General features: G+C 40.9%; 2 protein-coding genes and 3 pseudogenes across 4 annotated transcripts; 3 read left to right on the forward strand and 2 right to left on the reverse strand.

Annotated features, from left to right (window-relative positions):
• Positions 1 to 59,322: 59,322 nt before the first annotated feature.
• LOC123856787 (calcyclin-binding protein-like) lies at positions 59,323 to 59,880 on the forward strand (annotated as a pseudogene).
• A 44,129-nt stretch (positions 59,881 to 104,009) lies between these two features.
• DDX10 (DEAD-box helicase 10) lies at positions 104,010 to 433,131 on the reverse strand. 3 transcript variants are annotated; one of them, XM_045895095.3, is made up of 18 exons: positions 432,835 to 433,131; positions 424,764 to 424,824; positions 423,870 to 424,000; positions 422,652 to 422,810; positions 414,843 to 414,963; positions 414,034 to 414,223; positions 410,174 to 410,300; positions 406,504 to 406,666; positions 403,303 to 403,387; positions 392,701 to 392,802; positions 391,254 to 391,341; positions 388,477 to 388,565; positions 385,427 to 385,886; positions 281,161 to 281,280; positions 278,239 to 278,400; positions 265,865 to 265,921; positions 199,797 to 199,933; positions 104,010 to 104,183 (listed from the first exon to the last, which is right to left on the reverse strand). In XM_045895095.3, exons 1-18 carry the CDS (start codon positions 433,018 to 433,020, stop codon positions 104,180 to 104,182), a joined length of 2,442 nt encoding a protein of 813 aa, XP_045751051.1. In that variant the 5' UTR covers positions 433,021 to 433,131; the 3' UTR covers positions 104,010 to 104,179. The 3 variants fall into 3 exon arrangements, with proteins under 3 accessions (XP_045751051.1, XP_045751050.1, XP_064433557.1); XM_045895094.3 differs by lacking the exon at positions 104,010 to 104,183 and adding an exon at positions 163,836 to 164,513 and having other exon boundaries at positions 432,835 to 433,130; XM_064577487.1 differs by lacking the exons at positions 104,010 to 104,183; positions 403,303 to 403,387; positions 406,504 to 406,666; positions 410,174 to 410,300 and adding an exon at positions 163,836 to 164,513 and having other exon boundaries at positions 432,835 to 433,130.
• LOC123857907 (ubiquitin-ribosomal protein eL40 fusion protein-like) lies at positions 185,212 to 186,199 on the forward strand (annotated as a pseudogene).
• LOC135362431 (annexin A2-like) lies at positions 283,394 to 385,564 on the reverse strand. The gene is made up of 2 exons (XM_064577488.1): positions 385,427 to 385,564; positions 283,394 to 284,778 (listed from the first exon to the last, which is right to left on the reverse strand). The coding sequence occupies exon 2, from the start codon at positions 284,774 to 284,776 to the stop codon at positions 283,994 to 283,996; it is 783 nt and encodes a 260-aa protein (XP_064433558.1). The 5' UTR covers positions 284,777 to 284,778; positions 385,427 to 385,564; the 3' UTR covers positions 283,394 to 283,993.
• On the forward strand, positions 297,696 to 317,509 carry LOC123841492 (small ribosomal subunit protein uS5-like; annotated as a pseudogene).
• Positions 433,132 to 479,392: the final 46,261 nt, after the last annotated feature.

Below are 479,392 nucleotides of genomic sequence, written 5' to 3' on the forward strand. Positions count from 1 at the left end.
CTGCTCTTCCTGCCTCTTTAACGTCCCCTGAGTTACTTCCCAAGTGCAGATGTTCTGATAGTGACCTAGGACGGACTATGTAAAGGCTGGTTCTGTTATGAAGAGACAAAAAAAAAAAAAAAGGAAAAGAAAGGTCAGCTTTCCTTCAAGATTCTGACAGCAGCAAACGGAGGTAGGATCTGACTGGCTAATTAAAATAGGAAGCCAAGTGATTTGGGGCCTTTGTGTTGGCAAAGTTTTCCCAAGTAGCAAACTGGCATCATTGGGATTTTTTCAAAATATTTAATTGTTGTGGGTTTTTTTTTTTTAATTATAAAAAGAATGCTTTTGTTGTGGAAAAAGATTGAAAAAATATAAGCAATCAATAAAAAGTAAAAACTATGAATTCTTGTATCACTACTTAGAGATAAGTACTGTTATCTCGAGATATTATGTGTATATACTTTTCCTTGTTTATTCACCAAAAAACATGGGAATGATAGTTTTGCAAGCTTTGTATTACTAGGCATCTTTCATATCGATAGTCTTTTACAACGTGATATTAATGGCTAGGTGGTTTGTTACATATATAATATGGTTATCAACTTAACCAATCCCATTCTATTGTCATTCAGATCATTTCTAAATTTTAAACCTTGCCCAGACACTGGGACATGCTGGGGCTGCCTTGCCTGAAGTCCACCCTTTTTTTTTTTTTTTTAATTTTAAACCTGCCATGTTGAATATTTTATAGTATGAAATCTCTACCCTTGGTGTATTATTCCTATTGGACAAATGCCTACAAGTCAAATCTCTGAGTCAAAAATAAACAGTTTTAAAGCTTTTAATGTGTATTACTATTTATCCTCCTGAAAAATGTACAAATTCACATTTATAGACTCAATCTTGAAGTTTCACCTAGTAGTTCACTTGTTGCCCTAAATACCTCTCAGTATTTATATCAAGGGTCCTCTGTGGTTTGTCTTCTTAAGAGAAGGAGAGGTAGGGTCTATAAGCTCTTTCTTGTTTGAATAATGAACTTGACTGTCAGAACTTACACATGGAGACTATGTCTATATTTCTTCCCTAGAAAGTGGAAACCCACATTTATTGAACACCTATAAGTATGAAACACATTCTCAATAAATTCACAGTAGAGTCTCAATAAATATTTGTAAATGAATAAACACATGAACAGAGAACAGCTGGGATTTAACCCAAATCTATCTGCCTCCAAGTCCACTGTTGTCAACCTATTATAGGATGCCAGGCTGACTCATACTGAGTCTCCCTTCCAAGACAGACCTTTGATACACAAAGGGAACGCCACATCTAACTGGACCATTCAGATTCTCTCCTGGGAATATAAACTGTGAATGGGAGAGACCCCAGCCCCCATAGCTGGATGGCATGAATCTCAGGACTTTAGAGAGGTCTTAATGAGGGATAGTCGGAAGAAAGGCAGGCAGGGACAAGGGCTCCCTACCCCCACCTGCCCCAAGAGGAAATCACCCTTAAAAGGATTTTATAGCACCCTGGAAGGAGCCCTCCACCCTTTCCCACATGAACAACTACCTAATAGGTAGATGAGCATGTGGACAAAAACCTGATTTGGTGACAGACAGATGGGGAGGGTTAATCAGATTAAACAGCCCCCCAACGAGCCCATAAAAACCCCTAGATTTAGAAACTCTGGTGGCAACCCTCTCAGTCCCACCCTCTTTGGGAGCTTTGTGCTATCGCTCAGTAAACTTTGCTGTGCTTCCCATTCTTCGTCTGGTCTACCTCTTCATTCCTGGCAGAGGCATGACCAAGAACCATGGGCACCGAATCCTGCAACAGTCTGAGTCCTGCTGCTGAGATCTCCACAAGGGCCCTAGATCTCCAACTTTTGAGCTTTTCCTTCAGTCTCATGAAACACCTCGGGAATCTTCCATTACTTTTCCTTCTTTTTTTTTTTTTTTTTTTTTTGGCTTAAGCTAGCCAGCATCTGTTTTTACTGCTTGCAACCAATGAACCTGACATATTACATAGAACCTGGACTGCCACATAACTGCAGGTGATGGCAAGTCCTCAGAGGAAGGACAATGAACTCCTCCTCACAAAGCAGCGGAAGCCCCTGATATGCAGACCTACCTCAGAAAGAGGGACCAGTTGCTGATGGCAGACTGCTGATAGCAAGCTTCCAGATGTCTTGTTACCAGAAATTCCATGAGAACGTGGGCATAAAACTGCATAAATTTCAGACATCTCAGAGGACTGTGCTTTCATTGTTCTTTTCCCATATGTTACAAAAGAATAGTCCGTGTAGCTCTGATGTGTGGCAAGCTGCAACAGCGGCTAAGTCAATTTTCCTATCAAAAAGCCTGGAGAAAGTTAAACTGTTTCTTTGAAAGGCTGTAGGTAGAGCTCATACCTTCTGGAAACTAATTATGAGAACGAGATGTCCTCAAACAAACCTGCCAAAAGTGAAAAGCCCTGGGCTATTACTTTTTAATGCTATATAATTTCTTTTTTCTTTTTTAATGGCTGCAGGTTTGTGGAGAATGTGGTTGAAATCTTTGAAAACTGGGGAGGGAAATCATTTAGACTAAAAGAAAAGAAAAATAAAAAACAAAAACCTGTCTTGTCTATCAGATCCATCTTATGAAGCTTCTTCCTTTAAATCATTTCTTGGAGATATCTTTTCTCCCAAATCAAGCCTGCTTCCCAAATTAAGGCTCCAGCTTCTACTCTCCAACCTCTACCCTCTCCAATCCATTATTCACAGTTATGCCAGGCCAATCTTTCAAAAATGCTAATTTTTCAGGACTCTCCCCTATCCAAAAATCTACTGAAGGAAGGCTCAGGGATGCAGTGGGAAATGACCCCTGCTGCAGGCCAAGGGTACGGGCCTAAATCCATGCTTCATCAACCATCAGTTTTTTTAATTTACAGAAGGAAATTAACGTCCCCTCAGTGTACTCATTTGTAAAAATGGGGATAATACATGCCTTGAAGGTTATTACATTATTTGCAAAGTGCATGGCCCTCAAAATCACTAAAGAAATGTTGCCTTGCTTTCCCCTCTCTATTAAGCTTCAGATCTTACAACCCCATTCAGCACCTCCCCTTCAGGCCCACCTTGCCCTTCATAATCTGACTAGACCCTCCATGTGCAACCATGTATCTGAATACATTCTGTACATGATTCTGTGCCCCAACTAGGCTCCCAGCCCTCTTCACCCTCATTTCTACCTCCCTCCCTCCCTGGCTCTCTATACTCATTCCCCATCCACTGTCCTCTCTGACCTGCAAATCCTTTAAAATCCAGTACTTCCCTCTCCAGCCTCCTTGGGCACAAAGATTTCCCCCATTTTCATAATTATGCAGTGAGTACAAATTTCCCAGGCCACAAACTCAGGTGTCCAGGAATGTAATTCTCTTTATTTCTCTGTAATTAAATGTGATTTCCATTTCAAGCCTCCATACCAACTAGAGGTAGTAATTTAATCCTGGTCCTGTTAGGTTTTTCTTGCTCAAATCAGAGATTTCTCAGTTATTTATGGGTTTTTAGCCTCTTCTTCTACATAGAGCTGCATCTAAATTCCAGGAAGGCTTATACATAATGCTTAGGTTGGGGAATGGGTAAGGAGGACCTTAACACCTTGGTATTGTCCACTCTTGCTTCTGGCACCTGCTGAGAAGTGCACCCTCCCACTGACCCATCATCAGAGTCTTTATTGTATTAAATCTGTATTGGGCTTGAGTTCTCACGTGTCTCTGGTTCTACAGATTAACCCAGCATTGTCCGCTGCATCTTGCTTTCTGTCCACAAAGCCTGGTCAGGTCTGTGGTTCATATTCTCAGCCTCTCTGGGGTGATAGAAAATGGAATGAGGCTACCTCGGGCCTCTTTGTCTAGACATGCCCACAGCCACCTCTTTACTAATGCCCTCCTGCCCTGGAGGCAAGGGAACTTGGTTAAGACTTATGATTCTCAAGACTCCAAACAGGGAAGCAGGACTCAGCTCCATCCTGCTCTCAGAGCCTCTGCTCTGTACTGTGATTCTACTGTCCTCACCCAGATAGGGCTCAAACCAAGTACAGGGTACATCACCCCTGATCGGATACCTACACTGGTTTCTAACTCTTTCTTTTCTCATCAATTCTCCTCTCTTCTTCTAGGAGGAATTTCTATCTTTTCATTTGGAAAAAAACTGTTTCTGACAGACTCTCAATCTTAACAATTCAAAATTCTGTGTCTTAATTCTTCGGGGTTTTAACTTTTGATCTGGAAAAAAAAAGAAAAAAACACTCGCCTTTTATCTACTGGTTCTTCCATGAATTTTAAAAGTCTGCTGTGGAACACAAAAGCTAAATATTGACCCATTCCTTCCCTGAAGCTGTAAGCCCAGGCTGCCCCAGCTGCCATCTGAAATAAATGGATGGGTTACAGTGCAGAAGAAAATATCAGGATCAAAAACAAAATAAATGAAAGATTTCAGTGCCAAAAAGAAATATATGGAACAAAAAGAACATTGGTTTATATCAAATATCACCCCTACCATCCTGGTCACCTGGTTAATTTCTATAAACCCTTTAGTTCTCTGCTTAGATATCACTTCCTTTGAAAAGCTTTTTCCTGCTTTACTTGTTCCCATTTCAATCCCAAAATTAGGTGAAGGGCTTGTCCCATATGTCCACAGGCAGAATTCCAAGATGACCCGCAAGGACTCTCTCCTACATATAATTCCCCCTACTGTAAATACGATAGGGTATCGCTACTATGATTATCTTGCCTTGCAAAGCAAAGGGATACTGCCAATGTAATTGAAGTTATGAATTAGCTGACTTTGAGTTAATTGGGAGATCATCCATGTGGGCCTGACCTAATCAGACGAACCGTTTAAAAGCACAGTTGGGGCACCTGGGTGGCTCAGTCGGTTAAGCGTCTCACTCTTGATCTCAGTTCAGGTCTTGATCTCAGGGTCATGAGTTCAAGCCCCATGTTCAGCTCCATGCTGGGTGTGGAACCTACTTTTAAAAAGTAAAAAGTTAAACAAATAAAATATATTTTTTAAAAAAGCGGACTTTTATCTGGCTTGTTGCAGAAGAGGAAGTAAGAAGTTTGAAGCATGAGGGTGTTTTAAGGTGCCATTGGAAGAGGCCACAAGGAAACGACCTTACAGAGGCCCCTAGGAGAGAAAAGAGAATTACAGCTGACAGCCAGCAGGACATAAGGGACAAGTCCTACAACCTCATGGAAATGAATTCTGCCAACAACCAGTAATCTTGGAAGAGAATCACTAGCTCCACATGAGACACAGTCTGACACCTTAATTTCAGGCAAATAAGACCATACACAAAAGATACAGTGATGCCATGCCCACACTTCTGAACAACAAAAATTGTGAGATAATAAATTTGTGTTTTGTGATGATTTGTTCCACAGTAACAAAAAACCACTACCATACCACATGTAATCCCACAACACACCATGCAATTAACCCTGTTACCACATAGTATCATAATGGTCTTTAACTTTCTGTCTCCCCCAACAAGACTATGAGATTATGTGGTTCACATTCAGAGTAAAGTATTATTATTTGAACTACATTAATTAAGAGGATTAAATGAGCAATTATGTGTAAAACACTTAGGATAGCGCCTAGCCTATACATTTTTACTAGTATGACTGCCTAACAGGAACTAACACATAGTAATAAGCTCAGTCAATGTCAGTGGAGTGAAAGACCAGATTCACCTCAAGTGAATTCTCATTGTATTTATAGCTAATACCACAGAATTTCTTAACACGCATTGGTTTCAGAAAGCAGCAAATAAGTAGAAGAGAAAGTTTGCTATTCCAAGCAAGGGGAACATTAAAAAAATGAAAGAGAGGTAAGAAAGTGCAAGGCATGAACACAAGACAGTCAACCTATCAATCTGGCTGAAAAGGTAGGTTCCTAAAGGATAAATAAAAGACTGAGCTGGGAAAATGTTGGTCATATAATGGAAGGCATTCAATGCCACATCCTGAACACTACTTGTTACCACTTAGGGAGTGATCCAGGGATGGCTTTTGCACAATGGATTGGCACGGTAAGCATAATGTTTTAGGGCAGATAGTAGGTAATAATCCTCAGGATAGCTTGGAGAAAGCAGATTTTGGAGGAAGAGACATTAGTGAAAAAGCCCACCCAGTGTATGAGATATGAGAGACTGCGCTATCATGGGGGTCAAAGACAGCAAGAATGCAAAAGAAAGGACTGTTGAAAGACGTATTTTTACAGAAGCAGTAGCTGCCATCATAGCAAGAAATGGTCAAAAACTTACTATTAGCTCTGCAAACATTTATCAAACACCCCTTCTGAACCAACCTTCAAGAGTTCAGCATTTAGTGAGAGAGGCTGAATTCTGGTCTCAGTGTGAAGTAAGTGTAACACCTCCAAAACTATGAGTTAAATTCAATAGAATGTCCTCCTCTAAAGGCATGGATTCTTAACAACAGAGAGAACAGACTTCCAGCTTTTAGACTTTTGAAGTAAATTTGAATAAAACGAATCTGAATATAACTAGACTTTCCCAGAAACTGTATCTTTGCAATGGCGGTGGGGGAAGGATAATTCACTGAATCTCAAATCTGACATGTAACACATTTACGACCCACGGCTGATGGCTGATGATGCTGACTGCACGAGAGGAAGATCCTGGGAGCAAACACACACCACTGTCTGCATACTTGGGCTGCAATCCCCTCTCCAGCAGAACCCACCCAGGCCTCAGCTGGCTCCTCCCAGCAATAGGAGATAGGAGTTCTCTAAACCAAGGTGAAGATTCTGGGAGCAGAGCAATCCTGTCTCTTGCCCAGGTGGACAAGGGCGTCTGTGGAGGCACACTGGCATTCTTTGCCACATCCCATTTGGAACCTGAGACAAAGGCACATCTTCTGGCATGTGCTCTGAGTCCCTGACCCCATCTAGGACCTCAGCCCCATCAGCACTCAAAGAACCTCAATGGTTCCTTCATTTGGGAAACTGGGGCCAGCTTTGCACTCTTCTCATTTTTTTTTTTTTTAAAGATTTTATTTACTTATTTGGCAGAGACAGACACAGTGAGAGAGGGAACATAAGCAGGGGGAGTAGGAGAGGAGAAGCAGGATTCCCGCAGAGCAGGGAGCCCGATGCGGGGCTCGATCCCAGGACCCTGGGATTATGACCTGAGCCGAAGGCAGACGCTTAATGACTGAGCCACCCAGGCACCCTGCACTCTTCTCCTTGAGTCCTGCCCCAAACGCCAGCCAGCCAGTCCTTTATCCCTTCACACACCTTCATCCTCATGCTGCTCTGAGCTTTCTTCACTCCAATTACAACCTCAACCCTCCCACTCCCTCCCCCTCTTAACCCTCCCTTCTGTATCCCCCAAGATGCTCAAGCTCTTCACAGAGCACTCCCTCCTTCTCCATCATGCCTTGATTGTAGGCCCTGCCTACAGTGGTTATGTCACTGTAAATGCTCCGAAATTTCAGGGACACTCCAGCTAAGGAGATTCTGTCGAGTGATGTGAGGATGAAATGAGATAGGCTTGAGAACAGAAGCACACTCCTGATAAAGAGCGTGCTGTTTTCCACCCTAAATTTACTAACCCCCACAAATTCCAGAACCAAACCCTTTGCACAAGACACTTCCCTTATTTGCTTCTGTCTGATAAAAGCATTACAGTTTACACCAGTTAATGTTGGGCATATCTATTAAATAACCTGTTGAGAAGTAAGCCATATAACATTTAAAATTTTTGTTTAGAGAGAAAAATCTAAAATCTATAGACTCAATATTTCCAATTCCTTTCACTGAGAGATAGGGTCATGCTGGTGAAACATACAAGCAAACAAAATATAACTTAGAGTCAGAACACCCGGGTTTGAGTCCGCCCTAGGACACTCAACAACCCATCTCATCTCTTTAAACTTTGATTTCCCCTCTGTCCAGGAGTGATATTCAAAGACTGACCAGCATGGCAGAGGCACTGACCAATTTGAACCAACACGGGCTGTCATGCTGGAGCCAGATCCTGGCTCCCTGCTGTGCCAGGCACTGAGCAGTTCATTATTAAGTCATGGGAAGGAACTGGGGGTGGGGGGAAGAGACCAGAGAAGAGGGATGGGGCACTTGAGAAACCCCAACAGGCAGTGACTATTTATCACAGATTTTGAAATATTTTGATGTTTTAACAAAAACTATAGTTTCCTTGGTGTGCACCTGCTGAAAATCACCCCTGCTCTGATCCTTCCTAGTCTGGGGACTTTGGATAAGTACTTCATCTTTCTGAAGCTGTTTCATGTGGAAAGGGGGAACTCTGAGAACTCCTTTTAAGGCATCTTGAGAATTAAAGGAGATAACATATACAAAAGAAAAAAAACCCATTCCTGCTTGAGACACAATATGCGATAACTGAATGAATGAATAAATGAATGTCTGAATGAGTAAGTGAAAAGAATATCTGTTCTGCCTTCTTCACAATTTTTTGTTTGTTTGTTTCTTTGGTAGGTGGCAGGTTTAGTATGCAAGGGAACTTACATATGAGGCTTGTCTTGAGCAGCCCTAAGATGAGAGTAGATCTCCACACCCACCTTCCAGAATCTTAGAAGTTTATATAGAGGACTTAACTGGGTTCAGTCTAGTGTACTATCTAGATGTTCCCAACAACACACTGTTCTCTCAAGCCTGTGTCCTTGAAAATGGCTTGGCTGCAGGAATGGTGGGCTGAACATACATTCCAAAGACAGAGGAGGAGGTAAGAAGCCTCCAAGTGTCCAGATCCAGCTCAAGGGTCAACTAATGGTCACATCCTCCAGATGATATCCTCCAACACTTCACCCCTCATGACCAGTTCCCTTGGTCAGCAAGGGGTTTCACTAGCATGGAGGTGGCCCATTTGAGGGCCATCTGGCTACACTGGAGGCAGATACCATAGCAACAATGCAAGTACATGTAGGAGAAAACACAGATTAAGATAATAGTTCCTAAAATAAGTAACATTTTTTTTTCCCCACTAAGAGCCCTATTATACAAACCTCTGATTTATTAAGTCTTCTAGGCTGGGGGGTCTAATCACTTAGGGCATTTACTTGTACCCTTCTGTGATTTAAAAGAGGATATAATAACAGACTCATCAGGTAATGAACACACAACATTCTGTTTAGATAATGATACAGGTGCTTCCTTGCAAGGCAGTGATCCTGTCTAAGCCAACCTATTTTGCAGAATAGCCTTTCTCAGGGACATTTCAGTGTCTAGTAAAGATAGACTTTGCCGGCTATCATTTAAGACTTATCATCTCACAGAGTTTTTAGAAAGAATAACTTACTTATTGGATAGAAAAAATGGGCCCTACTTATTTGCTATCCCCTGGAAACATGCTGCTATTCCCAGGAGCTATCCACAATGATTCACAGCAACTCTCACCATATGAGCTCACATGAGAGCTCAAACTTGAGAAAAGCAGACAATGCCCTCCAGGCCAGGTATCTAAGCTTCCAAGTGCCATTGGATCCACCCATAACACTTAGGAGGCAATGTCTGAGAGCCATTTGTTAGAGTTTGGACACTATGTTTCTTCTCCCAGCCTGTGCACCCAATAACAAGATTAATGGCTCTCTCAAGAGCCAGTAACTAGTGTCTGACTGCCAAGAGAAAAAGTGAATGAGTGATCATTAAAATTAGTGGGTCTACCAGTAGATTGCCATCTAGGGAGCAAGCTCACTGTGCACTTCAGTGTCTCTTACTCTATCATCCAGGTAAATTAAGGTAATTTAACCCTACCACAGCTAGGAGTTGTCCAGGAATTGAGAAATGGAATTAAGAAGGACTTACATCAAGGAGGACTCATTTTTAGCCATTTTACACATAAGTAAACGGAGACCCACAGAGGCACTATTTGCCTGAGGCCATATGGCTGTTGAGTGGTGGATGAGTTTGCCCTCGGAGAATCCATACCCTTCCCAGAAGGCCCCAGCTCTCTCCCACTAGACATCTCAGCAAGCAGGTGCAGTAAACAGGTAATTAAACACAACAGAGACAACCTGCTGCTAGGACCAATACTCCATGCAAACAAAGCCCCGTATTAGCAAGTAAAAGGTAATATTGCTGAAAAGTAAGATACTAGAGGCTCCTGGGCTGAGCCTTTAGCAGAGACAGGAAACTCATCACCCTATTTAGAGACCAAAACTGGCCCCAGTGCTCCAAAGACCACTGAGGAGAATTAACCCCTCGCTGCAAGGGTTCTGATATGGCTGTGAGTCGGAGGATGAACATTCCTAGAACCTGGGGCCCACTTCTTGGTCTCGGCTCCAGGGTAGGCAGCTCTGTAGCTTCCTTTGGGAAGCTGAAGAGGTGGTTAACAGTAACAGAGCAACTGGACCCAGATCCCATCCCCCAAGCATTTGATGCAATGCAAAGGTCCCCTGGGGAGGATGAAAACGTATGCAGTACTTTTAGGGTTTTTGCACCTGCTCTCCTTGCCTGGAATACTATTCCCCTAGATATTTTCATGGTTTGCCCATTACTCAATTCAATTCTCTACTCAAATGTCTCTAGATCACCCTATTTAAAAGAATCCCCCATCACAGTCTACATCCTTACTCCCTTTTTTCTTTGTAACAGAATTTCTATGTAACAATATTTTTCTTTGTAATACTATCTAACCTTATATTATGTTGTATGTGTGTATTTATTCCCCCCTCCCCCCTGCACTGCTGTATAAACTCTGTGAGGACAGGGACTGTTGGTTTTGTCCATAGTGACACCGCCTGTCTCTAGAACCGTGCCTGACACACAGCGGACATTCGGCAGTGGTGTGTTGAATAAGTGAAAGCAAAGTTGGTAGCACCTGTATCTGTGACAAGTGAGAAAGCAGAGCTGTCACCAAGACCAAAGAAAAGTAAATGCCTAAAATCAGGAGCCAAAAAACTGCACAATTAACTAACACAATCCTCTATGTGCAAGAAATGTTCGCCATGTTCAGTGTCATAGTGCAAAAACACCTAGGGAGCCAAGCACTCCTTGCCCTGTCACCCCATCCCTCAGTGCACAGAGTATCAGCATCATGTCCTAAAAAGAGCATGCAGGAGCAGGGAGCCTACTGTGGCTCGTCGTAGCAGCTTCTAAGCGGTAAAGAGCTAAGAAACAGCTGCTCTGATGTGTTGGAAGGGAGCACTGGACCGAGATGACAGATGCCTGCGAACTGGCCTCTGCCACAAACTCACAACCCTCCAAGTGTGCCCTGCACTCAGGTGTCACCTCACACCGTTTCCCTGCTTCAGTGTCGCTGCTTCCTCTTCTCTACCAGATGCGGTTGGAGATACTTCCCGACACCACCGTGCCCACACTTAATCTCCGCAGGATGTTTTCAACGTTGTGTTATGACACTGAGCTCCTTGTATCATCCTTCAATCATCCAGCACACAATTTACACAGTCCCGGGCACCACCCTACATACCAGGTACCACGTGGCTTTATCATTAGGCTAAAAATGGCACCTCAGAGCCCCTCACTTAAGAGTACACCTTCTAATATCCTGGAAGGGTCCCTAACATGTGGTCATACGTTTCTGCCATATTTGCAGAATATGGCTCAGCCCAGGAGTCTCTATAGAGTATCTTACTTTTCAGCAATATTACCTTTTACTTGCTAATACGGGACTTTGTTTGCATGGAGTATTGGTCCTAGCAGCAGGTTGTCTCTGTTGTGTTTAATTACCTGTTTACTGCACCTGCTTGCTGAGATGTCTAGTGGGAGAGAGTTGGGGCCTTCTGGGAAGGGTATGGACTCTCCGAGGGCAAACTCATCTACCACTCAACAGCCATATGGCCTTACTTTAACCTTAAGCAGTTGGAACTGTCCTCCCACTCTGACCTCCCCTCAGGACATGCAGCAGGTACTTCGGGGATCTGACCAAGGGGAAGTTGAAGTGGACTATATTTATTTTGGGTTCAGTGAGGTATATTTACATGGTTCACAGTTAATTTATTATTAGCCTTTCTGCTAGTAGGAATGGCTTCTAGGAATACCCCGTGCACTGCGCCCACCCATCAGCCGCTGTGACACAGAGATGCTGGGCCAGACCTGGTCTTGCAAGATGAACATCTCCCACAGGGCCCAGCACAAGAAGTATGTGTGTGGCAGAGAAATGAGGCTTAAACACACTAGCCAGAAACTAGTCTGTGCAAAACCAAATATGGAAAAACATAAGCAATTTGGTCCTCATCAACTCTAAGACAAAACAAAATCTTCTTCTTTCCAAAATACATCCAATAATGTAATTCATACAATTACAAATGCACCGTATATTTATTTTCTTTTTTAGACTGAGACCATGCAAAATTGAAATTATCAGAAGGCTTATGCTCATAGGACACAACCCTGTGACCATACTACAGACAGCAAGTGCGTCTACAGCTGCTCAGATGATACCAAACAAACCACCAAGGTGAGAGAAACTTCTCCAAACTCCAATAATAAAAACAAATTGGATCAACCTGGAAAGAATGATAATTCTATCTTAAATAGAAATTATAAAATTATTATAATAAATGAAATGATCAAGGAGTAGGTAGCCAAAAACGATACGAAGAAAACATATGGCAGTGAAGGCATTTAATTAATAAGAATACCATCTTATTTTTCTGAAATGTGTGTTTATATTATCTGTCAGCTTTATAGATGTGTATTTTAAATGCAATTAAATCATTTAAGTGTGATTTCTTATTCCAAACAAGTATCCCTTCAGAACTGATTTTGTGTTAATAATTTTGTCTTATTTTTCTTACAAAGGAAACTGAAATATTGTATAAACTTTAAGCCCCACAAAACTTCCATCTGCCTGAGATGGGGGCATAGGAGTGAAGCAAACAGAAAAATATACATATATAATATTAATATTAATATATATAAAACATGTTAATATATAACAAAAAAGTAAAAATGTGTTATATATAATACATATTTATATGCATATATATCTGCCTTCACCATAATGGAGGAGAATAATAAATAAAACAAAAAAATATTATATAGTGTACTAGATAGTTGTTAGTGCTATGGGCTTGTCCTCACACTAGATCAGGAGCTCTTCGAAAAGGAGGATTGTTGGAGCACCTGGGTGGCTCAGTCAGTCTGAGCATCTGACTTTTGGTTTTGGCTCAGGTGATGATTTCAGGGTTCTGAGATTTAAGTCCCACACTGGGCTCCATGTTCAGCACAGAGTCTGCTTGAGATTCTCTACTTCTCACTCTCCCTTTGCCCCTCCCTCTGCTTGTGAGCTCGCTCGCTCTCTCTAAAATAAAAATAAATAAATAAAATCTTTGAAAATAAGGGCTGTTTCTTACTTACATAGACCCCTAGGACCTAAGCACAGTATCTTTAAAAAGTAGGTACCTGGTAAATACTGGGGATGGATGGATGGACAGACAGAGAGACAGACAAGTGAGTGTTAAGGGCTTGAGCGAGTCAGTTAACCTCTGTGTCCTTCAGTTTCCATACCTGTAATATGGTTAGATTATACGATCATTTGGCCCAAGTATCCTAAGTAATAATAAATTTTGATAATAGCTGTTTGATCTTTAATTATATTTAGCATATGTTTCACATCATTATTCAATTTTTAGCTCTATGTCTTATTTGTCCCACAAGATTTCAAGTTTCTTAGACTAGGGCTATATACAGTTTATCTTTTAACTATCGATGTCTAGCACAGCCCCGCCGAATAGGTGTGTCTGCCGAAAATACTGACGCTGAAGATGCTGGTAAGCAATGCTATACTCATCCTTCTTCCTCATGTCAAGATAATAATCCAGAAATGAATCCAAGAGTCAAGATCATATAAAGGCTAAGGACATGAGCGTGGAGTCACACTGCCTGGTTGGACCCCTTCTCTGACAAGTCCTATTTTTTATAAACTGGTCAAGTTCCTATTCTCTCTATATCCATTTCCTTGTCTGTTATACAGAGATAATAACAACACCTACTTTATAGGGCTGTTGTGAGAGACTTATACAAAGCCTGACATTTAACAGTTATTCAAATTACATCTGCTCTTAACATCACTGTGGGCTTGAGAATTTATTCACATGACTTTTATTTGCTGCCATCAAGATGTGCCCTCCTAGGACCCCACTGGAACAGTGGAGTAATGTTGGAACACACAAAGTCTTTTTAATTTCCTAACTTTTTACAAGACTGTCGGTGTGTGGTGCCTTGACAGCTCTTTTGCCTGGCTGCTTCGTTCAGCTCACTTGGACAGCTCGCTCGAGGACTGATTTCCTTTGCTCTGCTGGTTTGCCCAGCCTGTCAAAAGTTCAGTGCCTCCTGGAAGAATGAAGGGGGGGAAATCGGAGGGGGAGACGAACCATGAGAGACAATGGACTCTGAAAAACAAACTGAGGGTTCTAGAGGGGAGGGGGGGTGGGAGGATGGGTTAGCCTGGTGATGGGTATTGAGGAGGGCACATTCTGCATGGAGCACTGGGTGTTATGCACAAACAATGAATCATGGAACACTACATCTAAACCTAATGATGTAATGTATGGTGATTAACATAACATAATAAAAAATAAAATAAATAAAAAAATAAAATCTTAAAATACACACACAAAAAAAGCTCAGTGCCTCCTGCCTTCTGTCAATCCCTCTAAAATTCAATAAATACAGCATCACTATGCGTCAATCATGTTCTTGGTACTAAAGACACAAAAGTGGAAAAGCCACAGTCTGTGCTCGTAAGTAGCACGTAGACTGGCTGGGAAGACACACATGGATAACTCACTAGAGCAATGTGATGGGAGACAGAATCGGGGAAGGGAAAGTACTTTGGGAACAGGAAGGAAGGAGCCAAAAAAGCCATCATTACTGCTTTCCTTACTTTTTAAGTCTTCAAGATCACTTTAGGACTTCATCTTTATGCACAGTAACAGAACAAGGAAATATGTAACATCAAAATATGCTAAAAATTCCAAGTCCTTGTTATAGCAAGTCAATGGCCTAAGTCTGTGTGAAGGTTCCCTCCAGGTTTTTGGCCAAGAGCTGGGGTGCACACATGCACGGTGAAACTCAAAAATCCTGGCAGAGAATGGCAGTTACAGATTTAAAAGTAGAACAAAGATAATAGAGGTTATACAATTCCAGGAGATGCTGATGCTCTGGCCCCATCAGAATGGATAGACTCATCAATACCCCAGCCATTCAGTGAGATTCCAGAAAGGTCTAGGAGGAAGGACCATACCCCAGAATAAGATTAAATCTAGACCCACACTGGCCAATATAGTAGCCACTAACCAGATACAGCAATTTAAGTTCAAATTTCAACTAATTAAAATTCAATAAAATTTAAAACTCACTTTGTCAGTCTCATTAGCCACATTTCAAATACTCAGTAGCTAAATGTGACTAGTGCCAACCACATTAGATAGTATAAATATGAAACTTTTCCATCATCACAGAAAGGTTTATTGGATAGCCCGACTCTAACAAAGCTGAGAACCAAGCCTGAAAAGATCAAGGAGAGACACCCCAAAATTAGGTATCTCAATATTTCTATAAAGGAAGGCAATACAATCCAAACCCATTACAGTGTATCATCCATAATTTATAACCTACAATAAATAATTCTAGACATACAAAGCAGCAGAAGAAGCAGGAGAATGTGGACCACAGTTGAGAAAAAAAAAAAAGAAAAAAGAAAAAAACTATGAATGGAAACAGACCCTGAGGTGTTACACATGTTGGAATTTTCAGACAGTGGCTTTAAACTAGTGATTATAAACATCTTCAAGGACTTAAAGAAAATATGGTCTTAATCAGTAAATAGATGGAGATTCTTCACAGAAACATGGAAACTATAAAAAATAAAAAGAAATTCTAGAATTCTGTTACAGTATCTGAAATGGAATAGTCACTCAATGGGCTAAACAACAGATTGGAAATGAATGGAGAATGGATCGGTAAACTTGAAGACAGAGCCCTAGAAATTAATCCCATCTGAAAAAGAGAGTAGGGGAAATAAAATAATCATAACAAATGTGAGTATTCCTGCTTCCTGTCTTTTCCTAAGATTTATCATTAATTATTCTTTGTAAAACTTGTCAGATTTTCAATGTGTAAACCAAAAAGGTTCTGCCAAGTGTCTTTTCATACGTCCAAATGCTCCATCACATCCCTGCCAACTCTTAATGACTGGAAAGCTGATTTGCTGAGCAAAGTGAAATCTCAGCCAATTTAACCACTTTTAGTTTTACATTATCAATCTATACCATTATCACATTCAGAAATGATGTCAGAGTTTCATCAAATTTGAACCCTTCTAAAGATTATGAAGGTACTACTTATTTGATTTATGGGTAATTCTGCAGTTTAAAATAAGGTGGGAGCCAATACATTTTCGACTTCCTAATGCACTTCAATAAAATACATTGGTGGGCAGAAGTTCTAGAAATATGTCCCTTTATTCAACATGCATGCACTGAAAATATACTCTGTACTAAAAATTATGCTGGGAATACAGAGATGAAATAGACATGGTCCTTAATTGTTACACTGAGTGGATTCCCTAATTTATAAAACTATTAGGTATAAAGTAATAATATTTGGTCCCTGTCCATCTTCCAAGATTGAAGAGGTAAGTTGCACAAAGTGCCACCAATGAATAGAGTGACACAAATTTCATGAGGAATAAAGGTCTAGATGGAGAAGGAGTCTCCTCGTTAATTATAGGTGACACAGGGCTTGACCTAGGACATGAGCACCCCTGAGTTCTCATGTGCTTTCAATTTATTTTTTGCACCTGATGACAGATGGATAAAAGAACAGTGCTACATTTTAATACAAGGACTAAGAGATCCTAAGGTGGTTAACTCCGTTGGTTCCTAAATGACCCAAATAATCCAGTGTGTCTTCACTTCATTATCTTTGCAGATGCTAATTTCTGATTTTCTCTGAAGAAAGTTGACATAAAAGGAGAGTATTACTGGGGTGCCTGGGTGGCTCAGTTGGTTAAGCATCTGCCTTCAGTTCTGGTCATGATCTCAGGATCCTGGGATCAAGCCTGGCATCAGGCTCCCTGCCCACTTCTCTCTGCCCCTCCCCCCGACTCACGCTTGAGATCTCACTTTCTCCCGCTCTCTCTCTCAAATGAATAAATAAAATTTTTTAAAACGGAGAGTATTATTATCAATAACCCAGTTACATATTAATGCAAAATTTCAGTAAGTTTATATAATGCAATCTATATAATACCCTATGTGTAGGGCATACACATAAACAGTTTTAAAGTATTTAAATTATTTCCTTAAAGACTATTATAGTCCACTGCATCTCAGTGATGAAAAGTATTTTACTTTATTTTACTTCAACACTTCACTAATTTGCTCTGGGGATCCTAGATACATAATATTTTAATTCCTATATTTGTGAAGTCAAAAATCATCATATCATATAAACAGTTCATCATCAGAATTCTCCCTACATTCATCTACCCGGTAAGGCCTCTGGACCTTACATTAAAAGGTGTGCACATTATGCTCTAACCCACCACTTCTAACCTAGCCGCCATCATCAGAATAATCCAAGTACCACGAACTTGAAGCCTGGCGTCTCTTTGGCATTTTGGCTAGCAGTCTCTGCTGATTCATCCTGGTCAGCCCCTGAATAAGGGAGGAGCCAGGAAGGTAGGTGCCCAGTGTAGTCAGTCTATAAGGGACACTAACGCATCAGGGAACACAACAGACTGTGATACCAGTTTCCACATCACAGGCAAACTGTGATCCAGCTTCTACGGAATAGGGCAGTATCCTCAAGTGAAATTTTCAGAAGGTGATCCTAGCTGGTGCTCACCTCTCTGTGTTGACTATTTCCACAAGGTATGTATATACATTTTTTTTTAAAGATTTTATTTATTTATTTGACAGAGAGAGACACAGCGAGAGAGGGAGCACAAGCAGGGGGAGCGGCAGAGGGAAAAGCAGGCTTCCCGCGGAGCAGAGAGCCCAATGCGGGGCTCGATCCCAGGACCCTGGGATCATGACCTGAGCCAAGGGCAGACGCTTAATGACTGAGCCACCCAGGCGCCCCTGTTTTAATTTTTTTAAAGATTTTATTTATCTTTTGACAGAGAGAGACACAGCGAGAGAGGGAGCGCAAGCAGGGGAGTGGGAGAGGGAGAAGCAGGCTTCCCGCTGAGCAGGGAGCCTGAGGAGGGGCTCGGTCCCAGGACCCCGGGATCATGACCTGAGCTGGAAGCAGACGCTTAACGGCTGAGCCGCCCAGGCGCCCCTGTATATACATTTCATGATGTGACTGCAGTATCGTGAAGCTGGCAATCCCAACCGACATTGTGCAATGCCTTTTGCTGCAAAAGAGCAGTTTACTACTATCTATATTGTAAACCTTTTCGTATTACTCTACGGAAGGTGGCTGTTTCAGAAAATTCCAGAAGAAAAATGAAGTTAAAGCAGAATCGACCAACAAGTGTGAAATACTTTGCCTACATATAAGCCAGGAGTAATAAAAAAAAAAATAAAAAAATAAAGCTTTCAAAATATTTTGAATAAGACTTAGCAAATATTTCTATGTAAATTACTTCCATCCTTAGTGAGTCTGAGTGACTAAACCTATCCAATCATGAGTGCTATAAAAATCTAGAAATGAAAGATAAATCAATAAGTTAAAATGTTAGATTAATCTGGTACAATGCAGGTAATTTTGGACATAAAGGAAGAGGCATAAAAATGTTCTTAGCAAAATATAAATTTCCCCCCTCCCTTATAAAAATATTGAACAAGTATTTCTAAAATATTGGTTTAAAAATTGTCAAACACTAATTTGAAAAGATATATGCACCCCTGTGGTTTTTAATTTATTTTTCCTCTTAAGTAATCTCTATGTCCAACATGGGGCTCGAACTTACAACCCTAAGATCAAGAGTCACACAATCTACTAGGTGAACCAGGCACCCCACGCACCCCTATGTTTAACTGCAGCATTATTTACAATAGCCAAGCTATGGAAGCAGCCCAAGTATCCATCAATAGATGACTGGATAAAGAAGATGTGGTATACACATACACACACACTCACACACACACACACAGATATTCTATTATATATATAAAAAGAATGAGATCTTGTTATTTATGACAACACGGATGGACCAAGGGTGCAAAAAAAATCAGACAGAGAAAGACAAAAACCACATCATGCTAAGTGCAAAAAAAATCAGACAAAGACAAAAACCACATGATTTCACTTATATGTAGAACCTAAAAAACAAAATGAACAACTAACAAAGATACAGAAACTGACCCATAAATACAGAGAACTTGTGGTTGCCAAAGGGGAGGAGTTGGGGGGACAGACAAAATGGGCAATGGGGAGTGGAAGATACAGGTTTCCAGTTATGGAGTGAATAAGTTATAAAAATAAAAGATGCAGGGGCACCTGGGTGGCTCAGTCAGTTAAGCATCTGCCTTCAGCTCAGGTCATGATCCCAGGTCCTGGGATCAAGCCCCACATCGGGCTCCCAGCTCAGCGGGGAATCTGCTTCTCCCTCTCCCTCTGCCCCTCCCCACTGCTCGTGCTCTCTCTCTCTAATAAATAATATCTTTAAAAAAATAAAAAGATTCAGCATAGCGAACAGAGTCAAGGTATTATAATAGCATTGCATGGTGGCAGATCATAGCTACACTTGTGGTGAGTGCAGCATAGTGCATAGGATTGTCAAGTCACTATCTCAGACACCTGAAAATAATGTAACATTGTGTGTCAACTATACTTCAATAATAAATAAACAAACAGGTAGCGTTGTCAATTTATTACCCTGCCTTTGGTAGCCAGCCCAAGTCCTGGTTTATTCTGTTCATCTTCTCTCAACAAATTGAGGGGGGAAAAAACCACAGAAGTCAGGCAGATAAATGTAAAAAATATTGACTTTTTTTTAATTGAAAAAGCCAGTTGGAGAATATAACTGAAATCTGGACCAAGTGGCCTTTCTCACATCTCAGCCCTGAATTAATTCTATGTGCCCAGTTACTAACTAGCAGAGATGGACCAACACAGCCCTCGATAAAAAGCAAAAGTCTTTAAAACAGAACCCAAGCATTTAAAATAAAACAAAAAAGCAAAAGGCCTTAGTGTTAAAAACAAAAACAAAAACAAAAACAAAAACACTAAATTTACCTCTTAGCCAGAGGAGAGCAAACCGTTCTGTCAGAAGGAGGACCCAAAGGAAAAAAAGAGAAGGCACGTGTATTCCCAGTTACTTCTCCCAGAGTCCTCCAGTCAAAAATCTGTTCTACTACCTTAAAGGGTAACGAGTGAGATCAGAAAGTATCCAGGAATACCAATCTCTAAAGTCATCCCACAAGGAAACAGGAAGAAGGGGGGATATGGTTTTCAACCTAACACTTATTGGGGTTCCTTCCTTCCTTCTTTCTTTTCTTTGCTCAAGCTTTAAGCAAGTGGTTCTCAACTTTTGCCACACAGCAAACACCAGGAGAACTTTAAAAATACTGGTGCCTGGGTTCTACCCTTCAAAGAATCAGATTTAGTAAGTCTGGGAAGTGGCTTGGGCACTGGCATTTTTTTAAGATGTATTTGTTTATTTGGGCGGGGGAGGGGCAGAGAGTCTTGTTGTTTTTTTTTTTAATGTTATGTTATGTTAGTCACCATACAGTACATCATTACTTTTTGACGTAGCGTTCCATGATTCATTGTTCGTGTATAAGTAGGCTGCATGCTGAGCACGGAGCCTGACACAGAGCTGGATCTCACAACCCTGAGATCATGACCCTGAGATCATAACCCAAGCCGCAACCAAGAGTTAGAAGCTTAACCACTGAGCCACTCAGGTGGCCTCCCCTTGAGTATTGGGTTTTTTAAAAGCTTTCCAGGGTACTCTAATGGGCAGTCACCACTGAGAACCACTGCACTTACCCATGTTCAAACAGGTAAGTGGGGAGGAGGTCAGACCCCATCTCCATGAGGTCAATCTCCCAAAGCCAGCAATTGCTTCCTTGTGGGTTCTTCTGGGGCCACCCGAGGGCAGGTAGCATTTTGCTCTCCAAGAGTTCTGAAATGGGTTGACAACACAGTTCATTAACTCAATTAAATTCAAAGCTGAAAAATTCACTATTTCCCAACCCAAATTTGCCTAACCATTATATATAATACAGCTCATCAAAGGTTTTGCAATGCTCTTAAATAACAATATACAACTACTGTAATCCATTAATACCAACAGTGTGTCCCCAAGTTTGATATAAATCATCTTGAATTATTAATTTTCCAGGGAAAAATTAATGTCCAGAACTTAATCTTTTTGCAAGGTAAAGTCCAAAATCAAATTCTCTCAGCCTTTTAAATCCAAGGTCTAGAGAATTTTAAGTCTATATGATTATTATAATTGCTGTGAATGTTTAATTTTGCTCAGTCTCAGGTTAGAAGATTCATGGTGCCTGGGTAGACACTGGATTCTTCAGTAGCTGTTGCCTGGGCTACTGTCCACTGTATGAATTTCATTTTTCAGACCTTCCCAGGCTGAGTTAAATGACAAGCCTTGTATAGGTCTCATTTTTAAAGAATCAAAAGAGTTAACAGGACACATAAGATTAATACAGCACTAGTCCCATATTGACGAAATAAAGACCCTAAAGCAGTTAATCCCTGCATTTCCGTATCATTAATCTGAGTATACCCCAGACCATAGCAAGACTTAGCGTAATGAGGCGAAAACAGCAGACAATAAAAATCCCTGAATTCACGGGGCACCTGGGTGGCATAGTTGGTTAAGCATCCGACTCCTGGTTTTGGCTCAGATCATGATCTGAGGGTTGTGAGATCAAGCCCTGCATCGGGTTTGCACTCAGCACAGAGTCTGCTTGAGATTCTCTCTCCCTCTCCCTCTGCCCCTCCTCCCTGCACTTTCTCTCTCAGATAAATCTTAAAAAAAAAAAAGATCCCTGGGTTCAGCCTCACCAGGATAACTGACAGTCTCTGCTATCGTTGGGAGGGCCCCATTTGTGCTCTTCAACTCAATGGGGGAAGAGCTCCCAATGGGAAGCTAATTTTGACATTATGTACTTACTGTTCCTGAGGGGAAATCTGCCCTTGCACTGTCTTCCTCTCAAAGAAGACAAGAAATAACAAGTGTTGGCAAGGATGTGGAGAAAGGGAATCCTCATACACTGTTGGTGGGAATGCAAATTGGTGGAAGATATACTGGAAGAGTACAGAAGTTCCCCCCAAAATTAAAAATCAAAATACCATATGATCCAGTAATTCTGCCCGAGTATTTACCCAAAGAAAATGAAAATACTAATTTGAAAAGATAGATGCACCCCTATGTTTACTGCAGCATTATTTACAACAGCCAAGGTATGGAAGCAGCCCAAGTGACCATCAATAGATGACTGGATAGGGGCGCCTGGGTGGCTCAGTCATTGGGCATCTGCCTTCAGCTCAGGTCATGATCCCAGGGTCCTGGGATCGAGCCCCGCATCAGGCTCCCTGCTCCGCAGGAAGCCTGCTTCTCCCTCTCCCACTCCCCCTGCTTGTGTTCCCTCTCTCGCTGTGTCTCTCTCTGTCAAATAAATAAATAAAATCTTAAAAAAAAAAAATAGATGACTGGATAAAGAAGATGCGGTGTATATGTACAATGGACTATTACTTGCCCCTAAAAAATGAGATTTTGCTGCTTGTGGCAACTAAATGGACCTAGAGAATAAAATGCTAAGTGAAATAAGTCAGTCAGGGAAAGACAAATATCATATTGATTTCACTCACATGTGGAATTTAAGAAACAAAATAAATGAACAAAGCGAAAAAAGAGATAAGCTCCCCACACACATTCTTAAATACAGAAAACAAACAAGAGTTTGATAGAGGGGCAGTAAGTGGGCAGATGGATGAAATAGGTAAAGGGGATCAAGAGGTACAGACTTCCAGTTACAAAATAAATAAGTCATCGCTTCTCGGCCTTTTGGCTAAGATCAAGTGTACGAAATAAATAAGTCATGAAGATGAAAAGTACAGCATAGGGAGTGTAGTCAATAAGATGGTAATAATGCTGTCTGGTGACAGATGGTGTCTACACTTGTCATGGTGAGCACTGAAAAATGTGTTGAATTGTTGAATCAGGATGCTGTACACTTTGAACTAATACACTACATTTAATTATACTTCAATAAAAATAAATAGAAAACACAAATTGCAATCCGAGATCTTAAAAAAAAATTCAAAGAAAACAATTTTGATTATGAAATGTATTAAACACTAGACTGGTATGCAGAGAGTTTCTTAATCCCCTTTCCTTCACAGTATTTAAGAATATGGCAGAGAATTTTCTCTAAAAATATTCAGGGGGAGTTCTGTGAAAGAGAAAGAGTCCTAGAGTCTAGACAGTCTCTTAAAAGCCATTCCTGTGTACTAATCCTGAATTTCCTTCATTACTCATCTCCTTAGAGGAATCCAAACAGATTAAGAAATCAAATGTTTTATTAAAAAAAAATGGTATTCAAGATGTTCTTGCAAGAAATAACTGCTACTGGGGCGCCTGGGTGGCTCAGTTGGTTAAGCGACTGCCTTCGGCTCAGGTCGTGATCCTGGAGTCCCGGGATCGAGTCCCACATCAGGCTCCCTGCTCAGCGGGGAGCCTGCTTCTCCCTCTGACCCTCCCCCTCTCATGCTCTCTCTCTGAGAAGGGAACCATGCAGGGAAGCAGTTACCAGCTCAGACTGCAGGGGTAATGGGAGGGAGCCAGTGAATTAGCGCCTCAGTCTCTCTGCACTCCTGCTCTCTGATCCCTGGCCTTCCATTGGCCACAGCCCACCGGATCTAGAGAGTAAAGCAGCTTCAGGGACAGCAGTCTACCTCCAGAGGCACAGAGCAGGGTCTGGAAGGATGGACAGTGGATACGGAGGACTCAGTGGAGAACGTCTAGCCCTGCTTGTACGTCTCATTTCCCACTGTTGTTTCCCTATTCCCCTCAGGAAGACTCATTTGAGTTTCTAACTGTTCAAGATGCTTCTTAAGGAAATCCCTTTCTGTTCTAACACAGGTAGTGCTAAGCTCTGCCTATCTTGTTTCCTTTTACTTTCCCTTCTGGCTCAGACATATGATTTTCGAATACACTCCTTCAGATTTTGTCTTGCACATTCTACAGCAAGAAATACAAGATCGAAACAATCTGGATCTACCGCAATCATCCACTGTTCAAACAGAGCTTCCCCCCCCTCAAAACCCCATTGGGATGCCCAATCCCATTCACCGAGGACACATTCTCCCACCAGGTCAACCCCGGCCTGGACTTCATCTATTACTATCTACTTGCTCTCATTTTTCTCCCAAAAATAATCCCATTTTATTCTGTGTCTTCTTATTGCACCAATTCCATACATTTCTTGAGTATGTTCCCTCACGGTGCACATAATGTCTGTGTTTCCAAGTTATTCCTCTTCCTAGTATTCTTCTCTCAATTTTTTTCATACTCAGTTTGCAAGGACGGTGGCCCATTGCTCTTACTACGGAGAACTTGCTGTTCTAAGAGTGTTTTTCAATCGTGTTCTGGATTCTGGCACCTTCTGAGGAGCTGTTCCAGTTTTTCCCTAAGACATTACTTTTCTCACCTTTATTGGACCCTGGTCACTCCGTCTGATTTAGTAACACATAAAATATTTCCCTCTTTTCTAAAGCCCTGCTAAAGAGTCCCGATACCCAGGCATATTTCATTTTCCCTTCCCTATCTGTCTATCCTAGCTTTCCAATATCTAATTTTCAATTATCTTCCTGTTTGTCCTCTCCACTGCAACACATCTCCTGAAGAAATCTCTCCTCTATCACAGCTTAATGATACTTTCTTCCATTATTTTATTTTTTCCCTTGTTACCATTCAGATAATAAAACTGAAATATATTTTCAAACTCCTCTTTCTCTTTGATTTCCCAAGTTAATTTGATTTCTAGAAACCAAGGATTCCAGGCTTAAGCCTTTCTAGCCTTTGGATTTGAAATAATTTTATCAAGATAACTTTTATTTCAGTTCTTATTGATGGTGTATTCTCTGTACACTAAGGACTTTTTGCATTTGTTTATTCTTAAAATCAGTTGCTACTTTATGGATCTCAGAAAGCCAAAGTCAGGATCAGAGTTTCTATAACTAACAGGCTGTAACAGAAACTCTGGGGGCCCCATCCACATTCCCTGCCCCACTGAGACTATTTGACTTCAACATAGCTGAGGTGGACAGCTCTGATGTGTCACCAGTGTCCCCTCTCAGACACTTCCCAGGGCTCCCCTGCTTCAGGACTCTCTCCAGAGGTTCAGAAAGTCACTCTGCCCTTGTGCAGATAGAGCCTAGGAAAGAGAGAGAGAGAGCTGCTCTCAGTCACGGAGAACAGGGGCCGGTGGGTAAGTAGTCCAGTTTCTCAGGCTGCAGAGGGACAAGCGCTCGCTGAGTGTACCATCGCCCACAAGGGGAAGCAGTTCCATGACACCCTGTGTTGCGCTTGCCTGCCGTTTCTCACTGGCCCCATTCCCTCTCTTCAGCTTCCTGGGATCATCTCAAAACAAACAAACAAACAAAACCCTACCTGCACCAGGCTAGACGATGCCTCTGCTCAGTTCTTAGAGACATAAATGAAGCCTACATGCGACCCTGAGCTGGAGCGGAGCTGGACGAGTGACTCTTGAGACAAAGAATCCTGGGCTGCCCCACACCCTCGATTCCCCTTGTCCCTGAGCGCAATTAATGGAACTCGAGGCCACAAGTTCAAAGAAGCTACTTGGGTCTGGCATTAGCAATTTATAGCTAGGAGTGTCAAACGCACACACACTAGTGAGCTCCACTTGGGATGCAGCTACGCTTGGGAACTTTGAGGGGAAGCACAGTAAGCGGCAAATGGCTGGTACTGGCACCCCTCCTGCTTCAAGGCAGGTCTTCAGCGGGACTCGAGGCTCCCTCTTGAGGATGAAGTCCCTCTCTGAGCCTCTTCTCCACCACACTAACAGCAGCGGCGGCCACCATTCTGCCAGGCCTGTGCGAAGGCCCCCACACACAACCCTGCCCGGGGAGATGTGCGCACTTCCTTCTGTATAAACATCCCTTTTGGGGCGCCTGGGTGGCCCAGTCATTAAGCATCCCACTTTGGTTTCCGCTCAAGTCATGACCTCCCGGGTCATGGGACTGCGCCCTGCAGCAGACTCAGCGTGAGAATCTCTCCCTGTGCCCCTCCCCCGACTTGCACTCACTGTCTCGCTTGCTCACTCTCTTTCTCGTCCTCTCCATAAAATAAAATATATTTTTTTAAAGCATCCTTTTGCCTACAGACAAAGCTGCCACAGTACTCAAGAACCCACTAGTATCATTTGCTCATGACGGACTTATCAAACCCAGGGTCTAAAGCCACTTCCAAGGCCAGGCCTATCAGAAGTCAACTACACAACTCCTCATGCTAGTCACATAGCTAATACAGGTCACTGCAGACACCGACTAACACTTCCTGACTGGAGCTGCCAGCCTGGGGTATTCCAGTTATTTTAATCCCCAAATTCTACATCTCATCTCCTTCCCAAGGTTCCCAGATCATCTAACAGTGTTGGGGTTTGGGGAATCCAGAAATCATCATCTATCTAATTCAGAACCAATTGATAGAGGAATAGGGATCAAGCAGACCGAGATTAAAATATTATCTTTAACTTGGCCCCCAGTCACTGCACAGTCCTTGCAAAGGCAGGCCCCCTAAGCTCACCAGTGACTGCATCAGAGGGAAGATCAGGCTTCCATCAATTAACTACTTCCCCTCCTCTCAAAAGGAGTGGGCGGGGGCGGGGTAGAAAGAGGCCAGGAGTGTCCCTCTATGTAATCTGTCCACATGGAAATAAGAGGAACGTTCTCTCTTAGCACAGTCCTTGGCCTGCACTTCTGTGCATGGACAAACATGGCTACCAGTCCCAGCTCCACGTCACCACCTTGTAGTTCCTGCAAGAGACCCCCAGAAAGAGAACCGCGCTGACCCAGTTCAACTCTACACAGAGCCTCACCCCAGAACACATCAAAAGCCACTTGTCAGGTTACAGACTCCCACCCTTGGCTCTGGTGTCCACCCCTGAGCCAATCAGCTGTGGCAGAAGGTGAAGGGAGGAAACAGCTGAGGTCTCTGGTACCCAGGCCTGCTAGTGGGCAAGGACTGCAGGAGCGGCACCATTAGACTAACTTACACAGGGTGTGTGGCCCTGCACGCCTTGCCCCTGACTCCACTCTTAGCCAGCCACACGAGTTCCCCTCCAACACATCCTCAGCCCCCTGCCGGGCACCTCCCACCAGAGCCTCTGGTCATGGGAGGAGCACCCCTCAGGTGTGGCCTTCTCCTGCCATCCCCTGGTATGGGAGTGGGCTTCAGGTCCATTCTCCTACCACGTCTTGATTGCTGCTGTGGAGTCAGGACTGGTCCCCATCCTCCACCAGAGACCCCAACAACCAACACAATCATCTTCCCCCCACCCCCTAAAAACCCTACCATAGATCACACTCTATTTTATCCCATTTAGAATCTGTCATAGAACCCAACAATCTTTCCAATTTCTGGCATAGGATTGGTCTCCATTTAAATTTGCATAAAAACAACTAACCTAAACATTTTGGTCAAAAATTATTTGGGGTCCCAAATACATGGCAGCAAAATTTCTCAAGGGCATGATATTTTAAAGATCAGCCCTTTTAAACTGGAAAACCAGCATCATGGCTCTGGGAGATCCAGTAAGACAAGGAGCCAGATGGGCATCCAGGTTGCTTAAGGATAAGATGGTTAAAACCATAATTACATAGCAATTCATCTCATCACAGAGGGCTACCCACACTATACCAAACTTCCCCAATCACAGTCAGGTAATAAGCCTGGAAGAACAGACTAGGGTGGGGTGGGAGAATAATCAAACAGTTTGTCTCTAACTGTTGAAAAACAGTCAAGTCAGGCAATATCGACCCGGAATATCAAGAGCAGCTTAAGGATCACACCAGCACTAATTCTACCTTTTCTTTTTCACTCCAGCCCATTTTGGAACTATCACATAAGCATTGCTCCCGTGTCCCTAGAACTAGAGGAAAGTGGTTCTCTCATTATAAGAAGCCAGGCCAAGAATAGAACACAGGAAGGAAAGCATGTCCAGTATGTGTCCCTCCCTACAGCTGCAGGAATGCTCAGTAAGCTAAGACCTCAGAAGCAGTAACTGTTGCAGGGTTGGCCCGGTGGGGTCACGGGGGACAGAGAAAGCCCTGGGCCTGAGTCTAGTCACATTAGAGCTCCATGGAGACCAGGGAACGGGGCAAATGGCTGTTCTGTCCTTCACTGTTGACACCTTTGGGTCACCCTGAGGCAACGCCAGCTTGATAGCAGGTCTGGTAGAGCCAGATGCTTGGGTTGGTCTGCAGCCAAGCTTGCTGTCCTAATCCCACAGAGACATAAAGTCAGACTGCTTTTCAGTGAGTGTAAGCCCAGCCTGTAAAGAGCTATGAGAACATAAAGCTTACTTTCCATCAGCAATCTCCATTTTTTATCAGTGTGTTTCTGAGTCTTCGTGTGAGTTTGATAAACTCAGAATTCCAGGCAGTCATCAACATATTCTACTACATTCCATGAAGCCAAACAGGAGCAAGTGAAAAAATGGCGACTGTAAGAAATTGGTGAGCAGAACAAATGAGAAATCAGATTTCCAACCCCAGGGGCCTGCTCAGGCCACCCATACTTTGCCTCCTCAGGCTGCTCTCTCAGCTCTCCTCCATTGCCTCGCTGACCGTGGGTGGGTCCCCAGCCTTGAGTCCTGCACGTTTCAGCTGGGGATGCATAGGTCACTGCCCTCCAGTAAATGGATCAGTTGATGACAATCAAGAACTTATCACTCCCCATTTGGCCCAACACGACCTAATTTAATTATAAAAATGTTTCTTTCCTTAGTGAGACAACTTTTTGAAGACACTCTTAATCATTCCCTCAAGGTCGAAGGGAGGTAAATGGTTTTAAAGGAGGTGAACATGTTGTTTCTTTTATCTCTTCTATCCAAGGAAACTCCTGGCATCCTCAAGTGAACATAAACCACCCAAGTCTTGGTTAACCACCCAGCTGGGAAAGCATCATGGCAGTCACTCGTCCTGAGCAGTTCTGGGTAGAACCTGGTCTTCAGAGACAAGAGAAAAGGCTGAAGAAGATGTCAGGATGCAGAATCAAATCTGAGAAGACACTAATGAGGGTGACACGGAGGAAAGGTGGGTAATTCATGGTCACCCTCCTCAGCATGCCACCCCATGCAGTCAGGTCATGGCTGGGCACAATCATGTCCCAGAGTACACGGGGTCACCCCTGCACAGAAACACCCCTGCACAGACATAGCAGATGGGAGGACACAGGATCTTTGGAAGTCGGATTTATGTGTGATCCTTACTTTATTCCCTGTAGGATTTTTTTTTTTTCATCAGAAAAAGAAGTTATTTTTGTAATCAGATTTAAAATGAGATTACTTTAAAATTCACAGGCACTTGATCCAGAGAACCTAGAAGTAAACCTATTTTCTATCACCTCTTTGCTTTCTAACTTTGGGGAAATCGTTTAACCTTTCTAAGTTCCAGTCCCCTCAATTTATAATTATTATTTTCATACTTACTGCCTTACCAACTTCACAGAGGTTTTCTGAGGCTCAAATAAGATAATGAATATTTATCAAAATGATTAAGGCCAAATAGATGACATGGCTTTGGATAACCTGCTTCGGAAGCCTCTCCTGGGGCATGCTCTCAGCTGACTACAGAAAGGAAGAAGAAACCTCGTGGAGTGGAAAGAGCACAGGCTTAGAGGCCAGAAAAATCTGAGCATAACATCCAGCTCTGGGGCCCTTACTCTCTGTATGATGTGGGCCAATTACGTCACCTCTCCGAACCTGTCTTCATCTGTAACACAGATACAGCGTCTGTGTAAGGTGGTTGTGATCATTAGAATAAATGCATATTATTTGCCTCGACCTTGGGAGGAAGCTATTATTATTCCCTCCTGCTGGCAGGATAATGAAATGGGATGACAACCATATATTCTTGTATTGAAAGAGCGCATAACTAAAATTTGCCCTAGGTCTTCCTGGGTTCAACTAAGTTTTCTCCATCAAGCATGGGTTGGTTGAGGGAAAGGGGGAGTGTTGCCCTCACTTCTGCCAGGTCAGTTTTCTCTGAAAGCAAGAGCCAAGTCCAGTAGCAACCGGGATAGCTATGTCATGAGATCCTGTTTCTCTTGGCCCTGAGCACCTAAAAAGGGGGCAAACCCAAGAGATACAAGTTGTGCACAGAAATCAGTTGTAGAGTTGCCTACATACCACACGTGGTCAAAGAGACAAAAATGGTAGCCATGGTGGTTACAGTGGCACCGGGCACCACAGGGAGACTAAAGTGGAAGGACTGTCATCAAAATCAGTGATGGCCACAGTGACAAGGACTACAGAAAGATGCAGGACACAGTCCAGTGACACAGACTGGTCTCAGTGGCAGAGGCTCTGGAACCATGATCCGAGGGAGCAAGTAGCAGGCACCCATCCAGTCAGTGATATTAGGAAGCTCTGCTCTCAGCATGCAGGTTCTAGACTCTGAGCCACCAAGGGCAGGAGCCAAGACTGCAAGAGGCCACGTGCCACTGTGAGTGGGGTTGAATGCAGAGTCTCAGGCTTTCCGAGGAAGGACTCGGGTTCAAGACTCTCCTTGTGATGGCAACTGGAGCACAGGGTGGTGGGGGAGAGCCAAGAAAGGTCACACTCCTAATTATGAAACCCTACCCTGAGAAATGCTGAAGCTGAGCCTGAATCAGACGCCAGGGACAAAGCCTTAGCTGATGGTTAAATTTCCTGAAGGACAGAAACAGTCACTCTTCCCTTGGAAATCTCCTCCTCCCACCCTCCCCCCAAAAGAAGTTCCTTCTATCATTTGAATTACATACATAAAAGCAAGGTTCAACTGCAAAGTGCCGTGCAAATGTAAGGTGGTTTTATTGCTGTTATTGGAACTAATGGTGCCCCAGAGCCTCCATCCCCGTGTACAAAGGACAAAACATTCTCAGAGGTACAGAATACTCGGGTATCCATCCTAATGAATAAAATGTCACTCACCACCCTGGCTTTTGTCAGATCTTTAGAGACTTCATAATCTTTTCTGGCATTTCTGTAAAGCCAAGAAACTGCACTCTTTTTAAGCTAATTGCCTGGAAAAAGCATTCCCGCCTCTCTCATATGCAGAAAAGAAGTTCCTTCCTGTCTAGCCAAGGCAAAGAGTCCTAAATATGAGCCACTGTGGACAGGATAAAGATGAATCCATCTCCATCACCATTTCTGCTCTGATTTTCCAGCCTGCAGTCTCTGGGCTCATGGCTCCCGCCTTTACTTCAGTTGGGCCCTCTCTATTCTGCCACAGCCTACATGTCACATACACTAATGGTCACTTGACTGCATGGGCTCTCTCAAATCCGACAGGCTCCTTCTGACTGTGCAGATAAGTTGAATTTTCATAAAAATGGTGTGGGTACTGCTGCTCCCTGCTTCTTGAAGAGACAGAATGATAAAAGACACTGAATACACAGGATGCCTTTTAGTTGGGCCACCCATTTGTCCATTTTCCCCTCTTATGCATAAGGCAGTTGGGAATAAAAACATGGACAAAACCCAAACCCAACTTTAAATTTCCTGTCAACCTAGATACAGGGCAAGGCCATCATGTTTCTGAGGAAGTGTGTTTGGTCTTTTAACTGGTTATGAATTCCCTAAGAATCACCACAGCTGCCCGTATCAAGAGGAGAGTGGGGTACCTAAAATCAAGGAGTGGGCTGAAGATGGTCCAGATCATTTTGGTCCCTGCAAAGAAATCCACACAGAATCAGGGCAGACAGTGAACACACATCTCAAGATGTAAAACACAAAAGGAACAAAGAGGAGAATCACAGCCCACAAGCAAATCTTGCAACCGAAGACAACAGTGATGGGCACAGAGGCCTTGGCTCACGGCTGCCCTCTCTGCCCGAGACTGCCCACCTCCACCACCCCAAATCCACCTTGCTCACACCTGTGCCTATGAAACCAGTCTCAGCATCCTTCCACCAGGAAGCTTGTCCCATTACCACCCCTTCCAGATGGAGTGTGATGTCCTTGCTCACTGTAATACCGGGGGCTTTTTTTATACCACTGCATTCCACATACTGATGTCTAATTATCCATCTGCATGTCTCTCTTCCCCACCATACTGCAAGCTGCTTGAGGGCATGGATTTTTGTCTCATTTATTACTTAGCACAGTGCCTATTACATTTAGCACTGACATGTTTGAATGAATGAATGAATGAATGAACGAACGAACGAACGAACGAAGAGGGCTCGTACATTCCTTAGAAGCCTGGGTGCTTGCCCCTTACTGGAAAGCTTTTACTGACCTACACTTCACTTGCCCGGGGACTTCGCAGATGAGCACCTGCAGCAAATATCTCTCTCTCCCTCTCTCCTTTAGGTCAAGGACAGGAAGTCCGCCGTGTCAATTAAGGTCTTCCAGGGTCTCTCTCTCTCAGCTAGAAAGACAAACCATCCACAGTCTGCAAGCTTTCCTTGTCTTCTGTGCTTCGGAGGGATTTGGCTATGGGGCTCTTAACGAGACCAAGCCGAATCACACAGTCTCATCCTGTCAAAACGCATTGCAAATCTTCCCTGGGTGATTTATTCATGGAAATACACATGGCAGGGAAGGGGAATTAGGAGCAGCAGAGAAAGCCACTCTCTGCCTGCAGGGCTCGGCTGGCAGGACGCCCGCGGCAGCCGCAGCAGCTGGTGGACGAGGCGGCCCGCACACAGGGACAGATGAGCTCCTGCGCGAAGGCCACCTCCTGAAAATAAGCAACCACCGCTGGGACAGCCCATTCCAAGAAGCACGTTCACACAGAACGGCTGCAGCCAGGAAATCCTGGCCAACGAGTATGGTAGGGTAAGGGGGGAGGGGGGCAGCTTAATTTGCAGCTACTAGCAACACCTGACAGATCAGTTAAAACACGGAGGAGCTCAGATTTGCTCCCAAAAGTCAAGAGCAGCACTGCCACTCATTTAAAGCCAGGCCCTTCACAGCTAACCAAAGTCACTGCTAGAGAGAGACTTGGGTAGAAGGACATACAGAACCAGAAATGTGAAGGTATCTCCTGTATCCTCAACACGCCAGTAAATTTTTTGACTCCTCCCTGCTGCACCTCCGTCCCCCGACACGGAGGCCGGTCTCAGGACAACCCTCGTTTCGAGGCGATGACTGTTTTATGTTGTGGCAAAGGTGCCAGGATAACATGCTGGCACCTTTTGTTATAAAGCAGCATGAACAAATGTGGGCTCGAATAGAAAGCCATTGCCATTTGTCAATGTTGCTTTGAAAAAGAGGTGCCAGATTGCACGACAGGCCCTTGAGGGCAGAGGCTCTGTTGTTCCAAGGCTGAGAGCCTGTTCTTTGCCAGGCAGGATGCTGAAAACAAAGCATTCAAAGACGGAATGCAAATGACACCCTGCCCCCAAGCCCTCAGACTCCAGTGGCAGAGACAGACCAGAGACAGAGATAGACAATGAGCTAAATAAAAAACCAAACCCAAAAATAAACTCAAAATGCATTAAAGACCTAAGTGTAAGACCTGAAACCATAAAAATCCTAGAAGAGAACACGGATGGTAACTTCTTTGACGCTGGTCATAGCAGCTTTTTTCTAGATCGGTCTCCTGAGGCAAGGGAAATAAAAGCAAAACTAAACTCTTGGGACTGCATCAGTATAAAAAGCTTCTGCACAGTGAAGGAACAGTCAGCAAAACTAAAAGGCAACCTAAAGAATGGGAGAAGATATTTGCAAATGACATACCAATAAAGGTTTAGTATCCAAAATATAGAAAGAACTCACAAAACTCAACACCCAAAAAACAAAGAATCCAACTGAAAAATGGGCAGAAGACATGAATAGACATTTTTCCAAGGAAGACATCCAGATGGCCAACAGACACATGAAAGGATGCTCACCACCACTCATCATCAGGGAAATACAAATCAAAACCACAATGAGATATCACCTCACACCTGTCAGAATGGCTAAAATCAACAGTGTAAGAAACAACAGGTATTGGTGAAGATGTGGAGAAAAAGGAATCCTCATGCACTGTGGGTGGGAATGCAGACTGATGCAGTCACTCTGGAAAACAGATGGAAGTTCCTCAAAATGTTAAAAATAGAACTACCCTACAATCTAGCAATTGCACTACTGGGTATTCCCTCAAAGAATACAAAAATACTAATTCAAAGGGATACATGCACACTAATGTTTACAGCAGCATTATCTACAATCCAAATTATGGAAACAGCCCAAGTGTCCTTCAATTGATGAATGAATAAAGATGTGGTGTGTCAGAATGAAATGCTAACACACACACTGGAATATTACTCAGCGATAAAAAAGAATGAAATCTTGCCACTTGCAATGACATGGATGGAGCTAGAGAGTATTCTAAGTAAAATAAGTCAGTCAGAGAAAGACAAATACCATATGATTTCACTCATATGTGGAATCTAAGAAACAAAACAAACAAACAAAAGGGGGAAAAAAGAAAGAGAAGCAAACCAAGTAACAGACTCTGAACTAGAAAGAACCAACTGATGGGGAGGTGGGGGGGATGGGGAAACAGGTGATGGGGATGAAGGAGCGCACCTGTCGTGATGAGCACCGGGTGACGTATGGAAGTATTGAATCACTATATTGTACACCTGAAACTAATATTATACTGTGTGTTAACTAACTGGAATTTAAATAAAAACTCTTTTTTAAAGAAAGCACCACTGCACATTCTAGAATGTGGTGTTTTGAAAGAGGTAAGCCCAGAGTATTCTGGGACAGAGATGGGGAGCCGCGGCAATGCCTGGCCTGGAAACGGCCAGTGGGGAAGAAACAATGCTTCCCCACAGGACAACACACAGATTACCCAAAAGACCTCAGAAATTCAGAGCATGCAGGGGCGCCTGGGTGGCTCAGTTGGTTGGGCGACTGCCTTCAGCTCGGGTCATGATCCTGGAGTCCCTGGATCGAGTCCCGCATCGGGCTCCCTGCTCGGCGGGGGGTCTGCTTCTCCCTCTGACCCTCCCCCCTCTCATGTGCTCTCACTCTCATTCTCTCTGTCTCAAATAAATAAATAAAATATTTAAAAAAAAAAAAAGAAATTCAGAGCATGCAGCCACTATTTTTATTTAATAACATTTTTTTTAATCCTGAATACTGCCTCTATAACTCCCGCAACAGTGGGGGGAAAGTATGTTATTTGGCAATAAACAAAGAGAAAAAGATTCTTATGTGACCTTTTAGTTAAAGGGATGTGTGAGCTATATCCACTGTTTCCCACTCCAAAACAGATGTGCATGTGCGTATCCAAGTGTGTTATGCTTGAACATAATCAATCCGAAATGGCTCTACTGTGGTTTCTCTATCTGTGCTCCCATTTTTCTTCTTTCTATAGACTTGGCATTCTAGAACACCGCACATTCTGAACAAAATGTCCTTTTCTTATTCAGCACCACATTTTTGTAGATAAAAGGTGAATGAAGTGCTAAAAGTAATATATAATTTGCTCTTAACAAATGGCAGAGGAGTAATGGAGCAACGATGTTTTTATAAAGGAAAGACAAATTACAGTGGGAGCCAAACATAGCAAGGACTCAATTTCAGCTTTCATAACAGAAGATGCACTAACACATCCGGGTGTTTTTGCTTATTCTTAAGAGCAGCTTGAAATAATGACAGTTGGGGAAACAGTTACGTTGGTACTAAAGTTGTCCCAAAGTTTGATTTTAGCCCATCGTCTTCTGTTTGGCAGGACAGAATGAAGCAGTGGCAGTGAGAAGTCTGGCTGATTCCGCCCTTGATGTTAAGATATTAACCAAAAAGAAAACTAACCTATCTTCAGACAGAAGTGTGGTACTTAAATTTGAGTGTTTGAGAGACAATCCTGTAAAATGTTTCTCTGTAAAAAAATGATTTGATTAGAGCAATTAAAAATGTAGAAAATGTGACCATCTTTCTAAAGTTGTGTAAGAGCTCTGTTCTAATCTCCCTCGCTCTCTGGAGCGAGATAAATCTATATATAGCCGAGCCTGGTATATGTGCTTCACTCATTATCTCTATATATAGATCTGTACCTAGAATATTCACTGTGAACATAGGTCACACAGTGTTCACAGGAGGACTGCATCTTAAAACCTTGGAACTATAAAATTCCTTGAACAGTTCACAGAGTTGGCTCTGGGAAGTGAGAAGTCAGAGGTAATCTTTGAGTCTTGCACTCATGGATTTATTTGTCCATTCAACAAATATTTACTGAGAATCTACTACATGTAGACACTTTGTCCATTGCTGCAGGTTTAACAAACAACAAAAAGAAAAGCCCCTGTCCTCTATGACCTGATAATAAGGGGAGATGCCTACAGTTCTATTTTTGGCAGTGTGGAGACTGTGCCACTTTATATAATGAAGAGTCCTTCTGAAATAGGCAAGGAGCTCCCGCAGAAGTAACAAAAGCAAACTTTGAAATATTGTTGATCTCTAAGAAAGTAAGGGAATCTTTAGGGGGGGGGAAAGGAAGGTGGGGTTGAAACCAGAGCCGGACCTGTAAGGCAGAAGCCAGGGGTCACTGGGAGGAAAGTGCTAAGACCGGGAGCCTAGAGTTTTGAGCAAAAAAGGAAAGACAAGGTTAATCCTCCCAGGGGATCTAAACCTGGGGTACATGCGCTCTCAAGGTATTCATGAGGGAATCAGGAAGATCCATGTGCTTGGTTGGGAAAAAGATTATGTCTTTATTTTCATATATCTCTAATTAAAATTTCCTTTAATTACTAAATGTAAGCAACACATCACAGTAGTTTGAGCAATAGCCACATCTTTGCCTCCAATAAAAATCACAGATTTCTACTGTTGCAGGTAACCTGAAATAATGTTTATGCTCCTTATGACTGTTTTGTAATTATGATAGTTACTAGACAGATCATCAGATCCCATTATTTAGCGCATGAATCTGCACATATATTGGGGCACCTGGGTGGCTTAGTCAGTTAAGTGTCGACTCTTGATTTCAGCTCAGGTCATGATCTCAGGGTCATGATCCCAGGGTGTTGAGATCGAGCCCCTCATCAGGCTCTGCGTTCAGGGAGGAGTCTTCTCGAGATTCTCTTTCCTTCTCCCTTTGCCCCTCCCCATCACGTGTTCACTCTCTAAAAATAAATAAATCTTTTTAAAAAGCACATATATTAATATATCACACATTTGTCTCTTAGTGTTTTAATAACTGCTGTCTCAGTCCATTTGGGCTGCTGTAACAAAATACCATAGACTTATATACAATGACTTCTTTATATAATAAATATGATGGCTTATCAACAATAGAAATTTATTTCTCACTCTTGTTGAGGCTGGGAAGTCCAAGATCAAGGCACCAGCAGATCTGGTGTCTGGTAAGAACCTGCTTCCTGGCTGAAAGAGGTCCGTTGTCTTGCTGTGTCCTCACACAGCAGAAAAAGCAAAGGCCCCTTTGGGGTCTCTTTAATAAGGGCACTAATGCCATTGCTCTCCTGACCTAGTCACCAAAGATATCATCTCCAAAATATCACACTGGGGGTATATTTTAACATGTGAATTTGGAGGGGACACATTTAGCCTCTAACAACTGTACTTCAATAAAATTGTAGTCATTCATAATCCTCTGTGTTTCATGCACTCAAAAATATTCCAGAAAGGGTGTATAGGATTCACTGGATTGCCAAAGGATTCCAGACTTCTGCATTAATGAGACGGAGCTAGGAGAATCTGTCTCCCAGGACAGTGAGCCTACAGGGAAACCTATCTCCCTCTGCTCTGGCGTGGTAGCAAACAATAGAATAGATTCCCATTGGTGATGGCTACCCCTTAAGAATTTACAAGCCACAATCATAGGTCTGCTCACTCCTGGGTACAGTCAGAGAAACCCTAAATCCAGAGAGTAAATATAATTGTATCCTAGCTGTTAATATCTTCAGGTACACAGAAGAAACATATGTCATTCTTTCTGGGTGAAGACACCAAAATTAGGCCCCAAGACTTCTCACAGACTAAGTTCAAAAATAAAACAAGCTCAAAATAAAAACTGTTAAGCAAGTGAAGAAATAAGATACTAAGAGCAAGAGTCAGAAGAGAGGAAAAAAGAAAATATAACCCCCCCCCCGCACCAAGGACTTCAGATACTCAGAATTACCTGATTCAGAATATAAAATACTACATATATTATGTTTAAAGACATTTTTTAATGGAGTCAAAAAGTAAACAAGAATAACAGACTACCAAAAATGACCAAGTTGTAAACAGAACCAAATAAAATATTAGAAATAAAATATGTAATTATCAAAGTCTTAAATTTCACAAATGGGATATAGATATATTTTAGACTAAAAGTTTATAATGAGACTTTGAATCTAATTAGACATAGGTAAAAAGATAATTAACCTATTGGAAAGGAAAATTAAAGAATTTATCCATAATTAAACACAAATGATAGGGAGATTTCAAAAAATTGAAACAATAAATTAAGGCACAGAGGATAAATTGAGAGAATCTAACAGATCTTACTGATATTTCAGAAATGAAGCTGATGCACAGAATGGAGGAGATCTAATGTTTGAAGAGAGAATGACTAAGAATTTTTTAGAATTTGTGAAATACAATTTTCAGGTTCATGAATTACCACTGAATTACAATCAGAATAACACAGAATAACAAAGACAGAAATATTAAAATGGAATTGGTGAACATGAAAGATCATTTTAAGATCTTAAAAGAATATCTTAAAAACAGCCACACACACACACACACACACACAAATTTTTAAATAAATGAAAACTAGACTGACATCAAACTTCTCAAGAGTAACAGAAGCCAGAATCTAATGAAATGGTCAAATTGTTGAATGAAAAGACCTGTAACTCTACAATTACATACTCAGGAAGACTTTGAAGAACAAAGGTGAAATAAAGACATTTTTAGACAACCATAAACTGTGATAGCTTACCACTAACTCTCAAAAAAAGACCTTCTAAATGATAAACTTCAAAAAGGAAAACTATTCAAAAGGTAAGATTTGAGATAAAGAATGATGAACAAAGAAATTAGTAAGGATTTAGACAAATGTGAAAAATCTTTGTGTATAATACAATAATACTTAAATTGCAAGACCTTTTTTTTAAATGCTAGAAATAAAATCTTGAATAACAACAGCTCATAAGCCCAGACAGGGTTAATCAAAGATAAAGAACCATAAGATCCTTACATTATTCAAGAAGTGCAGAAGCTAATTTTAAACTTTCAGTCTACAGGGAAAACCAGGAAAAGGAGATGAGTGGTGTATATAATCCTAACAAGTAGAGCCAGAGGTGGGGTGAGGGCTAGAGGTTGAACAAGAAAAAATAATCTAAAATAAGGTCAAAAAATGGGACATAAAGAAGCATAGAACACCGAAATCAAACAGAAAGTACAATATAAGTTGGTAAAAATGAGTTCAAATATATCAGTAATAATAATAAATGTAAATGTAATTCATAATTAAAAGATTGTCAGATTTTTTAAATCAGCTAAATGTTATTTCTAAGAAATAGATATAAAAGGTACAAACATGGAAAAATTTTATATATAACAAAGATGCATAAGTACCAATCAAAAGCAAGCAAGTAAAGTCAGAAAATTTAATTCTGATATAAAAAGCACTTATAGAGTCATTGCTTAATGATAAAAATTTTCAAAAAATAAGGATCATATATGCACCCAACAAAATAATTTCAAATGACATAAAATGAAAGTTAATAGAATATCAAAAATGTACAAATGTACTATCATACCAGTTTTCAACATTCCTCTCTCAATTATTAGTATTCAAGCAGACAAAAATTACATGCCAAGCTCAATTTGATGGATATTTATAGGGACATGCATCCAACAATAAGAAATAACATGTTATCATCAAGATCCATTGAACATTTACAATAACTGTCTCAAATTAGGCCATAAAATAAATCTCAACACATTTCAAATTATCCCTATCACACACAGCATATTCTCTGACCACAATTAAATTAAAAGTCAGTTACAAGATAATTTAAGCCCCTTATGATTGGAAATAAAGTATTTCTAGATAACGTATGAGTCAAAGAAAATGATGGAAATTAAAATGTATTTAGAATTAAATAGTAGTAATAATACATACCAAAACTTGTGGAAGGTAAAAATAATAATTTGAAGAAATTTATCGTTTTGCATGCTTATAGAAGAAAGGCTGAAAATTTAAAAGGTGAAAGTCTACCTCAGAAAAAAATTTAAAACAGCACAATTTTTCTAGATAAGACTTTCTAGAATCCAACAAGCATATGTCCTGGTGATTTCTTTTTTCTCTTTTTTTAAGATTTTATTTATTTATTTATTTTACAGAAATAGAGCACAAGTAGAGGGAGCAACAGGGCAGAGGGAGAGGGAGAAGCAGGCTCCCCACTCAGTGGGGAGCCTGATGCGGGGCTTGATCCCAAGACCCCGAGATCATGACCTGAGCTAAAAGTAGACACTAACCAACTGAGCCACCCAGCCCCCGCTGTCCTGGTGATTTCTGAAATATCTGATTGGCATGTCATTGACACAGTCTCTTCAAAAAAACTGTTTTTTTGGGGGGGGGTTCAGAGAGAGAGCGAGCAGGAGGGGGGTGGGGGAGAGGGAGAGAGAATCTCAAGCAGGCTCCACACTCAGCATGGAGTCTGACACAGGGCTCAATCTCATGACTCTAAAATCATGCATGACCTGAGCACCCAGATGCCCCCCAAAAATTGTATTTCTGATAAATATCCACATCTTTTAAGATTAAAAAAAATGGGAAAATGCCCAAAGAGAAAGAAACAATAAACGTAAGAGCAGAAATAAACAACAGAGAAAACAAAGATACAATACAGAGTGCCCAAAAATCCAAAAGACATTTCTTTGAGAATACTAATAACTGTTAAGCCTCTGGTTAGAATAATCAAGTAAAAAAGAGTGAAGACAGAAACATACAATAGCAAGAATGAAAGGGGACCATGCTACAGATAGAGCAGAAAAGTCAAAAGATAATGACTTCAGCCAGTAAACTTTTATATAAAACCAACAAACCCTAGAAAAAAGAAATGTGTCATAAGTGACTCATGAAGAAATAGAAAGCCTGAATAGCCCCATAATCATTAAAGAAATTAAATTAGTAGTTAATGATCTTCCCACAAAGAAAGAAAAATAAATGGAATCTTTGGAAAACTACCCTAGGAAATAAAAAATAATATTCCTAATTCATATTTAAGAATATATCATCATGCTTCCAAAATCAGAAAAGTATGAGAAGAGAAAAATCTCTCTCCTATATATACCCTACAAATTGAATCCAGTAATATATATTAGGTATACATTGTGATGGTTAATTTTATGTGTCAATTTGACTGGGTTAAGGGATGCCCAGATAGCTAACAAATATTATTTCTGGGTGTGTCCATAATGATGTTTCTGGAAGAGATTAGCATTTGATTTCAGTGGGCTGAGTAAAGAGATTCACCCTCACTGATGTGGGCAGGCACCATCCAATCGACTGAGGACCGAAATGGAACAAAAAGGTGAGAGACGGATGAACTAACTCTCTCTTTTTTGAGCTGGGACATCCATCTTTACCTGCCCTCTGAATTCAGAGCTCCTAGTTCTTGGACTTTTGGACTCTGGATCTTATACCATGGGCTTCCCTGGTTCTCAGGCCTTTGGACAGATTATACCCTAACTTTTAGGGTTCTCCAGCTGGGAGACAGCCGATCATGGGACTTCTCGGCCTCCTTAATCACATGAGCCAATTCCTATACTACATTTCCTCTTACATGTATCTATATATATCCTATGGGTTCTGTTTCTCTGGAGAACCCTGACTAGTACATGCACCATGACCAGTCTGAATCTATTCCAGGAGTGCAAGTTTGATTTAACATCTAATGATACAATTCACCCCATTAACAGATTAAAAGAGAAAAATTCATCATTTCAACAGAGAAAAATCATTCAAAGCAATCCAATACCTATTCATGAGTATAAAAAGAAAGAAAAAAAAAATAGAAGGGAATTTCCTTGACCTGCTAAGAATATCTACCCAAAACATAAAAGATTCTAAATGCAGGCACATTAGACATATTCTATATAAAATCAGGAACAACACGGATAGCCACTAACATCATCTTACTTCATTACAGTAAGAAAATAAGGCATTGTGATGACCATGTGTGATCTTGTCCATTTGTCAAGTCAAACTCACAAAAATCAGAGATCTTACCTAATATCAAACTTTATTAATGATTCAAAGAACACAGGTAGCCACAAGAAGCAGCTCAATTATGGAGAATTCTGATAGCTTCCCTCACTGGGTTGTGAAAGAAAGCTCCCCGGTCCAGATTTAAGTTGCATTCTGTAAGGATGCATGCTGAACATCATTTTCACGAAGGGGAGAAATTTCTATCATGAAACATCTCCATTTTGTACACCAGAAATTACATTGCTGATACTGATATTTTCCAGTGGGCCATGCCACATAAATCTACAAACAACTGGTCTGTTTACCATACAAACAACCTACATAGATCAGACATATCTTAATAAAAGCAGCCCACATATAAGAAGGAAATTTACATTACGTTTACAAGGAGATGTGACCAGGTCATTTAATTCTTTTGAGTTTTTTTTTCCCTCTCTTCCCTGAACAGGATGGGTTACAGACCAGTTGCTAACCTTTCCCTTCCCAGTCTAAAAGATACAAGGACTGGGGGGAAAATGGTCTATGTAAGCTACTTTAAGGCAAGAGGTTTTGTTTCTTTTGTTAACTTCCTAGAACAGAATATTCCTAGAGCAGAGCCTAGCACACTGAGATACTCAATAAATGTCTATTGAATGAAAGAATAAATTATTCATAAATTAATGCTTTCTACAGAGAAAACCCAAAAGCAACTATAAAGAAATTACAATTGATAAGAGAGTTTGGTTAAGTGAATTAATATAAAATCAATATGCAAAATTACTTGCATTTCTATGTTCCTGCAACAAAGAGAAAAAGTAATTTTAAAATAATCTTTACTATAGCAACAGAAAGCAAAGTCACCTAGGAACAAATCTAAGAACAAAAAAATGTACACGGCCTTTAGGGCAAAAAATTAAAAAACTTTCTTGAAAGGTACTGAAAAATGCCCAAATAGATGGCGAGATGTATGTTCATAGGTAAGAAAATTCAGTATCATAAAATATCAGTTTTCCTGAATTGATCTATAGCTTCAATGTTATTATAATATGCTAATGTTTTTATTTTTGTTTTGTTTTGTGGATGCTAATAATCTGAATCTAAAACTATATAAGAAACAAAGGTCCACAATAGTCCTAAACAAGGAGGAGGAGGAAAACTCACCATATCAAATACCCAAAACCTATTTTAAAGTTATAACAATAGAGTCAATGTGGCACTGGTACAAGAATAGACAAATAGACCAATGGGCCACACAGAAAAAAGACAGAGCCGTGCGTATATAGCAACTTCATATATGAGAGAGGTGGCCTTGCACGTTAGTGGGAAAAGAAGACTACTTAAAAGCTGGCATTATTACAAATGGTTATCCATATAGAAGAAAATTAAATTTGACTTCTTCCCTTCATACACAAAACTCAGTTTCCAGTAGATTATAAACCTAACTATAAAATGCAAAACTTCAAAACTTTTAGCAGCAAACACAGAATATCTCCATAAACTTTGGCAAGACATAAAAATCACACACATGCACAAAAAATGATTGCTATATTTCACTATGACAAATGTGACACTTTTGTGAAGCAAAGGATGCTATTTAAAAACTGAAAAGAAAAAAAAGGCAACAAGCTAGGAAAAAAGAGAGCTCAAGAAATGTAGCTGACAGAGAATCTGTGTCCAGAATCTATAATAAATTCATGTGTATCAATAAGAAAGTCAGAACCTAACTGGAAACTGGACAAAAAGTTTATCTAGTCCTGTTACACAGAAAAAACTGATCGTAAACATATGGAAAAGTTGTCAACTTTGTCAGTAATCAGTGAAACACAAATTTTAACTGCAATGAAAGGCAATTTTGCATCATCAGAAATGCAAAAATTAAACTCTGACAGTTTCAATTTTTGGTGAGAATGCAGGACAGTGGGAACCCCCCTATACTGGTAGGCAGGACTATCACTGCATCCAGTCCCTTTGCAAAATAATTTAACACTACCTTTAAACCTTAAAACACTCAGTGAACCACAATTCCACCTTAAGCTATACTAGACTCTAGGAGCACTTGCATATGTGTGGTAGAAGACAGAGCAGTAATATATGTAAAGAGCAACCAAACGAAAACAACTCAAATGAGTATCACCAAGGGAAACTGATAAATTGTGGCAAATTGAAACTACAGAATATTCTATAGCAATGAAGTAAATGAACTAAAGCTACCCACATTGATGTGGATGAATGTAAAAACAAAAGAGTGGGGTAAAGCAAGTCGCAGAAAAATACAAACACTATGATAGCATCTATCTAAATGGCAAGATGTAATAAATGATCAAGGAGTGATACCAAGTGTCGTGGAATTTCTGAGAGAGAACCTTTTCTGCCTGTGGGAATCAAGGAAGATATCACAGGGCAGTGACATGTGAGCTGGACTTTGAGCACTAGAGATCATTCCTAGAAAGAGACAGAGGATCAGGAGAATGTCAATGTGGTCCAGACTGAGAAATCAGTGTGAGCAATGGGGTGGAGAACCCCCAGCATTCTTCAGAGAATAACGTAACTGAAAAATAAGGCATGTAATGAGAAATCGTAAGAGCAGAAATAAGGCTAGAACAGGCTGTGGCTAGGGAACCAAGAGGCCCTTGCCTGCTCACTTTGAACACACAAGAGAGAAGTCCCATCCTTCGTATCCTAAAGGGATCCCTGTTCCATTTTCCCTCCTCAAACAGCACCCTGTTCTATGAGCTGCACCCTCACATCTTCTGCCCAGGGTTCGCTCTGCTTTCTTCCCCAACACCGCTCCCATTCTCCCACCTTGAAAATAGCTGATGACGTACTGCGATGAACAGCACTTCAATAGGAGTATGAGATAACACCAATAACGTAGGTGGAAAAAACCTGCGTTGTCCCAGAGCATTCAGCAAACCCTTGTAACCTGGGATCCACAGGGAAGGCCCGTGTGGGGCCTGGGGGGCATGTCCCTTGAGCAGAATTCTCACACGCATACCCAATTTGGGATGTAACTCAATAAGCAAACACTGTGCTCTCTAGCTATCTTCATTCTGCAGACATTTATTGAGCATTTATAGCCAAAAGTAGTTGGATCTTCATGGGGCTATGTGGCCAGTCCCATTGCTGCCGTCCCTCCATCCCAACGGTAGTCTCCAATGGTAATAGCCCAGGGTTGTTAGACGCGATCCAGAAGTGATTAGCTACTTATTTTCATTTTGCAGAATAGCCATTCAGTGTTCACTCAAGCATTCATGCTTTTTAAAACCAAATGGGAACTGTATTGAGTAAAATACTCTTAACTGCATTGGAAATAGTTGTTCAAAGTGATGTTTGAGATGTACACACACACACAATCATTGGCAAAATATCAACTTGTACTTTTTTTAAAAATTACTTTCCCTTGGGGCGCCTGGGTGGCTCAGTCGTTAAGCGTCTGCCTTCAGCTCAGGTCATGATCCCAAGGTCCTGGGATCGAGCCCCACATCAGGCTCCCCGCTCTGCAGGAAGCCTGCCTCTCTCTCTCCCACTCCCCCTGCTTGTGTTCCCTCTCTCGCTGTGTCTCTCTCTGTCAAATAAATAAAATCTTTAAAAAAAAAAAAAATTACTTTCTCTTATCTTTTTATTTCAAATTTATGTGAATATATTTAAAAATAAGAACAGAGAAAATGTTTTGTGTAATGTGACTTGAAAAGGAGCTCTATGTGTTCCCAGGAACCCAAAGGGGGAAAGAAGGCCCCTATCTTTCCTTGCTATCTCTGCTTTCCATCTAGACTTTAGAGAAAGCTGAACTCATCTGAACATGAATACAGAGGCTGCTTTTTATTAAAAAAAAAAAAATGGTGTTACTGACCTGTGATCAAAACTAGTGATCATGAATTTTAACTGATCTAGCCACATACTTTTAAATGCTTTCTCTTATTACCAAAGGTAGCAGCTGAGTCCTACCCTCCAACAAGGCTCTAGGACCTTGACCCAGGACCCAGAAAAGGAGGACACTGAGAATCTAATCAGTGGGACTTAGGGTGCCAGGTAGTACCAACCTATCACAATCACAGTGTAGATGGAGCTGGTTGAAAGCCAGAGTCAGAGGCTAAGCTCAGAGGTCAGAAAACAGATGCAGCCAGTTAGGGCACCAACTGAAGGTAGGACAGCAAGAAGCAAAACTGTAGCACGAAGCACAGAACATATTTGTTACCAGTCCAGGGATTTACCAACACACTTTTATTTTATGGCTGAGGGTTTGAAGTTCTGGTTCTGCAGCATCCCACCTCCCCACTTTTAAATAAATGGGTCCAAAGCTGAAAATAATTAGAAAAACAAGCCCAACCATTAACAAAACAGTAAGCTAAGAAACAGTGAATTAGCCAGTGTGGCACAGGGCATCTCAATACACTGCAAACCCCTGGCTTCATCCACACAGCCCTCTAAACACTCTAATAACCAGCCTCCTGTGGAACCCGATTCACCAACAATTATTAGGTGTATTCAAAAAATGAAGTTATGAAGTGAGAACATGAAGGCTAATCTGCATACAGGTGATAGAAACTCAACTGGAAATAGTTCAGGCAAAAAGAAGTATGCCGAGGTGTAGAGAACCTAAGTCAGGAATATTCTGACCTCAGCAACAACTCAAAGCAAGAACACAGGCACCACCAGGGTTCTTCCCATTCTCTAGTCTCTGCTTCATTCTCTCTCTGCAGGTGGACCAGTGCGGAGGAAAGCGTAGTCAACAACAGTCCCAGAGTTGTAGGTCTTAAAGGTCTAGCACTCAGAGACTGACTTCTCGCTTTCTCTGATCCCAGTTAAAAACATATGAAGGAGGAGCTTTGCAGCCCAGGTCCAGACAGATTCCCAAACCTGGGCCAGTCAACAGTGGCCAAGACAGCAGGCTACTTGGACTGGCCCCACTCGGATCAGGTGTCCAACCTTGTACTCGTCCATGGTAGTCAAAGGGATGAGGTCATGAAAAAATCTAGCCATTCTGGCAGAAACCACAGAGATATATTTGGGGGCTGCCATTTCCAGAAGCAACAGATGCAGAGCCTATAAACAGTAAGTATCCACCAAACAAGGTAAATTAGCTACATATTACAGTTACTGGGCTAACAGCACAATATTTTATTGCACCCAAAAGAGAGAATTAGCTGTCCCTGACAGTAAGCATTGCCCTTCATATAATCTTATTTAAGAATCCATTGCACATCCATCTCCCAGATGAAGATGAAGCTTCTACACTCCTCAGTTTCCAAGTTGCTCCCTAGAACTCTCAGGCAGGGGCGGGGGGGTGGGATACAGTCTGTGTCACACCCATTCAGGTTACTCTAGTTGAGGAGCAGCATAAAGAAGAAGGAAAAACCAGCTTTCCTGACAGATTTAGTTCACAGTCCAACTCCTAGGCACCGTGTGACTATGGGCACGGTGCTGAAACTCTGGGGCACAGTTCACTCACCTGCAAAGTGGGGGAAATAATACATACCTCGCAAGGTTGTATAAAGGTTAGAGCTAATGCATAAGGACCACCACACCTGATACGTGGGAGCTACTGTATTATTAATATACTGAATGGCTTCTCCATTACCTCTAAGAGCTAAAGTACACTTGGCCCTGGGAATGTCTTCAGGCCATGTTCCATTTCTTACTGACCTACTTCCTTGTGAAAAGCTCTCTTTCCCACCCTGTATACCCAAAAGACATGGTTAATATAGATTCCAATTAGGTTGTACTATAAAAAAAAAAAGGAAGATGGGTGGGGGCAGTTTTCAATTCGGCTTTCCCCAGAGGTTTACTTGCTTTATCTGAAATGATACCACGAAATATCCAAAATCCCAAGATGACTTTAAAATGTGAGCTAACACAATACAACTGCTCTACTTCCCTGAAATGTGTGGGTATATGTGTGTATACGTCATATACACGTAACTACATATACATTATATATTATACTTCTAATACTTTTTATATTTATAATATTACATTTTATAATTGGATTTTTATCTCGTGTTTTAATGTGTCAGGGTGTATTTTTTTGTTTTTTTGGTTTTTTTCATAAGATAAAAACACAACTCAGGAAAACCATGGCTGGCACCATCTCTAGAGCTAGGGGCATTCAGAGCAAAGTTCCCCACCTGGATTTCAGAGCATTAATCCCTTCATTTCACAGTGGGGCCGACTGAAGTTCAGAAGGTGAACTGACTAGTTGGAGATCAGCCAGGTCAAGTATTAGGGACAGGTCTAGAGCCTTATTCCCAGCCCCAGGCCTCTCCCACCCACTCCCCAGCATGCATGGCTAGAGGAAGGAAGGTGGGACCCTCAGACGGCCCCAGGGGACAACTGAGAGACCAGAGCAAAGGAAATGCTGCAGGCAGATCCCAGATCCCTCAAACGGATCTTCTAGTGAAAGGGGAAGAAGCCCGGCCTTACTCCCATGCTCTCTCCTGGTCACTTTCTCTGGCCAGATTTAAGTGACTTGACAATTATGCATTATTTTGTAACGTCTGAAGCTCCATTAACAGATCATCAGAAAAGAGCTTTCTTTAAGGTGCCTCAAATAGCAACAGTGATACACTCAATAGTGCGGCCAGCTCATCATAAAAAATGACTCCTATACTCCTGTCTCAATCTCGTGCTTCAATTCACTTCATACACTAGCAAAATCCAAATGTTGGGGGCATTCTGCACACCCCACTCTTTCTTGCCTCTGTGCTTTTGCTCCTGCTGATCATGCTGGCTGGAATTCCCTTCTGCTCATTCCTTGGCTCACACATCCTTTAAGATAGAGCTCAGGTACCAACTCCTCCAGGAAGCTTCCCATCATTCACCCTTGTGTTCTGGCCCATCATAGGCTTCAGCGAAGGTGTACTGAGCACTGAATGCTGAACGGAAGAGGTTTCTCACTGTAAGCCAGCACTAGAGTTCCCTTTTTCCCAGTCTGAACCTGCTGAGCCTTTCCAACAACATCTCTAACAAGAGAATCAGGCCGCGTCTGCCCCAGGCCATTGAAGCTACAGAAATGTCTGCCAGAAAGTGTCTGTTGCCTTTCCTGACAGAGAGCGGGGAGAAAGCTTAGCAGCAGGGGGACAAGATAATGCGAGCAGAGAAACAACACGACGGTAGTTGGGGCAGGAAGCAACCTAGACAATGTGACCATATATCTGAACTTGTCTAAAGCCACTGTTCCTTCTCTCCTGCTTTTCAGTAACTTGACCCTTGGCCTAAGGTTCCCGCATTTGCAGTCATTCCCAGCCAACAAGTGGGGGGCTGAGGCAGTGAACTGGCTCGCAGCAGCTTCACGTCCAAGACCATCACCCCTTTAGGTGAACTCCACCCCAAGTCATAGCTGGGCCAAGCAGTTCCACCTGCAGAACTAGAGGGCCACGTGGGGCTCCTACAAAGTATGGGCTGTTCCCTAAGGCGGAACTCAAGGGGGCAGGACACGATTCAAAGGAGAGACAGGATCAAACACAGATCTGGCCTGTCCAGGCTGTCCCTTGGCACCACCCTGGTTCTCAGACTGAGAAAGTGCTCCATACCCTGCACTGAGCCTGGCACAGATGCTCCAGGACAAAATACAGGCCAAATCTCCAATGTGATTCCTCCGACTCTGATTCTTATCTACACAGCTTAACAAATCATGCTTGTTCAAGCTCATTCACTCACAAACTTTGGCTGGCATCCAGTACCACCAGCGTGAGACCACGGGTCCCATGGAGCTCATTACATCTGTGGTCTGTGGTCTTCTGTGGCCAACAATTAGCTCCAGGATACAATACAAGCTGCCATTTCCATCCTGGTCATGGTTGCCATGGGGATCACTTCCTGCTTCTTTGTGGGAATCAAATGTAATGCTTTTGCTAATGGCCCATAGCCTTGACTCCTGGGAGACCAGAAGCATTAAGCAATCAGAGCACTTGTATTTTAAATTCCTTTCCTGCCTTAGGACCTTAAGTATTGATGAAGAGGGGCCGGGGACACAGGAAGGGGGTGTGCACCATTCCATTAGGAAAGAGGTTTCTGCTGGTCCTTTCCTTTGTCAGTATGATTTAGATGTTTTCATATATTTAAGAAAAATAGGAGACACCATAGTTACGCAGTGCGGGAGCAAAACACCTGGGTTCTACACTTGACCCATCCATCAACTCTCTCTGTGAACTGTGAGACAATCCACTAAACCTCTTTGGGCCCATTTCCTCATCAGTAAATTAGAGAGTTTGACAAAGATTTTTTTTCAAAATTCTATCCATTGGTATTTTGATTTGTTCTACTCTCAAATTACAAAATAACTTCTCCCCTACATGTAAATGGTAAGAGTGGTCAGACAAAAAGAATTTCTTTAAATAGCAAGACTGAAAGTAAGACACATTTCAGGTCAAAAGGCCAGAGGCTAGAGGAGCCCAGAAGCCAAAGGTTAGGATGGAGGTAGGGGTCTGAAGTCAGGCAGGCAGGCAGGCGTCAGGGAGCCCAGGGTCTCAAAAAGCATCTCCAGATATTCGGTGAGAAGACACCATTGCTAAGGCATAAGACCGTCAGGAAAATCCAAAGCAAGAAATCATATATGAGCAATGTGGTGGATTTCCAAGTCAGAAAATCACAGATCAAAAGCCAGTGAGAGGGGCACCTGGGTGGCTCAATCAGTTAAGTGTCTGCCTTTGGCTCAGGTCATGATCATCGGATCATGGGGCTCTCTGCTCAGTGGGGAGTCTGCTTGTCTCCCTCGGCCCATCCCCCCCACTCACGCTCGTGCTCTCTCTCTCTCAAATAAATAAAATCTTAAAAAAAAAAAAAAAAAAGACCAGCGGGAGGCTGGCAACGTGGGAGAAGTCAGATCATGCATGTCCCAGGCGACTATGGAAGCGATGGAAGATGTCTGATGGAGAACGTCAGTTTCTTTTCCTGACAGAGGCTCCCAGAATCTAAATGAATGATTCAAGGAAAAAAAATCCCTGGAACAGTCCATTCAAACCCTATGGGATCGGGGCACCTGGGTGGCTCAGTCAATTGGACATCTACCTTCGGCTCAAGTCATGATCTCGGGGTCCTGAGATCGAGCCCCGCATTGGGCTCCCAACTCAATGGGGAGTCTGCTTCTCCCTCTGTCCCTCACCCCACTCATGCTCTCTCTCAAATAAATAAATAAAATCTTTAAAAAAAAAAAAAAAAACCTATGGGATCAAATGAATAAGCTGTGTGCGGCTGAGATGCAGGCATCCCAGGGCTCATCTCGCACCACATTTTTTGCTGCCGCTGAGGTCCTTTTCAAAGCCCCTGGGCTGTACCTCTGTAGGTGTGGCCACTCATCTCTCTACATCCTGTGCTGAACACAGAGCTCTATTTTCTCAGAGCTTAGGGCTTGGAGACGAGAGCTTATAATCTCAACAAATATTTACTGAATGCCTAGTGTGGGCCAAGTACCATCCTAGGAACTTAATATAAAGGCATATTTATTGCTACCTAAAAATCCAGATCTTTTCTGGCTAATTTTCTGATCCATTATGAGTTCCTTGCTATTATACAACCTAAGGCACTTTATATAGACTCCTAAGGAACATGTCCCTCCAAGTACAGTGGAAAAGGAATTGGGTTCTTATCCCACCTCTGCTGCCAACCGGCTTTGGGCTAAGGCTAAGTCACAAAAACAGTCACGCTCCCAGCTTCTGTTTCTGCCATGTGGACTTAATCCTTCCTCCTCTGTCTCTTTCATGAGATGCTGGGAGGAGTCAATGAATGAGTACCTGTGAAATCACTTTGAAATATAGTCTCATTGGTGACAAGCCGGCCCTCAGCAAAGATGGGGGTTTCATCGGAAGCAGGGTTTCTGATTCAGCCTGGCTTCCTTAGCCATTTCTGTGTCAGTCAGCTGTCACTGCTCCTTCTCCTCACACCATGCACATTTTAAAAGCCTGCACAAGCTCATCTAGAATTCACATACCCAAGCTTCAAACAGACAAGGACAATCTGAAATTGGAAATTCAGGAAGATGTCAGGTGGTAGTGCTCTCTGTGAAAAATGAGCATTGTAGACACAGCCTCCCTTCTCCCAAAGATGCCTGATGTTTGTGGATGATTTGTAATGCTTTTACTGAAAAGCCCTCATCCCCATGAACACATTCTGAAGACAGAAATCAATCTTACACTGTAACAGGGAGAGAAAATCTGTTAGCAAAAAATGAAGTGGAGAAAAAGCACCTAATTCTGGAATCCTTTCTGTGAAATAAATGGATTCCAGAGCAGTAAGCCCACACCCATATTGTCCCCTCACTCTTGCAATATACTAAGCAGCTTCAAGAGGTAAGATTAAAGAGAGAGACCATGTAGCCAGCCCCACCAGCATTTCCATCTCAGTAATTTAGGCTGGATGCCATCAGAGAGACAATCCCCTTTGTCATCTCACCTTGGGGACCTACTCACCCCATCCTTGGCATTTTGTACTAGGTCAGTGTTTGCATGCACTACGAGGCATTGAGCATTACTGCAAGGACAGGCTAGACCATACCCTTAAGGCATCTGTGATCTTTAAAATAAGGCAGTAACACACAGAGGTTTAATTTAACCCCCAAACCCAGATGAATTCTACTTAGACCACCAGACTCTAGAGAATAATAATATAGGAGAATAAGAACTACAAGGCATACTGGAACCCAGAGCTGAAAACCATCACAGAACACATTGCAATGAGAATCCATCCGGTTCCAGGGGAGAGGTAAGTTATCGAATAAGGCAGAAATCAGGAATGGATACTAGATAAAGCTAGCACAGCTTATAATCTCAACAAATATTTACTGAATGCCTAGTGTGGGCTAAATACCATCCTACGAACTTAATATAAAGGCATATTTATTGTTACCTGAAAATAGGTTGGGAAGGAGACTAAAGGCGGGGGGAGGGTGGGAAAGACACTTCCATGAAGAAAGGTCCGAAGCTGATGTACTAAGCACACTTCCACACGGAAAAGCCCCTTTATTTGCTCAGATACCCACAGCCTCTGATAGCCTTCCATTATCTGGAGGGTTTAGAAGAGTCGCAAAAGCTTCCTAAAAACAGGTCTTGCTCTGAAAAGAGGGAAGAGTTAGAGCCATCTTCCCACACCTCATCCCCCAGCCCCCTGCAGAGGAATCATGCAGGCAAATAAGCTGTGCTCTTCCCCCAGTGCCCTTCTGGCTCTTGGTATGTCTCAGGAGCTTCTCTCCCAAGAAAAATCAGTCCACAGCGGGTCTGGGAGAAAAAGATAATGTGAGAGCTCACAGTGGGTCAGTAATTCAGTAAAAAGCCAGAGAGCTGTTGGCTGGGGAATGTCAGAGACATCCGCGCACAAGCCAGGAAGAAAGCACACTCTGCACCTGCAGGACGCAGTCCTCCAGAAGGAGCCTGGCCTTGGGGAGTTGTCTGGTCCTGTGCTCTATGTGCCAGGAAGGAAAGGTGCTGAGCTTTGAGACTTCCTCAAAATTCTGTCATGAAGGTGAGAGGCAGCTGAGACTGAATAGGAAGAAGGAGCAAATTTAAGAAATGTGTGATGGCTTCAGGAAAATCAGAGACACTGTGGAGCCATATGAGAACATTCTGGCACATCACAGACAAGCACATTGAACTCAAAATGCACAGACACCCCAGATATGACATAAATAACTCAAATCGAAGACAACAAATATTGCTAGAACTCCATCCTAGCCCCTTGAAATTCTACATTCCAATTCTCCAAGAGTCAAAGGCAAGTAGAGATCAAGAAGCCAGCAAAACATTATGAAAGGCTACTTGAAAGAATTTCAGATCCACCTCTGACATTAGTTAAGTTCGCATTTTAAACATATTCCTCCCATAGTCAGCAAATATCCTTTAACCGGTCCAAAAGCCAAGAATAAATCTGGGTAGAATCAAGAAGGCTGAGGAAAAAAAAAATGCTCCCAAAAGCGAGCTAGGGAAGACACTGAACTCAATCAGGATTGTGGTAATGTTGTCTCTGGAGGGACTAAGCCCCAAAGGCTTCAGTGTAGAGGGAAACTGTGAAAATGTAGAGTTAGACCCAGGTTTGAACTTCTGCATAGTGTCAATGACAAAAGGCAGTGACTCCTGACCCTAATCCAAAGCCCTTCAGTTCTTAGGCTCAAGTATGGCAGGTTGAGGTCAAGTTGCCTGGAAGACAGAACGTGGGCTTTGGACCTTGTTCCAAATACCGGTTCCATCCGTGGGTAACATGCTTCCCTGTTCCTTCCTTTGCTGCCCATGCCCACATCCTACTGGAAGGCCTGGAATGGTGAATCAATGAGATGAATATGTAGAAGTCCCTTAGCACAATGTTTAGCACATGTTCATTCTCTCTCACACTTCTAAAACCAGTGTTGGGGACCGTATGTAGGAAAGTCAGATCAAACTGTCGATATTTAGTGGGAAAAGTATTGGGCTATAATTAGTGACCCAGTCCTCACACCGGCTCACTCTGTGACTTTGGACAAATCACTGCACTTCATGATACATCGGCTTCATCACATGCAAAATGAACTAGATCATCTGGACCAAAAAGAACTCCCTTGTATTATACTCAAAGGCAGCTGGGGTCGGGGGTGGGAAGGCAGGACAGAGAACAAGATAAAAGGGATGATCCTCATCCCGTGAAATCACAGATGCAAGTTTCCAATGGAAGAGCCTCCTACCCAACCAGGACAGACTTGAAACTATCGAGCCCCTGTGACCCTAGCTGGCTAATCCAGGTCAGGTTCCCCATCTGCAACAGATGAGCAAGGTAGAAACAGTGGAAAAGGAAGGTGAAAAGTGGCATTTAGCTTCGGAGGTATCCTGGCCTCCCACATGCTTTCCACACACACACACACACACACACATACACACACACATACACACACTTCTGTGCCCCTCATGTCTGGGCAGGGATCCATGGCCCCTGTTGCTAGTATTATGTGCTCTTCCTCTCCATCAGCCAGTCTAAACCCTGTCTAATGCAGGAGCATCTCACTCAGAGTCAATGAGTTTCATGAGCAACTCAGGTGGGGATGGGTAGCGGGGGCCAACTGGGGTGAAGGTGTCACAGCCTGTTCTTCAAACTGCCTGGGCCTAAAGCATGAACCCCTACAAAGAAAACACATTTAACATCATACCATAAAACTTGAGAGAAGTGACTCTCCCCTGCACCTTGTACCTCTCCACACATAAATGCACACAAATACCCACCCACTAACCAACAAAAATATCACACTGGGACTATTTCAGAATACCATCCGAAAAGTAATAAAGTTCTCTTTTAAAATGCTCCACAAAAGAACAATTCTCATCAGTCATCCTTGACAACCCTCTGAAATACATCTGGGCCTCGTAGTCTCTCAGGAGCTTCTAGGGAGACAGAACCAAGGCTGGCCCAGGCCATTCCATGCTGCATAGATAGGACTGTCTCCACCTTCACCATCCTTCAGACCCACTCTACCCTTGCCATATTCCTGCCTGGCCAATTCTTACAAATCGCTAGATCTCAGTATAAATGTCCCCTTCTCCAGGAAGCCCTTAATAACTCCCCAAGGTTGGCTTAGATGCCCTTCCTCTGTGCATCCTCACCTACCTTGTTAGCATTAGCTGGCTCCTCTGTGGTTATAGGTTGACTAGTCCATCTCTCCACTGAACTCTGGGTTCCTTGGGGACAGAGACTACGTCTCTAGCACTTAACATAGTGCTAGCTTATAGAAGTGCTTAATAAATCATCTGTTGCATGAATGAACAAATCTGAGTCAGATTAATAATTGTATTAAAAAAAACTACTCAGGTCTACTGAGGAACAAACCAATAAACCTGGTAAAAAGAGGGTGCCTGGGTGGCTCAGTTGGTTAAGCGACTGCCTTCGGCTCAGGTCATGATCCTGGAGTCCCGGGATCGAGTCCCGCATCGGGTTCCCTGCTTGGCGGGGAGTCTGCTTCTCCCTCTGACCCTCCTCCCTCTCATGCTCTCTGTCTCTCATTCTCTCTCAAATAAATTTAAAAAAAAAAAAAAAACCTGGTAAAAAGAAAGAAGTCCCAGGCGCCTGGGTGGCTCAGTTGATTAAGCGACTGCCTTTGGCTCAGGTCACGATGCTGGAGTCCCGGGATTGAGTCCCGCATCGGGCTCCCTGCTCAGCAGGGAGTCTGCTCCTCCCTCTGACCCTACCCCTCTCTCTCACTCTCTCTCTCAAATAAATAAAAAATAAAATCTTTAAAAAAAAAAAAAAGAAAGAAGTCCCTAAGTGTGAAAACTAGGTGTTCTCCCTAGAGGTCACAATGGATTCGCTTATGTCCCTGAGCCTGGGCTCGGTGCTGCTGAATGTACAGTGGCAGAGGGCCTCACTACAAGGCCAGGCCATCTGCTCCTTCTAAGAAGAGAGGGACAGGAACAACCACTCACGGAGCACCGACACACATCTCTTTTAACCCAAATAAAAGCTAACAAGGAAAGTGGTATCGTCATCTTACAGATAAGGAAGCAATACTCAGAGAAGCAAAGAATGCATCCAGTAAATAGCAAAGTTGCTCCTGGAAGTTGGACCTGCTGACGCTGGAATCAGTACTTTATTCACTCTGCCTCATGGCTTCTCAACTTCGATAGGTCTGGATGTTTATTTTCCCATCCTGATTAGCAACACGCTGGCTGGGAAGCTAGACACCCCGAAGTTGCGGCAGCTGACAGGGAGTGGTGGCGCCGAATCGATAAGCTGGTGAGCAGGCATTCAGACCGATTACCTGTGGCTGGCAAAGGGCTCATGCTGCCAAAGATCTTCTTGTCTTTGAAAACAGCTTTGGAGAAAACAATCAGAGAAAGGAACCCAGAAGAGAAAGAAAAGCAGAGAAGTGTCAAGAAATGCCCCCTCTAGGTTGATGATTGATGAAACAAAATTATACAAAAACATCACAGTGCACGCCCAACCACTCACAAAAAAAAAAGTATCCCCCCAAAAAACAGGGTGATTATTAACTGTCATTATCAACAGGGACATCAGTCACAGCTACAGGGCTCCACCCAACTATCAGCACAGTCTCCTGCCTCCAAAGACAAAGGTACTAAGAGTCAAGAGAAAAGCTTCGAGAAAATGAAAATGCATCCAATTCCATCAAATGAAAATGCCATGGGCCCAAGGCCAAAGTATATTCTTGGCCTGATAGTGTTCACCACCCTAAATTTAGCCAACTGGTGAACTTTTTAAAGAAGCATGTTACTCAACCTTTTGCAAGGCAGAGATTTACCTCCTATTGCACAGCTTGCTTCTCCCCTGAAGCTGGAACACACTGTCCTTGGCTTTGTCATCCGTAGAAGCAGCAATGCCAACGAAAGCTCTGCTATTGTCACCTAACTCGTCTTGTCCAAGCAGCGCCTGGATGAGGTCCTTTAAGGGCACTGCCAAAAGGCCTCCCTTCCCCAGATACCCAGCCCACCTCTCTCACCTTCCCCTCATCCGCTAGCTCATCTTAATTCTTATCATCAGGGATTCATTCTTTTGTGTTAATCACTCTAGCTCCAGAAATCACCTTTTCAGATGAGAAAACCCTAGAGAGAATTTGCACGCCCATCCATGTCACCAACGTCTGTGCAGATTCTAACATTGCTTGCTTCATCTGATCCTTACAATTACACGGTGAGGACGGAGAGGCAGCGTGGAAGGTTGAAAATCATGAAACCCAAGAGGCTGACCTGGATTGGAAGCCTCGCTCTTTCACCCAAGCAAGCTTCAGTTGCCTCGTATGAAAAACAGAGATTGTGAGATCTACCTGAGCTCAATAAATGGAAACTATCTTCAGGTGGTTCTTAATTTGGGGAATTTTTAGAGCCGGAAGAACTCAATGGTTAAATGCATGACTCTGGAGCCAGACAGAGAAATCGGGGACTGTGCGGCAGATGGTTTTGGAGAATGGGTCACTGAAGGGGGTATCAAGACACAACTGAAAGTGCTATGACATCTATGGGAACCAGAGTCAGGAACCCACAGAGGCCAACAAAAGAAACGGAGAGAGGAGGAGGGGATGCAGGGCCATCCAGCAGACCTAAAGCTGAGACGACCCTATAGCTCGTCACATTTCAGTCCATCTTGCAGTGGCTCCTACTAACTAGTTTCATTGTGGCAATAGATAAATACTTATTCAGCACAGTTGTGTGCCAAAAAAAGATCAAGGTTTGGGGCACCTGGGGTTGCAGTAAGCTCCTCGCAGATGTTGGCAGAGGACAGGAATATATCCTGAGGCCAGAACTAATAAAACTAATAAAACTCAACACATGGGCAGAAATGGCCCACGCTAGGAAACAGCTGGTAAAGTGTTCTCCTAGAAAGAGAGAACACAGCAAATAGAAGGAGGAAGAGAAATCACAAACACACACATGAATTTACAAATTAAAAGGACCACTGAGTGTCCAGCACAATGAAAGAAAAGTGATCCATACTCAGGCATACTTTCATGACATCTCAGAGCACTGGGGTTGAAGAGAAATATCCTAAATACCTTAAAGCTCCCAAAGGCAGAGGCGGGCTGGGTCCCGCACCGGGTGGGGTGTGTGCCCCAGCTGTGGGCACTGTGACTCCTGCAGGTGGGGCCCGTGTCCGGAGGAGTGCGTTCGGAGAAGCGTTTCCTGTTCTCTCCCCCTGTGCAGCTGCAGGTCTGCAGCTCGGGCCTTGCCTGACCCAGCCCAACCAGGGTTCCAGTTTTGGAAGAGCTACAGAAAGATCTAGAGGAGGTGAAGGTGCTGCTGGAAAAAGCCACTAGAAAAAAAAGAGTATGTGATGCAGAGAAATCCAAGATCCAGACAGAAATCAAGAATGAGGGGTGCCTGGGTGGCTCAGTCATTAAGCATCTGCCTTCGGCTCAGGTCATGATCCCAGGGTCCTGGGATTGAGCCCTGCATTGGGCTCCCTGCTCAGTGGGAAGCCTGCTTCTCCCTCTCCCGCTCCCCCTGCTTGTGTTCCCTCTCTCGCCGTGTCTCTGTCAAATAAAATTTTAATTAAAAAAAATCAAGAACAAGATGCAGCAGAAATCACAGAGAAAAACAGAACTTCTTGACAGTGAAAAATCCAGCTACTGTTGTTGCTCCCATTATAATGGGATATACAGTGAAAATCCATAATTACAGATGGGAGCAGTCAGGTAAGTTTATGAAAATCTACATCACCTTAACAGGAGTTCATCAAGTCCCCACTGAGAATATGCAGGTGCATTTCACAGCGAGGTTATTTGATCTTTTGGCAAAGAATCTAAATGGGAAGAGTTACTCCATGGTTGTGAACAATCTTGAAACCCATCTCCACAGAAGGAAGGTCAAAAAAAAATTAAGACAGATACTGTTCTTACCCTATATAGAAAGAAAGCAGAAAACACGCGGTGGGACTACCTGACTCAGGTTGAAAAAGAGTGCAAAGAGAAAGAAAATTCCTCCTAAGACACTGAAAAAGATCCCAGGGAGGGATTGATGAATGTGCTACAGAAAATATATGAATACGGAAACGATGATATGAAGTGAGCCATTAATAAAGCCTGTGTGGAATCCAGAGAGAAGCAAGCCAAAGGAGACACAGAATTTTGAGACTTTAAAGTCATTTTGGGAACTGTGATGAGGAAATATTGAGGTTTCCAAAAATGAGGAAATGATGGTGAGCTGCACAGATAAATCTGACAGATAACGACTCACACAGCCTTCTTCTAAGGAAAGGCAATGAACTCCCATTTCCTACTGGAGGATTTATTAAAATATGTTTATTAAACATTTCCCCCAAAGATAGTTTCCTTAGTAATCTGGACATTTTGTTCAAAAAAGGATAATACTGTATTCTCATGTGAAATGTAAAAAAAACAAGTCTTGCCTAATGATAATGCCACATTGTGTTTATTTTTGTTCAGCTAAGAGGTAGAAAGCAAAAGTTCTGGTTTACCTGTAAGTTCCTGACATCCGCTCCCACCACGTAAGAATAAGTAAAAATAAAACCTGAATTTTTACATAAAATGCCAAAAAAAAAAAAAAGCTTCCAAAGAGAAAATGGAAGATGCTTTCAAAATTCTGAGGAAAAGGGCGCCTGGGTGGCTCAGTTGGTTAAGCGACTGCCTTCGGCTCAGGTCATGATCCTGGAGTCCCGGGATCGAGTCCCACGTCGGGCTCCCTGCTCGGCAGGGAGTCTGCTTCTCCCTCTGACCCTCCTCCCTCTCATGCTCTCTGTCTCTCATTCTCTCTCTCTCAAATAAATAAATAAAATCTTTAAAAAAAAAAATTCTGAGGAAAAATTATTTCTAACCAAGAATTCTATACCTAGCCACACTAAGATCAAAATGGGGATAAAATAAAGCCATTTTTAGGGAAGGATGGCATGAGATGGGGGGGGGGGTGATGAGATAGTTGCTGGTTTAAACATTTGAATTTTATTCTCAGAGATGGGAGGCCACTAGAGTTTTCGAACCAGAGGAGAGGCAAGACCTGATCTGTGTTCAATCTTACAGTCCATTTATCTGATACTTTATCAGTCTAGATCTCTTATGCCTGCTGTTTACATGGCATCTTTTTCTATTCTTTTACTTTCAACCTATTTGTGCCTTTGAATCCAAAGTGTTTCTCCTGTGGACAACACATAGTGGGAACATTTTTTTTTTCTATCCAGTCTGGCAACTCCTTTCTTTTGATTGGAGGGTTTGATACAATCATATCCAATATTGTTATTCGTATGGCTGGATTGTTAATTACCATTCTGCTTTTTGTTTTCTGTATATCTCATAACCATGTTGTTCCTATATTCTTCCTTTACTACCTCCTTTGACTTAAGTGGATAGCTGCTATGTACTATTTAAACTCCCTTAAGGATTTTAAACTATTTTTTTAGCGATCTTCTCCATGGTTGCTCTAGAGCTTACAATACGCATCTTAACTTATTAAAATCTCCTTCAGATTAACACTAACTTAATTCCAGTAAGACAGTGAAATCTATTCTGTATTGCTACATTCTTTTTTTGTGCCTTATTGTTATCCATATGAATGCCTAATTGCAAACCCAACAATACGTTGTTGAAATTACTACTTTTTATAATACTGTCTTTTATGTAAGCAAAGAGAAGAAATAAGAGCACAAATATCTTTGTAGGAGTTTCTTAAAATACATTCATTTTCTTATTTATCAGGTGGGGTTATCTTCATTTCTCCCTGTGGATGGAAGGACCTCCTGGTGTCACTTCCTCAAGCCAACATAGCTTCATCCCCACTCTCATCTTTGTGATGTTATTAACAAATATATTTCTATGTATTATAGGTCCAAAAATGCAATTTCACAGATATCGTTTTAAATTAGAAGAAAAAATAAAAATGTAACAATACTGTCTTTTATCATTACCTCGATTTTTATCAGCTCTTTGTTTTTCTGATGTCGATTCAAATTACCGTCTGGTGTCACTTCCTTTCAACTTAAAGAAAGTCCTTTAGTATTCCTTATAAGGCAGCTCTGCCAACAATCCGTTCTCTCAGTTTTTATTTATCTGAGACTGTCATATGGGATTCTTGGCCGAGAGATTCTCTTTCTTTCAGTGAATATTCTGTCACACTGCCGCTAGCCTCCATTACTCCTGATGTGAAGTCAGCTGTTAATCTTACTGCAGGGAGTCCTGTTTCTCTTGCTTCTTTCAAGAGCTTCTCTGTATCTTTGGCTTTAAATGTTTTGCTATGATGTTTCTGAGTATGAATCTCTTGTTTATCCTGCTAAGAGTCTGTTCAACTGCTTATATGTGTGTATCAGCGTTTGTTTTTTTTTTTCCACTGTATCTGTAAAGTTTTCAGCCATGATTTCTTTGAACATTTTTTCTGCACCTTTAATCTCTCCTGGCATTACCATTACATGTATGTTGATGCATTAAATGGCGTTTCACATTTCTCTGAGACTCTGTTTATTTTTCTTTATTCTACTTACTTCTGTTCTTTGGGTGGTGTAACCTGTATTGATCTGCTTTCAAATTCTCTGATTTTTCTTCTGCACAGTCAGATCTACTGCTGAGTTCCTCTAGTGAATATTGCTTTTCAGTTATGTACTTCTAAACTCCAGAATTTACATCCAGTTCTTTTTGTAATTTCCGTCTTTTTACACTAGTTGATGTGTCACCATTACCATCCTGCCTCTAAATTGTTAAACATGGTTTCCTTTAGGTCTCTGAACATATTTATAAGAGCTGCCTGAAAGTCTCAGTTGGCTGAGTCCATCATCTGGGCCCCTTCAAAGGCATTTTCTATTGTCTACTTTTTTTTCCTGTGTTTGTATCACAATTTCCGGTTCTTTGTAGGCCTCATTTTTTATTGAAAACTATACAGTTTAGATATATGATGTACAAACTCAACACTGATCCCCCCCTCCCTTTGGGAAGCATTTTGGAACTAAATTTGTTTCATTTGATTTTTGTTTTGTGCAGCCTCTGATATCTCAGTCTAGATTTCTGTCTTTGCTTGTTTTTCCTCCTGTTCCTATGGATTACCCTTTGGGGGGCTGTGTGAACCACTTTTTGATCAAAGATTGTGCATAAACCCCCTTAGCAACTTAAATATACACACTTACCATTAGATCTATGTAATGCTTTTGTAGTTCAGGGAATTTGCCACTTTGTTCCAGGGCCACTAGCTCAGTTTTCCTCACCATTCACTCCGGAGAGGGCACAGCCCTGAGTATGCACAGTCTTCCAGACCGCTAGGGAAGAGTGTGATTTTATGTTGAAGCTTGGCTTCTTAGGAATCACCCCTGGATCAGAGTAGCTTATTGTTCAGCCAGTGTTTGGCCAGAGGTTGTACTTACTTCCCTCTGAGGCAGTAAGACTTTCATATTTTGCTGATGGATCTGTGTGTGGGAGTTGGGGAACATCATTAAAAAGACATGACTGTTGACTGACCTGTGAGCTGGACCCAGGCACCTGGAGGCTCCTCACCCCCTCTCCCGTCCTTGGGATATGGTTTTCACTTGCCTTTCCCATCCCAGAGGCTTCTCCAAAGACACAGCCTTGAGATGATGATATGGTGTTGGGAACGCCTACACACTATATGTGACTGAGCCCAGTTAGGGCCTCCTCATAAACTTGTAAATTTTGGAGGGCAGGTGTTGGGATCCATTCCTATTGCTGCTGCCTGAGACAAGCCTTGTATATAAGTTCCCTTTGCTTATTAAAATAGCCACCTACCTGGAGAAGGAGGATCCTGCCTCTTCCTTTGGTTTCTCCCTGCCCTGCATGTTTGGGAGCTGGGTTTTAGATTACACCAAGGAAGCTCCCAAGAGAGTTGCAAACCAAAAGTGGCTTAATTCACGCTTTCACATCCTCCCCCACATTCTGCTTTTATTGCTCCTGAGTGGGTACAGGTACATATGCAGAGCCTTCTAGATCCCCAGACATGAGAGTGACCCATGCAGACGCTTCTCGGTGAGCTCTTTCTCTACTACCAGTATCATGGCATCACTAGCCCTCTTCACTGCACACCACCAAGATACCTACTGTTTTCAAGAAAACCCTAGGCATGAACTTCTCTATTTTCTGTTCCAAATAAATTCAGTTCTCTGAGGCGGAGTTGTGGGGTTCTCTGTCCTTGCAGCCTGCCTCTTTTCCTGGGAAGAATTTCTATACCATCCCACTGGAGCTCGGGACAGCAACAGCCCTTGCCATGCAAATGGGAGCTGGATGAGGGAAGGAAGTACCAATCCTATCGGGTGCACCTGCCTGGAACAGGGCTTTTGTGACATAGGCTGGGAGGGTGGGGGGCAAGTAAGAGACATCGGCCCACCCCTTCTGAAACAAAACATTAGCCCTAAAAGTTGGGGGTAGAAAAAGCCCCCTTCTTGGCTACACCTGCTCCAAGTAGTGGGCCTCTGTTAGAGCTTCGGTCACAGGGAGTTGGGGGAAGAGAAGATGGACATAGGTTCTGGTCCAAATGCCACAGACTCATTGTTCTGAGATTTGGTAGATTTTCTCAAATAAATGTTTCTCCATTTGTTGTATGTTCTAAGGACAGTTTCCAGAGGCTTTCAATAGTTCATATATATACATATGAACTACACACACACACATACACACAGACACACACGTTTCTCCATTTGTTATATGTTCTAAGGACAGTTTCCAAAGGCTTTCAATAGTTCATATATATATACAAACTATACTTATAATATATATGTAAAATTTTCATGAAAGTATTATTTTGCTATACAAAGAATCCACCGATCTCCTCATACCATCATTCCATAAGTTGCAACCCTTTTCCCTGCTGTGTAGGGAACAGGAACAGAGGAGAAGCAGTAAGCTCTGTATTAAAAATGTCCATCATTATTATTTATATGTGCAATGCCTTTAATACAGCCTGATACACAGCAGTGCTCACGAATGTTAGCTTTCTTTCTGGGTGTTTTTCAAGGAGGACTGTCCCTCAACAAAGGGACCCCAAATGCTCTGAGATGCCCCCTCAAGAAAACTGTTCTTACTTGCCAATTTCCCAATTCAACCAAGATTTTCCAACCCCAGGAATGCCACTCTGCCAGCCTTCCCCAAACTAGCCTACCCCTCCTGTTAAGAGGCTCCTGAGCTTCCTGACCAGGTCTGGACCCAGATGCCAGATTCCCTGATTCCCACCTTCCTTGCCATCTCACAGTTCTCTGTCTTTGCTTCAAATTTCTCAGTTTTGATACTCACCCTGCTTCCATAAACACTTGCCAGTTCCAACTTAACGTGTTCATGCCAGCCCATCTGCAACCTCCTCCTGTATTTGTCACCGGCCCCTAGAAGCCTCACTTGCTCAGACTACCTGGTCCCCACCCCCAGATATAGTCCACTCAATCCAGCTCCTCTGGCCTCTCATTGGGGTTCTGTTCTTCTCTTCTGGCGTCTACTCCTGTCGATCTTGCCCTGTCACCTAGTTGTAGTTGCTGCTGAGTTTTACTCATTATTTACACCTATCTTCCAGCTCCCCTACACTGTTTTGGCTCCGTGACTTTCTTTAATTTTGTGAGTGGAGGTGACATACAATGGTACATTACTTTCGGGTGTCCAACATAGTAGTTCAATGTTCTATACGTTACGTTATGCTCACCAGAAGTGTAGCTACCACCTGTCACGCTACGGTGCTGTTACAATATCTTGCCTATATCCCATATGTTGTACCTTTCACTCCCATAACTGGTTCATTCCATAACTGGAAGCCTGCATCCTCCACACCTCCTCTCCCTTTTTGCCCAATTCCCCACTCTCCTCTGGCAACCATCAGTTTGTTCTCTGTACTTTTGGATCTGATTCTGTTTTTTATTTATTCATTTGTTTTGTTTTTTAGATTCCACATAGGAGTGAAATCATATTGTATTTTTCTTTCTCAGTCTGACTTATTTCACTTAGCATAACACCCTCTAGGTTGGCTCAGGGACTTCTTAATGGGCCCTCCGTATCAAGCATCCTCCCAATCCAACTCTAGACTTCTCACTTGGTTCCAGCTTCCAGTTCCTAGCACTCACCCAAATCACTACTCTCCTGTTATCTTGTGCTTTTTATCTGATCTTTTAGTCCCGTCTCTTTGTCTTGTTGCCTACTTTCCAAAGCCAAAAATGTATCTCTAGATCTCCATTTGAACTAGAATTGACTGACTTGCACTTTGCACGTTGTGCCCAGCATTAAGTACAGCATACAGAATAACCCAAAACAAAGAGATCTTTAATAGGGGCGCCTGGGTGGCTCAGCCGTTAAGCGGCTGCCTTCGGCTCAGGTCATGATCCCAGGATCGAGCCCCGCATTGGGCTCCCTGCTCAGCGGAAAGCCTGCTTCTCCCTCTCCCTCTGCCCCTGCTTGTGTTCCCTCTCTCGCTGTCTCTCTCTCTCTCTAAAATAAATAAAATCTTTAAAAAAAAAAAAAAAGATCTTTAATAGATCACAGTGGCTTTAAAATAAAACAAGTATCTGAAAAAACTTGAAATCAGACTACAATAAAGCGAACTATGATCTAAAAGAGCTCAAGATCCATGAGGGCAAACATTTTATTTATCACTGTATCCCCAGCACCTACAACAGCACTTGACATGTAATGTTCCCAATAAATATTTGTAGAACGAATGAATGAAAAGTTCAAGAGAATTCAGCTGACCACAATGATTAGAAACATTTTTGCATTTATACCCCGATTTGCCAAGACTCAATATTCTAATTACATCCATATGGTGCCAGAGATTATTTCTAAAGACATCATCTCTGTGATCCTAGCACCTTATCTATTCTTTCTTTAGTATTCATGTATTCTAACTCCCATCTTAAAGATTTTTTTTTTTTTTTTTTTGCTTCAAACTCTATCCAAATCTTTAATATCTTGAAATTTTGTTTGGCATGCTGGATAAAGCTACTCCAACCCCGATCATAGGTTCCTCACTTAAACCATCATGACTTTGTCTGCCTGTTGAACTTCAGGGCAAGATGGGAGGGGTTCCGAGGGGGCCATGTTCCTTTGTAAATGTGTTGTAGGTAAGAAGACGGCTTGGGTGTTGGTCAGATCTGAGTTCTCATGTGAAGTATTTGTCTAGTTCTAATTAGTAACACTCTAATGGCAAAGATGCCACTAATTTTATGTATACTTTCCCTCCAGCATGAACACTTGTGTCAAGTTGTCTGTTTCTCCTGATGTGGGCAGGAATCTGCTTGGCATTTCTCTGAATTTGTGATGCTTTTGATCATTTTCCATCCAAGCATAGAGCTTAAAGAAGTGTAGAAAGCCTGAGAAAATGGCAGAGATGATGACTCCCTGTGTAAACACACTAGAGAGAAAGGTAATAAATTGTAGCTACTTTCACTTGTTTTTAATTTCTGACCACTAGTGTAAGTAACTTCCATTTGCTTCCCAAAAGATTCACAAAAATTGATTTATTTTAGCCTGGTCTGGTGGGAAAGCAGAGTACATCTCCTTAATAGGTCATATTATCATAATTTAAATTAATGTTCTTCCATGGGTTTTAAATATGACCATTTTTATCCCTTATGATCTTTGCAGTAACTTTTAAAAAGGCTAAGATTTAGGATTTAGGAATCCCTGAGGAAAAGAGGTGCTAAGTTTGATTAATTTTGTGTCATGCTTTTGGGTATCTGACATTCTTCAATTTTATTTTAACTAAGAAAGGCACCAAGATTACAGATGCTACCACCACTCATCAGACACGCTTAGTCTTGAAATCTCTTCAGGGCTTTTGGGAAACTTTCCTTTAGAAAAGTATTTAAATGAAGAGGACAATAAGCAGCAGTTTCGACCAATAATACTTTTTATCACCATTGCATGTCCAAAGAGCTAACACATCACAGCAATATCAGTAACTCCACGCATGAGCACAGGGGAGGGGGGTAACCCGGCAAGCTCTTCCACCTGCCACCTCCCCATACCCTCCTCTGTCTCTAACTTGCATCCGTATTTTACAGCTATGAATAGACTTAATTCTGTTTCCGTGTGCCTTGTGTGCGGTCTATGAATTGAAGCCTACCGGTGGGGGCCCTCCTACTTCACCTGCAATGCACAGATCAAACCAGTTGTACCGATCAAAAGAGCTGCAAAAGAAACGAATAGATCAAAAGACCTAGGAGATCTCATAAGACAGGCTTCTTCCCGAGATTTGTATCCACTATACAATTCCCCAACATTAAGGGGACTTGGGTACCACACTCCTCCAATCAAACACATCTAATTCATTAAGGGCATTAATTTAACAAAAAGCTAAAACAATAACCAATCAGAATGGCTGCCCAAAGGCCACAGTTAAAAGGCATATTACTAGACAACGGAGCCCTTGGAATTTATGGAATTCCCAGGATGACCTAAGCTAGGAACCTCTGAGTCTTCACAGAAGCCCAAGTGTTCACCACCAGGATTAGGGACATGAGTCTGGCTTGGGGCCAGCCCCCAGACAGGAACCAGAAACGAAGTAGAAATCCCCAGAAGTATAGGAGGTTTGCATCGGGGTGGGGGCCTGAAGCCAGAGCCTAACTACACGTTTAGGCAGACTGCGCCCGACTGGCAGGAAACAAGACGGTGTCTAAGCGAAAATAACGAGAATAGGAAAGGAGCCACCAAGCCAGATGGCAGAGATCGATGCCAGCCAGGCTGCAGCTCGAGGATAGGTATTTGAGACAAAAGGGATTTCGTGCTGTATCAAATTCCCACCTAATTTTATTGAGATGCTTAAGGAATCTGCCCTTTGAAAACTCTGCTACTCAGTTTGTATCCCCTTTGTTTCACTTTATCTTTTCAAGTTCCTCGGACCCATGGGCCTCTTGAATATCCCTCCATATCCTATGCCAGTTCTCCACTGAATACCCTGCGATTCCCTAAATCTAATATCGGGGAGGAGGCACAGGCAGGCTTAGAGGGAGTGTTCTTATACCCCCCCCCCCATTTCCTGCAATTCGGAGACCGCTAAGGAAACTAGTGCAGTCTTTGATTTCAGACGCAAGAACTCCCAGTGATGCAAGCTAACTGAGCTAGTTCTAGGTGCCAGTCAAACGCTCCTCCAGTGTCTTCATGGAAATGCAGCCTCACGACTCACAAGAAATGAGGAGGAAAGGAAGAAAATTTCCCTATCCAGTAGTTGCCAACATGCTCCGAACATTTGCATGATAGCTTTCTGCAGAGACCCCATTTATAAAAGAGAGGAAGGCATAGATGCTCTGGTTGAAGTAGCCCTCGGGGACCCACCATTTCACAGAGTTGGTCTCCCCCCATCACCTGCTCCCCTTGTTCCTTCCTTTGCAGCTGCTTCTGAGGCATAACTAGAACTCCAGAGCTATAGAAAACAGGATTTGAAAAATACCGCTGGTGGTTAAACATACAGGCTTCAGAATTTAAAAATCCTTAGCTCCAAATCCCAATTCCCCCATTTATTGCCCGTGTGAATTTGAGCAAATTAACCTCAGCTTCTCTTCCTCATCTATAAAATGCAGATAATAATAGCAACCTCAAAGGGTGTTTTGCAGGTTACATAAGATAATGCATTTAAAATACTTAGCATTGCCTGTCCTATAATAAGAATTCAATAAATGTCAGATATATTATTATTAAAATGACACATCCTATAAGAATCAGAGTCTTTTAATAGTGGAGGCAAGAACTGGTAACTCTTGCCCTTAAATTCTTCTAGAATATTGTTTTCCAAACTGTGTTCAGCAGAACATTATCCCCATGAAATATTTCATGAATAAAAGCTTCATGGTCAATTCTATTAGGAAAATGTGTCTAATCAAGCCTCCTAGAGATTCACAGTGCATAATAAAGGCAAAGTGCCTGGATAGGTCAGTGAATCACATGATGAAATTCTGCCTAACAACGCTCAGTCTCATTGGATTGTGGATGGAGGATGGAAGGGAAGAGGCAGGAATGGTGGCGGGGGCAACAATCCAGGGGAGAGATTATAGAGGCCTGACCCAGGGCAAAGAAAAGTGACCAGATTCATAAGAAAAGGAGGAAAAGGGACGTGAGATGGAAGAGTCAAGGCTGAAACCCAGGGATCCGGCCTAGGTAATGGGATCCGTGGTGGAGCCATTAATGGAAACAGAATACAGAACCGGATCAGACTGGATCAAGAGGAGTCTCACTTTGCACTAGTGAGTCTGAAATGCATATTTTCCAGGAAACTTCCATTGCAAGTGACAGAAACTAACTAGAGTACAAAGGGGATGCATTAACTCAAGTAACAGGGAAAAAGAGGGGTGACCTGGTCTTGGACTCTGGAGCAATGTTCCCTTGTCCATCCGGGGGCTGGTGTCATTTTCTTACAGCCTGACAGGAGCCCTGTACCGACCTGGTTAAGGTTTCCGATTCTCAAGAACCTTCTCAGATAGGACTGTGCCTCCAATCACCTCAGCCTGGGAAACCCACTTGCATTCCTTGCTCAAAACCACTTCCCCTATGAGTCACTCCTATGGACAAACACCGTTATTGGATTCCCAGCTAAGTCCAGGACCCATCTATGCCACAGGGGACTTGCGGAAGGCTCGCGAAAACAAAAATGCAAAGCCTCTTAGCCTAACTGTCTTGTACAATACAGCAATACAAATGCTCTCTAGATTTGGTGACACCCTCAGTTGAGGTAGGCCAACCTAAAAAGAGGCCACTACAGATGCCCAAATAAGGATAACGGGTGAGAGAACTTTCTTCCCTGTGTTCTCTCACTTCTTTAAAACTCCTCCCTTTCTGGGTTGAAGCTCGGAGCAGAGAAAAATAGGGATATCCATCGCTCATATCTCTTTCCTCCACCCTCCCAAATGCCCTGGCTTTGCGAGGGGTGAAGTTTTCTCTACATTCAGTATTCCTCACATTTAAGTATGCATCAGAATCACCTACAGGGCTCGTTAGAAAATAGATTCCCGAGCCCTATCCCTAGAGTTTCTGTTCAGTAAGTCTGAGGTGGGACCAGGGAATTTGCATTTCTAACAAATTCCCAAGTGATGCTGATACTGTTCGTCTAGGGACCATACTTTTTGAGACCCAGATTGTTTTTTCTACACCTTAAAAGAACCCCATGGTCTGAATAAGGGTGCTTTCTCTATATATATATATCAGAACTCTGTGATAGGAATCCTCTAAGCTCAGACCTTGATTTGTGAGACAGGACCTAGACTAATTCGGTAGATCCTATTGTTCCCTAACATGCCTGGTTTTCAAGCCTATTTTCTTACTGCTTTCTATTTTGCATGCCAGCAGGTGAAAACTCTGCACAGCCTAAGTATTCCTTCTGTGACATCCCTAACATACCTGCAGTCAGATGGGTAGTGTTAGCTGAGTGAGGAGAAAGTCGTGAACTCAGAAAGGGAAAAAAAAAAAAAATTACATGACGATATTTTCAAAAATATACCCCACTAGGTATGTTTTGCCACTGGAACTGTAGAAAAAAATTGTTCTCTTCAAACAAATGAATTTTCTTCCTTGAATGACAGCCATATAGCCCTGGAGCCCCCTCTATGGAGCTGACACAGAAAGCTCAATACTTAATTTCAGGTTCCGTTTGGTTGTTTCTTTTAGCTGATATTTTCTAAACAATTTCCCCCCACTTAACCTACCTTATTAGTCCTCTTCATTCCTGGGTTCTTTTTCTTTTGCCCATTTACAAACATTTTTAAGTAGGGTTCCTTTTGTCTTTGACTAACGGTTCACCAGCATAAACACCACAGAAGTTCTTTTCAAAATAGCATCCCGTTCTCAGCTGTCCCAAAGGCTGGCTAGCAGAGAAGTCTGTGTCCCACCTCAGTTTTATGGGAAAGAGTTAGGTGGTGTTACACGCACACAATGAATCATGATCACTACATCAGAAACGAATGATGTACTATATGGTGACTAACATAACATAATAAAAAAATTTAATTTAAAAAGAGTTAGGTGGTATTGGGGATAATTAAAGGCGAGGCTCTGCCCTCAGGTGGGAGGATGCAAAAATAGAAAAGGATATTTGGGGACTAATTGGACAACTATCCTTTCCTTGGGTGAAGCACGCCAGATGGGAGGGGAAGGTAGAGAGCAGAGAGGTAATCATAATTGGGATAGTTTGAGGGCTTCCTCCAAAACTCCCTCTACTCCCAAAATGCTCATATTCTCCACACCATCATTAGTTTTTCATTCAGGTTGTTATTTTGTCTCCAAATATACCCTGATAATGCCAATAGTCCTGGTAGGTACGCTCCATCCAGAAAAAGAACATTTTGATAAAACAAAGGGGTGGGAGAGAATGCAGTTCATTACTGTTACCCAGAATGGATAAACCTTGGCTTGGGGTTCCCTGGAAGCCAGAAGATAACATGAGCCCACAAGACAGCAGGGCACAGCTAAAGCTAAAACACCAAAAAAGAGCCGAGACGCGTGGGTTAGCTCAGTTATTAGTGAACTGCAGAGGCTGCTAAAAGTGCAGAATTTCAGGGACAAGCAAGACCAGAGTCTTTCCATTCACATCTTAGAATTGTGACCCTAGAGTTGTGCAGTGTACAACCTGGGCGGCCATATGTGGCAGTCTAAGTCCTACAGAAGCCAAAACAAATCACCACAAGAAGGCACAGAATGCTCCCTAGGGCCATAGTCTCTCCAGATCTAAGCTGAATGAAGCATCCCTGTGAAAATGCTGAATCTCAAGACTTGCCAACTTGGCCAAAAACAAGCATGCTCTTCAAAAGCCCTAATGTACGAGGTTAACTGCCAGAACTGCACATAGCCTTCAGGCTAAACAAGGAGAAAAACATGCAGCCTTCGACAGCTGCTCTTGCTTACCTAAAGCTTTTAAAGAGAATCAGGAGAGCCAAAGGCCAGCGGGGGGCGGGGGGGTTCCACTGAATCCTAGAAAGGGCCATGATAGGAAAAGACGGACATCAGAGATAATCGTGACCCACCCAGATCTGTACCTGCAAGAGCCTCCTTCCAAAGAGTTTCCACAGCTTCTCCCTCTTCCCGAGGAGGCTGCTGAGCTCCCACTGGGCATCCTGCTGCGTTCCAACTGGCTATTCACGGCCTTCTTGGAAGACCACCTGATCTACTTCAAGCACAAGGTAGCAAAATTGTCATTAAAAGCCTGTATGAAGACTGCTGTGCCAGCAGGCGGGCTTTTTTTCTCAGCTGTGCTGTCAGTTAGCATCCTTGGGCAAGTGGCTCCTCTGGGGCCTCGGGGCCTTTGCCTGAAGCCTGGGGCATCAGGCTCCGCGCGGCCCAAGGGTCCGTCCAGCTCCAACACGGCTTTCTGTGTACGACCCTGGAGAGTTCTTCCGGTGCCTTTCCCATTATTAGCCAGAGCCTACCTCCGTCCCTCTGTGAGGGAAGGCAAGGCCCTACCGCGTTTCTCCAGCAGCTCTGCAGAGGCCGCAGAGCACCTGCCTCTTACATGGCGTCCTTCGGAGTTTCTTTGCAAAGACCACCTTCGATGTCCTTGGCCAAGCATCCGGCCCCAGACTGCACGTACAGAGTGGAGCCCATGCCATCGGTCTGGGGGGACCCCTGCGCTGAAGCCGTGGGCGCTTCCCCCTCGCGCCCCTGGCCCGTGAGGCTCTCCCAAGGCGAGGCAGGCAAAGCCGATGCTTCTGGGCGCCTCACCCGGGCTCGCCCTGGTGGCGGGGCCCCCGGCCCACTCCCCGACCAGCCCTTCCGCCCAAGCAGCCATCAGCACGGCTCCGGGCCCGTGAGCAGCGCCTCCCCCTGGGGCAGGGCCCCCGAGCCCCCGAGCCCCCGTGGAAGCCACAGCAGAAAGCAACTGCGCTTTCGGGATCCGAGCGGAAACGGGGAACCGGGAAGCGCCTCGAGGTGCCTCGGGCCCTGCCTTTTAAAGCGTCCGCTCAGTCTGGGGTGAGACGGAGCTGCTCCAGGGAGGTGTCTGCTTCTTTTCCTCTCTCCCCCCGGGCTCCTCGGCTTTCTGGAAGCTTCGAAGGCGCTCCTGGAGCCCCCGCCTCGCGCCTGCCCTTTCCGCCACAGCGCTGCCCACACACCTGAGCGGCTCGCTCACCAGAAGGCACAGGCAGGAGCCCTCCGGGGCCCCACGTACCCATCGGTTGGGCGCGGGCGACGCGGGCGCGCCCCCGGCCCGGCTCCCGCTGCCGAGGTCGTGCGGAGCGCCCGCCTGGCCGACCCCTCGCCGCGCCCCCGCCCGCCGCGCCTGGGAGCTCGGTTCCGCCCAGCACGCGCGCGGCCCGCGGAGACCCCGAGGCCGGAGCACGCGCCCAGCCGTCAAGGCCCCCTCACTTCTCGGCCCCTGGGGCGGGACGAGACCTGCTCGCCGCGCCCCAGGCCCGCCGCCAAGGACGCCTGTGCTTGCCAACCCTGCCGCCCAGCACACTGGGGTGGGGCCTCCTTCTCGGGGCTCTCCCCGCACCCACCCCGGTGTGGGGGACGGCTTCAGCTTTCTTCGGGGCGAAGTGCTGAGTTTTCGGACCACCATCCATCTTCACAAACACCCGTGAGGTCAGAACCGCCCTTAACTAACGCGACTTCATAAAGATCATGCAACGGACCGTCAGAGAGGTTCGCTCGTCTGAGGCCGCAGGGCTGGTAAGCAGAGCTGGGATTTCAGCCCAGGCGGTCTGGGGACGGAGCTGCAGTGGCTGCTTCTCTGTGACACGTAAGCCAGACCCTCGGCGCCCCAGCTCCCACCGCCTTCTGCCCCCCAAACCCGGTGGCCCGGCTCTTACCCGCAGGCTTCAACGAGTTTAGACCCAGTCCTGATCTCGGGCAGAAGGTGGAAAAGGGATGTCAGTGGCTCTGAACATCTCCTTAGAACTAAGACACCCTTCCCCCTGGCTCCACCTTGACTGTGTACCCCAGACGTACCGCTGAGCTCCGGATTCGCTCCCTGAGTCTGAGCACCTTGGAGATTACCTACCATTTACACAGTCCTTCACTCATTCACTGCACAGATGTGTTTGACTACCTACTACCTAGCAATCATGAAAAAGAGCACACAACCAATTAACAAATGTTATTATGTCCATTTTACAGATGGGAAGACAGAAATTAAGAGGTTAAATCACTTGCTTGCCATCCCACATCTAACAGATAAACAGAACTAGCATTTGATTCTGGGTCTTCCTCTTTCTGAGATTTGGGCCCCACCATGCTCCAGCCAATACCCTCCTCCACTTGATCCCGACATCATTTTCCAAATAAACAGTCCTTTAATTCTTTGGGTGTCCTACAATTCAATTCTTACACGAAGTATCCGAGTTAACACAGACCCCGCAGGTGAAGGACTCAGTCCCACAAAACGCCAACTATAAGTGGGGTCCCAGAATACCTGCATTTTTGCCCAGCTGATTATAAACTTAAGAGCTCCCATGGCTCATCCTCACTAAAACTACTCCCAGAACTCAGGAAAACTCTATACTTATGATTGCAGTTTTATTATAAAACATACAACTCAGGAACCGCCAGATGCAAGAGAAGCAAACAGCAGGGTATGGGAGGTGGGGGGAGTGCAGAATTTCCAGGCCCTCTCTGGGTGCACCACACACCCAGCTTACAAACACAGTCATAAACTTGGAAGCTCCCAAACCTCATTCAAGAGTTTTTGTGGAGGCTTCCTTTCACAGGCATGATTGATTAAGTCATTGGCCATTGCTGATTGAACCTAATCTCCAGCTTCCGTCCCTTCCCCAGAGGTTAAGGAGTGGGCTGAACGGTCCAAGTCTAATCACAGTGTGTAGGGGCCCCTCCTTTGAAACTATCTGAGGGGGCGCCTGGCTGGCTCAGTCAGCAGAGCATGTGACTCTTGATCTCAGGGTCATGAGTTCAAGCCCCACACTGGATGTAGAGATTACTAAAAATAAATAAATAAATAAACTTAAAAATAATAAACTATCCCAGGGGCCACCTTGAGTCATCTCATTAGCATAAACTCAGGTATGGTATAAAGGGGCTCTTTATGAATAACAAAAGACAGTCCTATCTCTCAGGAAATTCCAAGCTCTGTGCCAGGAACTGGAGGCAAAGATCATGCTTTTTCTTTAATTCCTTTGTTTTTAAAGACGTATTTACTTATTTGACAGAGAGCACGTGTGCGCATGCAGAGGGAGGGGCAGAAGGAGAGGGAGGGAGAGAATCCCAAGCCGACTCCACCTGAGCACAGAGCCAGAAGTGGGGCTCAATCCCACAACCCTGAGATCCTGACCTGAGCCGAAACCAAGAGTAAGGGGGTTCACCGACTAAGCCACCCAGACGCCCCAATCATATACATTTTTTCATTATACCCCAATTCACCAGGAACCACAGTCCGGGACTGACACTGTGCCAACTGCCATCCGCCTTCCCTTAATAGAGCCACCTGCCCGGATCTCAAGGAAAGCTTCCTGGCTCCCCATCACTGTATTCCTCACACCTGTCAGGGCAGCCTGTCTGCTTAACTGGAAACTCTCCCTCCTCCAAGGTTCTGCCTACTGGACTCACAGTCATAGCTGGGCCCGTCCCCACCACCCCAAGCCTGCCTCACTCCAGGGGTCTGGTCTCCTTCCAGCACTCAGCCTACCCCAATAGGAACTGGGGTATAGGAATGAACTGTGTCATGTTCTGCCAGATACCCATATGACCCAAACACGCCCAAAGGACATTTGACCTTGCCAGTCATGGGCATAGCAGGCCACAGGCTTTGGCGTGGAAGAAGTTAAGGAGAATTGGGTCAGTATGAATCACAACACGAAAAAATCTATAGGGTATTAGATTTAGAGAAATTACTCTCCAGTATTATTAGAACACCTCTCTGGCCAGGCCAGCTAGGCCTGTTTCAGCGTTTCCATTATAAATCCTATTTCCAAGGGTTTATCACTTGCTGTAAAAATTCAATCCAGGCTGAAAAGCAACATAGTTTGCAATCCAGGAAGCAGTTTGATTCAAAGAGAGGTTAAAAAGTTGAGAAGGAACAAACAGAAAAGAGAAAAAGGAAACGTTGTTTAAAAAGAAGCCAGCTAGAGCATTGCCCTGCTTTTCTGCTGTCATGAGACTTAATAATTTTGTTTTCAAATTTGAGTTTTCACAGGTACTAACTCCCATATGCAAAGAAGCCTATGAGCACATCTGGCTCCATGATGTGCTTTCCTTTTGGAAAAGCCAGTAGCAGCAGGTGTTAAACCTTGCCCTGCGGGGGTTCTCTGGGGAGCAAGGCCCCACCTCACCACTGCGTTCAGGAAAACTGTTGGGGAGCATACATCGAATCTTTGCTGGATCCATAAAAGGCAGGGAAGGTACAGTAAGTTTACACTGTCTGATGAGGTAAAGGCAAATTACAGTCCAATTATTTCCCGAAAATAAAGCAACTATCTGTGTCTCTCTTTCGTACCCTCCAGAGCACCCGAGACTTCCACAGATCTGTGACTATTTATCCAGTTACAGTTTCACCATAAAGTGGCCCAAGAGACAGCTGGCACTTTTGCCAGCATCATCCCTAATTCACTTCCCGAGGAGAGGATGCTTCTGTTAGCTCAGAAATACCACCTCCCAAACCTCGGAAGTACATACTCGGAATGCACAACAATTCACGAAAGTCCAGCCTGCCTAGTTCGAAAATAGGTCTTTGCCCCTGGTTTTCTTTTTTTTTTTTAAGATTTTATTTATTTATTTGAAAGCAAGAGAGGGAGAGAGCACGAGCGGGGCGGGGGGCAAGGGGAGAGGAAAAAGCAGACATCCTGCTGAGCAGGGAGCCTAAGAAATCTTAGGGTAGTTTAGGGGAGCAAGGAAAAACAGCAACCAGTCTTTGGGTTCAGACTTTCTCATAGGAAGGATGAGGCAATCTAGTTGGGAGGAGAAAATAGGGAACTTGTCTTGGCTCTAATTACACATTCAGTGATCCTACAGCTCCTTAAATCGTTGGGTTATTTGAGGGAGATTTAAGAGAGGACTGATGGGAATTAGGTGGGGGACAGCAATGCCTGTCCAGTTCTCGTTGGTGCTACAAAAGTGAGATTCTACATTCAGGGAGGTGGGCTGTCTGAAACTCACATCTGACCTCAAGCAGCAGGGTTGAATAAAAGAACAAGGAATGGAATTTGTTTTTATTAAGCATCCTTGCTGTTCTAGACACCATGCCAGGTTTTTATATATCATTTCATGGAAACCTTATGAAAACCCTATGATATTGATATGTATTATCTCTGCCCCTTTAAAAGATGAGGAAACTAAGACTGATTAACTCCCTGGAGGTTAAACCACAAGCAAAGTGGCTGAGGGGGGATTGACTGAATCGACACCTTTCCAATTCCCAAGCCTTGGATCTTTCCACATCAGCTCTGAGCAATACTTAAATGGGTAAATTCCAGAACAGAAATGAATTTGAGTCTGAAAGTTTCAAGCACGATGTTATCTGGAGTTGGACCATGGAGAGGTCCAGTAATCATCTGCACAAAAGAAGGCAGACTTTCATTATGCTAATTCCTCAAATCTAGAAAAATAAACTTAATTTCAGAAAATAAAAAGCTTCTGGGATTGTAAAGAAAAAAAAAAGCATCCAACCATCTCTCTAATTTTATATATGAACAGTCTCACTGTGAACTCTGAAAGGTAAGAGCTTCTCACTTTTAAAGGTAGTGTTGGTAATTAAGCTATTGTCTCTCTGCTCTCAAGCCGCCCCGCCATGCTCTGTGATTCCAGAGAAGCCTGCAAGCTATTTCTGCTTCGCACGCCGATTTTGTCTGCGGGGTTCTGCCAATAGGGGGTGCTACGGGGAGACTGGAAAGCTGCAGGAGGGGGAAGAATCTGCTTTGGTTTTTGCTTTCTGTACCTACAGTAGTAGTTGGTTCCAGTTTCAAATGTTTCCCATGCTTCCAGAACCAGCGGCACAGCACCTCTTCAGAGATACCGGTACCTCTAGAATCTTCTAGATTCTAGATGCTAATAACCCCAGGCTCATGCTTCCGTTCCCCCAGCTGTAGAGGTAGTAGCTTCTTCCTGAAGCTGCTATTCCGGTGTTACCTCAGCATTTCCTTTTGCCTTTAAATACTTAAATACCTGTTTAACAAATTCCTTTTATTAAATCCTTTATTAAAATAACGCGTGGTTCTTTTTTCCTGAATGGGCCCTGATGGATACAAAGTTCTCTAAAGGAAGCTTCTTTAACTGCTTTGAAGTTCAATTCTCTTTGCTGCCTGGAAATTCTTTTTTATAAGGTGTCATACTAAAAATTAACCTAAATCATTTTGCAGTATGTATAGAGTGCAAATAATGATATATATGTATCAAATCATTATGTTGTACACCTAAAACTAATAGAATGTCATATGTCAATTATATCTCAATAAAAACAGTAGATTAACCTATTCTGTCTCCAGCACTTACTTTTGATGTGACATTAAGCATGGTAACTTTTCTAAGGCTTGATTTTGTCACATCTAATATTAATATCTACCAAGTATTGATATGAATTATTAATTAACATCTACCACAGGGTGTTAATATCTATCCAGTAGGGGTATAGTGAGCACTGGATGGAATGATCCACGTGCATGCATCAAGCATGACAGCAAGTGCCTACAGATGCTTGTGATGAACACATAGGTGGCTCCCAAGCATCCCTACATTGGGAAAATCACCTCCCCAATTCCATAGTAATCCTGCTTCACCCCTATTTTTTGAGAAGATAATCTTTCAACTGAAGGTGAACACATGCTTAAACATGTCAAAGTAATTCACCTCCCTGGCCACAGAGAGTTCAGGGATGGATCTGTGTTCCAAGTCAGACCATTTAGAATTGCCAAACCATCACCATGAGTGTTCCTGCGATTTGAGGAATAATCATGTTATTTCTTGCCCAACAGTTCTGATGCCCAAACTGTAAAGTCATATGAGCTGAAGATTCCAGGTGCCATCTTTCCCATCACGTTGGTGACCAACTCACCCTGGTTTGTTTGGGACTTCTTTGGTTTAAAATCTAAAAGTTCTGCGTTCTGGGAAACCCCTGAGTCCCAAGCAAACAGATGATTGGCCACCCTACCACGGTGCAGGCATGTGAGAGAGAGCAGCCCCTACAAAAGCAAGCAGGCATTTCTCCAGAGAAATACAAATGGCCAACAAGCACATGAAAAGGTATGCAACATTATTAGTCATTAGGAAAATTGCAAATCTAAACCACAATAAGGTGCCACTTGCCACCCACTGAGATGGCTATCATCAAAAAAAGAAGTAGGGAGAGATAACAAGTGTTGGTGAGGATGTGGAGAAATTTGGACCTGTGCATATTGTTGGTGGGGATGTAAAAATGGTTCAGTCGCTAAGGAAAACAGTTTGGTGCTTTCTCAAAAAGCTAAACATAGAATCGCCATATAATCTTGCAGTTCCATCCCTAGGTATGTACCCCAAAGAATTAAAAACAGGTATTCAAGCTAAGTATATGTACACACATGTTCATGGCATCACTATCCACAATAGCCAGAAGACGGAAACAGGCCAAATGTCCATCAGTGGAGAAATAGATAAACAAATTGTGATGTATATATACAATGGAATATTCTTCAGTTATAAAACAGAAGAATGAAGTACCGATATATATACTACAATATGGATGAACCTCCAAAACATGATGCTAAATGAAAGAAGCCAGACATAAAAGGTCATATCTTATTTGATCCCATTTATATGAAATATCCAAAATAGATAAATCCATAGAAGTAGAATACAGATTAGTGGTTGCCAGGGACTGGGGGGGGGGGGGGTTGTGAAGAGGGAAAAATGGCCTCGTGGGTAAGGGCTTTTACTTCCGAGTGATGACGACGTTTTGGAGCTAGACAGAGGTGATGGCTGCACAACAAGGTGAAGGTGTTACAATTGTTCACCTGAAAATGGTTAATTTTATGCGATGTTAATTTCATCTCAATAAACTATTTTGAAAGAAAGAAAGAAGGGGTAGAAGGAAAGAAGACAGGCAGGCAGGCAAGCTGGCCAGGAGATGAAGAAGGAAGAAACTGGGTCCTAAAAGCATGACTGAGGGGACGCCTGGGTGGCTCAGTCAGTTAAACATCTACCTTCGGCTCAGGTAATGAACCCAGGATCCTGGGACAGCACCCCACATCAGGCTCCCTGTTCAGTGGCAGTTCTGCTCCCTCTCCCTCTGCCCCTCTGCCCCTCCTCCCTGCCGGCATTCTCTCTTTCTCTCAAATAAATGAATAAAATCTTAAAAAAAAAAAAAAAATGTGACCGAGGACTTGGATCCAATCTTCTCTCAAGTGGAGAGCCCAGGATCTTGTCAGTTAAAAAAAAACCAATAAATTATTTTTTCGCTTGAGGAAGTCTGAGTTGGGTTTCTCTCCTTTTCAACCAAGGATTCTGAATAATATTACCTTCAATTACCACTAATTAATTTTTAACCCAACACCCACTAAAATGTCATCTAGTGCGGCAGAAAACCCTCAAGCCTTGCTTGAAAAGTCTTTTTTGACTGGTATCTACACCAGAATAAGACATAAAACTTTAGAAAATCCGCTGGCAGGAGTCAAAGATGTAAGATACAGAATTCCCCATTCTTATCAACAATAGCAACAAAATGGCAGATGCATCCTACCAAAGAAATTCCACCATCTCAACCCGTGGTGAGGGAATGCTGAACAAATAATCTGAACATCAATCCTCTTGTACTTCAGACCTTCTCACTCCTCCCTCATAATCACCTTGAAGTTTCTTATGGATTATTAGTGAAGAGCTAATCACTTTTTAATGTTGTAGGCTGGGGTTTAATTGTTAGTTTATAATTGAATTGCTCTAACTGAAGGCAACTAATTGCCTCCATGAAAATTTGATGGAATTCTGTCAGGTGTCCATCTGGATCTCAGAATACCCCTATAGCCAGTGAGTTCATCAGTTTGCTAATTTTCTTCAAGAGGATTGAATTTTATTAACTTCCCTTGCCCTCGGTGACTAGCTTGATCACATGGAGATTGTCATGGGCTTTGTGATGAGGGAGCAGAAGGCTCGCTGAGGACAAAGCTGAAGCTGACACCCCACGAAACCCCCCCCCATGTGACATATGTGACATTCCTCAGGCACTCCTGGCCACCCTAAAGGAAAAGCAAATGGTTAACTGATAGAGATCACAGTCCTGCAGGACAGGAGTCTCCCTCAGTTTATTTACAAATGTCCTAGTGATTTACAAGGAGGAAGCTTTCTTATCAATAACCTAACTTCCAGAGACCCATAACTCAGTTTCCTGAAGCCCTAACATCACCCTCCCCTACATGAAATTGAGGGAGGCTGAGGCAGAAGGAAATGTAAATAAAATTGAATTTCTTCTGAACCTGAAGCCTATTGACAAGGACAGGTGATAGGAGGAATGTAACATTCCTCCAGGAAACTCCCAACTGTCTTCTTGTTAGTGCCTCATTAGAGGGAAAAACAGCCTTGGCTTGACAATAACCAGGCCTCCAGTGTCCTGAGAGTCTTTAGCATATGACAGTCCTTCTGGACACCCTCTTTGTCCTCACCTCCCCAACTCCCAAGTATATAATCAGCCACCCCTCCCAACCCCGGGGCAGCAGCTCTTTCTGCCCCCAGGTCCCATCCCCGTGCTTTAATAAACCACCATTTTGCAACAAAGATGCCTCAAGAATTCTTTCTTGGTCGTTGGCTCCAGACTCCACCCCACTGAACCTCACCTATATTCCAAAACTACATCACTGGGGTAATTTAAAATTCCACCAAATGGGTGGAGTCCTCATATGTGCTAGTCAGAGAAAACCTGATACAATGTTGCCAATGGCAAATAGCAACATCTCACCAGTATGGGGCCAAACACAAACAGACCTCACAGTATGACCCATAACCCTAGGGGAGTCTTTTAACTTCTGGCCTCAGGGTTATAAGAGTGTTTGGAAAAGATTTCTAAGGTCTTCGTCAGCACTGAAATTTTGCCTTCTACATATCAGAATGAGATTAGTTATTAACTGATTTCACCCATTATAAAAGAAACATGGTAGAAATCAGTATTCCCATCTTACAGTTGTATAAATTGGAGCAACAGCTCAAGGTATTAGAGCCCAAAATAAAAGCAAGATCTTTTATCAGCCTGATAGTGTTCTATTCATGTATTTATTCAGTCATCAGACCATACTTACCAGGGTAATTTTGGTGGGGAATGCTCCAGAATGCTGTTCCATAACCTCCTTGTTTGAGACAGAACACCTGTAGGAACATTTCAGAACCTCACAATTAACAGACATCAATTGCTAGAATAATAAAACACTACTATATACCAAAAAACTGAAGTGATCAAAATTAATGACAAATTATATGAAGATTTATAATCTGTGTAATACATGGAATCATACATTTATAAGATACTTTTCTTGGGTGAGAGGTCAACTACTTACAAGCTAGAGGATTTGATATAAGGCCAGCTTAATTCACATTCAACATCCATCCTATGGAAATACAAGGAAGATAGGGAAAAGCAGTGAATTTTGTATTTATTAGTTTGTGACACAATGGAGCTAAACATGAAATATTAAGGTGACATCAGCTGGAGTGTCAGTCAGTAATGGATACTAAGACATCACTGGAAATGTAATGAGGTGGGAAAAAAAGGTATTTTACAAAAACCCTTTTCAGGGTGCTTGTCTATGTGATTGGAAGAAATGTTTTTAAAAAGCACTTGGGGTTAGATGAGCCCTTCCCCACCCAGGAACACATACCAGTAACTGAATGGCATATTCACGAGCTGCCTCTTAAGAAGGGTGATGGGATAATGCAGACACTTCTCCTACCCAAGTTGGGAGCACAATTTGGGAGAGGATATGAATTGCTCAGAGGATCATCTACATTTTTTTCCCCATCTGCAGTCTGCATTCTTTCCCCATGAGACAGGTTGTTGGCCTCTGATGAAATGCTTAAGAATATCAGATTGATAGGACACCACTTTACTAGCATGTTCCTGGGATGCTCCCATGTGTTAGCCCAGCCTTTCCAGTACACACACTCCTCTTGGGTCTGGGAAAGCAGAGCCTACAGGAAAGGAATCTCACACAGTTAGGTCCTGGACAGCTGAGCAGAGTCCTTTCTCCTTCCGTTCACCTTAAGCTACGACTGTTTGTTCAAACAATGGAAGGAGGAGCCAGAGGGGACAAAGCACATGATAACTTGGTGAAAGCACAGAGGTTCTTATAGTTAATCCTTTTTTTTTGCTTTGAGTAGGTGACTTAGGATAAATAGTTCATACAGTTAAAAACTTCATTCATTAACATTAAAGGTTATTTATTAAAACATTAAGTAACTGACTAAGTTTAAAAAATTAAACATAAGCTGGGGCGCCTGGGTGGCTCAGTCGGTTGAGCCTCTGACTCTTGATTTTGGCTCAGGTCATGATCTCGGGGTACCGCGCTCAGCATGGAGTCTGCTTGGGATTCTCTCTGCCTTCTGCTCCTTTCCCAGCTCTCTTCATCTCTCTCTCAAAATAATTGAATAAAATCTTTTTAAAAAATTGATCACGAGCTGCTAAAAAATCAAATGAACGTAGGGGCGCCTGGGTGGCTCAGTCGGCTAAGCCTCTGCCTTCGGTTCAGGTCATGATCTCGGGGTCCTGGGATCAAGTCCCGCATGGGGCTCCTTGCTCAGCAGGGAGCCTGCTTCTCCCTCTGCCTCTGCCCCTCCCCCACTTGTGTTCTCTCTCTCTCTCTCTCTCTCATGGCTGCAAGTACTTGGGAGCCTGATCTCTCTCTCTCTCTCTCTCTCAAATATGTAAATAAATAAATCTTTAAAAAAGTAAAAATTAAAAAAATAAAATGAATGTAAGAAATCTATTATCAGTAGGGACTCTTAGCATCTCTGTGCCCACCACGGTGTTGGGCACTGGGGATCCACAAAAAAGCCAGCACAGCTCCTCCCTCCCCTCCCTGCAAAGTGCTTTCAGTGCATTGAATAGTTTTCAGCAATGGCCCTGGACCTTAGTTTTCATCCCTGCCCAAATCTGTCTTTTTCTCTACATATAGTGCTCTTTCAGAACGTGCCAGAATCCCCCCAAGCCAAGAGATTCAATTGTTCGACAAATATTTATCGTGTATCACTCTGCACCGGATACTGCAGCAGGTGCTGGAGATACAAGGATGGATAAGATGAAGCGTGGACCCTTGGGGAGCTCAAAGCCAGGAGCAAGCTCAGACAACTTTGCTAACATACTGGAATGGAGGTGGTCACACAGATCCGGAGAGGGGAGATCAAAACTGCATAATCGGATTCCATCTAGTGATGGATGGTGATGATAAACTACAGTGCGCTAAACCCTCTGTGTTCACAGTTTCCTTTATCCTCCAGCAACCCCGTGAAGTGCTAATAGCCCCCATTTTATGAGTAATGATATGCAGAAATGTTTGTCTTTTTGTTAACAGCAGCTGGTCAGAGAATTCTTCTGCAAGGGGAAAGCTAGCTTTGTTGAAAAGCTGTTGGATAAACCCATTCATCCAAATCCAGAAGAATCAGCCTTCCAGGCAAGGGTACAGGGTTGGGCCCTAGACTTCCTTCAGGGGAGCAGAGGGAGCTACTTTACATAATAAAGAGAGGAAACAGTGGCTGCCAAGAAAATTAGAAGAACAGAGCAAAAGCAGCCGAGCTCTGCATGGGGCTAAGTACCCCCGGAAAAGCAGCACCCCGGGCTAAAGTGTGGAAAAAAAACAGAAGACAAAAGGAGAGAAAAAACTAACAGAGATTTTCCCAGAAAAATGCTCCGTGCTTTGTGAAGAGCTCTCCCAGAGACCCCACAGGTATTCAGTAAACCTATTTGAATTTCTCGTGGAAATCAGGGAAGGAGCTGAATTTTGCCTCGACATTGACAAAGTGCTGGATACACTGCATACACTAATGAGGGGAAGGGTGGGAGTCTTTTTTAGGGAAAAAAATGGGAAAGCTGCAATGTACAGAGATTGATCTAAAAGCCCAGGCTCTGACCCCTTTCAAGGTACAAAAATTTTGAGACGCCAGAGAATGATCGGCTTCTTAGGGAGATGAGAACATGGTCTCTAGTCATGAGCTGAAAAAGCTACCCTTGCCAGAATGTATGTCCCTATAAATGAAAGATTTTGGAGTCAGAAAAGGTAAGATCACAGGAACAGATCATATGAGCAAAGGGCTGTTAAAAAGGAAGCATTTCAGGGACCCTGTAACAAGAAAGAAAAAAAGAGAAAGAGAAAGAAGGGAGATTCATACCTGGCCGCAATGAGTCTGTGAAGGAAAAATGCTGAAGCCAATCACCACAGAAAAGTGGGAAAGCCAAGGAGAGAAAAAAGAAGGAAAATGGGACGGTGCGGTGGGCCAAGAACCTGAAACAAGGTGAAATTCAGAGGTTACTTAGTGGAGAATTAATTTTAATGAATTTTATTCGACATATATATACAGCTTGAAGTATATCTTTTGTAAGATCTGGAGGGGTGAGCTCTACCTCCTGGAAGGGACGTGAATTTGTAGCTAAAAGAAAAGAGAATTTTCAAGGGATTGTGAGGTTGAACAGGAAACGCGTTCCATCTCCAAGGCCTCTGCTTTCTCACGCTGCCTTTGTGCTGAGAAGCGGGGTGAGAGGAATTTGTATCATTATCACTGAAAGAAGCTCCCCAGTCTCGGTCACCTCGGGGCGTGGAGGAAAGATAGGGGAAGATGTGGTGTGTGTAGTCTCTCCCCCACATTTCTGCCGGACACCCGCCCACCTTGCACCTCCCCCCGTTGCTGACCTTGTCCTGACTGCTCACACCACTCCCGTTTTTATTTCTCACCAATTATTGGGGCTTCGTCAGGGTAGATTTGTGCCCATGCAAATATAGATGCCTTCCCAGGTTTTTACCCGGTCTCCTTAAAGTCTCCAGTCTCCGAATATGACCTTTCCACTTAGAAGGATTTTATTAATTTGCAACTCCGCAATGGTCTCCAGGCCCTTACACTGCAATTAAGAGCATCAACTGTGTAATGTCAGAACGGCTCTTCGGCGTTCCTGAAACTTCAATATTGAAATGGGAGTTCATTTACGTTGAAGGAAACAAAGGTTCCCGTGGCCACAATGTCAACAAATACTGAGTAATGGCCCCAGCTCACCAGAGAACTAAAGCCCGGCATGTGATATTTTTTTTAAAGCACTAACTGACAAGTCATGAAATAGTTGAATTATTTTATACCATAAAGTGAAGAGAGTCTACCAGTGAATTTGAAGAGAGGGCCAAAAGCACAGGAATTATAAGGAATGCATTATGTAGATTCACTTTGGAATATGAATAGCAGAAATTTTTACCAGGACGCATGCTCCAAACCAAAGTTTTTGCCATTGAATAAAGTAATTATCGTTCATTAATCTTCGCAAGGATCATGAAAATGTGTTTATGATCAGGCTCCCAAGTACTTGCAGCCATGATTATAAGAACAGATTTGTCATCCCAAATAAGCAGATAATCTTCCTGTTTAATGAGCCTCTCTTCTTGGAGATCAAAATGCATTATGGGAACCTCAAAAAAAATGATGTTCCAAACACCATTTGTTACGTCTAGGTTGAGCCACTGTGATTAAACCTGAAAAAAAAGCGTTTCTTCTACCTTATCCTTTTCCTCTCTTCTGAATGTCTTGCTCGTGAATCTAATTTCAAGCAATGCCTATGATGCCAAATAGAGATCCCAGAGTTTATTTCTCCTCCTCATCTCCTTTGCTGTCATTCACAATATGCCCCTGACCTGCTGCCACACACAGAGGGGAAAGACACGACGGCGGGCAGCAGGGAGAAGGAAACGCTCTGCACCGGACAGTCAAGGGTCTGAACCCCTCTCCTACCAACAGTTACAAGAAAGTGTGTTCATCTCTCAGCCACAGCTTCCTCGCCTGTAAAAGGGGGGTAGTTGGTTTCAATGATACAGTCGATATCAAACGTGGGTGTTCAACAATAGGGACTCACCTGCCCATGTCTTCTTATCCCTCTGTCTCCAGGAGGTTCCCAGGATCAGCAGGCAGAGAAAGCGCCTGTCCCAGGCATAGAATGCACCTGTCCCCAGTCCAACTTTTATCACCTTGTTGGTTGCTATATCAGGGCTCCTGACAGTGGAAATGCACTGCCCGTGACCGAGCAAGGGACATAGGAGGTCTTTACTTGGTACCTGATTTGTCTGAATTCTTAAAGCACTCGGACTCTACACACTCTTATTTTGTATCATGGGTTAATTGCTTTGTGTTTCCAGTGGGACTAAAGTTTCTGGTCAGCATGGATTGGGTCTTACAGTGTTGAATTCTTTTGAAGACTAACATCCCATCAGCAAACTCAGCCATAAATACTATTTTTTATATAGATAATATTTCCTTTATTTTGTTAAATTGTGAATTAGTTGTACTGTTTAAGGTAATGGTCCTGTAGTTTTTTTAGAGACCAAATAACAGTGTGTTAATTGAGATAGACATTTAATTCTTTCTCGGTAAGGATGCTGAGTGATAGGCAATCCAAAGGTGTTGGTAACTCTACTTCTTACCTGGTTGTTCCCAACTGTCCCCAAAGTGATGACTCCATCCACGTGGCTGAAACAGGCTCACCACCAATGGGAAGAGGAAAAAAGAAGTGGAAGTCAAGGAGCTTCTAAGAACCTGACCACAAACTTGCACACGTCACTCATTCTCACTCTCTATTGAACAGAACTTGATCAATGGCCACACTTAGCTGCAAGAGAAGCTGAAATATATATTATCTAGCGGCTGGAGGGAGAGAGAAAGGGAAGAGCATGTGCCTAACTAAAACCTGAGGGTTCTAGGACAGAGAGAAAGAAAGGAAAAGTGGAGCGTGGGGGCAATTAGTAATCTCTGTCACACTTGTCATATTTGAAATCAAAGGATGGCATATAAAATTCTAGATTATTGACTTCTTTAAAAAAGTAGATCTGACAACACAGGGATCAAATTTCAATGTAATAATAATGATTAGTCGGCTCTGAGTATCAGCTGCTCCTTTCAGGAAGCTTTGTCTTAGCCCCTTATACATATCTGATACTTAGTTTCCAATTATGCATTCACATCATTGCCAAGTCTCTGTAGGCATAAGCCTTCTAATGGACCACCTAGTGTGCAGGGGCCCTCCACACACCAAGCATTTTCCCTACACTTTCTCCTTTTATCCTCAGCAATTTTGCAAGGATAAAAGCAATCTTCTTTACTCTGTAGTATAACTGAGTAAATTAAGGCTCAGAAAGGTTGAATAACTAGCTAAGCTTATCTAGAAAGTGTCAAATTAAAAAAAAAAAAAAGTAAACCCAAACCTTTTTCTGTCTGACTCAAATGTCCAGGCTGGAAAGCAGGTGACAAGGGATGTCCAAAGAGAGAATTCGAATGTGTCAATTTACCATTTTCTTTGTTCAGCTTCCTTCTTTCTCGCCCCCACGGTATCGTTAATCTTGACTCTTCCGACAAATGAACTCTGTTAGGTGATTAATTGGCCTTAGAGGAGTACATCTCAGACCACCGTACCGAGGGACCATGAACCTGCTTGGACTAGAGGACATGATGGAAATTCTCAACCCTCTGAAAGGTCCCGAGGTTTTCGGTGAAAAGCCAGCAGAGCACGTTCCCAGGTAGTTCCCAAACAGACCCTGCACTGTCCACTCTGATGCCTCCCCTCTCCTCGGTCCCCTCTGTTATTCCAACTTGCTAGCCACTGCCCTTCAGGACTCAGGACAAATCCAGCCCCTTCAATGGTCTCCTGCCCTGTGTCTTAGGACCTTCAGTTCTCACTGTTGACTCTCAGCAAGCCACTCACATCCATCCCTCCTATCTCCCAAACTAGAGAGCAAGCTAGCATCACTGAGCTCAGTGCCCGACACAGAGCAAATCCTCAGTAAATCCATGGTAACTGATTAATGTTGTTAGATTAGATTTCTTTAAATGTCCTATCTAAAAAAAAAAAAATCAAATTAAAAAAATCTATAGCCTTGATTTAGTGCTTTCTGTTCATAGCTTTTGTTAAAGATTTTATTTATTTATTTGTTTGAGAGAGAGACAGAGAGAGCAGGAGTGGGGGAAGAGGCAGAGGGAGAAGCAGACTTCCCCCTGAGCAGGGAGCCCAATGTGGGGCTCTATCCCAGGACCCTAAGATCATGATCTGAGCTAAAGTCAGATGCTCACCCAACTGAGCCACCCAGGCAGCCCTGTTTATAGCTTTATACATTACCATTTCTCCTTTTCCTCTGATAACTTCATGGTCACTGTGGGATGGGAAGCAGTGCAGAAGGAGTCAACGAGCATTTGCCTAAGTATCACTGGATCAAACCTTTAGCCTTGGCTCCCTTCATTCATTCATGAATTCATTCTTTCTACATTACTGGGCACAAACACACTGTGTGTCAGGCCTTGAGACAGACACAGGGAAGAACAAGATGGCGTTCTACCCTCAAGAACATCCCATTCTAGTGTGAGAAGGACACCCAAAAAAGGCAATTATATTACAGGGCAGAGAGGGCTCTGTCAGAGGAGAGGGAAGGAATCTCAAAATCAAGCTATGTGAAAGAGACTGTGCCTCTGTGCCTTGGTTTTCCCGCACACCAAAACAGAAATAACTATAGTCCTACCTTTGCCAGGCTTTATGCAATGAAATGAAGCAAAGCATTGGATTCGTAAGATATCACTGTGGTGCCCCTGAGTGGCTCAGTCGGTTAAGCGTCCAACTCTTGATTTTAGCTCAGGTCATGATCTCAGGGTTGTGAGATCGAGGCCTCTGTTGGGCTCTGTGCTAGGCATGGAGCCTGCTTAAGATTCTCTCCCTCTCCCTCTGCCCCTCCCCGCCTCTCTCTCTTAAAAAAAAAAGAAAAAGAAAAAGAAAAAAAGAAGATATCATTATGGAAATTTTCAGTTTTGTTCTTCCACCAGTCTTGACAACCTTCATTAATCTTTGTAGTTTGTACCCTTGTTTACCAAAAAAACAAAAAATAGCCAGTGACTCAGAGCTACATAACAATTAGAGATAAAGTTAATAAGAATCCAGATTTCTTAGCTGTTCTTTTTCAGCAATTGCTTACTGTTGAACTTGAAAGACCACTTTAAGTGAACGATAAATGGAGGCAAAAACTCATTGTCAGTATATTAAAAACATATATGTGCAGAGAATTCACATTTATTTTTAGATATTAAATTTGGGATAAGAGCACTTTTAGTCTGGAGGGTGGGAGACGGAGAGCAGCGGTGTCCCCAGCCCATTGCTGGTCTTCTTGAAGGATTCTGGGCGCCATGAGGACTGTGGCACAAGAGAGCTGGGAGGAGTAGAAGGATGGTCCTGATTTGTTTGTTTTTCTCTACATCAAGATACTGGTGAGCATCTAGAAAGTCTTAGGAAAATTAACAGTAACTACTATTTACTGAGTACTTACTAAGTGCCATGTGGTACTATGAGTGCTTGTATGTATTCCTTTATTATTTTCTCATTTATTTCTCACAACAACCTTATGAAGTACAACCTGTTAACCTCATTTTACAGAGGAGAGAACCAAAGGATCCTTGACTAGAGAAAACCCTCTGCTAACTTACATGGTCATTGTTTGAACCATCCTCTTGCTCAAAGCAAGGTGAGGAGAAAAAGAAAGGATTATTTTCACTGATCTTCTCCCCAAAATGTGGAATAAAGAGAACACACAGCGGAGGAGAATGCCTGAGCAAATGCAATAGAAACTTCCCCTACCAAACATCCTAGCATCCAACACGTCAGAGTATAGTCCCGTGAGGATGGCAAGGGAAAAGCAACCAGCATAATACGAAACTCATCAAGAGAAAAGCAGCACAGACCTGTGAGAAATGTTCCTGCTTCCTGCCACTCACAATTGACTCATGGGAAAAGGGAAAAATGTGGAGCTCTTGGGTACCAATTATGTATTGTTGAAAACTGAAAACTAACAATGGTATTCACTCAAAAATCCATGAACTGACATGAGTCAGTTCTATGAGTATAACAAGCACTGGCTAAATACTTCAAAATTTATTCTAATTTAAAAATATATATTATCATTTAAATCAAACCTGGGTACTGCTAATTGTTCTGTGACTCACTCAAAGTATGCTTTGGGCAAATTTCATTTCACTTATTTTCCCCTCCAATAAGCTGAGAATCTTGATTGTATCCACTGGAGCCTGTCACAGATAGGGGCTTGATGAGGAAAGGAAATAATGAATAATGGAGTAGTCTGAAGGGCGATACCTCGTTCTCAGCCTCCCATTTAGGAAGGAAAACTCCAAGATGCAACAAAGTCATCAAATTAATGGTCTGACCTGCATTGTGTGTAATAAAAACAGGCTGTGAAGTATGTCCCACTGGGACTATCGAGGACTATCAATTCCTGCTCTTGTAGGCAGCAGGCTAATTCCTCAAACCCTGTTCAGACTCGATAGTGCGTTTGTTCATGGTAGCCCTGTCCCCCCAAGAGATGCCAAGCCCCCCACACATAGCTATGCAGAAACCCCTCCTCTGCCTCACATCTCAGAGGAAATAGAGGCCTCTTTCCTAAAGGGGAGCAGTTCTTTCTTTTTTTTTTTTTAATTAGTTTTGTATTTGAATATAGTTGACACACAATGTTACATTAGTTTCAGGTGTACAACATAGTGATTCCAAAAGTTTATACAGTATGCTACACTCACCACAAAGAGAGCCCCATCTGTCGCCACACAATGCTATCACAATGATCATTGACTGTATTCCTTCTGTGCCTTATTCATTCCGTATGTGGGAGCCTGTATCTCCCTCTCCCCTTTGCCCATTTTGCCCATCCCCTTACTCCCTCCCCTCTGGCAACCGTCAGTTTATTCTCTGTGTTTCCAGCTCTGATTCTGTTTTTCTGTTTGTCTGTTTATTTGTTTGTGTGGGGTTTTGTTTTGTTTTGTTTTGTTTTTTTAGATTCTACATATGGAGAGCAGTTCTTTCAATCAACAGACATTCACTGAACATGTACCTGGGGCCAACTACTCTGAATTCAAAGGCCGTCTCTTTTCTCCAGCAACTTACAAACTACTAAGACAGAATCATGGGAATGAAATGATAATGAAATGTGATTAGCACAACAGAGGTAAGTACCAGAGTCACAGGGAATAGAAAGCGAAGGTAACACAAACCACACTGTGGGAAAGGGACAAGGGAGAGTGTCAGGAAAGACTTCTCCAGCTAATGTGAGTCATGTCTGAACTGGGTTGTAAAGGATAATCAAGAGCTGTATTCTCTGCTCATCGATAAGATCACTGAAGGAAGGACCAGGTTTGGTTCAGAGCTGTATTTATAGCCACTAGCATTTTGCCTGAGACATTTACTGAACATATGAAAGAAAAAAGGGAGGAAAAAGTGGGTCTATTTATTTCATAGGCAGGGAGAAGGGAGACAGCAGATGTCCTTGGACTTGCTTACCTGTGTTCTCTGAAATCGGCCCGTCCGTCACATCGGCCCTGTACTAACAACAATATTACCTTTCTGTGGCTTGCTCCTGGCCCCTAGACTTTGCTGATTGGTCCAGAAAGGGGTCATTGACACAAAATGGACCAATCAGAGTACCTTCCTTGGAATTTAGAATTGGGACCCGTGTAAACAGGGGGCAAAGGGAGCCAGTCGGCAGAAAGCAAGAACGAGGTGGGTGTGCAAAGAAAAGCCGAGATGAGAAACAAGGAGAAACGGGAGACAGGAAATACTACCTGAATTTCTACCCCCTCCCAGTCCTGGTTCCTGAGGCCCTGTTACAACACCGCCTTTGAGTTCAAGTCCCCTCATCTGTCTTTCCAGTGAATTTTCTCTCTCTCTCTCTCTTTTTTTTTTAAATCTAAGCCAGCTTTGCTCAGTTTTTAAACTTTGGAACCAAAGGCATGTTATCCAGTGACAGTGGAGTGGAATGGGAGGATTCCAGAAGGCTTAGGGTGAGCAAAAGCACTGAGGTCCAAAAGGCCTGGTTGTTTGAAGATGAGGAGATGGAGTCTGGTCCTGCCTTAGCCAAGACAAAGGAATAAGGTCTTGGGATGGTAGAAAATCCTAAGAAAAAAAGGGACCAGATATGATGGAAATAGATCCATCTTCCTCTGGAAATTCCTATGTTTGGAATGTGCCTAAGAAACACGGTAAGGAAACCTGAGAGGGGAGTTCGAGTTCCATCCGGCGAAAGGTGTAAATGAAAATCTTCCAGGGACCTGCACTGTTTAGGCTTTGAGACTAACAAAGCTTAAAAATTTGGCAAGGGGGAGTATGAACAGAGAATGCATATCAGCTCTGAAGAGAGACTGACACACAAAACTAGGACAACTTTTTGTTCATTTACAATGAGATGTAGTGATCACAAGCCACAAATACGTGGTCTGTCTCATGGGACATCCATAGGATCTGATCACAGGACCATAGTGTCTTCCTACACACCGATCAGAATTTACCAAATGCATCCCTACACTCTCCACACAGATCTTAATTTTCCACGATGCTCTTTTGGACTTTCTCAATCACATTAGAAATCTCTAAGTAGCTCCTGATACATTTTCAGTCTTCTACTATTGGCAGAATCTCATGGCCCAAGGTACAGAACAAATATCCCAGTGTCTTCCTATCCTTTCATACTATGGAAACACAGTGTGGTCTCATCTCCTAGAAACACCAACTCAGTATTTCACACGCTGAATAGATACGTAGGGTGGAGTTCATTGGCTTTACAAAATAGCATGACAAAAATGAAACTTTTTGCAAAGGATTGGGCTTTAAGATCTCTTCAACCTGCCTGCTTCTCTAGCGCAATAAAACACCACATGTTTTTTCCCAAACGGCACTTACACATACCCTCCTAGGAATACATTTATTGTAGGTGAAGGGTTTGACGGCACAGGGAGAAATGTGAACCAAGTGATCTCTCTTGGCTTTAATAATTCACTGCTTAGTGTTATGTACGCCCATGTGATCAAAGACCTGGGTATTGAGCCTACACTCCACAACATCCCAGGCCCATAAATAAAGCATCCTCTGCTCTCAGTCCAGGAGGCAGTTATTGATCTGGGCTGTGATCTTTTCCTACCTGACTTTCTGAGGATTTCTAAAATAGCTCACCTTGGGGCGGCTGGGTGGCTCAGTCGTTAAGCGTCTGCCTTCGGCTCAGGTCATGATCCCAGGGTCCTGGGATCGAGCCCCGCATCGGGCTCCCTGCTCAGCGGGAAGCCTGCTTCTCCCTCTCCCACTCCCCCTGCTTGTGTTCCTGCTCTCACTATCTCTCTCTCTGTCAAATAAATAAATAAAATCTAAAAAAATAAAAAATAAAATAGCTCACCTTAGGGGAATTAGAGACTCAAGTACTTTTCTTTTGTCCTTTGACCAATAAAAAAAATTACCAACACCTTGCAAAAGATAAATTCTGACAGAAGAAACATCAGCATTTTCTGTGATGGCCAGACAACTGACCAGGTGTCTTTGCCCGCAAGCTAAGAGACAAAAGGAACAATTGATAATCCTTGACCACCAAGGCCAGCTTACTCTATCAGGAGGTGGGCTTCAGATGACAGCTCTGGGATCTTGATCGGCCAAAAACTAGGACATGTAATCTCCGTGGATCAGAACAGAAGAAGAGATGCTCTGGTACAGAAGTTCTCCCTCTCCAGACACTCAGTTGCCCATTTTGGATCTCTGACTGAAAATGTAGATTTTAGTCCTAGCTCCACTGCCTATGTGACTTTGGAGAAGTCCCACTGTTTCTCAGGAGCCCAGGATCTCCATTCGTTAGGTACCAGTGATTGGCCACTCAGGAAGCATTCCAACCCCCTTCTCTCTGATTGCTTCCAACAATGGAGGCTACAAATGTTGAATTCACACTGTCCTGCCTTCCTTGCAGTCAGGGATCTATGAAACATATGGGGAAATTGGCTGGGAGAATTCTGGATAAGAGTTTCATCCTTGAAAAGCAGAGATGGTCCAATATAGGACTATTATTCAAAATATACAAAGAACTCTTAAAACTCAACAATGTGAAAAACAAACAACCCAATTGAAAAATGGGCCAAAGACCTTAACAGACACCTCACCAAAGATATATAGATGGCAAAAACACTTATGGAAATATGCTCCACATCATATGTCATCAGGGAAATGCCAGTTAAAACAACAATGAGATACCACTCCATGCCTACTAGAATAGCCAAAATCTGAACATTGACAATGCCAAGTGTTGATGAGCATGTGGAGCAACAGGAACTCTCATTCATTGCTGGCAGGAACACAAAATGGTAAAGCCACTTTGGAAGACAGTTTGGTGGTTTCTTCTAAACTAAACATACTCTTTCCATGCAACCCAGCCATCACACTCCTTGGTATTTACTCAAAGGAGTTGAAAAGTTATGTCCATGTTTATTAGCATCTTTGTTCATAATTGTCAAAACTTGGAAGCAACCAAGATGACCTTCGGCAGGTGAATGGATAAATAAACTGTGTTACAACCAGACAATGTAATATTATTCAGCACTAAAAACAGCTGTCGAGCCATGGAAAGATATAGAGGAACTTGCAATGCTTATTACTAAGTGAAAGAAGTCAACCTGAAAAGTCTACATTCTATATGAGTCCCACTATGTAGCATTCTAGAAAAGGCAAAACTATGGAGAAAATAAAAAGATCAATAGTTGCCAGGGGCCAGAGGCCAGGAGAGGGATAAATAGGCAGAGCACAGAGGATTTTTAGGGCAGTGAAAATACTATGTATGATACCATAATAATGGATACATGTCATTACACATTCGTCCAAGTTTATAGAAGGGACACCAATAAGAGTGAACTGTAATGTAAACTATGATCTTTGGATGATTGTGATGTGTCCATATATGTTTATCAATTGTAATGCATATTCCACTCTGGTGAGTGATACTGATAATGTGAGAGGTCATGCATGTGTGGGTCAGAGGATAAACCCACTCTTAAAAAAAAAAAAGTGTCTGGGCGCCTGGGTGGCTCAGTCAGTTAAGCATCTGCCTTTGGCTCAGGTCATGATCCCAGGGTCCTGGGGTCGAGTCCCGCATCGGGCTCCCTGCTCCTTGGGAGCCTGCTTCTCCCTCTCCCCCTGCTCATGCTTGCTCTCTCACTAGCTCTCTCTCTCTCTCTCAAATAAATAAACAAAATCTTTTAAAAAGAACAGTATCTTATTAAAAAATTAAAAAATAAAAATAAAGTCTTTTTTTTTTAAGATTTTATTTATTTATTTGACAGAGAGAGACACAGCGAGAGAGGGAACACAAACAGGGGGAGTGGGAGAGGGAGAAGCAGACTCCCTGCCGAGCAGGGAACCTGATGTGGGCTCGATCCCAGGACCCGGGATCATGACCTGAGCCAAAGGCAGACGCTTAACGACTGAGCCACCCAGGCGCCCCAAAAAATAAAAATAAAGTCTTAACGTAAAAGAAAAAAACCAGAGACACAAAGAGAAAAACACTCACCACTTCCAAATACCCTCTTGATTCCTCTTTAGACCTTTTGTAAGAGATGTGATGCTGGAACTGAAGCGGAGGACATTCCCATGCATGGACAGGACAGAGGGCTAAGACTGGAGGAACCTGCATGTTTGGGGCCAAGGAAACCACCTAGACTACAACTTCCTCCAGATTTCCTGTTAAGTATATGACACATGTCCTTATGATGTAAGACCTGGCTGGTAGGTGTTCTGTTTCTTGCAGCCAAAAGTATCCCAATGGATATATACATCTGTAAATTAAAAGGGTCAGACTATTGTCTCTATGGTTCATTCTCCCTGTCAAATTTCTAAGGTAATTTTTGTGTCCGTTCTTACACCCTCAGAGTCTCTTGCCTTGGCTGGCTCACCCATGAAGAATAAGTATAGCCATGCAGTTGCCAAAAGTATTTCTTCAAAATGATAAACTGATAAAAATTGCATTGCTTCTCCTATTAGAAGGTGGAGCCTCTCACCCACCAATGGCAGAATACAACTTTGGCAGAGCAGTTAAGGGTGCGTTTGCACCGATGAGCATCCATATACCCTGGCACGTGATAGGGTCCATTGGTAAAACAATGGGAATACTGGAGATCAGACCATGGCATTAACAAAGTGAGCATATACCTACTGGGCTGGGTTTGAAGAGCATTGGTAAAATGTCTCCATGCCACATAACTCACTTTCCACCAAATGTTAAGCATTTTTGTCACCAGAGTCTTCTAAAAACATAGCAATAGAAGTAATACATAAGCTTGAAAACTTCGAAGCCCTGAGGAGATGGAAGGCAGAGCAGATGGGTTCTTGGAAATCATTAAGGGCAGTAAAAAGACCATAGACTTTAGAGCTATGAGTCCTTGTTCTACCACATAATAACTGTGTATCTTGAAAAAGTCATTTGAGCCCTTCAATAATTATTTATAAGATGTTTTCCCTGGCTTTCTTCACGGCTATTATGAGAAGCCAATAAGATCTTGTGTGCAAAACTCACGTTTGCACACTTTGCCAAGTGTGGATTTTTAGATTTTATGTATTTACTTGTCAGAGAGAGAGAGCACAAGCAAGGGTAGTTGCAGGCAGAGGGAGAAGCAGGCTCCCCGCTGAGCAAGGAGCCCAACGCGAGACTTGATCCCAGGACCCTGAGATCATGCATGACCTGAGCCAAAGGCAGGTGCTTAACGGACTGAGCCACCCAGGCGCCCCGCCAGAGGCTATCGTTCTTAGTGAGGAATAAGCGAAGTGCAGGGGGATAGCCAATGGGCACCAAGAACCTTGGGGGACTGTGGGTATATCCAAAGGCAAACAACCACTGCTTAAGTCGGCTTAGTCTCAGGTGAGCCTTCCCTGGGCTGGTTTCGCTCTGTGTCCAGCCATACAGCCTATTCAGGGGTTAATCCCAGACCCTGCCTAAGCAGCCCCACTCTTCAAATAACAGGCCACCTGAAAGCTACCTTAACAACTGTAGGTACTGGAAGCACCCCCAGCGCAGGGCTGCTTCCTCCTCCTGTGTGGTTGGGGCTGTTTCCAAAGGCATGCAAGCTGTAGTCCTCACGGGAGACTGAGCTGTACAGCCAGATGGGATAGAAAAGAGGAGGAGGATACAGATCAGCAAACACTGGTGAGAGGCTCAGCTATAAACCAGCCACGCACTGCCGGGCAAGTCAGCTCACCTCTCCAACCCTCAGTCTGCACATCTCTGGTATGGGCCAGTAACACCTGCTCTGCTTGCTTCTCGAGAGAACTCTGAAGCTACAGTGACATCATGGAGGGAAAAGTGAGTTGAACACCGGAAAGCAACGCACAAATGTAAAATGTCCCTGGGGCAGTGGGCAGTCGTGGTGAAGACGGTGGGCTTGGAAGTTCAACGCACCCAGGTTGTGTGCTAGGTCTGACGTCCCCAGCTCAACGGCCCTAGGCAAGCTGCTCAGCCTCTTCGCACCTCGAGTCCTTACCTTTTACACGGAGCCCCTAACATCTACCGTTTAGCCTGGTGTAGCAATTAAAGGATGTCACTCCCTCAGCAAGCAGTTAATATATGTCACTAATAGTTGTAATAGTATTTGTTGCTCTCATTATCATTACTATTATTACTATCACCCCCGTTCCCTCTTCACGTGGCAAGAATGAAACCCGCACAAGGCTCCTAACCTTACCTGGGTGTTCATTCCAAAAAGTCACATTGCCCCTGAAGGTTCTGGGATGGGGGCTGGGAGGATGAGTCCCAGGCTTGACCCTTGAGAAGACCAGGGTCCAGAAGCCCCTTCCTGACCAACGCTGCCCTGACAGATCCCTTGCTGAGTGAGGTTTTACAGCAAACCCCTGTGCTCTGATGAGGAACGCAATCTGCCAAAGCTCAATATTGCTCGTGCGGGGCTCCCTGCCCCGGAAAATCCACGCTGCGGTGCTGAGGCATCCAAGCCGGGCTTCACCCCTGCTGGTTCCGTGGTCCCCCAAAGGGAGCCTGGCATCTCCCTGCTGAGAGCTCAGCCCCAGCTCCTAGACAGGAAACCGGAACTCCAGTCCAGCCCAGACCCGCTGCCCTGCAGGGCATCCCTTCTGACCAGAGAGGTGAAGCTCAGCGTTTTTCTGCGTATTGATTTCCGGCACCGTGGGGAAAGGGCTGAGTCAGCCTCCAGTCATCCCTAGGAACCCACAACACCAGCGAAATGTCTTTATCTTTGGACCTAACACATTATAATTTTTCCCTATAATTACTTACCTGTCTCTCCCACTACACGATAAACTTCTGGAACAAAGGCATCCCTGTGTATTCATTTTTTATATTTTCAGGCACTGGCCCACAAAAATTCCCAGTTAGTGTTGACTTACCTATACTCTTGAATTGCCAATTCCTAAAATATGGATCCAGCATTCAGTATAAGGAAAGTTCAGTAAACTGCCCCTAAGACACTCCCAGACATGTGCTAGTCCCTCACTAGCCTCTCTTCACTCACCCAGCCAGTGGCCCCATTGCAGAAAACAGTCAAAAAGCAAGAAAGTGGGCAGAGAAGGCCTCGGAGAAGCCATCCCTTCAACCACACTTTTTACCATATTATGAGCTCCATGCACCCATCTGGCAAAGCTACCCTAAAGCAATCCATGTCCACCTTCTCATACCTACCCCTGAGCTCCAAGGGCTACGAGAGGCCACGGCCACAACCAGGCACAGCCTCCAGCCCCAAGTGGGCTCTAGAAAGCCAGCCAGCCTGGTATATTTCCAGGGTGGGAAGGCCCTTCTCCAGAACTGCTCTTCCAAGCTCCACCAGGCCTCTGAAACCCTCAAGACATCACCTCTAATTTCACTGAGAAAATAGAAGCCATGAGGCGAACTCTCTCAACTTCTGCCACCTTACTAGCCTTCCCTCCTGCATCTACCCCCTTTCTCCATCCTGGATCTAGCTCCCTCCCTTCCCCCTTCCCCCGCCTACCCCCTCCTTCTCCTTCAACTACAAAGGATAAGGAATCACTCCTCTCCTCTAAGACTGATCACTGCACTAAGTCCCGGGGTCCTTGCTCAGGGCCGTGGAATCTCTATTATCTGTACCATCCTTGACATTTCAGCATCTTATTTTCTACTGCGTCCTTCCCAGTAGCCTCTAACCTCATCAAGTCTCTTCTGTCGCTGAAAAATAATACTAGCAACAACAAAGACAAACCAGCAAAACTTCTCGTTCACCTTGGTATTCACCCAAACACACTGAAAACTTGTGTTCACACAAAAATCTGCACATGGATGTTTCCAGCAGCTTTCTTCATAAATTGCCAAAACTGCAAGCCACCAAGATGTCGTCCAGTAGGTAAATGGATAAGTAAATGGTGGGATGTCCAGACAATGCAATATTATTCTGGACTAAAAAGAAAGGAGCTGTCAAGCCATGAAAAGACATGGAGGAAACTTCAGTGCATATGACTTAGTGGCAGGAGCTAATCTGAGCCATGCTGTAGGGTTCCAATTCTATGACACTCTGGGAAAGGCAGAGCAATGGGGACAGTGAGATCAATGGTTGCCAGATGTTAAGGGGGAAGGATGGGGGAATCAGAGAAGCACAGGGGATTTCTTGTATGATACTATGATGGTAGATACCTGTCATTATACGTTACTCCAAACACATAGAGCGTATAACACCAATGGTGAAGCCTAATGTGAGCCCTGGACTTCGGATGATAATGACGGGTCAATGGAGCTTCATCAGTGGTTCAAATGTACCACACTGGCAGGGGATGTCAGGACCGGCAGAGGCGTGCACGTGTGGGGTAGGGGGGCGATGGGAAATCTCGGTACCTTCCCTTCACTTTTGCTGTGAACTTAAAATTGCTGTAAAAATTAAAGCCTATTAAAACTATTTTTAAAAGCCTCATTCAGCCCTCAGTTGCAATTACCAGATAAGCAGGAATTAAAATAATTACAAATTTTGACAGGTTATGTGATGAAGGAATTAAAAAAAAAAAAAAAAGAGCCGTTGAGACAACACAGAATATGTTCACCATGCAGACTTCCAATAGCCTGGATCCTCTGACAGTTACCTTCACTCCAACGAAGTTAGGGCTAAGACAGGGCCGCGGACCTTAGGCCTCTGGGAATCCATTAGTCTAAGCCACTGTCTTAAGTCTCGTTCCCTTCTGTCCCTACCAAAATCTGGTTTCTGACCATCTGAAGTGGAAGACCAAAATCTGGAACTGGTCGTATAATGTGGATTTAGTAGATATTCTCCTAACCAAGCCCTACTGGCTGAGCTGACAGGACCAATGTGCTCCAGGCTTTCTGTAGAGTGTACAGATGGTGGCCACAGGACCCTGAACACAGTGGTTAAACTTGGAGTACAGCCTCATTAACACATACTTCTCCCAGGTGACCTGTATGATTACGCTTTGTATGAAACATAAACTGTTTACCTATGGTAACTACAGGAATACCTTGTTTTAACACTTTGCTCACTTGGTGTCTCTGCATCACATTTTGGTGATTCTCGCAATAGTTCAAATGTTCTCACTATGATTATGTTTGTTATGATGATCTGGTGATTGGTGATGATGGGTCACTGAGAGTCAGATGATGGTCAGCATTTTTAGCAATGAAGTATTTTTTAATGAAGGGATATACATTTTTTAGACATAATGCTATCGCACAATTAATGGATTACAGTATAGTGTAAACATAACTTTTATATGCACTGGAAAATTAAAAAAATGCCATTTGCTTTATTGCAGTATTCTGGAACCGAACCTGCAATATCGCTAAGGTCTGTCCCTATGTAATGTAATTAAATATTATTTTACATACTTAAATATTATATGAGCATATGTATATATACTTATATACTTTTATATACTTATATATTATAAACTGATTAAATATGAATGTGAAAAGAAAGACATTGGTTCCTAAAATGAAGTCAAATGCTTAAGAAAGACTAAGCCATTAAAAATTGCTGGTGAGGGGTGCCTGGGTGGCTCAGTTGGTTAAGCGTCTGCCTTCAACTCAGGTCATGATCCCGGGATCCTGGGATTGAGTCCTGCATCGGGTTCCCTGCTCGGCGGGAACAATGACCCATTCTAAAAGATAAGTTTCTTTCTGCTCGTTTGCTCTATTTTTTATTTTTTTAAAGATTTTATTTATTTATTTGAGAGAGAGAGAACAAGAGCAGGGAGCGGGAGAGGGAGAAGCAGACTCCCTGCTGAGCAGGGAGCCCGATGCGGGACTCGATCCCGGGACTCCAGGATCATGACCTGAGCCGAAGGCAGTCGCTTAACCAACTGAGCCACCCAGGTGCCCTCTGCTCGTTTGCTCTAAAAGACAGGGACACGGCTCACTGCTGCATCGACCTTGGTTTCCCCAGATCCTACTCAGTTATGCACTCAGCAAAACTCGTTGATCGCCGACAGTGAGCCAGGCACTGCGCAAGGCACAGGAGACAGGCCCAATCCCATCTCTCACATCCTCCCAGTCACAAGCCATACAAACGCTAAGAAAGTTGTCTCCAGCTCTGAAACAAGGCCTCCACAGGCAAGGCCAAGGCAAGTGACGCACCTTGAGTGCAAAATGTAAGGTGTCACACTCAGGCTGTTTGCCCACAGCCTCATGTAATCTCGAACCCGAGGCACCTTGCTTGCCATCAGTAGATTTCCCTCCCTGTGGGCAGGCTCCCCATTCCTCCTCCTGACCATGTTGAGTCTTTCAGCAGCTAGGCTTCCAGAATCTTCTTTCTTCCACTCCTTCCTAGCTCACTGCAAATCTCCAGGCTTTGTTTTGCCACACACGTGTTTGGTGGGCTTTGACATAGTTTGCACCTGAGAATAGATCTTAGCGTTTTGTCGAACCGTAAATTTGTCAACCTTACTACTCTTCCGTAAAAAAGAAATCGCTGGGTGTTTTATTTTTCAACAAAGAAATTAGCAAGCAAACCTTTTACTCTGAGGTGGTCAGGATTCAGCAAGTAGAGAGTCCTACACTTGTGTGAGTTTAAAGATGCTGGGGAAAATCTCCTGCTGGAAGAATCTGCTGGAGACAGGATAAAGCAGTCGTAAAGAGTTTAAAGACTGACGAGGAAGTAGTAAAGACCTGAGTTCGGTTTCAAGTTCTGACATTTGTTAGTTGGAGTAAGATATAAAAAAACGAGTAAGATATAACCCTTGCCATGGAGTGGCAGGCAGCTCATCAGGATGACAAACAGATGATCCCAACGGGACGAGCCAAGCACAGTGACGGAGACATGGGGGGAGGGGGGTGCAGGGGGAGACAAAAGGAGGAGGGGCACCTGAGCAGAGTTTTACGGAAAGAATAGAAATTAGCTGTGAGTAGAAGAGGCAGAAGAGCAATCTAGGCAGAGGGGCCCTCAGGACTGCGTTCAATTTTTCCGCTTTCTCCTCGTCTGCCTTGGCTTCTTCCCATGCTAGTGTGTCTGCTGGTTTTCTGTTCATTGCATTCGAGCTCAGCAAGGGTGGGACAGCATGGCCAGCCCCCACCCAGGGCAGCACAGCCTATACTCACGCCAGGCCACGGAGGTGGATCCGTGTCAGGTGCCTGTTCCCGGTTGAGTTACCTGCAAACAGAGCCAGGCGGGTAGGTTAGTTAAAGCACCGTAACATGCGCACAGCTGGCTTCGCTCAGAAGTTTCCACCCAGCGTCCTGAGCAAAGGCACTGGGGTGGAAAAGCACTTCTGTTTGAACTGCCAGTGCTTGGCCATGTTGGAAAGGCAAGCTGGAAGAGGGGGTGTTGAAGGATGAAACTGGCCCAGGTCCTGGAGGCTTTTGTGCCCAGGATTGGGATATAGCAGAGATAAATCTCTGTCTACAAACTCAGACATGCAAGAAAATCACATTTCTGCAGGGACTTTAAAGCCAGTGCTTTAAGCCAATGCTGAGGCCCCTTCAAAAGGTGGCAGAAGAGTCCATCTCCATCAGTCGAGGCGCTTGTCCTTAGGGTTAAGCAAATACCCCAGGGTCCTCTGCAGAACCGCTGCATCGGGTAGGCACCTCTTGGACTTTGGTCATTGGCCCACACGGGGAACCGCTGAAACACTTAGTGTTTGTCCCTGTAAATCTCTGCTTCCTTTTTGCTGAAGGCAAGCCCCTGCCCCGCCATCCCCCAGGGGGTGACAGAGTGTGAAGACGAATCCAGCTCCCCAACCCATACCCACTTCTCTCTCACACACAAGCAGGCTTGGAACATGGGTGCCCTCCTCCCAGAACACCAGCTCAGACCCCTCCTCTTTCCCACCCCCTCCGTCAGCCACGCATTTTCCAGAATGAAGCTGGGGTTTTAGAGGACCTGTTGGTCCCATTAGAGAATTCACTTATTAAACAGCCCGGCTAAGCGTAATGCATCACAGGATAACACGTCTAAAAGTGGGAAAATGAAAGCAAAGGACATCACTGTCCCAAGGAAGGCTGCGTGCCGTGGCCGAAATGAGAATCCATCACTGATGGAGATGGGGTTGAGCAGAGAGTGGCTGGCCCCGCGGGAGGTGTGAGATCAAGGAGGCAGGAGTGTCTTTCAGGATTGATTTGGCAGAAAAGGAGACAGCAGTATTTCAACAGGAGCCTTAGAGCAAACAGAAAAATCAGTTCTCTGGCCAAAACAAATGCCGAAGAAAAACTACATATTTGGAATATGTTTTTCCGTCAAGTAAGGGAGACGCATGCAAGGGCCACAGAGCAAAGTTTTGCAAACAGGACAACAGTGAGTCATCATCATCAGAGCCTTCTCCCCTTCCACATCAGGAAGACCCAATTGTAGGAAGGGGATCTGAAGATCCGAGATCACCCCTCCATGGTTGTGTGCTCTCCTGCAGTGGGCTTACACAGGCTGAGCCTCAGTGAATTGGCTATAAAATGGGAACAATAATCCCTCCCTCACAAGTTGCTATAGTTACAATGATCCTCTGCAAAGCTCTCAAACCAAGGCCTCTTATCTACTGTATGATTCCAACTTTACAACATTCTGCAAAAGGCAAAACGATGGAGTCGATAAAGAGATCAGTGGTTGGGGGCAGGGGGAGGATGAACAGGAACACAGGATTTTTAAGGCAGTGAAACTCTTCTGTATGATCCTCCAACGATGGACGCGTGTCATTCTAGATTTGTCCAAACCCATAGAAGGTACAACACCAACAGTGAACTCTAACACAAACGGTGAACTTTGAGGGCTTATGATGTGCCAATGTAGGGTCACTGATTACAGCACATGTGGCCTCCTGGCGGGGATATTGATACAGGGGGGCCTGTGCACGAGTGGGGGCAGGAGGTATATGAGAAATCTCTGTGCCTTCCTCGCAATTTTGCTGTGAACTTAAAACTGCTCTAAAACTAAAATGTGTTCATAAATAATAAATAAATAAATAAATAAATAAATAAATAAATAAATAAAGCCTATCTTTAAAAAAAAAAGAGCCCAAAGTTAGTGTCACCAAACTCATTAGCATGTTAGTATGGGATGCTCTCCCTCTGAGCATGCATTCATGTCTGACACGGTCCCAGGGCTCATCCCTCTAGCCCCCATTCCAACATTGCCTGGCACCGAACAGGGGACAAGCCGCTTGAACGTGTCTCATCATGTGGCTTCCTCAAGGTCACACAGGTTTTTGTCTGGTTCGGGTGGAAGGAGCAGGCCTCTGAACTTAGGCACCTGCTCCGTCCCCTTGCAGATGGCTCAGAGATAGCTTCTACCCATTCCAACCCGGTGCCCGCCCCCAGGACTCCCGTCCCAGTATTCCAAGTGCTGGCCCTTCTTCCTTTAATATCTCCCTAGCCTGTCCCCACCCCCTGCAACTGACAGTCGCCGCAGAGACCACACATCCTTCCCTCTTGCTCCCCTGCCTGGGCTCACAGATACGTCCAGATGGGCCAGACTCCACCGAGCTCATACCAACCCACGGGGTTCTGCCCTGGGCTCTTCAGAGGCATCGTTCTGTTATAAATGCCCCTAAGGAAAAGCAATAATAGCATCACTACTGAACATCTATTACATACCAGGCACTTTTACATATTTTCTCAGAGAATTCTCACTATAGCTTTTGACTTAAGCTATAAGTCAAAAACCCACATGTCCATTTTCAAATGAGAAAACTGAGGCTCAGGAGGTTGAATCCCCAGGTGGCATTTAGAGGAGTCAGGATTCAAAGCAGGTCAGTCTGACTCCAGAGCCCATGCTCCAGTCCATCCCTGAAGCTCTCATAATTGAAACATTATTCTCACCCTACATTCCTCCCAGCCCCGTTTGGTGAAAGGACTTCTCAGTCCTCCTGCCCAGACGTCTGTAGGAGACAAGCACTCGAGTTTCCCAGTCTCCATTCTGGGTCAAGAACCTCCTTCCCGCAACAGATGGTGGGCAGGCCATCAGCCTACACCTTTCCTCCAGCTGCTATCACAGCCTGCTTTCCTCTATGCCCCCGGCATCCTTCCCAAGGCTCCAACACTCCTCTTAAAAATCCATTTAATTCCTTGGTCTCTAAGTTTCTCTAAGAGCTAGGGACCTCTGACTCTGCTCCACAGGAACCAGCAGGGACATAAGAATTCCAGACATCATCATTCCTCCACATATCTGCAAAGCATCACACCATGTCTCAGGCTCTCACTGCCCACATTCTTGACCCTTTCTCCACCTCTCTGGTGGATCTCTTGTGACCTCCATTTCCTCCCCTGGATTCCCAGTCCACCCCCAGCCAGGGTTCATTCACCCATGCCCCACAGAGAGTCGACTTCAGCAAAGCACTCGCTTCCATTCTCGAATCCCATCTGCATCTATCCAGCCCCGCCAAAACAAAGCACCACCCTCTCTCCCAAGACTTTCTCCAGAAAATAATGGCAATCTGAAAAGTGAACGTAGGGTAGTAAAAATGACCCTGAGGGGCACCTGCATGGCTCAGTCACTTAAGCGGCTGCCTTCAGCTCAGGTCATGATCCCAGGGTCCTGAGATCGAGCCCCGCATCAGGCTCCTTGCTCCGCGGGAAGCCTGCTTCTCCCTCTCCCTCTGCCCCTGCTTGTGTTCCCTCTCTCGCTGTCTCTCTCTGTCAGATAAATAAAAAATCTTAAAAAAAAAAAAAAAATGACCCTGAAGCTGTGTCATCATAAAATCAAGTACATGCTGCCAATCCCAGCAGGGCCCCTCCTTCTGCTGAGAACCCGTTGTGCAGCTTTCAGCTCTCTCCCCAGCCTGGGGGGCACTTCCCATAGCCACCTCTCCCCCCGTTGCCCTTAGCCTCCATCCCAAATGTGCCACCTTACTTCCTACAGATCATTTTACATTTACTGGGAAGGTTATAACAATTTCATGTGATTTATTCCCTCCGCTTTCCCAGCTTCTCCTTAAATATCTCCAGAACGTCCCTCACTCTCTGAGAAGTGTCCTGCTTCTTCGCTGGGACTCACACTCACACCTGCTCTCATCTCCTCCAGCACCTACTTTATCTGTCGTCTGTTCTCTCCCTCCTGTCCCCAACCCTTTCTCCATCCCTCCCACCACTGGCTCCTTGCGCTATGCCCACAGACGGTATGGTCTCCCTGAGCTAAATCGGTGCATCTGGCAGGACCTTGACTGAATGACTCAAGAGACATCATGGAACACTATGAAGCAGGCACTGGGCTTGATGCTGGTCAAGCAGAGAGAACTGGAATAGAATTCCACTCTCAGGGAGCTCAGATTCCAGGGTGAGACACACATAACGAAGAATGGGACAAACTCCAGGCAAGGAGTAAATACAGGATGACATAGGGTAACAGATGAAAGACATCTACGGCAGACTGAAGGGGTGACACTTGAGCTTGGTCTGTGTCTCTTAGTAACACATTCTGAGGCAATCAAAGAAAACTCATCAATAACCGCCACAGAGAGAGTTTTTCTCTCGAGCTCCATCCGAAGACCAGGAGAGGCAAGTCCAGAGTGGGCACAACAGCTCAGTGACGTCATCAAAGACCCAGTCTCGTTCCATTTTTCTGCCTCATCATCCTCCGTACATTGTCTTCCACGACCATGCTCTCCCCTTGGGGTTGCAAGATGGTCACTGTGCTTCCAGATCTCTCGTCTACTTTCCAGACAGGAGAAATAGACATGAGTGAGGGACAAAAGACTCCGTGGACAAACTCTGCCTTTTATTTGGGAATGGGTACCCTCTGCCAAAAACTGTTGTTTTTTTTTCCAGAACAGCAATCTATGGCTCCCCTGGCTGCAAGGAAGATGAGGAGGTTACAAGGTTTAGTAGGACAGAAAAAACAAAGTTGGCAAAGAGTATGGAAGTAGAGAAGGGGGAACAGGAATCATGTGTCTCAGGTGAGAGAGGCCTGGTTTGTTGGAACCATCCAGCAGTTTGAAAGGGACTCAGGGGTTATGGGCCAGGTGCAGTGGAAGAGATTGGCAGCGCCTGAGGCCATGCCGTGGATTCGGACTTGGTCCTGAAGACTCTTGTAATAGTAAGGATTGGATTTCTATTTAGAAAGGTCGGCCTTGAGGCAGAGTGGGTAATGGATTTTATCAGTGCAAGATTGGGGGAAGAGAAACCTTCACAGTGTCTGTCTCAAAGAGGACAGTACAAAATAATGACATGTACTAGCGTGACAGAAAGATGTGGTTCTTTCCATAAGAGATGTGCTGCAGATGGAAGGATTCTTTATCTTTTCCTGTTGAGTCATGCCATGTCTCAGTTCCTTAGCAGGCTAGAAAACTAAAAGGCAAGAGATAAATCAAGAAATACTTGAAGCATAAATGACAGATACAGGTCCTATGTATATTATACATAAAGTCTTATAAATCCAAAAGAAAATAAATAAGCATCCCAATAGAAAAATGACCAATGAACATGAACAAGCATTTTGCAAAAGAAATAGTAGTGGCTAATACAGATAATTTAAAAAACTGTTTATTAGTCATTGAATAAATGCAAATGAAACATTTAGAAATATATAAACTGGGCAAAGATTAAACAAAAAAATAGCTAATATTTATTGAGTGCTTGCTATGACCCAGGTTCTCTTTGAAGTACTTTACATGAATTCATTAATTTAATCTTCACAACACACCTGTGGGAAAGTTACTATTATTATCCCCTACACTTTAAAGATAAGGGAATAAGCCATTACTCAGACTCGTACAGCTCTACAGGGCTGAAGAGAGAATTTTCATTCAGAGACTTGGGCTCACAAAATCATGTTCCTGACTATTTTACCCTTTTGACTTCTGTGGAGGACTAAACATTTATTGGATATTTTCTATTTGCCAAGTACAGTGCTAAGTGGTGTGCACAGATGATCTTCCATAACCCTTACAAAAGCTCTAGATAGGATTTTTCTTCTTTTTTTCTACTTTACAGACTAATGAAAGTAGTCTCATAAACCGAGACTAAGAGAAACTAAGAAGCATAGTCAAGGGCGCCTGGGTGGCTCAGTCAGTTAGGCGACTGCCTTCGGCTCAGGTCATGATCCTGGAGTCCCGGGATCGAGTCCCGCATCGGGCTCCCTGCTCGGCAGGGAGCCTGCTTCTCCCTCTGACCCTCCCCCCCTCATGTGCTCTCTCTCATTCTCTCTCTCTCAAATAAATAAATAAAATCTTAAAAAAAAAAAAAAAGAAGCATAGTCAAATTAACAAACGGTAAATACTAGAACTACGTTTGTTTGTCCAACAGCCTATACCTGGTGTTGGAAAGAATTTGGGAAAAAGTCACTCTCATATACTAGTGGACAGGTCAAATGGAATAACCACTGGGAGAGGCCATATGGCAAAATTCATTGGTTTTTACAGCTTACCCCATTGGCTAATAGAGGTTTTCCAGCATATTATTTCCTTTAGAAATCACTGTGTACAAAGATTCTTCTAAAAGATGTTTGATAAACATTATTTATAATTTGGACTGGAGAAATAGCCAATGGTGTATCCTTATAAAGGAACATCATGCAGCCATTAAAAATGAAGAGTACACTTATCTTGATGAGCACTGAGTAATATATGGAATTGTTGAATCACTGTATTGTACACCTGAAACCAATATATCACTGTATGTTAACTACACTGGAATTAAAATTTTAAAAAATGACACTATAGTAGAAAATTTTTATGACATGAAGAAATGGTAAATGATACGTTTCATAGGGAGCAAAGTTAGATCACCAAACAGTAAGTACCATGTGATTTCATTTTTAAGAAAATGTGTAATATAGAGTTGACCAACTAGACAGCTAGATAGATGGGCTGGCTAGATTGTTAAATACATAGAGTTATCTAGACAGCTTACAGTGTGATTTTTTTTTTACTATTAAAAAATGTTTAAAGTGGTTACCTCCCATATAGTAGGATTTCAGGTGATTTTTTTTTCTTCTTGGTACTTTTCTGTATATTTCCAATTTCCTGTTTTCCCACTTTTCAGTAGGAAAACAATGCCAATTTAAAAAAAATTTTAAGATTTTAATTTTTTAGGTAATCTCTACACCCAGTGTAGGGTGTGAACCCACAACCCTGAGATCAAAAGTCTCATGCTCCACTGACTGAGTCAGCCAAGCACCCCAACAATGCCAATTTTTAAAAAAAATTTATTTATTCAAGAGAGAAAGTGAGAGCAGGGGTAGGAGCAGAGGGAGAAGGACAAGCAGATACCATGCTGAGTGCAGAACCCGACGACTCTGAGATCATGATCTGAGTGGAAACCAAGAGTTGGATGCTTAACTGACTAAGCCACCCAGATGCTTCATCAATGCCAATTTTTGTGCATGGTTCTACAGAATAAACTAAAAAAGATGTCTCAGGCTCTTATAAAAGCAATATTTCTACCTAAGGTTTACGGACAAGGGCAGGGATGATAGTGCTAGGGCAGACAGAAGCCAAGAATAATGGTTAATATTCCCCATAGACCAGGCACAGAAAAAATTAGTCCTTCCTCACAAACCCAGCAAGAAAATTCTCTAGACTCTAGATCCCTTCCCATCAGGGGAATCGAGACAATCCCCCCTTGCCTTAAAATCCTGGGTTTTCCTTTAGTGGTGTTCCCCATAAACTCCTCTGCCCCAACTGCAGCCCTAATGTGCTTTCCTGTCTGATGAACCAGGCGTCCCGCTTAGTTGCTGATTATGAAGCCAAGTGGAGAAACGCAAGTCAAGTTGAGTTTCTTGACAAGAAGAAGGTGTCTCTCCCAAGTGCAGGACTGAGAAGGGCCACTGGCTGCTTCTGCTGCAACATGGGCTTCATTCTTCTGCGTCTGCATGGGCAGGCTCCCTGCGTTTCTCTACCCTCCAGTAGAAGATGTCCCCCACCACACCCCAGCCGTTCACAGCCTTAGGATCAAATGCACAGACTAACTGCAGAAAATCCAGTTGGCTCAGTGTGGCTCAGGTACCCCTCCTGGTGGTCACAGCCAGGGCCCCGCGTGTGGGTTCCAGAGCACACCTGTGCAACCACATTGTGACCCTATGGAGAGAGGGCATGGTTCCCAGAAATGGGAGAGCTGCGAAGAGCAGAGCAGACACTCCCCAGAGGTCCACCCTGGGGTTCTCTGGGCTGCACTAACTTATCCGCAGTTAGGATCCCACCAGCTAGCACCAGCGGCTCTTCTCTCGGGCAGTGATTCCTGCCCGCCAATTGGATGATAAGGGACCGGACCGACCTTACACCTCTCCTTTTACATCTTCCTCAGCACAGTCCATCAGAGGCTTTCCATACGCACTGTTGGGTTGCCTGAGAGAAATGTCAGCATCTAACGGAAGCAAATAACATGGTGTAAACACCCTAGAACGAGCTTCCCAGTGATGAAGCCAAACAACTCTGCTCCAGAATCAGAATCAAGGAGGAGGGGTGGGTTTTAAACTCTGTGTGGTTTAGGGATACCTGGGTGGCTCAGTCGGTTACATGTCCAACTCCTGATTTTGACTCGGGTCATGATCTCAGGGTTGTGAGATTGAGCCCCGTGTCAGGCTCCATGCTGGGCGTGGAGAGCCTGCTTAGGATTCTCTCTCTCCCTCTCCCCCTGCCACCTCTACTCCCTCTCTAAAAAAAAAAATAAAAGAAACTCTGTGCTTTAAAGTGGAACTCAATACTGTGTGTGTGGGAGGGGGCATTTTCTCTTCATTGGCCAAAGGGACCAGATGAGAGACTAGAAATCACCTGCATTTAATAATAGCACACAGCTTTCCATGCTGGAAGCCTATTAAAAAGATATTTTGGTCCATGAGAAAAAGCAGCAATGTTTGCATAAGAATGCAAACAGAATAGAATTTAGATCCCATCTCTTCAGGCCTACCTGATTCCAAGCTCAGACACATTCAGAGAAGGCCATTTGGGATTTGTTTTAATTGGATTTTCTAATCTTCCATATATTCTAATGAGCTGGGCAGGGGGGGATCTTCAGCCTCTGTCAGACAATTAAAAAACTTTCTTCTCTTTGGGTGCCTCTGTGTTGGGCAGTGAGGGGGAGGAGCGATTTCCTGTGAATTTCCATCACCTGAGGGAATTTCCCAGCTGGCAGCCTTCGGGAGGTGCCATCCAAGCCTTTTGTTTCCATCTCCAGGGAGCCCTGTGTTGTGAAAGGCCCAAGGACCCTCACAAACTCTCAGAGAGCCCACTGCCGTTCAACCTGTTGCACTTCACGATGCTTGAGCAAAGATCTACAAATCTGATCGCCACCAGAGGTCAGTGGGCTCCGGATGGGAAGGGCAGAGAGCTCTGCTGACCAGCAGCCACCCAACAAAGGGCACGTCGCCACAGAATCCCTGACACTCCACCAGGACGGGAAGGACAGGGACACCCAGAAGGACAGGGACACCCAGATGGACAGGGACACCCAGCTCCTTAGCAGTGAGGTCAAAGAGAACATAGGTGGGCACAACGCTTTACCACCTCTGACCATATGTATCAGTTTGTCAGGTTTTAAGATAAGTACCACAAAATGGGGCAGGGGTGGGGGAAGTTGTTTAAACAACAGAAATTTATTTCCTCACAGTCCTGGAGGCTGGAAGTCCAAGACCAAGGTGTTGTGGGTTTGGTTTCTTCGGAGGCCTCTCTCGTTGGTTCGGGGAGGACCCTACTCTCGTTCACGTGGTCTCCCCTCTGTACACATCTGTGTCTAAATTTATTTTTATAAGGACACTGGTCATATTGAATTAGGACCCACCCTAATGACCTCATTGTCATTTAACTACCTCTTCAAAGGCCCTATCTCTAAATACAGTCACATTCTGAGGTACCTGGGGTTTGGACTTCAACATATGAATTTGAGGGGGGCACAATTCATCCCATAACACCATCCAAAGGAACAAGCCAGGAGTCTACCTACTTCATCCAACCCCCTCTGACCCTGTTGGGGTGTCAGATCAGCCCTGTTCTTAAGTGTGCAAACTCCAGACAGACAAGCTAGATTCCAATAACTGCACATCCAGACACAAGCTGTGAGACCTTAGGTAAGTTACTTGTCCTCTCTGGGTTAGTTTCTCAGATGCAAAATGGGGATGATTACAACAGTGCCTAAGTCCTATGACTGAGGAGCTCCATGACAATTCAGTGGGTTTACATGTATAAAGGGCTCCGAACGGCCCCTGACATGAGGTCAACGCTTCGTAAATATTAGTGATTATTATTACTAATTGAGCCACTAAGGCACCCCAGCTAATTAGTGGCCCAGCCTGAGTGGGGGTGTATTGGATCTACCCAATGCATCATGGAAGGTTTCCTCAAAGAACAGAACCAAGGGTGTTCTTGAGCCCATCCTGAGACTGACCGCAAGCTGTCAGCCACAAATTTGGTAACAAACACCCATCTACCTTCCAGAACCCTCAGCCGGCTCATTCTTCCACTTATCGCCCTCCCCTCCCCCACCCCCCACCCCCAGCACTTAAGGCTTCTGCTTGAATGGGATGAATTTGCATGTACTTGTAAGTCCCATTGTACAGGCTGAATTGGCAGGCAATGAATATTTCGCTTTGTTTTTCTTGTTCTCACTGAAGACCACAAAGAAAGGCTTAAACTAATCTTCAAGATAAAAGTCTTCAAGTGACTCTTCTTTCCCAAGCCTATTTAGTCTTGCCTATAGCTAATCAGCTTGCTTGTCAAAGCAGATTCTAGACGTGCTGGAAATATGTAACAGGAGGAATATATAAAGACAGGCGACATTTTGCTCTGATTCACTGGGCGTCTGACATTGGAGGGCGCTGGGTCTCCAGCACCAGACGCCCTGGGATCCTGCACTGTCACTAACATTAATAGACCTTTACTTTGAGAACCTACTATGTGCACATCACTGCCCAGAGGTGGGGAACAAAGAAAAGGTAGCAGGTGCACAAGCAAGTCCCTCCAGGGCACTGAGAGTATAGTATGACTTCATGCATACAAAGGTGTGATAAATGCTGGAAGAATTACAACCACGCTGCTCGGGATCCCAGAGGAGGCAATGCTTGTCACGAGGGGGCGCACAGGGACGCTGTGTAAGAGGTGAGCCATGAAGGATGAGTAGATGACAAAACGGTGATAAAGACCTTCACAGTACAGTAACCAGGATGAGCAAAAGGAACAGAGGCCCGAAAATGTTGAGGTGATGGAGTAAAATATCACCAGCAGCCAGGGAGTGGCGGGCGAGGAAAGGGGCGAATGCGCCCCAACAGCATGCCTGTGGGATTCCTTTACTTCCACGGCCAGACTTGAGTGCGCATGGACTCGGGGACCAAGCGCACCCGCCTTCCTCATTGAATCCAGGTCCCCATTTTCATTCCCATTTCCTGCTTGTTTTCCTACTCTCCGCCCAGAAGCTGGAAGAGCCTCCTAGGACATCACCATCCCTGCAGAAGGTCCTGTCGGACGGCACCATCTCAGGGAACACTACTCGAGCCAGCGGGTGGCTTTGGGACGGGTTTGGACCAGAGCAATTCCAGGACCACTGCTTAGGGGAGTGAGAAATCAGAAGCATGACAGTTGATTTCACATACGATTACTTTTGCCTTTGCCAGCAAAGCATGTAAACATTCTGAAGGAGGACCTGATTTCAACCGGGTTCTTGTCAACACCTTTCGTCTCAATGCTTCTTCATGGCTTCGCTTCATGTCCTTGGGTAACCAAACTGTCATTTAGAACCGAGCTGCCTCCACATCGTTGATGCCATTTCTGGCAGAAGCCCATATATGTCCCATCTCCCCGAGAAGAGTTTAAGTTCCTTAAATGCAAGGATTTGTCCTTTATATCCCCAGTGCCAAGCCCAGTGCTTTGCACATAGCAGATGCTCAAAAAGCATATGCTGGTTCATGATGGCTCACTCTGACTTAGTCCTGCTTTCCTTTTGAGCCTCCTCACGCCCACCCCCAGGCCTGCTCTCTATGGTTCACTTCTGCTGGGCTCCAGGAGCTTCCCCCCAAATGCTCCAGGCTCTGTAGCTCCCAGGCCTTCACATACACTGCTTCCCAATGCCCTACTCCGTTGTCTGGCTGGCATTTGCTCACCCCCCAGGAATCAGTATAAACTCCCTGTTCCTCACCTTGCTGACCTCCAGGCCTGGGGTAGTTGCCCCTTCTAGGAGGTCCCTCAACGGCTCCTCCTGTTGTGCTCATCATTCCACACACCACTGCCAGCCTACCTGTCGGCATTCTCCACCGGATCAGGAGCTCTGTGAGGGACCAGAGCTAGCTTCTTCGTGTGACGTCTGGCACATAGCAATCACACAAATGTTTATAAAATGAATGAGTGGATGGATGAGCCATAGAAATAACTGCTTGTCAGATAAGTTCAGCTGAAGATTTATAGAGGTGACGTGGATCCATACCACTCACATTCTGACATTTCTTCCTCTCTATCCATTACAACTGCAGACAGATAGGAACAGTGAGCTTAAAACTCAAGAGAACACTCGCCCTCAGTGGTGGAAACAGGGATTTGAGATGGGGAAAAAGCAGAGAGATAGATGAAAATATATTTTTAAAATCCTAATTCTTAAGCTGAGTGGTGAATTCCTGGTGTTTAATTTACTCATATGTTTTAAAACATGTACGTGTTATATATTTTACGAATCAAATACTACGGGATATAAAATAATTAAAAATTTTTTTCAGAGTTTCATGAGTCTTTAGTGACAACTTCATTTTAACAACTCCTTTTGCTGCATTTCATGAATATTTTAATGATAATTTTTATTCTTTCAAATAGGGAACAAAAGGTGCTGCCTTGAAGTGTTAATGGTAATGGGTCCCGTCCTTTCTCTGCAGGTGAGGAAATGGATGTCGGTCCCTATATCAGACCCTTGAGTCATCTTTAAAAGATTGTTTTCCTCTCCAGCCCAGATGGTCTCGGTGACCCTATAGACAACCATACAACATCTGTACCTAAATGCACCACTCCTGATAGCTCCACACCGACGCAGAGTGACACTTTCTTCAAAAAAGATTTTATTTATTTACTTGAGAGAGGGAGAGTGAGAGCAAGCGAGCGAGCGAGAGAGAGAGAGAGAGAGAAGCAGACTCCCCGCCAAGCAGGGAGCCCAACGTGGGGCTCAATCCCAGGACCCTGGGATCAAGACCTGAGTCAAAGGCAGATGCTTAATGACTGAGCCACCCAGGCGCCCCGATGCATTTAATTTCTAAACTGCCCCCAAATCCCATTAAAATGAGAAAATTATATGGCATGGGAGCAAGAAAGATGCCATCAGCACACCAGAAATTTTGAGAATTTCATGAATATTTCCACCCACCCTTAACTGGGGTTCCCTTAGCTGCTAGAATGAGGGATATGCAGATTATATTAAAAATTATTTAAAGTTTGCTCTGCAAGACTTAATACCTAATTATATTTGACTTTTATATTAAAACTTATTTTATATCTCCTGAGCATTCTACAAATGAAAGTAAAAGGGGGGTAGTGGGATTTGGCTCAGAACCACTGGAGGATAAAAGCAAACTAACCCAGAAGTTGGAAATTTTTTAAATAGAGAGATAACAAAAAACCAGGTTGTTGGACATTCTCTGGAGTTAAACCATCAGCCTCCTCTGCGTGGAAAGAGGTGGCTCTGCTTGACCTTGACTGTGGCTTTCCTTGCCCCAAGCCTCTTGGTATTGATATTACTTCAGCAGCCCAGTCTGAGTAAGGTTTTCTGAATCACTCATTAGGCTGTAGGTGGGTTAAGAACTGATAGTCTGAGTTCCCCGTCTTTCCAACAGAAGACAGCCAACTGTAAGCGCTCGATTGCCCTTTCGGATGGCGCTTCATCTCCGGGTTCCTTTGGGTCTCTCCCGTTTCCATTCTGGGGAGCGGCAGGGACCGTAATTAGGTGTGATTTAAGTGCTGCCTCGTTCCTGTCAAATGCTAGCGCACAATCAAGGGAGTTTGGTCAAGAGGAAAATGTATTTTGGAGAAGAAGAGGAGAGGGGGAGCAGGTGGCCCTGGGCCATCTGCTTCAGAAGGGATAATGAGGATCCTGGCTTGGCTGAGACCATTTTAAGAAAAAGCATTTGCAAGGGTTGCTGAAAAATGGAGCATCGATTCTGAGAAGGAAGTTGGAAGAGAGAGCAAAGGTTGAGTGGGTGAAACCAGTGCCGAGTCAGCCCTGAAGACGAAAACTTTCCCAAAAGGCCTGGCCAGAAGGAAATGCTGCGAGTAAGAAGGAGGCTTCAGAGTGGAAGAGATGACCCAGCTCTGAAATCTGGGCTCTTGTATGCGTTGATCTCACCCGATGCCTCTAAGCTCCAGGAAGCGCGGCAGCATCAGAAGAGCTATGGACAGAGATGTTTGGGAAATGGAAAGGTTATTTTCCTTCTCAATCTCTGCCCTGTGTGGCCATTTCTTAGAGTCTCTACCCCAGTCAAGACAAAGGGTTTAGGCATAGAACTCCCGGTGAAAACACCCAGGGAGAAAGAGAAAAGGTAGTAAAGGTCTCTGGGAAAGAAGAGAGGAAGACAGGGAGGGACGGAGGGATGGAGGGATGGAGAGAACAGAAAAAAAGTACAGAGGATACTGTTGGGCTTTCACTTCTAGAAAGTATCAATTTACGAAGAAGCATCATGAATTTAGGTCGATGAAGATGGGACATGGTTTCTATAAAATTAGCAATTCAAAGGTACTTGTGCTATGTGGTTTTTAATAAAGATTGCACACTTAGAACGTAATGCTTCAATTTTAGTAGTTTCTGTAATGTGAACTAAATTAGTCAATGTATTGCAATATTTGCCAGCATCTATTATAATCACTGTAATTACCTTCATCTGTCTATTAAAAGACAATTTCTACTTCATGTCATTATCCTTACAAAAATAGCACAACACAAATTAGAAATTATCGACAGACAAATTAGAGTTTCCTACCAGAATGGGGGTTTCTCGCACAAAAACTTCAGTGATAGAGCCCAAGTTTGGTTACAAGAGTTTAAACTTCACTCATAATCTGGCATGAAACGAAGTTACATGGATCACTTGGAGGGGCAAGAACCTTCATGAATTCAGACTTCATTAATGTGAACTTTGTCATGTTTATCTTTGCTATAAACATAAAACATAGTTTCCCAGCAAATTATTATTACCAAGTCATTGTTTTTCAAACAAAAGCTTCCTAGGGCTATCTTTAAGAGTCTTGAGGGTTTTCAAAGCAAGAACGTAAAAATGTTTTATATGCTACTGTAGAGACCCTGTCACAAGGGCCGTGCTTACCCCCCCTTTTTTTTGGAATTAAAAATATTGTAATAGCTACTCCCATCTAATATATCAGGAAAAAATATACCATACTAAAAGGTAATATCTTTTCCCCTTTCCCTGCTTGAAAATAGTCTTATTACAAGGTTACAGAGAAAGAGTTTACTGAAAAAAATATAGTAGTGTCTTCATGCGCGTAATAAACATACTGTCTGCTTTTCTACATGCTGTATTGGGACAGAGTCTTGCCAAACTCCATATTTCTATGGTGTCCTTTAGAATATCTCCTTTTAGAAAGGGGATAAATGTGAAAGCCCTCTTTTCTCCCAGCTTGGCATCCTTTGTGTCATTGGCTGGCTTGAAATCTACTATGAAGTGCCTGAGAGTCCACTGATCTCTGGATAATCGCTGAGATGTTCTTCTAAATCCCCTTGAATTTGAAGCAGAAATGCCTCTCATCTCTTCCCAATGCCACCTTAGCCCACCCCTCTCCTGAGGAGTCCCCTACATCTCCTTCTGACCCTTTATACACAAAAGTGGTCAATGTGAGCCCTTCTCCCGAGCACTAGAGCACAATATCTAGGGAATCCTCCTTAAGTCACCCAGGCTTACGCAGCTGTAAATAATCCCAAGTCACAGAGTCATAAAATCCTCCCATCAGAAAGGATGGCATCCAGTTCAAAACTTTCGTGTTATACCTGAAAAAAATGAGTCCCAGGGAGATGAAGTGACTTGCCCAGGGTCACACTTCTCTTAGCTTTAGGAAATGGAGAAATTCAGCAGGCAAAATTATGCCTCTTAGCCTACTAGTTCTTGTCATATAGAAAATAATAGAATGGCACAATTTTTTTTTCTAGTCTAGGCTTCACATTAACTTGAATGAGCTTTTTCCTTAATAATCTGTAAGCCCATGAGCCTTTATTTTATGCATGGTAAAGTTCTGTTAAGAAAGGAAATTCTCAATGTATTTCCCCACATTTTGGCCCACATTGGCCCACAGTACAGAAAAGAGGTCTTGCGCTCGTACTCTGGTCCCCCTCCACTTACTTCCTTGCCCTCTCCACGAGAAGGGGTTGTGTCCCTGACTGCTCGGGGCCTGATGTTCATTACACCACGTTATACCAGCTGATTTCGTCCCTGTGCCTGAAACAGGAGAGATCTCTTTCTTCTTTTCCTTCCTGTACCAGCAGCAGCAAGCTAAGCTCACAGCCCTTTGCACTCCCAAGCACTCAACAGTTAGAAAGCAACGGCCTTATCTGCCACCTAAGGAAATGCCCATCCATCTCCTCTCTTCTCCCATTGGGCAGCCTGACTTGGGCTACCGACTTTGCCTTGGGCTGAATAGTATAAATCCTCTTTGGGCAACACTGGCAATAAATATGTCCCTTGCTGATATCTAGCTCCTTTTTCCTGGTATTAACAGGTGTGCTTTGGATTAGTCTGTCTTTGAGTCATCATTCAAAGATCCCTCTTTAGGTTGGGGACAAGGGTGAGAATGAGCAGAGATGCTGAGGGAAAGAAGCAGAAGAGGCGTTTCAGCTCATGTCAAAGGCATGCAGCCTGTCCAGCTCAGTTCTAACAGAGAAGCCCTGTGTGCAGGGGGCTGGGGGCACAGTGGCTGGTTACTGGGTCTTTGCCAGGCTAGACGACTACTGTTGATGCTGGTAATCTGTTTCCCATGTGGTCCTTGTTCTTTGTAGGTACACATTCCCTGGAAGGAACGCCAAAAGGAAGGGGAATGAGTGGGAGGGTTCAAGTACCAATTCCTACTCCAAAGTGACAGAACAAGTACCTAACTCCATAACAGCACAGATTAGAAAAGATCCAGGTCATCATCTAGCGAGAAACAACCCAGTTCCTGAAGGAAGGTCATCTAGAGGATGCCGCTGCCCCAAGATCTCTGCTCATTGTTTCCTGGAGCCATTTAAGAAAGCACAGAGAGGGATGCCTCTGTTCCCATTTGGTTCATTTCTGGTCCTTTCCTCCAACACCAATTCTCAATTGGCTTGAGCTCTTTGGTCCATTTACCAGAAGGAGAAAGTACCTGATCATGCCTGCCTCAAGCAAGTCTGCCTCCAAAGGACAAAAGAAGAACCCCGCATCGTGAGACCACACTGAGAAGCTTGCCCTGGATGATCCCTGAGGTCCTACCCACAATAATCAACCTTCTAGTCGCAGTTCATTCTGTGCCTAGTTTAACTGAAATGGACACGTGTACGAAACAAATGTTACTAGACAGAGAAACATAAATAGAAGCAATGCTTGTAAAGATCCAAAATATGGAGTACTTGGAAGATGGTGCCAACGGAGCAGAGCCATCTTGAGCATACTGAGTACCACGCTCTTTGAAGTAAGGAATAGAGTTGGTCAATGTGATCTTCAGCACAATACAGTGAATTGAAAAGAGTGCCAGGCAGTCAGGAAACCCAGGTGCTAGTCTTGCTGACCTTTTAACTGGCTGTGAGACCTGGGGCCAACACAGTGTCTCGGAACATCTTATACATGCCTCATCTAGAAAATGAAAGAGATGAAGAACATGACTGATGGGTCCCTTCCAGCTCTAGGACTCCACATTGTTAATGAAATGATAATGATAATAATAATAATGATAAAGATAATAAATGATAATAAGATAATAAGAGGATAGCGCCCCTTTTTCTAACCATAAAATATAAACCTAAAAGTGGCACAATTTATACTTAGTTTTTAAAAGAACCAAACTCAATAAAAATAGTTTGTCAGAGAAGATTGAAATTCAATCCATTAAAATAATTGCTTCCCGTATTCCAAATTCAAAATAGATTGTTTCAGTCCATTATGAGTGATTTTAAGAACTCTTACATTAACAACAATTTGGCCCTTTCCCTGAAAAATCCTGGTGGCTCATATTTCTGTTCTGTAAGAGCAATTAACATCTCTCTCAGTGGGAATATGAGCAACAACTTGGGGCCATAAGTAACCAAGGAGTCCATTTTCATTTCCAAGAGTGAAAAAAACAAAACCCCAAGGGTTTGGGCAGAAGCTGGAAAACAGCAGAGATGTTGATTGTGTTTTTAAAATTCCAATTTCATTTTCAAGTGTAGAATGTGCCCAGAAGCAGGACTCAACGCAGCAACCTATAGCAAATGTCCTTAATTACTTCCTTCCCAGCCTCCTTCAAACGTTAGCAATCTGGAGGCTTGGTCCATAAAACTGGCCAGAAATCTCTCCAAATCATTTTCTAATCATCTACTTGAAAAGTAGGCAGAAGTGCCACCGCGATGTGACTCCCCTAAATAATTAGTCAACAGAGTGAGGCTCTGACCTCTGAAATCCTCTAGGACCAATGGGATTTCAAAGGCAGCAGCAAAACCAAAATTTCGTTTCCCTTGAAATCTAAATGTCATGGTTCTCTCTGCTTCCCTTGTTTTACAGACTGAGAGGAAGTACTTACTGCCTTCTAAGTTCTGAGACAGCCCAAACATAAAACAGTTTGCCTTATTGCCTTCACTATTACAAACATATTCACCAGACTCTGTGTCCCAATTTGTAGCCTGAAAAATTGGATATCCTGACGACTGGCCCTACTATCATTTGCCCTCTCTGCCTCCCACATGCTCTTTCTTTCTCTCACTTCTTTTATCCAGGCTGGTACCAATCAAGTAGGCTTGGTATTTCTTTAAATAAAATTTACAATTCCCAGCACCCCAAGTTGGTTTTGGTCAAAAGATTCCTTCAAATACTTACCAATAACACTCAAAAATGATAAGAATTTCTTTTGTCTCCAGGAGTTATTCTGCGATGTCTATTACTGGTATAAAAGCAAACCTCTCATAGAGAAATAAATGCCTTGTCTAGCAACATCCAACACCACAGGGTAGGGAGAGGGGAGGAGGCTGGGACACAGGGAGGCAAGACGAGGAAGGGTCAAAGAGAACAGAGTGCACAATTTATCTTGGACAGAAGACATTTTGAAGACCCTTTTAAGTTTCATAAAACATCATCTCTGGAACAAGATCACTCATGGGAGAGAAAACATGGCCACAGTCTGTGCCGGCGTTGGACTTGGCAGGAGTCAGCTTGAGGGAACCTAGTGCTCTGCTTGGGCAGGTGGGCTGTGCTGGACACTTGCGGGAAGATGTCTGAGTGATGCGCATTCAGACATCTTCCCGCTACCACCTCCTCTTCGGAGTTTTGCAGTTGCAATTTCCCTACGCCGTCCGCAATACAAACAGGCCCTTGCCCTCCAGAAGGCTAAGTGGATTCACTAACGATGCAGCAGAAGTCACTGGACCTCGGCTTCAGGACTCCTCTCCTTCCCGGCAGGCAGCCCCCACGGGACCGGCCCATCCTGCAGGTGCGTGGGGCCGGCAGGAAGTCATCATTGGAAGGGCCGGTGTACCTCCCTTCCTGACCAACCAAGGCAACATCAACTGTGGAGTGGTGCTAAGCAGCGGGAATAGCGGAGATGAAGAGATGGATTCTGTTTCTACAAATAAGCCTAGAAATCTGTTGCGGGACTCAGGTCATAAAGGTGCAACACACACACCAGGTTCCCTTTTATTCACCAAGAAAACCGTGGCATTATAGAAGAATAGTTTCGTGCTCACAGAAGATGTTTCTACCTCAAGGCCCTTTTAAATGTAAGTTAGTGTTCACACTAGAACCATGCAGGAAGGTGTCCTCTCGTCCAGGGCATGGAAGAAGAGGAACTTTCTAGGCCTTTCTAATTTTCAAAAACAACATTTTCAGTCCCAACGTATCAGCACCTTGATTATTTTAAAACTTAACACAGAGTCCTCTGGTGTGCCGACCTGGCCTACTTAACATCCGATATAGCTAACTCCCTCTTCAGTTTTCAATCTGACCCCAAAACGGCTTACGGTTTGGGTGAAGCCACAACTGCCAAGTAGCTCAGCTCGTCTGATGGACAAAAGTCCACGACGGTAGAGCCGGTTGAGGGGGAGCCATGGAGTTGCCGTCCTGACCACCATCCTCGTGGTCTTTCGAGCTGTGCTGGATCTGGAGAGCCTCTGGTAGCTCTCTCCACCACTTCTTTCTTTTGTAATTTTTCCTTCCCTTTTTTTACATTTTATTTTTCAAGCTCTTTATACATAGAATACACACTTGTAATTAAATGCACAAGGGCATCCTATCAGGTGTGTTGGGTTTGTCATTTTGTTTTGCAACCTTGCCCGCCCCCCCTTCTCCCCATGGCTTCACCCACATCATGGCCTCTTTCACCAAACAGGAATCTCCTGGTGACAACCTAACCTGTGTGGTTCCCTATGCTCATACAATCATATACAAACACCCACAAATACTCATATAACCATATACATACAGAAGAGATATGGCATTGCTTGTTTTACAAACATAATTCTATTGTAAATGCTTTTCTGCCTCTTGCTTTTCTCCTCATTGGAAGTCCCTCCAAGCCTGGTGATGGAGTTAGAGGTTTATGTCTTTAGTTTTTGCTTGTACTTTTTTAATGCCTGCATAAGATATCAGGGTATGGATGAAAAGATAGTAATTGATGAAACCACTCCCCTCCCCATGAATATTCACTTTGCTTTCCATGTGTAAATCTGCATTAGTCAGGGGCCTCCAAAGAAACAGTGTCAATAGTATGCATACATAAAGAGAGAAAGAGATGTATTATCAGAAATTGGCATGGGAAGTCCCAAGATCAGCAGTCAGAAAGCTGGAGGCCCAGGAGAACCAATGGTATAGTTCCATTTCGAGTCTGAAGGCCTGAGAATCAGGAGAGCTGGTTAAGTTCTGTCCAAAAGTCAGCAGGTTGGAGACCCAACAAGATATTGTGTTTCAGGGGCGCCTGGGTGGCTCAGTTGGTTAAGCGACTGCCTTCGGCTCAGGTCATGATCCTGGAGTCCCGGGATCGAGTCCCGCATCGGGCTCCCTGCTCGGCAGGGAGTCTGCTTCTCCCTCTGACCCTCCTCCCTCTCATGCTCTCTGTCTCTCATTCTCTCCCTCTCAAATAAATAAATAAAATCTTTAAAAAAAAAAAAAAAGATTGTGTTTCAACTCAACTCTGAAGAGACAGGAAAAGACTAATGTCTCAGTCCAAGGCAATCGGGCAGAAGGAGTTCCCCCTTACTCTTAGGGGGGTCAGCCTTTTCCCTCTAGTTACATCTTCGACTGATTAGATGCAGCCCACCCTCACAGGGGAGAGCAATCAGCTTTACTCACTCTACTGACTCAAATGTTAATCTCATCCAAAAATATTCTCACAGATAAACCCAGAAAAATGTTTGACCAAATATTTGGGTATGCTGTAGCCCACTAAAGCTGACAAACCAAATTAACGATCACAATCTCTTTACATACTAGTGTTTTCTTTTTTGAGTCAGATTGAGTCCCAATATTGGGATTACTGAACAGGAGGAAATGTGTAGTATTAATTTTAATGGTTTTAGCAGTTCGTTTTCCACAAAGACTATAAAAATTTACATTTTGCCAGCACTCTATAAGAGGACTCATTCCCTACCGGCAATGGATGTTATTGCTTTTTAAAATTTTGGCCATTTTATATCTCGTTGTTACTTAAAATTGGATTCCCTGGACACCAGTGACTTTTAATATCTTCTTGTAAAGTTTTGGCCATTTGGAGTTGTTCTTCTGCCAATAGTCTCTGCATATCATTTGACCATTTTCTACTGGGTAGTTTGTCCCTTCTTCATGGCTTGCAAGAATTGCTTGTATATTATTAGATGTATGACTCTTAATCCCATTTTTTTTATTGAAATTTTTCTATGACTATTATGTCATAGAAAGTGACATAAAGTGATCCAATTTTGCTTTCCTCCAGATGAGGAACTAGGAATCCCAAGGCTATATTATTAAATCCAGGCTTTTCCTGTTTTTCCTTTTGTTTTGATTATTTGTATGTTTAGGATCCTTTGATAACTGTTTCTACTTTATTTTTTTTTTCCCATTTTATTGGGCTGTAATTGACACACACCATTGTAAGGTTACGCTATCGAGCATAATGATTTGACTTGCATGCCAGTAAGCTTAGTGAACACTCATCATCTCATAGATATAAAAAAATTTTTTTTCTTGTGATGAGAACTCTTCAGATTTACTCTTAACAATTTTCATATATATCATATAGCAACATTAACTATAGTCAGTAAAAAAGCAAAAAGTAAAACAAACAACAACAAAAAAGAAAAGGTAAAACCTTTTCCTGTTGAATTACAATGCCTCCTCTGGACTAGACTAACTTCTCACATAAATCAAGCTTATTTCTGAATTATCTATCTGTTCCACTAGTCTTTTTGTCTACACCATTCCAGTAATATATTGATATAATCTCATTTTCTTAAAAGTGGATGGTGGTATCTGCTGAGGGAGATCTTTCCTTCATTTCTCTCTCACACACTTTTCTTGGCTAGTCTAAATTTTTTTTTTCTTTCTTATAAACTGTAAGATTATTTTGTCCAATTCCCAAGACAAAAACTCCCTATTGGGATACTGACAGGAACTCCTAAAATTTGTATATGAACTTTAAAATTACCTTTTTTCTATTAAATTTTTTCCTTTGAAAAAAGGGAAGTCTTTCCAAATGTGCATAGATTGTGTGTCCCTCAATAAGGTTTCAGAGTTTTCTTCATATAGGTTCTGAGTCTTTCTTAATATACTTACTTATAAATATATCATAGTATTGAAATATTATAAATGAATTTTTCCATGTCCATTCTGACTGCTTACTTGCAAACAAGAAGTCCAGTTTGGGTATTTGATATGTATCTTATTCTAGCTATCTTGCAGATTATCTTATTAACATGAGTCATTTTTTTTAATACCTAAAAGTAGAGCTTTGGGGCTTTGAAGGGCTCTAAAAAACCATGTCACCAATAAAAAGAAATTGTTTTGCTACCAGTTATTTCTTTTCTTGACTTATTTCATTCACTAGAAACTCCAACAATATTGCATAATGATGGTTGGAATATTCCTTTCTAGTTCCTGATTTTAACAGAAGTAGACTAAGTGTTTTGCCACTTAATCTGGGATAATATTTGCTGGGGGGTTTTGGTGACTGTGATCTTTATTGTATTTAGGTTGTTTACTTCTATTTATATGTTACTTGACTTTCTTTTATATAAGAATTTTATAAGACACACTTTCAAAATCTATTAATATAATCTTATGATCTTTCTCTTTGAATTTTCTGATGTAATGAATTCTATTGATAGAGATAGCCCATTTCCATGTATTCTTGCATTCCTAAAATAAATCTTACTAGGTCACAGTATGACTTGAAAACTTCACTAGATTCCATTTGCTGTTTATTTTTTGCATCAATATTCACAAGTTAGATTGGCTTATAGTTTTAAATTTCCAGTTATACCTTCTTTATTAGAGTTCAGGATTAGAATTCAGTTGACTTCATTAAGTGAAGTCAACTCTTTCATTTTTTCTGGAAACCACGTTGCAACTATCTTTTAAACCACATTGCAACTATCTTTTAAACCACGTTGCAACTATCTTTCTTTAGATATGAGATAAATTAGAGACCTAAGCCCATTTAGTCGTGGGGCCTGTTTCCATGGCGAATTCTTCCACTAAGTCTTGGTTTCTTCCCTGCTCCCTACTTGCCACCGGCCCGGGGGCTGGAGACTGCTCCATCTTTCAGGATCTACAGACAGAAAGAGCAAGAGGCTTTCCTTTCCACTTCATCTTCTGGGTTGATCTTTGGGTTCATCTTCTGCTGTTTGCTGAGTCTTTCCCAAGTGTTTTGCTGAGATAGTGAAGATGAGTGAAATACTCAAGTATGAGCTATCCTCAGACCACTTTCTTTTTTTTTTTTTTCCTTAACAGGTGAATGATATCTTGGCTGGGAATAGGATTCTCATGTCGGGGATTTTCTGCAGATTCTGCTCCAGTATCTTCTAGCTTCCGGATGGGAAGTCCGAGGCCCGTCTTACTCTTATTGCCTTGTCAGTAACTTGTTCTTTCTGTCTAAAATTTACAAGGTTTTCTCTTTATTCTTAGAGCTCAGGAATTTTTATCAGAATGTGGTGGGTCTCACATTTCTCATGAATCTGACCTGGAACTTGGCTCATCCCTTCAATACATAGAGTCCAGTCTTTCCATAAAAGTTTCTTCTATTGTGTGTCTAATTCTTGCCTCTCCTTCAGCTGTTCCTTTTTGTCCTTCTGTAAACCCTTGTACTGGCAGCTAGGTCTCCCCCAGCTCTATCCTCTCAGTCTGCTTTCTTTCTTTGCCTTTTGATTTTCTTTTCTTTTTTAAAGATTTTATTTATTTGAGAGAGCGAGCAGGGGAGAGAGAAAGCACAAGAGGGGGAGGGGCAGAGGGCGAGGCCGACTGCCCGCTGAGCCGGGAGCCCTGTGCTGGACTCAATCCTGGGACTCCAGGATCATGACCTAAGCCAAAGGCAGACACTTAAACGACTCAGCCACCCATGCACCCTCCCTTTTGATTTTCATGTTGAGGTTTTGCTCCTGGTGCTTTGGTCCACCAAGTCGTCAACATGGGTTTCAAGAGTGACGGTTAACTCTTTCACTTCCAGCTACGGAAGTGATGAATGAGGATGTTTTCCACTAGAAGTTCCTTCTGTGTTGCACTCACATCTCCGTAGGCTGTCTTATTACATCGGCCTTCCTCCTCCAGCACCTCTATCATACGAAGGAGGCTGTATTCTCCTGGTCGTGAAGCCCCTTTTTCTCTCTGGCTGCTGGGCTCTCTCGTCTGCATGTTCTTTTTCTCTGCTGGATCAGGGGGTCGGGTCTGGTCGTGGGCAGGACGGGGTCCCTTCCTCTGAGGCTGCTGAGGCTGCAGGACGAGAAAAGTGCCCAGCACCCGGTCAACCTCAGAAGGGAGAGGCCCCTCGGCGCACCTCTCTGGCTCCTTCTCCATTTTTGAGGCACCGGGGAGATGAGAAGTACCTACCAGGCCCATGTCACCCTTCTTCCTTGGGGTACTCAGACCTTTCGGGGCCACGCTATTTGCAAGATCGACCACTTCCCAGTCTCCACAGAACTGCCATGGTGGTTCCACAACCCTTGGCAAACCTGTGTCTAGTTCTGGGGTAATTCCTGCCAGAGTTCTCCTCCACACAACTGCCATTCCACCTGAACCCAGCGCTCATTGACTCCAGCTGCCATTTTGTCTCAGAGATGCAGATAAATTGGAATTGGGAATTTGATAAAATTAACTTCTTCACAGGTTAATGAAACACAAAACCCTAAAAAAAGAAAAAAAAAAGTACTTCATATGTCTCTCCCCCTTACCTCAGCCTGACTCCAACAAGAAAATCACATGAGCACCCGCAACACGGGCCTGCTGGGGAGAAGAGGAGCAATCCCATTTCAGAAACACTTTAAATGGTATTTTCCTTCATTTCTGCAAGGCCTGCCCTGATTCTGTGGAGGCCCATGGCGTGCGGGTCAATTCTTATGCTCGCCACTGTGTTCATCAAATACGAGGAAACCAAGCCGAGAGGTAGAATCCAAGGAGAGGAGATGCTCCCCCCCTCCCAGGTCCCACTTGGTCTTCCTTTAATTCAGCTACAATGCCAAGAAAACGAAACATTACAAAGCAATAATCCTTGTGTGAGCACTAAGTTAGGAAATGAAGAAAAAATATCCAGGCTCATGCGCTAATAGGGCAGAGCTATTGAGAAAGGCTGAGAATTTGTGGCAAATTCCCCTCCGAGGAGGCTAATGGCCATTCAGCTTCTCTGTTCCCTTTTTGCCAACGACGAAAGTGTGTTTGTGCAGCCCGAAGCCGCTCCTGAGCCAGTCTAGCTCACTTTGAACCAAGCACATGGGGAAACCACCGCATTCAACGGGACTGGGAAGCATCGGGGGATGTGGGGAATACGCAGGAATGGGCCAGTGCCAGGCAGTGTCCATCGGGCCCCGGGCCGGGCTGCAGTGGGAGAACTCTGGATTGGAGGTTGCCCAGAGCCCTCGCCCCGAGGCGGAGGTAAGGGCAAGCACTGCATAAGGAACCACACAGAAGCGAGGGGATGGAGCGGTTAGCCTTATCTGCACCCCAGAGGCTTTTTATGGCCTCGCTTTCCAGGTCCATGCTCTGCTCAGTCAAGCCTGGCAAGTTTCAGAAAACACATTTCTTCACACCTCCATCTATTTTTATAGTCCCATTAGCAAAAAGAGGCATCAGAGTGATTAAGCCGGTGTTACTATTAACAGTCTCTCATTGATTTATGACAGTGAGAACAGAAGCAGCATCTTATGGGTGTAGTTAACTGGATACATTAATACGTAAGTAATAAATCAATCCCAACTGTTACAAAAAAAAAAAAAAAAAAAAAACCCAACAAGAATAAGAGATCTGAGCTAGTTCAAATATTTAGGAAAGCATAGTTTTTTGTTTTGACATTCTTCTTCTCAGCTTTTGTTTATCTGTTTTTCCAAACAAGGGCCTTCTTTCTGGTTCTTTTAGCAAAGAGATAACAAGATTCTCCTTCACCAGAGCACTCAGCAAGTGCAGGATGTGTCAGATTTGGCTTTTTGCCTTCCCACTCATAACAGGGGAAAGAGTCTTATCTCCAAAAGACAAAAGGTAGCTGCGAAATTTGGGAATCATCACTAATCCCAGAAACTGGCAACCTAGGGTGGTGGTTCAGAGATGGGCTTCCTTCTAGAGTCAGAGATACTTGGGTTCTAACTATATGCCTCCATTTGGTCATTTGAACTAGCTACTCAAATAATCTCTTCAGTCTCTTCTAGCTTCAGATTCCTTTAGAACATGAGAATATTCTATAACTCATCAATGAGAACTAGCCTGAGTTAAGTAAAATAATTCATTTTTTAAAAAAATTTACTTACTTATTTTTAGAGAGAGAGAGAGTGTGCACGCAGGGGGCAGAGGGCAGAGGGAGAGGGAGAGAGAGTCTTAAGCAGACTCCACGCTGAGCACAGAGCCTAGCTACATGGGGCTCGATCTCACAACCCTGAGATCATGACCTGAGCTGAGACCAAGAGTCAGCGGCTTAACCCACTGAGCCACCCAGGCGCCCCTAAGTAAAATAATTCTTAAAAATTACTGTGTCTGGCAATTGCAAGTAGTCGGTAATTTAATATTAGTTTCTATTAATAAAACACCATTTACTTCTATACTTAAATGACTACTCTTTCTTCAAAAATAAATAAATAAATAAAATGCCAATGTAACCAAAGCTGGGGTTATAAATCTGGAAGCTGTGACTCAGATGAATGATTCCCACATCTGGCTGCTCATCAGAATTTTGCAACAAACCTAAAATGCAGATGCCTCAGCCCCAGTGAATCAGAACCTCCTGGAGGAGGGGGTCCTGGCCAGAAGCGGTATCTATTACGCGTGCCACAGGTAATCTTAATGAGCAGTTGTGTAGGGGAACTATAGCTTAGATAATTAGGACCCAAGAAAAATTAGTCCCATTATAGCAAAGATAAAAGCTAAATAAATTCATCTCACTTTCATTTCAAATTGTGTCTCTAAGTTTCCTTTAAAAAGAAACTATTTCAGAGAATGCCTCATATGTGTGCATAAATATGATAAAATAAATATAAATATGTAAGGGAACAATATTCACAGAAGGAAAACACCCATGGGAGCCAGCAGCGTTCCACATTGCCATAAATAAGCTTCATAAAACAGACACATTGTGTGATGGAAAAATGAACCAAACCATCCTTTAGTTTTTATGTTGGAACTGGTTAAAATGCAGTAAAGAGTCCCGAGAGCTATTGCAAACTGTCTTCTGATAATGTGGCCCAGCAAAGCCTTCATTAACTTGTGTGACATCTTAAGGAAGGGTGACATATATGGGAAGTGCAGATGGATCCAAGCTTCCTTCATAAGTACTCCCTAAAAGCCAGTCCTTTCTAGCACATGCTGCCCTCCCAGCAGCCCAGGGCAAAAACCTGGCAACACCATCTCTTCCTCCTTCCTCCTCACCTGCCTCCCCAAACAGTGACCAAAGCATAGTGTCTATTCTGCCTTCTAGCCATCTTTTCTCTGGTCCCCCTCCACATGACCACAGGCCTAAGAGAGCCTTACATTTTCTCATCCCAGCTATTTCACTGCCCTTGTCAGACAGGGCTCCACTCAAGGCCAGGGCCCCGACAAGGAAAGACACAGAAATTCATGAACACTGAGGCTACACAAGGCATAGATGAAACATGTGGGTACAGAGGTGCTGGGGCCTGACTTGAGACCCCACAGAGAAGTCTGACATAAAGCATACCAGTCTCCCCATACATGTTTATTAGATAAGTCATTAGAAGGGAGGGTCACCATCTTTAGGGTCAAGGCTTCTAACCAGAGGCCCCCAAAATTCTTATTACCAGCATAGAGAAAATGTAGTAGAAGTTAATATATTACAATATGTGAGATCTGGGTAAGAGCAGGTATGGGTTTGAACCCCATCGCTGCTGTGTCATCTTAAACAAGTTTTTTAATCTCTCTGAACCTCAGTTTCTATATTTGAAAATGGAAAGAATGATAGCCATTCTAAAGGCTACTCTGAGAATTAGGGGTATTTAAAAGTATCTTACAGTAATCTCTCAAGAAATCCTAGCTAGTACGCTTCTCAATAACTGGGTGTGTATGCATACACATGTCTGTGTATTAAAAAGAAACTAAAAAGATATATTCAAAACAGAACTATTCTTTAGGTTCACATCATCCTTAGTTTTGATTTTCAATATTTTATCAATTTCACCACAGCTTAAAAGTCTCAGGTTCTCCATGTGTTCCTTTGACGCACAGTCTGAATCCAATGCCAACAGGGCATGGGAGGGGAGTGGAAAATAGAAGAGATGGGTGGGGGAAATACAGTAAAAAATGAAAGATGTTTGAAGCCTTATTACAACCAAACAAATAAACATCGATGGCCTTGGCCAAAGGAAAAAAAGAGTCCATGTTCAAATACAAGATGCCATCATGCTCACCTACACAATCTACCTAGAATCAGGACAGCCAGCCAGGAGCATGTGAGTAAAGTATAATCTTAAGTAAACTGTATTCCAGTAAATAAAGCTAGCTGCTATAACAATGACCTCACAATCCCAGTGGCATAATGCAATGACAGTCTGTTTCTTCCTTACATCATAATTTCATGAGACAGGGACCATGTGGTCATGCACGGACCCAGACTCCTTCCACCTTGTGACTCTGCCCCCTTTATGTCCTCAGAATCTCCTCCAGTCCACTGTGAACAGGGGAAGAGAGTGAGGATCAAAGTGGTAGGTGTTCATGGCCCACATCACTTCCACTCACGTACCATTGGTTCAACTCAGTTATGTGTCCCCCACCTACCTAAGAGCGAAGAAGTTTGAGAAGTACAGTCCAGCCATGGCCCAGAAAGGAGAGAAAACATAGAAACAACTATTGGCCAACAAACTGAACAACCTAGAAGAAATGGAAAAATTCTTAGAAGCAACTTACCAAGACTGACTCAGAAAGAAATAGAAAATCTGAATAGACCAATTACGAGTAAGGATATTGAGTCAGTAATAACAAATCTCCCAAAGAAGAAAATCCTGGGACGAGATAACTTCACTGGTGAGTTTTACCAAACATCTGAAGAACAATTAACATCAATGCTTTTCAAACTCTTTTAAAATCAAAGAAGGAACACTCCCAAACTCATTTTATAAGGCCAACATTACCAAAACCAGAAAAGGACACTACTAAAAAGAAAACTGCAGGACAATATCCCTGATGAACACAGATGCAAAAATTCTCAATAAAACACAGGCAGACGGAATTCAGCAGCCCACTAAAAGGATCATCCACAATGGTCAACTGAAATTTATCCCTGGGATGCAAGGATGGTTTAAAAAACACAAATCAATCAACATGATGTATCACATTAACAGAATGAGAGAAAAAATTCATCTCATTAGATGCAGAAAACAAAAACATTTGACAAAACTAAACATTTGTTCATGACAGACAAAATAAATAAATAAAACTCTTGCAAATTAGGCACAGAAAGAACACATCTCAACATAATAAAGGCCATTTACAACAAGCCCACAGCTAGTATCATACTCAGTGGTGAAAAACTGAGTTTATCTCTCAGATCAGGACTAAGACAAGGGTGCCCACTTACCACTTCTATTCACCATAGTACTGGAAGTCCTAGCTAGAGCAATCAGGCAAGAAAAAGAAATAAAAGGTATCAGAATTGGAAAGGAAGTAATAAACTTGTCTCTCTTTGCAGATGACAAATTTTTTTTTAAAGATTTCATTTATTTATTTGTCAGAGAGAGAGAGAGAGGGAGAGCACAAGCAGGGGGAGCGGCAGACAGAGGGAGAAGCAGACTCCCCGGTGAGGAAGGAGCCCAATGCAGGACTCGATCCCAAGACCCTGGGATCATGACCTGAGTGTGAGCCGAAGGCAGACACTTAACCAACTGAGCCATCCAGGTGTCCCTGCTGATGACAAAATTTTATACATAGAAAATGTTAAAGACTCAACCAAAAAAAATTGTTAGATCTAATCAATTAATTCAGTCAAATTGCATGATGTAAAATTAACATACAAAAATCAATAGTATTTCTACACATTGACAATAAATTTTCTGAAAAAGAAATAAGGAAATTGCTCTTATTTACAACAGCATCAAAAATAATAAAATAGAGAGCCCGGGTGGCTCAGTTGGTTAGGCGACTGCTTTTGGCTCAGTTCATGATCCTGGGGTCCTGGGATCGAGTCCCACATCGGGCTCCCTGCTGGGCAGGAAGCCTGCTTCTCCCTCTGCTTCTGCCTGCCACTCCCCCCGCTTGTGCTCTCTCTCTGTCAAATAAATACATAAAATCTTTTAAAAAAAACACACACACACAATAAAATATTTAGGAATAAATTTAACTGAGCAAGTGAAAGATCTCTACTCTGAAAACTATAAGACATTGATGAAGGAAATTGAAGAAGGTACAGATAAATGGAAAAGTATTCCATGTTCTTGGACTGTTACTGTTAGAATGTCAATACTACCGAAAGCCATCTATAGATTCAAAGCAATGCTCATCAAGATCCCAATAGCATTTTTTAAAGAACTAGGAAAACACTCCTAAAATTTGTATGGAACCACAAAAAACTCTGAGTGGCCAAAGAAATGTTGAGAAAGAAAAATAAAAGCAGGGGCATTACACCCTCTGATTTCAAGCTGTAGTATACAACTATAGTAATCAAAACAGCAGGGTACTGGCATAAAAACAGACAAATAGACTAATGCAAGAGAATTGAGAGTCCAGAAATAAATCCATGCATATATAGTCAACTAATTTTTGAGAAGGGAAACAAGAGTATTTAGTGGGGGATAAGACAGTCTCTTTAATAATTGGTGCTGGGATCATTGAATATGCACAGATAAAAGAATGAAACTAGACCCTATTTTACACCACCCACAAAAATTTACTCAAATGGATTAAAGACTTAATATAAGACCTGAAACCATGAATTGCCTAGAAGAAAACATAAGGATAAATTTCCTTGACATGGGTCTTGGTAATGATGTTTTTGATGTGACACTTAAAGTATAAGCAACAAAATAAGAAATAAACAAGTGAGACTACATCATGCTAAAAAGCTTCCGTACAGCAAAAGAAACTATCAACAAAGTAAAAAGACAACCTACAGAATGGGAAAAAAATATTTGCAAACCATGTGTTTTGATAAGGGGTTAATATCTAAAACATATAGAGAACTCATACAGCTCAATAACAACAACAACAACAACAAAAAATAACCCAATTAAAAAATGAGCAAAGGCTTGCAAAGACATTTTTCCAAAGAAGATATACAAAAAGCCAACAGATATGCGCAAAGATGTTCAACGTCGCTAGTCATTAGGGAAATGCAAATCAAAACAAGGAGATATCACTGTGCACCTTTTAAAATGTCCATCATCAAAAAGTCAAGAGATAACAAATATTGGCAAGGTCGTCAAGAAAAAGGAATTCTGGTGCACTGTTGGTGGGATTGTATATTGTTACAACCGCTATGGAAAACAGTATGAGGAAAGAAAAGAACAGTATGGAGGATCCTCAAAAAATTAAAAATAAAACTATCAGTTCTGCTCCTGGGAATATATACATATATGCAAAGGTAATAAAAACACTAACTCAGAAAGATATCTGCACCCCTATGTTCATAGCCGCATTATTTAAAATAGCCAACACATGGAAACAACCTGTGTCCATCAATGGATGAACGGATAAGATGTGGTATTTATATATATATATACCACACACATATATATACAATGAAATATTATTCAGCATAAAAAATGAGGAAGTCCTACCATGTGCAACAACATGAATGGACCCTGAGTGAAGTAAGTCAGACAGAGAAAGACAAATACCGTATGATCTCACTTACATATAAGTGGAATCTTAAAAAACAAAAAACAAGAAAATACAGCTCATAGAAAAAGAGGTCAGACTTGGGGTCACCAGAGGTGGAGGGTGGAGGGGAGGGAGGTTGGAGGAAGGTGGTCAAAAAGCACCAACTTCTAGTGATAAGATAAATAAGTACCAGAGATGTGATGTATGACAGGATGGCTACAGATAACACTACTATGATAGACACGAAAGTTGTTAAGGGAGTAAATCCTGAGAGTTCTCATCACAAGGAGAGAATTCTTTACTCTTGTTCTATCTTTTCTTTATATTGTAGCCATATGAAATGATGGATGTTAGCTGAACCTATTGCAATAATCATTTCACAGTATATGTAAATCAAATCATCATGTTGTACCTCTTAAACTTTTTTTAAAAGTTTTTATTTAAATTCCAGCTAGTTAACATGCAGGGTAATATTAGTTTCAGGTGTACAATAGAGTGATTCAACACTTCCGTACATCACCCGATGCTCATCACGACAGGTGTGCTCCTTCATCCCCATCACATTTCACCCATCCCCCCACCCTCCTCCCCTCTGATCGCCATCGGTGTGTTCTCTGTAGTTAAGAGTCTGTTTCTTGGTTTGCCTCCCTTAAGCTTACACAGTGATGCCTGTCAATTATTTCTCAATAAAACTGGAAAAAAATAATAATTTTATTTCCTTAATAAACCTGGATGAAAGACTAAGTATGATGTGAATAAAATATGCAAATTAAGAACAAAAGAAAAAAGAGAAGAGAAAACACAAACATGGGTGAGCCTCATCAGTCTCTGGAATTTTCTTTCCGAAGCAAATATCATAGTCAGAGAATTTATTCACTGTGTATTTTTTCCAAAGATGTGGAAGTCTATTGGTTTTTAAAGATCTCTTTGACTGATTTCAGGATCCACTGACTAATCAAGTCCTGGTGTGGCTTCGAGGAGCTCCTGGCCCTTCCTAAACTGATCTGCCTGTCAGAAGTCACGCAGGCCCTCCCACGGGGCCACACGGACAACCAGGTCAGGACACCGTCCCAAAGTAGCAACAAGCAAGATTTCTAAGAAGGCATGGTTTCCAGGCTGGGTCAGAGCCTGTAGTTAGAAGTCTGAGGAGAAGGGGCAGAAGTCGGCCAGAGGCTCCTGAGGGGCAGCTCCCACCAGAGAACACCACAGCTCTCCTCGACAGACACCACCTCCCCAGCATGCGTCTCGGCCCGTCCTGAAACGGTACTGTCTTCTCAGCTCATTACCAAGGGAAGAAGGTAAGCAGAGCCACGAGAAAAGCCCTTGAGAACTCCCCATGTCAAAAACAAGAACTGATCATTAAAATCTGGTTTTGTTCTCAGGTCCTGTGATAAGCAGCTTAACATGTTCTGTTTTCTTCGTTTTCTCACAATAACCTTCTGAAGTAGGATCTGCTACTATTATTCCCATTTTACAGAGGAGGAGACTGAGGCTTGGCGAGGTTCAGTAGCTTGAGCAATGTCTTCCAGCAAGTAGGGGCGGAGCTCGGGTTCTATTAGGTCTGTCTGTGTCCAAACCTGAGAACGGAGCCGCTACGATATGCCCCCTGCAGAACCTCTGACGGGCCTTTGGGTCTTTTTTGGCATTGAGCAGTGGGACAAACTGGCCCTAAGGGGCTAGTCTCCGTAAGTAGGGTGTGATCGCTCCGCCATACCTCGGAGGTCCTCATGGCGGTGGAGGAGGGGGTCACTCCCTCTGTGGTCAGAACGGTTTCTGTCTGCAAATCATCCTCTGCCTGGGGAGGGGAAGGGGGCCGGGCACCGAGAACCTTATCTGTCCCATTGCAACTCTGTGTGATGTCTCCTGATTTTAAAGTGATGAGGAGGGAAGGGACTCACACAACTCCTGGAGCAGCCCATTCACCCCAGTCTGCACAGATGATCCCTGCGACAACCAGACGGTAGAGAAGGGGGAGGGGGATGCAAGTCTGGTCCTCAGGCAGCGGGGGCCCCAGCCCCCCGTGGGCACACGCCGGGCCAGCGGTGCAAGCACAGAGGCCTGACTAGTGCTTTGAGGTCAGAACAAACACAGTTCTCTTTTCTGTTTTTCTTAATGAGTGACTCCTAGAGGCAAGTCACAGTGTCCCCACCCACCCAGTCTGAGCCATGTACGTAAATGCTTTGGCACGACCTTGTTAGGATCCCAACTGAACATGCTCCGTACACTTGGTACCTAATGCAGCGCTCAGTGAGGACAGATGCTTGGAAATTAGTTTTAAATGAGCATTTTACAGATGACCTCTCTTCTCTCTCTGCAAGCCCATGTTGAAAGAAGGAAGTCGGTGACAATGGTAATACGCAGTAACCTTGTTATAGCTCCGTTCGTTCCACTGAGTCTCCATCCTGGATCCTGTCCAAAAAGATCCGGTTATGAAAATACCTAAAAGACACATTACAAGGCGGTCTCATCAAAAAGACAGTTGACACGCATCAATCTAAACAAAACAAGCAAACAAACGAAATGCCTCGCCATACCTCCGCCCCTCGGGTCGTAGATGGAGGCAGGTCATGCTTTGTAACCTTCCCAACGGTTTCACTGTGTGTGGAAGAGGGACCAGAGAGAATCCAGTTTCCCCAATTCACTTAAGTAGCTTCCTGTGGCTACATCGAGTCTCCAAAACATCCAGCGTGGCAGAGACACGGCGACTAGATGCACTAGATGCTTTCATGCCCCGGGCACTCTGCCGAGCAACGAGGTTGCCACAGTGGAAAGGGCCAGTGTGGACCTGCCCTCATGGAGCTCCCAGCCCCGTAGGGGAGGCCGACAAGCAGGAATAGCACTGTGGTGTGGGTAGAGGGTCATAAGATCGGCTCTCTTGGCCTGATCTCACACCCTCTGAGGCCCACTGTTACCCTGGCAGCTTCCCACAGCTGTACCCGGACTACTGCTCAACGTGTCTCTCACTTTCGGGCCTGGAGGCGCTCTGAACAGGATGCCAGCAGGATCCACGAGACCCTCCTGCATCCAGGTGTCATCTGGAAGAGTAGGAAGGTATACACCGCATCGGACACTGACAGTGGAGGTCAGGAGCCCACGCTTCTCTCTTCAGGCCCTGGGGCAGACGATTCTGAGGTAGACTCTGTGTGGCTTGATTTGGGTTGAATTATGTGCTCAAAAAAGATGTTGAAGTCCTACCCCCCAGTACCTGTGAATGTGACCTTATTTGGAACTAGGGTCTCTGTAAATGATTGTGTGTGGATGAGGTCATTAGGGTGGGCCCTAATCCAGTGTGACGCGCGGGCGTCCTTATAGAACGGGGGAACTTGGACACAGAGACAGACACGCAGAGAGAACATCATGTGAACGTGTAGGCAGAGACCGGTGATGCTTCTACAAGCCAAGGACTCCAAACATTGCCAGCAAACCCGTAAGAGCTGGGAGGTGGGCTGAAACAGACTCACTCACAGCCCTCGGAAGGAGCCAACCAGCCTGATCTCAGACGTCCAGCCTCCAGGATCGCAAGACACTACGTTTCTGTTGTTCAAGCTGTCCGTTTGTGTCACTTTGTCATGTCAGCCCTCAAACACTAAGAGATAGGTTCCCAGAATGTCCTAGCGAGAGGGTGCCTCAGTTTCCCACAGCAGGGACCAGCTTGATAATCTACCCTCACCCTGGCTTCACCCGTGTCTGTTTCAGGCTCCCTGCAACCTGCTCACAGTCCCCTGGGTCTCAGAATTAACCTCCAAATAAAGCCCCTGCAGCACATTCTTGTCTCAGACTCTGCTTGCTTTTTCTTTTTAGAGGGGAGTGGGGCAGAGGGAAGGAGAGAGAGAATCTTAAGCAGGCTCCTCACTCAGCGTGGAGCACGATGTGGGCTTGATCCCATGACCCTGAGATCATGACCTGAGCCGAAACCAAGAGTCGGACCCTTAACCGACTGAGCCCCCCAGGTGCCCCTCAGACTCTGTGTTCTAATGGGAGAAGCCGGGCTAAGACACCCGCTCTTGGAAAGTCAGCCATCAGGTGAGGTCCCTGGATGAGCACATGGAAGGGAGTGAGAAATAAACCAGCACAGTGTTCATCCATTTGGTGGGTGGGGGAGGGTAGGATTTGTTAACAATGTAGCCACCCTGAGCCATATGGGGGATGCCTGCTGGGCCCTGACTTGGCGTGACATGCGGACAGACATCCTCTCCAGCACAGGGATGTCAGGAAGCCCCCTGTAGCAGATCCGGGAGACGTGACAATGGGCTGGGGCAGAACGTCTCCAGTGAATCCACACTGCTGGCTTCCACATATCCCTAACGCAGACGTCCTTGCAGGGAGTATCTGGGTAGGGTTGTTCTTTTAGGGCCCACGTTTTTGCTTCCTGCAAAATCCAACCACCCCTACCTCACTTCCTTAGCCAACACCTCCTGCTCACCCACTCCTGCCAGACTGGGGCTACTGGGTTAGTTGGGGACATTTACATAACAGCTCCAGCTACTTTCCTACGAGAGTTATCCCAGAAGAAATAAGAGAAGATCCTATGTATGCTAAAAAGTTGTTGAAGTATGCTGTTTATTACGTTATCATAACTTTTATGTTATTACTCTGACTCCTTGATGTCACCAGAGGATCTCATTAAGAGGTTGTTCCAGGACTGCATGACTGGGGAACCTTTCTTATTTTGTTCAGAGTAGGAAATGAATAAATATGTAGGAGCTTATTCTCCAGGAGGTCCATCTAATATTCCCTGTTCTCCTTTTTTCCAAGGACTATCCCAGGGATGGCAGTAAAAGAGCAAAATTCAGCAGTTTTCTAAGATCATTGGTTTACCCATGTACCACGGCTGTTTCGGATGCTGCAGATCGAGATGATGAGTGTAGGAGGGCAGGGAAGCCTGCCCTGGCCCTGCCTCTGGCCGTGGACGTGAGTGGACGGTGGCTCCCACCTCCCCAGCCCACTGTGCACACACACAATCAAGCAGCACGCATCCAGCGGCCCCCAAGGACTCGGCAAGGGACGGGAAAGACAAAGACGATCTCTTTCCACAAAGCTTCCCCCCTGCAGAAGAGCTGTGATAACACTATTTTTAGCACGGAATAATCACATCAGGTGCTAGGTGAGGAGGGGATGTGGGGCGGGCTGGAACAGACCATAGGTTCCACACGCACACACTCGCTCCGCTTCTGGGCTCTGGGCAACCTCCCAAACGTGCCAGCTCCTGGTTGCCCTTAAAAATCTGAAAGCGTGTGAGGGAAGCTAGCAGCACAGAATGCTAAGCGCTACCAACAATTTAACTCTGTGGGCAATGGTTTGTTTGGGATAGGTGCGCGCCTGCAAATATTTGGGCAAGGCTGGAAGGGCATCGACCATGGAGGGCCGGGAGTGGGGTTAAGGTAAGCCAGCCTCACGTGCCCCTCCTGGGGCACGGGGCGGGGGGGCAGTGTCAGCACTGTTTGGAGACCGGCCTCCAGGGGAAATGGGTTCGCCCTAGTTTCCAGCATCCTAGAAAGCTCCAAGTCTCCCCAATGACACGGGGAAGGCAAACTATGTCGACAAAGCAGCGACTCAGTGGCGGGTAGAAGGCTGGGCAGCTCCTATGCATGGGAAACCGGGCCAGGGTCTGACTCACTCCAGCTCAACTACAATAAGCCAGTCAGAGTTATACCTTACGAGCCCCTCGTACTTGCTGGGCCTTTTCCCTTCTGTGTGTGGAAACGCTCATTCCCATGGGAATTGCATAGGACCAACACTGGTCAAGTCTCTTTTGGATCCGAAGTTCGAGGTGTTTTCCTGTCGATTTCACGCGTGTCTCAGGTTGAATCCCTTTTGGGAAATAACACACACATTCTGCTTTGAAGCTCTTGCCAATAAAAAAATAAATTGCTACCCTCAGAAGCAATCCCGGGGCTTATAATAAAATCAGGGAATATATCAATTAAGGTATTAACACGCTCTCCAATCAAAAATGCTCTCAGTTCATCAGGGGTAATAAAATCGATCCAGGGGCATGATGTGAGCACCTGATCAATTCATTTCCCTGACAAAGGGATCAATACGCCAATTTTTTTTATGGTACAAATCATTGGGTGAATTTTACAGGTTCTGCAAAAATCTTTATACATTTTAGCAACAGGGTTTTCTCTCTCAAAATTGTCACTGAGAGACTTCTTTCTCTGCAGATTTGACATTTCCACATACAGGCCCACCTGTGGCGTGCAGGCGCCTAGGGGAGGGGACAGGAAGCAGTCCCAGCCTCGGGCGGCAGGCCCAGGCCCAGGAGCAACGGACTTTATTCTTCCTGAGGATGATGATCTCGGGCAATGTTGTAAAAGCTCTGGGAAGCTGGAGGCCATGTGGGCATTCACCATCCAGCCTGGGATCAGAGAGCAAACATGAGGCTTTTTGTCACCAGCCCAACTCTCCCCAACACTGTGGCCCCATGGGACTTGCAGTCTAAAGGCCACAGAGCTCTCTCTGAGTTAGGACATCAGCTGAGTGACAGGAGCCTCCGGGAGGCAGCCGGCGGGACACAGAGGAACAGAACTCCTCCAAGGGTGCCTGGGTGGCTCAGGTGGTTAAGCGATTGCCTTCGGCTCAGGTCGTGATCCTGGAGTCCCTGGATCGAGTCCCGCATCGGGCTCCCTGCTCGGTGGGGAGCCTGCTTCTCCCTCTGACCCTCCCCCCTCTCACTCTCTCTCATTCTCTCTGTCTCAAATAAATAAATAAAATCTTTAAAAAAAGAACTCCTCCCAAGAGCCAGAGGCTCCGCTTGGGCTGGCGGAGAAATAGCACCCCACTGAGTTCTCCCGAGAGCACGCTTGTTTAAAGGAAAAATAAACAGGTAAACTAAGGTCTGAGTCCCCTGACCCTTAAAAAAAAAAAAAGCTACCAGATTATGCAGCCCTACGGAGTGGCTCAGGAGGAAAATGCTAAGAGCATTATCAGAGGCTGTCATCAACTGGAAACGAACACGCCTTAAGTCAGGAGGCCCCCGCTCTGCGGACGTGCGCAGGTCCTTGCCTCCAGGCATCTGTGCCGTGCAGTCAAAGCATGGAAACCTGGGTACCTTCCTATGTCTGTCCAGAGATTACGCTTCCCCCAAAGGGCCAATTTTGCCCACAGAGAAGCCCACTGGGGCCAGTCTGATGTGTTTGTCGTGGACACTTTGCAGGATACAGGGCATGGGGCTCCAGGATTGAAAGCCCGGCCTTTCCTATCCTCGGCTCAGGTCAGGGTGACTTGAGCAGGAGATGATTAAATGCAGCCCCTTCAAGGGGTAGAAGGGGTTTGGAGTTATTGGGGGGAAATGCAAGCCAAGAAGAAGCACGCCTATAAGGAAGTGTCAGGGACTGAAATCTGGAAGGATGGCGGTCTATAACTGGAAATTACTTAGCTTTATCCTGGAACGTAAAAGCTTCCCTTCCCTCTGTGCCCCCACTCTCTGCCGAAGCTCCTAGTTCAGCTGCTGAGACAAGCCAGTGATGCTGCTCCTTCCGAAACCTGGCCTGGTCCCTACACTCATTATAAATTGTACACATCGATAAGGTGCATAACACAGGGGTGACAACTAATAATAACATTTATAATACTCTTTACAGCGGATTCTCCTGGAATGGTTTGCTTTTGTCAAAGTGAGTTGATGGAGGAACTATTTTGAGGACCATCACCCCACAGGGACAATCATATTCAGACTGCAGAGCAGATAGGCAGCAACTTCAGGGTTACAAGGAATTGACTGACCGAGAATCACTTTGAATATGAAATGGCATTCCCAAGTGGCTTCGACCCCAGCAGCACCACTCCTGTCCGTGATGGACCTGTGCGCCCACGCACGTCCATGCACCACACCTGCTGTTCGGCCGGGCCTCACTTTTGGGTTCCCAAAGCTCTACATCCCTTAGCCGTGATGTTAAACGTAGAGTTACATTATGACCCAGCAGATCCTAGGTATGTCGTCAAGAGAAATGAAAACATCTATGCACACCATAGCTTCTAGACGAATGCTCATAGCAGTGTTATTCATAATAGCCAAGAAGGAAAAACAATCCAAATGCCCATCAGCTGACAAATGAATAAACAAAACGTGGCAGATCCGTGCAATGGAACGTTATTTGGTAATAAGAAGGAATGAGGTACAACATGGCCAAACCCTGAAAACATTGTGCTGAAAGAAGCCAGACACAAAAGGCCACATAGTGTATAATTCCATTTATAGGAAATGTGCGAACAGGCAAAGTTATAGAGACAGAAAGTAGGTGAGTGGTTGCCTAGGGCTGGGGAGGTCAGAGGGGGTACAGGAGTAATGCTAACAGGTATGAGGTTTCTTTTTGGGGAGATGAAAGTGTTTAAAAATTGATCGTGGTGGTGGTTACACAACTCCGTGAACATACTAAAAATCAGTTTGTTGTAAACTTTAAAACGGCGAATTAGGGGCGCCTGGGTGGCTCAGTTGGTTAAGCGTCTGACTCTTGATTTTGGCTCAGATCATGATCTCAGGGTCATGGGACTGAGCCAACACCAGGCTCTGTGCTGGGGGTAGAGCCTATTTAGGATTCTCTCTCTCTCTCTCCCTCCGTTCCGTCCCCCCTCCCTCTCTTAAAAAAAATTAAAGTGAATTATATTTCAATAAAGTTGTTTCTTTTTTTAAAATCTTGAGCCACATCCCATGAATGTACAATCCCGTGAATGTACGCCCACGACTAACAGTCGAAGGGGCGCTCTACAAGATGTCTTAGCCGTATTTTCAGATTGGATTCCCACAGCCACTATGCGAGGTTGGCAGGGCAGAGATTATGCTGATTTCCAGAAGCCTGGGTTCAAACTGTTACGTGACTTGCTTAGGGTCACAGGCACTTGGCCATACAAGGTGGTGCCTCCTGGCGCTTGGAGCTTTCTCCTCCTCATGATGATGCAGATCCACCAATGCAACTAGAGAGAAGCGAATGCCCTGCAAGCGGGTCGCAGGATGAGGCCAGGAGCGTGAGCACCCCTGAGAGGCCTCCATGTGGAGGTGGTGGGGACAGGAGAGCTGAGGCGCCGGCTCCGGATGAGGCTTGAAGAGTAGGCCAGGGCGCCTGGGTGGCTCAGTTGGTTAAGCGACTGCCTTCGGCTCAGGTCATGATCCTGGAGTCCCAGGATCGAGTCCCGCATCGGGCTCCCTGCTCGGCGGGGAGTCTGCTTCTCCCTCTGACCCTCCCCCCTCTTGTGCTCTCTCTCTTTCATTCTCTCTCTCAAATAAATAAATAAAATCTTTAAAAAAAAAAAAAAGAGTAGGCGAGCTCAGGGCTCTATAGGGGGAGGTTGGGGACACGTTGCTTATTCCCTTACCCATTCAGTGGGTACTTCCTGGGCATCTATGACGAGCAAGGCATTGTGCTAGACACCAGAGATTCCGCAAGAAAAACCCCCTCCCACACGGGGCTGTAGGGTAGGGAAGCACAGACATCAGACGGATAACCCTATGAATCATCAATCGTAATGGTGAAAAGAGCTCCAAGGGAGAAATAAAAAGTGCCGAGAGAGCACATAATGGGGCCCGGTTGGCTCCAGATAAAGACAACCAGGGAGGGAAACCCCATAGTTTGCCAGATTCCATCTTGCCACTTCCAAGAACGTCTTTGCCTTGCAAAGTCAAACCAGATAACCTGGTTCTGGATTTTGGTTTGTTTGTGTGTTTTTCCAGTTAGCACATGATATTTGCTCCTTACCCTCAGTTTTTTTCACAAAGAAGGAACTCCTGCGGACACTTCCCATTCTCTCAAAAAGTCCTCCAGGGAAGGGTTTATCTGATTCGTGACCTGCTGAGACGCTCACACCCGCCGGGCCCGTTGACAGGGGCAGGTCCACACACGGTAAGAGCCCCAGGCTCACTGCTCCCCTCTTGCTCTGGGGACCCCTGGGCTGTCCTTGGGCCACTAGCCTCATTTTGTTCGGCACAGCCAGGGAGCACCTGCCTGTTCCGACACACCCAACCTCTGTTCTCCGTGTCCCAGCTTCTCCTCCACACCTGGGACTCGGGGAAGGTCCCATTTATCTATTTCCGAGGAACACATTTCAATTTCTACTCCAGAGCTTGGTGCCCAAGGACAACGGCTATGCTCTATCATAATGTTGAAGACTGGGAATTTGGGTAATTCTTCTGCCCCACACGGCACCGCCTGGATGTACCCTGTCATACGCAGCTGGTGGCTGGGCCGGGTCAGGGCTCCCAGCTTCACCCGCCCTGCCTGGCATCGCCACAGGGATGACTGGATGGTGGGGCTTAGTTGGTGCTCCCTCCTCTTCAAGGCGTCTCAGGGCCTTGCGACATGGTGTCTCCAGCAAGGTGGCTGAATATCTCACAGGCCGCCCAAGGCTCTAAGGGTGAATACTCCAAAAGGCCAGAAGAAGAATAGCTGGGCGCCTGGCAGAGACTCACTTCTGCCCATGCCATCTTGACCGAAGCCCTCAGAGTCCACCCAGATCCCAGAATAGGGACCATCGATCCTCCTGGAAGTGGCAGGAGGGTCAAAGCATTTGCGACCATGTTTCTCCACCACGCTGGGCAGATCTGATTTTGAGGTGGGGGAAGGGGCCAAAAGCCCCATTTTGACATCAGGCCTACCTCGTTTACTGGTGAGCCCTTACTTCGGGAAATAAAGGTGACATGCAGACCCCTGCTTGGCTCAGTTCTTTGTGTTTATATTCTGTAAGTCAGAACCCTGGACAGTAGGCGGGATGACTGCCTCCCCAGCCCTAGGAGAGCCTGGATTCAGAGAAGCCCAGAGTCCTAAGAAACCAGGGCAGGCTAATAGGGTGAAAACCCCAGAGAACACTTTGATTTCTTCTCAAGTCTTCTCTGCTGCCCGCGCCAAACTCGGAGTTGGTATGCTCAGCAGGTGCTACCCTGCGACCAGTGGGATAGGCTGGGTCTGGGAAAGAGAAGCCCCAAATAATGCTCTGGAGCTCTTCCCAGGCCCTTGCATTTGAAACAGGCCTTGTGAGGCCAGGAGGTGCGATTCCTGGGATCCAACAGCTGCGGCCTCTTTGTACCGCTGGCAACGGACACCAGCTCTTCTGGAGCAAACACATGTGCAGGCCCTTGGGACACCGCACCATCCGAATCACAGCTGGCTCTCGGGGAGAAGAGCCCCACCCTGGCACATACAGACCTGAGTCTTAGATGCACACGAGTGTGTCGTCGACCTCGTGCTCAGTCTGTGCACCGGCCCCCGCAGCCTGCCTCACAAGACCATGCACAGGGCGGCGTGGGTCTGGAACGTGGGGGATGCCGGGCACACAGGCGGGGCACACGGGCTCAGAGTGAGGGGGATAAGCGCCCAAGGCCATGGCATCTTGTTCCCCGCTGCAAAGTGAACGATGCCCTCGGCAACGACAGGTAACGGCAACCAGCTCTCTATCTGAATGCTAACGTACGTCAACTCACGTCGTCCTCAAAGCAACCCTAGGAAGTAGGGCCTCGTAGTAACTGCTCTCACAGGAAAGAAACCCAAGGCACACGGCATCTGAGCGGCTTGGGCGAGGTCACCCAGCAGTGCGAGGTGCAGGGCGACTGAGATCCAGAGTCCATGCCCTGAACACGAGGTCTGCAGCTGGTTCACCTGGACAGCCCGCTGCGGCTCCGTGACCACACAACTGGGGGCATGGATAGATCTCGGCTCCCTTGGTGTCCTGGCTTCCTAGGGCTGCCAGAACAAACCAGCACAAACTGGGTGGCTTAAAATATTAGAAAGGTACTCTCTCACAGTTCCGGAAGCTGGAAGTCCAAAATCAAGGTGTTAGCAGGTAGGACCACCCTCCCTCTGAAGGCTTTGCGGGGGCTCCTGCCTTGCCTCCTCCAGCTTCTGGCGGTGGCCGGCAATACCTGGTGTTCCTCGGCTCGGAGCCGAGTCATCGCAATCTGCCTCGGTCTCCACGAGGCCCACCCCCACCCCCGCGTGCGTGTGTCTCTGCTCGTGTGTTTGCATCGCTCTTGCTCGTGGGCCCACGTCACTCCAGAATGACCTCATCTGAACTAATTACATCTGTCAGACCCTATTTCCAAAGAAGGTCCCGCTGTGAGGTTCAGGATGAGCATGAATTTGGGGGGGGACACAAAGCAGTATATTTGGTAGCAAACACGGGGTGATTCCACAACAAAGAGGCAAAGGAAATCCCGAGCTGTCCCTTCTCCTGAGTTACAACAGATGCATTCTGTTCAGCCAGCCCCACTGTCTCGAAGCTCTAGAACTCACTCGTCTTCCGTCCGTGGCAACAGCTCTTGCATCGTTGGCTCACTTGTGAGTTTTGCTTGTTAAGGACGCCCTTCCTTTACTGGGGGTGGGGTAGCCTCCCATGTTTTCTGCCTCCCATGACGTCCAGCACATCTGGTCTGCACGCAGCTCTTTCTAAAGCACGGTCTGAATGGGCCATTTTCCAAATGGTAAAATCTTTCCCCAACCCCCGTCCCCTCCCGGGAGCTCAGCACGGTATTTGGTTTCCTCGACAGTGTGGACTAGCCAGCCCCGTGCTTACAAGGGTGGCTCTGGAGTTAGATTGCTTTGGCTGAACATCCGGGCTCTGCCACGTACAAGCTGAGATAATTCGGCTCAAGCACTTAAGCGGGGGTCTGGCACATAAGACCTGTCTGCTAAACGTCGGCTGCTATTACGATTATCACCACTTTCCAGCCTGGGTTCCTGATGCGTGTCCTGCTCGACTTCCTCACTATGGCTTTTTTGTCCAAACTCCTGTTATTCCCTTTTCTGGAATGCTCTTTCCCTTCTTTTTCTACAGGAAAATTCCAACTTGTCCTTAAGGCTTGGCTGAAATTCACCACCTCCGGTGACATCTTCTCCTACCTGGCTTATGCGGACTATTGTCTTTCCTGTGTTTCCACCAACCTCGAGCTTTCAATCCTCTGTCTCTGTAGCACCTGCCCCTCCAATCCCCCAAAGTGCCCAGCACAGTGCCAGACACACTGGTAAGTCTCCAGAAACTATTTGTAAATGGACGTCGGAGATACGGAAGAGGAGAGGCTTCTCTGCATCCTTCCCCTCCCCTGTCTCACCCCACATAGACTCACCTTCAGTCCACCTGCCTACCCACAGCCCCTCCAGGCTAATATATAAATAGGAAGTGACAGCTGTATACAAATATATCCCAGAGGCCAGGGATGCTCTGAAGGCAAGGTCAGACTGTTTATTTTTTACACCTTCTGAAATATCTGATTTCTACCTGTTTCAGCTTCTTCAACATCTAAAATTCATGTTTCCCCCTCAAGGTCAGTGAATACTTTGCTTGCCTTTTAACATTCCTCAAGGAAAGCCTTGCTCCTTAGGCTGGCAGCCCCTCCCCAACATAACTCCCAGCCGGGGCTAACGCCCTTCATTTGAAACGATGACACCACGCCCGAAGAACCCAAATGCTCTATTGATTCAGCCATCTGACACAGAGTCTAACAAGACACATAGATTCAGACCCTGTCCTCAGGCTGTTGTCCAGGGGGGAAGACATTACCACACAAGTGGCAACGTGTTCTACAGGGGCTCCATGAGTGCCAGGGGAATGGACGTGGACAGCACACGTGGGAGACAGGCAAGTCCCCGTGAGGAGGTGGCATTTACTCGAAGATCTTGAAGGATGAGGGAGCTGCCCCGGAGAAAAACAAGAAGAGTGCTCTGGATGGGGAGAACAGCATGTGCAAAGGTCCTGAGATGGGAGAGAACGGACCTCTTACTCAAGAGCTGATACAGCCCGTGTGGCCGAAGAACGGCAAAGCGATGGAGCTGCTGAAGTTGGCAGAGGCCACACTGCAGAGGACGTTGTGAATCAAGGCAAAGGTTTTAAACCTTAAGCTGAGAATACTGGAAAGCTTCTGGAGGCTGTAAGCAGGTGACGGAGGGGCTTCTTCTGGTTTTAGAAGGTCTCTGTGGCTCTGGAGGGAAGATGAGTTGGGAGGGCTGTGACGAGAGCCCGCGCAGGCCCTTTCAGAATGCCATCAGATGAACCCGAAATCTAATACCATTTCCCGAGTAGGAGAGAAAGGACTGACGCTGGCACGTGGGGAATGGTGAATGGAAGTCCTTGGCCCACCTGCATCTGTGCACCTAGGCACCGAGAACAGTCAGCTAATACATTGACAGGAAGCCCGGGCGAAGGGGACCCGCGGTGGCATGCTGTCCATTGTCTGCACTTCCTCTCTGTCTGCTCCTCGGGACTGTGCTCGGGTCTTCGGCCACCAGTGGTGCGTGGCTGGCGGTCCCCCCAAACCCACCCGTCCTTCGTCCACGGGAGCAGAATCGGAGCCAGGCCTGTGGCGAACGCACCAGCTTCTCTTGCTCATCTACTCTCGCTCGTTAGGAATTTATGTTGTTTGTTGTTATTATAAACAAGGCTGAAATGAAGACCCTTCCCGATCCTCTATTATTTCCTTGGCATGAATTGATGAAAATGGAGCCTGTGGGTAAAAGAAGCACATGATTCACGGCTCGTGATGGATGTTGCCAACTTGTCCTTGAGAAACAGTAAAAAGAATTTAAGGCAGGTCGGTTTCCTAATGACTGCTATAGGACCCCAAACTGTGTGTGTGAACAAAATACTCAGCCCCAAATGCCCCTGAGAGCACTTGAGGTCATAACACCTTCTCAGACAGGTGCTGAGCCTCTCCTCCCGGTGCCCAGGCAGCAATCCCATGAATGCAGCCGGCTGTCCCTGAGACAGAACGGCAGGAAAACACCATCATCTCTGTTATTCTTTTAAAGGCAGCTTCTTGAGTCTCTCGGAACAAGGCTCATTTCCTTTTTTTTTTTTTTTTTTTTTTGAGAACTCAATAACCTTCTCCAACACAGAGAAGAAAATCTCACCCAAACAAGAACTCCTTGGGGGTCTCTTCTCGGGTCCCTGCAAAGATTTAATGGCAGAGCAGAAGCAAGGTCTTCAGCGGCTCGAGCGGCTTACCCACACGGCCTTCGCAGGCGTCTGCCTCCAATGAAGCCCCGAAGCCCCCGAGTCTGTCCAAACACACACGGAGCACCCCCTGGGGGGCCAGCCATTTGTTGGATCTCCTCACTTAACAAACAGGTGCTCTGGGGACCTCGCCCCGCCTCACTTCTCGGCCTGCCCACCGCAGGCGCCCCGGGGTCGCCCACAGACACGAGCTTCGTGGTGAATCTCCAGCGAGAGAGCCACTTCGGGCGGGTCCTCAGGGCTGCCTCAGTCATGGCGGAAAGGGCTCGCCTTATGCAGCGGGGGCACAGCCGGCTGAGAGAGACGGGCTTGCGGACGGCCCTGGTCAGCTGCAGCGGCGAGGCAGGGAGGGCAGAGGTGCCCGCGAGGCTAAGCCTTCCGCACAGGGGGGGGGGGGGGGGGCACAGGTGTCTTTACTCAGAAGGTTCTGTGAGGATCACGCTCAGGAGGCCGGGGAGACCTCCATATATGGATTAGTATTATCCCAGGGAGGGAAGAAAAGGAACTTGAATAACCCAGACAGCCCCTGCTGAAACCTGAGCCCCCCCCCCCCCCATTCTGGCTGTCAGACGTAGGAGGGAAAGAGGAGGTCGAGACAGAGCAGTATTTTACGGAAACAAGAGCCTTCCCCAGTAGAGAGTCCCATCCTGAGTCTCTGAAACCCTCGAAGTGTCCGTACTCTTTCCACGATGAGGGACCTCTTCATCTGAAAAGCCAGGAAGCAAGGGCAGGCGACTCCAGACACAAAGGGTCTCTCCGTTCCCTGCGGTTCCAGAACACTGGGGGCCGTGTGCCTGCGAGGAGCTCGGATCAGAGCATGACTCACCTGAAGAGCCGGGGGGCAAAACTTGAGGGACGCTGGGGCTTCGGTCCCCGCACAACATCCCCGCTGGAGCGCTCACCCCTGGGGAGGCGTGGAACCCAGTCCTCCCCTCCCATCGACTTGCGGCCTCCTGGGCTGGACGGGTAGCTTTCCCCTCCCTGGGGAAGGTCGGGGCTGAGCCGGAGAGAACGAACTGTCTGCGAAGCTCAAGAGGCCGGTCGGAAACCGTCGCTCGCGGTCCTTCTCAAGCAGCCGGACCGCGAGCCGCGAGCCGCGAGCCTCCACACACCGCCACTGAGGCTGAGCTGCGGGCAGCTCTCGGGTGCCAGGCGCCGGGCCGGGCGGCTGTGCCGTACCTGCGGCCGTCCCAGGCCGTCCCAGGCCATCCTTCCAGCCAGCGGTGCAAAGCGGGGATGGTGGGTGCCGGCAGCAAGCGGGGCGCGCCGCCTTCACAGGGCCGGGGCCAGGCCACTGCCTCTGCAACCTGAAGGCCTTGCACAGCGACCCGAGGCCCGGGAGTCCCACAGCGCAGTGTGCTGCACGACCTTCCGTTCTCCAGGCGGGCCGTCGGCTGCTGGGCCAGCCCTGCCCGCATTCAGCTGAGGCTGTGCAGGGCGGGGGCCGAGAGGCCCAGCTTCGCCATTAGTCACGCCGGGGTCAAATCCCGACTCGGGGTGATGTGGAAGCGAGTCCCCTAGCGTCTCAGCCAGTTTCCCCATCTGTGAAATAATCCCCTCCTCCTGGAACTGCTGTCTGCATTAAAGGAGACAGTGGATGCCACGGCTTAGCACAGCGCTTGGCGCCCCGTTCGGCTGGATGAGCAGCACGGGGCCGTCATTCACCCACTCGCACAAGCCCGTCTTAGGCGTGTGCTGGTAGCAGGCACTGGGCGGGGGCTAGAACAGGGGGAAATCGGACACATCAACAATGATACTACGGCACATAAAAGCCTGGATGTTGTGCAAAGACACGGAGAAGACTTGGGACTCAGGTTGGGGGAGGAAATCAAGGAAAGCTTCTGAGAGGAGGCGGCGGTGGTGAGTCAGGAAAAGAAGGCGTGTGCACAGGTGGGGGCAAAGGGCGTCGCTGGCAGAGGGAGCAGCGTCTCCTGAAGCCAGGGCCACGAGTGTGCTGTGCTGGGACCTGCAGGCCATCAGCCCTGAGGGCTGTGTGACAGGATGGCCGGCGGTTTCCTCCGAGTCGCTGAGGGCTGCCGACCTATCTGTGCACACGGTTTCTGATATAAGCACACGTGTAACGCAATTAGGTTCAAGTGCTTCCAAGCGGGTGCCTCACAGAGGACGTATTTGCTGACAGTGAACATCTGTGGCCTAGAGGAATCCAGCGCTGGTGACGGGACGCGGTTTCCAATTTAATAACATTTTTCCTTACTCCTGGATGGGTTTCCGTGAGCCCTGGGGCCTCCGGGGCCAGGCTAATTTGCACACAAGCAGAAACACAGGTGTGTTTTTACTCAGAGCAGGAGATAATAAATAGACGAGGATGAAAATTCTAATCGGATAAAGGTAGTTTGACTGGAGGAGAAAATAAAAATAAAAACCCTTATGAATTACTCCGCTTAGTGGGTTGTGGGGCGACGCACCGAGCCCGAGCGCCCAGCCAATCACTCAGGATAACTGACAGGCCGATGCTTCAGTGAGTCATCTTGGCAACGGCAGGGTCAAGACTAGAGGTTGCGAGATGCTCTTTAATTTAATAAACCATCTGTAAGAGCTGTAAGGTTTTCAGTTTGGCGTCTTTGGCCTCCCTCTATAAATACTGCTACCTGAAGGTGCGACACATCTCTAATTAAAATCTAAATTGCATTCAAGACATTTACATCCGGAGAAAGTCATTCTGTTAAGCAGCGCTCTCGACCTCTGAATCGCAAGTTAATATGTGGAAGCCCCGTACCTCTTCCTTCCCCGATGCACCATTTCCCGTGGCCACCGGGGTGCTGGTAACCTTGCTATGAATATAACTAGCCTCATTTCTCCCCCTGGCAGATGTAACAACTGACACTTCATAAAAAATAGTCAGGAGTCTTCAACTGATTCGTCCCATCAGCAGCATAACAAGAGCCTGGCCATGTCCCAGATTTTTGGATGTGGCTCTTCCATGTTGGAGGATGGGTGGGGGGCGCTAGGTCCGTGTGTCAAGCACTAACTGTGGAGCTCCACTGTCCACCCCAGCAGTGCTCACCCTGCATGCACGTTAAGATCACCCGGGAAAGATGCAAGGACCCTGAAGAGCTGGAGCGTCTGAAATGCCCCAGAATTGCAATCGATGCGATTGGAACAAGGTCCGTAGATGAGTGAATGGTCTGACGTGGACGGTTATGTTGTGTTTAGGTGAGTGAGACGGGGACATCTGGGAACGCTACTGGGCAGGACATACAGGACTACTTTCGCTATTCTGCATCTTTTGTGTATGTCCGAAATTATTTCAAAAAGGAAGAGTAGGAAAGAGAAAAAAGAAGGAAGTCATCGGGTGGGGGGGGGGTGGATCTCCCAGGAGGCCTTTAAAAAATACCAAGGCTGGGGTCTCCTCTCAGCCCAATTCAATCACGTCTCTGGGTGTGGAGGCTGCAAAAGCCCCTCCGGTGATCGTGGCGTGAGGTCTGTGGGAGTGACGTCGGGGCTACCGAGGCCGAGGCGGACCCACCCCACCCCGGTCACGTCCCACCTGTGACTTCAGGCAGGACACTTATTCTCGCTGTGCCTTGAGGACCTGATCTGTAGGATGGAGACGCTTGGCCATCCCTGAGCGTGGAGGTCAGCGGAGAGCACAGAGAGGAACGCTTCCTAAAACCCAGGAACGGGGGGACCCGCGGTGCCAGGAAGACGTTCCCTCTGAAGAGGAGCCCAGGTGGCGCTCACAGTATGGTGAGGTGCTGGCCAGTTAGTGAGGGGTGGCCTTGTGGTCCCAACGAGAGCACTTCCACTGTGCCCACGCAGTGCCCGCTGCCTCAGCTCTTGCCTTTCTACTTTGACTCTGGCCTAACGGACAGATGGTCCTGTCCACTTACGGAAAAGAACGCTCTCCTACAGGCTCTCCGCCTCGTCTAGACGGCCACGTCTCAAACTGTGGTGTGCACGGGCGTCAGCAGAAGAGCCCGTGGACACACATCTGCCCAGGAGTGTCCACAGCAGCATGGGCCACTCTCGCCCAAAGGTTTAAATAACCCAAATGGGGGCGCCTGGGTGGCTCAGTCGTTGAGCGTCTGCCTTCGGCTCGGGTCATGGTCCCGGGGTCCTGGGATCGAGCCCCACATCGGGCTCCCTGCTCCACGGTAAGCCTGCTTCTCCCTCTCCCACTCCCCCTGCTTGTGTTCCCTCTCTCGCTGTGTCTCTCTCTGTCAAATAAATAAAAATAAAATCTTTAAAAAAAAAAAAAAAAGAAAGAACCCAAATGGCCACTGACTCACGGACAGGTAAACACGTGGTTTCGCCACATAACGGAGCACCACACGGCCATGAGCAATGCAGCCCTGACACACTACAACATGGATGAACCTCGAAAAAATTGTACTAAGTGCAAAAAAAAAAGTCAGACAGAAGAGGCTACATATTGTACTATTTGGTTTATAGGACAGGCAAATCCATAAAGACAGAAAGTAGATTAGTGGTTGCATAGGGCTGGGGGAAAATAGGAGGTGACAGCTGAAAGGTACAGGCTTTCTTTTGGTAATAATGAAAATATTTTAAAATTGATTGTGGTGGTGATTGCACACATATGTGAGTAACTAAAAACTGATGAATTTTGTATTTTAAATGGGTGGATTGTATGGCCTATGAATTGCATCTTATAAAGCTACTTAAATTTAATGTATATAATTTTTTTTTGAGAGAGAACGTGTGTGTGAGTGGGGGTGGGGCAGAGGGCGAGGGAGAGAGAGAATCTTAAGCAGACCCCTTGCTCATCGTGGAGCCTGATGTGGGGCTCGAGCTCACGACACTGAGATCATGACCTGAGCCAAAATCAAGAGTCGGATGCCCAACTGACTGACCCACCCAAGCACCTCTAAAGCAATTTACATTTTTAGGAGCATATTCTTCTCAAAAAAAAAGACACCAAAAACACAAAACCCACATATTTCTGGGTCCCAGCCCGAGAGTTTCCAATTCAGTACATCTAGGTTGGGGCCTTAAGAATTTGCATTTCTAACACATTTCCAGGTAATGCTGATGCTGGTGGTCATACTTTGAGAACCACTCATCTGTGATATTGGTCTTAGATTCACTGACTGAGGAAATCCAGGAGGCCTCTGTCACCTCCTCTGGATATCTGGAGAGCTGTATTTTTTTTTATACTGGGTTGGTCCAGCTCAGCACGAGGAAGTGATGTCTTCTGACAGAGACCTGTGCCTGCAAAGGCTCAAGAATCTGTTGTATGGGCTGCAGACACCCAGTGCAAGGTGCGCCTCTGAACGCAGGCCTCGCGAATTCAGACATCGGCAGGTGACTTTCTCAGGGAGCTGACGGGACCATTTCATGGTATTTTGATGTGACTGGCTTGGACAGGAACAATATCACAGTTCTTTCCAAAACTGGTCATCCCTCATTATTTGGAGTTTACATTCTTCCGTTGAAAGTGCATTAGGTATATTGTATCAAAATCCTTAATACAATTATAATATGCATACCTGTTATCCCTCAACTTCACTTCTACAAACTTATTCTAAAGGGAACAGTAACAGATGTGTGCAAAGATTTAATCGTAAGGACGCTCATCATAAATGTGTTTAAAAGCAAAAATTTAGAAACTACTTAAACGTTCAATCATAAGAGATTAGATTATATAAAATACGCTGCATCTGCTATGTGTCATTTTTAAAATAAGCTTTGCATTTAAAACTTTTTCATCATTAAAAGGCTTACGGGGTAATTGTGAAGCTAGTACAGAGTTCCCATAGGCTCTGCTCCCAGTTCCCCTGTTTTTAATATCTTAACATGATTATGGGACATTTCTCACAATTAATGAACCAATACTGATAAATTATTATTTACTAAACTCCATTCTTTATTCAGATTTCCTTAGTCTTTATCTAAGGTCGTATTTCTGTTCCAGGGTCCCATCCAGGCCACCACACTATATTTCGTTAGCATGTCTCCTACTTAAGCTCCTGCTGTAAGCATTTCTCAGACTTCCCTTTTTCGATGACCTTGAGAGTTTTGAGAAGCACTGGTCAGCTGTGTTGTAGGACGCCTCTCAACCTGGATCTTTCTGACGTCTCTTCTCATGATCATATTGAGGTTATGCGTTTAGGGGAGGAAGACCACGGAAACAGCGTGCCATCCCCATACCATGGTATCCAGAGTGCGCACTGTCAACCGTCGTGGGCCGCTGTTGCTAAGGACTTGGCCACCTGGCTGAGGTGGTGTTTGTCAGGTTTTCGCTGTGAAGTTACTCCCTTTGTTTTCCCCTTTCTTTTCATATCATCCTCTTTGGAAGAAAGTCACTATACATAGCCCACCTCCTTGAGGGCAGAGTATCTACGTTAAGTTATTTGGGATTCTTCTACATGGGAGATTTGTCTCTTCTCCCACATTTATTTAGTCATTTATTTAGATCAGCATGGACTTATGGATATATATATATATATATAGGGTTATAATTCAGTCCTACTTCATTTATTTTGTTGCTCAATCTTTCTCCACTCTGGCCATTGAGAGAGCTTTCAGTTGGCTCCCATATGCCCCTTTGGCATACCACTGCATTGTGAGCTTTTTCTTTTTGAGCATTTTCTTACTTTCTGGCATGACAAAGTGCAAAGGCAATTCAGCGGAGGAAAAAACAGTCTTTTTGACAAATGATGTTGGATCAACTGGATATCCACATGCCCAAAAAGGAAGTTCGATCTACATCTTGCACCACAGACAAGGATTAATTCAAAATGCAGCATGAATCTGAGTGGAAAGCCTAAAACTATAAAACTTTTAGAGGAAAACATAGGAGAGAATCTTTGTGACCTTGAGATAAACAAAGACTTCTTGGATATGACATCAACCCCATGATCAACAAAAGAAAAAATAAACATCATCAAAATTAAAAGCTCTGCTCTTCAAAAGACAATCAGGAAACAAGAGAATGAAAAGACAAGCCACGGGGGGGAGCAAATATTTGCAAATCATGTATCTGATAAAGGGCTTGTGTCTGGAACATCAGATAAATTTATAAATTTCAAAAAGAAAACCACCAACCAAATTAAAAAAAAGGGCAAAATATTTGAAGACACATTTCACCAAAGAAGACATATGGATGCCAAATAAGCATATGAAAAGATGCTCCACGTGGTTAGCCGTGAGGGAGATGCGGATTAAAGTCACAATGAGATACCACTACGTACCCACTAAAAGGGCTAAAATTAAAAAGACTGATCGTGTCAAGTGTTGGTGAGGGTGTGCGGAAGCTGGGACTCTCACACACCACTGGCGACAATGTAAAATGATACAGCCTGTTTGAAAGGCCACCTGGTGAGTTTCTTAAAAAGTTAAATATACAACTACCACCTGAGACAGCCGTTCACCCAAGAGACATGAAAACACGGGACCACACGCAGTGGTTTTATCTGTAATTGCCAAGAGTGGACGTTTTCCGCCTGTTGGTTAATGGTGAAGCGATAAACTGCAGTATGATCCACACAATGGATTACTCCTCATCAATACTATGCATTGCAACATGGATGCATCGCAAGATGGTGCTGAGTTCCAGGAGCCAGACAAAAATGAGTGCATACTGTACGACCCTATTTATATTCGGTTCTAGCAAATGCAAACCAATCCACAGTGACTCAAAGTATCAGTGGCTGGCTGGGAAACGGGGAGGGGAGGGCAACACGAGGAAACTTTTAGGGCCTGTGGGTATATGGTTGTTATCCGCTATGCACATGTCGGGGTATGTGCACAGGTCAGTATTTCTCAAACCGTGTACTTTAAACGCGCCGTTGATTCAGTATCAGTTGTACCTCGAAGCACGAAGGACTGGGAAGGAGGGAAGGCTAGACGGAGCAGACACGACTCTTTCAAGGAGTTCCATATACCAAAGAGAGAAGGAGAGAAATGGTGCTGTGGCTGGGAAGGGGTGGTTTTGGTTGAAGGTGGGAGACCCCCCACCCCCAGCACGTCTACTGGCGATGGGAAGAGCCCAGGCGGGAGGGAAGAGGGATGATACTGAGGAGGGAGGACCCACGGGCAGCAGAGACATCCGAGAGGAGGCAGGGGAGGGGACCCAGCTCACTCGGGGGTGGGCCCAGGCGGAGCGCGGACAGTCCCTCCCCAGCGGCAGGAGGGAAGGCACGGGGCCGTGCCAGGCGCGGCCCTTTGGGGACGGTCTCGGGGCTGTTTCTACTTTCTCAGTAGAATCGGAAGTAAGGTCACTGGCCAAGATGAAGGGGGAGAAGCTTCGGAGGCTGGAGAGGAAGAGGTGAGAGCAGCGGAGACAGTGAAGCTAGGATGGGCGCACCTGAAGGCCGGCGCAGGCCAGCGCTCCTGCATTTTCTAGCGGCCCCGGACCACAGGATGGACAGTTCCCTTCACCCGCCTCCGCCGCCGGGGGGCTGCTAACGCGCTTGGGAAGCAGCCCCTGCCCTCCGGACTTCAGGCGCCCCAGGGGCCGGGCTGGCCTTCCCCGCCGGGGCCCCGCCTGCGCTCTCGCCCCGCCTTGGCTGGCTGGCCACACTCCTCGCTACCGACAGCGTCTTCCAGGCTGCTGCGCCCGCGGGATCTCAGACCTCAGTTTCTCCCGTTGGCCCCTACGCTTCTCCACCTTGCTCCGTGTCCCGGGTGACCGCACACGTTTACCTCGACGGGCAGCGTGCTCTTTGGGCTCGAGAGGCGACAGCGAGGGCCCGGGATTTGTTCTCTGGGCTGGTTCCCCGTGGTCACCTCCAGCTGGCTCTCCTTCCCGCCTCTGCCCTCATTCCTTCAGGGTGAGCAGTGGGAACACATCTGGGTGGCTAACCTCAGGTATGATTTCCTCACACCCTGCCCTGGCCTGTGTAAATAATCCGTTCATTAAATCCCCTTAGAACGATGCTCATTTGTGTGCACCATCTGTTGCCTGCTGGGACTCTGACAGAACCCTGTCTGTGAATAATGATTTTAATAACTCCGAATTCCACTAGTGCCTTGCTACTCCAGCGTGACCAAGGGCCAACGACACACCGTCACCTGGAGCCTGTAAGGAAGGCAGACTCTCGGGCCCCTCCTCGGAGCCACGATCAGGATTAGCTCTGACTGCCATGCACACTGAAGTCTAAGCAGCAGGGCATGCGAGCACTCGGAGAGTTTACTGAAGCTCTCTGGGTACAGAAACCCCAGAGACTCACTCAGACTGGCTGAGGCAATGGAGTCTTCCACCTCAGGAAGTGAAGGAGACAGACTTGCACAGGAATCTAATAGGACCGAGAAGGAAGTAAAGCCTCACAGAGACAAGCCTTAGAGGGTCAGTGTGGATCTCAGACCTCAGCAAGAGGGGTCTGCAGGTCTTCACTGCTCTGGCCCAGATTCTCTACTTCCCATGGATTTGCCTCACGTTCCACGACCAACTGGCTCCCTCACCATGTGCTCTTTATATTTTTGCCAGAGTTCTCGTTCACTCATAGCTGTGCCTACCTAACTCCTAATCCGAGCTCACTTTCTGCCTATCATGCTCCCTGGTCTGTCTCCTAACCTTATCCTGTTCACTACCTAAATTTCAGTTTCTGAGAGTAAGAACATTATTTGCCCAACTTGTCCCTGTTTGGACAGAGCTTTTTGTACCAGCCTCTCTCGCGGGCTCATGGCTAGCCTTTGGGTTGGCTGCCAACTCCTGATTCAGCAGGCACGGGGTATTATATAAAGCATGTCTGCCCTGGGCTGTCTGATCAGCAGGGGCCGGCGAAGAAAAATCACACCGTGATCACATTTCTGGTTAAAATGGTCTTAAAGAACAAGAAACAAGGTTTCCAAATATTGGTTGCAGGCTCCTTCCCCTCTACCTGCATCACCACCTCCCATCCCTGCTTCCTCCCCACACCTCCCAGGAACATCTGCATCCCCTGGCAGACTCTGACAGGCATGGAGATGACTTTTCATGTTCAGGGTATTTCAAATGTTGTATAACAAAATTAATTACATTTAATTAAACTTACCCATTTTTTATAGTTCCAAACAAATCTAAAATGCCATGTTAAGCTTATGAGATGGCAGTCCTCCAAAGGATTCTGCTGCTGGGTGTATGTGCTCTAAGAGACTCATGCAATTTGAGGGATCATCTTACACGAGTGGGTCTGACAAATGGCCTCTTGGCCTCAGTGAAGCATCAGGCAAGAAATGAATCTCTGGGTCCTAGGCCATGTCACCACCTATGTCCTCCCCACTTCCTGCACTCCAACAACACTCACACACAAAAAGTCATCTTCCTTTCTCGACCTCTTTTCATAATGCACGAAAATGATGAACTTGCTTTTCTCCCCCTCCACTCTATGGTTTGTATTTCTCACAAGTACAGAGGCTGGCATATGGTAGTTGCTGAATTTATTAACATTTATTGAATGGATGAGTGTTCTTGCTCACTGGTTCTGGGTTTCTTTTTTTCTGTGAAAAACCCCCAAGTTTCACTGGGTTTCTTGCTCCCCAAGATTTAGAGGGAACATGGTGGCTACGGGTCTGTGTGACATGTCCTGTAATCACCTTGCACCCAGACTGAAGCAGTATCATCTCTCTGGTCCATGCTGGTCTCAAGGTAGAGGGCTGATGGCCAATGCACCTTCAAGTCTCTGCTTCTAACAGGCACAGGGCCGCTTCCACCACATTCCACGTGGGCTAACACTAAGTCACAGGGCCAGGCCCAACAGGAGCATAAGGGGAAAATGACGCTTTTCCTAAGGGGTGGGGGGTGCAGTGAATATTTGCTGAAAAATAACACCATACAAGAACACTGAACAAAATCTATCATGCGTTGTTTACTTGAGATTTCTACCAATACTGTTCTGATATCTTAAGTAGTTTTCACAACCAGCAAACTAAAATCCCCTACAATGTATATATTAGTCAGGATCCATTCAGTTCCAGGGACAGAATACAACTCAAACTAGTTTATGAACTAAAGGCCGGGCAATATATTTATTCAATGTTTACAAATACGGAGTAATAAAACTGCCCTAATTCCTCATTTGGGTCAGAACAAACAAAATCCAAAATTGCACGGAGTGAATTCAATGGTAAACCTTCAGTTTACATACTCTTAGATCCTTCTGTCCTTTGGAAATAGTCAAGGCCAAGAGATCCTGTACCAGAATCTTCAACATCTTCCCACGTTGTTATACCCTAAATTCCTTTCCCATCTATAGTCATTCTTCCCCATAATAGACATTTTTTCCAGTTCTAATTTCATCACTCCATATCCTTCCTACCAGAGGTGACAATGCAATGTACTACAACATACCTTTTAACAAACTGTCTCAGACTATTCCTGTTTATTCATTAATTCCATAAGCATTTACTAAGAATCCATTATGGGGCAGGTGCTGTATTTGGCTCTGGGGGGTACACAGGATGGATAAGCACGGTCTAGAAACTTGTCATGTAACGGGGCGACAGGCTTATAAACAATGTCTGGAACAGCGCATGATAAGCACCAGAGCAGAAGTAAGAAACAGTTAGGAAGAAACACGCTCAGCTCAGTGCTATGCAGATAATTCTGGCCACCGTGGAAGGCTCGGCTAGAGAAATGAGAAACAGGAGGCTGGAGCACCGTGATCAGCTAGGAGGTCACTGGTGTGATCTGAGCACGTCAGGAGGAGAATCTGAACTCTGACTGAAGACAGAAGCTGGGAAGATGAGGGAACAAACCATGCAGAAGAGTCATATGAAGAAGAATCAACAGAACCAGCACAGTGAAGGGTGGTCAAGGGAGAGGCTGGGAGTCGTTGAGTTTCCCGGTGTCGCCCACGAGGGATACCAATTGCACAAGTAGGAGAAACTTTTCAGAGACAATATGGACTCCGGCTGAGTTGGAAATGTTTTTGGGATATCCAGGTGGGACATTCCCTTCCTTGGATTTATGAGTGATTTGGACCAGTTACTGAAAATTACTTGTGTTTGCACATGGAGTGGGAAGGAGCCAAGGGAGAGAATAGTGAGAGGATGATAAATCTATGGTAAAACCAGCATGCCAAGGCCCAGATTTCTTTCCCCACAAAAAATCTGACAGTTATTTGTAACCAAAAACAGGCTCTGGCTTGATCTGCTTCTTACTCATTATGAGGAGCTGGCTCTGGGTGGGGCTCTGTGGTGCGAGCTGAACAAGGCTCTTACAGAAGACCTACAGCCTGCTGGATGCTCACTAAGGGACTGGTTTTGGATCACAGTCTTCAGATTCAGGACTTCTATAGATTTCAAAAATGGCTATGAAATCTATAAGTTAAACGGTATCTTTAGGAAGGCTAATTTCAGAATATGAAAAACTCACTGTCAGGAATTGGTCAAGCATTTTACTCTCAGGAACCTTCCCCCAAGAGTGCTCTCATATTATTGAACACAATGAAAACATTAATATTTTATAGGAAATATGTTTATTATTGATTGTCGCAATTCAAAAATACTCTTTTCTCAGGGCTGGTCCACCATCCTCTGTCTCTTTAGAGATATTAAATACATCAAAACTGTGAGCAATTTTGTTTTACAGTACATAGAGATTTCTGTGTGGTAAGCAAGATAGGAATTTCTAACAATGAAACAAGGTCTCCAGAAGTTGCCAGTAAAACAAAGGAAGCGTCTCCAATGATAAGATGTAGGAACTCATGGGTAAAATCTAACAGAACACATGCTGGAAAATGGGATCAAGAAATTTTATAATCCACCTGCACTCTGAGTTTGCTCTGGGATAGTGCAAGCATGTCCTGTAAAGAAGCTTAGAGATAGAATCGCTCCGGTCTGAGGGAAGGTCCTTTGGGTGTGGGACTCATGTCACCTAGGTGTTCCAAAGCCACTTGTTTTTCCAACTTCTCGTCCACATAATCATGACCAGAGGTTTCAAGGAGAAGAGCACGGAGTATCTAGCTTTGACTTTTGAGCAGATGTAACACCAGCTCTTCATCCTCTGCCAAAGACAGGCCTGTATCCAAAGGCTCTAAGGTCTCCCACTTGGCCTTCTTTTTGTTACGACTTGTGGGTCCCACGTCTTCCACTTCACGGTTGTTCCTTTTCCTCATTCCCTGCTTCTTCTTGGTATCACTGGTGGGAACAAATCCAATGATTTACTTGATAAATAACTAAATCCATTATGAAATCAAACACTTCAAATAGGACAAAACTACCAAAAACAGAGAGTTGGTAAAGTGATACTATTATTCAAGAGAGAAAGAAACTGTAACAACATCAGGACATCTGTGTTCTAAGTCCCTTCCCTTTAACAGATGGGGGGAGAGGGCCTACTATACACCAGGCCACTGTGTGGAGTACTTTGTACACAAGGTCTCGTCCAATCCTCACAATTCTAGGGAGCTATGGGTATATTATCCACAGTCTGGGGACACCAATGGCCTGTAGACTGGCTCCAATCTGTGCTTGTCCTGCCACATCAACCGCTGCTGTTTAAAGTTAGGTTATCCTTTAGGTAGCAGTCTGTGGGCTCACAGATATCAGGACACCAGACACTAGTAACTGTTGTATTAAGCTGTGATATATAGATCATGAGTAAAACAGAACCTCAAATGTTGAATTATTTAAGACATCAAATAAACTTCCCCCATTTAAAATCTATATCTAAGACCCACATATAGTCTTGGAAAAACAAACATTATTGCAGTATTCTACTCTCACTACTTTTATTTAAAATAGTAATGGAAATACTAGTTGCTGCAATTGAACAAGAAAAAAAAAAGGCATCCAGATTGGAAGGAAGAAGTAAAACTGTCACTATTTCCAGACATGATATTATATACGGAAAACCCTAAAGACTCCACCAAAAAACTACTGGAAATAAATGAATTCAGTCAAGTTTCAGAACACAAAATCAATGTACAGTAATCTACTGCATTTCCATATTGGAGGAGCAGAAAGAGAAATTAAGAAAACAATCCCATTTACTATCACACCAAAAAAAAAAAAAAAAATCAAATACCTAGGAATAAATTTAATCGAAGAGGTAAGAGACCTGTATATTGAAAACTATAAGACATCAATGAAAGAAATTTGAAGATGACACAAATGGAAAGATATTCTATGCTCATTGACTGTAAGAGTTCGTATTATTAAAATGTCCTACTATCCAAAGCAATCTACAGATTAAATGCAATCCCTATCAATATTCCAATGGCATTTTTCACAGAACTAGAGCAAATAATCCTAACATTTCCACAGAACCACAAAAGACCCCAAATGTCCAAAGCAATCTTGAAAAAGAACAAAGCTGGAGGTATCCATAATTCCAAATTTCAAAATAAACTACAAAGCTATAGTACTCAAAACAGTATGGTGCTGGCACAAAAATAGACACATAGATCAATATAATAGGATAGAGAGCCCCAAAATAAACCCAAGTTTCCATGGTTAATAAATCTGCAACAAATGAGGCAGTAATAAACAATGGTTAAAAGACAGTCTCCTCAATCAATGGTGCTGAGAAAACTGGAGAGCTACATGCAATAGAAGGAAACTGGACCACTTTTTTACACCATCCACAAAAATAAACTCAAAATGGATTAAAGACCTAAATATGGGACCTGAACAATAAAACTCCTTAAAGAAAATATAGGCAGTGTTCTCTTGGACACTAGCAACATTTTTCTAAAAATGTCTCCTCAGGCAAGGGAAACAAAAGCAAAAATAAATTACTGGGACTACATCAAACCAAAATTCTTTTGCACTGCAGTGAAGGAAACCATCAACAAAACAATAGGTGACCTGTTTAATGAGAAAAGATATTTGCAAATGATGTATCTGATAAGTAGTTAAAATCCAAAATATATAAAGAACTTCTACAATTCAACACCAAAAAAGCCAAACAGTCCAATTTAAAAATGGGCACAGGACCTGAATAGACATCTTTCCCAAAAAGACATACAGATGGCCAAAAGGCAAATGAAAAGATGTTCAACATCACTAATTATGAGGGAAATGCAATTCAAAACTACAATGAAGTATCAGAATGGCTAGTATCAAAAAGATAAGAAATAACATGTGTTGGCAAGGATGTGGAGAAAAAGGAACTCTTGTGCCCTGTTGGTGGGAACGCAAACTGGTGCAGCCACTGTGGAAAACAGTATGGAGGTTCCACAAAAAATTAAAATAGAAAAATCATATGATCCAGTAATTCCACTACTGGGTATTTACCCTAAGAAAATGAAAACACTAATTCAAAGAGATATATGCACCTCTATGTTCACTGCAGCATTATTCACAATAACCAAAATATGGAAGCAACCTAAGTGACCCTTGACAGATGAATGGATAAAGAAGATGAAGCATGCATATTTATTATATATATAATGGAATATTACTCAGCCATTAAAAAAATGAGCTCTTGCCATTTTTGAAAACATGGAAAGATCTAGAGGGAATTATGCTGCTAAGTGAAATAAGGCAGACTAAGAAAGACAAATATCATATGATTTTACTTATATGTGGAATCTGAAAAACAAAATAAATAAAAAGCAGAAACAGACTCATAAACATAGAGAACTGGTTGTTTCCAGAGGGAAGGTGGCAGGGACAGGTGAAATGGGTGAAGGCAGTAGGAGGTACAGACTTCTAGTACTGGAATGAATAATTCATGGGGATGAAAGGCACCACATAGGGAATATAATCAATAGAACTGTAACGGTGTTGTACAGTGACAGATGGTAGCTACACTCGTGGTGAGCACAGCATAAGGTACAGAGTTGTGGGATCACTATGTTGTACAACTGAAACTAACGTAAGATTGTGTGTCAACTATACTCCAATTAAAAAAGCCAAACAAACATTAATGCAGTTTTTTTGCATACGCCTGAGGCACAGACCATAAAAATAAAGCTAGTTTCTGAAGGTAGAGGAAATCACTTAATACATTAAAAACAGAAGAAAAGGTAAAAACATTCTCAAAGTGTTTTAAGATACCATCATCATGTTCAAAGATGACCCAATTACTGGATGCAAGATCAAAGCAAAATGAAAAGCCCATCTCGTAGTCTTCGTAGCAGTGACCCTTTGTTAAGGGCTCACTAATGGTCTGGCCCTGTGCTACACGCTTTACACAGATTTTATCATTCGTACGGGGAGCATTAGCTTCATTCTACAATGATTAAATGACTGTACCCAGATTATAAACAGGGGACTCAAACCCAGATCTGAAGGACTCTAAATTCAGCTCCAAAGCCAGGCTACTGAAAGCAAAGAGTTGACTTGCTTCAGTCAATATTTGGAAGACAAGAAAAAAAAGAATTAGCTGTGGGAAGAGCACTGATTTGGCACTAACAGTCAAACCTTAGCCAATCAATTACCATTTCTAAGCCTCAGTCTCTTTATCTGTAAAGATGAAGATTATATAATTTACTTAGCAGAACTGCTGTATGAATTACATGAAATTATATAAAGGCAAGAACATAGTAATACTCAATACATGTTAATTTCCTTTCTGCCTATAAACTACTCCCTTTCAAATAAATTCTTACATTGATGTTATATAATAAAAAGCAAGAAATATCACAGACAGAAATATTATATTCCAAGCATATGATGTATTCCAAAAAAGAACAAATTGCTCAAGTTCCAATGTAGTATATTACTTCTTAAGAAGCACGCCTAGATATGAGTGAATGTGCTTAATCAGCATATCTACTTACGACCAGCTTGATGCAAAGTCATAAATAATTTCCCATTTCCCCTCCAGAAATGCCCAATGCTCTGACTCAGCAGCCATTCTCTCTCACCATTGGAAGAAAGACAAACTAGACAGCATTATAAGGTTATTTAAAGCCACAAACAACTGCATTTTGAAAGGGTGCTGAGAGAGATGAACATCTTTAGAAAGAGTTCCCCATGATGGGAATTCAGTTAGCAAAGACAGCAGTTCTTAGTGGAAACGGGCCTTAAAAAAAAAGTATTGAGTCTTAATCTTCTTGAGTATTGCCAGTCCTGTGCAGTACTAGACTAGGTACATGGTTGATTTGGTACAGGGTAATACTGATTTTTGCCCTGCCTGTACTTCAAGTGCATCTCAGGGCCGCTCATCAGAAACAGCCTAATTAGTGGGCTTTACTAATGCATTTTGTTAATGTGCTCTTGAACATTATATTCCCTGCAGGAAATAGCTGGTTCAGATAATAAAAGGAAGATGGGAAATTCATGTAACCCAAATATTTTCATAATTAGCAGCTCTGCTGCTTTGTGGACCAGTTCAAATTCTAGAAAGGTATTTTATCCTACTTTCCACAGCAAATACGTAGTAATTTGTGTAACAAATTAATTATTAAACAATAATATAGATATTCTATAGGTAATTCACCCAAAAGGGGAAAATGTAATCTGGGAAACATAAGGAAAGCAAGAAAGCAAAATACGGTCACAATGTGGTCTCTTCAGAAAAGGCCTCCTCCAAATGGTGAGGTACTACAGAGTGAGGTCAGCAACATGGCTGAAGAAGACATCCCTCGTTCGTGTCCCCTCCCAACAACCTGTGGCATCCACCCAGGGACAAAAATGCTTCTGTGGGAGCTGTGGGATCCAGCAGTAGTTAAAAATAACTATAGCTACAAAACTGGTTAATGAATACACAGTATATAAAAAGAGGTAAATTGTGACACCCGAAACGTAAGAAGAGGGAAATAAAAGGATAGAGTTTCTGTATACAATTGAAATAAGCCTTTATTAGCATAAAACAGACTGTTATATGTATAAGATGGTTTATGTAAGCTTCATGGTAACCCCAAAGTAAAAACCTACAGCAGATCCACAAAAGATCAAGATAAGGGAATCAGAGCATATCTCTGTAGGAAATCAATTCAAAAAGGAAGGCAGCAAGAGAGGAAGAAAAAAACAAGGGACAACAAAACAGCCAGAAGAGATAACACTACTAAGTCTTTACCTATCAATAATTATTCTAAATTAAAATGAATTAAATTCTCCAATCAAAGGGCATAGAGTGGTTGGATGGATAAGACCCAACTATATACTGCCTACAAGAAACTCACTTCTTCTTTAAGGACACACAGTCCCACAATAAAGGGCTGGAAAAGGATATTCCATGCAAGTGGAAACCAAAAGAGAGCAGGGGTAGCTGCTTACTTCTATCAGACAAAATATACCATAAGCCAAAATCAAAAGATGAAAAAGATCATTACATGATGATAAAGAAGTCAATTCACTAAGAGAACATAATAATCATAAGTATGTATATACACCCAACACTGGAGCACCACAATATATTTAGCAAATACTAACAAATCTGAAGGGAGAAATAGACAACAATACAAGAAGAGAGTATTTCAGTAACCTGTTTTCAACAAATGGCTAGATTATCCAGACAAAAAAAAATTAATAAGGAAATGTTAAAATTGAACTGTACTTTAGACCAAATGGACTTAACAATTCCACCCAACAGCAAAAGAATACATGTTTTTCTCAAGCATACATGAAACAATCTGCAGGACAGATCATGATAGGTCACAAAACAACTCTCAGAAAATTTTAAGAAGACTAAAATCATATTGCTAGTGTATCAAGCTGGAAATCAATTATAAGAAGAAAACTGAAAAATTCACAAATATGTAAAAATTAAATAACATAGTCCTGAACAACCACTGGGTCAAAGAAGAAATTAAAAAAAAAATTTTTTTAAATCTCTGGAAATGGAAACACAAAATATCAAAATCTGTGAGATGCAAAGCAAAAGCATTTCTAAGTGGGAAATTTATAGTGTTAAAAGCCTACATTAAGAAACAAGGAAGATCTCAAATAAACAGCCTAACTTTACACCTCAAGGAACTAAAAAAAGAACAAATGAAGTCCAAAGTTAGCAGAAGCAATGAAATGCAAAGATCAGAAAATAAGAGACCAAAAAAAACAAAAGAAAAAACCCCCAACAAAACCAAGAACTAGTTTTTTCTAAAGATTAACAAAACTGACATTTAGCTAGATTCAGTCAAGAAAAAAGAAATCAGACTCAATGTCAGAAATGAGAAAGCAGACCTAACAACTGATACCATGAAAATATAAAAGATCATGAGACCACGATGGATTAATTATACACCAACCATTTGAATAACCTAGAAGAAATGAATGAATTCCTAGAAACAGCAACCTAACAACACTGAATCATGAAAAAACAGCAAGTCTGAACAGACCAATAATGAATTAGGAGATTGAATCAGTAATCAAAATCCTCCCAAGAAAGTCCAGAAGCAGAGAAACGGTTTCCCTAGTGAATTCTACTAAACATTTAAAAAAGAATTAATGCCATTCCTTCTCAAACTCTTCTAAAACACTGAAGAGGAGAGAATATTCCCAAACACGTTTTACAAGGACTGTACTGACCCAATGTCAAAGCTAGATAAAAATACTAACAAGAAAAGAAAACTACAGGTCAATATTCCTGATAAATACAGATGCAAAAATTATCAACAAGATATTAGCAAGCCAAACTCAACAGCATATTAAAAGGATCACACATCATGATTAAGTTGGGATTCATCCCTGGGATGCAAGGATGGTTCAACATACCCAAATCAATAAACATGATATACCAAATTAATAAAATGAAAAATAAAAATCATATAATCATCTTAATAGATGCAGAAAAAGCATTTGACAAAATTCAACATCCTTTCTTGATAAAAACTCTCAACAAATTAGGTAAAGAGGGAATGTACCTCAACATAATAAAAACCATATATGACAAGCCACAGGTAACATTATATTCGATAGTTACGGGTTGAAAGCTTTTTCTCTAAGATCAGGAAAAACTAAAAGATACCCACTCTCATTATTCCTATTCAACATACTAGAAGTCCCAGCAAAATGATATGACTTTATATATAGAAAATCCTGAACACTCCACCAAAAAAACTGTTACAACTAATAAATAAGGTAGGTAAAGTTGCATGATACAAAAATCAACATACAAAAATCAATAGCATTTCTTTACACTAGCAGCAAGTTATCTGAAAAAGAAATTTTTAAAAAGCATCCCATGCACAACAACATCAAAACCAAACTTGGGAGTAAGTTTAATCAAGGAAGTGAATTATTGGTATACTGAAAACTGTAAAATTTTGATGAAAGAAATTGAATAAGACAAATAAATGGAAAGATATCCCATAATTCATAGATTAGAAGAATTAATATTATTAAAAGGCCCATACTACCCCAAACCATCTCTGGATTCAATGAAATCTCTATGAAAATTCCAATGGCATTTTTCATGAAATAGAAAAAAAAATCCTAAATTCATATAAAATCACTAGATTTCAAAAAGCCAACGCAATCCTAAGAAAGAACAAATCCAGAGGCATCACACATCCTAATTTCAAGCTATACTACAAAGCTACAGTGATCAAAAAACAGTAGTATGGTACTGATATAGAAACAGATACATACACCAACAGAACAGAATAGAGAGCCCAGAAATAAACCTTTGCACATATGGTCAATTAATATTTGACAAGGGAACAGAATACTCAATGGAGAAAGAATGGTCTCTCTTTCAATAAAAGGGTGTGAAAACTGGATAACCACATTTAGAAGAATGAAACTGGATTCCCTTCCACAAAAATTAACACAAAATGGATTAAAGACTTAAACAGATGACTCCAAACCATAAAACTCCTAGAAGAAAACATAGGGATAAAGCTCCATGACACTGGTCCTGACAATAATTTTTTGGATATGACACCAAAAGCAAAAGTAAATAAGACTACATCACACTAGAAAGCTTCCGCACAGTAAAAGAAACCAAAGAAAAAAATGAAAAGCAACCTACAAAATGGAGAAAATATTACAAGTCATATACATGATAAAAGGTTAATATCCAAAATATATAGGAACTTATATAACTCAATAGCAAAAAAACAAAAAAAACCCCACAAATAATCTGATTAAAAAAATAGGCAGAGGAAAGTGGATGGACATTTTTCCAAAAAAGACATACACATGACCAATAGGTGCTCAGTTATCTCATATCTGGTAGAATGGCTGTCATCAAAAAGACAGGAGATAACAAGTGTTGGTGAGGAAGCAGAAAGGGAGTATTTGTGCACTGTTAGTGGGAATGCCATCGGTATAGTCTCTATGGAAACCAGCATGGAGGTTCCTAAAAATATTAAAAACAGAACCACCAAATGATCCACCAATCCCCGTTCTGGGTATATATATCCAAAGGAAATGAAAACAACATCTTGAAGACAAGTCTACATTCTCACGTTCATTGCAATGTTATTCACAACAGGCAAGAAATGGACACAACCTAAGTGTTCAGTTCAGATGGGTGGACAGATGATACAGTGTATTATACATACACAGCGAAATATTACTCAACCATGAGAACATTTGCAACCAAATGGATGGACCTTGAGGGCATCATGTTAAGTGAAATAAGCCGACAAAGAAAGATGAAATCTGTAATGATACCACTTATATATGGAATCTAAAAAAGGCAAACTCAGGAATCAGAGACTGGAATAGTTACCAGGAGCTGGGTGGTAGGGGCAATGGGGAGATGTTGCTCAAAGGGTGCAAAGTTCCAGTTCTGGGGATCTAATGTACAGCATGGTGATTCTAGTTAACAATATTGTATTAGATACTTGAAAGTTGCTAAGATAATAAATGGTTAATGTTCTCATCACACACACACAAACCTAATTATGTCATGCTATGGAGGTATAAGCTAATAATACTAGGGTGGAAATCATTTTGCAATCTGTAAGTGTATAAATAACATGGTGTACACCTTACACTCACACAATGTTATATATCAATTATATCTCAATAAAGGTGGGGGGAAAGGTGTGGCACTAGAAACCTCTGTTTTACTTATATCCTGATGAATCAGGTAGAAGGGTTCTGACCCTATATATAGCTAATGTTCAACAGGAGGTTCCTGGATCTAATTAAAACCCGGGACTTCTTTAGGATTTGTTAACAGTCTAATGTATATAACAATGAGTTCTAGTTTCTTGGTTCTTCAGTTGTTTTCTGCAACTGCTGAAAGGGGCTCATGTACCTCTCAATCAAGAGTTCTATTAGCTGCCCCACGGTAGCACAGCATTAGTAGATGGTGGAACATTCTGGAAATAGGTCTGCTGGAAGAAAGAACCACAATACAGGTGGGAAATGGCAGTAACACCTGTGAGTTTTCTTCATGAAATAAGTTTACTCCACTGAACTGAAGGAGGTAAGGTGGCTCACAGTATGAACTGAGAATTACATGATGGCCTACACAACAGGGCCGAGAGTCCGGGCCTGAGTTCTGTATTTTATTTTTATTTCAGGATTTCTATGGGACATAAAGTGTCAAACTATCTCCATATTCTTCAAATCTATGAACTGTCAAAAAGGACCATCTTACTGCTCAACATTGTAACAGTAAAAAATACGGGTGGATAAAACACAGCTTAAAAAGTAGAAGTATGGCTCAGGGCACTAAACACCCACTGCTGCTGTAAAAACAAAACCACCAAAGCAAAAGAATTCAGAACTACTTATCTTTCAATAATCCAACTAATAAAGAGATTTAATTAGTAACGTCTGGTGTGTCATTTAAAGCACTAATCCTACAACAAAACACAAAGAAAATTATCATGTTGTAATACGTAATACGAACCGAGAGTAACAGGGAAATGTTACTTCAATGGCTTTGAAATGTTCGTGAAAATGATTACACAAAAGCTCGTCACAATACCCAAAGTAAATGTGTGAACCAATTTATTCATCATTAAGAAGAAAAAAGGATTTAACACTGAAATGTGAATTCAATTTTAACATCTTAATAAATACATTACTAATTGAATTTTCAATGGAATAGAACTTTCTTACTTTCTAAATTTTGTGAACCCCAAACCCAAAACTCTTCCAGAAAGTGAACAGGTTTTTCAGGAGGTTTCATTTCCTGGTTTCAACATTTTAACTTTTCAGGTACTTGCAGCTGCCTCGTCACCCAGAGTAAGAGTACAGCCCGTGAGAAACCAAAGAGGGAGGAACACCTGGAGTCAACCTGCTAAGTCAACCAGCCTTCCTCCTGGTCCCTCTTCCTCTCCTCAAACACGGCCCTTACTTGTTTAGATCAGAGATCCCTCTTGTGTGTCCCACCTGTGCCCTTTGTCAATGCAGCGCCTCCCTCCTGCTCACCCCTCTCCGATTCTCACCCTCCATTAAAGGTACCTGAACTCCCTGTTAAAAGTGAGCTCTTTCCTCTGAAAGCCGACAGCTCTAATTGTTCATTAGTCATTTTGCACTTAGCATTGCTACTTCCTAACACTAAAGTGATTTCTTTTTCACCTGTACGCAACTTAACTCCTACTTAGAATGTAAACTCCTGGGTGGGAGTATAAATTACTACTAAACTTTCTGGAGGGCACTTTGGTAGCACCTTCTGAAAGTCTTTCAAGTATGCTTACCCAGCAATCTCTCTTCTGAGAATTTATCCCAAAGAAATAATTAAGGGTGTGTATAAAGATTTAGTTACAGGATACTCAAGGCAAAACTGTTTGTAATTTCAGAAAGCTGAAAACCCAAACGTCCGATCATAAGGGATTCATTTGTTAAATGAGTTATAAAATTAGAAATGAAACACTATGTAGCTATTAAAAACAATGTTGCAGGAAAACAGTTACAAAACCAATACAGAGCTAGAGTCCATCTTTAAGAAAGGCTTGTATGCATGTTTGCAGAGAAAAAGATTTGGAAGATTTTTTTAGATGTTCTTTTTGCTGGTATATATATCTTCTGATTTTTCTGTAACAAGCTTGTATTACTCTTTGCAATAAAAAAAGAAAGTTAAATTTGAAGGGAAAAGTAGTTCTGGACAAAGAAAAATTACAATTATTCTTTGTAATTCCACAAAGCTCAGAAGCATGAAAGTAGGTGTGCCATATAAGCTTCAACTTGGATTCCTGGATCCACAGAAGTAAGGGGAACAGTGAGATTTCTTTTGTCAGAAGAGATGGGTCATGGGTTACTTTCAGCATTTCAAAATACCTGCAACTGTGTGCCCCAGACTAAGTTCTGGTATTTCTTTGGTTTGGCTGGAATTTTATTAACTCAGCTTTGTAAACACTTGACACTTCAGACACTTGAGTGGACTGGAAATTGTCTTTGTTAATAAAACAAATGCAAAACATTAACTTTTTATTAACTTTCCTGAAAGACAAAAATCTTTCAAAACACAGGGACCATTAGGGGTGAAAGCAAAAGTTCTCTGTGATAATCAAAATGTTGCAAAGTCGCTGTTCTAGACTCAACAACTGGCTCCATGGGCCATAGGCAGAAATTTCTCAGAGTTTGGGTAGTTTCACTTTTTAGTTTTACATATTGGGCTTCTAAGAAAGCCATTCAATAATGGTTTCCATGCTCACTATTCCCCAAGAATTAAAGAAAAAGTTAAAAAGTCTTCTAAATCTAGATTCTTTTTTTTTTTTAAAGATTTTTATTTATTTGTTATTGAGAGAGAGAGAGAATGATAGAGAGCATGAGAGGGAGAAGGGTCAGAGGGAGAAGCAGGCTCCCCGCCGAGCAGGGAGCCCGATGCGGGACTCGATCCCGGGACTCCAGGATCATGACCTGGGCCGAAGGCAGTCACTTAACCAACTGAGCCACCCAGGCGCCCCTAAATCTAGATTCTTATTGAAATATCATACATTAAACCTTAATGTCTCCCACATAACATTCACCCTATTCCCACCAACCAACCCTACATGTGCTTAAAGGAAGATTCTTTGGGAAGCATATCTTGGCTCTTATAATTCTTCAACATTTCAGTGACTGCCTTCTACTATTACTTAGTATAATCTTTAAGTTTCTCATAACCTGGTGTAGGCCTGCCTTTGTACCCTATTCTGCATTATACCCCCTCCTTTAATACACCCCTTGTTCTTTCAGACTAGTTTTTAGTCCTGAACATGCTCTAGGCTCTCAACTAATTTTGCCTCCATTTGGGACTCCCCTTTACTGCTTTACAACTATCTATATCCTCCATATCCTTCAAAACCCAGTTTTGTCATCTCCTCCTCAAAGATTCCACCTTTGACCCCACTTTATGCAATGTTTGTGCCTCTCCCACAGCACTCATTCTGAAATGAATCATAGGGATTTTGTGTAGATCTCTGCCCTGTGCCTACTAAACTGTTAGCTTTTGAGGTCTGGGGCTGTTTGTCTTCATCCCTGAAGATGGACTGAATAAAGAAATCATCAGTGAGTGTCCACTCATCTGAATGGCAGAAATCATGACCTTGCTGGGGTTGTGCAAATTTCCGAGAAGGACCCTACTGCAGTGAAGTAGGCAATGTTTAAACAGACTTTGCTTCGGGTTCCACTTCCAACAGAGCTCCACTATTCATGGGAGCACCTCCAGAGCATTCAGTCCAGTCTGTGGGTGTACAAGCTCCTGTTTGATCGATCCTCTATTATGAATAGCATTTAAGTTCGTGGGATCCCAAATTTTGGCTTTGCACATGTTTTTCAAAATTATATACACAGGATGAAATGTAATGGACAATTATCTAAATTTTCAGTAAAGGTCAGCTTCTGCCTCCCTCAGAGTGTATCTTCTCAGCTTCTTCTTCCTTTGTCCATTACTTCAATGTCCGCATTTCCAGGTTCCATCCTTAGCCCTCTACTATTCTCATTTTCTATCTTCATTCTGCATATTCTCAAGCAGTTCAGTATTTCAACTCTCTTCCATAATGCTAATGACTTTAAAGATATGCATCTTTAGCTCAGAGTTTCTTCCTGACCCCCAGATCTGCATATTCAACCAGCTCCTGGCTATCTCTGCCTCCATCTTCACGGGCACCCCAATCTCAACATGCACTAACTAGAGCATGTTTTCCCCAAATCTGTTCCTCCTACATTTCCCTTCTGAGTGAACAGTGACACCCTTTTAATAAAGGCCTGGACGTCATTATTGAGGCACCTTCTCCTTCACAACCTTACTTTAATTGATCAATTCTGTACTAATCTCTCTGAAATCCATCTAAAGTTTTCCCAGAACCTAAGTAACTGCCTTAATTTAGGCTTTGGCCTTCCATCCCCTCCTTCGCCTGACTCGACTCTGGGAAGCTTTTCCAGGCCATCTCCATCTGAGTTAAGTGCCCTCTGAGAGGGCCCCTAAGCACTATGCATTGTTCCATTATAACATCTGAAAATGAGATCGACTACTTATCTGCTTCCCCCATTAAACTGCAAGTTCCTTGAGGACAAAAACTTTGTCTTTGTAGCCACACTGCCCTAGTATCCCAGGGCTCAATAAATGTTTCTTAAATGATGAATAAAGCCAGTGGGCTGAGCTTCTGTACTGCTAAATATCTGATTGGCCTACTCTGTAACATATACAGTTGGTCAGAAAGAACAATCCCTAATTAAAACACACTCTTACCTTCTTTGTAAGCCAGTATGTAAGTTGACGTTTAAACCGGTACTTTTCTTTTTTCAAAGAATGCATCATTAATTCCAAAGAAATCCGACAGATCAAAGCCACAGTGAAAATTAAAACATTTAAGCAGAAGGAAAATAACACTAGCACAAGAAGCACCCAATAACCTCAAACTCAGAATAAGAAATGAGGTAATACTTCAACATTACAGAAAGAGCATAACCTGGCATTTCAATTCAACAAACAAGTAATCTTTTTTTCTTTGCAACAATACATGTAACTTCTCTAGAATATCTATATATCTCATAAGGTAAAGAGTATCTCCTTTGTCCCCCAACATGTTTCATGTTGAAGTGGTTACTTTTTAAAACCAGTTACTTAACAGTGACTCAACTACTATTATTAAATATGGCTCTACAAAAATTTTGGTATGGAGGAAAGAAAGGGATGTTGGGGTCAGACCTGACTGGAATGCTAGCAACTGCCCAAAACTTGGGAAAATGGCTTAACTTCATGAAGTGTCAATTCTCTAATTTCTAAAATGTGATTACTATCTACCTCATGGAAACTAGTGATAAACAAGTGATACATGCATAGCAAATACACTGTAAGAGTTAATTTACCTTCTCCAACTCCCCACAGTGGGAAGTATTTTTTCTTTTTAATGCTACTTGGTTATATATATATTATATATATCATGTAAGGTGAAAGCATTTTAATTTAAAATGCCTTGAGTCCCAAATAGTTTTAAGTCTACTGTTAAGGTACAAAACAGTTTTTCATTGGAAAAAAAAAAGGGGGGGGGTCTAAATGGTAGATGAAGTGAAGGTTAATCCCTGAAACCCATCAAACACGTAAGGCTACTGAACAACAGTGACCACCACAACCCAGGTTTTGGCTGCTCAGCTTATGTCCCAGTAATGTGGAACTGCCCAAAGAAAGAACCGCCAGGGAGTTGGGACAGTCAGGAAGGGATGTTGGGGAGGTCTGGGCCTTGATGGGGTAAGAATCCAAGGCAGAGAAGTTCTGTAAGGAGACAGACTTCTGGGTGCTCTGGTAGGTGAAGATTCTCAGCAACAGCAGTCTTTGCTGCTTTTATTAAAATTAAGTCTATCATTATTTGTCTTATATAAAACAGGAAACCTTAAGCTTTGAGAGGTTGGGAATACAGTTCCTCAAAGGGCAGCCCCATTCATAAGGAAGGGCTCTGTTAAGTTAGAATTTCACATTTGGGGAAATAGGATTTCACTCTCTATGTATTTCCAAAATCTTAAAAACAAACCATCTGATTGTCAGGCTCTACTGTGTTCTACAAGTTAAAAAAAAAAAAAAAAAAGCTTTCCTTATAAAAATTCTTACAGAATGGCTAAAATCTAAAAGCACCAACAACACCAAATGCTGGTGAGGGTGTGGAGCAACAGAAACACTTATTCATTACTGGTGGGCATGCGAAATGGTATATATACTTTGGAAGATGATCTGGCAGTTTCTTACAAAACTGAACACATTCTTACCATGTGATCTAACAATTGTACTCACTGGTATTTACCCAAAGAAGTTGAAAACTATGTCCATAAAAAAACCTGTACATGAATGTTTATAGCAGCTTTATTCATAATCGCCAAAACTTGGAAACAACCAAGATGTCTTTCAACAGATGAATGGGTAACTAAACTGTAGCACATCCATACAATGAACTATTTTCATCAGGCCATGGAAAGACATGGAGGAAATTTGAATGCCGATCACTAAGTAGAAGAAGCCACCCACAAAGGCCACAATACTGTATCATTCCACCTACACCACATTCTAGAAGCAAAACTATGGATATATGAAAAATACCAATGGTTGCCAGGGTTTGGGTGGCAGCAAGAAGAAAGGATGGGGAGGAAAAGGAAGAAGCAATGACCAGGTAGAGCACAGGGGATTTTCAGGGCACTGGAACTATTCTGTATGATACTATAAAGGTAGATACACATCATTATGTATTTGTGAGAACTCACAGAATGTACAAGATAAAGAATGAATCTCAAAAGTAAACTATAAACTTTGGGTGACAATGATGTGTGAATACAGGTTCCCTGACGGTAACAAACAGTAATAAAATGTTAAAAGAAAAGGCTGTGGCGCAGAGTTGGGGTACACAGGGAAACTCTACTTTTCACTAAATTTTACTATAAAAACTAAAATTGTTAAAAAAAAATAAAGTCTATTCATAAAAATATTTGCCTAGTTCAAGAGTTAATATACCACCACCATAACTTAAATTATTAGAGTTTTCTCTTCTTACCCCAAAGAAAAACATGCTGCTTTAACTCATAACCCGAAGTAACTTCCCAGTCTTCAGTAGGAATACTTAGATCATCACGCATTCTCTCTCCTGTTCTCATAACACCTCAGGCTGCCATACATCCTTTCCAATGAACTGCCACTTTGTGGACTAGGACAGCAGCTGTTTCTTACCCTCATCACCTTCCACAAAACCACCTAGCATCAGAGTCAGGACAGACACACAGGTGAAGGACGATGGCATGAGGAGGACCCCAAGACTCTCCTCTGGCAGGAGTATGTATAAGTGTATAGCCACGACTATGCTATTAGAATAAATACTCAAATTCTGTTAACTGTCAGAATGTTAGGATGATTACTCCTTCATTACTTAAAGAGAAGGCGTTCAGTAATTCTTCAGGTTTTCCCCTCACAAGAGTTTTCCTAACCACCTCATATAAAGTCAACTCACCCAGAGCCTCTCTCCTTATCCTACAGGGATCGCTTTCATGGCCCTTATTAAAGATCCTTTTCTTTGTTTTTGTTTACTTCTTTATGGTCTGTCTCCTCTGGGCGGGGGGGGGGGGGGTATTTTGTGAGAGGCTGGGATCCAGTCTCTTCTTTACAGCTCTATGCCAGGCACACAGTTCAACCTTCAGTTTAGTGAATGCCTAAATAATGGGGATGCCAAAAGGGGAGAACAGACAGATAAGGGCATTTTCCCACACTCCAGTTTGGTAATACGGACTCTCTACCCAGATGTTGAGCAGAATACATTACATGATATTTTGACATTTTCTTCACTACATCATTCATCATTTCAATAAAGTCTGTAGGACATTTTTGCAGACTGTTTTGAATATAAGGCCTGCCACGTCATCATGAATGATTTTGATGAGGATGAAAATGGAAAGTAGATATCCCAGAGAATATTAAATTCTATTCTTGTAAATACATATACCCATTTAAAAATTCCTATCAGAGTTCTGCTCTTAGTGATTAAAAAGATTATCATACCTTAATGATCCTATTATATATCATACTCTTTCTTTTTACCTTTATTAGATTTTCACAAATCTTGCAAGGTAAAAATTATCTTCATTTGACTGGTGAAGAAAACTGAGGGTCACAGAGATTAAGTAACTTGTCCATGGTCCGAAACTTATAAAAAGGAAGGCAGATTCAAATTCAGGTCTGACTCCAAAAGCCAGTTTTCCCACAAGGCTAAGTAGCTTGCCTTTGTTCTAATACAGACTTAGTTTCACAAAATTCCTACTTCTCCCCGTGTTGCAAAGTTTATGATTATATGGCACACAGATCAATATTCCCCAAATTTATATGCAGTTGTGTATGTGGGTAAGGCATTCAGTCTCTTAATCCATAGAACTTCATGTAATTCTTATTTAACACCTGCTGGAGCAACTATTTTTGAGATACAGATGCCTCTAAGACCCTCCTACCAGGAGCAGACACTGTTTAAATTCCTACATATTAAAACAGAAAGGCAAGGGCACCTGGGTCGCTCAGCTGGCTGGGCTTCCGACTCTTGATTTTGGCTCAGGTAGTGATCTCATGGGTCATGAGATCAAGGCCCGTGTTGGACTCCCCTCTCAGCAGGGAGTCTGCTTGAGATTCTCTCTCTCCCTCTCCCCCTCCCCCCACTTGCACGCTCTCTCTCTCAAATACATAAATCTTTGAAAAAAACAGAAAGGCAAAAGGAGAGAGGCTAATTCACTGATATGATATTTTTCCATGTAAAGGAAACTACTAGGTCTTACACCACTTGATTTTTTAAAAATTCTGTCTGACCCTTAGGAAGCTTTAGCCAGACTTACACAAGGGGGAGAGACAGGACAAATGAAACATTACAAGAAAAAGAACATAATCATTAGTACCTGCCATGAATAGGAAGACCGCTCGTTGTTAAACAGTATACTTTAAATAAATGGTGTGTGAATTAACTCCAATAAAAAGAGATCAGAACGTCCTCTGTAACCTGGAAACCATACTCCCTGGGCTACAAGGATGCTGCAGTCAGAACCACTACTCCAAGCCTCAAGAATGTTCCAAGCGTCGTCTGTTATGATTGTGGCCAAGGCACCACAGAAGAAAAAGATGTGCTGGGGAATCCTGTCAACTTCTTCCCTGGTGTATGCAGTTTTGGCAGAAACACAATGTAGTGGAGTGAGCACCAAACTTCCAAGGACACTGGGGCAAGCAGTTCCAATTATTAAGTGATAAAATGGCAGCCAAAGTCCCTGGGGATTCTGTAAGCCTGACACTAGAAAAGAGACTGCAGCCAGAAAACATCATGATGGCTTGCTCGTCTTCGAGCTCTTAACCTCTGTAGCAGCTGCATTTATCCATGTGCAATTAGGGGTGTGTACATTCATGTGTGTTACATCATAAAACAGAGGATCAACATCAATGCACAAGCCCTTTTAGAAACCTAACAAAAGCCAGGACAGTGCAGACTGAAGAAAGCACACTCCCTTTGCTATAGTGTATGTGCAGCTTTTCAAATTCTTGCTCTTTTCTCTCTTTTTTGGAATGCAAAGGAAAGAAATCAGGTGAAACTGCTGACTAATAATATAGCTAGAAGGAAGCTGAGGACTGAGATGGGAAACAGTGAGTATTCACTTACACAGAAACTCTCGAGTTTCTTTTTATAACATGCTGCTGAATCATGTGTGGAAAGCTACTAAGAGTCAGCACCTGAGTGTCCAAGTTTGTGCCCCTTTTGTATAAAGCTCTCCTTCCACATTCATATCAAGAAATGTAGCCTGGATTTTTTCCTAAAGAATTTTAAACTAATAATAAGTAAGCTGGGACCATTAAAGAAAATTCTCAGAAATCTCTGTATCTATCCTTAAGGATAGGCACTCTGGTATTCAAATATGTTGTGCCAGAGACCTTCCCTCTTATCATAAATTTTAATTTACAAGGCCATGGCAACAGTCCTAATGAAGATTAATTACTGCAGTACATTCCATAAAATCTGTCCAGCTTCCTTCTGATGTGGAAGGCTCCCGCATATGAAATGGAACTGAAATGCATTGTGTCCTTAATGCTTCCTTTCTAGCTGCTCAAGACTAAAAACAGATTAAAAAAAAAAAAAATGCAGTCAAAGAAAAGACTGATTGGCTCAGCATTCATTATAAACATAAGTAAAAGAGCAAAAGATGCCCTCTTAGGTCAACGCTCTAATAAAGAGAAAAGGCTGGGGTTGGTGAGAGGAAATAGAATGCAGAGGACTGCAATCACATGAATGGTCCATATATATGTTTCCTTCTGAAAAACGCACATGTGTCATTTAGGATTGGCAAAAAGTTCTGGCCCCATCTCTATTTTTCTGGTTCATAAATCCACTCGAGAATTCAATGAAAATAAATGGCCCCCCTTTCCAGATAAATGCATGGGGAGTGTCTATGCGGTATGCACGCCCACACCATCATTTTTGCATACAATTTCAGGATGGCCAAGATTCCTCTAAAGCTCATCTATAGATCCTAGATTAAGAATCCCTGCTCTGCAGTAATTTAGAAGGCAAACATAATTATTTCTCTTCTCTCAGATTAAAAAAAAATCAAGCACCCATACAAGCTGGATTTATAGTAGGTATTTTTCACACTGCTAATGTGTATGTAGAACATTTTGTGCTTCCCAGAAACACATCAGCTTTTCTCCTCAAAGTACTTTTCACTTATTTGTTTTCAATATCCAAGATCACCCCCTACTCAAATATGTCCCCAGTGTTCCAGATATCTGGAAAAGTTACGTTTTACGGTTTAGTCTTACTCCTCATTAGCCTTTCAAATGATTTCAAGAGAGAGAAAATCCAATCTTCAGCAAAGCTGTCCCTTAAAGAATTACTTACAGAAGGGAGGGGCTCAATATGGTGGCATAGCAAGATCCCAATCTCACTTCTTCCCATCGTCACAACAAATTTACAGTTACATATGAAATAATCTCCTCTGAAAAAAGACCTGATAACCAGATGAACAGAGCCTCCACAACAAAGGATAAAAGAGTAGTGCTAACACAGGTAGGAGAAGAGACACAGCGTTGCCAAAACAATACAAAACAAACCAGCAACTAAGCCCAGGAGTGGTGATGCATAATTGGGAGGAATCTCACAGATACAGAACTTCTCCCAAAGAAGTCAGGGGTGTGTGCTCCACATCAGGCAGCCAACCCCTAGATGCTGCACAGGAGAGATGAGCCCCCAAAATGCCTATGAAAACCAATGGGGATCATATGTAGGAAAACTAGGGAACAGAGAACATGCTCATAAAGGGCTTGACAAGAGACTCCCTCACTCTGGGACCTGGTACAAAGATACCAGTTTGAATACTGCCAGACCATATGTGAAGGAGACCAACTTACTGATCTCGAAGAGTCTGCCAGAGAGGCAGGAACTTGGTTAGGACTCTCCAGGGACACAGACATTGGTAGAGGTCATTTTTGAAGTCTTAATTCTAATTTGCTGGTGCCAGTGCTGGAAGGCACCATTTTGGAACTCTTCCTTGAGCCTGTTGGCAATGGAGGGTGCCCACTGCTGAGTGCCCTGCCCACCTCCATACCACAGCCAGGCCAGGAAAGAACCCTGCCCACCCCAGTGCCACAGTGGCACAATACAGCTAAGGCTGCACAACATCCCCACACACTCCTGTGCCATAGCCATGGCCCCACCACAGCAGGCGGGCACATGGAACTCATACAGGGGAGTGCCCCCTGAGTTCCTGGTGCAAGTGGCCAGGGGGGATATTGTCTCTGAGCTCCATGAGACATCTTCTATACAAGGGCACACTTTTTTTTTTTTTTTAAGATTTTATTTATTTATTTGACAGAGAGAGCAAGAGAGCACAAGCAGGGGGAACAGCAGAGGGAGAAGCAGGCCCCCGCCAAGCAGGGAGCTCGATGCGGGGCTCAATCCCAGGACCCTGGGATCATGACCCGAGCCGAAGGCAGATGCTTAACCATCTGAGCCACCCAGGCACCCCTACAAGGGCACTCTTTCTGGGATGGGAGAGGTAGCTATTTTACCTAATACGTAGAAACAAATACAGAGAGGCAAATGAGGAGATAGAGGAATAGAGGAATATGCTCCAAATCAGAGAACAAGAAAAAGCCTCACTAAAAGACCTTAATAAAACAGAGATAATTGATCCATCTGATAAAGAGTTCAAAGTAATATTCATCAATGAACTTGGGAGAAGAATGGATGAACACAGTGAGAACTTCAAAGGAGACAGAAAAATATAAGAAAATATCAAGCAGAAGTCAGAGAGCTGAAGAATAATACCTAAACTGAAATATAAGCTAGAGGGGTTCAACAGCACACTGGATAAAGCAGAACAGATCAGCAAGCTGAAATATCAAACAATCTAATTCACCTAGACAGTGCAGCAAAAAGAAAATGAATTTTTTTAAGAGAAGATACCTTAAGGGACCTTTGTGACAACATCAAGTGGAATAACATTTGCATTAGAGGGTACCCAGAAGGAGAAAAGAGAGAAAGGGCCAGAAAACTTATTTGAAAACAGAATGGCTGAAAACCTCCCTAATTTGAGGAAGGCAACAAAATTTCAGATCAAGGAAGCCCAGAGGGTTCCAAAAGAGATGAACCCAAAGAGATCCACACCAAGCACTTCTCTTCAATGAAGTGGCCAAGTGGCTCAGGGGTGGTGGCCTTGTGGACTCAGAGATACAGATCTTTATGAAGACCCTGACAGGCAAGACCACCACCCTCGAGGATGAGCCCAGTGACATGACTGAGAATATCAAAGCCAAAATCAAAGACAAGGAGGGCATCCTGCCTAACCAGCAGCATCTGACTTTGGGGAGCAAATAGCTGGAGGATAACCACACTCTCTCAGACTATAATATCCAGAAAGAATACACCTTGTACTTGGTGCTTCACCTGCAGGGTGGCATCACTGAGCCCTTCCTCTGCCAGCTGGCCCAGAAATGTAACTGTGACAAGATGATCTGCTTCCAGTGTTATGCTCGCCTACACCCCTGTGCTGTCAATTGCCACAAGCAGGGTGGCCACACCAACAACCTGCACCCCAAGAAGAAGGTAAAATAAGGCCCTTCCACTGGCTCTTCCTTTGCTCACATGGTAGCCTCCTGCCTGAGCCCCAAGGCCCTGGGGCCTCAATAAAGTTTCCCTTTCAATGACTGGGGGGTCGGGAGGGGTAGTTAAAGATAGAATCTCAAAAGCAGCAAAAGAAAACAACTTGTTAAGTACAAGGGAAAGCCTATAAGGCTTTCAGATTTTTCAGCAGAAACTTTGCTGGAGTAAGAAAGTGGCATGACATATTCAAAGTGCTGAAAGGAAACATTTTCCAACCAAAAAATTGTCTACTCAGCACAGTTATCATTCAGAATTGAAGGGGAGATCAAGAGTTTTCCAGATAAACACAACAGCAAAAAAAGAGTTCATCACCATTAAACTGGACCTACAAGAAATGTTAAAAGGACTTCTTTAATAAAGCTGAAAAGAAATGACACTAATTAATAACAAGAAAATATATGAAAGTAAAAATCTCACTGGAACAGGTAAATACATACAAAAGACAGTGGATCAATCATTTATAAAGCAAGTAGGAAAGTTAAAAGACAGTAGTGGTAAAAGTACCCAAACTATAATAATTAGTTAAGGGATGCATAAAAATATAAAAATGTGACATCAAAATACAAAATGTGTAGGGGGGATTAAAAATATAAATTTTTCTACTGTGTTCAAATTTAAGTTCCTATCAACTTAAAACCAACCATTATATACAAAGGATGCTATATGTGAACCTCATTGTAACCACAGAACACACGAAAAAAAATGAGAAAAAAATCTAAACATAATACTATAGAAAGCCATCAAACCACAGTGAAAGAGAGAAAAAAGAAAGGAATAGAGGAACTACAGAAAAGCCAGAAAATAAAAAGAAAGGAATCCATGCCCAGTACTAAAGAAATTCATTATCAATCACAAGGAAGGAAGGCAAGAAAAGAAGGAACAAAGAAGAACTACAAAAACAACCTGAAAACAATAAACAAAATGGCAATACATGTATACCTATCGATAATTAATTACTTTAAATGTAAAAAGACTACATTTTCCAATCAAAAGACAGAGTGGTTGAATGGATTTAAAAAAAAAGACTAACTACAGAATTAGGGACACACACAGACTGAAAGTGAAGGGATGGAGAAAGACATTCCAGGCTAATAGAAATGAAAACTGGTGTAGCAAAACTCTTATCTGACAAAACAGACTTTAGAACAAATACTGTAATATAAGACAAAGAGCACCACATAATTATAAAGGGGTCAACCCAGCAAGAATATGTAATATTTATAAGTATATATGCATCCAACCTATGAGCACCAAAATATATAAAACAAATGCTGACAAGCCTAAAGGGAGAAACTGACAGCAATGTAATAATAATAGGGGACTGTATAACACCCCACTTATGTCAATGGACAGATCATCCAGAGAGGAAATCAATACAGAAACATCAGCCTTAAACAACACATGAAACCAGATGGGCTTAATAAATATATATGTAACATTCCATCCAAAAGCAACAGAATGCACATTCTTCTCAAGTACATATGGAACATTCTTCAGGAGAGCTCACGTATTAAACCACAAAACAAGTCTCAATAAACTCAAAAATTTAAATCATCAAGCATCTTTTCCAATCACAATGGTATAAAGAAGAAAACTAGCAAAACCACAAAAACATAGCAGTTAAACAACATGCTACTAAACAACCAATAAGTCATTGAAAAAATCAAAGGAGAAATAAAAAATTATCTAAAGACAAATGTAAACAGAAATATGATACCAAAATCTATGGGATGCGGCAAAAGTGTTTCTGCTGGTAAGTTCATAACTATACATGCCTCAAGACCTCAAGAAACAAGAAAAATCCCAAGTAAACAATCTAACTTCACACCCAAAGCAACAAAGAAAAGAACAACAAATAAAGCTTAAAGTTAGGAGAAGAAAGGAAATAATAAAGATCACACCAGAAATAAATGAAATAGAGACTAAATAACAGAAAAGATCAGTGAAACTAAGAGCTGGTTCTTTGAAAAGATCAACAAAATTGATGAACCTTTAGCCAGCTTCATCAAGAAAAAAGGAGAGAGGACTCAAAAAATAAAATCAGAAATAAAAGGTAACAACTGACACCACAGAAATACAAAGGACCCATAAGAAACTACTACAAACAATTATATGCCAACAAATTAGACAATCTGGAAGTAATGGATAAATTTCTAGAAACACACAATCTTCAAGGGATGAATCATGAAGATAGAGAAAATCTGAACTGACCAATTTCTAGTAAGGACAGTGAATCCTTAATCAAAAACTTCCCAGAAATAAAAGCCCAGGACCAGATGGTTTCACTGGTGAATTCTACCAAACATTTAAAGAAGATTTAATGCCCATCATTCTCAAATTCTTCCAAAAAATTAAAGAGGAGAGGATGCTTCTAAACTCATTTTACAAGGCCAGCATTACCCTGATCCGAAAAACCAAAGACACCACCAAAAAAAGAAAATTACAGGCCAATATCCTTGATGAACAAAGATGCAAAAATCCCCAACAAAATATTAGCAAACCAAGTTCGGCAATACATTAAAAGGATCACACAACACCATGGTCAAGTGAGATTTACCCAGGGATGGAAGATTGATTCAACATCCACAACTCTACCAACATCATACAGCACATGAAGAATAAAAATCTTGTGGGCACCTGGGTGGCTCAGTTGTTAAGCAACTGCCTTCGGCTCGGGTCATGGTCCTGGGGTCCTGGGATCAAGCCCCATATCAGGCTCTCTGCTCCGCGGGGAGCCTGCTTCTCCCTCTCCCACTCCCCCTTGCTTGTGTTCCCTCTCTCACTGTGTCTCTTTCTGTCAAATAAATAAATAAAATCTTAAAAAAAAAAAAAGAATAAAAATCTTGTGATCATCTCAATAGATGTAAAAAAACATTTGACAAAATTCAGCATCCTATCCTATTCTATCATATCTATGATAGAAACTCTCAACAAAGGGAGTATAGGGGGAATGTACCTCAACACAATAAAGGGCATACTGACAAACCCACAGTTAACATCATTCTCAATGGTGAAAAAACAAAAGCTTTCCTTCTAAGATTAGGAACAAGACAACAATGCCCACTCTCGTCACTTTTATTCAATATAGCACTAGAAGTCCTAAGCACAGCAATTAGGCAAAAAATTAATTAATAAAAAAATATAAACAAACAAAAGTCAGAAGTAGAAAGAATCGAAAAGGAAAAAGTAAAACCATCACTATTTGCAAATGACATGTTACTACAGAAAACCCTGAAGTCTGCATCAAGACACTGTTAGGACTAATAAATACATTCAGTAAAGTTGTAGGATGCAAAATTAACATACAGAAATCTGTGGTGTTTCTATACACTAATGAACAACTGTTAGAGAAATTAAGAAAGCAATTTCATCTACAATTGCATCAAAAAGAATAAAATACCTAGGAAAAATTTTTAAACAAGAAGGTGAAAGACCTGTATACTAAAAACTGTAAGACACTGATGAAAGAATTTAAAGACTCAAATAGATGGAAAGATATTCCATGCTCATGGATGGAAGAATTAGTATTGTTAAAATGTCCATATAATCAAAGGAATCTATAGATTCAATACAATCCCTATCAAAAAAAAAATTCTGATGACATTTTTCACAGAACTACAACAAATAATCCTAAAATTTGCATGGAACCACAAAAGATCCTGAGTAGTCAAAGCAATCTTGAGAAAGAACAAAGCTGGAGGTATCATGTTTCCTAATTTCAACTATACTAAAAGCTATAGTAATCAAAACAGTATGGTATGGGCACAAAAAAACAGACACACAGGTCAATGGAACAGAACTAAGAGTCCATAAATAAATCCACATATACAGAGACAATTGGGATAAATGAGCCAAGAACATACAATGGAGAAAGGACAGTCTCTCCAACAAATACTGCTGAGAAAACTGGTCAGACAAGAACTAGACTGCTATCTTACACCATACACAAAAATTAACTCAAAATGGATTAAAGATATGAATAGAAGACTTGAAACCATAAAATTCCTAGAGAAAAACTTATGCAGTAAGCTCTTTGACATCAATCTCGATGATGTGTTTGTAAATCTGATTCCAAAAGCAACAGAAACAAAAGCAAAAATAAACAAATGGGACTACATCAAATTGAAAAGCTTCTGTACAGCAAGGAAAATCATCATCAAAACAAAAAGGCAACCTACTGAATGGGAAAAGATATTTGCAAATCATATCCAATAAGGGGTTAATATCCAAACTAGATAAATAACATATGTAGCTCAACAAATAAAAAAAAAAATTAAAAATTAGGCAGAAGATGTGAATAGATCTTTTTTTCCAGAGCAGACATACAGATGGCCAGCAGACACATGAAATGATGCTCAACATCACTAATCATGCAATTCAAAACTACAATGAGATATCACCTCACACCTGTTAGGATGGCTCTTATCAAAAGGCCAAGAAATAGCAAGTGTTGGTGAGGATGTGGAGAAAAGAACCCTCGTGCACTGCTGGTGTGAGTGTGAACTGGTGCAGCCACTGTGGAAAACAGTACATAGATTCCTCAAAAATTAAGAACAGATCTACCACATGATCCAGCTTTTCCACTTCTGGGTGTTTATCCAAAGAAAATGAAAACACCAATTCAACAAGATATATGTACTCCTATAGGTTCACTGTAGCATTATTTACAATAACTAAGATACAGAAAAAACCTAAATGTCCATCAATAGATAAATGGATAAAGATGTGACATAAATAAACAATGGATTACTATTCAGCCATAAATAAGAACAAAATCTTGCTATTTGTGACAACATCGATGGACCCTGATGGCATTATGCTAAGTGAAATAAATCAGACAGAGAAAGACAAGTACTGTATGATTTCACTCATATGTGGAATCTGAAAACAACAACAACAAATGAACAAACAAAAGAATACCACAACAAGCTCATCGATACCGAGAACAAACTGATGGTTACCAGAAGCGAAGGGAGTTGGCGGGGTAGGTGAAATGGGTAAAGAGGGTCAAATCGTATGTTGATAGGTGGTAATTAGACTTTTGGTGGTAATTATTTTATATCCCATATAAATGTCGAATAACAATGTTGTATACCTCCAAGTAATATAATGTTATATACTAATTTTACTTATAATGGCAAAAACAAAAGTAAACAAAACCAAACAACAAAAATGAAAAAACCTAAGCAAGGTACAACCTAGAACTCTAAAAGGAGAGTGGATAAGGAAATTATGGTATATAAATAATGGAATGCCATATAATCATTAGTTATGATTCCATTCTACATGAGGCCATGTGAAATGAAGGAAAGGATCATCCTAAGAAAGTGTTGTTCTCAACAGTCTTTTCAGTGAAAACAAAGTTGCCATGCACCAGACTATGGGTAGCAGCCAAGAGAACCCGACTCGTCAGTTCATTACCCTTGCTATATGGTTCGTCAGAAATGACCCTAACACTTCTGAAACATGACAAACTCCTAACTGTCATTGAGTCCCAGTTATTCAGTGGGTGGCTAAATGACAGAGAAACAGAAAGCACAGAGCAAAAACCGGGACCACAAATAAGGTCAAACTGGGAACCTCCTAAACCCCAAATTGCCCAAAGAGTCTTTCCCATCCTAACCCTCACCCCAGAAAATAACACTTTCCTTCCTCAATGGGTAGCATCCTTTCCCCTATGAATCGCAAGATAAATAATACTGCTTTTCCCCACACCCAACCCAACAACCTGCCTTTTAAGTTTCTCCATTCATGCTATTAACCACACAGGATATTCTTTTTTGTTTTGTTGTGTTGTGTTTTGTTTTGTTTTGAGGACAATGACAAAGTGGAGAAAGATAAAATGAACACAATTTAAAGAAAGTCAAGTAAAATTAACTCCTTGTCAACCACAATTCACATGAAGTTCTGATCAAAGCCCTATGAAATGTGATAATTCATGGAACTTTGTATTTCACAAATAAGAAGAGAAGATGGAGATTTTCCCTTGAAAGCTGCTAGGCAGATTAGAATCAGGGATAAATCTCCTGAAGTTAAAAAGAGTGAAAGGAAAGAATGACAGGCACACAATAAAGTCAATATATCATTAAGCTGAGCTGACTTCTTTCCTCATCTGCCACCCACAACTAGATCCACCAGTGAACAGGGATTCAAGTAAATGGAACTGTAGTCAATAGTATTTTTCTTTTCATAATTACCTAGACTCTGAGAAGAAAAAAAAAAAGTCCCCTTAAAAAAGAATCACCCCCTAGATTCAGAACCAAAAATTCCAGTAAAATTCATATAAAATATATAATGTGCCATAACTGGTCCCAACCAAAAACAGTTAAAAAGAAATGAAAATGCTTCCTGGCCATTTTCCTTCCCCAGAAATTTGTCTCTGAGTCATACACATTTCTGTTGCAGGTGGAAAGCCTTCCACACTTTACAAAGCTGACTGTTAAGTCTTGGAAGAGAAGTTGGGAAGCAAGATTTAGTGAAGAAATGTCACAGAACATGAGGAGACACCACACAGATGAACGTGGGTCACCTCCTTTACGTAGGAGACAAATCTTCTTTTTTTTTATTCTTATGTTAATCCCCATACATTACATCATTACATTACATCAGTTTTAGATGAAGTGTTCCATGATTCATTGTTTGTGCACAACACCCAGTGCTCCATGCAGAATGTGCCCTCCTCAATACCCACCACCAGGCTAACCCATCCTCCCACCCCCCTCCCCTCTAGAACCCTGTTTGTTTTTCAGAGTCCATCGTCTCTCATGGTTCGTCTACCCCTCCGATTTCCCCCGCTTCATTCTTCCCCTCCCGCTACCTTCTTCTTCTTTTTTTTTTTCTTAACATATATTGCATTATTTGTTTCAGAGGTACAGATCTGAGATTCAACAGTCTTGCACAATTCACAGCGCTTACCAGAGCACATACCCTCCCCAGTGTCTATCACCCAGCCACCCCATCCCTCCCACCCCACCCCCCACTCCAGCAACCCTCAGTTTGTTCGTAGGAGACAAATCTTAAAGATAAAGCAAGTTCACTCAAAACCAGAAAGCTAACATGGAACACAGTTGAAAAATAAAACAAAAACCCCAAACAAATGAAAAAGCAGGTAAACAAAAATCCTTCGTCAATCTTTTGACACAGAGCTGTGTCGCAGAAGCTGAAAAGAACAGCTCCTGATAGTAGATGTAAAACAGTTTACTCTGTGCAGGAAAAGGCATCAATCCATATTGAAGTTATCATGTCTAAATTATGCCAATAGTCTCAGTACAAATTATAGATGTAATGGGTCTTATGCCACCTAGAATAATGGACCACCAATGTAAGGATTTTTTATAAAATAACCTGTCAGGGCCAGAGACTGGTCTGTGAAAAAAACAGTAACATATTATCAGGCAGTAAAAGTCTAACCACAACCTTCTTCTCTTTCCTTTTTTTGTTTGAAAAAGGTTAGGATTATAAATATTAAAAACTTAATTTGACTGAATAATGAATATCTTGAACACCCAGCTGCTTCTTTTTCATCGTATTCAATACTTTGCAAATTTTCATCATTAGCAATTCACATGAAGATGGCCATAAACCAAACATGATAAATGCTACTAGATATACAAAAATTAACCTTATATTACATGCTCAAGACCAAATCTCTCAGCTTGTGAGGCACAGCTAAAAGGAACAATTCTAGTGAAAGAAGAGTTTAACTGGAATATGGTTAAAGATACTCTTGTTTCACTTCAAAGGCCGCACTGTTGAGAAGGGCAACCTCTCTTCTCCCTGTTGAGGCAAGACTTAAAACTTCACTCAGGTTAAGCTTAGACGTCACTCCCTTCACGAAGCTTTTCCAGAGTCACCAAGCCCAGGTTAGTTTCCTCCCTTGCTCTCTGTGCTCATTCCCTACCTGCCCTGCTCACCCCAGCCTCCCCCCATCCCCTCCCCCACCAGATCACCGCATGTATCCATTCTATTCTTTTGTAACTGCATGCTTAGCTGTCTGCAACCTCTGCTAAACTAAAAACTGTGACAGCAGGAAAGGTATTTTTCTTTTTCTTTTTTTTTTTTTTTTAAAGATTTTATTTATTTGCGAGAGAGAGAATGAGAGACAGAGAGCATGAGAGGGAGGAGGGTCAGAGGGAGAAGCAGACTCCCTGCCGAGCAGGGAGCCCGATGCGGGACTCGATCCTGGGACCCCAGGATCACGACCTGAGCCGAAGGCAGTCGCTCAACCAACTGAGCCACCCAGGCGCCCAGGAAAGGTATTTTTCTTTATGTTTCATCCTCTGTACCTGTACTCACTATCACCTGGCATATGATTACTAAAAAATTCTTAGTTGAAAGAATGCACAGAAGAAATATTACAAGCTGGAGACTAACAGGTAAGTGGATATTTCTAACTCTTAAAAAAGCAGAACATGATTTAAATAATACAGAAGGTTCTTACTCCAGTTCTTGACACCACATCTTGAAAACAGCCAAGTATTTTTATTGTGAAAGCAATATAAATACATTAAATAGCCTGTTGGGGAGATCAGGAAATAATGAATCACTTAGTAGCACAAAGACCATTCTAATATTTGAGGTCTTTCTTCCTCTGAAGGTATGAAAGTCTGTATCAAAACTCCTAGCAAGAACACGATTCTGTGCCGTTCCTAGCAGACCAATGAATCCCAGATGTCACCAAGTCCACTGCAGCAAAGAGCTAGGTTCCTACCAAACTGCTCTATTTTAGTAACAACAACAATGACAAATGCTAACACATTTTGTAGTAATTCCACCTATGCTAATTCCACAGTTAGGAGGAACCAGAAGGGAAAGCTACCGAGTAAAACACAGCCTGCGCCGATGTGTACGGAGGATGGAAGATGAGGAAAGGAACCACACCGTGTCAAAGCAAGCTCTCCCTTCTCCATTTTCAAAAACAGCACATGAAAGCTTGGAGCCCTGATGGAGCTCGGGCATCTGCTGCTGACTAGCCAGCTGACATCCTTCTGTACTATGGGGGACACTACTTTTCCTCCTATTTCACTGCTCTCTTTCTAGGGATATATGAGCTATTAATGACAGCATTCTTTTTTTTTTTTTTTAAAGATTTTATTTATTTATTTGACAGAGAGAGGCACAGCGAGAGAGGGAACATAAGCAGGGGGAGTGGGAGAGGGAGAAGCAGGCTTCCCGCGGAGCAGGGAGCCTGATGCGGGGCTCGATCCCAGGACCCTGGGATCATGACCTGAGCCGAAGGCAGACGCTTAACGACTGAGCCACCCAGGCACCCCTTAATGACAGCATTCTTAAAGCTCCTTCAAAGGAACTCAAGGTCACATTATTTTCATTGTCGCTGAGAACTCTTTTAAGCAAGAGAACTCTTTCTGTCATGCTAACTTAAAGGAGCTGAATCTCGCACACCAGAATCCCTGGAATCAGTGTTAGAGATGACAGTTCTGAGAATTCTACAGAGGGTTCAGGATGGGTTAAATTCTACTGCACTGTGCTGAGGGAGACAGAGGTACGCTCTTTAAAACCCCATCACGCCTCCCTGAGGAAGAATTATAGACCCCAGATTCAGTCATTCTCCACTACATCTGGCTCTCCTTTGCCTACTTCCTACTGACTCTGTGTCTCTCCACGTAGAGAGACAAAAGTGTTACTCATGCTGAATATTTAGGGGTATCACTGAGGTAAAGGACAAAGAAATACCCAGAGGAAACTTTCAAAGGAAGTGGCTCATGCTACTTACTTTGGGACTGAGCCATTTTCTAATTGGTGTTATCTGGTCCCATAAAAGTAAACTCATATCGGAAAAATGTGAAGTTAATAAGCAGAGAATAACCCACTGGGAGAGCAAAAATGACCAAGAGGCTGACAAACTCACCGTTGCTGCAATTCCTGAGCTGAGGTTAGAAAGAGTGCAGCAAATAAAACCTGCGAGCCTGCCAGGAGAGCCCTCTAAAGCTGATATCACAAAATCCTAGCCCCTCTTCTTATTTATGGGCAGCAAAGAAAGAAAGATGCAGCCAAACTGGAACCATACAGAAGAACTGTACTGGTGCTGGTATTATAAACAGCAGTAGCAAAAGCAATTACCAGTCAAAATTCTAGTGTATAGGGATTTACTTGTGAACACTTTTACTTATCTAAAAGCAATTTTGGTTCTAGTTCACACTTATCTTTATTCATTTTCACTAACAGAGAAGGGGAAAGGGAGAAAAATGGAGGTAGAGTATATACAGGAATTTCACATGAAGGCTATACCTTGTAACTACCCGACACCCTGCCTTAGCTCGGGAATGGCAAATAGGTTTTATCTTGGGTAGGAATCCCAACTGACTGATACAGGCTGTATTGAGAAGGACTGCTTGGGCTAAATGGAAAGGAATATAGACAAAGTCTATACTGGATGAGGGACAGGGAAATCAACCACCAGTAATATGGGCCTGCCATCCTGAGTCTAGTCCAGTGGGAGATTCTGGCAATGTCTGAAGATATTTCTGGTTGTCCCAACTGGGGAAGCGTTAGTGGTAGAGGCAAGGGATGCTGCTCAAGAGTCTACGATTACTCCCAACCCACCAAAACAAAGATTATCTGTACAGGAGTTCAGTAATTTGAAGTTGGTAAACCACGATCTAGTCAAATCTATCCTATAGTTAGTTCATCAATCAAGCCTTTACCCAAATGACATTAAATTGGTCTTCAGACAGTGTTCCTGAGCTACCCTTCCTAATGCTAGGGTAATTCTATATAACTTCATTGGAGTGTTAGAACTATGGAGTCAATTTGATTTACACACATTACCCTGATCTGTCCCTAACTTAGTATTGTGATCACAAATTATTTTATCCCCTGAAGCCTTGGTTTCTTCATCTATAAGAAGAGAGGGTTAGACTAGATAATCACTGTCATCACAAACAAAAACAAAACTACTAGGAAGTCCTTACATGTGCCAAAGGGAATAAGCCCTTATTGATATTTTCTTCAACAAAAGATGATTTTTCTTCAGTTTAAGATAAGTTTACCAATTCCTTTCAATTTCTGTTAATGCAGATTTACTAGGTGTGCCTGAAATTAAAACCATTTTAATTTTCATGTAATGCTTCATTATTTTCCATCTGAACCTTTAAGTTAAGATGCCTTGGCATCTCAAGGTATTCTGGCCTTCTTGTCCTTCACCATTATACTATCTGAACTTGGCTTCTCCAGTTCTCCAACCATCTATTCTACGCTCTCTTGTATCATCTAAACTATTAGGACCAATTATATAGTTGCTGATAATTATACTTCTCTTTTTTTACTCTATATATCTCTTTCATAAGTCAATCAATCAATCCAAATATTTCAGGGCCTTCTCTGTGCCTATGACATTAACAGTGGACAAAGGAGTAGAGTCAGGAGCCAGATCTGTTGACACAAAAGAAAGGTTCTGGCTTGGATGCAGTTACAGGCTTTAGTTAGGAGGATGAAGCACATGAAGCTATTAGAGAACAAGTCATATTAACGAGGTGGTAGCAGGGAAATGTCACTATGAGGGTAAAAAATGCCAGAAGAATGAAATGAAGCGTCTGCTGCGCACAGATTAAGGATAACCCAGAAGCTATCATAAGAACTGTTAGGGAAAAAATCGTTACGAATCAGATGCAGAAGGAATGCTGACATGTGGCCAATGACTTCAAAGGTAGGTTCTATGTTTTAAAGGTGTATTAAATAGATATGCAAAATATGGCTGAATAACAAACAGTGAGAGCCAATGAATGTTCTCTCCAGAGACTAAAATTATACAGAAACATTTGGAAGTGCTAAAAAAGAGGTAATAGGCCCCAAATGGAGTCACTTGTGCCAAGCCCCACATCAATAAACCAAGACTTAATACCTAACCTAGTTGTGGCTTCAGCCTCTCCCAGGAATGTGACCTAAAACCAGTCAATCTGGAATCACCTGGTCAGCACCAGTGAGGTCATCTGCCCAACAGACCCCTTCCATCCCCACAGGAAGGTGACCTTGTCTAAAACAAGCCTCTCTTTGATAAAAACAAAAAAATTCCTTCTCCTGCTCCCCTCTACCTATAAAAGCCTTTCATTTTGTAGAGCTCTTCAGAGCACCTTTGTATATGCTAGATGGGATGCTGCCTGTTTTCATGAATTGTTGAATAAATTCATTAAAATCTTTAAATTTTACTCAATTGAATTTTGTCTTTTAAAAGAAGTTAATGATATAAAGTCATATGTGTTGAGTTAGATCACATCTATCAAAATGGAGATCCCATAAACCAACTCTGAAAAAGGGACATTTATTTTAGAGCTCATGGGGAAGCATCCACTCAACTGCTTAATGAACTGCTAGTTCATCAAGGTCTCAACATGTGCACTAAGGAACTTTCTGAAGCAAAGTGTGCATATTTCCCCTTAAAGATCAATTTCTCAAGATTAGGAATATGCCCTGAATCTAAATTATTTAACCCTTATGCCAAACATATTTATATATTTTTCTAAGTCATAATCAAATTATTTTCACCTGTGGTACCTCTTGCGGTAGTAAAGCTAGTGTGTTTACCACATTGTCTGCTATTATGTCCACTAGAAATACTAGAAAACCATTATGTCCACTACCTAGCTGTCCAATAGCAAATTCTCAAGTTTCTGACATCACTTGGGAAGACTGCATTTTGGATGTCATTTCAGTATTATAAGATAATTCTGTGTTTAAATGAACACAAGATCAAAATGAAGAGTGACTCTGAAATGATCCTCCCTTTAGCATTTACTCCTTAGGGGATAATCTTTTTGATTAGTATGAGATTTTTTCATAATGTTCTTACTTAAAACCAGATTATAGCTCTTTGTGGCCTATCTCTCTAACTCCCAAATCCCTGAGCTAGTAGTTAGGGGTTCCAACAAGCTCCCTCTTTCCTTCAATCATATTAACTTCAGCTGTCATTAGTACCTCCCTTCTGCCTGAAGAGGCTCATTGGTTTAGAATGTCCTTGAAGTTCTGTGCCCTCAACTTTTAAATCAATACAATCTCAATGTAATCTAAGACACAGTACTCTGAAAACAAATGCTAAGCAAATCATACTATTATTCAATTCATTGCATTTCATCTGTTTTTGGCACGGACGCAAATAAGTTCACAAGTAAACAGATTTTAAATTGAGAGAATTTGTCAAGGGCTGTTTAAGTTTTCCATTATTTTATGTATTTGTTACTTAATTTTACATAAAAAATGTGAAAGTATAACTGCCCTTTTTTAAAATTCAGAGAGACTTTTTAACAACACTCTCAACAGAGTCCTTTGACAGTGAATCAAAATAAACTTCTGCCTCTGTTTGCACTAATTATACCCTACTGCATCAAATACTTAAGCATAAAGGATTCAGAAGGAGAAAGACAAGAAGAGAGAAAGAAAAAACAATTCTTATTATAACTGTTAAAACTAACAGTGATAACAGAAACAATAAGAGAGCCCCCAAAATGATGAGAAGAGCACAAGACATTTGTCTCTACACATCCTCTGGATTCAGAGAAGATCTATATATTTAATCCTACTAAAAGTAAAAACATACCTAATTTTATTTTCCAGGTCTTCACTGTCTGATTCTTCAGAGCTTCTGTACTTATCTGGATCTGGAAGTGTGCTTGGATCAAATCCATCATCATCATCATCACTCCAATCCAGAAAGGCTTCCTCTTCATCTCTGACCTAAGAAAACACAAGGGGAGTTGTGGTTTAAGAAAACAGCTGATGAGTAATCAAGTCTTATTTCAAGACACAAACACTTGTCTAACTGATATCCTCAAACTGGAAGCCTTCTATTCTGGTGAAAGCCACTATGTGACTTTCAGAACCATTATCATTTGCAAAGAGAAAGGAAACCCATGTCATTTCAAAAATAAAATGAAAATATGGTTCAGGAAGTAAATCACCATTAAGTCCCTTAAACAAAACATGGGAAAAATGGTCAGTTTTATTACTTCCACATAACTGTCAAAGAAATAAAGTATAAAATAAAGTTGATTTTGTGCTCCTGTCCATACACATGCGAATTTCAAAACTCCCAAAAATATTATATGAAAATATAAAAGGCCAGAAGAGGTACAGAAACTCTCTTTTTGTCTGATGACTTTATGATCACAGTAATCTAAGTGTTTAAATTAATAATCAGATCAATACAAGCTCATTAATAGCAAGGAGGGTTCTAAATTCAAGTTTAAGTATGAGATCATTAAAACAATGGAAAAGGAGAGGAATACCAAAAGACAGGAGAAGCAGTAACACATGGAAGAAGTTGGGAATAATTCCGTTTTATGCCAAGTATGTACGTAGGTGGTTTTTTTTTTTTTTTTGCTTTTATTTTATAGTGGTTTATTTTTGTCAAAGAACAAAGCACTGTAATGTTAAAATACACTTACTACACATTTATGTAATGACCATCCCTTATAAAAAATTTATTTCTGGCACATTGTGCTTCTTATCTACTAGGTTACAAAACCAAACAAGCATCATCACATGCATTTAGCAGATTATAAGTAGGACTTAAAAAAAAAATTCTGGATGAGTTTCTCTCAGTTACCATCTTTATAATTCTTCTTCACACCATATGAGACAAACGTCAATGATTCTGTTTTCAAATGTTTAATGTTCTTTCCCAGGAAGTGCATAACAACTTAGAATAGCATAGCAAGTGACTGTGCAAAGCCATGGTAAAGGCCCTCTAACACCTTCTGAACATCTCTCCCTTGATAACCTCTCAACATAACAAAAGGAGGAAGAAGAAAAGAAAAGAAGGATTAGTCATCAATGCAAAAGGCCCCTATTGCTTTCCTGGTAAAGCTCCCAGCTGAAAATAACAGGTCTGAAAAAAATGTATCAAAGGTGGGAGTGGGGGGATTGCCATCAAAGGCAGTAAGCAGCACCCTGCACAGCCTATGAGATGGTCTACTTGAAAATAATGAAGGGTATCAACAAAAACTGAAGGTCCTCATATACTCCAAAACACTAATCTCCTGGGCTACAAGGTATTTCCAATTTTCCAGTCTGATGCTCTCAAAGGAATTTGAAGACAGAGCAGATTCAAAACAATTTTCAAGTTTTTTGGTCTCTCTTTACACTTAAAATGTATGAAAGACTCCAAAGATTTGCGAATGTGGATTATATTTACTGATATTTACTGTATTAGAAATTAAAACTAAGATTTTTTAAAAATTAATTTTAAAGTAACAAAATTCACTAAGTATTAACATAAATGTCATATTTTATGAAAAACAGCTATAATTTCCCAAAATACCATTGTTTTATATTTTTGAAGTTTCTTTAATAACTAGTATTTTTTTTTCTTTTCTTTCATTTATTTATTTATTTTTTTTTTAAGAGAGCGTGCACATGTGAGCCGGGGGAGAGAGGCAGGGAGAGGGAGAGAGAGGGAATCTCAAGCAGGCTGCACACCCAGTGGGGAAGCCTGACACCAGGCCTTGATCTCATGACGCTGAGAACATGACCTGAACGAAAACCAAGAGTCGGATGCTTAACCGACTGAGCCACCCAGGTGCCCCTACAGTAACTAGTTTAAAAGAAGACAGCTAAGTGCCCAAATGTTCCTCTGCATTCACAATGTGTTGTTCTGGGTGAAGTATATGAAGAAAATCTAGTCGCTCTGAGGTAAGATGGTTGGGAAAGGGAGGAGTAGCCTTTTCAGGGAATGGCAGTTACTTTTCTTTGATAACACAACAAATCCTGATGAGTAGTTTCAGAACAAGTAGTTGCAATGTAGAATCTGAAGCCATTTTGTACTGTTACATTAAAACCCATCGGTCTACTTTTCACTTTGAATGTATCTTTTACCAGTGAGTGATTTTGTAACATCATGTATCAGCTATATGGAAAACACTGGTTCACTGAATTATGCAGATCTTCCTTATGTGAATCTTCAAGTGTTGATACATTTCATTTTACAATATATTTTTTTTAAGATTTTTTTATTTGACAGAGAGAGAGACAGTGAGAGAGGGAACACACCAGGAGGAGTGGGAGAGGGAGAAGCAGGCTTCCCGCCGAGCAGGGAGCCCCATGTGGGGCTCGATCCCAGGACCCCAGGACCATGACCTGAGCCGAAGGCAGACGCTAAATGACTGAGCCACCCAGGCGCCCCTCATTTTACAGTATTTTTTTAAAATCACATTTGTTAATATCACCTTCAATATCATAAGAGGTGTCTTTCAAAGTATGGGGAAGCTATTGGTGGATACAAGCTTTCCAAAATTCTAATTTTTTCTTAGAAACTCAAATTTTATGATTAACAACAAATATTTTTGGTTTTTCCCTTGAAATGTAAGCAACAAGTGTCATCTTCCTCTGGTGGTTTTCAAACATTTCTCTTTATCATAGAGGAGTTTTTTTTTGTTTGTTTTTAAATTTTATTTTATTATGTTATGTTACATCTGGGAATGGTTTTGTGTTCCTCTTTCTTGTGGCTCTGCCAGCTTCTTGGATCTATCATTTCATGTTTTTCACTACATTTGGGGCGTTTGGCCATTATTTCTTTAAACATTTGTATGCCTCGTTCTCATATATATTGGCCTACTTCACAGTTCTCTGAGGCTTTGTTCATTTATTTTTTCAATCTTTTTTCTTCATGGTCTTCGGACAGGGTCATTTCTACTGGGTCTCCAGGTTTGCTATTCCTTTCTTCTGATATTTCCAAACTACTTTTGAGCCCATCTGGCAATTTTTTTTTTTTTTTAACTGTAATTTTGTGTTTCAGCTCTAGGACTACCCAGCTTGTTTTGTTTTTACTATAGTTTCCATAGCTCCGCTGAGATTATCTATTTATTCATTCATACTATATTCTCCTTTAATTCTCTGAACATACTTTCCTTTAATTCTTTGAACATATTTAAAATAGTTGCTTTGAAGTTTGCTAAATTCAAATCTGGCCTAATAGTTTCTGTGACTGCCTTTCTCTTCGGTATGGATCACATTTTACGGCCTAATTGCATCTCCAATAATTTTGTAGAAAAACAGACACTGCAGATACAGAAACTGAATTCTGTCACATTTTTCTGAGGACTACGGGATTTGTATTCTATTAAGCAGTTCTCTTGCTTGGATTCAAACCACAAACTCTATCATGGTGCTCAGGTGCTTATAGCTCTGTTTTGTCCCTGTGGCTTCCAAACGCTGCTTTTTTAGCCTGGCTTCCTACAGGTCTCCCCTGAGCCTATAACATGTGACACTCAGCCAAGGATTTAAGCAGAATTGAGCTCACCTTCTCTATAGTTTTCTCGCTTGTGGGAATTGCTCTAATTTCCACCTGCTATATTGGCTTTGAGATCTATGCTCTGACACTTCAAGCAGAATATTTCATTTAACTGCATTTTAACACCTAATACCATTTAATATGCTCCTTTCGCATTTATCATAAAGCAAGTAGCCTTCAAAAAAGTCCTACAATAGGAGAAATAAATTAGATAGTAAGACTTAGTATAAATATCTCACTCAATATTCCAGTGCACATATCTGACTATTTGAAGGAAAATACTAATTCAGACTGATGAAAATTTAAATGGATAACATATTATTTGGATTTCTGTTACTCTCTCTTCCAATTAACAACATTCAGGTTTTGTTATTTCCTAACTTAGAAGATGATCACCATATTGTTTGTACTGCATTACATACCTTAATGCATGACAATGACAAATGAATTTAAGTTGGCAATCACTCCTTTCAGAAACAATTTCAACCTACTAGAAGTGTAGGAATGACAAAAAAAGTCATTTTTATATTGATCTTTCTTGTCCTTTGGTTCATTCTTCATATGGTCGGAAATAAAACTATAAAATATAAACATACTGTGGCTCTTTGATAGCTTTAATTTATTAAAACAAAAACACTATCATTTACAATAAACACAAAGCATAAATAAAAGTTATGAGGACTATTGCCATAATGAAAACATTCTAGAGAAAAGTACTGTTTGTCTTTATCATAAGGTCTAGTTTAGAAGTATGTTCCTTCTAGCTATTTAAGGTAGCAAAAAAAAAAAAAAAAGACGTTCTAGCTGCTCATCTCTACTAACTGCTCGTCTCTATCCTTGTGATTTCATAAATCATTCAAAAGAATATTTATAAAAAAGGCACCATACTCATTTTTATCTCCTTTTGGGATTATCTTCATGAGAACGTAATTACTCTGATATACCTACCACTTCCCAACTCTGACACCTCAGTGCGTTAGGACACCATGGCTAGAAGCTCATGGCAAAAGGGAACTATTTAATATTTAAGCATTAAATGCAGGAAAGTAATTAAATTTCTACCTTAGAGATGCCGCACCTGACAGCAATGGGAAGGGTGGTTGAAGGGTTTAAGGTCTGAAGGTAGGATATCAGTTTAAAAACTACAATAATCCAGGTGGAAAGAGGGATTCAGTGAAGAAAGTGGCCATGGAAATGGAGGTGGGGACAGGTCTGAAAGATGTCAAGGAGGGAGAACCAACCAGATTCTGTGGACTACATGGGTACATAATATATTGCAGAGAATCAATATGCACAGAACCATAACTGCACATGTCAAATATGGTCCAAGAAAGCTGCTTGGTAAATACTGCAAAGATGCCTTACAAAAACGCCTTTCTTCAACAAGTCTTTATTAAGAAGCTATTATATGTGCCAGATATATAACTAGGTTCTGGGGATGCAGAGTAAATGAGACAAAGTCCCTACCCTAACAAGAAAATGAACTCTTCTAGGTTACTTACCCATGGAGAAGCATAGCATGAAAGCCAGGTTCCCAATCACGAGCTAACTGACTCCACTGGTCCTGCTAAATGCCTACCATCTTACAGAATGTAGTCTTCAACTCAGGGTTCCTCTAACATGCAGCTGACTGACCATGGATCCTGACGGTCAACATGCTTCTCTTCAGGTACTTCCAGGTTGGAAGCTGCAACCACTCCTGCCTCACTGACCAACCACCCTCCCACCTTCCCCCGCTCCCCAACCCCAGCTCAAAACGAAACAAGAACCCCTCCTGTCACACCTATACTCCACTCTTCTCTCTTGCAACCCCAAGAAATAAGGCCTCACACCCAAAGAGATCAGGGTCACCTCTATGAACTGGCTGTTCCTGAAATATAGTTTCAGAACCTCTGAGGAAAATATTTCACCTAAAATAAGAACGGCTTTTCCAAAAATAGTTACTTGGAAGACTCAATTTTAAGTAGGATACAAGAAAATATATGAAAAAGAAATGTAACCCAACTAGCTTTTATTTTGTTTTCGGTTTTGATGATGGCAAGAAACACAGATGCGAAGTGTTACCCTCCAGCAGTAAATTCACAAAGGGCTCTGACACACTTTATCTTACTTGATTTTCAAGCCCTATAAAGAAGATAATTACTGTTCTTGTTTCCAAAATGAAAAAAACTGCGATTCAGAGGACTAAATAACTTAACCAAGGTCACACAAACCTGGACGTATACTATGTTAACTTTCTCTGTAAAATCTCTGGATTTGAGGCTGGTACAATTCTTCCTTCAGAATCAAGCATATTTTATAAGCTTCATAAATCATAGAGCGCTGTTTTCTATGCACATTGCATGCACTCACCTCCAGTCTGATGCTCTGGTCTCCCAAGTACCTCTCTGGCGTCTCCTGCGTGCGGTCCCCCACCAGCTTCCTCACGAGACTCTCTGTAACCATTCTCCCCCCCCCCCTTTTTTTTAAGATTTTATTTATTTATTTGACAGAGAGAGAGAGAGACAGCGAGAGAGGGAACACAAACGGGGGGAGTAGGAGAAGGAGAAGCAGGCTTCCCCTGAGCAGGGAGCCCAACACAGGGTCCGATCCCAGGACCCTGGGATGATGACCTGAGCCGAAGGCAGACGCTTAACGACTGAGCCACCCAGGAGCCCCTCTTCCCTTCCTTCTAATCACATCAATTATCTATGTTGTAACTAGAATGTTGTTGCTTCATTAAGGTTCAAATCTGATGGTGTTTTCACCTGCTTACACCCCTTTAAGACACTCTTTCAAGTCCTAGAACAAGTCAAGCCCCTTCCCACCTCAACATCCTCATGCCGGGTATTTTTCTACTAGAATCCTCTCCACTTCCTCTTGCCTGGTGTACGGTGTTTCCTGACACCAATTTTTCAATGCCAGACGAGTGTCCCAGCAATTCAATTCTGACACGATGCAGAGTTAGCAAAGACCCACAGGTAAAGGGCTCCGTCCCACGAGACATCAAATGCCAGCTGCAAGTGGGGTCCCCAAATGACCTGCACTTCTCCCTGGCCAACTACAAATTCTGGGATTCTCACAGCCTCCTCCTCAGGTTTGATAATTCTCTAGAACGATTCAGAACTCAGGAAAGTGCCCTGCTTATGACTGCCAGCTTCTTTATTATAGAGGTAACAACTCAGGAACAACCAAATGGAAGAGATGCATAGAATAAGGTATGGAGTGGGGGTGGGGTGCAGAACTTCCAGGCCCTCTCCAGGTGGGCCACCTTCCTAGCACAGTGACATATTCACCAACCTGGAAGTTCTCAGAACCTTACTGTTCAAGAGTTCTTATAACTCAATTTCCAGGCCCAATTTCCTTCCAAGAGATAGGAGGTAGGGCTAAAAGTTCCCATCCTCTAATTCTGTGTTCAGTCTCTCTGGTGACCAGGCCCCCTTCCGAAGCTATCAAGAGACTCCACCCTGAGTCACCTCATTCGCATAAACTCAAGTGCGCTGGGCAGGAGCTCCTTATGAGTAATAAAGCAGTTCTACCACTCAGGAAATTCCAAGGATTTTAGGAGTTCAGTGTCGGGAACCAGGAATAAAGATCAAATATATTTTTTATTATACCACACGTGGTTAATTCCAAGTCATCAGGTCTTAGATTAAACATTTCTAAACATCACTTCCTTAGTAAAACTTCCTGAAGATTTGTTTTCAGTGTTACACCTCAAGCGAATTCCCTATTTAATGTCTATATTCCTTTCTAAGTGTAGGTTCCATGGGAGTAAAGGCCATATCCTATTACTGCTGTTGAAATAAATTCCCAGGCCCAAGATGGAGGCACTCCTACCTGGGGTGCCATGTGAGCAAATCAAAACTTTTGTGTCCCTGTAAATGTTCTGCTTTACCAGAGATGCACTCTATCCAGTCAGCTAATCCCCAAGTGCCAAGCCAACTCTGGTCCTTCTCACCCAGAACAAGACTGATTAAGTGGCCCCAACCAATCAGATATTTTTTCCCTCTTCCTTGTTCTTTATTCTTTATCCTATAAATGCTTCCTGTCTTATGCCCCATTTTGCAGTTCTCCAATAGGAAACTGTCCACTTCACAAAATGTTAAAGCTTGTATCACCTAAATTGTCTTTGAACATTTTTCTTAAAATTGCTCACTGCTGAAATCAAAAAGCATAGAGCAGGTTCGCAAATACTTGATAAGTAAATAGATATTTAATGTGAAAATATTAAAGTGGAATACAGTATTATTAATGAGTATATAAATACTTATAATTGATAAAGGTTTAATACTAGTTAAGTTAGAAATCTTATCAATTTAGATCTGATTGTAGGATTTTTATTGATAATTGTCAACCACTTATGTCTCAGATTCCTCAAGTATAAAATAGAAATATGTCATAGTATTTAGGCATAAGGAAGCCGATAACAATTTTAATTAATTGCAGGTGCTTGGAAAATATGCAATCAGCATCTTAATAGGAAAAAATGAGTGGTCAGTAAAGAAAAATGAATGTGTGATAATGCCTATAAAATAATAATATTTATAAATTATAAATTATGTTTAAAATTCCTTCTAGAAGATCGTGCAAGAAAACTTCAGGTAAGAGCTATACACACACTGAGGGCTTATACATACACAAAAAATCTAGTTATGGACTTGGCTATGAACAAGTCCTTGACCCTTACATTCATTCAAAAAATTCGGAAACCTCAAGCACTTCCTTCAGCTCAAATTAATAATCATTTTCTGAGTGCTCAGTATATTTAGCCCATCATAGGTAGGCAAAAATGAATGAGTCAGGGTCTTACTTTTGAGAACTTTAAAATTTTAGAATATTGTTTAAACTTCCTTCGGCAGACAGCAGAGAGAGCCAGACCCTACACCTAACTATGCTTCTATACATGCTGGATTTCCTTTACTTCTTTTTCTTTCTGAGGGCACTCACAACCACAGCCAAAGCAAAAACAAAAGTGAAATCCTAGCGCTAAAAGTGAGAGAGTACAAAGTGGCCCAATAAGAAATGTAACACACTCAAAGCTTGATAAAAAGAAAACACAAAATGACATAAGTCAAGAACATCTCAAGAGGAGGGCTGACAAGGGAGGAAAGAAAATGGATGATTGCTTTGAACTACATGCAAAGTAAGAGAGCCTCACTTCGCACCAGAGTATATTTTATTAGGCCAAAGACCAAAGCGTTTCTAAAATAACAGGGAATAAGACTTGATTTCAGTCACTTTGCTAAGGAGTGGAAACGGAAGCAATACTGCATTCAGCGGATGGAGAGAACATGTGTGCTTGCAGGTCGGGATCATCTGAGGAAATCATCTCAAAGTCTAAATTACCTGCACTACCTTCCTCTATACTATACAGCATTCAACAAAAATGAATAAAATAAGTTTTCAGAATTGTCTTCAGATTTTAGTTATTTAATTCCACTTAGGATATTAAAAAAGAAGTCTTCCCATAATGATGAACTAAAGCAGAATGTCAACTTTGACACAACAAAATTTCACGAGGGAAAATTCCAACGTAATAAACTATTTCTGATCCTGAAAAAGAATGTAAAGATGGTGAAAGAAAATTTTAGAGAAAAATGAGGTATTCAAAATACAATTTGTTACCACTAACAAAACTTCAAAACAACTTTCTAAGAAAGCACTGAGAAGATGATACTTCATAGTTTTGTAATTTAAAATAAAAATTCTGATTGCTAAAGACAGAGCCAACCACCTTCAGTAGTTAGAGATGGACTGATTTTTTTGAGAAGCTATACATTCCAGGTACAAAGTTCCTGAGTGGAAAAAAATCATTGAAATGGCTTTTCTCAACTATAAGCACAAAAAGATTAATGATATTAAATGCTGAAAGTCAACATCTACTTACTAAGGTCCATGTGCAGAATAGTAAACATAGGAGAAGCTGACAGAGCTGAGAGATCACTGCTCCTGACCATAATGCCAAATTTTAATAGCCTGACTCCTTCACTTTCTAATAAGGATGTTGTCATACTCATTAAAATATTTTAGAATATTTTCAGTTTCTGGCTCCTAGAAATTTATTCCATAATGGTGATGTTGGGCTTTGGCCTAATGCTGATTTTTATACTTGGTGTTTGGTATCTGGCCAAAGTGTATCTTTTCTGCACTTCCAGTATGTACTGGCTGAATTGCACTTGAAATCCACAACCCTGGTTGAGGGTTCTGGACTCTATATTTATGGGGTTCTTGTTCAGAAATCTGTCCTTCCTAACTCCAGCACTTATCTAATAGGTATAGTGAGTCAGAGGAAGGCAACACATTTCAGCCATGGCCATCTAATCATAGAGGAACCTGAGAAGACAAAGGGAACACAGGATGTTGGGAAATGATAAAAGCAATATCCAGGGGAACAAGGAGGAGAATTTAAGCAAAGGCTACCTGTTTAGAGAATTTCCTTCTTAAATCTAGTTAAGCTTACCCGAATTCTGCTCAGTACCCTCTTTATTTTTTCTAAGCGTTCCAAAACAATAGAAATATCTGATTGAAAGACTATGAGGAGGTGATATAAATAATACATGAAGTGAACACAGTTAAGAATGGCAGGCGAACGGCTGGCACATGAATATTCAAAGTCTCAAAGAGCAAGTCCCAAATTTGGAAGGATCTTCAGAATTTGGAATAGTCACTCAACAACTATATACTGCATACTTACTGTTTGCTGAGCATTGCTACAGAAGAAGAATGTAATCTGAAACATGGCATGACAGAAGAGCCTATGATTCAGCATTTTAACCTTAATAAGACTTTCAACAAAATGAAATTCCTTCTAAAACTGCCTTACACAAAATTCATTATTCTTCCTAAATTGCTTACTTACTTGTTTACTTAATATATGAATATCTCATAGAGCTCTGAAAGATACTGAGAATGCTACAATTTCATAATATCCTATTACATAATGGTGCTTCCCATTATTGATCATCTTTATTTCTCATACTGTTTTTTTTTTTTTAAAGATTTTATTTATCTGACAGAGAGAGAGACAGCGAGAGCAGGAACACAAGCAGGGGGAGTGGGAGAGGGAGAAGCAGACTCCCTGCTGAGCAGGGAGCCCGATGCGGGGCTTGATCCCAGGACCCTGGGATCATGACCTGAGCCGAAGGCAGATGCTTAGCGACTGAGCCACCCAGGCGCCCCTTCTCATTCTCTTCTTTCCAGAGGAAAGTTATCAAATAAGATATTAAACAAAATACAAATTCCAGTTTGCCATTCTTGTCACAATAATGAACACTTTAATCTAAAATGAGTGACAAGACCCTAATTTGATTGTCCCACCCATCGCTGGCTGCGAGTCCTTAGGCAATTTACTAACTCTGGGAGCTTGTTTCCTCATCTGTATAATCTAAACACTGCCATCTACCATTCAACGTTGCTGTGAGGATCAAATGAGAAGGCACAAGAAGTCTGTGACAATGTTCATCATCATCAACAGCAGAACTGTACAAACGGGAAAAAGACATGCCGGCAGTTTGGCGGTCTTATCCTTTCTAGGTATCCCTCTGCTTTCTCCAAATATGAATTCTAACACAGGCAGAAATGTGCAACAGATTTAAATCTCCTTAGGAAGCAGTGTATTCATAATAAAAAAAATAGAAAATTATACACAAAAGAGAAGAGAATTGAAACTACCAATGTTAGAATGTTAGCAAAGGTAGTTCAAGAATAAATACAAGTACTACTTTGTAAACCAAGTAGTAAATTTGATGAATGGAATATTATTCAACAATGACAAGGACTGATCTATGCAACAACATGGGTGAATTTCAAATGCACCTTACTGAGTGAAAGAGAATGGACCCCAAAGGCTATATACGGAGTGATTCAATTTATATTAAAATCTGGGAAAAACAACAATAACAACAAACTAGGGACAGAAAATAGATCAGTGATTGCCAGGTGTTTGGAGAAGGCAGCAAGAAAGAATTTTTGGGGATGATGACATAACTGTACCAACCATCCCTGACTCCTGTCCCTGGTCAAGAACTAATGCTTGGTACAACTGTATTTACTGGGGCTAAACTGATACTAAACTGAGAACACAGGCCTCAAATTAGACAGTTCTGAGTTTTTAAGAGGGTCATTCATTCCCAAAAGCCCTGAATGTGAATTCGTTTTCAATTGCCGAATGACACATGCCAGTCCCTTAAGAATTGTTTCAGGCTGCTGACAAGCAGAAAAACACAGAAGTCATAAACTCCACATTTTTAAAGGCAAGAACACCTAACAGCAATTCATAAAACAGTCGTAGAATGAGTGGGATCAGATACCCATCTGTCACATGAGTATCTTTGCAATCTTTGGCCAAACTTTTCGTTTCTCACGGAGAAAAGGGAAGCCGGAACGCCGCCTTTTTGGCTCTAGCTTTAGAGCAATAGAACACTGACGGGATGGGTTTCAGTCACGTGCACATTTACTTTTCCTAGATTCCTCATGGTTTGTTCTACCAACTCACCATTTCTCCAAGGGGAAATCCAAGCACAACCTCAACTTCCCTCAGTGAGCTAGTGGAAAACTACCCTCTGCAGGGACTAAAACTGGTTCATGTTTGGTGAAAATTAAATAGCAATTTAAAATCAGAAATAAATTGAATGAATTCAAGTTTTGACAAATGCATATGAATAAATCGAGTAGAACATGAAAATTCACTAACCGTGAGCATACAAAAAGCCAAAAATGCTAAATAATGTGTGAAACATCCCCTACAAATATATAAGTTACAAACCATGATGGTGTATCTTCTAAGTAAACAGGTGATTGTGATATCACTGAAGGAGATGTCACTGAACGAACATTCCCATCCCAAACCAACTTCTTTTAGCATTTTGTAGAGTGGGGCTCAGTTGCTTCTGCTAAGACCACCCTGCTCTGAGAGCCAGCCTCCTAATAAAAGTTGATCATTTCCAATGGGCTAGTTTTAAATAAAATTGTCCGTTAAAAAAAAAAATCACAGCAATAAAAATGTTTTCTTCTTCGTTTTTTTTTTTTCTTTTAAGATTTTGTTTATTTATTTGAGAGAGAGAATGAGAGAGACAGCATGAGAACGGGGAGGGTCAGAGGGAAAAGCAGACTCCCTGCTAGGCAGGGAGCTGATGTGGGACTTGATCCTGGGACTCCAAGATCATGACCTGAGCTGAAGGCAGTAGCTTAACCAACTGAGCCACCCAGGCACCGTCTTCTTCATTTTCACTCACTCCTGCCTGCCAATATTTTAACACCAATGACTCAAGGCAAGGGGAGGAGAGATAAAACAAAGACATTACTTTGGAAAATATTGATTCTTCAAAAAGTTAATAATAGAGTTACCAAACAAACAATTCCAATCCTAGGTATACACCCAAGAGAAATGGAAATATATTTCCACACAAAAACTTACACATAAACAAAATCTGCACCTAGCAGTATTATTCATAATAGCCAAAAAGTTTAAACAACCCAAGTGTTCTAACAAATGATAAATGGATAAATAAAATGTAGGACATCCATACAATTAAATGTCACTCATTAATGAAAGAAATGAAGTGCAATAGCCTTCATCAATGGTTTCAGTTACCTGCAGCAAACCATGGGCTGGAAGCAAATGATCTCTTTCTGACACACTGTCAGGTCCATGAAGCCTAGCGCTACGTCACAATGCCTACGTCATTGCCCTCCCTGCATCTCATCACATAGGTGTTTTGTCATCTCACACCACCACGAGAATAAGGGTGAGTCCGGTACAGTAAGACATAACCTCTACCATAATACAATGTTATAACTGTTCTATTTTATTATTGTTGTTATTAATCTTTTATTGTGACTGACTTATAAGTTAAACTTGATCATAGGTATGTATAATAAAAAAATAGTATACATAGGGTTTGGTACTATCCAGAGTTTCAGGCATCCACTGGGGGTCTCAGAACATATTGCCAGTGGATAAGGGGGAAGTATTATATATATATATGCCCCTACATTACTGACCCTATTAATCTGGAAGCACTATAAGAGCAGTAACCTTTGTATTTCTCTTTGTATCCCTCAGAGCCCCTTATCACGTGCACTTCGCACACAGTAAGCACTGAGAAAATATTTGCTGCAAAAATATAATGTAGACGCTAACTGTGTGTGGTCCTAGATCCCTGGACCAAGTGAGACAACCAACACATTTCTCCCCCTAAGATTTGTATTAGAAAACATTCATATGCTTTAAATTTCAGCTTCTATATCTGTAGCCAGCTTTTCATTATAGCACTTATTTCCAAGGTTAAAACTGTCTTCTATATCTGTAGCCAGCTTTTCATTATAGCACTTATTTCCAAGGTTAAAACTGTAAGCAATATATATGTCCCTACATATACTTCATGAAATATTTTACTCATTTTTTCAATTTTGTGAATTTTCTGGGGTTGTGCTAAAACATATCTAAAATACTTTAGAAAGCACATCCCTTTGCTCTGAATAAACGAGAAGCTCATAAACATATGCTGCAGTCTTAAATATTTTATTTGCTAATAAGTAACTTCTCTATAAGGAATTTTTCTTCTGTTGTCTTTACCTGAAATTATAAACAAGGGAAAAGGTAGGCCAGTCAGCACAAATATCTGAAAAGCGTAAATACAGGTAATTCTAATACAAAGAAAGAAATGATATGTGTCCTACAGGAGAAACTGTAATTAAAATGCTACAGAAGCTTAGCCAACGGAAGGCCTGCTCTGGTGCCAGGAGGGGGTAGTGGTGGTGGCAGATGTTAAGGAAAGTTTTATGAAGAGTGGCATTTAAGTTATGCTCGGCTAAATAAGGACTGGGACATGTAAAGGACATGAAGAAGGCCATTTCAGGTGAAGGCATAACATCAGCAAAGACATAGGGCATCAACTGTGTAGGCACATAAAAGGTCAGTCCTGGAAAAATAACTAGAACAAGGTGCCTCCCCGCTGTCCTCCAAGAAGATGCAGCCCCTTGCCAGAGTGCACAGCCCGGGAAGCAGAAGACCACCTGGTTTTAGCTTCCACTGAACCCCCTCAGCCAAGCATTCTCCCACAGTTAACAATCAAATGGGGGAGGACAGGATCAGGCTTGTGTGGGAAGAACATACAGGGCAGTGGTAGTGGTGACCAAGGAACTTCTGTTAAATCCTGGGTCCTCCAGGACAGCTGTGTGACTTTTGGTAAATCACAACCTTACTGTACCAGAGCTTCATTATCTGGGAATTAATATGGTATTAATAAGAAGTAGTCATGCTATGGATTAATGAAGAAATAAATATAAAGTGCCTTATACCAAGCTGGGCCAATGCAGGCACTCAATAAATGACACAAAGTAGCTGTTTTGGCAGAAGGGAAGCAGAGGAATGTAAATTATTCTAGAAGGGTGGAAAGGCCTGGGATCCAGAGCTAATACATCTCTGGATTGCTAAGGGGGTCAAAATAGCTGTATTAGGTAGCTATATTTTAGCCAGGTAAGTTTAGCCAGAAAGTTTAGGATTACAAAATAATTCTCAGTATTGTTGTCTTTATGTTGGTGCAAAATTGCCAAAGGACTTCATTTTATTCTAATATTAAATTACCAATTTGCATTTTCTTTTGTGAAATAATGATAATGATGGTTGTGTATGCTTTTAAAAACATGTGCGCAATGGAAAAGTAACCAGTGGTGGCAACATTATGATATTCCTCACTTTCTTATTTTTTTAATTTTTAATTTTTTTTTTTAGAGAGGCAGAGAGAGCATGAAGGGTGGGGGAGAGGGAGAGAGAGAATCTCAAGCAGGTTCCACAACCAGCCCAGAGCCCAAAGTGGGGCTCAATCCCATGACCCTGAGATCATGACCTGAGCTGAAATCAAGAGTTGGAGGCTTAACTGAGTGAGTTAAATGCAAACTTTTGAAATGCAAAAGTTTGGGAATCAGTATACTCAACATACTCCTGAGATCTCTGTAATTGGTTTTATAACCTACCTAAGGGTGTCATAAATTTCAGCCCAAGATTACAAACAAATAATGTTAACAGATGCCTACTGGAAAAGTCAAAATAATCTGTAACCTAACACAGAGGAGGAAAAAAAATAATGAAGGTAGTTCTAGAATAACATTGCAAAGAAAGGACTGTTGGAAACCAGTCCATCTGTGAGGATCAGAAACTTAACCAGAGGCAGGTGAAAAGTGAGAACAAAAGAGAGGGTATTAAGGAGGTACCCAAGACAGGAACTTACAGCTAAAGTTTGGAACACTGTATTCAAAGAACATCTGGGAACACTGGAAGTTTGGGTGGCCTGCTTAAAGACAGTAAGATTTAAAAAAACAAAAATTAAAATAAATAAAATAAACAAACAAACAAACAAAAGGAAAACCAAAAAACACTAATAATGCCCACGATTAAATACGATTATTCCTACAGAGCCAGGCCTCACACTTCATAAGTGTCACATATCAAAGCGTGAGGCACTGTGCTTCATCTACAAAATACCCACAATTATTTCACGAGGCCATCACTCTTTGGCACTGGGTCGGGTTTACATGGAATGAATGCCATGCCTGCACTGGCCTGTATGCTCGCGAGGGGACCTTTCTGATCTTCCCACCGAACAGGTGACTGACACAGGCACTGGGCGACCTCACGTGCAGCGAGTAATGCCTTTTTCAATTCACGTCCCAGAGACGCTCCTCAGCCTTCTATTGGTCGGCCACCGCTTTCCCAGTGTGCATGTTACAGTTGTGAGCGAAGGCGAGTTGAGTGCAGTGATCATACCTGGACAGCGTAACACTGATGGGTCCATGCACATGGAGGACCATGGTCCTGGAGCTACGAGTCTCAAAGTAGGGACAGTCCATGGTCTACTAGGAAGCCAAGGTGGGCCGCAAACTCATTTAAAAAAACACAAGATCTTTCTGCTATTCTTTAAGGAAAATGATTAATAATTCCCTACACTTTTAATTTTTTTCATACAGCTCTAAAGGAAGGCTATTTACTGGGAATCTATGTAGCCAAATTATTAGGGATTAGTAAAATCAGGTGTTCAAAAATTAAGGGTCACTTTGTTATCACAGTTTTATCTCTCTTGTCTTAGGTTGAGTAAAATTTCCAATTGTTATTTTTCTTCAATTGTGAAACTTGGTTACTTTAGTTTTATCTTAATCGATTGAGTTTGTTCATTAATTATACAGAGGTGATATGTTTGCGTATTTTTAGGCACGTAACTTTCTAAGTAATTATACTAAGATATATTCTTGCATTTTCCTCAATTTTCTTATACAGCAACATGTTACTGGTGATATTCCATCTGTGAGAATCTGCATTATTTAAATAACTTGCCATCTACCATCAATACAGGGTAATAAAGTTGCCATGGTATTTTTAAGTTTCCATGGCATATAAATCATGCGCAAGCTCGTATTCTTCACTTATGCAGGATTTCCTAAGCTACTAAGTCGCTTGTTACTGACATGAGTTCATGAGTACCTTAGTATCTCTATTCTGTATTTTGCATTCTGTACGGATATTGTAATGTAACACTGTTGTTATATAGATGGTTATACTTAACAAAAAATACTATTGGAACTTTTCATTATTTTGATCCTCTCCAATTCTTTATTATCACAGGTCATTACAGGTAGGATAGTGGTTAGGATGAGAACAAAACACTCTGGAATCACTACCTTTCAGCCTCAGAACTGCAAGTTAAAGATTAGAAGGCTCTCAAAGAGACATCTGGACTTCCACGTTCACTGCAGCATCATTCACAATAGCCAAGAGGTAGAACCAACCTAAATGTCCACTGACAGATCAGTGCATAAACAAAATGTGGTATAAACATACAATGGAATACTATTTAGCCTTAATAAGGAAGGATATTCTGACACATGCTACAACAGGAATTAACCTTGAGGACATTATGCTAAATGAAATAAGCCAATCACAAAGACAAATACAGCATGATTCCACTTATATGAGTCAAACTCTTCCAACTCTTCAAGTCAGAAAACAGAATGGTAGCTGCCAGGGGCTGGGAGAAGGGGGAAAAGAAAAGTCATTGTCCAGGGGGTATCGTACTACAGTTTGGCAAAATGAAAGAGTTCTAGAGATCAGTTCCATGACAATGTGTATGTAGTCGACACTACTGTACTGTATATACACTTAAAAATGGTTAAAATCGTGGATTTTGTATTGTATTTTATCACAATTAAAAAAGATTATTAGGGGTGCCTGGGTGGCTCAGTCAGTGAGAGTCTGATTCTTGATTTCGGCTCAGGTCATGATGTCAGGGTCGTGGGATCATGCCCTACGGCAGTCTCCGTGCTCAGCAGGGAGTCTGCTCGAGATTCTCTTTCCCTTGTCCTCTGCCCTTCCCCCTCTAAAATAAAGACATCTTTTTAAAAAAAAGATTATTAGCTAATACTCTCAACTTTACAGATTACAAATAAGTACAAGCAAACACATGCTAACCTATCGAGTTTAAGCAAATTCCCTAAAATCATAAAACAAGTTAATGGCAGAACTAAGTCTAGATCTTTAGTTTTTGTCTTCCAATTAAGGCCAGACTATGCCACTCTCACATAAAAATTGCATGTCTACAAGTATTTGGCAATAGGTAGGCACTCAATAAAATTCTTTCCTTCCCAACAGAAAGGCATTTGGGATAAGACATCAAGAGGGACTTCTAATTCTAAACTGACTTGAATCCTAGTAGGCCTCAGTCATAGAACTGGTATGATTTCAGAACAGAATTCAGTGGCAATTCTAATAAAGACCAGGTGTGGTAATTGCTTTTTCAATAAACTGTAGACTGGATTTTCTACTTCAGCATCAGACAACTTCCAACTCTGAAACCTGCATGGGTTAGTATTTTAGGACAAGAGAGACATGGCTAGACAGATACCAAGACACGCACTTACCATCACTCACAAAACATCACAGGAAATGGGCCTAAAACAATTCCTTCCCAAATGGGGCCCAGAGGGAGAAGAGTTAAAAACATGCGATGGCAGGAAGAAAAAATGTGAGGGATTACTGCTCTAGAAATCACTAGTTCCAGATACTAGGATGGGGCTGCAGGGATTCTTAATTCTGGCTTACTAGTATGGTTTGTTCATTTGTTATACCTTTTAAGAGTACAGGTGGTCACACCAGAACTCTTCAAAATGCATCAACAACTAGCAATAACTGCTTTATAACAATTCTCCTTAGCAGCTGTTTTCTTATGTATATGATATAAAATTAGCAAAAGCTCTCAAAGAGATATTTGTACACAGCAGAATATAATTACAACAAAATGGATCTCTTACTAAAGTCCTTTTCAATTTACCTGCCTCTTCAAGTTCTGACTCACCGCCTCTGAACTCTCACTTGGATGGCAGAATGTATACAAACTTTCCAGAACTGCTCAGTAAGGGGAGGACTGCTCCAAGGAGGAAGCTGACAGAACTTTCTTTTTGGCACTAGAGGTTTATTACAAACCACGAGAGAAGAAAAAAACAACTTGGTATTCTGGGCAGCAGGCTGATAACTTTTGGTTTATCTGGAGAAGCTTTACTGAATTTTCCAAAAGAAAGACAGCTAGAAAACAAGCACCGTGCATGTTTAGTATCCGAGCATTTTCATTTAAAATTGGACTTGGATGTTTCCTCAGCTACTACCTCTGTATTATTCAAAACTACTGGATTTTGGATTAAAATTCCAATCTCTTGACATATGCCTGAGATATATTCTAGTGCTATAACAATATTATTAAGTAAGCCTGTGTTATTATTTCCTTCTTATAAAAAGTAATCTAAGTTAGGACATAAAGAAAGTGTGACAATTTTGTAAGATGGATATTCAAATCAATATTAATGTGTTACTAAAATATAGAAAGATAATTCCTTTACATCTGAAAGCTAAATCAGAGTCCAGCTGCGATGTAACATAACATGTAACAAAAAGAAGAAGAGTGAATCCTTAATATCCCTTAAGAAATGACATTCTGACTTTGGGAAAAACTCATTTAACAAGAGACTAAAGAAAAGTTTTCTGATCTCCTGAGTTTACATTCCAAGGAGAACATACAAGATTGCAATATAACACAATGCGACTTAAACACACACACACACACACACACACACACACGGGGGAAAAAAAGTCATGCCTTGGGCACTAAGCAAAAAGATAAATCATTCACTATGTCATTCCATATTCTGGAAAAGGTTTCTAAAAAGTATTACATCAGCTTTAGAAAACTCTTTCACCTTTTAAAATAGTGAATTTTAGGGGCACCTGGGTGGCTCAGTTAGTTGGGCGACTGCCTTCGGCTCAGGTCATGATCCTCGAGTCCCGGGATTGAGTCCTGCGTCGGGCTCCCTGCTCGGCGGGGAGTCTGCTTCTCCCTCTGACCCACCCCCCCCCCTCATGTGCTCTCTCTCATTCTCTCTCTTTCAAATAAATAAATAAAATCTTTAAAAAAAAATAGTGAATTTTATTGTTCAAGGATTTGTAAGAGTGGTCCCTGTATGCATTCTTTCTAATTAGCCCGCTCAAAAGTTGTTTCTATTAATCAAAGCAGTTATTTCTAACCTCGGTAGACTTAAATTATAAACTATCTAAAATTTCATCTTTTTCTTATTTTGAAATCCCCAAGAGGGTCATGATCTGAAATAGGCCACAGCATAAATGCCAAATACAAATCCAATATTGCAAAAGGTTTCTACATAAGGTGGGAAATTTACACAGAGAAGGAAGGAAGGAAGGAAGGAAAGAAGGGGCTTACTCAATAATCTTTACAGTAAATGAAGAGTCTCTTCTTCAAATGGAAAGGAATTCTAAATTGCCCTCGAGTTCCCTTAATATTTCATGTAAAGTATTTAATTGAAAAGTCACACAGTTGTCCTTTACTGGAAGTTCTAAATGTTTTTTAATGACAAAGCATTTTATAAAAGAATACTAAGAATACTGAAGAGTATGCCTAAATGAGGAAAATACCATTTTCTAAGACATTCTGCATTTTGAATTCTCTTAACTTTGTTACCTCCCCTATGACAATTTGCCAACAAAAGAATTAAATTTTTATTTACAAAAACTAACAAGCCAGTTCCAAGATAAACCATGATAATATTTTCTTAAATCTGCTTCACTATTCATTTTAGGCTTCTATTTTCAAGTACAGCTGAAATGAATTACAAATTAAAATTAGAAAACTCATGATCTGCAGCACATAGTAAGCAATGGCTTATAATCATGAACAGTGATTGATAAAACTCATTTTAAATTGTACAAATACATCTTAAATTCTACATAAGAATCTCCATCTGAAGTGTGTTTATAAAGATTAAAAATCTCCTACTATCAATTCCCTGTATCTTCATCATCTTCACCTTAAAGACAGTAAGAATGAGGGCGCCTGAGTGGCTCAGTTGGTTAAGCGACTGCCTTCAGCTCAGGTCATGATCCTGGAGTCCCGGGATCGAGTCCCGCATCGGGCTCCCTGCTCGGCAGGGAGTCTGCTTCTCCCTCTGACCCTCCCCCCTCTCATGTGCTCTCTCTCTCTCATTCTCGCTCTCTCAAATAAATAAATAAATCTTTAAAAAAAAAAAAAGACAGTAAGAATGAACTACAAGATACTTCAACTATCCTGTTTCCTAATTCTCTCTTTCCCTGCTAGCTAGAAAACATCTCGGCACCAACCCATTACCTCCTATGCGACAACATGACATGTGCAAAGTGTATTATCCCCATGATCTCACCTACATGCTTTCCTCTTTCTACCGGGAAACCAATTAACTAGTTCATGATTTTAATAACCAACTTGATTTTCATAAAATTCTCCTGTGCAGTGAAACCCCTTCAAGAACTGAAATTCCCTATTCTCTCTTTACAGTTTGTTGCAGTCATTTGTAAGCGAGTTGGAACAGAGGTTCAATTAAGATAATCAATTTTCCATTCAGCAAGACAAAAGCAAAGAAAATGTTTTGTTTACACAGGAGAAACATATTTTGGAAATCACAGCTAACTCATCCACTGCATAAATTTGCATGAAATTTCGTATCTTCTATTACTTTCTCTGTTTGGAAAAAATAGGTAATCTTGCATATCAATCTCTTTAATATTCTATTTAGCAATCAGTGCTGCCCTGATAAGGGACTGACAAACAGCAATTTCTGTGTATCATCCAGGTACTGGGCTAACATTTCAACCACCTACCCCCTGTATAATTATTTAGAGATAAGAAGTTGGGACTATAATCCCTAATGACCATGTATTTGAAAGACAGTTTATTTTGTGCAGTTTACCAGAAGAATAAGGTAACTAAATAAGCTACTAACAGAAAAATGATAAAATAAATGTTTTAGTGCATTTTTCTAAAGGTTTCGGCAATATGAGTAGAAAAACCAAAATAATTATTTAAAGGTTAAAATTTATAGATAAAAATAACAATGTCTAGAACATAAATATTGGTCTAATGAACAAATGAACAAATGGATGAAAAGGTGTTAGAATTTGACATTTTACAGATAAGGAAATAGGATTATAGAATTTAGGTATAGTTAGTGGTGGAGCTAGAAACCAAATCTTTGGATTTTAAAATAAAATTAACACAAATTTTTTTCCACAAAAGACAATTTAATCAAGCATCTCTGTCCTTCACCCATAATGAAAACTACCAAATCAGTGATGTTAATAACAATAATCTTCAAATCAGTACAAATCCTCACCAATCACTATACCAGAGAGTTCTCATAAGAATTTATGTAACTCTCATGTGCACGTCATCTTTTCCTTCCTTTCTTTAGCAAGTATTTACTGATCATCTACTATATGCCAGTTTAGTGGATGAAAGATTTCTATATAGTAAATTACTTTATTAGTGTGCACATATACACACGAAAGGAATCTAAGAGGACCATGAAGACTTCACAGAAGAGACTTGTCCTGAGGATGAGTTAGAATTTACAGGGCAAATAGAAAGAGAGTGGGGTAGGAAAGAACAGTATTTTTCAGCACAATGAAGGACAGGAGAATACTGAGAGCCCAGGCTAATGAAGTATGCAAGGGCCAGCTTGGGAAGGGCCTGCTCAGCAAATCTGGAATAAATTCATAAATTATGAGCCCAAAGTTATCAGCCTTGTAATACTAAGGACTTCTTTGATCATAAAAAAGAATTGGGGGCTGGTATCCAAGATCTATAAAGAACTTACCAACTCAACGCCCAAAAAACAAATAATCCAGTCAAGAAATGGGCAGAAGACATGAACAGACATGTCTCCAAGGAAGACATCCAAATGGCCGACACATGAAAAATGCTCCACATCACTTGCCACCAGGGAAATTCAAATCAAAACCACGATGAGATATCACCTTATACCAGTTAGAATGGCTAAAATTAACAAGACAGGGAATAACATATGTTGGCGAGGATGTGGAGAAAGAGGAACCCTCTTACACTATTGGTGGGAATGCAAGCTGGTGCAGCCACTCTGGAAAACAGTATGGAGGTTCCTCAAGATGTTAAAAATAGAGCTACCCTATGACCCAGCAATTGCACTACTGGGTATTTGCCCCAAAGATACAGATGTAGTGAAAAGAAGGGGCACCTGCACCCCAATGTTCATAGCAGCAATGTCCACAAAAGCCAGACTGTGGAAGGGGCCGAGATGTCCTTCAACAGATGAATGGATAAAGATGTGGTTCATATATACAATGGAATATTACTCAGCCATCAGAAAGGATGAATACCTACCATTTACATCGACATGGATGGAACTGGAGGGTATTATGCTAAGTGAAATAAGTCAATCAGAGAAAGACAATTATCATATGGTTTCACTCATATGTGGAATGTAAGAAATAAAGCAGAGTCGATGATAGGGGAAGGGAGGCAAAACTGAATGGGAAGAAATCAGAGAGGGAGATAAACCATGAGAGACTCCTGACTCTAGGAAACAAACTGAGGGTTGTGGAAAGGAAGGTGGGTGAGGGGATGGGGTAACTCGGGTGATGGACATTACGGAGGGCCCGTGATGTAATGAGCACTGGGTGTTGTGTGCAACTAATGAATCACTGAACACTACATCGAGAACTAATGATATACTCTATGTTGGCTAATTGAATTTAAATTTTAAAAATCTGGTTTTGGGGGCGCCTGGGTGGCTCAGTCGGTTGAGCGGCTGCCTTTGGCTCGGGTCGTGATCCCAGAGTCCTGGGATTGAGCCCCACATCGGGCTCCCTGCTCAGTGGAGAGCCTGCTTCTCCCTCTCCCTCTGCCTGCCTCTCTGCCTACTTGTGCTTTCTCTCTCTCTCTGTCAAATAAATAAATAAAATCTTAAAAAAAAAAAATCTGGTTTTGAACTAAAAAGAATTTTTTTTTAATTAAAAAAAAAAAAGAATTGGGTAGATCCCTCCATCCTCATCTTTCCCCAAATGATAGTAACTGTGCTTTTGTCATCTTTGAGACCACATGTAATGACAAAACATACTATGAATTTATGTCCATCTTCTTTAGATATGTGCTATATATGTATAAATATAACAGAGTATTCCTCAGCCATAAAAAAGAATAAGATCTTGCCATTTGGGACAACATGGATGGACCTCGAAGGTATCATGCTAAGTGAAGTAAGTCATAGAGAAAAATACTATATAATTTCCCTCATATGTGGAATCTAAAACACAAAACAAACTAAAAACTCAGACTCTTAAAAACAGAACAAACAAGTGGTTGGCAGAGAGGAGGTGGGTGGGGGGATGGGTGAAACACATAAAGGGGAGTAAGAGGTACAAACTTACAGTTTTATAAAATAAGAGACGAAAATTATATGAATTTAGAGACCCTTTTTAAAATGCGTATTTTTACTAATCTAATAGCAACTACATACATTTTCAAGTTAGTAGTATGTACATATGAGACAATTACTGAGTTGAATCTTCTCAGTTAAAGTATGTTTTTTTAAAAAATGTTGGTTGCAGGGGCGCCTGGGTGGCTCAGATGGTTAAGCATCTGCCTTCAGCTCGGGTCATGATCTCCAGGTCCTGGGATGGAGTCCCACGTTGGGAATCCCTGCTCCCAGGGAGTCTGCTTCTCCCTCTCCCTCTGCCTCTCCTCCTGCTCATGTTCTCTCTGTATCTCTCTGATTCAAGCGAATAAATAAAAATCTTTAAAAAAAATGTTGGTTGCACAGTGATGATGTAAATGAAGGAAGTCATTGACAGACAAGTTTAGATATATAAAAATCTCTCAGAATACTTAAAATCTATTTGAAAAAAGCTAGCCTAAAACATTATTTTTTTCAAAGATTTTATTTATTTACTTGAGAGAGAATGAGAGCGAGAGAGCCCAGAGGGAGAGGGAGAAGGAGACTCCCTGCTGAGCAGGGAGCCTGACTTGGGGCTTGATCCCAGGACCCCGGGATCATGACCTGGAGCTGAAGGCAGATGCCCAACCGACTGAGCCACCCAGGCGCCCCTAGCCTAAAACATAATTTCGACCACCATAAAAAAAGGGTAACGAAAAGCTCACACTGCCGCACAGTGAGGGTCACTGCTATGGGAGTCCAACGGGAAGTACTGGAAGGGCTAGAACACAAACGGAAGACTTCAGGGAAGGTGGGAAATCGATTTGAGATGAACTCTGAATAGTGCAGAGTATATGGAAAGATGGTGAGCAAACACACACACACGTGCGGGCACGCTAGAGAACATGGCACAGTGGGAGAAGTTGATACCAGAGTACATGCACGCGGGAGGGGACAGAACGGTGACATCTCGCAGTGCGAGCTCAATCTTAACCTCAGTTACAGCAGGTGTGGCCTGTACATCTGAGTTTTTTCCCCTAGTCTCAACCTTGTGCTCTTTCCTTCTGTGTTTCCATAGTTCCTCCATCATTTCTAAACATATTTACCCATCATTTCACTGTAAGTGTTCTCCTGGGATCCCTCCATCAACTGTGGAATGGAACCCAGTGTAATAAGTAAGTAAACCAATGTGTGGTGGGACTATAGGGGGAGGTCAGGTTATGGAGGACCCAGGATGGTGAAGAATAGTTTCATAAGTGAGGAGTCTATACATATTCTTAGGCTGGGTAGTGGCATTTAAAAAAAAAAAAAAAGTGGCATTTAAAACATTCATTTCTAGCCGTAAAAACAATAAAAAATTTTTAATTGGAAAAAAAAAAGGCAGGAATTGGAGAGGGTATGTCCAGCACCACAGGTACCAGGTGACAATCAGAGATACTGAGAACAAAGCACAGCTCTGGGACAGGGGAGGACACTTGCAGCATATTGTCCGGGCATCCTACACAGGTTCCAGCTGTCACCCCAACAAGCTACCAGGAGGCAGAAGGCAAAGTCTCTCTTGGCTACAGTTTATCACAGTGACAGGGACTGATACTTTCTGAACTGATGGCCCGTTCACAGGGATGTTCTCTTCTAAGCACAGAACGGGGGTGCCATAGTAAGTCTTTATTCTTTTCTCATTCTTACAGATTACAGATGATTATCTAGAGATAGTTCTATCACACTGTAGTTGCCCTTGAAGGTGACATAGTAAATTTACCAAATACTCAGAACAGTGAAATTCTTCTCAAGGAGGGACTTCTAAGGCAGCCATACATTTACTCTTTAACAAATACCTAACATCTACTAGTCTGTTCTGTAATCTGACCCCATGCCAAGTTTCACATATTTTTCTCTTTCAGAGGAGATTCAATAATTGGAATCTACTCTTTTGAAATCTCTACTACCAAAGAAATATAATTGCTACTCCTTAACCTATTTAATTATTGAAAATGTCTATTTATTAAAGACCTGGTATGTTATGCACTGGACTTTTTGTTTACAATGCCTGAATGTGTCATCAGAACAACCACTTATATTGACGATGTGGCTATTCAAGCCACACCTCTAAGATATTCCCTCTTTCTCATGCTTTTCTTTCTTAGTTTTGGCTCTGCTGAAATTGTGAGTTTGTTCTTTAATTCTGGTTTACATGTTTCATAGCAACAGTAAATAATAAAATAACAAATACTAAGAACACACAGTTGATTACTATTACTATAAATAACCTCTTGAAGTTATCTTTATATACGGCTATAATTCAAGCTATTCTAGTGTGGCTACATAACTTAGCATTTTTTTCTATGGCCAGCTGTGCTCTGGCTTTAAGTTTTATAATAAGCTGAAAGTATTTCAAGGTCATAAGTAAACTAAAGCTTCCATTATTCAAACACAACTAACTGGAATCTTCAATTATGTAAAAATTGGGGTTCCGTGAACTCTTTGGTGAAAGAAGCAATTTGTGTTAAGGGTCATACAAATTTAGCTCGATCTCCTGTCATTTTGACATCTACATATTATGTAATCATCATAAAAGCTGAGGAAGATAACCTGGAAACACAGCAAGATGCTCAATTATTAAGAAAAGATCGTTATCTATAAGAATTCTGATGACTGTACAATCAGCACAAAAGCATGTTTACTATGCCAACTCTTCTCACGCAATTCTATTTTGGGGGCCTTTATTTCTATTTTATAGGTAAGGAAAGTAAGACTCAGAGGTCTTAAACATCTTGGCCTAAGGCCATAATGCTGGTGAAGAGTTCTCATTAAAACCACAGTATCTTGTCTTGCAGAAAACTGGATTTCAACCATAGAGACGAACATCAAGAAAACCTACCAAATCAACTTCAAAAAAAAATTTTAAATGGAGGGGGGATTTGATAAATCTTGTCAGATATGTTAACATTTGTGTCCCATTTCTTGTCTACAACCACTACAGCATGTCCAATTTCCCTGGTAGAATGCTTTGGTTTAAGCTAGCTTTACCCAGTTAGGAAAGTAAACAGCGATTTTATAGCATAAACCCTAGTCAACACGAAAGCTATAGTCTTCCAGGAATCTTTGTGTGCAGGTTGTGTTCGTACAGAATATACACAGAAATAGTCAAGGTACAGTGACGGTAGCAAACACCTTCAACTGTAGGAAGCAAAATGGCATATGAACTTTACAACCAGAAAGCATATCTCTTACATACTAAGAGACCACCACGGGTTTTTTTATTAAAAAAAAAAGAGTTTAATGTCTCTTTGGCCAGCATCCTACAATGCTAAGAGGGTGGTGCCATATATGTATATATGCTGACTATGGCAGTATTTTAAGACAACTGAAGCCATGCACGGTGTCTGCAGATATGTTATCAATAAAATCACATTAGAGTTTGATAGTATTGTCTTCCCATATTTGAATCTAATTTGACATTCCCTACAGACAGATGATTTTTACAGCTCAGTGCCTACAGTATAAATGGTTTGGTATCTTTATTTTCATTCTAATCATTATTCCTCTACTGAGAAGACTTGTTTATGAAGTGACTGACAGGGCTATTAAAATCCATGAGTCATCTAATCTTAAAAATAAGGCTTATAAGCATTAAAAACACTATCTCAAACAAAGCAATATCCATTTCCACTGATTGAAACAGTTATAAAAAACCAAGAGTAAGCGCTGTGAATTGTGCAAGACTGTTGAATCTCAGATCTGTACCTCTGAAACAAATAATGCAATATATGTTAAGAAAAAAAAAAAAAGAAGAAGAAGAAGGTAGCGGGAGGAGAAGAATGAAGCGGGGGAAATCGGAGGGGTAGACGAACCATGAGAGACGATAGACTCTGAAAAACTGAGGGTTCTAGAGGGGAGGGGGGTGGGAGGATGGGTTAGCCTGGTGGTGGGTATTGAGGAGGGCACATTCTGCATGGAGCACTGGGTGTTGTGCACAAACAATGAATCATGGAACACTTCATCTAAAACTAATGATGTAATGTATGGGGATTAACAAGAATAAAAAAAAAAGTAAAAAAAAAAAAAACAACCAAGAGTAATTTAGTAACTAGAAGGAGGGGGGGGGACCTTTAATTTATTTCTACCAGTGTCTTTAGCAGACTATGATTTTCAGGTTATTTCAGATATGAGTTTATTCTCTGTATCAAGAGAATTCACTAGTTATCCACTTTGAGCCTAACAACTTGCTGTACCACCAACAGCTCTTCTTGGGGGGGGGGGGGGGGGAATCAATGATAAAACTAAAACAAAACAAAAATTAGAACAACCCTTGCCCAACAGCTAAATTACTATGTAAGAGACAAATATGAGGAAAAAATACCTCTAAGATTTTAAGAAATGCTTTGACATTTTTCTGTTTTGGAAATAAGCACTTAATTCTAAAGATCAATTAGTTCTTTGGTGATTAACAGCCTCGACTTTTGTACTGGGTAAAACAATGTATTACATGATACCTACAAGGCCTATGTATAATATGGCAGCAAAGTATTTCCATTCAGAGGCTTAAAATGGCAGAAAAGAAATTGACCTTCCATTTCTCTGTGAATATAAAACTTTGCTAATATTTCCAAAACTAAAACACACTGTAAATAGTCAGTTATTCCATTTCTAATGTTTCCATACTATAGATTATTTTCCAACAGTTACATACAACAGTCCCTCCCTCATCTGTGGTTCTGTTTTCCAGAGTGACCTGTGGTCACCTGCGGTCCAGAAGCAGATGCTCCTCCTCCCAACAAGTTGTCAGGTCAATAGTAGCTTAGCGCTACCTCAGTGCCTACATCATTCACCTCACAACATCTCATCACTTAGGCATTTTATCATCTCATATCAACACAAGACGCTTGAGTCCAGTACAATACGATATTTGGGGGGAAAGAGAGAGAGACATTTCCCTAACTTTTATTACAGTATATTGTTATGACTGTTCTATTTCATTATTGTTGTTGTTAATCTCTTACTGTATCCACTTGATAAATGTAACTTTACGGTAAGTATGTACATATACGAGAAAACACAGCATATACAAGGTTCGGTACTATCCATAGTTTCAGGCTTCCACTAGGGGTCTCAGGACATGGCCCCCACGGATAAGTGGGGACTGCTGTATTCAGTGGAGGAAGAAAAGGATGATGGTGTTCAAGACTGCCCAGAAGATGAAATCTGGAAATGTTTCATTAAGTAAACAACAGTAATAAAAACAATAACCTTCAATGTCCAGTAAAACATGCGCATTTTCGTCTCATGAGATTAGTTTTATGTGGCTATAGAATAATGTCTGCTGGTAAACAACAACAACAAAGGAGCACAGATTCAAAGAATAATCATCTTAATAACGTGGTAGTTAAACAACCAAAAAATGTTTGTTGGATCTGTTTTGAAGAAATGTATCCCTTAACTGCTATCTTGTAGTTTCGATTGTTTCATTCCAAGAAAATAAAAGCTACTCTGATACTCTGATGTCACTGACATTTTTAGATATCAAAGCAGGCAAAGCAGTATTATAAATAGCACTCAAATGAGGATGGATCATCACGGCAAAATTCAGTAGTCCTTTCACAAAAGCCCAGATTTTAAGGGGGAAGAGAGGGGATTTTTTTCACTTCCTGTTCACCAGAAACCTGGTAATAAAAAACAAATGTGTTTTCAAGAATTTTTATGTAATTATTCAGATGGTTCATCACCATAGCAGGAAGACAACAGACAGGGAAAGAGAGCATGGGTGTCAGGGGAGACAGGGAGAGAAAGGAGGAGAGGGAAGAAGAGGAGAGGAGGGGGACCGGGAAGGAGAAAAGGAGGAAGAGGGAGAAGGAAGAGAAAGAGTGAGGGGGGGACAGTGACCAGGGAGGGTCAGGAGAGAAGGGGGTCAGGGAGAAAGATAAGGGCAAAGGGGAGGGCTAGGAAAAGAAAGGAAGAACCACATGTGGATTTTGGGAAAGAACATCTTCAGAACAGGGACCATCAAGTGTAAAGACCCAGAGATAGCAATGAGCTTGGGGGTCTCACGGAACTCCTATTATTTGGGCCCAATCAACTGAGTGAATCATAAACCACAATGGTAAGACTGGAAGAGGTGCAAATCCAGCAGGAATCGGGGCAGGGATTTGTAAGTCAACAGCTTGTTTAGCTTGCACTTCAACTTGAAGTGTCTTGCCTTTCCAGTTTCTCAGCTAAATGCAATGGGTGGGACTGGGTGAATGACTGCCAGGTACAGGAGGTCTCTCATTTGTTAAGACAGACTCTGTCAATGGGTCTGTTTCAAGAATGACTCACCTGCCACCTGTCTTTCAGGGGAAAGAACAGAATACCTCAGGAATCGCCCGCAAGAGAAGATGAATTGACATTCTACCCATCACATAACATCTTCTTATGCTTTCCCAAGAATGGAGACCATTTAAGTTATTTTTCCCTTTGGTTTGTTGATCTTAAAAGCTTATCATGGGGGCGCCTGGGAGGCTCAGTTGGTTAAGCAACCACCTTCAGCTCAGGTCATGATCCTGGAGTCCCGGGATCGAGTCCCACGTCGGGCTCCCTGCTCAGCGGGGAGTCTGCTTCTCCCTCTGATCCTCCCCCTCTCATGCTCTCTGTCTCCCATTCTCTCTCTCAGATAAATAAATAAAAAATCTTTAAAAAAAAAAAAAAGCTTATCATGAATTTCCTTACTCAGCATGAAAAAAATAAGTTTGTTTTAGCCATCATATATCTGAAATGCCTAAAAGCCAACCAAGCGAAACTGTGAAGTAGGCAGTTAATTGTATGAACCAGTAGCTCAGGAGAGAGCTGGAGGCTTAATGATACAGATTTCGGATCATCAACATAAGGATGATATCTATACACTGAGGAGGGAGGACATCATCTGGGGATGAGTAAAGCCAGAGAAGAGGTCCAAAGACGGAGTCCAGAAGCCTTCAGACAACTAGAAGTGCAGAAGTAGAAGAGAAGTTAGCAAAAGAGATGGAGAGGTTCCCAGGGAGATTTTCAGGCCTGGATACCCTGAAAGCTCAGTAAAGAAAGGTTTCAAGAAGGAAAGAATGAACAACTGGGTCAAGTGATGGGAGGTCCAGTAAAATGAAGACTGGGAACTGACTGCTTGACAAGAGGGAAGTTGCTGGGGAGCTGAAATGAAACATTTGGGTGAAGTGGACATACAGTGTGCCAAGCAAGGAGCCTGAAGAGATGAGGGATGAGGAAGTGGTCAAAGAAGCACAGAAAATTCTGTGGAGTTTTACTATCAAAGGAAATTGGTAAATGTGACAAAACTAAGGGAGAATACAGGGCGCCTGGGTGGCTCAGTTGGTTAAGCGACTGCCTTCGGCTCAGGTCATGATCCTGGAGTCCCGGGATCGAGTCCCGCATCGGGCTACCTGCTCAGCAGGGGGTCTGCTTCTCCCCCTCCCGCTCCCCCCTCTTGTGCTCTTTCTCTCTCTCACTCTCTCTCTCAAATAAATAAATAAAATCTTAAAAAAAAAAAAAAAACTTAAGGGAGAATACAGAATCTCGGAAGGGATTTTTTTCCCCCGCTTATGATGAGAGATATAATATGACTGCATGCTTATAAGAATAATCTGGTAGGGCCACCTGGGTAGCTCAGTCAGTTAACCATCTGACTCTTGATTTTGGCTCAGTTATGATCTCATGGTGGTGAGATTGAGCCCTGCATCAGACTCCACACTGGGCATAAAGCCTACTTAGGATTCTCTCTCCCCTCCACCCCTCCCCCGCCCCACTCATGCTCTCTCTCTCTCAAAAAAAAAAAAAAAAAAAAGGAATGATCTGGTAAAGAGGCAGAAATTTGTGTTGCAAAAGAGACATGGGGAAATTCAAGAGCAAAGCTCCTGAGTAGAAGGGAAGGGATGGGACCCAGCATCCAAGTAAAGAGGCAGGCCTTGGATAAAAGCTGGGACAATTTATTCATGGTAACAGAAAGGCACAGGAAGGAATATTATATAATATAATCTCTACAATTACTAACATTTTCTCAGTAGTAATCTGATAGAGCCTTTAAGTGACTTTATTCTTTTTCTTCCCCCCCAAACCTTTCAAAGCAATCAGTGTAGGTGCATGGTCTTCTGAAATAGCAGCAGCCAGGAAGTGGGTTCTAGATTTGGTTTTGCCTCTTCACCACCTAAACAACACCTGCCAAATCTCCTTTCTGATTTGTATTATACTCACTTGCCCAACCTTCTTTCCAGAGTGTTGTAAGTACAGAGTATTTTTTTTTTAAAGATTTTATTTATTTATTTGAGAGAGAGAATGAGATAGAGAATGAGAGCACAAGGGGGAGCGGGAGAGGGAGAAGCAGACGCCCCGCTGAGCAGGGGAGCCCGACGTGGGACTCGATCCCAGGACTCCAGGATCATGACCTGAGCCGAAGGCAGTCGCTTAACCAACTGAGCCACCCAGGCGCCCAGTACAGAGTATTTTAAAGTTATTTAGAAACAGTGGTAAGTGTCAGAAGTATACACAGTGATATGGTATGGGGTGTAGAAGATTTACATAGGAATACTGAAGCAGCTGATATGGGCAGTATCTTGAGATTCTGAACATTGTTTAAGATAGATACTTCTGTATTAGAAATTCATAGGATCATGCACTGCTTAAAACGAAAGGTGGTGTACTAAAGTTTAAGTCAAATCATGAGTTTTAGAGGCAGGGAGTGGACAGGTCATCTCAACTACATTTTACCTTTATTTATTTTTTTATGATTTTATTTACTTATTTTAAAATGAGAGAGAGCACGTGTGAGCAGGTGGAAGAGCAGAGGGAGAGGGACAAGCAGGCTCCACGCTGAATGCGAAGCCCAATGTGGGGCTCAGTGTCATGACCCTGAGATCATGACCTGAGCTGAAATCAAGAGTTGGATGCTTAACTGACTAAGCCACCCAGGCGCCCCCCTGGTTCATCTTTAAATGGGGCAAGGTGATAGCAGAATCTACCTCATCAGGTTGCACATTTGTTAGCAATTGTAATTATTACCAAAATAATTTAGTTCAACCTCTTTCTAGCACAGAGGAGGTCACAGAATTGGGGGGCGGGGGGGAATCTTCCCTAAGGTCACAGCCACAGCCCAGTAAATACACTTTGGTGTTCACTCTTCTAGACTGCACCTCTTATAATAAAGCCTCAATGAAGTATGATTTGCATATATTCCTACAGAGATGAAAAACTGCAAAATCATTTGCATCGTATCACCCCCCCAGTCTATATATTCCCTGAAAGTAAAGAAGAAAACGGTATGTACTGTATATGATATTTCATTCCATTATAGACTGGTCTGATGACACAAAAAAATCTATTAATTGGCTTGTGAATCTTATAATTATTAATATTAATGAGAAAAGAAAGACTTTCAGTATGATCACTGCTCTTATGAGCCATATGGGTAAAAAGGTATCTTCAGTTTTGTTTGGTATACCAACCAAACATAATTAGCAACCTTCTGAGTGAGATACAATTCAAGCTTTTTTTTTAATTTTTTATTAAGTTTTAAATTTTAATTACAGTATAGTTAACATACTATAACTCAAATTTTAATAGAAACTAATACAGTGTGTCCTTAAACAGAAAGCATGCCAGAAGAGAGAGAGAGAGAGAGAGAGAGAGAGAGAGAGAAAGAAAGAAAGAAAGAAAGAAAGAAAAGAAAGAAAGAAAGAATATCCACTCATGCTCTTTTAAAATCAGTGTTTAAGGATCATTATTTTAAATGTTAGGAGCAAAAAAGAAGAATGAATGCAAAGCCATGACTGAATCATAGAAATTTACATGGGAGAGCAACATTTTAAAAATAAATAGGAAATGATTTTAAATGATTTGTTCAAGGTCATGTCACTGGCCCAGAACAAGCAACAAGCAAAGTGTCCTAATTCCAATCTACTGTTCTGAATCCTTTATTAGAATACTTTTGGTACCCTATTAACTAAATCTCATTTTCTGTAATTTCCTAAAATACTAAGAGAAATGGAAACCAAAGTTAACAGAGACAGAGGAAACTTAAAAATCTGACCTCCCATCCATCAATGAAAAGCAACAAATTTTACATTCTAACTACATAATGTCTTGAGAGCATATTTCAAATTACCTTTTGCCTACACAATTGAGGGTTCACTGCTTACATTATGGATGTCAACATGAAATTATGAGGTTTTAGAATGTATGTCTTCACAATGTGGAACTACACATAAGCTCCTTGTTTCACCCCGACTCCCATGGACTACTAGGTGCTTGCTCTTTCTAACAGCTGCCTCCATTTCCGGGTGAGATGTGGAATTACAACATGAATGGAACACCTTGACATCAGAATGGTTGAGAATCCTCTTTTAAAATTAGCACACACAAAAATGGGACCATTTCTGCCTACTTCCAGATTTTATAGAACAGGAGGGGGCAGATTTTGAGCAACACTACTTCATGGAAGATAATAAAGAAAAACAAGAAAGTGACTTCAGAGAATTCTTGAGTAATTTGGACTGATTATTTCATCTAGCTGAGAGAGGATGGGATGCTTTCAGTTTTCTTTCTCTCACACAAGCCATTATTACTTCATGGTTAACAACCCTCATGGTGCTCAGTCCTCTACCAGGAAATAAACAGAGTGAATAAAAAGAGATTAGTTTTAGATCTGACAATTTATCCACTTGTTGGTGAATCCTAATGGTTTGCTCTTGAAGGATAGTCTACCACAGGATAAAACAACATTTGGGAACAGGACGGAGATTTTAGTTATCTGACATACATCGCTTATTATCACAATGACTACTTTATCTTAATGAACTGTAAGGGTTAACATTATTCCAACTATAACCCTGTGGTGAGAGAGACACAGGAGAGAAACGTCCCCAGGAGTCTACATGAGAAAGCAGGAAGCTTTCTGTTTGGGGGCTGCTCTAGACCACATTTTGTCATAACCTAAATAAAACTAAAGAAAATATAACCTGACCTGTTGCTAAATAAAAACAAATATAGGAAGGGCTAAATGATAACCAAATACAGAAAGTTCAATAATTAGGTAAACCCACGTTCAAATCCCAACTCTAAGAGGTGTATAACTTCAGCTAAATGATTTGATCTCTCTGAAGCTACTTCTTTTGTCAAATCGGTATGGCAACTAGGATGTCATACATGTGGAAAGAGGATTAAATGAGATGGTGTGGGGAGCCCCTGGCCCACACAGTATAGTTTCCTTTCTCTCTATCTTCCCTCACCACATTTAAAATGGGAAGGGGTATTTGTGAAGCATGTTCCTTATAGACCAGGAATGTCTTTGGGAATGAAGTTCAGAATCTAAAATGTTGAGGAAAATGAGTAGTCCTCATATTAGGATGTAGTGAGTCGGGGGGGAGGGGGAACCACAAAATAAAGTGAAAATAATCTGAGGCAGGTAGGTAGATTTCCAAATAGGAGCTCTCATTTTAGCTAATAAGGGGAAATATGAAGATTCTTAAACAACAGACTAACACAGTGAAAAGAACATTTTGGTAGGATTAATTGTACAGAACTATGCAAGACTGTTGAAGGGGGTATCACAGGGCTACCCTGAGTTGGACAATTCCAAAAGGCTTCATTCCCATTACACTGTATGTGAACTATAGGCCCCTGGAAAATAATTCCAAGACTTCGGAATCATTTAGAAAGCTTTCATAGCAGTACGGTTTGATGCAAGAGAAATCTCAAGCTGGAGTGGGTGGCATGGGAAAGAAGACTGGAAAGGAGACACTGAATATACTTAAGGAAGGAAGCATGGGGTGGTTTCTACCAAACTGTTAGGAGTAAAATTAATGAATGTTCTCTACACCTGAAAGTAAGGCACAGACTCTTTGTTGCTAAAAGGCAGGTGTTAAAAACAATTGTTTGTTGGTGATTCTAACCTGTTTCTAATTCACAGTAAGAGACAGACAATATTTAAACAATTGGTCACTGAAGAATGACCCTGCCTAACAAGCAGAAACAGAAAGTTGCAGCAAAGAGCTAATTATTAATAGTTCTGATCTCTGATCAGCATACCCACCTTTCCTCCTTTCCATCAAGCACAGATCTTACCCAGAATATAAACTCTGATTCTGTAACAGCCACAGTAGATTAAAATCTCACATAAGCATAGAATTTAAAGGGCACTTAAGAAGGTATCTATTCAACCCCTCCCCAAAAAAGATGCCTGATCCTCTCCCCTTGAAATTTCCAGAGACTCCACAGCTCTTGTGGTAAGGCTAATCCTTTCTGACAACATATTTTTGTCCTGCCCTAAATGAAAATGGAGTCTACCATGATCATCTGAAAAACAGACTTATATATATGTATTTCTTTTTTTTTTTTTAAGATTTTATTTATTTATTTGACAGAGAGATAGAAGAGCACAAGCAGAGGGAGTGGCAGAGGGAGAGGGAGAAGCAGGCTCTGCACTGAGCAGGGAACCCGATGCGGGACTCGATCCCAGGACCCCGAGATCATGACCCGAGCCGAAGGCAGACGCCTAACCATCTGAGCCACCCAGGCGCCCTACATATATGTATTTCTGATGGTTTTTAAATTTTCTCAAAGTCTTTTCTCCTCTAGGCGAGACACTCTTAATTCCTTTAACCTTGTTATATAAGGTACATTTTCCCAGATTGTTTTACCTCAAATATCAGGCTTGCCATTATAACCACACTGTGCGAACTCATAAGCTTTCCACATTACCAAACTGATATTGAAAAAAATTTCCACAAAGCCAATCTTCACACAGAAAGCATTTTTGAAATCTAACAGCCTCTCCCATCTTGTAGGAGAGAAGAACTCCCAGTGAGCTACCAGTTTGACTACTCACAGAGCTTTCTACAGGATAAAAATACTGAACCCTTTTTTGATGCTGTAAAATTTTACGCTCACAATGCAGAGAAAGTGAGAGTTTAAAGAGCACTTCAAAAATGATTAAGGGGAAGTTTTAAATACTGAAACATATGGCTTAGTTCAGAGAAAGCAAAAAGGTGCATAAGAGTCTATCTATATAGTGGTAGTGATAAAAATAAAGGGTTTTTTTTGTTTTTTTTTTCCAGGTCAAAGAAAACAATGTAAAAATGCTTTAAGCTGCATAAGGAATATTCAAGGTCAATATCAGAAAAGACTCCAAAATAGCATCATAGAATAAAGCTCTTCCCGGAAATACAGTTAGATGTACCACCTGGGAATAGCTGGGATTAAGTGCTTAAAGAATCAGGAGTTATACATCTGTCTGGAGTCTGGGCCAGATGATCAGGGCTATCTTTCTAAAATACAAATCAGATTATGTCAATTTCTTGTTTAAAAGTCTACAGTGTTCACTATTAACTATAGCTCAGCTCTGGAGTGTGATGTTCCTTTTCCCAGAATGCCTTTATTTTCCTTGTTCATAACAAAAGCTACAATGTCTTCATTATCCAGCTAAATGATACTGTCATTTGAATATATCTGCTATTACACTTACTGGATTACACTCTGGTAATCTGTTTATACCTTGGGTTTCTACACTAGAGAATGAACTTCTAGATGTTTAAGATGAGGTCTAATAAATGTTCATATATCCAATGCTTAATGCAACACTGTTATGGATAAAAATAAATTGTGACCCCCGCCCCTTCATATGATAAGCCCCAATGCCCAATGTGACTGCATTTGGAGACAGGGCCTTTAATGAGGTAATTAAGTTTAAATGGAGATTATAAGGGTAGTGCTCTAATCTGATAGGGCTACTGTCCTTATATGAAGAGGATCTGTCTCCCCTAACAGATGAAAGGTCATGGGATGACACAGTGATAAGGCAGCTGTCTACAAGCCTGGAAGAGAGGCCTCACCAGAAACCAATCCTGACAGCACCTTGATCTTATACCTGTAGCTTCCAGGACCATGAGAAAATAAATTTCTATTGTTGCCAACTAGTTTTCAAAGATCCACAAATTAGTAAAATTCCTCCAATTACTTCAACTTTTCCCTTCAACATATTTTTTAACATGTCTTAAAATTGGAAAAGGATGCAATTACATCCATAAAAACCTTGTCTTGATATGTGTAAGCAGCAAAAACACATTTTGATATGATGGTCATCTTGAAATAAAGGATACTCTGACAAGGCTAATTTGATGAAGCCATGTCAGAATAACCCCATTAGAATGTAAAAATCTTTTTTTTTTTTTTTTAATTAACAAGTATTATATGTAGAGATAGTGATGACTCTTAATTTATTCCTGCCACTTATCCAGAGCTGGCCAGAGTGGTCAGATTAGGAGCAGGGTTACCTATTTTATCATCATAATGCAATAATAAAACAGGTGAGAGTAATGGAGTTTTGTTGGTCTTCCTTGTACTTCAGCACGTCCCTGCATCAAAAGCCCAGCCAAATGTTACATAACCACGTATTACTAACTGCTTCTGAAGCCTAGTGCAATTCTTATCCCATGATCTTTCACCAGTAGGAGCAATACACAATTTACTATTTCAGGAAGATTTTATTATTTAAGAATACGGCTCCTTCTCAGGAATTTGAAAAAGGACCTAAGCTTGAGTATAAGCTAAATGTTATTCATATAAATAGGTAACTATCTGTTTATTTTTGGAAGAATACAGCCAGTTAACTGAACTCAATGTTTACATGACCTCTAACAAAAAAATTTTTTACCCCTTATTCCAGCTAGTGCTGACGGTGGAACTCTACAGAAGCTGTAATAAAAGTAGAAATATTTCAGTTCCATTTAGAGTCCAGCCTCACTTTGTAGCCTAGTAAACTGAGGTTTAGAGAGGTAATTTACGCAAGTTCACAGACCTATTAAGTTTCTGAATTGGGACAATAAAAATAAGTCTGTCGGCAATGTCTAAGTTCTTCGCACCAAAACATGGCTTTGGCAACTAACTGACAAAGAAAGGCTAGTATTTACCCAAACCAGTTCATGCTGGAACAAACACAAGAAATTCTCAAGATCGAGAATCCCATTATAACAATATGTCAAATATAAAGACCTTATCAAAATGAAACATTAATGAAAGCTCTGTCATAACAATTGATGGTCTACTGTGGGAAAAAGGGAGAATGACTTTCAGGTAATCATGATTTCGTTCCCAAAGAAAAACTGGAATGTTACATTAGAGGAAGAAAGCAAGAACAGAGAACCAGTGTGGCAATCATACTCAGTGAAAAAACAGAAGCTGGCCAAGAGAAACGGGTAAAAATAAGCTACAAAAAAACCTTCCGTAGCAGTGGTGTGATATATATCTATATTCACGAAGTGACTTATGGAAAACTTTTGACAGGCAATCTAAAGTTCACTGAGACAACCAGTTCTTTATAAGACAACGTTTCAGGGTATCTCAGTTTAGTTGGTTTTTCTTCCAAGGAGAAACAAAAAACAAACAACAGTTTCTGTCCAGTCCCCCTGTTTTGTGTTGTGTTGGGTTTTTTTGCTTTTAAACTTTTCCATACTTGTAAATACTGTCTCAAACAAAAAAAATTCGTGTCCTGCATATGATTCTAATACACTTAAACTGTGAATAACACGGAGCTTCAAAGACAGTAAAATCTGGTATTTTGTCTTGGATGTTATTTTCAAATAGTAAGTAGATTTTTAAAAAGCTTTCCTTTAAATATCTTCCTTCTGCTAAAATAAAGGAAGAAAGGAAGAGAGGGAGACAAGAAGTGAAAAAGAAATCACCAAGATACAAACAGAAGCAAGATAAGGAAAAAGAAATATTAGCAAGCATCATCCTTGGGCTAGATTGTTTTACTTCAAGTGATCAAATGAACTCTGCCAAATTGGGAAAGCTACAGCAAACAGCACATCAAATGCAAACTGCGTTTTTCTACTTTTCACGTATCAAGACAAAACCCTCTGAGCCAGAGAGCTACACAAGTATCTTCTACAGGATTCCCATGACAATGTTTACGGCTACCTAGGTCCACCAGTTTAGACTATCAAATGTACACCTTTTATATATCAAATGTGCACAATGTAAGTTTACCTTCAGAAGGCACCTCCCCACGCCTCCAAATCAGCCATGCATAACCAACCCCCTCTTAGTTGTTGGTCGTGGACACAATAAATACCCAACACAAGTTTGCTTTATACAAATATTTTACATAGTCAATTAAGTTCTTCATAGTAACTATGATGTAATAATAGGCATCAAACTGTGGTTGAGATTTGGATAGAGCATAATCCTTCTAAAATCTCAAGAGGTCACTAAAATGAGATTCCACCTGTGCTGTCTATATCCAAAAGCATTACATAAATTTAAGAACTATAAATACACTTAACTTACTACTTTCCCCCCAGAACATCTAGATCATAAAAAACAAAAAACAAATGGTGTTGATGAGTTTCAAAGGACCACGAAAATAAAACCACATAAATTATTTATATTGAAGTTTGCACCATGCTTTAATCTGAGAACATTCTTTTGAAAAGTTAAATGCAGTACATAAAAATAGTCACAAGGCAACCAGGACTTCATCCACTTAGCCTTTTCACAATGGGAGCTAGATATCCTCAAGTTTTATGGGAAAAAAACAATCTTAGAGATGTATCAAACTTTTGAATGTTACAGAATATTTTGATGGTTTATGAAGACAATATGACAAGTGTTGGCCCTTTGTTCTTTATGCTTATGGCTATGTGTCCAAAATACCAGGAAAGTTTTTGGAGGTCAACTGGACTAACCACTATTGAACTAAGAATCTTCTTTATAACCAAGGGGACCTTTGACTTCTGTTTGGATGCAACTAGTAATGGTGGCAATATTATTTTAACTGAAAATTTTAAAAACCTATGATGAAATCTGCCACGTTTTAACATTCATACAATGGTCTTTATTTTTTTAAAAGATTTTATTTATTTATTTGACAGAGAGAGACACAGCGAGAGAGGGAACACAAGCAGGGGGAGTGGAAGAGGGAGAAGCAGGCTTCCCGCTGAGCAGGGAGCCTGATGTGGGGCTCGATCCCAGGGTCCTGGGATCATGACCTGAGACGAAGGCAGACGCTTGACGACTGAGCCACCCAGGCACCACCCATACGATGGTCTTTAATATGACTTGCCACAACAATCAAAAAAGGATGTATTTTCTCTCTTCTGAAGGAGAAATGTGGTAGGAAAGGGAACTAATTTGTGGAGAAGCTCTTACATGCTAAGCATTAATGGGTATTTCACAAATGTTGTCTTGTTTCTCTCAGTAACGCCAAGATTTAGGAATAGCCCCATCTGACAGGAAAAAAAACAAAAAAACAAAAAAACTCAGAGAGCCTAAGAAACTTGCTCAAGATTATGTAGCTGCAAATAATGAGACAGGTTTTAATTCAAGTCTGATTGACTAAAAAGTCAATGTTGTTTTCCCTTCCTAAATATTTTTTCAGCCAAGTTAAATATCCACAGTTCCTCTGTAATCATTCCTCTTATCTCATGACCTCAAAGTCCCCTCACCATTTTGATGAGCATAGAGGGAAAAGAGGTTTGGAGTATGAGGATTTCCCTGGCATATAACCTGTGCAACTTCAGAGAAATCACTTAACCTCTCTGACCCTACTTCTCCTCATTTGATGAAAGAAAGTAACAACTGTCAGGTAAGACACGGTGACAACAGCAAAGTATCCCCAAAGAACCTAAAGCCAGGTGAAAATAAGTCAGTTTTCTAAGAGCCAAACAATAAAATTAACATAAAATGGATCAGAACAGAGATCTACAAACATGCTCATTTAGTATTACTGAGTAAATTATTAGATTAAACCATGCGAAACTGCCGTTTATGTCCATGAAAAATTGTCAAGTAGCAGTAATTTTTAAAGAGTCAACCTAATATTTAGGCTCAGTCTTCTTCACGTGCAAAACTGGGAGAACAATAGTACTTACACCACAGGTTTGCGACGAATACGACACGATCTAGCGCACACAACAACCTGACTCAGTCGGTCCCTGCATCTAACAGCCTATGGTCACCGACACAAAGATCAAACAGCCAAAGTCGTGCCTGCGCCCCTGGAATCAATCCTGTGGCCTCTCCAACTCACCGCCCACCTCCAGTCCCTACTAACACACGGCGATCCCCGTCCACCTCCCTGCAGAGGCCGTAGCGAGAAGCTGACCAGCGGCAGCAGGCCACACGCGGGCGGGCACTCCAGGGGCTGCAGAGCCCCTGCAGAGGGCCACTGTTGTTACAGCGGGCGGGATGCTGGCTGGGCTTTCTCCCTGTGGAAGCAGACCCTGGCCTCTTCCAACTGCGCTCCCGGCCACCTGCTCGTTCACTCCGGGGAAGCGCTCAATGTCACGAGCACCCCTGTGCACCTGTGACTTCACACACCAGCAGCTGCAAACAGCATCGTGATGCGAGCTTAAAAACTAGTACAACAAACTCTTGCTGAGAGACCCTCTGACTTCACAACTCCTGCAACTATTCTTCTGTATTGACAGAAAAAGGGCCAGCGGCAGTTCTAAAAATGGTACTGGAAGTACCTGCAATTTTTTTTAAAGCTTGTGACCACAGTCCCTCTGGTTTCCACCAGGGTTCTGCACTCCCAAACCATGACTCATTCTACTCTCAGTGGAGACCAAGTCCTAAGATGCAGGAAGTCTAATTTTTAAAATACATGGACTAAAACTTTAGAAAATAGCTGTGTGCCAACAGACAACCAGCACAGAGCGACCAAAATCAGCCAGTATCTTTTCCTTTAAAACGGAATTAAAAGGTTGTGCACAGGAATGAAGGCTTCACAGAGACACTGTCTCTTCCGGGCTTTGTTGTTCCTTGAGATAAGGAAGACCATTTGCCCTAACACCCGTTCCTCGCTCAACACTCTTTTACTATGATTAACTTTAGTTGTGCACCTTACCTGTATACCTCACTGAATCCCCTGACAGTGCTGTGAAACGTCATTATCTTCACTTGAGAAATGCGGAAAGTGCTGCTCGGGTTTCAGTATCTTGCCCAAGAATTCAAACCCAGATGGTCTGATTCCAGAACCAGCCCGGTCACTCTGCTTTACTTCTGCCTGAGTGCCGAACCGAGTGATGCTTTATTAATTTAGGCCCCGCCGCTTTGACACAGATGGTTGAAAAACAGTCTAGCTGAAATGAACTGTTAATCTAGCGACTAAGGCTGGATTTGTACAGATGTTAGAAAAGGCTGAGCTACTCAACAGACAAACTATCTTCAAGCCGCTTCGGACACGTGAGTGCCGATTCTGGAAGCAACTCTCATTCTCACAGCTCCCTGCCAGACAGCATGCTCTTGTTGGCCTCCTCAGATTTCTCTCAAAGTACAAGTAACAGAATTATGAGCTTCGGAGTATCCTGATAGGCCCCAGAAGCTCTCTCATGCAAACTACCACAGAGGGCAGCAGTCCCGTGCTTCTCCGAGAACAGGGTCAGACAGTGGAGAGTACGACACCTTACCCTCATAAGAGAGCTCATTCCACTTCTCCACAGTTGGAAATGTCATGATGTTCTTCCACAGGGCAATCTTTGCTCTTCGTCACATAATATTGTTTTGGTTTCTTTTTCATAAGCTATGTCATCTCGCGCTAATCACCAATTTTTCTGCACATCTTATGGCTATAAAACATGGGCATTTTTTCAGGTGCCATGAAAACACAATACAGTCCCTTAAAGCAATACCCCTTCTGATCCTCAGCAATCTCACAAATTAAATAGACCGTATCCTCCATCAGGACCTGCTGGGGAGTAGCTCCAACATCTAAGAGAAATAGACCCTTTGGAGTTATTTGAATGAAACACAGTTCAGGTACTGTTTGATCCAATTGAGTCCAATGCCTAGAGGGATAAAGGATTAATAAAGTAGCTTGTTTGGGATTGGTGTTCTATAATCTGTTTTGATAAAACTATAATGACATCTTAACTTTCTTACAAGGCAGCTTTGTATCACAGACAAAATACTTAAGGGATGTTCCAGGTCAAACAAAATGCACAGGCAGCATAGATGGTAGAGCTCAGTAAGTCTGAATTCTCCTTCTGGGCCAATCATTTAACCTCTTCAGAAAGAGGTTTTATGAAAGAAATTCAATATTCTTTATAAGGGAAAGAGAGAAGCAGATACGCAGACCACAAAAGAATCTGTCCCCAGTAGCAGGTGTTCTCAGGTAAACAAAAGTTTTCTTGGGGTGCCTGGCTGGTTCAGTCGGAAAAACATGTGACTCTTGGTCTCAGGGTCATGAGTTTGAGCCCCAGGCTGGGTGTAGAGATTATTAAATAAATAAAACTTAAAAAAAGTTTTCTTAGTTGGAACGCCCAGGACAATGTTATAAGACAGAAGGAATGATAAATGAAGAGAAAAAATAGTCCTATGACGGTCAGCTCCTATATAAATAGCATGGTTCAGTCAGTCAGGAGGATAAAACAACATGTCTCCCTGAACCATCAGGCATAGCGCGTCCAGGGATAGAAAGCTGATGGTGAAAAGAAGGAAGGGAAGAGAGTGCAAGTCTTTTCCCACGGGGACAGATACAACACACTCAGCCCTGATACATATCATGCTATTCAGGGACAGAGCGTCAATCTCCTCGAACTTGACCTTCACATAGTGAAGACATCCTGTCCATCTACTTAGAAAAACAACATACTCAAGCTATATTTTCCAATGGAAAAATACGGCCTCTTAGTCCAAATTTAAATACCATCATAATAATTATGCTAACCCAAAGTGATAATGCAACATCTCAGGGTAACCTTCCACTGATTTAGGAGACAGTCATGAAGAACTGCATAAATACTCAGGATGATATAACTATGATTATGCCCATGATGTTTACCCTAAAGCCTGTACTCCCAGAATTCATTCAGGTCTCCTTTTCGGCAGTGGCTCCGAGTTTCAAATGACAGCACAGCCCATATGCATTGAGGGTAACTCCTAGTTTTCAGAAGCCTTTCTAGTATGGGGGCAGAAGGGATGGGAGCGTGAGCGACTGAATGGAAGGAGAATGAGAGAGAGAGAGAGAGAACAGGAATGAGAGAAAACGAAACAGGTGAGTGGGGGAGTTGATTGGAAAAATGCACATCCATATTTTTGAGATAAACAAGACACTTGTATTTGCACCAGAGAACATTGCTGATGGGAAATATTGACAAGTATTTCCACAAATTCAAACACACTCAAACACACACACACACACAGCAGACACCACTGAGTACCACAATATACTCAGAAATTCTTCTAAAACAAGCATAACGGTAATCATGCCAGAAATAATAGGAATCAGTTACGAAGCTAGTACACTGAACCAAAATATACTCGTAGTTTTGCTGTCAAAACAAGTTTGTTTTGCAAACCAAAGCTGTCTAAACCTGGGGAGAATATTATCTCAAAGTATCCCTGGTTCTGTGCGACTCAAGTACTTTTTATAGGCTACACCCTACTCTCACTTACGTAAGTGCTCATTTTAAGGAAATGAGGACTGTTTTCCTAAATATCTTACACTTATACTAGTTTGCTTTTCTCTGAAAGAGCTGAACACTGAAGAAACTGCTTGTTTTACACACATTAAAATAGAACGCAATGATCTTAAAGGATAGGCAGGGTGAATAACCACTTAATGGAAAATCAATTATGTAAAATTAAGTTTGCTTTGATCACAATTAGTCATCAATCTCTTACATATTTATCTTGTTGATATAACATTATACTAGAGTTTGGTATTCACAGGAACATTTGATGGTTTTTAAGAACACATTGTACAAAAGGAGGAATTGAGATAACCGCAAAATAGTTAACTAAGGACAAATTCAGAATGTTGCAAAGTATGATATTTTAGTAAATCACTACTATTAGGGCAATCATTTGTTACCTTTTAAAATTTCTTAGTACTTAACAAACTCCTTTACACATAAATAAGAATGACACATTCATCCATCATCAAAGCTCAACTTTTTTTTTAATTTTGGGGACTGGTGAGGATGGAGTTGGGATGTGGGCATGCAGATGGTACAGGGGAGGGACAGCTAAAATTTATTCTAAATTCTAGAACAGTGGAGGGAAAAGATTTTCCCCTCTCAGGGCTGGGGTGATGAGTGTGCTAGAAAGGAAAGGAGAGAGGAAACAAAATGTAGCCTTCATCACATTACAACTTGCACTTTCCACCAGCAGAAGCTTATGTTTCCAGAGTTCCAAGTCTCCAGGAGAGCTCAAGATGACATTCTCCAGAGGTCAGGGGAAAGGAACCTGTGGGTTGTAACGAGGGTGACCATATGGACTGTGTTTGGGGAGGACCAGGTATCCAGGTGTAGTAATTCACTGCACCCATTTTCACTCTCTTAAGTGTCCTGTGTGTACCATACTTTACATGGTCACTCCAAGTAATAATGGAAATCAACTCTGATGTGTAACATGTTTTCTAAGGGAAAATGCTCCAGCTTACAATTGAACTTGGAGACATAAAGTGTACAGTCAGAGATTGCCTATATTTAGTAATTCCCATAAGGCCCAGTAACACTGCTTTCTGGTCCCCCCTCCTTGTTTTCATTTTGTTTTTCTTGAACCTGAACTATCCCCCAAGTTATTGTGCCTTCCAATAAAAAGCACGCTATAATTGTACTACATCACTGCTTAGGACTGTTTCACTCACTCACTCATTAAGTATGGACCGCCCGGTGTTTGCTGGCTACTAGTCTAGGATCGGTGATACACCTGTCACGGAGCTCACATCTAGTGGGGCTACAACTGGCACACCTTTATTTACTGTCTGGCAGAGTAAGCACTGTGGAGAAAAACAGATCCAATAAGAGTGTGCAGGGTAGGAGGAGGTGAAGGGATCAGGGAAGCAAATCACAAAGCTATTAGGGGCGCCAAGGGCAAAGGAAACAATCAGCTTAGCGTACCTGAGGAACAAGCAGGAGGGCCTGGTGTTAAGTAAGTTAGTGGCAGAACCGTGGGATGCAGACCAGAGAGGAAGCCAGGAGCTGGACCATGTATGGACTTTGTAGTTTCGTGAATAAGACAGGGAAGGCCTTTGAGGGTTGGGTTCTCAGCAGAGGGTTGATATAACAGGACTTATTTTGAAAGGCTCATTCCGGCTACTATACTAAGAATAAACTGAGGTGGGGGGATAGGCAAGAAGGATGAGAGAAGGGAGATAAGCAGGCTAATTAGAAGGTTATTAAAATTACTAGTCCACGGTAGAGATGATGGTGACTTGGATGGAAATGATAGTAATGAGGCTAGTACAAAATGGCTGGATTCCGGATTTTATTAAGAAAGTATTTTTAAATAATTTTAGATTTACAGAATCTTTGCTAAGACAGGAGAGAGTCTGCATATATCCCTCATCCTTTCCCCAGTTATTAATATCTTATGTGTATTTGTCACAACTAGGAAACCAACACTGGCATATCACTACTAACTAAACTATAGCCTTAACTCGGATTCATCAATTTTTCTGGATCACTTGGAAGGCAAAGGCAACAGGATTTACTGATTAACTGTGATGGAGTTGAAGAGTGAGACGCTAAGGGCATCTCTAAGGCCTCACCTGAGCAACTGGAAGGATGGAATAGTCATTTTCTCGGATGAGGGAAATGGGGAAAAAACTGAGGAGATAAAAATTTGGGGTTTGAATTTGGCCACATTAAACTTGAGATTCCAACTAAAAACTCCAGTGTCCAATAGGCAGTTGGTTATAAGAGCCCTGGTCTCAGGGAACAGTGCCTATTAGCTGGAGAGGGATTTTTAAAATAGAACCATGAGAACTTGATGCTTAATTGTGTATGATGAGTACGGAAGAGGCTAAAAATAACTCCCAGTTTCTAGGCAAGAAAAGACAGGCAAATGATGACAGAAGTTTTTCAATTTTAACCTTCTCCTAATTAATATCCACATTTTACCATAATCCTCTATAATGAAGCTAAAAATCTCAACTGTCAAAATTTCAGTAATGACCTTTAAAAATTAACACATTTTGCAGAAAGTATTATTTTAAAAAAACAGGATATATATCAAATATATCAAACTTCTCTTAGTAAAAGAAATAAAAATCCTTTTGGCAGAACTAAAGATAAGAAACTACAAAACTGAGATTTTAAAGTTTACTTGCATACAAATATATTTAAGCATTCATGCCTTCATTTGTGCATTTCAGACTAACATGCATGATCTGCAGTCTGTTCAGAGTGAAATGCAGAACGAAACTTAATATTCTTTCAGAGGGGGAAAATATTTTTTAAAAATCAGATGTTAATGGAAGTTAATCAATGAAAATACAGAATAAACTGTGACAAAAAGAACTCAGGCACCTCTGTAACAATTCACACTTGACAGAAGACCCGCTGACATGTCTTATTCCAAATGAGATGTTTCTGAAGTTTAAATATCAGTATTTTCAGCTCTGGACGTTAAACAATGGAAAATACTTTCTCAATTCAGTTCCTTCCAAAGAGAAAGTGAGTGATAAAAACTATCACAGGCCGTGACAGAACATAATGGCAACTTTATGCCCTGGCCTTGCTGAGTAAATGGGCTGGAATTTTACAACAAAACCAAAAAACTACCTTGAAAAAGAATCAGGACGTATGCATAAGGCTTTCAACAAAAAAGTAAATTCTTCAAGCAATTATTTGGGTTTTCCTTGAACTCTGCATCTGACGCCTCCCTTCCACTCCATCACTATTATTACCTCTTGCCCAGACTTTTGAAAAGGCCAGTTGGCTAAGCTCTCCTGCCTACTCATGGATCTAGCAGGCAGAAAATGTGAGCTTAATTCTTTAAACTTGAGACAAGGGCTTTACCTTTCTAAATCTCAGTTTCTTCATCTGCATGAAGGCAATAAATACCTCCTTTTCCTGATCTCTGAAGGTTACTATTGAGAACAAGTTAAATAAGGTATGTGAAAGTTAATTATGAACTATTACAGAAACTTGTTAGGGGATTACCATCCTATCCTGGCACACGAACATAATCATGTTATCACCGTGACACAAATTCTTCAAGTGCTTTTTGTTGCTTGTTAGGTTAAGACAAGTTCCTTGGCCTGGCACTTGAGAACACGTGCAGCAGAATCACTGCAATACATCCCCCTCTGGCATTCCATCCTCATAAAATAACCCACTTCCAACTCACAGGAGACCAGCGTTTATCAGGAGGCACATCTCATCAGTGAGTCAGGAAGTCACTGGGTAGACCGTGACTATCATTTTTCAAAAAGGAAGTAGAATAAGTATATGACCCATGATAAATTTAAGTATCATTTTGTGAAATTTACCTTTCAGTGTAGTATGTACCTGTTACTGGGAAGGGATGTAAAATGAGTTTCTATTTGAAGGTCCTGGCAGGAAAGCGGGGGGAAAGCCTGCAGTGAACCCCACGTCATGGCCTTCCACCATGGGCCACACCGGTCACACTCCCTGCACCCAGACTGCCCTTCTGCCTCAACTTTCCAGGTCTCCTCTTCTTATCTGAAAAATGGAGGTAACACAAAGAGCCATCCCACAGTGCCGCTATGAATCGCAGATCAAACTCCTCTGTTCCTAGGTACTACACCAGATGAGGCACCACGAGCCTTTCTCTGCCTTTTCTTCTTTTCTGCCTGCAAGCCCATACAACAAGGTAAAGTAGTATCAGTAGACTTAAGCTGCAAAGTTAGGCGTTTCCAATTGCCTTGTGTCCCAAGCTACCATTCATATGAAAGAGTCCTTTAAGTCACACCACATATGGAGGCTCCCTGAAGAAAGACTATAACTTCATATTTCCTTGATGTCTGAAGGCAAAAATCACAACCATCAGGACTGGAGCAGAGTGGTACCCTCTGGGTCTACTGAGACTGCTGAGGGCTCTCTTTCCCCATACAATGGTGTTTCTCAATCATGGGGTCTGTTTTATTAATGTTCCTTGCTGTTAGGGACCTCATTTCACTGATGAAACGGGAATGTCCTTTAACAAACTACCTGTTCTACTCTACTATTTTATCCTCCGTAGTTCCATAACCCACAAAACTATGTTTGTTAGGATGTGACTACAATGCACACCAGTGTGGAAGGGGTGCGGGCCTTCCCTGGAGCCAGAGCGCATGTGCTCAGTGCCCAGGTCCTGCGACTCCTACACGAATGGCACATTACAATTAACGGACGTTCAAGAACACTTACCTTGATTTATTGCTCCAAATGGCTCTCTTCCTGGGATGCTCTTTTTTGAATCCTGTAAGTCAGAAATAACCTCTCCAACTTCCGAATTGTTTGCACCTTGTTCACTCATGAGTGGTTCTGCTACTATAATCATGTCCAATATTTTATCTCTTTTACTAGATCTGCCTTCCAGAACAGAAGTTAAGTGCAAGATTTGAGATGCAGATAGTCACTTACTGAATGTCAGTCCTAGGGCAAATATATTTAATTTCTTTAAGCTCTAGGTCCCTCATCTGCCAAAATGTGTTGAGAATACCTACCTGTGAGTACTAAATAAAATGCCTTCATACGGTATGTGCTACACGGCAGTTTAATACTGGCTATTAAAAAGGGCCCTCTGTTACTGATCCTTATACTCCCTAATGCAGTCAGTGCATGAGAGATGCCAAATTTAGGAAACCTCGGGGCAATCTGACTCCTCTTTCCCAGTCCCCCCATCAGTCAACAATCTTTGACAGTTACATTTTTTAATACCATAAATAAAACGTCTTTTCCTCATTATTCTTACACTCAGTGTGATACACGGGCCCTCGTTACTTAACATCTCAACTCCTGAAATGGTCTCCTGATTTCCTGAGTTGTCCTAGCCCTGCAATCCAACCACACAAGACAAATAAAATTAATCTTGGTAAGATAGATCATAATGATATTCTAATCATCAAGCCATGTCTGTTTTCAGTTCTCCTCTTATTTCATCTCTCTGTAGCATTTAACACTCTTAACCAGGCCCTTCTCTAAACTCTCTCTCTGTACTTCCTAGACCAATACACCAATTTTCCTTCCTCTCCTCTAATCTATCTGATACTATCTTCTCATTTGTCCTCACTGCTTTTCATCTGCCTACCCTGCCAAGGCTACTGTTCCCAAGGATTTGTCACCTGGCTCTCTCTCATCCACTCTCTGGAGTCACACTACAGTGGAATCCTGAATCACTACAGACAAGGAGGTGTGCAACTTTCCTACACTAAAATTTCTTCATCTGTTAAATGGGGATGACAATATTATTACCTATAACTTCAAGGCTAAAGTTCATATCCTGAAATACATTTTTAAAAAATCCATGGAAAGCACTTGAAATGGTCTCTGACACATGGAAAACACAATATAAATGCTTCATTTCTTCCCCTTTGGCTTCAAGCATTATATATGGACATACCTCACAAAACTTCTCCATCATAGCATTCATTACACTGTACTCCTACTTACAAATGTTTTCCATTAGACTTATAGTTCCTTAAGGGCAGGTTAACTCTATCTTGGAATTATGCTGGAGCACACACAGGAGGCACTCAAGAAATATGTATGAAGTAAATGAATGACTATTTCTAGGGTCATGCTACCATTGACACTAAACCTCTCCACAATATCTTCACCACACCCCCCACACTATCCTGAATCAGCCCAAATCTTTAGGCATCCAAGATCCTCTATGATCCACCATCTTTCTCCTTCCTAGCTCTTGCTATTCCGCTTTATGCCAGTAAAAACTGATAGACCTTCTCATATCATAGGCTTGCCCAAAGCCCCAAGAGCATCAGTCAAACCCCCTGCACTATAATGGCTGCAATCTCTTGGTGTATTTCTTTTTTTTTTTTTTTTAAGATTTATTTATTTATTTGAGAGTGAGAGAGAGCAAGAGCATGAGTGGGAGGGGCAAAGGGAAAGGAAGAAAGAATCTCAAGCAGACTCGCCACCAAGTAGCCCAATGCGGGGCTCAATTTCATGACCCTGAGATCACGACCTGAGCCTCTTGGTCTATTTCTATCACTGGTGAAGACGCTACACAGAATAAACATATCTGCAAGCATTATGTAGGAAGGTTAGAAAGGATCTAAAAATGATAGAGAATAATTTATCAACTTCTGAATAAAAAAGGACATCAGAATTATAGAGCTGAAAGGAGCCAAGCAGAACATCCAGTCCAAAACACTTTAAGCAAGTTGAGAAATGTGCTCAAGGCCACCCAGTGATCTATTGGTGGCACAGAAATCAGGCTCCCAGTCCACTGGATCCTCTGGGTCAACAGTGATTCCATCTAACAAACCAGGGCCACTTCCTCCCAGTGTGGTCACTTCCAGGCCTCTCTCTCTCCTCCAATGAGCTGAACAAACATAGGACTTCCATGCACATGCCATGGAGAAGCCAAATCCTGGTGGTCTCCATCTTTTACAACACAGCTCTCCTACTCTCACTCCCTTATACCCCAGCATTAGTTTAGAGGCGGTTCGTGAGACTTCAGGGCAACAACAAAAGGAGATTTTTCTCCGATGCCAACCTACATGCAGTCAGACACACTGAAGGAGAACTAGAGTTCTGGGTTCAGACTGGGTTACAGACTGACTCAAGAGACTAAGCTAGCATACATTCTGCCATAGTGGCATAAGCCAAACCAAAAACAGAAAAGGCTTAGCAGCTCAGGGTTGTATGCAGGTACAAAAGTGTGCATCTGGCTTTAGACCAGTGGCTCTTAAAGGAGTGGCGGTCATACCTTAATTATACACTAGGTACTGCATGAGTGCATGCAAATAAGCCCCCTTTCCCAGAGCTTCTGATGGGAGGAGGGTGAGGAGGAGCTAAGTACCTGCATTTTGAGACATCTTTCAGTGATTTGGATTCAACACACTCCAGTCTTGATGGAGCTACTGGTTTAGATCTTAGCTAATTCAGGACAAGCCTGCTAAAAAGGCAATATGTAAGTAATACTGATAATGATGACTGACATTCTTTACAGTGACTCATAGCTCTCCAAGCCCTTACACATTCATTGTCTTTGCAAGAGACCTGGAAGACTGACAACGCAGACAACATCACTGCTGTTATTCTACTAAAAAGGAAACTGAGGCTCAGAGGAAAGATGGCTGCCCTGGAGTCTGGAGCTTACTGGCAAGAACAGACCCTGGGTTGTCTATTTCCAAATCTCATGGTCTTTGGGGGAGAGCTCTAACAACCGGGCAGTTAGTGATAAAAGCTGACTTTAAACCCCAAATCTCTGATCTAACATTACTGATGAACTCACAATGCACACTGTATTATCATTCACTCTTAATTTTCCCTTTTACTTAGATAGAACTTAATATTTTTTCTTACTGTCACTTTCTGTTATCTTCAGAGGAATGTCACAAAAATACCATGTGTCAGCTGTACTGAGAAGGGCAAAAATCTCAGGGTTGGATGGATGCCAGGAGGCGGCAATCAACAGCAGTCATGTTTAGAATTTAGATAAGAATCATGTTAAAACCTTCTCATTTCCAAAGAGAGCTGCACTAATATAAATAAATGGATAAGCTTGAGAGTGTATATCATTTCCAACTGAAGGAAATGAGAGGACTTTATGAAATAAAAATCAAATGTGTCTGTAGTAAGGAGGAAAACTGATGTACAGAGCTGAAAATCAAGATGGGTAAAATAAAACAACTGGTCTTAGTTCTAGCAGTGATTAGAGACAGACAAGCAGTATGATTCTTGATAAAGGAACTTTTGGATCATGAATACACTATTTCTGCAGCATTTTCAAAGCTTAACATTTGATCCAGAATTGCGAGAGATTTACTCCTTCAAGTAAGATAAAGTGGAGCTACAGTTTTAACAAAGCCTACTTCCTCCTTGACACTATAAACTCTTACTACTGGACCAGGTACATGACAGATGCTGAATAAGTACCTGTCAAATGATATTTATCTGTAGATGGTGAAAGGGAGTGAACACTTAATTCACATAAGATGTGCATGGAAAGTACCGTATCTGAATATCTCTATAGCAAGAACGAGATAAACCAAATGAAAAAAGCCTACTCATGGAAAGATAATCACTTCTTTGATAAAGTAAGCCTTCAAGTTCTGAATATTTCTCAATTTCTGTGGTCAGTTATGCATACATTCCAATTTATGAAGTTACAGTAGTACAAGCAGGGACCATTCATACCAACGTCCATTTCATCAACCTTTGTGTTCACTATTCGAAATAAAGTCCAATTTCAACAGCTCCCAGGGTTCTCTCCGCTGTCGGGAACAGTAGAGAAGTGGACAACATTCTAAAGCCACCAAAACCCTAATAATTTGGTGTAGAAAATGGAAAGTTCATTGGGGTGGTGAGGAGGTTAAAGGTGTCTGAAGGGCACAATGATTACTATGCCCCTTTTAGAAAATACACATTTTTCTTTTTCTTTTGCATGGGAATCATAAGAATATTATTTTCTCATTTTGGAGAAACTGTTTTATGAGTTTTAGGAGGTAAAATATAATACTTCTTGGAACAAGTAGATTTAAAAAGGAAATGTGTTATTTGAAGGATATAAATTATTAATTTTCTTTCATAGCTTTCATAAAACATGGATGACTCGAGGGACAAAGGCTCCCAATAGTTCTGGAGTTATAAGCGTTATCCATAATACCCTATATATTCCTAAATCCACAAATTAAAACATGTACATTGAAAGCACATACAGAGATCTAGTATACCACTCCATTTTTCAAGATAACCTTTTTAAGTATGACCTATTATTCAGGAAAGTACAACAAACTGTAAGCACAGAGCTTGACGAAATTTCATAAAGAGAATACCTCCATGTATCCACCACCCAAAGTAAGAAATCAGAACACTCCCAAGGTCTCCAACAGCCCCCCTCACACTTGTTTTCTCAGTAATAATTCCCTCTTTTCCCCAAAAGTAACCCCACTATCCTGTCTAATCTCCAATGTTGATTTTACTTTAAAACAAATAAACAAAACAAAACAACTTTATATAAACGGGATACTATAGTATTTACTCTTTTGTGTCTAGCTTCTTTTGCTCAATATTTGTGAAATTTGTCCTTGTTACTGCAGGTAGTAATAATTCATAACTGTATATAATATCCTATTGTATCCATATGCAGAATTTATCTACTCTACAATTTGGGTTAGTTCCAGAATCTGAGGATTATGAACAGTGCTGCTCTAGGAGCATCTCTTAGGAGACCTCTCTGTATCCCTCTTGGGTTTATACCTAAGAGGGCAAGTGTGGGGCCCTGGGTAGGCATATGTCCAGCTTTGCAGACACTGCCAAACATCTCTCCCAAGGAGTTGTGCTATTTGTCCAGAAAAGCTCAGGGGGATACTCTGATTTTGCACCTAAATATACAGTGATTTAGGACAAGAAACAGAGATAAGTTCCAGATCTCATAATTTAATACCACTCTCTCCTGAACATTGCAGATAATGCTCAAGGCAATCAGGCTGAGATTTATTAATGTACAATCTGAAGGACAGAAAACAGATCAACACTTCAACAGTACCAGAAGACCTCTGCCTTTCAGGTCCTGAGACAGAAACCAGAGGGTTTTTTTAACCTTCTAAATGAGGTGTATGACCTTAACCAAGTCACTTACTTACCTAGCTTCTCTGTAGTAAAGCTTTTTCAATTGTCAAATGATCGTAATGCTTCCACTTATTACATAAACCGATAAACCTTGATGGAAGCATTTTGAAAAGGATAAAACACTGTGATGGTGTCGACAATCTACAACAACACAGTCTATAAACAGCAAATTCTAGAGTTCTCTTCAAGTCAAGAAACTTTTGGATCCTGTAATATATATCAATAATAAAGAGCTACTAAGCAAAGGGAGAGATATTTCAGTGCAAAACACTGGAGACACCTGGCTACAACTTTGCCCAAAGAAAGAAAACATGGCAAACAGGAATTAGTTAATGTTGCTGGTAACAATAACTGCAAGAATAACAATAATAAGATTAGCTTATTAGAGCTTAATGGTCACAAAGCATTTCATATAGAATAGAGGATTGAAAAAAAAAAAAGGTGTCAGTGAGAAAGACAAGTTCTCAATGCTATTTTCAGTACATTCGATTATCTCCAGGAGCAAATTCTTCTAGCCACTGTTCTCTTTTGAACGCTGGCTTATAGTGCTCCAACACAAGTCTTTATGGCGTCGAGAAGGGGCAGGAAAGCTTGGCTACTCTACAGCTCGCTCACAACACCACAGTAAGTTAAAGTTCACCCCCCAAAAGAGCTTTCCTTATTCACAAAAAAAGTATTTCACACAGCACTAGTGGATACCAGAAATATTTGAAAATTAGGAATCAGCTTCATTCTCTCACCCATCTCCAAAATCAGGAATGGTCTTTAGGACTGAGCATAAAACATATCCCCATTTTCTTTTTCCTATACTCACATTTCTTTTTTGTTTCTACTATTCCCTTTTCCCAACTTCCTCAAGAAGACTGAGGACAGTCTTCCTGTTAAGAAATACTGGCATCCTCTTCCTCCCTTGTTCTCCCTGCCACTGATGGTCTTAAATTCTAAGTGTTGCAAGTACGGCTGATGCCATTTACACACCATTCTGTTTATCTCCATCTCTTCTGATAAAAAAGGACACTGAACACCACCAAACTATGTACAAGGTGACAATTCTACATTTGGTGTGTCATTTAAGAAAAGATAAGAAGGTACTATGATTTTAGCAATACAAGTTCATATTTTGATCATCTTAACAGCCTTTACATACTTTTAAGTTATTATTTATATATATCATATATATACATATATATATGATATTTAGAAATTCATTCTTGGGATAGCCAATGTTGGGTGTTTATGAGAATCTGAAAAAATCTCTAGCAATAACATGGAGAACCCACAAAGATTCTTGTACCATACTCTGAGAATCATTAAAATCAAGATTTATAAGTAATTATCTATTCCTAGTATAAATGAAAGGATTCAGAGTTGTGAAGCAAAATCTTAACAAGAAAGGAAAAAAGGACCCACATGCACTTTTCCCCCCAGTAATTTGAGATTTATGTATACTGTAAGAAATTACGACAGTATAATCTCCCAAAAGACACTAACAGCTTTACAGCCAAAGTTGTCATGCACATCATTAGTGAATGGTAATATGTATAAAAATATGGGCCAATGATTCTAAGCATCAGCCTCCATAAACATGATGGCCACACACACACACACGTACACATGCTCACAATGGTTTCTACAAAGTAGGGTATGTGTTAATGACCACACAATTACCAACTGACCACAATGATTCAGACAGTTAATTTGTTCTGTTAGAGAAGATATTTCTACAAACCACCAACTCAGCATATAAATGTCAAATTATCTCTAACCCGAGATTAAGCAGAATAAAGCACAATGAGTATAAAGGGCATCATAGGGACTGACTTACTCTGTTTTGGTCCAATCTGTACTCAGAGTCCTATGTATTGGAATGGACCTAAAATGACCACTCAAATGAGCAGAGTCCATTAGAGCATTTAACAATACAATTATTATTAACATATAGAAAGGGGTAATATGTATGTACATAAGTGGGTACGTATATACCCACACATATACAGACACGTATATACACATATACATATATGTGTAAAAGAGTAAGAGAGGGAGCATAAGCACATGAGTACTTTTTGGAGCATCCAATTCAAATGTTTTGAGTCTATTTTCCCTAAAATGCTATCCGGTTATAACATTTTATTTTGCATGTTTTATAAAAGAAACAACATTCTTTAAGAAGTATTAGAAGAAACACCTGAATTAGTCATTAAAATTCTGTCTCAAAAATTCTGTCTCAAATTAACCTGATATTGCAGTGCAAGTTTAAAAGCAACAAGCCTGACTTGTTTTCTGAAAAATTCCTTCTTGTTCTCAGGGTTCACAGCTTGCAAAGTACAGGTTTACAATCACCCTTAATCTTAACACCCACTGCTCAGCTCTCAGTTGTTATGAATTAGGAGGTAGACACAGACCTGGATCTGAGTCCTAGCTTTCCCATGGTCTAACCACATCTGAATTAGGTTGTAATTATTCAGGCAAACCATGTTCAAGACCACCAAATACAATATTCACCATAATGCTGCCAACAGAGAAGTTTTAACAGAATTCCCTGTTTGGGTTGATCAAAAATATTTATGAGCAAGGTACTAGCTGACAGAGTGAAGTCACAACTTCTACGAGGTTAAGGCAAGGAAGGTGAGAATCAGGATCAAACTGCTACAGATTATCCCTTCTTACCACCGGTAAGATAGGGGAGCTCTGTATATTCTAAGTTAGATAAAAGAAGGGAAGAAAAGGAAAACCTTTAGGTACATATTAGGACATTTCGACCTTTAAGATTATTAAATTCTTAGCAAACAGAGTATTGGTCAAATATTCTAAAGAGATGCAGACCACCTGCAAATCATTACATTCTGTTTTAATATTAAGATCTATAACCTTAGCATAGGTTAATGGATTTGTTAGCACTTACGTGTTAATGCTGTGTCAGTCACAGACTCCTTGAAACCCAGGAGCTGGACCCATAGCAGCAATCTGAAGAGCCCTGGGCATCATGGGTGCAACCAGTCTGGCACAAATTTAAATGGGTGTGGTGCAACTCCACGGTATTCTATGGGTCCAGCCCCTGTTTCTTAGTACCTACTGTAAGATGGAACTAAATGTAGATAAAAAGAGCGACTTCAGGAGAAAAATCGGTTTACTTCCAACGTCTGCGTTAGCCTTTATGATTCTTATATTCTTTATGCTCTTTACTGCTTTAGATATAAGGTGACAACATGGCCCAACGCTTATGCGTCAAGGGTTTGAAGTCCTGTATGTCTTAGCCGCGGATCTTCAGAAAGTTGCATAAATTTCCTAAACCTCAACTTCCTTCTTTACAAGATGCAGATAATAACACCAGTTAACTCACAGTGCTATTTGTAAGGATTAAAGCAACAATGTCCACAGAGCCTTTAATCACAGTATTTGTAACACAGCACGCAATCAATGAATGACAGCAGCTACTAACTACTGTTGTGTTTTACAATGTCCATAAAAATTATACCGCAAACTCATGTTCCTATTACCATTCCTATGTATTCTCCAGGAAAAAAGGGGGATATTCTTTACAAAAATCTTTTTGATAAATTTAACATTGATGCTACTGAAACTTTCAGTATTACTTGGGTTACAGTCTTTAATAAGTGTTGAGACTGTGACTGAGAGTACAGTATTAATAACTTGCTTTTATTATATTTTTATACATGATACCTTAATTAAATCTAATAAAATTCTAAACTACATGCAGTGCTCTTTGGTATTTCCTATACTGTTATACCGGGGGGAAGGGAGGTTAAGGTAGAATGAAAAACACACGTAAGCACCCAGAGACCTAGGGGTTAGCCAGTTATTTAACTGTTCAGATCTTAGAAGAATCACCTATTCATAAAACCCTTCACTTCCCCATTTGAAAAATAATGATTTGGAATACAAGAGTCTTCTCTTTAAAGGTTTGTATTTTGGGGTGGGAGTGGGGAGGTGGGAATGGAGAGTTAGCTTTTCATGGGCACAGATTTTTGTCCAGGATGAGAAGGTTCTGGAAATGGGTAGTGGGGGTGGTTGCACAGCAATGTGAATGTAATTAATGCCAAACAATGCACTTAAAGATGGCTAAAATAGTGAATCTTATGTATATCTTACAGCAATAAACAATATTCTAAAAGAATTTTTAAGGCTGCACCCTGTATCCCATTAAGCCATTCCTTCACCCACTCAAACATTTATCAAGTGCTTATCATGAAACAAGCACTGTGAGGAAGACACCAAGAACAAGACTTAGAGCTGAGCAGGAAAAGACAGACACGTATCCAAGTAAGTGCCATAAGCCATCAGACGCTGCATACAGGAGACTGAAGTGGGAGTTATAAAAGCGGAGGTCCATTTTATCTGAGGTGGTCAGAAAAGTGTTCATAAAAGGGAGGAATCATAGGCTGAGTCTTAAAAGATCAGCATGTATTCACCATGTGGAAGGTATTATAACCAGCACTGTTCTTTCTCCCATAGTTAACTTTAAATCTTCATGACTGGAGGACAATTCTCTGACATGGGAGACTAAAAGCATCTCTTAAGTGATCCACAATAGTTCAAAGTTCAAATTTAGTACTCCCCTTCTTTATTATCAAGAAAGAAAGAGAAGGGGAAGGAAGCGAAGGGCAGGGAGGGGAAGAGAGGGAAAGAGAGGGGACGAGAAGGAAAAGGAGTCATTACATTAATAGCCACGCAAACCAAACCAACACTAGAATCACAATAAAAGCTAAACCTATTTGGGTTTTCATTGCTCACTTTGGTAGATATTAAAGGGGAAAAAGCATGTCATCTAAAAGACTCTGTGTTGTTTATTTAAAAAGGAGAAAGATAGCGTAGTGGATCTTACTATAGCACTAAAGCAAGGTATTATTTGAGCAGTTTGCTCTGAGAAAGAGAACAACTCATTTAGGGCACCATTAAATCAGTGATTGTCTCAGGGGCAGCAAAGGGCAGCTTAGAAGGGTTCAGTCCCTTCAAATGTGAGAGCAATTTACTTTGAGGGAGGACCTTTGCTTTCTCTGGGAACTGGGACTATTAACAAACCTATGTTTCCATTATCCTGTTTTTAATTTTACCAAAAGTTGTTTGGTTCAAAATAAACTGACCCTCTAGAGCCCTTGAAATCCTAACCATATTAAAAACAAAGTAAGAGACCAGTAAAATGTCAAAACTATGAAATGCCAGAAAAAGGGGAAAAAATGGGGAGGGGGGTGCAAGGGTTATATGAAACACATGGAATGAGGAGAAATTTCCCCCCAAAATGAAAAATTTTAATTTGGTGTCAGTCAATAAAATGCTGCCAAAAAGGAATAAATACAAAGGTTTAGGACCTAGGAATGACCATTACCAACATTTATTCTTTCTTTTTTTTTTTAAAGATTTATTAACATCTCTTTGTAGCTCTGTAAGGAAAGATAACCCTTCAGCAGATAAGACTGCAGTAAGACGTGAGAGAAAACAAAGGAATTCTCCACGAATGTCGAGAAAGGCTGAGGACCCATATTAGGAAATGCACTGAGTACAATGCACACATTTTTGTTACGTATCTCGGCTCAGATCACGGTTATATGGGAGCACAAAAATGTAAATATGATTACAAGTGACTCTGTCATATACTCCCTTCATTTTACATATGGTGATAAGAAGCCAGAGGGGAAACGACATGTCAGGAGGCACCCAGCAACACGGAGAGAGCCCACTTCCTAGTGTCAGCTCAGAGCTCTCTCTTCATGGATTTGCTATTAGTCATTTTCTACAAGCAGCTGCCAGCCCACGTACATAAGTCAGGTTTGTTTTAAAAGGGTAAAAAGTAACTTATCAAGAAGGAGCATGGAGCAGTAACAGTACCAGGGTATGAGGTTGCAGAGAGCACGAGTACACATGTCATTTCTGCCACCGAGGAAGCCAGTGATAAGGGGTAAGTCATTTACTTGCTTCTAGACTTAATTTATTTAATATTAAGTATGTATGTATTTAAGAAGAGCCATTATTTCAAACAAAAGCTCCCCTGGAAGCTTAGTATATACATGAAGGAAAAAATGGAGCTGCTCTGACTGAAGTCAGAATGGGAGCCCAGGGTCCTGCCCCAAATACCTCTACAGAACACCTAGGCACTCAATGTACTGTTTACAACCCAAACTACTGGAGTAGATCAGTGGAGGCCACACTCTTAAATGTCATGGACCAGGAAAAGTTCAAAAAAGATTTCAAAGGATGGACAGAGGGTTTTTGCTTTGTCGAGTAATGACAATTAAAATCATCATTATTTCATAAATAAAAGGATATTCCAAAGTCAAAAAAAAAAAAAAGAGAGAGAGAAGGTCCTCTCAGAATGAATAAATACAGCTGTATAAAACTATTAGTGACCAGAAAAAAAGATATGATAGACCAGTGGATGAGGAAACCACTCTAGACCATCTCTCAGGCCTACTCATGTTCTAAAGTTACACAACTCCTACTTCTTTGGATCCTATATCCTCAAAGAACTAACTGTACCACCTCAGGTATCCAAAAAACTGTTTCCCAAGTCTACTATTTGTTAAGCAAATAAATAAAGTGTCTCAGGGTCACTTTATTGCCTTATTAAACAAGGCAATAAAAACCAGAGAAAATTAAGCTAAAGTTTACAACTATAAAACTTCAATCTCAGAAAAGGCCATCACTTTAGTTATTTTGATATAATTTCCCCCATGCCTAAAAAATAACTTTACCATCTGTAATATATTCAGGCAAAACGTAAATTCCCAGTGTTTAAGTTCCTCTGAGCTGCTTCCCACTCTTTATTCCTCCACACTCACTGTTCACTTTTACCAACCTCATACTTCTGTTTAATAAACTCTACTTTCTGTTCAAAAGCAGCACAGCACTGAGATATTCCTGGGGATCTGTTTCCTCAAGGTTTGGCACTGTTGTTCCTTTCTTTATACATTTCTGCAAAATCGTTCCAGACATTAGAGGTTGGTACAAGCACTTGTGACCACCAAAGTGACAAGAGGAAATCGAGCTGAAGGATGAGGTGAAGCTGTATTTCCAGGATTATGTCACCTCCCTGAACCTAAAGAGCAATGTGATCTACTGATCATTGCTACAACTGTTTTTTCCACATCTCAGTTTAAAATTTCTAAGTTATAAGAACACACAACATCCTGGTAAAGTAAAAAGTCCATTTTGCAGTTCAAGTATTTCTCTGCTAAACAAAGTTTTGATACTCCAAAGACCTCTATCTTCCGGATCACTAAGCCCCAGACACCCAGAAAACCTCAAGGGTTTCCTATGCGAATCTCAGATCTATCTTTTAACAAAGAGTAGCCTCAGATTCCTGAGAGGTCCATTCCAACTTTGTTTCACTGCACTCCATCTTCAAAGCAATGTTTCTTAGGAAGACTTTCTATGTCGGAAGAGATAACCACCAACCATGCTTTATAAAACTGAAACCTCACATTATCATTAAGCCTTCACCTTTGGGGGGAAATAAAGACAAATCCATTAACTTTCCTTCGAACACTATTTTTTCCAATTAAAAACAATACTCTGCGTCTTCTATGTTCCTCCTCATGGAAGATGATATTGGCTGAATGGAGCACAAAACATGGTCGAGAGAGCCCTGGGAGTCTCCCTCTCTCGCACCGTCAGCTGCTGTGCACCAATTCCCTACAGAGCTCTAAATGGGTATGACTACACGTCCTGCGACAGCAGGTCTGCAAACACCACTTCCTTTCACCACCAAGGCGTCTTCTGACTATCTTGTAGGTCCAGTAATCGAAAGATGCTCTAGCCTGAAGCTGACCAAAGGGCCTCAGAAGGCACAGCCACAAGTCACACAGTGATTATGTGGAAATATATTAAAGAGAGGATAAAGCTTACTTTAAAACTAAATTATCCATCATTTAAAGCACATGCACAAAGACAATAAGGTCACCTGATAATTCACACCATGTATGTCTTCTTAGACATCACAGAACATAGGGCCATCACCCCTTTTTACAGAGTCGCTCCCAATAATATCTTCTGGGTCTGTTTCCAAAGGGGCACCTGAAAAGCCTGAAAAGGGAGCCTTCATCCAACCACTTTTTTTTTTTTTAAGATTTTATTTATTCATTTATTTGACAGAGAGAGACAGTGAGAGAGGGAACACAAGCAGGGGGAGCGGGAGTGGGAGAAGCAGGCTTCCCGCCGAGCAGAGAACCTGATGCAGGGCTTGATTCCAGGACCCTGGGATCACGACCTGAACTGAAGGCAGACGCTTTACAACTGAGCTACCCAGGCGCCCCCCAACCACTTTCATTTGAAAAGAAATGAGCCGCAAAAGGTAGATCCAAGCTAATTCCTCGGGACTCCAACAGTCAGCCTGAATCTGTCACTGCGGCCAGTCCTTGGTGTCTCGTGGAATGTTTGGGTCCTGGCTACAACCCGGCCACTCATCCCGCTGCTCAGATCACCTGGGAGCAGCAGTCGAGGTTGTGAGCATCACTAAACCACAGCCTCTGTCTACTGCGGGCTCCTGGCCTAGCAGCAAAGCCACGGCAGCAGTAGAGCCTCTTCTGTTTATCTCCAGGACAGGCCTCAGTGGTTGGACAGAAACGAGGCGTCCTCATTCCCGGATGTCAGGAACAAGTGGATGACAAACAGGGGTTAGGGAGTGAAGGGTATGCCTGGCTTGGGGAGTTCACTTTAGAGATCTGCCCCAGTGGACCGGAACTGACAGCCATCGCCAGTTTCTCTGTTTGCATCCCAGGTGGTATAGCATCAAAACCAAATACACACGTACGCCAACTGACAGAAAGATGAAAGAAGAGGCACAAGAGGCAGCCCCACGGGTGAGAACAATCTGTGACCTAAACCACCACACAGGTGAAGGCTACAGTGTCAACAAGAATAAAACAAACCGTTTAAGCAATATACACAAATATGCGTGAATACACACAAAGGAAATACACTAAGCAGGTTTTCTCCTGGCTCCAGATTACATCTTTCACTTTAGAATTTTACGTGCAAAGTGAGAGAGCTTCTTAGTGAAATAAGTTTAGTTTTATGCTGAGCATGCAATATTCATAAATATCAAATGCTTTCGTTAGATCTAAAGTTTTCTTCTTAAATTTAAATTTTTCCCACACTAGCCCCTAAGATGCAATTTCAGCGCCGTGACGGTGCGCATCTGCATTTTAAGAGCATACACAGAATCCGCCCCCCGATTTCGCAGTCAGGCCGCACACACTACAGCTCTCGTTTTGGGCACCTTTGAAGACAGAGTGATATTTAATACTGAATATAAGCAGTCTTTTCATCTTACACTGCAGAGTAATTGCTTCCCACTTCGGAACTATAAAATGAGTTATCATCTCTGACTTGCTCTCTGAGTGCTATGGCCAGCATGGAAAAAATGACAAAGAATATTATGGGCTTACTCAAGGGAGTCGGATCTTTGCTAACTGCCAAGAAGAAATCATGGCTAGTCAGGCATAGCACGAGGAGACACGGCATGAGAAATGACATACGTTACTGGGTCCTGGTTCTAGGGAGTCATTTGTACTCAATGCAGTCGGAATGTAGAAGCTGAGCCCTTCTCAGTGTCAAACCCCCCAGATAAAAATTAGAGCTGCACATGGATGGTGTTCACAACAGGACATATAGGAGTGATACTGTGCATATACACTTGCTGAAAATTTTTGCTTACAGAAAATAGTGAAGGCATGTGATACGGAGTGCTTCCCCCCAGATCCCAGGAAAGGAAGCAACCAGTGCCTTCAGAGTTCTCTATTATCGAGGTAGGTCCACACAGCTGTCTGCCTAGTGGAAGGACGGCAGAGTTTAAAGTCCTGTTGAGCTTGGCCCACAAAGCCAACAGTCTCCCATATTTAAAAGGCACAAAACAGAATGGGAAAAGGTGGCAGGAGTAGTAGGATAATGGCCAATAAGCAAATTATCTTAGGTATTTTTCATTCTGCATTACAGAGGAAAGAAACAAACAGGAGAAAGTAAATGACGGGCACACATGGACTTATACCCAATTTGAACGTCATGATGTATAAATAAATATAAAAAATGCATATGGAAAAGCAGAGTACTTAAATCCCATTCAATGTTAACAACATTTTTCTCATAAAAAAAATCAACCCTTACCTTTGCTTGTTTCTTACTGGCTTCTCTTCTGGCTTCCCTTTCCTTCAGTCTTTTCTCCTATAAAAAAAGGGGGAAATTAGCAGCATATAAACTTTTGTTTATTACATGTAAATCAGACTACACATTCTTAACATTTTTTTTTAAAACCAACTGACATCTGACATTCATTTTTCAATAAATATTTACTAAATGCCCAAGATGGGCTTGGCGTAAGTAATCGTAATCATTAAGTATGTGTCAAACAGATCTGGAATCAGATCACAGTTCTACCACTTAATAGCTGTGCAATTTTTGGCAACTTATTTATATTTTGTAATTCATTTTCTCATTGAAACATGAAGATAACAGGAGCACACAGTTCATAAAATTGGTATAAGAATTATATAAAATACTATGCATAAGTGCTTGGCACAATGTCTGACATATGACTGGTATATAATCAATGTCAGCTATTAGAATAAATAGGGAAAAAATGCGTTAGTGACTATTTCCCTTTTTCTCTAAAAGGAAAATTTATAAAGGATATGAAATCCGTTCTTAGAAAAGGAACAACATTTTCTCAAACAAAAAACAATGGAAGATCATTCTCACAAAGCATGTTATTTTATTAAATTGTTTTCTAATTGCCCCATTAAGTTTTCCAATGATCATAAAATAGGCAGAAAATGCAACACTAACATTTTTAAAAATAAGAAAAAAATTAGTGTGTACAATATTAAAATTCAAAACAAAATAACCGGCTAAAGGTGAAAAGAATTTTGGGTTTTTTTAACGATTTTATTTATTTGAGAGAGAGAAAAAGACAGAGAGAGTGTATGCACAAGCAGGAGGGAGGAGAAGAGAGAGGGAGAAGCAGACTCCCCGCTGAGCAGGGAGCCTGACACCCCGAGATCATGACCTGATCTGAAGGCAGATGCTTAACCGACTCAGCCACCCAGGCACCCCCCAAAAAACTTTGTTTTAAATAAAAAAAAACCTCTTTTTCTCTTCAAAAACAAAGTGCTGAAATAATAAAAAGGCTAGACTTGATCCGAAGTTCATAGCCAACAATTTTTATTTGTAAAAAATTTTAATGAACTGCTAGGTCAATGTAAAAGCTGAGTAAATAACAAGTAATTTCCTTTTTTTTTTTTTTAAAGATTTTATTTATTTATTTGACAGACAGACAGAAACAGCGAGAGAGGGAACACAAGCAGGGGGAGTGAGAGAGGGAGAAGCAGGCTTCCCGCCGAGCAGGGAGCCCGATGGGGGGCTCGATCCCAGGACCCTGGGATCATGACCTGAGCCGAAGGCAGACGCCCAACGACTGAGCCACCCAGGCACCCCACAAGTAATTTCCTTTTATGACCATGATTCACTATTACAACATTTATTAATATGAGAATTAACAAGTTTTTTAAACCCGGGCACTCTGCTGTTACCATGATGTTGTACGTATACATGACGTTCTCCAGATTCAAAAGCCAATTCTAACGCATCCTCTGCAGACCTGAGGCTGCTCTGTTGCTCCCAGCACTGAGAAAGACAGTCAATTACTATGATCTACTACCTTATCTAGGTTTATAGACTCCTTTATGACAAACTGAGAACATAAATGTTGAAAGTCTCAAAAAGGATTAAATAATAATTAGTGCAAAGAGATGGGGGGTCCACAGAGCTTATAGATTCAGTTTCTAGAGCTCCAGATTACACAGTAAGAAAGTTAAATTCTAAGGGAAACTAACAAAAATTCACATTCACATAGCAACTGTGAATGTCTCACACCCCTAAATAATGCATAATGTTAAATTATTCCTTTCTGTTATTATTCTTTCTCTAACCCAGTTTCAGAGAAAATGGGTATTCCTTTGACTTCCAAATAAAATATAAAATTAAAAGGGCAGGTAAAACCTAAACAATGTGCAATTATACAGAGGAACATTCTAAAGATTGGAAGTCCCAGGACCAAGGTCAGAGGAAAAGGAAGGCTAAACAAGAACTGTGAACGTGATTTGCTCTTTGTGAAAAGCTGACAAGATGACAGGACTGTTCTCTAACCTGGGCCTTCGCGTGCAGAGTCTAGTGCTTTTTTCCAATACAACCTAATAAAAATCAAAATGGCAGGGTTTGGAGACTTTAACAGATGACACTTTGATAACAGAAGAAAATAATACCTGGTATTATTTTAACAAGCAGCCAATTAATGCAGTTGCTATTACATGCCATCCCCGAACTGGTTCTCCGACGGGCTTGTGAGGGTTGTTCTGCCGCTAAAATAAAATACTCTCGATGCTTCCTCAGTTTGTGGGAGGAAAAAAGTTCATGGATGGCAGTTTCTCAACATTTGCATCCAAATTTTTCATAAAAGTTGCCATCATTTACTGATTTTCTATAAGCATTAGCAGACTACAGAATAGATGAAAGTAGCCAAATAATATTAAAGAAAAGAATTAACAACAACTGATCATAGTTACTCTCAGTTTGAGAGCTGGCTTTCGTTTGTGGATGCACATATTTGTAATATAATATTACATTTTTGTATTTGTAATATCTGTAATCTCTCTTCTCTCTTACACACACACTTTGCTTCTATTTTATACAAAAGGAAGTCTTCATGTTTTAGAAGGTAAAATTAAGGAGAGCAGTATTTTATGTTATTGTAAAAGGTCACAGTGACTTTCAAGCATCGCGCTGCTGAAAGTAATTTTAAAACTATACTTACATGAGATACAGCTGTATAAAACATCAAATAACTAGACAGTAATGAAACTGAACTTCTAGAAAAAAAACCTTTGTGCCCATTAACACATTATTATTAAGACTGTTATTTTCCTACTAACACTAATAGATCTGAATTAAACAGCAGTATGTTAAGCATTTTACATATATTCTTAAAACCATTTAACAAAACTTAAAAAGTATTATTTTTCACATTTTATAGATGGAAAAAACTGAACCAAAGGAATTATCTGGTATGAAATCACACAGCCACTCAGTGTTGAACCTGAGACTAAAACCAGTCTCAGAGCCAACGTTCTCCCCCTCAACTCCAGCACACCTCTCCTCCCTCAAGTCTAACACACCTCTCCCCTCCCTCAATTCCAGCACACCTCCCAGCCCACCCCACCCCCATCTCCTCCCTCAACTCCAGCACACTTCTCCTCCCCCTCAATTTCAGCCTACCTCTCCTCCCCCTCAACTCCAGCACATCTCCCCACCATCTCTCCCCCCACCAACTCCAGCACACCTCTTCCCCACTCTCCAGTCCATTAGAAAGTATACTTATTTTGCGGATGTATAGTGTTTTTATCTTATCAATATGTTTAAGACAAATGTTCCATTTCCTTTTATTATTAATAACGGTCTGCTACCGTATGGGTCTTTTCATCCTGATAGCATATTTTTTTTTCCTGATAGCATTTTGTGGACATTATCTAATTAGTTTTTGCCAGTCTTCTGTGCAGGGGGGCAAAAAAGATAATTAACCACATTTAACAGTCACAAAAATTTTTGTTGTAATTATTCAGTAACTGACCTTCTCCCAACACATTAGATGATCTGAAAATGGCACTTCAAAGTTCCAAAGAATAACCTCAATATGTTCAAATCAGAAAAACCCTGTCTATACAAGTAAACATAATCTCTACTCTGGGCCTTTTCATCTAGCCATTTTAATCCTAGCAGAAAAAATATGTTGACAATTTTCCACTGTTACAGAATTCCAGTATTAGTTTATTATAGACAAGGAGGGACATTACAAATTTCAAATTTTAACTGGCTATCAGAATTCACATGTGCGGGCGCCTGGGTGGCTCAGTTGGTTAAGCGACTGCCTTCGGCTCAGGTCATGATCCTGGAGTCCCTGGATCGAATCCCGCATCGGGCTCCCTGCTCGGCAGGGAGTCTGCTTCTCCCTCTGACCCTCCCCCCTCTCATGTACTCGCTCTCTCTCATTCTCTCTTTCAAATAAGTAAATAAAATCTTTAAAAAAAAAAAAAAAAGAATTCACATGTGCATGCAAATGGGCTAAGTTTTCCTTGTAAGATTTCTACCACAAGTCCCAGATAGATGAAGTATATCTAAAACCTTGAAAATAGAAGTGAACATGACATGGAGCTTCAGTGCAAATAAAAAGAACTTTCAATACTGAGTGAAACACAAGGAAAATGAGAAAACTTTTCTTTCTTATCTTAAAAAGCTATGTTAGCATTCTATCTGAAAAGAGGAAGGAATAAACATTAGTCTTCAAATAGAGGAAAAAAACAGGAAGTAGAATTTATGGTAATCCAAAATTTGGGAAATGGATATAGGAAGAAAGTACATTTTTTTCCTTTGCTAAGGCAAGAAAAACTAACTTAAAATATGTGTGTATATATATATATACACACACACACACACACACATACATATATGAATTGTAGATGCTATAAATGAGAAGACATAAAGACAAAGGGTTGGCGTACAAGGACTTGAGAGGGCAGATATAACTGAATTTTATTAGATTCAGTAATTGAGATTCTCCTTCCCCCTTAATTTTATGTGGTTCAAATGCTTTAAATCCTTTATTCTCCTATTTTTGAGGACAGAGTGGTACCTAAAGCTATTTTATGCCACACAAAAAGAAGGCAAAATTTTATCTTTAGTCCTACCATGCTACAAATAATTAAATGTAAGAAGAGCATGAAATTCAGTAACAGAAACCAAATTCACAAGGGATAGGAAAACAGAAAAATCACATTTCAAGGTACAAAATGCTCCCTTTATAGATGTTATTATACTTCTTTTGGCTTCTCACAAATTATAGGCCCTTAGCTTTGAGAAAAGAAAATGCCATAAAGTATGAATTTTATCAGCAGTCAGGACTATGTATTTAAATCATTTTCACTCTATGGCAATCTTGGAAATTTGTAGATTTGGAAACAATTCAGGAAGTGGTGGAAACATGAGCTGTTTGGATGACTCTCAGGCAACTGCGTCACGTTGGTAAGGAACTGATTTCCCAGCTGTCACAGAGAGCAGGAGGAGACATCTATCCCTATTTCAGTAGTATAGGAACCTCTTTTTTCGGGGAAGAAAACTGGGTCAAAAGAAGTGAGTAAAAGAATGATTACAAGGATCTTTGGCCCTGAAGACACCCCCTGCCCTCCAAAAACAAAACCCCAGTTAACCTAAATCCTTCCCAGGGACTCAGAACAAAGCAAGGTTCTCTGATCTGTTCCCTATTCCACAGTTTCATGAGAATGATGCAAAAAATTGATCTTCAATATATAAATCTGTAACAACTCCAACAAGGATATGAAGACAGGGAGAAAAATAAGTGTATGTGGAAACACTGATTTATTAATTCTTTCAAACATTTGCTGAGCTACTATGTGCCAGGCCCCATGGTGGGCTCTAAGGACTGGCAAAACATAGTCTAGCTCCCACCTGGTCTTTGTAGTCTATGACCTAGCCTTGTCAGACCCCTTCATTACATTAGCATCAAACTCTGCCCCTGTTCCTCACTCCCAGTCTCTACTGACCATCAGTCTAACAACCACCACCCCACCTCTCAAACGTAATATAGTGTTTCAAAAAAATCCCATAATCCCATTTTAACAATAAAAAATAGAGATTATAAACAGCTCAAAGACCTGCCACACAGTGATAAGATTTATGCAATTTTGAGTATTTAAATGTCTCATTTCGGATGCTGGATATGAAGGAGGGCATATGTACCAATAGCTGAACTGAGTATCACAAGATGTTATAAGCTCTTGGGAATAAAAACAGAAACTTCCCAGGCAGACATCTCCAAATTACAGGCAAAGGTTCCATACTAACAGGCTGGCTCCTTTCTTATAGTACACCTTGTTGTAATGGTAGGAGGAAGGACTGAAACTGAAAGGGGGTTAGGGATGTACAAGAAGAGAATCTCTTTTCCTCTCCTGTAAGTAAACTTTATTCATAAAGTTCATTTAGGAGTTAAACACCAGACGCTTAGTCCTTTATCCTCATGATGACATTTCTGACAGTAACAAAATTTCTTCAGGTCATCTGAGCCAGACCATTCTCTGACAACACCTTAGACTCTTGGACTCACAGCCACTTAAAAATGCACTCTGGTCCCAGTAACTATACAGATATTCAATGAACACTCAGGCAAAGCCATTACTAGTACTGGGTCCTAAACTAAGCTACTAACCACAACACTTACTTTATTCCTTAATTTATTTGACACCAATGATCTTGCTCTGGAAACAAGAAGACTTTCCATTATTTGTCATTCCTTCCTCAAAATCTCCACTCCTGTTCCAACCCTTTCATTCACTGTTTCAGAGTTAGCTACTGTAAGAGAATGCCTGATGGTTTAAGATAGGTATAAACAGACTGAATAGTTAAAAACAAAGACCTTGAGGTAAGAGTCTCAGGGCTGCTATTTTTGACTTGTGGGGCCTTGGACAAATTACCTGCTCCTTCTAACTCTGTTTTATCATCTGTAATTTGAGGCTAGCTCGCTTATTTCAGAAGTTGTTAGCACATAATAGAATAATACATACAAAGCACTTAGTGCAGGGCCCAATCAACTAACTGCTTATTACTGTCAATGTTCTTGTTACTACTATTCTAAGACGCCTGATTACTGCTTCCCTCGCTCTTGACTATCATATACACTTATGTTTAAGATACCTGGATTCCACGGCAACTAAATCCTGTGTCAACAAAAACAAAAACGAAACAGATTTTCTAAAAAGTCCCTTTAATTCTTTCCTAACTGTCTACTGTTCACACTAGTAGTAAGTGGGACTCAGAGCAGTACTCAACCATCTTTTGGCAAGCCACATCTTGACATGGTGGTGTTATCTAAACACACAGTCCAGGGTGCCTGGGTGGCTCAGTTGGTTAAGCGACTGCCTTCGGCTCAGGTCATGATCCTGGAGTCCCGGGATCGAGTCCCGCATCGGGCTCCCTGCTCGGCAGGGAGTCTGCTTCTCCCTCTGACCCTCCCCCCTCTCATGTGCTCTCTTTCTCTCATTCTCTCTCTCAAATAAATAAAAATAAATAAATAAAATCTTAAAAAAAAAAAAAAAAAAATAAATAAATAAACACACAGTCCAAAATGGATAAAGCACTCAAAGCAAATTTCAAGGGAATGAAAGAGAACTTCATGATATATTGCTTCTCTCCACTCCCAGCTGGTCTAGCAGATATTATCACCCTAAATACTGCAATCTTTCAGAGCTAAGAATGATGACACACCACAAAGCAGATTTTCACTCCATTCAAGTAAAGACACCTTTCACTGATGTGCTCCACAGCCCACCTTTCAGAGTTCTAATCGAATTACAAGAAAACACACTGCTTCCATCCAAAAGAAGTGGTTTTGCCTTTATAACATACTAACTTACTAATGGTCTTCTATGCAAATATTACAGCTCCTACTATAATCTTACTTCCGATGAGTGGTTTCAACAGGTTCAGCCTATTAAATACCAACAGGCCTACTCAGGTACAGCCGCCTGCCAGGGAAAGCGGAAGGCTGAAATGGTCTCGGGGAAAGAAAACAAAAAGCGACGGTCAATGGCTGCAAAGACGACTCACCAAGGTAAATAACACTGCTGACTCAGTGACCCACAGCCCAGGCACGAGGGCCTGAAGTCCAGAGAGCAGGGAGCGCTGAGCTCCAGCAGCAGAGAGCTAAATTCTACTCCCAGTGAGGCTGTCATGGCTTTTTTGGGTTTCTTACAAACTAGTTAAAATTCTTACTGCTCAGTTTCTAAATCATTAGAACAAAGATATTTAATCGAGTCACAGTAGAAATTACACAGCTTTCAGAATCTGCTAGCTGAAAATACAAGTCAAGAACAGGTGTATCAGGGGCGCCTGGGTGGCTCAGCTCGTTGAGCTACTGCCTTCGGCTCAGGTCATGATCCTGGAGTCCCGGGATCGAGTCCCACATCGGGCTCCCTGCTCAGTGGGGGGTCTGCTTCTCCCTCTGACCCTCCCCCCTCTCATGTGCTCTCTCTCATTCTCTCTCTCTCAAATAAATAAAATCTTAAAAAAAAAAAAAATTAAAAAAAAAAAAAGAATAGGTGTATCAGCATGGAGGACAAAAATGAACAGCCGAGTCTTACAGCACAGAGAGGGAGTGCGCGCTTGAAACCATGGTGCAAAGCTGTTAAGTTTAAACAGCAGGAGCAAACGCCGCCTGTCAAACAGAATCATTATGACAAAATTCACATATATATTAAATATGTTATCCTTTGAAACCAAAAAAATAATCATGAAATAGTCTAAATATGCTAAACGAACACTGATAAGCTTAAGAAAACTCCTAAAATTGACACATATTTTTAAAAATAGAGATTTTGTGGAGTTTTCTTTACATGTACAATTTTCTCAGGCACATCCCTCACTCATAATTTTTTGTTAAAGTTTCTTTCTTCTTTTTCTTTCTTCATGAGGTAAAGCTTATTCCTAGATCCTAAGTTAGTATTTCAAGTGTTCTTTAGGGACACACAATTCCTCTCAGTATTCTTCCATAGAAATAACAAAATTATGAGTTACAATTTTAAGGGAAACAATTACATTTGCCCACGGTAAAACCTTACGCTAGAAGAACTAAGAATTGTCATTAGAATAAGTAATATACTCAATTAGGAAAAAGATATGATTTCAAAACCAATAATGTGTTCAGATAAAGCAATTAAGATAAAATAATCTGTGCAGGATTAATAATATATTTCGCTTCTAAGTTAAATTTTAGTAACCAATGGAAAATAAGTGAACCTCGAAGGAGGCCTTATCATCAATCAACGAACCCATTTTATCAGCAGGGAAAGATGACCAATTCAAATTCCATTTTCCAAACAATAAGGGGTTATTTTATTCCCATGTCCTCCCTATACACACAGAGCCAGAGGATCCCTCTGATCATCGGGTATGAACCCCCACTCCCACTTCCTCATTTTCATAACAAGACACTGCAGTCCATACTGGTGACTGGTAATCCCACTGGACCAGGCAGTGCCAGACTCAGGGTTCAAACGCAAGTACTGCTCCTTACAGTGTAACACTCCTTCCACCAAACAAGCCAAATGTTCAAATTGTTACTTAAAAAAATACTACATGGGGGCGCCTGGGTGGCTCAGTTGGTTAAGCGACTGCATTCAGCTCAGGTCATGATCCTGGAGTCCCGGGATCGAGTCCCGCATCGGGCTCCCTGCTCAGCGGGGAGTCTGCTTCTCCCTCTCCCGCTCCCCCCTCTTGTGCTCTTTCTCTCTCTCACTCTCTCTCTCAAATAAATAAATAAAATCTTAAAAAAAAAAATACTACATGTCTTTGAGGCAGAAATCCAGTCCACGATGCTTGGTGCGTGACTGATGTGAATTCCTGTACTGTGTCTTTTTTTTTTAAAGATTTTATTTATTTATTCATGAGAGACAGAGAGAGAGAGAAAGAGAGAGGCAGAGGGAGAAGCAGGCACCCAAGGAGCAGGGAGCCCGATGCGGGACTTGATCCCAGGACCCTGAGATCATGACCTGAGCCAAAGGCAGACGCTTAACCATCTGAGCCCCCCAGGCGCCCAGCCTGTACTGTGTCTTAGGTATGCTGTCATAAACGTACTAATTCCAAAGTGCTCAAATGGGACATTTTCGCTAATTTAATACACAAATACTTACAAATGCATAAGTAATAATTTTTACTGATGGAAATACCAAGAAACTAATCACTTGTGACTCAGGTAGCATTTACATTAAAGTTGAACAGAGAGAAGACTATTTTAGTTATTTCCTTGTGCTTTTTTCAGGCTACATAATATTTTCAACATCCAATATGGAAAGTATGCTATAGGTGACCTTGTGCAGAATATACCTACTTTATACAAGACAACAAGCTTTGACTTGTTAAAAAAGACCTTCTGTCTATTTTATTTTATTTTATTTTTTTAAAGATTTTATTTATTTATTCATGAGAGACAGAGAGAGAGAGGCAGAGGGAGAAGCAGGCTCCCAAGGAGCAGAGAGCCCGATGCGGGACTCGATCCCAGGACCCTGGGATCATGACCTGAGCCGAAGGCAGACGCTTAACCATCTGAGCCACCCAGGCGCCCGACCTTCTGTCTATTTTAGTTACAGAGGTACAGTCATCAGAACCAGTAGTATGTGAAGTTCTTGTGATTTCTCTCACAACTATGTCAGCCCAAAGTGCTCTGTTCAACCTTGCTATAAGATAGTCACCATGACAGTTTAAAAATCATACTACTTTTAACAATGGTGCAAAGAAAATAAATTATTTAAAAGCATAAAAGTGAAAACGGATATGTGCAGAACAATCTACATACAGTATATTTACCTTTCCTGTAACAAAGGGAGAAAATAAGGATCTGTATTTCTATTTACTCACATCTGCATTAAGAAACGCCAGGATATGTCAATTTTTTTTTTTTTTTAAGTAGGCTCCACGCGGGTGTGGAGCCCAATGTGGGGCTTGAACCCACGACCCTGAGATCAAGACCTGAGCTAAGATCAAGAGTTGGAGCTTAACCAACTGAGCCACCCAGGTGCCCCTAGGATATATTAATAATTAATAAAAACAGTTACCTATGGGGGTAGGTATGAGTAAGAAGACAGGCATGGGCAGAAGCAAGATGTCTCAACTAGCTTTTTTATGATCTTGATTTTAGAACATGAATATATTTTTCATTTCAAAAATGTTCACGTAAAAAAAAATAGAGGCATAAAAAGCTTGTGTGCAGTTAACTACTATTTAATTATAATCTTCCCAAGGACAGAGGAACCCACATATTTTAAGTATTCTATCCTCACAGCCTAGGGCAGAGCCTAGCACACAAACAGTGTGTAATAAATGTGCACTTAGTCAATTTGAAATTAAGATTTTAAAGGTTTCAGAAACAATATTCCACAGCCTGGATATAGTAACTTCCACACACGGGGGAGGGAGAGCAGGGGAGACAAGAACGGGCAGCAGTGGGAAACACCTCCTGTTGCTTGTACTGCTGGCTACAATGTAAAAATAAAGGACAAAATGTCCTTATGCTCAATCTTCCCGTGGATAAGTACTCTAAGCGGAAATGTGACATGCTGCTGACATTTTAATATTATTAAAATTTTTAATTAATATTATAAAAAATTTTAATAACAAATAATTAGTACCAAATTTCAATTTAAAGTACTGTAATAAACAGCAATGCATGGAATGTTTAGTTTTCAAAATAACATTCTGAACTACAAACTGTGTTTGAGGTTCATTTGTTCCCCACATTTCTAAAAGGATTTTCTCACCATTCATTTCCACCCCTGCAGCTATCTTCAATGTCTACTTTTCTTATTCATCAAATGCTACTGCGAAGCTGCATCGAACCTTGAAGAAACAAGAACTGCTGCTCTATAATAGTTCCTGAATCATTACAAGGTCAAAGAGGAGTCCAAACCCACAAGAATCCTTCTCAGGATATAGTTAACAATGTCCACACCCAAAAGCTTACAAGTTTCTTAACCCAGAACCTCACGTTATAGCAGTGATTCTTGGGCATGAGACTATGTTCCCCTGAAATCATTCATTATCTCAAGGGCATGCTATAGAAATGTCCTTAAAAATATAAATCTGCCTTATTTCGTTAACTGAATCATTTATCTAGTGAAAAGTCCACTTTTATGGGAATTAAGTAGTGTGAAAAGACAGTAAGACCAGGAGTGACCGGAATGGAGTAGCCCAGTTCCAGGGTAACAGAAAACTGCCAAGTGTAAGGCTAACAGTGCACATGCTTATACAGAAGCACTCCCTCTTACAAGGTTTCTTCTTTTCTTTCTATTTTTTTTAAATACACTAAGTAAATCTTCCATGCATTATCAACTATTAAGCTGAAGCTGCAAACAACAGGTAAATGGTGAAGAACCTGTGGTACATCTGTACCAAGCACTCAGACACACAACAACCTGGGTGAATTTACACAGAATTACACTGAGTATAAAACGCAAGTCCCAAAAGGCTACAAACACATTCCACCGCTTCATTTACCTAACATTCCTGAAATGGCAAAAATTATAGAAATGGAGCACACAGGATGAGAGAGTAATACAGACTGTTTCTTCTTACAACTGCATGTAAAACCACATTAATCTCAAAATCAAAACTTTAAAAAGAAATCACTAATATCATTTGGGTTACCTCAACCAAAAGCCCATTTGGGCAACGTTCTTAGAAACCAGTCAGTATACAAGACTCCACCAGCAGAAGCAAGAAAAAGGGACTAGATAAGATGAGAAAATACCCTCAGAGAAAGAAGGGTTCAAGAAATCAAAGAAGAAAGTAATGCGGTTACTGATGACCATCTAATGAATATTTAGGGACATGTAAATGTTATTCATATTAATTCAAGATGGGAAGCTCACCCGATGCTTTGCCTTGATCTTCTTCCTATATTCTTCTTTGTCAAATCTGTCCTCTTCTTGAAGCCTTTCCTTGGCTCTATCTAAGTTGATGCCACCAGCACCGTCCTCCTCGTCGGTGTCCTTCAAGACAGATTTCTGCATCTGTGGCCACTGCTGAACTAACTGAAGACAGGAAAACAGTAAGTATGGGGCAGAGGACCGGGAACATCAACAAAAAACCATTTCCCTTTGTATAATGATTTTGAAATGGTGTATTCTCCCCACTTTCTGCCTTACAACCTGCATTTCTTAAGCTTCCGAACAAACTTTATAAATAAAGCGAGCAAACCCCTGAAAAGACTGTCCCAGTCAGGATAAAGTAATGCTGCCACAATCCAGGGACCCAGCAGGAATAAAGGAAAATGTCATGAAATACTTTGGAGGAGAAGCTAGTTGCTTCCACATCATCTCAGTGTCTTAATGGGCTATGATCTGCTGGCTCCATTCCCAACATGTGCAGAACAGGAGCCAGGTGGACCCAAGCAGTCCCGCCGGCTACCTTGGCACCTCGACCCTTCTCTCCCCATACTGTTGTTTGACTTTCCCGTGTTTTCCTGTGTTTCTGCCAAGAATTAATCTCATCTCCTTGAGGGCTGTTGTCTATCCTGTTTATGTATTCTCGGGGCCCAGCCACAGTATCTGGCACATATTGAATGCTCAAAATTGATCGATTAATCCCATATCAGCCCGTAATACACATAAACACTAAAATAACTAGGCATAAAAGAAAATTAGCTTGGATTTCAGGAGCTGGCTCAAATCTACACAATTTACACATACAGTTCACGGTTAGGAACAAGGTAACACAGAAGTCAGAGCACTGACCTGGAGTCAGGGGACCTGGCTTAATGTCCTCACTTTTAGGCTAGCCCTACTGCATAATCCTGAATAAATACTTCATTTCTGGGCATCTGTGTCCTTGTCTGAAAATTTTTTAAAAAGGTCTATTTGACTCAGTCATCTTCCAGGTCTAACACTGTAAAACTCAAGACAATTTAGACAAAACCTATTCTCTTGTTTTTAACTAGTAATTGGTTGCCAGAGGATTTCAGTAGCTGCCATTGTTTTGAAAGGCCACTAATTAAACTGCAAGCAAAGTGAAGTTGTAGGCACACACATTCTCTCGTCAGCTCCTCTCACTCCTGTCACCAGCCAGTCTTCAAGACAGGATTCCCACAGCGTCTCAACGTTTGGCACCGAATGGGGGTCACACCTGTCAGTGTGTGGGTGGCCATGCCGGCAGCCACTGACACTGAAGAAGCAGGGAGAGGAAGCCGGTGTGACAGAAAGAACACCACCCACTGCTCCGACTCTTCAGTCCTTTTTTATGACCGCATGAAAAAAGTTCAGGCCTCTGCGGGCTGAAGGAAAAGTTCTCTCAGACTTTCAGAGCAGAAGTTTCAGTGTGGCCCATAGCCAGACAGGGCTCCTATCAGCAGTTAAGTTTTCAGGGAAACATTTTACAGTTAAGGATTTATACTCCCCTTGGAGGAAATTGGTATAATCCGCGCAGTTAAACGCACTAGCACAGTCAGGAACCTCATTATGCTAACAGCACTAATCTTGCTTTACAGTAAGCATCTGATGTAATACAACTATATTTTGGCCGAGCCTGCTTCAGGTGCTGACCTCTTTTCAATAATTTCATATGGATCCATTACATATCAATTCTATAGGCTTCCTCTGCAACTTCCAACAACTTTAAATTGCGCTCTTTCTTCATATGATTTATACACCACCTTACTCCATATTCCTAGTGCAAACCTGGGCTCCCTTTGCCAAGTAACATCCAGATGTCTGTTAACCTCACAGTTAATAGGAAACATACTCCACTGGATAGAGACTGTTTATGCAGCATTTGTATGAATGATGAGGAAATGTCTTGTGTGACACATTACAGTCAGTATCTTAAAAACTGTTATTTTATTGGGATATTAGAAAACAGTCCATTCATTCAATAAACTTATGGGTTTACTGTATGTCAGGCCCCGTTCTCAGTGCTGGAGACAGAGCAGTGAGCAAAGCGGACAGATACCTTCCCTCAGGTAGCTACCCTCATTCCACTAGAGTGGAAGAAAAGGACAACAATCACGTAAATAGAGAATATAAAGTCACATAAGTGCTAGGAAGAAAGAAATAAAAGACAAGGCAAGGAAAATGAGATGACATTGGGACAGTGGGTGTGTGCTCTACCAAGATGCACAGGAAAACCTGTAGGTTGAAGAGAGTGAAAACCAGGAGCGGCTATTCTGAAGACCCACTATGACCACTAACCACCACTACTCCTTAGGTAAGTCACCTGACTTTCCAGACCTCTCTCCTCTTTAAAAACGGAGAGAACACTGTGATTTAACAGAGGGACTTTTCATGAGCCATCTGCGAGTGGTACCTATTTACGCGAAGACCAAGGTAATGGTGAGGTGAGAGCCAGGCACCGATGTGAAGCAGAAAACGCCGTCTCACAGCCAGCCTGGTAAGAAACATGCCAGTACAGCGTGGTAATGGAGGAAGTGCAAAGCAGAAACTTTACAGAGTCCAGGAAAGGCTGTGGCAAGTAGTTGTGTTACTATTCTTGTGTTTGTTGCCACAGAACGTGTTGACGGACACCCTGATGGGAAAGTCTAACCTGTAAAAACGGAATTGAGAAAGCTCAAATCCAACTCCGCGTCATCAGCACCCAGAACTGTGGCAGCTCACTGTCCGTGAGGCCTTCCTGCCTCCAGACGTACAGCTGAGAACTGCCTAAGACAACGCTGACAGGAGCTGCCTCGTGCTCTAAAGAAACAGTTTCTTTTTCTCACTGATGAATGGACGTCAGAAGAGAGTCAGACTCTTTACAATACTGGGATGGTACCTCAGAAATGAAGCATTTAAGAATCTTACCTCCCCTTCATCAGTAAATGTTATCTTCTTATTCACTTTAAAATTTCTCTTCATTACTTTTTTTGCTTCTGCGACCTTGGTCACTTTTTTCTTGACACTGGATTTAGAAGGTTCTTTTTTCTGTATGAAAATGTACAAAAAACAAAGACGATTAGTTAAATGGCTGCGTTTATATCAGCAATTTAACTCTGTAATACACTTTCCAAAATTAAATGTATTTATTGGCTCACTGGCTAATAAGCACCAAAAATACTATCCAGAAATCAAGTTATTAGATTTTTTAACTAATGGTACCCCCACAGTGCTAAAGGGGCTTAAATCTAAACAAGATAAATGTTAGACATAAGTAACCTTTAAAATTTGTTCTATTACTAAAACTATACTATCCTGATAATGTTGAGACACCAGAAGAAACGTGATAATGTGAAAAATGGACATTCAACATAAATAAAGCTACCTTGCAGCTGTAACACAGAGCACATTTAGAAACCAATTCCAAGGGCAAACTTAAATTTTCAGAATAGGGAAATGTTTACCTGGAAAGCAAAATTACTACAGTACATTGTTTGCAGCTCAACATTCTTCCTCCTATTACAGTAATTTACTATATGAACACTGGAAAATATCCTTTGATAACTAAGCTGTGTCCAAAGGTGAGATAGAATCAGAGTACTTTTAGCAGGATACACTGATCAGAACCCATCTAATGTCCTAAAAATCACCAAAGCAGGGTATTAAAAATGCAGAGCCATTGTTTACTTATGCTAAGTGAATGATGAGCAAACCATCTGAAGTGGGGAGCTGTCCAGGTCATAGCACAGCCTGCAATGATGAGTGACAATAAGTAACTCACCACTCAGAGGGATCTGTATTATACTCCTCACATTAGAGCCAGGGGTACCATGAAGCCTCCATCAGATGAGTAGACAGAATAAGTCTTTGGTGCAATAGTTAAGAAAACGGATTTGAATTCAAGCTCTACCACTTTTGAGCTGTGTAAGAGCAAGTTATTTAATCACTGTGCTTTAGCTATAAATTGAGTATCCTCGATGATACCTCTATCTCATAGAGTTGTTGCAGAGAGTTTAACAATAAATGTAAAAACACAAAATATAAGTATTCGATAAACCTCAAATACTACTATTATATATTGATTTCACACTACCTAAAGAGATCGTGCCAACTGCACAGAGGTCTAATTTGCAAAATTCTGGACTTTGAATTTCCTAATTGGTTGGTTTTTTTAACTCTGTGTTACAGGTAACCACCCAAGAAAAAGTAAGAAAGGAGGGACTGACCTAGGAAACAAGAATTATCAGAAGCTTCGAAAAGATATACCCCTGGCTACAACCATTATATTATGTTAATAAATATACACAGAAAGAACAATTCACTTAAAGTAAATATTATTGATAATAAATTAAAAAATGCTTAAAAATAAAGTACCATGAAATCAAAAACAACAACACACTAAAACAGAGGTTTGTGTCAAGTTATTAATCATTATATTTTTAGATAATAATTACTTATTATGAAAATCAGATAGTGTATCTGCAGTATGATAATTTAAGTACAACAAGAAATTTACTTTGACACCAATGGTTCTCTTATGTGGGTATTACTAAAACTGCTGTTATAATTCTGGTTCTTAAAACATGCAAGCTATATTATCCAACTATGCTTATTTCTTAGACCATGAATCATTTCAAATTTAAGAACATTCTAAGATTTTAAATCCACAAAATGCTTATGAAAAGATTAATCTCTTCTGAAGTGACAAATTGTTATTACATCAGAGACATCAATACGTTAAAATTTCCATGTGTGCACCTCACAAGATTTCTATGAAAAGAAATCCAATTGTTCTAGATTTCTTCTTCCTGTGGGATATCCCACCTCCTCCACCCCCCAACCCCCACTGGCCCTGACCGCATGAATGCTGCCATCTGGTTGCACAGGGCCCTAAACTGCTCTGCCCATCCCTCACAACCCTCTCCCTGCCACTGGACTCTGAGATACATTAATATTTTTTTTTTTTAGATTTTATTCATTTATTTGACAGAGAGAGAGAGCACAAGTAGGCAGAGTGGCAGGCAGAGGGGGAGGGAGAAGCAGGCTCCCCACTGAGCAGGGAGCCGGACGTGGGGCTCCATCCCAGGACCCCAGGATCATGACCTGAGCTGAAGGCAGCCGCTTAACCGACTGAGCCACCCAGGCGCCTCTATTATTTTAAGTAAAAATTCAGTTTATTCATCTGTTTATGACACAGTACACAAGAGGCAAAGTGTTTCACATCACAGATTTCCCTTCCAACTCCTCGGAATGTTCATTTCTTTGGCTAAAAGGAGAGACTAGACATGAGAGGCAGGCAATGCTTAGGCAACTGACATAAGGATGGGGAGGGGGTGATGCTAACGCCATCCTCACGGGGACAGGCACAAGGGCACTGTCAGTCACAAGCTATTTTCTAGAACCGTTAGCTGGAAACAAAGGAGCACCACTCCTGGGCGCTCATCCGTCGTGGGCCTCAGTCATCCCCACCACACAGGTACAGCAGTGCTTTCTGGTAGTCGCCCTTCGTGTCTTGCTGGATGTAGTAGTACAGGGATTTGCCATACTTTCTCTTGAATTCAGACCTAATTTTCAACATGTCCACTTCACTGCGAGAGACCATGATTCTAATCAGGACTTTATCACGAGTCCCCTTGCCCTTCATGGAGTCATATAGCTGGTCAGCAAAATACAGGGGCTTGTTCTGAATGCACTGGACCAGGTTCAGGAAAGCATTCTCCAGGTCTCCTTTGACCTCCTTCTTGATGCTCTCCACCACGTCCTAAGGGCTGTAGCTCTTGTACCTTTCAAATACTTTCTGGAGGTGACACACACTCTGCTCAGTCATGATGCTGATCCACTTGGGCACATCAGTTCCTTTCCTCTTCACTCCAGCACCACAGAGATCCCGAGCATCTTGGTCAATCATTTCATAATCAATGACAGAGCCATCCTCTGCTCCTTTACCCTTTGCAAGGGCAACCATCAGCTTGCGGAAGTCACCAGATGTGTCAGAAACAATGTCCTTCTCCAGATCAGTCTTGTACATTTCTTTGTAGACTCTCTTAATTTCCTGAAGCTCTTGGTTGGTCCTTGAGCAGATGATCTCAATGAGGTAGTCCTCATCAGTCCCCAGCCCCTTCAGGGAGGCTTTCAGCTCAGAAGCATCATACTGAGCAGGTGTTTTCAATAGGCCCAAAATCACAGTCTCCAGGTGGCCAGACAAGGCTGACTTGAGTGCTGACGCAAGTTCCTTTTTGGTCCTTCTCTGGTAGGCGAAGGCAATATCCTGTCTCTGTTCATTGCTGCGGGTGGTCAAAATGTTGACAATGGTGACCTCATCCACCCCTTTGGTCCTGATGGCCGTTTCAATGTTCAGAGCATCACGCTCAGCATCAGAATTGGTGTATGCTTTGACCGACTTGGGGGCGTATGCACTTGGGGGCGTAGAGTGATCACCCTCCAAACTGAGCTTGCAGAGAATTTCATGAACAGTAGACATTTTGAAGGAAGCTGGGCCCGGCGCCAAGAGCTGCGAGCGTCCCCAGTTGTAGAGCCGATACATTACTATTATTGTTGGAAAATAATACAATCATCATTACTTCAACTCAGTAAATTGTGTGGTGGTAACACTAAATTGAAAGAGAACAGGGTGATAAGAAGCTTGTCAACTGAAATTAAGTTGCCACCTGTAGGGCACCTTGTGAACACAGGGCATTAATAAGACCCCCACTTCCTTCTGCTCAGCCATTACTCCTACACGCCCAGCCCCCACTTTTCCCTAGAGACAATTACCAAAGAGCACCACCAACAGAGCCACCAGGGTTGGCGACTGTGTTAATGACTCCTACTTGATCTTCTTGGGTTTTAGGTCAATTCTTGAGGATCCTGGGTTGGCTAATGTTCTGTCATCAGAGAGACAATGCTGATCAAATAGTGCAAACTCAGAGGATCATCATGATGTAAAAATAACAAAGAAGTAAATTATCACCACTTAAATAAAAACAAAAAAATGCTGAGGAGCAACTTTCTGGGGGTGATGGTCATACTCTATTATCTTGATGGGAGTTTGAGTTACACAGGTGTATACAACAGTCAATATTCAAATGTTGCACTTAAGATTGGTGCATTTTACTGTACATAAATTTCTACCTCAAGAGAGTCCTGTAAACAAATACTGAACTTTAATGAATGACAGGCAAGCTCAAGTATATGGAAGAAAGTGTAATGCTGTTGGCAACTTACTCTGAAATGCATTACATTTAAAAAGGTGATAAATGGATAGATGGAGAATTATGTGGCAAAAGGGTAACTGCAGAATATGAGTGGTGGATATTTTGGTGTCCAAAAATACACTCTCTTCAACTTTTCTTTATGTTAGAAATTTTTCATAATAAAATACAAATGCCTGGTCCCAGAAACGATAGAAAAAGTCACAAAGCAGAAATACCAAATACTGTCAGAACAGAAAAAAGGTCAGTCAAAAAACCAACCCTACAGGGTGGAACCTCGGGATGATGCAGGTTCCACTAAAGCTCCATATCAAGAGCTTCAGGGAAACCCATGAAACCACTGAAATTACGTCACAAAACATGGGGATATTTGCATCTTTGCATCTTTACGGTTTATCATGGATTCTAAAAGGGAGCCGTGATCTCCCCCTACAAAAAAGTTTGCTTGTCTGAGGGAACCAACAGAAAGGAAGAACAGAAATTGCAACATGGGTAAGACACATGTTTAGCTGTGGCTTTATTCCAGTACTGGAGAGTTTTCTTCAGTCAAATATGCACAAGAGTGTCATCCACGTACAAGACACCGCAGTGTATACTGAGACCCCAGCAGTGAAAGAGACAGGTGGACTCCCAAGCCTCCCTGAGCCGAACTCTATCGGCAGAAAAAAGACATTAAACCAGTGGAAAATATTAAGTATTTAATCACAAATGTATTAAGTGCTCAGAAAAAATATACAAGATGAATGAATTCTATGTAACAGGGTACCTGCCCTAGCCAGTCTAGGCTGGGGAGAGGAAGTTAAGGAAAATTTCCTTTTGAGGGACAAATGTTTGAACTGAGGGGCAAACACCCAAACACGGTGGCATTGCTGGTACCTTCTGGGTGTCCACTGATGGTGGATTTCACATATGGTTTATAAGAGAGGCTTAGCTTAGTTCAATGTCATTCTTTTAAATATTAACTTTAGCAGGTGACACATGCTCATTTATTTTGTAAAGGATATTCACTTCCTATGAATTCATGTCTTATTCATATTAAAAAGTTGCCATTCGGGCGCCTGGGTGGCTCAGTTGGTTAAGCGACTGCCTTCGGCTCAGGTAATGATCCTGGAGTCCCGGGATCGAGTCCCGCATCGGGCTCCCTGCTCGGCAGGGAGTCTGCTTCTCCCTCTGACCCTCCTCCCTCTCATGCTCTCTGTATCTCATTCTCTCTGTCTCAAATAAATAAATAAAATCTTAAAAAAAAAAAAAAGTTGCCATTCATGTCTTCTTCAGCCCCATGTTTACCTCCCAAGAAACAGTGTTAATAGCTTTTTCTATATCCTTTCCAGAGACATTCTGCCCATATTCAAATATATATGAGGAACACCAAGATACTAAAAGAGCTATCCCTGCAATCAAGAGCCTTGTATACATAGCTTCATATAAATGTGCATCTATTTACCTAGGATAAATTTCTAAAACTTAAAGCACTCAGTCAAAAACTATGTGCATTTATATTTCAAAAGATATTTCCAAATAACCCTTCTGAGAAGTTATACAAAATTTAATATTCCCAACAAAAATTTGAGAGTAACTGATTCTCCACATCTATTAAAAAAAATAGATTATTAGGCTTTATGTTTTTGTCAGGTGAAAAAATAACATCTCAGGGAATTTTAATTTCATTTATATTGTTTTAAGCATAGCAGAACATCTTTTCAAAGGCATTTTCCCCCCATGCACCATGTATATTCATTACCAGTATTTTTAATGAATTCCTGGCATTTTATTAATTTGTGAAATCTTTTCATTTGTTAAAAATGTGTCAATATTTTCTCCCACTGTATCATTTATGTTCAGACTTTTGCCATACAGGGTAATATTTTGTTGTTTCACTTTGTTTTGCTTTTTGCTAAACATATACTTTTAATCTTTATGTAATCATTTTTTTAAAATAATGAAAATTTCTGGATTTTTTTAATACCACATTTAACAATACTTTTCCAACTGAAAGACTTTTCAAAAATGAATTTAACTCCTGAAAATGCAGATTTCACTTTTCCTAAGAGTTTCAAAACTGGCTCTTGGATCAGGGTAGAAGTGCTCATTAATACTTTAAATTTCTATTCATTAAATCATGAAAAATATCAAGTATCTTATTGTTAGGCAAAAGTTATATTTTGACTACAAGACTTTGTATTATTGGTATAAGAATGAAATTTGCAACTACCAAAGAGTTTAATGAAAGATTTCCTGACAAGATGTAAAACATCAAAATGCAATTTTCATTTCCATTTGCACTTCCTGCACATGTATGCTAGACTTCAGAATCAAATGCTAAAAGGAAAATATCGTAAAATACAAAAGTGATAAAGAATCAAGTTATTTTCAAGGTCTTGTGATAGCTGTAGAAGGTTGCCACAAATAACTTGGAAGATAAAAGAACAAGAACAGTCACTAAAAGCAGTCTTCCTAGCAGAAGGTCTGTGTTACTTTTAACACCGGCTATAAGAGGATTCAAAATATAGTCAATGAAAAAAAAAACCCACTTTAATAAAAGCATTACTACTATACATCCCAGAGGGTACAATAAAAGTATCATTGCAGAAAAAGGAAAAACAAAACCAGAAGGAGATGAAAGTCAGAATTAAAAGAAAAGATACTCTAAAGAAATGAGATGTTTATGTTTCCTTAAAGTAGCTCCCACACGCATCATGGAATAATTAATGGTTTATAATAGAAATGGTATCTAAAAGTGAAGGAGACTGGGGTGCCTGGGGGGCTCAGCTGGAAACCTGCCTCTTGGTTTTGGCTCAGGTCATGATCTCAGGGTCCTGAGATCCAGCCCCATGATGGGCTCCATGCTCAGCAGGAGTCTGCTTGAGACTCTCTCCCTGCTATGTCAGCATAATTCCTTCACCATCTTAAAGTTACTGAACAGTATTAATGAAGGATGCACTATTTGACATTTTATTTGAAAGCCACCTACAAAACCTTTTCTTAAGAAATAAACTTCCATCGACAGATGAATGGATAAAGAAGATGTGGTATATATATACAAGGAATATTATGCAGCCATCAAAAGGAATGAGATCTTGCCATTTGCAACGACGTGGATGGAACTGGAGGGTATTATGTTGAGTGAAATAAGTCAAACACAGAAAGACATGTATCATATGATCTCACTGATATGAGGAATTCTTAATCGCAGGAAACAAACTGAGGGTTGCTGGAGTGGGGGGTGGGGTGGGAGGGATGGGGTGGCTGGGTGATAGACACTGGGGAGGGTATGTGCTCTGGTAAGCACTGTGAATTGTGCAAGACTGTTGAATCTCAGATCTGTACCTCTGAAACAAATAATGCAATATATGTTAAGAAAAAAAAAAAAGAGGAAGAAGAAGAAGGTAGCAGGAGGGGAAGAATGAAGGGGGGGAAATCAGAGGAGGAAACGAACCATGAGAGATGATGGACTCTGAAAAACAAACTGAAGGTTCTAGAGGGGAGGAGGGTGGGAGGATGGGTTAACCTGGTGATGGGTATTAAAGAGGGCACGTACTGAATGGAGCACTGGGTGTTATATGCAAACAATGAATCATGGAACACTACATCAAAAAAAAAAAGGAATTGCATTTACTGAAAAATAAATAAATGTTTTTGTTGGGCTAGCAAAAAAAAAATATGAATAAACTCTTCCAGAAGTCAGGAATTTTTCATAGTTGTTTCCCTTATGGAACTCATTTTAGTTCTCTTTTCCCATAAAACTTAATCCAATGTAAAAAAAAAAAAAAGAAAGAAAGAAACTTCCTTGATGATTAGTGATGTTGAGCACATTTTCACGTACCTACTGGCCATTTATTTGTATGTCTTCTTTGGAAAAGAGTCTATTCAGGTCCTTTGTCCATTTTTTAATTGGATCATTTGGGTTTTTTGCTTTGGAGTTCCCTATCTATATCTCAGAGAGCCCTCATTCAATATATGCTTTGCTAATATTTTCTCCCATTCCACAGGCTGCCTTTCTGTTTCCTTTGCTGTACAGAAGCATTTCGGTCTGATATAGTCCCTTTGTTTATTTCAGCTTTTGCTGCCCGTGTTTATGGGGTCTTATCTAAAAGACCACTGCTGAGACCAATGTCAAGGAGCTTTTTCCCTATGTTCTCTTCTAGGAGAGGGAAATAAATCAAAACCACAATGAGACAGCACTTCACACTTATTAGGAGAGTTATCATCAAGAAGACCAAAGGTAGCAAGTGTTGGCGAGGGTGTGGAGAACAGGGAACCCTCGTGCGCTGTTGGTAGGAATGTGAACTGATGCAGCAACAGGGGAGAACAGAACGGAAGTTCCTCAAAAAATTATGTTATCATATATTATATGATCCAACAATACCACTCACTCCTGTGTATAAATCCGAAGGAAACAAAAGCATTTCTAAAAGGGATATCTGCATTTCCATGTTCACTGCAGCATTACTCACAATAGTCAAGACATGAAAAACCATCTTAAGTATCTGTCAAAGGATAAAAATTGATTAAGAAAACATGGTATACAAATACCATGGCATATTACTGAGCCGTGAGAAAGAATGGAAACCTGCCATTTGGTGACACTAGGATGAACCTGGAGGGCATTATGTTAAGTGGAGTAAGTCAGAGACCTACACTGTATGGTATCACTTATATGTGGAATATTTAAAGAGAAAAAAGTGGGGGCTAATTTCAAAGAAACATAGAATGGTAGTTGCCAGGGGCTGGGAAGAGGGAAAAATTGTGAGATGTAGGTGAAAGGGTATAAACTTTCAGTTATAAGATGAATAAACTGAGGATCTCATGTACAGCATGGTGACTACAGCTAAAAAAACTGTATTGTAACTTGAAATTTGCTGAGAATACACCTTAAGCAACCTCATCACAGACAGAAGAAAGTTAACTGTGAAGTGATGGATGCATTATCTCAATCTTGGTAGTCATTTCACACTGTCCATACAAACAAAATCACGTTGTATACTTTACATACAATCGTACTTATCAATTATTCCTCAATAAAGCTAGGGAGAAAAAAGAAATAAAAACACCACCACCAGTAAGCAGAAAAAGTACGTTTGTGAAATCTTGTACAACTACAACTACAATGTGCTTAACAGTGCTGAACTCTATACTCAAAGGTTCAGGTGGTAGTACGTTTTACATTAGATGTATTTTACTACGATTAAAAATAAAGAGCCACCTAGAATACAACTGGACTTCTGTTTAAAATGTTGTTACAGGGGCGTGTGGGCGGCTCGGCCAGTTGAGCAGCCCACCCTTGATTTCGTCTCAGGTCATGATCTCAGGGTTGTGGGATCCAGCCCTGCATCGGGCTCTACACTCAGCAGGAAGTCTGCTGGAGACTATCTCCCTGTCCCTCTTCCTCTGCTCCTCCCCCTGCTTGTGTGCTCTCTCTCTCTCTAAAATAAAATCTTTAAAAAATAAATAAAAATAGATAAAATGATGTTACAGCAACAGTTTCTCTTTTGTGGAGGAGCTCCACAAATGTACCGCTAAGACAAAGCAGCAGTCCTAGAATTACACAGCGGCTGCAGCAGGGGGACCAGGGTGGGCCATGCAAGGGACAGGAAGGAGACAAGAGACCTCTAAATGCAGATCAACTAAAAGGATCTTTTAGAAACAGGAGTGCTTATAAATTATAAATTATGGAAATAATCTTATAAAATGGTCTAATCAATCTCACAGTATTTTTTTTCCACAATGTTCCCATTTACCAATCTTATTGTTTAAAGTTTAATAGAAGGCAAGCTACAATAAACCTTGGAAATATGCATAAATTTGGCCATATTGATAAAAATAGGAAACGAAAGAGTTGGAGAGAACGACAAGAGCTAGTGCCCCTCTCCCCAAGTCCCAGTAATCACCACCTCTGCAGTGGACTGTATTACAGCGGTCTGTTAATGGACTTTGTATGCACTCTTGCCCCCATTACAGTAAGCCACATAGTCGTCCTTTGTGCTCCTGTTTCCTTTTTCCTAATAGATTGTAATCTCCACAAGGGTTAAGACCATTTGTATTAAAATTCGTGTCCTCAGGGCATCACAGAGAGGCTGGCACACAGGAAACATTCAGTATGTATTTCTTGAAAGAAGAATTAGTGAATAAATTCTCAGTGGAATAAAGCATTACTTCATTTACTGCTCATAACAACTACAAGTCAAATCTGGTCCCTGATAATTTTTTTAATTAGAAAACCAAAGCTTAGATAAATTCAGCAATTTGTTCAAAAGGGTGCACAATTTAAATCAAAGGGCACTTGACTTTGCTGTCCCCACTCTACAATGCTTAGTTGATTTTTGTTCAAACTGTCTTAGGTTACAGCATCATAATTTGACTCAGTATGTGCCTTTTACATTTCTATCAATTTTGAAAGAATGTTTGAAAATTGATATTCTGAGAAACTTACACCTTTTTTCAACTTTCCAGTTCATGGCCCATTAAGAAAGATTTTACTCAGATTCTACTTTCTGATACACTATTTGTAATGGTTTTTAAAACAACTGTTTTCAGATCCAAATATAAATGTCAGATACTGAACATGCGATTCCAAACTACAAGGCCCAAACCCGAATTCCCTTCTGATGAGAATCACAGCTGTTAAGACAACTTATTTGTGTACGATCCTTGTCTCATTCCTTGATACCAGCACTTCATAATCTAATGTATCTAAGACAGCCTAAAGACCCATTCCAGAAATCCTTCCCAATTTTTTATATTTTATAGATAACGTATGTTTATTTCAAACACAAAATTATACAGATGAGAGCCCACATATCCTTTCAAAGTTCTTCACATTTCAAAGCTAGATTAGTCCTTCTGATTACATTAAGAAACAGACCATAACTAAATGTTAATCTCTCTCTATTCTGTATGGTCAATAAGGCCATGCACTACTATTTTCTTTGTAGTCTGTGAACTGCAATTCTGATGTACAGAGTGATGAAAATGGTTAATGAATACTACAATATATTAAGAAACATGACAACATATTTATTATAAAATATTTATGATTCTTTTAAAAATCATCTTAACAGGTCAACATAAACAGGAAAGCAGACAACTGAAAATTGCTCTTTTTTTTCCCACCAGACCAAAAACTACATAGATATGTAGTGATCTCAGCTTTGTGTGGACTTCCCTCCTTCTGCTTATGGAGGATCATAAGGCACAACCATTCTACGCAGTTTTTGATTAATAGATTCCTCCTTCTGGATTCCTACCTTTCTGAATCCATAGGCCTAACCTGGGATACTTTCCAGAATATGCTCCTACCCTAATAAACTCTTCTGAGAGTGTGTACCTGCCACCTTAAGTACTGAATGCTTTCAGAAAAATAAGTTTCTGATATATCTCCAATACGGTTTCTATTTTCCTCAATTTCTTCTCTTACTCTTCACATAAAAGTTCCCCCACCAAACCCTCAAACAACAGTGCTTTTTTTTTCCTTCAATACACTCGCCTTTCTCAACAATGTCAGAATTAACAAATTTTTCCTCTATTTTAAAAAGCCTCTTTATAGCATTTCAGTCTAATAATTCTTTAAATCTTTTATTGCCTCCAATTAGTCTAGGTAAGATTTCAATTTCGTTTTTCCACCCAGCTGTATTTTATTTTGCTTATTTCCTTACTTCTAGCCTCATCCCTGAGTTTCATGGCCAGCCAGATCCATCACTGTCTTTGTCTTACTTACAATCTTAAATGCTTCCTTCTACCTTTTTGAACACCTTTATCCTGTTGGAACACATAAAGAATAGTGTCCTATTTCTCATTCACTACATGAGGAAATCATCTTTAGTTCACTGAAATTGTCTAAGCTATTTACTATTTTGTTTTGCTAGCCAGGAAATATGTATTATTTGTTCCACCCCATACCCCTCCCCCAAAAAACAAACCAAATAATTAATTAATAATAAATGAATGAATGAATAAATAAATAAATAAATAAATAAATAAATGGAAAAAGCTATCACAGACGTGAAATCTCAGATGCTTCCTGTTCTTTAACAAAGTTATGGAAACAGTCATATTTTGCCTTAGGAAACCAATTTTTAACCTGCCACCTTTAATAAATATTTCTATATTAGGAAGCAGGCAGCTGGAAGCAATTTAGAGAAACAGGGCCTGATACACACTTCTTTCCTCTTTTTAGACTTCAAAAAATGACAGTATGGATTTCATTTCTACCTTGGGTCCAAATTGGCTACATCAACTTCTGTTGTCTCCTACAACTTTTGAAATTCTTCTATAACTTAGAAATATTATAAGCTACATCCAAAAAAAAAAAAAAACAGTAGTATTAAAAACAAAAACTATCTTGTATCACATGGCCATCCAGTTAACAGAATTAAGGAGGCAGGACCAGTGGTAAGGAACGAAGTAAAAAACCTGGGACAGCAGCTCTGCAACTAAGGTAAGGCAGCATGACAATGACACTTCTCCTTGGGGGAGCACCTGAGTGGTTTTGGCCTCTATGACCTTCCTTCCAAGTGATAGCAGCGACTCAGCAAGAAGGTACCAACAGCTAATTTATTCAGAATTTGTTTGAACAAAATGAAATAGCATCAAAGTAACATTCAACAATATTTAGTTACAGGTTTAACTAAGAATTCTATAGCTGGCTCCAGCACCTACAATATTAACAAATTACCTGGCAGTCTGGTTAGTGTAATCTAAAGCAGAGTTCCTGAAAATTCATTCATCATGAAAGTCTAACAAACACAGGTCATATAATACTACTTATTCAGCAAACCACCAATTTAAAAAATTACACACAAACTCATGCATCTATACTCTACATTACAGAAACAGAATCTCTCTCTGATTTAAACCCTTCACCAAGAACTACAATAACAGAACTAAGATATACACTAAACTCTAATTGGGCTTGGTACCTGGCTAAGTCAGCCATTTTTGACACCCTACTGCAAGACACTGATGAGATGCTAATGCAGACCTCCCAGCCCCCCAAGACAAAGCAGCCACTGCTACTGGTTATACATGGTTCCAGTGTCTGGTGTTTTTCTACACTGACTGACATTAGTGAATCACAAGATATGCATGGGATGTATTGTAACTAAAAGAGAAATAATAAGTATCACTACTATGCCCAGTCCAAGCCATGTGTACAACTCCATGTACAGTAAAATTTCCAAGATCTGCCTTCTATTGTATACGAATGTTAGTTAAGCAAAAAACACCAAATGAAGAGTCAAAGGCCAGCCCACTATACCATGTTTCATCAAAATGTGCCTGGATGATGTCTAATTATTTAAAATTGGATATTCTTAAAAATACACCATTTATAAAATGGTGGTCTACAAAGCCATATAATGGCGATAAAAGACACTGGCATGATTAAGTACAGAACATGGAAGGATGAAAGGACCTTCCGAGATCACTCAGAGACATAAGCACCATGTATACATGCACAGGATAAGAGGATTTCAAACCCACAGGGCCAGTGACGGCGAAGTTAGGGCAAGAACTCTACGTTCCCCGGGAAGCTAGCCTGTGCTCTTACTGTGACACCACATACAGCAACAGTATCTTAGAAACACCTCCTCCGACAATCAAAATTTTCCTAAACAATACTCAAGAGACTCCATAAAACTGAAATCAAGAACTGATGGACAGCAAATGTTTTCTTTAAAATGAAAAGAATCCTTCAAGGAATGCATTTTAAAAGTGTCCTTTCTGCTTTCATAGAAGGACCACAGATAGGACTACTAAACCTGACCTCTAATATTCTTAAATCTCAAAAGCATAGCATGTATAGAAAAAAGCATTCTGTCCCTCAATGCTCTATGCTGTCCTTTTATTTCCTGGCAAATTGCATGCTGAGCATGCAGTGCTTAATACAATTTCCATCTGCCCTCCTTGGCAGATTGTGTTTTTTTTGGTTTTTTTTTGTTTTTAAGATTTTATTTATTTATTCATGAGAGACAGAGAGAGAGAGAGAGGCAGAGGGAGAAGCAGGCTCCCAAGGAGCAGGGAGCCCGATGCGGGACTCGATCCCAGGACGCTGGGATCATGACCTGAGCCGAAGGCAGACGCTTAACCATCTGAGCCACCCACGCACCCGGCAGATTGTTTTTAAGGAACAAAAAAATTCTGAGCAACTAGACAAGAGTGAGCAAGCTGGAGAGTGGTAGGAGAAGAAGCCAGAGACACGGGAAGATTCTGGATTACGTAAGGCCTTGCAGAACACATTAAGGAGTTTGATTTTACCCTGAATATGAGAAGGAACAGAAGTTTTGAGCAAGAAACATGTCATAATTCGGGGGGGTTTTTTCCCCCCTTGCTATCAGGATACTAGATTCTATGCATACTCAAGTATTTTCAATATTAATAAAGAAGAAAGTACATATAGTTTTGGCTGTTTCTAAAAACATATCATTAATTTTATACCAATTTAAGAACCACTTGGGAAGTCTATTCATAAACAAGGCAAGTATTTGTTCATGGTATTTTTTTATGATGGTCTTTTTATTACAATTTCAGAAATCTTCATTTTATATCTTTTCACACATGCCTCAATTAATTTGGTCAACAGTCACTGAAGAACATATACAAGTAGATAAAGGGTGGTAATACCTAAAAATAACAAAAATGCAACAAAGTGTTGTCTATTACAACATAAATGTACTTGTAAATCAGTGCAAATAACAGGCTGACATGTCTATTTCATCAAAAATCTGTGAAATACTGACACTCCCACCCCCTTCAAGCGCTATAAAAAGGAAGATTTAGTAAATTTACTTTTGAAGGACAAAAATCTATTATCAACAAAGGTAGCTAGTTAAGTGGCTCCTTACAGAATCAAACACGGTGAGATCTGATGGTCTCTGTGGCAAAAACTAAGCATGTTTCAAAGGCAGAGTATCAGTGTATTAATGATTCGTTTAACAAACCCGGAAAGATAGCTGGATGTTTTTAATGTCTTATTTATTGATTTTGTTGCTCATTCCACAAATAATATCTAGTGTGTTAGCAAAAACCACTTGCAACAGGGAAATTAATGAGCAGGGTGGTTGCAGGCCATTAATGCAAAATGATCAACAATCTTCCTAGAAGAAAAACAGGAACACAGTAACATGCTTACATATAACTAGGACCAGTATGAAAAATTTTAGGACAAGTGAATATTAACAAAAAACATGAAGATCTTCAACAAACATACAGTTTGAATGTATACAAAAAGAGTTTGGCAAATACGCAGCAAAAACAGTCAGTTCTATTACCCAGCTCTCTCTTCATCGCATTTGTAGTTAACTTCTCTTCCCTAGATTTCCCTTTTTATAACTGTCCTTTGCTCTATTTGTCCTAACTAAAATTCAATAGGATCACTTGTCATTTCCATGGTATAAAGGCAATGGGAACTGGTGGGAAATTAATGAGAGAACCTAAGTGGGTACTAAAAGCCATACTAAGTCTTCTGATGATTCCTACTCACTGAAAAACACACCCTTGTCTGCTTGCTTTTTAACAAGTATCTCTAAGGTAGTATCAACAATAAGTCCAACATATTTTTTCCTTTGAGAAAAGATAGTACACAAATAGTTACATTACAAAATAACATTTAAATTTCATTATGTGGTATATGTCAGATCATGGTAGAAGGTGGTAACTTTTTTAGTTTGTCCCCTTTTTAAAAGTAAATCCTGGGGGAGCCTGGGTGACTTAGTCGGTTAAGTCTCCAACTCTTGATTTCAGCTCAGGTCACGATCTCAGGGTCATGAGATCAAGCCCTACATATGGCTCCATGCTTAGTGTGGAGTCTGCCGGAGATTCTCTCTCTCCCTCTGCCCCTCCCCGCCCCACATTCTCTCTCTCTCAAAATAAATAAATAAAATCTTAAAAAGATAAACAGAAAATCCTGAGGAATGGGAGTAATTTTAGAGAAAATTCAACAAGGAGGTAGCATGGGGGTACCTTTTCTAGAACATCCTTCCTCACCCTTGCCTCATCCATTTAAAGCCAAGTTCCACCTAAGCCATGAAGCCTTCTCCTACCCAATCCAACATGCTGATCTTTGATCAATTCCTACTATACAGTTTAGCACTTAACTTTATAAGGTCTTATGTTATTTCCTGATTTTTACACATACTACCTATGTCCACAATGTAATTGTGCAAGGTGTGAAATCAGGTTGAAAGGGTATATTGCCACAGCCCCCACCATCCCAACACAGACACAGGCCGCACTGGGCACACGCTGAGTACAAAAACGATGGCCAAGAGACACCTATCCAATATATCAAGTGGCCCAACTACTGATCGAAGTCAACAAAATCTGGTGACCTCCTGTAGGAGGTGAACAAAAATATCTTGTAGAAGGTATTCTGTTTACCTTTTCTGTAGGAGGTAAACAAGACGGACAAAAATGTCTCCCTTGGAGAGTTTACATTCCATTGGAGACAGACAAGGAATAATGACTGGAAGGTTTAAGGGCTATGGGGAAAATATACATAACAAGGTAAAGGAGGAATGACAAATGTGTGGTATGCATTTTGGGGGGAGATGGAGATCAGGGGTTGGTGGTTTGTTAAAATTCCCAGAGTGTCTAGTCATGCATTTGTGAATGTATACATCATTATGGGAAAAATTCAAAATAAAACAAAGTACAGATTCCATGTAAAAATAACAGCTTACACTTAAGAAGCTTTAATAGGAGCCTGAATTTAGTCAAGTGTCCCGATTTCAGTCAATTCTAAACAAAAAGTTAGCAGAGCTCCCAACACAATCTCTACTTCTCAATCAACCTCTCCCCACTCCACCCCCTCACCTCCCTCTTCCTCTCCCTCACACACCAGCCCTCCAAAACAAATTTATAAATTATCTATAAATACAATTGGGTACACTCCTACTCTTTCCCACAGAGGTTGTCATCACTGCTCTAATGAATCATGCTTAAAACAGTATCAAATAATCCCAAATTTTTTAAAAAACCTATGCATTCAAAAGAAAAGACTATGAAAAGTAATCTCCCTTCTGGGGCCCCGAGTTCTGCCTAGTAAAATTTATAAGTTCTACTGCATTACAAATAGAACAGATTTTTATCAATATTTTTATCAAATATCCAACCATAATTAATCCCCTCCCCTGTGCCCATATCACTTTCTTCATAACCTATTTTCATACTTATTATATTGTCCTATATCTTGTGGTTAAAATGTCCATCTATTCAGACAGAATATGACCTTACTCATCTCTTCTTCCAGACTAAGTCCTTAATACATGGAGAACACTAAACAAACATTTATAGATGACCTATGGGAAAATGTATTCCAAGCTGCAAAAAACTCAAAACAGTAACCATTCATAAAAGAAAGGCTACCAATAGTGTTGACGTTAGTTTTTTAAAAAACTCTATTACTACTTCTTACTTTTTTTTTTTTTTTTTAAGATTTTATTTATTTGTGAGAGAGAGAATGAGAGACAGAGAGCATGAGAGGGAGGAGGGTCAGAGGGCAAAGCAGACTCCCTGCTGAGCAGGGAGCCCGATGTGGGACTCGATCCCGGGACTCCAGGATCATGACCTGAGCCGAAGGCAGTCGCTTAACCAACTGAGCCACCCAGGCGCCCACTACTTCTTACTTCTTAAAAGTTGTATTACTTGTGTATTAAACCAACCAATTTTGGGGACACCTGGCTGGCTCAGCTGGAAGAGCATGTGACTTTTGATCTCTGGGTTGTGAGTTCGAGCCCCACATTGGGTGTAGAGATTACTTAAATAAAGAAGAATTTTTTGAGATGCCTGCTATGCCAAAGAAGTGAAGTGATGTGGCTATATAAGCTTAAATATCAGATACCAAAAGGGTAGAAAATAAATGCAAAGGAATTCATTAACTTATTTGGGGGTGCCTACTATGTATGCCAAGCACCATGCCAGACACTGCTACATAAGAAAACTACTACTACCCAGGGGCTAATATGTGGAGGATACATACACTAGAATGTGAGCTCCATGAGTGGGGGGGACTGAACCACATATGTATCTCCTCCAGTCCTTACACACTGCCTGGTACATGCAGTTAACTATTCATTGACCGAATCAAGCAAACGGAGACACAGCTCCTCCAAACCCCATTCTTCCATCCATTCCTACCCCCATCTTTATTGGTGTTCACTCCTATCCTTTATTTCCTTCCTTCCAGTGAAATCTGGAAGTGCTTTGTTTATTCTCATGGGTTACTCTATCTTTACTTCCAGGGTATGTATGCTCAAAAAGTCAACAAATACAAAACCAGGAGGTAGAGGAGGCTCTTCAGATCCTTTTTATTACCTTCTTGTCATCAAAGTCAAACTACTTTTAAGTCTACCCCAGACATCTCTACATCTTCACCTTTTACTCATCTCTCAATCACTACAGTATGGCTTCTGCCTCCCACTACTCTAATCAATCAGCATTATTGCTCACTAAATATTTGTGAGTGAATACTTAAAGGAAATCTGAAATGGGCTTTACTGGTTATTTAACAGTTCACCATTTTAACTGTCTACCACAATATCACTCAAAGTTGCCCCAAACAATATTGTAACATCAATGCTAGGAAAAACAAGCATTTTCTAAGGAAAAAAAAAGTGTTATTTTCTATTATAGCTAGACTGAAGTTAAACCTTTGCCTTCCTTCTCAATTTGGCCATCAGGAATACTAGACATAAACTTCTACTCAATTGTAAAAACTATATACATGCCCTAATTGTAACCATACAGGCATTCTGTGTGTGTATGGGTGTGTGTGTGTGCATCTGCACATGCTTGCCCTTGACTTTTGTGTTCAGTGAGACAAATATATTCTCTGTACCAGACTTTCATTTACTACATTTTCTTCTCATTACCTTTCTCTGCCTCCCTCTCTCTCTCTTTTTTTCCCTCAAAGTGAGCCATGTCAAATCTTTTGCTGATGAGATGTAAGCATGAATGACAGGACAGATGGATGGATGGAGGGAAGGTGGGAGGGAGGGGCAGAGGGACGGACAGGAAGATCTCTTTCAAAATGTAGCTGGTACTTTTTCAACTGGTACATTATCACTGGGATACTAATTGAAGATGGGAGCAACCTTCATAAGGATTACAAAGCACTGATTTTCTGGTTTGCACAACAGGATTTATAGATTCCCGTGACAGAAAATTTCACTCCTATTTTCACAAAGCTGCTAGAGTATCTGTCTGCTTTTAGGAGGCACAACAGTACTATATTACAAACTAAACTGTTGCTGTACTTTTACAAAAGACTAACCTTAGAGGTATTAATATACATGAAAAGGACAACACTGCAGAGCAGTCAAGGCAAAATCGCAAAACACCTACCAGACTCTGATAGGGGCAGAATAATTCACATACTACCTGAGAGAAGTGAATAACTAAGCCATCTAGATACTTACACAGTACAAACCAATCTTATTACCAAAAACTAAAAATAAAAGCTAATTCCTTTGTTTAGACTCAAGATTAGGGTAAAGTTTGTACTTCATACATATTGCTTGCATAATACAAGTGTTTTCAATTCTGTGTATTAAATAAAAGTAAGGAAGGTCTGTCAATACATAGTAAGTACTACTCTAAAGTGATAAAGGGAAATTCCTCCATTGGGCCAACAAAAATCACATGGGTCCTTTGTTAGATTATGTGGGTACCATAAAAAAAATGTATTTGGTTTTTATGTGGGCAAGGATTAAGTTTTTACAAAATGACCACTAAATGCACAAATACACAGCAGGATGATCTTAGAAAAACTGCTCAAAGGGTGCAGAAGGGTGAGGATCAAGACAGTTAAGAAAAAAAATTTGAAACACTTCCCAGATGATGAAAAATCCCATTATGAGAATCCATTACAAACTAGAAGTGGTAAAGCTGGAGACAGACCAGTAGCAATCAATCACCACTTGCAACTGCTATTCTATAAGCAAAACGCTTCCAACTGTCCCTTCAGCAGTGAAACTAGTAATTGTCCCAACTACCGAAGTTGGTATATGTGTCCCTTTTCTACCTGGCTTCTGTGAAGAACCTAATAGTAATATATACCACCTCAATGGTGGTTTCTTTACAACCCAAGCCTAATGCTTAGCCTAGATTTAGATCAGGTAATAGAAATCCATGTTCTTAAGAAAGTTCAAGTACAATCTAAAACCAAGCTACTTAAATCTTTCCTGCCTAAAAAATCTAAGAGGATTCTTAAATTATGAGTCTACTGGAATAGAATACTAAAATAAAGCATAACTTCTTCACAGCCAAACTACTGTCCCCTAGAGTCCCAGTAAGTTCCTAGAGTTTTCTTCCTGACCATATAGTTAAGTATGTCCAATGAGATAATTAGATGATATAAAGATGCCCTTAATGCAAAATGAAGGAGTCGTGTTTTCCTTTACAGAAAGGACTAAATTATTGATAACACAATAAAACTCAGATCAAATGTCCTCCCTCTCAGAGAAGCCTTTGCTTGTCACCATCTCTAAAGCGGCCTCTCCATAAAAGGTTTCTCCTAATTCCAGCACCCTGCGTACTACAGCTCCCAGTGTATGTCCTCTATGGCACTATCCTGTACTTCATCTTGTTTACTTATTTACCATCTACGTATCTACCTCTGACGTGGGGCAGCCTTGACCACTACCACCCGGTTTACTGTCGATTTTCTGGTACTAGAGCGAAGGGTCTGACACACAGTAAGTGCTCAATGTAGCTGAATAACCGAACAAACGGAGGGTCTGCCCGGGCACCAGACATTCCCCACACACACCATGCTCTCTCCCATGACTCTACCACTGTATCAAATGGGCTTCCAGGGGAAAAGATATATTTACTAAAGTCCCTTCCACCCTTTTTGTTCTTGTTCTTAATGGAATTTTTTTTTATGTATAAACAGAACTCTTTGTAAAAAGACTATGGTTTATTCCACAAACTTAACTTTCAAAAAAAAAGATCTCCAAGTACCAAGTTTTCTTCTTTCACTATTAAATTGGCCATGTGTATTTCCCAAGAATAAAAATATATTAGAAATGTTACTTTAATCCAGAAATCTTCGAAATTAAATCAAATCATATTGGCATAAACAAAGTGAGAAGCGGAGGCAAGACACTGAGAAATCTGATATCTTTGATTTTAATCTATATCCAAAATTAAAGGTCACTGCTCTAACTCATTAAATGCATGATATCAACTCAGCAATGTAAAACAAGACCTAGTATTAAGTAGGAGTAAAGATAAGATGAAAACATTCAAAAGAAATAAGTTCATTCTCTATTTAAATAACTGAGTAAATTGAAGAAAAAGAAACCTTAATGTTATTGTGATACCTGAAAATACAGCACCTTGCTAAGAGTATGTAAATCCCCCCCCAAATTATCTTCTATACATGCCTAAACTACTCTTGTAATGAGACTCTTATTCAACCCAACAAGAAACTTATCTTTGATGCCTATATTGCTTGCTACTTGAAACAAAAGCAACTATATTAATAGTTTGATGACGATTCTGAAATCATAATGAATATAATGTGGGGAGAAAAATTCTGGCCTCCACTGAGGCCTCCACACCAAATGTGGGTGTGTTTGGAATGGTAGAGCACAGACTCGTGAAAAAGACCTCATCCTTAGCTTGCACACAGTCTTGTCAACAAAGAGACCATGCTTCAACAAGTGCCATGCCCAGCTTCAAATCTGGCTAATCTAGTTCTGCAATGAACACAGTATCTAAGCAATAAAATGTACCATTTTTGATCACTTAAGGTTTATTTTTCACCCATTTATTTATTTACATCTTGTCTGTGGCAAAAAGATCCTAAAATGACAAAAAGATCCCAATGATTCCACCTCCTGGTGCCCACGCCTTTGTGTAATCCCCTCTTCTTCAGTGGAAGCAGGACTTTCTTCCAATCAACACAATATGGGAAAGGTAGCGGGATATCACTCCCATGGTTGTGTTACATTATAGGACACTCCATCTTACCACAGCAGACTGGAGCTACAGCCTCCCTGTGCAGGCTTAATGATGTAAGCAGCCATGCTGGAGAAGCCCATATGGCAAAGAACTGTGGGTGGCCTCTAGGAACCAGGGGCGGGCCCCAGCCAACAGCCAGCAAAAAGTGGGGGCCCCAAGTCACACAGCTGCCAAAGAAACTCTGCTAACAACTTTAATGAGCTCAGAAAGTGATTCTTCATTCAAGTCCCCAGATGAGAATGTAAACTGTCCAATACCTTGATTGCAGCCCAAACAGAAGACTCAGCTAAGCTGTGCCCAGACTCCTGAGCCTCAGAAAATACGACATAATAAATGTGTGTTGTTTTAAGCTGCTGAATTTGCGGAAAATTATTATACAGCAATAGAAAACTGCTCTCTAGTTTGATGTTATTTTTACTTCTTCAATGTACTTGAACACAATATACAACGCCCCCAATAAATACTTATTGAGAATGAACTGTGAGAGTCTGATCATTCCAGTCCACTTACACTTCACCTGTATGATAAAGCAGGTGCGTACACACACATGTTAGAGGAGCTGGAAACTGCTCTGGAATCAGAGCCATCAGCAATGCCTTACTCTAAAAAGAGACAAGAGGCTACAGAACCCAAAAGTGAGAAAATATCAAAGGAATGCATATCTCATGTGATCCTCACAGGTTAGCAAAAGGAAGACACAATTCAGAGGCAACCATTAAAGATATTTATTTCCAACACAAGACCATTTGTTTTATTTCTCAGTTGCTGTTACCTAGAGATTACTTTATAAATAAAAGATTAAAAATCAAAAACCTTCTGCTGAAATGAATATCTGGTTTACCTGCTAAAAATATAAAACTAGGAGAATATGAAAATACATGTTAAGTGCATTTTACATGACCTCAAAAGGTAGCTTTGATTTATGTAACAGATGCCTCGGAGATACAATGAGGAAGACAGCAAGGACAAACAAAAACAAAGATCCTTGAAGGTTCTAAAATACTGCTCCTGGGTAATATTACTCATCTGAGTGGAAACGACCCTGAGTAACAAAGGTAGTAAAAAACTTAAAATATTGAACCAGATTTGATATACTGAAAGAATGCTGCTAGCAAAAAATAATTTGTTGGAAAAGAAAGTAAGTGGAGGAAACCGAAGGCGGCTAAAAAAGGGGCGGGGCAGTGCGCACTGGAGACAGCAGGTGTCTAATAGCAATCAGTTCTACAGAAGAAAGTCAAATCTGTTGGCCTTTGTTTTTTCCTTTTTCCTATGTTGGATTTCTAAAAATGACAGGTGCAGACATTCATTTTATAGACTGCCTCTGCTGGTATTACTTAGGAGCTGTATCCATCTCCAAGTCTGAGTGATTGAGTGATTGAGATAATTAAATTGCAAGTCCGGAAAGATAAATTCGTGAGATGACTACTCAGTGTTAGCACTCACGGCATTCAAACCTTCACTGTGCTACCACAGGCTGGGGGTTCACTAAAGCACACATATAAAAATACAAGAGCATACGTGGCCCTTGCCATGCAATGTAAGCAACTAACTCTAGGAAACTTGTAATTATCTTTTAAAAGAATTTCATAAAGTTTCAGAAAACAATAAACAGAAAGCAACATATTCTAAGCATGACCGACCAGACTTGAGAGAATGACCTATCCCTGACAGGAAATAATATGCTGCTGTCTCCTAAGAAATCACAGGCTCTTTTTTTTTCTGATACATAAACAAAAGAGGACTAATAAAAATGTAGAAGACTGCTTTAAAGAAGGCGGGGCAACTGGTATCTTTCAAGTTGTAAGTATTACTGAATTTTGTGCATTTTAAATTACATCAATATACCATTACTGTTGCAATTTTACCCACACACTTTTTGAGTTTTCTAAACAGAGCAGGGATGGGTTCCACTTGATCAGCCACAACAGGCCTCACGGTATTCAATACACACTGTTTCTGTTTTTCTTTTTCTTTCTTTTTTTCTTTTGGACTACAAATAAACCTACTAAAACAGTGTCAGGTTGAAAATTTCTACATTTTTCTTTTTCAAGCCTCCCATAGCTCCCTTTTCATAGCCACCTCTAAATAATAAAATTGTCAAGATTACCATTGTTGTTAATGATGACAAGAAAATGCTACTAATTAATAGCATACATAGTAGTGAATGGCAAAAGCTCAGGAGTAAAAAGGACCTAGATCTGAATTCTACATTTGATATTTATTAGTTGTGTTCTTATTTAGCAGCATCTAGCACATAAAAAACACTCAAATTTTTCAAGAGAAAGAGTGTTTCGGGTTGGGTGCATTCTAAAGGGGTGTGAAGAGCCTGGAGAATGTATTCATGCAAGAGAAAATGGGAGTTGATTTAGTAATAACATAGGAATCAAACGCAGAAACTAATGCCCCTTCACATTTGTACCACGCAGGCTTAGGAATACTTCCATTCATGCTTTCACTCCATTTCACAACAGGGTACACGAGATACTGAGGCTGGAAGAGGTTGAGGGGCTTGCCTGTGGTGAGGAAACCGAACACAGGATATTCAGGATCCACAGGTCTCCTCACATCTAGTCCAGCAGATGCTGTTTTCTACACACACCGAGCTCGTGCCAATCTCAGAAGAGTTTAACATTTCACAAGTTCAGACACTTTGAAAACATGTTCCTAAACAAAAAAAAGCACACTTATCTCAAGCTTTAAGAAGAGGGAAAAGACAAGCCAACAGAACCGAAATCCAGTGCTGATTCTGTAGCGGTTACAAAATAGTCAATGTGTCCTTTCCATTCAGAGGTTAGGCAGGTAAGGAGAGGGGGAGATCATTTTTTTTAATTTTAATATTGTTAGAAAACTGATCTGATTAAGTATTTTCTTTTTTTTTTTTTTTTAAGATTTTATTTATTTATTTGACAGAGAGAGAGAGAGAGAGCACAAGCAGGGGGAGCGGCAGGCAGAGGGAGAGGGAGAAGCAGGCTCCCCACCAAGTAAGGAGACCGATGTGGGGCTTGATCCCAAGACCCTGGCATCATGACCTGAGCCAAAGGCAGAAGCTTAACGACTGAGCCACCCAGGTGCCCCTGGTTAAGTATTTTCTTAACAAAACTGAAACAATCACACTCTCACATTCAAAGTACCCATTATGACATCCCAACATACATAACCTAACAACATCAGGGTCTTTACCGAAGACAAAATGCACTATCACCATCTTCCAGAGTCTGAAAAAGAGAGAACTGACCTCTCAGCATGGTCTGCAGTTCTGCCAACTCAAAGGATTAATTCTTTATGGTCACAGCACATAGTATTTGACAAAAAGACATCAACTGACAACCAATATCCATTTTCACCTCTACATACTAAAGAGGCACGGATGCAAAAAGAATGGGGAGAAGCTGCTTTATCACCTGGACGACAAATCAATTTATAGAGCAAACGCTCAAAGGTTAAGTATAATAATATATAGTGAAAATTAATATCACCTAAAAAAAACAGGGTAACATACAAACTATAAATACTACAAAAGCAACATTATTATTCAAATAAATGGTTTAATCCACTTTTACCCAATAAAGTTAGGCAAAAACATCATCTCATGCAATTTTCCATGTAACTGTCAATGAATCAACAAGAATTTTATTTCTTATCAGTCTGAAACTAGAGCTTGCAAAAATTCATACCAACTCACTAGAAGTATTTAGCTCCATCTAGGTAGGCAAAGCAGCCACAAGGAGCAAGAAAATGCTGATGTGAATACACAGACAACTGGAGAACAGGGCAATAAATATTAAGGTACTAGTTTAAGAAAGAAAGCAAAGGCAAAAGTCAGACAGAAAAGGGAATAGATGATGTGGACTATGGTCATGCTGGGAAAAGTGAAGCTGAACTACGTTTAGGAAGTCACTATAAGCCTGAGGAACTGTCCCTGCCTATATTCTACTCATACTTATTGAGCATCACCCCTGTATCAGGCAAGGTACCAAGTCCTGGGGTAGGAGAAGAAATAAGACAGAGACTGTCCTCTAGATGCTCAGCCTAAATGGAAAGGTTGAATATACAAACAAATAATTACAAGGTGGCTAACATTCCAGGAGTGGAATCTGTACGAAGGCAATAGAAGGGGACAAACTGGGACTAGACCTTTTTGAGAGGGGTCTCCAAAAAAAATTAATTTCTAATGCCCTAAAGCATACATGGAAGGTAATGAGTTACCTTCACTCTTATACATCTAGGATGATGATATTCATATACCATCCCTGGAAAAATTCAGAAATATTCACTCAAACTCATTGTCTGGCAGACAGAGGCTCCAATCAAAGAGATTTCACCAGATACACAGAAACAAGCATAGAGCAAGGAGAGGATAAGCCATGTTTGGGGAATTCCCAGTCATCTGGGTGAAGGTGGAGGCAGGGATGAAGGTGAGTGGGAACAGAACTAGACTCTGGCAAGAGACGGGGCAGGATTTAGTTTTGCATCACACTGCAAAGCATTTAGCATGGCATGCTAACATAATCTATATGTTAACATAATTCCATATATATTGATATACGGAATTAATATACAGAAAAGGGTAGGGGCATACTATGGAAGTGTAGTGATCAGATTTGTCCCAAAGCACTTGGTCCTGGTTCACAGAGGCCAAGAACCAACACTTTCTAGGACACTATCATACTTACCACATAGCAAGAGGGGAAAAAAAGTTCTATCCAAATTGGAACATGAACTTTTTTACATTGAAAAATGTTTTATTACATAACAAGTAAACTTTGTCATACACACTCCTATCAATGATTTAAAGAACTCCAAAAAATAACATTTTTCAGATCATGTGAATTATCATGAGTCCAAAAAGATATTGACGTTATTTTTAACAGCTCTTCAATTTCACACACACACACAAACAATGCAAAGAAAAACCAATTCCTAAGATAGTAGATACAGTTATTGGATCAGCATGCTTATTAATTAGAAATAAACTGGGTCTTAGATGGGCATTTACTTAAATAAAGAACAGTACGAAAACCCCAGCACTACTGATACTTAGAGGCAACAGTAAATGAGAAACAAGTACAGAGGAGATGAAATTTCTCCTCTACCCTCTTAGGGTCTCCGGCCAGGCCTAACAAACTGACGTAAGACACATTAACAGGAGAAGGGCATACAAATTTTTTTCGTAATTTTGTATGTATTTGGAAGCCCTCACAAGAAAAACGAAGACCCAAAGAAGCCGTTAGGGCCAAGAGCTTACACATTAGGCTGGACAAAGAGCAGTAAATTATGAAGATGTGACAAGATGAAGGGGTTGGACTGGGGCAAAAAACTGGAAAAGTGGCTAGGAAGGTAGGGTTAGTTTAATAAAGTTTTTTTTTTTTTAAGATTTTATTTATTTATTTGAGAGAGAGAGCAGTAGCATATGCACGAGGAGGGGGGAGGGACAGAGGGAGAGGGAGAAGCAGACTCCCTGCTGAGCAGGGAGCCCAATGATGGTGATGCAGGGCTCCATCCCAGGACCCTGGGATCATGACCTGAGCCGAAGGCAGACGCTTAACCTACTGAATCACCCAGGGGCCGCAAGTTAGTTTAATAAGGTTTGTTTGCACAGATTTTTCTCTGCCTCTATTCCCCATCTCTGGTGGTAAGAATGTCTTCCTGGTATCAGAAGGGCACCTCTCACATGAGTTTTCCCTCTTGCCTGCAGGAAGAGAAAGGAAGGTCAGAGTGGCCTTCTTGCATGTGCTGCTATTTATCTGCCTTTAACTCAAAATAACCCTCATATCTGCATGGCATTTTCTGCAGTGGCATATTCTAGCCCACACAAGCAAAGCTGAAACTTCAAACACCCCAGAATCTGTTTTCTCCCCACTCTACCCATGAACATATAGTAATTCTTCTAACGTGTTTAACATTCCAACATCCCCAATCCTCTTGCCATAAAAAACCTGCTCTTAAAAAGAGAGAAGATATTCAGCCTAAAAAAGGAAGGAAATTCATACACATGCTACAACATGGATGAATCTTGAAGACATCAGGCTAAGTGAAATAAGCCAGTCTCAAAAAAATACCTTATGACTACTGTACTTACATGAGGTATCTAGAGTAGTGAAATTCATAGAGACAAAGTACAATGTCCGTGAGCAAGAGTGGTTGCCTAGGGCTGGAGGGAGAAGAGAACAGGGTTTCAGTTTTGCAAGGTGAAAAAGTTCTGGAGATTGGCTGCAAAATAATGTGAATATTCTTAACAGTACTAAGCCACACACTTAAAAACAGTTAAGATGGGAAATTTTATGTTATGTGAGTTTTAAAATGTTATTAAAAAATAAATGAAAAGAAAAAAAAGATGTCTAATAAACTCATTGAGACTGAAACGGTGAGTAACGAGGATGAATCCATGCCTCAGGAAGGAGAAACTAAAAGAGCCTTTACTGGAAACTAAGAGTTTAGAGTCTTTTATTCTGTAAGCAAAATTGGGGGCCAAAACAGTGATTTAATTAAAATGTTTTTCAGCAAGATTAATAAGACATCAATACATTAAAATCTGTTAGAATGGGGGCGCCTGGGTGGCTCAGTCGTTAAGCGTCTGCCTTGGGCTCAGGTCATGATCTCAGGGTCCTGGGATCGAGCCCCGCATCAGGCTCCCTGCTCCGCGGGAAGCCTGCTTCTCCCTCTCCCCCCTGCTTGTGTTCCCTCTCTCGCTGTCTCTCTCTCTCTCAAATAAATAAAATCTTAAAAAAAAAAAAATCTGTTAGAATGGAGCAAGAGATGGAAGTAGGGAGTCAAAACAGCTTAGAAAGATTGAAAGAAATAAGACAATTCAAGGGATCAGTTCAAAGATGGTTGTTAAGATTTCTAAGCATGGTAAGAGGAAGGATGCAGCCTAAATGTGCTCCCTTGGGATCTTTATTTAGGAGTGGCTGAGCAAGCAGATAAAGGGGCAGTCAACTGCACAAGCTGTAGAATGAGGCCCTTTCTATTGCTCTTCAGCCACCAGATCATTTATCAGGAATCAAAGAACTGCTTTATTTATTTATACTTCTCCTCATCTTATAAAGATCTGAAAAGGTCAGCAAATAACCCACTCTTCTGTTATTTGCTATTGGCCAAACACAATGGGAATATTTCTACTTCCCAGAATTTGAGCTGCTATGAAATGACACAGCTCTCCTTACAAATTACACAAGAGGTACACTTCTGAAAGATTTTATCAATAAAACTGTGGTAACTCCAGCCATACGTTAAATTACTAGGTAAGCCTTTATTTACTAGATAGAGCTCTATCTCGTAGAATGGATCTTTTGTAATACAATTCATTTATCTATTTGTTATATCCTCCTGCAGAATTCTTCCCATTTATCTCCACTACTGCATAGCAGAAAGGCTTAGAGGGAGGTTAAAAGAAAGTCCTAAATCAGATAAAGGTACTAGAAGAGCCCTTCCTCCTTTTACATACCAAAGGAAAGTAAAACTAGAATCATCTAAAGCATATGAACAAGAATGTGACTCATAATACAATTTAATTATTTCTATATTATAGAGACAAACAACTTTTTTATTAAAAAGGCTAAATTTGCCGTCCCAGATGAGCATTCTCCCCATACATTTTTAACTTACTACTGAATTCTACATGAGACAGTGAACAGAAGAATAAATCAACTTATGCCAACTTCCAAGACAGGGTTATCCACTTACTGCTGAGTCCAGTTTGACTCAAGACTGTGGAAAAGACAAAAATGAGTAACAGTCCTTGTCCCAAAAAAGCATACTGTCCACTGGAAGGTGAAGGGGTAAAACACAAGTACTCACTCAACCAGAACACAAGGGATACATACTATAAAGGTCATGAGGAACAAGGATAGCTCTGTCATCACAAAACAAGACACATAAAAACAATGCTTTTATTGAAAATTAACTGGCTCTTTGAAAGTTCAGTAAAACTGATAAGCCCTTTTTCCTGAAAATCAGGAAAAGAAAGTAAACACAATTCACAGTATCAGAAATGAGAGGGAGAACATCACTATGAATCACACAGACATTAAAAGGCTAATAAGAGAATATTACCAGCAACTTCATGTCAACAAATTCAGTTGATTTAAATGGAATGGGGAAATTTCTTGAAAGGTAAAAACTACTGAAGGTCAGGGCACCTGTGTGGCTCAAGAGGTTAAGTGGCTGACTTGATTTCGGCTCAGGTGGTGATCTTGGGGTTGTGAGATTAAGCCCCATGTCAGGCTCTGCACTTGGCGAGGAGTCTGCTTGAGTTTCCCTCTCCCATTGCCTCTGCCCTTCCCCCTGCTCACTCTCTCTCTCTAAAATAAATAAATAAAATCTTTAAAAAAAATAAAAACTACTGAAGGTCACTTAAGAAAAAAACAGATAAATGACATAGTCCTATATTTAGTAGAGGAAAATAATTTGTAGTTTAAAAACCTTACCAAAAAAGCAAACTACAGAACAATCAGTCTCATAAAACCAGAAGTATAAATTCTTAACAGAGTATTTGCAAACTGAACCAAGCATAAAAAAGAATCATGGTCAAGAGATCTATTAGGGGAATGCAAAAACAACACGATCCCATCTATATTTTAGGATGATAACTCCAAAAACATTATTAGGAATGAAGTAAAACAGAGAGACTGAAAAAGGTATGTGTGGGTAGAAGGAGGGGGAGGGAAGACCTATTAAGGTAGTATTTCAGGAGACAAAAGCAAAAGAGACCCCAAGGCCAAGGTGTAGATCTCCATCACCATGTGGCACAACGTCTGTGAGCAAGAGTGAAGAGAAAACGTGCTTGCCAGAGACACTTATACCAGTGAAATGTCTGGCAACTAACATACCCAAGTAAACCTGAATCCTCTGGAAGACAGTAATGCCATTAAGTGACACCAACTTTAGTAAAGATGATAATAAATTCTGTTTTGGCACATGTTGGTGAAGGCAGAATGCATCTGAAAATTACAAAGGACAGGAGCCACAACACAGGGCACATTTTATATAACCCATGAAGGAGAGATTCAATTCTGACTAATCAAGAACCGGCTACAATCCTGAGACAAGGCAACATAGATCATTACTTTGTATTTATCTAAAAAGATGAATGCCTAAAAAATGTACTTTAATAGTCCTGCTTCCTTGCTACCCAAAACATTCTCTTTGTAGTTACTGGGTTAGTAAAACTGCCTATCTGGAGATTTGTCCCTAAGAACAATTTTTATTGCTTTTTAAAGTGATAACAGTGGTCATACATGAATTCAAGACATAGTGTTTTGCGGGTTTTTTTTTACTTTAAATCATCAGTATCAGGGCAAACAACACTGGTTGTATCGCTCCTTATTCCCTGCTCAAAGAACTGCTTTCTCCAGCTATCAAATGGCCAAGGGGTTGGGTTAAAATCTTCACAGTGAATTTTACTTGGTAAAACTGTTCTCAGTCCTAGCAAGCTGCAAGTCAAAATCATCTGGGAACTTGTTTTTTGTTTTTTTTTTTTTTTTTAAAGATTTTATTTATTTGAGAGAGAGAGAGAGAGAGCACAAGCTAGTACAGGAGCAGGAAGGGGAGGAGCAGAGGAAGAGGGAGAAGCAGACTCCCCGCTGAGCAGGGAGCCTGACATGGGGCTCGATCCCAAGATCCTGGGATCATGACCTGAGCTGAAGGCAGCTGCTTAACCAACCCAGCCACCCAGGCGCCCCTCATCTGGGAACTTTTTTAAAAGACCAAAGACAATGCTCAGACTCCCTCCCTCCCCCAACCACCAGAAGCAATTCTCATTTAATTGGTCTGGAGTTAGAGTGTCTTTTAATCATTCATTAGCAGACAAGTCTGAGGACAAAAGTCAACTTAACAAAAAGTAGCTTGGGATAGAGGGTACATACCTCAATATCACAAAAGCCATCTATGAAAAACCCACAGTGAATATCATTCTCAATGTGGAAAAACTGAGAGCTTTCCCCCTAAGGTCAGGAACACGGCAGGGATGTCCACTATCACCACTGCTATTCAACATAGTATTAGAAGTCCTAGCCACAGCAATCGGACAACAAAAAGAAATAAAAGACATCCGAGTCGGCAAAGAAGTCAAACTCTCACTCTTTGCAGATGATATGATACTTTATGTGGAAAACCCAAAAGACTCCACCCCAAAACTGCTAGAACTCATACAGGAATTCAGGAAAGTGGCAGGATATAAAATCAATGCACAGAAATCACTGGCATTCTATACACCACCACCAAGACAGAAGAAAGAGAAATTAAGGAGTCGATCCCATTTACAATTGCACCCAAAACCATAAGATACCTAGGAATAAATCTAACCAAAGAGGCAAAGAATCTGTACTCAGAAAACTATAAAATACTCATGAAAGAAATCGAGGAAGACACAAAGAAATGGAAAAACGTTCCATGCTCATGGATCGGAAGAACAAATATTGTGAAGATGTCAATGCTACCTAGAGCAATCTACACATTTAATGCAATCCCCATCAAAATACCATCCACTTTTTTCAAAGAAATGGAACAAATAATCCTAAATTTGTATGGAACCAGAAAAGACCCTGAATAACCAGAGGAATGTTGAAAAAGAAAAGCAAAGCTGGTGGCATCACAATTCCAGACTTCCAGCTCTATTACAAAGCTGTCATCATCAAGACAGCATGGTATTGGCACAAAAACAGACACATAGATTAATGGAACAGAATAGAGAGCCCAAAAATGGACCCTCAACTCTATGGTCAATTAATCGTCGACTAAGCAGGACAGAATGTCCAATGGAAAAAAGACAGTCTCTTCAACAAATGGTGTTGGGAAAATTGGACAGCCACATGCAGAAGAATGAAACTGGACCGTTTCCTTACACCACACACAAAAATAGACTCCAAATGGTTGAAAGACCTCAATGTGAGACACGAGTCCATCCAAATCCTAAAGGAGAACACAGGCAGCAACCTCTTCGACCTCAACCACAGCAACTTCTTCCTAGAAACATCGCCAAAGGCAAGAGAAGCAAGGGCAAAAATGAACTACTGGGACTTCATCAAGATAAAAAGCTTTTGCACAGCAAAAGAAACGTCAACCAAACCGAAAGACAACCAACAGAATGGGAGAAGATATTTGCAAATGACATATCAGATAAAGAGCTAGTATCCAAAATCTATAAAGAACTTATGAAACTCAACACCTAAAGAACAAATGATCCAATCAAGAAATGGGCAGAAGACATGAACAGACATTTTTCCAAAGAAGACGTCCAAATGGCCAACAGACACATGAAAAAGTGCTCAACATCGCTCGGCATCAGGGAAATACAAATCAAAACCTCAATGAGATACCACCTCACACCAGTCAGAATGGCTAAAATGAACAAGTCAGGAAACGACAGATGTTGGCGGGGATGCAGAGAAAGGGGAACCCTCCTACACTATTGGTGAGAATGCAAGCTGGTGCAGCCACTCTGGAAAACAGTATGGAGGGTCCTCAGAAAGTTGAAAACAGAGCTACCATATGATCCAGCAACTGCACTACTGGGTATTTACCCCAAAGATACAAATGTAGGGATCCAAAGGGGTACATGCACCCCAATGTTTATAGCAGCAATGTCCACAATAGCCAAACTATGGAAAGAGCCAAGATGTCCACTGACAGATGAATGGACAAAGATGTGTTATATATATACAATGGAATATTATGCAGCCATCAAAAGGAATGAAATCTTGCCACTTGCAACAACATGGGTAGAACTGGAGGGTATTACGCTGAGCGAAATAAGTCAATCAGAGAAAGACATGTATCATATGAACTCACTGATACGAGGAATTCTTAATCTCAGGAAACAAACTGAGGGTTGCTGGAGTGGTGGGGGGGTGGGAGGGATGGGGTGGCTGGGTGATAGACATTGGGGAGGGTATGTGCTATGTGACTGCTGTCAATTGTGTAAGACTGTTGAATCACAGACCTGTACCTCTGAAACAAATAATACATTATATGTTAGAAAAAAAAAGAAGAAGATAGCAGGAGGGGAAGAATGAAGTGGGGGAATCAGAGGGGTAGACGAACCATGAGAGAGGATGGACTCTGAAAAACAAACTGAGGGTTCTAGAGGGGAGGGGGTGGAGGGATGGGGTGGCTGGGTGATAGACACTGGGGAGGGTATGTGCTCTGGTAAGCGCTGTGAATTGTGCAAGACTGTTGAATCTCAGATCTGTACCTCTGAAACAAATAATGCAATATATGTTAAGGAAAAAAAAAGAAGAAGAAGAAGGTAGCAGGAGGGGAAGAATGAAGCGGGGGAAATCGGAGGGGTAGACGAACCATGAGAGACGATGGGCTCTGAGAAACAAACTGAGGGTTCTAGAGGGGAAGAGGGTGGGAGGATGGGTTAGCTTGGTGATGGGTATTAAAGAGGGCACGTACTGAATGGAGCACTGGGTGTTATACGCAAACAATGAATCATGGAACACTACATCAAAAACTAATGATGTAATGTATGGTGATTAACATAATAAAAAAAAAAAGTAAGGTTGTCAGAACAGCAAGATGGACAGAACACTGATCCTGAAAATGCTGTTGAACTGACACTACAACTGTCTTTCACCAGGTTTCTCATTATATAATTAACACAATTTTCTCTTCCTTTAAGCCACCTCTGGTTGTATTTTCTGTTACTTGCAGTAAACAGTATCCTACATGTATACGTGGCAACAAAATTTTCAGGATAAAAGTTTAGGATTATAAACAGGAAGCAGAACTGAAGTCATTCTGCGGGCAAAGGACAAGGCAATTTTACAGGAGCCAGCAAAGAATGTCATTTTACTGTACATGAAAAGGTCTTTTCCGGCAGCTTATATCTAATTTAGAATATTTGAAAAGATAGGTATGTGTCTGTTCAACTGCCTCTCCAAATGACTGGAGGTTCTTCTTTGAAACTGAATGATGCATATAAGACAGTACCATCTTGTACATATATCTTTTACAAGTGTTGTAAGACCTATCTCCCAGATAGACCTATTAGTCTGAAATAAATAAGAACATTCTCAAAAAATGAAATAATATATAGATGGCATTTCCTTCTTTGTTCTACTTAATTCAAACTACCTAAATATACAAAAAGCAATGCCACCAATCTTATGCAGCTCGTAGCTACTCTTCAACTGGGCTCTGATTTAAGGTCCAACAAGAGGAGGAAGCACCTGATTTAAAGGAATTTGCATTTTTCTTCTCCAAGAAAAGACAAAACAATAGATGACACCAGTGCTGTGAGACATCTAGGCAGCCCCAGAGGTCCTAGAATGGGAGGCCAAGACAGCTTCTGTGGAGCCAAAGCCAAGGTGTGGATCTCCATCACCAAACTGAGCCACCTGGTCCAGGATATGAAAACTGAGTCCCTAGAGGAAATCCATCTCTTCTCCCTACCCACCAAGGAATCTGACATCACTGACTTTTTCCTGGGGATATTCCTCAATGATGAGGTTTTGAAGATTATGCCCATGCAAAAGCAGACCCATACTCACCAGCGGACTAGATTCAAGGCATTTGTCACCATGGAGGACTACAACTGACTTGTCAGTCTGGGTGTTACGCACTCCAAGGAGGTAGCCACCACCATATGCAGGGCCATCATCCTGGACAAGCTCTCCATTGTCTCTGTGTGGCAAGGCTACTAGAGGAACAAGATAAGCAAGCCCTCCACTGTTCTTTGCAAGGTGACAAGCCACTAAGGCTCTGTGCTGGTGGGTCTCATCCTCACCTCCAGGGACACTGGCATTTTCTAGGCTCCTGTGCCCAACAAGCTGCTGATCATGGCAGGTACTGACAAGAGCTACTCCTTGGCCAGAGGCTGCACTGTCACCATGGACAACTTCGCCAAGGTCACCTCTGATGCTATCTTTAAGATCTAGAGACATCTCACTACCAAACCCTGCAGAAAGACTATATTCACCAAGTCTCCCAATCAGGAATTCAGGGATCATCTCATAAAGATCCATACCAGAGTTTCCAGGCAGAAGACTAAGGCTGCAGTGTGGTCATCACAAAATTCACTTTACTTTCTTAGTATAAAAACTAAGACTATTAAAAAAATAAAGGATTCTGCCCTAAAATTCACTTCTAAGTCAATTATTTAAATCTTTCTTCCTTTTGTTCTCCAAGAAGTATGGACAACTTGTCGCTTCCAGTGCTCATCTCTCCCCCATACCCTGGATTTGATCATTCCTATTCTTCCTGAACCAGCTGCCTCACAGTCTGTTAATTAGGTTCAGGAGCTCCTTTCCTTATGCCTTTAAATATGCTCACATTTCCCAGTTCACCTGCCAGTTCTTACAACCAATAAATTGTACCATATATTCCTTTCCAACCAGCCACCGCCATGACACCCACCCCCTGCTCCCTTCACAGTCAACCTTCTTGAACTGTGGTCCCCTCATCTCTTCATTTATCAACCCACTTTACCATGCCCTCCACCTCTACTACTGGATTAAAATTGCTCTGGGGAAGGTCACCAATTATTGCCTCACTGCTAAAATTAAAGACCCCTATTAAGTCTCTGTATTTCTTTCTTGCTTATTTTTAAGCTTCCATTAAAGCCAAAGTGTATGTTAGACACTATATGTACAAAGTTGATTAAAACAGTCCCTATCTTAAAAAGCTCACAGTCTTATGCAAGAAAAAGTCACAGAGACCATTTCAATATGGCAGTAAATAAGTTCAATGACAGTGGCCTATACATGATAGAAGGCAATCATAGGGAACTGGAGCTAGGAAATGGTTTCTAAGAAGCAATGAATAATCTCAGTTTTAAAGGTTTAACAGAAATTCTTAATGTCATACAGTGAAAAAGATATTTCAGACAGAGCATATGTGTGTAAAGAAAAGAGAAATGACCTAAACTCAGGCCAGAACCATGAGCAGGAAGGAGAGGACGGACCCAAGCGAAATCAATTAACCTGTCATACAGAATTTGATACCAATGACTAATCTTCCCTTTCTTCATACTTTCTGCCCTATCCCTCTCTTTTGTTGGATTCATCTTCTATTTCAAAGAGTCTGCCCCCTTCTTCCTCACACTCTAACTGCTTTCTGAAGATCTGATCCAAGCCTACTAATAGGTAGCAGACACTGCAAACCAGGTCATGGTAAAAAGTTTTCATTTGTAACCTTAATGACAGTACTGACAAGCAAAAGAATATTCAGTTCTCTCCATAGGATTAGTCAAATTAATTGCTTTCATAAAAGTAATGTACAAACTAACATAAAAAAATAGCAGTTATAAGGATAATATGGTGCAAGAATAGTGACCTAAGGTACACTATGACAGATTAATAAAATGCATTGAAGAGAAGTAAGCAGAAAGTGATCCTGGGGAAATTGCAGAATCTAAAGTGATTTAGAAATAGTCTAACTGGAATTTAATTGCAGATGAGAAAAATTGCTCATATAAATTTTAACCAGATCTAGAAGATGTTCAAAAAGAACTGCAGAAAAGGGACGCCTGGGTGGGTCAGTTGGTTAGTATCTGCCTTCGGCTCAGGTCATCATCCCAGGGTCCTGGGATTGACTCCCACCCACATCAGGCTCCTTGCTCAGCGGGCAGCCTGTTTCTCCCTCTGCCTGCCACTCCTCCTGCTTATTCTCTTTCTCTCTCTCTGACAAATAAATAAATAAAATCTTAAAAAAAAAAAAAAGAACTAAAGAATGAATTAATGGAAGAATTCTAGACTTGTGCTTACTCTGAAGGATGTTAAGTGGGTCTTCTACCTCCAAATTCAAATGTGAGAATGTCCTGCAGAATTGCCTCTAAGAATCACAATTCCTGAGCAGAAACCTAAGAAAACAGATGGTTTTTAAGGTAACCACAGCCCGTATCCATACCATATAATTGACACATCAGAGTCATTACCTGAGCTTCCTAGAAATTAATTGGAGGAGCTGATGTGTTATATTTGTACCCTAAGGCTGCAACTCTTTAAACAAATGAACTCCATGTTCTGCATTAGGTGAACTTGCCAGTGGCTTTCTAAAGGAGAAAATGCACCTTTGTAGAGGTCAAAGAGAAATATGTGAGAATAATCTCTTCTGATGGCTGTGCTCTTTAATTCCCAATGGCCAATGGAAAGAGAAGTCCTTACAATGTTACAGAAGCAGTTTTTAAAAAACTTTTTTTAAAGAGATATAGAACGAGAGCAATTTGGTTGTCCCATACATATCGTCTTGCTAATTTCATTTCTACCAGAAAAAAAAGTAAGTCTGCTAACTGTCCATCCAAAAGAGAAAAGAAACAAGGGAAGGGAGAGGATTCTTGGGTGTGCAATATGAGCTACACTCTCAGAACCTCCGATAACTGGAGCTCAGGCTCTCTGCTTCCCTTTCAAGGGAAAGCCATTTCAACTATAAATTGACAGAATCATTTTGGAAAGCAAGACAAATACCCTTTTTTACCCTCTGAGGGTAAGAAGAGAGAAAAGAAGGGGTCAACAGAAAACCTCTTCATACAGCTTAATATTATGAATACCATTTGGTATGTATTACAATGTTATAAAACTTGTGAAGTTTTTTTCATTCAATCCAATTCCCCTAAATGAGCTTGTTTGTAAGTGGATCAGCTGTCACCACATTGTAAACTGCATTTAAAATTATTTTCCTTCCTCTTGAGAATTTCATTTAATAGGCTTATGTAAATTAAGTACCTTTATTTACTGCCCCATCCAAATAGAAAGAGATCAAATTGTCAATAAGAGAAACATTTTGCAACAATATAACCCAGGCATTCACATTAATAAAATACTTGAGTAGAATACTAAAAATATGTTATTTCAATGCATTGTAACGAAACAGCATCCCTTGGGACACAGACAAGGCAAGTATATTTATGCAGGATGTGGTAAACTAGGAAAATTACAAATCCAATTAGCACTTGATAAAGAACTCCAATACAAGCTTTTTAGAAATTGTGACTATTCAAATGGCAGCTATACTGGAAACAAACCAGATAATACAGTTTCCTGGCCTAAACAAACACACTAGTCCTAAATGAAAGCAGGAGGAAGGACAGAAAAAAATTGTCCAGAATCCACTCTTTTGAAGTGACTACCTCAAAAGGATTTCCTTCTGATGCACAAACTCAGGAGAACAGGACAATTAATTCTATCTTTGGGAACCTGATTTCAGCACCAAATATCAGGGTAGTATTGTAAAGTCTGTTCCTTAACTTTTGCTACCCTATCCTATGCTCTGCTACTTGTAATCACCCTTCTTTGTGTCATTAGTTACAAAGAAGGTCCATTAAAAGAAAGCAATCAACCGTAAATTGGTATTTTACTTTTGGAAAGCAAGATGGCAAAACACATCTACAGATATGGCCATAATCTTCCTCTCACCTATGTGAACTGTCCACTCTTTTCCCAGGGCTGTCTATTAACCATATAATTTAATCTTTGAACAACCATGAAAGATAGATTTTCCTACCTTTTCACATAAGATGAAAATGAGGCTCAAACAGGTCAACTTGCAATTTGGGTCTAGCCCAGGACTGCAAAATCCATCAATGTAATACTCCACACTAACCAAATATGAGACAAAAACTATGTACCATCTTAATAGATGTTATAAAAAGCACTTGACTAAATTATGCCCATTCATAATTTTAAAAAGAAAAGCACTCAAAACTAGGAATAGAGAACTTTCTCATTTTGATGAAAGACAACTATGATATAGGTAATCAGACATTTGGTTAACTTTCTAAGTTTTATCTCCTTTATCAGGTAGCTGCTACCTGATAAAGGTAGGACGTCCACAACCTTTATGCTTATACTAAGAATGACCCTGGTTGGTAGACTGCATCTGGACTGGGAGAACTAATAATCTGATAGGAAGTATAAATTCAAACTTCTTCATAATGGACATGTCCCTTGCAGGGACCATGGAGGAGATACCTATGGGGTTATTACAAGAGACAGTAGCACTGGAGGAGCATGAAGCTTCTAAGCTAGTATGGCTCCCCCACCCACTCACTGGGGATTTTATCTCCTTGCACCTGAACTCCCATGGGGGGAGGAGGTGGAGCAAGATTAACCCAAAGAATGCAGCAATGGCTTCCAAAGAAGAGGGACACCTGAGGTTGCTCTGAAGCCAAGTGTGGCAATTAGTCTTTCTTCCCCCATCCAAATGTTTAGGTGAACCTAAGACAAACCTTGAGTGGGCCAAATGGAATAAAAAATTTAAATTCTGTATCATACTTAATGGTTAAATATTAAATGCATTTCTCCAGAGATCAGGGGAAAAGCAAGAATGTCCACTCTCCCTACTTCTTTTTAAAATTACATGGGAGGTCCTAGCCACTGCAATAGGCAAGAAAAGTGAATAAACACATACAGACCGAAAAGGAAAAATTAAAACTATCTTTATATTTAGAAGACAGGATTGTTTATGCAGAGAATTCTAAAGAATAAAAAAAACAAAAAACTAATAGAATAAATCTACCAATGTTTCAGGATACAAAATCAAAATACAAACATCAATTCTGAGTTGGTTGCATTAGCAACAATCAAAAATCATTTTTTTTCAAATACTAGTTACATGTTATCAAAAATCTTAAAATATTTCAGAAGAAATTTTTGAGGGGTGAAGCACAGAGGATTTTCAGGGGAGTGAAAATACTCTGTATGATACTATAATGATGTATAAGTGTCATTATACATTTGTCCAAACCCAAAGAATATACAACACCAAAAGTACACCTTAACGTAAAGTACGGACTTTGGGCATTTATGATGTCAGTGTAGGCATCATTTTTAACAAAGGTACCACTTTGAGGGAGTCTTCGCATGTGAGGACATAAGAAGTATATTGAAAGTCTCTGTACCTTCCCCTCAATTTTGCTGTGAACCTCAAATTATTCTTAAAAAATAAAATCTTAAAAACACATCATATCGTGGCACCTGGGTGACTCAGTTGGTTAAGTGTCCGACTTTTGACCTCAGCTCAGGTCTTGATCTCAGGGTTGGGAGTTCAAGCCTCATGCTGGGCTCCACGTTGCGTATGGAGCCGACTTAAAAACAACAACAACAAACACATCATAAAATACTGAAAAAGAAACAAAACTCTAAGATCTGTAACAGAAAATTTTAAAACAGTACTGTCAGAAAGAAACAAATACATATTCCATGTTTGAAAACTGGAAGATTCAGTATTGTCAATATTGACTTAATCTGTCAATTCTCAAATTGATCAATGCCATCACCATTAAAATCCCAAAAGGTTTCTTGTAGAAACCAACAAGAATATTCTAAAATTTACTTAGAAATTCAGAAGACTTAGAATAGGCAAAATATTAAAGAAGAATAAAGTTGAAGGGCTGACACTGCCTGTTTCCATGACTTCCTCTAAAATTACCAAAGTAATTAAGGAAAGGTGATGTTGGCAATAAGGACAGATAGAGATCAAAAAGAGAAGAACAGAAAGTCCAAAAACAGACCCACAAAATAGAGCAACTAAGTTTAGGCAGCAGACAAAGTAAATTCCTGGGGAAAGAAGAAGAAATGGTCTGTAAGAAGTGAAAATCCAGATGGAAGTAAATACATCTTGATCCCTACACCTCATACCATATATTTAAAAAATCCTTTCCAATAGAATATAAAACCAAACAGTACAAAGCTTCTAGACAATAACTAAAGAGAGTATATTAGTGATATCTTGGTATAACAAAAGTCTTCATAGGCACAAAAAGCACTAGATTAGCAAGAAAAGAAAGAGATGTGAACCAGACCCCAAAGCTTATAATTTCTGGACTTCAAAAGTTACCATTAAAAGAAAATGAAAGGAGGGGCGCCTGGGTGGCTCAGTCAGTGAAGCATCTGCCTTCAGCTCAGGTCATGATCCCAGGGTCCTGGAACTGAGCCCCGCATCGGGTTCCCTGCTCAGTGGGGAGCCTGCTTCTCCCTCTCCCTCTGCTGCTCCCCCTGCTTGTATGCACTCTCTCTCTGTCAAATAAATAAATAAAATCTTAAAAAAAAAAAAAAAGAAAGAAAGAAAGAAAGAAAATGAAAGGAAAGCTACAGACCAATAGAAAATATATGCAAGAGATATGTCTGGAAAAGGATTAATGAGACTGTGTAAACTATCCAGTTTTTCTATTGGGCAAAAGACTTGAACAGAAACTTTTGCAGAAAGTATAGAACACTTAAGTCATTTCCATGTCTTGGCTGTTGTAAATAATATTACAATGAATGTGGGGGTACAGATAATCTCTTCGAAGTAGTGATTTTGTTTTCTTCAGATAATATACCCAGAAGTACGATTGCCACATCATATGGTAATTCTAATTTTTTTTTTTTTTGAGGATCCTCCACATTGTTTTCCACAATGGATGTTACCAATTTACGTTCCCACCAACAGTGCACAAAGGCTCCCTTTTATCCATATCCTTGTCAGCATTTATCTTTGTCTTTTTGAGAACAATCATTCTAATAGGTGTAAGGGGATATCTCAGGGGGGTTTTATTTGCATTTCTCTTATGATTAGTGATACTGAGCACCTTTTCATGCACCCGTTGGCTATTTATACCTTCTTTGTAGAAAATGTCTATTCAAGTCCTCTGCCATTATTTGAATCAAATTTCTGGGTTTTTGCTATTTAGTTGTACAGGTTCCTTGACTATTTGGGAAATATGGTTTGCAAATATTTTCTCCCATTCCATAAGCTGCCTTGGCATTTTGTTGTTGGTTTTGTTGAGAGGGATGGAGGATTGGTTTTTTGCTGTGCAAAAGCTTTTAAGTTTGATGTAATCCCACCTGTGTACTTTTGCTTTTTTTTTTTTTGCCTGTGTTGTCATATCCGAGAAAAACCATTGCCAAAACCCATGTCAGGGCTTTTTCCCTATATTTTCTTCTAGGAGTTTCATGGTTTTGGATCTTAAATTTGTATCTTTAATCCAGCCTCACTTAATTTTTTTGAGCTGTATAAATTAGGGTCCAGTTTCCTTCTTCTCCACATGGACATCCAGTTTTTGCACCACCATTTATTGACGGGGTTGGCTCCCTTGTCAAATATTAGTTAGCCGTAATGCCTGGGTTCTTGGTTCTGTTTCACTGGTCCATGTATCTTTTGTTTTTGTTTTTTTAAAGATTTATTTATTTAAGTAATCTCTGCACCCAATGTGGGGCTTGAACTCACAACCCTGAGATCAAGAGTCACATGCTCTACTGACTGAGCCAGCCAGGTGCCCCTCACTGGTCCATGTGTCTGTTCTTAAGCCAGCACCATACTGTTTTGATTACTATAGCTTTGCAATATAGTTTGAAATCAGAAGATACATGTATGATGGAATATTATTCAGCCATAAAAAGGAAATCTTGCCATTTGTGACATGGGTGAAATCTGAGGGTATTATGCTAAGTGAAATAAGTCAGAAAGAAAGATATAAACTGTATGATCTTATTTACATGTGGAATCTTAGAAAGTCAAACTCATATAAACAGGAGATTGCTGTTGCCAGGGGCCAGGAAATGGGGTAGAGATGGAAGCTGGTAGTCAAAAGATACAAAGTTCCAGTTCGAAAGTGAATATATTCTGGGCATCTAATACAAAGCATGGTAACTACACTAAACATTGGTTAACAATACTGTATTGTATACTTGAAAGTTCCTAAGAGGATAGATCTAAAATGTTCTCTCACCACAAAAGGGGATGGGTAACTATGTGAGGTGATGAAAATGTTCACTAACTTACACATTAAACTTACACAATGCTGTATCAGTCATCTCAAAGCTGAAGACAGATATAGGAATGGTCAAAAGCACATAAAAAAAAAAACCAACATCATTAGTCATAAAGGAAATACAAATTAAAACCACAAATAGGTTACCCACTAGGAATGGCTAATTGAGAGTATTAATATCAAATTTTATAGAGTACATGCAACAAATGGACACTGTCATATACCACAGTGATACAAGTACCTTGGCACACTGTTTGGCAATTTTGTTGAAAGCAGAAATTCTAACCTCAGCATTATAGATACTATGAACCAAAGAATTCCCTGCAAGCAGAACTATCCTGTGCCTTATATGTGTGTATAGCAGTCTCCTGGACCTCTATCCATTCCTACCCAGCTATGATTATCAAAAATGTTTCCAGACATTGCCAAATTCCCCCAGGGCAGCAAAATCACCCACAGCTCACAACCACAGATTTAGGTTACACATACATCTATCCATTTGTTGCTGGTTTTGTTGAGAGGGATATCCATCTAGCAATTCCATTCCTAGGTATTTACCCAAAAGACTTCACCACAAATGTCCTTAAAAAATCTGTACATGCCTGATCACAACAATTTTCTTCATACTAGCCAAAAAGTAGAAATAAAGCAAATGTCCATCAAATGAACAGATAAACAAATTTTAGTATATTCACGTAATGGAACACAATTCAGCACTGAAAGTAAATTAACGACTCGTATGTCCAACACACATAAATTTTTAAAACATGTTGAGCAAAAGAGACCAGAAAGTACATACTGCAGGATTATGTTTATTTCAAGTTCTAAAACAGACAAAGCTAAGCTAGGTGAATGAAACAGCTGCTGTGTCAGAGAAGGGCAGGGGTCTGGAAAGGGCAAAAGAGAACTTGCTTAAAATATGTACCTGCAGGGGGCGGAGCAAGATGGCAGAGGAGTAGGAGACCTGGATTTCGTCTGGTCTCAGGAATTCAGCTGGATGGGGATCAAAACATTCTGAACACCTACGAACTCAACAGGAGATCGAAGAAAAGAAGAGCAACAACTCTCTCATCAGAAAAGCGACCACTTTCTGGAAGGTAGGACGTGCGGAGAAGTGAATCCGAGGCGATATTCGGGAGGATAGACGGCGGGGGAGGGGCCTCCGTCGGCCGCTTCTGGCGAGTGATAGAGCCGCGGGGCACAAAATCGGGACTTTTAAAAGTCCGCTCCGCCGAGGGACGTCACTCTGGTGGCTAAGTGGGGGGTGGAATCCTCCGGGACAGTGTGGTCTCAGGACCCTCGGGGTCACAGGAAGACCGGGGGTGCCTGAGCGCGGCAGAGCTCCCAGGTATCGGAGCGGGGAAGCCGGTTGCAGAGGCGGAGCCCAGGCGCGGGCTCTCAGCTCGGGGTCGCCATAAACCGTGATCCGGCACAATTGGGCCACTGCTCCTCCAGCAGGGACCCAACAAGCGGCAGATCCGGGGAGACTCACCTTCCTCCCCCGGGAGGAGCCCCGCGGGAGGGATCTGCTGGGTTTGGAGACTCCACCCGGGGTCGGGTGCCGGAGATAGAAATGCGCGGTCACAGGCCGGGCGAGCACGGAGTGCGGCTGGAGACCGGGGAGACGGGAGTGACTGGCGGCTTTTCTCTGGGGGCTCACTGAGGAGCGGGCCCCGAGTTCTCGGCTCCTCCGGGGCGGAGATTGGGAGGCCGCCATTTTCACTCTCCGCCTCCAAAGCTGGACGGGAAGCTCGCAGGGAACAAAAGCCCCGGAGAGCGAACCGAGCAGATTACTCAGCCGGGAGGGGGCAAGGGCGGGGCACTTCCGCCTCCGGCAGAGACATTTGGGAACCACGGCAACAGGCCCCTCCCCCGAAGATCAGCGAGAACAGCCAGCCAAGACCAAGTTCACCGATCAATGAGAATGGCAGAACTCCAGCGCTAGGGGAACACTGCACATAGAATCCATGGCTTTTTTACCATGATTCTGTAGTCTTTTAAAGTTAATTTTTTTAACTTTTTTTAAAAAATTTTTCTTTTTACCTTTTTCAACCAACATCTTATCAATCCCTTTTTTTTTTAAATTTTATTTTTCATTTTTAGAGTCCTATTCTATCCCTTCATAGTAGTTACCCGTATTTTTGGCTTATATATATAAGTTGTTCTCTCTTTAAAATTTTGAGATAGTTTCTTCTAACAGATTAAAATATACCCTAAATCTCTAGTATATGGTGTTTTCTATTCCCCTGCCTCATCACATTCTCTCCCTTTTTTTTTTTTAAATCCTCTTCTTTCTTTTTTCAAACAACTTATCAATTCCTTCTATAAAATTTTTTATAATTTCCATCTTTACAGTCATATTCCATCCCTTCATCATATCAACCCTTATTTTTGTACATATATAAGTTTTTCTTCCTTTAAAATTTTGGGAGGCACTTTCTTCTAAAAGACCAAAATACACCCCAAATCTAGTGTGTGGCACTGATCTATATACCAGCCTGATCATATTTGATCACATTCTGGGTTTTTTTTGTTGTTTTGTTTTGTTTGTTTTTGTTTGTTTTTATCTTTATCTTTTTCTTTTTCTTTTTTTTCTTTTTCTTTTTTCTCTCTTTCCGTTTCTTTTTCCACTGCTTCAGGTCTTTTCTGATTTGTTTCGAGTATATTTTCTGGGGACGTTGTTACTCTGCTAGCATTTTGTTCTCTCATTAATCTATTCTCCTCTGCACAAAATGACAAGACGGAAAAAATCACCTCAACAAAAAGAACAAGAGGTACTGCCAGGGACCTACTCAATACGGACATTAGTACGATGTCAGATCTAGAGTTCAGAATCATCACTTTAAAGATACTAGCTGGGCTTGAAAAAAGCATGGAAGTTATTAGAGAAACCCTTTCTGGAGAAGTAAAAGAACTAAAATCTAACCAAGTCGAAATCAAAAAGGCTATTAATGAGGTGCAATCAAAAATGGGGGCGCTAACTGCTAGAATAAATGAGGCAGAAGAGAGAATCAGTAATATAGAAGATGAAATGATGGAAAATGAAGCTGAGAAAAAGAGAGATAAACAACTACTGGATCACGAGGGCAGAATTCGAGAAATAAGCGATACCATAAGACGAAACAACATTAGAATAATTGGGATCCCAGAAGAAGAAGAAAGAGAGAGAGGGGCAGAAGGTATAATGGAGCAAATTATAGCAGAGAACTTCCCTAATTTGGGGAAGGAAACAGGCATGAAAATCTAGGAAGCACAGAGAACCCCTCTCAAAATCAATAAAAATAGGTCAACACCCCGACATCTAATAGTAAAACTTATGAGTCTCATAGACAAAGAGAAAATCCTGAAAGCAGCTCGGGAGAAGAGATATGTAACCTACAAGGGTAGAAACATTAGATTGGCAACAGACCTATCCACAGAGACCTGGCAGGCCAGAAAGGACTGGCAGGATATATTCAGAGCGCTAAATGAGAAAAATATGCAGCCAAGAATACGATATCCAGCTAGGCTGTCATTGAAAATTGAAGGAGAGATAAAAAGCTTCCAGGACAAACAAAAACTAAAGGAATTTGCAAACACAAAACCAGCCCTACAGGAAATCTTGAAAGGGGTCCTCTAAGCAAAGAGAGAGCCTAAAAGCAACATAGACCAGAAAGGAACACAGACAATATACGGTAAGAGTCACCTTACAGGCAATACAATGGCACTAAATTCCTATCTTTCAATAGTTACCCTGAATGTAAATGGGCTAAATGCCCCAATCAAAAGACACAGGCTATCAGACTGGATTAAAAAACAAGACCCATCGATATGCTGTCTGCAAGAGACTCATTTTAGAACCAAAGACACCCCCAGATTGAAAGTGAGGGGGTGGAAAACCATTTACCATGCTAATGGACACCAAAAGAAAGCTGGGGTGGCAATCCTTATATCAGACAAATTAGATTTTAAACCAAAGACTGTAATAAGAGATGAGGAAGGACATTATATCCTACTTAAAGGATCTATCCAACAAGAAGATCTAACAATTGTAAATATCTATGCCCCTAACATGGGAGCAGCCAATTATATAAGGCAATTAATAACAAAAGCAAAGAAACACATCGACAACAATACAATAATAGTGGGGGACTTTAACACCCCCCTCACTGAAATGGACAGATCGTCTAAGCAAAAGATCAACAAGTAAATAAAGACTTTAAATGACACACTGGACCAAATGGACTTCACAGACATATTCAGAACATTCCACCCCAAAGCAACGGAATACACATTCTTCTCTAGTGCCCATGGAACATTCTCCAGAATAGATCACATCCTAGGTCATATATCAGGTCTCAACCAGTACCAAAAGATTGGGATCATTCCCTCCCTATTTTCAGACCACAATGCTTTGAAACTAGAACTCAATCACAAGAGAAAAGACGGAAAGAACTCAAATACATGGAGGCTAAAGAGCATCCTACTAAAGAATGAATGGGTCAACCAGGAAATTAAAGGAGAATTAAAAAAATTCATGGAAACCAATGAAAATGAAAACACAACTATTCAAAATCTTTGGGATGCAGCAAAGGCAGTCCTAAGAGGAAAGTATATAGCATTACAAGCCTTTCTCAAGAAACAAGAAAGGTCTCAAGTACACAACCTAACCCTACACCTAGAGGAGCTGGATGAAAGAACAGCAAATAAAGCCTAAACCTAGCAGGAGAAGAGAAATAATAAAGATCAGAGCAGAAATCAATGAAATAGAAAATAAAAGAACAGCAGAACAGATCAACAAAACTAGGAGCTGGTTCTTTGAAAGAATTAACAAGATTGATAAACCCCTGGCCAGACTTATCAAAAAGAAAAGAGAAATGACCCAAATCAACAAAATCATGAATGAAAGAGGAGAGATCACAACCAACACCAAAGAAATACAAACAATTATAAGAACATATTATGAGCAATTCTATGCCAGCAAATTAGATAACCTGGAAGAAATGGATGCATTCCAAGAGATGTATCAACTACCAAAACTGAACCAGGAAGAAATAGAAAACCTGAACAGACCTATAACCACTAAGGAAATTGAAGCAGTCATCAAAAATCTCCCAAAAAACAAAAGCCCAGGGCCAGATGGCTTCCCAGGGGAATTCTACCAAACATTTCAAGAAGAATTAATACCTATTCTTCTGAAACTGTTCCAAAAAATAGAAATGGAAGGAAAACTTCCAAACTCATTTTATGAGGCCAGCATTACCTTGATCCCAAAACCAGACAAAGACCCCATCAAAAAGGAGAATGACAGACCAATATCCCTGATGAACATGGATGCAAAAATTCTCACCAAAATACTAGCCAATAGGATCCAACAGTACATTAAAAGGATTATGCACCACAACCAAGTGGGATTTATCCCTGGGCTGCAAGGTTGGTTCAACATCCGCAAATCAATCAATGTGATACAATACATTAACAAAAAAAAGAACAAGAATCATATGATCCTCTCAATAGATGCAGAAAAAGCTTTTGACAAAGTACAGCATCCTTTCTTGATCAAAACTCTTCAGAGTATAGGGATAGAGGGTACATACCTCAATATCATAAAAGCCATCTATGAAAAACCTACAGCGAATATCATTCTCAATGGGGAAAAACTGAGAGCTTTCCCCCTAAGGTCAGGAATGCGGCAGGGATGTCCACTATCACCACTGCTATTCAACATAGTATTGGAAGTCCTAGCCACAGCAATCAGACAACAAAAGGAAATCAAAGGCATCCAAATTGGCAAAGAAGAAGTCAAACTCTCACTCTTTGCAGATGATAGGATACTTTATGTGGAAAACCCAGAAGACTCCACCCCAAAACTGCTAGAACTCATACAGGAATTCAGGAAAGTGGCAGGATATAAAATCAATGCACAGAAGTCAGTGGCATTCTATACATCACCACCAAGACAGAAGAAAGAGAAATTAAGGAGTCGATCCCATTTACAATTGCACCCAAAACCATAAGATACTTAGGAATAAATCTAACCAAAGAGACAAAGGATCTGTACTCAGAAAACTATAAAATACTCATGAAAGAAATTGAGGAGACACAAAGAAATGGAAAAACGTTCCATGCTCATGGATCGGAAGAACAAATATTGTGAAGATGTCAATGTTACCTAGAGCAATCTACACACTCAATGCAATCCCCATCAAAATACCATCCACTTTTTTCAAAGAAATGGAACAAATAATCCTAAAATTTGTATGGAACCAGAAAAGACCCCGCATAGCCAGAGGAATGTTGAAAAAGAAAAGCAAAGCCGGTGGCATCACAATTCCGGACTTCCAGCTCTATTACAAAGCTGTCATCATCAAGACAGCATGGTACTGGCACAAAAACAGACACATAGATCAATGGAACAGAATAGAGAGCCCAGAAATGGACCCTCAACTCTATGGTCAACTCATCTTTGACAAAGCAGGAAAGAATGTCCAATGGAACAAAGACAGTCTCTTCAACAAATGGTGTTGGGAAAACTGGACAGCCACATGCAGAAGAATGAAACTGGACCATTACCTTACACCACACACAAAAAGAGACTCCAAATGGTTGAAAGACCTCAATGTGAGACAGGAGTCCATCAAAATCCTAAAGGAGAACACAGGCAGCAACCTCTTCGACCTCAGCCGCAGCAACTTCTTCCTAGAAACATCGCCAAAGGCAAGGGAAGCAAGGGCAAAAATGAACTATTGGGACTTCATCAAGATAAAAAGCTTTTGCAAAGCAAAGGAAACAGTCAACAAAACCAAAAGACAACCGACAGAATGGGAGAAGATATTTGCAAATGACATATCAGATAAAGGGATAGTATCCAAAATCTATAAAGAATTCATCAAACTCAAGACCCAAAGAACAAAGAATCCAATCAAGAAATGGGTGGAAGACATGAACAGACATTTTTCCAAAGAAGACATCCAAATGGCCAACAGACACATGAAAAAGTGCTCAATATCGCTCGGCATCAGGGAAATCCAAATCAAAACCTCAATGAGATACCACCTCACACCAGTCAGAATGGCTAAAATTAACAAGTCAGGAAACGACAGATGTTGGCGGGGATGCGGAGAAAGGGGAACCCTCCTACACTGTTGGTGGGAATGCAAGCTGGTGCAGCCACTCTGGAAAACTGTATGGAGGTTCCTCAAAAAGTTGAAAATAGAGCTACCATATGATCCAGCAATTGCACTACTGGGTATTTACCCCAAAGATACAAAAGTAGGGATCCGAAGGGCTACGCACACCCCGATGTTTAGAGCAGCAATGTCCACAATAGCCAAACTGTGGAAAGAGCCAAGATGTCCATCGACAGATGAATGGATAAAGAAGAGGTGGTATATATACACAATGGAATATTATGCAGCCATCAAAAGGAATGAGATCTTGCCATTTGCAACGACGTGGATGGAACTGGAGGGTATTATGTTGAGTGAAATAAGTCAAACAGAGAAAGACATGTATCATATGATCTCACTGATATGAGGAATTCTTAATTGCAGGAAACAAACTGAGGGTTGCTGGAGTGGGGGGTGGGGTGGGAGGGATGGGGTGACTAGGTGATAGACACTGGGGAGGGTATGTGCTCTGGTAAGCGCTGTGAATTGTGCAAGACTGTTGAATCTCAGGTCTATACCTCTGAAACAAATAATGCAATATATGTTAAGAAAAAAGAAAGAAGAAGGTAGCGGGAGGGGAAGAATGAAGTGGGGGAAATCAGAGGGGTAGACGAACCATAAGAGACGATGGACTCTGAAAAACAAACAGGGTTCTAGAGGGGAGGGGGGTGGGAGGATGGGTTAGCCCTGTGGTGGGTATTGAGGAGGGCACATTCTGCATGGAGCACTGGGTGTTATGCACAAACAATGAATCATGGAACACTTCATCTAAAACTAATGATGTAATGTATGGGGATTAACATAAGAATAAAAAAAATTAATTAAAAAAAATTAATCAGTTGAATAAGTAAAGTCAATTTTAGAATGTTTTCATGTAGGTTGAATTTTGCGCTATGTTTTAAAGAGGAGAATAATCAAGGTTACTAGAATGAAAGGAAATAGATAACATTGGTTTGAGCTAAAAGGACACGGATATCTGTGTTATGCATATATGACTATGTAAATGGAACATTACCAACGCAGCCCTGAAGTAAATCTAATAGAATTCCAAAAAAAAAAAAAAAAGTACCTGCATTACATGTAAATTATACCTCTAAAAACGTGAAATAAAAAAAATCTGTATTTCACTAAAACTACGAGTATGCAGAATTCCTCATGAGTAATTTTGAGCACATGTCAGTTTTTTTTTATGTCACTGCTATACGCTTATATTTTAAATAGAATTTGGGCAGGGAAATTTTTTAAAAAGTCGATCCATTCCTTTCAACAGCCTGTTAACACAAGCAAACCAAGATGGTTAGGTAACTGCTTTGAAATGTTGAACTTAACTGGATACATGCTAGAATTTCCACAACTTGACCCAGGAACCAAAGCTTAGCTCCCATTTCTCCTTTTTATTCTTTTCAGTTAGCTGGTCATTAATTCCGGAATTAGGATCTCACTCATTTATTTGTTGATGCATTAATTCAACTGTCAAATGAGCTGTGTGCTTCCTTGTGAAGGTCACAGTCTTTAGAGCATCCAGCTGCCAGTGTAACCTGACACATTTAAAAATCGGTATGCATAACAAAACCAATTTAAGATTATTAACGTTTTTCATTTCCATTTAATTTCCCATGACAACTCACCCTCATACTCACAATGTTTCCTTCATTTCACTAATGAGCTAAAGACAGCTTTCACATTTATTTCAGTTCTTTCAGAATTGGATGCGTTTGGCAATACCAACCATTTAAATGAGGCAATATCCAATTCTGAATAGGTTTTGAAAACATTTCACTGTGTTCTATGTCACTCATAAAGCTACATGGTACTGAGTTCTTTCACTAAAAGCAAACATGTAAGAAAAGTTTAAACTAATTACCAAGGGTCAATAGCTGCCAGACATCCAGTTATAGAAACAGATGTGTCTTCTGGCTCCAAAGCAAGTTAGACACTGATCAGAGGAGGTAGCATTCTCTAAACAGTGAGCAATGTGTGATTTTCACTGGAGAGGAAAGGGATCCAAATCTCAGTCTTTCCTCAAAACATACCAAGAAACGGCATGAGACAGCATATTTAATGTGCCTATATTTTTCTGTGATACGAACTACAAAAAGCTAAGCTCAAAAATTTTCTTGGCTAGGGGAAAGACACAACAGTGTAAGAAAGACTATAGGGGGCATGGGTTTACAGGGGGGAAAGGAATGTGAAACAATATGCACTAATGTACCAGATATGGGTTCCAGGAATTGCAGAAAAAGTTAATGCCCGAGGTATAATATAAGCCTTGGTAATAAATCAAAGCAGAAATTTCCAGTTACAAACAATGGGATGAGTATACCCTCTACTCCTTCCAAAAAGGAATAAATTAAAAAGCATTTGAGAAGTATAAACCCCCAAAAACCAAGAGAAAGAAGACGAAAGTAGACAGCAAATAGTAACATTTTAATACTATGTTAGGTGGATGAACAACAGTAAGTCAGTCAGCAGTGAAGAAAATCACAACCAAAGTGCCTGCACCAGGAAATGCCCACAATACGCCACCCTGTTCATGCCAGCAGACAAATGGCTCTCATCTCACCAAGTGCAAGAAACTAAAGCAAATCCATTCCCGTACTGAATTATAGCATCAACTTCTACTAGACACCGCATCCTACTAGATACAAATAAGACTTCTCTCTGTCAACTAGTCCAAAGCCAATGGGGTCGGGGGGAGAATACTAGTATTACCAAGGACTTGCACAGACTTTCCTTAACTACTTACACAGTAATAGTTCATTTTTGTGGTGTTGGTTTTTGTGAGAACACCTTTACTCCATTCACCCAACTAACTGATTTCCTTTGTGCTTTCTCGCAGCTTTGGCCCATTCCCCACCCGGCATTCTCAGTCTCGTGCAGCCAGGGCCGTCTCCCTTGGCAATGAAGCAAGATATCCTCTTTTATGTTTCTCTGAGCTGAATACTCACGCTCCCTACTAGAGGTTTCATGGCCGGATCGCCCATCTCATTGCTATGGCACATTCCAAAACAATTAAGTGAGAATATATTATGAGTTTTTAAACAGTAGTAGCTTTAAAATCCTTCTTATAAGAAACTCTGTGATGTAAATCAATTACTCCTACTGTATTTCGTCCTCCTCAGTTTAGCTGTAAAGAAATTAATGCCAAACCTTTAATATCTACGGAAATCAGTATCTGTAACTCTGTAATGACAAAGCCAGATTCCAGGGAAAGGCTGAGAAACAACTAGATATCTAAATACAAAGTGCATTCGAGTGTGTGTACGTGAGCACACACGTGTGCACAGGTTAGGAAGCACAGAGGAGAGAGAAAAGGCTCACAGATCTTCTAGACATAATTTGGTATAAAAAACAAGCATTTTATAGTTCTGAAAACAAAGACTATGGCACATAAAGAATGCAGGTAGACAGAGAGACCTCATCAAAAGACAAGACACCAACAGTAAGTGCTGCTCCCTTGATAGGTAAATCTCCAGAAGCAAGAGCCAATCATCTTTAGTGGGCTGAAGAGAACTTTAGGGTTCTGCTGGGATTCTATTACAAGTAAAAGGTCTACCTCCTAGGGAGATAAATCATTCTTACCTGCTCATTGACATAAGTACAGTAAGGTTCGCAATAGTAAACAAGTTATAATTCAACAGAACTGTTACTTGTCAAGATACACTATGCTACTGTTTATGTCAGCCGGTAGTGAAAAAGAATATAGTGGTTGGAATATCCTGGGCCCTAACAAACAGTCTTGAAGAACAAAGTTTTTCATTTTCTGTCTGGGTCTGCAATTGAGTCAGGGTTCCTTAGCCAATGGTTCTCAAAATGTGGTACACAGATCACCCACCACTACCACCACACCCTTTCAGGACGTCCGCAAGACCAAACCTACCTTCGTAATAATGCTAAGATGTTTTACCATATTGACACTTTCAATTATGATCCAAAAGCAGTGGTAGATCAAACTGCTGGTGCATCAGCACCAATCAAGAAATTGGCAACAAGCAACCCTTGTATTCGCCACCTCCACATACTCCTTACCAGAAGATGTCAACTGCACCTACAAATGCCCTTTCATAAACCAGTAAAAATTACTGATTTCATTAAATCTCAACCCTTAAGTACAAGCCTATTCCTTTTCTGAGGCTGCCACCACAAATAACTACCAACGTGGTGCCTTAAAACCAGCACTTATTCCCCCAGAGTTCTGGAAACCGGAAGGATAACATTTAAATGTCAGCAAAGCCACACTCCCTCCGAGGAGTTCTCTAGGAGAGAATTCATTCCTCGTCTCTTCCAGTTTCTGCTAGCTCCAGGTATCCCCTGGCTTGTAGCCACCTTACTCTCACCTCTGCCTCCATGATCACACATTACTTCCTCATCTTGCCCAAAGGCATCTTCTCTTCTGTCTCTCTCCCATATGTATACTTATCACTGGATGTAGGCCCCACTCAAACAATCCAAAACGGTCTCCTCATCTCACGATCTTTAACTTAATTACATCTGCAAAGACTCCTTTTCCAGGAAACAGTCTCAGATTCTAGGAATCAGGGTACGGACGTATCTTGTGAGGGGTCGTTATTCAGCCCACTCCAAGTGTCTTTGAGATTCTGTGTGACAAAGTGGGAGGTTCTGCTGCATGGTGCAATACAATGGTTATTTCTAGGAAAAGCACTTCTGAGACTGTTGAACTGCAATCAGAACCAGACGCCTTTCGCATGCACACCATTATTACTTAAAACAACTGACAAGCTACAGTGCAAAAACAAGAGCACCCCTCAAAGATGGAAATTTGTCTGGTAATATCAGCAGGGCGTTGGTGGGACTAAAATCTGACCCTCACAGCTAAGCCTTGATGTTCTCCTGTTAAACACAACTAACCATCCACATCAGATAACACCACTCTGACCATCATGAATCTAAACAAATATAGGAACATCATCCAAACCACAAATGACCAAATATCCCCCTCTACTGGCTAATAATAAGAGTGACTGCTACTTCCTTACCATTTATTCCTTCTTAAATACAAGACTTAAGATACCCAATTACAGAATCATCCCCGTTACCCACAGCATCTACTCCAGCACAAAGCCCCCTTCTTTTAACCCTCTCTTGAAACATCTAACACAAACCCAAGTCCCATAATAAATCCTTTCTGACAAATTCTTACTGAGTATTCTTCCCGGCTGCCACAAGTAATAAACCCAACTTCCTCAACCACAGGTGAATTCCTGGGGATGTTTGGCTAGAGAGCATTTACAATGGTTTCTGAGTCTTGGACATTTGCAATATTTCTTCAAATAAGAACAAAGTGAGCCTGTTACTTCAAGGAAAATAACCAACAGCATGTACTGCCAATAATAAAACTCAGGCTTTCAAGAGAAAATACAATTTTTTGTTAACTTTTACCTCTCATGTACCAGATGGCTTCCCAATATTTAAAGACTTCTCCTAAATGAGAATGGTGCTGATATTAACAAATGTGGGCAGTGGGGTAGAAGGTTCTCATTACAAAATGAATTGGGTCACCTTTTGGAAGATCTGCATAACTTGGAGAACAAGTATTTTCCAAATAAAGCAGGAGGTTAAAAATAATGCATAAGAAAAAGGTCTTTTCAAAAAGAGGGCAAGACAGACTAATGAATTTTATTTTAACAAAGAACAAAAGGCCAACTAATGTGGTTTCAGATTCTTCACTGCAACTAATCTTTAAGAAATTCTCAGTGGTTAGTTCTCAGTGTAGCATCAAAGAACATCCACAATTACTTGAGAGGGCTATTCAACACTCCTCTTCTTCCAAGTACAATTATGTGGGAGGCCAGATTTTCCTCATATACTTCAATAAAACATGCTGCAAACAGACTGAACTCAGAAGCTGTTATTAGAATCCAGCTGTCTACAATTTTATTTGGCCAGACGTTAAAATGATTTGCAAAAATATAATGGTACCGCTTTCTATTTTATTTTTATTTTGGAAAATTTTATTTTGCATAAAAACTTTTATGCTAACACGGGGTAAGTTTGCTATTTTAAGTTATTATAAAATTTTTTCAGTGTTAGCTTCTAATACAGTAAATATCGAGAGATACAACCCACAAAAACAAAAGCTCTTCGGGGCCCTCAATAATGTCTACCAAGTTCAAGAGTTCCTGCAACCATAAAGTTTGAGAATTGGTAGCCTAAGAGCATTCCTACTTTTCAAAACAACCTCATTCCTTTTTCTAGAAACCCACCAGCTCCAATAACTTTCTGTGACAAAGAATTTACATTCAGGTTGTTCAAATTTTATTTCACACAATTAGCAGGTATACCACAACTGAATTACAATTTCATTCCCAATGCTTCCTTCAACGTTTCAAGATCTCAATAATATGAAATTAAGGGTATATACATAAACAAGCAAATTCACAACAAATTGAACAACAGCAGGTGAAAGTTTACACACATGGTTGGTCTGAGAAAACTCCCAAACTGAGAAATTCACCTAAGTGATGTCTAGAATACCTCAGGTACCAAACAAATACAAAATAGGTTTTGAGGAACATATTTGTAAGCTACCCTACAGAATTTCCACAGGGGAGAGTAGCCTGAAGATAACTTCAGAATCCAAAATTATGAAACACACATGGAAACAACCCATCATCATGAGAAAAGAGTAACCATACACAAAACACAGGGGTTTGTATTCCCAAGATATTTAGGTCAACAGAATTACATGGTAGAGATTCAAATAATTAAGTTTAAAATTTACTAAAGGTAGAAGAAATAAAAAACATAAGAATAAGTTCTTTTTAGGGTAGATTAGAAATCAAATAGAACTTATTGGAATGAAAATGGGCACTGAAATTTAAAGCTCCATGGTTGGGCTAAACAGTAAATTAGATACAGATGAGGAGAGCAGAGGTGAGTCGGAAGGTAAATCTGAGGAATTAAGCAGAAGGCAGCACAGAGATAACACAATGGAAAATATGGAAAGGAGATTATTACAGGACCCGGAGAACAAAATAAAAGCACAGCATACTGGATATTATCAGTTGGAGTTTCCTCAGATACAGGAAGTATGAATCCTCATCTGTGAACTCACAGAGAAAAATCAGAAGGAAAAAATCAAATTACTACAGAAGAATGACAAATAGACTAACACCAGCGATGGCAAACGCCAGCACACAGTGGGATTAACATCCTCAATTAACAAAGATAACTGTCATAGCACCCAACCAAACCAACCCTTAAGTCTAGCATATTCAGAAAAAAAGTTTCTACTACCAACATATCCTCACTGAAAGAACTACTAAAAAATGGTATTTTGAGAAGAAAACTAGATCAAAAATGAGAAAATGGGCACAAGACTTGAGCAACTACGTAAATGTGCAGGTGTACTTTTAAAGAATAAGCATTGCTCCTCAAGGGGTAGAGAAACAATTAATGTTACAGACATAAAAATACATGAAACTAACATGCTGAACATTTGAGTTGGGAGAGTGACTGAAGTTAAAGTGGTCCAAGGTTCTCATATTGTACAAGAGAAGGGCAGATAAAATGGTTCACTTTAGATTTAAATCAAGTATGCTTTTATCACATCAAGAGTAACCAAAACGTTTGAATGTTGGAAGATAACCAGGTACATATAACAAACTGAAAAACAGCACTGCAGGGTGCTGAAAGCCAAGTAAGTATGGATACTGATATAAACCCCTCTGTGATTCACAAACTCCTACTCTTCCTCAGAGAATTGCTCATATCATTTGACACACGAGTCAATGAGAGTGCCAGTGTCCTCTATGTGATGTTAGAAAACCCTAGGTTCTCTTTCTCAGGGTAAATATAGAAACAGCAACGACAAAAGCTCTAACTTTCTTCTTGCATCCTAAAGGATACTCCTACTCTTCACTCTGCAAAGACAACTAATATGCCCAGAATTTTATACTAGGGAAAACTTCCCTAGATAAAATACTCCTTGGCACGAGTTATCTAGGCCAAGAAGGGACTAAACGAAGAGTTTGCAAAGCGATATTACAGCATAAGCAAAGGCCAAAGGGGCAACAGAGCGCAGGTCTGTGTAAGAAAACAACACACGGTTTGAAACTGTAGTTCTGAACTGCGAGGGCACAAAGCTCATGTCCCTGGCATTCACTCCTAAAATCCAAGAGGAGACATCCTTATCCTCACTGCGGAAGATAAGGCTGCTGGCGGACCCCAGTCTAATCTTTTGCACCTTCCTCTTGTCGTCGTAATCCGTGTCCCATGCTGCCACATCTTATCAAGTCTCAGATGCCTGAACCAGAAAGCAGATGGAGTTTCACTGTTTGGCTTCAAAGGAACATGAACTCTGAGTTCCACTCTGTTGGATAAAATGAATGTCCATCGCACAGATGCACTTTTACACTGCCTTTTCTCAGAACACATCTCAGTGTAAAACAAGTCATCACAATACTGACTTCCAGGAAGTGTGGGGCGATTCCCCAGGTGAACTGTTGACTGGTTGCTGTTTCAGCATCTACACACGCCAAAGACTACTGGCAACATATCATGAGGAGGCCATAACACCCAGGGCCCATTTCTTCTTTCTCTTTCACTCTCCAGTATGAAAGCTGGGACAGCCAGCACCCCAAAAGTGGAAGAGTCCCTTTCCCCTACCAACATTTAATAGACATCAGGCAATTAGCAGGCATTAAGCATTCTCAAAGTAATTAAGCCTTCCATACCCATTCAGATTGAAGCTATTAATCCAACAACTCAAGAACTAATGGTTGCACACCAGCCTAACCAGTTAATTACTCGCATCCAGTTGTTATACGTTTATTCCTTCACTCAGTCAGTCACTCAAATACTAAGTGAGTATTAACTATGTACCAGGAACTGGTGCTGGTTTCTCGTGATGAAAACAAATATTCCTGCCCAATACGACGCAGTACTTACCCAGCTTACTACAATTTAATCTCAAGAAGAACTATGGCTTTCCTTAAACTAACCTTCCCTTCATATTGCTTTGTTTAAAATTCTGAGTAATTCAAATAAGACTCATACTCACGTGACTCTAAGTTTGCTCCAAATCTAAAGAATTGGGATGAGAAAACATATACATCTTACACAGTAGGTGCTCAAGAAATGTCTGGCTAAAGCAATTATGATCATAAAAAAACCTGAAAAAATAATTAGCTTGCAATAGTTTTCAAGCAAGAAATGTCCAAAGTCATGCGGCCGTTAAGAGCTATTTTTACCTAGATTATGTACTTGTTTCTATTTTAACTATCATCCTAAAAATAAATGACTGATCAGACATTACAAAGGAAGAAAGGAATGGATATCAACATATAAATGGTACAAAACCAATTGCATAGTTATGTACTAATTGACTTCTTTCTGAGGAAAACTGTGCTAGGTTCTAAGAAAGATATAAAAGCAAACAAAACAATTCTGCCCTCATAAACTTATAATCAACTTGAGGGGAAAAAGGGTACAAAAGCAACAGAAACAAAGGACGAAACAATGAGAACTATAAATGTAGGAACCTATGGAAATAGGTTGTGGAAAAGACACAATTCAAAATCATTTTTTAAAGTAATATACCATCAATTAACTTTAAATAAGGCTTTGCTGAAGTTAGGAATACAACTGTGACTCGCAATGATCAATTTTATAAGCACCTACGATTCAAGACTCCAACATAGTGATGAGAAGCTACTTCCATTTCCTTAAAACATGGTCAAATTCATCAACAATTTGAAGTTTGTTACAGCATCACCTAACTCAATCTTCCACTTCATTTCAGTACCATCGCACTGCACCAAGTAATATGCGAAGCACACAGTGGGCAATTAAATGATTGCACTGCAGACCTGACTTAATAAAAACAAACAAACAAAAAACACCTCATCTATTTAGATGCAGATCAAAAATCATTTTGTGGTGCTCACGTGAAAAACAAGGTGCAGGAACAAATGTCAACCACCACGGTTAGTAACATATTTTGCAATGCAGAAGTAAACTGACATGTATTAAATACAGAATAACTCTTGGATTTAATATGAGGTTGTCAAATCTCTCAAACTGCAGTCAAAATATTTGATTTCCTCTCGGCAGCTGAAGTAAAACTGTGGCTACAAATATTTTTCTAGGCCAAATTTAAAGACAGAGCACCTAATTTACTTAAACACTAACAGCACCTTGTCATCGAGTCTAAGTAACATGTCTAAAAGAGCTGTAAGTAATTTTCTCATACTGTGGTGCCTAAAACCTGCATGCTGGTATTTTTTTCTGATCCGGATTCAAATACTATAATTTTACATAGGTTTAAGAAGTCAATGAAGGGACAGTATGAGGATGTCGCATAAAACTCCAGAAGCAGCCTACTTTTTAAATCCAGCACCACTACCGCTGTTGAATGCTTCCATCAATTTTAAGCAAGTAATAGATTGTTATATTCTTTGCTTCAGAGTCACAGTACAAATCCACTTTGGGAAACTGGCAGAATACTAAAACTGAAGATTTCCCTGTCTCTTTCAGGTCTATGAAAACATTTCACTTTCTTCTGTATATTTTCATTTAATTGGAAGGTCAATTAAAATCTTGCATGAATGTTAATAAACCAAGTAAAAAACAAAGACATGAGTATTAAATTTTAAACTGCAATCCATGTAGATCTGTTCACATTTGCACATCCTGTCTAAGAATATGTTTTTAAAGAACATGCCTTTTATTCCAAAGCAAACAGAATGAATGTGAAGTTTTAACTTTATTTTGTAATTTATACTAGAGTCACCATAACTATGACACTTCAAAAGGCATCTTATCCAAGTACTCGTTCATTGTACCACAATTCTCAAATCATTATAGATTTTGAAGAGACAAAGTCAAGGAAAGCAATGTTTAAAAAATGCATTCTATGCCCCATTTCATTCCATCTCAAATTACACTTCATATTTCTTACATTCTTAGTGTCACGGTAGCATTGTGTGTGTGTGTGTTCTTTTCCTAAGCTTGGTTTGTTTTTGTTGTTTTGCCCTCTGAACGTCCTAATTTATAATGCCTATTTGCAAACATACTGAAAGTGATCTGCACAGTAGTGAACTTTATTTCTGAAAAACTTCAGGATACTTCCCTCCTGCACCAAAATTAATTAATTAATTAACAACCCCCGTAAACAACTCTTTCACTCCTCATCCTGTATTCTACTTGGCTAAACCAAAAATTTCTCGGAAAGGATTATATTCCTTTGATGTTGTATTCGGCTATTCCATAGAATTGAAAGAGGGAAATTTCATGTTGCTGCTAATCTAACACAACACAGATTGCCCTGCAAAGGCAGTTCTCAAACATAAATCTGCAGTTACAAAAATGCACTAAAATGCAAAGATTTTTTTTCATTTAAAACCTACCAAAGGATTTAGATGTTTTGCCTTTGAAACAAAAATGGCCTATTTCCACAATTTTCTTTTTTCACCTGGCGAACAAAATAAAAGCTCCACATTTAGAATAGTTGACCCTTGTCAATTTGTATTTTCTGCAAATTTGAAAACATTTATAGTTCTCATTGTATCGTCCTTTGTTTCTGTTACTTTTGTACCCTCTTTCTCCTCTAGTAGATTATAAGCTTATGAGGGCAGAATTGTTTTATTTGTGTGTTTTCTTTAAATAGTAGTTATTCTTATACAAAATTTTAAACCTGCACTGTTTAATGCAGTATTACTAGGTGGTAGAGAAACCCTTTGTTTTTTTACTATGCATATATTTTGAGCAGAATCAAATATTTTCTCTCCCACCCGGTTCCTTTATTCCCCCCATTAAAACAGAACCTACTATCTAATGACTCACAACTCAATTTAAATTCAATTTTAAAAGTCTACTGTTCTTTCACCAAATGACTCTGGTTATATCAAAGCACAACTATAAAACATTTCGAAAATACAAAGCTTTCTACCCATTTAAAAAAGGAGCTCAATAAATTCAACACTGGAAAAAGCATGGTGCTCACTGAGACAGTAAATCCTTAATATGTGTACATTCTCAAGTGTCAAGCATCCCCATATCTCTCACCTAGTGATTTAATTGGTTTTATGTGTTATTAACCCATTGTTTCTGGTACTAGAATGCCTCATGGATACTTTTTAAAAATATTTCTGTTACTGTGGATTCTCCTTAAACCAAGAGGACAGAGACTATGTAAAAATAAGCCCAAGAGAGGATGACCTTCAGGAAAACCTATGAAATGAGACACCAGTACCATCCCACTACATTCAGAGGAGCTCTCTCAACTCAGTATTTCTGCTACTGTGCAGTCTGGTCTGGGAGCAGAGGAACTGAAACCAGAGGAAGAACAGCACCAGGCCCTGTTCTGAATCTGCTAAAGGAGCACCTGCTCTGCCCAGTCATGGGGATTTATGCCAAGGATAACCAGCTTCTTCCACTCTGCATGGGGAGGCATGCACTAGAGTACAAGTCTGTTCAAGAATCAATGAGAACACAAGAGGCAGCAACAGGAGAAGGGAGAAAAGGATCCCTATGCACCACAGGTGCTTTGTAACTAGAATTTATTTCTTTGAAACATGATACAAAAATTCAAAGATATTCTAATGGGAATCAAGTCATTCTATATACAAGGCAAGAAAGACAGCAGAGCCTATTTTTGACATTTTAAGGAATAACACTGCTCTAAAAAGGGGAAAAGGAAAGGAACATTCGTTGTCAACTAAATAGACAGTGTTCTTCATGAGTATGTGGAATAAAAATACTTAATATATAAAATCAGGATAGAAATGTACATAATTTTTATATAAATGCCAAAAAAAACCTGAGATCACTGACCTAGAAATAACTTTGCTTTCCTCTAACTTTAATAGGTACAGTTTGCTTACCTCCAGCAAGATCTGCCTCATCACATGGTGAACCATATAAAGGTATTCTGAGAGGCTCCATCTCTCCAAGTCTTTAATTCAGTAACAGAGTTCCCCTTAGTGCAAAAGAGAGCCTCTAGCTGGCCAGGAGGTCACGTCCTGCTTTCAGGGCCTCCTTCCTAGTTTTTGCCATCTTTGTTCCCCAGTTTTTAAGCCTGAGCTTCTGACCTACACTGACAATACCCAGTGCCCATCATGACAATGGTACCTGCAACAGAAAGGGATCTATTTATTATCCTATAGTCCCTGATTTGTGTGCTTGTTTGTTTTCACAAGCACAATATAAATAAACCACGCTGTCCACCTGACAACAGGATCCTCCTAAACAGGAAAATAATTCAAGGAGGAATAACTACCCAGTCTGTTGACTTTTGATACCTAAATAGGAACTGCTGATCTGTTTCTACCTCGCTAGTACATATCTGTATTATGCTATTATATTTTTAAGTTAAGGTAGATTCTGGCAGTGAAAACTAGAAAGCTAGCCTTGATCTCCGGTTACAATTCTAGAACTTAATAAACAGATGTAAGCAACACATGTATTATGTATTTGAGCATTTCATTCAGTGACAAGCAAACCAAATAGAACCATTAGGACAAAGAATACCCCAAACATCAGAATTTGAAAGCAAGGAAGTGAGCTGACATAGCATCTAGGCCAGCTCTCTCAGGTCTGCTATGAGGAAGACAGAAATTAATAGTCAAGGTTAGAAACTTAAACAGCCACTTGATCAAGGTCAGTAACAGTTTATGGACTGAACCTGGTTTGCAGATCATACTTTTAGTACTACTTTAGAACAATACAGACAGTTCTTTGGGGGTTTCCCAGTTTCTTTACCTAGCTCCCAAAGATGCCCTGAGAATATCTGTCAAAAGCAGAACACACTACACATCTAAAGAATTCCCTGTATTTTTCAATCTAACAAACGTGCCCAGAAAATGAAAAGAGCTATATAAAAAATGAGTAATCCACACTGGCTCCTAGAGCTCCATTCCTCTGTCTTCCCTCTGTTGCTTACATCTGTTTATTAAGTTCTAGAATTTGTAACCAAAGATCAAGGCTAGCTTGCTAGCTTTCACTGTCAGAATCTACCTTAACTTAAAAAAAATAAAAATAATAAAAAAATAAAAACTATTTACTATATGCTATCCTTCTAACTTGTAGCACTTCTTTATAAATCTTCAAGTATTACTCAGCGACTCTGTACACATATATAATTCTCTCTAAAAGCCAAGCGTATCATTCACTGATGCCAAAATTAACTCTATTAAGTGGAGGGATACAGACACAGGTGAATGGTATTAAGGGGGAAAGGGATGAAAAGAAATCATGTGTGGCACTTATCTAGCAAATGGCAAGTTCCTGGAATCAATCCAAATGCTCAAATATTTAGTTCAGTTGAAAGTGGTTGAAAGCTTATTATGTAGCAACTACAGAAATCCTTAAAAACTAATAGAAATTAACTGTCATTCTACATAATTTGGGCCTTTTTAAGAGTAAGGTCACAAAGACTCCATCCACTTGAGTACCTTCTTACAGGAGTTACTGGAGAATTAAATGCCCCAAGATTTCATATCATTAAAGACTAAATGCCCTTTGAATTGAATATTTAAGTTAAGATTTTTATTATGTACTGGGTACAAATCTTTTATTACCATAGCACTTACGTTACAATAGAAGTCAACAGGGAAATGTTTTTAAATGCATGAAATGTCCCTTTATGCAACTTGGGCTGAATACAACTAATACTTAAGATGAGGTCATGTTGTTTGCTCTCTAACAGCAGCTTTATTGTGCCCACTATAAAGTGATTATGACAAATCAGGAGGGGTTTGGGACAAGGAGTTAAGGAAAAGTTACCTCTGATTCATACCTGGTAGGCTGTAATATTAATGTTCTCAACATAAACAGATTTGACAAGTGAATCAGATTTAGTAAATGAACCGTTATCCATGTACACTATTGGGATAGCCAGAAGTACTGCTGGCTAACACTTGCTCATAATTCTTCATTTTAAATATATGCAGGCCTTCCTTAATAATTTAAGAAAATTAGGAACAGCAGGTTCAATCCAAAAGAAGGATTATTGTTCTAACCCAACTACCAGAACTGAGCCTGAGAAGTCCCAGTGAACAATAAACATCAGAGTCATTCTCAATAAGAGCAATAAATCAAACTTTGATTTTTCACATTTATATTACTACAGAAAATATTACATATATTTACTTAATGATTTATTACAAATTATACCTTATTTCCATTCTATGTATATCTCCCATGGTAACACGGTGTACTTCCACACTGTATTGAAACTTCCTTCAATATACAACTCTTCAGGCTACCAGTAAGCTTTACTTCTCCTCCAAGATACTTCCCCTGATGGTTCCCTCTTTTTCCACCCCCAAGTGGAAGAAGCTAAAAGATATGCCAGTTGGAGGAGAAACACCACCACTACAGCTGCTGAAATGCCTTATAAAGAGAATACATCTGGACTTAAACTTGACCCTTTCTCTAAAACGCCTACCTCCCTGATACAGTGGTCCACGTATGTTTTCTGAGCTCCCCAACTAACAAAGAAGTTATAACCAGTAATCTCTTGATCAATGAAGGTGACACACTGATAGAGAAATAGCAATCTCACCAAGCCAGAAGTAACAACATTCTAAATCAAGTTAATTTTATATTAGAGGGGGCTGAAAGTCCAAAAGGTCTTTAAAAGTTAACTAATAGCCATTTGGAAATGAAGTCCAGAATCAAAGAAGATGCTAAATATGACTTCACACCCACCGCAGTTACTGCCAGGCAAAAAGAACTGTCTCACAGACCACAAAAAAACTGAGCACGCAGCTGCCTCTGAAATACTGTTCTCCGAGAGAAAAACACAAGTACATAATAAAATGATTTTCATATAAAATCAAAATGGAGTCAGGCTTCCTACACAACTTCCCTGCCTTGAGCATTCCAAAGAGCTGAAAAGAGATCTGCTGGCTTTCTCATTCTTAAAGGTTGTTCATACTGTTGCCACATTTGGGAAAGAAAAGCAGAAAACCAACCAGGTCCTTAGAAGTCTTATCACACTCCAAAATAAAAGCTCTCTGAAGTGATGAGAGCTTGGAAACTGTTTTCATTTTACACCTTGTACTGGCATCATTTTTTTTATAGGCCCTAGTAAAGAACTACATAGGAGCTCAGTTTTGTCACACAGCTAGAATTCCTACAACACGTGCTTAGGTGAATGAATTACTTTGTTTATTCCATCTTGCAGTCCCAAGATCTTTCACATCCTTTCAAAGAAGATGAATAGCTCTGCCAGTAATATAGAAAACAGCCATCGGGGTGCCTGGGTGGCTCAGTCATTAAGCATCTGCCTTCGGCTCAGGTCTTGATCCCAGAGTCCTGGGATCGAGCCCCGCATCGGGCTCCCTGCTCAGCGGGAAGCCTGCTTCTCCCTTTCCCACTCCCCCTGCTTGTGTTCCCTCTCTCGCTGTGTCTCTCTGTCAAATAAATAAATAAAATCTTTAAAAAAAAAAAAAAAGAAAGAAAATAGCCATCAAAATAATCCATTAGAAAAAATAAATGGCAAAAGTTAAAAAAAATCAAACTTAAAACTCTTCTGAGAACAGCATAAAAGGAGGTTTTTTCCCAATTCTTAAACTCTAGACTTCTGGTTCAACATGCCATTTCATCTGTAGGTTAATGGTTATAGACAGGATAAGGTAACCACCTTTCCCATTACAGGCCCTGAACTTTCAACTTAAAAACAAAAAAACAAACAAAATGTTATGTTGTACTTCAGTAAAACCATGTCCTAGCCAAATCCCAGTACCATCTCATAGTTGCCCAAATAAAAACATGATAATTTTATTATATGCACTACATTAAAAAACACAATATAAAGGAAGGTGTTCTCAGGCTCCTAAGCTGCCCAAATAAATTACCTGAAATTCTAAAAGTTCAACTGAGGAACATTCTCATATGAACTACTATGAAAGCATATAGGAACTGGAACAATTTCAGGTCTTTTTTTCAATACATTAAATGCAGTAATTATTTTCAAAGTTAGATAAAAGGAGTAGAAACATTTTAATGTCTCTATATCCTTCCCTATTTCTCCCTAAGTCTTCACATGCCCACCAACACCCACCCTCACCAGCTCACAAATCAAACCTACCGTGTACTCTAATGAGCTATTGCCAATTTCCTTATAAAGATGCATTTCTTTTTTTTTTTAAGATTTATTTATTTATTTGAGAGAGAACACACACATGCATATGAAAGAAAGCACCAGAGGGGGCAGGGGCAGAGGGAGAGGGAGAAGCAGACTCCCCGCTGAGCAGGGAGCCCGATGCAGGACTCAATCCCAAGACCCCGGGACCGTGACCCGAGCAGAAGGCAGACACTTAACCAACTGAGCCACCCAGGCACCCCGAAACATATTTCTTGAAGACATAGCACATATCCCAAACAAAATTCAGTGTGATATATAAATTCTTAAAATTGAAGCAAAACAATGCTAAGAAAAACCAAACTATACACATACAACACAGAAAACATTAACAAAAAGGAAAAGATACAAAGTGAAAGTTCCAGATTCAAAGAAAAGAACCATTAAGAAACCCGAGAATAAACCCTCCACTCACACAATTGGTTCGAACTGGTTATCTCTCTTTTTACACCAATCAGGGCAGGAGATATCTCTAGGTATATCAGAACTGTTTCTTTTATAGACAAATTCAACACCACAGTTAAATGGAAGGAGACTAAGAAAAACATCCCCCACACAAAAATATCTCCTTCTTTGACACAGTATGGATACCTAAAAAATTCCCTCCTTTCTGATAATTTTGTAAGGACAACTGATAAGATATGACACGTGGGAAGTAGACAGCATCTTATAATAAAAGTCTCACTGCCACATCCTAGTATGAGCTACTAAATTAAAGGAATTTATGGAAAATCTAGGTCATGAGCTATAACTTGTGAAGAAAACAGATGTAGGATGATGGAACAAAACCAAGTTCTGCCCAGTATTTGTCAAATGTGGAGTCTTCAAAGCCCTGGGACATTCAAGAGGTCTTCATGAAGTACAAATTCACTATAAGAACTTACATATTTTGCATTTTCATTTCCATGACAATCTAAAAACCTTATTAGTTTACAGCCTGGATCAAGTGGGGGACCATCCTACAACGGTATCTAAAATCTGAGCTCAGTGGAGTACCGAGAGCCATACTGGCAACCACGCAGAACTGCGGGAATTCACGAGCAAAGGCTAGAAAACTTCAAATAGAGTAGGAAACTGACTCATCATCCACTGCAGCACCTGCATGACTGATGAAAAAAATTATCATCAATCTCATAAAATGAATGCTGTTTGAAGGGTACTGGTTTCTAGCTTTGTTTTTTATTTTGTTTTAACGTTAGAGGTACAGGAGAGCTCTAAGTATGAGGATCGCAGACATAGTTTTAAGTTATATTATAATCAAATAGTTTAAGATAATTATATAGCACCTAAAAGATAATCAAGTATTATTGTTACCAATTTTTCATTACATATATTAACCATACTAACACCAACTCCAGTAATGCAAAACTCATGGGTGAGGGGAGAACAAAAGATGATCATACGGATTATCCTACAACAGCGTTACTATAACTGGTGTATTTGTTAGTGTGGGGGGGAAAACAGCATAGAGCAAGCAATATTTCCTATTCTCCCTTTGGCTGCCATAAAGGCATCTTAGAGACACAATTATGACCTAACTAGAACAACTAAGTGGGGCTTTATGGTCAGTCCCTGTGGTAGGCAGGAAAATGCCCCCACCACCACCTTGAAATGTCCATGGGCTAATCCATCCTATAAATCTATTATGCTACATGGCAAAGGGAAATTAAGGTTGCTAATCAACTAACCTTAAAGTAGGGAGATTATCCTGGCTTATCCAGGTGGGTCCAACATAATTCCAAGGATCCTTACATATGGATGGAGGAGGCAGAAAAAGAGATCAGGGTGATGTGATGTATGAACTCAATGCATGTTTATTGCTGGTTGTATGTATGTTGCTGGTTTTGAAGACAGAGAAAGAAGGCAAGGAGCCTAGTAATGTGGACACCTCTAGAAGGCCAGAAAGGACAAGGAAACAGACTTATCCCTAAAGCCTCCAGAAAAGAACACAGCCCTGCTGACACCTTGCTTTTCACCCAGTGAGACCCATTTAAGACTTTAGAACCACAGAACTGTAAGGAGAGTTAATCTGTAAGGAGAGATAATAAATCTGTGTTACTTCCAACCACTAAGTTTGTAGTAATTTATTATAGCAGCCACAGAAAACTAGTACAATTCCTCTATTATTCCTTTTTCCCTATGCTATGAATCTTCTCTCCTGTCACTTTATAAAATCCAGCCATTTCATTTTTATTTCACTATTTAATATGTATTTCCTGTGGGCTATAGCAAATCCTTTGTAGAACGAAGGAATATAAAATTTTTAAAGTAAATGATACAATGCTGTCAAACATCCCGAATACCCATGGCACATGAACAAGAGGTGTTGAGAATGCAAAAAGTGTATGATAGATTCACCCCTGACTTCCTCTATGAACCAGGGATTCCACCAGATGGTGGCTACTTTCTCTTTGGAGTCATTCGATAAAATTGGGGAGGGGGGGGTTGGGCACTGCTTAGCAACAGTGAGGACTGGATGTGGCCACTGTGGGTAACGGGAGGCGGGCAGGGCTGGACCCTGTGGTGGCACAGGGCAGCCCAGGCTCATGCAGGCAGAAATCGGACGGTCAGATGGATTCCAGTGTGAAGTCTGGTGGCAAGATGAGGTAGAGAGAAAAGAATGCCACAATGGCACCAAAGGTACTGACAAGAACAAAAGAAAAAAAAAGGTTGAAGAAATGGATCACAAATTAGATAGTGAACAGGAAGGAAACAAAGGCAGAAGAGGCAGATAGATGGTAAGAAAATGAACTGCCCAATGAGGGTGGGGGGGGAACTGCAAATTAGAGAAAAGCCAGAAAACAAGGGGAGAGATGCTAACAGATTATGATTATAAGGGCTGGAAACTTCAGAAATTAGGGTCAGAGAGTATGACGGTTTCCACGAGGGCAACTGACAGATGATTCCAGAAGTTAACAGAGTCAAAAAGTTTGCTCAGATCTGGGCGTAAGAGAATCACAAGACTTATGAAAAGAAGCTTGACTGATGTTGACACCAGGAAGACAAGGAAATCCCTTGGCTGGTATTTTCAGGAAATATTTTGTAGAAACTGCCTTGGGGGATATTCTTGGCCAAAGAAGTCTTGGGTAATTGGCCCTAAGAGCTTTGGTAAGTATGGAAGTTATCATAATAAAGAGTGGCATGTGCGCATGTCTGCTTCCAAAGCCCATAAATAATCTTCAAAACTGTAAAAACTATAAAAATACAGTGAATATTTTTAACTGGATAATTACATACACTTATAATTAACAGGTGGACCTTATGTTACACACAAAGGTACGTAAAAGATGACATAGGAGTTTTTAAAAATCAGATGATTTTGATATACAACATGAACTGCGGAAAGAACAGGCATTTCTCCCACAGAGCTAGGACAAGAGGAAGAACTATGAAGGAAAGAGGAATAAAGGCGAATGCAATCAGGCTGATGTTGTGGTTTGGAGAATTCTTTGCAGGGAGAGATGGGAGAGTTGTGTAACTGGGTTGGTAAAATTATGCCTAAGATATCCCACTGAAGCCAGACACCACAGGCTCCAGAAGGTTATCCTGGTTCCCAACACAGCCCCTTCCTCCACTGTCTCACCCCCTCCATCCACCCTCTGGCAAGAATCTACCTCCCTGAGAAGTTCAACACAGACCAAGGCTGAAATCAAATGTTCTGTGTTTGCTTTACTTTTTACATCTTTCCTGGGTCAGAGGAGAGAATTAATGTACGTCAGGATGCTTAAGGAATTACAAGAGAGGTAATTTTACTTAACGACTTTACAATGTATTCTCCTTCAATTAAGACCAAAATAATGTGAAATTAAGATATGACTAGATGGATGCCGACTGTAATTTACTAAAACATAAGAACATACATTCTCACTGTAGATCAGGCAAAAGAGCCTAATGGCCATCACAAGCCATCAAGAAAGCTTAACAGATAATCTGAAAATGCCGTGAGAATATTTACTACCTTATTGGTTTTAGACAAGTTACAACGAAGGGGACTTCCATAAGTAGCCAACCTGACGCCTGCAGAAAATTTTTCACAGCTCTAAAGATGTTACAAAAGCAAAGTTACTAGTTCAGTACTATGTAAACCAAAGCTAAGGTAAATGCTACAATATCTTAAATCAACAGACAAACCCAACTACATGCAGCAGCCTAAAATCTAAATAAACAGCTCAGTGAAGTGAGTAAATTAACTTAAGAGAAAATAGAGTCAATGCAATTTATCTCTGCCTATTCAGTGGCCTTATTCTTAAGACAACTATAAATTTGAACTTCATTATGCCTGCAATCTGATTAAAGCTGATAAAGAATGCAATTTGGTCTCGGCAAGTTTGACATCCAGACGCATGAGGTGTCACAGCACTGGGAAATTTTCTATGTAAGAGTCACCCAGTCCAATCAACAACCTCAGGTTAAATTTCATTAAATTGATGTATGAAAAATAAGTATGGATTAACCAATAGAAATCACATTCAATTAAGTTCACTGCAAACTAACCAAGAAAACTATAGCAGCACTAACGAAATCAGTGTAGCCAAAGGCCAGGTAGAAGGGAAGGCACAAACTTTTGACATGATGCATGAACTTGGAAGAGTTCCTTTTACCTTTTCCTTTATTTCAGATTTCAAAGAAAAAAAAAATCTGTAGTGAAAACAGCTAATATTTATTTATTGAGCGCCTGTCACACACAAGATGCTCAGCTCAATGACTTCTCACAACAACCCTTTGAGTAGTACCATCACTAGCCCTACTTTCCCGAAAGGAAATTAAAGAGAAGTACCATTCCCCAAGTCACAAAATCGACAAATAGCTGAGGCAAGATGTGAACTCACGAAGTTTTACTCCAGAATCAGTGTTGTTACCCATTCTATTACACTGTCTCATAAAAGGTAAGCTTCTCCATGTAAACATCAAAAACCCATCTAACACAGCAAAGATAAAAAAAACAACTATTCATAAAATATCTGTGAGCTCAACTCACTCAGGGATAAGGCAAACATTTTCCATAACAGGTAGATAATCACTTTAGGCTTTGTGGCCCACATGGTCCCTGTCACAGCTACTCAACTCTGCTGTTGAAACCTTTTAAAAAGCAACAATAAGCAAACGAGCATAGCTGTGTTCCAAAAAAAGATCTTAAAAGTAAAAATTTACAAGCACAGGTAACAGGCCAGATACAACTTGGGGGGCCCTAGGTTGCCAAGCCCAGACTAGCTCATAAGCAGAAGATGTAAAAATTTCAAAAAACTTTAAAATTCCTGACTCCTATATAAATCAATTACAGAAAAAAATCTGCCCACAAGCTGTAAGAAGTAACATCAAAGCCCTTCTCAAGGGACAGTGGTTTCATCTGCAGGAAAACAATTATTCTTAATTATAGTTAAAATGCATTGTTTTGGTGTTAAGAGCAAGCTCTTCCCTTGGCTGCCTCTCAAGGGCACCTCCAGGGTTTCCTGAATCTGCAGGGAAGGCAGCAGCTCCTGGCGAGAACAGGCCTCACAAAGCCACGGCAGTTCACCAGGGCTGTTGCCAGTCTCCCTTCGCTCCTGGCCCACACCGACTTCCCATCAACACCGGCTGTCCTGCTAGGGTCAGGTCGTGACACTCAGTCAAAAAAATCTTCCTTGAACCGTGAAGGAAGGAAGCCGAAGAGCACACTTCAGTTAGCGTATACAAATTAAACAGATGTCAACGCACTGATCTGAAAATTCAACCTTTTCTGACACTGACTTCCTAGCTTTTAACTGGTATCCTCCTGGCTGCCCACCCAGTTAGGAATGGAGGACAGGGCGCCTGGGTGGCTCAGTTGGTTAAGCGACTGCCTTCGGCTCAGGTCATGATCCTGGAGTCCCCGGATCGAGTCCCACATTGGGCTCCCCTGCTTGGCAGGGGTCTGCTTCTCCTTCTGACCCTCCCCCCTCTCATGTGTTCTCTCTCTCTCATTCTCTCTCTCAAATAAATAAATAAAATCTTTAAAAAAAAAAAAAAAAGGAATGGAGGACAGATCTTGTTCTCTTCCCACAGATTTGCCTGGCCTAACTCAAGATATGAACAACAACAAGAAAAACGGAATCTTCTTGACCCTTCTATTGCTCACGTTATTCTGTCGCCTACAGCTAAATGTGTAATAGATCTTAAATTACTCCCCCTTCCTCTCATATTCCTAATGCTACTGCTCTAATTTGACCTTTCCCACCTATTATCTTTTTAAACACAAAATTTGCATACAAATATACATATATAAAATCAAATATACAAGAAATACATGAAGGGTTAGATACGTAAATACAAAATCTAACATACCTTCCTATATCCCAGTGACTCATCAAGCACATTCTACTTGGAAACCTGATTATGGCCACAGTTTCCAAACTTGGCACTACCAAAATAATCCTTACAAAATGAACCCAACACTCAAGCACGTCAATGTATAAAACACAGCAGGAACACCAACGAGCGTGGTTCTTTCAGCTTGGACAAGCCACCAGGGAAAGCATAAGCCTGGGCCGATAATGTCCTACTGTGTACTGGGAACAGCTTGGTGGTAGCATATACTTCAGCAGAAACAGCGATCTGAACAGAAAACAGGCCACTCTACAGTCCATTCCTTCACTGTGACATAAATCAGAATCAAAACTAACTTTGTTAGAAACAAATTCTTTAATGAATTAGAATAATTGTCAGGGTGCCTGGGTGGCTCAGTCGGTTGATCGGCTGCCTTCGGCTCAGGTCATGATCTCAGGGTCCTGGGATCGAGTTCCGCATCGGGCTCCCTGCTCAGTGGGGAGCCTGCTTCTCCCTCTGCCTGCCGCTCTGCCTACTTGTGCTCTCTCTCTCTCTGTGTCAAATAAATAAATAAAATCTTTAAAAAAAAAAAAGAATAATTGTCAACACTGCAAAAGATAAACTGGGGAATTAATGTCTTGGACTGACTATTTTAAAGGGAAAAGGCAGGGCGCCTGGGTGGCTCAGTTGGTTAAGCGACTGCCTTCAGCTCAGGTCATGATCCTGGAGTCCCGGGATCGAGTCCCGCATCGGGCTCCCTGCTCGGCAGGGAGTCTGCTTCTCCCTCTGACCCTCCCCCCCCATGCTCTCTCTCTCATTCTCGCTCTCTCAAATAAATAAATAAAATCTTTAAAAAAAAAAAAAGGGAAAAGGCAGCCAATATTAAATGTAACGTATGTTACTTTATATACCCACACACATGCACATAAACACACAACCACTCTGTATTCAGCATTTTACATTCATAAAGCATCTCAAGAAAAGCCTAAGAAATTTTAATTCGTTAAACCTCTTAATAAGCCTATGAAGCAAGTACCATGTGGCTCAGAATAATAAATTAAAAATTAAGCTCACACATTTCATAACTCATTAATAAAAAACTTCACTAAAAATTTCCAAATTAATTCCAGGAGAATATGTTTGCTTTATTTGTCATGTATTCAATACTTCCAACTTTTTTGCGATGCTTTTCAATGTCCAAATGAGAATACACCTTAAGAAGTATACATCTAAAATGCTTACCCTAGGGCGCCTACGTGGCTCAGTCGGTTAAACGTCTCTTGATTTCAGCTCAGGTCATGATCTCAGAGTGGTGGGATCAAGGGTCTCATCAGGCTCCATGCTCAGTGGGGACTCTGCTTGAGATTTTCTCTCTCCCTCTCCCTCTGCCCCTTGCCCTGTCCCCACACACTCTCTCTAAAATAATAAATAAATAAATCTTTAAAAAATGCTTACTCTAGCTTCCTGTATTCTGAACTAGGTATTTACAGGACTCAGCGCATATAGAATCCGTTGCATGATACAAGCATCAATGAGTTTGGTTCCAGACAACTGTAATAAAGCAAATACTTCAATAAAGCAAGTCAAATGAATTTCTGGTTTCCCATGTACACACCTTAATTAAAAAATACTTCACTGCTAAAAAATGCTAACCATCATCTGAGCTTTCAGGAAGATGTAATATTTTTTGGTGATGGGAGAATCTTGCCTTAGTATTGACGGCTGCTGACTGATCAGGATGGTGACTGCTGCAGGTTGGGGTGGCCGTGGGAATTTCTAAAATAAGACAACACTGAAGTCTGCCACATCCATTGATCTTCCTTTCACAAACAGTTTCTTTGTACCATGTGATGCTATTTAAAAAAAATTCTGTAGGTATTTTCAAAATTGGAGCCAATCCTCTCAAACCCTGTTGCTGCCTTATCAGTTAAGTCTGTCATATTCTAAACCCTTAGTTGTCATTTCAACTATCTTCACAGCATCTTCACCAAGAATAGATTTCATCTCAGGAAATCATTGTCTTTGCTCACCCATAAGAAGCAATTCCTCATGCACTGAAGTTTTATCATGTGATTTTAACAATTCAGTCACATCTTCAAGCTTCACTTCTAATTCTAGTTCTCTTGCCATTTGTGTATCTGCAGTTACCTCCTCCACTGAAGTCTTGAACACCTCAAAGTCATTCATGAGGATTGGAATCAACTTCTAAACTCCAGTTAATGTTGATATTTTTACCTCTTCCAATGAATCATGAATGTTCTTAAAGGCATCGAGAATGGTGAATCTCCTTTCCAGAAGGCGTTCAACTGACACTGCCCAGATCCATCAGAGGAACCACTATCTATAGCATCCATAGCCTTACGAAATTGATTTCTTAAATATTAAAACTTGAAAGTCAAAATTACTCCTTGATCCATGGGCTAAAGAATGGATGTAGTGTTAGCAAGAATCAAGACATTAGCCTCATTGTACATCATCACCAGAGCTCTTGGGTGACCAGATGCATTGTCAATGAGCAGTAATGTTTTGAAAGGTATCTTTATCTGGGCAGTAGGTCTCAAAGGTAGACTTAAAATATTCAGTAAACCACATTGTAAACAGATGTGCTGTCATCCAGGTTTGTTGTTCCAAATATAGAGCACAGCCAGATTTAGCATAATTGCTAAGGGCCCTAGGATTTTCAGAATGGTAAATGAACACTGGCTTCAACTTAAAATTACCAGCTGCATTAGCCCCTGACAAGAGCATCAGCCGGTCCTTTCAAGCTTTGAATCCAGGCATTGACTTCTACTCTCTGGCTAAGTCTGAGATGGCATCTTCTTCCGATAGAAGACTGTTTTGTCTACACTGAAAATCTGCTTAGTGTCACACTCTGAAAATTAAATAACAGAAAACCTCGCTAAAAATGGTGTCAGGAGGTTAAGCAGGGGGAGCTCTCACCCTACCACTTGTTGTCAATTGCAAATCCAACAGGAGAGCAGGACCTTGCACACAGATACTACTTTATCCCAGCAGGAGGAAGAAAGGCTTTCCTGTTCCCCCAGCAACAGCCAAGCCAACGAGAAGCCACTGTATTTTTAGCTCCCAGTTTATTCCAATGTACTTTTGTTTATTACAGCCCTCCCAAGTTACCCCTTTCTCCTATAAAAGAGCATTCCTCTTTTGTTCTGCCGACTTGACTACAGTTTAGCTTGCTTGTCCCAGATCGCAGTTCTCTGCTATTCCCAAATAAACAGTTTTGCTGGTAAAGTCACTGGCAGTTTTAAGGTTAACACCACCTCCACTAATTCTCTTAGCTAGATCGTAGGGCTAACTTGATGCTTCACCTGTACTTTGATGTTATGGAGACCACTTCTTTCCTTAAACCTCATGAACCAGCATCTGCGAGCTTCAAACTTTCCTTCTGCAGCTCCTCACCTCTCTCAGCCATTACAGAACTGAAGAGAGTTAGGGCCCTGCTCTTAAATTAGACTTTGGCTTAAGGAAATGTTGTGGCTGATTTTATCTTCTACCCAGACCACTAAAACTCTCCATATCAGCAATAAGGATGTTTGGCTTTCTTACCATTCATGTGTTCACTGGAGTAGCACTTTCAATTTCCTTCAAGGACTTTTCCTTCCATTCACAACCTGGCTAACTGGTGCAAGAAGCCTAGCTTTTGGCCCATCTTGGCTTTCGACATGTCCTCCTCACTAAGCTTAATCATTTCTAGCTTCTGATTTAAAGTGAGAGATGTGTGATTCTTCCTTTCACTTGAACACTTAGGGGCCACTGTAGGGTTAACTGGCCTAATTTCAATATTGCTCTGTCTCAGGAATAGGGAGACCCAAGGAGGAAGAGAGACAGGGAAAGAGTGGATCAAGAGAGCAGTCAGAATACACAAAACATTTATGGACTAAGTTCACTGGCACCCCAAAATAATTGCAATAGTAACCGCAAAAATCATTGATCACAGATCAATCACAACAACAAATACAGTACTAATGACAAAGTTTAAGATATTTCAAGCATTACCAAAATATGACACAAACACACAAAGTTGAAAAACTGTTGGAAAAATGGCTGTCAACAGGTTTACTGGACACAAGGATGCCACAAACTTTCAATCCTTAAAAAAAACATAGTATCTGTGAAGTGCAATAAAATAAGCTATTCCTGTATATAAAAAGTGTAACCAATGAAAATCTGACACACAGATGGGAATGATTGGCCATTTGGGAGTTCCTTTAACACACTTACCAAAATATGTTTTCATTGTCTCATAAATCGTTATAGGGGCAATACATACATGATATAGGCTGTTGCTTCTTTTTGTAATGTTTATCCACACTGGAGTGGTGACTACATTTCGTTGATTTGTATGTTTGTGAACCTATATTTTAAGATGCCTCTGTTATTTCTTTTAATATAAAAATGAGCATATAGCAAATTAAAAATCAGTGGTTCCGGGGGCACCTGGGTGGCTCAGTCCGTTAAGTGTCTAACTCTTGGTTTCGGCTCAGGTCATACTCTCAGGGTCACGGGATCAACCCCGCATCAGACTCTGCACCGCTTGGGATTCTCTCTCTCCCCTTCTGCCCCTACCCCCCTCTTGTGTGCGCACTGCACTCTCTTTCTCAAATAAATAAAATCTTTAAAAAAAAAAAAAATCAATGGTTTTATTCAGTCTTTATCCAACCAAGGAGAAGCATTTTAGTAATTATGTAGGGTTTGTGCCTTATGATTAAGCTATAAATTTTTAATAAACACTCAAGTCCTGCTGTTAGTCTATCTGTAGAAAACAAATGTATTTGGTTTGTACTAATTATTATTCATTATAAAGTTTTCCCTTCTGAAATAAAGACTGCTAATAGTCACTGGTAATAGATATAAAACACATTTCTAGTTTAGGATAAAGAGCTGTACATTTTCCAACACTCTAGATTGGCTACCAGAATTCAATCCAGCAAACATTTATTTAGCACCTTTCATGTGCCAAACAAGGAAAATGGAACATCGATTGCCTGGTAATGACTCAAAATCTAGCATCAAAAAAATAACACTGAATTGCCTGGGCAATATAAAAACTAACATGCTACTGATGAAAATGGCAAAAATGTTAGGCTACATTTATTGTTTGGTGCTGGGAAAACATCTGTTTTGCAATTTTCTACCAATTCAACTTTCGAAGTATATAGAATATGTCTATGACAAATAAAAAACCATTTCAAATGAACACATGTTTTCTCCACTCTGATCATTCCACAATGAATGACCCACTGAATGACTATCACATGCCATGTGGCAATCCAATCAGGTTGTTAGAGGAGAACAACAAAAGTGTTCCAAATGAGTCATGATATTCATACCTACTCAAACATGCATAAGTACACCAAGAAGGATCCAGTAATACACAATATACACCACTGGCTATCAGATAAAATACTACTGGATGTTCATGCTATCAGGTGGTGACATCTGTGAACCGCATCAAGGCTCTACAATAAATTACCTGGTGAGCCACCTCTACCTAATTCATCCCACAGGAGAGAAAGTGAAGAAAATAGCAGAAATAGGTGGCAGATACCCAAAACACTGACTTGCATTGGAAAAACTTTGCTTGTTTTCTCTATCTTGAATTGAGTAAGCATATCAAGAGCAAGACAAAGGGGCGCCTGGATGGCTCAGTCGTTAAGCGTCTGCCTTTGGCTCAGGTCATGATCCCAGGGTTCTGGGATCGAAACCCGCGTCGGGCTCCCTGCTCTGCGGGAAGCCTGCTTCTCCATCTCCCACCCCCCCTGCTTGTGTTCCCTCTCTCGCTGTGTCTCTCTCTGTCAAATAAATAAAATCTTAAAAAAAAAAAAAGAGCAAGAAACATTTAATCTCAGATTAAACTTGAACACCCTGCACAACATATTTCTAACACCTCCGCATAAAAACTAGTCACTGCAAGAGAGAAGAAAAATAGTTGCAAGGGGCTAGGGGGTGGGATAAACAGGGAAAGGTTGATAAAAGGGTACAAGTTTTAAGAGGAGTAACAGCTGAGGATCTAATTATAACACTGTAACTAGTTGACTGTGGTTGATATATTATACAACTGAAATTGACTAAGGCTGTAAAACTTAAAATGTTCTCACACACCAAAAAAAAGAGATAAATGTGAGGTGATAAAAGTTTATTTCTCAATGGGAGAAATCCTTCTACAATATATACACAGATCAAATCATCATACTGTATACCTTAGATATCTTACAATTTCATTTGTCAATTATACCTCAATAAAGCTGGAAAAAAAAAAAAACACTAGTCACTATAGTTGAGTTACTTTGACTACCCTCAAAACAAAGTCATGAGGTCAGGCCCTCATTCTGATCATCTGCCCCATTCTTCAGAATCTATATAATTCTATTTTGGGGAAGTCTTCCCCACCTCTACTCATTCCATGATGAGAAAGCTCTTAAATTTGAAATCTACAACACTCATTAGAAACTTGACCACATAGGGGCGCCTGGGTGGCTCAGTCGTTAAGCGTCTGCCTTCAGCTCAGGTCATGATCCCAGGGTCCTGGGATCGAGCCCCGCATCAGGCTCCCTGCTCAGCGGGAAGCCTGCTTCTCCCTCTGACCCTCTTCCCTCTCGTGCTCTCTGTCTCTCATTCTCTCTCTCTCTCAAATAAATAAAATCTTAAAAAAAAGAGAGAGAAAGAAATGGCATGTGTAAAGTGTGGTCAAGGACTTATTATTTATACAAAGAAATACTACTCAGCAATATGAAGGAATGAACTACTGATACACATACACATACTGATACACATACACTGATACACATACAACATGGATGAATGTCAAAATAACAACGCTGAATGAAACCAGTCAAGAAAGAGTTCATACTGGGGCGCCTGGGTGGCTCAGTCGTTAAGCGTCTGCCTTTGGCTCAGGTCATGATCCCAGGGTCCTGAGACCAAGCCCCGCATCGGGCTCCCTGCTCGGCGGGAAGCCTGCTTCTCCCTCTCCCACTCCCCCTGCTTGTGTTCCCTCTCCCACTCCCCCTGCTTGTGTTCCCTCTCTCGCTGTGTCTCTCCTTGTCAAATAAATAAATAAAATCTTTTAAAAAAAAGAAAGAAAGAAAGAAACTTGACCACATAATAAAGGCTACATGGTATGAAAATATTTAGCTTTCAAGTAAAATATTCCTGATGCACATCCTGGCTTGAAAATGTGTGTTTTCACTGATTTCTTAATCTCTTTAAGCCTGGTGTTGTTTTAGGATGTAGAGATCTCCCAAACTACATTTTGAAGTCTCATGACAGAAAGGATCTTTTGTTTTGCGTTATATTCCTAGCACTATGTTTTGCTCAAATGGATGCCGGAAAAAGAGTTTAATATATTCACTGCCTATTATAAATGTTTCAACATTTATAAATAAATAAGAGCATGTATTGTAACATAAAATATTTAAGGGCACTGGAGAAGGGTAGGTTATAGGATATCTAAAGATTCACAATAAATTATAAGAGATTTTTGCATTAGTTTAAGATATTTCATCAAAGGAGACTCCCCACAAGTTTAGAATCAAAGACTTGAAGAAGTAGAGTCCATCTAACTCAATTCCTCCCATAATAAAACCATTCATCTGCAGTTGATATATGATAAAAGTCAGGGAGACGGGGGGTGTCCATGAACTATGTACCAAGTAATTCTATGTATTTTATTTTATATATTTGAAACATTACTCTGAGTAGGGTTTACAGGCATTATCAGACCCCTAAAAGGGTCCACGGCAGGAGAGGAAGAGGGTAACAGTGACAGAGAATGTGAGGAACTCCAAACAACAGGGAAATGAATTTACAGCACAGTTGTATGAGTTCACTATCCTTTAACTTCCGAGTAGAAAACTTGTAATTCAGGTCTCCCATTCTCTACTATCACATTTGCCAAGTGAACCTTAAAGTTTAAATCAACCCTGTAACTGACTTTCAGTCCAAAGTAACAGTGTTATAAAGCAACATTCACTGCTGAACACACTAAAACAAAAGATTTCTTTGAGGTTAGTTTTTCTGATTGTTTCCCAAACAAGAAAACAATGACAGTCAATTCAAGTAGGATCTTTCATGTCAGAATCTTAATATGGCTTCTCATTTCCATCAACTAGAACATTCAAAGTAACAGCTGTACTTCATACAGATTCTGCAATTTTATTTTAGCTTTGACTATAATAATCATGATTGTTTCTTCTTCAAAAAAAGAAATTACAAGCTCAAGATATAAATTACTTTTACAGAGTACTTACAGAATTGCCCATATTTCTAACCAGTAAGTTCGATGTAGAATATCACAAAATACAGTTCTTAAATACTAGTTTAACCTAATTTTCTTACCAACAAAACAAAAACCTTTGTTAACAAAAAGTGCAAGTGATTATTTTAATAATCCATTTGCAGGTAAGAATAATTCTACTTTAATCAAAATAGCACCTGCTTGAAATTCTTCACTCTTTAAATGACCATTAAACAGTTTTGATGGGGTTTCTTTTATGACAACTCGATTTTATTAACAAAATTCAACACATTCAATGTGATTCAGCCACGGTTTACTTTTTGATGTCTTAAACACTCTCTATGTACTGACATTTGCAGAAAAAAATTATAGCAGTGACACCTCCAAGAAGCTTGGAGACGGAAAGAAAGCCAAGCATTTAAAGGAAGCATTTAATAAGATTATATGGTTTCTCTCTTTCAAGCATAACAAAAGAGAATCAGTCCTTTGACCTTTTAGCATCAAGAGAACCTTCAATCTGGACTTGATAAAACATGCAACCTGTCAGTAAGCTAACAAACTTGAATAGTGAAATAAGTATGTTCCTTGAACAAAGATTCTCATGAATAACAGTGTACACGCCAACTTGGAAGAATTAAAATACCATGGGGGCACCTTCATGGCTCAAGAGTTGGATAAAACTCTCAATCTCAGCTCAGGTCATGATCTCAGGGTCATGAGACTGAGCCCCACAAATGGCTCCACACTGAATGTGGCGCCTGCTTGGGATTCTCTCGCCTTCTCCCTCTGCCCTCCCCCACGCCCGCTCACGCTCGCCCTCCCTCTCTCTCTCCCAAAAATAAACAAATTAAAAAAAAATTTTTTTTTAAAAAGGTACCTGTGACAATTCTCTACTTCAAATTATGTACAATAATGGAGTCCCAGGTCATCACTACTCTGGACTCTAATGACATCCACATAATTGTATCTCAATAAAGCTGGGGGGAAAATCCAGATGTAGAGTTCAATAGTTCATATGCCACCCATTCTGTGGTCCTCTGTATTCCTACCTCACTATTAAAAATGAGTATCCATGACAATATTAGAGCTGAAAAGCCAAAAATAGGTACTAAGCAAGGACACTCACTTCTTCAAACCTTAATCAGATTTAGTTTTCCTAGTACTTGGGGTGTTTTAGATGTCTAACTGATTTCTATTTTAACTCAATTGTAATCAAGTATATACTGTGTATGAATCCAACCCTTTTAATATATTGAAGTTTATTTTATGACTTAGTATATGATGCTTTATGAATACAGCATGTGAACTGGAAAAGAATGAAAATTTCACACTTATCAGATGTACTGCTCTAAAATATCAATTAGGGGGGTGCCTGGGTGACTCAGTCAGTTAAGCAGCCAATCTTGGTTTCAGCTCAGGTCATGATCTCAGGGTTCTGGAATCAAGCCCCGCATCAGGCTCTGCACACAGCACCGAGTCTCCTGAGATAATCTCCCTCTCCCTCTGCTCTTCCCCCTGCGTGCACTCTCTCTCTCTCTCTCTCTCTCTCTCTCTCTAATAAGTAAATAAAATATTTTTAAAAATAAAATAAAATAAAATATTGATTACACTGAGGTGATTGATGGTGCTGTCCAGATGGATCCTCAGTGTCTTCCTATGTCTTTTTAATCTAGTTGCTCTACCATTTGCTGACAAAGAAGAGTTAAGTCCCCTGAAAAGATATGGAGCTCTCCTTCCCAGACTATGTCTTCCAGTAGTCCCCTCTCATCCTGAGGGCCATAACTGCCCTAGCCCCATCCCCTTTTCCCCAGACAAGAAACACTGCATACTTTCTATGTGAGTTTTCTCCTACTCTGTAACTGTGACCCATCCTTATGGCAAAATTGCCACAACAGAGAATCTACCCTGTGTCAGTCTTTTCTTGCAAATTTGACTCCTCTATAGAATCTGCTTATTTTTGTTCTCTCAAGTCCTTAAGTTTCATATTTTATCCAAAACTTGTAATTCTTACCTCAAGAGGGTCAATCCATTAATCACTTATTATACATGTACCACAGAAGCCTGTATGCAGACAAACCTTTTTCATAGTTTGTGTGTGTGCGTGTTTCTGCCTGAACCCTAATAATAAACCTAGTTCATCCAAAAATCTCAGAAAAGCCAGAATCCATGAGAAGTTTGGTAAAGCAAATTCTATGAATCAATAACTATTATTCCATGAAAAATAACATAATATATTCAGCAAGAAGAAGATCAGTAATAGTCCTGATTTGATGTGCATTTAATTAAGATAATTCTGATGGCTATGTTGGAGGATGGATTTGAGAAAGGAGATCAGTTAGGGAGCTCAGTCCAAAGCAAAGAATAGGGAGAGGAAAATAGTAGACATGAAGGAAACGGGGACTGAGCCAGAGTAATCACAAGTACACAGCTAAGTAAACAAGTTAGTTCTCCAGAAATCAAAAGGAATGTCAGGGGAAAAGTCACAAATATTCTGCCCACACAGTCCACAGCATGAAAATATTATGCCTTTACTCTTCTCTTCATGTTGCTTATATTTGCATCTATCACCTCAGTCTACCCTCCAGAAATGGGAAGTAAGTAGTGATAATATCAAAACTCTTCCATACTGTACTAAAAGTGGGCCTTCCTACTGAATCATCACACTATGGCCCACTGAGCCAAAATGAATATATCCTTTTCAATATAGAGATCCAGGTCACTACCACCAACTGATCAGTTAGCACATAACAGGAAACCTATCTGCTATCCCTGATTTATACTTTGATCAGAATGATCTACGAAAATAATTTTACATATAATCATACTAAACATACATATTTTAAGTATCTCCTATATACACTATCCAGGCTCAAGTTCATATACTGAGCTTCTTAATCTAGCACAACCCACCTGTTCAAATTTAGCTTTGACTCCCTCATATACATCTTCACAAAGGGACACATATATTTCCATCTGCAAGCCTTTGTTTACACTATTCCCTTGTTAAAAATAAAAGGTCCTTATAATCACAATTCTTGGCGAAATTCCTTTCTTCAAGTCCTCAATTCAAGTCCTGTCCTCACAGGTCCTTGCACTGCCTCCCTCCAAAACATTTCTGTAACACACCTAAGCCAACAGGCATTGTTATCATCACTTAATGCTTATGTTCTCTATACCCAACCAAACTACAAACGAGTATAAGCATGTCATTGGTCATCAGGAAAATGCAAATCAAATCCCCAATTATACACCACTTCACACCCTGTAGTATAACTAGAATCAAAAATACATGGGGCAGGGGCACCTGGGTGGCTCAGTTGGTTAAGCATCTGCCTTCGGCTCAGGTCATGATCTCAGGGTCCTGGGATCGAGCCCCACATCAGGCTCCCTGCTCGGCAGGAAGCCTGCTTCTCCCTCTCCTGCTCCCCCCGCTCGTGTTCCCTCTCTCACTGTCTCTCTCTCTCTGTCAAATAAATTAAAAAAAAAAAAAAAAAAAATACATGGGGCGCCTGGGTGGCTCAGTTGGTTAAGTGTCCAACTCTTGGTTTCAGCTCAGGTCATGATCTCAGGGGTCATGGAATCAAGCCCCATGTCAGACTCTGCACTGAGCAGGGAGTCTGCTTGAAAATTCTCTTCCTCTGCCCCTCCCCCCACTCGCACACCCAGGCTCTCTAAAATAAATCAATCTTAAAAAAAAAAAATACAGATGATGACAAGTGCTGGTGAGGGTGTGGAAGAATGGAACCCCTCAACACTGCTGGTGGAAATGCAAAGTAGTACAGCTACTCTGTTAAACAGTCTGGCAGGTCCTCATAAAGTTAAACACAGTTATCATATGACCTAGCAACTGCACATACCCAAAAGAAATGAATGCTTATATGCACAAAAAATCTGTATACGAATGTTCATGGCAGCATCACTCATAATTGCCAAAAGATGGAAACAACTCAAATGTCCATTAACTGATGAATGGATAAACAAAATGTGGTATATCCACACAATGGAATATTATTCAACCATAAAAAGAAATAAAGTACTGATACATATAACAATATGGATGAAGTTTAAAGACATTGTGCTAAGGGAAAAAAGTCAGTCACAAAAGACCACAAATGATACCACTTATATGAAATATTCAAAATAAGCAAACCTGTAGCAATAGAAAATAGATTACTGGTTGTTTATGGCCAAAAGAAAACGGGGGTTTGAGGAATAACTGCTAAAGGGTGTGGTATTTCCTTTTTTTTTTTTTTTTTAAAGATTTTATTTATTTATTCATGAGAGACAGAGAGAGAGAGGCAGAGGGAGAAGCAGGCTCCCAAGGAGCAGGGAGCCCGATGTGGGACTCGATCCCAGGACCCTGGGATCATGACCTGAGCCGAAGGCAGACGCTCAACCATCTGAGCCACCCAGGCGCCCGGGTGTGGTATTTCCTTTTGGAGGTGATGGAAAAGAAGGAACCTAGACCACTTTCTTACACCATACACAAAAATAAAAAATGAATTTAAGACTCAAATGTGAGACCTGATACCATAAAACTAGAAGAAAACATAGGCAGTCGACTCTTAGACATCAGCCTTAGCAACATATTTATGGATCTGTCTCCTTGAGTAAGGGAAACTAAAGAAAAAATACACCATTGAAACTACACGGAAATAAAACGTTTTTGTGCCACAAAGGAAACAATCAACAAGACAAAAAGACAACCTATTGAATGAAAGAGAATATTTGTAAATGATATACCTGATAAGGGGCTAATACCCAAGATAGAGAACTTATATATAACTCAACACCAAAAAAACAATCCAGTGAATAGAAATTTTTTTAACAAAAATTTTTAATGTATGGATGACCGACATATGAAAAGATGTTCAACATCACTCATCACCACGGAAATGTAATCAAAACCACAATGAGATATCACCTCACACCAGTCAGAATGGCTGGTATCAAAAAGAAATAACAAGTGTTCACAAGAATATGGAGAAAAGGCAACCCTGATGCACTGCTGGTGGGAATGTAAATTGGTGCAGTCACTGTGGAAAACAGCATTGAGCTTCCTCAAAAGATGAAAAATAGAAAATTCCATACGATCAAATAATTCCAGTACTGGCTATTTGCCCAACGAAAATGAAAGCACTAATTCAAAAGATATATGCACCTCTGTGTGTACTGTGCATTATTTCCAATAGCCAAGATATGGAAGCAACCCAAGTGTCTGTCGACAGATAAAGAAGATGTGGTATGTGTATACATATGTGTGTGTGTATACACATACATATATACAGACAGTGGAATACTTCTCAGCCATAAAAAAAGAATGAGATCTTGCCATTTGCAACAACATGGATGGACCTACAGGGTATTATGCTAAGCGAAATAAGTCAGAGAAAAACAAGTAACAAATTATTTCCCTTATATGTGGAGTCTATAAAACAAAAGAACAAACACAAATACAGAGAACAAACTGATGGTAGCTGAGGGGAGGTGGGGGGGAGAATGGTTGCAATAGATAAGGGGATTAAGAGGTACAAAATTCCAGTTATAAAATATGTAAGTCACAGAGATTAGAAGTACAGCATAGGAAATAGTGAATAATATTGTAGTAACGTTGTAAGGTGACAGACAACACCTTATTAGAGTGAGCAATGAGTAATGTATAGAAGTGTCAAATCAATATATTGTACACCTGAAATTAATATAACATTGTATGTCAATTATACTTAAATAATATTTTAAAAAATTTTTCAAGGAGGGCTCTCACTTTTAGAAGTCACATTTTAAGATGAATCTACATCAAGTTTTCTTTACTTGACACTATGATCAGATTTATATTTAAACTGCAGTAAGCGGTCACAGTAGTAACGTTGGGTAATACAAAAACATCAATAGAAACTATCCTTTGCTTGCTTCCCTACTCATCATTTCCTGCAGAGCTCTTCTATTATCCTGAACCTGAATGACCACAACCACTGCCCCCACCTCTGCTCATGCTCTTTCCCTCTTTGTCCAGCTACCGAATCCAATACAACCTTCAACACTAATCAAGTCCCACCTACTGCAAAAAGATCTCCAGGACTCAAGCCCAAAGTTCTAGTTCAAATTCAAAGCACTTTACTACTACAGTTAAATACTTTACATTATCTTTCTTACATTTCTGTTGTTATTTCACAAAATGCTTCCGTATCAATATCTTGTCTCCTCAACCATGTAACTTTCTTAAGGGCTGACAAATCTGTTTCATATCTGGTATAGCATCATGTTCATATCATGTAAATTTAAAAAATAAAATATAGGAGGGAAAACGTGGCAGAGAATATGAAGTCAACTGACACAATCCCAAAAGCTCAGTCTAGCCCATATGCCTAAAGGCTCAGGATTTTCATTCTTTTGGCAGTAGACTTTTGAGTCTGGGTACAATGAACCGCTTCAGTGAAAGTAGGAATAATGAGTCCCTGAAGTAGCTGTGGGTGTTCTTACAGAGATCTCAACAAAGTAAGAAAGAAGCTTGTGTCCTAAATGGACCAGCAGAGCCTTTTAACCTGAGAAAACCAGAGCCTCATCAAATAACTATTTCTTGGCATCTGCTAAGGCTTTACATTTCACACAATGTGCACAACTCAGTAAATGGATGCTCCCGGAAAAAAACTTCCCAACTGCAATGAAACTACTCTTGCCCTCAACTTCTGAACTGAGGAATTCCTAGAAAACTACCTAAAGCCTTCCAAATTAATGACATAAATGACAATATAATTAAGCATAAATGAGTTGTAGGTCCGAATTTGAAAAAGCTTATGAATCATCTTTCTGCTTTATACTGCTAAATACACTCTTGGCAAGAACACATAATCCCAACACAAATGTGAACACACAGACCTGCCAAAACAATTCTTTCATTTCTGGTTTAAAATATTAGAAAATTTTGATTATCATGCTTATCCACATGTCTCAAGAGATAGCACAACTACTACCTAGTAGTTTTTAGAATGCACCTGCAAGCTTCTTAAACGTGGGGACAACAGGACCCAGTGCACTGGATGAGGAGGAGCCTTTGTGCAGCACCTGCCTCTGCCGAGGTTAAATCTGCAGCTGAAGAAGGACACAGCTCTAGGGAGGGGTCTCATAAAGTCTTCCGGCAGCAGTGATTTATACACACACCTTTTGTCTGTCTGTAGGTGCAGAACCACCTACCCGTTTAGACATGAAACAAGCCTTTGATGGGAGAACATTAGGATCAAACTGATCTCTACAAGTGAACTCACTGTAAAATAAAATTACAGGTGGTTCAATGTAAGAAATTAGTTTTTCTTTTTTTTTTTTCTTCACAAAATACTTTATTAAATTTTTAGGATAAAGGAATTTTTTAAAATAACTATGATATTTTAACAAGCTATTGAGTATTTAATGATGTTTGCAATTACAAGAGTGAAAAGAAGGTGGGGACCTGCTCTGTGTGTAAGGATAGGGGCTTAAACCCTGAACTTTTAAACAAAAGCAAACTGCACTCTATTTCAAAGTTTGTGAGACTAATTACTCACTGACATCACAGGGCCATTCCTCCTACAGAAGAGAGTTTTACACTAACACAGCCCACTCTCTGTGGCTATTTGTATGAGAATGGAATGAGATCTAGTACATTTAAATCCAATTCAATTTCATAAAGGTTTGGTACTAAGCAAAAATTTAAAGTAATCTACGCAGTATTTAAAAAATAATTGAGAACTACGACAACTTAAGACGTCAGTTTTTCTAAAGAACTTCCTCCACCATCTTTAGAAGAAGGTGGGCAGCCAATATTTCACTTACTGTTTTTCCCTAGAGAAGACAGAGGACCACGTCAAGGAAACAGGACCAGAGATCAAAGCAACCAGTATGAAGAGGACAGGATGATGGGTGGATTAACAGAGGTTTAGGAAAAATTTCACACAAGATATTTACTGTTATCTAACCCAGCTTCTGAATTCCAATACTAGGGTCCTATCTAAAATTAACCCAATCGGCCAGCAACCATTTTCTGGCTGCTTATGTTCCAGGTACATTTTTCTATCAAATGGTACAGTCTAAGTTGGGATAAGGAATCTGAATAAACACATAAAATGTCAACTATATTTGAATTTAAAAGGTTCTACTCATTTACTTATCATTCACCCATTTCATTCAACAAACGGCTACTGAGAACCTACTAATGTGACAGGCAATCCTGATGGATACAAAGACAAAATGAAGGACACACATTCGCTACCTTCATAAAGGTATAGAGTATGGTGGGGAAAACAAACAATATGATAGTGCAGCGTGGTCAGGGCTATGACAGCGGTAAGCGTAGGCTCCTGAGGAAACATACTCTGGAGCACCTATTCAGTCCCAGCAAGCGTAACTCCCCACCATTTTAGGGCCTTACCAAACACAGAAGAATCTGTGTATCTCTGGAATTCATGTTCATCATTTAAACGGAAGTAGTTGTTCTGTATCCTGACTTGGGAGAAGCAGACCACAACAAAAAGACAGATGTAAACAGTACTTCCGGCGGCTACCTAGCTTCAGGGGACAATCTTCCATAGGTCTCTGGTGTTTCTGCCTTTTTTTTTTTTTTAATTTAAATTCAATTTAGTTAACATACACTGTATTATTATCGGAGGTAGAATTTAGTGATTCATCAGTTGCATACAACACCCAGTGCTCATTACTTCCAGTGCCCTTCTTAATGCCCAACACCCAGTTACCCCATCCCCCCAACCACCTCCCCTCCAGCAACCCTCAGTTTATTTCCTATAGTTAAGAGTCTCTTATGGTTTGTCTCCCACTGTTTTCATCTTATTTTATTTTTCCTTCCCTTCCACTATGTTCATCTGTTTTGTTTCTTAAATTCCACATGAGTAAAATCATATGGTATTTGTGTTTCTCTGACTTATTTCCTTAGCATAATCCCTTCTAGTTCCATCCACATCATTGCAAATGGCAAGATTTCATTCTTTTTGATGGCTGAGTATATTCCATTGTGATATATACATATCACAACTTCTTTATTCATTCATCTATCAAAGGACATCTATCTGCCCATCTTCTTTCCTTACTCCTCCCAATTATCTTTTCAAGGATGTGAGTAGAGCATACAGCCTTCGAAGATACAGTATCTCCCTTGGGGGCAGCAAACAGATTCGTTCCCGGCCAGGTGAATAAAGGTAACGTCTCCTCCCTGGGTGAAGGCTGGACAAGTTTGCTACTGGCCCTTTTCTAAGATGAAGTTCCTTAGCTCTCACACAAACCTACTCTGTGGATGGCACCAAGCTGTACCACATTCACATGGTCCCTGTGGAATTTAGGAACAAGAAAACCAATGCAAACTTGAAGCTCCTTCCTGCAGCTGGCTATGCCATGAGTTGTCTAGCAACATAAATCAAAACGTGGCAGGCATACTTGTTAATCTGCAAGTGGAGTGGCATTTCAGACTCTCCACAGTTCTTGAAACCTAGAAATAACTTGTTTTTCTCTCTTCAGTAAATAAGAAAAGCCAAATGAATCTGAAATTTCTGCCACAAAATGAGAGCTAGTCAATGGAAGGTGAGGAAAGGAAGAGAAGAAAATTAACCCAGTACCCCATATCTAATCCTGTAATTATAAAACCATTATACAAATCTGGTTAGCTAAACTGGTATTAGTAGTCAGGCTAGAAACCAAACAGTGTCCTGAAGCCTGTCTGATAGCATATTTTTTGGCAATTAAATACCTTCTCCCTCTTCTTGTGGAATAGGAAATTTAGAAATAGAGTATTATTTCTAAAAACACTCACTAAAAAAAACAATACTTTGTTCAAGTTATTAAATAAAATGGACCAATAGCTATTAAAATACATATTACTAAATGTGCTTGAAATTGAGTCAAATAACAACCCTTAATAGAAAATAGTAAGGAGAAAATAAGTCACTAAAAACCAGCTTTTCAGATTCCTTAAAAAAAAAAAAAAATTCAGTCACAGAAGATGTGGGTGGGGACTAGAGAGCTTAATAGAATTTTACCTAGTCTTTGTTTTGTAGAATTCTACTTTATGGACACGTCAGCAGCTAGGAAAAAGTCTAGATAGATCAAGAGATACAAAGAAAACAAAACAATGCTGAACCAAACCATAGGAGAAAACAGGTTATTTAGCAAGTTCTTACTAAGTGCTTTTGGAATATGCAACCATTTCCTCTATCAAACATTCTGAAATTAGTGTACCTTCCATAATTAGGATTCACAGCAAGGAAGAAAGCATTGCTCTGTTGCTTTCCATAACAAAAACTAGCAGATATGAAAATTCATGCAGGTGGCAGAATTATTCTAATCATGATTACCCAAAAGATGTAACAGGAAATATGCCTTTTTAATTTAGAAAACAAACTTAGGAATTATTATTTGCAGGCAGGCTCTATAGTGATTGCTACTAAGAAATTAAGTGATTCATTTATTCCACCAATGTGAGGGATGGGGAGAAAGCAGATCAACAGAAGGAAAATTCCATCAAGAGAGATTATCAGTGAAAATATGAGCTGTGTCTTTTATGTGCTCTCAGAAAAGTTGCAATATGTGATTTCTATTTCATGCATGCCTAACGCTTAGAATTTTCTTCATATATTCCAGGGACATTTACTAACGCACTGGTTTCTGGAGCTTAAAATTAATGCACTGTAAGAATCACTACTGTGTTGGCTTTATTAGAACTGTAACAAAATATCATTCTGTTTTCAATCATTTATAATGTCAAACAAAAACCAGCAGATTTTCTGTCCAACACTATATCAGGACCGTCTGTCACTTTTATTCTAACAACCACCAGGCAAGCTAAAAGAAGAAAAGAAAGGAAAACAAACCAAAAATAGCAACAGCCTTCTGGAGGTGGAAATGTCCAGAGATTGATGATCTGGTACCTGTTTAATAAACTTTTTGTCCTATAGTGAAACACTCCTGACTTGAAATATAAAAATTTTAAAATTCAGTTTATTAAAACTTCATTGTAGATGTTTCCAATCATGACTTGTTTAGAAAGTTACATTATCGCTTTATTTTGATGCTAGGGATGAAGAGCTATTGATGAATGCCACAGGAGAGACTCTCTGAAAGAAAATGACCCCAAACTACAAACAAGCAGTAAGTACCTCCCATGTCAAAAATGCTGCAGACCATGCAAGAAATGGAACCCGATCTCAAGAACAGTCATCTGACTACACATTTCTTTCACAGTCAATGCACCTATCAAAGACCAATTTACCAGTTCTTCCACTTAACCTTCCTTCCTTCCTTTTTTGAAGGGGTGAGCGCCCAATTTAAAAAGGGAACCCAGTACCAAAGGAGTCAAAGAACCCTCATACCCCAGGTGTGGTGGTGTCTCTCAGAGAGCCAAATCCCACCCATCAACAATAACCCAAAAGACATGGAAGGCTCAAAGAGAAACTACACAATTTTCTAAATGACAAACAGTGTGTTCCATTCATTAAGCATCATTCATTACACACACAAATACCCCACAACAGTGTCTTCTACTATGGCCATATAAACAGAAGATTTGTCAACGAGAAAAAAAAAAATACAGGAGACTCTATGATCCAAAATCAAAAGGAAAACCACCCAGCCTAGAGAAAGAAAGACAAGACAGCAAAAAAGGCAGAGACAGAGCCAGAAAACAAAGAAAGGTTCATTTTACTTTAATGATTCTTCTTTAATGTTTTACAACATTATTGGTCTATGATGGACTGTAAATTAAACACTTAGGCCTTGAAAAAACATAGCTTGGGAAGCACTCCCCTGAAAACTTTTAAAATTGAAGTCAGCATGGCCAATCTTATTCTTACAAGTATTGTCAAAAGTAAAGCCTCACACATATAATGGCTTCGGGGAGCCGGAAAGAGGAGCGCTCAAGCACCACCAATCACAGTGCAAACCGGAGGAAGCTTATTTTACATGCCCAATCAGGAGGAGGGAAAATGTTCTCCCCGCCCAGCAACAGCCCAGCCAATGAGAAACCAACATACTTAGCCAATGAGAAGACATCATCACCGGAAACTCTTCAAAACAGCCCCTCCCAACTTCCTCCTTTCCTCAGAATCAAACCCCTCTGCTCCGTTGTCTGGACTTGCCTATGCTTTGTCATAGTTTTTCTTTCTTTATTTTTAATATTTTTATTTTTATTATTTATTTATTATCATCTTTAGAGAGAGCGAGCAGACGAGTGAGGAGGAGCAGAGGGAGAGCGAGAGAGAATCCCAAAAGCCCCCCACGCAGTATGGATCCAGAGGGGCTCGATCTCAGGACCCTGAGATCATGACCTGAGCGAAGTCAAGAGTCGGATCTTAACTGAGCCACCCAGGCGGCCCTCCGTCATAGTTTTTCTGTCCTCCGTTTCTATTATCCTAATAAATTCCTGAATAAATTCATTTTGCTGGTAAAATAGCTGGCTGTTTTCCTTCTATTGTCAACTGTATACAGTCAATACTTAGGCTTTAATGTTACTGAAAAAAACTGGCCCCTCTTAATGTACAGGCATCCCGTTCCCACTGCACTTTCCTGAAATGCCACTGCTCTGGCCAATAGAGCAGTGCTAGCAGGGCTCCCGGAAGTGTCTGAATTCTCTACATTCCCTTTACCCAGTCTAGCTCCCAGGCTCCACCAACCAACCAGCAAATCACACACAGCTCGGGGCACCAGCCAAGACAGAGTACTTTAAAATGTTTTTGAAATAATGTATTTCAACAAAAGCAATAAAGTAGTCATCATGGAAAAAACAACTTAAGGACTTTTACTGTTTCAAAATCCAGTATGCTTTTTGTTTCAAATTACGTATGTATGGAGTGAGCACAGCAATCTTTCCAGTGCTTAGAAACCAATAATGGTCTTAAGCCAGCAATAGCAGAAGAGTGCTTTACATGCTCTCAGGCAGGATCTCTGACCATTCTATTTGAAATTGCAACCCCGCAACCTGAACCCTGCCTCCCCCTTACCCTGTTTCATTTTTCCCACAACACATGCACCTATTTTTTTGTCCATCTTCCCCCACTAGAACTTAAGCTCCATGAGGTCAGGGAATGTTGTTAATGTTCTCAATACCTGGTACTTAGCAGGTTTTCATTAAGCATTTGGTGAGTGAGTTAATTTTTCTTAAAACAAACAAACAAACAAAACCTATGAAGCCTTCATTTAATAAGCCTCCATTTCACCTGAAATGCAAACTTTAATGTCAAAGCTTCACATCAAAGCAAACGTGATTTAACTCTGCCTGTCACCAATAAAGGGCACTGTTTCAGCTGCTGCCTTGGACTCAGTTTCAGCATGTATCTTTGAAGCTGTTCCAAAAACGTATATTGAACAGAACAAAATAAAACGGAAATCTGTTCTGACAAATTTGAGAGGTGAAGAGAACATGATGAGTAAAATCCACTGCTTCCACAAATACAGTCCTCCTGTTAAAAAGTTTTAGGTAAGTATACATATATTGACTGCTAAGACTTCAGAACAAAGGGTCTTAACAAACAACATTTTGGAAACTCAACTATTCATAACGATAGTACTTGTCATATTAGGCTAAATTCTCTACAGTTACATTTGTTAGAGCTATAAATATAAACAAGCACTTGTTGATGACTTTGAAAAGCTCCTTTATTTCTGATTATCCTAACAATCAAGCTCAAGGGCAATTTACATGGCCCTCAATAATAACCTGTCCTATTTCACATTTCTTTCATTACTTCCAGTTTACTTTAAAGTGAAGATAAACATATCCTGATTAAAAATAAAGTTTCCAAAAGTTAGGCTATAAAATTAAGTCACTAGAAAATTCAGTAGCCAGGGGCACCTGGATGGCTCAGTCCATTGAGCATCTGACTCTTGGTATCAGCTCGGGTCTTGATCTCAGGGTTGTGAGTTCAAGCCCCACGTGGGCTCTACAGTGGGCATGGAGCCTACTTTAAAAAAAAAGAAAGAAAAGAAAAAGAAAATTCAGTAGCCAGCAGATGCTTTAAATACTGAGGATGTATAAAAGTAGGAAATGAAGGGGAAAAGTCAAAATATTGTTGATACAGTAATGATTCATCATGTGAAAGAATAAACATCCAAGCCAAAAGCCTTTAGCTTTCCATTGTCAATTTATGTCTTCAGGAAATCATATGCATAAAAATTTCAAATAGGGAAGGAAGGAAAATATATATTTATATACCAACTCAGTATGTACATTTAACTTTCAAATCACACAATAACTATTCCTTTGGAATTGGAATCAAGTTTGAATTACAATTAAAGAATTAAGAATGGAGGAGCGCCTGGGTGGCTCAGTCGTTAAAGAGTCTGCCTTTGGCTCAGGTCATGGTCCCAGGGTCCTGGGATCAAGCCCCGCATCTCAAGCCCCACATCGGGCTCCCTGCTCGGCGGGAAGCCTGCTTCTCCCTCTCCCACTCCCCCTGTTTGTGTTCCCTCTCTCGCTGTGTCTCTCTCTGTCACATAAATAAATAATATCTTTAAAAAAAAACAAACAAAGAATTAAGAATGGAAACAAGAAAAAGAAAAAGCACCTGTAGGAAGACCAAAGAGCATATATGTGAACTCTATTTGAACTACTCAACATTTAAGGTCATCCCACCATTGCTCCCCTTCATGGTGCCAAAAATTGAGGGCAGTACAGTAATCTTGACTCCTAGGTTTTAAAGAGCTCTCCCCTCTGTTTAATTCAACTAAGCATTATATAAGACCCTTGCACACCAAGGTTATGGCGATCTCAGTAGTCACTTGGTACAGAACAAACTGAAATTAAGACATTCATGGAGGTATATCATGAAATGCCAAAAAGAAAAAACTAGTGAAACAGACACTGGGATCCAGATGTCAGGGAGATGAAGAAGCGAAGGCTTCAAGGAAGAGGATCGCATCAGACAGGCCCACGTACAAATTCCAGTTACGCCGCTTCACTAACTGTGCAACATTAGGCAAGCAACTGACCCTTTCAGAGTCTCTTTCTTAACCTGCAAAACGGGGGTCATCCCGCCCAAGACTGTGGTAAGAGTTTACTAAATGATATACAATAATCAAAGTGCGTGGCAGACTACAGAAAACGAATATTCATCACTTCCGGATACTTCTTTTACAAAATCTGAGTTGTCTGCGAGAAATTTCGGGAAATAAGCTACCATTGGTTCATTCCCATTTTAAATCAAATAATCATGGTGATAAAATACAGCTAAAGCAGCACTCTCCTGCAACAATTCATCAGTATGTCCCAAACATTCCCCAAAGGCATTACTTCCTCTAATGCCCATTTTTAAATCAACAGTCTTTAAATATAAGCAAAATCCATAACCTAATATCTTCTACATAGTATCTTCTAGAAATATACTGCACAGTATTAATATCCACAAGAATATTGCCAGGTGACTGGACAGAGAACTCCCCATCCAGAAAATTAACATAATAATTTCATATACTAATTCCACATGAAATAAATATCTATTGTTAACACCACTTTTAGTTCTATTTACAAGCAATCAATCCATTTCTACAAAGCACTGTGTTTTGCCTAATATAGCCTGGTTATATCAATTATAAACTCTCCATAAATATTTGGTTGTGATGTCAACTGGACCTGTGATAATCAGCGTAGGGTTTAGCACTCCAGATCAATGCACAAGACTGAGAATGTGAGAAATGCTCTATCCACTATGCTATAATCATAAAAGCAAATTAGTTTTCTAATATAACACCTGGAGTTATATTAGAACTGTATCTCCTCCTTATCTGTATGTTCCTATTATACTTTATCGAGTGGAAATCATAGCTAATGTTAACTACCTCCTTCTATGTACACAACTGTGCTGGGTGCTTTCTATTTCTAATCACAATAATTCTGCCAAGTAGACATTGTAAAATGGACCCATTTTACAAACACAGACACTGAGGCTCAGAAAGGCTAACTACTGAACATCGTACCAAAAAGAGCTCCCCACACTAAACACATACTTTCTTGTGGTCATGGTTTTTCTCACTCTGTACTCTTTGCTTAGAGTGCTTACTCCCCCGCTCCTATTAACACCTATCCATTCTTTAAGGTAAAACTGCTGCCCCAGGCCATATTCTCTCCCAGGTGCCAAAATTAGAACTTTAAACCATCTGGTTACATGAACAAATAAATGAAGAGAAAGCTGGAATTCTCTACCGAAATTCTGGTTTAATAATCAGTTACATTAACTCAAGTATAAGCCTCTAAAACTCACTAAGTCCTGAGCACAATCCCTGGCGCCCAGTTGGCACTCAGTAATTTTGCTCCTGGAAGGAAGAAAAAAAGACAAGCAGGAAGGAGGAGGGAGGGGGAAAGAGCAAAGATACAGAGAAAAGAGGCAGAAAAACTCCAGCTCCCATTTATCAGAATCTTGATTCAAAATTTTAGAAAACTTTTGTAAGAGAATACTTATAAATAATAGTAACATTAGCTAATCTATGCTTTACCACCGGGGAGTTCTTGCAATACCAAGAATTTTCATGCAAAAATATGACTCCAAGTAAACAGAGTATAGATTCTACTCTAAACAAAGAATTATCTATGAGTATCATTCAAATCTTAAGGCTGACCTAGGTTTATTCTTCTGATGGCTTTAAAAGGACAAGTGCTAAGTTAAAAATGGAATCCACCTCAGTCTCATCTCTAAACAATTATAAAATGAGAAAGACAAAAGTATATGCTTAGAGATTCCACTCTTCTATTTACGAAAATGTTTTAAAATCATTTTCAAATTCATCACCTGAATTATATATTCATATTCTTCTCTAACACTGTTTCCTTGGAGGTCAACTTTCTAGCCAGCAGCCAATAAAACTAGCCAAACACAAGTTTCTTCCCTATGACAGGAGGTCAGCCAACCTCTTACTGCCCTGTTGTGTGATCATGCCAGCTGGGCTCTCTCCTACCCATCTCTTTTACTGCTCTGTCACTCATGGTTCACTCTCCAGTGCTAAGGAAATAGGTTTGTCTGCCAATGCCTTGATCCTGTCAAACAGCAAAGGCCTATGACAGGGCAGTCTTCCAGAAGACATTGCTTGCACCGGGCACTCAGTACCTCTCCTCTCCATTCATGCCCAGGTCTAAAGAGGTAAACACATCAATTCTGTATTCCACATGTCTGCACACAATAGGCAGCACAAAGTTACTTAAAGTGCTGTCAATTACGCCGACATCAACCACTTAGAGCCAGCAAACTAAGTACCAACTATGGTAGGCAACAGGACAGAGGAGAAGGAGAATGTAATTTGGCATCAGAGATAGGTTCTGAGTACTGACTCCACCACTGTGCCTTTTTGGAAAAGTCATTTAAAAGGCTTTGTGAAATTTAAATACCATCATCTGCCTTTCCTGTCATGAGGATAAAATGAGAACTTGTAAGAATTTGGTATATGATAAAACACCAAATACATTATTTTACCAATGACAGTCATAGGATTATTAAATCCCATGTCATCTGCAATTCAATGTGTCTCCACTGGCTCCAAACTTTAAATGAATTCTACAAATCTCCTCCCTTTCCTAAGGAGGCAAGAAAGGAAAGAAAAGATAATCGCAACAAAGAATATCCTGTGATTTAAGTAATATGACCAGTTCTCTGGTGTGTATGGTATGTTGTCCCCAAAAGCAATTCTGAAACAGGAGTAACAAAAATACAAAGATAGCGGTGTCTGAAAAAGGACTTAGTCTCCCAAGGGGAATACATTCATTTATGTGTAAATAATAGTACTATTTCCATTTTGACTATGGTTTGGTTTTCTTTACTTTCTCAGGTCTATCCTTAAAAATAGGTAATAAAGGAAGAAAACAGCCTCCAGTGAGTACAACCTGATACTAAAATATAAAATGCAAGAACAAAGGCTAAAATGGAAAGCTGATTTGTGACTGCAGATGCAAAAATCACACTCAAAACCATATGTCTTAAAAACATGATAAAGAACCAAAAAGCTGATGATAATTTGAGCACAAGTAAATACTGACTTTGAAAGCCCGAAGGCACATAATATACAAAGCTGGCAAGACTAGGTGAAGGTGGGGGCTTAAAGGCAGTAAGCCTTTGTATTTCTATTTCAGCCAAAGAACCAGTGATTTCAACTCTGGCTGTGTACAGTACTAGGGAATGAGCAGGAAGAAAGAGAAAAACATTCCTTTATCAGCATCTCAAAATCCATGCTGTTACAAACTATTCCTCACATTTGACATACAGGTCATCTATTTCCAATTTATTACATCTAAAATAAATCATGTAGGTATTTTAAAGAGAGAACTTTTTATAGTATACCATGCAAATGTATTCTTAATTAGATCTTTGCATCATTACTATTAGATAATTTCAACTACTATCTAAATTCCAAAGCTTGGCCTCCACAGGTATATAATTTAATGAGTGAAAAAAAAGGAAGTTATTTATGCTAATGTTTATAGAAAATTAAACAAAACCTTTTCAATCATTTTTAGTCAATCAGATAAATCTTATATATTTTCAAAATCTTACACAGTTTCAAAATAGAGGTTTCCAAAAATAAACCCCACATGCATGAATTATATATAATTCACAGCAAAAAAACTATCAAAGCAAAAGAATAAGAAATTCAGTAATTCACTCACTTTTTCATGAGACATTTTTGAAATTCAACAGGAGTTAGACACCGTATCAGGCCCTGAAAACATACTGGTCAGTAAAACATTAATTTCAAGGTATTCAAAATTCAGTAAGGGAGGCAGGCCAACGCACAATTCTGTGTGACAAGGGATATAAAAAAAAGTTTAAAAAGCCAGAGACAGTAACTAACGTTTAAGGACATTTTGGAGATCAACAGAAAAAAAACAGTACAGGGGAAAAGCAGGGCAAAACATAAGCAATACACATACACAGAAATTATACAAGTGAAATAAATGAATAATGTTCAGTAACAGAATCGAAGAAAGATAAATTCAAATGGTAACACATTTCTCACTGATTTTTTTTTTTTTCAAGTAAATGGGTAAAGACAGACAAGGCCAGTGGGACAATGACTGTGACCTCTCCGTAGGATAGTTTGGTAAAATGTATCAAAAGCTTTTAAAATGTGTCATGGTCCCAAAGTCATTAGAAGAAATTAAGCCAATATCCCTCGTGAACACAGAAATAAAGATCCTTAACAAAATATCAGCAAACAAAATCCTGCCATAGATACAACACATCATGACTAAGTTTATCATAGGAATTTAAGGTTGGTTCAACACTTAAAAAAAAATCAACATATCAACAGAACAACTATATGTTCACTTTAATAGTTGAAATAAGAAAGGATCTGACAAAATTTTCACCATCTATTTTGATAAACACACCAACCCACCTAGGAACAGAATGGAATTTTCCCATCCTGATAAAAGCATTTCCAAAAAACCTATAGCTAACATCAGATGTAAAAGACTGGAAGTTTTCCCTCTCACAGATCAGGAGCAGAACAATGATGGCCACTCCCACCACTGCCCTTTCAACATACAGTATAATTAAGAAAATGAAATAAAAGACACACAGATTGGAAAAAAGAAACAAAACCAGCTTTCTTCACAAACTCCATGACCATCTACAGAGAAAATACCAAAGATCTCCAAAAATAAAGCCACTAGAACTAATAGGTCAGTTTAGAATAACTGGCTTACAAAAATAAACAGTATTTCTATATAGTGGCAACAAAGAATTATAAAATTATATTTTAAAAGTACAATTTATAATAGCATTGAAAACTATGAAGTAGTAAGAGATGAATCTAACAAAAATGTGCAAGATATGCATACTTAAAATTATAAAACCATGCTACAAGCTTTTAAGGCCTAAATAAATGCAAAGATATGCCATATTCCTCAATCAGAAGACTCAAAATATCAATACTCCCCAAATAGATTTATAGATTTCAATGCAATCTCAATGACAATACCATCAGATTTTTTTTTTTGTACCAATTAACCAACTGATTCAAAAACTTATATGGAAATGCAGTGGGCCAAAAAGAACCGAAACAATTTTTTTTTTTAAATATCAGTTTGGAAGAATTGTACTACCTAATTCGAGTTTACCATGAAGCTAATGAGGATGAGTGTTACTAGTCAAAGGATGGCTATAAAAACGAAAGTGAGTCAAAGAGACCTACACATACATTGTCAACCGTGGACAAAGGGTCAAGGTTACTGAATGGAGAAAACACTACTTAACAAAGGCACTGGTTCAATTGGACATCCATTAAAATAAAAAAGAAGAAGAAACCTTAACCCTTCCCTCACACCATACACAATTATTAAGTGAAAATAAACCCTAGCCTTAAATTTAAGTACTAAAACTATAAAAGTTCTCAAGGAAAAGACAGGAGAAAATCTTTGTGCCCTTAGGTTAACCACGGATTTATCAGACACCACACAAAGTGTATCAATTCTGTAAGAAAAAGTGATAAATCACACTTCAAAAACGAGATTAGTATCCCTGTTCTTGATCAATCAAGTCAGAATACCTAGGCTCAAATTCCAACTATGCCAGTAACAAGCTGTGCGCCTCACTATCTTATTGTCTCTGTGTCTTAGCTGCTTTTTCCTTCTACCTGTACAATGAGATAGTACCTACCTCACAGGGGGTTATTCAAAAACCAAATGAGATAATGTTCAGAAAATGCCTTGTTACACATTAAGCACTCAGTAACAATGTTTGCTACCTTTCCAAGATTTTTATTTAGTTACTTAAACACCTATCCAAGTTTCAAACTTTAAAATTTAGATTATTCTAAGACTAGTTCGAATTTTATTAAACACTGTATAAAAAAATAAGGGCTCAGCTTCATTTTTTATTCAATTCGCTTTAAAGAAATGATTAAGGCATACAAAACAGGAAGAGACCTAGGGAAGGGGAGGAGAAACACATTTACTGTGCACCTACAAGTACTCCAGAAAACAGGTGGTTTATCTGAATTATCCCTTTTATTTCTCCTGGCAGGTAGCTACGGAGAAACAAAGGATCTACATGAAACTTTTAATAAACCTTCATAAGTGGCTTTTAAAAAGGAATGCTGGCTTTCTATTTAAGATACTGGGTTGGTGCCCAAAAGCAAATGTCTCATTAGAAGTAAAATTCATGCTTAGGGAGATTAAATCATTGTAAGGAACATTTATAACGATTTAAATCAGAAAGTAGTATGTTAAGAATCACAGTGAAGGATCCTCACACCATAAACCATAGAACCCCATCACCTGCCTTCCTTAACACTATAACCATGACTCCAGCCACTTTTTAAAACATGCCTCAGAAGAATGGCAAAGGAGAAGATTAAATTTGTCAGCCCTCTTAGAGTTCCCAAAGTTATGAACAATGAGAATTCTCAGGCACCTATTCCATCTTTAAATATGGAGAAGGAGGGGAGAGTTCACTGCAAAGAAAGTCATCCTACAAATTTCTCCTAGTCTTTATTTCCCCCATATTTCCCCAAAGGCCACACAAGCAGCACAGGGTAAGAAATGGTGGGAAATAACAGAAGACCCCTCACTGGGGGTAAACTTACCTGTACTGCTTTGATATCTTGAAGGTCCAACCCAAATACATTGTGCCGCTTCACTGTAAAGAAATCAGCATTGTGTCCATCCTCCTCCTCCTCATCTCTGTCCAAAAACTGCCCAGGAGCTTCCTTGGACTCCCCAGTGCTAGGGACAGATGGAGGCTGAGGCTCTTTTGCTTTTGCCAGTTTCTCTTCCATTTCTTCCTCATCTTCCTTTTCTTCCTCTTCATCACTGATCCCATTAGCCAGTGTGTATTCGATCCCTTCTGGTCTTTTCCCACCTTTCTGAAGGATGGACATTTTCTCATTGAAGTAGGCTCTAAATTCTTCCACTTCATCATTGGTGAGGGAGGGAGCCCTTGGTTCAATTACTTTATTATCTTGGCTCACCACCAATTCTTTGGTGGGTTGTTTCTGCATTTTCTGAAGAAATCTTACCCGTGGTGCCACAGCAAGACCAAGAGACCTTAAATATGAGCAAATGAAAATAGTTATCTCAGTACACTGATGATGTGCTTATGTTATTATGCAACAGTTAAGATTGGATTTCTATTTTGGGAGCTTTTTTTAAAGAAAACACTCCTCTGAGATACAACTCAATCTTGACAGGTTAGATCATCCAAAAGGCAAGCCAAAAAATACAGAACACCTGTCAGAAAACATTAGAAATACCCCATTTTTCATTAAGAGGTTAACAAGGTATAAAATAAAGAGCACGAGACCAGAAACAAGGAAACAGCTCAGGTACTAAATCTGCCTATGTTCAGTTTACCTCTCTCAGCCTCAGCTTCCACAAAGATGGGGTAAGAGTACCTACCAGGCCCATCTCACAGCTGTTCTAACAATCTGACTTGCTAAGTGAAAACACTTTGTGAAACATAAACACTAAAGCTGAAAAAGACATGGACATGGAAAAAGACGTGAAAGGACAGAACAGTTCTCTGCAAAGAATAAATGCGAGTTATCACTGTCCACTCCTCTTAGACACTTAATACGACATAATCACTTCTACAAAAATAGGATTTCTAAACAAGAGATCAAAAAAGAAAAGAAAAATTATTTTCTCTTTCTAAGATCAAGATTCACTTTATGAATCCTAAATTCTGACTAACGGATTGGAATAAACTCGTAAAGCCAGCCCTGCTATGATAAACAGCTAACATTATGACATGGATCCACTGCCTGTTTCCTATGAGACAAGATTCAAGAAACTGAGAGGTGCTGTGGTAAAAGCATAGACTCAGAAATGGGACTGTTGAGGTTCAAATCCTGACTGTCGTCCACTAGCCAGGTGACCAAAGGATGCTACTTAACCTCTATTCCTCAGTTCTCTTATTTGCAAAATAGCATGATCAGTATCGACATTAAAGGGTTGTTGTAAGAGTAAAACAAGTTCACAGATGCCATGCACTTAAAATACTGCCCAGCACATACGCGGCCACTACTGAGCACTTGCCATTATTACTGTTATGGGGACAAACTCACATCCACCAGAATGTCTCGCTCAGTGTATTACAATTGTATTTATGTGTCTCTCTCAGCTACTAAAACTTGGAGCTCCTTTAAGGTAGGAGTACATACATCTATAATTTTAACATCTAGCACAATGAACTATACATATTAGCTGTTCAAAACATGTTTCTTTAGGAAAATAATTTTTAAAAACATTTATCATATCCTACATGTCTAACACTGCTTTAGGAATTTATAAGTCAAGGAAATTACATGTCTAAACATCCACAAAAATTAAGCAACACTACATTAAACTGTACCCATTATTTAGGCTCTGCCTTCCCTTAACATCACCAATAAAAAGCAAAGGTCTTCAACTGTGAACAGATGAGATTTCCTGGCATTTGCAGCAATAAAATGTCCCATAAATATGACCCTCCAGTGTTAAAGCCCTGTGCCTCCCCTGTTTGCTAATACCTCAATAAGTCAATCAGAAAACCAGGAGAGAACTTCTTTGTAGAGTACAAAAAAGGAGCCAATAACGTAAACCATGAATTGTATTCAGAAATGGTGAGATTAGTAACTACTACATAAACAGGTAAGTGACAAAAACAGATTATATCCATGGAATGCAGTTTTCCATCAATTACCTACACAGACAGTCAGGAGCCTCACGCTGTTATCTAACAATCTGAATCATTCTAAAATGTTACAACTGACAAATTACCTGTTATACTAAACTCACAACCTAATGTGAAGAGCAGAAAACAGCAGTTCTCCCAGATACGAGTTTTTATCAGACTCCATTTACAGGTAAAGGCATTCAAATTCCTGGAGAGCAAGACAAATATACACATCTTGCCTTGAAAATACATATTTCATCACAGACTGGGAAATTTTATGCTGACATTCAATATATGATTAACCTCAAGGGTGCTTCTATAGGATTTTGTCAATGCTTTTCCCACAGATAGAACCCCACTGAAAAATGAGCATCTCTCCTTTATAGCTGAAAGGGTTAAGAAAAGAAGTCCTTCAAATACTAAGCCAAAACAAAACCAAGAGTTCCTTTTTTATGTAATAGTAACCTCAGTTACTAAACAGGGACATTTTGCCATGGTCACTGTGAGTACCTATAAGAAACACCAAGACACAAAAAATATTCAGGTAATAAGCAAGCAGTTAATGGGGATCAACCTAAAATAAGGGAAGAAATGACAAGGAAACTTATTTCAAAAGTATAAAAAAAGAACGGTCTACAGTGTTCCAGGACAGCATTCCTAAGAACAAAAGGACTGCAGACATTTAAAGATTTCCAACAATGCCCATCAACTGTTCTCCATCTCCTTTAAGACAAAGCTACAGGAAACTTCCAGTGTAACCTTCAGAAATTTTCACTTACAAGTAAGAAACTTCTGTATGATAGCAAGAAATTAATACTCACCTATTTTCTAGTTTACATAATCTTTTTCTTTCCAGATCTTTAACAGATCTTTTAAGGTAAGGCAGAGCAGTTTCAACGAGGCCTCTCAGAGAACCAGATTTCAGACAAATGAGCTCTAACTTTGAGGATTCACAATCAGAACTGTAATATGAATACTTACAAGGCATATTCAGGTATAGGTAACTTGCTCACATCAAATATTTCTTTATCCTTCATCAGATACACGGAGCGTATATAGGAGACAAAACACTGTAAAAATAAGTAGTTTAAATGCATGATATGTAACAGTCAGGAATGGAAAATAAATTTAAACCAGATAAAAGAAAATTAACCAAAGGGATAAATTCAACAGTAGTGAAAAATCTTAAAAAATAGTTGAGCTTATCTCCTTCCCACAAAAAACAAACAAAAAACAAACAACAAAAAAACCCTACCTTTTTAGAACTGTGATATTAGATAAGACTTTAAATTTGTTTTCATCAAACCAAATCAACATAGAATATCACCTCAAAAAACTATTCTAGAAGTTAGTATCATTCTGTTGCAGTAGGGTATCATGGGGGGAAAACGAAGGCTTTGGGATCATACAGATGACAATCTGAGCTCCTTATCTTACTAGCTGAGCAAATCTCTTGGGTTTCTGCCAGTTTCCTCATCTATCAGAGATCATAGCACCTTCTACTTCAAGTGTTATGGGAGAAACTAACCAAAAAACTGCATCTAGAGTACCTGGGCATATCTTCTGGAATACAGTAAATACCAATAAATACTAGCTATTAATAGTAATTATTTTAGTAGTCAAAGGATATGTTTTCCAACAAAATAAAATGTTACTGCATTTAAATTAAGCTTAATAAAATCATGACAGAAAAAAGTTTATTTCTAAAGCCTTCCCTTTTATATTATCATGTCAATTAATTTGTCATCATCATCTTGTGCTATTTTTCTTCGGTGTTTAAAAAGAAAAAAGGTATCTTTATACCAAGAACTATATAAACCAAAAAGTAAACATGATCCTGATCCTTTGTCAGTCTTAACATAGTCAGGCAACAAAGATGATGAAACACATCTAAGCAAGCACTATTCTAAAAATAATTTTTATAAAGTATATATAATTCCCATTTCTGTATCTCCTGAACTTCACATTTGCTCTAACTTTATACTAACCCTTTCTTCAAACCATTTTCCCTGCCTCCATACGCATGAAACACAATGAATGGCTCCAGTTCAAGGAAAATTTTTTCCCCTACAGCTGTTCACACACACACACAAAAAAAATCACCCCTGTTGCCTATCATTTTTGTTCTATCCAGATTATAATCAAAGGCTAGAAAATCACTTCTATTAAGCTAGATAGCTTACTGCTGCTGGCACCGCAGTTAGCCATTCTGCTAAACCATGCGTAACACCCAATAAATCACATCATTTATTTCAATGTGCATTCTATAATCTTTGTTCTGGAAGGCTCATTTGTTGTATGCACAAACCAGTGAAACATCCTTCCAATGTTCCTTATCTCCTGATTCATAATTGAATGACCTCTTACGTATGCAGTAAGTCACAATATTTCAGAATTCATGTATAATATTTTTAAATGTGCATACTATTTCCAAAGCTGTTAAAAGAAAGAGTTAACTCCTAGCTTAAAGTACGTCTACTGGACAAAATACGCACACAAATGTTTGCATGTTCAAAAATTAAGAAAAAATATTTTTTCCTTTAAAGGCCCTTTTCATTAGGTTTCAGGTGAAGTGAGCTGCTAGAAATTCAACTTTGCACAGCTCCATATTTGATTTTCTGATGTATCATGGAAGTTCTGAAGAAAGTCACACATGGATTTCAGTCTCAGGCCTGCTACTTAAAACCTTATGTGACCCTGGACAATTTTTAATTTTCTCAATCTATTATTTACTCCTGTATAAAATCATCACTACCACCTCTCTCATGGGTTGTTGGGAAGATGAAGTTAAGAGCATATCAAACGCCATGTACCAGAGTCATGTCATGACTAAGTGCTTAACACCAAGTAAGCATTCAAATTTTAGCTTTCATCACTCATGTTATTTTAAGCACAGTGAGGCTAACTTGATAAAATACAACATAAGTTAATTTTTAAAAAGAAATGTAAGATCTGCTTTTAAATAAAACTTCCTTCCCGAGAATATCCAGTTTCCAAACCATAACATAAAAGCCTTACTACTGACCGTTTTTCTGCTCAGACTCCTTATCTACTTAGGATGCTCTTTCCACATCTCCTCTTACTTCCTTCCCCTCACTTCATCTATCTGCTGAAATAGAATCCAACTTCTGAATCCTAACTCTCTTAACTCACTGCTGATATGTTATGGGAGATGCAGAGATAGAGATCCTATGTAGATCTCATAACCTGAATGAAAGTAAAAGCATGGTGAAAAGAGCTTTGTAACTGGGACTCAAATATTTGTCCATTTAAAAACTGGGTAGCTGTAAGCACAACCCAAAACTATTTCCCTTCTTCCTTTCCTAAAGCATCTATTGCTGGGCGCTCTAAGAACTAACAAGTAAGTTTAACTGAAAGTGAGAATTCTTTGTATTTGCTAATCAAAAGGATTTTTAAGTCAAAAGAGTAATTTGGGAACATTAAGTCATATTTATAGACAAAAATTTCATTCCTAAAGACAATTTAGTAAAAGTGCTACGCTTTCTAGAAATTTAACCTAATATTAAGAAATTACAGTAAGTTTGCTAAAGAAGCACAGAGCTGACTGACAGTTTCCCGGGTTACTCTAAGAAATACATAATCTTTTTAAAAGTTAAAGAATATGATAAAGTTATCTGCAAATTGTACTACCTGAATATCTGAAGCATAACCATGAAACCTAGAAGTAATAGAAAACGAATTTTAACTTTATTATATGGTCCATTCCAACTAAGGTATCCAATTTACCAATGACTTACCCTTTGAGCTCTTTCTTTTAAATCTTGATCTTGTGCTAAAAATGATTCCAATTTTTTCTGGATGTCGATAAGTTTTTCTGGGTTGATTCTTTGTAACAAAAAAAAAGGTTAAGCTAGGACATCTCAATTTTAGAAACTGAAGATAGCATATAGCATTTTCCTATTTTTCTCAATATTTTTTTTTAAGATTTTATTTATTTATTTGACAGAGAGAGACACAGCGAGAGAGGGAACACAAGCAGGGGGAGTGGGAGAGGGAGAAGCAGGTTTCCCGCTGAGCAGGGAGCCCAATGTGGGGCTTGATCTCAGGACCCTGGGATAATGACCTGAGCCGAAAGCAGATGCCTAAGGACTGAGCCACCCAGGCGCCCCTCAATATTTTTAAATCTATAACATTATTTCTCATCTAGGAGCCAGAGTAGACTGAAATTACACCAGACATAAATTTGATTCTCACATATTATACATAATGCAGGGGGGGAAAGATCAAGATCAGAAATCTTTTCTCAACACCCCATCCTGAGTGAAAAATACTAAGGTTAACATCCAATTATCATTGGTTACTTCTTATATCCATGAAGTTGGAAAATAGCCCCTCATGGGAGATCTACTGCCATGAAATAAAATATATGAAATCTAATGTCATTTTTGTAAGTTCTTCCATTTTCAGTCAAATATTATAAAACTAGTTTCAAATAATAAATAAGTAACCAAAAGACATAAATAATGTTTTCCTTACTTGGAGATTAGGCACAATAACAGAATCATTACTTAACTCCTCCAAGGGAGGCTATAGGAAAGAATGAAATTCTTTTTGGAGTCTATGTCTCACAAAAGAAATCCCACTTGTTTCCCTGAGTTTCGACTGAACTACTTTGCTTCTACAAAGCCAAGGTGGTGGTAATTGGGGATGGATAAGGTGTTCTTTACTTTCTTTTAATTATAAAATCACACACAAAATCAAAGACACAAAAGGTAGAAAACCCTCAGTGGGTTTCAACAATTAACAACTCATCGAACCCTTATCCAACCCCTCCACCCCACCCTCCACCTAAACACCCTCCAAGTTATTTCCTTCCAAGTAAAGCCACGGTGTTTCAAGGACCCCAGTGCAGGTGAAACTCTGATCCTGACCAATTCTGCTGACAATCTAAATATCTTCAACAGACAGAATAATCCTCCAAAATGGACACATAACCCTACAAATCTCATCCAAGAGGTATAATCCTCTCAACTCCCAACGCCTGTTGAAGGTAACTAGTTCTCTGTTTCATCTTATTTTCTCCATGAAGTCTTTGAAAACTTGTTTAAAAAAAAGCAAACAAAAGTCACAAATCAGACAGCAGAAGACAAGAGGGAGAAGGGAATTAAGTGTACATAATTCAGCATAATAGTTCTGTGCCTCTGTTCTCCTAACAATCACATCAAGACACCCAGCAGTTCTTACTTGATATCCTTCACAGGCACTTTCTTCTGGAGAAGCTGCTGCACCATCCCTTTTTCTTCTGAGGGAAGCAAAATTAATAAGGCTTCACCATCCTCTTTGTACCTAAACAAATAAACAAAAAATCTCTTCCACATCAGTGCAATCTGCATTTTATATTTTAATAGTCTGATGAATAGGTAACACAGAAGCAACTTCACCTAATTAGTAAATATTAGGAATACCATTTTTTTTTTAACTTCTGTGACAAGAGAAAACTAGGGCTCTGTGCATCTTTTCCAAAATTTCACCACTAATTATAATTCTGAGTGACTTTTAAGCTGTACCACAGGAGAGCCAGATCCTAAGAAACAAATCAACTAAAAAGAATTTTTCTTTTTTTTTTTTTTTCTTTAAGGACAGAGGGGCAGAGGGAAATGGAGAGAGAGCATCTTAAGCAGGCTCCATGCCCAGCACAGAGCCTGACACGGGGCTCGATCTCACAACCCTGAGATCATGACCTGAGCCAGAATCAAGAGGCAGAAGCTTAAAGGACTAAGCCACTCAGGAGCCCCTAAAAAGAATTTCTTAAATAGCTCTCTACCTATAGAAAAAAGACAATTTCCCATTCAAGCCACAAGAGAATTGTAATATAATTAGTAATTTAAGAAACATGGTACCCAGTACATTAAGGAAATCAAATCATCTTTCTGGGGATTTTATACCTTGGGAGTAACCTTGTTTAATGGTGTCAGTTTTAAGAAATGGATCTCTGCTCAAATGAAAAACCAACCTCCAATTCACGTGCTTCTCTTCCTTTACCTAGTAAAATTCTTATTTCACACTATACCATCAGAATTTCTATTTAAGTGGGCCACAATGCACCCACAGTTACTTGAGCTTTTTGTGCCACCTGCATACAGATTTCCCCGATAACTCAGTGTCAGCCATTGTGTGCAAGCAGAAAGACAAAATGGAATTGGGGGTTTGTGGAATTTTTTTTAAAAGAAACAAAACAAGAAGTATTCTCATCAAACACTCTGTTCAGGGTTCATGCAAATTTTTATATATAAATAAATTATTTAGTGAGAAAGGTGCCAGGCCTAAACTGCGAACACCACAAAGAAATAGAAAAATAGCCCTGTCTTCAGTGATCTAACAATCTAGCCGACTAGAAAACACAAACACACACAAAAGCAAGAGATCCCACAGAACGTCCCCCGAGATGGTACACCACTAAACGTAAAAGGACTACCAGGGGCAATAAATGCCACAAACTCAGAAGTGGAAAGAGACCACTCAGGATCAGCCAGAGAAACACAAACCTGTCAGAGCAGAAGGAATCTGAGGAGGACTTTGAAAGTCAATACAAAAAGGGAAACGCTAAGGTTTTCCAAAGGGGTAGAATAGCATGAACAAAGGAGTAGAAATCAGAAAATACAAGGCAAATGTAGATTCACTAAAGATAGGAGAAATGCAACGGAAGCCAGTGTAACTAAATGAACAGCAAAAAAGATTGCCAGAAAGGGACATCAGAGCCTGGTTTTGGAGGACTCTGGACGCCTGTGTCTAGAGAGCTAGAATACCACTGTACGCAAGTACAATTTTATCACTGAACACTGGAGGGGAAAACTGACTGTGTTGACTTACTGTAGGTACCAGAAAGACAGAAGAGCAATTTTCACCTCGTGCTGATTTCACAACTGCACTCCTACACACAAGGTGAAATTCCAGTGTAATATCTTTACAGAAATATCTGTATGTATACATGCGTACACACAGAGAAAAGTATGAAATAAAACCTATCGAAAGTGCTAAAAGTTCTCTTTAATTCATAAATTTAACAAAATTTTAAGGGGCCACTAAATGCCAGGCACTAAAACTGACATAGTTCTGGCTGTCACAGAGCTCACAGACTACTAGGGACAGACAGTAAAACCAGGAACTAACAATGAAGTGGCATGGGTGTGACGGTAGGCATCCAGGAAGCTGTAAAGACACAAGAGAGCGCTACTGAATGTTGTCCAGGAGTCAAGAAAACTACCCTAAGCAAATGACATCTACGAGCAAAGACCTAAAAAATTAGGAATTAGTCAAACATTAGGGGAGAGTCAAGTTTTCCAGGGAGAAAAGGCAGCATTTGAGCAAGTCCAGTAGAAGTTGCACCTTCTTCGTGATTAGCTTTTCTAGGGTTTCTAAATGCATGTGCATTACACAGGGAGAGAAAGGAGTAAAGCTGAACATACATTTACTCCTTTTACTGTTTCATAAATGAGAAACTAATACCAAATACTTCCTCATTGTATTTCAACACCAACTATTATAATTCAAAATGTTTCGTCATCATTTACTATGAAGAAATATGAATTCAAAGCATTTCCCCTAAGCAGTGTTGGACTAAATCATCTGTGAAGGCAGAAATCACCAGTATATGAAGTAGTGAGGTGACATCCAGAGCAGACAAGGGATCTGAGAGCCTCTCAACCTCCAAAGCCAGTACAGAGGTAAAGAGAAATCTCGAAGGTATCAAAACAGCATCCGCCGAAGCCCTCGGATCTTCAGACTAAGAAGCAGGAATAATAAGCCTAATCATTACATCTATCTTGTCTACCCATTCATCCACCCAGCGATAACCTGGAATAATAGATCAGGAGTCAAGTCACACAAGGGCCATATCCAAACTTTTACAACCATAACAAGCTAAATGACAGATAGATCTGCACAAGGTTAAGACAGAGTGCAACACTGAAATTTAAAAGAACAAAATTCCCAAAGGAAAAGGGAAAAAATGTCCCAAGTCAAATCCCACAAGGCAAGCATCTATCAAAAAGATCATCACTGGCCACTTTAACTATTCAACATCACACACATCTTTTCCCTGTAACAACATAAAGCACAAATATCTCCCCCACACCAATACCCAAAAATTTCTGGTAAGCTTTCATTTCAGAAATAAAAACGTATCTAAAAAGAAGCCAGAAGCACTTTTCTCTTCTTTTCTTTTTTCAAATGCTTACAAGGATAGTCTATTTACCCACGAGCTAGCTTTTTATATTTCAAAAGCAATATCCAAGGACTGAGGCTTGGTATAAGTATAAAGAGAAATAAATGTTCTTCACGTGATCTACATTCTGGAACTCCATATTAGACAGGTTATTGTAAGAAACATTCTAGGCACCAAATAAGAAGCCCTGAATCTGAAACACAACAAAAAAAATCTCATTTTCACCATCAGTAGTAATACCATGTTACATTTATGTATCCCGTTAGAATTTAGGAGGAACTTCATTTTACATTAATTTACCAGTCTTTTATATGCAAGCAACTGGTAGAAGAGGCAAATAAATTTCTGGAAAAGACCAGGAAACTATTAAAAAAAAAATCTAGAAAAAAAACAAAAACCACTGGCTAATCATTATATATCAGAGGCTTTAAACTTCCAGTTCATTACCTTTTTCAGCTCTACCAGGACTCCCTCCTGAAAGAAGGATCCTTAATAGGTTGATCATGATTGTCTGACACCAAGAAGCTTACCTTCACATCCTACAGCTCACTAACATTTCCTAGCTAAACTTGGGAGATGCAGACCACTGACTTCTGGGTCCCAGTGGTAATTCTTCCACTGAAATAACCTCAAAACAAACTCTGGCCAGAGGAAGGAGAAAAAGTCCTGCCGTTCTGACAATAATTTGCCTTCTATCCAATAACCACTAGTCCTCAACACTCCAATGCCTATTCCCCAACACACCAACTCCACTCTAGCTGAGACTTTAAGTCTCCCTTAAACTTTGTCCATTCAGACTTCCAACTACTGCTGTAGCAAGATCTGGCAGTGTTTACGACTGCCTGGCTATTCTCAGTTCTCCCAGCCTGGTTCTCCAAGTTACAGATCAGGCTGGAAGAGAATCTGCTAGAATAATTCCCTTCTTGTAATTTTAAAAATACGTATGCAAACATATATGAAAATTTTTCTAGGTAGTGAGATGTAGGTGGTATGTTCTGCCAACATCTAGAATCTATATAGTGAATAAACACTATTTTTGTAACAAAACACAAGTTATTATGAAGTAGAAAACAAAAAATGTATATGCTTTTTTTTTAAGATTTTATTTATTTATTTAATTGACAGAGAAAGAGAGAGAAACAGTGAGACAGGGAACACAAGCAGGGGGAGTGGGAGAGGGAGAAGCAGGCTTCCCACCAAGCAGGGAGCCCGATGCGGGGCTCAATCCCAGGACCCTGGAACCATCACCTGAGCCGAAGGCAGTCGCTTAACCGACTGAGCCACCCAGGCGCCCCAAAATGTATATGCTTTAAAATCAACATCTTTTGGGCGCCTGGGTGGCTCAGTCGGTTAAGTGACTGCCTTCAGCTCAGGTCATGACCCTGGGGTCCTGGGATCGAGCCCCACATTGGGCTCCCTGCTCCAAGGGAAGCCTGCTTCTCCCTCTCTGTGTCTCTGTCAAATAAATAAATAAAATCTTTTAAAAAAAAAATCAAATCAAATCAACATCTTTTGTGTCATTCTCACTTCACTGAACACATCTTAGTACTACCAATATTAGGGTACTTCCTTATCTCAGCCAGTAAATTTGAGGACATATATGAATGCACGTTTCCTACTTACCATACATTTGTACCTAAAAGCTCCTCACTAAATATTTGTTAACAGATGCAAACAAACCACCAGAGGTTGTATAAGCAGACTGGATTTAGAGTCAAAAGAACTGAACCCAAGCCCCAGCTGTACTATTCATTAGCTTTACAACCGTGGATAAGAAGTCACTTTATCACCATACATTGCATTCTTATTTATAAATTAATAGTTTGAAGGAGACAATCCAGGTCCCTTCAGAATCTAAAGTTCTATACCTGTGATTCTTAACATACGAGTCGTTGTTCACGATATGAGGAGGGACCAGGAGGTGGAGAAACAGAGACAACTCTTGGGCACACTCTGCTATCCCAAGTCCTTCTTTCTGTCCCCCTCCCTGCATCTCCTTCTCTCCTCCCTACGCCTTCGCCTTACCTGCAGCAACCAGCCCCACGAGCGCCTGTCACTGAGGACAACAGTGCAGTCAGCCCTGCAGATGCACACAGACGGCCACAGGACTCAGACTCCAACTGTTCTGTTCCTCCTGCACAACGTGGCACAAAGGACAGCTTATACTGGGAAAAGGGGGATCTCTGACTCACAGAATATCTAAAGACTCTACACTAGATTGAAGAGAAAAGGACAGACTGGGAAATATTCTGGGAAAAATAAAGTCACGTGTAGCGTAAGATCTTGGAAATACAAGGAGGTACACCACAAGAGGCTCAACAGTTTGACAAACAAAGTTCACGGTAACTGGAAAGAAATCAAGCTGGCTAACGTTTGTTGCGTGGAAAGCTTCTAACAAACTGATGAAGAATGAGGATTTAGGGAGTTCACAGAGAAAGGGTAGAAATCATTACAGTCTATCAACTCTGTCCCCAGAATTTAAAAAAAGACTAAAGTAAGTTTTAATACATTAAAAACAAGAAGAAAACACACATAAAAGTAGTGTCTAAAAATTATACTACCTGAAATTACACTTTCTGGAAACTACTGAAAGAGATGATTAACCCCATTATATAGAAGAAATTGAGGCTTAAAGAGATTAAGAACTGGTCAAAGGGTCCAAAGCCATCGGGTGACAGAGCCAGATCCGAACCTAAATTTCTTGACTTTTAAGGATAGTGTTGATCAACTATGGGGTATTTGTCTCTCATAATCCAACTAAAGAAGGAAATGCACCTATTTTTAGTTATCTTCATGACCATGAATGGCAACAAATTTAAATAAAGATATCTACCTTCCTTCTCCCAGCATCTGGCCTCCACGCCTTCTGGAAGCCCCACCTGGGAGTAGCAGCCACTAGATTTCACTAAATGAAAACATCTGGTTTGGGCACACTGCCAAGAACAGGAGTTGTAGAGTCAGAAAGACCCAGCATGAAGGAGAAAGAGCTCAACTAGTGTGGATCATAGGGACAGTGGGGAATAGAAAGTTAAGGTTGGGCGGAGGCTAAATAATATCGAGTCACTGGCTTTTATTCGGAGTGAAGAAGCAGCCATCAGAGGGCGGACATGATCTGACTTGTGTTTAAAAGGATCACTCTGCCTGCTGTGTTGAGAACAGACAGCAGGAGAGCAAGGGGGAAGCGCCTGGAGCTAACCGACTCCTGAGAAATATCAGCCCACTTATCCACCTCGGTAGCTATCCTGGCCAGATCCCAGCCCAATGCTTCTTGATGCAAAATAAAGAACTGGTTTTGCCCTTTTAAAAAAACTTTAAATTCTAAATGGCAACTAGGCCAAGGCAGAAGGCCATGTAAAGAACCATTATGTACCTAGAAGCAGGCTGAAGACAGGATCTTCGTCAATCTAAGCTAAAGGAATTAAAGAAGCAAGAATTTTCACTAGCAGGGATTGCTCCCATCTCATACCTAAGATATTCAGGGTAACCCTCAGTAAATTAAGGCTCATGGAAATTGTCTTTTCCATTTTTATTACTTCAATTTACAAAAAAATTAAGGACACTTTTAAAAAATTATCTTTATTATCTATCCCATAAAGTACCAGTATTTTCCACAAACCATAAACTCTTCAAAGTTATCACAGCAGAAATTTTAACTACTTTGCATCTTCATCTTCACTGTTACTGATCTAAACTCCTGCCGGAGAGTGTGCAATACAAAGAGTTGGCCTCTGCTGCCCCCTAGTGGAACCACATTCTGCTAGGCACATCACTCCCAAAAGTCTGAGCTCAGGCAAGTAAGGCTCGCTGGAATACCACCGGAATTATTTTACAACAGGTGCACATACATAAACTCATCTTTCTTTTTTTTTAAGTAAGCTCTAGGCCCAACGTGGGGCTTGAACTGACGAACCTGAGATCAAGAGTGGCATGCTCTACCGACTGAGCCAGCCAGGCACTGACTCTCACCTTTTATATTTAAACTCCCAATGGTTATATATGAACAGTTATATAATAACTCACATCTTACGTCCACGGACCTCTACTGCCCAAATAAAAGCATTTAAAAAAAACGAGTGGGGTGAGTGGAGTGCCTGGGTGGCTCAGTCGGTTAAGCATCCAACACTTGATCTCAGCTCGGCTCTTGACCTCAGGGTTGTGAGTTCAAGTGTTGCACACTGGGAGGAGCCTACTTTTAAAAAAATTAATTAAAAACTTTTTTAAAAAGGGGGGAGTATCTGATATATGCCTACTTTCCATTCCCAATTTTTTTATTTTCAAACGGGCATTATCTTAAGAAATGGAAAAGCTTGGTTTTATGAGTACCAAAAACTGCAAGCACTAAAGACTGTTTTTACGACAGATGTTGGCGAGGATGCGGAGAAAGGGGAACCCTCCTACACTGTTGGTAGGAATGCAAGCTGGTGCAGCCACTCTGGAAAACAGTATGGAGGGTCCTCAGAAAGTTGAAAACAGAGCTACCATACGACCCAGCAACTGCACTACTGGGTATTTACCGCAAAGATACAAATGTAGTGATCCAAAGGGGCACATGCACCCCAATGTTTATAGCAGCAATGTCCACAATAGCCAAACTATGGAAAGAGCCTAGATGTCCATCAACAGATGAATGGATAAAGAAGATGTGGTATATATGTATACACACACACACATACACACACACACAATGGAATATTATGCAGCCATCAAAAAAAGAAAGTTTGTCATTTGCTATGATGTGGATGGAACTAGAGGGTATTATGCTAAGCGAAATAAATTAATCAGAGAAAGATAAGTATCATGATCTCAATGATATGAGGAATTTGAGAAACAAAACAGAGGATCATAGGGGAAGGGAGGGAAAAATGAAACAAGATGAAACCAGAGAGGGAGACAAACCATAAGAGACTCTTAATCTCAGGAAACCAACTGAGGGTTGCTGGAGTGGAGGGGGGTGGGAGGGATGGGGTGGCTGGGTGATGGACACTGGGGAGGGTATGTACTATGGTGAGTGCTGTGAATTGTGTAAGACTGATAAATCACAGACCCGTATCCCTGAAACAAATATTACATTATATGTTAATTTTTTTAAAAGACTATCATTTTTAAGTACAATGCATCACAGAATACAGCTTGATAAAATTATATTCATATTCCTTGCCTCACCTGTCTCTAAATGAGATCATTTTGTTAAAAGGGGTGTGGATGGTTAAGGAAAAAAGACAAAGCTTTTCTCAAAACTAAGGATCAAGAGAATTTTTGGTGAATTAATTAAAACAAAGTACCTCAAGGCAAGTACCAGAATCACTATTTTCACTCAGCTAAAACACAGTAAGGAAAAAAAGATTCTTCAGACCTTAGCTGTTTTGCCACAAAGCACTGAATTCATTTCTCTATATTCATATATTACAGCTCACTTCCACAAGTAAACACTATCTGGCAACCCAGTTTTAATTACAGCATAAACACAGGATTTTAATTAGTTTCAAATTTTAATTTAGCCTTATTCGATTCAATCATCCAGTCTCATGGCCCACGAAACTTTCTAATTATCTGTAAGCCCATTAATGGCAACTTTTAAACTGCAATTTCGCTATTTTTTTTATTAAACTGCCCAAGAAAAAATAAGCACTGCATATCCTAAACATTTCCACTGGCTACTCATCTAAGAGTCGATTCAAACATTTTTAATTGGTTACAGGGATCAAACACACTTGTACTTTAAAAACTAATGGCATTAGAAATTACAATAGTTTTTCAAATTAGTATTTTCTCTTCAAACAAAATCGTGATGTTTCTGTAGCTACTCTTCATCGCCAGTCATTAGGACCAATTTAACGTTCACCCTGGTATGTTTGACTACGTAAGATTTTCAACAACCTCTCTGGGAACCAAAAACCCTGAAATAATCCTCTTTGGTGAACTGTTTTCTGATGCAATGAGATGTCCCATCATCTTCATAAAGTAAGAATCACTGGTGTTCTATAGAATGGCTCAGTCAGTTAAGCAACCACCTTCGGCTCAGGTCATAACCTCCAGGTCCTGGGATCGAGCCCCGCATCAGGCTCCCTGCTCAGCACGGAGCCTGCTTCTCCCTCTGCCCCTCCCCCTGCTTGTGCGCTCTCGTGCTCTCTCTCTCTGACAAATAAATCAAATCAAATAAATAAAGTGTTCTATAAAGAATCCATTTGCCCTGTCTACATCAACACCAAATGGCACAACTAACAAGCCTGTGTGCCCCTGGAGCAGTATGCTCGTGAGAGGCCACGTCCCACGTTATCTAAAATGTAAATGTGTGCACGGATACATGTATAAATTCATACACACTACACATTTACTGAGGAGCAAGAAACAGTGGAGAACATTCATTCCACCAACCACTACCTACCACTTCTGAGTCTCTCACTATGAAAGATAACCCAAACATGTACTCAGACGAAGATCACTGACACACCACCCACCTTCCTATAAAATGGAAAACAAGACCTCTGTTCTGCCCAGGTCCGATTTCCTTAGACTCCATGAGAAACCAAAATGTCACCAGTCTACAGGCAAGTCTGTCTGAAGGTACAATGACGCCATATACAGAACCCACTTCTAACTCCACTTCTTGTTCAAATTATATTGTTAATTGCAATAAAAACACTTTTGACCCTGAAGTACATAAATCCTATTTTTAAATAGCTTTATTTTTCACTATTGTACTTTTCGCTCCCTTCACGCTGGACAAAAGAAATGTGCTGGAGTACATTTTGATTATAGCCCACGTTTAATGGCCCACAAGATAAATGTGAATCAAGCATCAAACATGTTATGAAGATTAAAAATGAACAAAAGGAGAGCTCTACTTGTTCTCAGGCTACAGAAAGACATGAAAAACCCCTTCACATCAGCCAAAACATACAACAAAATTCACCAAATACGACAAAAAAAAAAAAATTTTTTTTCTACAAAGCCATCCAGAAACTATGGATTCAAAGAAATTTAAAATAACTACACATTAAAGATATTTACTAGGTAAACAAGGGATAGGGGACACTTGGGGCCACTTACTGGAAGGGACACAGAGCAAGCAGAAGAGCAAGCCTACTGGAGAATGACACATATTGCTTGGAAGATGGTTTATATCTTGGGTCTAAAGATCCTGCCATCCCTGGGAAACCATTCAGCTCAAGTTGAGACTTAAAAATCGGAAGTAACTGTTGGACCAGGTAGACCAACAGGTGGTGTCTCTTCCAACATCAAGTATCAGTGTCTCACTGACAGCCATGTTATACATAACTCATCCAGTTCCGATGAGAAAGTAAACGCTACAAGGTAAATCCAAAGAAATAGTCCATCTGTGGCTAACCATAATTACTCATAATGCTACTAGGATTATTTAGATGGTTTCCAATTCTTAACCATTACAAAGGTCAATAAGATGAACATCTTTACTGAAACTTAACCCATCTGTTTTTATTAAGATCAGTGTTTCAATGTGGAATGTGAGGCATGAGGAGGAACTCTAAGGCTTCAATAATTATTACCAAATGCTCTCCGGAAAGATGCTAACCAGTTAACCATTCTATCAACAGCATACATCTCCCAAATGCAATAGCAAAGAACTGAGTCAGCACACCTACCTGGCAGTTCTACCTGCTCTGTGAATATATGTGTTGGCATCCTCTGGACAATCAAACTGAAGAACCCAATTCACAGCTGGGAAATCTGTAGAGAAGGAATGTCAAGTTAGGAAATCAGTTTCAGGATCTACCCTGCTGTACTATTTTTATTTTTTTTAAAGATTTTACTTATTTATTTGAGAGAGAGAGAATGAGCAGGGGGAGGGGCAGAGGGAGAGGGAGAAGCAGACTCCCTGCTGAGCAGGGAGCCAGATGCGGGCTCCATTCCAGGACCCTGGGATCATGACACAAGCTGAAGGCAGATGCTTAACCTACTGAAGCACCCAGGTGATCCACTCTTTTTATTTTACAGTATCCCCACTTGCCAGGGCTTTCCATCACATCAAACTCATCTGTGAACTTTATTAAAAATAAAATTAATTGCATGAACCAAGAGATAATAAACAATCTCCGTTGATAAAGTGTTTGAATATGAAGATTATTTTGTATCTGACACAGAAGAGATTGCTTTGTGTCAGACAAATAATGAAATACCCTGATATTTAATAACCTAAAAGAACCCACTTCTCATGGGCTCCTGGTGAACTACAAAACTTGCTTTTCCCATCCCCATTCAAATTAATGATGTCTTTCTAAGTCCCTTTTCTCATTTCTCAGCAATAATTATTCCATACACATATTTGGCTACAGAAGTTTTCATTCATTTCCAGACACCCTGTTCTCAGGGTGCTCTCCTTAAAAGCACTACCTTTAATCATCTGTGGATTTTGCTGTGAGGATTTCAAATCAATTTCTGTAACAGAGAAAAGGGGTGAACACTAAAACAAAACACAATGATGGGGACACAGAAGAGGAATGACAGAGAGGTAACAAAAGGAAATCTTTGGTAATTTTTCTAAATTCGGTAAAAATTAAGTAGTACAGTGTAAAAGATACCACTTCAAAATATAAAACTAAAAACAAAAAAAAGACTAACAGAAATTTAAGGAGTTGCTTCTGAAGAGCAAAGATGTGTAGAGCCTACCAGGGCTCCTAGCTTTTTACCCATGTGCATGTGATAATTCACTTAAAAAAACAGAATTTAAAAAGTTTTAAAAGGGTACTGGTATATTCTAAAGAAATTCTAGGATGCTTACTTAAGAACAGAGCTTCAGAATATTCATTGCACATTTTTAGAATAAAAAGACTGAAACTTCAATGTTCATTACTCCAGGAATGGGTAAATTCATACCATGAGACACTCTAGAAAACACGCTGGATATTTATATGTCAACATGGAAAGACTTGGGGCGCCTGGCTGGCTCAGTAAGTAAAACATGTGACTCTTGATCTTGGGATTGTGATCCATCCACAGCAGATGCAGAGATTACTTAAAAATAAAATCTTAAAAAAAAAAAAAATGGAAAGACTTCAAAAGCAAGTCCTACACTAGCATATTTAACATTGTTTATGTAAACTTTTTATATACCCAATACTTTATAGATCACTTACGAATATGTTCATATAAACTTTTTAAAATAAGCTAGAACAGAGGTTTTTGACATTTTTGTACTATAACTGAAGCCTATGAACCCCTTCTCAGAATGTTTTTATGTGCATAAAGCAAAACATACAGGAAATGGTTATAAGCTTTTTTTTTACTGAAATTTTTGATATAGTAACGTATATGCTTTTTACTAACACATTAGACAACGCAGTTGTGTGTCTAATAACTACCATAATATCAAAGTGGAACTGAGTGTAAACAATATATGAAAATATCTGCAAAAACTATAAAGTTATTTCAACCTAGAATTCTATTCCCATCCCAACTATCATTCAAGAGAGAGGACACGCCATGTAACAACTCAAATTTACCTCCCGTGAGCCCTTCCTGAAGAAACTATTAGAGAACGAGATTTATTTTTTTAGATTTTATTTTTAAGCAATCTCTACACCCAGTGTGGGACACAAACCCACAACCCCAAGACCAAGAGTCACATGCTCCACCAACTGAGCCAGCCGGGCACCCTAGAAAATGAGACTGTAAATTTTTAAAAATAAAATGAGAAAATAAATCAAGAAAGAGAAAGAGATCTGGATAGACGTGTCCCAGGATGACAAATGTGCGTGAAGTTTATGGAGCAGCCAGTCCAGGTAAGAGCTGGAGACAGAGGCTGCAAGAGGGTCTCAAGGAAGAGAGAAACAGACTGCATTTGAACTGTTAGAAAAGTAAGCACGGGACATCTGCTAGGACAGTTGAGAAAAATCAGAACTGGGACCACAAACTAAGCAAATCTTAACTACTAACTTAAAAACACAAAAGTAAAAGATCAGAGACAACTGGTACACCATTTCCCTCAGCAGACAATTACATAGCCCAAACAAGGTAAATACAAAATGCTGATTTTACCAGAAGTCTTGGTATAACGCTATAGGCTAGAGAGGTTTAAAAATACGCACACTTAAGACTATACTTTCAGGGATCATTTCTATAGTTTGTTAAAAATACGCACACTTGGCTACGGCCTCCAGTCACATAGGAATGAATGGATATGATGTCTGAAATACACTTTAAAATACTCCAAGACAAACAAGGAGACGGGAAGAAAAAGTGGATCATGAAAAAGATGAAAAAGATCGTCACTAAAGCTGGGTAGTACCTATAAGGGTACACTGCACGTATTCTTCGTGTGTGTTTAATCTGCCACGCCAGTAATATAAGGTAAATGAAAATTCTAAATTACCACCTATTTATTCTCATGTTATATACTCACATCTCTACTTCCTGTAATTACTTCCATACCCCATCAGCTGTAAAATAGTATCAGTGGCTTCCTGAAAGCTTACATACATTAAGTATGTTTTTAAAATAAAAACATTTGGTGAAGAAATGGACTTCAAATTTTCTTGTTAAGTTGTTACATTTTATCAAGTTTCCAATTTTCAAAGAAACAAGAGTAGTTTTTCCTCCTGTCTTTAAACCTTTAATCCTCCTTTGATTTTGTGGGCTCCTCGGGATTCTAGGATTATTTCCATAAACAATAAGCACAAAAGATGAAAATACGACCAAAATTTTCAGGGACAGAGCCTTAATTCAATTTACTTGTTTTTCTAAGAGAGAAGGACCAATTATTTGAGTGAAACTGAATTCCCCAGTCCATCCATTTATCAGCAAGTTCGATCACCCAGGATCCCAGGATATTTTCTCTAAGCTCTTACCCAGCCCCCTGGCAGCAATATCAGTCGCAAAGAGCACAGCAGCTCTCTTGCGGACAAAGTCGTTGTAGACTTCCATCCTCCTCATCTGCTGCTGGCGGCCGTGCAGGGCAAGGATAGAGATGCCAGGACGCAGCCGGCAGAACACTCGGTACAGATACTGAACCTAGGCATGAACAGGAAAAGGAGTTTGGTACTGCGGGACAGCAGCAGCAAAGCAAGCCGTATCACGAGAAGAACAGCAAAAATGCTTTAAGGAGCACAAGTTCCACCAATTAAAAAATGTGGAGCAGAAAGGGAAATGGAGTCCAGAGTTGAGGTCTTCAAGCACTTCTTACTCACATTATTTCCTATGAGAATTTTTTTAAAAATAGGCTCCCCTTACATTTTCAACTTGATAGCTGACATTTTTCCAAATGTATTTAGTTGCAAAAACTGTAATTTCTGATATATTATAAATGCTGAGAATTTAAAATAAACTTCCTATACATGTATCCAATAGATTCTACGTAGCAGAGCAATTTGATACCCACAATCATTTTTAAAATAGGTAAAAATAATGAAGGCCATGCCTGTGTGAAAGAAGGCCTCTCAACTTTTCTGTGAACCTAAAACCACTACAAGAAAAGTAAGTCCTTAAGAAATAATTAAAGACAAAATAAACTCAGGAGAAAGAAATTTTGCCTTTCTTTTCCTCCTTGAGCTCTTAGGTCAATTTTCTGACCCCACAGAATTTTATCTTAATAGTTTTATGCTTCAATGTCTTTTGATAATCTTATCAATATTTACAACTTTCTACAACAAAACAATGAATATCAGTTTTAATTTCTAATTTCCAGTGGCCATAAAGCTATTAAAAATTCTCAGACTAAGCTATTACTTCATTAGTACAGAACTGACCAGAACAAGAACTGTTAGAATTTGATAATAAGCAAAACAAAGGAGGCGCCTGGGGGGCTCAGTCTGTTAAGCTTCTGCCTTTGGCTCAGGTCATGATCTCAGGGTCATGGGATCACACCCCGCGCTGGGCTCCCTGCTCAGTGGGGAGTCTGCTTCTCCCTCTCCTTCTGCCCCCCCAACTCCCGTGTGCTCTCTAAATACTTTTTTTTAAAAAGGGCAAAACAAAAAGAACTAATAAACATAATGATTTTGTTATACAACATTGGATGTTATTAAATCTCTTCTTATACAGAAGTAAATGGAGCTGATTGTTAGCTTTATTTCTCTTTAGTTTACATATTAATAAATGAATACTACTAATTGGTAGACTGAGGCAGAGTACCGCATTATTTTATTCCTATTTTCTCTTTCTAATATGCATGTTAAGAAAAATCTCTTCACGAAAATACAGAAAATGTACTGGAAGGAACCATGGTGCACTGCTGGTAGGAATGCAAACTGGTGCAGCCATTATGGAAAACAGTATGACAGTTCCTCAAAAAATTAAAAATAGAAATACTATATGATCCAGCAATTCCCCTACTGGCTCTTTACCCAAAGTAAACAAAAATACTAATTCAAAAAGATATATGCACCCCTATGTTTACACAGCATTGTTTACAACAGCCAAGACAGGGAAGCCAACAGTGTCCATGCAGAGGTGAATGGATAAAGAAAAGGTGATACATATATAATGGAATATTACTCAGCCATAAAAAAGAATGAAACCTTACCATTTGCAATAACATGGATCTAGAAGGTATAATGCTAAGTGAAATAAGTCAGAGAAAGACAAATACCATATGATTTCACTCACATGTGGAATTTAAGAAAACAAGTGAACAAAGGCAAAAACAAACCAAAAAACAGACGCTTTAAATATAGAGAACTAGTGGTTGCCAGAGGGAAGGTGGGTGAAGCAGGTGAAAGGGATTAAGTACACTTATCATGGTGAGCACTGAATAATATACAGAATTACTGAACCACCTATTATACACCTGAAACTAATATAATACTATATGTAAAATTATACTGGAATTTAAAAAATAAGTTTAAAAAAAAATGTACTGGAAATAACCTTAACTCTCTGAACTCCTATATTTCAAAATGATGATAAATAAAATTTCTAGTAATCCATCAGCTAATAAGTCCATTAAGTCTCCTTACAAACTGTGTTAAAAGAATGGTAAGCCAACTGAACTGCAAAACACCTGTTACCTGTCCTTAGAGCCATTCACTTTCTGAAGAGCAATGCCCCTGGTGCCAGGAAGATTCTCAGGTCCTGAGACAATGCACCAGTAAGATTACAGATGGATGGACTCATGCCTTTCTTTTGTGGTTTTAAAAGGGCTCCACGAAAAGGGGAAAAGGGAGAGGTGACCCTGCAGGTGACAGATACACTTTCAGGCAAACCAATCTCAAAAAAAAGTGCATATGCAAACCTAGGAAGTATGAACTGGGTCCATGAAAATTTTCTGCAGTTTGCATCTCCTGAATCAAAACTGACCTTGAATTCTTGCTCTTGAAAAAACTCGCTGAGGTGGATGATTTTCCAAGATCATTCTGGCTAGAATGTGCAATAACTATAGGAAAGGAAGTGTGGGAATGAAGAGACCAGCCACGAGTAACAGAAAGTTAAGCATGGCTTAGATTCAGTTATAGCATGAGGTGTGGTGAAAGGTGGTAGAGCTAATGAGAGTTATCAATATATTGACAATGAGATGAAGACAGGCAACAATTAAGGATTCAGTCATTTGAGATGGGGAAGAGATGCGAGGCAGTAGATCTTCAGGATATGAAATCTTAAATTGCTTTTCTTATTTTAAACTTGAGATGCCCTCAAGACACTCAAATGGAAATCTCTAGTATTCAGGTGGATACACAAATCTGGGGTTCAGGAGAGCGGTCAGGGCTTGAGATGTCGATGTGGCAGGTGTTAGAACATAGATGGCATTTAAAGCCGTGGAAATGAAGAGGTTTCCTAAAAACAGTAAAGACAGAAAAAGGACAGAGTACAACAGACAGACCACTACTTATCTTTCCCATAAGCCGGAGGGAAACTTACTCGCATACTTACCATGTTAAGTATTCAAAAAGCTATAAATCTAGAATCTACCTACTATATGCCAACAACTATATATCCTCAGGTAATCTGAAATATAGAGAGGAAAGTGACATAAAAATCACTCAAGGCCCCTTCTCTTTAAGGGAAGAGACTAAGTTTTCTTATTTATCACTGAATCCTTTATTCACAGCAAATGGCTAGTGTTAAACAAGTGAGTTAATTCAACTAAAGACATATACACTATAGGAGGATGGGGGAAATCGCTAATTATAACAAGGGGATCCGGAGTATCACAGAAGGACCTTCCGATGTAACATTTGAGCTTAGCCTTAAAGGACATTCAACACTCCCTCAGCATTAGTGTAAAGGAATGCAGGGAGGGCATTCCAGAGATCATCATGATCAAGGACATCAAAGCATGGAAATAAATGGCATATTCAGTTCAGGATTCATGAAGGGTAAGTGTCAGATTATAAAGACCTGTGGTTAGTCTAGCCATTCAATGGTTTGTTCTACCAGTATTCACTGAGGGATACCATGCCTATTTATCATATTCCTCACCACATCTAGCACTGTATTTATGAGAACAGAAGAAAGTGCTACTTATCTAACTGAAATCTGCTATTATAAAAGGAATGATTCAACATGAATTACTTAATCATTTAGTACCTCTTTACAACTGGAGAAAAATACAATACTTTTCTTCTTCAGGTGGCTTCTCAAAAAGGAATATAATACACTTATTTTTTGGTGCAGCTCACAAACTATGTAGTTCTGTTCCAAAGTGGCAGGGGTGCTTATGGAAATAAGAGAAGGAAAAACGTTAAAAATATGCCACATTGGTTAGCTTTGAAATCCAGACCCCACCAAAAAAAAAAAAAAAGAAAGAAAGAAAAGCAAAATATTAACAGCAGTATGCCTTTCCAACAAATTTCTCATACACATACATATACTGTGAAAGAAAACTTTTTAGAAATTAGAAATAGAATCAGATTATCACAATTTCGCAAATCCTAACGAAATAATGGATCTAGGAAATAATCATCACTGGCTGCTAAAACTTTAAGACTAAAAAGCTATCATTCCTGCCATAAAGGGGTTGTTTGTATCAGATTAATACTTTGGTGGCCTATAGCACTAACTCTAAAGGCTGGATTAAGTATAAAACAAAAAACAGAAGGCATCAGACAGCAACCAAGGCAGCTAGTACTTGAAGTACTGAAAAAGAAAACAGACAAGCCCTGAGGCAAGCCCCATATTAATTTCCACTTTTCCCTCAAAGCATCTGCTGATTTGCAAAACAGAGTAGAGCTGAGTAGCAACCTTAGGCCTAAATATGGTAGTCCAAGATCCTAGATAGAAGGAGCCACAAAACACTGAATCTTAAATTCTTCATACAATTTTCCCATGAGAAGTGTGACAACTCCTAAACTAAACTAAATACACACACACAGCAAAATGAAAACAAGCAAAAAGCAACAACTGGGAAGCTCAGAGCTGAGCAGAGACCCTGGCAATCTCAAGGCTATGAAGTTCAGAGCCTGCCAGGATGGAAGGGCTCTGCTAAATACCCACACCTTTCAGCTGAGACCTCTGGAAGGGCAATACCCCAGCCAGGACTCAAGCAGAACAAACACAGAACAGAAACAGAACAGCCCCAGAGTCTGAAAGCCAGGGTAGTCCAGATCAAGGTCATCTGTCCTTACAACATCTACCTGCCACCAAAAAAAAAAAAAAATCATTCACGATTTCACTAAGAATCAAAGATAAGAAAATCTTAAACAATACACAATATCTTCAAAGGAACAAGAAAACTGTCAGCTAACTTTGATATAACAGAAGTTAGAACAACAGAAAGGTATCTTTGAAAAATAAACACGCCAAGATATCCTTCAAAAATAAAGAATAAAAAGGTTCTCAGAAAAGTCAAAACAGAATTTTTCCACTAGTAAACCTGAACTAAAAATAAAAGGAAATTCTTTTGAGCACAAGAAATAAAAATATCATAAAGAATAACTATTTGGATAAATCTAAAAAAATACTGGTTTCAAAAAGTAATAACAGTTTATGGAGTTTAAAATGTATGAAATTAATATACTTCACAATGAAGGCACAATGGAAAGGGGTAGAGACTTAAATAATATGGTAAGTTATAGATCAATAAACTAAATCCTCTAGTTGCAAAGCAATTATCATACCTGGTAACAGAACCATATGTTGCTTACAAAGTCAAATCTAAAATATAAGGGCTTATATAATGTAAAGCGTAAATGAACAGAGGATTCACCATGCAAACATCAACCAAAAGAAAGTTGCTATAGGGAGACTAATATCAAACTAGACTTCAAGGCAAAAAGTATTAGTACAGATAAAGAGCAACATTTCATTATGATTAATGATGCTAATAGGAAATGTAATATTAAATTTGTATGTACCTAATAACATAAGCTCAAATATCCATCTCAAATTTGAAATGGTTCATAATTTACCAAAGAATTCAACTTATATTCGCTGTAAAACACAGCAAGTTACAATGATCCAAATACAATTTCTTCTCAAAAAAAAATTTTTTTTCATTAGAAGCACCATTTCACTACAATAGCAATATAAAGAAAACATACTGGTATACTTTTTCTAAGTATACTCTGATACACAACTTCAGAAAGACCTAACTTTTAAATTACTTTTCTGGTCCTTCATGATTTGAAAGCAGATATTCTATAATGTCTTAAAAATATTCTTGATTATGATTTTCCCATGGTGTATTAACCGAATTAATGGCTGGAGAAGAAACTCCAATAATGACATGAGACAAAATTCACAACAGCATCTGCTTTTTGTAGCACTCTGGTGAACCGGAGATTAGAGAGAGCCATGGTCATTACCATACAGGCCACCATTGTCAATTATGTCACTGAAGACATGGTTTCTGAAAGCCCCATCTTTTATAACAATCATTTATGGGGGCGCCTGGGTGGCTCAGTCGGTTAAGTGTCTGATTCTTAGTTTTGGCTCAGGTCATGATCTCAAGGATCTCAGGGTCATGAGATCGAGCCCTGCATGACACACCACACACAGCACAGAGTCTGCTTGAGATTCTCTCCCTCTACCCCTCTCCCCACTCATGTGCAGGCCCTCTCTCCTCCTCTCTCTCTCTCAAACAAATAAAATCTTTTAAAAAACCATTTATGAAATACAGTATTTGCATTCAGTTTTTCCTAACTCTGATCTATAAATAATAACCCATTGTTATCTACAGAAATTGGAAACAGGGATACTATATACAATTACCTTAAATTATGCACAGTTTTAGAGACTACCTAGTGATTGAAAAATTCGTGCCTGGTAAAAACACTAGAGAATCTTGAAAACAGGCAGAAAGCAAACAGCAAAAAGAACAAAGAAGAAAATCTAAAGACCCAGACAATCTTTAGATTATTAATTGTACCAAGAATTTCAATAGCTATCTCAATACAACCTTACAAACAAGGACCACTGTCTCCACCACATTAAGCTAAGGAGGAAACTACCTCAAGAATCTCTTCCTATGCCATTCCTGAGTTCTTGATAACCAAAGGTACCAGTACTCAGACTCCTCAAAGTTCATCCATTAAGATCACCTAGAAGCGGGGCACTTGGGTGGCTCAGTCATTAAGTGTCTGCCTTCAGCTCAGGTCATGATCCCAGGGTCCTGGGGTCGAGCCCCGCATCAGGCTCCCTGCTCAGCGGGAAGCCTACTTCTCCCTCTCCCACTCCCCCTGCTTGTTTCCTCCTCTCGCTTTGTATCTCTATGTCAAATAAATAAATAAAATCTTAAAAAAAAAAATCACCTAGAAGCATGGAGTCGGGCCTCCTCTAAGACCTTCTTTAATCCTAGACATCTAGTAGCTGAATAAAGTCAATGTGGGCCTCAAGGCCCATATCCTCAGTATTTAAAAACTTTCCAAGAGGATAACCCATCATTTTCCCCAATCTATTTCTTTTTAGACTAACATTTCATAGGAAGAAATAGAAGTTAAGATAGAAATAATGGTAGGGTTGAATCCATATAGAGATCTTCAACACAGATTCTACTTATGTCCACCAGAAAATATTTCTGCAAGTCAAGTATGTCCACAATCTACAATGATTCATACCAAACATACATACACAAACTTCTACTTGTTGTATCAAAATACTCTTTAAAACCCATTTCCCCCAACCCACTTCCCACACAGCCACACAAACCCACTGCCCCTCAGTTTATGTTGGGGTAGTTATTAATAAATACCTGTTAACATCTTATGGAAGGCTATTTGTTCCCCAGACCACATTGTGAAAAAGACTGCACTAGAGTATTCCCACATTTAAAGGTGCATCAAATATTTAAATAATTTTAACTAACATATTTTACTATGCTTCCCATATCTCCTAACACATAAAATGATGTCTAATTTCCTAAAAAATAGTATTAATTTAAAATGTTGAATTCTTATACCAAAAAGAACATTGTTTTGATTAAATCAAATACAGCTTCAAATAGTACATACCTGTATTTTGCTTTTTCATGAACCCACACATACTCAGGGTTTTTCAAACTTAGGCGTGCAAGGTCCTTTACAGACTTGGTTTGTGTAGCTGAGAAAAGTAAAGTCTGCCGTTTCTTGGGAAGATTTTCAATAATAGCATTCACGGTATCAGCAAAGCCCATATCCAAGATTCTATCTGCTTCATCAAGAACTAAAAAGAGAAAATTCACAGTGAACTACAACATTTAAAATCTACATTAAGCTAAATCTAATCTAGTATCCTGGACTGGATCCTAGAAGAGAAAAAAAGGGCATTAGTGGAAAAACTGGTGAAATCCAAAAAAGGTCTGGAATTTATATAATGGACCAATGTTAATCTTCATTTTGATAAAAGTACTACAGTTGTGTAAGGTGTTACCGTAGGGGAAACTGGGGGAGGGGTATAAAGGAACTCCCTATACTATCACTGCAATTATAAATCTAGAATTATTACAAAATAGTTGTTTAAAAAAAGAACAAAAACACCACATTAGGTAATATCACCAGAAGTGGATATAGCTTAAAAGATCAATTCTGAACAGTGTCAAATACTAAAGTGTCCAATTTCATATACAACTACTTCTATTCTTCTGACCATTTTGTTTAAAATTAAAAAGAAAATGTCTAGTTGTACTCTCGGGGTTCAGAACCCCTATGCCAAAAAATTGTTTCAGGTTATTTCTCAGATATTTTATTGAATAAATATTAAGATTAAAAATTTCTATCATTAAAATTTATGAGGTCTCTCTCCTAAATCTCAGGTTACTTCATTAGAAATTCATTAGACTCACCTAACATTTGGAGATTGGTAGCATGAAAACATATTGTTTCATCCATATGTTGAAGAAGCCGACCCGGAGTGCAAACAAGTATATTTATGTTATTGATCCTCTCAGCTTCATGTTTCAGATCCTGAAAACAGTTGTTTCTTTTGATTACACAGACACATCACTGAGCAGCCTGTGTATCAAAACTATAAGAGCCACCTGCATGTGTCATTTCATCATAACAATGTAGATATGCTACAAAGAGACATGATTTCCCCTTCTATTTCTGCAGCACATCCAAATTTCTGGGCAAATAAAAGTCCTAAGTGAAGACCTAAAGAGCTCAGAGTATATGAGGATTCTTAATTATAGCCAGGATTCTGAGGCCAAGATAAATTTCCTATAAATGCTCCAAGTCTTCACTTGCCTTTGCATCTGCCAGAACCGACTTACACTGGAAACACTGCCATTGTCTAAGTCAGAACCCAGAGCCCTGGGGAGGCTCTCTGACACCATGAGCTCTCCACGTTCTAGAAGTTGTCTCCTTGAAACCAGAACCACAGAACGTTAGTCATTAAAGATGGGTGACAGGTATGTGAGGGTTTGTGATGCTACTCTTTCTTTGTGTATGTTTGCAGATAAATTCAAGAATTCAAGTATCCGCAGTCTAGAAGAGACTCTAGCACAAACAAGCATTCCAGATATACTAGCAGGAAGAGCAGAAGTGGCGTAGCAGGTTCCACCATGAGCTACAATCAACACTCCTCACAACCATCTTCTACTCCAGGAAGCTGGAGTATCAGACAAAACTGACTTTAAAACAATGACTATAACAAAAGACAAAAAAGGGTATTACATAATGATAAAGGGATCATTCCAAAAAGAGGATATAACATTCGTAAATATTTATGCACCAAACATAGAAGCACGTAAACACAAAAAATATTAACAGACATAAAGGGAGAAACTGACAGCAACACACTAACAGTAGGGGACTTTAATACCCCACCTCCATCAATGGATAGATCATCTGGACAGAAAATCAATGAGGAAACATTGGGCTTAAACAGTACATTAGACCACATGAACTTAACAGGGATATACAAAACATTTCATCTAAAAATTGCAGAATACACATACTTTTCAAGTGTAAATAGAACATTCTCCAAGAGAGATCCCATGTTAGGCCACAAAACCAGTCTCAAATTAAAGATTCAAATCATATCAACCATCATAGTGATACAGGCCTAGCTCAAAAAATAAGAAAAATCACAAAATAAACAATAACTTTACACTGACAAGAACCAGAAAAAGAACAGATAAAGCCCAAAGTTATGAGAAGGAAGAACATAAAGATCAGAGGGGAAATAAATGAAATAGAGTCTCAAAAAACAATAGAAGGGGCGCCTGGGTGGCTCAGTAGGTTAAGTGTCTGACTTTGGCTCGGGTCCTGGGATCAAGCCCTGTGTCGGGCTCCCCACTCAGCAGGGAGTTGGCTTATCCTTCTCCCTCTGGCCCCCCATTCATCCTCTTGCTCTCTCTCAAATAAATAAAATCTTAAAAAAAAAAAACAGAAAATATCAATAGAATGAAAGCTGGTTCTGTGAAAAGACATTTTAAAAACTGATAAACTGCTAACCATACTCATCAAGAAAAAAAAGAGAAAATCTCCCCCCAAAAATCACAAATGAAGTTATAACCCACACCACAGAAATACAAAGAATTTTTCTTTTTTTTTAAGATTTTATTTATTTATTTGACAGAGACAGCGAGAGCAGGAACACAAGCAGGGGGTGTGGGAGAGGGAGAAGCAGGCTTCCCACGGAGCAGGGAGCCCAATGCGGGGCTCGATCCCAGAACCCCAGGATCATGACCTGAGCCGAAGGCAGACGTTTAACGACTGAGCCACCCAGGCACCCCAATACAAAGAATTATAAGTGATAACTAGAATTACATTACAACAAACTGAAAAATCTAGGTAACGATAAATTCCTAGAAACACACAACCTTCCAAGACTGAATCACAAAGAAATAGACAATCTGAAAAGACTGATTACAAGTAATGAAACTGAAACAATAATTTTAACACTCCCAAAATACAAAAGTCCAGGACCAGGCAGTTTCACAGGTGAGTTCTAACATTTAAAGAAGAGTCAGTACCTATCTTCCTCAAACTGCTCCCAAAAATAGAACAGGAAGCAACACTCCCATACTCATTTCACAGGACAAGCATTACCCAGATACCAAAACCAGACAATAACACCACAAAAAAAAAAAAAAAAAAAAACTATTAACCACTATCTCTGATAAACACAGATGCAAAAATCCTCAACAAAATATTAGCAAACCCAGACTTAATACAATTCCTATCAAAATACCAACAGCATTTTTTCACCGAACTGGAAAAAATAACCTTAAAATTTGTATGGAACCACAAAGACCTTGAAAAGCCAAAGCAATCTTAAAAAAGAAAAACAAAACTGAAGGTATCACAATTCCAGATTTCAAGTTACACTACAAAGTGGTAGTGATTAAAACAGTATGATACTGGCATTAAAAATAGACACACAGGTCAAAGGAATAATACCCAGAAATCAACCCACAACTATATGGTCAACTAATATTTGACAAAGTAGGAAAGACTATCCAATGGGAAAAAGTCAGCCTCTCCAAGAAGTAATATTGGGAAAACTAGGCAGCCACATCAGAAGAATTAAACTAGAGCACTTTGTTATACCACACACAAAAATAAACTTAAAATGGATTAGAGACCTAAATGTTGAGACCTGAAACCATAAAAATTCTTAGAGAGAGCACAGACATAATCTCTGACATCAGCCACAGCACCATTTTTCTAGATATGTCTGAGACAAGGGAAATATAAAAGCAAAAATAAACTACTGGGACTATATCAAAATAAAAAGTTTCTGCACAGCAAAGGAAACAAATCAACAAAACTAAAAGAAACCTACATAATGGGAGACGATATTTGCAAATGACATATCCGACAAGTGTTAGTATCCAAAATATATAAAGAACTGATTTAACACAATACACGAAAAATCCAAATAAAAAATGGGCAGAACACTATCATTTTCCCAAAGAAGACCTATGGATGGCCAACAGACACAGGAAAAGAGGCTCAACATCACTCATCACCAAGGAAATGTAAATCAAAACCACAATGAGATACGGCCTCACGTCAGTCAGAATGGCTCAAATCAACAACACAAGAAACAACAGGTGCTGACGAGAATGTGGAGAAAGGTGAACACTTTTGCACTGCTGGTGGGAATGCAAGCTGGTACAGCCATTCTGGAAAACAGTATGGAGGTTCCTCAAAAAGTTAAAAATAGGGGTGCCTGGATGGCTCAGTTGGTTAAGTGCTGCACTCTTGATTTCAGCTCAGGTCATGATCTCAGGGTCATGAGATTGAGCCCCACATAGGGCTCTGTGCTCAGCACAGAGTCTGCCTGTCCCTCCCCCTCCCCCCCACCCCTCCCCCAGCTTGTGCATGCACTCACACTCTCTCTAATATATAAATAAAATCTTTAAAAAAAATACTAGACACCTTTGTCTAAAGAGCCCTTAAAAAAAAAAAAAAGTTAAAAATAGAACTACCCTAGGATCTAGCAATCGCACCAGTAGGTATTTACCCAAAGAATACAAAAATACTAATTCAAAAGGATACATGCACCCTGAATGGCAGCATTATCTACAAAAGCCAAATTATGGAAACAGCCCAAGTGTCCATCAACTGATGAATGTATAAAGAGATGGTGTATATATAAACAATGGAATATTACTCAGCCATAAAAAAGAATGAAATCTTGCCATTTGCAATGACATGGATGGAGCTACAGTATACTATGCTAAGTGAAATAAGTCAGAGAAAGGCAAATACTTTATGGTGTCACTCATATGTGGAATTTAAGAAACAAAACAAATGAGCAAAGGAAAACAAGAGAAAGAGAGGCAAACCAAGAAATAGACTCTTAACTATAGAGAACTGATGGTTACGAGAGGGGAGGTGAGTGGAGAGATGTGGGAAATACAGGGTGGAGATTAGAGTACACTTATTATGATGAAAAAAATAAAATGATAAAAAATATATTAGCAAACCAGATCCAACAATACATTACAAGAATCATACACCACAATCAAGTGGGATTTATTCCACAGATGCAAGAACAGTTCAACATCTGCAAATCCACATGATATATACCACGTTAATAAAACGAAGGATTAAAATCATATGATCTCAATAGATGCAGAAAAAGTATATGACCGGGGCGCCTGAGTGGCTCAGTTGTTAAGCGTCTGCCTTTGGCTCGGGTCATGATCCCAGGGCCCTGGGATCAAGCCCCACATCCGGCTCCCTGCTCCATGGAGAGCCTGCTTCTCCCTCTCCCGCTCCCCCTGCTTGTGCTCCCTCTCTCGCTGTGTCTCTCTCTGTCAAATAAATAAATAAAATCTTTAAAAAAAAAAAAGAAAAGAAAAAGTATATGACCAAATTCAACATCCATTCATGATAAAAATTCTCAACAAAGTGGGTATGGAAGGAACATACCTCAATATAATAAAGGCCACATATGACAAACTCAAAACTAACATCATACTCAATGGTAAAAAACTAAAAGCTTTTCCTAGCCAGAGCAATTAGGCAAGAAAAAGAAATAAAAGGCATCCAAATAGAAAAGGAAGAAGTAAAACTGTCACTATCTGCTGATACAGGATACTATATATAAAAAACCCTGAAGACTCAACCAAAAAAGTATGAGAACCAATACATGAATTCAGTAAAGTCACAGATACAAAATTAACATATAGAAATCATTTGTGTTTCCATATACTAATAACAAGCAATAAGAAAGAAATTAAGAAAACAGTCCCATTTACAAATGCACCAAAAAATAACAAAATACCTAAGAATTAACAAAAAGATAAAAAAATTTTTAAAGTACCCATACTCTGAAAACTTTAAGACACTCATGAAAGAAACTAAAGACTACACAAATGGAAAGATGTCTCGAGCTCACAGATAGTAAATATATTGTTAAAATGTCCATACTACACAAAGCAATCTACAGATTCAATGCAATCCCCACTGAAATAACAATGGCATTTTCACAGAAATAGAACAAAGAATTCTAAAATTTGCATGAAACCACAAAGACCCCAAATAACCAAAGCAATCTTGAGAAAGAAAAACAAAGCTGGAGGTACCACAATCCCAGATTTCAAACTGTATTACAAAGCTATCATAACCAAAACAGTATGGTACTGGCATGAAATGGACACATAGATCAATGTAATAGAATACAGAGCCCAGAAATAAACCCACACATATATTAATTAATCTATGACAAAAGAGAAAAGAATATACAATGGAGAAAAGACAGTCTCTTCTATTCATAGTGTTAAGAAAACTGGACAGATACATGCAAAAAAGTCAAACTGGACCACTATCTTATACAACATACAAAAATAAACTCGAAATGGATTAAAGATTTGAACATAAGATCTGAAAGCATAAAACTCTTAGAAGAAAACATAGGCAGTGATCTCTTGGCCTTAGCAACATTCCTCTTGATATGTCTCCTCAGGCAAGGGAAACAAAAGCAAAAACAAGCTATTAGGACTTCATCAAAGTAAAAAGTTTTTGTACAATAAAGGAAACCATCAAGAAAATGAAAAGGCAACCTACTAAATGGAAAAAGATATCTGCAAATGACATATCTGACAAGTGGTTAATATCCTTCATATATCATGATATATAATATCCTATAATATCCTATTTATATACAATATGTCATATATACATTATATATATAAAGAACTTCTACAACTCAACACCAAAAAACAAACAACCCAATTAAAAAGGGGGCTTAGGACTTGGATATTTTCCCAAAGACATACAGTTCCCAAAGACATACAGTTTCCCAAAGGCAAACAGGCATATGAAAAGATGCTCCATGGCACCAACCATCAGAGAAATCCAAATCAAAACCACCATGAGCTATCACCTCACACCTGCCAGACTGGCTGATACCAAAAAGAAGTAAGTGTTGGCGCGAGCATGTGGAGAAAAGAGAACCCAGCTGCTCTGTGGGTGGGAATGTGAATTGATGCAACCACTGTGGAAAACAGGACGGAGGTTCCTCAAAGAAATTAAAAATGGAACTACCATACGATCCAACAATTCCAGTTCTGGGTATTTATCCAAAGAAAATAACACGAATTTGAAGAGATATATACAGCCCTATGTTCACTGTAGCATTACGTACAATAGCCTAGATACGGGAGCAACCCAAGTGTCCATCAATAGATGAGTGGATAAAAAAGATGTGGTATATTTATATAAAGGAACATTATTCAGCCATAAAAAAGAATGAGATCTTGCCACCTGCAACAACATGGGCAGACCTAGAGAATATTATGCTTAAGGGAAGTAAGTCAGAAAAAGACAAATACCATATAATTTCACTTACATGTGGAATCCAAAAAAAACAAAACAAAACAACAACAACAACAAAAAGCAGAAAGAGACCCATAAATACAGAAAACAAACTGATGATTGCCAGAGCGGAGAGGGATGGGCAAAATGGGTGAAAGGCAGTGGGAGATACAAGCTTCCAGTTATGGAATGACAAAGTCACAGGGATGAAAGGCACAGCACAGGGGACAGTCAGCGGTACTGTGATAGCGTCATATGGTGACAGGTGGCAGCTACACTTGTGAGCACACGAAAACATACAGACTTGTTGAATCAGTATGTTGTACACCTGAAACTAATGTAATTATGTGCTAACTATACTTCAGTTAAAAAAATAAAGTTTAGGGCGCCTGGGGGGCTCAGTTGGTTAAGCGACTGCCTTCGGCTCAGGTCATGATCCTGGAGTCCCGGGATCGAGTCCCGCATCGGGCTCCCTGCTCAGCAGAGGGTCTGCTTCTCCCTCTGCCCTCTTCCCTCTCGTGCTCTCTGTCTCTCATTCTCTCTCTCAAATAAATAAATAAAATATTTTAAAATAATATCTTTTAAAATAAGTAAAGCTTGGGCGCCTGGGTGGCTCAGTTGGTTAAGCGACTGCCTTCGGCTCAGGTCATGATCCTGGAGTCCTGGGATCGCGTCCCACATCGGGCTCCCTGCTCGGCGGGGACCCTGCTTCTCCCTCTGACCCTCCCCCTTCTCATGCTCTCGCTCTCTCTCTCAAATAAATAAATAAAATCTTTAAAAATAAAAATAATAAAGTTTAAAAAAAATTTTTTTTAAACACTGTCTTCTGGGGCACCTGGGTGGCTCAGTTGGTTAAGCGGCTGCCTTTGGCTCAGGTCATGATCCTGGAGTCCTGGGATCGAGTCCTACATTGGGCTCCCAGCTCAGTGGGAGCCTGTCTTCTCCCTCTGACCCTCTTCCCTCTCATGCTGTTTCTCTCTCTCTCTCTCTAATAAATAAAATCTTTAAAAACAAAACAAAACAGTCTTGCTTTCTTCTGCTGCTGAGCCAGCAATGTTCTGAATTATTCAACCTCTTAGATATTTTCTTAAAAGGAACTAGTCCAAATACTCAAATGGTACCTTTCCCAAGTAAATTAACAAACAGATTTACAGGCTGTTTAGAGTACAATAATCTCAGAGAACCTGACCAATTCAGATACCCTCACAAAAATTGACTTTCTGGACCTTCAGAATTGATAATCAGAACCCTAGATGACAGTGACCCCACCAGGATGCCAGCCTACCTGTTTAAATGAAATCTCCACCTCTTTCCTGTCAACTGCCACAGTGCTCCAATATTTATAGAAAAAAGAAGGACAAGACAAAAGGACAAACCTTTCCACCAATGATGAGACCAGCTGAAAAGTCATGATTCTTTCCTACTTTTCGGAGAACCTCAAAGGTCTGATAGGCCAGTTCTCTCGTAGGTGATATAATCAGAACCCCCAGCCCATCTGTTGAGGTCCACTGTAGACGATATAAGGCTTCCAGCACCTCAAAAAAGACAGCAAATTTGTGTTTAGTAAGTCTTTCAGAAGGCAGCATTTTGATTCCTGAACCGACCCTGCTCCTCCAAATCAAAGGCACCTTCCAAGCAGAGGACATACCAGTCACAAGTGTCATCCAATCAGAAAGAACAACTCTTTGCTTTGTTTTTTTCTTTTTCTTCTAGCCACCAGATCCCTCAAGTCATAGAGGGAAGGAAACATAAACCTCACAGCAGGTCAGCTGCCGCCAGAGCCCTGGCAGGAGACTGGCAATCAGTGAGAGCTACGTGCAGCCCTCAAACTATTAAAACAGATATCGGAAAAATATCTGTCACCATTTTCTGAACAGAAACCACATTAAACTTTCATCTGTGTAGTTACTATAATTATACAGTGACTGAACTTTCTAGTTGTAGAGAAACATCGTTTTGAAAAATTGGATTTAAGGGAAAAATGGTTTTGCAGTACTTGGAACAAAAACTCAAATGTGACTTTTCTAAGCCAATTATTTTGAGGAATTAAATTATGAGACCAACTGCATAACTGAGATATAAGTACCTTCCTAAGAGGCTCTATTGTTTCACTGCTCAAAAATGACAGCTAGCAATGTCCTGGAAAATTCTCAATGAATCACCAATCTCCTTAAAGTAAGCATATTTCAGCTTTATCCTAAACAAGTGGCAAGTATAAATGCAACTGGCAGGTTTGCAAGCATGAGTGCATAAACAGCCTCCCCAGCCTGCCCCAGCGGTCCTACAACAGGGCGGAACCATTCTCACCTGCCGCTTGGAAGACCCACATGCTTCAGGAATGCAAAGGCTTGTCGAGGCACAGTAATTCACGAATTCAAGAAGTTACTAAGTGCCCACCATGTGCAAGGCACCGTGTTAGGACGGAGGAAATATGGTGGAGAACAGAACAGTTGGGGCCCCGCCTGACACAGTTTGCAATCTAGCCAAAGAAATCCAACAGGAAACAACTCTCTACATCATGATTTCTACCTAGGCATAGAATGTTTTAAAAGCATGTAATAGAGGACCTGACCCAATATAAAAAAAGTACTTACTGGAACAAGGAAAGCCAAAGTCTTGCCAGATCCCGTCTTGGCAGCGCCAAGAACATCTTTACCTTGCAAAGCCAGTCCAATGGTCTGCTTCTGTATCTCAGTTACCAAACGGTACTGGGCTTCTTGCAAACCTGCCAGGGCGGAGGGGAAGAGAGTGACACTTTAGAAAATCCCCGTAAATAGGAGTACGGGCTGAACTGTGCCCCCTAAAACTCGTACACTGAAGCCCTAACACCCAGTACCTTAGAATGTGACAGTATTCAGAAAGCCTCTGAAGTGGTGGTTAAGTTCATGAGCCCTGATCTGATGTCACTGGTGTCCTTATAAGGGGAAATTTGGACACAAAAAGAGACACCAACAGTATGACTGCACAGTGGGACAACCACATGAGATGCAGCAAGAGAGCAGTCATCTGTAAGCCAAGGAGAGAGTCCCAGAAAAGAGCCTTCCAGGACGGCTCTCGGAGGAAACTAACCCTGAAAGCATCTCCATCTTTGGACTTGTAGCCTTCAGAACTGTGAGAAAATTCATTTCTGTTGTTTAAGCCCCCACCTCCCAGTCTGAGATTTTGTTCTGGTGGCCCTAACACATGAATATAAAAGATGTCACTTTTGTTGTCTTATTCATTTTAACTAACATAACTAGATTTTATTTTAATTACTGAGAGGCCCTGGCATCTTGTTTTTTCAGTACTGTTTTTTAGTTCAGAAAGGGTGAGAACGACAAATCGGTAATACTCGAATGAATTAATATTGTTTCTTGGTGTTAGAGGTTCAAGATAACAAAATTATTTGCCAAAGTAATATCTTTCAAGTTAAATGCTCTAAATCTTTTTCCATTTATAAAAAACATCAAGAAACCCAACAACACGTCCCAAAATCACCATATGCCTACCTTTCAATGTTTTTTTAGACAAAGGGAAATCTGAAAATCTTGTAATTTCATTTACATTTATCTGAAAAAAGAAAAAGGAGACTGTGTCAGCTAAGAAAAAATAATGTACAATATAATTCATCTGTTTTACAACAAGGCCATTTTCGTTTACATTGTGCTGCCTGGCTAGTCCTTGGTACTACAGGATTGAATTCAACCATCACTTCTAATTAAAAACCATCATCTTCTAGAAAGAAATATGCCTTAAGGAAGCTGTCATGAATCAAAAATATAAGCTTGTAACAATTTAAATTGGTTAAAAAAAAAAAAACCCTCATTCATTCAAAACACACACAAACCACCACCACCACAACCCTCCTTCACCTCTGAGAACACAGTAAATCATCACCACGTCAATTTTAGGAAGAAACTCTACCTTCAGTCCATCCTTCAAGGAATATTAAGAAATAAGGGGCAAAATGACTATAAGCCACAGAACACAACGAGAATACTTCTATTTACACACTTTGGAGAACAGATTGAAGTTAACTAGAGAAATGTATCTTGTTAGCACAAATCTTTTCAAGTTTTAACCATCCATCAGTGGCATGCCAAATCCAACCTGACAACTCCTCATTTAGGGGTACAGTGAAGAAGAGGGCATTAACAATAAACAGAAGAAATGTCTCCGTCATGCTCTGAAGCCACAGTAAGTAACATTTTGCCCTTTAACTTTACATTATCTAAATGTTCATTACTGATGTTCTTCATTAGCATAAACCCAATTTTCTGAATTTCATTTCAGCTACTCAGGAAAATTATTTTATTACAGATGCTGAAAGCAGGAACTCCTGTTCAGATCTGGGAATATGCTGCCAAATTATTCATGACTCACAAAAGGGAAAAGTTGCATTTGTAAGGTTCATTTATTTAAATTACACTCCAGGCAGTAAAGGGATGACAGCTTTTATTTCATTTTACAGTCTACATATCATCTTTCCCAAGATCCTTAATGTAGCCCAGATAGGGTTATTCTCTGTCCTCACATGCTGAAAACACGAATATTAACACATTGCCTTAATCCCTACAAATCATTCCAGAGAAGAGTGAAGAGGAATAATCACGTAAGAGAAAAACTCATGAGAATACTGTGTCCCATCAGGTAAATCTCCCAAACACAACATCAATATTAGAGGCAGTCCACCCATGCACTTGTGATATCATCAGCTAAAAAGCTGTTTTCACAAAGAAGAGAAGGCTTGCAGGAGGAGCCAGATGAGCGACACACTGGTCAGCCTCCATCAGAGATACGGCATGGGCAAAGTGGGCTCCTCCAAGGAAATACTGCACATCTCTGTCTAGCCTGCCGACCTCCTAACAGGAAGTCTGGAAGAATGGAACTATTCCAGCACTCTGCCGGCCATTACAATGTAGAGCTACCCAACATATTCTTAGAAAGAAGTCAAAGAAACAGAAGGAAATAATTACGCCACCGATGAACTAGAACGGGAGTCAGCAAACTATGGCCCAATCCAACCGGCTGCCTGTTCTTGCAAACAGTTTTCCTGGAGCACTGCTACAGCCTCGCATTTACATAGCGTCTCTGTGGTTATGACAGAGATCACATGGCCCACAAAGCCTAATACTGACTATCTGGCCTGTTACAGAAAAAGGTTGCCAACCTTGTTCCAGAAGACTCTCAGTTACATTCCAAGGAATATTTAGAACTCACAGAAGTCGGCTATGTTCCTACAAAGTAACGCTCTAGCTCCCCTTCGGCCCTTTCTTTTCTTAAAAACAAATCACTCCTGTCTTCCAGTGCTCACACTCCCTCTGAAATCTGCGCCCCTCTTCTAAACTCAGAGAACAGATGTTTCAGCAACAGTACTTGTCCGGGACTTCCCAGCACTGGTGGGAAAGCTGGAGGGGCGGAGGGGAGAACAGGGTGGATACCACTCACCACCCCCAGGACTTCCTCCAACACTCTTCTCACAACTCTCGTTTCTCACAAAAGTGAAAAATGCTTTCACAGCCTCAAAGCAGGAGAAGAAAATAGAAGAACGTCCTCGAATGCTCCACCTCCTGCAATCATGACAAGAAAAGCAATCTGCCTCAAACGACGCCAAATTCTGATTAAAGGGGGGAAACGTGGATTAGAGCACAGGGTTCCTAACCAGCACTAGCTGACGACTATCAAAGGCAGTCTAAATGAACCCCAGGTGCAGAGATGGAGTCTCTCAGCGACAGTAACCACAGGTGCCGAACTGAAACAAAGAGCTCAACGTTTCTCCACAAGCTTCAATCCCAACTCTCCATCAGAACCCCCAACACACACCCCCTACGTGGTGGCCTTAGAAATAAACCACCCAGATCTCGGGCTGCGGGGAGCACCGTTGAAGGACGAGCCGTAGTCGATGAGTGGATCCTCCAGAGCCACCACTGACAGCACCATGCTTCCCTGGCTGCTCCCGATGACTCAGATCAGCAGCACAACCGGAGACCCTTCCTGCCCCATTCCTGCAGGACCGGACAGTCCCCTCGAGGGCAGCTTTGGATCCAGGACACCCCATCAGCATAAGCCTTCTTAGACTGTGCCGCAGCCTGAGACTCTTCCTACTGACTCCTCCTTCCGTCCTCCCTCCTTTCCCTATTTCTGTTCCTTCTCCTTCACTTCTGCAGACACTGCCCCCCAATAAATCTCCAATTCACTTAATCCCAACTTGGTACCTGCCTCTCGGAAGACCTAAGACCTAGACAATAGCAACAACAGTCTCCGACCTGGTCACAGCCTCCACAGCCTGTACAGCTTGGCTATGTTCTCTAACTGCTCCCAGAGACTCCCCACTGCTTCCAGATAGTTTCCAAATATCGCCTCTGTATGAATTTCCCACAGGGGCTGAAACAAATGACCACCAACAGTGGCTTAAACCAACATCAATTTATTAACTTAAACTCTGCAAGTCAGAAGTCCAAAATGGGTCTCACTCAGCTAAAATTCTTTCTGGTAACTACAGGAGAGAATCCACTTCCTTGCTCTCTCCAGCTTCCACAGACTTCCTTGGACTGGCTTACGTCCCTCTTCCATCTTCAAAACCAGCCAGCAATGGTCTTCCCGTCTCCCTCACTTCACAGCATTCCCACACCACTGCCTCTCTCCTCCACATTTCAGGACCCTTGGGTCATCACACTGGGCCCACCTGGATATTCCAGATCCCCCTATGTTAAGGTGAGCTAATCAGCAATCTTAATTACCCTTTGCCATGTAACTTATTCACAGGCTCAGGGTTAGGATGCAGACATCTTTAGGAGACCATTATTTTAACTATTACAGCCTCCAAAACCATTGACAATCCACCTCTGACCCTTTTCTGCAACCTCATCTGAAGCCAGTTCAGGAACACATACCACAGTCCACAGAGCATCTCCCTCTCAAAGAACACCACGTGTTATCACATCTTTTTGTATATCCTTGTGTTGCTCCCTCAACATACAATGTTCTTGCCAATCTATTCTATCTGGAGAACACATCATTCAAGAACTAGCTCCACTCATGGCTACCACAAACTGCTGGACAGTCTGTGCCCCACACAGAGGCATATGGAGGCTGAAATCCAGCTCACACTCAGCTCCACAAGCCAGGCCTGAGGCTGCAAAGACAAAGAGGAAGGGCAGGATGCCCAGAGGAAACACATTTTTCTAATTCACCTAGCCAGAAAGGGCAGGGACAGAATAACTCAACCTCTTTCCCCCTAATTACACCACCCTCTAACTCCACAGCACTGTACATATTTAAGATTTTAACATTTATCAAAATGTATCAACCCCCCACCTCCGTAGGGACACAGACATGTATTTTTTCCTATCTATTTTGACCTAGACCTCAACAAGTACCTTGTCAAACTGTTCCAGATATTTCTGAATCAAACTGTTCAGTGTTTTCCCAGTGAGCCTACTGAACACCATCCTTGTATTATAAACACGCTGTAATAATAGTTTTATGCACAGACGCTATCATCGGAGGAACCCTGCGTGAGGGTCTGCACCTTAGTTACCTAGACAATCTGCTGTAACTGTATTCTAGTATTGCTGGCCCTGGCATTTGATTTCAAAGTGCATTTCTTTCCTCACAAAATCTTAATATTTCTAAGATTAAAAATAAAGAAATAAAACACAATACTTACAGGAAAAATTTGTTCCTTCCGTATAGTGAAAAGGTTAGAATTTAAACATTCGTGAGGTGCAACGCAGTAAAGTGTCGTAATTTGGCACTCTAGCATCAGACCTAGGCTACCTGAGTTAGAACTTTTTCACTACTAGCTGTTTAAGCTTGCAGAAATTATTTAATCTTGCTCTTCCTTAACGCTTCTCACCCATATAATGGAAACAGTCTCATAGTGTCATCTATTGTGAGGATATGGCAAGTCAACATGTAAAAAGCTTCATAAGTGTTAGTAATTGTAATTCAAACAGAGACCAAAAAGAATTGACCTATGTTACCAACCAGAATAAAGCCATCTGGAAAAGGTCCTTGTGCCCCAAACAACATCTAAACACTGAGAGCCTACTCCAGGACAAGCACTATGCTACCAGTGTCTGGAAGCACGAAGGTGAGGGTGTCGAAGATTTCTGACCGTCAGGGGTTGATGGTCTAGTGGGAAAGTTAAGAAAGCAGCTCAAGGGCGCCTGGGTGGCTCAGTCGTTAAGCGTCTGCCTTCGGCTCAGGTCATGATCCCAGGGTCCTGGGATAGAGCCCCACATTGGGCTCCCTGCTCGGCGGGAAGCCTGCTTCTCCCTCTCCCACTCCCCCTGCTTGTGTTCCTGCTCTCGCTATGTCTCTCTCTGTCAAAAAAATAAATAAAATCTTTAAAAAAAAAAAAAAAGAAAAGAAAGCAGCTCAACACAGAAGCCAATCATCACAGCCTGGTGATAATGTTGTAATAAAAGTGTATACAGAACGCTACACACAGCAGCCCTAACTCCACTTGGGGAGGTCAGGAAGAAAAGTTTAAATCTTGAAGGACGGGTAGGTGTTCCTAGAGTGGGAGAATGCGGGAGCTCACTGCAAGCGGTGGAAACATCAAGTACCAAGACAAGAAGCATCAGGGAGCGGGGCACCTGGGTGGTTCATTTAGCTAAGCCTCTGACTTCAGCTCAGATCATGATCTAAGGGTCCTGAGATCAAGCCCCAGGTCAGGCTCCCCACTTGGCCAGGAGCCTGCTTCTCCCTCTTCCTCTGCCCCTTCCTCTGCTCCTGCTCTCTCTCTCAAATAGGTAAATAAAATATTTGAATAATCTCTAAAAAAAAAAAAAAAAAAAAGTAGCAGCATCGGAGAACACGGCCAATTCATGAAATTACAAGTTGTTCTTGCATGTATGCTTACCACACACCACTTGTTTTACATGCATTACCTCTTTGACCTCTACAACACTCTGGGTAGCTAGTAATCTCTGCTGAACGAAAGAAACTGAGACTTAGGAATATTAAGAAACTTGGCTACTCAATACCCCAACTGTGTGAGATTTAAACCAGGTCTGCCTGACCACAAATAACTTACTCTTCTGCTGGAGTAGAACGTGTTGACACATGAAAGTATCTGACCATTTTCCTGAAAGTAACTGTGAGCCAAGGGAGGGTTTTAATCAAGAATAAGATGACTGGATTTTCATCTTGGAAAGAATCATTCTGCCAGCAATACAGAAGATAGATCAGAGGGGGATAAGACCTAAGGGCCAAATCCAGCCACCAGTTTTCCTGACTGAAGTTTTGTTGGAACACAGCTATACCCATGTGTTTAAGTATTTCCACGGCAGCTTCTGTGTTACAATGGCAGAGTTGAGGGGTTCCACCTTCCTGACCTGCAAAGCTGAAGCCATGGTACTTATCTGGTCCTTTACTGAAAGAGCTTACTAATCCCTATTACAAGCAATAGCTACCATAGTAATCCATGCAAGAGTTTATGGGGCCTGAACTAAGGCACAGCAGGAGGGATGGAGTAACTTTTTAAAAATCTAAGAGGCAGAAAGGATTATCAGTGTGACTGGATGTAAGATGTGCTGAGAGGAAAGTCTCTAGGATTACTCCTAGGTTTCTAGCTCAGCAGTCTGCTTAGATAGTAGGGCTAGCATGTGGTGGACCAAATAACAGCCCCAAATACATCCATATGCTAACCTCCAGAACTGTGAATATTATCTCAGATGGCAAAAGTGATTTTGTCCAGGTCGTTATCAAAGATCTTGAGATGAGCAAGTATCTTCAATATTTTGGGTGGGCCCTAAATGCAATCAGAAGTATCTTTATTTTAAAAGGGCAGAAGTAGATTTGACACAGAACCAAAGGCAATGTGTCCGTGGAGGCAGAAATGGAGTGGTGCAGACACAAGCCAAGGAATGCAACCACCAGAAGCCAGAGCTAGCAAGAAACGGATTTTCCCCGAGAGCCTCCAGATGGAGCACGGCCTTGATGACACCTTGATTCCAGCCCAATGAAATGGATTTCAGACTTCTGGCTTCCAGAACTATCACTTTAAGCCATGGAGTTTGTGGCAATTTGTTACAGTGGCAAGAGGGAACTAATACACAGGACTGTGAATTGGGGAGTCAAAGATAATGAGCTCAGTTTTGGACTTGTGTATTTAAGGTATCCTGACAGGTAAAGACAACCAGCACAGTCAGAAGAAAAGAATACAAACTCAGAAGGCTGAGGGTAGAATACAAAAAGGAGTCACCAGTCCACAGGAATAAGCACTGCTGTTACACAAGAGAAGAAAGAAAGGCTGAGACTAGATCCCTCAAGCAAGTCTAGTCAAAGAACACTCTAAAATGCAATCTAATAGTTTACAGTGGTTTCTTAAGATGCTGTGCATACAGCAATAGTAGAAATAATGTAACAGCTAATATATTTATATGTATCAGGCACTGCCTAGAATGCTTAACATGCGTTCTTACTACCGCCTCCCAACAACTTATGAAATAGATATTATGATGCCTTTTAAAGATAAGAAAAAGGAAGCAGAGTAAATAACCTGCCCAAAGTCACTCATCTGGTGATCAAAAGCCAGGATCAAATTGTCATTTATCTTAACATAAAAGCCCAAACAGAAATACAGGTTATCTATCTAATCTTACTGTTGACCTAAGAGGCATTTAACGGAAAGCTATACAAGCATGACACTCGATGACTATAATTCCAGAAATGTCCCATATATTAAATCCTTGATTGTACCGTACCAGAAGGGGGCAATCACTGAGAGGCTGAATGAGGTGGGTGAAGGCCAAAAGAAGGGGTTTGTGGCGGGCCGAGGAGAAGGGGTACTGACCATGCCCAGGAGGCTGAGGGGGCGGGGGGAAAGGACAAGAGGTCAAAATGATAACCACAGGGCTACCCATCCGGGAACATCCACTACAACGGAGGATGGCAGATGGCAGAAACACACCAGGAGTCCAGCTTTCCTATGCCAGTTCTTGGACAGGGAGAGGAACCAAGAAGAGAAAAGGAGATGAGCACAGGAAGGAAGGCGGATGAGGTCGAGGTCTGCAGATCGGGCATAAGGGTCAAAGGCAAAGCCCTTGGACTTGGAAAGACATGGGTCTGGGTTCCAATTCCATACCACCTACTAACATGCGAGCTTAAAACAAGCTCCTTATCTTCTCGGAGCCTCAGTGTTCTCACCTGTAAAATGGGAATACGACCCATACCTCAGTTCAAGTCACATAATTAATGTAAAGCACACGGGCAGTGCCTGAAAACCCAGGTGTCCTTATTATCACTACTGTCGTTAGTACTACTGCGCGTATTACCCTGTTTCACTACTAACTCCTCGCTCTCAAGCGCCACTGCGTTTCCATTACTTTATCAAGAGCGGTGCGGCGAGCAGAAGAGCGGCCTGGGTGGTCCAGGGGCCTGGGCCGGCGCCCGGCAGACCGCCTGTGGGTCACCCCACCCCCATCTCCAGCCCGGCGGACGGCCGGCTTGCCCGCCCCCGCCCAGGCCCCGGTGACAGAGCTCCATCGCCGCGGGAACTCGCGGCCCCGCCGCCCCCGCCGCCCCCCGCCGCCGGCCCGCGCCCCCCGCCGCCCCCCGCGCCGGCCTCACCTTCTCGTAGTTCTGCACGAGGCGGCCGATGGCCTCGCGTTCCGCCTGCCACTCGGGCTTCTTCAGCTGCTGCCTCAACTGCTTCTTTTGGCTCTGCTTATGGCTGTGCTTCTTCTTCCAACGGCTGAAGCTCCGCACCGGGTCGGGCCGGCCTCCTGGCCCCCGAGGGCCGGCCGTTTTGCCCATCGCTGCCGCGGCAGAGACAGCCCAGACCGCCGCCAGACACGAGACACCTCAGGCCAGGCGGAGCGACGGCACGGAGGGAACGCGGAACCAGCGTGGGGAGAGCGGGGCGACCACGCGTGCGCGGAACCTGGGACCCGCCCCCGAGCTTTTGAAACCGGGGCACTCGCGTTGACTGCAAGGGGAAAGTGGACGCTGATTGGTGACGTGCATTCCGCAGGGCGTAGCGGGCCAGCCGCGGGGAAACGGAGGCGGAGCGATCTGAGGAAGAGGGCGGGGCTAGCGGCCCCAGGAGTGCGCCGGCTCTTTAAATTGACGCAGGCGCGCAGGTGGCTGTTACTATGGTGACGTCACACTACTTCAGCGCTGTTAAGACACGCTTGCCCTGGGTTTACCTTGGCAAAGCGGGCGCGTGCGCACGCACACACACGCGCACACACACACACACACACACGTGCTCTGTCTGTGAATTATAATTGTGATCCCCGTTTTGTGTTTTTCAGCCCAGGAAACTGAAAGACTTGCCCAAAGCTCAAACAGCTATATAATAACTTCCGATTTCAATCCGAGTCAGGCCACCCCCCTAGGAATAAAAAATGAATATTCTAGGTGGCTCAGTCATTGAGCGTCTGCCTTCAGCTCAGGTCATGATCCCAGGGTCCTGGGATCGAACCCCCACATCAGGCTCCCTACTCTGCAGGAAGCCTGCTTCTCCCCCTCCCACTCCCCCTGCTTGTGTTCCCTCTCTCGCTGTGTCTCTCTCTGTCAAATAAATCTTAAAAAAAAAATTAATATTCTATATTCTAATGTCCCTCAAGGTTTTGCCTTTTATCCAACTCCTCAGACTCTGCTGTAGCAATAGGGAACTGAAGCAGAGTCTAACTGAATTTGCATTAAAATGCAGTTATGAAGACAAAATGAAAACTAAAAATAAAGAATTGAAAGAAAAGTTATTTGCAAGTTGGCCATTTACATGAATTGACCTTCAATGGGTTGGTTTTTTGACCCATTTATCTGGAGCGACCACTGGTGTACACTTAAGGGTGGGGGCAGAGTTGTGGTGGGGAAAACCAGGATTAGGTTCAAAGTTCACATGCAGACTGTTCAGGCCCTCAAATTATTTTTTCAAGACCACATAGCCAGATGACTACCCCAAACACGTCCATTCCCTAGACAGAAGATGGTTGGGGAAGGGTTGGGGAGGCGGGCGGCTGTGAACTGGAGAATCTTCACACCCAGAGTCTCTACATGTGGTGGAGGGTAAAGCTCAATAAGGGGAGGTTATTCAAAAGTATATACATCCACAAAAAATTAAAAATAGAACGACCATATGATCCAACAATTCTATTCCTGGATATATACACAAAAGAATGGAAAGCAGGGTCTGAAAGAGATGTTTACATAGCCATATTCATAACAGCATTGTTCCCAATATCCAAAAAGTAGAAGCAACCCATGTGTCCATCCAGGAATAGTAGATAAGCAAAATGTGGTATATAGGTAAGATGGAATACCACTGAGCCTTAAAAACAAAGGAAATCCTGACAATGCTGCAATATGGATGAACCTTGAGGACATCATGCTAAGTGAAATCAGCCAGTCACAAAAGTAAAAATCCTGTATGAATCTACATATCTGAGATACTTAGGGTAGTCAAATCAGAAATGAAAGTAGAATGGAGGTTGTCAGGAGCCAAGGTGAGGGAAAAATGTGGAGTTACTGTTTAATGAGCATGAAGTTTCAGTTTTGTAGGATGAAAACAGTTCTGGAGATGGTAGCACAACAGTGCAAGTGCACTTAATGCCACAAAACCATACACTTAAAAATGGTTTGAAGGGTAAATTTTATGTGTATTTTATCACAATTTTTAAAATTGTTCTTAATTTCTTTTAAGTACCTATATACAACAAATGAGGCTCTAAGGGGTGCCTGGGTGGTTCAGTCGGTTAAGCGTTTTCGGCTCAGGTCATGATCCCGGGGTCCTGGGATCAAGCCCCAGATCGGGCTCCCTGCTCAGCGGGAAGCCTGCTTCTCCCTCTCCCACTCTCCCTGCTTGTGTTCCCTCTCTAGCTCTCTCTCTCTCTGTCAAACAAATAAATAAAATCTTTAAAACAACAACAACAAATGAGACGCAGCTCTGTCACTCTTCTACAGTTAAAGCAGCCAGGTATATTCATACCTCAGGCAAAAAAAACTGAAACAGTCATCTCTAGGAAAACTGGCCTAAGAGTAAGACTTGGACCTAATGGCATTTAGGCAACCACGAAAGAAATGTCCAATTGCTAAGCTGTCCTCTCTTCAGTGAAACCCACCAGTTAATAAGCTCTTCCATTCACTCATCTTTTCCAATCAGCCTTACTCAAATGTGAAAGAATAACCAAAGACCACCAAATGTTTGAGGAAATCCTTTAACTTAAAAGTTTGGAGCTAAGGGACGCCTGGGTGGCTCAGTCGGTTGGGCGTCTGCCTTTGGCTCAGGTCATGATCCCAGGGTCCTGGGATCAAGTCCCGCACTGGGATCCCTGCTCCGTGGGAAGCCTGCTTCTCCCTCTGCCTCTGTCTCTCTCTCTCCCTGTCTCTCATGAATAAATAAATAAAATCTTAAAAAAAAAAAAGTTTGGAGCTAAAACTAATAAACCAATGCAGAAAGCAAAAGAAATCCTCAAAATAAATAATTATTAATATTTTTGGAAACATAAGGCATTGTTACCCATGAATAAGAACAAAAACTATTCAGAGAATGAAATAGAAGTGTCTTAATGGAAGTGATTTTGTTTGTTATGGAAATGAAATTTTTGACATAAAATAATAGAAAACTCCAAGTCTAACACAATGAAGAACTCAATCTCACATTCTAAAGTCATTAGGATGAAATAATTTGTAATACGAATAGTTCACATCTTGATTGCATAAAATGACACCTGTATGATGATTTCATTGCTTATTTGCTCCAATACCTTGTTTTCTGTAGAAATGATCCCTATACAGGCTTTCAGTTGTGACATTGAGGACATTAGTTTTTACAACATTTCAATATTGACACTCTATGTTCTCCACTGCCAACCAATGTTCAGAAAGCTCCTAAAGAGCTGAAAAGGAGGGCGCCTGGGTGGCTCAGTTGTTAAGCAACTGCCTTCGGCTCAGGTCATGGTCCCAGGGTCCTGGGATCGAGTCCCATATCGGGCTCTCTCCTCTGCGGGAAGCCTGCTTCTCCCTCTCCCACTCCCCCTGCTTGTGTTCCCTCTCTCACTGTGTCTCTCTCTGTCAAATAAATAAATAAAATCTTTAAAAAAAAAAAAAGAAAAAAGAGCTGAAAAGGATTTGGAAACATGCCTGGTAACTAGTACTACAAATAGGCAAAACTTCAATTGGGGGAGCAGTTATCCTAAAATTTGCTGGAGCAGTGAGGGAGGAAAGTGTAATATTTGTTCCTCATGATTGATACCTTACATAATATTATTCATCAGTTACTCTCTACTATAAATTTTTACATAGTTGTTTATCATCATAATTCTTCAAATTACATGTCTCTAAAACTGTGAAAAGACCATTATATTCTTTCTGTATTTTAAAACTTTTTTTAAAAAGATTACCTTGTTTGAAGGGTGCCTGGGTGGCTCAGTCGGTTAGGCGTCTGACTCTTGGTTTCCACTCAGGTTATGATCTCAGGGTCGTGAGATCGAGACCCATATTTGGGCCCTCATCAGCTGATGAGGAACAAATATTACAAATATTACACTTTCCTCCCTCACTGCTGATTATCTTGTTTGAGAAAGCAGTAATACTCCACTAGTGATGAACACAACTGTCCCCCAAATCTCAGTTTATAAATACCATTTTCCCCAATCAAATGAATCAGAGATCTTTGGAGAAATAGCTAATTCCAGGGTTGGGACAGAGAAGTATAAGATATCTTGAGGTGCTGGAAAATAAAGAAGAGCTCAAAGACCGATGGAAATGGAGGGCATTTATGATCTAGGTGGTAGTTATAAGAATGTTTGCCTTTGGGGCACCTGGGTGGCTCAGTCGTTAAGCGTCTGCCTTCGGCTCAGGTCATGATCCCAGGGTCCTGGGATCGAGCCCCACATCGAGCCCCACATCAGGCTCCCTGCTCAGCGGGAAGCCTGCTTCTCCCTCTCTCACTCCCCCCTGCTTGTGTTCCCTCTCTCACTGTGTTTCTCTCTGTCAAATAAATAAAATAAAATCTTTAAAAAAAAAAAAAAAGAATGTTTGCCTTAAATACTTTTATTTCATTAGGCTTTATACTCATTTTATGTAGTTTTCTATAGGTATGTTCTATTTTCAATAAAAATGGTTTGTTTTTTTATAGAGAGAGAGACACACACACGTGTGCACCCATGTGAGGTGGGGGAGAGGTAGAGGTGGGGAGAGAATCTTAAGCAGGCTCCACACCCAGGGCAGATCCCAATCTCACAACCCTGAGATCATGACCTGAACCAAAATCAAGAGTAGAACACTTAACTGAGCCACCCAGGCGCCCCAATAAAAATGGTTTAAAATATAAAATGTCCACACTAAATTAGTACTGGGATGATGGGGCCCAGGGCAGCCTTCCCCTAAATATGCCACTTTGGCATGTTAATTATTTTGAATTAAAATTACTTAAGAAACAGCTGCTACAAGAATACTCTGACGTTCTTGACTTCCTGAAAGCTGGAATTAAATCTCCCATGTGCAAAGTACCCTCCTTATACCAGGAAGAAAAGAGACAGACACCCCTATCACCAATATAGGGAATTCAAGGCTGAGAAGGTCCTGTGAACAAACCTTGTTACTTCTTTACTAATTTAGTACCCCAAGCCAGAGCTTTCTCTTGTCAATTCTTCACAAATGTATTGTTTCTTTGTCTAAAAGATATAAAAGCTGCCTACTTTGGTTACTTCTTTTGAGTCTCATATTTCTATAAGCTCTCATATGTGAGAATTAAAGTTGTTTTTCTCCTGTTAATCTGTCTTATGACAATTTAATTATTAGATCAGCCCAAGAACCTATAGCAGAAGAAAGGAAAACTTTTTCGCCTCTACAGGATCCTTTTTTTCCTAGCACACAAAAGACCTCTTCACTAATAGTTGTTTTAAGTTTTTCTGCTCTCTACATTATACCTGGCCTCTTTACATTGTTACTAAAATTAAATACTGTTTAATTTCAAGAGAGTCCTGCAAGAACTGAATAACTTCACCTAAAGAAGCTAAAAGGTGACCCATCCAAGTCCTCTTGTCATGCAAAAATGGCAAATAATTTTTTATCAATTCAGCCTTATGTTGACTTTTTATTGGAAAGGAAATTAATAATATAACAAAGCATATGTTTATTCGAATAAAAAGATCCCTCTTTGTTTCTTTCTGCCTTATCAGTATGTTCAGTCTAATGTCATTCTTAGGATACAATCAATATTAGAGATTGCAGCTTTGGTTAGCTCCATCTTCGTTAATTCATACCCTCTAGAACTTGGTGGGGCAACACGCAGCCACCTTTAAAAAAAAAAAAAAGATTGAGAGAGAGAGCACATGTGCTCGAGTGGGGGGGGGGGGGGGTGCAGAAGGAGACCATCTTGAAACCCATGACCCATGAGATCCCAACCTGAGCCAAAACTAAGAGCCAGACGCTTAACCAACTGAACCACGCAGGCGCCCCATCATGCAGCCACGTTATCCCAGAGTGTAACCTCTGAAATTTTTAAGAACAACAAAAGTATATTTGCCTAACTGGCTAGTACACATAAACTAGAAAGCCAAGAGGTTCTAGCCCACCACAACTGTTGTGTTGCTAACTGCTGCCAAGAGTCATGAATCCATGTTTATCTATGCACACATTTGTTCATTCACTCATCTAATTTTCTGTGGGTGCCTATGGTGTGCTGGACATTGTTAAGCCTCAAGAATACAAAAATGAGTAAGAAATTGTCCTTGCCTTAAGGAATTTATAATCTAGTATAATATTCTCTAAGGTTAGCTTCCTGAGAATCACATTGGGAGTGTTTTTTAAAATGGTACTTTCTCAGCTTTACCCAAAAATATTCTGATTCTACAAATATGAAACAGAGACCCAGCAATTCTGATGCAATCAGCCGGATCAACTGGTATGCAGATTGCCTTTTGGGAACCTCTGGTCTAACAGATTATAATTAATCATAACAATTGGAGCTGATTATAATTTATTATATAATTTGAATCCGTTCCAGTTTAATGTCATAAAATTACACCATAATAAAGCTATGAAAGATTAACACATCAAAGGAAAATAGTAATGAATAAAGTCTCCATATGTCCTTGATTCACATTTGAGCCATAGATAATACCAATAAGCCTAACAAAGCCATCTCCACTCACCAAAGTCACCAATAAAAATTACAGTGGCTTTCACACATAAGGAATTCTGCTAAAGAGGTCTACCGGTAAAAATAGCTCAAAACTCAGACTATTCATTAGTCGGAGAGAAACTAAACTTCTATCACTATTTCCACTTGAGGAATGGAACTTCCAGATTGTTCTTTTTGGTTGATCATAGGCCAGCAGGTGGCAGTCTAGGATCATACGCTAGCTTTCCCTTGGGGTTAGATGGAATTGAGCCTGGGTTTTTATAGCCACCAACTAGTTGGTTTTCTGGTCAGTTTATCTGCCTTCCCTGCTTTAAGAATGTGGTTTACAATTAGTACTCCTCAAACTCTTTGCAACATTTTTGAATTCTTTCTTCCATCACATTTTTTTAATTAAAAGTAATTGCTAACATTTATTAAGCATGTAGTAAGTAAGCATTGCTAGATTCATTACATACATTATCTCTAAACTTTATACAACCCATTTTTCAGATGAGAAAACTTGAAGCAAGGAAAGATTAAATGATACGCCCAGGTGTCACATCCCAGTTTGTGGCACTGCAAGACACTGATAATTTCCATCTATTTTTATCACTGAACACCCTCCATCTATCCCATTCTAGGAAAAATTAAGATCTTTGAAAATAGCAGTTTATCTTCAACTGGGGTCAATTTTATTATTTCTAAGATGAGACTGAGTTTGGTTACTTAAGATCATCTTAAATGTAATTGTCCACTACCTATGTTCTATTTCCATATATTTCTACATCCTGCATAGATTAAATAAGCAATCTTTATCAGCAGATTGCCAGTTTAGCTCTGACATGCAAAAAGCTTGGATGTTTTCACTCCCATTCTTACAACAAAAAAAAAGCTGGACCAAGTGAAAATCAATCACTTTTCTTGGACCCATCAGAAAACTGAGTTTGCAGGGCAAACTGCCACCATGAAATCTGGAGAAACAAGCAAACCCAGAGAATCACAGCCAAGATTTGCCTACCAGGAGCTGCGGGAGCCATACACTAATAGGAACACTTAGGTCACAATTTGATGAATTGCCGGAGGCCGAATACAGACTAGCATGAGTGGGAGCCACAGTCTGGAGGTTGGGGAGTAGGGAGATGGTGGACCCCACCAGGATTCCGAAAAAAAAAAAAAAATGCCCTTGTGCCTCTTGCCATGGTGTGGGGAAGAGTAATTACCGGCAAATACCAGAAGCTCCCAGAGGCTGGAGTAATGCTGGTGACATGCAGCACCACAGGATCAACTTCAACAAACATCGTACAGGTTACTTTGGAAAAGTTGGTGTTCTTCATCAATGAGGAAGCAGAGCTTCTGCCCAATTGTCAATCTTAATAAACTGTGGACCTTGGTCAGTGAGCAGACACTGGTAAATGCTGCTAAAAATAAGACTGGAGCTGTTTCTTCACTGACATGGTGTGATCAGGCTACTATAAAGTTTTGGGGAAAGGAAAGTTCCCAAGACAGTCTGTCACTGCGAAGGCCAAATTCTTCAGTAGAAGAGCTGCGGAGAAGATTAAGGGTGTGGAGGTACTGTGTCCTGGTACCCTGAAGCCCTGTGGAGGGAGGGTCTTTAAATGCTAACACGTGGGCGCCTGGGTGGCTCAGTTGGTTAAGCGACTGCCTTCAGCTCAGGTCATGATCCCGGGGTCCTGGGATCGAGCCCCGCATCGGGTTCCCCTGCTTCTCCCTCTCCCACTCCCCCTGCTTGTGTGCCCTCTCTCGCTGTCTCTCTCTCTGTCAAATAAATAAATAAAAATCTTTAAAAAAAAATAAAATAAATAAAATAAAATAAATGCTAACATGTGTGTTTCAAAAAATAAATAAATAAAATGTTGAAATGAAAAATAAAATATATAAATAACTATTTAAACTCAATGATAAGAAAATATTCCAATTTTTTAAATAGGCAAAAGATCTGCATAGACATCTCATAAAAGTAGACATACGGATGTCAAAAAAAAGATATGAAAAGATGTCCATCATCATTTATTATTAAGGAACTACAAATTAAAACAACAGTGAGGGACCTGGGTGGCTCAGTCAGTTAAGCGTCTGCCTTCGGTTCAGGTCATGGTCCCAGGGTCCTGGGATCGAGCCCTGCATCGGGCTCCCTGCTTAGGGGAGAGCCTGCTTCTCCCTCCCCCTCTGTCTGCTGCTCTGCCTACTTGTATTCTCTATCTCTCTGTCAAATAAATAAATACAATCTTTAAAAAAAAAAAAAACCAACACTCAGATACCATGACGCACCTATGAAAATGGCTAAAACCTAAAAATCTGAAAATACTAACTGTTGGGGTGGATGCAGAGCAGCAGGGGCTCCTGCTCATTGATGGTGGGAGTGCAAAATGGTACAACCGCTTTGGAAGTTTCCAATGAAACTAAACATAGTCTTATCATATAATCTAGCAATTGTGGTTCTAGGTATTTACCTAGCTGACTTGAGAAGTTATGTCCACACTTAAGCCCCCACACAAATATTTATAGTAGTCTTTTTCATAGTAACCCAAAACTGGAAGCAATCAAGATTGTTTCACTAAGTGAACAAATAAGCAAACTGTGGCACATCCACACAATGGGAAACTACTCAAGAGTAAAAAGAAATGAGCTATCAAACTACAAGACATGGGTGAATCTTAAATGCATATAGCTAAGTGAAAGGAGGTAGTCTGAAAAAGCCACATACTATATAATCCCAACTATATTTCATTCTGGAAAAGGCAAAACTATAGAAACAGTTAATAGGTCAGTGGTTGCCCAAGGCTGGGGATGGGAGTAGGAGAAGAGTTGAGTAGATAAAGCACAGGAGATTTTTTTTTAGTGTGATAATCATTTTCCTGTATGGTACTATAATGGTGAATACAGAACATAAAGCATTTGTCAAAACCCATAGAACTTTACAGGACAAAGAATAAACCTCACAAGAGTGTAAATTTTTAAAAAAGCATTTGGGAGGCAGAAGGATCCCAGATAGAATGCAGAATGTGACAAAAGAATCTACATGTATCACAAATGTATGAAACAGTCTCCTTGAAGCGGGTAGGAGGAAAAGATGCTGACCAGAATAACTTTGGAAAAGGGTGGAGTTTGTGAAACCAAAAGCAACCGGAACTATACATAAATACTGTTCTCTAGATGGGTACAGGTTAATTCTGAAACCACTAGACATGTATACTGGAATTGTAAAATTAAGGAAATGGATACTGAATGGTCGGTTGCAGTGGTAAGTTAGAGATAAGCAAGAGGAGGAAGCTAGAATGAGCCAGTAGGGATGGAATAACACTGAAGACACCAGTAGGAACTCATGATTATTTTAATATAGATCGATACAGAAATATTTATAGATATGCACATACATGGGTCAGTGTTCACATATGTCTCTTTGCTCAGCCAGCTGAGAAGTCCTAGAAAAAATGATACTCCAGTAGCACATACCTGGTGCCTAGTTCTTTTTTCTAATACCATTTTCCAGGAAAAGGAACTAAGGCTCCTTGGAGAAATGGCTGATTCTAGTCATGGGCCAAGAAATAGACTACAGGAGCCTGGTGCATCTTTAAGGTCAAAAAGTTATCGAGGGCTTAAAACACAAAACAAAGCAAAACCCCAGAAAAATGGGGAATATTGAACAGATACAGGAACCAACTGAAAGAGCTACCAATAGTTACAGCTGGAAAATTTGAGCAACAAAATAAAGTAGTATCAGATAGTATCCCAAAGTATAAAATAAATATCCATGAGTCCATTTTGATATAAATAAATTATTGAATAAATAAACAGGGAAGAATAGAGAAATCTCCCCTGTAGAAGGATTTTAAATAATTTATATAGATACTTTCCCTTAAAGACTGGGGCATAATTCCACACTTCGTAAGTCTGGATCGTACATGATAACTTTCATCCAAAGAGTACAGTAGGGAAGGGAGAGAAAAGACTAACTTCACAGTGAAGTAACCCTGATAAACACTATCCCATCCAAGTGGTCAAGATTAACGGCAACTGCTAAGTCACACTGATAGTAGGTACCCTTGATATGATATAACAAGAATGGTACTTGAACCCTATGCTCTTCCCTCTAAAAATGCATCACCTCAGTCCATTCATGGGGGGAACATCAGTAAAATCTCAGCTGAGGAACAGTTTAGAAAACATTTGATCGGTACTCCTCAAAACTGTCAAGGTCACCAAAAAACGAGAAAAATCTGAGACACTGTTAGAGCCAAGAGGAACTTAGGGAGACATGACAACTAATTGTAATGTGGTATCCTAGTTGGGGCCCTGCAACAGAAAAGGAATTTTTGACATACATTGAGGAAATCCGGATAAAGTATGGACTTGAGTTAATAAGGCATCAATATTGTCTCATTAATTGTGATAACGGGCAAAACTGGGTGTGGGATATATAGGAACTCTGTGTGCTATTTTCACAATAATTCCATAAATCTAAAACTATTTTAAAATCATGAGTTTATTTAAAAAGTTTTTATCCAATTTGCATGTGCATCAGTAAATTATCCTAAATATCTCAAGAGAATACTACTCTAAGCGAACCTCTGAGTCAAAAAGATGTTTAAACTGATAGGAGGAAAAAAAAAACCCTCATTCTAAATGCAAAAATGCATGCTAGCATAAGTTGCAAGTCAGCTCGATGAGGGTTTTTGGCTAGTCATCTGCAATACAAGCAAGTGAATAGAAACTTTAATGAGTTATATAAATCATGTTTTAATATCTGACTGCTTGACAAGGTCCTTGACTGTAAGTGTATGAGAGCTTAGTCAGAACGAGAAATTATGGGGCTAAAAATTTCAAGAGCTCATCTGCCTTTAACTGCTGTCTTTCAAACAAAAATTTTGTTTCCCATGCCTGCCCCCCAGAACCTAACAAAGGCTTCACAATATCTATTTAGTATTTATCTTACTACTTTCCATGGCTTTTTATTTCATTTTCATTATTTCCATAGCTTATAGTGAAAAATTATGATTCCCCAAATTCCCTAATTTCCTTTTATTATGGTCAATCTGTTTATCTGAATGACATTTTTCCCTCTAAAACTTAAGTTTATAAAATTCCATAAAATCCTGATATTGGCATAGTCTATAGTCTCAGAAGTAGGATACTAAAGACATTAAAATCACAATTGCATCTTCTCTAAGGGAACTGAATGGACTTAAATTTTGGGGGGGCCACTGACACTGATATTCCAGACCCAAGATGACAGTCAGATTTTCCTCCTGCATTCAGTGCAGTTGGAAGACAAGGACTCACTCTTCACTCATTCTCTGCCCTTCTAGATAGAACATGAGAAAGGCTCACCCATGATCATCCAAACATCCTTAAAATCCTGCTTGGGATCTGGAGGCTCTGATACTGGACTCAATGGAGAGTCACCTCAGGGGAGAATCACATCTAAGAACTGTCCTAGCAACTCAAGCCATGTGTCATCAAGTTATCTTGATTATTGACATGGAAGTGGTGTCTTGAGCTGGATTCTTATTCAGAGACCCTAGGACAAGAGACCCTGGGGAACTGGGGATGCTGCAATATTTGCAAATAGTTTTATGAAGGACCACGCACTAGTTATAGATTCTATTTGGTGTATATCTATAATGCAAAAAATAAAACAAGTGTCCTAGCATATTTTCAAAAGGGTATTTACCAAATTCTGAGAATGTTGCCTCAACTGCAGAATGACTTGCATCCAAGTACACCTTCTCTGTCATCACAAAGACCAGTGGAAATGCCCAGAGGAAGAACTAGCTTCTGCTGCTAGGAATCTATGTCCAAGGCACTCATATTCCTGGAAGAAACCAACTACAGGAAACGTTGAGAGTTTACTGAAGTGCTCTCCTAGGAATTAGAGGCTAATATAATTTCATTTGAAGATGACCTAAGTTTGAGTTCTGCCTCTTTTGATCAATATTTATATGACTTAACTCAGCACTTAACTTCTGTGAGTCTCATAGGAACCCTAGAAACTACTTCGTGGGGTTTAGGATTACTTGAGGTGCTAAGAAGCAGATCAATCATTCAAAATCCCCTATGCCAAGTCTAAGGTAAGCCCCCCTGAACATAGTTTAAAAAGACCTCCTTTATTTTGAGAGCAGGGGAAATGACTTTAAGTTACAAAGAGTTTTGTTTTATTGTGGGGGGTTTGTTGTCTTTGTTGTTGCTGTTTTTGTGAGAGAGACAGAGAGCACAAGCAGGGGGGTGGCGACGGGCAGAGGGAGAGGGAGAGAGAGAGAATCTTAAGCAGACTCCACACCCAACGCCAAGCCCAATGCGGGCACCTCACAGCCTATGGGCCCCGATGCAAGGCATCAACTGAGGCAGCGTTATATTTTTATTAATGATGAATATGAAAGTCACATAAATGACAATTTTCACTGATAATGTTAGTCTCTCGATTCATCCACTGCGTCAGTTCATCTGAATGGTAAACACATACTGTTTGCTATAAAACAGAGCAAAGAAGACAAGCTTAAACATCTCATCAAACATGGGCTTTGAAATAGTCACCGTTAACAAGGGGATTAAACAAACAGTGCTTGTACTTGAGGTTAGTGAACACAGAAGGGGTCAGAGACCTTCACTGAGGGAGGAAAATGAAAGTCAACAAGCTAGGAAAGAATCAATCTTGTCCTACCTCAAAGATGATGTGAACAAGCAAAATATGAGTATTACAGCATTGAAAGTAAAACAGGTTAACTTTGTCCTGGAATCTCCATTTATATGTGAAGAAAGTTAAGATGTTAAAGATAAACCAGAAATGCTCTATTTGGAAAGACAAACAAAAAATAATTATAGATAACGGTCAATGAACTATATAGATCCTGGGGGAGGAAGAACCTAAGTAGCTCAAAAGAGCTTCTCAAATTTATGAAACATGACATGAGGGGCGCCTGGGTGGCTCAGTTGTTAAGCATCTGCCTTCGGCTCAGGTCATGATCTCAGGGTCCTGGGATTGAGCCCCATGTTGGTCTCCCTGTTCATCGGGGAGTCTGCCTCTCCTTCCCCCTCCACCCCTCCCCTTGCTCCTGCTCTTTCTCTCTCTTTCTCAAATAAATAAATGAAATCTTAAAAAAAAAAAAAAGACATGAAAATATTTAAGAATGAAAGATGAAAGAGGGAAGGATCACTTTAATTGATGATGCCTCTAGTAAGAACTGCCTCAGCATAAACACAGACATTTATAGTTGGAACCAAGCTAACATGTCTAAGTTAAAAAGCCAACGACTACCAAAACCTGATTGGTAAGTAGCAGAGCGGAGCCCAGACCCCTTGCTCAGTCCAACTTCAGAGCCCACTGTATTAGTCACTCCCCTCTATATCTCGTGACTGGCTACCTCACAAGGTTTATTCTGTTATGAATAACATTTTTCTCAGGGCACCTGGGTGGCTCAGTTGTTTAAGCACCTGACTATTGATTTCTGCTTAGGTCATGATCGCAGGGTCGTGAGATGGAGCCCCACACCAGCTCAGCACTCAGTGGGGAGTCTGCTTAGGATTCTCTCTCTCCTTCTCCCTCTGCCCCCCCACCCCGCCCCCTGCACTAAATAAATAAATAAATACATACATAAATACATAAAATATTTTTTAAAAAAGAACATTTTTCTCTATTGATTTGTATATGTTGATCTTGTTTCCAGTAAGCCTGCTGAATGTTCTCATTAGTTCTAAAAGTTTGTAGATTTTCTTGGAAGCCTTTATGTCAATATCAACAATTTCATCTTTTCCTATATATATAATCCAACCTTTTTCTTTCCTGCTTGCCTTTTTCCCTTCTTGATTTCCTTATTACATTAGCTAAAACTTCCAGAATAATTTAGAATAGGAAGATGACAGCAGACTTCCTTGCTAACATTCCAGTTAACTAATTATATTGAAAGGTTATACTATGAGAGGGACAGACTTTTGAAGATTGCCCTGAGGAAACTGGCCATGGTATAAAATATCTATTTCCATGTAAGTGTATTTACCTTGGTAAACAATTGATATGTTAATGAACTTTCGGAACATGATCCCTTGCTAAATGAAGGATAGTATCTTTAATAAACTGGTAATATCGGAGGGCGGTGGGAGGATGGGTTAGCCTGGTAATAGGTATTGAGGAGGGCACATTCTGCATGGAGCACTGGGTGTTATGCACAAACAATGAATCATGGAACACTACATCTAAAACTAATGATGTAATGTATAGGGATTAACATAAGAATAAAAAAAATAATAAAAATAAAAAATAAAAAAAAACCTGGTAGTATCATACCTAGAATGTTGCCTCAGAGCTTCCTGGAGCTAGAATTAACACCAGATTTAGCAATTCAATGGATGTAAATTGATAATGATTTCATATTCCTACATTTAAGTTCCTTCCTATCTTATCAAGTGAAATGCATAAATATCCAATCCCATCTTCATGAAATGTTAAAAATATTTAGAGTAATGTATATTTAGAAGAGCAAAGGAAGGTTTCCCACTAGGTAATACACATAGATACACTATTCTCAAAAAAAAAAAAAGTAAATTGAAAGCATTTCTTGCTTGGTCATCAATATATATATATATACAGTGCTCCTGCTAGACCATTCAGCTGGTAAGGACTCCCTCAGCACACACATAAATCATTCATGGTAGAAACAAGCCATTTTATTTTTTCAGAAGCCGGCATCTACCATCCTGATCCAGAAACAGAAAACTACTGCAAAATTCTATCAATAACAACAGTGTGGAATAAAACAACCTCAGCATGATAAATAGGAGATGCAAGAGTTAATGTTCTATATGAAATTCCATTGGTACTTCATATTGCAGTCAAATTAAACCTTGACTTTAATGACTTAAAATCATTAGCAACTCTGCAGTCATCAAGAAAAACAATACAGTAGCAAAGGAGGAAATCGTTTTGGAGGCTTTTGGTTTTTAAACATACAGATATTTACCACTAGAGGCCATTATACAGCTATGCATGTTTTATTATTAACAAGGTACACAGCGCATGCCTATAAAACATTCATCTGGGGTTTTCCAAACATCTTATCACCATTTGGGTGATTATGGTGCTCTCTGACATCAAGCACAAGGATCAAAATATCCTCTGGCATTCATGTAATGGTTTATAATTTAATGGATTTTCCATTTTCTGCCTCCTCGATTTTGTGCCCTAGATTCTGCCCTTGTGTTCCTCTACTCAATCTGAAACATCACCTAAAACACACAGCAACTGATTCTTTCATCCAGTTTACAGCAATCCCCCCTGCACTGAATTCCTCTGCTCAATCGCTGTTTAACAATTGAATGAGTTGCCTTGACACTCATTTGGCATATTTGTGAGGTTGTGTTACCATGTCCGTTTTCTTTCCTTGTTGTCCTCATTCTTTCCAAACTTTATTCTAATCTTCCTGGCCCAGTCCTTGTTTTGTATTTCTTAGTCTTAATGTCTTAATGTCTTAATACAAAACAGAGTAAGCACTCAATAAATGTGTTCATTAAAGATAATATGATGAAATCATATAGCAGTTATTTATTCAATGTAAAGGAGCAGTAATGAAATGCTTTGTGGAGTTTTATTGCATTTTTATTGGTTTAATGCCTGTATTTTAATGAGCAGGAATACCATTCAGGATTAGGAATCTATTCTGGTTTCCTTGGATCCATGTAAATATTGGTAGGTGAAGAGGAAAGTCGACTTAATCTGCTTTTATTGTTAAGCTTGCACATAAACCTTGACTTGTTTGGGGCTCATTTACTCAATGAATGGTATGTCATGTCTTACTTCCCTATGACATTGTTCAAATACCAAACAGTCTTACTTGCAAGGTTAATGAAAGGTAGTAGACTGTGGTCACTAGTTAGACATTAGGTTTTTACATGAATTAAGTTTGTTTTAATTTCTTCCATACACTTATCTCTACTAATCAATCCTTCATGCTTTTCAAGTTTATAATAGCATAACTTTGTTTTTACTTGAGAGACAGCCCTTTAGAATTTCTTAAAATTTCTAAATTCTGAGTGGTAAGCTCTCTATTTGTATGCCCTCCAAAAAACTTGTATGTGCTCTTTTTCTTGAAAAATCATTTCAACGGATATAGAATTCTAGACTGAGAGCAATTTTCTCTTATCACTGAAAATATTATGCCTCTGTTTTCTAGTTTTCACTGTTGCTGTTGAGAAGTCAGTTGTCATTTTAATTGTCTTCTTTTGGAGGTCATCTGTCTTTTCTCCAGCTGCTTTTAGTATTTTCTCATTATTATTCTGTTATTCCACGACTGTGCATATAGTTGTGTAGATGCCGAGGACAGTCTACCCTTGCTCAAGATGGATCACCTGGGCATGAAATTATTTTGAGCTGAAGGCATTTGACATCCTGCAGGCTCAAGAGAAACTTTTGCCCCTCCCTTAACTAACTAGAAGAATCCAAATTGGGGATCCTTCCCAGAATGAGGGTTATTACCAGAGATAAATTTTATCTGAGTGACAGGCAAGCTTATAATTACCAAACATTTGCTCTTCTTATTGCCCTATGAAGTGCATCCCTTTCCTCTGGAGTCCCAGACCCATTCCCCCTTCTCCTTAGTTTAGGATGACATATAAACCTCATTTTGCCTGTCTTTAGAATTTCCATGTCTGTGTGGATTCCCCTTACATATGATATTAAATCAGTCTCATGTCAATTTGACTCTTGGTCTGGCTTGAAGGACCTTGAATAGGACAGGATGTGTATTTCCTGACAGATGTATATTTCCTCTTTATGTCTTGCTTTGGGTTAGCCAGCTTTCTGGATGTGAGGTTTAGTGTCTTCAAATAATTCTGAGAGGGGCGCTTGGATGCCTTCCTCGGTTAAGCGTCAGACTCTTGGTTTCATCTCAGGTCATGATCTCAGGGTCCTGGGACCCAGCCCCGCATCAGGCTCCGCACTCAGCTCAGAGTCTGCTTATCCCTTTCCCTCTCCCTGCTCGCATTCTCTCTCTCTCTACAATAAATAAATTAATTAAATCTTAAAAAAATAATTCTGGGAAATTATCAGTCACTGTGTTGGAATGCTTATTTTTTATTATTTATATCTAGAAATGTAATTAGATATATGCTAGTCTCATTCTGTTCTCCAGATCTCTTAACATCTCTTACATATTTTTTTTATCTCTTTATCTAGTAGAGCCATCTGGAAATTACCCTCTGATCTGTCTTCCATTTCACTAATTTTTTTATCAGATTATATAATCAATCATTTATTTCTAGTTTCAGTTTTCCAGATTTTCTTTCTAAAGTTTCTACTTAATCTTTATTAAAAATCTGCTTCACTTAAAAAAATAGTGTCTTGTTTCTTACACTTTCCAGTCTTTCTTTTATTTTTCAAAACATGATGTAAGGTTCTTATTTTATATTTTGTGTCTGTCAAAGACAATATTTGAAGTCTTGGTAGGTCTGATCCTATTGTCTATGACTTCTACTGGTTCTCATTCATGATGACTTTCTTCCTTAAGTATTTGGTGATATCGTTAGTAAACTCCATCTGGGGAAATCCTCTGGCAGCTGGATTCCTCTGGAGAGATTTTGCATTTTCTTTTGTCTGTAACTTAGGTTCACTACCAGAATGTAAATTAGTCTCTACTTGAAGTTTTTTGGACTGCAGAAGTTGCAGGAATCCAAACAAAAAACTAATGTGGGATTTAGCTTGTGGTTATGAATTTTAGGGGGGAGATTATTTTTCTCCTCAAAGCTGTACCAAGATCAAGATAATGGTGGGGTTTTTTTGTTTTGTTTTGGTTTGGTTTTGTTTGGTTTGGTTTGATTTTGGTTTGTTTTTTGCCCACTAGTACATACAGTGGGTCTATTTCCTATTCCGAATTATGCTGAGTATGTAACCCTTTGAGGTTTCATTGGAGACACCTACGTTAGGCCAGTCCTAAGTTTTATTTTCTGTTTCTCATGAAAATTGCAACCATAAAGGAAGCACATGGTTACCCAGTTTGACAGACATTCTTAGGGTGAAAACTCACTTTTGTGTTTGCTTACTTCCAAGAGTTTCCATTTACTACAGTCTCAGATTTGTTGATACCTGACTTTCTTGCTAGCTCATCAATTTAATTTTAAAAATTAAAAAATAGATATATATTTAATCCAGCTTTTTTGTTGTTGCTTTCTTTTGGGGGGGTTTTCAAGATTTCTAGTTTACCTTACTGACAGAAATACAAATCAAGAGATATCATTTTTATAAAAACAATAAAGCCATTAAAATGTATACATATGCATATTTCTAAAAATTAATACATATATGTGCATATTTCTAAATGGTGAGTCGATTTTCATAATACAGGTTACAATCCACCACTAATCTAGAATGCTACTTTCTCATGCTCTAATTTTTCACATATAAATGAATTTAATGCTGGAATGTTCCACTGATCTTTTGGTTTATTCATGTAACAGTCCCAAATTCATTTAATTACTATAATTCTATTATATGTTTTAATAACTGGAAAGGCTAGTACTCACTTGCTACCCTTCATTTTCAGAATTTTTCTGACTCCTTGTACATGTTTCTTTTTCCAGAATGAATCTTGTTATTTTGATTAGTACAACATTGCATTTATAGATAAATTTAGCAAAAGTGATTTATTTTCAATGTTGTCTTCTCTTTCATAACTGAAACATGTCTCCCCATTTATTCAAATGCTCTTTTACATCTTTTAAAGAAGTTAAGTATTCTTCTAAGTGATGTATATTAAACATAATAAAGGCTGTATCTCCATTTAAGAGAATATCATTAAAATTTCTCTATAGCATATGGTTCATCCAACAATGTTCCAAACTGATTTATCAAATAATTATTCCAATGTCTCAATTTATATAACATTCCACAGTTTGGGGACATTTAAGTCATTCCAATTTTTTTTTACCATTATTAATATGCCATTATCAATAATGTTATGATAAAAATCTTTGTTTGCAAATCTTTGTTGTATTTCAGAATATTTCCTTAGACTAGATACCTAGAAGTGAATTACCACTACAAAAATTAAGTATTTTAAACAAACTGATACACATGAGTAAAATTATTAATTTATTAATAACCAATTACATCTGCTTATAGATTTATGGTATATTAATTAAATTTTAATGTATTGGTTAATAAATATTTTCTAAGAAGATGGAACTAATTTTGTATTCCTACAAGGAACATTTGTGTAGAAGAGGGAATGGGGGGGGGGACAGAGCCAGAGTGTGTGCGAGGACTCTCCACTCACCTCAGAGTACATCTTCACCAGCATTGCGTGTTCTTATTTTTAAAAAATCTTTGTTGATTCAGTCGTTAAAAATGGCATGGTATTTTAATTTCTACAATTTCTATTGTGCCAAAGATTGCTTTTTAAATATTTTTGTAGGAATTTGTATATGTATTAGTAAACGAGGGTGAGAGGTTCTCCTGCTGCCCTTGAAGTCTCTGGCCAGTGAGAAATGAGAAGATGGCAAATAAGCAAAGGGAGGAGACCAGGAAAGAGTAAACCGTGGGCATAGCACCCATGGCTTCGAGCCTGCAAGGCCAGCAGGACCAGGCAGAGAACATAAAGTCTGAAGACCCCATTCCCTGTAAGCAGCAGGTCACATGCCAACTCCCTTACCCACCTACAAGTTAGGAAGGTAAAAGCTTTTTTAAAACGGAACATTTTTAGGTTTTTAGCCAAGTGAGAGCTTAAAGGACTGTTTAATTATAGAATTGGAATGAGTTTAAATGGGATATTTAATGAATTTCTTTATCTCCTGGCCAGTGAGTGGGGCCTCAGAACAATGACCAAGTTAGTTACAGACGAGATCCCCAGTCTGTGTGCATCTGAACTGTGATGTGAGTTGAATGTTGCAATGCTGCTACATGACATAACATTCTTTCATTTTCTATTTTTATTTTATCCTGCCTTTCTGATTATGAAAAGAATATACAGAGATTAGAAAGTCCAGCAAACAATGGAGAAGCAGGGAAGGAAAGTATCCATAATTTTATTATGTGTATAATGATAGGTAACTACTACTACAATTTGACAAATTTATTTAATCTTTTTCTTTTTTGCTATGCATTAATAAAAGATTTCATTTTGTATTCTGGGTTTTACATTCTGATTTTTCTTACTTGAGTATTTTTCAGTGTCATCAAAATTTCTTTTTAAACTTAATTTTAATGGCTACATGATATCACATAATATGAATGTATGTAAAATTACCTAACCAAGTACTTTTTATTGCTTCTGATTTTATGACATTAAAAACAGTATCACAGTGAAGAGGTTTATATATTAACCTATATCTGCATTTTGCCTTATATCTTTATGATAGGTTCCTAAGGGATATTATTGCACAAATTGATATGATTTTTTTAAAGATTTTATTTACTTATGGCAGGGGAGAAGCAGACTCCCCGCTGAGCAGGGAGCCCGACATGGGGCTTGATCCCAGGACCTTGAGATCATGACCTGAGCTGAAGGCAGACGCTTAATCGACTGAGCCACCCAGGCACCCCGATATGACCGTTTTTTAATGCTCTTAAAACATGTAGCTGGATTCCTTTTCAGATGGATTTTAACAATTTATAATCACATCAACAAAGTCCTTTTTTCCCTAACATCTAAAGATCCATTTATAATGTGATTAGGTATGTAATAGGAACTTCTGAAGATTAAAAAATTGCAATTTTAAAAAACCTTTACACATTTTCTACCTTCTGCATGAAAACTTGAATTTGTCTTTAGAGTATGGTATCCTTTTGTTCTAGAGGGTGATAGTGTGGCCAATAGGTGGTCTGGATGTTAACTGGAGAGCTAACTTAGACTTCCAATGAGCTGGAGCTGTCAGAGGCTGTGTGTGGGTGGGTCAGGGGCAGAGACAGAGCCTACCCAGTGAGACCTGAAGGGAACTAGAATTATAAAGGGAGTATAGACCAACACTCTCTGGGAAGGGACAGAGCTGAAACAGTTAACGATGACTTCACCACCCAAGGACTTCAGCACTGCTTGATCTCAGAAACCATTTTTATCCAAGCATCTTACAAGTCTATTGTTACAAAGATCTCTTTTGGTAAATACCCTATCATAGGATATGCAAACTTAAAATTCCAGAAATGCAAAGAGCACCGTTTACTTGATATAAAGCAAAATTAGAAGTGACTGTTCAAAATCAAAGAACAGAGGGCAATTTATATCTTTGTTTTATATATTAACCATGATATTATTTACAAAAGGGAAGTTCCCTATTTTAGAGACAGGGAAGAGGATGGTTGAATTGATCTGATGTGGCTGATTTGCAGGATGGAAGTGATAGAAGGACACAGGGGAGAAAGTGTGTGCTGGCAAAAGGGCAATTAAAATAATGTCCCAAGGGGCGCCTGGGTGGCTCAGTGGGTTAAGCTACTGCCTTCGGCTCAGGTCATGATCCCAGGGTCCTGGGATCGAGCCCCGCGTCGGGCTCCCTGCTCGGCGGGAAGCCAGCTTCTCCCTCTCCCACTCCCCCTGCTTGTGTTCCCTCTCTCGCTGTGTGTCTCTCTCTCTGTGTCAATTAAATAAATGGATAAAATCTTTAAAAAAATAACAATAATGTCCCAAGAGGTTGGGGCTGGATCCAGAAGTAAAGCTGAGAGTTACAGGCATGCTTAAAAAGAAAGAACAGAGGAATTTGACATCTCTGTGAAGGTGACAAAGAGGAGTAGAGGAAAAGTAGAGTTGGGAGGTGAAGAGATAGAAATTAGGGCTGGCACAAGAGAAAGAGACTGAAAGTAAAGATTCTAGAAGAAGTGATGTCCTTCAGCATCCAAGTACCTAAGGAATCTCAGGCACTGGGATTAAATTATATTTAAGACCCAGTCCTGCCCTTGAGTTGTTTGACAGTACAAGGAAGGAGGGAGTAAACTGATCAATTCAATACCAAGAGACAATGGTTTTGTAGGTGGAAGCTCAGGATGTGGTAGAGGTGGGAGCATTTACAGACATGCAGGAGAAAGCAGAAGTTCATAGACAGTAGGATCAGACAAGTTTTCCCGTAAGAGGCATTGTCTCATCTGAGTCTTAAATGAAGATTAGACACACAAGGAACAGCAAGAGGAAAGGTCCCAGCATCCTACAATGCCATGGGACTTGTATTTTCACTGAACAAATATCTCCCTCCCCTTAGATATTGTTGCCTAAAGGGATTTTTCCCAGCTTTGTCCCCCATCTACCAGAGTCATCTCTCCTGTTCCCAGTCAAAAGCTCTCTCACTTTGATCTCACCTCCACTTTCTGCCTGCAGGCTGGAACTTCTTTGTTTCCAGTTCCACAGTCACCTGGGCTTCAGACTCTTGCCAGAGGTCCCATGCGGGCCAGTATCTCACTTCCTTGGGAAGACAGGTCAGAGAGCAAACGCATGGTAGACCAGCACCAAACTGCCAAAGCTTAAGAAAGTGGTAGAAACTGGAGGAGAGAGGGCTTTTTGTTTTAGAGAGGTCACTTCAGCTGCGGTGTGGTAAATGGATTCAAGGTGAGCAAGACCAGAAGTAGGGACATGACGGTGGGGGGGGGGGGGGGGTGTGTGTGACAGCAATAAAAACTAGACATGAGACAACAAGATATGAGCAAGGATAGTGCTATAGGGAAATATTTTGGAGATTAAATCAGTAGCCTTGGAGATGGGCTTGATAGGGGATTTGAGGACAAATTAAGGATGAAGTTCAATGTTCCAATTTGAATAGTTGGGTGAAATGGTGGTGCCACCAATTAAGTTGGAAACACTAAGAAAAAGGTTTGTGGATAATGATCATGAGTTCAGTCTTGGTCTCACTGAATCAGAGGTGTTCATGGGCCATCCACCCCAGGGCTATCTCCAGAAGTCAGTAGTGATAACAGTCCAAAGTCAAAGACTGGAGAAAGGGTTTGGAAGCCATTGCAAAGTGAGTGGGATTGTCAAAGGAAGACACACAGAGAGAAAGACATCTTTAGGGAGAAGGAGCACTTAGGAGGGAGGCATAGAGTGCCAATTTTAGTCCACAAATTCAAATATGCAAGAAATATGTGACAGGATAATATTTTGAGATACTTGAACCTGCCTTTCATTTCTTGTCCTCCAATCCCTTACCCCAGCACAGGCAACTAGAACATTTTGCACTGACACTTGATAGGAAAAGCTGGTACCTCAAAACACAAAAATATGAGTCAAATTCTGGATTTTGAGTTTCCCAAGCAAATATCCAGACCTAAGACAAAAACTTTGGAAGAGACCACAAAGAGTCAGGGTCATCTCTCACTCTAGCTCCTAGAATAGCAAGCTGCCCCAAGGGCAGAGGGAGGAAAGAAGAGAGGTGTGAGAGGTGACCTCCCGCCAAGGCTGAGTGGATCACTGACCCCCCAGTTAGGCTGTAAGGATCTGGGTCTGAAGAGGCTGGGGCTCACTTTCCCAGAGAAGAAAACTCGACTAGTTTTCTTCCTAAGTTACATGTATCATATTTACATATCAAACTCAAAGTTCGACAAGATGTACTATGAAAACAGGAGTCTCTTCTTCTCACATATATTTCCAATTTTTTGCACTCCCCAGAAGCAGCTTTTTAAACTCTTTTTAGTTGTTTCTTTTAGTATTTACCTATATATTTCTTCCCCCAAAACACACTTGTGTGGGTAATTCTTAATCTTCAGTTTTAGATGTTATCTCTTGACTTTCTACTATGGAAGATGAATATTTAGATGTTTTAAGCTGCTCCCCTTTTAACTAAACATATAACTTTGTTAGGTCAGCATTCTGTGTTTGCATTATTGTGTCCATGTAAATATAATTCACAGCTAAGCCATGATTATTACTTTCCTGGAATCATTTATTTTTTTCCCTGGAGTTAGTATTGCTTCTTTTTCTTCTTCTTCTTACCTAGACTTTCAACTAGTCTTATTTTAACATTATCTGCATTCTAATTTTATGAGTACCCATCACTTCCAATTCCAGACTTTCTGTGCTGTGAAACACCATGTTTCTTGGCCTCCCCTAGCTCTTAGATTTCACGTTCTTTGGTTCTGCTAAGTCGGTTGACACTAGTCAATTTGCTTTCCAGCCTCCAAAGTTTTTTGCCCAGCTTTTATTTTAGATAATGAGCAGTACCGTGTTTATGAAGATGAAATTATTTAGCTAATAAGAAAAAATAAAAAATAGACCTTAACATCTTCTTGTAATTCTCTCAGAGTTAAGTCAAGTTTCCCCACATATCATTGGAGACCCCTTGTGAATTGGTCCTCTGTCTACACGACCTCATCTACCACCTAAGCAGGGCCCCTGGAAAAAGAAATCATGGACCAGGATCTTTTGGGATATTCATGCTATTGCTGCCCCTAATTTCTCTGTGCCTAATTGTTTTCCTTTTTGTAAGACAGGAACCGTGACACTTACCTCAATGGATGTGGTTTATCAGACCAGGCCAGGAAATCTATGCTTCAGTGTGAAAAGTGGGCTTTTTAGAAAAAAGCTTCCGCACAAACACTAATGTATTGTCACTTGGGTAACTTACCTTCTAAGGCTTATCTGGATGTTTCCAGTTCTGTGTACTGACATAAGCATTTTATTACTCTCTGTGGGTAAAGTTGAATTGCCAATTCCCCACCCACTGTATGAAAACAAAGGTGACTTTAAAAAGGAAAAGGTAAGGGACAGAGCATAGACTGTGGAACTGCAGAATCTTAAATGTCATTTAGGTTTTGATCTATGCCCTTTCCTGCTTAATGAAAACAGAGAGTCACAAGATGAGGTCTTCTCAAATATTTCGAATGAATCCAAAAGAACCATCCAATGAGAGTAGCTCAGTTCTTAAAGGGTAGAAGTTGTTATCTAACCATGGAATAACTTTATTACTGTTTGAACACGTGTTTATAATGTGATTGAACAGGAAGGACCTGGAGGCTGAGCTGCCCATGGATTTAAATGCCAATATAAACCCTGCACCAGAAAGCACACTAGACACAGTTGTGTTGATTCTTGGAGAAGTTTGCTTTTCACAATAATGCCAATTACACCATGGAAACATCTCTAATACACAAGCCCTACATCCAGTGAAAAACTTTTTGACAAGACAATGAACATATGTTGGCTTGTTTGCTTGGGACAAGCCTAAACCCACAATGAACAGAGCAAATGTTACCATGCAGAGCTTTCAAGCTGGTATCCTTGAACCCTTGGGGACATATTTTCATTTCAATGATAATCCAACAAAATTAATATAAACACTGTAGGGATAATATTTTGAGAATATTAAACACATTGTTTTTTGTTTTCCTTATTGATTATCTTCTCTAGTACCCTACTATCATTCACAGTAAGCCCCCTGGTACCTCAGGGAAGAAGGTACAGATTACAAGAAAATTCCATTAAATGGGAAAGATATGATAGAGGGCAATGTACTTCAAGACTAGGAGGGGAAGCAGAAGCCCTCTGGAATGGGAGAGAGATGGAAGAGATGAGGCAGCAGTGTCCTCCTCATTCATCCGCCAACCCTCTCTCTCTTTGTTCTTTCTTTGCCAGTTCAACAAGGGTCTGTGAGTGGTAAATTTTCTCTGCTTTATTTTACCCTTCCAATTGAATGATAATTTAGTTGGGGATGGAACTGTAAGATAACAGGGTTTTTTTTTAAAGATTTTTATTTATTTATTTTTTTATTTTAGAGAAAGAGAGAGTGAGCAGGAGGAGGGGCAGAGGAAGAGAGAGAGAATCCTAAGTAGACTCCATGCTGAGAACAGAGCACGACGCAGGGCTCGATCTCAGGACAGGAGATCATGACCTGAGCCAAAATCAAGAGTCGGACACTTAACTGACTGAGCCACTCATCTGTCCCACAAAGTTTTTTGGTTTGTTTTTTTTTTAAGTTATCTCTACACCCAATGTGGAGCTTGAACTCACAACCTCAAGATTAAGCATCATGCACTCTACTGATTGAACCAGCTAGGTGCCCCTACGTTAATAGTTTTGAAAGGTCTGTTCCACTGACTCTAAACTTGATGAGTTCTGTTGAAGTCTATTGTCATTTTAAGCAATGTTCCCTTTCAGTGTAACTTTAAAAAATCTCTGGTTGTCTTAGCATTTTCTTTTCCTTTTAGGTGTTCTATAATTCTTATCCTGGACATTCATGTTTTTCAGTAATTCAAGAAAATTCTCAGCCATTCTGTTTTGAAATAGTGCCATGTTTTCACTGTCCATTCTTTCCTTTGGAAATTCCTATTACACACTGGGCATTTCCCTTCTTTCTTCTATGTCTCTTAAACTCTCTTTCACATTTTCCCTATCTTAAACTCTTTGAGATTCACATTCTGTGTATGTTTCTGTATTTCAGGTCGTGAATTCCCCACTTAGGGAATTAAGTTTTTAAGTTACAACTGTATTTTCCCATTTTTATTTTTAGTTCTATTTTTTAAAGCCTGCTTTTTATAGTATCCCATTTTTCTATACTTTGTATTCTTTATCTCTTAAATTCTTTTAAACATATGTATTTTATAGGGCTATAAGCTGAAGTTTTGAGAATGCATATACCTACTTTTTATTGAATCTGATAGCTTTCACACATAATGAATTGTGTTCCCCTTTGTTCTGTAATTTTCAAAACTTGGGTTTATCTTCAGTGGGGATTTCTTTTTTTTTCTGTACAACCTTGGATTTGGGGCACTCTTCAAAGTAGCTTATTTGTTTATTTGTTACTAGATTTTTGTTTTTGTCAGGCTGCTGCCGAGTGGTACCACCAATGAGGATAAGTTTTTACATTAACTTTTTTACTTTGGGCAGAGGGGGTGGGGTGGGTTTTCCTGGACTATGCAGGAAGTTCCAAATACATACATAGAGTAAACATGAATTTTTGATTTCTTGTGAGGGTTTTTTTTTTTTTTTTTCCATATCTAAAGACCTAGGAATTGACAAGTTTACTCTGAGTCTCCCTGGGGACAGTGGGGAGGGTTTTTCTAGTTTTTCTTTCTTGATACATCGACACTTTCAAGATTTCATGACCATTATGTGTAGCAGTAAATATGCAGTGAAAAAAATTTCTTAAAACAGTGGGTTTTTTAAAAATTTTTTTAGTATTGAACTGGGGGAAACACTATTAAATTGAATGTTTCATTAAAGTAATAAATTAACAGCTTAAAAATATCCAGTTCATTGCTTTCTTTCAGCAAAACACCATTATTTCATTAAATAGATGTTGACAAATTGATTTTTTGTGTTTTTTTTTAGTTTTCTTTTTATTTGATCTTTAAGGGTTTTTTTCTTTAAGTTTATTTAAATTGTTGCTCATATATTTTAATAAAGATATATGAGTCAGAGGTTTATGCTTTGTCTATGTTTGTACATAATTAACATTTAAATAAAGGCACTTTAAGTCATCACTGAGGATCCGTATAAGAAACAGTGGTGGGGCGCCTGGGTGGCTCAGTCGTTAAGCGTCTGCCTTCCGCTCGGGTCATGATCCCAGGGTCCTGGGATCGAGCCCCGCATCGGGCTCCCTGCTCAGCGGGGAGCCTGTTTCTCCCTCTCCCACTCCCCCTGCTTGTGTTCCCTCTCTCACTGTCTCTCTCTGTCAAATAAATAAAATCTTTAAAAAAAGAAAGAAAGAAACAGTGGCATATCAGGTAGGACTCTGGAGACAGAATCTCCATACTGCCATCCTGGATTTTCAATTTGGATGAACCATATGAAATTGCTATACAACCATCTTTTTCTTTTTTAACCTACAAAAATTGCAGTAATACATAACAGCTTTTTAGCCTCGAGTAAAAATTGAACCTTTTTGAGTCTCCCATTCTCACCTATAAAATAAGGAAAAATAGATCTGACCTACCCCATGAAGTAGTTGTTTATATATTAGAACAGGATTGCTTTTACATTATCTAATAGAAATAAGCCATTTTCCCCCATTTAGGGATAGGTCCCAAGGAATCTGGGTCTTCTATAGTCTGACAATTTCCTCTAGGTGAGTAGAGGTACCTTGGGGCCCCAAGCACTAGGCAAAAGGACAGAGGAGAACTAACCAAAGTGCAGAATTTTCCCAAGAAGATGGCGGCTCCAGCTTCTCCCTATCCCACCACAAACTTCAAAGACAGTCTTCCCATGTCTGTGAGTTTCCGTTCGATTTTTTAACCCAGTGTTGCATGAAGGCTTCTACCACTGTCATAAATGTCACTCTAGTGAAAGCCAAAACATTCGCCATCTTACAAAGCTCAGGAAGAGCAGGACAGGTTCCTACATGGAAAGGCAATAAAGACTCAGGCCACTTTCATTAAAATTCCTATACTATTCTGGTTCAGAGAGAGCAAAGCTCACATTTACACTGTATCTATTTGCCAGAACAAGCTAGCTTTTAATGAGAATGACTGTTAAGCATCTGTTCTATGGGTAGAATCTCAGTGTGGTAGATAAAATGAAGACAGTCTATGCTCAATAGATTTTCAATAGAAAATCAAAATGATGGGCGCCTTGGTGGCTCAGTCGGTTAAGAATCTGCCTTCGGCTCAGGTCATGATGTCAGGGTCCTGGGATCAAGCCCTACGTTGGGCTCCCTGCTCAGCGGAGAGCTTGCTTTTCCCTCTCCCTCTGCCTCTCCCCCCCGCTTGTGCTCGTTCTCTCTCTTTCTCTCTCTGTCAAATAAGTAAATAAATAAAATCTTAAAAAAAAAAGAAAAGAAGAAAATCAAAATAGACAAGGGCACCTGGGTGGCTCAGTCAGTTAAGCAGCCATCTCTTGATTTCGGCTCAGGTCATGATCTCAGGCTGTGGAGCATGCTTGAGATTCTCTCTCTCCCTCTCCTTCTGCCCCTTCCCCCAGCTCAGCTTTTTTTTCTCTCTCCCTTTAAAAAAAAAAAAGGAATACATTTACACATATATGTAGATATATAAGATCTATGCATAAATACATGGACATATATGTGAAAAAATATATAGCCTTTGACTTAGCAGATACAGACACCAAAAAAAAAAAAAAATGTTTGCAGGCACCCTTTGGAAGAAACATTTTGGAAGGGATATCTTACACAGCATGAAGAATTAAAAATTGCCAGATGAGATTAACTTAACATTTCAGACAGCATCGCTATACATTTATATTAGCGGCCGGAGTGACACCAGATTTAAATCTGAAGTCCAGGTATAAGGAGGATAATAGTAATTTCTCAACCACCAGCCTCAGGCAGTCATGAGAAGTAGGCAGTATGAAATGAGGAGATTTTGCAAGGGGCTGCTATAGACATGAATCATATTTACCAAAAGAAATAACTACTATATTTTTATGGTACCAATTTTATGTATATGGGGGGGCGGTAGAGAATAGAGGACAGAACACAATCTAATTAATTTTTAAACTTCAAGTTCTTGGGGTGTCGTTGAGCATCTGCCTTTGGCTCAGGTCGTGATCCCAGGGTCCTGGAATGGAGCCCCACATCGGGCTCCCTGCTCTTTGGGAAGCCTGCTTCTCCCTCTCCCACTCCTTCTGCTTGTGTTCCCTCTCTTGCTATCTCTTCCTCTGTCAAAAAGTAATTAAAAAAAAATCTTTAAAAAAATAAACTTCAAGTTCTTTTATCAAATTTCTTCATTTGATTCTGGATAAATTCTTGAGTTTTGTAGGAGAGATATTTTCAGCTTTCTCAGAAACTCCCGTGAAAACTGGTTTTATTATTTCTCAGATAGGAGGCTATGTGATGTAATTCTTTTCCATTCAGGATTCTTGTGTTCAGGAGCTAAATGTAAGCAATGATAATTTTAGATTTCTGTTTTAGAATTTTCTCCTAAGAATGCTCTAGAAAAATAAGTGTGTTTGGTAGAAATATTGCTTTCTTTTTTTTTTTTTTAAGATTTTATTTATGTATTTGAGAGAGTGGGAGAGAGAGCATGAGCTAGGGGAGGGGCAGAGGGAGAGGGAGAAGCAGATTCCCCACTGAGCAGGGAGCCCTATGTGGGGCTCCATCCCAGGATCCTGGGATTATGACCTGAGCTGAAGGCAGACGCTTAACCGACTGAGCCACCTAGGCACCTAGGTAGAAATATGTCCTAATGTTACAAGGATACTTCCTGCTCTAAAATGGATTACAAATTGCCAAAATGAGCATGTAGGAATGCACAAACACACACATACACACACACCTTCACTTCTAAATTCCTAAACAAGTGCCTCCTTATTTTGCCTATTCAAACGAATCATACATTAAAGGTAAAAATTAAGTCTCCTAGTGCCACAGGCGCTTAGGAGAGATGAAGAAAGAGGGGTGAGGTACAGCTCGTAGGAGCCTCTGACAGCTCAGACCCATACAGTCGTGTCCTAAACATCTTGCTCAAGTGGCTTAGGTAGCTTTTGCTTCAAATGACTTCCTTTCTTTTTCAATTTCCCCAAAAGTCCGTCATAAATTCATTCATTATTCACTAATCAAATACAATCCCAAAGCACTTTTAATCCATCCAGAACTTCTCCAATGTACACTTGGTGTTAATAGAAAATACAGAACGGAGACCGAAGAAAGTTCTGCCTTATGTCATCGTTACCTTTGCAAGATGACTCAACTTTTCATGCCCACAAACAGTATCTGCAGAGGGTGTAGTAAACAGGTGAGCTTCCACCTCTTTCTGAACCACTGAAGTATCCCTGAACTAGACCTTCATCATCTTCCTTCTCTGCCCCTTCCCTTCCCCCTTCCCTCCATCTCCCTTTGTCCCCAAACAGGATGCTCCATTAACAAATAACACTCTTATAACATTGAGAGGGAGGACACTGAGCAAGGAGACCAAGGATTTATTTTCTTCCTCATGTAATGGAGTTAGTGGGATCTATCTGTTAACACACTAAACCGTGCTTACAAAGGAAAATGCCGGAGATCTTGAAAAATTTGAGTGGTGTAGACTAGATCCTCGAGTTTGGAAACTCCAAAGTAGCTCTTGGGGATAGCCTCACAGTGCTTTTTGTTTGTTTGTTTGTTTAAACACTACACATCTATTTTGATGTTAAAGGAAGAACAGGCTGTCCTAGGATTTCTTATTCCAAACTGGGAGAGTATTTTGGTTGAGGTCAGTTTCCAAATGGCAATTGAAGAGGGACCTGGATGAACACTGAAAGTTCCGAGTTTGCTTATCAGAAACCTCCTACCTTGGCCCATTTGATTCAGCTGTACTCTCGCATTTTATACTCCTCTGCCAGGTTGTAAAGTCTTAAAGGCCAGCGACTATGATCCCGAGCATCACACTGACTAGATGTTCATAGAATAATTAAGGGACAGAAGGAAGCTGTGCTCTGCCTAATTCAGCCTCCTGGCTCAGGACAGCATCTAGTGCCTGGAAAGCAATCATCCTATTCAGGTGTCACGGTGATGTTGACCACAGAAAAAAAACAAATCTCTCAGGAGAAACTGGGAGGTCTCCTTCTAGTTAGTCAACACAACAGAAGAGAGGTGATGATTCATATAATCCCAATGAGGCAATCATTAGGCAATAGGATTCAAAGTCAAGCGGCAATGTGAGTCAGAAGAGTCATGTTTTAAGTTTGAATATCCAGGTTGTTTTGCTCATCAGTCCAATAATGGGCGGTATACACAATGTACAGACGAAAACAAAAGGCTCAGATTATTTGATTTCTTCATTTAAATACTCTTTATGCACAAACATTTTAGTTTTATGACTAGAGAGGAAAGCAAATAAATCATATCCATTTCTTCAATTTCATAAATCTTCTGTATCTTGGAGCATGCAAAGCAAGATTGCCTTTCTCGACAATGCTAATCTGTATCTGTGTATGTATCTACAGATGTTTTTTAAAGTTTATTTTTTATTATTAACTCACGCTAGAATCTTTAAACAACCGTCTAGGCAGGAGAAAGGTGGGTAGACCGCTGACAAATACTTGTTTCCCCTTAGCCACAGGAACAAAGGCAGAGTTCAGACTGGCCTCTGAGGGTAAGGCTCCTGACCCAGACCCACCCCCCTGCACTGAGGTCCTAATCACGAAAACCTCACTGCTTTTGGTAACTGTTTCCAGCGACTGCATGGCTTCATCCAGGCTGCTCATCACTGCGGTGGGGAGGAAAGCACTGAAATGAACATTGTCTCTTTTGAGAGACTTCATGGTTTCCAGGCTAAGCATCATTTTGCCTCCACACAGTTTCCTTCGGGGGCTTTGCAGCCAAAATGCGAATCAGCCTTCTGGCACGCTTCCGGTCCCAGCGCCTCTGGGTGATGAAGATTGCAACCTTGCTCTCGGAGTTGGGGAGTTGGGCTCGCTCCTCTGGAGCAGGACTCTGAACTCACGGTTCAGACCCCGGGAGGAGGACTCTGCTTGGACCGAGAATCTTTTCCAGCATCTGTGCCTCCGTGTGAAGGGCCGATGGCTTCAGAATGTGCTTCATCGTACACCAGGACCGTTGAGTGTGCAGAAGGAGCCAAGCCCTGGAAGGGGGACCCTTCTTGCTGGCTCCTGGGCTGAGCGATCCGAGCAGGGATGAGGGGCTCCACTGCTCAAACCCAGGATAGGATCTCTTGTGGATACTATTTGAAGTGAGGACAGGACAATACTGGTTTTCCCACAGGAAAGCCTCTCCTAACTTAATTGGCATAACCGATGCTCTCGAGAAAACATGAGTTCTGTTATCTCTTAAGCAATTTAACTGATAAAGCATTATCACAATATTAAAGGAGGCAATTAGTAGTAGCAAAAAAGAGGGAGGAAGCTTAGAATCTCATTAATATGCTACTATAAGTTAAAACAAAGCTTTTCCTTTGGCTTTTGGTAAGAAAGATATAGGTCACTTCTCTTTGTTAAAAGCCTTTTCAATCTCTTTGTGTAGCCCTTGGCAAGACTAAGCTTTCTCTGCCAGCAAACAACATTAGCAATTTTGGCTTCCCACAAAGTGTCTTGCACACAGTGAGTACCCAGTATACGTTTGATGAATGAAGAAGTGAATGAATTAAATACATTTCTCAACTTCAAAATTCTGGACTTTTGGTAATTCCTCCATGTAAACTTCTTGAACTGTTTTGATACCTTCTCAGTAATTTTGTCATAAGTAGCTTCTCCTCCTGCCACCTGTTGATGTTGAGAGTTACCAACAAGACAACATTTGTATACACATCCCCATGGGTGTGACCCTGACTAGACTATTGTATTGTACTCTGGTCATTTGACTCAAAGCTTCCTGCTCTGTGGTGATCTATGTAGGTAAGAATATAGCATGAAATGTAATTCCTTCCCCCATCATTAATGTCTGCAATGTCTTTTACCAGTTTTAATTCGGTCATCACAGAGTGCCTGATTGATAAGCTTTATAAGTGGAAATTTAAAAATCATGACTCAATAAATAAATCAATAATAAAAATAAAAATCATGACTCATCAGCTCAAGTAGGCTATCCATGTTCTGTTTTAAGTTAACCTGTTTGGTATAATGGTAATTCTTTCAGCATGTCTTGATGAGCAGTAACACAGTAATGAAACCTGACTACAGTCGCTTCTTAAATTTTACTATATTTATAACTAAACTTTGTATATGACCATCTTAATCTTCTTGTTACTTGTGTAAACTGTTTTCGAAAAGTGTTTTTCAGGGGCACCTGGGTGGCTCAGTCGCTAAGCATCTGCCTTCGGCTCAGGTCATGATCCCAGGGTTCTGGGATCAAGCCCCGCATCGGGCTTCCTGCACAGCAGAGAGCCTGCTTCTTCCTCTCCCTCTGCTACTCCCCATGCTTGTTCTCCCTCTCTCTCTCTCTCTATGTCAAATAAATAAAATATTTTTTATATAGTTAAGAGCCTATTTCTTAGTTTGTCTCTCTCTCTTGTTTTTTCCTTTGCCCATTTACTTTGTTTTTAAATTCCACATATGAGTGAAATCATATGGTATTTGGCTTTTGCTGATTTATTTCACTTAGCATAATACTCTCTAGTTCCATCCATGTTGTTGGAAATGGCAAGATTTTATTCCTTTTTATAACTGAGTGATATTCGAATATATATATATATATAGAGAGAGAGAGAGAGAGAGAGGGAGAGAGAAAATAAAGAAATAAATATATATACGCCACATTTTCTTTATCCATTCATCTATTGATGGACACTTGGCTGCTTCCATACCTTGGCTACTGTAAATAATGCTGCTATAAACACAAAGGTACATGTTTCCCTTTGAATTAGTGTTTCTGTATTTGGGGGGTAAATACCTAGTAGTGCAATTACTGGATCATAAGGTAGTGCTATTTTTAACTTCTAGAGGAACCTCCATACTGTTTTCCAGAGTGGCTGCACCAGCTTGCATTCCCACCAACAGTGTAGGAGGGTTCCCCTTTCTCCACATCCTCACCAACACTTGTTGTTTCTTTTGTTCTTTATTTCAGCCATTCTGACAGGTGTCATTGTGGTTTTAATTGGCATTTCCGGGCGCCTGGGTGGCTCAGTCGGTTAAGCGGCTGCCTTCGGCTCAGGTCATGATCCTGGAGTCCCGGGATCGAGTCCCGCATCGGGCTCCCTGCTCAGCGGGGAGTCTGCTTCTCCCTCTGACCCTCTCTCCTTTCGTGTTCTCTCTCTCATTCTCTCTCTCTCAAATAAATAAATAAAATCTTAAAAAAAAAAAAATAATTGGCATTTCCCTGATGAAGAATGATGTTGAGCATCTTTTCATGTGTTGTTGGCCATCTGGGTGTCTTCTTTGGAAAAATGTTCATGTCTTCTGCCCATTTTTTAATTGGACTATTCAGTTTTTGGATGTTGAGTTGTCGAAGTTCTTTATATATTTTAGATACTAACCCTTTATTGGCTATGTCATTTGCAAATATCTTCTCCCATTTAGTAGGTTATCTTTTAGTTTTATGGTTGTTTCCTTTGCTGCACAGAAGCTTTTATTTTGGTGTAGTCCCAATAGTTTATTTTTGCTTTTGTTTCCTTTGCCTCAGGAGACATATCTAGAAGGAAGTTGCTACAATCAATGTCAGAGAAATTATTGCCTGTGTTCTCTTCTAGGACTTTTATGGTTTCAAATCTCCCATTTAGGTAATCCATTTTGAATTTATTTTTGTGTATGGTGTAAGAAAGTGGTCCAGTTTCGGGGCGCCTGGGTGGCTCAGTTGGTTAAGCGACTGCCTTCGGCTCAGGTCGTGATCCTGGAGTCCCGGGATCGAGTCCCGCATCGGGCTCCCTCCTCGGCGGGGGGCCTGCTTCTCCCTCTGACCTTCCCCCATCTCGTGCTCTCTCTCTCTGTCTCATTCTCTCTCAAATAAATAAATAAAATCTTTAAAAAAAAAAAAAGTGGTCCAGTTTCATTCTTTTGTGTGTCGCTCTCCAGTTTTCCCAACACCATTTGTTGAAGAGACTGTCTTTTTCCATTGGATATTCATTCCTCCTTTGTCAAAGATTAATTGACCATATAATTGTGGGTTTATTTGTGGGCTTTTTATTCTATTCCAAAAAATGCACAGATTTTGAAAAAGCTTCCAGTTTAGTCTGAGTCACCATTTGATTCAATATAAGTGGTATATTAATTAACCATAATGGTCCACATAATTAGAGGTTGCAAAGAGGCTATTATGCACCAGTGGGCAGGGAAAGGAAAATTTAGTTTTCGATCTCACTCATTTCATTCTGATGGACATTTCTTTGAAGCTTGGAAGACACCAAGATCAGTCTTCTGTATTAGAATTTTCCCTCACTCTTCCTATCCCACGTTCCCCCACTTCTCCATGCAGTATAGCAGGGGACATTTAGGAGGGGTCTTCTCTTCTCACCTCCTCTTTTTTCCCATGTTCCCCAGATAGCAATCTCCTGGACTCAAAGAGTAAAATCAAGTTTGATGGATTAGTACTATGGAAGCAAACAAATAAAAGCCTTTGATTTTGAAGAAGTGATTCACTAGCATTTTTTAAAATCTTCTGAGAGGACTGTCTAGGTGGTGCAGTGGGTTGAGCATCCAACTCTTGATTTTGGCTCAGGTTGTGGTCTCAGGGTCGTGGGATTGAGCCCCACATCTGGCTTCCTGCTCAGCACAGGGTCTGCTTGGGTTTCTCTCTCCCTCTCCCTCTCCCTCTGTCCCTCCCCCTTCCCCATTACCTCTCTCTCTCTCTCTCTCAGATAAATAAATCTTTAATAAAATAAAATAAAATCTACTGAGAGTTGGGATAGCATGCTTTCCCCTGAGGTTGGCAGTAGTTATCAAAGTGTCCATCCCATAATCTTTGTGAGTGCCCTCACTTACCCTGCTTCCTTTATGGGTAAGAAGATTCCCCAACAACAAATGAAAAGATTTCTTTCCCAGATGTCCGTTGATGTGTACTTAGAAACTGTTATTGGAAGGGCACCTTCTTCTGAAAGGAAAGGCAACCACAGTGGAGGTAGGCAGAATTGTTGTAAGAATTTCCAAAGAATGAATACTGTAAACTGCTCCCACTGGTTACTGAGGTATTACAAGAAACATCAATCATCTTTTTTTCTGTAAAACACTTTAAAGTTCTCAAAGAATCTTCAAATTATTTTTTGATCCCACTAGATTGTGAAATCATCTTCTATAGAGGTCTTTCAGTAACAGTATTAAAAGCCTTTATCAAAATGTTCACTGTGATTACAACTGAGGAATTCATATGCGTGTGTGTGTGGGGGGGTGTGTACGTTGTGATTGTAACTCTATCTTCACACACCCACACGGGCAAGAACTTTAGGATGACATTCAAACATGAAAAGATGCCTCTTGAATTAGGATGACAGGATTATAAATATCTTTTTTCTCTCATCATGCTATATTTCTAATTTAAAACTATTTTAATCCTTATGTCTCAAGTGATTTGAGGTGAGTTCTGTCCACAAGTAACACTTCCTCCATCTTGGAAGCAGAGAGAGAAGAGATAGTATCTGGAAATTTCTTATCCCAGAAGTTGGCCAGGTGTGAGGAGGAAATAGCAGAATCCAACCAGCCACCTGGCTGGGGAGGACACTCTCTGTGTCTGTCTCTATTTCTGCCTCTCCCTGTCTCTGTCTCCCCCAGAGCATACTATGTGCTAAGCACTTTACATACATTATCACGTTTAATTCCACAACCTTAGGAGGTGGGTACAATTATTACTCTCACTTCACAGATAAGGAAGTGTTACATAACCACCCAGGGTCACACAACTAGTAAATTGTGTAAACAGACCTTGAACTAAGGACTCCTGACTCCTAGCCCAATTTCTTTGAATGAGATCTAAAGTCCCTTGTCTTGGCCTGACTTGCTTATATTATCAGGCCAACCTTCCCTCCCCTCCTTACACCCGCATTTACCACGATGTCCAGAGACATCAGCCCAGAGTGTCAATCTCTCTCCCGCCTCAGCATCTTTGCACTTGGCCTCTTTGCCTGGCTCGTGTCAAGGCTGGATTCATGACACCCTTCAGACCTCCAATTACACATCAGTGTTCAGGGTGGCCCTCTTGACTGCCCCATGGAAGGTAGTGTAGTCCTCTTCTCCCCAAAGTTGCTCTCCCTCACTCTTAATCTTTTTCATAGCACTTATCATACTTGGTAAATCTTCTGTTTATTGACTTATATACTGTCTCTTCCCTCAGGAATGCAAACTCCATGAGGACTGAGACCTTGTTTGTCTTTGTACGTCTGTGTTTCCAGCACCTGGCACGTGGCCGGCCACACAGCAGGCTGAACAAGTACTAAGTGCCCTTAGCCACAGAGCCACACTGCCTGGGGCAGAGAACTCAAGGGATTATTTCTTGTGTGAGGGTGAGGAAGGTTCAAAACATTTTATAAATAGCTAGATAAGTCTATGTTTTACCCAAATTTTGTTCAAATTTAAGCCCCTTTGCGGACATATGTATATTTATTTTCCCAGTTCTTCACCTGTCTGGCTTCTGAGACTTCTGGTTTCAGCTCACATGGCACCTCACCGAAGCCTTTGCCAGAGCCATGACCCCCTCCACCCTCCCCACCCACCACACTGTTATTTTGGTTCACTTATCACACCCTAAATTCATGTTGATTTGTTTCTTATTTTTTCCCTCTGCCCATTAGAATGTAAAGTTCTTGAAGGCAGACACTTTATCCTAACACTGCGTATGTAATATCTAAAACATTTCTGAACACATACTAGACAGTCCATAAATATCTGTGGAATGAATCAGTACACTGACCACTTATATGTACTCTCTTTATAGTTCTAGTAGTTTTTAAATGGATTTCCTTGGGAATTTTGTAAGGAGATGGTCACCATCTATGGTCAGTTTTTTTTCTTTTCAGAGTGTTACACCCATTACTTTTTCTTTCTTTATTATACCAACTAGAACTACCGGAACAATGTTATATAATGCAGGAAATAACAGGTATGTTTGATTTGTTTCCACTTAATTGACTTACCATTAATTATGATATTGGTATTGGCAGGTACAGACATTCCTTCCCACACCAAGGAAATAAGCTTCTAATCCTAAAAAACTAGGGCTTAAAATTTAACTTACTTTAATTTAGTTCTAGCCAAAGGTGGTCTCGAATTCCATCAAAGAGTTTTAATGACATGATATTCTTCTTTTGAAACTATGTTAATATTAAAATCTTCTCACATTTCTGGAATAAACTCTACTTAGCCTTTTTGAATGCATCCTAAATTTGATATACTGGCATTTTTCTTGGGATTTTTTTCCTACATCTATAGCCACAAGGGAAAGTGTACTGTGTTTTTGGATTTGTGTGTTTATTTATTGATCTAGCTTTCTCAAGTGTGGCTGTCAGGATAACAGTGGATTCGTATAATGCCTTGGGAAATGTTTTACCTCTTGAGTTTTGGAGTAGGGTCTAGGGTGTTTGTATAAATCTCAGCGTCCCCTGCTTCCCTCCTTCATCCTTCAGGTGGAATAGGAACCCTGATAGCCCCTTACAGCAGAGGATGCGGGGGGAGCAGGGAGGCAGAATTGAATGTCTGGGACTAGGATGAATAGTAAGTGTGTATTGCTTCATTCCTTGATTTGGTCAGATTTTTGGGTTTTGTGGGGCGGATTTTGAGAGCTAGACCTTGCATATATCGACTTCTGACATGAGAGAGCACAAGGCCCTTCTCCCCTTGCCTTATAAGATACTCTAAGTTTTAGAACCATACTTATGCTGTCTGTCACATCAGAGCTCAGTGACTTGTTTAAACCCTCCAGAAGTCTTTTTTTTTTTTAATGATTTTATTTATTGATTTGAGAGAGAGCACAAGTGGAGGGGGAGGGGCAGGGAGAGAGGGAGAAACAGACTCCCCCCCCTGAGCAGGGAGCCTGACTTGGGGCCTGATCCCAGGAGCCCGAGATCATGACCTGAGCTGAGGGCAGACGCTTAACCAACTGAGCCACCCAGGTGCCCCAACCCTCCAGAAGTCTTTATGAATTTTGCATAATGCTTCTATCACTCAAAGGGTCATGATACCTCCTTATCCTAGGGAATCTATGCAGCCATGAAAAGGGACATTATAGAAGACTATTTAATATAATGTCATTCTTTGGATATATTTGGAAAAGGGGAGTATGTAAAGATGCAGATAAAAATATTAAAAATCAAACTAGTCTTTGGATTATAGATGATTGATACTTTCTTCCCTCTTTTTCATATTCTTACATTTTTATATAATGAGCAACCATTGCCTCATTCTTCTGTGAGGGGACTTCCATGACTGGAGTGAGTTCCCAGCCTCTCTCTCTGATCCTTACTTACTCCTTAGGGTAGAGGAGGAGTAAGTCATCCTACTGGAGGGTGGTAAGGGTAGGAAACTCCTTGATCCATGCTTTTGGACTAGAACTAATCTATCAGAAAGCTTGACGCACTTGGTGGCATTCTTCTAACACCTTCCTGTCACTAATTAGATCTACTCCCCACATCCAGCTCTTCCTCTGGTGCTCTGCCCCAAGGTGTAGCTAAGGAAGGCTAGGTAGTAGTGAGTCCATTTCACTGCAGAACCAAGTCATATTCTTCTGTTAGCTTACCTGTAATAAAGCTGAGATTTTTTTTAAAGATTTTATTTCTTTATTTACTTATTTGAGAGAGAGAGAGTGAGCATGTGTGTGTGTGTGAGGAAGAAAGAATCTCCCCACTGAACAGGGAGCCCGATGAAGGGCTCAATCTCACGACCCTGAGATCATGACTTGAGCCGAAATCAAGAGTCAGACGCTCAACTGACTGAGCCACCCAGGCGCCCCAAAGCTGAGATTTTTTATCTCTATCTGTTTGACTCTTGCATTTTATTTTTCAGTTTTCCCCAAACTTCAATGAAGTCATACTTTTGTAGTCAGAGAAAAATGTTACTTTTAAAATTGTAGGCTGCTCGGTGTGCAAATAATATCATAATATCTATTTACTGAGCACTGACCTTGTTAACTGTCTGACGTGCATCATCTCAGTGAATTTCTATAATAGCCTTACAAAGTGGGGTCTATTGCTACCCTTGCTTTTATAGAAAAACACAAACAAACAAACAAAAAACTAAGGTTCAGAGAGTTGAAGCTGCTGTTCTCCCCGGGGTTCTTGATTCTGTTACTGTGGGTTCAGAACTGATGCCTCAGGGATAACCAAAAAAAAAAAAAAAAAAAGAGTTTTCTACCTGGATTTGCAAAGCTGTTCCCTGAACAATTAGAATAGTGAGAACGGACAGGAACATCTGTGGGCGCTCCCTTTCCAGAGTTTCACATCTCTTGCTTACTAATGAAGGCCTGTTACCAACACCTGACATTCAAGCTGACTTGTATTTGCTTGTTTAACTGAGAGCTAGCACCCAAACTCACCCCGTAGCCTGCTGTGGGAAGGGCAGAAACAACCCCAGTCTACAGAGATGATTTTCAATGGTGTCCTGGAGTCACAGGTGACGTTAGGGGACAACAATTTCAGACATTCCATCAAGTATGTGATAGATAAGCAGTTCTCTTGGCTGTGACAACTGTTGGAGAAGAAAACCAGCCAAGCCTTCTTGCTGGGGATTTGGCCAACAGACTGGAGAAGACAGGAGATTTCTAAAGATTGTCATCACTACCTATCCAGCTGTTGCTATTAAAAACCAAACGGATGAGTATCTCTCTGGTTGCAAAGCGGGGAGGGAGGTTGCCAGGGTTACCAAATACTCAGGTGGAAAATGGCTGCTTGGAGCTGACAGAATGAGCCCATGAAACAACCCTTTGAAAACTATTCTGACTTTAAAGGCACTAAGTTTATAGCCCCACAGATCCAGGGCGACCCCTAACGCCTTGCCAATGTCTCAGTGTAGAACCTCAGTATAAAAATTCCTCAATCACACGCCCCATTGTGCTATAAAGCAGGCAGAAGCCAGGCCTGGTGCTGACATCCAATGCAGTCATTCAAGGTTCTGGACTCAGCCTCTCCTCTCGGTCTGCCCTCTGCTCTAGCCATCTTATCCAGATGCAGCATTTTGGCAATCATGTCTGAGCAGATGACTTCCAAATCTACTTCTTCATCCCTGTTTCAAGAATCCCCAGTCCCAAATTTCTCACTTTTGCTGAGTATTCCCATGTGGACAAATTGCAGGTTACCTCAGACTATTTTTTTTTTTTTAAAGATTTCATTTATTTATCTGAGAGAGGGAGAGGGAGAGCCTAGAGGGAGAGGGAGAAGCAGGCTCCCCGCTGAAAAGGGAACCTGATGTGGGACTCGATCCCAGGACCCTGAGGTCATGACCTGAGCAGAAGGCAGACGCTTAAACCACTGAGCCACCCAGGCTCCCCTCTCAAACTCTTTATGTGTAAAACTGAACTGATATTTTTACAAACCTTATGCTTCTCCTCATCAAAGAGACTACTCTCCTTTCGGACGCTTCTCTTGAAATCTTGCATTATCTTTGTGACTCCTTCTTTCTTAACCCTTATATCTAATGAGTTTCCAAGTCCAGTCAATGTCTTTGGTATTTTTTTTTAACATTTTATTTTTAAGTAATTTCTACACCCAACGTGAGGCTCAAACAACCCCGAGATCAAGAGTCACATGCCTTCCTCACTGAGCCAGCCAGGCATGTCTTTGGATTCCAACCCTCTTGTACTCCCACGTCCACTGCTTTGGTTCAGGGTCTCTTCCCCTGTCTCCTACATCAACGTTCTGGCACCATGGGGTCCTTGCCACCATCCTCACTCTACTCTTCCTCATCTGCTACCAGAGTACTCTCCCCCAGCGTTCAGTTTCAACCATACCATTGTCATCCTCAAAACCTATCTTGACGTCTCATGGACTACACAATGGAGTCCAGATTCCTGAGCATGACATTCATAGTCGAGTCACAGCCTTATTTACTCTCTACGTAAGTCCTATGCGCTAGCCCAATGTTTTTCAACCCCTTCTTCATTACGGTACCCCCAATATCACCCCGATGTAGAATGCCTACTCTAGCCAAAACAGATCATTTACCAATCCCCGAATAAGCCCCTGTATTATCCAGCTCCCAAATTTTTGCTCACTTTGGCCATTTGTCAGAGGAGTTGAGGGATTATGAGCAGATTCCTGGAGTGTACTTCTGCTATTCGGTGCCCTGTTTCCCTGGCCTAGATTAGACACGCATCTCCTCCCGCTGTCGTCCATTTCTTCCTGTTGAAATCTGACCCTTCATGGTACAACCCAAACACCATGTCCTCTCCCTGATCCACTCAGCTAGAACTAACTTCTTTCTGTGATCTACTAGAACTTTCCTGATACATTTATTATGTTTGTCTTTTCCTGTGTCATCTCCCCCACTGGGTTATATACTCCCCAAGGACAGGGAGAATCTTTTTCATAGCACACAAGGCCCTCATAAAGGAGGCACCAGTTCCTGGTAGTCGAAATCAGTTCACTGATACAGCAGGAACAGGATCAAACCCTACCAGTGCCCACATAAGGAAATCCCACATGTATGTGGAAGAAACAAGCACATTAGTAGAAAAAATGGACATCATATATGAGCCACACTCCTAATCCACCATCATTAACACAAAGACTATTTTAAAAGAAGTTCTGGGGGTTGTACAACATTGGTGAACCGAATTGTTTCCTGCTTCAGAGAAATAACAAACAGCCACCCACAGAAAGTTACTCTGAATGGTGACCTGCCCAGACATGTCTTAAATAACAATGATCAAAGTGAGGAGAGGACCCAGAGGCCAAGACATAAACAGTCATTTTTGACATTACGTTTTTGTTACAGATACAAAATCTTTATGGGGTTAATTTGCCATGAAGGGAGATGATACATGTGGAAGTACACTTTAAATGTCAGCAGTGCTGACCACGGCATAAGGAGCGACCAAAAATTAAGGCTTTGGGGCAGGCAAATTGATCTGACAAAGTTACTTTTGTGCTGAAAGTTAAGACGAAAGAGACACGTTTCCTGCCAAAGGCTTGATGCTGAAAGAGGAACTTCAACCACCTCCATTCTATAGTGTCTGTACTTTCCGATCAAGTTCTTTCCAGTTTTTCTCTTAACTCAGGTGAAAGACCCTGAGGGCAAAGCATGGGACCTAAACTACTCTCTCCAAGCAGTGAGGACTGCCCTGAGCCAGCAAGACCCCACATGACTGACCCCAAGACCATGACAGACCTGACCTTGACTGCCCACTTGCATGTACGCACTGATCTTTCTTCCACATTTTTCTTATCTAAAGCCAGAAATATTTTCAGGACTTTGGAGGCAGTCTTTGAGATGCTAGGGCACTGTCTACCCAGTGTTGGCCTCACCAAAATAAGTCCCTTTTTTGTTTCACTGCAGCTCATTTCTCTGCCCTTGGAATTTGTTAAGTGGCAGGTGGCCAAATCTGGGCTGTTTGGGACCTCTGTAGCCAGGCACTCCCGCACCCCAGTGCCCCCACTACAATACTTTTTAAAAAGCATATATACGAATACCTTTTGAAACTTCCGTCCTATCTCATAAGAATACTTCCTAGGAAAGCTATTTCTGGTGGTTTCAGAGGATTACATTTTGCTTTAGTCAGAGGACTAGGTGTTTGAAAGTGGCACTTGAATTACTTCTCCGAAATTATTAAGAAGATTATCAAATCTTAGAGAAAACTACAAACAGGTGATTTTCATCACCCCTTGCCCCCGGGGCTGTCTTCTCCTAAGATACCATAAACCATCTTGCGGTTTTTAAAAGTTTTTGGTTTTTTCCCCTAAAGCTCGATAATGACTTTTGTAGGAGAATGTGCTGGGGGCCTCTGCGGGATGCGAGGCTCGGCAAAGAACTCATTTCCGGGGATACATTAAATTTAGCCCCTGGGCGGGCCAGGCCATAATCGCATTGAGTTCAGCCCTTCTTGGTCTCTCACTGGGGTAACTCTTGTACCAGAGCTAAAGCTCCCACTGCGATTCTCCTTCCCACGGGCTGCTCTTTACTGAAAAGGAGGATTAGCTGTGGATCTCATTCCTTTTCTCTCCTTCCACGAGTCCAGCTGGAGTTCTGAGGGCAAACAGCAACCGCAGAAGCAAATACTACGTTGGCGCCCACCCTTAATTAAGCTCGGGCCTCATTTAGGTGCCGAAATACTTAGGATTGTTACTTTAACAAGTCTGATAGGCGGTGGGGGGGAAAGGGGAGGGAGGAGGGGGAGGGAGGAGGGGAGGGGGGAGAGGGGAGGGAGGAGGGGAGGGAGGAGGGAGAGGGAGGAGGGGGAGGGGGGAAAGGGGAGGGAGGAGGGGAGGGAGGAGGGGAGGGAGGAGGGGAGGGAGGAGGGAGGAGGGGGAGGGAGGAGGGGAGGGAGGAGGGAGGAGGGGAGGGAGGAGGGGAGGGAGGAGGGGGAGGGAGGAGGGGAGGGAGGAGGGGAGGGAGGAGGGGAGGGAGGAGGGGGAGGGAGGAGGGGAGGGGGGAGAGGGGAGGGAGGAGGGGAGGGAGGAGGGGAGGGAGGAGGGGAGGGAGGAGGGGAGGGAGGAGGGGGAGGGAGGAGGGGGAGGGAGGAGAGGGGAGGGAGGAGGGGAGGGAGGAGGGGAGGGAGGAGGGGAGGGGGGAAAGGGGAGGGAGGAGGGGAGGGAGGAGGGGAGGGAGGAGGGGAGGGGGGAGAGGGGAGGGAGGAGGGGAGGGAGGAGGGGGAGGGAGGAGGGGGAGGGAGGAGGGGAGGGGGGAAAGGGGAGGGAGGAGGGGAGGGAGGAGGGGGAGGGAGGAGGGGAGGAAGGAGGGAGGAGGGGGAGGGAGGAGGGGAGGGAGGAGGGGAGGGAGGAGGGGGAGGGAGGAGGGGAGGGAGGAGGGGGAGGGAGGAGGGGGAGGGAGGAGGGGAGGGAGGAGGGGAGGGAGGAGGGGGAGGGAGGAGGGGAGGGAGGAGGGGAGGGAGGAGGGGGAGGGAGGAGGGGAGGGAGGAGGGGAGGGAGGAGGGGAGGGAGGAGGGGGAGGGAGGAGGGGAGGGAGGAGGGGGAGGGAGGAGGGGGAGGGAGGAGGGGAGGGAGGAGGGGAGGGAGGAGGGGAGGGAGGAGGGGAGGGAGGAGGGAGGAGGGGAGGGGGAGGGGAGGGGGGAGGGAGGAGGGGAGGGAGGAGGGGAGGGAGGAGGGGAGGGAGGAGGGGGAGGGAGGAGGGGAGGAAGGAGGGAGGAGGGGGAGGGAGGAGGGGAGGGAGGAGGGGGAGGGAGGAGGGGAGGGAGGAGGGAGGAGGGGGAGGGAGGAGGGGGGAGGGAGGAGGGGAGGGAGGAGACGGGGAAGGGCCCGCCCCATGGAATGCGATTGGTCCCCTCTCGCGGCGGAGCCGTTCGTTTTGCATCTCGGTTGGATGGGGGGACAGAAACATGTCGTTAAGGTGTCGAAACGAGCCCTGTAGGTGTGGGCCGTTCCCTAAGTTTGTGGCTTCCGATTTTCAAAGGGGCGGACTTCTTATTGGCTATGGGGTCAAGTCCCTGAAGCTGGTCTTCCGAACCTTGAAAAATGTCCTCGTAACAGGAGGCGCCGAGGGGCTTAAGTGCAATTCACACCCAGTAGAGACCGCGACGAAGGCGCCTCGGGGCCTTGACTTCAGCTTCCTAAACGACGAAGAAGCCAGGAGGGTCCCTCAGGGGCTGGGAAGGAACGAGGAGCTACAGAGGGCAGAGGAGGCAGCATCAGGTACAGCACCAATTCCTTCCTCTTCTCCGGGCGCCTGGCTCCCGCGG

Source organism: Mirounga angustirostris, unplaced genomic scaffold (genome assembly GCF_029215605.1).
Source record: "Mirounga angustirostris isolate CCGP_5_RB_7025 unplaced genomic scaffold, mMirAng1.0.hap1 SCAF_13, whole genome shotgun sequence".
Taxonomy (NCBI): Eukaryota; Metazoa; Chordata; class Mammalia; order Carnivora; family Phocidae; genus Mirounga; species Mirounga angustirostris.

Coding starts and splice junctions, on each gene's coding strand:
- LOC135362431 (XM_064577488.1), bottom strand. CDS start 284,776: ATGTATCGGCTCTACAACTGGGGACGCTCGCAGCTCTTGGCGCCGGGC.
- DDX10 (XM_045895094.3), bottom strand. CDS start 433,020: ATGGGCAAAACGGCCGGCCCTCGGGGGCCAGGAGGCCGGCCCGACCCG. Junction 281,281..385,426: donor AAGATATCAAAGCAGTACAG/GTAAGTTTACCC, acceptor ATTTTCATACAG/AAAAAAGAACCTTCTAAATC. Junction 164,514..199,796: donor GACCTGGAAAATAAAATTAG/GTATGTTTTTAC, acceptor TGTTCCCACCAG/TGATACCAAGAAGAAGCAGG.